The sequence below is a fragment of the Calonectris borealis genome, chromosome 4 (genome assembly GCF_964195595.1).
Source record: "Calonectris borealis chromosome 4, bCalBor7.hap1.2, whole genome shotgun sequence".
Taxonomy (NCBI): Eukaryota; Metazoa; Chordata; class Aves; order Procellariiformes; family Procellariidae; genus Calonectris; species Calonectris borealis.
This window is the reverse complement of record NC_134315.1, coordinates 77,936,121-78,501,261: the sequence shown is the minus strand read 5'-3', so window position 1 is coordinate 78,501,261 and position 565,141 is coordinate 77,936,121. Positions and strand designations below refer to the sequence as shown.

Here is a 565,141-nt window from a genome sequence, read left to right as displayed (position 1 = left end):
GAGCTAGCATATGTAAGCATGTAGGTGTTCTATCCAGGTTTTTCCTCAGCTACTTCAATAATTCCAAAAGGTATGGTTCTGCAAGCTTGAGAGAGGCAAGAGTGCTGTGGTTCCAGTAATGAGGAGAGATACATGCACACAGAGCACATGTACATCATACATACATACATATATATGGCCGCACAGACCAGAGACAGGCATGTCAACACGAACAGCACCAGCAGCCTGCGGTTGAGAGCTCAGCCTCCTCCCTCCCTGCTTGAGAAGAATTGAGGTCCACTGGTGAGAATATATATACACATGCGTATATGGGGTGTGTGTGCGCATGTATTCTCTCTGTATACATAAACACACGTGCAGACACTCTGCTATACTGATACACATGTACATGTCATGAGTGATGTACATGTCAAATCTAACATGCATGTAACAGTTGTAACATGCCACACTTGAATCTCACATACATGTAATGTGTCATATGTCACGGTCACACACACGTCATGTCACCCATGTCTCGTGCGTGTCATGTCTCACATGTCTCATGTCACGTATGTAGTGTATTGCATGTGTGCCCCATGTGTGTCACACACGTGTCCCCTGCGTGTGTCGCATTACATACATCTTGCATACATACCACATGCATGTTACGTGACTTGTCATATGTCATGTACATGACACATACATATGTCATGGCATGTGTCACATACATACCATATGTCATATACATTTTAATTTGATATTAAAGCTGTGGGATCAAGGAGAAGAGCTCAGAAAATCTATTTTCCTAAGTATTGTAGGGGGTTTTGCTGAGGTTTTTTACAACTTACAGGAAAAGGTGTGTACAGTAAAGTTCAGTTTGCTGTGCATTTTCAGATGCTTTCAATAGAATATCCTTTTTCTCTAAAGATTTCTTTTAAAGCTTGGGCAAATACAGGTTCTGATCCTGCAGCTACTATTTAAGTATATGAATCTACTTATAATTAGTTGCAAATTTGACAGACAAAAACATAAGAAGAGTTTATTTGCTGTATGTAGAATTGTTATCAATATTTTAAAAATTGTAGATGTTTTCTCTTGTTTCTTAAAAAAGGGTTAAAGGGCTACTAGATGGACTACAGCGATAGTATCGCAAAACAGGCAGGAAAGTACGCTTCTAGTTCCGTCAAATGAAACTAGATTATTCATTGACTAGAACTTTGTAAACGTTGCATTCCATATTGATACTGATCCAATCTGTGTGTTCTAAATGTACGAGTTTTAGTGAGAAATCCATCGTGTGTTTTTTCCATAGACTTTTTGAGTGAATATAAACTGATTTTTGTCACTGTCTTCGGAGCTGTGCTAGTTACTCCGTTTTGCTGACAGTATATTTTTATTTAGCCTAAGCTTTTATCTTGTATGTTACACTCAACATTACCTACTCTTATCATGTGCTATGTCATGGCACTCAGCACCTCTGCGCACGCAAGTGTAGTGACCAGTATTGTGTATCTTGGATCCACAGTAACTGTTTTTTGCAAGATTTCGCTGCAGTATTGTTTGTCATGCTCACTTTCTGTTGCTGCTTTTTGTCCTTCAGTGGCCTTTACAGAATGCAAAATTACAGTGGCTTGAGCATAAATCTTCATCTTTGTGTTGTTTTGATCAGAACTTCTCTGAAACCTACTTTAGTCAAGAAACTTGTCGTTTAAAAGAGTACCTATTTGCAGGCATTTTTAACTTCAGTGAAATGAATGCTTCATCATTAACCACTCAGTAATTTAAACTAGATCTTTCAAATATATATAGTGATAGTCTAACAGTATTACTTAGATCTGTTGATCCTTACATAAAAGAAAGCGTGCATCTATGCTTTCAAAATAACACTATGTCAAAAGAGCAATACTTAATTCTAAGGTTTTTTTACAATAGATTTTCTACAGAATGGCATGAGTGTGTTTACATGCTTTTCCAGTGTGTATTTTGTTAATATGACATAAATAACTTCTGTCAACTGCTACATGCAAAATGCTTTGCAAACATCTTCCATGCTTTTTAGGAAACGTACAGTTACATATGGCTGAAACTGAAATACCAACTTAAAATGTTAATCAGAATCTAAAAGGCCTCATGACTACAAGCATGTGCAACACAAGCAACTTCCTCCTACTGCTACCTCAACTAGCTATAGGTATCAGCAGTCTTTATAGTCAAACAGGTACTTCTCTGAAAAGGTGTCTTGAAGTGCTTGTGCTACATGGGGAGCAAGAAAATGTTTTGAAAATCCACAGAAGAGCATGGCTACTATACAAAAGTCACATGGCAGTCCCCAGAACTAGTGCCAGAATAGCCAAAGCCTCTCCCTTCCGTGACTGTAAACCTGCAGCTCTCTCAGAATATTGCAGCCCAACTCCAAAGCAGTTTGTGCAGACAAAAAAAACCCCAAAAAATCACGTGTAGATATTTTCACACTGCACGTATTTCGTTTATGAAATTGTTAGTGAGCTATGGCTTCTATCTTTCCTTATGAATGCATGGGTACGTATCTACTGTCATTTCTTGGTTTCTGAAGTACTTGACTGCTCCTACCGTGTCTATAGCTTACTGTTAGGGACAGTAGAAAAGGTCTTGGTTGTTCCACGTGGGATGTCCAACTGCATGGATTGACCCCAAGGTAGGTTTTACCAAATCTTCGGAGTTGAGTTTACTCATGCTTAAGCAAACAATAAAGGAAGCCTCATTTATTACCAGAACTGTGTTCAATGAAGACTGCTCCTGTACCCTTTTTCTGATTGCAGAGAGCTGGGGCAGCGATGCAGATAAGCATGCGTGGCCTGGTGCTGGAACACGTTTGTCTGCAAAGCCAGATGTTACGTGTGATGCTCTTACTTCAGGGTGCAGCTTTCTGCTGTAGATGAGAGGCTTTAGATGCAACTGATTCAAAAGGTTATAATGTTTGTTAAATCACTAGTGAAAAAACTCAATGAAATAATGGATAATCTAAACCCACACCACTATTACTGAGTTACGATTACATTATTTACTGTGTTTTTCCAGCTGTAAATCTATTAATTACTTAAATCATATAAACTGTGTATCTTTACTGTTGAACTATAATTCTATTTCCATTCCCTCCCTAATACTCGGCATTAGAGTGCAAGTCAGCGCCCCTTACACAGCTTCCCACGCTGAGTCAGACACAGACCTGATGGGGAGTCCAGCAGGTGTTCAAGGGGGTCTCTGGATCTGACTCGGCAGGGTAGTGTCACTGCTAGGCGATCTCAGCCGTACGTGGTTTTATTGTTGTGGTCACTTAGGTATGGGCAGTCTTGCAAGATTCTGCACGCTAAAATTCCTCTACAGTTGGCAGTACTAGTCAGGAGTTAGTAGTATTCATATAATTCTTACATTCTTATGGGTGTTTTTAAGACTTTATCTCATAGGCTCAGTGCTTACTATGTCTTTAAATATTGTCTCACTTTGTTTAAAGGAGATCTTTTTTCATTATTTTTGCATGCTGCTCTTAAGCATTTGTAAAGTAAGAAGGAATCTAGGTAAAGAAAAGCATTATTCTACAAAGATTGACAAGGTAGAAAGAATTTTTACGAATAGATTTCTTGCCTCTTTTCTCATCTTCTATGTCATACTGTATCTAGGTATTACTGTTATTACAGGCTGTCATTTGGAAGGCATCTGATTTGAGAAGAGGGTGGAGCTGATGTGTTTGTGGCTGGGATGACTGACAGTATTTTGCTTTTCTGACTCCTTGTGGGTGGGGACAGAGCACTCTCTCACTGTGGGAAGAGAAGATAAGTAGAGCAACAGATACCAGCGCTGTAAGTATTTTCCCAGTTTTGGCAGAAAGCTGTCATTAACGCTTATTTTCTCTTTGCAGCATTCAAGACAACTGCTGTTTTTTCTATTGTTAGTCTTTATAACTTGAAATATTCCATACCACACCCACCAGCAAAACACATCAAAGACTAAACGATAGGCTGGTAACTGTTGTAGTAGGCTTATTTTCATCAATTACAGCTTGCGTTGTTAGCGTTGAGTGGTGGGTTTGGGATTGTAAAAGATGCTTTTCTTAGTTGTTTCTTTCTGCATAAAACTTACAATGTCACATGACTGACTCCATCTTCATTTGAAGTAAGCACATTTCTGAGGTTCCTCAAAAAGGTTTTTGTGAATACTTAAGGCAGTATATGTTAATCATCAACTTTATGTCAGTTGTTGCTTGAAAGAATTGGCCATGTAAGTGTTCTGGGACATTGGTACCTCAGTTACCTGCATAGTTATTATTTCAGGTGTGTTACTTTTTAATAATATGTCCCAGTCTCTGAAGATTTTTGAGAACTCCATGTTTTGCTTACACCAACGAGAAAAATGTGTCCTGCAAAAATATAGCAGAAAGCCTGTGTAGCTAAGTAGGACAGCTCACAAAAAAGATTTGGGGTTTTGGGTTTCTTTTTTGGGGGAAGCAACTTGGTACTATTACTTCCATACCTTGTGCTGTATGCCGGCATAAATTGGTATTTTGTATTGCTTTAAAAAGGTTATCTGCAGGTATCTTGTTTTGAGTCTGGTACCTGTACGCTTGTATACCGGTAAAAGTTTTTTGGGTTTTTTAATTGTGTTTTTAAAAAAAAAGCGGAGTAGTAAGTCGCCAGTGAAAGAGACAGTATCATTTAACAAAGAAGACTCTAGACATGATTTTTATGTTACTGAAATTTATTAAATATCATCTACAAGTAACTTCTAACAGTTTTTTCAATAAATAGTTGTCTCTCTAAGTTTATTGACAAACTGAGAACCAATTAATTTTCCAAAGTACATTTTGAGCCCGTGGGGCTTACAGAAAGGATCAAATGTGATCTTAGAACAGACTGTCTTATCACGCAGACTAAGAACGTACAGTGGTCCCAAAATGGACAGCAAGCTAGTAAGCCACAGGGCAAAATACATAAATTAGTCATAATTAAATATTTAAATAAATAATGTAGCAGTAAAAATAAAAATGGTTATCTGATTATTTTAGCATAGATATCAGAAAGTTGCTCAGTTCTTGGTGAAATGCAGGAAACTTTTTCTTGTCATTGGCTTCACAGATCTTGCATCCGGTTCCTGGGGGAATGAGGTCCTGCAATACAGATATTTTTGTTGATTGGTGATAGTTCCCTTGCCAGATAGTTTTAGCAATAATACATCAACTTCTGTATGTTAAGTTTTTCTTTTAAGAAAAAAGAACCCTTAATGTTTCAGGGGATTGGCTTTTTTCAGTTGGTAAGTGTTGAGGGATGATACGATGAAGAGGCTGCTTATAAAGGAGATTTTTGTAAATGTAAAAATACTGCAAGCTAAACACGTTCACTCTCTATGATAAGTACTGCAGCAGAGGCAAATCTTAATTTCTAGCCTGAAGAGATTTCTAAAATGAAACAAGGATCTCTTAGCCATGGAATTTGTTTATGTAGTGTATCAAGGTGTACTACATTCATTGTTGGGTCCTTTACAGCCATAAATTTATGGCACAGTTTTTGAAGCCATTTCTTGTGTAAATAATTGCTATGCTCCCAAAAGCAAGTTTTTGTCAGCATAAAATGCCTTGCATGATTCAGTAAAGAAAATAAATGTCCTATTTTTTTAAGTGTTGACTTGTATAACTAGTAGGGCTCAAATCTGTTTTACTGTATTGGATTATCATGCAAATAGATGTTGTCATATAGTTTAGTGTTATGATATTTTTATATAAAGTCCTATATTCTCAAGAGATAACACATAGTCCTTGAGGTGTAAAAACACACTGACTCTAGCATTGTTTTTCACTAACACTGAAACACTTCTTTTTTTTCTTTTTCTTTTTAAACTGGGTAAAAATATTGCTTACCATCTGGAGATTCTGGAGACTCTGGAGATTCTTTTTGATATTTCGAAGATTATCAACATCCTCCTCTTCAATTTCATTCTCCAAGGTGCTCATTTCTGTCAGGTAACATTGTAGAGTTCGCCAGCTACATTCCTAAAACAGTCAGCAAAATCATTATATATAACTTGTTTCCTGAGGGCAATTGATTCAGTTTTAAAAAAATCTCAATTGCCCATTGTTTTTATCCTCATATCAGGAATTCAGCTGTTGTTTTCTACAACATATATTTCATTTGTTCCCCTTAAAAGTCTTATTGTAAAATGTTACACGTGGCCTTAGTTCTGTGGTACATTATTACAGCTTTTGAAACATGAGTAATCTTTACAGGACACTTGAAGTGTTGGAATATCTCTTGGGAACACAAAGCTGCAGTATTTGCCACTAAACCGAGCCTTACTCCTGGTTGTCATGTGGCAATCACACCTTAGCAAAAGGGTTAACAGTCAAAGCCTCTGTCAGTTTTGCAGTGGCCTTTTTAGAGCCATCTTCAGTTAATGCATGTTGGTTGCTCTGTCTAATGTCTGCATCTGATCTGGCTTTTGAATACGATAAATAACTTTACATATCACTCTTAAAAGCTGTTTCAGGCACTCAGTGATAATATGCTATTAATCAGCCTCACACATTTGCATTTAAGCACTGGAGTTCTGAGATAGTTATGTCTTGATGTTGCCAGTGTATGAGAAAAATGACTCAGATAAGGAAGTGGTTGCAGAATCTGTCTTTAAATCTTTACTGAAACAAAATTAAGTGAGAATTCTTCTGGATTAAAAACTTAATTGGAGGTTCAAAGTAGTTAACAGATAACTCGCGTAAAGATTTTAGCTACTTCTCAATACTAAATAACTTGATGCTCTTGTTCATTGGTATACTTGCACACTAAATTAAAAAGAGAAGTAGTACAGATCAGCAGCCTGTCAATGATGAATAGTCTGTGGTAAAGCTGTACTTAGAACATTATCTGCACTCTGATGTGCAATTTTTTTAGAAAGAAGCGACCATGATGATAGTATTCTTGTGGAACTAAGTCTTAAGTATTAACTAAATACCATAAAATGTGGATATATAGCTAATATATGCAGAATGGCTTGGTAAAGTTTTGTTCCTGAAAAGAACTAGGTAGAGCATAACTGAGTTTCATCATTGGTGGGGTATAGAAGGCTTATAACTTCTTAAACAGAACCTACTAGAGGCTCTACATCTAGTTTAGATAAAATATGGGCAATTTCATATAGTAAGTCTAGTTTCATTCTCAAAATTGTTCTTGTGTTAGTGTTAATAGAACAGTATTGCCTCCTGCAAATCTTATGCAATGTTTAAATGATTCATAAAACATTTTTGCCTGTGAATTCAACCATATATTAAGCAGGATGAATAGGGAGAATTCATTTTGTGTTATGTATTGCACAGAACAATGAGGTAATATTGTACATCAGCCTGTTAATGTTTGAGAATACAAATCAAAACCAGAAGTGTCTTTAAGAAACTGCACTCCCTGCACTGACTTCAAACTGTTCAGATTTGTCTTTTGTATCTGCGTTTCTGATAAGCGAATTGTTTTGATGTAACTCAATAATATAGCATTTTAAAGTAGCTGTATCTTAGAAATTCTTCTGAAAACAGAAAATTTAAACTCACCTGTTTCTCATTTGGTGTGTAAAGGTCAAGATGAATCTTCTGTAGAGAAGGAGGAGAAAAAGTTAATTTTTCTGAAAAAATACATAGAAAAAATAAATAGAAAAGATAAATAGAAAAGGATCTTATAATAAAAGAAAATCAACCACTTACGTCCTTGCTTTTTTCCAGGAATTTTAAATCTCTTATTAAAGCTCTAAGAAGGTGCACTTTTTCTGTTGATAGAGTTGCTCCATAAGCTGCAGTCATAAGCATTACTGCTGAAATACAGCTGAAGATCAGTACTTTGCACATGATGTCAGTGTTCTGAGTATCTGTATGCTAGTATTGGAGTTGTGATATATGATGAGAGCTGATAAGTTGTCATTAAGCTGTTTAGTGTATTTATACTCTTCTTTCTGGGGGGGAAAAAGATGGGGGCGTCATGTAAAAGAGGTTTTATTACACATTTTTTCATATGTTGTACCTGTATGGCAAGAATCATTACTTTTGTTTTTCCTCCCCTGATGACACTTTGGAATTTTTATAAAGCAAGAGGGATTTTACCTACATTCACTGGTGTAAGAGATGCCCACACTCACTTTTGGCAGTCTCTCTTTGTGTTTTCTGCATGAAACACTTTTTCCCTCATGCACTGTCCCACTCCCCCATAGAATATGCCATAGAATATACTACTGCCACACAAAATATTGTCCTGAAGAGGTATAATTTAACCATTTTGTTTGTTTCTCTCTATATATTTATCCTTCCACAAATCCTGTGGCATTATTTAAGTGAAGAAGAAAGAAGCATTCTCATTTTAGTAATTGTTGATTAAACAACAGGAAGAAAGTTGGCTTCCTGTCTGAAGGTGGTTTTACCTGTCATCTTTTGCAAAGACTATACTAACGCAAAGTTAGTATAAGCTGAGGTGCGTCTTTATACCATCAAATTTAGGATCTTTATGAAAAAAACTCCAGCTGGATTCTTTGTTTTGGGATGTTAAACCATTTTTCCTGTTACTGTATATCTTAATGCTGTTCTTTTTCCCTTGTGTGCACCTTTCACTTTTCTCCAGCTTATAATGAAAATGCACTGCTTTTTAAAATTTTACAGATTTTCTTACTGATACCTAACCCACTGCATTTTGTGATATGTATCACAGTACTGCAGTTGAGAGTAAGCAGTCATTTGACACTGGACTGTTGCATAATACTGCTGAATTGTTTTTCTTTTCTGGTTCAGGGGTCTGTTGGCTGATACCTTTGGAATGTGATGTGCAGTGTTTAAAATTCATAGTTTTCTTCATTTTGAGTGTAGTTCTGAGCCAAATACTCCCCCTGCTGCCCAAAAGTCTCTAACGTTATGTGAAACGTTCTTTTGCTCAGTGAATTTAGCTGCTGCAGCTGGGTGGAGTAAATCCTGGTTTTGCACACTACTGTGGTTTGAAGTTTTGTAGCGTTCAGGATGAGCAAGACTGGGCTTGGATTAAATACAGTCCATTACTATAATTCTTTTTATTAGTGTCTGTTTGTCCACTAACCATTAAACTGGTGTTAATTAGCAGTGCGATCCCAGCTCCTGGAGATCTCGGTCTTCATTTCCTGGTTTTGAAATAAGTACAAACATTTAATACGTATGGTCATACAGAAGTCCTAGTAGCTACTGTAGCTTGCAATATGTAGTATTTGTGCAGTTTGAAACCTTTTCTGGCACTATATCTTTTGTCTACTTATTCTTGATAGTAACCAATTTCAAACAGGAGTTATGACTGCAGAGGTGAGCTGCTGAGCACTGGGTTGTCAGCTTTTCTCCAGGGTGCTTATAAAGTTAGGTCGTTTTATTCAAGATTTTTAGTTGTTTGGTTTAAGTTAATGTGTTTTGACTGTGTAAACTATTAAGAAATACCTCAATAGTGAGCACAAGACATGTTTTTGTTTGTAATTATTGCTTACTGTTTTCAACACTATTCAGTCTTTCCTATGTCAGCTCTATAAAATTACAGAGTTTTCTCTCTTCTTCATAAAATATTCCATGGAAATACATTTGGAAGCACTGAATTTGAGATTCTGAATCTGACGCTTTTCTGGAGTAGTTTTTAGCAGTTTAGGTTAGAGGTTGCTCCAAGCACTTCCTTTGTGCTGGAGTGTTGGGGTTTTTTTTTGCATCAGTGCTTAAAATACAACACAGCCAGCGCTAGATTATTACTTTATTTTCCCAGCGTTCTACTGTTTTCTTTTGCAAGCCTTGGAGAACTTAAAAAAAAAAAAAAAAAAAAAAAAAAAAGCCTGAGCATTCTGTCAAATTTTTCAGCAAGTTTGCAGATAGGTCTGCTAAAGAACTAACACTGTTTAGGTAACTAGCGCCCATAGGGCTTTTAAGAACATTTTCCTCCTAAGTCCTTTATAGGCCATAGTGTACAAAACTACGATTTTAGTTGTAGTCTAGGTGTAATTGGAATCAGATCTTTATCTGTTAATTGTTTTCAAAGACTAAAAGAGGCTTGTATTTCAAGAGCGGGGGAGGAATCTGAATATGCAGTACTGAATAAATTATGCACAGGAGTTTCAGTGATTAATTTTCCCGTAATGTTTTGCTTGCAGGCTTTGTGGTCCAATGGGAGAAAGCAACAGATCTTGTTTTGACCATTTTTATCGGATGTGCCAGGTGAGGGGGAGATGGCTTGGAGTGTATCGATAAACCCAGAAATGGCACAAACTCGGTTAATGTCAACACACAACCTAATGTTTGCATTATACCTTAAGTTTTGGGAGTCTGTCCTGCTTAAAAGTTTTAATCTTCACTGTGCTAGGTAAGCAGTTTCCGAAGTAGGTAAATTGCTCTTATAGGCTATTCTGTCTTCACTGTGTACATGCAAGACAAACCAAATCTGACCACAAGTAGTAGAGAGAAGTTGAATCTACAGGGACAAAGGCAGAATGTTCATGGTCATGGTACTAGGAAGACTGTAGGTCGGCTGTACAGCGGCCTTTGTGTTATTGGTATGCTGACCTGATGGTATAAGCCCCCCAACAATTCCCAGAGGTACTATTGTGTTTGAATAGATTTGTGTCCAAAAGGTCTTCATCTTTTTTTTAAATTAGGTTTTCCTTACTTGCATATTTTTCACTTAAGTGCTGTCTGTCAGATTATAACAAACCAGTAGTTCAGTGTACGCTCAGGGGCTCATACACTGTCAGAGATGGATACCTTTTTCAGATGAGAATATGCTGATGTGCTGTAACTTTTAAATACAGTAATATTTCTCTCTGTATGGTGTTGGACTTCTGCGCTGGTCAGATTTCAGTAATTATGCTCAATCTGAGCTCATATTTTTTACTGGGCAAGGAATTACTTAGGGTTTTATTCAGAGGTAGTGTGATTTAGATAGCCGTCCCAGCTTCACCACAGAGTTGATTGCATTTTGACAGGAAATGAAATTGCTCCTTTAAATTGCCTTGGAATCATACAGGATAAAGTAGTGCTGTCAGTGCTCAACCCCCAAAATCCTGCCTTTAAAAAGTATCGGGGCACATACTGGTGACCATGTCATACTGTGGGTTTTTTGTTTTGGTTTGGTGTTGATTTTAATGCACAATTATGAAAGGTTAGTTGATTTACATCTCATTTTCTTTCTAAATAAAATAGCATTACACTAAAACAAAATTATAAGAAAAACACTGTAAAATGCACCATACCTGAAAAGCTTTAAGGAACACTTTAAAAGTCTGACCTAAATTTTCGGGGAAGATTAATTAGCAGTAAAGCAAATACGTTAAAGGGGAACAATATTTGTGGATCAGGGAGCTGGGAAGGGAGAAGAATGTTTGTGTCTTGTGGTTATTTTAGTGGATTGTTTATACTTTTTGTAGTACTTGTGCCTAATATAAAGAATAAGGAGTCATTTTCTCTTTTAGAAAATGAGTAAAAGTAAATGACACACACTGACTAAACCCCTGATCTGTACAACTTCAAAGTCTGGAAAAGTTTTTACATAGGATCTGACTCCTCTCAGTTTAGGCTCTTTTTTTTTTTGTGTGTGTCTTTCTGAACTGAAAGCTTGCATCTCTTCCCCCCCCCCCCTTGCAAACCTGATGACTGGTGAATTTTGGAGAGAAGTTTTGGTTTCACTGAGGTATTAGGCATCTTGTTGATCAAGATGCTTGCCTCCTTTCTCCATCACCAGAACAAAGTCTTATTCAGCTAGAGTCACTGTGAATATCTTGTTTGGTATACTTTAGTTCATGTGCAGGTGTTTTTCAGACTCCTACTATAGTAGCATGCTTTTACAAGATTACTGTCAGTAGAATCATAGGAACCGCAGCAGAGTTCGTATGTCTGATGAAGGTGATAACCATCAATTTGTGATCACGGTGTGTTGATTTAACTCTTTCTAGCTGTGTTCTAGGCCCGTTTTAAAGAATTTTGAATAGTAGAAGTTGTCTTCTGTTTGCAGATCTCCTAGTTCTAAGCAATAACCTGTAGAAAGTAAGCCTTTAGTATTCTTATTCCGCTCAGTAGGGATACTCACGTAAACATGTTGAAGTGAAGATTTGAGTAAAGGGTTGAATGGCAGTTGTTTTTCATCTGATTTTAAGCCATCAAAAGGAGATAGCCACTTCTTTCCTCCTTCAGCCTTTTCTCAGTCTTTCTCTTCAGTCAAGCAGTAGCAGAGGTTTGTGATCCTGCCTGCATTTAAGAAATGGAAAATTAATTTTATTGAAGGTATTAGGTTAATAACAAAAGAATAAAAGTTTAAAAAAAATTAGCACTAAACTGTGTGAGTTTAATAATGTAAATCCTGTAAAATGGAGCACTTACTTCCCACGTCCCTGTGCTGCTAAAACTCAAAACTTCTAGCCTATTGAATAGGTAAGAGTTGTATTGTCTGTTGGGCAAGAGCAACTATGGCAGTATCTGAGTTACAGCCAGTAATCTGTGTCTCCATGCTGCAGTACTTTTTTAATAGATACTACAAGTAGAACAGTTTTCAAATAAATGCAGTGGATTCCATAACGTATTAGTATTTAAATATAGGAGTGAACTGATGGCTGTGTTTATAAGAAAACATAAGAAGAAGCAGGAGAGAGCATTAAATATTTTTTCTTTATTGCTTGCTTCTGATGGGATTATAGCATGAACTTTGCGTATTCACCCTGATTAGGGCAAGTACCCACTGTTTCAGGAGAAAGTGCCAAAAAAAACCCCCAAAGTGAGTAATTCTTAGAGTGAGTTTTTCCTGCAAGAATTTCAGTGGGGTTGTTTTTTTAAAGAAAGGCTTTTGGTTTTAGAGGGTTAACTAAAATGATCTGAAAATAGTTGACAATTGGGAATCTCTTCACAAAACCTGTGTTTGAAGTAATTTTTCATTGGAAGGACCAACATTAAGAGGGAACACTTTCTAAAAAAAAAAAAATTTCTTATAAACTAGCCTGTCCTTGGGGAAAGTAATTTTAGTCTTTCCTTAGGAACTGTCTAACATACGAGTTTTTATCCTCCGAAAAGTCTTGTTTGTAATTGTTCAATAGGTGTGGATTTAGTTAAGGTATGGGGTGATGGACTTATAGGAGCCTTGGTGTTTCCCTTCACCATAGTTAGCATCGGCTAAGTGTATTTTTCCTAACAGTGTAGTGAGATCTCATAGTATAGGTCTCTCCCCTCTGCATATTTAGACAGTCATGAATCTGCCTTGCGCCCAACTGTGTGGCCTGATTTTCATTTTAGAGAAGTGGTGTCTTAACCACACATGTCTGCTTAGTCCATTTTTTTCAATGCAAATCATTATTGCACCAAATGGCTCATAAATGCTGATGATGCCCGTTCTTCCTTGAGAAATTAAGAACCATCTCTAACTGAACTTTTCAAAGCAAGCTTCACTGAATGTAGAGCATTTGATGTTCTCGCCATTATTGTTGACAGCAGTGTGTTTTGATTGTTCATTTCTGTTGGTATATGAAATACATGCAACCAAATACCATAGTGAATGTTTATCTCCATTGACTTGTAACAAGCAAGAGCAACAACAAAAACAAAGGATGAGGGGAAGGATCTGAAGAACTAGAGGCTGGTCAGTGTCACCACAGTCCCTGGGGAAGTTACAAAGCAAGTCTTTGGGGACTTGAAGGACAAGGAGGTGACTGGCTGTGGACCAGTACAGATTTACCAAAGGGCACCTGCTGCTTTACCAGCCTGATTGCCTTCTGTAATGAAATATTTGGTTCTGTGGGTGAAGGGAGAGCAGTGGATGTTGCTTGTCAGCTTTAGCAAGAACAGTTGCTGATGATATCCTTTCAAGATTGTGGAGATAGGGGCTGGATAGGAGGACTGCAGAGTGGTGGAAAAACCAACGGGACCATCAGGTTCAAAGGATAGCGATTAATCATTTGCAGCCTGTAGAAGTCTTGGGGTATTTCTAATAGGCAGGTATTGAGGAGATAGATAGGCTCTTCTCCTGGCCTTTTTATATTAACAGTTGATGGTAGCTGCTAATGATCCCACTAATTGGTTTTACATGTGTGTAGAATGGCAACAGATTTTATGGACTTATTATAAATCAGGGTTTTTTTTAGTCACACAAGTGTGGTGACCAAACACGCAAAACATGCAAAAATATGTATGTGGCAGAGATGGATCATTTGATATCTGTCTGAATTATATTTGAGCACGAGTAGTAGTCTTCAAGAAGTTAGTTTTTAAACAGTCATAATTATTGGTGTAGGGGTTGCTACAGAATTATTAGAACAAGAATCTGAAATTACTAAAAAGTCGGGTAACACTATGTGATAAATGTTGACTATCCCTGACTTTTTTCCTTTAATTGTTGGCCATTGTAAATATAATGCAGTTAGGGCATTACAATAAGAAGAGCTTCTTCATTACATATGAAGAAGAGCAACAGAAATTTAAAAAAAAAGTTCTCCTTTTCAGAAAGTAAACTTACTGAGATTATGAACTTCAGAGTCAGTGTTTTCGTTTTATGGTAAAATTTGGGGTGATTGCAAGTCTGAATGAGAAAATGAATTACTGTAAGAGTTACAGCTTAATGTAAAGTAATTAGGGTTGATTAATAAAGGGTAAGGATTAGGACTTCATGTAATACAGGTTAAGATCGTGTGCTGTATTTACAGAGGAAATAGTTGAATTTTTGCAAGATTTCTGGGTGAACTTTTATGGCTTCTTTTTTGTGTAGGTATAATCTGTCTTCAGTAGTTCCAGCATACATTTACAAGCATGATTAGTCCCGTTTGTTTGGATTTTCCCTTTTGTATACAACGGATTTTGTAAGAGCTGTCTCCACAGTAAGTGTTGCCAGTATCAAAATTTCAGTTACCAATTTCCTCTTAGTTGAATGTACACCAAACTTCCTAAAAGTGTTCCTGATCTACCCACAAAATAATACAAGTGTTAACCTCTAATAGTTTTGTTTCACATTTCTTTTTAGGTGAGGAACTGTAGAGACCAATAAAAATGCACTGCTGATGAGACACAGTTCTGTGAGTTTGGCCCACTGATTTTGTTGGCATATGGGTGGAAAACTGAATAGGTCCTTCTTGTTCCTTATGATTTCCAGGAAGAAATACGTGTTCTGGACCTAGGTGTTGGGTATTTCTCTGTCTGCTTAAGAAAAGGGAAAGCAAAATGGAGGTATTCTGAAGAGAGGAAATCAAATCAGAGCGTTGTTCTTGAATGGTGTCACCATAGGTTAACTATTACTGATGCAGTGTGATAGGGAGGACCTACAGAGTGAAAGTGTCATGAACCCTCTGGGTTTTTTTGCAGAGATTCTTTCTAAAGTTGTTGAATAATTACTTGTTGTTGTAATATATACCGAAACTCTTAAATACTTAGGTGGTGTTCTAAGTATGTTACCTTTAGGAGTAACCATTGGTGAGGCGTAAGCTGCTTGGCCACCAATATAATCATCCTGGTGGGCCTAAGATGAAGAGGTGCTTTGTTGTGGCTGGAAAGAAACTGAGATCTGGCAAACACTCTAGGTAGCTCAAATTGGAACAATACTTGTTTTCATTTTGGAATGGAGGAGGTCACTTAAGGGGTAGGGACACTCTGGAGTGAGAGATAAGGGTGCTTTCTTCCGTACTTTTCCTTTCAAAAGCCGGTAAATACTTTCATGTTTTCAGAATCAGTCTGTGGTGTCTCACTGGAGCCTCACTGTACTGGGTGGTGAGTGGTGTCAAAAGTTTAAGAAATTCTCATGTAATAGCCAGAAAGCAACCCCACATGAAAACCTGTTGAGCCATTTGCTGCCACCATGCAAACTCTGACCTTGATTTCTCCTTCAAATACTTCAGGAACATATCACAGACTACTTTTGAGTTGCTCTAGAGAAATTTTAAGTTACTGTGCTGAAATACACAGTTACTGCATTTTATCACAAATGAGACACTGAGTGATACAGAGGTCACAGCTCTGTTCTTAAATGCTGCTTGTAGTTGTGTAACAAAAAATGAACAACTAGGAAAGGCTGTAATAGTAATTCTTGAAGTGGAACTTCATGTGCCTTTATCCAGTGCCAATGACTGCTGTCATCATGCGTGTGCAAAACCAGACAGGTTGGGACAGAGGAGCTTAGCAAAATACTTTATGATCTATAAATCAGAGATGTGTTGTCATTCTCCCACCACCACCAGGTGTCCTGGAAATATGATTAAATGGCAGATGATGTCATGTCTTACCCAAATAAGGCCAGTCTTTGACACATTACTTTGTGAGAAATAAGTCATGCATTCCTTTAAAAAACTTGTTAGCAGTTTAAGGTTCTAGAACTGCAGTAGATAGATTTAGGTCCCAAGTGCTTTTTCAGAGGAATTTAGCTGAGCTGCAGATTGAGTGTCTTTGCCCAGATTGCTTCTTTGTATGGTTGGTGGTGAGCTTGGAGTATGGTAGAGGGATGGACTTGAGCCTGGTTTTGTAGCGATCGGGAAAGGCAGATCACATATTGGCAAGATGGACAAGGATCAGAATGGGAAGCTTCCTGTTTCAGACTCCTAAAGTGCAAACACCAACTGGCTTTTACGGATGGATTCACAACCATAATAGCTTTTCAGCCATGCAAGCAGAGTTCTAAATGCAGGAAATACAATTGCCTGATACTACGGCTTTGGCTAGTGCTGCTTTCTCTGGCTTCTCAGCCTTTCTGTTTGCATAGGTTAAGACCTGGGAAATTCTCAGAAGATCATCTTTTTCATTTTAAAGCTTGTGTTTTTTCACTGTATCTTTTAAGTGCTGTTATGGTCCCTCTAGGATGTCTAGATGGTCTGTGTAGGCCCTCGTGTACCTATGTCTCTTGACAGACTGGGTGCCTGCCATGTTGTTATGCAGCGTCATTTGATGAGAGTAGCACTATGTTGTGGTTTAACCCCAGCCAGCAACTCAGCCCCACACAGCCGCTCGCTCACTTCCCCCCGGTGTGTTGGGGGAGAAGATTGGAAGGGTAGAAGTGAGAAAACTCGTGGGTTGAGATAAAGATAGTTTAATAGGTAAAGCAAAAACCTCGCGCGCAAGCAAAGCAGAACAAGGAATTTATTCCCTGCTTCCCATCGGCAGGCGGGTGTTCAGCCATCTCCAGGAAAGCAGGGCTCCATCACGCATAACGGGTACTTGGGAAGACAAACGCCATCACTCCGAACGTCCCCCCCTTCCTTCTTCTTCCCCCAGCTTTATATACTGAGCATGATGTCATATGGTATGGAGTACCCTGTTGGCCAGTTGGGTCAGCTGTCCCGGCTATGCTCCCTCCCAGCTTCTTGTGCACCTGGCAGAGCATGGGAAGCTGAAAAGTCCTTGACCAGTGTAAATGCTACTTAGCAACAACTAAAACATCAGTGTGTTATCAACATTCATATCGCAAACTAAATCCAAAACACAGCACTAGGAAGAAATTTAACTCTATCCTAGCTGAAATCAGGACACGCTAGGATGGGGATTCAGTTCTTGTGCTCTGTTCTTTGTCTTGAGGTGCAGTTACTTGAGTGTATTTATTAATGGTATAAATTGTAATGAAAAAAAGCCATCTTTATTCAGCATACAGCGTGTTGAATAAATGTTGGCTTTTAAGGCAGTGCTATCTTGTGTCAGGATGATAACCACAATGCTGTTAACTTCAGAGTGCGCATGCACGCACCAAAAAACTCAAAAATCCTCCCTGTTTTTTTTTTTTCCCATCATACACTGTGTTATAGGGGACTGAATATGAAGTTTTCTACATCAAGTCTTCTGTTGCTCAAGTTTTACAAACAGGCTTTAACAGAGGCAGGCTACGTGTTTCAGCTCTGCAGTTATCTATTCAGGAAGACTAGTGCAATCAGGTATTCTTTTTTTATTTGTTTGGTTTTTCTTCCTTATTTTAGCTGTCGGAGAAAAAGCCTGGAGGCAAAAGATTTCTGGTTTTCAGTATTATTGTTTTGCAATGGGAAAGAGGCTGTTACATACACTGGCAAACTAAGTCGTTGCCAAACTATTCTCAGTCTCTGGATTTAAGAAATGTATGGTAAAATGAAAGTTGAAATTCCCCTACTAGGTCAAAAGGCCAGTGCCAGATTATAACAATACAGGATGTTAACAAACCACAAACAAAGAATATTGTTTTACCTTACTGAAAGCTATGATAATGCACATGCTAAGCCGATGGCCTAGATTCATCACTAGATAGGGACAAAAGCTATTGAGGTACAGCGTCAGTGCTGGATGGCAGTAATGAAGGCTCGAAATTGTATATAGGCATTTTTATGACAATGTACCTGTTCTCTTAAAGTTCAGTTTCTTGATTCCGTTTTCTTCTTGCTCATTTTTCCCATTTGCTTCAGATTGATTGTGTGGGATTTACTGGGGAGGGGCAGGGGCTTCCCCACACGTACTTATTTTGCCTACTGTCGTACCCACAGCCAGTATTCTATTCCTGTACTTCCTGTAGATCCTGCATTCCCGGTCCAGTGTTACAAGCATTAGCGCAGTAGAAGTGTTTGAAAGAGACTGTGTCCTCTTATTCTGCCCATGTTAGCCAACCCTTCTGTCTAGAGAGACCCTGTGGAACTTCGTGGAGTTCTGTTGAAGATACAAAGGGTTTGTTTTGAAATAGTCTAAACAACAACATTGAGAGGAGAATAACAGTTTATTTTCTTTAAATTCTGGAGCTATGCTTCATCAGCTGAAGAGTGCATTTAATTCAGTTCTTTCTCCAAAGGTGGCCACAACCAGAATCTTAGGGCATATGATATTTCTGAGCACTTTCCCAAATGCCAGCTGTTCTCAGCTTAGAGGAATTACGCAGTCAGAAGTGGTTCCTTTGTATTGACTAACCCACAATGTGTGTCCAGGCCCTGCTTTGAACCATGCAAACTCTTAGCATCCACAGCATAAATGATTAGCAAGTTCCACAAATCTACCTACTGTGGCTTTGCTTGTTTTGATCCTGGTTCCTGCTAGGTTTATTTGATGGTATTATCTTTCAGTCCTTGTACTGGAAGAGGCAGTGAGACTTCCTGTCTGCCTGCGCTGTGACACTCAATATTATGTGGAACTTTGTCCACAAGAATTGGCTCTTTTCTATGCTGTCTCTCCTGTCCTACTTGTTTGTTGTACAGAACAACAGAAATTTGATTGTTCTTGTTGCCCTTTCTTAAGCCCTTTGAAGTTCTGCTGTTCTCCTTTGGAAATGAGGGGACTGCAACTGATATTTTTCTTTTCTTTTTTTTTCAGACAGTTGCATGGTACTATTTTCTGGTTTGTTCTGTGTTACTTTGTTTATAGTTCCTGACATCAGATTTGCTTTTCTAACATAGGCTGCACACTGAACTGACATTGACATGGCACTGTAACTCCAAGATCTTGGTTTTAATTGCTAATTGTCAGATTAGAGGCCATCTCTTGTTTTTTTTTCTTTCACATCTTGCTATCTTGCTTTCTTTGGTGAAGCTTCTCCAACTCTCAGCAACACACCGGTATTTTAAAGCAAGTAGGTTTTAACAATTGAAAATGACCTGTATCATATCATTCAAAATCTGGCTATAATCTGTCATTGTCAAATAGGTGACTTATACCAAATGTTTATTTCTCATACCCTTGATTTCTTAAGAAATCACACAAACACGTTTTATCTCTGTAGTGTTAGGGTTTGGTTTCATTGTAGTGCTAGCATAAACTTGGGTGTTGCTCTTGCTTTAGTTCTAATCCATATACTCCTGAAAGAATTGTATGGGGTGGTGTGCTTTCTTCTTTCAGTCATCTTTGAGTACAAGTCAAAACCTTTAGAACGAAGACTTTATCTAGATGCACGTAGAAAAATAAGTGATTCTCTTTACTTGCCAGTAGTATTTCATAAATCTCTTCTTTCTTTTATTTGGTGCTGCAAGACTTCCTTCTATTCAGTATTAAGTGATGCTTATTATAGCCACTATGCAAGCGATTATGATGTAAGTTGAGGCAAATAGCATTTCTTAACTTTTATGCTGTATTTGTCACAGTTATTGAAAGATTTTGCTTGGAGGTATCCTAACTCCAGAAGAGTTAGGTGGACTCTTTAGAATTAGTTGGGTATTTCCTTCAGCAAAAAATGTGACAACTGCTATTTAGAGAGAATAGTGTAGCTTTCATTTATCATCTAAGTAATCTGTCATTCTGTGTAAGGAAGTGTGACAGTGAATCTAGTTTCTTAATATCTAATTTTAGGAATTTTTGTAATGAAATAACAACTGAAAAAGTGATGTCATCTCAACTTTTTTCCAGGTTCAGAGGTAAAAGGAATTCCATTTTTACATGTGAACCTGTTGTTTGTGGTCTCCAAGGACTTAGTATTTTCTTGAAAGGTGTGTTCTTGCTCATTTTTCTGGTCTGTTCAAGACAACTAAGTCGTGTTTGTGATGCTGTAAATGCTATTAGCTACAGCTTGAACTGTGGACAAATGAGCTGCCAAGACAGCTGATTTGTCATTAAGATGGTTTTCCATTGTGGCTTCTGATAACTATGACATAACTAACAATGGTAAGTTATCTGTCTGAATGTGAAGGTGCAATATTGCCTTTGCCTGTGGTGATGAATAGGTTGGTCTTGCTCCCTGCTTAGTTTCAAAGAAAAGAAGCACACCCTTATTAAATTTACTTTCAGTGGATGGATGATGGCAGGAAAGAGATCTTCATCCTTAAAATGAAGATGTTTATCTAGTGAGAGGCAAGTGGTGTATGAGCCCCTTCTTTTGAATTCTAAGAATTGGGTATGTGCATCTGCATGCAGGGAGGTATTCAGAAACTCAAAGACAGGCAGTTACTTGTTCCTGCTGTGCATTCAGAGTCTAAAATGTGGAAGCCTATACAAGCGTAGAGTGTTCTACGCATGCCATGTTTCTTTTTGGGGGTTTTTTGAATATAACGCAGTAGTGACTAAATATGGTATTTACTGGGGAAGAAATTGATCCCTAAGTCTTTGTCATCCAGTGTCTCAAAATGCTGGACAGTATTGTTTTTTTCTCTCTGTGCATTTGAAATTAATTCTTAAAGGAACAAAGTGATGAAATAGTAATAAATATCAAATGCATCTTGAGCTCCTAACAGAGTTTAAGGCAAGTGACTAAATATAGGAGCTAGCTATTAGAGTAGGGTTTATTTTCACATAATGGTTGAGGTTGGAAGGCACCTCTGGAGATTGTCTAATCCAACCCCCTGCTCACGGTAGCATCAACTAGAGCAGGTTGCTCAGGGTCATGCCTAATCAGGTTTTGAGCATCTGCAGGGATAGAGACTCCACAACCCTTCTGGTCAGCCTGTTCCAGTGTTTGACCACTGTTGACATTTTGAATAAAACACAAAATGAGTAAAATTTTTTTAAATCTTATGTTTAAATGGAATTTCCTGTATTTCAGTTTGTGCCCATTGCCTCTTGGCCTGTCACTGGGCACCACCGTGAAGAGTCTGGGTCCATCTTCTTTACTGCTCCCCCTTCCCTGAATCAGATACTCATACACCTTTATAAGACCCATGAGCCTTCTCTTCTGTGGGGAGGATTATTCCTCCCCATGTGCAGGACTTCGCATTTGCCTTTGTTGAACTTCGTACGGTTCTTGTTGGCAGATTTCCCCAGCCTATCAAGGTCCCTCTGAATAGCAGCACAACCATCTTGCCTGTCAGCCGCCTCTCCCAGTTTTGTATTCTCTGCAAACATGCTGAGGGACCACTCTGCCCCATCGTCCGGGTCATTAGTGAAGATGTTAAATAGTATTGGCCCCGTATTGACCCCTTTGCGGATTAATGGGGCCATCACTGATGAAGGTACTTTGTTGAGCCTTCCACCTTCCCTCTGTAGATAGAAGCAAGCTATCATTTGCCCGGTGCATCGTAGCTAAGCTGATTATGTGAATATAGAGGGTAGTTTAGATGCCAGTTGGGGATGTCAAGTAAGACTTCAGCTCATACTCAACAGAAAGTCCCCTGTTAAAATAACTTCGTTTGAATTAGGTCTTAGTGGCCTAAAACTAAGGAAGTTTTGAAAAATTGTCCTGATCTTACATGGGTAAAATGTAGCTGGTTCCACTCGGGAAGGCTATCTTGGCATTAGAATAGTTCAGTTCGAATTTCACCTCAATTTCACCGGTATTAATTAAAAAGTGGAATGCTAGGTACTACTTGGAAAGGAGAACAAAACTCTGCTATGTAAATCTGAGGTGCACCCACATCTTCAATAGCGTGTGTGGTTCTGGCCCCCCCGTCTGGACACAGATAATGGCAAAGCAGATGACCAATGGAATGAAAATGCAAGAGTCAGCTAAGTAGACTCAAACTCTTCAAGCTGGAAGAGGTGTGAATGAGGAAAGATATTAGAGGCCTATAAACTCAGCGAGCTGACAGAGGGTAAAGAGGGAATATTTCTTTAGTTGAAGAATAAACAGTGAAACAAGCCGAGGTGTTGGGTTCCAAATGAAACGAAGGTTTCCTTCTTCCATCTCAGTGTAGTTAAGCAGAGGAACTCCTTGCTACAGGATATTTTGGGTGTCAAAAGCTTACAGAGTTTCATAAAGCCATTAGAAAATTTTATAGCTCCAGTAGTATTTTTTTTTTCCTTTAAAAACAAAGATGCTGCCTTTTATTCAAGAAGCTCTTAAGCCACAAATCATAAGCGACTCAGAGACTATACTGGAGTAGTATCTTCCATAGGCATCCTCTGTTGGTCCTGTCAAACAAAACGTTAGACTCGGGAGACCTTTTTGAAAGAAGGTTGGAATGGATTATTTTCAGCTGTTTGTAGCAGGACCCTTTCTTAAGATGATTGTATCTTCACTACCCTTAATGATGCAGATCAGGGAAACAAGGATGCTGGATCAAATGAGGCGGCTGTGGTTCCTTTTTCACTTAGCATAGATGGTACGTAAAATTCTGCCTTGCAACTATATCCATTTTGTTCCAAAGACAACATGTGAGATTTGTGGTAGTGCCTTAGACTTCTTGTTGTAGAGTCATTAATTTATCAACTTCAAAAAAACCCAAAACCAACTAAAAGTTGCAGTTTGCTTCAGTCTTAAGAGTGGGAGTTTTAAGGAATACACTACAGAAATAATGAATACAAATGCAAATTCAATAGTGATTACAAGGGCAAATTTCCGTACTAGTGACCTGGCACGACATGAATTTGAACATAAAACCAAGCAAAAATATCTTTTGCTAGGAAAATCCTCTGTGGGTGTCAGTGGCTGATTCAGAGCTAAGGAGTGTTCCTGGTTCTTTCCCTTTCACTCATGTTGAAAATTATTTCATTACTAACATAGATGGAGCAAAGCCATCTTTGGTCCTAACACAAACGCTGTAATAGACAAGCTGAATTTCATATGTGTCTGCAATGCTTTGTTACTATTAAAAGTATTTTTCCCTATCTAGATCACAGTTTTTATGAGTTTGCTCTACTTCTGTTCCTATTAGGCACAACAGTTCAGTATCTAGTTCGTTTAAAAACTGTAAGCTCAACACAAGTTTTGTGTTGCTTTACATATAGAAAAATCACAAAACCAGTTGATTTGGTATAAGGTCATCAGTACAGTGATCAGAGCTAAATTTTTATACCGCTTAAAGTCTCAATAGTATAAGTGTTAGCACTGTGCCTTTTTTGCATAATACTAAACACTTGCGATACGAAGTCATACATATAGTAGGTCAGAGGGTTATTTCTGAGACATTCTACTTTTGCCATAATAGTTAATTTTTTTTCTAAACGGAGCGATAAGCTTTTCAAGATAAGCATCTCTTTACAGTGTGATGATACGGAAGCTGAAATTTCACCCAACTGTTTCTGAAGTGCTGGCAGAAGCTTTTCTGCTGTTTGTCTGACGTATATTCTGGAGTACTACTTATATGTAGGCAGACTGGTTGGGACCACTGCACTGTGCATTTCTGATAAGGATACAAGTTATATCTTCCCCATTCAGATTCCAGTGAAACTTGAATCAACTTTGTTCAGTTGTTCCCAATGACATGGCGCTGTTTGACTCATATTAGTGCTGGGAGTTGAAGAAGGCAAATCTTTCTAAATCAAATGCCAGATAAAATGTCGTAGTTTTTTTCTAGCTGTGATAATCTTGGGATGGACGGAGTGGTGAGTGCTGTGTTCTGTTAGACAAACTGATAGAAGGGGATAAACTGTTCAGCAGAGTCCTCTCATGAGATTTTTGTTGACCTGTACCTGCCTGTGCAAAGTTCTGGGCAGATATGAAGGTGTATTGGATTTAATGTGGCATAAATTTTGCATATCCTTACTTACAGAACAGTTGATGCGAATCAGATAATGTGCCTATTATCCCACAATCAAAGCTTCTTTGTATGTTTGCAATGACACGGAAATGTTTTTCTTTCCAGATATGTGTTCTGTGATCCCATACTTTTGGATAGTCATGGATTTCTAGAGTCTGAGTCCAAAGCAAATAATGTCTGTAGTTCCCTTTTTCACTTCTTCTATCTTGCTTTTGTCTGTTAGTGTAATTTTCACAGTAAATATTGCTAGACAGCACAGCCTTAAAAAGAAAAAAAATGGTTTATGATTCTCAGGATGAAGAATAAATACAGCAGCTTCTGTACAGATCTCTCCATTTGTGTAAAGAGTTGACAGTCAAGACAATATAGGCAAGAGAAAGAGAAGGCTGAAACTGAGGAGAGATTTCCTTCAGGTCCTGCTGTGCAGCCCCACTTTGTAGCGTATTACTTGAGACTTAGCAATCCAGTCAAGGACAAGATGATGATGTGCCAGTTCTCCTTAGCGTGGACAGGCACTTGGTTGCTGCTACCCAGGTATGACTGTTGATTGTTGACCTCTAGACAGGAGGTAGGAACCAAGAGAACTCAAGGAACCAGTTTCAGGAAAAACAAAGTGCTCCAATGAATGGGTATTTTCAGTAAAATAAATTTAAAATCAGTCATGGAATACAGTAAATGAAATAGTGATGCAGTTTTTATGAATTTAGTAGGGATAATAGAGTCTTAATAGGGAAATCTTTATGGTTTTTGGGGATGCTAAAAACATTATCAGATGGGTAGCTTATCAGGAATAAAGTTTCAGATGATGTTGTGAGGAAGCAAAGGTATTTTACCTGCAGAGGGAAATTGCCATACCCATCACAAAGTTAAGACCGCATGAACCCCCCTTCAGTGAAGAACCCTCTCTAATTCTATACATATAGCTGTATTTTTTGTAAATGGGGCAAGAGGATAAGCTTAACCCGTTCCATTCTTTCTGGGCAGATAGACCTCAGTTTTATAATCTTACTTAAGCAGTCTGATCTCGCTTTGTGGTCTAGCTGTAGATGTGGTTCTACACTTAGGACCATTTTTCTTCATGTCTTTTTGACTTAACTTAAGGTAAAAGCCTTTATCTTAAGACTATCGAAAGGTCCGCAAAAGTCCGTTGCCATTACTACTTCTCTAGTTTTCTTAATATAATTTCTGACTTGCTCTTTAGGTTAGGAGTACTCATTTTTTCGTTTGTAAAGCCCTTGTAGAGGAACTTGGGCTCACATGTACGGCTTGACACAGCCTAAATGATGGGTTTGATTTGTTACATACTCGAACAGCTGTTACTGTGCAGTTGTTGGGAGGTAAGGCATTTGCTACTGGGTCGTTAGAGAAGTTGGTTGATTCACACAGGTGATTTCCACAGTTGAGGTCATTCTGTATTCCTTTTTGCAATGAAACAATGAGCGTGTTTTCCTTTGATTCTTGTGTGCGTTGCCAGTTTTGCTCTTTTGCAACTACTCTGTCACCCAGCTTATCTTGTTTCCTTGGTTGAGGAAGACTTCTTTTACTATCCCCATGGCTAAGAGAAGTCTGTCGCTGTTATCTGAGTGCTAATAGAGTACAGAAGAGCAATGGAACATGCATTTGTGAGATTGAAAATAAACTTGTCATGTCTAATGTTTACAGGAGAGACCGATGAGAAATAGCTAGGTTAGCTGTTAGCTGTGCATAGCATTTTTTACAAGCTTTGTGCAAACAAAGGGGAGAGCTTTGGGGCTGAGCTGGAGGAGAAGGTTGGGAGGTGTCCTCATAGATATGAGTGCCTAAAAGAAGGCTTCTACCAAATGATTCATCTACTCAGGATAGCAGTATCTAGGTTATGCTGTGCACCTAATTCTGGGGAAACTAGGAAGTATGTGAAAAAAATTACAATGAAATAGTTACCTCAACAGAAAATAAAACTTATACATCATACTATGGTAACAGCATATTTCATAATTTAAGTCCTGTGGTAATTTTAAAAGAGCGCATGCCCCTAGATCTGCATGTCTGTCCCAGCCACGTCATGACCCCGTACCCGTGCAAGACCCATATGTGCGTCACCTTCCCTTCTGTACTTTGGTTTTCTCAGAAAGGAAATGCAGTTGCGTGGGCTGGAAAGGAGATGCTATGCATTCTAGCTAGGTTGTGATCTGGACGATTAGTATAGCACCCGTATCAGCTCATACCTATCTCTCAGTCTAAATGGAGAAATCAGAAACTATAGTGTAATTCTTCCCTTTAGTGCTTAAAAAGCATCATAAAATACCCCGAAAAAATTGGTGGATCTTGGTAGAAGCAAGTTTTTCCAAGATTTGTGTCAGAATGGGGGGAGTAAGTTTCTATGGTACTAGGCCAGTTAGGAGACTGGGAGTATTAAATTCCAAACCAGTGGAGACTACTTATCTGGCAAAATTGCAAGAGATATGTGAAGCACTTCAGACCTAGAACATGTTTTCTGTTTAAATGCATGCACTGTTATTTTGTTATTTGTGTTATAATAATGCCCAGGCATGACAAGTGAAATCCAAACCCATTATATATAGAAGAAGAGAAGCTACTGTTGTATTACATTGAACATGCTCCTAAATAATGATGAGTAATAATAATTCCTAGAAAACTTGTGTTGAGTAGGGTTCAGGTGTTAAGTCTTGCACATATAAGTTTTCTGGAGTTTGGGAAAGATGTTTTTACATTTCTGCAGCTCTGGAAGCGGTTTTCAGAGAGGTAAGACTGAACAGCATAGTAGCAGAAAGAATATGACTGATTTTCACAAGAGAAACTGCACTCTTCTGAAGCGATGGATTATAATCTGAGGAAAGTGGGTTACAATATCCAAATACCATAAAAGCATTTGGTCTGTAACCTCATTATATCTGTATATTACCATTTACTTTTGCTCATCAGTAATAAAAAGTGCAGGAAATTGAAACTTTGATTATGTAGTTAGAGGTTTCTGAAAGGACCACAGTGATCTGATTAGAGTTTATTCTCTTCTCGCTCTATTTTTGCAATCTTGATAAAATATGAGAAGTCTATTAAACCACAAAGTACAAGTTTAAATTGCATACAAGCTCTGCACAAGGCGTAGACTTATTTTGGGTGATTCCCCACTTCAATAGCTAGATATGAAGGTCAGTAGACTATATTGTGGAAAGGTTGAAATTTTAGTGCTGAGTTCTCACTTGGTCTCTGGACTTTCTTATTGACAAATTTGGCAGTGGAAGCAAAAGTGATGGAGAAATTTGCTTGGGTATTGGTCTTCCTACCGTTATTCAAATTACTGTACTTTTTACTTTCCATATCTTGCCGAAGGAAAGATTGACAGTGATTTATTAGTGGCAAATGCATCATAGCAACTTCAGTCATATATTCCATAACCAAATGCGTGAGACGGTAAGCGTTTTGTCCCTCTGCCCTGTTCAGATCCAAGTTTAAAAGTTTTAGTAATATAAAGATTTTGATATAAATGAATAGGAGCAGAGAGGCACTTGAATGTGTCATTTTGTGCCTATTCAATTTTAAAACTTTTAAGAAAAACATCTTTTGGATTTGCTCTTTAGTGTTAGCATATCAGTAGTACAGCACGTGTGAAAGGCTGGCTTCCATGAGATAAAGTGGGGAACAGAGAATGTGTGATCAGTGAAAAGTTCCCTTTTTAACCACAGAGAATACCAGTCACTGAAACAAGTATAAAAATGACTATGGCTTACTAGACTGTAATCACCTAATCATGCCTTTGTCTATGGGACGAGCTGTCAATGGAATGGCCATTGGCATTTACGTCCAAATGTTAAGGTGTTGCTTTCTGAAAGGCAGCACTGCATAGAAGAGAAACCAGGGTGGGAGAGGAGAACAGGATGGACAAAAAAAAAAATACCATGAAAACAGATAACATAAATGCACCTTCCATCTATGGAAAATGGAAGGACTTCAATCTGATGCAGCATATAGCCCATTAATACTGCAAATACAAATAGGATGTAAATGTTTTGGACACTTCAGGATTTTCAGTATGGGGATAGTTACACCTTAGATGCTCAATGCATGAAACTGCTACCATGCGTTATCACAGTAATGATAAAAGGACTTTTCAGTGCGTTTGTTTCAGACTGAGGCTAGAGGAAGAGAAGTGAACGTGCAATATTGTCATTATTTTGATTCTAGGAAACTGTTTGCTCTTATTTTTGTGCTGGATTTATATAATATAATCTTTTTATTGTAAATCATTCTTCTTTTTTCAGCCTTTAATGAAGAGAGTATTCTAACGCAAGCCATTTATTCCAAAATTGAGGTGTAAAGATTTGAGCCAGATAACCAAAATAAAGTAGCAGACTTTTGCTACTGGCTCGTAATCTCTGCTTTACAGAAGCCTTTTCTGGTAATAAGCTTTCTGTGCAAAATAGGAGGCTTTGGTCAGCTTTTGAGTGCCCCACGGAAAGCTCTTGACATTTCCAGAAGGAAATGAAACATTACCTCTGTGAAACATCTCCTATTCAAAAGATTTTGTCATTGTGTTTTGGTGTAGTGTGATAATTTTTTTTTTTCATATTTTGACATGAAATTACCATCAGATTTTGATTCCTGCTGTTTTAAAAAGAGATTTAATGCTGACGGTTCTTCCTGATCCTGTCAGGATACTGTAATTGGTTATGGACTGTAAGACTTGCCCATTGTTAGCAGAAGCATCTGAAAATTGAAGCTGATAGAATTATATGTATTTGTGGGTGATTTTCTTCCCTTTCTGGTGAGATGTTCTTAGTTTCAGAGTTCTGAGTCAGTAAAACACTTCATGGCTGAAAGTTACTTCCCCTGATGGCAGCGGCGTCAAAGAGGTATCATCTGATAATATTAGACATTAAAATCTCTTAAAAATACTAACTGATGAATCAAACTGACCAACTGTTTCCTAAAACAAAGAAGTAGAGGCAAGAAGCGTATGTAGTGGAAGGAAGAAGGGCGTTCTTGGGAAGGTGCCACTTGTTAGGATGCCGACATCTAGAGGACGGCAAGAGGATCCTCTGACTTTTTTAATCCAAGAATCCATTGCCTGGTTTTATAGGAGGTGTGAATATGAGCCATTGAGTTTTTTGATTTGTCCTAATACTGCACCTCTTTTCTTCCATTTTTGTAGGTGTAATGGCATTCTTACTGCAATTGCTGCCAAAAACATCAAAAGTGACTGTCATGTTGGAAGAACTGTGATTCTGCTTCATGTGAAATGGGACTCAACTGCTATAGAAAATAGAGTACTAAGAGAGATGTATAGTCTTCAGTGTGCTTTTCTGAAGCGCTATGTGATTATCTATACAAAAGTTACAAAAGGTCATGGTAGTTTTTTTTTGTTTTTTGTTTTTTTTTTTTTTTCATCTATCCCCAAATGAAAAATGTCACTCCTTTGAAAATACGGGTTGAGGCTTCAAAATTTAAGAAGCGTTCGCTGCCTTTCCGCTTTTTAAACCTAGACTTCGACTATGTTGCCGGAATCATGGAGGAACCCTGTTACGTTGAGAAGTTCTAGTTGATAATGCACAGGGCAGTGGTAATGCAGAAATGGTACGTAGTAGAAATTTGGATCGAATTTCAGGTGGAGATTCTCAGCTTGAATCTTTCAGCACTTAAAATTTAGTGCATTTGTCTGTGAAATAAAACATTGTAGCATATCTCACGCTATTTAATGACCGTAATTTCAGGAGGCTCATTTAGAAAGTGGATATGCATATGGGTAGTGTGAGTATGGAGTGCAACATGCAGGTGAGATGTTTTAACAAGAGGATAGAGACAGGTTCTTTCATCTCACAGGCTACATTTTCCGAAGATAAAATCACCATTTTGAATCCTAGCCAGTACCATGACAGGTGGAGGCTAGCCTGACTGTTCATGGTGTACTGGATTGCAAGTTTTCTCTGTAGCTGTGTTCATGAGCATTATTAAATAAAAACATTTCAGAGTCTTGCGATACTCTCCATGTTGCAAATACACCACAACTGAAATTATGTTGGTATGCAGGGACCACAGGGAGTGGCTGTTCCCGTGGCTTCACAACCAAATGTGAGACAAGAAACAAGAGAACGACCAAAGGCTTCTGATTCAGGTAATGTAGGTAGCTCTAGTACAATGAAAGTTTTTTGTGTTGGGGTTTTTCTTTCCTCATTTCTTTTACGCCAAATGGCTATCTTTGACCTAAGCACCAAGAAAACCATGTCTAGAATTTTGTTTCATTTCAAATACTTCTTATTCCAAATGCGAGGTTGTCTTCCCATGCTAAAACTGATCTCCCAGGATCTCACAAACTTAATGGACAAAGTCTGTGTGATTGAGACAGATTTCTCTTACAGTGCGAGAAGCAATAGCAATTTTGACCCCATTTCCTATCTTTTTAATAAAAAAAGTTAGTCAGGATGAATACAGAATACCTTTTGTGGTTTGGGTTATAATTTCATTATTAACAAATGTGATTCATATGTAGAACGTAGGGGTTTCCCCCTATGGTATATGGTATATCCTTGCTTGTGGTAATTCAGGGTTTTTCCTCTCCTGCCTGTCTAGTTGGGTATATAGTCTAATTCTTCCTGTTCTCCTAGATGACTGTATATTTCTTTCTTCCTTTCTGTCCAATCCTGATGGGTTTTTGTAGGATTACCTTGTGTGGTGAAGTATGACCTGAAGCAGGGATGTGGTTTAGAGACTCCCATGTTGTCATTCTAGCTATGACACTGCCTCCCCCGTTACCTGGGGAAGTTGCTGACTCCTGCTTTAATCTTCCTCATGAGTAAATGAGAGTGAAATTTCACCACTACATTTTGCAGGAACTTTGTGCCTGCTTCTGAATAATCCAGTCCTAATCCTGATCTCACAGAAACCAAAAGTGCTTTGCGTTGATGATTTACTTCATTTTGATGTACAGTTTTGGAGCACTTATCTTATAAATATCTCCTGATTTTGCCCCTAGGTTTTTTCCCAATGGAATTGGTGATGAAATAATGCACTTTGGCTTAATGATAGTAGTAAGGGTGACACATAGTTCTGAAAAAATACACTCCTTATCTCTGCAGGATATGTCCCTTCATTCCCAAAGTAATTTTACTACTTTATTACATTTAACTCCTGGATTGCCATAGTAAAAATGGATTTTAGACACCAGCATCTAAGATGTGGTTGATTATCCTGGTTGCACTACCTTACTGCTTTAGCAACTAGGCAGTGATCTTCCAGGGTAATGTGCAGAAGTTTGCATAATCCTATAAATGATTTTTTAAAGTAGGAATCAGGGATGTATCAAGGTCCAAGGTCAAATTCTAGTTCATAGCCCAAAAGGAAGGGAGGGTATGTAATATTTTAATAAAGACTGTTGTAATGTATAAGGCGTGAAAAAAAAGAGCATTGTATCTCAGAACAGTTTTTACAGTGACATCTCATATTTGAAATTACTTTACTGCTTTTACCATAAGGGTTGGAGATTTGAAGGTCTGTTGTTGATCTCTGCCTCTCTCCCCATGGCTTTCTCTTGCAGTCGTTACGTTTCTGCTTGAAAGCTAGTAGCATCAAGTCTGCACTATCTTTTTCAAGGAAATGCCCTGAGCCTTGCAGGGAAGGTGGAGAGAAAAAGGTGGGCTTTTTAACTTGGCTATGAAACCTCTTTCTGAGCAGCATTATCTTGAGAGTGAGGCAGTTTTTGACTACCAGGAGTACTTGCATAATTTTACATATATGCAGAATAACTCTGTGCTGAGCGTGCTGCAAGTTTCTTGTGTGTGCTGAAGCCACTCATACTGTACCTGTCAGCTAATTGTATATATCCATCTTCAGACCATCAGAAGGCTTTTTCAAACTGAGAACTTAGTACCTCATCCAGGGACTGTTGGCTAGAGATGCACTGCTGCTGCCTTCCCAACCTGGGTCTTGCGTTAATGACATTGCTTTCAGAGCATTTTCTATTATATAGCTAAATGATTTTTCCCTAGCACTGGTTTCTTTATCCATGTGAAATTTTACAAGTGGTTATTGCTTTTGTGGCAATGAGTAGTTCACTCATGGCTATTAAACGGTTTTTCATGAACTGTTACATGGGAGAGTCCATTTAGTCATAGCTTAAAAACCAAAAAAACCTACAAGAGTCCAAAGGTCAGATCATAGTCCTAGCAAGCAAAATTATGCGCTTTTCTTGCAAGGTGCTGTTTGTCAAGTCCTGTTGATTCAATGAGAGCTGACATTATACACAGGGATTGTGTAATTGATTGCTTCTATCTGTTGTACGTATGGTTAGTGCGTAGGGAAGGAAAGGGGAAATCCCTTCGTTAAATGTCTCTGCAGGACTTAATTCTCCAGTTACTGCCTGAAGTATAATGCAGGCTGGTATCTATGAAAATCTATACATTTAGATTCTACATTCAGAGAAACTGGAGGAATATTTTATGAGACATTGTATATTTTATGTTGTATCTCATAGAGCAGTATTACTACTGTGCCTCCAAAAATCTTAGCTATACATGTCTAAACAAAAATGTCAAAAGGTTCCATTTAAATGCCTAAGAAAAAGACAAGAGTGAAACCAAGATCTGGGGGAGACAAATTTCCGATGTTAAACAGGAAGCATAAATATGCAACAGAAATGTTAGCAAAAGCATCATTAATAGATGCTATAGATGTACACATGTTAATTTTCCTACTCATTTTTCCCCAAGAATTATTATTTTATTTATGGAGAACTTAAAATAACCTAAGCCATCTACTTTAATATTAAAACTGGAAATTACAGAAGTGAAAAGAATTAATCTTTTTGCGTGTTTACCAAACACATAATGGTGGAAGGAAGATCAACCAGTGCTGTAGCCATGTAGTTTAGCCGCTGCTAAAAAAGGAGTTGTGTTTACTCTTTGCCAAGTTCAACACTAATATTATCTGATGTTCGTGTTGTACAGGTAGCTTCTTGCAGCTTCTTATTCTTGATGTTCTGTAATAATACCCAACTCTTGAATAGCAGTGTTAATTGGTACATCTTAACACATTTTACAAAGAAAATTAGTGGTGGTTTACCTGTTTTCCATGTGTAGCATTTGAGAGACAGAAGTGAAATGAGTTTCTGAAATGCCAGCAGCAAAATCAGTAAGATGGCAGCAGTCTCTGAGGTTGACTATGTTGCTATATCTGTGAAGTGCTATTTTGTCATTTATATGGAAGCAAATGAGTTTTTACAAATAGCAAGCTGTTGGGAAATATATTTAAGAGAATTCACTTTTCAACTGGCGACTTTTATGGAGAGGAATGTCAGTTAGTTTTAATATTGAGTGAATGAAATTGGAACAACATGGCCATAGGCACATGGGAATTTGGAATGGGGAGATTTGGTACTATAGTTAAAACAGAAAGGTCAGGACATCTGGATTTTTTTGCCAGTTTTGCCATTTGAGTTGCTGTGTAACCTAATACAGCTAATGTGAACTGTGTGAGTTGTACGTGGAATGGGGATGATAATTCTTTTCAACAGGTAGGTTCTGGGAGGAAAATTTAAAGTTATTCAAGTGAACAAGGCTTCTACTCACTATAGCTGAATTTACCTCATATTTCTATTATATGACCCTGGTCTTGATAGTTCAGCTATTTATAGGTAGTTATAGCTACCTATAAGTTGTTTGGCTTGAAAAGCTGAATAGAGTTCATCTGTTATAAAAACATAGTTGCTGCATGAAGTGTATATGCAATTTCTTGGTCCTGATGGATGACTAATACCTTTGGGATGTCCGTGCTGATCTGCATTTGAAAGGGCAAGCAAGAATGGGTTTGCTACTTTCAAAAATAAGGCCAGTACGAAGTGTTGTATTATTTCATGATTATATTATATTAATGGATTCATTTTACCTTATCTGGGTGACGACTTTTGGAAAAAGAAAGGAGACACACATGGTTGTGAGATTTTTAACAGTGTTTTTTTTAAAAAAAAATATTCTTCATGTTTAAATTTGCATTATTTTTAAGTAGTATTTTTAAGTAGCCTATAATATAAAACTAAACCTTTTCAGCTCCTAAAGATTTTTACTTTTTTTTTTTTTTTTAAAGATTTCTTTCCAGTTCCCCTCTCCCAGAAATGGTTTAGCACCAGTAAAAAGTTGTATTCAACTTTTTTGGAGGCCGTGGGTTTAAAAATAATCTATTCATATGCTACTTGTGCTATTCCTTGAGCTTGACTGAGATGCAGATGAGAACATGAGCCAGCCCTGGCTGCAGAGGAGAGCAGACTCAGGCAGGTCATGGGGTGTAGTACTGAAGGGTTGAGAGGGAACAACTGAGACTGGCGCAAGAGCAGCGGGGAAAAAAGACTTGGAGGGGTGGCTGTAGGGTGCTGGGGGACAGAATGAGGCAGGAGGCGACTGGCTCCAAGAAAGGTGAGAGGTTGTGGCTGAGGCCGCCTGAGGGTGTGGGGAGGGTGGTGGATGTAGCTGGGCAGAAGGGCTCGGGCTCTGGCATGAGGGGTCTGGGTGTGAAGACTGAAATACTGATTGGCTGTGGCAACTCCTAGGAGATGATGGGGAGATGAAGTGGATTGTCATTATTCAATGAATGTGGCCATTCTCAGAAAATAACAGAATTAAAGCCCTTGTAGCATGTCTGCACAAGAAAGAAGTTGGCAATTAGTAATGTTTGATTTCTTTTCTTTTTCATGTTAATAATCTTTTAATATTCCTATGCAATTCATTGTTTGCACAATAACATGGAATGCCTAAAATGTTGAGGAAGTAGAGAGTACTAATATTAAGCATTTTAAAACATACTAAAATATACTTTGGGTAACTGTCATTGTACCTGTGCTTAGGAGCTCACAGACCAATTCCTTTGCATACACACAAGCAGTGACTGACAATAAAAATAGGTTGCCCCTTTCTTGTCATTATATACACACAAAGGTCCAAATATTCATTTTAAATCTATGTTTGTCTGGACATTCTCTGCAAATCAATAGAAGCAGAGAGGAAAAAAAAAACACAGCAAGATCAAGCTCATTGGATTTGGGAGAACTCCAGATACACCATGCAGTGCAGTGAAAATGAAAAGCATTTCTCTTGCTGCTATAGACAAAGGGGTGCGTGGGGCCTCTTGCGCTGCAGTGTTTGTGAGAATCCTGAATTCTAAGTAGAAGTGAAAGGACTTTTACTTGTGTTCAGAAACTAAGCTGATGTTTTTTTCCATCCAGAAAATGATTGAAAGATTGTAAAGAGAAAACAACAAAAGAAAAAATCAGAGTAAGAAAATGAGTAGGCCTTGACTCAATGTTTTATTATATTTAAAAAGTACAGGTACATTAGTCATATTCTCTGAAGGATTTCTTGTAAAGGAGCTTTGCTTTTTGTAAGCTTTTCCTGTGATTATTTTTTTTAATAAAAGTATTTTTTAAATTAAGTGAATTGGTACTTTGGAAATTGATAATTATGGAAATTGAAATTATCTGCTCCTGACTTTCAGGGACACTAAACGGTAAGAGCACCGTGCAGAGAGCTGTGCAGAGGAAGCCATTTCTGCTAAGGCTGAGCCGGTGTGTGGTTCTCAGCAAACCCCAGGAGATGATACAGTACCTATTGTGGGGCACCATCTGCTGGTGCCTCCTCATTTGGCTGCTGCATATGGGTATATGTCATACACAAGGTGTAGTCTGTATGTTCTCTTATGGCATTTAGCACCTGCAGTTCTCATTGGGGTCAGATCCATCTGCTTTCAGTGAAGGTGATTGACATTGCCTCTGGTCTTGTATAATCATGTCCCATGACTGCTCCACAGCAAAGAAGTAATGGCCTCTGCGTTCATTTCAGTCTACTAATACATTGTGCCAATAATGTTTTAATATTTTTTAAGTGAATTTACAGGAGAGAGGAACAGAAGAATTGACTCCAGTGCTCCCAGATGAGGAAAAACGTGGTGGTATCAGAGCCAGTAGACTTCTCCATGCGATGTGTAACAGGTTTTGACATACTGGCATCTCCAAAAGGCAAGAGGAGGTATGCGTAAGACTATAGGCTGCTACGAGACAGTTACAGTACTTACGCTGTGATGCACCTGCCAACTCATGAATCTGCTGCTCTTTCCTCTCTTGTGCTAAAGGGCCGGATATTGTAGGAGGTTGGAAGACTGGAGACAGTAGTCTGGAAATCCATTTGAGAGAGCTAGACAGTCAGACAGTTACATGAAGAAATTGCCTGCAGCTGAGAGTGGAAGAAGTAAATGGAAACAGAAGAACCACCATGAGGCAGATGTGAGGAGGGCAGTTTAAAGGAACAGTGTAAAGGTGACTGCCATTGAGACTTCACGGGGCTGCTTTAGCTGAATTGGAAAGTCAGCAAAGGGTCCCTGCGAAGCCAAGGGTGCAGCGCACTTGTAGCACTTCAGCCTGAGACTGTACGATACAGCATGTTTCATTAACCATTGGACACTTCCCAAATACCTGTGTCCTTGCTGTGATCCCCTGCTGAGGGGTTACTTGCTAAGCTTTGTCCTGCAAAGTGTCACTTTATCTTAGCAGTTTATTGCCTGGTTAGACTTTTAACCATAGTGATACAGATACAGGCAGAATAAAAAATCATTGCTGCCTGAGGCCGGAATTATAATGAGATTGTAGTACCAGGCAGGGAAGTTTGAAATTGTGAACTTGAAATCCCAAGTCATAAAACTTTTGCTTTCTTGCTTCATATCAGCATACAGGAGTCAAGAAACATACACTGCATTTATACCAGGATACCAGTCTGTCGAGCCTGTCTGTATTTACTAAAATCTAAGAAACGCCTGAACCTAAGAACTTTTATGTTCTGAACGCTGCAGTCATGGCTGTTGACAGAAACAAGCTACCCTCTGGCAGTGAGACGTTTTACCTTTTTTTCATTGGGAGGTAAACTGCTGCAGTCTTCAGGCTAGAGACATGGACGGGAGCAGTTGCCATCAGGTAAGCCTCCCTTTACTGAACTGTACGTTACAAAGAAGCAGTTGATGTAGCATAGTTTGTTCTGATGCCTCTACTGAATGCAGGGTCTTTGGATATGACCTTTTCCTGGTAGAAGCATCCAAGACCCATGTCTTGGTTACTCCCAGAGATAATGACGTTGATCATTTTGGAATAGTCTTTCCAGAGGCTTTAGCTATCAGTATTAAAGTGGCCTTACCAGCAGAGAACTAGCTGTTTATAGAAATGACTACATATTGCTAATTTTTGAGACTCCGTGATTTGAGCTCACTGTGACAATGGCAAATAACTTATGTGAAAGGTGAAGATTTATGGCAAGACAACAGTCCTTCTCCCCTTGCTACCTCCAAAGGAACACATCACATCATGCTGGTGAGGTGCTGTTCCTTTAACTGCCAAGGCAGGAGATATGCCACCAGCACAGCTCCCTCAGGCTACTCAGCCTCCTCTCTTAGTCTGCCGAGACCAAAAGTGGTGTCTGATTGCATGTGTTTATTGATGCTGCCTCTGTGGAGAATGCAATTAATGGAAGCAGCAGCAGCAATCCCACCGGATTATTTTCTGAGCCTGCCTCACTGAGTGCTTGACACACTGGTAATGAGGAGGTGATAAGAGCATCATCTCCATCCGGAGTCTCCTTTGGCTTGCTCGGGGCCACCTCCTCTGTTAATTTCTAGGGCAGAAACGAGTGTTGCTGCAAGAGGTAAGCCTAAGCAGCATTCTCTTGCCAGGTGAAATTAGCCAGTTTATTGTACTTCTAACACCAGTGACTAAGACTTGCTTTTTTGAGAGACGTTGACAGTGGTGCTTCTGTTTTGCCAGTGAGGACCTCTTCTCTCCATTTAAATCTTGCACGACAAGGTAGGAATTAAAAGCCGTACAGTGCAAAATAAGGGATACGTATAGAGTAACAGAGAAGCTGGTTCCATGTTCGTTATGTTGCAAAGCAGCTACAATTTATTAAGTCTGTGTAAATAATAATAAAAAAGTGGGCCACATCTGGTATGATTTTGGATATCAAAAGTCTGAGATCTAATCACTGTCTGACTCCTTTTAAGGTCATGTGCTAGAACCCATCAACGTGACCAATTTTTAGCTGTTTATTTGTATCCATTAACTTGGGTGTGGTGAAAAGGGGAATTTGGACTGCAAAAACTCAATAATGTCAAAAGGATGCAAAAAATAAAGTTGGTAATCAGCACCGAATTGCTGTTTCTGCAACCGTTGTTGCAATAGGATTCAGAGTGTAGAATTGAAGCTGTTCTAAAAATTCCCCTGTAAAAATACTTCAGTTTATCCCTATAAAATCTCACATCCCCAGACAGCGAGCTCAGAGAGAGAGAGCTCAAAAACATCTATTAGAAATAATTGTAAAAATATGAATGTAACCTTTTTGCACTAAGTATTAAACTAAAAAAGCAGGTTACTGTATAATACTATTTGTAGAATGTGTGGTCCTGGTGACAGTGCTTAAAGGAGAAATGCTGGTTTTGAAATGACATTGGCTACACAATGAGTAAAACTCTGCCAACTTCAGCAATCTAATGTTAAACATCAAGTTTATTTTTCACTGTATAGTGTGGACTGTTTTTTTTCTGTTTATTTAGCAGTGTAGTTCTATCACTTTGGGATGCTCTGACTAGTCCAGTACTACCTGTTGGACAGGCAGTAAAAGAGTATGCCTATGACAAGTGAAATATGGCACATTCACATTAATTTTTTAATTGTCCATCTCTAGGGTTAATAGGATCGGGGCATGTGTATGCTGCATGTATGTGAACTGTGCGATGGTAGCTGGTCACATATGTCTGGATAATTTTTTATATATAAGCAACGTTCAAATAGAGCAACAGAAAGAACCACAATTTTAATCTTCGTTTATGATGACAATTATAAAATATTATGTTACAAATATATGGAGCTAACGATTTGTCTTAAACTTACGGAGTTTAAAATATGTTTATCGTATATTTTAAAGCATAAATCATCATTCCTTTAACTTAAAAACTGAGCATGAATTATCCAAAGTCATGTGACCGCTGATATCTGACTGTTGATGCAGAGCAATTTCACTGAAGTGAATTAGTTGTGTTGGTGCTTTGTCTTGGTGGAAAATAAGGAGATCTGTGGGGGCTGGGAAAACACCTTGGGTGCTTTTGATTGTAAAATGGGTTATTGATGGATCAGTACTCATACAGAAACTTTCATAGAGGGAGAAGTTTTAAATGAGATTATTATCCATTTTTGTTCTTCCATTGACTTTTCAGCCTGCGGTTTCTTTTATTCCATAAAGGGATTTACTGTTTGCTGTATACCTCTGCTGCTCTTCATCTGACCTTCATCACTGTGCTGCCCACTGAATTTTACGTAAAGGCTAAATCAGACATATGCGTCAGACTGGGAAATTTGCCAGAGAATTGTCTCAAACACTGAGATAAATCTTATGAGAACCAGATAGAACTAGCTAGAAAATATTTCCTCATCTCACAGAAGTGTCATTTTTTCAATTTTGACTTTTTTCCCCTGTGTCACACTGAAATGATGTTGAAAACTTTCAAGTATGTTAATAAAAAACACTTGAGAGAGACTGATCGATAGCAGTCAGTGGCCTGTTGAGTAGGCACCTCCTCTGGTAGCTTGGTGGAGCACGTCCAAATGGAGAATCCAAATCCAGCAGAGCACGGGTTGGACCCCAACTCCAGCAGTCGCTTTCCTGGCGAATGCCCGTCCCACAAACCTGCTGTCTGCTCTGCTCTTGTGCACATGCTCTTGTTTTTAATAGAAATTCCATCCTGGACCTGAGAAATGGTTTTTGTTTAAAGTTTTGTCATACTGTTTCAGTGAAAGTTGCAAAGAAAAGTTTCAGTTTCAACAAACTGTTACTCTCCAGTGGAAAAACATTTCACTGAAAAATTCCCAGCCCAGTCTACTTCTGAGTTTGCCTTGTACAACATCTTTTTAAGGAAAGTCTTATGATGCAGAACATTCATGCTTAAGGAGGACATGTTTTAAAGGCAGTTATTGGTGAGATTCTTGTCTGTGTTTGTGCTGAGTGCTGCAGCGAGCAGCCCAACCTGGTGTAGGTGCCATGGGTGTCGGAGCGGGTCAGTGATCTCACCACAATGTAGCTCCTTGAGCTGACCGGGCTCATCTTTCTCCTGATGCTTGATTCTTGTTCCATCCTCTGGCTGCTTCTGCTGTTGTGCTAGTTCATGTTGTTGTGCAAGTTCATGTGGTGGTGCAGTGCATGGGTCTAGGTCAAAGAACTGACCCAGATCAAATAGAACTTGCCTCCTTGCCCTCCCCCAAACAACACCCTACGCAAAAAAATGCAGGAGTTAGGGGCTTGTCGGGGGCAGAAGTGGGAATGGTTTAAGCCAGCCCTGCCCCAGTGAAACACAGGTGGAAAAGGAGCTTGAGGCAATAGGTACCCAGTACTTTGTTCTTCAGTGCCATAAAAAATTCTTACTGCCAAGTCAGGTTGTTACCTGGTGTTTGTTCAGCTCTTTGTAGGGCCATGGTGTAAACCAGAATATGGAAAGAATTGGGGGAAAAAAAAAAAAGAAAGAACACACCACCACCACCCCCCCAGTATTTTTTGCCAGAGGGGTCCAAGGCTGTTTTTAACCTGAATCATTTCAGGTTTGAAAAGCAGTTGCAGTTACACTTGCCCAGCTAAGACAACAGTGAAGGGTTAGGATTGAGTGAGTCGAAAGAGTGGATGAGGATGGGGAAAGGAGCAAGAATTTCTGAAGCTAATCTCACAAAACTTCATCATGTACCTTTGTCGAAAAATATTAGGGGGGGAGCAGAGTGTAGCAGCTGTCTAACAGAACAGGGGACACCTGAAGAGACTGAGAGTTCAAGCAAAAATGATGTGCCCACCAAGAAGGGAGGCAGTAAGCCGATAAGGAATGCTCGGAAGTATCGTTCAGCTGCAGATTAGGTTAGCATTTCAGAAATGGGCCGGGTGCTCCACGGCCAGGAGAGCAGCAGCACTCCGTGCCATGGGAAGGGTGGCCACTGCAGCACCGAGCCCCTGTTTAGAAGGCAGGTTTAGTGACGACTCCGAGGGAGCCTTGCTAACCACTGAGCCCTCCCACGTCTTCCTGCCCCATCGGCTCCCTGCTCTGGGCTGACTCTGGGCCAGCTGTTTCCTTGCAAAAATTAGCCCTTTCTTTGTGCTGGCACTCATAATTGCTATCAGAGAGAAATTGTGTTAGAAACTGTTAGAAAGGAAGTGTAAATTCTTCCAGGGATAGCAAAAAGCCTGTAAATTTTTCTGCTTGTTATTTGTGATTAATATGTATATTTGTTTTCAAGTGATACTTTTAATGATACAGCGTGACATTGATGTTTCTGAGCTTTCACCAGTAGATTCCAAAATATGAATGGCTTTTGCCATTTTGTGATTAACAGGCTGTATTTAGCTGAGAAGCTAGCAATGATGTGGATTCTTCCTTGCTGTTAGTATCCCAACAGCAAAGGTTTTATGTACTGGCAACGCGCTGTTTTCAACCTTTTATAAAAGCAGAGTGCAGTGGCAACTGGGAATAATTCTAGTGTTTTGCTGAGTATTAAAGGACCTGTGACATAAGGTGGCACAGGATTTGCCAATGCTTTGTCCTGTATGGTGTTAAAAGCTGGGGCGGGGCCGGGAGGAGGAGAGGGAGAAGATCTGTTTTCTTTTCTCAGTTGCCTGCTGCCCTCTTGTGCTATGATCTGGTCTTTACATCGGTGTGTTTACTTGCCATCCATAAAAGCAGTCAATAGGCTTGGAGTTGCTTCTCGATTTGATGAAATGCTGGATTTCGTGTGCCAACCTCACACGTTTTTCTGTATTTCACTCCCTGCAGATACTGCCTTCTGTTCAGCCCCTGTCTTAATACAGACTGTCTCTGGCCCCTTTTTCATTCATTGTCTCTACATTTGTTTTAAGGTTTTAACAAAGGATGGAGAGAGCTGCTCTGTCACAGCATTAAAGCATTTGTTTGATCTGTTGTGATAAGCTTGATATGAAACGTATGGTAACTTCCGTTATGTCTGGTTTGTGAGGGGTCCCCTCACTTCTGTGGCTTAAGAATGAAAATCTTTGATTTCCTTGTTGTAAGGATGTTCTGCCGTGCATGATCCTTTGATATTCGGCCTAGAGAGGCTGCCATGAATTCATGAGCCGTATTTTTTCTTGTGTGAATTTACACCGGTTGATAAACAGTAGTTGTGATGAATAAGCAGTTTGATGCTAATGTCTAGTGGCCCTTATAAAGTTATGTTCAACTGTTTTTCCATTTTAATGGAATTGTACAGCTGATGTTTATGCACCATGTAAATGTCTGAAAATCCTTGAAAACAGAAAGGAAATTGGAGGAAGCGTTACAGAAGGAGGAAAGTGAATTGGAGTTGGAGAACAAATGCGGGAAATTAGGAGAATGGGAAAAAGAAAGATGGAGAATCAAGGATGGGCCTGGAGAGGGGACAGGAAACAGTAGAGAGAGAGGTTTAAGAATAAGGTCATCTTCAAAAGGTGAAAAGAGATAAAAATGAGAAAGCTCTTTACAAAGAAACTAAAAGGGGCAGGAGAAATCTTGATAAGTTTTTGGACAGTTAATGAAGGGGAACACGAACACAGCATCTGTTTGTACAGCCTCTTCCAAAGGGAAAGGAGAAGCTAAAGAGGCTAACTGGCGTGGTAAGGGAGGCTATTGACATCCTTCAGTAAACTGGTGATGTATTCAAATGAAGAAAATAGGATGATAAACTGGCAGATACAGTGTAAAAAAAAATGAATAAATGAAAGATGGGCTAAAAAAGAGTTTGAGGTAACATCTAGCAAAAAATAATACTAAATCTTCTTTTAAACGTAGGAGCAAGAAATGCTCCAAGAGTGTTTGTAAGATGATGATCAACTATGAAAGGACTGATGAAAGAGGATAAGACTATAAAAAGGCAAGCTAATTAATTATTTGTGAAAAAGAAACTAAAAAGTTCAGTTTGGAATAAAGTGAGAATGTTGGCAACTTTCTTCATGAGGAAAAGGTCAAAAGATCTCTCAGGAACTTAAGTGGCTAAAAAAACGGTCTGTGGAAAAAGTTTTAAAACAAACAGTAGCAGGCCACTGACAGTATTTGTCCAGGAGTTCTGAAATAGCTGAATTGCTAAGTGGGGTATGTAACCTTTCACTCTAAACTTCCACAATAACTGAGAACTGGGCGGCAATGAATGGGAAGCTGACGTTTTAAAGAGATTCCACAGGGAGTCTAGGAAACTGTGAGAGCCAGTAGACATTACGAGGAAAAAAAAATGAATTAGTGGGTACCTGAGTAAATGTAATCTGCTCAAGAAGAGTCACTGTGGCTTTTGGAAAGAAAAATCCTGCCTTACAAAGTATATTGGAAATCTTTGAAAGGATTAACAGTCATATGGATAAAGGTGATTTGGCTTCCATAGTCATGTGGATTTCCAAAACTGACAAAGTCCCTCCCTGAAGGATAATAACTAGGCATCAGTAGACTTAAAAGGAGGGTCATTGCGTGGGAAACTAATTGGTTGAAAGATAACAAAAAGAAGACGGAACTGATTGTAATGCAGTTCTTTTAATAGAGATTACCTTGGGAAAGCTTGCTGATGGTAGGGCAGTGAGGACAAGGGCAGAGCATAGGAAGTTCTGGAAAAACCTTGCAAGACTGACTGGGCAAAAGAATAGTGAAATTCAGTTTTGATAGAGGTGAAGTCACATCTATGTGTCTGTGCAGCGGAAATCCTAACTTTACATGTAAAACAGCGGGCTGCAAGCTGGACAGAACCACACATGAATGACACTTTCAGGTAACCTGATACTTGCACAAAATTATCAACTCGTGGCTCAAAAGGAGCAGTCAGAAAGCAAGTTAACTGTTAGGAATTAAGAACAGAGAACAGAAAACATCACTATGCTACTGTATTTGAGCAAGCAATCACAGAGAAGGTTGCTGGACATAAAGACGGCAAGATGCCTAACGGCAGGGTATGGTGAATGTTTGGTGGTTATGTACGTTCAGAAGTAGGAATCTTACTCCCTTCTAATGACAGCGATAAGAACAGGAATTGTATTCACTGCATACCTTATCAAGTCCCTAGAGGATTGTCTTAAGTTCAATAGACAGATGATACAGAGAGATATTCTGGATGATCTCAGTAGGCTATGTACAGATAAGTTGTTATCTGTTGGCAAGTTGGTACCAGCAGCGAGTTTTGGGGACTCCCATCTGTATTCTCCTGCTACAGGATATAAATCTTTATCATACTCAGTGTTGCTTCAGAAGAAGTTTTGGAGGTATTCGTTAAAGATTATTGGTTCAGGTATTTCGTTATACCTGCGAGTGTTACTGCCCAAGGACGATGCTGCAAGTAGCTGCTATCCTTGTCAGCTCCAGTGTGAACTTCTTTACTTCTTGGGGCTACAAGCCAATGTCAGGATAAACACCAAGTGGCATGACTTGTGAGCCAGGTTTGATCCACTTCTATTCTGAAGGTGATTCTTTGGAAAAATAAGCCAGCTAATGATGTGAAATCAACATACACAAGCTAAACTGTATTAAACCCAGTGAAGATGTATCCAAAAGAGAGACCTTAACTTAGCCTCAGAACATCTGTGTATAGGTAGTATGCTTTGACCTGTGGGTATTATTCATGATTTGAGATGATTTGTCTTATCTTAATTTTAAACTAACTTTCAATTTTCTGAGTGGCTCCGTATTGCCATACTTTCAATCTTCATCCTCTCTAATTCCTTCAGAATTTTTAGCTACCATGCAAACCCTTCATCCTCTAAGTTGTTGTTGATACTTCAGTCTGTTCAAGAGTGGTGGAAAAGGTATGCAAGGAAGATGGTGAAATGATGGAGTCCTGTAATACATAAATAGGTAGAAAAGTGAGATAGAGAACAGAGAAACAAAGCTTCCATCAGAAATAAACAAATTATTTTGTATGAGTAATGTCCTGTCTTTTGGGTTCTTAACATCTCTGAAGCCTAGAAAAATAAAAGCTTCTTTGAGTAGTTTTTCAGGTGCTTTCATTCTGGGCTTTTTAAACAAACACTTCATGATGTTACAGCAGTAACACAATTGGATAAGAAAAGAATATTGGGAAGTCTTCAGCTGTGTAAGCAGAAAGGGAAAACTAAAATGGGAAGTAAAGAACTTAGTTGTTATCTCTGTAGTGTATCTCAAAGCATACTGTCATGAGAATGATTCTTTCAGCTTACCTATTTTTTATCTGGAACTGTTTTGAATTTCCATACAATTATCAACAGGTGGCAGTACAGCAATTCAGATCATTAGCTTGGACAAAGAAGATGTTTGAATAGGAAATGTTCTTTTTCACCTTTGCTACTTTTACAACGTGGATCATCAGCACAAGTGCAAAGCAAGAACACTGCAGGACAGTTTTGTTTTGTTCCCCGCCCCCACAGCTGTTGGGACAATATGCAGGGGGTGTAAAAAACCCTTTCTCTTATTGAGAGAAAGAGCATGGTATTTCTATGTAGTACAAACCAACATATTTGAGATGTTCCAGCTCTGAAAGGGAGTTCTTTTACATCTACACAGCAGTGTTAGTGCACAGATATCTAGGTCAACTTGGGCAAAATTGTGCCTAGACTTCTCAGCAGAGTTAAAACAGTTGAGTTATTCTAGCGTTAACACAATTGCCTTTGGTTTGGGAGGCTCTGTTTTCTGTGTTGCACCAGCACATATCCGAACAATGTACGACGTATCCTCTGTGCTCCAGCAAATACTTCTGAATGTACCAGAAGCCTAAAGCCTTCTGTTAAAGCTTCTGTGCAATCTCTTTCACGTTCTGTGAGGTCTGTAACATTGTAATTGGAGTTACGAGAACATGTCTAGGCAATGAACCATGTACTCAGGAAGACAAAGTAGCCTGGCCACAGGGCTTCAGGGTCTATTTTCTTCCCACACTGCAGTGTCAAGATACTTACACACTACCAGTTGCCCACAGCAGAGACATTGTTAGATCAGCCTCTAACAATATTTCTGAAATCATACTGACATATTTAACCTGTATTTATTTTTCAGTTTCCTTAGACTTTAAAAGCAAAGAAATGTCTATTCCAAATATTTTTTTTCCTGTATTTTCTAATGTGATTGTAGCTGTAGGTGGAAATACTGAGAGATGCAAGTAAATAATAAAAGCAGTGTATATGTGCAAAATTAAATACGTTATACCAGGAAGGAGAGGCTATGGTGTATTTTAGCAAATATGCACCTAGAAACACTGCATGAGCCACAGAAAGTATTCTGAACATTTTGTCTTGCATCTAAATCCTAGGTAGTTTGAACGAGTTTCATCATATTTAATAATAGGCATCAAATGTGTAGTTACCTGAGTGAGAGCTATTCCCTATGGTTTTTTCCAGTCACCTTTATTACATACCTAGTTTGGAGTGGGATGACTTGTGCCTGAGTATGTCTGCTTCTCTCCGTTGAGCGGACAGGTGGCTCAGATTTGCCTAATAGTTAACTCCGGGTGAATCCCAGCATACCTGTCTCCACTGGTTTCTTGCGTGCAAAGATAGGAGGGATTGCTTCGATTAGACCCTATCCTTTTGCTCTTCTCTCCAAACACTTTCACAGGATGATCCAGGCTCCAAATTCAGGTGTCTGCCACCACTGAATCTATTTGGGAGCCAACAGGAGGCAACTGGCCCATCCAGCTCATTGGGAGTCAGTCTGCTGGCTCTTTGTTTGAGAGGGGAGTACCTACTGGGCAGAGCAGGACTGCTTGTCTTCTAGGAGAGACATTATAGCGGCATTGTCCTGGACGTAGGAGCAGTTTATGCCTGAAGTCTCCAATGTTTTATGACACTTTCTATTTGTTTTTATTTATTTATGAAGGATTTATTTTTCTTTTTTTTTTTTTTTAAAGAAAATCAGGCCCAACAAATGCAGATGTGTGATGACAGGAAATATAATGGAAGGAGATGATATTTGAGTCAGTGTTTTCTGAACAGGTGAAAAGAGAAGGAATAGCTGTTCAACTGTTTAGTCTTTGGTTTTGTTAGAGCTTTGTGTTCGTTTGTTGGAACGAAGTCCATTTTTGTTACATTTTGGGGAAAAGGCATTTTTATAAAAGATAAACATAGCTACCCCTATAAAGTATAATAGCTAAAAATACTCATTTTTTGAGAACTTCAACGCATCCTATCAAATTGGGATGGGAAAAAGGATTGACATTTCAAAGCAAGAGAAAAGTAAAATGAGGAGAGAATAGTGAGAAACAGACTGGATAATTGTTACTTCTAGAGTTAACGTTTTCACATGTTTGACTTTATTCTGTGTAGACTCAAAACATGAAGTTAGGTAGCTGATATTTCTTCATGTCAGCCTAAAGAAATCTAGGTGATGTGATTGAACCTGCTGTGAGTTTGCCAAAAGGAATTTATTAAGCCTGAAAAGCCAATTTTTAAAAAAGATTTTCAAATGAGATGGGAACAATAAAAATTAACGACCCCTTCTTAATGGTTATATAAGAACAGGGGGGAGATAAACTTTGTATACCGTGTCCCTGATCTGATCTGGCAAAATCTGTGACAGTGTAGGCTAATAAAGAATAAAGTTCACTGAGGGGTCTTATGGGCCACTGTCAGGGTAGGAATGGTCAGAAGTTTTTAAAGAAAAGAACAAGAGAAAATCATGTTAGCTAAAATTATTTAATATCACAGGCGTATAAATAAATCAGACCACATAGTCTTTGGTATGAACATACCATTCACAGAAATGCAATAAATAATTAAATTAGATGAGTCAATTGGTATAAAAATAAAGAATCTTCTCAGGAAAAGTAAATATTATACAGAATTGTATATACCATGCTAAAACACATCTTGAAGTGCCTGCAAAGGGCACTTATGACTAAAATCATAAATATATTGTAAAACCTCCCTGGGAGGTAATGAGCTTTTGTGGCTCAGTTAACAAAACATACATTGTTTCTGCAGAGAGTGCAGTTAGTACGAAGAGAGTTCATCTTGCAAGTAGAAATAAGTCAAGATTGTACACATCTGGAATTGTAATAACTAGTCCTTCCTAGGGTCACAAGTTCCTTCTGGGGCATCTTCATTTTTTCTCCTGAGAACAGTGTCGAAGAGCAAGATGATGTCGTCTTGAAGACTGATTTCCTGTTCTTCATTTGAGATTCAAATAACACACCTTGAATAATACACTCTGACAAATAATACACCCTGAATTTCGTAACTCTGACAAATCAAAGAGTTAGCTCAAGGCCTCAGCGTCGTGTAAGTTGAAGTGTATTTGAAGTGTGCAAAGTTGCCCGCAGTGATTGCGCTGACACTGCCCTGAAGTGTGGTGTTAACTAAAATCAGCTGTGGTAATTTCATGATTAATATTCCCCATACATATCTGGACTACATTGTCCAATAAATACAGTTTTCTGCAAGATCTCAGAACAATTAACCCTCTAAGTTACATTTGTTACAGTTTCTCACTGGGTTTTTGAATCCTATGAAGGAACGTTTTGAATTAAGTTGTTCTGCAGGTACAAGAAATAGCCTCAATTTACAAATGAGTATATTATGTGTTTAAAACAACAAAAAAAACCCTTTAGCACTATGCTTGGTGTGATAAGATCCATAGTTTAAAAACAGTGGAGAAAGTCACTAAACAGAAATAGCTACATTACTTACTGTATTACATGCTGCCTCATGTACAAAACCCAGAAATTGTTCCAGAGCAGGCAGGAGTAACTGGTTAGCTTATGACAATCTGATAGGAAATTGCTTTTCTGTCATAAAATATCCATCCCAGGTACAAAAGTTACTTCTCAATGCTTTATAAGGATTACTAATAAATATGTAATGTACAATGTTTCTTTGTTAGGGCATGCTAATCACATTTCATCTGCACAACAAGAATTTTAACAGGCTCTTTTAGAATATTGATTTGAATGCACTTAGCAAATTACTGGAAAAGACATTTACAAATCAAAAAATACATACTATATTCTTTGTACAAAAATAAAGCTCTTTCCTCAAAGCTCCACACATGCAAATATTCCATGGAAGTGGATGAAAAGTGCTGTTTTATTGGTTGGCCTTCTAGGACTCACCAAAAAAAGCACTTAGTTCATGATAAAGGCATTCAATTAAATTCCTCTGTAAAAATTTAACTGTAACGTTGTGGAAACATCAGCAGGTACTCTGTGATTGCAGGACTTGCTTTAATATTTTCCCAGTTGATTTTATCCAAATCTGAAATTAAGTTTTACCCTGACTTTCTCTACTTCTGTAACTTTAAAATCCATTGCAGTCGCAGCACCAGCTTTGCATATTGCTTACCAATTGGTGATTAAGGGACTTTATGGGTAGCAAAGTCAGAGAAATGGGGATAAAAGCTGAAGAACACCATTTTAAACTTACTAGCTACATTACTTACATATAAGTGGTAGTTCATGTTTGGAATGTTAATTCTCATGCAGTAATGTGGAAGCATTGAGGTATGAGATAGAACATTACTCAGAGAAAAAGCGGTTTTTGAAACAAAAAAAAAAGATGATCTAAATCAAAATGGTCATCACCAGAAACAGGGAGAGTTCACTGTGGAAACTTGGTTCATTGTTTCCCTGAGGATCTTCCTTCCTCCTCTGACAGGTTTTTGAGGAGGTTCGTATTTCAGGACAGTGAAAATGTGGAGGCAAAAAAGCTTTTTGTATTAGTTTTCCTTTAGGCTGACATTGGTAGGAATGGAAATATTTTTAATACTACCTCATTATTTTTGGAGGTAACTAAGCTTGTCATTTTCCATCATAACACTAGATGTAGTTTTCCAGTTTCCTCTCTATGCCACATTTCTACTAAGTAGAGAGAAAATTAGATGAAAGGTTAATTTTTACTGGAAGGCTTTACACTCTCTTCCAAGATCAGTTTCCTCATGCGGGGCTAATATCTGTTTGGGGGTAAATTAACAGTTACTTCTCAGATGGAAAAGTCTAGAGGTACAGATTCATTGCAAGCAGAATATGGCGGTATATAATTAAGCTGCTAAAAACTAGTTTTAAGTGCTATGATACTTATATTTTTAAACGTTTCAATGGTTTCAATCGCCATAGTTCCACAGAAATGTTCAGGATTCAGAAGCTGTACAGGCAGGTTTCCACATAACAAGAAACTTGACAGCTTTTAAAGAAAAAATTGCAATTCAACTTAAACCGTTAAAATGAATCAAGAGTAGAGAGAAGGAATAGTGTTAGTGGTACATGAATATGGGTGTAAAATATTGTGTTCTGAGAACGAGCAATATGCATTTGAGCTGCTTCACTCTGAATAATCATCAATTACTGTTGTTGGACCTTTTGCAGTGGCTGGTCATACCAGCCAGTCTTGCCTCTGCTGATTTACCACGTTAAGTTGAGGGAGTCTAGGTGGAATTCCATCTTCTGATGTGTTTTTCCCCACAGAATCCCGTATCTCCACTTAAAACATGTGGGTTTCTCCTCTCCCTATTGAAGCCCATGGCAAATGTGCCATGGACATAGGTCAGACCCATGCCATACGTATGATTTGTAAATGTTTTTCCAGTATTTATAAGACAGTTAAATGCAGGGTAGTTTTCCATAGTTAGCTAAGATACAGTCTAAGAAATTATAAATAAAATTGTGTGTATGGTATTATAGATAAGGAAATTGGTCCAAGTAGATACCTTTTGAGGCTTCAAAGCCTGTGATAATTTTTTGTTTGTTTTCTTTAAAAAGTTTCAGACATCTCTGTATGAGATTCATTTAAGATCAAAGCAAAAATACAGGAGTAGCCATCTCATGTATTTCTAGTTTAGCAGAAGGTGATAGTTAAGTCCCTTAAGAGAACCTATTTTTGTGAAATTACAATTTAATTTTCACTGTAAGGTGAGGCTAGGATCACTTTCAAAACAGCATCCATCTTATGAATAGCCATCCAAAAAAGACTCCTTAAGAAGCTTTCACTTACCACACACACAGAGCACAGCATAGTAGCAGTGGAAGATATTTACATTTTTCATGTTGTCTTAAATAACATAGTGTCTGCTTTAAATAGTAGATTTTCAGTAGCCTTCAGCTCTGGTGTGTCCTATATTAGTCCTTGAATAACTGTAAAAACAATGCATTGTTAGAAATAGTGTAAAATAAGGATATCTGTAATTGTTTGCAAAATGTCAAAAAGCACCCAGGAGGAATCAACTCTGATTACCTGTTTGATTAGTTTTGCAAAGCTCTTCAAAAACTCTTTGGGGGTTTTTTTCTCGTAAGATTCACATGAAGACTCACACTGCTGGAAGATAAAGAAAATCATGCCACTTCTAAACAGTGCATCAGAATCATAAATAATACTTCAAGCTTTCTTACTGAAAAATCGAGAGGGTTGTAATCAAAGACTTCTACAAATGGAAAACCTGAGACACAGGCTATTTCAGAAAGGGAAAGAATATAGTAACGACACCTTTCGTTCACATGTTTTGCAATAATCCCTGTCCTTTTGTCCGGCACATCGCATGGTTGCCAAGTACATACATGCAGTTGATTGATAGGATCAGAGTTAACGCCTCTCCCAGAAGTGCAGAAAATTGGACATTTTTAATTTCCAAAGTAACGAAAGGTAGATTGGTTTTTCTAACAAGTTTGCTTTCTACAATTCCACCATTGCAGGTGGTGTCTGCTATAGAAAATAAGGAGCAGTGATCACAATTATGAGCATTGTGAGGAAATCCTACCTTTCCAGAGTTGCTGAAGGTGAATCTTTTCAAGACTTTAATGGTTTGGGTGAATGTGGAATTTACTTGGCTGTTTTCTGGTTGTAATTTCAGTGTGCCCTTCTGGAAGCAGGTCACAGCTGTGAAGAGGCATCCGTCCTAGGGCAGGAAAAGAAGGAACAGTTTTAAAACGAATGTTGCAGCATTTTTTCCTGCATGTGTTAAGTTGTGGTCCTTGTGCAAAAGTATCCAGGATATTAATTGAGAAGATTCAACTGTACTCTTTTTTTTTTTTTTTTAAAGTTAGTTTTAGATACGCAAGAGAGAGATACCTTTACTCTGCCTGTTCTTTGATAATTATTTAAGTATTTCCTCATAAAATAAATGCCTAAAATGTCCACTTGGATATTAAACATGACAGCAATTGAAAGAAAATGCTACTGAAGAGTAGATCGTGTTACATATAGTAAGTTTTCACAAGCACAGGCATGAGTATTTTTAAAAAATTACGAGTATCACTCTGGACTGTTCCTCAGTGCTACATGTGGGAATATACTTTTTTATTCCTAATTTTTGTGCCGTTTCTAATATTACCTAGTAATAATTATACTTAGAATTTATGTAGAACTGTGTATTTTCAAATACTATTGAAATGTTCTCACTTGATAGCATGGGAAATGAAGGTGATTAAGGTAGTTAGTTACCTTACTAAAGGGAAAAGAGGGACTGAGGAGGCAGGATAAGGAGCCAGGCTCCTGGCTTGAATTGTCTTACTCTGTTGCTTTAAATTCAGGTCGAGGAAAGTAAGCACCATCTGTATCTAACTTGAAAAAGAAGCCGTCTATTCTGATGATATAAATTTTCTGTTGGTGCTGCTTATCTGGAATTAAAGCAACCTGCCGTTTTCCTTTCGTGGTGCAGCTGCATATTAATTTTACTGATGCTAACAGAAAGACTACAAGCTCTCCAGAATCTCCTTTCCTGCGCAGTGGCTGTTTTTCTTCGCTGGGCGCACAACTATGGAAAATATCACCAAAACTAACCTATAGTCAACAAAGAAAGAAAAGCAGTGTTTACTGAAGCCAATTTCTAACTTGCTTTCTGTTTTCCAAAGAAGGAAACATTTAGAACTGCTGATTACGCATATTAGAAAGGCTCCAAAGCCATCATCCCTGGTTTGCATACCAACTGCTACCAAAGCTGAATCTCATCTGGTTTATTAGATGCTGCTGCAGTTTGCTGCTTTGGCAAGGACAATGCAACCTTCGTGTATGTTGCTCATAGCAAATTTTAATAGCAACATTTTATATTGGTTAGATATAACATTTTATTTGCCTTAAAAACCACACATTTATGTTTGTTTCAAGCTTCTTACCGTAACCAGTCTTGCTTACTGGAAAAAAACCACTAGTTTTTAAAGAGATCAATTTTCCAGCTGAAACTGAAAACATTTTCTGCCTCATCCGTGATGAGCTGAGAAACCAGCATTTCTCATATATGCTTTTTTTTTTTTTTTTTTTGCTGAGTTAACAGTTAGCTGTAGGCAGGCCAGCAGTCAGAGAGCCACAAGGATTGTGGGTTTTACTATGTTGTGATGGGTTAAGCACTTTGATGAAGAGGCATTAAAAAGCATAGACCACTGGTAATGTCTGAGGGGGGCTAGGCAAACGTAAAATATTCGTATCGGAGGCAATTTGCAGCCGTACTCTGCATCTGACTCAAACTGACTTTACAGATTAGCCTGAAAAGCCTTCACTTCCTGAATTAGCGATCAGCGGGGTGAGATGCTGATCCGATGTAAATCAGCATTGTGTCACTGGCTTCAGCTGCAATGTCAATCACCACCAATAGATCTTATTTCCCCTCCAGTCTTGAATCACTTCAGCCCTAAGACTACTTTTTCAGCCTCAGTATGTTTTCCCTTGATTTGATGTCCTCTGAACTTCTAAACTTCTCACCTCCTTTTTTTAAAAAAAAAAGATATTTCACTGTTGAGTGTACAAGGAAATTGTGTGGGATTGAATTGGGGCTAACACTCAGTCCACTCACAGGAACCTCAAGGAAGTCAAAACAAATAGTGATAAACCGCCAAATTCTGAATGTTATAAAAGGTAGTCTTCTTCCTGAATATTCAAGGCCAAATGTAAATCTGGCATAAGCAGGTTATCATAGATGCAATATTTTGATATTTGAAATACAGTTATATGAAAGACTTTTTATTAAATCCAGTTTCATTAGGGTGTGATTGCACCTAATCACCCCGAGTGCAGCTTTGGCACGCTGTAATTCATATCTTAGTATTTGAGCAATTCAGTAAACGTAAATTTCACCCTGCAGGATGAAAAGTTTGTTAATGTGGTTGCTGGTGATAATTACTATTAGCACACTAATATTTTTTTTAAAGTTTTTCATCAGAGGTTGAGTATGTGAATTCTCTGTCTCCTCTAGTTCTCAACAGAGGTACTTGGGACCTCCCAGAATCAGACTGTAAAGCCCTAAGCTGCAAATGAACTGTTGTCTTCCTTCCTGAGGTGACCATGGTTTTTTTGAGAAAAAAAAAAAAACTAAACTGATTAAGCGATTAGTCACTAGTTGTATTTGCTTTGTTTCGGAGGTAGTGGCAAACACTGCAGTAAAATGACAGCTAATCATCTCCTTCTTTTCACTTTGACACCACAAGTTAGAAAGAGTGTTAATGAAAAAACCCCAGCAATTAGTTAGGGTGCATTAGGTTTTCGCACTGCAGTTGTTTCTAGCAATGAGAAGGAATGTTTCTGTTTTGGTCATGCTTCTATATGTTTTTGGCAAGTAAAAAATGCACCCAACTGTAAGCCTAGGAGGAGGCTAACAAAACCTGTGTGAAACGAGGTGAGTTTTTTTCCTTTCTTCTTGTCGTTTTGCAGGAGAGTTTATAGTCCTGAGTAAATAGCTTTACACTCTGGGCGTTTTTCAAATAACTATGCGTAATGATCGTTTTTATACGTCGATCAAAATTGTTTGTTTTCTGAAATAGTTGTCAGGGCTCAAAAATCAAAATTACAGGTAAATTTAAGACAGATGATAACAGGAGAAGTATAACTTCTAATCTAATATAATATTAGATTAGCCACGGCTAGCTCTAGATCTTTGTTGCATGTTGGGGATTATCAAAAGAAAGCAGGACACATTTACCTTCTAAGCTTTTAAGACATGTTGTTACTATTATTAGCATTTAATTTCACGGTAAATCCTGCATCCTGCCACTTTCGAGTATGCACACACTTTCTGTCACTATGGTGTAATTTACTACATATACGAAGTTCCTGACCTTGGAACATGCAAAATATCAGCATTAAATAATGTATAAATAAATATCTGTATTAAAAAGGGATTCACAGGGGCCTGTACTTGTAGTTTTAACGAGATATAATCCGAAGAGAATACTTGCAGCATGCAGTTTTATCTTCCCATTGATAGCACATCCCTTGCACACAAATAGTCTCAGAGAAACCAGTGTGACTACATATGAGAGGAAGCTCTATGTAATACGGCCTTACAGTGCCACTCTTGGCATTTAGCTTCAGGGGGAGGGAAAAGGGGGTCCCTTTGGGTTCAGCTCAGCAATGCTCCCAGTGCAGCTGGAGCTCAGGGCAGCTGGAGGCACTTCTGCTCCCAAAACCTGCCTCCTCAAGAGCACTGCTGCTCGTCTGGATCTTGTATGAATCCTCACTCCTAGCACCATTTCTTGAGTAAATGGAATACATACAAATTTGAATCTGTGGGTGTGTTAGAATACACACATGAGAGCAAAATAGTGATTATGTAATTAAGATTACATAATATAAACATTTCTGCCATTTAAAAATCCAGAAATAAGGAACTTTTTTCAAAGTATTTTCTTACTCAGTCTAGCTTGCATTAAGAGTACTAGCTCAGACATGTGCAGAAGGCGGCATCTGCCATTTGTCAATGCAATAAACCCATACAAAATCAAATTGTTATAATTAGAAAGAAATATTAAAGTAGTTCTCACCACAGGGTTTTCTGGTGTATGCAGCAATTCAACATCCTACAATAAAACAAATCTAAGTTAGAAAAGTTTAACATTTGAAAGTGATGTCCCTCACAAGATCTATTCTAAGCAATACATAATGCTTGAAAACAGTTTCAATATTATGACAAATACTTTGCTTACCTTATCTTTCACTGTGGTTTCTAACAGTTTAATTGTCTTGAAAAGCTGTTTGTATTTTGCTATTTTGTGTGGAGCTGCAGTCAACGCTGTACTGGAACAGAAGAAAAGCATACAGAAAATAATCATCCTCTCCATACTGATGAGTTTTTTTTTAAAATGTGCCAGGAGCAAAGTTGTGCTATTCAAGACGAACACTTCAGTTTGAGCTGTGCTCAGGTATGCTACGTACCTACCTATATATTGCTCCTTGCTGGAGATGTAAAACCCACCCATTTCAATTTGGAAAGCTTTGTAGAATGGATTAATGAGTAACCCTTTTTTCTTTTCCACTGGCTAGGTGCATGTATGCGAGTTTGTGCGTAGGGGGCAGGGATTGATGGAGTGAACGAAAATATGCCCCATCTGCACATTGGACAGGAAAAAAAGAGAAAAGGGTGAATTCCCATTTTCACTTTGAGTCAAGAAATGAACGTAGTAAAAAGTAGGTACTTGGAAACCACAGACCTAGGTAAACAAAGATTCTGCATTTTTTTCCTGTTTCTTACAGCAACGAATCTCTCCAATCCATCTGAAGCTCTTCTATACCATGCTGGAGAAATATGACAGAACTTCTTTTCAGAACTTAAATGTATTTATCCTACTTTATGGCTCCAAGGGATGGGAGCATCCAAAGGATGTTCCCCCCGATGTCTGTGAACGGCCACTTTTACATTCTTAGCTTGGTTTCTGCGACAGCTGTGAGTAAAAGCTCATCTTAGCATTTAAGCCAGGTGAAGTTTGCTTTATATTTACTTGGAACCAGTACCAGATATTTTAACAGCATCGGAGAGACTATGTCCGCTGGGGGTGAAAGTTGCAGGGAGATGCATTGCCCTGGGAGAGGTGGATCCCCGTACCATGCCCATTCTCCACATGGGAGCGATACTGGAAGATCAGGGACTAAGTCCCGGTGAGTCCCAAGGGACGCTACCCCTTTGTGGCGGTGGTCCAATGCTTATGGCAGCTAGAAACATTCAATTACATTCTGTAGCAGCTAGGCTCGAGGTTAGTTTTGCAATTTAATGCAACCCCTTCAAAGGAGATGTGATACTGAGACCTGAGAATTCTCTTGAGAATGTAGAAGTGCATTTGTTTCGTGTGAAATCCAAACAAAAGTGCATACTTTAAAAAATGTAAAGCCAGAATAAAACCAGCAGAATGATCTGAATTAAGAAATAAGGCATTTCCTTCAAAATTGGTGCCTGTTTTAATTAAGTATATATGCTGCTTTTGAGGAAATTTATTTAATATTTAAAGGATATGCATTAACAAACGGATTTTTTTCCAGCAAATGCTGGTAAGGAATGTTCTCTTACAGGGACTTCCACAATTGCGTTCTTTCTAAACGGCTGCCACTGAAGTTAAAGGTATTTAAAGGTATTCTTCTTGAGTATACTCCATTTTTATATTAGTTGCCTTCAGCCCAAGCCCAGTTTCTGTCACTCTCACTGAGCTGCACTGTTCTCAGTAAGGCTCTCTGCAGGCACTAGGGACTTATTGGACTGCCAGCTCCAGGACCAGTTGATTTTGAAATCACTGTTCCTAATATTTCATCACAAGGAGGTAAAAAAGGACTTTAAATGGCTCTTATGTATTATCCTTAATAAATGGTTATCAACACTATCAATGATTATTACCATTAAAAGGTTCCTGTGGAATTAGTGGAGGGCAGTTAAAGTCACTTGGATACCTTCACTGTGGTGAATAAAAAGATGCTCAAGTGTCTTTCAAATTAAATCTTTGCCTCTGGAAGTCTGAAGATTTCAGATGGCTTTGGAGATGCTTTACAAAATCTACATAGTGTTTGGACTTGAGTTTGATGTCTAGAATGCTAGTCTGTGTAATATGCTGACATCTTGTAAAACGCACCTGTATGTTCCTGTCTGCTGGGTGAATCTGGGCAGTCAAGTTGGATCACTTGTTTCTTGTTGTTCATTTCAAAATGAGCATTTAAGCTGATGAGAGCTCTATCTGGCATCCTCAAGTGCGTTTGCTTTCTGTATACAAATGATTATTTACTGTACACTATTTATGTGCTTAAACTATTTTTAATCTTTCAGAAAATGGATAGCATAAAGGAATAGATTTTACAGGTGTATGTGTAGATACACATAATGCACTCAGGCTGTCATGTATGCACACACAAAATCTCACCTGGTGAAATGGATAGCTAAACACACCTGATAGAACAGAAATCCTGAAAAATGAGAACTGAAATAAGTAAGAGAAGGAATACTTTCTTCTACCACATAGTCTAGAATCTAATCTTTTGAAGAAAAAGTAGTGTGATCTTTTTTTTTTTTTTAATTTCTTTTGATGGACATGTCTTGAAATAATTTTAGATAAGCAGCACAGCTGAACTGTGAAGTAGGGGGTATCTCAGTAGGTTTTACTCAGAAGTTGTGTTAATTTATAGCTAAGGTTCATTAATGGAAATCAGCAGCATCTTTTGATTGAGAAACTGTGTGGTGACCAATACTTATTTTCATCCGCCGCTCCCTCCATCCCATTCATGTGAAGCTTTGCAAATTTTTTTTTTATCTGTTGTTCAATACCTCTGTGAGGCTGCTGAGAAGATGGAGAGATTATTTCTGATAGTGGTATTCTTTACGTGAAGAGGGTACTTAGCTCTGCTCCTCTTTACCATAACTGAACCTTCATCTTCTCTGTAGGTTATTGACAAGTAACTTGGATGCATTGTATTCTCAATCCAGTTTTTGATTACGCTGTTGGAAGTGTTGATAGTCAAGAAGTAGGCTGGTGATAATGTCTGTTTCTGCTTTTTATTGTCAGTATTTCAACTGTGAATTCTTTTGAGAAGCTCCTTTGAGCCCAGCTACTGTAGTTGATCATGCTAGCCTTGTCAACTTTTATTTTATGCATCTTTATTTGGTTGATAGGTTGGAAGCTTTCCACTTGGATGTGGAGTACGACTCTATTAGCTCTGTCCTCATTAGGTGGTTGGCAAAGATATCACTGCAGGTTGTTTGCATTGACCAGACAACTTCAGGACCACTCAAGAACTTCAGTTAATGCACAATATGACTGTCCATGTATTTTCAGAAACGCAGGGCTTGAAGGGACAACATAGAGGGCATTGGTTCCTGTCATTGTACAGCCACATTGTACAGCGGCTTTAATATTTTATCACATCAACTAGAAATGCTTCACCTATTATAGACTAACACTGCATTTTTCTTTGTCCTTGGTGATTTGCTAGACAAGAGTATGCATAACAGCATTCTGGATATAGGTATGTCTCTGGGAGACATTTCCAGATACTAGTTCTGGTCTATACGGCCACATATAACGAGACCCTACAACTCCATAGTAGAATCATACCTGTGTAGCTAACAACCATTTTAATTTTCCTCTTTTGTTTTTTTTTATAAACTTGTAATAATTATGGATCTCATGCAGCGACCAGGTCTTAAAACAGCACTGCTTTTGGAGATAAAATCTGAATAACAAAAGAGTTAGATATCGTAAGGCTCTGCGTGTTACTAGCCTGGACAGTCCTGATAGCCTGTTGCTTTAGGAAAGAAAGAAATACAATGGCAGACAAAGGCAGCTTTAAATCCACGGAACCAAATTCAAGCCTGATGAGCACTGTTGTGAGGAGTTTTGAGTCATCACAAGCTTCATATTTAAGCAAAGCTGTTATGTTAGGCTGTGGTTATCCCTTCACATTTAGGTTTACTTAACGATCTTGCAAACTGAGTCCAGGTGGGAGAGCCCTGCTGATGGCTGGCAGGTTGTGTGTGCTGTTTGTGGTCCTAACAAAACAAACCTTCTTGCACAGCACTCCACTGCAGTTTATGATATTTGAGGAGATAAAAAGGTTGATTGCGGTGAAGACCACTGCATATTTTACAGTAAAACCTACTGTGTGAAAGAATGGCTGTATAATAATACCAGAGACCATTTGGGTGGTAAGTAGTAAGTGAAGCATTGTGATTTTCTACCAGAAGCATCACAGAAATATGGCAGACTTTATTTGTTTGCTGGTCTAGCAGGGTAATTCATGGATTTGGTGGAGGCAAACCTCCACCAAATTCATGGGAGGCGAGGTGGCTCTGTCTGAGATACTCGTAAAACTGTTGGAAATCAGTTTTAAAGTTGGTGGAGTAATTAGAATGGGAAGTTAAACAATAGGTATTTGGCAATGTGGTCGCAGGTGATTGCATATCATGTCTCTCAAACTGTGTAGTCTTCTGTTTTGTGTTAGAGGCTATAAGATTACAATAATTGCTTGAAGAAAGGCATGCTGACAGAGAAAGTGAAATACAAGGACAAAGAACTTCCTTTATGCCGAGGCAGTGGAGAAAACTCCTTGATATCCCTCTTATCAGATAAGAGCGAGCAACACGCTTTTTATATACGTCACTTCTCTTTTGTGGCTTAGGAACATGCTGAGTCAAATAATGACACTCTCTCTCACACCTGGCCCCAGAGGGATGGCTGCAGAGTGGAAATCTGAAAAACCTCCCATCCCAGGCCCGCGAGGGTGAGTCCTCCTCTTTCCTCTTTGCGACAGTGCCACCCAAGTGCTGAATGACTTCAACCCCGAAAGCCCAGTTCCCCCACCCACATTTTCCTTTACAGTATAGCTGAATGGAGGCTTTTCCCATAGCTTAGTCATTGCTATGGCTCAGCCAAAAAAGCCTGTAATGTACAGGGCTGCTTTCAAAGAATTTTTATAACTTACATATGTGAAATTTTGTGTATATGCTATCTCCGACGGGGAGGGGGGGAATTGTAGGAAAGCAAGGGGAGAGACTGATGCTGGAAAATGGGAGACTAGGAAAAGACTCCTGTATAATAGATTTAGGAAAACTAGTCTTTAAAATATTTCTGACAACTTTGCAAGTTAGTTCCACCCTCTTTCAATCTTATTTTCTTATTATAAGCTTTGGTATAATTCTTCTGTCTTTAAACCTTGCTTTGAAAAGAGAAAATCAAACCTGGGAAAAAAATCTAGTCCTAACTTTTAATTGTATTTGCTATAAAAATCAGAGTAAATACAACTCTGAATGTGGTGACATAGATGCTAAAAAATTAATAGACTGCATATGACAATATAAAACCATTGACATTCTCCATAATGTTCCTCCAGAGTTAACTTACAGCCCGTTTCTAATCCATACTGAAATGGGTGTAACATTGGCTAATAAAAAGATCCTATGCAGTAAATGAAGGAATTGGAGGAATAAATGGAGCAGCTCTTATAGGAGGTTGTGCATTTCTGTCCTGCAGAATGTACTGAAGATCAAAGGGATGCCAAGCAAAAGCTTTTATTACAGAGGATTCTTCTCATATCGTGTAAGGGTAATTACCTTGAGCAAAATGTTTAAGATAATTCCCAGTCACTGGAAAACAAGGAGAAGACTATGACGAGTGCTCAACTGGCTGGGTTGTAAAGTGAAGTGAACTGTTCTGTCTTCAAAGAACTTGTTTACGAGTGCCAAAGAAAGCCCCTGTCTTCAGTTCGTAATAGGAGCTGGAGTGGTACCTGGCTACTGTGGGCTTGCCAATGTTCGGCCTCTAGCTGTTACCAGATTTAAAAGTCATTATCTTACACTTCTAGCTGTGAACATCACTGACATAAGCATTATAATCTGTGGTTCTTAATTGGAATTAAGGCTGAGATGCAATGCCGCGTAACAGAAAAAGAGGCAATGTAAGAATGAAAGAGATTTGGTGGATGGAAAGTAGAACTTACTTTCAAGAACAGATGAAATTTTTCTGAATCTAGTACAGCCCTGCTCATGGTTTTACCTAAGCTTTAGAAACAGCTTCAGCTAGTGAAGATGGGTGAGAAATGCAAAGCCATCTGCAAATACTCTGGTATGTACCAGCCATTATTGTCTTCATTCTCCCTTTGTTCTCTCTCCTTCATTCAGCAGAAGTGAGTGACTGTGACTGTGAAGCAGAACAATTTATCATTCACAACAATTGTATATACGTTAAATACCAGGTGCATCCTGCTCCTAGGTCAACCCAGTGATGCTTGTTATGCATGTAGTTTGATTGATGTATTTCTAGCCTTATCAACTACTAATAACAAACTGTATTGAGAAAATGTCTTGTCAACATCCAGAGCCTGAGACAAGCCTAGACCCCACTGTGCACAGAACCAGATATTCAGAAGAACTGTCCTCTTGTGATCACGTCCTTTCAAGTCTTTCCTTTAATGTTGGAGCAGCCTCCCACCTCCTGGGTCACACCTTTCTCTGCATGCAGGATGGAAGAAGCCTCGCTGGGTCACCAAGTCTGGTCTTCTGCCATTGCAGGCATCCACGTCATATAGTTCCTTTCACATCTCCGCTAAAAACTCCTGCATAAGGCCTTATCAGTTCGATCTCTGTAACGATAAGAGCTTAGAGCTTTTTTTGTGCCTGAGCTGCGTTCCAGCTTTTATAGGGCAGCTTCATTCTTGTTTACAGTACTACTAATAATCTTTCCCCACTACCAGAGGACGGCCACGTTCAGAAGACAAGGCAGCAGTTGACAGGAAGTCAAGCTACCACAGTTCTCTTAACAATTTGAGGGCAGAAAGTAGTTGTTCAGCTGAGAGCCACAGGCGGGGAGAGATGGGGGCAATAAGCAAGAAAAGTCAGTGTTCCTCTTCTGTGTTGCAACAATGACTTCTCCTGCAGCTCTAGTGCTTGATGGCATTGGGCTGCAGATCTTCAGGTCTCCTCATGAAACATGGCCCAGCAGCGTGCAATCTTTCTACCACAGGAGTGTTCTTTATATGTAATACACGTTTTCTGACTCCACTGAGAGACAGTATGGCCTATGGTGTGAAAAGCAGTGTTGTGTGGCAGTACTGAAACCCAACAGTATATGTCATGTTCATTCAAAATATTCAGAAAGAAAAATCAAAAGAGATACATGCAGATGTTGGACAGTGAATGGAGGAAGCAGAATGGCACAATACAGAATGCTGCCTTTGTTCATTTACTGACGTTAATGAACAGAAGGAACAGAAGTCAGAAGAGAGTTACTTCTATGTTACAATATCAATAGCATAAAACAAATAACCCCCGAACCATTATAGGCTCAAGATGGACAAGTCTGGTGCGGAGTCTAGTGCAGCCTGTGGGAATGTACTACATACATAACTATTCCACTGGCAGTTGGGCCTTCCTATATCCTGACATGCCTTGCATGGGTGATAGGCGTGACACTACAGCTCCTGTTTCAATATCAAAATTAAAGGTTTGATGTTACAGATTCTTTTGGAAGTCACTCTCAGGGTTTGGTGGGGCTGCTGTGCTGGTGTGGGATCTCCGCAGCAATACAATGGTTCCCCTCTTACATAGTCTAGAGCAAAATACGGGGCGCAGCCAGTGAAGGGCTATGGCCCCTTTTCCCTCCTCTCCAGCAAGTCTGCCCTGATTTTACCTTCCTTACAAATACATTCTACATGAAGTTATTTTTAAAATAAAATGCAGTTTTTCACTTTTTATTATGCTTCACCTTTTGGAATGTATTGGTAGAAGCAGATGATTGAATACCACTTTTATTTTTAACTAGTTTCACTTTCTGGTTCTCAGATACTACCAAAATATTACAGATTGTACCCTCCTTTGTATATGTATATATGTTTACTGTGTATACACAGTTTCTGTTAGAGTTATTTTTTTAATGACAGTGTTGATTTCAAATTCAATTAACTCATTCACATTGTTCTCCTTTTTTTTGTCTTCCCAGACCCAGGACAGCATCATGTCATACCATGCTGGGGCACCAGCATGAAATAGTGAGGACAGAGGAGGATGTGGTCTGCCTCCCCTTGGAGTGACTCCAACTACCTGCTTGCAGACCAACTCCTCAACTTCTCCTGTGCACCACCACTGTGTGCTGCAAACCACTAGATCAGCCATCAGATGCTGCTTGTACTTCAGCTCCCGCAGCAGAGAAGAGGCTCTGGTGTCATGCTGCGTAACCAAAGGGAAGGCTGAGGCAGAAGCCACCTCTGCAGATCTCAGGATGTAGTAATGCAAGCGCTTTCTTCAGCAGCAAAGCCATTTAAAGAACTTTTACTTCAGGTCACTGCCACTCTGCTGTATCTCTGCGTGACAGTTTATTGCAGTCCGAGGAGCCTCTGTTAGAGTAGCTCGGGTCATTAAAATGATCCAGGTTAAAAATTCCTCTTGCAAAGGCCTTGAGAGTTTGTTTGTTTTGCTTTGTTTTGTTTGGAATCATTTCACTATCAACTCTACTTTCTCCTTAGCACAACTGACAGATTTGCAAATAGCAATGAATTGCTAGAAGTCAGAAACTCCTCTTCTACTGGCTTTACTACTGATCAAAACTATGGATCGCCTACGCAACAAGTACCTCCTTAGCACACAAGGCTGAGGGGGCCAGTGGGTATCGCTCAGCAACATCATTCCAGGAACAGCAATTTGGTGCCAGTGCAAACAGCATTCAGCCCTTTATCTGTGGCTGAAATGCAGTTTCTGGCAGAATCATTTTAAGGAAGAGGATTTAGGGAAGTCTTGACTCTGCAGCCTGGTCTACATTTAAGACTCCTGCAGGTGTAATAGTATCACTCAGGCAGGATTTGTTGTTATTTTTCAGGCAGTTACATCAATAAAATCTCTGATGTGGATTTAACTATATCAGTATGGAATTATCTTAAATCGGAATACTAACTATTCTGTTTGTCATATATGAATTACTCTGTGAATATAATGCACTTTATTATGACTTTACACTTAAATAAATCTGCTATTTAATTGTTTACAGCAGGATAGGGAATGCTCTGAGGTGACTAGCTCATACTATCCTTAACAGATAAAACTTTAATGTAGTATCTTTGAAAAAACATCTTTTCTCAGTAAGTTTTTTTTTCAGATGTCTCTGTTTCTGTCTTCATCTGTAACTAGACGTATATAACAGATACGAAGATGTGTGCCTGTGCCTACAGATATATCTTTTATATGTGCACACATACAGATTTGAAAAGCTATATAGCACAGTTGCTTTGCATAATGAGTTTCATTTTTTTTCACAGGTCAGCACCTTAAGCGAACCTTGGAAAAACTATTGTGTGATCAGTCATCGCACTGAAGCAGCAGCACCCATTTGGTAAAGGTAGTCTTGGATAAAAAGCTGAATGCTGTGGTTTCAGTGACTTATCGTTGAAACCTTGTGGTTTCTGTGTAGGAGGCTGTATAAGCTGGACACGTTTGACATCCTTGTTTCTGAGCTGTGAAATCTGTACATCTAATTTATGAAAATTATCTCTGGTTTAATTTTATTCTTTTTTTTAATGAAGTCAACGTATTTTCCTTGCATTCAGTGGAAACAATAATGGAAATGTTTTAAGATGTACTGTGAGCCTGTTTTGACCTCAAAAAGGGAGAATAATGAAGACATTCTTGATTATGATTAAAGTCTAAGAAGGAAATTAAAATTAAATATAAGGAGTTAGAAGTGAGAAGAAAACATTTCTCAAGTGTGGAGACAAATAGAGAAATTAACCGTGGGAAATGACATAGACATTATAAAATAAAAATCTTCCAACCCAAACAACTAAGTAAGGTAATTTAGAATAAACCATGGTACTGGTACCATTTAGGGTAACCAGCAGTATCTGTTGTCTTTCAGGTGTCTAAATAAACAATTTTACATCTAAGGTAAATCCAAGACTAATGAATCTAAAGATAGGACAAAGAGGGAGCTGCAGCAGAAGCACTTGCAATCACAGAAAAAAGTAATTGAACATTAGATCAGTTATGTGCTTTTTTCTTTCATAGTTGAGTTTTATGCTACGTTCAGTGAATTGATTCAGTTCATTTAAGGGTGAAATGTGCTAATGTTGGTGCAACGGATGTGGCAGGTATGCACAGCTGGAATTGGAAGGAGGGGAGAGTAAGTTTCTCGGCTTCGCTATGCTGTGTAGGTGTAACGGAAACACATCCATGTCTGCATTGCCGAACTGGAACCAGGAGAGTCATGGACCCACCTGCATTAGCCTTCATTCCTTCTCTTGCTCTTCTCCCTTCTGCTCTGGTGAGTGCCTTTTTTTGCCAGAAAGCTGAGCTGTGGCAATACAGGATACCTGAGCCTCTAATATTGGCAAATCCTGTTCTTTTTGCTGTCGTGAGCAATGATTGCCCACACCTTGAGTTTTCACCAACAACATTTTTGCCTCTGGCAGGCAAGTTCCCAGAAGCATGTACACCATTCCCTGTAAGTGAACCTATGGAAACGTATTAAAAACAAGCAAAGACCTCTGAATAGAAAACAAAGGAGAAGAAAAAGAGCATTCAAGGTACAAAACAAAGTTTCTTGCCGAAATAAAAATGAAACGACTACTTGTGTGAAAATAACTACTCACTGCAGTTGTGGGAGTACAAAAATCTGTCTGAAAACATTAGTCAAAGACTTCTGTGTGAGCAAAGATTGAAAGTGTGATCACCCACTGTCAGTTAATTTCAGAGGGATGACTGCAAGATTCATCTTAATAATTTTCAGTAATTTCTATACCAAAACATCAATAGAAGATCATAGATTTTAATTCCTTGCTACTGTCTCATTGGTCCTGATAGGAGAGTTGTTCCTTTTCAAGGAAGGAAAAAAAAGTGTTACTCTAACATTGTACCTTTGACTGGAAAATTAAGGTGTCTTGTCCTGCTTGTGTTTTCTTTCCAGAAACCTGAGCCAGTAAACATGATGACTGCATCTGTAGGAAAATACACAAGAAAATAGTAAAATTGCTGTCTTAAGGTTCTCCTGTGGACAATGACATATTTCTTGCCTGTTATTTATATGCTTCTTGCAGACTTAACACTTGATACCCTGTTCCTTGAGCAGACAGTGCTGTTTCTCTGAACTAACTTGTGGGAAACCAAGAGAAAAACAAGGAGGCACTGAAGATGCTAGTCCAGATCAATGGAGGCATTTGGAAATCACGTTTTTCCCGTAATCACTGCAAATGTGGGATATACAGATAACCAAGGAAGAACTCTCTTTTTGGGCATCCGGAATTTACCAGAAGCAGTATCATAAGATTCAGCATTCCTCTCCATATAGCTGAATTTCCACTCCTGATCCTTTTCCTCTGATTATCAGAAGGATTACACAACTACTTTTTTATTGAACCCAAGGAAAAACTCTATGTTTTCTCCTTTTCTCTGTAACTAAGCCTACAGTTCTTCAGATCCCTGGTTGGCAGGTGGTTTCTTAGCCACTACATTTTCACTTGTATCTCCGAGCCTGTCTTCCTCCTAACCTACCTGCCTGTTGCTGGCCGGGGATAGGCAGTGAAGCACCAGTGCTGCACCTCTGCCCCAGGCACCCCCTCTCCCTCCCGGGATGGTCGCATCCCGGGTGCTGAGGAGCAAAAGCAGCTGCTTAAATCTCCCCTTCTGCAGGCTTGACCCCCGGGTGTTGAGGGCCCAGCTGAAAAGTCCCAGGAGGTCCTTTTTCCCCTCCTTCTGGCACCAGCCATTCATTAGCATTGGTGTTTGACAAGTTAGGTCACTGACCCAGCCGAAAATACACCTCGCTGTGGCAGGGAGCTGTTAGGCTGGACCGGCTGTCACGGCAGTGTGTATCCTGGAGGTGCTTGGCCGTCTGGTCAGAGACGCTGCAGATACTTTGCCATGCCTTCCCAGGAAGATATGCTCCTACCAGCTGAGAAATGCTGCTCTGCACCATGGGCAAATGACTAAGATAACGGTGGAAGCTTGCCTTAGTGGTGTTTTCTTATTTTTAGTTTTTTAAGGGCATCTTTCATTATGGTACAGCCTAGAAGGTTACACCTCTTCTGTCATTCTCCTCCCCTTTTATGGAGCACTTATTTTAACCCTGATCGTTTCAGGCATCTGGTTTACGAGTGGACCATAGGCAATTGTTGCTGCACCACTGAGGGTGGAGGGCTATGACACCCAGCAAGCCTGAGAAGGAGAGGGTGGATGTGACCGTGTCCTACCCAACCTTCACCTTCAAACCAGACCTTCACCTGCTACTGCCATCAGCTGAGCCACTGCTGGCAACTGTGTATGTGCTTGTAGGCCAACCACAGGCGAAATAAAATGTGAAGAGCTTAAATCACTGGGAAGATTGCATTTTACTTGCCCTTTGGACTAGTCAAGGACTGTACAGATACCAGTGCTTTTAGCCTCGATCTCCTGGAGTTGTGTGTCCATATCATACACCACACGTAAGGAGATGCTGATTGGACTCCAGAGGCTGCAAAATAATAATACCTGACATTGCTGCACAAAGGGTGACAACGTGAAGGGAAATGGAAACACTAAAGCTGAGAACAGGAAAATTCTTTGCTTATGTTAGAATGAGAATGTCAGAAACAGCCTGAAGAAAAAAGGAGACAAAGTTGTAATTTCCAAAACAATAACCGGAGATCAAACGAGTCTGATGTTCTTGCAAATCACTGTTTGTGGCAGATCTGCAGGAGAAGGTTAAAGAATATTATTTTGAAAGGTGCTGTGAAAAATACAGGGTATTGCAGAGAAGCAATAGACCCTGTAGCTTTTTTCTTGGCTCTTTTCTTGCCATTGCCCTCTGCATTTCTGTGTTGGCCATGGTGAGTATTTCTGAGAGAAATGCCACCATTCACTTCCCTTTAAATTATCTTTAAATTGAGCAGAGATTGAACAGTTTTACCCTCTGATACAATCATGTGCCATGGAAACTCTCCTTACTCATCCTCTGAGCTGCCTTGTTTTCTCTCTGTTTTAAGGATCGAACTGCACAGATTTTCCCTTTTAGCTCTATTCTTCATCATATCCTGATTGATTTTATTGATTTTGTCCAATTTCTGTCAAAACTAATAAATAATTAGAAATACCAAAATGTTTTATGCTGACACTTTCATATGAGCATTTTAGTTTTCCATTTATGATATTTCATTATGAAGTTTTGTCTTACTTGAAATACTTTTAAAAGCTGGGAAAGAAACGTTTCTTCATAGTTTGATGCAGAATGTCCAACCTGAAGTGAGCTTTTTTTTTTGCTTGACCATCTCAATAATTGCAGTGTGTTTTGTGCCACTTCATACGTCTTCTGGCAACTGAAAAAATCAGATGCTGCCCCTGTTTCAGGCGATCAGTCTAACATGTAGTAGTCATCCTCTGTGCTTTCTTAGATCTTTATGATTCAGTGTACATGCCTGATGGCTCTGAAACATTTCTATGCTCACTCTTTATTTTTTCACAGGTGGGAAACAATGCCAGGGTTATATACAGTGGGTAATCAGTATTCCAGAAGATGAAAGACAAAGAAGTAGCTGTTAAAGTACACAAGAAAAACAATCGCTTCCCTGGCACTGTACTTACGTGCCCGTGCCCCTGCCGTTAGTCCTCCCTCTAATGCACTGGGTGATGTGCTTGGGTGACCAAGTATGAGTGACCATGAGGAGCTGTGGACAATCTGTGCAAGGTTTGTGCAGCTCAGGGAATAGCTAGCCGATGTGTATCTGCTTAGGTCTGGTGATGTCCTTCAGCCTTATTAATGTTTGTCTGCTTCTAACAGGGCCAGAGCAATTTTTTTTGACTTACCAGACCAGGCTAGGGAATCTGGATTTACCAGCTGCTATGACAGGTAATAGTTTCCTTTATCTTTTTCTCTCACAGAAAGATAAATAGTGAGACTTTCAGAATTTAAACAGTGTCTTTATATTTAACCTGTTTCTTGATGTTTAAAGAAAGGCAAGTTTAACCTTTTTATAAGGTTAAGAGAATGGTCAGGATAAGCCAGTATTTTATACAATAAATTTTCTTCTCTCTATAAAATTGTATTTTACACAATACATTTTCTTTTCTTTAGTGTAAATTATTCTTCAGTGTTATTTAACATCTTCCGTAAGTTAGATGGAAGATGGCGTAATATGGGTTGATGTGGACTGCTATGCCTTACTAGTTCTTTAGACCTACACAGCACTTCTTTGCACCTAGTGGAAATGGGGTAAAAGAGCCTTATTTAGCTATTTTTCAGTTCCCATTTTATCCACTGACTGGAAAGAACAGGCCCTTTGGCTGTCTGTCTCTTTTCTTCCAAAAAATCTGTACGCCTTCCCTTCCTGAAGGAATTCAAGGGAGCTCACAACATGGGGCACTCAAAACTTGCTTAAGGAAAAGCCTGTAACTCAGCCCTGCATTTCTTCAGTTTAAATTAAAAATCCCAAACTAGAATATGAGCCAAGATTTCTGTAAGAATGATGCTGTGCATGAACAAGACCATATCAGTGCTAAGAGTGAGCTATTGCACTGGTATGAATCAGAGCAGCCTCAATCCACACCTCCATCGCTTCTCGGTCTAGTACTGAGAAAGCTTTTCAGGTCTGATTAGTCATTTGAGTTAAGTGTAATAAATGTCAAAGAAACTAATTTAAAAAAACTCTGAGTAAATGTGAGGCATAGCTGCTCTCTAGTGGACTTGTGAACAGTGTCAGCAGTGTAAGTACACTTAACATCCCCAGAAAATAATCATGTAGATACTCTGCTGAGACAGAAGATGAAAACTTCCTACACATGTGAGTTCAGCTGCTTCTTTGTTTTCTTGCTGTCTCTCCCCTCCTTATGTAGCTGATTTACGCCTGGGTTACAGTGAAATGGCAGAATGCAATAGCAACTTTAAAAAAGATCTCCTGTCCAATGCTGTGGCGAGCAGTATTTCATTATCTATATGTTGTAGTTTTGTTTGCAGATGACAGTGTTTCCCTTTAGCATCATGTGAGAGTGGCAAGTATCTTAGAGCTAAGGAAAACCGTTTTATCAGAAAAGGGTATACAAAGTACAAGTACTTATTTCCTTACGATGTACAGAAAGATAGCAGAGAAAAAAATACCTACTGCACGTAGGACCTTTGCATTTGGGAAGGTGAGATCCTCTCAGGCTTTCTCAGGAGAAAAGTTATGATTTCAGTGGAATCAACGTCAAATCAAGGCAGCATGCCCAGGCATGCACACAGAGGACCTTGGGCAACCTGGCTGCCCCGCAGGGTCTGGGGCTGGCTGTGGTACAAGCAGTGCTCAGCCTACAGACACCCCCAGGGACTGCACGGGGCTGAAACGTGGCACTTCTATTCCTGACCTCCCCAGCAGCTTCACCGGCTCAGTGTTTGGCTACCTGTCCACTATATGTCAAGAAATTCTCCTACATCCACCAAAATGCCCCCAGAAATAATCTTCTGCCTGTATTGATTTCTTGATGGGTAATCTTTAAAAGAATTTCAGAACAAATCTATCGGTTACATTCTTTTATTGCAGTGACTTCAGTAAAATTCAGTCAGATTTCATAAGCAGCCATGAAATAACTTAGGGACCAAATAATGTATTCAAAGCCACTAAACATTTATGGGATTGACTGAAAAAGTTAGTCTTTAATACTATGAACAAAATTATCTGTGCAACAAAATAGCCTGTACTTAACCCAACGTTGTTTTTATATATATGCAAGAAGGTTTCTGCAGATGTAGTATGTATTTCAAAAGCAGCTTTAGAAATAACCTGGACATCCCATTTCTTAGATTTTTAGTTAAATTACTGAGAAAAGTGTTCCCACTATAAAGTCTGGCAAAATACTGAAGAAGTGAAAAGAGTATCCTATATTATGAAGGCTTACACAACCATAATATCTGTGTGTGTGCCAACTTTAATAACAAGTTACTGTGGTGCAATGATAAAGACAATGTATTTAGAGTTGTACTACCTAATTAAATTTTAAATTAACAATACCTACCTTAGCCCACAGAAAGTTATGAAAAAAAGAAGAAAAAAGAAAAAAAAAAAAGCCCAATTAGCTGGGGAAAAAAGAATGATAAAGAATAGAGTTGGTAAATGGCTTCTTTTGGTGGTCCTCTGGTTCCGTCCAAGGAAGAGTACTGTATGCTGCCTGGATCAAGTCCCTCAGCAAGACACTACTTGCTTTGTGCTGTTGTGTAATATGAATATATTACAGTAGTAGTAGTGGTACGTACCTGCTATAATGGAAAACAGACGTTACAGTAAATGTTGTATTGCAATCATTTGCAAAACTACCGGAACACAAGTATGGAAGATGGAAGGGTTGAGGTCACTTTTAGTAGACACAGCACCCCACATTGATGCAATTACATAAACAAAAACTGTCCTTCATCAGTATAGCTGATTCTACCTAGAAAAGGGGCTTAATATGTGCCGGTGGAAGAATTCAGCTATAGGTCATCTGTAGTTATACCAGCAAGTCTTCTGAAGTATAAAAGTGTACCACATCCTTCTCCCCAGTGGTCTATTGCCCAAGAACAAGCTGCCTGAATGATGACTGGGGTGTTTGGGTGGAATTTCACCTGGGTTGGTGCTGTTAAAATCTCCATCTAGTATCTAGGTGGTTTTTTATTGGCCTTAAAAGGAAACACAGGGGAAAAATGCCACTACATTCCGTTCTCGCACCAGCACTGCAGAAGTACATGAGGCATGGTTACGTGGGGTCCACGAACACCCAGAACATACACGACTACCTCAGCTTTTTCAAAGCACCAAGCTCTTTCCCACTGTGGTGGGTTGAGCCAGCAGCTAAGCACCCCCACAGCTACTCTCTCACTCCTCCCCCTACGGAATAGGGGAGAGAATAGGAAGAGCAAAAGCAAAAAGACTCACGGGTCAAGACAATGTTTAATATTAAAGTGAAGTAAAGGGCACGGGGAAAAGTGATGCAAAGGCACTCACTCACCCCTTCCCACAAGGAGACTGATGTCCAGCCAGCCTCTGAGCAATGGCTACCTTGGAAGAGACAGCCTCCACCCCCAGTTTTTATTGCTGAGCATAACTTTATTAGGTACAGAGTGTCTCTCTGGCCAATTCATGTCAGCTGTCCTGGCTGTGTCCCCTCCCAGCTTCTTGCCCACACTCAGCTAGTTGCTACAGTCGGGGCTGAGTGAGACGACGAGAAAGCCTTGATGCTGTGCAAGCACTGTTCAGCCACTGACAAGGCACTGGTGTGTTATCTGCACCTTTTAGTCACAAATCCAAACTACAGCACCTTATGCACTGCTGTGGAGAAAGTTAACTCCATCCCAGCTGGAGCCAGTACACCCACAATGATTAAACTGGTTTGATTATGGATTCTCTGATTATACTAAACCACATTCATTCTTTTCTGGCAGGGACAAAGTCTAGGATTTCTGATGCTAATCTGTTGCTCATTAGTAATTATTTGCATCTCCCATTGGGAAAGAATTCCTGAGTCCTTGTCCCATCATGGACCCAGAAAGAGGGTGGTATTTGGTTCTGTACCTGAACTGAGGATCTAAGCTAAGAATCTGGAAGGATTTCCACCTCTGCATCTGAGCAGAGAATTAAACACCTTTCTTTTATTCAGACTGAGGAAAGATTTCCTTACCTTATTAGAAGTAAAAAATCTGGATTTTGTAATCTGTATCCCCAAGTTAATGTTGCTTATTTTACTTAATTGCAGCACTCCTCTCTTTTGTGCCTGGTTGCCAGAATTTGTATTGCATCCCTTCTCTGCCAGATTACAAGTCTATCACAACTATCCTTCGAGATTATGGATTTGGAATTTGTTTTTAAACTCATCTATTGACCCTTGCCCCTTCCATTATGTGCGCGTTTGAAGATGTGCGTCTGAGGTGCAGATCTTTGGCATTACACAAACAGCTAATCCTTAATATTGCAGTATATATGCCATTTTCAGCAGATGCGTGGTCTCCCCTCTCCAGCGGACAGGTTGTCCTATCTTCAACACGGGCAGCATTGCAGCTCCCTGAACTGGCATGGCAATGGACACAATTGTTTGCGATGCCTGAGCCTCTAGCCCTCCATGAGCGCTGATGCTCGGGGGGCACCAAGGATTTTCCTGCTGTGGCTGTCTGTATTGTCCAGGCCCAGAAACCATGCCAGCTGTGGCACGCCGGTAGGCTGCTAATTAGGAAATGCCAAGCAAAATCTTAGAGATACGAGGTGACAACATCCCACATCTTAAAGGCACAAAAGAAAGAAGTTATGGGTGAAGACATCTGCCTTCCTATTCATCTCCTTGCCGTCAGAAGCATTTTGAGCACCTTATGATGACACCACGCTTTCCCAATTAATACAAAGACAATTCATATTGCATTGATTTCAGCCTTGTAAGCTGATTGTGTTCACAATCGTCTCAGCAATATTAAAGCAAACATCTTCCCAACTCCATGCAGCCTGTGAAAAGAGGGTATGCCAAATAGGGAAGCATATGAGTCTTGCTAAAGCAAAAGAAGAATGCTCAGAAAAAATGTATGCTCATGTTGGTTATAGACTGGATGATTCTGGATGGCTTGTTACAAGAGAATGGGAAGTAAGTCTGACTTTTGCTACCCTTATTAACCACCAGATCCATCCTTCAGTGGGATTGAGGTGACGGTGGTTTAAATGAAGAAGGCTTAAACTTGAAAAATAAAAATAGGAAATGCTTTTTGTCTCTGTAGTGAACTTAACAGGCTCTTCTGAAGGATAACCTTGATCTGTGAAAATATGTCAGTAGGAACCGTGCAGAGGTCAAAATATATATATGAAAACTAATATTTTCTATTTCCTTTTTGTTCAGCTTCCTGTATGCTGAGCCCAAGTTGTTTATTCTTCAGAATGATGCAATGGGTTAACGGATAGTATGTGGGTTATCAGTAAAGAAATCTGAAGGTATAAGGACCATAACAGTACCTTATGTTTCACTTTGATTAAACTGGTGGAATTCCGTGTAAATGGAAAATTGTGAAGGCGTGTAGCCTTCATTTTATCAAGAGGATACAGTAGGAAATAACTTAAAACACAAACTATCGTATTATTTCTTATTTCTAAATAATGAAGTGCCTTGAAGTCTTTCAATTCAAAATCCATGCAGTCTTCTTACAAAAAATAAGTAAGTATGTGTAGTCCTTCCTGCAAAGGCTGAGATTTAGGAAGATGTGAGGCTCAGGGGAAGGGTTTGATGGATTTACTTAGGAACCAGGATAAGTCACCAGGAGGTTACTATTCTCTAACTTAGCTTGCACAAGCTAATGAATGAGTTTCCTTCTGGAGAATGCTTTCTGTGACAAGCAGCCTTTTGCATGAAAAAACACTTTATTTGCTTTAGAAATCTAAGTAAATTGAGGATATTTTAAATCAAACTTTTTTTAAAAAATATCTCTCCTTTTTGTTTCTTTGCTTCTTTAGAGTGCGTACAGCAATGCAGGGTAAGCTCGGTTGCCTTTTAGAAATAAAAAGAGTTGGTGCACAGGGAAGCTGCCCTCAACCCCCCACCTCTGCGAGCTTCAACATGCATGCTGGGAACACAAGAGCGTGGCAGAGCTTCCCTCACGGGGACCCGCACCGGGCCAGGCATCGTCCAAACCCTCGCGCAATCCAATCTGCTCCTCTCCGGGTAAGCCACGAGAGACGCTTGAGTATCTGTCCACAGGAAAGGCAGACAGGTGTACCAGCAGTAGGACCATTTCAGTAGTTACGTTCACCATCGTGCAACTTGATGGTTCTGAAAGATGTACGGATAGCGGGAACATGCCCTTTGTGTCTTATGCAAAAATAGTTCATACTGTAAGTGAACAGCAACAAAGATTTTCTTCGAGGTGGGTCTGATATACATTGTTTCTTTGCTTAACTCCTGTTGCCTGAATAAAGATCAATAATAACGTCTCTTAAAAAACAGCAGGGAGGGAAGGCCCTTGGTTTACCCCACCTTAGCGCTGCATGTTGGTGTTTTGAAACTAGGGTGGGGTGGTTTATATTTTGATAGACCATTATCTAGGAGGGAAGCAAATAACCTGAAACCTCGACCTTTCAAGTGCCTGTGATCTGAATAGTGTTTTGTTCCTCGCTGATGATGTTGTTGCTTATATGCTGCACAACTGCCTGTGAGGGCAGCTGGGAGCTAAGGAGGGTCCTTTAAATGACCCTCATAGAAAGGGTCTAATTCTAAAACAACTAAATGTTCTTTTATGTGATGTGACTCAGTATGGAGGACAGCAGCATCAAATATCATCCTTCCCCTGAGTTGTTTTCTCTATATACTCCATATACAGCACAATGCTGAGCAGGTCAATAAGTAATCCTAGTAGGTCACACACAGGGGAATAAATGAGTAGCAAGAGGTTTAAAAATAATGGAGAAACGGCAGCAGGTAAATCTTGTGCAGGCCGCTTACAGCCATTGGTGGTTTATGCCTGAGCACCGCACAGGGCCACTCAGTCCCGTAGGGCAAGCCTTTTGTGCCACTTCTCTCTTCCCTGAGCTGTCGGAGGGGACGTGACTTCTTTTCGTCTGTGAGGAGCTTTGAGTGAAAAATGTTACAGAAGAGCCCCGGTGTTACTGTTAATACAGGCAGTGTTTTACATGACTGTGCACCAGACCTAAATGAAGTGCACTTAGTTTAGGACATAGAAAAGGAGCTTCCTTTCCAGAAGTCCTTGACTCTGGTATTGATGAAGTGGTTACTCTAACTTTCGATGTGCTGTACAGTAGAATAAGCAGGGCTCAAAGTATATGAGCTACAGCAATCCCCTGGGCAGTACTGTACTGCAAAGGATGAGCGGAACTGAGCCTGCTCTGACTTCCCTTCTCAAGTAGCCCGTACACCTTGCTGTGCTGATTTTATGTAGTCTAGAAATTTGTCTTCAAGCTCTTTGCATGGCCAAAATGATATCAGTCCTGGACCAGGTTCCCAACAGCTGGCTTGCAGTAGTGTAGGCATCACATCAGTGCAAGAGAAGCAGCTCAGACCCACCCCTGGTTAAATAATCCTCTAATACCTGGTTGGAAAGCTGAACAACCACTGTACAAATTTTGTCTGAATGCAGTACACATTAATGGTTTGCTGGACAATCTTGGCAGGAGTTTGTAAATTGAGAGCTTTGATGAGGAGCACAAATAGCTCTGAGTGACATCAAAGCCACTCTCCAGACTCCTCCTATTGTTGAGTTTGTTGCTCACATGTGGGGTAAAAAAGAAAGTACTAAGTCCCACGCAAGTACTTTTGATGCTGCCATGCCTGTTTAGAAAAAGGATACGTTATTGGAAATATTTGGGACATGACTTAGGACAGGACTGGAAGGAACCCTGAGAGGTCACTTTCTGTTCCCCACATCCATACTTGGTATATTTTTCTTGTGTTTATTTGTAATAAATGGCAAGAGCAGACAATCTAAAGTGAGAAGCAGGGCTCTCGGCCATCCAGGAGATGCAGGAACATACTACAGTGTGCTAATGCTAACAGAGTAAATGAAGGCTGCCATACACCTCTCCCCTGCCCCTGCTCCCCAAGGCCTGCAAGGTACACAGGTACGAAGGTGATCACCTTATAAAAGGCTAGAGGGAAAGAAAGGAGCTATAGGTTAGATTTAAAGGGGCTTTTTTGATCGGAGGAAGAGATGTCTTGATCTCTTTTTGGAATGTGTCTCTGCTCATCTCTTCCCATAATCTTCTTCTTGCCCCCATCCCGCTGAATTTCCTCCATCTCTTTCTGGTCTCGCTTTTGTAAGGAGAACTTTTTTCCTTCTTGCTTTTTGCTCTCTTACTGTTACGCTGGTAGCACTGGGGCACTCTGGCATCTTTCATCCTTGCACCAAGCAGTAAATGTCCTTCTCTGAGTTATGGGAGGTGGCAATTGTTTGCTGGGGAGCTGTGTAGCTGAGATCATGTCTCTCATGGTCACAAACATGGATCTCACCGGTTGAGAGAACACCACCACCCAATGGTCTGAGATTGATAAAGGACCTCTAACGTTCAGGTCACCTCAAACCACAGTTCAAAGGGCTGAAGATGTGGTCACAGTGGGTGTCTTGGAGAAGAGAGAGTGACACTAAAGAGGTGAAGCGGAGTCCAACATTTTTTATGCCTGGAGGAACACCATCATGACTTAGGAGCGCACCTGTAGGAGATGGCTGCCCATAGGAGCTGAGCCGTGCGTTAGATGACCAAAGAGGTTCTTCAGAATTTGGGCTCCGTGGTAAGATTTGCAGGCCAGCAGGCGAAGGCAGGCCCAAGTCCCGGGCAGTTGCAGAGTACAGGATGTCACCTGCTTGCTCCTGGCTGGGCACGCTGGGCATCCGCACCTACCAAAATCCCTGTCTGCCTGTCTTGCCTTCTCCAGGAGGCAGTATCTCCAGCACCTTTGAGAACAGCTGCTGCAATGGAAGCGCCAAGCCATCCTCTTCTCCTTCAAATCCTTCCTGGCAAACAGTTTTCCCCGGATGACTTCACCCAGTAAATTAATTTACCCAAGGCTCTGAGAATTAAATGTAGAGGCAATATTTTTCTCCTAAATGTATAGGCAAGAGGTACATGAGTAAATGACTTCAGTGCCTAGCACGTACCTCCTGCTGCAAGACGCAGGACCTGCATGTTCTCAGCGCCGGTAAGAATCTCTATGGCATTAGTCACAGTTAGCGGCTACCCGCAGTCACTCTGGCTGTCTGAGCAAGAAAACTTGTGGTTTTATTTCAGCTTCCTTGCTAGGAGTCTCAAAGCCAGGCATCCCCATTTTGGGCAAGAGATACACTCCCAAACCTGACTTATCCCTCTTATTACTTGTTATTTTAGCATCTGTTTCCTCCCTGGCTTTGACTTTACGTTCCCCTTCACTTTGGCCCTGTGAGCATGTCAGCGCTTGGTGCTCCCACAGCGTTACATGCTGCCTTGATGGTATCGCTCCATCCTCATCCACCGCTTCCTTCCCCCTCGCCCCAGCTCCCACCGCCGCGATGCATCTGCGACGTCACCAGCCAGTGACTGCGACAGAAACGGCGTGTCCACGTCACAAGCCCTGCACTTTCCCCTGATGGCTAAGAAACGGCTCCCAAATGCCTCACTGTTTTTAAAGCCCCTGTCTCCCAGTTTCTTCTTTTCACCTAACACTGACCGTTTCTCTCTGCCTTCAAAATCTTTGTTTCGGTTTTAAACAGATGAATTTTCTTTGTCTTTTTCGTACAACTCTGCCTCACTGATTCTCCACTCCTTCCTAAATCTCAGGCAGAAAATGCCTCTTCCTGTCCCCAGACTTGTTTTTCTCTTCTGCTGGGACTGATTTAACTGGTTATTAGTCTATGCTTCCAACTTTGCTCAAAAGATGTTGCAGAAAACAAAGTTGTATTGTATTGAAAGAGAAAACAATTTCAGAATGGGATGAATCACCCTTTCTTCAACAGCCAGCTAAAAGTAAAAAAAAGATGATTCACTGTAGAAAGTCTCTATGGAGTTTCTCAAATTCAATTCTGGTTTATTATCTGTGAGGCAATTCTGTGCTTGTCATTCTGGCAACGTGGTATCATTTTACTTGAAAATGGCCTGGCGGTTTTATTGATTCATTCTGGGAGATGACTTTATTTTGTTGGTAAATTTGAAGGCTATTTTTGCTTATTTCATGAAGCATTTGAAGCATATCTTGTATTTCACACTGTAGAGTATTTTGGAAAATTTAAGTAGATATATAATAAAACATAACAAGAAGTATAATAAAAATACAGCACACTTGAAGCCAATGAAAGGTAGTTCTTTTTTACACAAATCAAGTTGTGGAAGTTTTTGCCTCAATATCATCGAGGGCAAGACCAAGGGCAAGATTCAGAACAATTACTCACACTGATAACATCATCTATAGTTAAATTACAGAAAACAGATAAAAAGAAAACATCCAAACTGGGGGACAGTGATGCCTGTGGTGCGTTCCTTAGAATGCAGAAGTACTGCCCGGTGCCGCAGGCTGCCAGTGCTCCCTCGGCTGGGTGCTGGGGCTGGTTTTCAGTCCCCTCAGGCTGGATCCAGCCTTGCAGTTCCCTTGGCCTGGGTAAAGGCTACGACTGCCTCTGCAGCCTCTGTAACGCAGTTCCTCGGCAAGCAGGATTGATGCCTGGATGTGGTGGGCCATTGGCTGACTTGCAGTGCGTTGGGGCTTTGAGGGACAGCAATTCCCCCTACCTCCACCAAAATTCCTGGCCCTCTTGGTCAAATCAGGTCGAAAGTCTGGCCCAGTGTGAAGTTTGCGTTTCCATCTCTGTATGGTGAGTGTGGTGAGTATTTTGTAATCGATATGAAAATGTATGTTGTTCACATGAGATTTCTTTCTACTTTTATGTTATCACACCATCCCCAAAGAGGAAGACCACAAAACAGCTTTGATGGAGGTCAAGCTGTGTGCATTAGTGCGGGAGCACTTCGGAGACCCAGCAGCTGTTTTGGGGACTGGGGGGATTGGGTTGGGAGGGTAAGGGAAGTTCCTCAAGCTCACAACAAATAGCACTGGATTTAAATAAAAACTTTAGGTGCGGTATTGAAATACTCTTTATTTTGCATTTCCCTAACAGGCTTTTTTCAAAACTGTTCCAAAAAAGATTGTGAAGTAACCAAGCGTCGCTACACAGGCGAGAGCAAAGGAGCTGAGAAGTGGCACGTGCCTCCTCCCGAGCCCCCCCGCGGCATGGTTCCTGCAGGCTCGGCCCCGAGTGCGGCAGGCAGCTCCTCTGCCAGCCCGCGGCTCCTGCAGGTCAGTGCGGCACCGGGTGACTTCAGGAGGAAGTGTGGTTAAGAGGGTGACAAAAGTTAGTGAAATGAAGCCTGCCATGAAGCCCTATCACATACGAGGTATGATATTTATGGCAGTGCTGACATGCATGCTGTGAATTGAAGAAAAAAGGACACGAGGTCAAATGGCTGAGCTCTTTGAGTCTTTCTTGCTGAGGGCTGCCTGGAGAAATCAAACTGCTGCATGGTGAAAGCTTTTTATGAATGATTTTTGATTAATACTTGTGAAGCTGGTGGGAGGGGGAAATATGAAGAGGAGCACAGAGTGTGGCCAGAAACGCTGCTGCTGACAGGGCAAACTTTCCCTGTTGGCAGAGGCACAATGGCAGCAACGCTGTGCAAAGATCTGCATGTGCACATAAACCGTGCGCATTGGCAGTTTCCCCAGATAGACTTTGTTAGGACTGCCAACAAATCAAACTGCCTCTTAACCTAATTTTCACAATCTCCACACTTTATTAGAGCTACTTTCGATGTACCTATCAACCAAATTTACTGTAAGGCAACAAAAGCGGTAGATATTATTTGTTTACGATTTATTTAGAAATTATTTCATATGAATTAACTAGTCTGCTTTGTTCTGGGGAATTTGCTTTTCAAAGGCATTCTTCCTAGTATACTAAGAGTAGTCATATTTATGTGGGGAAAAATGAAAATCCCTCATCCATAACTGAATTTCAAGCTGAATATATCACAGCGAGAAAATAAGATACATATTTTTCATGCCTTTGGTGTGTTCTAAGTCTGTGAGATGTCACACCAGAAAACAAGCATCTCTTATGGGCAGAAATGGGAGTCTCGATCCCATTACATCTTGAGAATGTAATGCTCGGCCAAATGCTTTTGCCAGGCTTATGCATAAGACAGTGAATTTTAATTGTGAGCATTGCTTAGAGCATGGTCAGCTTGCAAAGGACATAAGTTACTTCCAGAGAAAGTCGGGACTGTTGGGAAAGCAAAATACTGGATATTGTTTGGTGCTTCACGGATATCCTAGTTTTGCCATGAAGAGGTACAGCACAGTCAGGTGAGTGTTTGCAGTTACAGCGCTTGGCTGAGCTGTGATAGCCGGGCGTGTGAACACTCCTGGTTCAATTCAGCGCTGAATGAGTTGGGTCGCTTCAGCAGCGCACCAAGGTACTGTTTCTCAGCTGGTGAGTGCCTGCTACTATCGTCGTCTTCCTCTCTGCTCTTTGCCTGCTGTTAAAGGATTGGATCTTTGGTTAGGTCTGCTGTGAGCATTTTCATACTTAGATTATGCTGAATTGGTAAAGCCTAGTGAGGCATAATAATGTGTTAAACATCTTGAATTATACTGCATGTGCTTCTTTGGTGCCACCTCAGTCTGTTCTCTTGCGGTGATGGCTGAGGTTGGTGTATCAGATGGGAAATCTGGCTTGCTGAGAAAGGTTGTGTCAAAGCCGAGATTTCTGTCCTGGAACCGACAGCTCTGGCTTCCCAGGAAAGGCACTGCTTCTGTTTGGGTAGTTGCTGATAGTGAATCTTAGCATCAGCTACGACCATTCTCCAAATACTGCAGCCACATTTTCAAACTTCAGTTTCCCAAGCAATTTTGTATGTCCGTCTGCTGTGCCAGTACTTGGTGGTGGTCTAAGCCAAATGTGTTTGTGCTACCGATGGAGTGGTTTTTTCAAAGCACTGTTAGATGATGGCATGCCTACTCGGCGGAGGGCAACAGAGCCCAGACAAAAGATGCTAAGATGAGCTTAGACAGCAAACTTCAGATGTATTTACTACACTGCAGGGCAGCAAAAGTGATGTATAAGATTTGTCACACACAAGAGAGAACTAGTGTGCTTTGTTCCGGGGAATTTGCTGTCAGATTGGAGAGGCAGGGAGTTCAAAACCAGCAAGAGCAGCAATAATTATTCAGCTTGAAAAGAACTAGGGAAAGATCCAATAGAGGCTCCCTCCCAGCTTCAGTCAGGCTGACAAGATACAGCTTCCCTTTACAAACCTGGATTCACTTATACCTGTAGGTCATCAGAGCTACAGCAACATGAGTACTGCAGCTTCTACCAGGGCGCTAGCAGTTCCTTTCATGTGCACGTCGGTGCCCCTTTTCTCAGTGACAGGGAACCTGGGAACATCCAAAAACTGTTAGTAAACAAGTCTTTCTGTCTACAAGTGTCAAAACCTGCACCTTCAGAAACCCCGCTGGGGTTTGTGGTCACAGATGCTCGCACCTGGGCACATGCTGGTGGCAATTTGTTCACTGTCAGTGTTTTCAAAACGCAAACGTCAGTGTGCAAACTTGTGCTGCTATGTGGCGAAAGGGAACGTGGGGACATTCACACATCCTTTTTATGGGTGCCCAGGTGGTGTCTTTTGCTTAGAAATGTACCCCTTTAACATCAAATGTACCCCTTTAACATTCTGAATATGATATGACCAAATCTGAATGCTGTAGCTACCATCAAGAATATTAAGCACCCGAATGGCAATAAGGCAGTGTTTTAAAAAGAACTGTTCTGAACAAGGCAGCATAGTAAGGGATTTAAAGATACCTTGTTTTAATGAAGTGAAATATAAAAATGTAGGTTGATCTTCTGTCACTTCTGCTGTTTTGCCTTACGTTTTGGAATCCCATACATGAATAGCAGTGTATTTTTATTCTAACACCAATTTGCTCACAGATTTGAACTTATGAGAATAAAATTTGCTCCTCAATATATAGACGGGTGTTTTGTAGATTTGGCCTTAATTATGTGCAAAGACAATCTTGTCTACCAAAGCAGTGTTCAGCCACCTGAGAGTTTTCCAGCGGCAGGTAATTCTCAGACACTGAAAAAGTTGTCAGACGTTAAAGGTTCTCATTCAAGATTGCTTTTAAAATGATATTGTCTACCTACTGCAAATGTTTTCTCCCTGAAGACTTTGTCAGTAGTGTTTGCTTAGGTATTATTTCTGCAACTAGAAATGGCATAAGAGGGGTTTTTACTTAGTTGCCATTGTAGTTTCACTAAGCAGACTAGGACTCAGATATTCCATGCAGTTCACAATTGAATTAAATAAAGCTACTTAACATCAATGAATGTGAAGTTAATTTAAATTTACACTTCTGTGAATTTAAGGCCTAGATAACCTAAAATAAAGAATTTTACACTTACCAAGTAAAAGGAATAGCAGCACTCACCGTACAGTCTGGAAAGGTTCCTTGTTCTGTAGCATAACAAAATGAATCCCTTTCCTTTGCACACGTAATCAGGCCTAGGGTAGAAACTTTGATTTCAGACTAATTACTTCCACTAAAAGCTTTGGAATACTTAAATTTGTAACTTGATCTTTGTAGTTTGCCATGATGCTGCTGTTCCTATTATGTGGAGTTTTACTTCAGTATTTGTTCTTATAGATCTGCCCATTGCTCCAAATCATGCCTAAGTCACTTGCTGTAGCAATGACAAAAACTTCTGCAATTAGTTTTGGTACTCAGTGTTTAAGCAGTTGGACAAAGTATCAGAAAACATTTGTGTATGTTTTATATACACAGTTATAAAAATGAGAGAGGTAGTAGAAGGTTTATGCCAGACCAATGCCAGCCGTGCTATATGCACTAAGGAATGACCCAAACAATGGGACAGATTCATAAATACAGCAAAAAACTGTTGAAGAAAAATGTCTTTATCCACATACTCATGGAGTAACATTATAACATGGCCAATCTTACCAAGTTTCACAATGAATAGTAAGTGGGAACTGAAAAAACCAAACTGTTGCCCAAACATTGTTACCGTAAATGTAAAGGAAAAGAAACACTGTAGGTGGGGATAGTAGTTCTGAGCCATTCCTTTGGTGTCTTATATGTAACTGTCCCAAAAAACCCCAATAGGACTTCACCGTCAGAAATCTCCTGTTCTGCAGACTGCCTGTCTGTTCTTGCCTCGTTGGCCACAACCCCTGAGCGCCTCTGACGACAAAAAAAAAAAGAATATCATTTGACGTATTTCACATTTCCACTTCTGTTCAGTGATCTTTTTTCCTTCTGTCTGCGGTTGTTTAACCTTGATCCGGTCATTCAGGTGAGAACAGAGAAAAGCGGCAACAAGTCTATGTTTTTTCCCCCCTGTGTGTCGAGACGCAGCACGGCTGCCATCTCAGCATGGTCACAGATGGACTCAAAGGCCTTGAAGCTTAAGTGTTCTTTAAAAACAAAACAGTATTTTTATTATGGGTCAGTGATATTTAATTTTTTCAGCCAACAGCAATTATTTTACCGACTGGCTGCTGAAAATAGTGACTGTTGAATTTTCCCCCGGGTATGGCTTTTGAACCACGGAGGAGATTGTGGGAAAGCACCATTGAGGTGCCAAGCTCCAGAAGCTACGGTGCAGCCAACGATCAGCCCTACATTTTGCAAAATCTTCCTTTGCATGTGGTAAATTGTACATGTTTAGGCCTTCTTATTTGCAAGCTGTTCAGCTGCAACAAAAATTTCAGTGGAGCAGGGAGCAGAGAAGCATTCTTTGGGGTAAAAGCCAAGCTGATGTTTCCAGCTTGCAAGCTGGCTACATTGTACTGGCAGCTACAAATTAGGTGACTCAGTCCTATGCGGTCACAGTCAGTCAGAAAATAGCAATGTTTGTGGCACACAGGGTGGTGTGGCTGGTCCCATCCTATTCAGCAAATCAGTGTTTCAACTGACCGCTGCGCTTTTCCTTTCCCTGGTGCAACACCCAGACCAGCCTGCTTAACTTTTGAATGTCCAAGTATAATGGTGATACCGGGGCCAGTGCTTTCAAAAGTAAGTCTTGGAAATTGCGCGTGAAAATTGTCTCCTCCATTTAGACACATAAATAAAGTGCCTACCTTCAGCAACACAGTTCTGAAAACCCCGGACTTTATCATTAGTGACATTTTGTTGAGATCTGTTATCTGTGTGGTTCCACAAGTGACCTAGAATAAGAAGAGCAGAATTCTTGTTCTTAGAAATGGAAAAATTTGCCCTTTAGGGAGTATTCCACCACGCAGAAATATTCAGGCACGAACAGGGTGGCTGTTTGCCTTTGCTTCGACTATCATTTCATAGGATGCTCTTTCTAAGCAGTGATGGAATTGCCCAGTGGCAATCAATGAGCTGCAAAAGCAGCTGGAAATTATTTTGTTCGCAGTGTTACTTGTTGCGGGGCGAGCAGGGTTGGGGAGGATAAATGCACTGCAGCGCAAGTCTGCAGCAGGGCAGCAGAGCCAGGGGAATTCGTGGCACACCACAGCATTTGTAGTGACTGCTGCAGGCCACAGCCACAGTGTGGATTGAGGTTGCCCTCGGATTTTTCAGTGATTTCTTTTAGCGTATCTGCAGCCAAAGAATCATCTGTCTGGCTTTATTTAGCTTTACTTCAAAAGAGCCAAAGCAGATTTCCTCGTGTTAGCTGCAGGAGGGTGCAAAGGCTTGGGACAGGGTTCAGGCTTAGTGTCTGGGAGTGGCATACAGGTCCCGGGTGCTTAGCACAGTCAGGGAACTTGTGTGGGCAACTAAGGACGTCAGGCGGGTTTTGGCTGCGTACTTCTACTGTTTCATGTTGCACACAGTCTGGCTGTGTATTTGTATCAATCGGGAGTCGTGAAGCATGAAAATACCATACAACCATTTGCTTTTATCATTGTTATTATAAATACGCCACCCCTAATTCTGAGTGCTAGCTTACAGGAAAACTAGACCCTGCCTAATCTCCACTAGGATTTCACTTTGAGTTAGTCAGCTCCAATTAAGAATATTATTTTTTCAGAGGTAAGCCAAGGCAAGCCAAGAGCAGAAGGTATAGCTCTTACCAGAAGGAGTAGTATCTTTCAAATTACTGGTTGTGGAGGGGTGTTGTAGGACTCGGTCCATACGTTGAAGGGTTGGTCAAAGTTGACTAAGGAAGGGGTCCTTAATTTGGATTTGTATCTTTAGGTACAACCTTGCAGTTTCCCAAACATAATCCTTTTCTGATTGAATAATGAAGGGGAAAATGCTTTGTTGAAAGGGCACGTGAGAGGCAGAGCACTGTCTAATATTTAATCTGGACGAAGTTACATTAGGAAAAGAAAAGGCTTACAGGAGACTATGAACTATTTTTCCTATCAGAAATATGCAGAAAGAAGTGCCATGCTAGGCAAAGTCTGCCTGGACAACCTAGAAGTTCAATATTTAGAAAAACTTCTTCAAGATCTTTTTCTCTTTTGGCAACAAGAAAGAATAAAAATGGATAAGCTCTATGGGGACCCATCACTCTTAATCCAGAATATACCTGCCCGCACATGGAGTTATTCAGAAAGATGTGCTCTTCAGCAGATCCAGATTCTACCCTTAGAAATGCATAGCAGGAACATCAGCTAGACAAGAGCTAGAGTCTTCCCAAAACTAAACAGGCACCATTCTGTAGTCTTACCTTATTAGTGTGCATTCTCCCTCCAAGTTACTCATCCATAAAAATGCAAATGTCAGTACTGAAATGAAAGCTGTGCAAGGGAAAAAAATAATGATTAAACCATTTGCCTCTGTCAGTGGCTTGAAGGCAAAAGCCCGTATCTGCAGTTCTGCATTTCTTTGGTGTAGGAAGCAAACAGGTCTGCGAAGAGGCTTTTTAAAATAAAAAAATTTCAGCCTAACCGCTGGTTCCGCCTTTGTATTAGTACATCTCTTGGCTTGTGGGGGCTTCTCTTACTCAGAATTGAACTGAGACTGACAGTAACATTTGTTTACTACATATCTGATCAACCATATATAACCTTTGCCAGAGCAACTAAAATTAGAAAGAAAAGAGCAATGCATTCATTAGGATAGGAACATACGTTTTAAAGATTATTTAAGATTAAAAACATACACAGGTCATAAGCACTTATGTGTTACTGGAATGAAGTTTTGCAGAAACCAGAAGACACTTGCTTTTTCAAGGCAAAGATTGCTAAAAGGAATGCATGATATGACCCTGAAAAAGATGATATAAAAAGAAAATAGAGTATCGGTACAACACGATATAAACTCAGAAGTCTCCAGTTATAGATCAGATACTTTACTGCTTAAACAGACTGTACATGATTCCTCTAAATTCAAATTTGCAAAGTTGGGCTTCAAGATTCCTGAAATTTGCATGAAATGGAAGATGTGCAGCCAAGGTCTCATATTGTATCAAATGAAAAGGAGTTAATAGTCAAAGACCTGCTGAGAAAACCCGGCATCATCCTCAGGGAATATTTTTCCTAAAAGCCTTACGCCTGCTTTGGAGTGAATTATTCTGAACAAAAAAGTAAGGGGTTTGCTTTTGGGGGGAAGAAAAGGGGTGGGGGTTTTTGGGTGTGTTGCTCTTGGAGTGTGGATTGCAGCCAGCGCAGGTTGAAATGCCCACTGTTACTTCTGCCCAGCATTTTGTTTGCAGCTCACACTGGCGGAAGTTTTTAAGTCAGGCAGCAGAGTGATTATCACTATTATTAAACTTCACTTCCACTAATTGATCCATTTCTGAGAATAAGAATATATATATATGTATATATTTTAATCGTTACAGCTCTCTCACTGAGAGCCTCTAACAGTTCCAACCGCTGGAACAAGGTTGTCATGTTTATCTGCAGGAGAGGGAAGGTGTCACCCGTACTAGTGTCACAAAACCCACCTTCCTCAAATGCAGCCAGGTAACAAACCCTGAGCATCTTGCTGGTGGGGTCTTTCTAGAGGTTGACAGCGAAATTGCCCGAAGCACCTTCCCCTGAGGATGCTGTGGCTGAAGGTAGCATGTCCAACAAGTGCTTCTTGATCAGGGGGAGCCAGCTGTGGCTTCAGAATTGAAATTAAGACTTTCTCCTAATAGCCCCGCAATAACCTTTTCCTTAATTTCCCTAACAGAGAAAGCAGTGGTTTTAGAGGAATACAGATCCTGAGAAGGAGAAGGTTGGAGGCCAGACATGTCGGCTTAGGCAAGGGGGAGCTGGACAGGCAAGGGAGCTGGAAGGGCTCTGGTGTGGTGGGACCAGAAGAGGACAGGAGGCATCTGTGCTGCAGGGCAGGGGTGGAACAGGAGGCAGGTCCACACAGAGGGTGAAACCCTTTGTGCTTTCAAGTCAGCCCCTAGCTCAAGGGACAGAGGCCAGTGCTGGGGCTGTCCATATCCCAGCTACCCTGCTCATGGAAAGCAGGCATCTGCCTGATTTCTCAGCAGGGGGTGCAGGCTTCCCTTTTGTTTTAAACGTTAGAAATAAAATAAACAAATCAACTTTTACCTTGCCCCAAAAGAAAAGCTGGTAAAGGCTTGTTCAGAGTTCAAAATTCTGTGTTCAAAGTTAAGAAATTCCCTGACATCTTTACAACTCCTTTGTGCATGATGCTCTTGTGTTTATGTCCTTTCCATCCACCTTTGCTTTTTAAGGCTGTGGCTATGGCTTGCACTGTGAAGAAAAGCATTTACAAGTCCCCAAAAGTTTGAAAATCATGAGTCAGACTCCCTCAAAAGAGTGGGGCGGGGTTTTTTTTTTTTTTTTAATCTATGTAACACTTGCTTGATACCTTTTATCTGTGTGTGTGTGCATAAGACAGTACAGTGTTAATTTTTTGGCCTCTGGGTAGGGGATAAATGTTGGTTTGATGGTGTGGGGCTTTCAGCTGCTCCCTACATTACCAAACCTGAGGTCAGGCTGTGTCCTCTCACTCTGCTCCCACCTGTCCCTCATCCCAGCAATTAATCCTGCCCCTGATTTGATTATCCTCCACTGACCTCCTCTAACAAGGCATTTATAGAAGCCATTTTGCCTACCCAGGCTCCTAGCCTTCACCTCACAGGCTGCATGTAATGCCTAGCAAGCTGAAAAGACTGAGACTTTTGCAATGCAGAGCCAGAATTTGTGCATTTTCTGGATGCCCGACTCAGAATGCCCGGGGCCTTGATGAGAAGGTGAGCACTAGCAGCTGTCAGAAAGCTGCGCCTCATGCTAGGTATTGGCACTGAATACTCAGTAAGATCAGGCTGTCAGCATGCAAAACTCACTGATTTTCTTGATTATATTGCCTGTACTTTCTCTCTGGGGTTCTTGTTATAAGTAAAATAGGGGAATAGTGCAATGTTGCTTTTCAGCTGTTTGAAAGTAAACATGTTCGTGTTTGTTAAGGAATGAGGAGATTTGGATGAGTACAGCACGTAAAAGAATGTGGATTTTTTTACAAGAACTTATGCTGGATTTACACGGTGTACAAAACAATACAAAGAAGGAGAAAGATCAATTAGTTGAGTAATTTTTCTGTCAGTAGCAAGAATACTATGGAAAAATCTTCAAGGTCATGAATTAGAAACTAATAATGGAATTCAGCAACAGGCTGAATTAAGGTTGAGCAAACAAATCTAGCTATTGCTCTTCTTAACTATGAAAGTTTGGCTTTGCAAGTGTACTGCCCTGTCCTAGCAACTTGCTGTGCCTCCAGAGAGCTGTTAACTCTGTTGCAGACAGGAGATTAATTTAATTAGTCATGCCACTCTTGGATTTAGAGATTTGCCTGAGATTCCAATTTTATTCCAAAAGTGAAATGGTATTCTCTTACAGAAAACATATAATACTAAATCATCGCGTAATGAGATCTGTCAAAGTGGGAAGTATATTATTGAAATCCTATGCTTTGTCACCCCTGCTTTTCACAAGGCCAGCTCCAAAATCTCAAAAACTTCTCCCAGCTCTCCCCCATTTTTAATTATATTGTTCAATTTCTGCCATTCCTGTCACAGAGTTAGAGATTTCATTTTTGGGTTCTTTGAACTGACTAAAGTAAAACTTGAGACATTGTGCTGACCTCAGAGTCCTCCTAGGTCTGGGAGCTCTGAAACAAAGAGTTGTCCTCTTTGAAGGTAGGAAAAAATTGTGTGTTCACGGCTTTCGTCCATTGCAAAAACAAAACCTCCAGATAGATCATCCAGTGTTGCTATAGAAATGCCTTGGTAATGAACCAGACAGATTCTGCCTACGTTGAAGCTGTTCTGCTCTGTATCTGAAATTTTCTTTACAAGCTGTCTGATGTGGAAGGACTAACCTCATTCACAGCAGAGCCACAGGCAGAGCTGTGGTGTACGCCTGCACGGCCTTCTCTTAAAAAATTTTTTCTGCATTAGTCTCTCACTACTAACCTCTGTTTTCCTCCATCTTCCCATGTTTTTGTACCAGAGCAAATCTTGGTTTTTAGAGGTGGGGGTGAAGAGGAGGTGCTTGGAACAATTTCACATGGTTTCTATGTACAAAAGCATTTCTGAACCGCTTACGATCCTTTGGTTAAGGTAGATCAGTATCTGCCAAAAATAATCCCTCAGATGCATTTCCACAGCCACATAAAACAAGCAGCCACCTGTGACCAAATTGTGCAAGTGGTGCAAGCTGCATAGAACCAACAGGATCCTGGTTTTCCTCAGCTATTCTCAGTTATATCATGGAAGTTGTATTTGACAGCAAGTGCTATGATGTGATATAAATAAATTGGCCATTCATAAACAGTTCTATAAATCATTGTTTTATCAGCCATTAAATATCAGCAAATGTTCATTAAAAATGCATTGAGAACAATTAAAAAAAACTAACAGAGGAAGGGCATACAGTCATAAGATGGTGTGATATGCCTCGTTTTAGCACCATGTTTTTCATGTTGTAATTAACATAACTTCTTCAGCAGACCAGACAAGGTATCAAGGGCTTCCACCTTTTGATCATTAATAGTAAGAGACTGACTTAAATTAGGAAGGAAGTAAAAAGCATTGATGGAAAATTATCACTGAAAACCACATTGTCCTGTATGCCTGCAGACTTTACTGGGTATCTGATGAGCTGCTGAGTCACTAACGTCAGACCTCGGGCTGCAAAAGGACCGAGACTGCGTGCCGGTGTTTAAAAGGTCAAATGGAAAGCTTGACAACTGATATAAAGTTAACATGCAAGTGTCCATTGCTGGTCTGAGCCACAGATCAGAGGATTGTGTATAGTTTTGTGCTCAGTCTTTAACAATACTCCAACCAAACCGCTCCCTGTCCCTTTCCTTTAATATGTGAATATAAACCTTTTATTGCACATGAGTGAAGCTGTCAGCTTGTTATAAATGAATGAAGAAGAAAGTGTGCGTGTCACTGGAGATGCTCAAGAAACTAGTTGAGTAGTACCGAACCTCTGCCTGCTGTCAGATCAAAAGCCAATCCCTGAAGTTGTATGGCTGCTGTTAGTTTCAGAAAAACATTATTTCCCTGTGCTTTGGCTTGTGCATATCTGAATTTTAACATAAATTATCATATCTCTGAAGCCATGGAGGATATATTCATTAGCTCCTATTTGGTGTTTTGGTCTTCTGACCAGAAAGCTTGTCACTCCGCTGAAGAGTAAGAAATGATAGCGTGTGGCACAGCCAACCAACACTAGTCATGGTAAACACAAGGGCTGAGTGACTGAAGGGAACTGCGTGTAATCCATTCCCAGGAAAATGGCCTCTGGAGGGGAAAAAAAAGGGTGATGAAGTTGTTTGCAGAAACCAGTATTGGTTTGTGAATGATTTGCAGACCTCTGGGCTGAGGTGGGCAGATAATGTATTGGCAATTAGTAATTTTGCAGTTCAGAGAGATCAACCCTCTGCTGTTACCCTGAAGACATCCTAAACAAGTTACACCCAACTGAACTCCGCTGAGCCCTGTTTTCACCTGGATCATAGAATAGGAGAGGGCAATGTCTTGCCTTGCTAGCAGGCAAGTGGTTTTCCTCCTTCAGGCTGGCAAGAGGGAGGTCTCTGTTGGGGATCCCTTGGCTTCCAGACAGGGGGTGAGCCCTTTTCAGGTTTATAAGTTGTCCAAGAGAAGCAGAGCGGAGCTAGGGCCAGCTGGAGAAACAGGGAAATGATGTAAAATTATCTTAGGAGGAGCTACAAAAGGATTTCAGTCCTGGTCCTTGCCCTGAGAGAGGGCTGGGAGCTTCCCCTGGGACTGGCTGGGGAGGCCTTGCTGGAGAAGATTGTCTTAACACAAAGCGGGGAGGAAGGGGTAAGATGCCAGTCATCTGGTTAAAGTAGATTAGTATCTGCCAAAAATAATCCCTCAGAGGTGTTTCCATAGCCACATAAAAGAAGCAGCCACCTGTGACCAAACTGTGCAACACACCATGTGTTTAAAGATGATTTATACCTTTGTGCCAATCAGCGTCAGGTGTTGGAAGGGATTTGGATTCAGAATTTGCTCAAGTGACCATGGCAGTTTCCCTCCAAGCCTTGGAGGAACTTCCTCCATCGCTTTCTGGTGTATGCCTCTCGTTTGTGACTTGAAATGATCCTCTGTTGTGTTATTCTTCGGCTAATGGTAAAAATTCATCCGAATCTCCTTTGGAATTCAGTTTTTAACCTTTGAAAAGGAAATTTGCAAAAATGTCAGAGATATTTACCTTTTGGAGTCAGACTGAGGGTAAGCGGAACTTGTGCTTCTAAATCCTGTAGATGTTTTGTAACTACTCCTCCCCAGTGGCCATGACTGTGACTTTGCCTCTTTGGGCAGTTTTGAATGAGGAGAATATGTGGAAGTTCCTCTTGACGTAAATATTGATTTGTAAGAGTGTGGACTCTTGTAAGAACAAGCATATCCACTCTTATTAAAAACAACTGGTGGAGAAGGGAAGGGACAGATAGGAAGGGTAAGCAGGAGCCCAGTGTGCTTGTAGTGGTAAAAGGGATGTCCCACTGGCACACAGGATTACAGAGGACCTGGTACTTTGAAAGTCCTGCTTCTGGTAACTGATGCCTGTTTTTTGTCATAGTTCAAGCAAACATAAAGATGAAGGTTACACATATATATATATATATATATATATACTTCCCCTCTTCCTACAGAGTAAGTAGGAAGGAAGTATAAGGAAGAGGGAAACTGAAAAACACAGATGATTTTGGCATCAATTCAGATGAACTCCATTACCTGCCTTAGATCATAGTCCCCCAGGGTCATGCAGACATCCTTGTATTGCATGAAACTGCTGCCCTGCTATGGATCCTGCCTTGCTGGGACCAGGACTGCCCCAGGTGGCCTGTCTTTGCTTGGCTGCCCATCTGGCCATGGGCAGGTGCTTCAGTTCACCCATCTCATCTTCTAAAGCTGGGTATTAAGTGAGATTGCTTTGCACTTTTCTATGCAGAGTTTCTTATTGAGTGCTTATTGAGTTACTCGTTGCACGCATGACTGCCAAATCCTTTTCTTTAGCGATCGAGGGGGGACACGCTCAGAATCAGCTGCAGCTCTTCCTTCTATTCAGCTCGTCCTGCAGGCAGCTGCAGACAGTGGGTTTTGCCCAGGCGCGCATGGGTTGCACTGATCAAACTGAAACCAAGTTAAATCAAGTAGTTGGTTGAAGTACTGCAACACCCTCAGGGGTCTCTGTAACATCAGTTCAGTAGTAGTTATATCTGGTCATCTCGCATCGTAAAGGACACACGTGAAAAAGCCCCCTCTGCTATTCCGAGAGTTTGTATTACTTTACAAGCATCATATGATTCTTGAAATTGGTGCAAATCCGTGTGTAGCAGAGGTGATGTGAAGCAGCTGACAGTGTAGGAGGAGGTGCAGAATGAGGTGGAAAAAGAGCCAGGCTCATTGAGGGTGAGCTGAGCGCAGCAGTGTGAACAGGCAGGGGATCTGCTGCCTTCAGGGATGGGCTTTGGCCAGAACAGCAAGCACTGAGTGAGGAATGAGCAGCACCCCCAGCGAGGCCTATGAATTGCATGGCTTTGGGGAGCAGGAATGATTATTGAACAGCATTATGCCAAAGGCAATGAGGAAAGTTTTAGGTCTGTATATGGTAGCAGGCTAGCAGAGAGACAGGAAGAGTAATCTGGTGCTGGGGAAGAGCTTTGCAGAAGCAACAGCTAAGCTGGCTGTATGTTGGTGTGGATCTGTTCAGGGATATATGTGCACAGTCACAATTTAACAATCGGCTGAGCAAAGTGACCATGACTGAGGAAACAGGAGGAATCGGCAACCCCATTTCATGTCCCCCCCTTTCTGCCTTGCAAAGGGCACGAGAACTCCCTGATGTGATACTTCTCTGGAGTTTGCTGTAAGTTTTTTCCCAGGGCGCTCTAGTATATTACATATGAATTGCTATTGCTGCTGTCTGCACCTCTTTCCAGCTCCCTGCTGGAGGCTGCGTGGGCTTCCCAAGGCAGAGAAGGAGATTTGTGCCTTTCCTGTCCCACCTGCTAGGCTGTCATGCTTAGAAAAGGATCTTACAGTTCTCATAAGCGTGGCGTGTCGCGTCGCGTTAGTCATAGCGCTGTGGTTACCGACAGCTCCCCACTGCTAAACCCAGGAAGGTACAGGAAGCACGGCAGAGTACGTGACCCAGCACAAGGCAATAAGAGGCCACCTTCAGTCCCTGACATTGTAGCCACCCCAAATTCTTGCTAGGTCAGTGTCATGCTGGGTGCTTCTAGTCCAAGGATGATTAAGGCAGTATCTCGTAAACTCAAGCTCGGCACAGCTAACACGTCTTAGCATTTACCGCTAGTCTGATGTTTGCATGGCAGTCTACAGGTAAAGAAGGGACTGGGAGGTCTGTGTTGTGACAAAACTAAATAGCGGAGGGTATAGCGGAGAGTGCAGCGTACGGCCACCTCGGCCAGTCTGCAGAGAAGTGGAACAAGATGGATCACGCCTGGCTCAGCTTCCCCCTGCCTGGTGTGTTGGCTCCATGGCAGCCACTTGGGTGTCTTCATACAGATCACTCCAGTGTCCATCAAGGCTTGTCGTACCAGACGTGCTGCCAGACCCACACTGGTTCCATGTGGTTGCAAAGTCTTTGCTCGCTTTCCCAAGTGCTCCAAAAACCCAAAATTCTGAGCAGCCCCAGGCAAAAGCACCCAAATGGTTCTTTTACATCACAGCAACTAATCTGCAAGTCAGTAATTTAGGAGCAACCCTGCCCAAAAGCACAGAAGCTGAGTTTGGACCTCTGCAGACCTAGAAAGCTGTACGGCTTCATTTGCTTGGCCTGGGCCCGAATCTGCTGGCTCTGCTCTTGGACTCCTCCAGTGTCTCCGCACTTGGAGCATGGCTAATCTGCAACATGGATTAGGCACCCACGGACAACTGAGAGCTGGCTGTACGTGCTGTTTGATTATTAAAGCCCTGGCATCTTGCTTCTTGCTCAGACTTGCAACTTGGGCATCATCTTTGACTGGGACTGCTCTGTATCCAGATAATGCTTAAATCTGGATTTGTGTATTCAGTAATGTAAAGGTTTTATTCAGAGCTAAACTTTCTTCTTGTATCTCTGTTATTGCAGGATTCTTCTTGGCTTTCAATAATCCTTGCCTGCTATTGCAAACTAATTTTCCAAGCCTACCTTTCTGCTTAAATAATTTCTGTGATATCTCTCTGCTCTACTGTATTAGATGCAAGTAAAATGCCTGTTCATCCAAGGCCAGCTGTGATGTACTCTCAGCCTCGCGATCATCTCCCACTCGCTGTCGGTATGTTCCCCTCTGCCTCGTACTGACCTGTGCTCCAAGGCTTTACCACCCTCCTGTTACGTATTTAAGAGTGCACGTTTTTTGGTATTTCCAAAGCATCCCAATTTCAATCTTCTTCAGATGGCTTTGGGAAATGACCCTTTTCTAAGAAACGACTATCGGAAGGATGTTAACGTTCCTTGGATTTCTGGCCAATACTGCCTTATGTATTATCTGTTACCAGCTGTATTCCACTGAGGTTGAAAGCTTTCTAGGGCATGGGGCTATTACTGTTCTGCTTGGATAGTCCCTAAAAATCTCATATGCAAATAATAAACAGTGGTAATTGCTAGGAACTCAGTGAGCGTTATCAAGTAAAATCTACTGAAGTTGATGTAATGTTTTTAATGAGGCAGCCTTGAGCAAGCCAATTTCTCAATGGAAACTGCTGAAATAACTGTCAATTTCATTTTTGTTAAAGACTTATGCCACCTTTTGAACTATGAAAGTTTCAGGATGGCAACAATGCCACAAAAGTTACTGTCCTAGACTCCATTTTCCATTAAATACCTAGATTCAGTTTGAATCAGTGCTTCACTCTTAAAAACAAATTATTTTGTAGGTTAAAAGGAACTCGTCTGCCACCTTTACATTTTCAGGTGGTATTCAAAAACCACCTTAAACTTTTGAACTCCAGGACAATGAGCCAGCGGCTCACATGCTATTCATTGATATAAATTCATTCTAACTCCAACCCGTAAAAGGAAATTCACCCCAAGAATTCAGCTGTAGATATTTAGAAACATCCCGGATGGTGGCCATGAAGTACCTGTAAACAACTACTTGCCCATCACTATAAAATAGTTTGCCTGATAGGGGATATGAGGAACCCAATGAAGGGGGAACCTGTGGTGTAACCAGCTCCTCCCTGAGCCAGGCCGATGGCGGAGCCAACCCCTGTGACACCTCCTCAGAAGAAAATGTTGGTGTTGAAGCACCAGTGTTAAAACATCCAAGTGGTGACCCAGTCATGGTAAAGTATGCGCCGGGCCTTGTTTCTCCCTTGTTGGCATAGATTACAAAGGCAGGCTCTCTTCTCTGCCCGTCAGGCTGGATCAAAGGCACTTGGTCTAGTAAATGAATACATGCCGAGGCAGAGTTAGGAAAGGCTGGTTTGTTTTTCCCTTGACATGTAGCTATTTTCCCCTCTCTGTGCTTCCCTGTTTTGGTCAATGTGAGCATGGAACAAATGTGAGAGGGAATGGATGCCAGGAGAATTTTTCTCTCCTTTATTTCCTGCACCGTCTCACTTAACCTTCCTAGGAGAAGTTCAGGTGGCTAAACAGAACGGGAGGACAGTGCTGGAGGCACAAGGGCAGCAGCTTTGCTAAGGAGGCATGAGCAGGAGGAGGAGAAGCCTCCGAGGAAGCATGGTGCTAGCGAAGAAGGATTGCGTTAGGATTGTGGGGTTGGCTGGGGAGCTGATGCCAGTTCTGAGCTAAGTGGCTTATAAGCCGTTGGAGACTTCGGGTGGGAAGGCTTGTACTGCATAGGACTGACAGAGGCTGTTTGATCGGTTTCTTAAGGCAATCTCTCCCAGTGCCAGCTCTGCTGCCACCTGTGTGTGTGAGCACAGGGTGATGACAGGACTCTTCTTGTCAACTTTACAGGAGCGGCTTGTCAAAAGAGTTTTTGTCTGGAGCAATGGCCCAGACAGCTGGGCAAACCCATGTCAGTCTGCCCCTGTGTTTTCTTTCCCAAGAGCAATACTCAAGCTTAGACTGGAGAGCCAGGCTCTGGCTGCCTGACCCAGCATGCTTGTGGTCTTCTCAGAATAACACCACCCGCAGCATAAGCTTGGCAAGTGCCAGAGGGAACTCGTAGAAGGCAACAATATGGATCTGTGAGCAATGTCTTCAGTTCCTTTCCCAGCAGTACGCTTGCAGAGCCATCATCTGAAGCAGTGTTGGCAGTATTTAACCAGTATTGACAAATTCAGAGATTGAAGCCACCCTGGCTGATTGCAGCCACCTCTGCAATTGTCTGCTCACGGAGAATGGCTGAGAGTGAGCCAAGATGGGTGGGAGGTGAGAGGAGCATCTCTGGCGACCTTCACTGAAGCCCACCAGCGCTATGCTGGCCACAACAGCATGGCAAGACTAGTGACCTCAGTAAGCCCCTGAACTTGAGGGCAAACAGCCTGGGCTGGATGGCCCACAGGGAAGACCAGTAAGGGCTAGGTGCGACCTCCCCCTCGCCGAAGAGCAGAGAGACAGGATGAGGTGGGACAGGAGAGGTGGTTTCCTGGTGGCCCTGGCAGATGCCCATGCGGGGAGGTAGCGCTGGTCACACACCTTACAGCACTGGGGTTGGCAAACCAGCGGGGCTGTGGGCAGGCATGCAGGCAACGCTGGCCGCGGGCTCCGCTCGTGGCTCCTTGTGCCCCGGGAGCTGGGATGCTGTCGGCAAGGTCCCAGGACACTGGCCCTGAGCCCGCGGACACCGCCCGCACCACAATTTCCCCTTTGTTTTTGGTGGCGACGCATCCAGAGGCTGGAGTTGCATTTCCTACACCCACTGGGAGGATGTGGGATTTTCCTGGCTGCGAGGCAGAGGACGGCTGCGAAACGCAGCAGAGAAGCTCTGCAGGCTGGGCCAGTGACTCAGCCGCTGGCGATGGGCAGGGGACAGTACAGACGGGCTCTCCCCTCTCGGTGTGCGCAGCAGCCCAAGCCACGGTGCCTTTGCAAACCTTAATCCTTTCGTTTTCCACCCTGCTCTTAATTTTGCCACACAAAAGGTGAAGAAATTAATCTCGCCAGCAGGAGATACCCTAACTGGTTTGGAGAAACAAACACATGATTTCTATTTAAAAAACACTTCATTCCTTTCATCATAGTCATTTCTGCAGAAACACAGTCAGAAGTTGCTGTGTAGGAGTATGGATTTCTGGTAACAAGGCCACCTACACAAATCCACCGCAGGAAATAGGAAGCTCATACCTAAAGCCTTCATTGTCTAGGGCCCAATTGTGCAAAAGTGCTAAGCACCGCTTAGTCCCGCTGAAGGCAATGGGAATAGATGATGCTGAGCCCTTAGCAGGAGGTGGTCAGGATTGAACCATCCTAGATCTTGACTCGGTGAGTCATAGTATTGCATGGCATTTGATAGTCAGGAGAATTCAGAATCTTTGCGCAAAAATCCCCACGTAATAAATAATACCCTGTTTAATACATCTATTGCATCTTGTTTTGGTACTAGGAAGAATAAGAATACTTGTTTCTTCCCACCCCCCTTCTAAAAGCCGTTTCGTTTCTGGGAAAAGCTCCTTTAATTTTGATACATAAGCATTTTCAACTCATATTTTCTCTTGGATTTGTAATAGTAATATTTTTAATACTGTAAGCAACAATAAAATTGTTTTCTGCAGAAGGATCCTAAGCGTTTACTTCACCCAGGTAGTGACCTAGTTTATCAGGATTTGACAAAGAATATTTATTTATTTCGCAGCACAAACAGAAATAATATTCAAACCTTTCGGCCATTTTGTTGAATACTGTATTGGTTCCTAATATGAAGGAGGAAGCTGAAAAATGGCCGCGTAAGGGATATGTTTACCAAACACTAGCCTCAACTATGGTAATTTTCTGCTTAGAGAAAATAATTGTAGTTTTTACACCTGTTTGACCTGTTATTTACAAAAGCATAGGTCTGCTCTAGGTGGACTGTACCTCCACTGACATGGATTTTTTCCATTGAGGAAAAAAAAATCTCATTCTGTTTCTGCAAAATCTACCTTTTGTTCCACAAGTGGCAGATGACACTACTATAACTGGAAAAGTAATTGAAGAAAAAAAATCTTTGTTTGCTTACTGTGCTCATTTGGTGGAGTTTTAAGCAAAGCTGGTTTCTGTTTCCTCGTGTAACTGAATAGCCATCAAAAACTGACTAACTGAAAAAGAGCTTTGGCAATGGTGAGTGACAGGGAGAAATGCTTCAAAAATTACGGGCTTTAACATTTGATTTAAACAGGACCACCAGTCCTGCCTACTCGAAGTTGCAGAGAGGCCTCATTCAAAATCTGAAATGGAATGAATAAAAGAAACCCAGATGTTGAGTTTGGTGGATACCTTTTTAAGGTGAAAATGATAGTTCTGTGTGACCCATTTTTTGGACCTCATCAATACATGGGTCCCGTACTAATTTAGTTAACTTGATATGGGGGGGGGTGGGGGGGGAGACTTTGTTAAATGTATGTACTTTGCTTTCTAAAAAGAGCTATTCTGCAGCAGTCATCTTTGACCTCACATAATTGACTACATTGTATAGATTGATTTAAACAAAACATTCAAAAGATCTGTGGAAGGTGTGCTTCTGTGGATTTTTGCTTTGGCTGATCATGGCATAAGCTATTTAAAGAGGAAACATCTGGACCTGCCACCTTAGCTTTTGTTTTAACATGGGGAACACAGCCTTTTAAAAACTGAAATTGAGATGATCTGATACCACGTTTTTAAAGTCGGTATAAACGTCGCTTTTTTGTACTGAAATACCTTCTAGTGTTTATAAATCAGATCTGCGATATTTGCAGTCACTTTTTCCTTGATGTTTAGATCTTTCATGGTACTTCTCATTTGGAGGTCTGAAATAATTTATAGGAAAGCATGTATCTGTTTTCTCTGTGTTTAAGGTATTGAGCAGAGGCAGGTGAAGAAGGAACCATAGTGGGAAGGAACCTCGTACAATAGCATGGATGTGTAAATTTTGTTGGTGTTGTGTGTTTGCGCTAACCTACATTTTTGGGCAGAGTGTGCTTTAAAATAATGTTGGAAATGGGCTAGGTTAGCTGTGGCATTTGTTTCCTATGGAAACCTATTTTTTTGCTTTATTTAATGTTGGGGGGATGCTTTTTATAGTGAAACTTACGTCGCTACTAGAACCAGTCAAAAGCTTTCAAAGAAAATAAAGTGGCCTTGAGAACAAGGGCCAGCTCACTGAGACTGCACCAGTTTGTTGCAGAACCCGAACCTGGTACAGGGAGTTCCCATGCCAGTTCCCACAGCTCTTGCTGGCCCAGTGGGATTTTCACTTCAGGGAAATGAGACTTCTGCTCCATGGTAATTCTACAGTACACAGATCTTATCCTATTTGGGACTACAATGTTACAACGAATCCACCCTCTTTCCAAGTGAAGCTTCTAAACGTATGCTCGCATTTGTACTTTTTGCATGTCAAAAGTATGTGAAACTAATAACAATAAGACTGCAAGATTTGCATGTGTGTATACAGTATGCGCGTGTGTGCACATGCATCCGACATGCAGGGAATAATAAATGCATGTGAAACTGTTATGGCAGTGCCCAGAATTTTGCACGTTTGCAGCTTGCGTTTGACAACTTTGCTTTGTTTTTATTCACTGTGTCAAATCTAATTCAGACAAGCAAAAACAATTACTTGAGCAATTTCAAGTTTAGTAATTAGTGGCAGTCAGAACTCCAAAGAGGTCAAGAGCTATAGTTTTAGGTCCTCAGCTCCACTCCAGTGGACCCCTGGAATCATCAAGGGCTGAGGCTCTTAAAGGTAGGTACCACGTTGGTACCGTTTGGGATGAAGTCTGAACTGCTCGTGCATGTTCTGCTGCACTGCAGGGGAGCAGGTTTGCTATGAGCCAGCTCTGCTGGTCTCCTGACTCAACAGAGATTTGGATCATCGCTTTAAGACCCTCTTTCCCTCTGTACTGCTTAAGGAATTGGGCACACATAAATCACGTTTTGAAGCATCAAACTCTGCAGGTCCTCTGTCTTGCTCCACCCTAACCCCACATCCCTTCCTCACAGGCTCCCTGTATTTTTCCAGTAGTAGATATGAGCTGTCAAGCTCTTAATATTCTGAGCTGCCTTTAAGTGAAGGCAGGTGTCCATCTAGCATGCTTTTGACGTCTGGCCAGGCAGTTGCCTGAAAACTTTTTTCTTGGTCATGCTGTATCCCACAAGGCCACTGGAATAAGACACATCCCGGTGCAGACAGTCTCCTAAAGGTCAACACACTCACCTTGGGGACAAGAGTCTAATTCTTAAGTCCTTGTTCCTCTTGACTCGAAGCAAGGCCACGGTTCCAGCTTTCCCACATCCCATCGGAGGGCCACAAGCATCCTGCAGCGGGTCTGGCTCTGTCTTTCTGCTTGAAGTGGTTCCATTTGATAGCAATATTCCCAAAGAGAGAAAGTAACTCTATAGAGTGGTGGTCAGAGCGCTCAGGGGGACTGTGTGAAAGGCAAGTTCAGATCTCTGCTCCCCTGAGCGCATGTCTGTAATTATTGATACAGAGTGGGAGTTTCAGAAAGTGTGGTTTGGGGGTTTAGATTTGAACAACCAACTAATAATTACAGCATTTTGCACTTGAGTTGTGTGAGAAGCCTTGTGTTCTTTTTTTCAGAAAAAAATAATTCTGTATCCAACCACATATTTCAAGCCCCAGCTGGATGGTGTTTGTTAGCCTACTTTCGATCGTCATTAAAAGCCACAGAGGAGGGAAATAAGTATCGCTCATCTTACACATTAGTAACTGGATGCCCTCTAGCGAGACTGTCACATTCTCAGATCTATCGGTTCTTTACTCCCTTAGAGAGAGAAAAGACTTTTACACTTTTCCTTAATGTAAAAATTTAGGAGTGCATCCTGTAGTTAAGCAGAGTGTGCAATGCCCACTGAAAGCAGAATTTTATGCCTGCTCCGCAGAGACTTTCACAGAAACTTTGGGCTGTAGCGAAGGGGCAGTCTTGGCCTTCTGTTCACTGGAGCCATTCAGAGAGGCGTGTGCCTACTGGCCCTGGGCATTGGCGTACAGTATTGTTGTTTGGTGCGAATGTCTGCTCACAGCTACGCTATCTATATCGATGTATATGACAAAAAGGAAGCTATCTTTGCAGAATTATCCTCATAGGGTTTCTTTTCTCAAGTGTCAAGGATCATCCCAGCCTGTAGACCGAGCAGCTTGTTTGCTCCCCTGCACCAGGAGGCACACGGGTTGTGCCTGCCCGGTCACTCGTGTTGAAGGATGTCTGAAGAACATCCCTAACTATCTGTCTGTTTGCTCTCCCTGTCTGATTTTTGTAAAACATGTCAGAGAGCTATGGTAGTTTCTGTTAGCATATGTAACTGGGTTTTGAAACAAAGCTTGTGTTTTGAAGCATCTCAGGAGCAGTATTTTTCTCATCTTCATTTGTTTTTATCTGTGTAAGAAACAAAAATAATTTTCAAACAAATTGTAGCGGGGAGAGTAAATTCTGAGTGAGCGGAGGGGCACTGGCAACAGCACCTGGATGCCATCTCAATGGTCCTGATTTGGCTTTAACACTGATATTTTGGGAGAATGGATGATGTCTGCAAAAAATGCACTACCTAAAGGCAATACATGTGCCGATACGCTTGCAAAGTTTGCCAAACGTACCAGCCAGCGCATGGAATAGATTTAAGCAGTATGGTACTGTAGAATTTTTGTTGGGGTAGCAGAAAGACTTAACCCATGTCGGAAAAATGTGTTCTGCCAGCGTTTCCATGTGTCAAATGTGGCAATGGTGAATTTGGGCCCAGAGCACTTTCTGCTGCCTGAGTCTTTCTCAAAATCCACTTATGCTATCCAGGGGTGTTTAAAAGCAGATGTAGTGTGGCAATATTTGATTTATATGAACTCAGTGAGGAGGTTTCAAGGAAATTAATACTTAACATTTCAAATATGTGGTGTGACTTCACCAGGCAGTTTGCAGGACGTGGGAGATATTCTTCAAAACTGTGAATGACCAATTTAAATATTTTAATATTAAATGCCACATCAGTTTATGGAAATATTTGTGGTCTGTTAGTAGGACTCTTGGCATGTGAAAGTACACAAAGGGTTTCTTCTGTTGCTTTCCCCCCATCCTCTTTTAAATACCAAGACTAGGCTTACCTGAAAAGAAGCCATTATTTTTCTGCAACGTTAGAAGTTGACCCTGTGCTTATTGCTCTGAAAACAAACTCGCACCTAGGGAAGTGAGAGCGTAGCCCTTGTTACCAGTTAACTGCATGAGCACCTCAAGCAATGCAAGATGACTCAGATCTTTGGCAATCACCTGTGCCCGGCCAGCCTGCTGTTTTACACACACGTGGCACAGGTATGACTGCAAAGAAGTGAATGGCCTTTGAGATTGCTGCCTTCATCCGCTTCTCACTGTGATGTGGTGAGAAAGCGCAACAGTCCAGTGTCTCAAGTTGCCAGCTCAGATTACTTAAAACATCTTTGCACACTGGATAGTTGCATTTTGTTTTGGTTTTTTTTCTAAAGCCAACTGAAGATTTGCTTTACTGTGGGACTGGCAGGATTGTGGGAGTGTACTGTGGGGCTGAGAGATGATAAAGAACTTAAAGTTGCACAGGGGAGATAACAGCAAAGGTTAGTTTAAAATTGCCATGCAATTTTCATATTTTGGAATATAACTTGTAAGTAATTTTTTTCTCTTGAACTATTTTGTATTTTATTAAAAGCCCAGTACATTTTCATTTTAAAACATTTTTCATAGGAAGTAATTTGCAATATTATCTCCCAAGCAGCTATCGCCCTTATCAATGCTTTGATATTTAGGTGCTTGCCAAATACAAATTGCAGTTCCACTTTCCTTTTTGTACAGTGTCTGCCTAGCATGAACACTCAAACTGAAAACCAGGCTTCACTGATGTCACAGAAGGAAGGATCTCAGCTGGATTCATGTACTGCAGCATCTGAATTGCAGCTATCCGAGGGGAATTTGCAAATGCCAGGTAAGAACCCAGCCTCCCTGTAGGCCTGAAGGGGAAAAGGGATGCGAAGGATGAGGTTCACTGCCACCCCTGGAGCTGCCCAGGTCAGCCTGTAGGGAACATTAAGCAGGGTTGGGACTGAAGCCTTCCCCTTTGCACCAGGTGCCGGTCGGTACGCACTCACACTGATGACCACTTGGATTCAGGTGCCTTGAGGCATGGGTCCTTTCATGCAAGGCAACCCAAACACTGCTTTCCCTCCTTTTTGGTGCTTTAGTGCAAAAGAGTTGAATACCAAGTCTCCTGGAAGTGCCCCAGCTCTTATTTTTGAGAATAGAGTGAATGGGAGGAGGAGGAGAGGGTGCAAGTGATCTGTCTCCTCTAGTGAAACCCCTCCATTTAGGGTAAGCTACTCGAGTAGGCACTAGAACAGAGCCCAGGAAAAATGTCTGAACCTTCCCAGTTCATTGATCTGAGTCACTTTGTTCAGCACAGTAAAAGGATGAAATTCCTGAACAGGCAGTTCAGCACCTGTTCCTCACACAAACCTAACTCTGAGTTCTGCCATTGGCTTCAGTCAGGCTCCTTTTCATCTACCACGTATAGAAATGTAAAAGATAAAATTCTAGAAGGGACAGGAAGGATTCAGAAGGGCACCAAAAATAATTCATGCAGAACCACAGCACTGCTGTGGGCTGCTGTCGATATTGCTGTTAGTCGTCATACTTCGTGCATGTGGCTGAAGAGGGGACAAGATGTCCCTATCATGCGAACTAAAGCAGCATGAGACACTTGTTCTATTATGTTAACACTTGCAAGTTTTCTGCTAATTCAGCCACTGCTCGACATTCCAGAAATTAATGAGCAAGCCCAAAATAACATTTCATCATTGTAGTGTATATGGTAGGTATGATTGTGTGTCTTTTTCCTACCTTCAGAAGTCAGGTAATGGGATTAGAACAGGAAGAGAGAAGTGACATGCATCATAGGTAAACAACAGTCATCAATCTCTTCCTGTGGCGGCATTAAAAAAAGTCACTCTAATAGGCTCTGGGATTCCCCATAATCAACTAGAACTTCAAATTTCCCTTTCTGAATAGAAGTGGTTAGTACGAGAAACTTTTAATCAGCATAGTGGAATAGGGAGAGGAATTATGTGATAGACTACTGCACCCAAGATTTTCTCTCTTAGAAAGAAAAGATAAAGGAAAGCGACAATGTGCTTTGTGAACCATTTAACACTTCAAAATTATTTTTGAAAATTTAGTTTTCATAGTAAGCACACCAAGTTATAAAGCACACAACGTCCTTAACTTGCAAAACAGTTTTATTTCACACTTATACAAAGTTAATAGACATTTTAAAACGCTTACAGTACTATAGGTTACATCTACTGCCACTGAATATGTTAATAGGGGACTTGACAGGTCTCTTGAGTTTTCCAGGGTCCAACACAACTGCTGTTCTCCCACAGGTTTAAGCCTACTTCTGTACAGGTTAGAGAGGGTCTATTTAGAGTGGTTCAGAATACAAAACTCAGAGGACTGGGGCAGAATGTGCCAGTTCCACATCTGCACGCTGAGAAGAAGATACGTAAATGAACACTTCTCCTTTCTGCTCCTGAAACTAATTCTCCCCCTGCTGGGCCCTCACAGCTCATGAGAGCTGAAGCAGCTGTCGCGAGGAGCTAATCCAGGAGCTGGTTCTTCCTTTCCTCTACAAACTTCCTTAGTGCTGTCAAGCAGCAGAAGCTGTCTGAAGAAAGAGGGATCTAACAGATGCTGGTGAAATACTGTTCTTTCTCTCCTCTTCCCATTGAACCCTTCTGACATTTTGCTATCTACTTGCCACTTCACTGTGAGCACTAACAAACCCTCCTTCAGGTGCCTTATTAGAGAGAGATGTGATTTAGGATTATACCATTTCCCTGCAGTTTTGAAGCTGATTATCTAATCAGGACCCAAGGATAAACCCTCCTGCAGAACCACATATTGGATGTCATGTTGTGTGTCACTGCTCTGTTGCCGTAATTCAGAAGGAAATGTGGCTCTCCAGTAAGTCCTACATTGACAGTATATGCAAGAAATATTCAAGAAAATGAGGGTATTCCTAAAAAAAAAAAAACCCCAAACCTGGGATGTCTGAAATGTATTTGGATTGCATGGATCTAAATATATTCAGTGTTCCACAGGTGTCCAAGGTGAGCTACTTTTTCACTTCAGATGTGAGTCCTCCCTGCAACTTGACTGTAAACAGCCACAGACAAAATTTACACTAGTGCACCATAGAACTGAACTTTTTAGGTATCTAAAATCCCGGCATAACAGCAGCTCTGTAATGTCTTGGGAGTAAGAACAATGGCACAAGATGTTGGCTGGTTATACAATAAACTTCAATAATCCAAGCAGGTTACATTCAAGTAAACTAGGTTTCAGATAAACAGAAGAACATCTACTGATGGCACACAGCTCCAAATGAAGAACCAAACCTGGTTATCTACACTTGCTTTCCATTAGGTCCAAAAACAACTTGCCAGGGGAAAACAGTGTTTCATACAGAAATAAAGACAGATATGCAATTGGTTTTAGAGTCTTTCATGGAAATAAACAAAAGGAAACAAATATCAAAAGATAACCTAAAAGCCTTAAAAGGAATAAAAATACTGTGCTTGTACCTTCATTCTGTAGCCTTAGGAAAGTCAGAAGTGGCCTCTCCCAGCAGCAGTGGGAATCTTCACATCTCAAGCGAAATGTCTTTTAGTTAAGTAGTTGAAACACAGCATTCTTTATCCAAAATGGCAATCAATAAATTGTCGAGGGGGAGGGGAAGCGACCCTGCCTTGCAGGTTCAGTTCATCCTTCCTTTTCACTTCTGCACTATCTCATTTCAACAGTTCTGGGTACTGAAGCCCCCATTCCCCAATTAACTTTGCTGAAAAAGAATGAACCAAAACCCTGTCCTTTCAGACTTTCTTTATATGGCAGAAAATACGCAGGAGACACAAGCCCAGTTTTTAAGTCTTTTCCAGGTTATCTTTTGGAGCAGCTGTATAGCAAGGCAACAAATATTAATACAAGCTAGTTTTCTTCATGATTCTCAGAAATTCTTGCTCACTTACTTCTCCATCTCCATCTCGATCAGCTTCATCAATCATTTCCTACAAAACACATTGTACATTTGATCAGGCACTGGACTCTAAGTACAAGATCTTCCATTCATTAAAACAACAACAACAAATCAGAAGCACTTCATGTGAAAATGTAAATATGTATTTGATTGCTCTTGGTATTTCTGACCTCTCAGCCCTTTTTGTATAGGCATAAATTTCCACCCAATCCTTAGGAGCTACGGGATTGGTCTGTGCCTGTCAGGAAAGCTCTGGCAAATCAGAATTTACCTGAAGTTCTTCATCTGTTAAATTTTCTCCCAGCTCCTTGGCAACCCTTTTCAAGTTTTTGAATGAAATTTTTCCTGTCCCATCATCATCAAATAATCTGAAAGCTTTCAAGATCTCTTCTTTTGAATCCTTTTCACTCTTAAAACAAGAGTAAAACATACATTAATTAGAAAACACCTGCCACCGAGATATTCCTTTTCAGTATTTTTTTTACGCTATCACAAGAATTTCTGTTAAGAATTCCTACCATTTTTTGCGTCATCATAGCCAAAAAGTCTTCAAAGTCAATGGTGCCGCTTCCTTCTTTGTCAATATCTGCTATCATTTTCTTAATTTCTTCCTTCTTTGGCTCAAAGCCTAAAGCACGCATCGCAACCTGCACCAAAAAGCAATTCTGTTAGGAGGCCACCAGAATTACAGTGTCAGCAGCTGCACTAAAGCTTGTTTGATTTCCTTGTCCAAAACTAGTAATAACTCACTGCGGTGAAAACATCCTGATATCTCTTACCAGCTTGTTTCATCTTTAGATCCATGTGGAACATGGATATATTTCTGAAACTAAGAGAAACTTTTTGTGTCTCAATTAAGTAAAGGTTCCAAACTTCATAGTTCCTAAAGTGACTAGATTATCAAAATGGGACTTCAAGGGAGATTGGAGACCAGGGATGTGATCTTGCTCCATTTGAAATTAAGGGCAGAATGCCCATTAATTTTGATGGGTGCAGAATTATATGCAGTTAACTTACACAGTCCAGTACACAGAGATAGAAGAAATCCATACGCGTAGCTCTTGGTGCTTCTGGCTAGGTGGTGAGGAGGGGGGAGCGGGAGGGGTGGGAACTGACAATATTCTCTAAGTGTCTCAGCCTCAGCAAAGCAAAGACTGACTGCTGTGCTAGTTGAGGCAAAGAAAAGCAAACCTTCTGAGCCTTACAGAGCACAAGCAAAGTATTACTGTAAAAACAGTTGTGTAAATTGTTGTACAAATGCTTAATATTAACATTGTTTAAAACCAAGCTCTGGCATTTCATCAGCCTAAAACGATTTTCCTACTTGGGTGTTTAATAGTAATTTCACAATCCTGGTGTGCCAGATGATTACAGCATATTTAATTCAGAGACTGAAGTTTCAAGAACACATAACTAGAGGAAGATTCGAACTGTGAACATTCGTTCTTCATATATGCTCTAGTGGAAATCAATAGTTAATATTAGGCAGAAATTTTCTCGCTAAACACTCTTCTACTGCAAAGTGCCAACTTGCCAGAAACTTAACTGAAGTGTGTTTTCTGACCAGTTTCTTGCGATGGGACAACTGAAAATGTTCCGGTTTGCCTTTCAGAGAGGAACACCTTCTATGATAAATATCCATTATTTTGAATTAATTTTGAAAAAGAAAAACATAGCATTAGATGGTTGATGCTAAAATGTTTCAGACCATTTTAAGAACTGTATTTTAACATGTATAATCTGCATTCATGCTCTCCTTACCAAGCATAAGTACTTCCAAATAAATCCTGAGATAAGTCACAGGCTTAGGCAACTCATGCTTCTAGGTTACATACGCAGAAATTGAGGCAGAGTGTGTGTATGTGAGAAATCAAGGTCAAGGAGATAAAAGGTTCATGCTTAAAAAAAGATCAGACACATAAAAACATAGGGAGAGAACTGAGAATAATCTTCCCCTTTGTAGCACTGTGTGTATGCACGTGTACGCACACACGCACACCACTACCTGAATTGCTACTGAAATGCAACTCGGATCTCTGTTTTCTTCTTTTTTAAATTAAAAAACAGGTAATTTTTGGATTATGTATATGAAAATATGGGTGTTTCTTTCTGAATGTGTGCAAAATCTATGTTTAGTTCTGAGATGAAGAAAAAATTTAATATTCTGATATTCATCCCAAAACAACAACAAAGTCCACTTCCCAGAAACAATGACCTTAGCCAGTCATGAAAACTGAAATGTGTTCTGTGTGTACGTAAACAGAGGAACTGTTTAGTTCCTCTAATGCTCAGATATTCAAAGCTATCTGACCTACTATCCATGTATTAAGAGAAGCCTGTCTGCTCTGAAGTATTACATACAGAGCTTTCTCAAGTTAACCATGTAGTACACCCCAAATTCAGTCATGACAGCAAGCCGTTATTCTTATTTGTACTCCAAAACTATTTTAAAATCGTTAGGGCTGGACAAACAGAAAAAGCAGCTACAATTTTGAGATCAAAGCTATTTACATCGAAGAAAAAGAAGTTTGAAAACCTTCAGTTCTTTTATGTCGATGCTTCCAGATCCGTCAGTATCAAACAAATCAAAAGCTTCTCTGATTTCCTGCTTTTGCTCTTCTGTAAGTTCAGGTTTCAAGCCACTTTTCTTCCGCTGGGCTGTACTTAAGCCAGGTTTTCTATAGTTGGATGCCTTCAGAAAGTGAAGGAGAGAAAAGATAAGAAATAGCCCACTCCAGGGAAAATTCAAAACACAACTAAATTATAAATAACAACAGTAAAGCTGTAGCAGAAGCGAGACACATTCTTTGCTGCAAGTGGTAGACACTAGGTCTCTGTACTCATTTTCTTAGGTTATTCTAGAAGGAAAACAAGCTGAAGATTAAACAGAAGGATCATCAATTAATGGAGTAATGCCAGAAAAACAGGCAGGCAGTCTGAAAATGAACACTCCACTGAGGTGACTAAGACCCTCTGCACCTCCTGCTGGTTGCTCCCATGTGTTAGGAGTGGTTTCACCTGGAAAACATGAGTAAATCCATCCTCACAGCTAAAAAGGCTGGTTGTACAGGGTCTTGACTGTAAGAGGGACTCCAATTCAGCCACTCCTCAAAGTCAGTACTGACATGGGGTGTCTGAGAGCATCTGCTCTGTTGGAGCAAAGTTTAAAGGGAGCTGTGTAGCTCTAGCCTGCTGTCCACCAACTAGCTGTGGTGCTAGGTAACAACATGCCGTGCTAGCAGTGAGATCAACACAAAATCTGTCCCATAAGGAGAACTAATCTGCTTGTGCTGAGCTGGTGCATTATTATCCAGGACATTTCTGAGACCTTTCCTGCTTCTGGTGTAAGCTAGTGCAGTACAGAGTGTTTCCCCACCACCACCCGCCTATTGAACAGGAAAGATGTTTTCCTCAAGTATAGGTTTTCTTCTAAACCAGCAGCAGACAGATTTTAGTCCTTTAGTCTTGAATCTGCACAAATTCATGGAAGGAAGGGCAGTCCCTCCCACCTCCAACTTTTAACTGGTTGGGCTTTATAAAAGTAAATAAATACCAAGAAAGGAATTTGTTTTCTAGCTACTCCTGAGCAATCTCTTACCTCTGCTGAATTTGTTACCATGGGATCTCTTTTAAATACCCAATGTGTAACACAGAAGATGCCATTTTGTTGTATTTGGAAATGAAATTCACTTTTTAACATGATTTGTCCCTCCCAGATTGGATTGCAGACCAATTTGTTTGGCACACCTCTGACTTTTCCCTGTTATAACACAGGCATCTTTATATTCCGCTTCGGGAGAAACCAACGTGAGACCTTTTCCTGACTATGAAGAAAAAAATGCTAACACACTGACCTGAACCTTTTTTCTTGCATCCTGTGTATACACCTACAAATCTAGTGAAAACGTTGAAGATCCTGAGGAGTAGTGTGTGCATGCCTCCTCTTCCATTTATTTCAAAACCGAATTGTGCAAATCCATTTTATATTTCACCTTCTGGCCTGGCCAATGCCATTTAAATGTGCCACACGCTACAGGGGACCGAATGAAGTGGAGGAGGTCAGCAAGCTGTGCTGAGATTAACCGGGCATGTTTCCTCCACCTTAACCCCACACCCTGAAAGCAGGTGACATGTTTTGCGATTCTTGGTGTTTTACCGGGGGTGTTTTTCGTAGTGCCAGGGGTTTTTTGGGGGAGGGGGGGCTCTCATTTCCCTTTTTGGCCGGGATGTTGACTTCCGCCTTGTGTGAGAAAACCAAGCAGCAGAGGCGGCCTCAGCAGCCCGCGCTGCTCCCCACGGCCCTTCGAGCCCAACGTCTGCCGGCCCGCCCGAGGCCAGGAAACGGCAGAGTGCTCCGGGGCCCTGGGAAAGCCGGGCCCTGGCCGGCGCCGCGGGCACAGGCGGGAGCTTGCACCAGCCGTTCCGCGAGAGGCGGCGAGGGGAAGGGGAGTCCGCGGCGGGGGGAAGGACGCTCACCATCTGGCCGCGGCCGCAGGGACGCCGCTCCGGGTTGGGACGGGACGGCCCTCTCGGACCCGCCGCTCCTAACGGCCCGGCCCGCCTCGCGGAGGCGAGTGCACCCACCGCCGCACGCAACGAACACGGCCCGTCCAATGAGCGAGCCGGGCGTGCGGGGGAACCCGCCCCCCTCCCTCAGCCTGGGCCAATGGCACCCGGCGGGTTCGTGATGTCAGCGAGAGCGCGGGGGCCGCTCCGCCCGCTGGGTGTACAAACAAGCGGCGGCGGCGGTGTCCTGGCAACGGGGTTCGGCGCGTGCGGCGGCGGTTGGTGGCGCGCGGCGGGGCCGCTCGTTGCCGGCCTACCTCAGCTCGCCTCAGCCCAGCCCGGCCGCGGGGAGCGGAGGAAAATACAGCCGAATCGGTGAGAAACCAGCACCTACCTGCTGCGGGGCCGGCGAGGGGCCTGAGCTGGTCCTCCAGCCGGGAGGAAGCGGCCGGGCCGCCACCAGGCCTGAGCAGAGCAGCTCCGGGGCGCCTGCTGAGCGGCCTCGGCTCCTGGCGGGGTGCCCTCCGCCTCCCCCATGCTGCTTTCCACTTCCAGACTGCGAGTGACGTGGGGCTGGTTCACCATGGGCGTTTGGGTTCGGCCACGCTGACCTAGGAAGCTCTTTCTCTTCCTACATCAGTAGTTGTTAGTGCTGGCTCTTAGGTAGACCAGGTAAGTCGTGACAGTTACCTGAACACTTGGTGGTTTGGTTGCGAGCAGAGCATTTTCCACCTGTTTTCTCATTTATCGTGCACCAGTGCTGGCACAAGAGAACGTATGTGCGTGCATGCATGCAAGACTTTTTTTGCCAACATTTCACAGAAATACATTAATTTGGAAAACTGATCTAAAGTTTTGTTGTATTAGCTTTCATGGTTGAGGTTCTGTAAGACAGAGTAATAAGTGTTCAGCATACCTCTTGTATCCCAGAGTTCTTCACTTGAGACCCCTAAAACCCGTGTGTGTAAACATAAACTGAACGTAAGGTTGAGTTTTATTTTGTTTGCAGAGACAGGTGATGAGGCAGGCAGCAGTAGGTCAGCATGCAAGTTACCTCAGCAGAAGCCTTCTGTAGTTGGTGTCTCACGCATGGCTGTCCTTCACTACCAGTTTGTTCATTCATTGTCCAGGATGCTTCCTCCTCTTTGCTGACCTCACTTGTGTTTGACTCTGAAATGAAATTCCACTCGACCCTTTATCTTTTCCACCTCAGACTGGATGGAGAAAGAGGTAAAAGGTTAGGGCATGGGGCGGATGAAAAGTTGAATTTTGGGTCTGCTGTATATTGGTTCCTACAGCATAGGATAGTGTGATGTTCTTGCCAAAATAACATGCATAAAACAAAGGGGGGCGGGGAGGAAGTATCACAGAATCATAAACCACACATGCCAGAGGTTGTGCAAGCAATGAAATAAAAACATTCTTTCCTGTAAGTGCATGCCCTGCCTTCATCTGGTTTTGCAGCCAAGCCCTGGGTCCATTTGGTTCAGGTTTATGGATCTGCAGGAGTACAGACTGGTGTTCAAAATGAAGGTACAGTTTTAAAATACGAGTTTATGCTGAAAGTAAGGGGCACACTTTTCAACTTAAATTTCAGAGAAGATTTTAGCTAAGCAACTTGTAGTTGGCTGCATTGAGGTCTGGTGGAAGCGCGTTGACTTGATAGAAGGTGCTGCACTAACTCTAATTAATCTGTCTCGTAACCAGTCTTCGTTTCACATTTGTTGAAATAAAAAGGCCATTCTAATAAGACAGTGGCTCATTGCTGAGCTGAACCCTCGTTTGGGAGTGACTGGGGAGTAAGAAGTTCACTGTACTGGAACATGGAAACCCCTTTCCCACCAGTCCTTCCATAGTTGTCTCCCATCCAAACAGCAGCGTGGCCTTCTGCCCAGAACTACCTGCCAAGGAGTGAGAGCGCATTACTTGGCCTTTCAGCATAGCTAATTTAGCTCTTTCCTAAATTTTATGAAGAGAACCACAAATTGGTTATTTGTTCTATCAAAACAAGAGCAGGTTGAGAAGTGACCATTACTAGTTGAGAACTGCTTGAATTTGGAAACAGTGATCTCAAAAACAACAAAAAAACCACCAACAACAAAACCCACCCCCACCTCTCCAAAAAAACCCACCAAAATTACTGTCATAGTAAATCCTTAGGGGAAATCAGATGGAATGAGTTTTGGGGGGAGTGGGAAAAACGTTTCATATTGGATTCCATGATCCAATGATTATTACTTAATTGCTTCTATTTTTTTTGTTTGTTTGTTTCAAAACAAGCTACTTGTGATATTAAGCTAAGGATTCTAGTTAAGAAAAAAGAGGCTTTTTTATTATTGCTACTGGAAGTACTGATATGGATACATAGCATGGCTAGACCATTATCACAAGAGATTGCCAAGAAAAATTTCGAGAAAAACCCTCAAGCAGGTTGGATGGAGGTTTTCGGATGCACACTCCCAGTGCAGTTTTAAAGCCAAAAGTACTTGCGTATCTAAAAGTCCTTTTCTTAAGTTGTTGATTACGGATAACTATAGACTAAAGTAATTTCTTGGTTAATGATTCTTTTGGTACTTCAGCATGTATCTAGTAATTGAAGGGAAATTCTTTGTCAGTTTGGGCTAGACTATAACTTTAGGTCTGTCAGCATATAAAGATTATTTCTGATTGCCTACTCTGCTTTTTAAATTCACACTTTGTCTTCATTTGAATTAATATTCAGATGGACTTTCATTGAGTGGGGCAGAAAAAGAGTTTTTTTGATTTGGAAAAGCTATGCAAAGGGACCTTTAGGGAGATGAAATAAATTATTTGAATCTGAGCATAAAAGGTATATGGTTAAGCCTTCTTAATTCTTGGTGTGTATGCTTTTTCATGTAAAAAAGAAAAAAAAGAGGAAGCTTTAGTTTAATCCATGTGGTCTGCCACAGGAGTGTGGTGTGGAAGGGATTTCAAGGGAAAGAAGACTTATTTTTGGCATATTAAAACTGAGTAGTAGATCAAAACTTTAAAATCTTGGCAGTTTGCTTTGTAAGGTATAAAGAAGTGGCATTCCTTTTCATGCACGTTTAATGAAGTATTGATGTGTACTAAATGGAATAAATAGAATTGGAATAAAATAAGTTTGATTATGTTTTTCCAGATTTGAAGGTTAAAGTCAGTGGCATAAGTATTGGTACCAAGATGGATCTGTGCAGAGCACTTTGATTTTGCACATAATTGTCCATTCTGCTTTAAGGAACTTTTGCTCTAAGTAAGGCGAATAACTGAAACTCTAGATAGCTGGTCAGGAGAGAAATGGTAGTTCTATAGAATCTGTACTGCTTCACATTTAAGAAACCACTGGAATTAACTGGATAGCACTGTACTATCTTCCAACAAGAAAAAATTCTTTAGCAATGCAACATTTCAGCAACTATGTGCATGGATATCTCATAATAAGTGCACAGGATGAAGAACTGTTTTATACAGACAGCGGTCACAGGAGAGCTGTGTTCAATGTTAGACTGTTAAATTAAGTTTTTGGTGATATATTCTCTGGAGTGCTGTGAGGATGGGGTAGTAAGTTTGTGTTCTGTTCACAGATGCTGCCTGCTGCCCATGGCTTTCAGGGATGTGAATGCAAGAAGACATATTGGACTTCAGCAGCTCTCGTCCTTAGCATTAGCTGGAAGAACATTATTGGGGCCAATGAAATCATGTAAATTCATTGTGGATGAAAGCACCAACCAAAGCACATTGATTTGTTCTGCTGTTAGACTGATTGAAAGTTTGGATTTAACTAGTGCTGCTGGACAGCTTCTTAATGAAACCATTCAGGCACAAAACAAGGAGTTTAAGACTGGAATGAGTACCCTGTTGTTTCTCATTGGTGCATGGAGCAATGCTGTACTGGAGTGCCTCCAGCAGAATGTTCCTGTTTCAGCAATAGTATCTGTGATGTCTGAGGGGTTGAACTCTTGCTGTGAGAGAGTCCAGTGTCTTCAAATATCAACACATGATGTAAATAAAGAGCTCTGTTCTAGCAGTGTTAGGCCAAACGCTTTTAAAAGCAAAACTTGCCAAATTGGACATGACGATCTTCTAAATCCTCAGATTTTCCTGCATTTTCAGAAAGATATTTCTGCACCAGAAGAAGTAATTCCAATAAATTCTTGTCCCCAACAAGAAGATGATTGTAATTTTAACAAGTGTCTGGTTTCACCTTTGACCGGCTTTGGTTCAATAGCTTCTCTTGTCAAACCAGCGGGTGACAAAAGTACATCCGTGATTTCTGGAAGTGGTGTTACTGCATCCAGCTGTAACAGACAAAAGTTAACCCACAGCAGATACTTCAGCACTCTAGGAAAAAGCCATTTTTCAAGTCAGCAAGGTAATTTTCAGGGATACCTTTCAGGACAATGTGAATGTTATGGTTTAGGACACCTGGCAATGACACTGAGCCATGGAAATCAGACTAGCATGAAACTGCTACAAAGCATTGTTGCGTATCAACAAGAGAGAGCAGAATGCAGTGGCTCCTCCCGGTTTAATATTGCAGAAATTGTGACGTGCTGTTTACTGGGCCTGCCTGAAAGCTATTCTTGTGTCTCCCCAGGCTTTGTCACATTAGTATCACCAGAACAAGCCACGGTTATCAAATACTTTGAAGACAAACCTCTTCGGATTCTGCTAATGGATGGTGACCTAACTGAACAATATCGTCACTTAGGTTTTAATAGACCATGTAATGTGAGGACCGTATTGGAGCATCCGAGCCTACAGGAAGTCAGAGCAGGAGACTTGTGGCTAAGCAGTATGTTAGATATTCTGATAAGCTTTAAAGTAAACTTGGTTTTGGTCAAAGGAAACGTGTGCGAAAACTTAATGGAAAGATGCATAGCAAACAGTATATTGGTAATTGGTTCTGTGACTCGGGATGTGTTGTGTGCCTTTGGGGAGGTCACCAGCGCCCAGCCAGTGACATACCTCACCCAGCTGAATGCTTCTTGTGTGGGGAGCGGGGCCCAAGTGGAGCTGTGGGAGGCCTGCGATGGGCGTGCAATGGATCTGGGTGAGCTTGTGCCAGTCGGGATAAAAGTGCGAGGAGTTCCCCTGCTGACGGCTGTGCTTACCACTACTGTAGCTTCAAAGATGCAGCTCATCGAAGACCAGTTCTGGACTCTAGTATATCGACTCCATCATGCTTTAAATGATGAGAAGGTTTTTCTTGGTGGTGGTGCAGTGGAGCTCTTGTGCCTTAGTCACATTCAGATGCTTGCAGAACAGCCTTTACAGCCAGCAAATAAAAACACCGTGAAAGAGTTTCACAATCCTTGGCTGGCAGCATCTGCGACAGAGTATAAATCAGTTGTGCTCCAAGCATTAGCAAGCGGCTGGAAGCAGTATCTTTCAGTGGTTATGTGTAACACTGCAAAAGCTGCATCGGAGTTAGAAGCATGTACCTTAGTTGATCATCACCTCAAAAAAGCAGCTGAGTCTGGCTCTCCCTCAGCATATATATTGAAAGGGTTTAGAAGAGGTGATCTGCTCAGGGGTGGTTCTGGTCCCTTCGCTGACCACGGAGAGGGTTTAAAGGTTTATGATAATGTTACAGCCAAGACAGAGGCATGGCGGAGAGCTCTAGACTCGGTGCTACTAGTGCTTCAAACAGATGCCGAAATTATCACAGGTCCCAAAAGGAATCAGCTACTGAACTCACATGTGTCAAGTGAATTTATGTTTTTATAGGACTTGCACGCTTTATTTGTAAGTCCATGAGTCAGTGGAAGAAATCCAGGTGCAACCTACATTTCTTCATCGTTTATAAAGCAAACATTTAGATGTGATTATGACTTTAGAGTGTAACAGTGGAAATCGGAATGTGAGACAGTCACAAGGTAGATATAATTTCCCATTTCTAAAAACGGGAGTTAAATAACAAACAAAAGTCACTTGTGGGCTGACCTCTAACCCCAGCTGTGCATTTCTAACTAATGATATTGTCTGTATGGATAGATTAATCCAGCCAAACTGACTTCTCTAATCTTATTTAGCAGAGCAGATGTGCAGTTTTTTCATTATAATGAGGAGCACTGGGCAGTGGGTAAATGTCCAGTCTAGTTGGAGAAAAGTTTGATACCTTGGATACGCTTACGTTTTGAACATGCGCTGTCTGTATAAGGTATTTGGACTTGTGTTCTGTAAATTATTCTTGTTTAATGTCTTCTAAAGAAGGGTAGGGATTTCTTACATAACATTGGCATACTTGTGTTAAATGAAAGAATATATATAACGTAATTAATTTTTAATTAATATCTTGCTCTTAATTTCTGTGCATTGCAAATGTAAGAGTTAAACTTGCAGTAATTTGAGTGTTACATTTAATGCTAAGAGATTGTGTTAGTATATTCTACCTTTGCATATTTATATGGGCCATATATGTCTTATTTTCAAATACATACCCTTTGGAATGTCTTTCGTTTTGACATAAATTCAGGCTGAATCCTCCCTTTTGGTATTATAGAATGGATGTATCTCTACACAAAGTTTTCTTTTACATCGCAAGTTGGATTTTTAGATTATTTCCTTTGGGCTCTTTCAGTTATCCTTGCAGAGAGGAAAATGTTGTTGTATGTTTTAGCTGTTGGCTGAAAACCGAAAACGAATCTATCATGATGATTGAGGCAAGGCATTTTTACTGTGTTTCAGCACTTAAAATTTGAAAGCAGAGCCATGGAGAACTGGCACTTTGTTGCAAGAAAGAGGTGTGTAACTATGGAGACATTTTTTCTGAAATTGGAATTCTGAATCACACTTCAAGTGAAACGTCTCACCATTCCGGTGAAAACAGAATGGAAAAAGAATGGAAATGGTGATACTAAAGCAGATGCTTGCTTTTAGGAACTTTCTAATTAAAATGCTAATGGCTGGCAGTACTTGATTAAGCACTTACTCGTGATTGCTGGTGCTGGTGGCAGACAGTCCTTCTGTGGTGAAAGCTAAGAACTGGGGTGGGCTAAAGAGTGTTTTCTGAGTTGTGATTCAGTAGAAAGGCAGACAAAACCCGAGTGGTTATTTTATTGTTAGAGCCTTCACTACTAATTTACTATTTCAAGTGAATGTTTTTTCTTCTGGACTTACTTTCTGCAGTATTTCCCCACTGCAGAAGACATCTCAGAGAAGAGCCATCAGCTGCCTCATCCCCCGTGACCAGGGGCAGTCCCCCAGTTGACTTGTACTGAGCCTTAACACAGTTCTCTGCCTCTGTTCCCTGTTGGAGTTGCTCCTTCCTCCTGGGAAGGCCCTTCCCCTCTACCTGTGCATTTCAGGATGCCTAATTCCAGAGGGCTTGAGTTAGTGAAAAGGAAAGACGGTTCCTTAAGTGTCTCCCCCGTGGTGCCAACACTTTGGCATTATACCCCATTATAATTGTCAGTAGATATTTGACAGTATCTGATATTTTCTACCTCCCTCATGTTCTCCAAATTTTTTTGCTTCCTTTCATGTCTTTGTCCCCATAGCACATAACTCCATAACCTACACTGCATTCTGCTAAAAATAGCACTTTTTGAGACTTGCTCCCAGCTTATGCGTCTCTATAGCTGGGAGTTCCCCAGAGAGGTGGGGTAGGCTACTGAGGTTCTAAATGAACCTTAAGCATGAGATGAAATTGGGATCCTTAGAAACAGCTTTTGAGTGTTGAATTGACCAGAAGCCCTAACTTCATTTTTATGAAGAAAAGAATCCATCTTAATGCATTTTATCCTGGAGCTTTCTTCTATGCTAATATATAGTGTATCAAATGATATACTCAGATCTTTCATAGAGCTGTTTACCGAAGTGGTTCACACTAGGTGAATAATTGAAAGAAAGACACAGATAATGAAATTCATCCTTAAATATGGTTTAGGTAGATATAGGTGTATACATGTGTCTGTGTATTAAAGTAGTGTTATACAGTTTGTTTTCAAAGGTTTTGTTCAGAGTTCCCATTGCTGAATTGCATATTTTTATATTTGTATTCTACTTGCATGTAACTGGAAGGCTTTTAAGGAGTTTAAGGGAGCATATTAATAGCAGTTGCCTTTTAGAAATATGAGAGAAAAACTTTTCTGTGTGTAGAAAGCTATGCTCATAGTATTTGGCCATCTCTGACCTGAAACTGTAAATATTTTGGTTTTCTAACAAACTCCAGAATTCAGTGGATTTTGACGAAATCTCATCAGTACTATAGGGATTTATAATTTTAATTTAAAACAGTAGTTCCTAGCAGCATAGGGATCTAGTTATATTAAAGTTTTCATCATCCTGCAATTACATTTTCATGATTAATCAGTTGGCAATTGATGTTTAACTGCTTGGCCACACTCTTGGTATACTAAGACATGAGAAAGAGTTTGGTAGATCAAAAGAGGCAAAAGGAGCTAGTGGCTGTTAGGTGAGACAGAAATGGAAATACGGCATAAATAAATATAAACAAACTCTGCTTCTCTGCAAGTGTTTGCAGCTCATGTTTGGCTTTATACTGTTTTTCTTGTATCTCCTGTACTGAGCATTGCATAATCCCTGTTCCCAAGAAATGATCCAGTTGCACTTTATTTGAATAATAGAGTTAAGTGGATTATGGAAAAACTGCATACATGAATTGTATTGAGGTGGTCCAAACATCTATTTATAGGGCTCTTAGACACTGGGAGCTGACGCACCAGATGTTGAGAAAATCCAAAATGATGTAATTTTTCCAATCAGGCTTTTAAAAAGCACATAATGATATATTTAAATACTGTGATGCAGAGGTTTTCTAAAAAGCTGTCAGACATTATATTTTGATTATTTAACACTTGCTTTTCTACAGGCCATTGAAATGGAAAATTTTATAAACTAGCTAGATATTGTATCCTGGATTACTTAAAATTATTTCTTTGATATGCATAGAAGACTAACATGCAAGCTGTCCTCAAGGCATCCTCCTTCTGCAGTGTGAAATACGATATACACGTGTGGCTTCCTCAGCTTCAAATCTCTCAAACCTCTTTGCAACATAGAATGAGGTCCTGTGCGTGTCTGCCATGGCTCTCAGCGCAGGGAATGATTTTAACAACTGCCGCGGGCGATTCCAGCTTCTCCTGGGCAGAGGCTCCTCCTAGGGTACACAAAGGCTGTTTGTGTAGAGTATGATGTGATGGAAGAGCTAAGCTTTTACATTTGACGTGCCTGGGAAATTGGGGAATGGCAGAGATTTTAAGAAAGGGATTGTCCCAAGGAGTAGGCAGCATCTCACTCCCTGCTGAAACCCTGTCCTAGTCAGGTGCCTCGTTTCTCCCTTGCGTTCCAGTATCATCATTCCCAGCACAATCCTCCTCCTATTTAGGGCTGATGCTATTTTATTTAATGTTTATCTTTATACGGCCAACTTTTTAGGCCTCTCTGCTCTTTCATGATTTCCTGAAATGTAGTAGAGGTCTTAATCATAGTAACAAGACCCTTGTCCCAAGCTGGGCTAGCCTAGAGGGCACAGCCTGCTTGCAAATTCTGGTCCCATAAGGACTGATAGCCTGATGATGAATGGTTGTCAAGAGGCATCTGATAGTTTGCCTGCTGAAAAAAATGAGCTAGGAAATGTAGGAGGCAATGGTCCCCAGGTGGGCCAAGAAATGACTGTGGGAGGGTGGAGGCTGGGGAGGTTAAGGTAGTTATGGAGCAGGAAGGGCTGAAGGAGAAAACCTGAGCTCACAAGAGAGTTGGGAGAGTCGAGACAGTTTATTTGTACTGACCTCCTTTTGATATCCCAGGCCAGGGTTGCTGAAGAGGCTGGGAGGACATTTCCTTTTCCTGGGGAGGAAGGTGGAGAGGGGGATTTGATCTAGGAGAAAAGTTAATGGAGTGACGAGAGTTTCAGCTCTGCTTAGAGGACGAAGTGACTGGTAGACAATAAAATGACACTAGCAGCTATAAATTATATCTTTTTTATATTTTCTGTACTCTCCAAGCACTCCTAGGCCTCCATAAAATGTCTCTGGGTGGAGTTAGTATTAGTAGTATCTAATTGAGTAAGAAACAAGCTTACCCTGGTGTCTGTGTATGGAAGCTGCCTAACCTCTTTATTTCCTTTTGAACTTCTTGATTTATTCCTGGCAGTGTTTGTTTTAGAACAAATGTTTTCAGCATGCGTCTTGCCCAGTGACATTAAGAAGTTTAGTTGTCTAAGGCTTTCTGCAGTGGATCAAAGTAACTGGGGGTTTTGCAGCAGGCCAGCATCAAGAACTGACCTTCTATGAAAAGCAGGTCGGCTTCGCGTAACCAACTCGGGCAGGACATCTAAAGGAGTCGTACCAACTCTACCAGGTAATGAATGAATGAAATGTCTCATTATTGAATTTTTTTCTTAAATCTTTTTTTGTGTTTAAACTCCATAACACCCTGCTATATGACAGTGCTATACTCAAATGTGACTGAGCTGCTGCTTCAAGGATGTGCTTGCTGTTATTGGAACCTGCAATGTTGACAGGAGTGCTGTGCACAACGGGCACTTTTGGGAGAACCTTTAACAACACTTATTACAAGCCTTACAATTTGTGTAAGGCAAATTGACAGGGAGGGTTAAATTGTTCATTTGTTTTTCTACAGCTAATGTAGAACACGGATCTGGTACTGACCAGCTATGAATGCTCTTTTTTGTATCAAAACCACAGGCTTCATGGGATGTTTTTTACTTTTTGCAGGGGTCAGGGTGTGACGAGGTGTTCAAAAGTGTGGCACGGTGACACATTTGCTCTGTCCCTTGCACAACCTCTTTGTATTAATTCTTTACCTTGGGAGTTAAGCTAAACTTTTTAGCTTTTGGTACCTTCCAGAATGTGACCATCCATACTGCTGTTTCTATAGCTTTTTCCTCAAAGTCACTTGTAGAAGTATAACTCGCTGATGGCACTGTGAAGCAGAGGGAGTATATTCCAGTTTTATTCCTCTCTCTCTATAGATCAGTAATCCTTTTGAGATCAATTCCACACCGATACAGTTAGAGCATAGTTTGTATGACACGAATTTGGAAAAAATGAAAAAATCACAGACTAAATTCTGCCACTTGCCAGCAGCGTTGCTGCATTAATTAACCATTTATTGCAAAGCTGCAGGACCAAGACCCTTTTCTTTCAAGACGGTGTGTTAACCAAGTATAGAATAGATCTGCAGTCTTAAAGGGCTTTTTCTTTGTAGATAACATTGCTCCAAGAACACAGGGATGATTTCAGTCCAGATGAAGGGAGAGTGAGAACAGCTCAGGTATGTGCACAAACTAGAGACTGGTTTTGTTCCTGAATGGTGGAAGGAAGAAAAGAACGCACTGCTCTATGTATTTTGGCTTTCTATCTGTTTATTCCATTAGTAATATCCATTTCTTTAGGCTTTTGAAAAACACCTGCAGTGGTGTCTTTAGCTGCATTTCAGTGATGGTTTGCTGTAAGTAGTGGGATTCAGTTTGTTGCATTATGTTCGTGAAAACTTATTTTTGCTGTTGTTTCCCTTTGGAAAGCTGCAGTTAACATTTGTGGCTGTCCACGTGCGCACGTTTTGCAAATTCAGAACTGTGTGTTCCACAGGGCCTAGCAGAGCTGGAACTGTGTTATGTGCATTACAGTAAGCCTTGAGAACATAACCTGAGCTGGAACCTTCTGCAAGTACTTCTGCAAGTCCTTGCAAATGCTTGCAATACTTGCCGATACAGCAGGGACTAGACAGGAGCATGTAATCAGAGGAAACAATGTTTGAGGTGCAACTGCACTTCTGTTCCCCTGCATGCACTCCCTTTTCCAGGCATGTAGCGTGCACTTCAAGATTTAGCAGAGGAACAAAAATGAAATTAATAATCACGTGTCTGTGGTGTTGAGTACTTTGGTGGCTTCTGAAAAGCCAGTTTTTCTTAGAAGGGAGTTTCAAGCTTTTGCTATTCAAAGACATTGTTAGTGTAAACTAGTCACAGCAAAGCTTCCTGCAGACTGACTAACACGTGATCTCTGTGGGCCAAGTGTTGACCATAGCATTCACCGTCTCCCTTGCATTAATGCCTTTGAGCTCAAAGCACTGAATCCCCACAGAGGACACGACGGGGAGCATCCTGAGCAGCCGTGGAGAGGGATGGTACATAACAGCTCGATGGTTTAGCAGGGCCATGCAGAAGAGTGATCAGTGAATTTGTTAGTGCATGGATTTACAGACAGAAACCCCGCAGAGCGGCTCTAGTAGTCTTCAGAGCAGTTGCTGAAATGGGGAATGCACAGAAAACTTGTACAGGCTTCAGTGCCAGCTGTGGTGGTTGGGAGCGGGAAGAGAGGGAGTGACGGTGCCTTCCCTGTCACACGCAGTTCAGGGAGGGACAAGGGCAGTTCAGGGAAGAGGTGCTTCCCTGAGTGGAGGGAAAAAATAGTTCCCCAACTTCTCCCTCCACGTCAGGCCCCCTGATGGCCCCGGCGGAGTGACTTCATGTTACATTTAATCCAACTCTGAGTTCACCAGCGCCATCCCCAGCAGCCACGTGTTCCCATGATGAGACATGTTTGGGGAGGAATCCTTGTGTGCTTTTCAGAGGGGTGGAAGGAAGGCTGGGCCATGATCATGCACAGATGGTGAAAGAGCTCATGGGAAGGGGGGGAAACCAAGTGGGGAAGGCCTGTATTTGGTTTCCCTGCCTGGCAGAGATTCAAAACAAAAGTAAAAATCTGTTTGGATGGAAAGGAATTCTTTCTTTGGGGACCAAGTGCTACTCCAAGCAATAGGATTATTTTTTAATTATTGCAAGCGTACAAAAGACAGCATGCAGTTTTTATTTAGAAGTAATGGGAAGATTGGTCCCTGACTGTCTTTTTATTTCAGCTCAAATCAGTAGGTTGGGGTTTAGTGCTATTTGCAACTTTTGTCTGCTGTGTTGTGAGACCAAATATTTAACCAGTGTTGCAGATTTGGAGAGATGACTAAAAATAACACAGTTGGTGAACTGATTTATTTCCAAGGTGTAATCTGAGTCACTGCTTTCACTGACTAAACTTCAAAACAAAACAAAACCAAACAACAGAAAACCCCTATTTGTTAGTACTGGAGAGCCAAAATAACTCCAGGGGAGTGGTATAAAATAGATTTTATTTAAATATCGTCATATATATACACACATTCTAGAGCAGAACAGACACAGTTTCTCCGTTAGCAACACTAACCTGTAGTCTAGTCATACAATCCTGAACTAGGGCAGTTAATCTATTCACCTCCTGTTTACATCAAAGAAAACCATCAAAATACCTCCTTTTTCAGAACATCTATTATCAGTAAGTCCTAATTTTGTCCAAGAACAGCCTTGTACAAAAAGAATCCCTCCAGTAAATTGAAAGGAATTATGTCTTGTTTTGGGTATTAATTCCTGTATTTCATTTGCTGCTCCCTGCGTTTGCAGTTCTGTCCGTGGGTTGCAGCTCAAAGGTACACATATACCATGCAAATACTATTTTAAGGGAAGCGGTCGTGAACGCAATTACATGTGTGTAATTCCATATCAGTATAATGTCTTTGATTCCCCACAGTGATGAAAATTAGACTAGTACACCTGCAGCAATACAGATTGTTGATTAGATCAGTTTAATTAAATGGCAGAGTCCTCCTAATATAACATTATTCCAGTTCCGTGAGTATGCCTTGCTCAAGGTAAGGGGCAGTCAGCGTTCAGTACCTCGCTTCTTACTGCCCTTCATCTCTTAGTTTATGTAAGGACTGTTTAAATAACCATCCCAAGCATATCATTCAAGTTCTTGTTCAAGGATACTTGTTTTCTGGAGCCATTTAGCTGTGACAGTACGCTGATGACTGCCAGTAGCCAGGAAACTCAGATGTAATTGGCAGTAAGAGAGCTTTACTGGAAAAGAAGCCCAAATCTGTCTTTGTTTATCTGAAGTACCAGGCAATTAACTTAAAAAATGATTTTATGTGTGACCCTGGCTATGCAATTATTCTAGCTTGTATTTTTGAAGTATTTGGCATCTCAGAGCCGTGCTGTAAATAAGCTCAACAGAATTGCCAAATGTCAGATCAGTAATTACTATACATGGAGTTGCTGTGGCTAATACGGGAACGGCTCTCAAATCTCAGCTCCAGTGATGGATACTCAGGACTGTTTCCCAACAGAGCTTGAGGAGGACCTCCAGCCTTCCAGATTCCTCTCAAAACCATTCATAAGGCCAGTGAAACTGTGGAAGAAGAGAGGATTTTCAAGGCCAGGAGAAGCTGGAGGAAATGACTTAAAATTGGTTATTCCAGTGTCTCTTATTTGTTCAAGTCTGATCATTAAACAGGCTTATTATTAAACTGCTGAAGAAAGGTCTTCCAAAATACAGGGGCTAATTTAAATGTACGTGACTTCTGTCTGTGCCAAGAGGTGCTGCTTTAATTAACTGTGTTCGCTTACCTGTAAAATAGAACTTTAGACTGCCCTAGAACATGGTACTTGGAATTTAACACGTGGCCATGACGTGAAGAGGCATTATACAAATAAGATGTTCCATTCCTTGCCTTCCCTCAGATTCTCACGTCCATCTTCCTCAGCTAACAAGTTAAAATAGGATTTGTTATGAGTTGGATTTTCTTTTAAAAGGCCAATCAAGCTGTTTTCTTTCTGTTTTATGTGTTGCTATGAGCCACTACCACAAATTCAGTTCTTGAATGAGAATTTACAGATGCTTTTGCTGATGTGCATGTGTGACAAGATGTTATTTCACTGATATGTTATTCTCAGGAGACTGGAGGGGAAGGGGAAATCATGCTTTGGTTGTGAATTAATAGAGGAACCAATCCCTTTTTCATTAAAAACGTCAGTGAAGTTTCCATTGCTTTGGGGAGTTAAAAGGCTTGGTCCCTAAGAAACAGATTATTGCAAAAACATGATCGTCCTTCCTCAGTCTTCTGAATACTGGAAAAGGGTGTCTTTCTGGTCATTTCTTAGTGGAAAGAAATATAAAATTGAGGACTGCTAATGCTTATGAGGAGTGCAGCCTTCATTAAAAGCCGCACTTTCTCAGATGAACCTCTAATAAGCTCTAATAGCAATAGCAATTGAGTACTTAATAATGACATGGAAAAAATTTGCTTCAGTGATGAAGAGCTCAGCATCCCTAGTAGTTAAAGGATGTCTCCTGCAGGGAATGTCACTTAGGGAGAATGGTCAGCTTCGGAGACGGTCATATCCAGCTCTATCAATGTGTTTCTTATCTCTCAAACTGCAAACTCTGTAGAGAAGAAACTCTTTATTCTGTTCATATAGTGTGTAACAAAATGAGACGTTGGATAACGAACAGGAGTCAGAATTATTGTAGTAATGAATGAATGTTTGATGTAATTTAAGATTTGGCTTGTTCACCTTGAAAGACATTTCCTTGATTTGCAAACCTGATGAAGCTGATGGAATTTGTCTAAAAGCCTCTGGCATTGCTTGGCCATACAGAATTCCCACAAGTCTGGACTCTGTAAGGATAATATCTAGGACAGGGTAGTTCTTGGAGGGTAGTAGTAAACCTTAATAATGAACATAGTAGCTCTTTTTTGGAATATAGGGAGAAGATTAAACCACAGCAGTTATAGTGTGCCAAGTAGAGCTACGAGTAGTCATACAATGTAACAGTGCAAACTCAGTAGAGCAGAATGGTTCCTCTACATACAAACTGGCATATTGGCAGGATGCAATGAATGTCTTCTTTTTAAATACTCTGGAAATGAAATGAGACTGCAGTGTACGTGTGGGGGTTTGTGTTTTGAGTTGCGCTAATTCTTCTTAATATATCTTTTAAAGAATTCCTTATTATCTGCAATCACTTACTTTACATGCAATCTCTTTATTTACGGCTTTAATATTAATCTCCAGTGTCGGATCTCTGTCTGTTTATTTGTTTTGGTCTGACAAAAGCGTAAGAAGTTGTCCTTTGTCATGTTTCCTGAATTGCTGATGTGATGCAGTGCTGGGTCAGGCATTTTTGACATCAATGGTTTTAATATTGCAAGGAGAAAATTAACAGACTTCATTGCTGCAGGTTTGAGGAAAATCCTTACTTCTTCTGTTGGGTTTTGTTGAGATTTTTTTTTTTCCCCCTCTATGTGGAAACTTAAATTGCTTTTTTAGAATTATGCTTTCATCTGTGTCTGACTTGCCGTGCTCTGTTTGCTCTTGAGTCCCCAAAATTAGCAAGAGTAATGTTCTAGTTTGCAGTGCAGTAGGAAAGAATAACTTGACTTTTTAAAATGTAATAAACAGTGCAAGACCTGGAACAAGTACAAAACCTTCAGACAAGGTGAAAGCCCCCAGAAGAATACCTCTATTCAAAATGTCTGTGGATGTCTGCAAATACTGCCAGGAGCTTAAGTCTTGTCCTCTTCCTTTCCAAACATGTGTATTAGGTTTTTCTTTAAAAATACGTACTGTATCTTTGAACTCTTCCATGCTTCTAGTGAAAGAAGGTAGTATTTCCTTTAGACGAGTTGATTCATACATGAAATAAAATCAGTGAGACATTATTTTGGTCTTGGTTATTTCCCTCTTGTGATATTGGATGGAAAACAGTCCTTTTGAAATATTCAAGCTTTGAAAAACAGCAAATGTCTCTAGCTATTGAGGTTTTTTACTGTGGGCAGTAAAAATAAAGTGCTCTTAATTATGCTTCCTTTAGAATAGATTCATACCCTATTTTGCTTCCCTTGTTTACAAATTCATTGCTTTCAGCAGGAGTCCTAAATAGATGAAAAGCTACCTGCTTTACTTTAAATACTTACCTGAAAAAAAACCCAATTTCCTGAGGAGAAAATACACAGAAGTTACCTGTCTCGACATCTCAGGAATTTCACTGGCTTTAAATCCATTTCTGACTGAAATGGTCCAGCTTTGTTTGAAATGTCACTCACCGTCTAGGACCTGTATGTGCTATACAGCAAATCTTCTCCTCATACGGTCAGCGTTGTGCTGAGTTTCTCCTGTGGGTGGGTTGTTGTTCCCAGGAGGCCGGTTGTCAGCCCGCTGGGATGGCTCGATTCCCCAGAGCAGCCTTGCAGGCCAGGATCTGGCCCAGTAAGGGACCTCATTCAGCAAAATATTCTGTACTGTGCCATTAATAATAATCAGATAAATAGTCTGATCAACTATCAGCTCTATGTCTATCTCTGAACTGTGGGATCCACAGTAACATGGGGCCACCTTCCCCCAGCCAGTTGTAGCAGTTGTAAACTCATTTTTTTAAGCCCACATGCATTGCTCTGCTGATGCCTCTTCATAAAGAGAGAGCACGGTAAATCTACTGAGGTAACTTTACCTTTAGCCTGTTTCTTTTCTTTCACTGCACTTTATTTCTCTGTTGTGTTTTGTTTTTAAATGCAACTAATTATAATCTTCCGTCCTCTTGTTGTTTGCAACAAAATACCTGCTTTACAGGCAGATCAAAATGGTTTTATTTTGTGTAGGAAGCTCAGCTGCAGACTTATCTTTCCATAATGCCTGTAGGTTAAACTAATGTAGATAAAGCCCTTATATCACACAATCTGTTCTGTACCTGTGTCTCTAAATGCACATGGGATGACTTGCATAATATGCATAGCATATCACAGTAATTTCTTCCTTAAATATGAGCTTTGTCATTTCTTTTGGGGTCAAATATGATGGAGTGACAGACTGTCTGTTGTTTGATGTGTCATCTGTTCCACCTGGGTGACACCCATCTGTTGGAACGTCACAAGCAGAGGCTAATTTTGTAGCTGTGCTGTTGCCAGCAGCCTAAGAAGGATTCTTTGTGGCACTTATTTACTCCTTTTTATTTGCCTTGAAATCACTCTTCATTACAGCCTGAGTTTCTCATTGCGGTCTGTTGAGAACAATAGCAAAAGTCCCACTGAAATTTAACTTAACTGGGAAGGAGTCATAAGTGGTCTGGGATTTATTCTTGGATTGCTTTACTGTGTCACCATCTTTTATTAGCTGATAATTTCATGTTCATTAATGACAAGACAGTCAAACAGCGTATCTTCTACAGTAGAGGTTGTCTCTACATGAGTAGGTTTTCGTATGAAAAATCTAGGCAGGAGAGAATTCTCCCTAGGCCTCCAAAATGTGCATGGAAGGAAGGGACTAATATAAATATGATGTCCTCGTCATCTGATCTAGCCTCTTAAATCCTTTTGGACATGCCAGCTCCAGAAATTCTTCCAAAATTATTTTCTTACAATCCTCTCTATATTCTGCTTCTAACAAAGTCCTGTGAGAATGACTGCAACAGATCAGAAAATGAACTCGGTTTTGAGTCACATTTGAAATTGGCAGGAGAGTGAGGGACTTAAAGCCAAACCCCACAATATCCTCAAATATGAAATATTTGGGATTAAGATCCCAATGTTTGCTTCTGAGAAAATCTAGGGCTACTTGTGATTTGCTCCAATCGGTCAGGACTTTCCAGTCCTGTAGAAGAAATGTCACTGAAAATGAAGTGAATGTAAGACTGAGTCACCGTGTAGCCGTGTCCGGAGGACAGTACCAGCAGTGGATGGGACTATCTCCCTGATGTTACCTGGAGTAATATATAAGCCAGGCTGTAGAATATCATGAGTCGATTTTTTGTTGCTGTTGGTTTGGTTTGATTTTTTTTTTTTCCCAGTAAGTTGATTACCAGAGGTTGATATTTGGGATGCCCGCGGGAACCATGTGACCTTGTCCAACTACTGCATTGTCTATGGAGACTCCACTATACCCTATAGGGAACGGCCTATAGGCTGTGCAGTCTCAGAAAGAACTGCTCAGAAAGAAGAAGGATGTATTGTCATTCTTCCCCTTCAGGGAGAAAATCCCCATTCCCGTTTTTCTAGTTTTCCAGCATTACCTATCTTTTGTTAACCAAGTAAACCCAATCCTATGCCTTGCCTCGAGGTAGGTCTTTAAAGGTTTATGACTTCATTGTAATAATTAATGTCTGCTCATTGCCTTACAGGTATGTTTAAGGCAGCAAAGATCTGCTGCACTACAGCAGACTAACAATAAATGGCAATTCCTTATGAGAGGTTTTGTAGTCGTTGCAATTCCAACAGATAATCCCTTACTGTTACATCAGGTATAATTCTGAAGGTATTACATATTGCTAATATTTCAAACTATACTTAGAGATTGATATGATATGTATGTTGCAGACTTTGCATTAATCTGAAGCAACTCAGTTCCACAAGAAATCCTGGAGACAAGTAACCGCTTGAAGCCTAAAATCTGTTGTTATTGCTTTTTCTTTTCATTTTAAAATCTTGCAATTAATATTTAAAAAAAAAAAGGCAAAAGGCAAATACAGACCATCTGTGAAGCAAAAAGAAATTGTTAAAAGCTGCATCCATGAGGATTTCTGGGCAGAGCGCCATAACACAACTCAGCATTGAGCCAGCATGATATAATTATAAATTAAACATCTCTAAATAAAACAAATTCCAAGTTGAAAATAAAATAAAAATCCATCACTTCTGCTTATTTCTTTGTGGTAGAGGATCATATTAATCTCAGTTTTAGAAATTGCCATCTATTCTCCTGCATACTGCAAGGTCTGTGGTGTCTGTATGCTCTCTACAAGTGGGGTTTCTGGAGGAGGCACCTCATCAGGCATTGCTCAAGTCCATATTTCTGTCAAAAGAGGCTGAATTCCGGAGGATTTAGAGCAAGTCTGGAGCTCACTGGTTTTTTTAGAGGTACTACATAATGGCCTGTAATGATACTCTATGTTTATGACATATATAAATGACCCTCCTGTTCTGGAAAATCATATATTCAGCTCATATCAACTGGATTCATTTAAATAAAGGGTCATTGACAATGATATTTTGAGACATAATCTTTTTACACTTAAACTAGAACACAGTTTCTAATACTTTCTCATTTCCTGTAGGTTTTTTAGTAACGTATCCTCTATTTTACTTTTATCTACAGGGACATTTTGCATTTAATGTTAGACAGAACCTTCAAGCCAAACTGGATCTGATGACTCTTGGGACATGCTTGAGGTAAATACTCTTTCAGCAAAGTCATCTAAGTATTTGTAATAACAAATTATGTTATCGTTTACCACTGTATTTCCAGGAGGAGCAAGAGTAACAAATGGAAACTTCAGTTACTGAAAAAGAAAAGCCAGAAAAAGAACTTAAATCGTGTAAATAAATGAAATGGATGCTGACACAATGTTTAAGAGTATTGCTGAACATTTTCTTTCATGTAAACCAGATTTATTTTTTAATTTTCTACACATGCCTCTATCTTTCATAGAATAATTTTACCCTCAGTTTTAGAGGTTAGATCCGTATGTTAAATAGATCTGTCTTCTCCATCAAAACCAGAAGTATTTATTAGAATTGAAGATGACTATAATAAAACAAAACTCTCCAGGATAAAACTTCTTCATGTAGATCAGATCAATCATAAGACTGAATAAACAGATTACTTTATCTTGGAGGTTCAAAATAGCTGCAAGAAAATGGTTTGACCAATCAGGTACAAAATAGTACACCAAATATTACACAACTTTTGGAACCCTCATCATTAAAAAAAAAAAATCCTCTCCCTCATATAGATAATCCTAAATGTATAATCAGTTACTAAGACATTTTGAGTAGAAAAACTGAATTTTGTACTTTGAAGAGGAGCATAAACCAATGGCTTTTAAGGGAAGGCTCGTCAGGTGAGTTTTCTATGGACATTCCAAATCAACAAAGGTGTCTCTGGTAAACCCAAGTACTATAACAAATGTAAAAGTTCAAGCTTTAGTGCTTGCTGATCAGATGTTTTGTTTTTCCCTTATGACATCGTTACAGAAATAGAGACCACGTATTTTAATGTGAATTTCTATACTTGGTTTTGGAACTTTAACCCTAAATTCTTCTTAGGTTTTTCAATACCTGTAAAGGGATATGATTTAATTTCAGAATTCTGTCTGATGTGCATTGGATCATAACAGCTTTTGTTTCTGATTGTAAGCCAATTAACTTAAATTTCTTCTGTTTTGTGATGAGTAGAAAATCTGCTTTCTTCCTCTTTCCTTCCTATTTTTTAAAAAAGCTGCAGCATTCATAACAGCTTATTACTGCTCACTCTCCTAGAAGGAACAGGGAATTAGAGCTCTGAAATGAAAGTAATTTAAAAATAATAATAGAAAAGTAATGTAGTGTAGCCACAAAGGTTGTATTTCATCATCTGCCAAATATGTAATTCTGAAGCACTGAACAGGTGAGATTCTTGGTCCTGTTTCAAGGTGGTGTAAGTATACCACCAATGTATTTCTCCTAAATTACTAGAAAGGTTGGCTGGGAAAGTCGTTGGTATTATTTATATCCAGACTGTTCATCTCCAAACTCTCCTTCCACTTCTCAGGTCTTCCTTTGTTTCCTAGGTGTGTTAAATCAGCAAGTCTTAGCACTGCTGTCATCCGGTCTGTACTTTCTGGCTCTCTACCATCTGAAAAACTATTCTCTGGACAAACTGGATTCCGGAGTAAGTCGTCTGTGCGCCTCGTGGGACAACGTGAACAGCAGCAGCCCAGAGCTGTTGTGCTTAGTCAACTTAAAATGACAGCTGCTGTTAATAACAATTAGGACTTGTTAACACCAATTGCATTGGTGATTCTTATGAAATAAATGCCTGCTTGTTCACTGGTTACTTAATTGAAGTAACGTATAGATTATCAAGCAGCCAACAACAGCAGTGACCCGAGAAAGACTATGAATCCAACTAACTTCCCCCACTTTCAAATCTTCAGAGACTGTTTATTGAGATTTTTCACTCTCCAGTGAATAAGAAATGCTGAGTAAAAGGATATTACATAAATTGGCTGACATTTGCAGTGGACTAGCTAATTCTTGTTGCCGTGTGTGTGTGGTGGCTGTGTGTGTATGCGCACATGTGCCTGGTATTGTCAATGAGCTCCCGACCCACTCCCCTCTGCTCCCAGCAGGCTGTTGCAAGACTGAATTTTGGGGGTTACGTAAGAGACAATCCAGGAAAACATGCCGAGCTATTTGGAATTTACCCTCAGCGCTAACCTCTTTCCTCCATTGTGTCATGCACTTTAAAAAAAACTTTTGTTTTTGTTTTTGTTTTGTGGAGTGCCGGGTTGTGTCTCATCTGAAAAAATGATGTCTGTCTGTCTTGAGGAGGGAATTGGGTGTACCAAAAGACTTCTGCTTTCCATGGGCTGTGGCTGGAGTCCCTGGAGTCAAAAATCTCTTCTTTCCCTAACACTTGGGAATTGAAGATTAACAAGGACAATAGTGCACCAAATAGGAGATTAAAAAAAAAAAAAAGAGTTGTTGGGGCTGTATCTTTACCCTAACCTATAGAGTGGTACAATTGCCGTGCAAAGGGCAGCTGCACCCTGACAAAGGTTTAGCAACAGGTACTATGTCTAAGAACAGTTATTCTTTTCTGATTTCTAACAAATTATTTGCCTTTAAAAGTAATGTCGTGAGATTATACTTTATGGCCAGTGAAGATGGAGTCACTTCTAGTGAGAATAGATTGATGTGAAAATCATAAAGCATGTATTCCAATGAGAGAAAGCACGTCTCATTTCAACATGAACATCATTTGTTTGCTACGTGTAACCCTCCTCTGAATTGTGCTCATTCTGAATACTGTTTTGTATTCCTCCACATTTGTAAGAATTTTTTCTCATCAAGTTTTGGTCGGTCTGTCTTAAAAGACCAGAAGCACACTACAGTAGAATTTACTTACGCTAGTCTGGAACAGTACAGTGTTATTTTATTACACATGATTTTTCTTTTGTGGTCTAGAACCTTAATCCTGATTCCACTGAAGTTTCATAGCAAAGGTCTTACTGGTATTTGTTTTTTCTTTTAAAGGCAGTTGGAATCAGACCTCTGTGCCCTGCCTCTGCTTTGTAATGTGTTGAAGATAATACTTTTAAAAGTGGGGAAGTTCTTAACCATTCTGATCTTGATCTTCTGCAGGTTGAAGTCAATGACAGTTTAGTTAACTACAACTGAACAGGAATTACAGCTAAATTACTCCCAGTACCACTGCTTTTGATCAATAGATCAAATTCAGACATGAGGTAAGCGAATGCAACTCCTTTGTTTATACTCATTTGTACCACATCTGAATTCTGGCCAATTCCATCTAGTCTAGTAAGCGAATTGCATACAGTTTGTTCCAGTCTTTTCATCTCATTGCTTACAGCATGATTTGCCTTTCTTGCATTTAATCATCCTGGAAAAAAGCTTTGTGCCTGAGAGGTAATGTAATTGTGTTTTCAATTATCCCACATGGTAGTAAACCAAACATCATAATATATGCTATTCTTTTTTTTTAAAGACAGTACACAAAGTTGACATAAAGAGACTGAAATAAAAATAGTTATTTTTATTCAGTGCTGATCTATTTGGTATGTGAATGGAAGAACAAAGGTAGCCTGTTTTATTAATTTTAACAGCCGAAACTATTCACCTCTGTCACCTCCTAACACGTGATATAGTAACACGCATGTTAGGAATTTGGTGTTGTGTCTTGGGCATGTGGCAGCCAAAATGCGTTTGTTCACTCCTTCACAAAATTTCACGGGCCTCTTTTTCTCCTCTTTTCAGAAAGATTACTTCCATCTGCTAAGTACAATTGCTTAAAAAATAACTGGATAAAGCTACAAATTGTGCTATTTTTTTTTAACGCAAATAACTTCATCAGTATTTCTGTCACATCTTTACTCAGTTGTCCTTACTGCATGTCCTAGAACAAAGTGGTTTCACATGTGTGATGCACAGGGCCACGATGTCTAGCAAGAACTGACTGGGAACTCAAATGTCTTAAAACCAATGGCTACCACGATCAGTTGGAAGAGTCCAATAGATTTTTAACGGATTTGGATCGAGGCCTGAATTGACTCCAGTTTTAGAGTGCTGAGATGCTTTATTGGTATTAACATGGAGAGCATGAGAGATGATGTCTGGGAATCAGCTGTTTAAAAATGGTAGGCAAAATGGAGATAGCCTAAAATATTAATTTCTCTAGAAAGTTATGCTCAGGGTATTGAAGGGAAGAGTGTAAGGAAGAAAGACAGAAAAGGTTTGATTTAAAGAGGTTTGTCATCAAGCTAACAACTCCAATGAAGTGAATTTAATTGCAATCATCCCCTAAGCTTGAAAAAAGTTTTAAATAGAGCTCCCAAATAGGTCCAATTGACTCATGAAAACACTAATTGTGTGTGCCTGCCAGTCATGTGACACTGGCTGGCATTCCATTAAACATGGAATCAAGTTAGTTCAAAATAATAGTTCAACTAATTGTTTAATAAAATCTCAAATTTTGTCAGATGATTAAGTTTATGTTTGTTATAGGCTCTGTAGAAAAGATGCATTGGCAGTAACTCATTCTTTAGATTGCATTTTCCACTTCTTCCCATATATACTTCTTCCTGCTCTCCTACCCCTAACTCCTGAGAGTTTTGTTATGTTACTTGTAACTGTCTCATCTATTTGCACTTACGGAGCATGGAGACTTCTCCTAGAAACGAGACGACAAGAGCACACACTATTAGATGCAGCAGGACATGAAAAGGGTTGGCAGTGCTTACAGAAAAAGCATAAGGAAAGGCTCTTTTCTGGCTTTCCTAACCGAATGTCTTTGGGCTCAGCAGGTTCACCTGTTTTGCCCTCCCCCCCCCCACTGTCTAATACAGTAGAAAGCTTAGTCTTCCCCTTCTGGTGACTGTTGGGATGAGAAGACGGACTGCATTCCTCCTCCCTCAGAATTTCGGAGTCTTTTATTTTCTAAAGATCACAGTTCTCTGCTGCTCCGTTCTGTTCTCCATCTCCCAGCCACAGCTGGGAAAAGTATTTATGCTCATCAGTGTCTCTGTGGTGAAACTAGCCACTAGGAAAAAAACCCAACATGTTCCATAAAAATAACTATGGTCAATAATAAATGTGTGCATGAGATCGTATTTTTAATCTGAAACTAAGTATCAGAGTTCAGCAACTAATAATTTTAGGCTACTTGGTACCACACCGAAAAGGAGGTTGGAATAAGTAATTGTCCGTGAAAGTCATCTCCACAGATATCCTTTATAAAAATGAAGTAATTGGCATGGCATTGGTGTCATCTTACAGCATCTGTAATGGTTGGGATTGTGACAAGACACCTGTTTAGTGAAAACACGTGTTACAGGAATTCTGTTCAGCACAAGCTGAAGTAATTTGATGTAGGGCCGTAAAGGCGCTTGTATACTTTTCTTGGGAACATGCAAGTGCCGTAGGTAAAAATATTGTTGTATCTTCATGTAATTGTCATCTCTATGCACTAAAAATAAAATCTAGAAATGACTGCCAAAGAAGTCAGTGGAGAGGTGCTATTTGAAGTGCATGAATACAAAGTAACGTTATCATAAATTCCAACCAAATAGGTGAGGTAGCCTGGGGATATATCCTGCACGCGGCCTGCACGCTGCTATGCAGGGAGACTTTTGTAGACCTGCTAACTATGCATTTAGCCTTTTCCTTTGCGCGGTAGACCGCTGCCTTCCCTGCTTTGAGGAGCAACATTGTGGTAGCTTCAGAGAGGCCAGGGAAGACAGTGGGTTTACTCCTGTGGGAAGTAAAAACCGAAAAGGAATGATTTCATCACTTTCTCCTTTCTTGTATTCAAATCATCCCAGAGCAAATTTTCTTACATCACTAAAAACAAGAAAGGACATTGGCTCTGAAATTTTAAAGTGCTACTTAGTATCACCACAGTTTGGCTAGCAAACTCTAGTCTGTGGAACTGACTGCCACCACCCTCTCAATTCTTGTCTGGACAGACAGAAAGTTTTCCCTCGTTGCGTTATGAAGAGCTGACCCCCAGCAGCTGACACCCACAAGCGCGCACGCTCTGGCAGACTGAAGCTCCTCAAGGGATCCATTTCATCTGCGCAGCTGAATACGGATTGTTGCTGTTTTGTACAAAGCTCACCATATGACAGATTACATCTTGCTTTCTCCGGGCCCACACAGATGGTGCGAGTGACTAACTGATGCCTCGATTTTGCACAGCCTACACACTGATGTCATAAGAAAAAGCTAATACCTCTGAGGTGAGTGTCCTTATTTGTTTGTATTCCAACAACAACAGTGGGAAATGCAACAATGGGGAAGAAATTAATAAAAGAAAAGCTCAACTTTGTATTGGGAGCAACTGACATAAAATGTGATGTGTAACCCAGTGAAAGGAATCATCAATATTAACTTGGTCTTTTTAAAATAAATGAATCATTAGATGACAAAGCCCATAAATTGATTCATAAACAGCTGTCATTTTAATATGAAAACTCTGAGATTATACTGTCTGAAAAATTGCAATTCAATTATGAATGGAAATAACAGCTAAAATCCAGCATTCATCTTGGCCAGGATGCCCAGTGAATTTTACAAAATAGAATTCTGAGCACTCAGTTATATGCCTCCTTGCGTGTATAATATATGCACGCAAACATATGCACTAAAAATGCTAGCTGGCTACCTTGATTTCATTTAATTCATTAATATCATTAATTGCAAAGAATTTGACTTGCTGGTCTTTGAGGGAAAGGATTTTATCATTATTTGCTTACTGAGTTGTTTGTTGTTTTTACAAGTTACTTGTTGACTTCAGTGAAATGACTCAAGGTGTGCAATCAGTCAGAATGAAAGCGCTTAATATTTATGGCAATAAAGTTAGCGACATATGTTTTTGTTATTTTTCCCCGCAGTGAAGCACTCCTAGACGATGTATGAGTTTGTGATTGGTTGCAGTTTCTAAGGTCATCTATGCAATAGTATCTTCTTTAAAGAAGAATGAAGAATTTTGTATTAAGAGTTTTGTGATAAGAGTTGTACAAGTTTTAAAAATTGTTTCAGTTTTGCAGTCTTTTTGTCAGAAAGGAATTCATGCGAGCTTGAAACTGATCAGTTAAAATTTCATCTAGTTCCACAAATTTTAGAGGAAGCCTTGTGACTGATTTCGTTATAACCATTAAACACGTCCAGATGCTTCAGAATAGCCTCGATTAGAACTTCTATACCGAAGGGCTGGAGAGTAGTTGAAAGGGAGGTACCAAGCAGGGCAAAACAGCCTCCCTTTTCCTCTGCCCCCCTCTTCACATTCTGGGGACAGCTGGGTCTGAAGTGATGTGACAGCGTGGGGCGGTGTTGCATCCCCTGGGCTAGTTTGTGCCGGGAATCAAGGGCTGAGGGGTGGCCTGAGGAGCAGGGCCCCCAGCAGAGCTGGCTGGAGATTGTTACCTGTCGTACACAGGCAGGCTTGCCAGCGTGATGGTGATGGGCAATCTGATGCGACTGGAGGCTACCGTCCTGCACGGAGAGTGAAATGGGGAGCTAGGAACTACCGTGAAGAGGGAAAGTGCTAGGGGAAAGGAAAATGAAAAAGTCTATGGAAAAACTAAGCTACAGGATTACGAGGATTGGCTGGGGAATGAGAATATGTGCTTTGAACTTCAAGAAAGGAGGCAGGGATTAAGAAGAAGTGGGGAAAGGAAACCCAGCTATGGAGCACATGGCTAGAAGCCATAGTGAGATAAAAAGAAAAAGTAGTCCAGAGGACAGAGCTTGGCATGAAGAGCTGAGGAAAGATTTAGAAACAGGCTAGAAACCTGTGCCTGACAGCAGGGGAAGGGAAAGGAACAGGGTGGGGACAAAGGATGAGGAGGCGAGACAGGCTGGGGGTGGAGGGTGGGGCAGACAAGAGAAAGGAAGATGAGTCTGTGCCTATTTCAGTGTCCTCCTGGTTTTCATTCCTGGGTCTGGGCAGGATTACACAGCCTTTCCCTTGTCTGCTGTGAGAAGACTCTGAAATCCGCTGATAACGTGCATACATTGACCCCTACTACTGCTGCTCAATGTCCTGGGGGATAACCTTTTACTGTTAATGTCACAGAGTAATTGTGGCTTGTGGCAAAGCTAGTGGGTCCAGCTTTCTCTCCATTATCAGCTGATAACCCCCTTAGGGTATCAGTAGAGAATTTGTGAATTTTAAATTAGGGCAGATTAACAACATTAACAGACCACTAAGGCTTCAGAGCAAACATTCAGACTGGTAATGGCACCTGTAACTCCTGCTTTTCACCCTTACATCTCTGTTGCTTGGAGTTTACACCTTCAGCATTCTCTTTAAGGTGCAGCTAGCTTTTCTTGCATGTCGTTGTAACGTTACAGGGGTCTGTATAGAAGTTTTCCCAAACACCATCTGAAGTACAAAATGGCTGGAATTCATGGCTGGCAATTGAACAAGGCAGAGGTCAGTAGCTGGCCACATTCACGTCAGAGCAAACTTCCTCTTTCAGCATTCACTGGTGGTTCTTTGGCCAGGCAATACATCTTCCACAGGAAAAGCAACATGCAACCAGTAAAGTATGAGCAGGTCCTTCTCCTACGACTTTCCGGATTATCTGCTGTCATGTCTGTAAGCAGTGATATCTTTACGTAGATATTCGATGAGGAGCGAAAAAGCAAAATCCATTTGCACATCAATTTACTATCACTGGGATAAGGACTATACAGCAACATAGGAACCCTTTTCGCTCTTCAGGTTGCTTTCAAAGATGGGCATATTCTCACAAAATTTCCATCAAGTGCTTGGTGGAAGACTGCATTTGATAAAACTAACAAAGTGGTTTATGCAGGCATTTTCTCTAATTTTTCCTGAGGGGAAAAATGAATGTAAACAAAATAGTGATTCTCATGTAATGAGTACTGCTTTTGCATAGAAAAAGACAGATCACTTAGCAATTTAACCTCCCAGATGCTTGGAAGTTAATTATTGCAGGTCAGGTTTGAGATAATTGCCTGGACAGTGTTGGGAAAGTCATTTTTTTGGCAGATGACAAACTCTATTTTGGCATGCGGACAGCAGATTAGTTTTTTAAACTACCACAAAGAAATGCGCTAAGCATCTCTCCAAGAAACAAACAAGATTTCACAAGAGCCAGTTGGCTTAAGTTGCACTTACAGTACTTGTAACTTCAGATATTGTAGGAGGTGTAGGTTTGTGTGCAGTAATGGTAAACTTAAAGACATATAGGAATGATTTCATAGCTGAGAAAGGGGAGAATTGCAGAAAGCGTTTCACCTAAGCTAGTCGTTGCATGGATGGATGCGTTGGGGTGTGGTGGAATAATAATAACTATATCCACCCCAGCACTAAATGCTGCCTCAAACTCATTTGGGATAGTTCTCCCTCCCTAGAACGAAAAGCTAATACAGCACAAGGGACTGCATAATTTATTTGCACTTCTAATAGCGTTCCATGGCCTGTCGCTCTTTCCTCAAATACTAGTGTGCTGATATCCTAAACTGTAAACTGTATTTGCAAGATGTTTAACGTGTTGACTGTGCTACTGGAATTCTGTTTGTGTTCTGCATCTGATGCTTGGTCTGTGACCTGCCGCTACATGGCGTTATGCTCTGGGGAGCCCTTCAGTGGGGCCTAGGTTTGGGGATCCATGGAAACCGTCCTGAAACAAAGAGAAAACAAACGGGAGAGTTGTTGTGACATTTCTTCTGGAATACTATCAGTACAGATTGTTACCAAGAGAGAGGGTTTTGGTTTTGTTTTTTTGTTCTTGCTATTTTCTACCTACCAGCTAATATATTCTACACAATAACGCAGAGCAAGATTTCGGTTGAGCAACTGGTAGAAACTAAATCCATGATATAGTAAAATAACATTTTCTTTCCCTTGTAACATCTCGCTGATCTCATCTCTCCTTGCCCTTAAATGTGAAATGATGAAAGCTGCATGATGTGGTAACTCCTGTTCCTTGGGAATAGTCTGTCTTTGCTATATTCCTCCATGAAATTAGTTTGGCCTTGTACTATAACATACCAGTGAACGGAAAGAGCATTTTCCTCACCTCCAAATATATATATTTTCCTCACCAAAAAATATAGGTGTATTTTAATTTCCAACTGCAGTCCTGTGAATAATTTAGCATTCTCCAGAATTAGCCCATATGGAAGTTATGAATCTTATGACCCTTACGAGAGAAGAACCTAATTCAAAAGAGGATAAAGAAGAATCTGCAACAGATCTTCCACTATTCCTGATCACTTGCTAGGAAGCATAACACAGTGAGAGAGACAATTTTTTGACCAGAGTGGTTTGTAGTTGATGTGGAAATGTTTAGAGTGAAAATTGTTAGAATTGTTGCAAGTAGACTTGTTGCAACCAGCTCTAGGTGGCCCTGCTTGAGGGGGGAGTGGACCAGCTGATCTCCAGAGATGCCTTCCAACCTCAGCTATTCTGTGTTTATGTGAAGATCCGCTTCTTCCGTGTTTGTATGTGCTCTGTTCAATGGGTTAATGGGTTTCTTAAATGACAACAACAACAGAGACAGACATTGGCTACATTTTTGTATCTGCCTCACAAGCACTGATTTTTTTCCCCCTACTATAGGGAAAAAGATTTCCCTATAACCTCTTAATGTGTGTCCAAGCATTTCCACTGCAAGAGCAACTGCTTCACCTTGTAGTGATATAATGAAACTGAAACGTGTCTTGAGTCATAAGCAGGGGATACGTTACTTTGAGAGAACTGACAGGACTACTTTCTTAACATAAAGATCTTTAAACTGCCATGACGCAGAGCCCACGCTGGGGCAGCTCAGCCACCGCTGTCCTGGAGACAGGAAGGACAGCTGGACCTTTTCAGCCACTATCCTTCCTGTGGCGTGGGATCAGGCGATATAAATACCTAAATCATGATCTTATGGTTATAATGCAATGCTGCGAGAAAGAGATGTGGTTTTATGATTGTTCCCCCCTAAGGAATCTCTTACCTTAATAAATGTGGATTTCTTTGAAATCCAATATTAACTCAAATTCTTTGAGTTCATGATGTTTGTTTTCACAGTATTTTTTAAAATTTTCTTTTTTTTCATGAGTATTACCAATCTTTATATTGACATTGTTTATTTTCTTAGTCTGGAGTAATTTTGCTAATTTGTATGTATTACTCTATATAATGTGGATACAGAGAGAGAGGTGTATATGTGTTTGTATATACATTAGAGAGAGGGAGCATGGTGATTTTGCTAATTCTGAACTCTAACCTCCATAAATATTTGTACTTAGAACACTATTTCTTGTTTCTCATAAGTTGAGGTCACTACTGTATCTCTTGTATCTGCAACAGCTGTCACTGCTTCTAGACAGTTCAGTTCTTTTTCCAAGTGCAATAATTTTGGACCAAAACAAATTTGATTTACTTCCAATTTAAGCCTCACTGGATTGTTAGTTCTCTTATCTTCAGCCATCCTGGGCTGTTATGTTTCCAACATCAACCATTTGTAAAGACAACCCAAAACAAAGTTTTGGCCATCTGTGGTCATATTCGGATTAAGCATATATTCAGAAAATTTTACTTTAGAAAGACATAAACAAGTGTCCACTGGTGCTTTACAGGAATAAAGTACTCTTCTGAACTGGAATGGAGACTATAAGAGGTTTGCAATAGCAAAGAGATTTTTTTTCTATTGTTTGTGTGATTTCTTCCTACTATTTGTACCAGGAAAAAAAGATGAAGAGGGAAGAAAGAAGCTTTTGTTTTAAAAAAAAGAAATATTGATGAAGTGTCATAAAGTCATCAGAAAGGTAAATGAAAAGCTGAACTTCTGTTACAGATTTTTTTAAAAAGTGGCCCTGTAAGAAGACTTTCTCAGGCACTTAATAATATGCATATATACTTAAAATACAGAAACTTTTTCTCATAAACTGCACTTACAAAAGTAGGTGAGCAAAAAATGAGACTGCTTTCTATAGTAATTAATATTTAGAAGAAAAATTCAGTCTGTTATAGACAGATTTGTGGCTGTATGCTTCCATCATACAAAGCAGCTGCATTTAAGCTCCTGAGTGAGCATATGAATATTGACCCATATAAATATCAATATCAGCTGTTGATGGTGAAAGAACTAAGAATTCTGGGGCATAAATTGCTACTGAAGTCTTAAACTCATGCTCAGACTTTGAAGGAAAGAAATACATTTAAAGTTAAGCAGTAATTGTTTCCCAGAAATGTGTTATCTCAAATATAAATAATTCACTAAAACATTAAAACACTTACTATATTTCAGCTATACAGATGTCTGCCTGGACTGCCTGCACAAAAGCCGTTCTCTCACATTAAGGTTATCTTCCACTTGGAGGGAGCACTGAGGTGGATTTATTCGAGGGCAATCTACATCATGCCTATGTTGTGATTTATTTTTCTAAGCTGGGGGAGACATCTGGAGCAGAGAATTGTAACATCCAGAAAGTCAGAAGAAACAGAGAGAGAGAGAAAGAATGCTCTTTCCCCTTTCTGATCCTAGTACAACTCGGATCTACCGGAACTACAAATTGCCTTCCTCTCCCTTTGCAAGCCCCTCTTCCCACAGGGTTATCTGGAGGAAGAACAGCCTTCCTTAGTGCTAAGGATTTACCAAGTAAGACTGAATTAGAACAACTGCAACCCACTGTCAGAGAAGTCTGGCTAGATCTTGGCTGTATATAAGGTCTCTTATCACTGCATTCTTGAGATTCAGGAGAGGGTGTGCCGTATAACATTGATGTATATTGATGTTTCGGAGAGCATGAGGCTTACCCTCACTGAGGCACGGTGTGAGGCCAGATGACATGGAGGCTGTTCCATCTCCGACCGAGACCTGGCACTCCCCGGTGGGGTGTTACCGGCAGTCTGGCAGCTCCTGCGTTCCTATAAAGCAAGGCCAGACAGTGTACTAGCGTAATGCTGAAGTCAAAGGCACTTACAGAAAATTTGGCCACAAGTGTCGAACTCTGCGGAGGACGTTGCCTTTGACAAGTGAATGTCTGAGAATTTAGCGGGAGGCATTCAGCATTGATACGTGCTGGTGAAGTGAGGGATGGATTTTCCACTGCTAGCTGAGCGCTAGACAACACAGGAAAAACTTCAAAACAGACACAGCTTATCCATCTCTTTTTGGCTAATCGTTACTTGGATATGCACCAAAGAGAGGGATTGGGAAGCCAAGAAACCCAGAGAATCAAGAAGTGCTGTGATAGACTGGAGGCCTGGGGCTGATGTTAATATTTCTAATGGAAGCATTTCCCACTGCCGTGTTGATACAAACCACCTGCTGATGTGGTGGGAAGATGGATGAGCCGAGGTGTTCCTGTCTGTCTTTGCTTTCCTGTCGTTTTAACTGCTTTTCAAAAGTGAGAGCTTTTTTTGTTTTGTTTTAATTTTATAGTAAACCAGGTCTTCTGCAGATTAATTTAGCAAGCCTTTCAACACCATCTTCACCTGTGTGACCAAACACACTGTGGAGACGTAGTCCTAGCAAATTGTCAAAGACTGTGTTTCAAGGCTGAAACTCCTCTAAAAGCAGCTTCCATGAAAGGAGATTAAAATTTTCAGGGGTTGTCATATGGCAGGATTTGTAGTAGTAAGCGCTGGAAAGTCTGAGAAAATTGTAGACTGGATTCTTGCACTTTGGATTAAAAATTAAAAACTGATGGAGCTGATGGAGTTTGTTACTCCTAATTTGAAATACCTCAAAAACTACTCTTGCATTTTTCAAGGTTTTTCTGTAACCGGACTAACAATATAATTTAGGTTTGGTTGTGTTTGGTTTTTTTTTTTTCCTTAGGTGTTCCGGGGTCTCCAGAAATTTAAGTATTATATATCAAATAAAGGCAATATTTGGATATACAGATGGCCCACAGTTATCTACCGTTGTAATGGGGTGTCTGTCTTGTTTATGAAGTGCCTTGTGTTCAATGTGACCCCCAAGTATGAAAGCAGCACTGGATCAAACTGGTTTTTCTCTCTAAGAGGTAAGCTATTAAAAAATCTAGCTGATTACAATACAAGACAAACACAAAAAGGTAGCTAATTTAGATAAATGGAACAGGTTAGAGAATAGGTCTGTAAGATTTATTTTTAAAGTAGAAGGAAGGTAGGATTTAAGGCATTTTAACATGGAGTATGCTTTAAGCAGGCCAAGAGAAGGCTTATGAAGGGGGTTGGAAGCAGGGATAATTAATGATTTGGGTGGAGGAGAAGTAGCTGTATGGGTGTAATTGTGCGCAAGATCTGAGTTAAGGAAGGGTGGTGGTAGGGATAACGTGGTCGGGGCCACAAGAAAGGAAAATGCTACTGCCAAAATTGCTTTAGCCAACGTTAAGAGGAATATTAATGACCATATTAAGAGGTTGGAGTCCAGAAGAAAGTAGAATGGAGAAAATAAAAACTGGTATGTTTTCCGTTTGACGAAAGAAAGGAAAATGTCAAAAAAAAAAAAAAAAAAAAAGAAAAAAAAAAGAAAAAAAAAAAAGAAAAAAAAAAAGAAAATTGGCAGATCTTGAGGTGAGTGTAGATACGGGGAATATGACCTTTCATTTTAGCTCTGTTGTCTTTTATTTCTAGGCCCCACAGATATAAGCCCCAATGACAAGCTTCTAAAGAGCTCTCAAGCCCCATAACTTTATTGGTAGCCAATTAACAGCTGCACAAGTTTTTAAAAGGATCATTTGATAAGGAATTTGAGCCGATTACCTTACCCACCCCGCCACCACTGGGTTGGGCCCCATCATGGGGCGCCAGGGCTCAGAACACTCTCAGAAATATCAGGGCCCCATCCTGGGAAACATGGTGTTTAAGCTGCTGGCAGCTTGGTGGTAGGGCTTCCAGCCGGCCAAGGCTGCGCTCCTGCGGGGTGCTCCCGGGGTACAGGGGCTTGCTCCTGCCCTGCCGGCCGTGTCCCTCTTCCCAGAAGATGGAGCACTGACCTATGCGATGCTGAAATGTGATTTCCCAGGGCAGTGCTCAAGGTTTGATATGTGAGAGCTGTGAATGGCCTGCTGTTGTGCAAGGAAGACAGTTACAGAAATGCTTGAGTGAAACTATGGATGTTTAGTCTTTAGAAAAGTTTTTTGGTTTTTGTGGGGGTTTTTTTGGGGTTGGTTTTTTTGGTTTTTTTTTTGTTTTTTTTTTTTTTTTTTTTAAAACTTTACAAGTTTAAGAATGATGTTTTCATCCCTTCCCTTCATCTTTCTGAATCTACCTTCATCTACTTTCCAAAAAAGAGGCAAGGACTTTGGAGGACTCTGTAGTGCAAGGACACAAAACACCCTGAACGCAGCTTCTGCTGCAGAAGACGACCAAGAGGAAATGAGGAAGGTCTTCACTGTGGGCTGTGACTGTCCAAAAGTCTCAGGTACAGCGGTAACAGTGGGATTTCCAGGAGAAATAACAGAAAGTGTTGTAAGTGGGCGGGCGGCCAGAAGTGAGAGCTGGAGAACGTAAGGAGAGGGGGGGATGCTCATGAGCGACAGGGCTGAAATCCCCATGCGTGGAGAATGACGGCAAGCATGTCACGCTTGGCCATGCCCGCAGTGCTGCGAGGGGGTGGCTGGCTGACAGGGGGGTGAACCTGTGCCTGCCCTGGGCCGGGCCACGCCGTGCTCTGCCTGCTCCATTCATCATAATTAAGCCTCTGGAGTGAGGGTGTGGGAAGCAGTGTAATTGTCACGGATTCTGGTAAAGAATTACAATTTATGGCTTGCAAGGGGTCTGATTTGGGAAGAGAAGTTGACTGGCAACAAAATTCCTTTATGTACATGCTAGCAAAAAAAATATTACAAATTGCTTATGCTGGACAGTGTGTCTTGCTTTGGCGTTTACTTCTTCATACAGGTTGCTGTATGTTGGCTCTGTGAAATGAAAAGACCGATGTTAGCTCCCGGTTGAGATTGTGCGGGGCTGCTTGTGCTGCCTTTGAAGTCAGAGAGCTTCCCAAGGTATAGGCGTGAACAGCCTGCTGCTAGACAGGAGATTTGGGGCACAAAGCATGGGTTTGGAAACAAACCTCTTCATCCTGTTTTGTCTCAGCCTCAAACACAAAATGTATTTGATGGGTCTATACGCTTTATAAACTATGTATTTTAGAAATACTAGTAGTGTCGTTAGAAGGCTGGTGCCAGATTTTTCTCCTGTTGCCCTTTGTAGACGCCAGTTGATCAGTTTGCTACTGATGAATGGGAGCAGAACTAGTTTCTCTCCGGTAAATGCACAGAAGTGAAATGGTTGCCACGTGGATTTTAATAAGTCAACAGATGTTTTATTATATTGCGATTTAAACGATGTAATACGATACAGAGGCCACATAACTTCTTCTGGTTTACAGTAACTCTCCAGTTATTTTCTTTATAAAGCCAGAGGAGAAGATGTCCGACCTTGAATCTGGCCCGTTTGCTGCAGCACGTTTCCAGCGCAGCCGGAACGGCCGGCGGCGGGACCGATGCGCAGCAGTGCCGCGCTCTCGGGGAACGAAGCCCCGCCATTCAGGCTGCGGTTCCCCCGCCCCGCTCCCGGGACCTGCCGCCGCGCCGCACGGGGCTCGTCGTGCCCCCCGCCCCGGGGCCACCCGGCCCCGCTCTGCCCCTCAGGCCGCGCCGGGGAAGCAAGAGCGGCTCCGCGACCGCCTCCCCCGCCCGCTGCCCCGCCGGCCGCGGCCGCAGGGAGCGGCCCCCGGCGCGCAGCGGGGGCGGTCGGGGGCGGGGCGGCGGCGGGGGCAGCCCGGTGCCGCCGGGGAGCCCGGCCCCGGCGTGCTCGGCTCTCCCTGCCCGCCCTCCTCCCGCCGGCCGGCAGCGCCGTTGCGCAGCTCCCGCGGACGGGACGGGACAGGACGGGACGGGACCCTCGGCCGCGCCGGGCAGCGGGGTCGGCCGGGCAGGGCTTGGGGCGGGCGGCAGCGAGGCGAGGCTGGACGGCCGCGGCAGGGGGCGAGGCCGCCCGCCGCTGGCGGCGGGGGGCGGTGGGGGCCCGGGGCGGCGGGGCACCGCCGGGGCCCGGCGCATGGCGGCGGCGGCGGCGGGGAGCATCACCACGCTGCCGGCGCTGCCCGACGACGGGGGCAGCGGCGCCTTCCCCCCCGGGCACTTCAAGGACCCCAAGCGGCTCTACTGCAAGAACGGCGGCTTCTTCCTGCGCATCAACCCCGACGGCAGGGTGGACGGCGTCCGGGAGAAGAGCGACCCTCACAGTGAGTGTCCCGGCGGGCCGGGGCCGGGGGCGGGCGGCCCCTCCGCCCGGGGCAGCGGGGCTCCCGAGAGGGGCCGGCGCCTCGGCGGCCGTCCCGCCCTGCTGAAGCATCGGCAGCGAGCTTTGCTTAGAAGGCGTGTGTAAATATGCATACGGATATATAAATAAACGTGTGTATGTACGGACGTATGGTTTATTCGTATGCACATACAGGCATCTATCGCAGCTCCAGACCACACCGGGCTTCCCGCGGCCGGGTACCGCATCGGCACCGGTGGGATGTCCCGGTGCAAACTCTTGTTGGCGTCTCCTCATTCAACCTGCAGCGGCACAGAGCTTGTCAGACGCACAAAGATTTGCTTACGTGCTTGAAGGTGTCTGAATTTGTTTGCATGGCTCTTAAACGGGTGTAATGGCACTTGACTCCTTTACCACCATTGGCAGTGGTAAATACGTTAGTTGCATAAAGGTGGAAAGAAGGTTGTTTTTTTTTTCCCCAGTGGGGGTAAGTCCTCACGAATAGAAGTACTCTTAGCATACAAATACTCTTAGGAACAGAGGTGTAAATTTATTCAAGAAAGCAGAGTTTATAACAAAGTACTGTCAAAGCACGTTTTTGGCTTAAAATGTTGCATGTTGTGATTCTTTTTTTTTTAGTTAAACTTAATTAAGGATGGATAAAATACAGCTAAAACAAAACCTGTGGATTCCAGGAGAAGCAGTTTGTCCCCTGATACCTGATCTTTTCAGGGAGGAAGAGGCTCCGAGCTGGGAACACAGCCCGTGGGTTGAGTGGTTAGTGCGGTCTGAGGGTCTGTGACCTGAGCTGGCCTCTGCTGTCTGCGGTGTCAGGTGCCCGCTCTCCGACAGTCTCGCAGGGAGCGTGGGGCAGGTTGCTGTTAGAAACGCAAGCTGTTCTTTGTCCCAAGAACAAAGTGCCTTTTTGCAGACCTCAGAATATTTTGGAAGTATTCAGTATGGAGTTTTTGCAGATGTAGCGGCAAATTTTTGAAATGCCCATGAGGTATTTCCTTCAGAACAGGTACAAGGAGTTGCTGTAAGTTGTCTATCAGATAGGTAGTCTCAATGCGATTCCTGGTTTGAGAAAATTCGTTATTGCACAACGTGTGCACTTCAACCAGGCAGCGGCCTGCCTGCTGGCACTTGGCATAAAGAGCAGGTGAAATGTTTTACTGTGATTCTTCATCTGTTTTGCACCTGTGCTCTGAGTGATAGATGCACAGAGGGAACTAAAGTCAGAGGACGAAGAGGACAAGGAAGTGAGGAGACAGACCAAAGGTTCTTAATACTACTTTCCACTTTGGACATTCACCATTTGCAAAAAAGCTTTTCCAACAATTCCAAAGAAACACTGTAACAGACTGTTACCAAACAACAGTATTGCCAAGTTGGGCTTCAGTCTGAGGCTATTTTATTTTGTGACTCTTTGGTAGAAATATTTTATGTATGATGGGCTGAAGATCTATGTGGAACAGTATATTTCAGGAAAGTTAGCATCCTTTATTAGGCCAACTAGTATTCTTAGGAAAAGCTATAGGAAGCTTTCAGACTTGGTCCTACACGTTGCATTTCTCTCTTTCTCAGATACTGGTTTGAAGGGAAGCGTAGTCGACGTTATGCGAGTAGTAACAAAATATATTTATTGCCAATACAGTGCAGCAAATTATTGCATGTGGACTTTTAAAATGTTGATGCCTAAAGCAAGACGTTAATTTACCATACAGATAAGTGGTTTGGTTTTACCATATAGATAAATGGTTTGGTTTTTACGTGTACCAGTCGGTTACTGCGCATCTGTAATGCAAAGCATACAGAAATACGTTCAGCTTGCTTTAGCCTTTTGTATTTGGGAAATGTGGGAATTCTTACAGGAAGTAAGCCTCATTAGTTCATCAAACATGTCATCTTACCCCTAGAAGTAGCTATGAAAATATGCTGGAAGTTTGCTGCAAAGGGAGATGATGTTGAGTCGGGGACGTACAAGGCTGAAGCTGGGTCTCCAGACATTGCCATGGCTCTCAGGTTCTTGCCTTGTTCAGTACTCTGCTGTTTGTGGGGAGAAATGCCAGTAATGGTGCGTGGTGTTCTGTGCTCGTCTGGCTGGGCCCAGCTGCCCTGAGTGGTGGTGGTATTCATAGTTGTCATCTTTTTCATCATAGAGCTCCCCCATAATCATGTTCCCCCCCGCCGCCTTTTTTTATTATTCTGCCAGGAAAACTAGTACTAGTTTTACGTTCTTGAATCCGTCTAATGTGTGTTTTCTCTTCCTGTTAAGCCTTATCAATGCTAGAAATTTTCAAACTGATTTCTCATGCGGCTTTCCTAGTTTGAAAATCTTTCTGATGTTGGTGGTACTGCCTTACTCTTCCCCTTTCAAGTTTCTCTGTTTTGCTCTATAGCTTTATTTTTGCTATAATTTCTTTCTGGCTCTCCATTTTGTTCCTGTACTTTTTCTTCTCTGCCTCTTCAGTATTGTCTGATCACTAGTATTCTTCCCCCTTTCCTTTGGCACTTGTCTCTCCAAAGCCCCCCTCTTTTCCAACCCTTTTTCCTCTTGAGTGAATGGTGGCAACAGGTAAAGGAAAACCTGAGTTATAAATAGCTGACGTGGCCTCTGCCCTGTGCTGCAGAAGCTGCTGGGGAGCTCCTCAGGTACCCGTCAGCTTGGCACTCTCTGGCCATCTGCAGAAAATCCCTTCGTTTAAAAAGAGCGGTTTGTAAGCATGATACAGCTGGAGGGCTGGCGGGACTCACTTCCAACAAGTGCACAGGAGTACCACCGTGCCTGAGCTGCTCCCTTGTTCCCCCCTGTCACGCTCTCCTTTTCTCATTATCAGACAGCTCTTTGTTTTTTTTTCTTTTTTTTTTTTTTTTTTTTTTTTCCTGGAAGAACTCTAGTTCTGAGAAGTAGAGAAATCAGTGCTTCAAGCGTCAGCATGGCATGTTGCTACGGCATTACATGGTTCACATCCTTAGCATCTTTGTTTTAAGTACGTCATTCGATACGAATCTGCGCGATGCTGAACTCTGACCTGGTGAATGCTGCTCTGTGGAAGTCCCTGTGAAATCTTGTGGTATGCCTGGCAGGTCACGTTGGCATGACAGATGGCAATAAATCTTGGACAACGTGAGAAGACTTTAAAAAAAAAAAAATTAACAAAGAAAATACACACCTCAAATAACTCACGGTGTTTTTCTTAGTTAAGTAAAAGGTTTTGTAAGATGGCTTTGGGAAAAGAAATATAATGGCTGCAGAGAATTTGGTTTAGAAATCTAATTAAAAGACAATTAGGAGATTCTTGTGGTAGTTGCTATTTTTATGAATTAATTATACAAAATAGCATTCGATTAGCACATCGTCATTTTTACTTTTAAAGGAAGTTCTTAATTTAGAAGGCGAATGACTATCTCCTTATGTTTCAGACCAAAATCTAATACTGTAAACAAATTTCTATTATCCGTATCCTTTTTTGCTCCCCACTTCTGCCTCTAGTACTAAGGACAGCTTGTTCGAAGTGTGTGGTCTGTTTTATGCCATGGCACCGAGAGTTTTGACTGTTTTTACACTCACCCCGTTCACCTTGGTTTATTCATAATTGTGTCGTTAGTGAAATTGGGAATGGAAGTTTACGTCCTGTGTGCTGGAGGATTAGAATCATATGATTCACGCAGCTAAAAAACAGGACAATACGTCTTACGTGGTCGATATTGCCACATCTGATGTGTGTTGTACAGTGACTTCAGTGAAGTGCCCCTTTGGACACACCCTGGGGACTTCTGCTGAGTCTTTTTCCCTTGAAGAGGTACGTTTCAGACAAACAAGAAACAGAAGGCACTTTTCTTAGTTTTGTTGTTTAAAGCAAAACAAAAAACTTATCCTTTTTTTGTTGTTGTTGATCAACAACTTCTGATTTATGCCCTGGAAAACACACAAAGAACGCAGTCTTTTTGGAAAGGCTTTTAGAAACCCTCCGGAGGTGTTTGCCTCAAAGAGGCTACAGTGCCAGTGAAGGGGAAAAGCAAGGGGAATGGAAAGGGAACGCTTATCCATACACTGTAGAAAATGTCTAATAGCACAGCTGGTTCCCTTCACAGTTTCCCTCGCTGAGGAATGGTTGGCATTTATATATTTCCATAATTTCTCAAGCAGCTTTATTTCATGGTGAGCATAAACCAAGGCGTCCAAGGAATCCCGAGCCGTTCTTGTCCACTCGTTAATGAGGTGATGAGGCTCCAGCCTGTCACTTGGAAAGCATTCAGCAGTGTGAGCTTTTATCAACCCTGCAGATGTCTGAAATACCTTCTTCCTGCTCAATAGCTGGCTACTCTTCCACAAATATCTCAAGAAAATGTAAAATAGGGTAATACTGGTCCAGGAAAATTTCTTCTTAAGAAAGTTTCTTTCATAAGTAGTTGCTAATATTATGATTTTTACTTGTATCATACACAACATTTAAATGGTTATATTGTAAATGTTTTGAAAAGACTGTATTGAAGTATATGCAGACTTCTAGAGCATACCAGCTTAATCAAGAAGATAGAAATCTGATCACTGTTCGTGCCAATAGAAGAAAACTAACTGTGATCCTCGGAAAGAAAAATTTGAGCAAATGTCAAGAAGTGTTTCAGTATGAAGGTTCAGTATCTGGTGCTTAGTTTTTTATAGGTGCATAAGTTATCTGGGACTCAGAAGATCTCCTCTCCCGTTTCGGTGTCCCACAGATGTGGCCGGAGCAGGGCATCGTGTTCCAAATCTTAGCATTAGGTGAGAGTTGACTTTTTTTTTTAAAAAACCTGGCCCTAAACGTTCGAATATATTGCTTCTACCCAAGTCCTTCTGAAAACGGACTCTTTTTGCATTACTTTTGATCTATTGCACAGACCTTAACTGGTTTGCCAAATATTAGTGCTTTGCAACATCGTCAACACAGAAATTCCTCCCGGCTCTCAGCTGTAGCTGATTTTAGGGAATGACGTAGCAGAGAGCTCCCGTGCAAAGAAGTGGAGAATATGCTTCCTTTGTGTCTCGCTTATTTTATCATAGAAATACCATCATACTGTTTTCTGCATGGTCCCGCAGGGTAAATTAATGACACGAGGGACAGACCACCTGTGTTGGCTGGGCATGCTGTGGGATGGTGCTGTTCAGGGGAGGATGCTCTCTCATCTGTCATCATGTCTGCTAATCCTTTTACGCAGATTTTAGTCTTACCCACCCTGAAGGTGTGTGACCGAGTAGCGGGTACACTCTGAAAATGGAGCAAGGCAAATACAAGATGTCTTTGGGCAATGAACTGTCCCGTCTCTCCCAGCTGTTTTCCGCCCAGTTTGGAAAGGGCTGTTGGAAGAGTGTGGAAGGTTCCCAGGGCACCACCATCCACAGGTACGCTAGAGGGCAGGATTTAGCCCTTAAATCTTCTCACAGGCTTTAGAAATCAGGAACGCTTATAGGTACTTACATATTCTTGTTTGCAGAAAAAAATAGTCCAACTCCTGCTTAGCTGTTGCACAACCATAGCTGAATGAGTAAGACAGATATAGATAACATATAGTAGCTTGACAGTGTACAGTGGAATTATGGAGATAGTCACATAAATGCAGATTCTTGCAAAAGCTGTCTTTATGACCCCCTTTTGTGGGTGGATTAAAACTTTTGGTTAAAAACTGCAGTGATGCATGTATGACAGTGAAGTCAGAATGAAGAGTCCGGGACGTTTGTCATCTTGGTAAAATGGAGCTGCATATTCCTGAATTGCTCATTAAGAAAATGAGATCAGGTGGCTGCTGATGGTTTTTATTTGTCTAATAAATGCTTGAAATTTGTGCAGCTGGTTCTAAGAAAAAGTTTATCCTGTGGTGGAGATAAATTTAAAAGCATTTTACAGAAGGTGAGCTATGTTAGGAATGTTTTTTTAAGATACGATTTCTTTTGACATACTAGATGATACTAAATTGCAGTTAGTTAAAATCTGTGGGTCTGGGTTTTTCTCTCCCCTTTTTTTTTGTTTTTTAAATAGTGTGTTTCGTGTATATTACTAAAGAGTTTTAAAAGTTGTTCAGATTGATCTTCTGTAATAAAAGCAGGTTCAGGTTCTGTATTCTGTAATAAAAGCAAGAGAAGTGCCAAGTGCACAGACAGGTGAATGGGCAATAAGAGATGTAGCACTGGTTTTGGCAGGAGAATTAACAGTTACAGGGTTCAAAAGATGCTTGAAGATAAACTCCAGAAAAATGCCCTCTTCTCGTGTTCAGTTTCCACAGAATACATACACCTATCGTATTTTCTCAAAGAAAAGGGACCTGTTCCACTGCAGTTTTTCAGGCAGAATTCTGTTGAATTGCCATTTAATTAATCAATGTCTCAACCTGAATTTTAAACCATAATCTTTTCAGTGATGTTTTGTTTCTGTAAGCTTTTCCCAACTCCCTTGGATTACATATATGGCAAGCAGTTTTAAAAAATAATTATTCAGTGGTTTCTATATACTTAAAGTTGTTAACACACTGAGGTGAAACATACAACAAGAGTTTCTTTCAAAGTTCTTCTGCGAGCTTAATATTTTTTTTACCTTTTTATTTCCCAGAAAAATATTTTTCTGGTATTTCCTCATTTGTTCAAGCAGTTTGAACTAAATCCATGAATCCATCCGTAACTTCTGATGTGAACAAGAGAAGACTGAAATTTGTATTTTGATTATTATGGTTTTTAGCGCTCTTGGGAGCGTTGCCCTGGGATCACTGGCCATCTGTTTTTTCAGAGTGTTTGAGAGGTGATCGATTGTACTTAACTGGTTAATAACCCTAGAAACAATGGAGCTTTTTGAGTGTCGGTGGCAGCATGTTTAGTGCAATTATCTAGTAAAACCAAAACGGACTATATAACCTTAATGCAGTCCAGTTTTGAAATAAAGGTTATCCTGAGAATGCTCAAGTTACTGGTACTGAAAAAGGTACATATTTGCATGAAATCTGTGAATTGAATATCTATACCAGGTGGCATTTGAAATGTTTATGGTGTGACTTTTGAAGCCTAAAAGTTGGTAATGAGATTGCATTTCAATTCTGATGGAGAATTAGTAGCCTTTACTTTTATTAGGATCTGTTTAAGACCATGCATTTCAAAATAAAGCAACTCTCTCATCATTTGTCATTTTCAGCAGTGTGTTTTGTGGCAATATATGGGTAAACTTGAGTTCCCCTCTGCCTCTTCTGCTGCCTCCTGACTTCTCAATAAAAATATTTAAAGGGTGGCTCTCTGGAGTGCTGGTGGCATTTCAGGATTATTATCTTATGTAGTTTTTTGTTTGTTCAGGGTAGGGCCAGATTTTGACTGGAGCCTGATATGATCGTCCGAGAATATAAATGAGATGATGTCTACAAAGTTGGGTGGAGGTCGTCTTGCACAAACTGTCATGGTACACTTCTGGTTGAGTGATCCTGTAAGAACTTACCACTCATGTTTGACTTTTAGAGCTTGAAAACCACATTGCTCGAGTGATTCAAAGGAGAAAGATACTAAGGGTACTAGGAAAGGGTGAAGTAGGAACTAGACTCCATAGCCGTTTGCGGTGGCAATGGGTTGAAATTCTATTCTTGTATTGTGGAGCTTGTTAGCTTGCTTCTTACCTTGTGATGAGACTTGAGCAGATCTCATAAAACAGCAGTCATTAGGATTCCAGCTGGAACGTGCAAGTCACAAAGTCCTGATACGGCTATGAAATACTGCATGGTGTTGTGTTTTGTAAAAACAAGGATAGATATCAGCTGTGATACAGCTTGAAAATATTTGCAATCTGCTTCTTGGCTCTTTCCTTTCTACTCTCAGGCTGACTCAACCTGGTGCCCATGATGCCTGGTGTCCATCTGCAAACCTCCACCGTGCCAGTGTGTTTTATTAGACATTCTGTTGCCATTCTGTGGTGGCGTAGCTCTGCGGTTATTTTTGCTGATAAAGGATGTCCTTAACATACTCAATTGTATAGGCATCACAGCATCTTCATCTACGCTTGGTACATGTCTTTTGGGGAAATGTTTGTAGCACCTCTTGGTACTGGCACCATTTTTTTGGCAGACTCTATTTTTTCTTGGTGTTCTGGGTGCTGGGGAACAAATACTCAAGTGTTTCATTTCTATCTACATGTCCCCTTTTTGCCTTCCCCTCCAACTGCCCAGTGTTGTGTTTTAACATCACCTGTTATGTTGTCAGTGGTGACCGGCCAAGGGATCCTTTGGTCAGACACTTCGGCTGATCTAACAAGTCTCTGCTGCTAAAAGGGATGGTCTCTCCTCTTCCTTCCCCATTTCAGCTGTGCCGAAGTTGGCACCGCCTCTAGCACCGAGTTCAGCAAAGGGACAGATTGGTTTGGTGCATTGACAGAAAAGCATTTGCTCTCCTCCTTCAGCTGCATTAGTTTCTGATGGATTTAATGCATTGAAGCAGCTCACTGAGATGTCAAGAAAAAGCTGGTGCGAGGGAGGTGGTAGGAGTGTGCAGGTGGGAGTGTGGGATGGAGGGACAGGAGCTGCCCCTTTCCAGCAGCAGCTGGCGGTTCGGTTGTCACTGGCTGTCTTGTGGTACCATGTCCTGAACCATCTCGTCTGTTAAAATGCAGGGCAAGGTACAATGTCTTCCTTGATGGATGACTTGAAGAGGATGAACAGATAGAGTCCGTGCAGTTGTCACCTATGTTACATTTCAAGTTAGAATACTCATTTTAGGACCATATTACAATGAGTGTTAATACAGTCCCACAACTCTGGGAAGACTAATAGTGAGACTGAGATGTAGAGAACCACACCTATAGAGTAGTTTTGTGTAATACTCCACTAGGTCCTGTTGATACCTGTGGCAACAGAGATGGATACAAAAATGAGAGCATTTTTTAGCGTGGCGAAGCAGCCAGTGAGGGCCGTATAGAGGATGTATGGGGAGCGGCTGTCATCGCTGTCTGGAAGTCAGCTAGGGTATCCTGCTGCACAGACTTGTTAGGCTGAGCAGTTTCTGGGAAATAGTATAGGGATTGAGTTCATTGGGTTTCTCCAGCTGTACTGGAGCAATTGGGATGAATAGCTAAACATGCGTCTGGCCGTGCCTCTGAATATGTAAATACGAAGGATTAGTTTTGTGGTTTTACAGATGTTTACAGAATCATTATGGATGTTTTGCTGACAGTAATATAGTTAATTCAGGAAAATTGAGGAAGAAGACCTACAATGCTTGTGTCCTTAGAAATGCAGGAATTCCTAAAAGCTAAAGAGGTCTACAGAACTATCCCATGTTGCCAGTTTTAATTTATTTCAGTCTCAACCTTCTGCTTGCTTTACTGCTTCAAGAAACAATGTCTTCCAGAGAGTTTAACTGTCTGTACTTGAGCTAGTACCAGTGATTGTAAGGTATTACTATCTGCTATTGAAGAGCAGAGGAAGGTCTCAGGAGGCTGAATTTCAGTGATCAGGCTCTAGTAACGTGGATCAGTATTGTCTATGTGATATTGTATTAGAAGAAAATGCTGTTAGGAGTGAGAGATGTCTGACCTGCCAGCTGATTTGATGTGACATAAGGCGAGACAGTGCGATTGCTGGTGCTTGTAGCCGTGGCATACTGTGGGAGCATGCTCTTGCAGTGAAGGGTGGAGCAGCATGGAGATTTAAACCAGCAAATAGATTTAAACCAGCATAGTGAGTACTAGTGATGGGCTGGCTGAAGCAGGAGAGCACCAAGTAGGTTCTTCCAAGCTGCAGATTGTAAGGTCTATCTTTTGTTGTCAGGAAAGTGCACATGTCCCTTGTTAGTATGGTTTGACTATTCGGTATTCAGAATAAGCAGTGGGTTTTTATTCGGAGACCTGGAAGCTGGGGAAGTGACTACAGTCTGATCCCTCTCGCTGTGGTACTGCAGACCCAGGTTCTTGGCTCCCCAGTGCAGGCTGGGTCCCATGGTGTATTCTGTCTGCCTCCTCAGAGTGCTCAGGGGGCTGTAAAAGTGAAGAATGTTACCCAGATACTTGAAGGAAAGTCTGAAAATGCACCGTGCATTTTCTTTTTCGGTGTTAAGGAATTTGATTTCTTACAAAGAACAACTCTTTGTACTCAAGCGAGGCTGCATTCAAAAGCAAATTAGAGCCTTTTTGTGAAGACTCCGGTTCACTACTATTCTGGGTCAGCGGTGATGATGTCCTTCATTGCGGCTCATGCTGTTCCTCTGTAGATGCATTATTTAAATGTCAGCATAGGGTGGATACACAGCTTGATGGAAGGGGGTAAAATAGATGGAGGATGAAGCAAGTCTCCTGGCTTAATGTTGTCTTTGCATTGTCCTTGCAGTAAACGAGGTGGATAGGCACCAGTGAAATACTGTGTGTGCACGTGTATGGATTTTGATTGGTTTTTTTGTTGACTTTTTGCAAAAATATTTATTAAAGGCTCAGTGATTAATTCAATTTCATTGGTATTGGAGATGGGGGAAATGCAAAACCAACATAGTCGCTGTCTCTTAGCCTTTTGGCCAGATTAAGACCAATCAACTCTAAAGGGCAATTTAATTCATAGGAACTCCTCCTTATCAGCTTGTTATTTCTTCCTACTCTTATGCCATCTCCCTGGCACCCTGGGTACCTGACACAGTTTCTCTTTCACCACTGTGCTTCAGACTCTCTTGAAATCCAATTTGCTGGTTCTTCTTTGGCGTTTCTAAAATCCAGCTTTTCCTTTCCATCTGTGACACTAAGGCTTATTAAGCCTATGGGTTGGCAATTTCTCACCACTGCTCTGGCAGCCTTTTCCTTTCGTCTCATCGAATCTGTTATCCACTGCTCCGACATAAGTCACAGCCCTACAATACCATGGCCTACTGAATAGTTGTTGTGCCAGCTGTACGTAAAGAAAGAGCACTAAAAATACGTTTCAAAAATGATACATTTTACCTTCTCTGTCTTCTGAAGTGACATTCTTGGGCTTGTCTGAGGTTGTCCCTGTTTTTATGTATGTTTATTTTGCTGCAAGTGAAAAACAGGCCATAGTTACAAAGAGATTAGTGAATGCACGGTAAACATAAAGATCTGAAATTCTGTAAGTTCTGTATGCATCTTCTGATATTAGTCAGTGACATCGTTATCTTGGCTGAACACTTGCACCAGCTTTGTTTTAAAGCTGAACAACTGAAAGTGGTTATTCTTTACTTTAGTGATTTACTTTAGGGAATACTAAATGAAGTTGAAAAGCAGTTGAAAGAAACATGATTACCTTACCCTTGTTAAGAAAAGCCCTTTGGGAAAAGTCCTAAAAACCATGTGTGAACATGCAGTCACTGTTTTGATAAGGAAATCCTCAAACATTGTTCTAAATCAAGAATTTGGGGTAAAGGTATCAGTGACTTGGAGACTAGGCTTTATTACCTGTACGCAGTAATGAATGAATTTCTTCTCTGGTAAAGTTAGTAATTTTTTTCTGCTTGGTTTTGCCCTTTTGACTTTAAATGATGCAGTCAGCTCACCTGCAATGACAAGGAGACTGCAGTGTGGCAACTAGGTATTTAGAAGAATTTTATACGATGGTGTACTTGCAGTTTCTGGCATTTGAAATCCTTATGTAATGCCAAGGAATTGCTGTGTACTTTATTCGGCAGCACAAAATACCCAAGTTGTGTTTTGTAAGCAGAATGCAGAAACTCTAGTGCTTTTAACTTTTAAAGGACTTGATGAAGTTTGATCAACCAGTTCACAGATCAAGCCGTTCGAAATGGGGAAATCTAATTGTGCGTGTTTTACACCTGGGCACACAGGCAAGGAGCACTAAGCCAGGCTGTTGCTTGAAATGTTGTATGTCACATTATTCTGAAATAGTTCTTCTGCAGGATGACTTTACTGTCCTTTATATGAAATGTATAGGGAGCATTTGAGGATGCTGTGTATTTGGTAATCAGCGTTTCCTGGGGAGGATTCCCAGTGTGATAGGTATATGTTAAGTGGAGTTGGATATTTGTAAGAATTGAGGTTGTGATATAAATGAGAATAGATGGAGAACCTGAATAGGGAAATAATTTTCATTGTATTCAGTATTTGTACTACTTAAAAAGATGAAAACTCTTAAAATGTGTGAATGTCCATGTTATGTGGTAGACTAGGTTAGCGGTCAGTTACACACGTTATTATTCTGTTTAAAGCCTTGGGATTTACTCTTAAGTGTAACCGGAACTTTTTGAAGTGTTCATATTTCAGAAGTGTATATTTTTGTTATAGGTGTTTACATTTTAAAGACCTTAGGTCTGTCTGCAAGTGGTTTTATGCCTCTGGCTGGCAAAAAGGAAAAAGATACGCTTACAATGTTGTCATGCAAAAGCAAAGAAATGTGCCTTTGTACGGAGCGTGACTCACTATTTCTCAGTGCGACACTTCATTTGCTTGATTGTTTTTGTTGCTGTTCTGTGGTTTTTGTTTATTAAAAGACCACCTCTTCTGCTAAGGTTCGCTTGCTGTTTTTCATATCTGTTTCTCCTTTCTCCCCCACACATGGTTCCAGGTTTTAGGCAGCGTGTACTTCAGCAACTCTGGCAATAGGACAGTTGTTTTACGACGAGCGTATGAAAGCAAGCAAAGAGTTGTTTTCATATTTGCAGTCTCAAGACTGGGGATGCCTCGTACATCAATGCAAAGCTTATCAGTTAGCGAAAGGTGTTAATATGCTTAATACGTTTTTTAGAAAGAGACTAGATGTGGGAGAGAGAGATATGAAGATATTTTTATTTCCTAGAGATAATTTACAGTAGGCATCACCAGCTCATGGGCTGGGGTTTGGATCTGACCCAGCAGGCAGCTTTGTCTGGCTCTGGAAACGCCAAAATGGGGGTATTAATCTCTGTGTGTGTGTGTCTACATGCATGTGTATCTTTGATGAACCAGCCCTTGGGTTTGGGAGGGTTTATTATGTTAGGTGTGGAGCAAGCACGCCCAACTCCTGTGTCTTGCTTGGACAGCTGGCTGGGAATAGAAGTTGCCCCCAAGCATGAAGGAATCGGCCAACTTCAGCTGCAGAGTATGCGGGAGTGGGAATTCGGTTGTAGGGTGTTGCATTTAGCAAAGCGTTGTTGATTCTTATTTTTCCCCCCCTTTTTTGTGAACTTCCTTGCATTTCTGATACTTACTCCCTCCAGAGGTGATGCACCTCTGTAGCAGTGAGACTGCGAAATAGTTGTTGCTTTGTTCTTTTCTCTGGGCACGGAGGTGCAGGAGGACGAGCTGGTGCAATAGCTTCACCGCAGTGTCATTCAGGGGCCTCATGGAAGGATTTTCCTTCCAGGGCCTCTGCAAATATGTTGGAGATGGGCCCTGAGCCTTTGGCTTGGGTTTAGCTTTTCCACAGCAGAGATTGTAGTAACGCTAGTCATTGATCCAGAGACGTGCAGCCTGGGATTTTTCAGGGGGTACATAAACTCTCCCTTCTTGTAAACTGAGTGAGAGGTGTTTTGCTAATGACCTTTTTAGCTCAAATAAAGCGGCTGTATGTTAGTGAAAACGGGTGTTGAAATAGTATCAGATTCCTCCTCTCTTTCCATAAGCTGCTCTGTTAGTTGCAGTGTCTGGGTAAGGTATGTGTTTGCTATTGAGAAGTTCACAAACTCCAAAAAAATCTCCTGGAGCATTGGCTGATCAATGTTTTTGGGCCCAGAGTCCTCTTGGTAAAATGTTGTATTTCGCATCACATTCTTGCAGGGAGTTAATGATGTTACAGTCATGAAAAGGGCTTCTCTTTCCTACTGCCTTAAGAAGGCTATTTAAGTGAGAGAGGCAGAGCAGCGAAGAGCTGCGTGTGCGGATTGTGGGCAGTGTAATGATTTTGGTGTCTTGTCTCGAGGTATTCAGGGCAGCGTTTTGGGTCCTGAAGGGAAGGGTGGAGGTACTGAAAGCGGATATCCAGGTTGCGTAGTCCTGCCCTGGGAGCAGCATTTCAGTGTAGGTGGGAAAACTCAGCGGAGCATGAAAGCAGCCTCTGCACGGGTACGTGTGCGTGGGGCATGGTGGTTGTGCCTTACGGCAGTAAGAGGTGTGACTGCAGGAAACATCGGTGAACCCTTGTGAGCTTTGATTTAGCTTGCATGTACGTTTGACAGTGAATATGTGGCAGCAGGGTTTTCCCTGTGAAGTGATGGAGACCCTTGAGCAGGAGGCTGGACTAGATAGGGTCCTTCTGACCTGAATTTTGCGTGATTCTGAGACCATGGCTGAGTACTGGTTTTAGTCTGCACTGAAGTCTGTTTGTAGGGACCTTTACTAGGTAGATTATAGCGGAAGTACAGCTTAGGCTTTAATCATACCTGTATTTGCTGTGTAAGCATATCCAAAGCCAGGAGCTCATGGTTGGTTTTTATTTTAGGGTTTCTCTGATGTAGTGGTTAGATTTCCCATTTCCTTGTGGAAGAGTAGGAAAACGGGGATTTTATTAATCCATTTGGCTAATACATGTCAAATTCCACCTACTTGGGGTGCGGGAGTTTGCCTCATGCGCCAGTACAGCACCCTCATGTACACTGTACACTTACCCTGCCCCTTCTTCACTGCTACAGCTCTAACGTGTTTCTGTCCCTTTCTTTCCACACTATGACCTTTGCGTTCCCTCTTCCTTAGTGATACTGTGGCATACTCCTGCCCCAGAACATCTTAGCCAACGCAGCTGCTGTGAGTAAAATAACAGCACATGGCTTTGCTCACACCGATTGCCCCAGGCAAAGGGCTTGGGATGCAGGAGGCTGGCGGCACTGTTCCTCTGCGGCTGCCAACAGACGTCCGACTGGGAGTGTGTGGGAAAGGTAGTACGAGCTCAGCAGCGAGTAACTTCCAAAACGTGCAGCTCTCTTTCTCTTAAAGTATTAAGTTGCTAGATTTTGCCAAGATCTTCCAAATAAACCAATTTTGAAGGAGATTTTTGGCCAAACCCTTTATGATGCAGAGCAATGAAACCATGTGGGACCATTTAAGTTAGTGCAGTATTACTTGGTCTGGGCCATTAAAAAGCTTTGCTGGGTTGGGAGAGTTGTAAAAGGACTTTAGAGTTTTCATTGTGCATGTAATTTTTCAGTTCTAGCGCTCAAGGCAATAGAAGAACTTTTGGAAAATGCTTTTCTGTATTCTCTGCATTTGGTAGCATCTTTTCTGTCCGTGTTGTGCTACTTGTCCATAAAATTCTTTTCTCCACTGGCATGTGCAGAGCTGCATTGGAAATACTTTTTTGAGCTCTTTAAGAAAAGATCCCGTTCATAACAGAAATCTGAAACCTTGCCAACCACAATGCTATTAAATACCGCTTTACAACTTCCATATTCTTAGAAAAGTCTCCAAATTGTGAAATAAATGCCCTTTTGTAACTCTCTCAAATATGCTCGTTAGTTTAACCTGCAACTTGTAGATCTGTTCTGACATATACCTTGTGAAAGAGGGATAGTCATGTATGTGTAACTGTAATTTTACATCCACAATCCACTAACAACATGAATGCATGCAGAAATCCATGCCTGCAGAGCTCTGCTGGCTGCAGGGGAGGAACACATCAGTGCGGTCAGTGTTTTGTCTGTGTTTAACATGTCACAGGATCAGGACCTGATCTAAAAAGAAAAAACAAACAAACAAACAAAACCCAACAAAAACCCCAACACCAAAACAAAAAACCCAAACTGTTGAATCTGTTTAATGTATACATCAGGGAGCGGTCTTGAAGAGGTTTGATCTTCTGTAAATTGTCTTAGAACAAAAAGGAAAATGACTGTTTAGTCATTCTGCCTTTCAGATGCTGGTAAGAATCTCTCTGCCGGAGTGTCACTGTTGGAAAGAGTGCACCTGCAAATTTCCTGTGTTAATGGAAAGGAAGCTGGGAAAAAAACCCAGGTTCATCTTGTGTGATCATTTGTGTGTATATACGGAACAGCTGTATTTGTCCAGGAGGGGCTGTGTGTAGTGAGAGGAGAACTCTCTGCCGGGCATTTTGGTGTATGTTGCAGTGTGGTTCAACATCCTTTAATGCCACAAATTGTACTGGTTTCAGTGGAAATTCAGGTTAGGCTGTAGCTTGTATTGTTCTTCAGCCAAAACATCAGCGAATACGTATTCTTAACACAGCCTTTATGTATTGTGAAGAAAAAATATCCCCCCTCTATCCTTTTTTATACTACTGGAAGGCATAGTAGGTTCACTCAAGCTACATCCAAAGTGATGTGTTTTCCTAGTTAATGATCGTCTCCTTAGGAACATGTAGCTGTTTGGATAATCTGCCATATAGAGATGTAGATGGTATTATGAGCAAGAAGACATATGACTACAAAGTAAAATCTGGAAATTCTGAGTATTAGATTACCCTTCCAGCTTTAGAAGGCTGTATATATATGTATAAAAAAGAGTCTTCAACGATAGCTCTAACAATGTTAGACAACTGGGTGCTGAGTTAGGGTTCCTTTTGCACGTCCTGTCAAAAATGAACGTGGTCAAAATTTAGGTCAGGATTTAGTCCTCCTTTATTTTGGCTCAGCTGTGGTTCACCGACCTTGCTGTGAAAAACCATTGACAAACAGTTGATGTTCTCTGTTTCGACTGTTGCGTTGAGATGCAGAGGTTGCCACGGATCCTGGTGGAAGAGCTGGGGCTCAGTGAGCTCTCTCAGCTCGGCTGCTGTGAGATGCAGAATTCCCATGTTTGGGAATTGGTATGCACCACCCTCAGCAGCTGGAGACAGGATTTGGACACAGTCTGCCTGTGGAAAGCATTTTGCCGTTCAAGAGGATGACAAACAGCTTGTGATTTTTTTGGTACGGGAATCTTTTGCTTGAGGAAAAACTCAGCATTATAACAGAATGACTTAAAAAAAAAATCTCTGGACCCATAATTAAAATTTTCTGATTTGTACATTTGCATGTTTTTCCTGTGCTGAACACTTAAGGTTTATGATCTTACCTGGGGGCTGGTGGTGGTGCTGCTGTGTGGGTGAGTTAACTGAGGAAGAGCCATGGCACAGCCAGTGGTACGTAACTCCCGTGTTTGTTATGCCACAGAGGAATTGGAAAACGTGGTTCCAAGGAGAGGAGTGTGACGGGAACTCCTGATGTCACGGGCAGGGTGAGCAAGGAGAGATTTGCTCATCGTGTACTGTCAGATTCTGTATATCTTTTCCCTATAATTGGAACGTTTATATGCATTTCTTGCTTTTAAGCCAGGTAGCTTTTAAACAATCACCTTCTGATTAAAAATTTGTTTAATGCCTTCTGTCCTGCAGGCTATAAATACCTATTGATTAATTTTAATTTTGGTTTGAGAATTTTGTCTTTATGCGGCTTGTTCTCTTTCCATCTTACGATGCCACATCTGGTTTTGCGCTTTTAACTGTACAGCTTGTTAGAGGGCTGTACAGTGGCGTCTTCTGGGAAAATCTTCACTGTAGTATTATGGACCGTGTTGTTATATCCATAAAGTGCATTTTGTTAACGGATTCATTTATTCAGGTAACAGGTTTGTGGTTGTGTTGAATACAGGATCAAGGAAATGGAGAGTTTTATTCAGGATACTTTTATAATTCTATCTTAAGAGTTCTAAAAGTTTGTGTCAGAGGAAGGTTTTTAATCCATCTCCTGAATTATAATTCAGTGCCTTAACTTTATTCCTTTCATGTTTTCTAAGCCTTTTTATATCTTCCCAATGATACAACTTTATCCTTCTTCCTCAGAGTTTCTACCCTGCCATGAAATTAAAATTGTACGTCTTGCACTTCATTTCTTCTTACTCGGCAGAAAAAGGGAAGATGATTATACTTCGGCTTATTATGAAGAGATACAAAAGAAAGTCTTAATAGTAGTAGTAAATTTACTGAGTCCTTTTTAGTTGTCAGTGCTTAAAGGTTGCATAGGTTACAATTGGGATAGGGCTTTTTTTTATTTCGTAACTTTGTGATGACTTAGCCTCAGTTCTCAGTGTTTGCTCAGCGTGCCGAGCAAGGCATCGACCATAGCCTTGCACTTGGCGTTCATCACAAATTAAAGGGCGTGCGATGAATGCGAACAGTGAAATAATTTACTGCTGTGCTGCAGGGGGGCCCTCCCAAAGGACTGCCAGAATAACTGGGAAAATGTGCCTTTTTGGCCCTCAGTTCGTTAATTAGCTGTTTCATAATAATCTGTGCTACTTTTTTGGATTACAAACTTCTTAATTAGTTTAATTTCATGGATTTGGTTTTGAGATTCAAGTATGCTGAAAACAAATATTACGAGTAGATCTGAAATGATGGCCCCTGTCTGAACTATTGCTGTTGGTGACCTAAAGGCCGCAAAAGATACGGATCATCGGTGTCAAGTGTTACAACTGGTCGTACCAAGTTGCATTGAGCTAAACCTAAAATTGTTGCTTCTGGGGATGATTGCATGGTCCAAATGTGTTTGATTAGTAAGGCTGTATGGTATCTTGGCATCTCCACATCAACGTAACACTGTGGCAAATACTTACCTTGCATTAATAAAGCCATAAAATAATGCTGAAACCTGAAAAACTTACAGTACTATTCTGGCTCTGCTTATTTATGTGTTTTTTGAGTTGGAGAAGAAAATCCAGTGAAGCTGATTTTGCTTTTGGGGCTTTCAGTATTGCAGCACTTTTCAAACTCAGCAGGAAAATCTTTGGGGTTTTTTTTTTTCCCCTTTCCCTTTTTAAAGAGTAACACTTTTCACAAGCTTCTCCAAACTATACAAATATTTTTACAGGCCTTAAAAACCTTTACTAAAAGTTTGTTTTTACAGAATCTGAACTTCTGGCCCGGTATGGTGCTGTAGGAGTTGGTGTGCTTTTTTTTGTCAAGAGAAAGTCACGAAGCATAATAAGTCCGTACTGCAGTAATTAATATTACTTTTCAGATACTTCACACAGCTGTTTCTTGTTAAGTGTGCGGTGAAAGCTGTATGCGTGGGCACATCTCAACAGTCCATTTCCCCCAGTCCCTGCCCAGAGCACTTCTTCACATTCTTGCTTCCCCAGAGGGTAAGGCGTTGCACTGAAGGTTTCTGAAGCTGTTCACAAGTCTGATTTTGGCCTAATAACTTGGGAGGGCTGTATTTTGGGTACTTGGTTTTGAGATGAAATTAAACATTTCACCTAACCTTTTACGACGACAGAGGTTTCTGTATTCCTTGGAAGTCTGGAGTTATTAGTGAATTACGAGAGGTTGGGTTTTTTTTTTTTCCTTTTCTTTGTACAAAATGGCAACAGACACATAATTCGTAAGAAACCATTTTATCTTCTTTAGAGTGCAACATTTTTATTAATATGGCTTCAGTTGTTTATACAAATTAGTGGATTTACAAGCAACTCTTACTGATGTCTGTCTGTATCGAGGGAAAAAGCAGGTGAAATAATTTTAATGCTTAAAAGAGGGTTTGCAGAAATTATCCTGAAGATTTCATGTTCCTGGTATTCTTATTGTTGGAGTTTCTTCAGTCCTGTCTTTAGAAGCAACAGAAGTAAACCAAGAAAGTTTCTCATGAACCCTTCAAAGAAAGAAATCGGCAAACACAAACTGGTGCAAGTCCTTGGCTGAGTACTTTTGAGTGGATGGAGCACAGCTGTCGGTTCCTCTAGCTGGGCTTTTATCATGGTCAGATCTCTGTATAGTGTGTTCAAATAGAAAATATTTTTAACAAATTCCCAAAATAATTTCTGGGATGCAGAAAGGAAGAGAAGTTCCAGTCTAGTTCTTTTTTGGAAACACCGATAGTCTCGCACCAGATGAGTCACATCCTTTGTTCGAACACCTGATGGACCCATAACCAATACCAGCTTGTGACATCCTGCTTGTTCCTCCTTTAGCTACTGCAATTCTTTGGTGAAAGTCGTCTTTGTCTTTATACATCCCAAGAAGGTGAGAAGCTGTTTCTCAACTATTCCTCGTTTTTTACGCCTGTGTTGCAATGATCTTGCTTCCTGTTACGGAAGTATAGTTGCTCTTAAAAATCCCTGTTCAGTGGAACTGTGGATGAAAGCACAGTATTGCACAGAAAAATAGTACTCATCTGGGCTCGCTTTTAATTGCTCTTTTTTAAGTGAGAGGGTTTGCAGATGTGGGTTTCACTGGAAATAACAGCCATCCAGAATAGGGGAAAACCTAGGGATTTTGGGAGATCCAGTTTCTTGTGTTCAACTGTTACTGAAATGGTTGTGTGTGTTTTTAGCAGAAATCGGATTGAATCGTACTGCCTGTGCACGCTGGCTCAATGGGATGGAGCTGCAGGGAATGGGCATATATTTTCTCTGAAGGGGAGGAGGAAGGACCACATGTCAAGCTGCAAGCAGTCCAAAGAGCTCATATGAGTTGCTGTATGGGCCTTTTCCCCTTTTTCAAGTGACGTTTTAAATAATCAAAGCTAGGTTTTCAGAGGGAGATGTTCTAAAAATGGTTGGAATAGAACAGGATCTTCTCTGAGGTTTAGGACAACATGTACTTTGTTCTTTTTCCTTCTCTTCTTCTCCAGAAAAATGGCAGTTCCAGCACAGTGTTGAGATTTCTTTTGAGCCGCAAATACCTAAGTCATGTAGAAGGTATTTGGTGGACTTTTCTATGGTATTTGGTGTAGTTTCTTGTATTTTAGTATTCCCCGTCCTGTGTAGCTAACGGTTGAAAAACCTGAACTTTGAGGTATGGTGTCACAGATGCTCCTGTTAAGGTTAGGCTGAAACGCAGCAGAGATGCAACTTCCTGGCTCCGCTGTTTTAACCACTTAAAGGCTTGATTCATTTCTTGTTCTGAATGCAATGACAGGAATAATCAGGGAAGGAAAAAAGAAGAAAAATAGCAAACAGCTCTTCTGGATTCAGGCGGAGGCCACTTCTGGCTTATAGCTTGAAACAAGCTGCGGGCAAAGGGGAAAACATTTGTGTGTTAATGTAAACTACTGGATGTGACTTGTGGCTAGAAAAATCCGTTTAGACTTCGTGTTAATTCACAGGCAGTAGCTAAAAGCTATGTGATACAATCTTACAGATTTTCAAAAAACCATGACTGTTCTTTTTTTTTAAATAATTGATTCAAATAAACCCACTTCTCATGTTCCTAATTTGTATAACACCATTTCTTGTGTCTTTGCTATCCTCATCTACTTTTGCAGTTCTTTGTTTGTTTATTCTAAGCACTTGTTGGATGTATGATGTAAACTAATTGATACTTTTCTGTTGGGAACTGCTGTATCATTTAGCGGGTGATGAGGTCCTGAATGGTCTTAATCATCGTCCAATCTCATGCCTCTCTGACAATCTAGCTGTACAGAATTGCATGCATTCAATGTCTGATGCTGTTCTATAAATATTAAGAAATATCTCTGTAAGGAAATTGCCATGAAAAATTCCCATTTTCTATGAGCAGTTGACTGTGCCGTAAGTGGTCCTTCAAGGAATTTTATGGGGTTTTAAATGGCTTTTTTGTGAAATGAAGATAGAAGAATAACTCATGCTTATTGTTGCCAATTTGACAATAGCTACTTACTTTGTAATAAGCATTTTCTTTGATGAAAAATGGGATCAGAAAGCCAGAAGTTGAAAGTTTACTATCTTCGCTGCAAGATGAAGCTCAGGCTTTCTCTGGTTTTCGGTTTGAAGCAAGTCAAGTGCCGAAGTATCACAATGGCTGTGAAAATGTATTTCTGTCTTTTTTTGTTTGCAGTCAAACTGCAACTTCAAGCAGAAGAAAGAGGAGTGGTGTCAATCAAAGGTGTAAGTGCAAATCGCTTTCTGGCTATGAAGGAGGATGGCAGGTTGCTGGCCTTGGTAAGCAGTGTTTTTTAATGTTTATCTCTACATGTGTCTGTCTGCATTGGTGGGTCCTCTCCTCACTCTGTGTTGAGTAACATCTCCTCCAGCAGGACTTACTCAGCTTCTCTGTGTGTGATTTATCAGGGAGAAATTAGCTCTGCACAACTTCTGTCAATTAATTGAACTATGAACTAAGAAGAGATGGATATGTCTGCTCTCACCTAAAAGCTGCAAAATTTAACTGGAATGGCCTGTCTGAGAGAGAGAAATCATAGTCATCATGTATAGAAGGAAATTATAAGAACAACTGAAGAATAAAGTGTCTCCCTTTTTTCCCCACACAAGTATTTTCCTCTTCCACTTACTTTCACATAAAGTGATTGTAAAGACCCTTTTAAAACAGGAAGTAAAGCCAATTTTTAAAAATTTTGACTTTTATATTTTTGATAGTAATCTGTATATATTGTTTTCTTATTTTCCTTATTGTAAAGAATCAAATGTTTTTGGTCATGTATACTTCCAAACTAGAAAACTGGCAAGAAAAACATTTTTGAAAGTGTGATGATAAAATTTAAAAAAGAAAAGTTATTAAATGTAGGTAAATTAAACTAGGCCGTAATGAGACTAGTTTTAAACTCCATGCATTTGATTGGTATCAGCTTAATTTTTAACTGTGTTTCAAAGCCACTATGTGTAGCAAACTATGAAAGTTAGTAAGGTCTCCTAGAGCTAGATAATAAATTTTGCTTTAAGAGCTGCAGTTACATTCATTTTGCTTATGAGACGTAGACACTGTAAATCTCTCATCCATATTTATAACCTTCAGTGCAGACAAACTTGCACTGAAACAGCACTTGCGAAGTACCACTGTAGGGCATCCTACTAGAATTTCAGTTTGAAATAATCCCTGATGCTTTAGTATCTTGAACACAGCCCCATTCAGCTCCTGTGCAAGTCCCCACCAGTAACAGGTGTTAATAATAAAGTGAATTCCTAACCCCAGCTGAACTGCAGCTAATGAAAGACCCGGGCTTCTGATTCCCCTCAGTTCTGCCTAAGTGAAATTAGTCTGAAGGCCAGCAAAATGCTTCAGCAGTTTTACACGAGCAGGGATCCCTGGCGTGCTCCTCAGCACTGCGCGTCTCTGGCTCTAGCAAGCCCATTTTGTTTATGCCTGTGAATACAGTTAAAGAACCTGTTTCAAGTTACAGCATCATTTACTCGGATATTGTGTGACAGCTCAGTTGAAGAAAATGTGAGGAGTAGTCCACTGTGCTATTCTTGAATGAAGGATAATTGGGAATTTCCTGTGGTGCTGGTGTGGTGGCATTTGGCTTCCCGTTCAAATTGTGTTCCTTACCCTGAGCAACAGTGAATGGTCAAAAGAGGGGGTTTAGCACCATTTGTAAAAGTATAAACACCTGGGTGTGTTTGTGTTTGGGATTTCCAACCTACTGTTGCATGGTGGGTTGTGGTTGTAGAATATGCTTCCTTTGCAGCTATATGCAGCAGTTTTATCTGCTTAGTTCTTGTAAGGTGATGGGCTTGGAAAGTATCTGCCGTTCACTGGGAACTACTCTCTCAAAGTCTGGTAAAGTTGGGTCACTTTGTGCTTCTCACTTGAGCTTATGAAACATTTGTTTTGTTTTGTTTTGCTTTGTTTCTGGAAATGAGTATTACTTGAATCGTGTTTATTGCAAACACCACTTCCTACAGTTCTTGATTTTTGCTATTCATAGGTGAAAACTCTCTACTCTTAAGATTTTGTTCTTCAACCAGCCTAAGGAATACTTCTGCAATTTCATGATCCTTTTCTGCAGCACAGGCAATGTTTTTTCCATGAGGATTTCTGTACTATGACTTCCAACAGTTTGTGGCCAATTGTGCCTCTACTGTTTTCTGCCTATAAACACATTCATGAAACTGTTCCTAATTGCCAGCATTTCTTTTTCAATTTGAGCAGTGTTGTGTTTCAGTGAGAGCTTTGAAAGAGCACATGCTGGAAATCTTTGCGGTGAAGTGATCTCATCAGTGCACATGAATTCGTATCTGCTGAAACCTTTGGTTATTTCTTTTAAAACATTATGGAACTTTAATTTCTAAACACCTATTTAGTTCTCCAATCCACTCGTCGCTCAAGTACTATTCTGTCCTTTTTAACATCTGTTTTGTTTCTTCTTTTTTATTACTTTTCATTGTCAAGGATCAGTTTGCGTAGTGTCCTTGTTTTATAAATATATCAACATCTTCAAAAATACTTTTGCAAATTATTATTCAGTCTTGTTTTTCACGTAGTTGGATGTTTTTGTAATTACTTTGTTGAGACCTATCTTCATGGTTTGTTCTGAGTTGGGTTTTGCAGAATGATTTATTGCATAGCCAAGATACCACTGCTTACACCGGTGATGTGCGTGGTGGTGCAGTGGGTCACGTTCTTGTCTTGAAAGCTGGATGATACGGCTTTTAATTTAGCAGTTTCATGCTCTTTGTTTACTAACAGACTCATCTGTTGTGGGGGAGAGGTAACCTTTACCAGTTCAGTCACTGGAGGAAATGGCTGGTTATTAATGCAGCTAGTCAAAACCTCCCCTTGGAAAATGCTAAAAATATTTGTGCAGAAATGGATCTATTCCATCAGATTTTTAATGGAAAAGTTGAAACATTTCACTTCTGATGTGGCTCATTTTGACTTTCCGGTTTCATTTAGTTATAATAATGAAATATTTTCACTTTATGGAATTAAATGTGTTTGATTGTTTCATTTAATGAAGAAATTTCTCAGAATTTCCTATGAAAGAAAGAATTGCACTTTTGACTAACTTTTATATTTCACGAGAAATAATTCGTCATTTAAGGATACGACCTGTTCGTTCTGTCTGCCATGCTTATGTGATTTGATCCTGGGTCGGTCTACACACCACCAGGCCTGCTGGCGACAGACGGGGTACACCTGTCTGAAAGGGGGAAAAAGATCTTTGCACAGGAGCTAGCAGGGCTCATTGAAAGAGCTTTAAACTAGGTTTGAAGGGGGAAAGGGCTAAAACCAGGCTCACTAGAGATAAGCCTGGCGGCGGCACGCCAATGCTTGAGGGTCGGTGTGCTAGCGGGGTCCTTTGGTCTGCCGTCTCAGTGGAGGGAGGGGATGGAGATCCGTGCGGCACCAAAGACGCGAGGGTTATGGATGTATTAAAAATCATGGAAGCACCTGAGAATGGTCACATAGGAATTAGGTTTTCACCCCCCAAAAAGGTGGCGGGATCAATAGCCCAACTGAAGCGCATCTACACCAATGCACGCAGCATGGGCAACAAACAGGAGGAACTGGAAGCCATTGTGCAGCAGGAAAACGGTGATATAGTTGCCATCACAGAAACATGGTGGGATGACTTACACAACTGGAGTGCTGCGATGGATGGCAGTAAACTCTTCAGAAGGGACAGGCAAGGTAGGCAGGGCGGTGGGGTAGCCCTGTACGTTAGGGAGTGTTTTGATTGTCTAGAGCTTAATGATGGTGACAATAGGGTTGAGTGTTTGTGGGTAAGAATCAGGGGGAAGGCCAACAAGGCAGATTATCATGGTGGGAGTCTGTTATAGATCACCCAGCCAGGATGAAGAGGCAGATGAAGTAGTCTATAAGCAGCTGAGGGAAGTCTCACAATTGCTAGCCCTTGTTCTCGTGGGGGACTTCAACTTATCAGATGTCTGCTGGAAATACAGTACAGCAGAGAGGAAGCAGTCTCAGAGGTTCCTGGAGTGTGTGGAAGATAACTTCCTGATACAGCTGGTGAGGGAGCCAGCTAGGGAAGGCGCCCTGCTGGACCTGTTGTTTGTGAACAGAGAAGGACTTGTGGGTGATGTGATGGTTGGAGGCCATCTTGGGCATAGCGATCACGAAATTATAGTTTTCGATTCTTGGAGAAGTAAGGAAGGGGGGGTCAGCAGAACTGCTGCCTTGGACTTCCGGAGGGCGGACTTCGGTGGACTTTGGCCTGTTTAGAAGCCTGGTTGACTGAGTCCCTTGGGAGGCAGTCCTGAAGGGCAAAGGAGTCCAGGAAGGCTGGACATTCTTCAAGCAGGAAATCTTAAAGGTGCAGGAGGCGGCCATCCCCATGTGCCGGAAGATGAGCCAGTGGATAAGACGACCAGCCTGGCTGAACAGAGAGCTTGGGCTGGAACTCAGGAAAAAAGAGAGTCTCCATCTCTCAGACTCGCTTGGCAGCAGACAAAATACTGACTGGTGGCAGGGCAGGCACTGCCTGGCACTCGCTGCCCACCACTGCCCCAAGTGTTTTCCCTTCTTTATCCTTTCCATGAAGGGCCATAGAGTTCAGGTATTTCACGATGTGCTGTGAAAGCTTTCACTGCCAGATCACCGCTTTGAATGCAGCCTAAACTAAAGCATATTTAAAAAAAACGATTGATATTCAGGGTTTTTCCAGGGGCTGAGGTTCACAATGTGGTGGCCGGCATCCCGCTCCTGCTGGACAGCAGTCCAGCTTCCGAAATGCCGCCTTTGGCAGATGTTAAGGAATACATAGTTCGTGAAGCCTGAACTATCATTTGTCACCTGAATGTTCATTTTTATGTCAAAATATTTACATTGGCAACTTACTGTAGGAAAGCACTGGTATCACGTATGCTTTATGGAGAAATAAGGACTTGAGTTTCCAGAGCAAATCGCATGGCACCTTTCAAAAAATCTTTATGAATGTAAAAAAAAAAAAATCTTTTTTCTTTTTTCACCCTTTTTTGATTATTTTTTTATAACACCCATAAATTGCCTGAAAATCTGTTTGAGGCGTTTAATCTGTTTTACTTTTTAAACCTGAGAGATGTGAGGAAGGCTAAATAAAAATGATGCATTTCTTTGAGCTGTGATTGTGTTTACTTTGTGGGTTTAGTGCCTAGGAGAAGGGGTCGTGCCTTTCATCTGTACGTGGGGTCTTGTAGTGGCCGCTTAAATTCACCACGGGCGCACTGGAAGCCATTTCCTTCCTAGTGGAAGTTGAAGCTGGGCCAGGCGGGCTGTCTGTAAAGGCTCAGTTCCCGCTGGTGTTAGGCACCTGATCCGCCTTCCCAGCTCCACAGCTGTACCTGACACGGATTGCTCGGGAAGCATGCGTGAAGGAACCAGGTGCCCGTGGTGCCCGCTGTCTTGGCGATTCCAGAAGTGCCACCGCTTTGGGTAGGAGGCGAAGGTGAGGTGCGAGCCGGCTGTGATGGTCTCTCTGCCAGAATTTCCAGCTTGGGGAATTGTACTGAACTTGCCTAAGCTCTGCTTAAAGCTTGTTTCTGTTCTTAAATGCTTCTCTTCTTTATATGGTTTCTATGCCCTCTTAAGGCTGCTGGAATCCATTTCAGGCTTCAATCTGTGGCTTGAGATGATTAATGCATCTGTTTTCACATTGCTGGAACAAAAGGCATTAAAATACGATTTATCTTGAGAAAGATTATTTAAAATACAAATCATATGAAAATTGTTAATTTGACTTCTGCTATTTGAAATGTAAAAATATTAGTGAGTTATAGAAATGAGAAATTGCATATGGATTTTCTCTTGTAAGTTCTTTTCCTTAGAAACCAAAATTCGTATCTGAAAATGGTTGAACTGGAGGAAAAAACCTTCTATTTGAAGACATATGTTTGGAGACGGATTACTTTATTCGAGACTGCATTTGAGTGACTTAATTGCTTGTAGCTACAGAAACTTGGCATATATGAGGAGTTACTCTTCTGTGTTTTCGTGCATACTGTATGAAGTCTAGTTGTTCCAAGCTCACTTTTTAGTTCTAGTTGGATACTTTATATATTCATAAATATTAACAGAAGATTGTAACAAAGAGTAGCCTGCTCATTTAGGGAATTGCTTCACATTCCCTCTCTCCTCTCCAAGATTTTAATTGCTTTCTTTTTAATGACCAGCTTTTCTCCTCCTCTGGCATTCCCAAAAATTTTCTGGGTAAATGAGTATGACTGAATTGATGGACTGACAGATGGTGTACATGAAAGGAAAGTGCCCCCCTCCCCTCCCAGCTCCAGTAAGTTCCTGCAGTGTTGAACTTCTGCCATCTTTGTAGTTGAGAAAATAATTTCTCTTGCTTAAAGTGCCGGTTCTGCAGGCACGTTTGCCACTGTGACTGCTGTGAGAGCAGCATTACCCACTGACAGGGGTTCTGCTGCTGTGAATATGCCTTCGGATGAATGCATTTAAACACCGATGGTGATCCTCTTCCTGTAGAACGAGACCTTACTTGAAGCTGTTTGTACGTTCGCTTAAGTTTTCGATACAGAGGTTTCTTGGCGGTGGATTTCAGGAAGTGAATAAACTTCCCTGTTTTGAATTTTAAAAAATCTTGAACAGATGCAGGCTTGCTACCGTTTCAGAGCGTTATAAATACAGACTTGAATTAGCTTTAGGAAAGTTAAACCTCAGAATTACAAAAGAATAGGCAAAGGCTGAAACTATGCCATACTATTTCTCTAACTCATAAAACGTTGGTTTGAGGAAGGCAAGGGAAATACTCCCTTTTCTCTTACCTCCTGCTTTTCTTTTTGGTTAAATGATAACCTAGGATGAGATGGCAAAACTCCTGAGCTTGGAAGTCAGGATCTATCAGTAAGTGCCAAGGGACAGGGTTCTTCATTCGTTTGACTGTAGTGAAAACAAACTAGAATCTGCTTGGTCTGTGTTAAAGACAGTAAATGAATCATAGTTAAAAACTATATTTTAACAATAACTCTTTCTTTAAACATGAAACATTTAATGTGAATTTTTTAAAACCAAATGTACTGCTAACTTATATTCTTGATAAGTTAGTCCCATGAATCTGAAGAATCGATTTGCTGTGATGGAATACCAGTAATCCTTTTCTTTTTCCCTTTTAGAAATGTGCAACAGAAGAATGTTTCTTCTTTGAGCGTTTGGAATCTAATAACTATAACACTTATCGATCACGGAAATACTCTGATTGGTATGTGGCACTGAAAAGAACTGGACAGTACAAACCTGGACCAAAAACTGGACCTGGACAGAAAGCTATCCTTTTTCTTCCCATGTCTGCTAAAAGCTGATTTCCATGGCGGATTCCGAGCACATATGCCACACTACACTAAAGACGTCGAGTTTCCTTACTCCTCTCCGAAGTAGTGAAAATATAAGCAATTATTTGCTGATATTAACTACTTTTGCAGATACCAGATTAAAACATGAATGTTTCATACTGTCTTTATATTGCTCTTTAAACCTATTGTGCCAGTGTGTGTGGAGGTAAAATTACTTGGAAAATATATTTTCAGGATCAATAACACTTCTGTTTTCTGCTAGGTATCTATGTAGAGCTATTTTATTTACCTTATGTTTGCTTTACAGAGTAAAGGAAAACAAATCTGATATTTATAGCACACTTACAGCAATATTTACCTTTTAAAATAATTTATATCTATAGCTTACTAGAGAATAGAGTAAATAATTACCTAAAAAGAAGTCCATGGATAATTTTAATATGGTCTAAATAACACTACAATAATAATTCTAAATTATTAATATAATGAAATGTGAAATGTACTGCAATCATGTAATGTTTCTGTAGGACTCGGGCAGCTCCCTGTGGTATAGTTTGTAGAACAGGCCTGTGTAGACAGCTGGAAACTCTCTCATGGTTATATCAATCTTACCAAACCCTTCCCGGTATCCGTAAAGTAAGAGTTTAGCTACATTGCTGGTGATGGGAGTAGCGTCTTTCGTCCTAGCAAGCTCATCGAGATCCATCCATTCACACCTCAGGCACTCCTGCTGGCAGAAGCTGATGTTGAAGGAGGAGGGCTGCAGGCGACAGATGATGTACATATCCGACTTCCCAAAGGCTCCGGGGTGTTTGTGTTGCTGTCTTATGCTTAGGATGGACTTGAACTCTGACTTAATGCCAGTCTCTTCAAAAACCTCTCGAACTGCTGTCTCTCCTAGGTGAAAAGAGCAATCTTTTACAACACATACAAGAATAGCTTAACACTCTTTAAACCTTTTGGTCATGGAAAACTTCTAACTCCAGGCATTCTCTGTTCTGCTTCATGAGCTTTTTAGAATGTAAGCCTGTTTGTTTTGACACAAGGATAAGCTAATTTTTTGGTCCCCGAACAACAGTAATTGCTATATGCCTTTCTTGTGTATATCCTACAAAATGATGAAAGTAAGAGACTTTCGATGATGCTGTACAGGGTGGGGTTTTGAAACGACATTCTAACGGTCGCTGGCTCCACTGATCTCTTAATCTAAGACAGCATTGCACCCTTTTTTTAGTTCTTTGAATCTTAGCCCCTGTCTCCCTCCTTGCCTCTACCCAGTTTCAGGTTCAGGCCCTGTGCAGCTGAACACCTGCACGTATGTCAGGTCATTTGATGAAATCACTTGGTTTCATTGCACTTTGCCACAGGTGTAACAAAATGGGTAAAACTATTGTTTGCAGAAAGTGAAAGTTGGCACTAAGTCCTTTTCAAAATGTTATCTTGTGTGCCTCGTGACATTTGAAATATGCCATAATACCAGTATAGCACGTAGCCTCTTCTTGCAGAAAACATGATGCATCCATGCTGCACGTGTACATTTTGTGTACATCAACCAAAGTGATGTGTTAACATTCCTCCTTGCAAAAGTAGCTGTAACTTCAAGGGTGCAGAGGGTCTGTGTACTGCAGTTACAGCCAGAGAATTACCCATCTATCCAATACGCTTCAAAAGAGCAGCTTTTTCTCTTGAGTAGTAACTTAAATTGAAGAGCCCAAATGAGATTTTTGATACTCCACTTACTTCCCCAAATTCTGCAGTTTCATTGTAGTCAAGTCAAATCCTACTTGCCTGGGGTCCTATCAGTAGGTAAAATACGAGCTTTTTCCAAATCTATGTAAACTCATAGGTAAATGCATATAGCTGTTTTGTAATGTTACCTGCGTCAGTTAGTTCATTTTTAGTAAGAAATGAGTGCGCTGGCTTACTTCCAAAAGCAAAATACATTTTACAAGACCTTGTAGAGATTTGCCTTCCTATGGAAGCTTACATCGTTGACATGTCAGAGGTGAACAAAACAGACACTTTAGGGGTAGTTTCGAATATTGGAAATAATTTCAGGATGTACAGTGGCTAGCAATATATAAACAAAATGATTTATCCAGCAGAGGCCAAACAACCGTAGGTTAATGGCCCTGATTCTGCACATACTTCTGCCTCAGCTCAACTTCCATCTTGCAATGGAACGAGCTGTGTGAAGTTTACACCAAGTATATAGAGGTCTTTGTGGGACTGGAGACCCGTTAATACATGATGTCTGCAGAACATTTATGTTTGTGACGTTATTACAGTATTAATTAGTTAAAAGGCTACTGCATGTGGGGAAGAAGCACATGAGGGAAGATACTCATTTACCATTATTGACTCTTGGAAAGAGTGCATTTTATGTTGCCCAGAGAGGACTCTGCGGTCCTCTGGTTTAAAACAGAGGTTTAAAACAAAGTGGTTGTGAAGCAGACTCCCTGTGGCAAGTGTTTTTATTATTAGGCAAGGGGCTGTATTACACAAAAGTGGTCAAAGAAGGTAAACAACTGAGATCATGAGGAATGCTGAGGCAGGCTATGGTAAGAAAAATGAAATAATTAGGGATTTCATTTAACCTTTGAGCTTTGCTTTTAGATAAAGTGCCTTTTTCTGTTTCCCTTTTATTTAAATGTGTGTATATATATAAAAAAATATATAATGACAGTTAAACTACAAGGAACACTAGGGCTTGAGTTTCAGAAATAATCAAATACAAAAATGCCTGCACTTTGCTTAATCTGCATTATGAAACTATTCAAATCACTTGCGCAAGTCAGTTTGTACTCATTAAAGTAGGCAGCCGTATATTTTGTCACTTCATATAACCACAGGATCTTCAAGCATTGTAATTGCAATTTGTAATTGTAATTTGAAATTTAGTCTCTTGAATGATTGTGAGTTTATAAGGTTTGAGGTAAGGATAAAAAAAGTAAAATTAAGCTCTATTGTATTTTATGCTTCACTAATTTATATCTTCTTGTAACATTAAGATGTGATGCAAAGAACTGTAACTTTTATTATTATATAGTTCAGTAGTGGCAGGAGGGGAGCTGTAAGAGACTCATTTCCTCCTAGATGTTTCTCAATACCTACGTCCAGGCTCCGGCCATCTCACTGGTTATTTGAGGGATGGCCACTGGCTTACTCGGTATTCCTCAGGGGAAGCTGCTGCCAGTGCTGGTCATTCTTTTCCCTCAGTACAAAAATCCCTCTGGTATCTCCTAGAAGTGAAAGGGGGCCTGGCTTGACAACAAACACGGCATTTGGGATTCTTCTGAAAACATGAATCCATTTCACTATGTTACATGTAATTGCATCGTCAAGCAAATAATTTTGATTTCTATCACCGTGTTTGACGAAAAGACTTAAAATGTGACTCATGAGTTACGAACACTACGACTCGGCCATATCTTGCTAACTAGAAACTTTCTCCATGTTTTGAAATAATGAACTGGAATACAAGCCCTTCACATATTGCTGTAGGAAGGCTGCTAAAAACAGTAGATATTTCTAAGGTATGAAACAGTCAGGAAACCTGGGCTCGATACCCAGTTTGCCAGAGCTGCTGCACTGCTCTGGGCAACATTTCTGAGTTCTGCATTTTTGAGTTACTGGAAGAATATATTCATATCTGAATACTGATGTGGGGCTAAATTAATGTGAGCAAATGTAACTCTTGAAAACAAGACCTACCTAATAACTGCAGTGTAACTTAAGCATTAACCAGTCTGTGGATCATAATTTTAAGGGGTGAGATACAAGGAGAGAAAGCACATTTTTCTCTCTCTTCATAAACACCCTTGTTCATTCACCTCTGAACATAACTGCAACAGTGTTCACCATCACCTGTGTGACACTGGGTAGAAATGATAGGTTTCCTCAAATTGGCATTGTTTTTTAATACAGAAGTGCCTTATGTCTCTGGTTGAAAGTAGGTGCCCGCAAGACCCAGGCGCTGCACTTCATGCTGGTCCTGTGCCAAAGAGCTCTTAGTCTAAAGAAATCAAATGAACAAGGGTGGAAAGAAGCAAGGGTATTTATTTCTGTTTTGCACATAAAAATGGAGAGTTGGAAATTTTTGTTCAGTACGGCATTGAGCTCACTGCCCTGGATTCCAGTGTGAGCTGAGAGCTCGCTGTTGCAGTTTTATTTGGGTTATATACTGATTACCTTAATCCTCTGCACTTTTGGCTCATATTACAGCATATCCAACAAACCTACAAAAAATAAGCTGGCTTCAAGCACTCACTTAAGAGAAATTGTGGAAAAGGGTAAATGTTATCAATACAAAGCCTCTCTGCCCTGAACATAGTGTTACCCCGTTACCATTGGGATCATGTCACTTCATCTATTCACCATTAATTCAAAGAAGTGATTACTCGTAGGAGTGATGTGGGTCACGATGTATTTCAGTACAGTTAATGTCTTTATAATTCTGTTGACATCTGACCTGTTATCCTAGGACTTACCAATGTCTTCGCCTGGATTAGACAGACCTCCTGGAAATTTCCATGCATTTAGAGTCTGTATTGGAGGAAAAAAATATTAATGAAGTATGCAGCCTGTTCTGTACTCTCTAATATGAAGGAGACAATTAACGTGACTTTTTTTTGTTGACGTTGCAGTATTACAAACATCAGTAAGGCTTTAAGTAGGAACTTCTTTGTTCTTGCTAATGCGATGATCGGAGATCTCTACAGTCTGTATGAAATATTGGAACAAAACATCTACTGATTGAAAATACAAACTGTCTAACCGTCATTAGACAACATTGCTGCTAGATAACTAGATAGAGTAGTTGAATATTAAAAAAAAGCTGCTATAGACTTATAATCTTATATTTAATCACTAATGTATTCCACTTCCATGGTTTTGGCTTTTAAAAAATGTATATATATTTAATCTTACAAACAGGTATTATGATTGTAGTACTGTTCTATACTGCACTGGCTTTAAGATGACTTTGTGTGTCTGTAATAATCATTTAGTGTAACTTGTCGTTTGTTTTCATGGAATACAACAACTGAGGCCTTGTGTGTGATTTATACATAGAAGCATTTATTGAATTGCAATAAAGTTCAGTACTTAGAACGTGAAGTGCAGACTTGGTGTCGTTACTGATACTGGTAAAGGAGTCCCAGTTCTTACACCCCTTGCAAATGCATAAAGATTTGTAGGCGTTACCTTTACATCCATGTACTATTCTTTTTATTTCTTTCCTTATTAAAAATTTATGTAGGAAGAAATTAACCTTCAACCAGAAATTAACAAAGTAAAAAGGTACGCTCTGGGAAAAAAAAGAGGTAGCTTTTCTTGTACATGCAGCATAGAGAGGGAAGTTTTGTGCTTTCCAGTGATTTGAAACTCCACCGACTACATTGGAAAATGTTTTTTTTTCTGGGCACTCTTAAAGTGCTTGGATAGGAATTTAAAGTAATGGATTAAAAATAGCGCAGATGGAAAATACATATATTTGTCTGTTGGCTTTCAAATTTGCTTTCAGTTCCTGGAAATCTTTCTTTGTGTTCTGTGGAATTGTCCTTTCATGATTAAACCCTAACAGCTTTTAAAATTCCACCAGCTGTTTAAATTTTTTTTTTAAGCTTTCAGAACACCGTTTGTATTAGAAGTCACCATTTCAGGGAAATTGTCCATTTCATGGGGAAGGAGAAGGGAGAGGAGTGGTGGAACTGACAGAGGGAAACAGACGCTGTCTGAGCCAATTTCCTTGCACTGAAATATTTTACTTGTTCACCGCGTAAGAAATGTATGGGTATTCATACACTTCAGGTTTTATACTTAATTTTATCCACTCGATCAAAGAAAGCTGTGAAGAGGGGAGTCGGAAACAATCATTTTTTTCCTTTCACCTTCCTCACTCAGTGTGCGAGGTGTCAGCTTTGTTCTGGAAAGGTAAGCTGAAATAGTTGACTTGGAATATACCCGTCCTGCTTTTCAGAATGAGCTGGAGGGAAGGGTGGTGCCAGGCTGCTCCTCTTGTGTTCTGGGGCCAGAGGCTAAGAGGTGATGTCTGGCGAGTATGGAATTGGGCCTAGAACCTGCACAGAACATCTGATGTCTCACTGTAAAACTGGATAGAGATACCTGCACTTAAAATGGCGGTAGGTGAGCTTTAACAAAACCACAGCGTTAAGAAGTTAAACCTTAAGCCTCCTGGACTTAGGAAACTACTATTTCCTTCTAAATATGCGGAATGTGTGATTTCCATTTTTACTCTTTGAGACCTGTTTAAGATATTTACTAAAAGGTAAGCATGCCATTTTAGAATTTCTGTGTGCATAAAAGGAAAAATAAAGGTAGCATTTCTAAAGTTTACAATGTGCTGTTCTGATCCTGAAGACTCGCTAGAACTGGACCCACTTTTGGAGCCTATAGCTTGCATGCTGGATTTATGCTTTAGTTGGTAATCACTGCATGTAAGCCTGAGGGTCCTGCTATAGAGAAGTCCTTGAAATGCTACTTTATGGTAAGTAAAAATATAAAATTAATAGGAAACAAGAAAAGAGTGTTTCTCTTCCTCTAAACTCGTGTTACAAGTTCAACATGTTGTATGATTGAACCTGCCTATGAAAGCACTCTTTCATTGAAGTTCATTAACTGTGTTGTAGTTACCAATGAACTGAAGCGATGTTTTGGGTCCTGAGAAGAAACCTCTTAGTAGCTATTTCAGGAAAGACAGAAAAATGTAGCCAGTGAGATTCTGGCATAGTTTTAACTATATAAAATGAAAATGATGCATCCATGTCTACTTCAGTTAGTGTATGTAAGTTTTGATTGTTTCCATGTTAAAACTGCAGTTAATTTCATGTACTAGAGACACTTATTTAATTTGCAAAAGAAAGCATAATGGAAGCTAAGTATATTTTAAATGGAATAGCACAGGCAACTGCTAATGAGCTAGCGCGCTTTCTGCACTTGCTGTATTAAAACCTAGGTTAGCCTGATAGAGGCTGGAAGACATGACCAGTGACGGACGCTTGGCTACCTCAAGCCACATCACACGCCCCACCATCACCACACTAATACGCTCTGGTTTGGCATTCTCAGTAGCGAGGTCAAGCACTTCAGTTTGTGAGAAGTTAATGATCTTTACACCTGCTGTACAAAGGTGGTCTCCAGGTCGTGGTCAACCATGTTATTGCTTATTTAAAGCCACAGATACGCCTGGAATTTTTGAAACCAAACAAAATCAGAATCCTTCTCCCAAAATCTGCTTTGAGCCATGGGGGTTTTCCAGAGGTCTGCATGGATCCAAACACAAGATCAGGGATTCTTGGGTCAGTTACAGGAGAAAACAGAAAACTCCAAGCAGAAAGGCTACTTAATTCTGCTGATTCAATCACCAGTTATAATTAACAACAAAGCCGTTGATTTTCAACGTCTTTTTTTTTTTCCTTCAAATGCAATACAGCAATCTGTTGATAGATGTGTTCTAAGACACACACAAATTGACTATCACAATTTTGGACTGAAATGAAAAGAAAAAGATCTTTGTTTTATACTATAGAGTAGGCTTATCTAAAGGAACTTCTCTATTTTATAATCCTATAACAAACTCACCCTATTTCTGTCTTGTACGACCAACACCTTTCCAGTGCTTTCATCTAGAACAGCACCTAGCGGAGAGATAATATTGAAAAAGATTGTTAGACAACTACATTCAATCTTAACAACCATAATTTAACATATTTTGATAAAGCATGACAAACCCCTAATGACACTCAGCTTACAGTTAGCAAGATTTAACTGGATGAATCCCAGAAAGGTTTGTCAGTGGAAAACTGATACAGAGTAAAATATGAAAAAAGATTAAGTATCCTGTATAAAAATGCAAAGTTAGCAGTACCAAGATAAATACTTCCTACATTAATTGCAGATTAGACAAGAAATGAAAAGAATAATTTGCTTGTGTTAATATTATTAGAACTAAAGAATGCAAGATCAAGACATCTTCCAAATAATCTAGCAAAGCTGCTTGCTTCAGCAGACACATGCCTGTAATCTTGCTCAAGCAACAGAAATTTTCCCAGTGACCCTGGCCGAGTAGCCACGATGGGCAAGAACCCTTCTCCAGAGAAATTCATGACAAAACTCCTGCCCGAGTGTCTTCTGGTTAATAATACACAAGGTTTAGTACTCGATGGGGCGACTATACTGATAATGTTCAACTAGTTGACTCTAAACTCATACTGTACTACCCAGCTAACAACTCATGATAGGAACTGCACAGTAATCTGAGTCAATTTATTAATCAAAAAGCATTGCTTCCAAGTGGAAAAGTGATACTTTCACTTGATTCACACATCCTGATTTGTTTTTTTTTACTGAAAAGTGCAGCTTTTCCTTGTGTCCTCATGCTCAGCCCATGACTTTCTCCCACAGATTACAAGTTTTCCTACTTTTTAAAACCCAAGTGCTTTCATGTTTAATCATCATGTCACACTCATTGGTCATACTTTCAAAATGTCCTCCCTTTAAAACAGGTATTTTTCTCAGATTTTAAAGCGCGCTGTGGTGAGCAGAATGAGCACAGTGGTGCAACTTACCAGGCTCTTTTCCATATCAGTCATGCATGGGTTTCAAATTAGTAGGTAATGATAAAAAAATGCTTGTATCATTTTACAGCAGGAGGAGGAGTATATGGACAGATCTGTGATGATATACACATTTAAAATGCTATGGGGCAGTATTTCCACGGAAGGGAATTATTAAGGAATGAGTGTCCAGCTGAACACATTTTCTGTTTTTTTAATAATACATGGCAGACTTATGTGTAGGAGGAGTATTGAAAAGATTAAATACCAATCTTCCTTCAAGATATGTCAAAGGACGTGCTTTAAGAGGGTAGTCACACATCTGCCTCCCCATGGCTTGTGACTTTATGATTTCATTCCTCCTGTAAATATTTAGCCATGTCCAGGTTCAAGTACTGTACTGATTAAAAGAGGGAACAAAAGGAAAGCAGGAGAAACGTCGATGCATGCTGTGATTACAGGGATTATTTTCTAGAAAAGACATTCTTCAGCCAAATGGTTTGCCAAGACCAAGGAGGACTGCTGAAGACAGGAAACTGCAGCTTGAATCAAACAGAAAGAACGTTTTTCTCTCCTCTCTTCCCCAGAAATCGATGCCTGTGAATGTAATTTTTGGCAGTGAAATTCTGGATGAGATGTCCAGAATCTCTGCTAGACGATACCTAAATCCAAAGCAAGAAGAAAGAAAAAACACTATTGGGATTTGCTGTCTGGTCTCATTTTCCCAGGTGTAACTCAACAGTCCCGCTGCTGAAGCTCGCTGGGCCACACCTGGTTAGCATCGGTGAGATCAGAGCTTGGCTGCCGGCTCCGAGCTGTGGTTTTAAAAACTCTCCCTCTTGCTACAAATGTGGTACCTGGAGCTTCAAATCATCCAATGCCAAGATGACTTTCTGGAAAGGTTTACACTTAGAAGCAAACCAAGTAATTGCTATTACAACACTGCTTTGTTTTGAATGTTCTCTTTTGGGAAATAGTAAGAAAATGATTTAAAAAAAGAAAAAAAAAATCCCTTAGACAACTCCAGACAATGAGTAATGGAGGGGAAAAATATTTTCATTCTACCTGTTTTATTTATGACTGATGCAAACATGTACGAAAAGATGTTCAGAGTTGAAAAGCACTTGTCATCCATGTAATAAGCGCACGCATGACTGCTTGCATTGTAAACATCAGCAGACAGGAATAGGTATTACTTTGTAAAACAACTTGGGAACTGCTTTTAAATCACTTTTGGTTCCTTGGACCATCATAATCTATCCTGCGCAGTCGCACATTTATGAGCTGCTCGTTTTACACATTTCCTTAACAGGACTGGCCAAGGCTGATGATCATGCGCGTGTGAGAGTGTGGGGAGACCCTTCTCTCTCTTCAACTCCAATGGCTTTGTTTCAATAACTAGGTTAAGGTAGGTAGCAATGCAACTAACAGCCGTGTTGTAAGGCTTATGTGAGGGAGAAGAGAAAGACTTTTACTTTTGTTCCTCTCCTTTTACTTTCCTTCCTCAACTTGTCTTCCTGTGCCATTGTTACGTGGCATATTTACAAACACGTCACTTTCTGGATGGCAGACCACTTCCTCCTAGGAGGCGGAGAATTTTGGAAATGCTTTTCAAAAACATCTTAATCATTTCATACACCAGAAGCTTTTCTGTACCTTTACATATTTGGAAAATCCTGCCGCCTACAAACGGATGCAGTAAGTTAGTTGGAAGACGCATCACATATTCCACTATTTCTAAACAATAATGGCCAAGCCCAATGAGTAACGTTTGCTACTCTCTGCTTGGCGACTCTGATCTAGTCTGGCAAAGTATGACCTGACCTTGCTTATTCACACCTTTGTCATCACTTGGCTGGATGACGCTGAGGCACTAGCCCTGGCTGCGCAGCGTTCACTGTGTGGGAAACTCCAGACAGGACGAAAACCAGCTGCTGGTCTACTTGGCAACGCAGGCTCGCTACCTGTTGTCTGCTCCCTGTGCTGGCCTCCCGCAGGCTAGCAAACCACTCTCAACACCTCCGCTCTTTATTTTCAGGATGCTCAAGGGACTAAGTCCTGTATTTAACTGATTGGCCACAGCTTTGAGATGAAGACTCTCAGCAGATTTGCTTCTTTTTACTGCTTCTCTTACTTTTCTAAAATACAGTTTTTTGTGCAGGAAATAAAAATGTCTAGGGTTTGGCACATACACACAATATAAATGCACACATTTAAACAATTTAATATTTCAATAAAATTAATTAAATATAGAACGAAGCCCTTCCACTACTTAGGCTCTCCCCCTGAAGTAGAAAGATAATGGAATAAATATATGCCAGGTGGTATCCACACTGCTTAGTGTATTCTTGGAATGTGTTCCAGATCCACTGGGAGCGGAACAGAGGAAAAACAAAATACTGCAATCATTATTTCACACACAGAAATCTGTTTGTTTACCTGCACAAATGCCTTAAGTCTTTACGTCTTTTAAAGAAACTCCCAATAATGCATAAAAATGTACAAGTTTGAAAAGTGGTAGCGAAGAATACATACATTATATGTCGTGCAGTTTTTAAATCTGTGCAATAAATTATGAAATCCATATACCTGCGTTTATGAAACTTTTTCTTTACTCAAAGTTTTTTCCTACTTGCAGAGTGCAAAGTTTTTATCTCAAAGTACAACAGCAAATTATGCTTTGAAAGTGCGTTTGTCGCATTTTCAAATGTTTATTTGAGAGTTTTTCAAGTTATGATTTTTCTTATTATAAGTCCCTCCTGATAACATCAGGGTTACAACACATCTATTACATGATTTTCTTTTAAACAGCACTTTCAGCTATGCAAAACCTACTTCAAAAAAATCCCCTTTCAGTTAGTCATGTTTCCTTAAACATGCAAGTTATAACCGTAAGGAGGAACACGGTGCTTTTGCTAGGAGAATGCATTTTCTTTACTCGAGTTTAATGCCACATATTTTAATGGTGAGGTTTTCATACCTCAGGAAAACATGCTCTAACATGTCCATTGAAAAAATCTAAGCCTGTCTTCAGCTTCTGCGCTGCCCTCTGCTGGCTTTGTCACTGGAAACTCCCACCGCCGACAGCAATAGCACTGTGTTCTAATCGAAGGCCTTGTTTTTCCAAAACTCACTTTCACCTGACCTGCTGCTACATAGAATAATCCAGCTTTTATGAGTCCTTCCTAACTAGATTTTTCAAATTGCTATTTATGGGTCTTAACACCATTTGGTGAAGAATTAACGTCCCTGCAAGCTAAGGACAAACGAGTCAAGCTTGTAAGGGGAGAGATTTGCTGTCTCTCTGCAGTAACTGCCGAGTGTTATATAGCCTTTACCAGTACCCGAGGGGTACTGGTACTACTCCAGATTACAGGAATTACTGAGTGATGGGACAGGTAATTGCAGTCTGTGGAAGACTGCTGAGAGAGAGAGGGCAAAAACAATTCAAATTTGGTGAAGCTGAGTTCAGGTTGACTCATCATCAGTGCCTTGTACTGCGCTGTATAAAAAAAACAGGACACCATCTTATCTAGTTCCTTGGGAATTTCGACAGTTTTTAGAGCAAGTCCTTTCCAACTGTGGTTGTGGGAGATCTAGGTGGGCAGAAGTATGGTGTCCAGATGTTTGTTTGTTTGTTTGTAAAATATATTTGTTTGGGTTGTGGACTTCTAGGCACAGTTTAGAGGAGCTTTTGGACTGTTGTAGTTCAGGCTAACAGTTATGCTAGCTCCTGAACAATCCCTGTTGAGTCAAGTTTGCCCCATTTACAGACCTTAACTGGAGCATAGTTTAGGCAGATGCATATATTAAGCATCTACAGCAAAGACAGGGAGCAGAGAAATGATTTTTTTCTAGGAAGTCTGTAGTTACTTTTTTAGTTTTAAAAAACTGTTCGAACTTTGAAATCCTACCTCTCTTATCTGCAAGGTGAAAGCCAAGATATGTTTCTCAAAATGGTGTTTAAAAACAGTATTTGTGAGGTAAATTTTAAAGCTTCAGGACCACGTTTTCTTCTCCCCAAGCTGTTTACAATTTTCTCAAACTGGAATCGTTTTGAGAAACCTCCCTTTTTATTGGCCTGTTTCTACCAACATGCACAGTTGTACAGGCGCGTTCACGAATGACACGCTTCACTTTGTGAAGTTACCCAAACAGTAAATAGCTGGTTTCTATGCGTTGGTTGTGCAAAGGAACAGCCGATTTCCTACTGAACCTGGTCCTGAGGGCTCGTTCAAAAGGCTTTTCGTGGGTCCAACCACTTTTGTAACTAACCTGCAACCCCCAGCTGGTGGGTGGCGTACCCTGGTAGCCTGCTGGGCCCTTCTCCCAGCCACAGCGTCAAGGTGGATGAGCCCTGCTCGGCGTGGTGGAAAGCAAAGCCTTGCGAAGCGGCCGCCGCCGCAAACCTGCTCTGGAGGATGGGGACGCGCAGCCAGACGGCGACGCGGCCTTCCTCCCGCCACCGGGCCACCGCGTCTGCAAGAGAGCAAGGTAAGGAGGGTAAGGGCCACTGCCGCCGCTCAGAGACCCCCCCTTGCCCTTGCTCCTTCTGGTTTTAAACCTGGCTGCGCACAACAGCCGGGATTAATGCGTGAAAGTCTGTATTTTCACCTCATTTACCACAGGGCCAAGCTACCACCGGTGTGGGAAACGTGTCAGCAGCGACAGGTGGAGAGGAGGCACCGCCACCTCGGCATTTTACATGGTACCATTTGGTGTTCACACATAAAACGTTAGGATCTGCCGTAAGGCAAAGGGAAATGGATCTTTGCTCCCTTCCGCCGCCTCAGCCAACACCCTCCACCACACGGCCGCGGCTGTGCACCCGTCTGTGGAGGGCGACGACCACCGCCCGCCCAGCGCAGCGGAGGCGGCTGAGGGGAGTTCACTCACGGGCCGAGGCGCACCGGGGAGAGCCGCCGCCCCCCACCCCACCCGCCCTGCCGCCCCGGGGCCCCCCGCTCGGCACTTGCCCCGCAGCCACCGCCCGAAGGCAGCCCGCTCCAGGCGGAGGGGGCGGCGCAGCTCGGCCAGGTCCACGCTCACCCCCCCGAACTTGTCCGGCCGCGCCCGGAGCCCCGCTAGGGCCCCCCAGCCCCGCGCCCGGCGTAGCGCCCGCCACAGCCTCACCATGGCGCTGCGCAGTGTAGAGCCGGGTAGGGCGGCGGGAAGCGGCCGCCCCCGGGGCGGTGCCGGCCTCTGCTCCCGGAACCGCTCGGCGGCAGCCGGCGGGGCAGCATGTCCGCCTCCTCCAGAAGGAAGAGCAAGGGGCGGCCGGTCCCGGGCGGCGATGGTGGCGGCAGCTCCCCGCGGGCCGCCCCCCCCGGCGCTGCCGAGGGCGGGCCGCTGGCGCTGGGCGTTGCCGACCCCGTGGAGGCAGGTACGGGGGTTGGGCGGTGGGGCCAGGCTCACGCCTGTCCTGGCCCGGCGGGCTGAAGGCGGCTCGTTTAAAAATGAGTCCTTGCAAAGCCGGGTTCCCGCTCCCCGCGGCCGCCAGAGCGGGCCCGGCCCCGGCGGCGGGGACTGGCGGGCCCGAGGGGCTGCCCCGTCCCCTCACGGCCGGGGGTTGTCTCTCAGGCAAGGTCGGCTGAGCCTCCGTGAAATTTGCTTTTTATTACGGTGTCGAAGAGTAATGACTGCCGCAGAAGGGTCCCGCCGGTAGCTAAAACGGGGTGGAAAATCCAGCAAGCAGCAGCCTGTAACCATGGGTGTTTTCAGGCCTGTCAGAAACGCTGTCCCGTTATAGCGCGGTTTCCCGCCAAGAGGGTCCCTGCGCTTCCCTCACGGCTGGGCGCTGCCTCTCACGAGGGATTGGAAGGGTTTTGTTACTTGTACTGATTGGGGAGGGCGAGAAATGCTGAATTCGTCTGGTAGGTAGGAAAAATGATGTATTTTTTTCTCCTGAAAATGTTTAGGAGATGACAAAGTTCCAAAAATGTTGCAAAGAGCCCTCGCCCAGCTGTCGCTGAGCAGCATGAAGTCTGCAAACGTATGCATAGGTCGTCCGGTCTTGCTTACCTCCGCCGATGGGCGCCAGGAGGTGAGACTCCTTCTTGTTCCTACAAGTGCTTTTCTTGTGCTTTCAGTGTGTTCCTGTTGTATTCAATAGGGACCACAATGGAGCATGCATTGAGAAAGATAATGAATGCGCTTTTCCATGTTTTCTACGCTGTAGTTACGTCTCTATTTTCAGTACTGGAAAAAATCCATGCTGATGATTTTTTCAAGAAATTTATAAGTCATGTGTGTGAATATATGTATTGTATGTTATATATGCGCACAGATGTATTTTGTTTGCAAAGAAAGAATATAGCCTTTTACCCTTCTTTCTTCATCAATTTGTAGTATTTCCTAGTCAGCGTGGTGTATGCTTTTGTGTCATCTGCAGAATGTGTAAAGTCCTGGTAAAATTTTTTTAGCTCCTTTGTAGGCAAAATATAACCTCTTCCTTCTTGAAAAGTGTCTTGGATCATATGTTAAGAGCTCGGTGCTATTTGTATCTTACTCTGTGGCACCAGGTTTTAACCTAATCCTTCCTCCCCCTCAGCCCATGTTTTTCGTAACAAAACATTGCTTACTTTAACTGGAGGACTGGAAATGGGGGGGGAAAAAATCTCAACTGACAGTTGTTTGCTTTGAAACTCTTTCCTAGGTCTGTACTGCTTGGCCCATCACAGGCTTTCCAGGTGGGAAAGTTGGGCTGAGTGAAACCACACAGAAGAACCTGAAAGTAAATCCAGGTGATGCCGTCACTGTGCAGCCTGTGACTGGTGCAGTCATCCAGGCGGAGGAAATCGATGTAAAGTTGAGGTATGCAACTTGTTTTAACCTAGTGACATACCGTGAGGTGTCTGCTTCGCACTGCGGACTCTTACCTCTTAGAAGATGCTATTTTTCTCTCTTGCTTTGATGGAATTAGTATCCAGACAAAGTCAAACATGTGCAGATGTTTGTAGGATTAACACTGAAGTTTAGTATCTGGTGGCTAACTGCTGCTAACTGCTACATTCTCTGCTGGCAGTGGAGTGGCTCAGCTGTTATAGAAAATCTCAACTGAGGAGTGGTGCTTTTGTGAAGAATATAATGACGCTAATCTCATTAGTCTTAAGAGATTCTTTGTTTTACATTAAATTAATGAATAGTAACGATAGCCCAGCACCTCCTGAAGCAGAGGTCAAGCTGCCTGTGTTGCCTTTGCATTAGGCAAGGGTGTATAACTGCACGATCAAGGCAGATTCTTTAAATTTGTGAGTCACTTTTAAAGGATGAGGATGATCTCTGCGCACAGAGTTGATGTCAGATTAGAAGGAGCCCGTGTTGCTGCTGTTGTCATTAGGAAGTATACTGCAAACTCCTATCTGAGAAGCTCTTGGTCAAAAGTCCTGTTGTGGTTAAGAGAACTAATGGCTGACAGGCTGGAGAGAGTGAAGTGATTTTTTTTTTTAACCACTTCCCTTCAAAACTTCACCTTTGTATATGCGTGGTTTTGTGCTCTGCTTTTATTTACTGGAATATTTTTTAGGATTGGAAACTCTCGGAGGTATATTTTTGGTTTTTAATTGAAATTCACCCAAAAAGGTAGCAAAAGGTGCAAATCACAGTTGTCTTGAAATCATGAATGCTTTGAGAAATTAGCAGTTTACTGATCTGCTGAATGACTTCCTATATTTGTCATTCTCATAACACTCCACAGAGTCAGCATTTGGGTTGATGCAGAATCTGATTATAGTTATTTCGTAAATAAAGTTATTTTACAGTTACTTTTGAAAGTGTTCCAACGCTTTAATTTCTATAAATGAACTTCACTTCCTGTCAAATCTGTTTTCAAACATGGCGTTGTCATTGTCCATTTTAAGGGGGACGTGCTGTTTTCCAGCATACTGACTCTCAGAAATGTTGGTGAGGCAATCTTGCTTTTTGTCAGTAATATAACCAGTTTAGCTTTAATTATAGTTTTACTGGTTAACTTGGCTGTGCATTGTATGCTGACTTCCTGGCGTCAGCTTGCTTTGCCCTCCGTGCCCCTCTTCTCACCAGAAAATGAAAAAAATGATATCTTTATGGATTTTTGTTATGGCTAATTTAATCCTGTAGGAAGTTTTATTATTATTACATACTGTTTGGTTATAGAGGTGGTTGAAAACACTCATTTCATTAAAAAACCAGCCCCACATTAAATTAAATAATTAAACCTAATCCATTTATATTTCCCCATGTTAATATGCAATGCATTCTTTCTTTAAAGTTGTGACTTTTACTGAAATATAAGCTAAGGATGAAGTCAGAGGAATTCCATGTAACTTCTGAAATGTTTATGATTACTGTTATTTTTTTGGAAACTGTTCCACAGCCAGAGTCTTCTTTCTCAGCATCAGGCTCCGAGGACTGTTGCACATATGTACCACAGATTAAAAGTCATATAAATGACTGTTTTTCTAGAATTGCTCTAGGAGAGAAAACATGAAAACTGTAGTTGGTCTGTTTTAAGCCTGCTAATTTACTACAAACCATGGTGCCATCCTATCATGTAAGAATATATAAATTATTAAAAGAATAAATGGAAATCCCATTATTCGAATACTGTCTAGGTTTCTAGACGCTTTACAGGTGTAGTTCATTCTTTGCAAATTAATACCTCTGGGGAGTTGCTTGCATGCATAATTTACCTTTTTCTTCCCCTTAAAAAACCAATCCCCAACCTCAGACCCCAACAACGTAATTGAGTATGTGTTTACTTGTCAGGAATGGCTATGATATTTTGAGAGCTCTCCTCTAAATTAGCATAATACCTCTCTTTCCCTCAAGTTGCTTTCTTGATCAGTAGAATTGAGAAACAGGTTTTTATTTCTAGGTTTAGAGCTCCCCCCGTTGATCATACTTTTATTTGCAGCAGCTGTATCTGCTTTAAATGCCTTTGGTGCTGCTGCTGTTCAGCTCTTGGTGTAATGCTTTTCATTACAGGTGTAAGTGCTTACAAAGGTTGTGGACATTTGCTTGCAAAATGGATGCAGTGAAACCTTTATTTTATTGTGAAAACAGAAGGGCTAATGTTTGGAGTTCATACAGATTGGCTGAGGGGGGTAAATACTAAGGAATTAAAAAAAGTGGTTTAATGGGCTTTAATAAAAGGTAAAGCCGCAAATGAAACAGGAAAAAGATGGTATGGATAAACCGTCACTGAAAAATTATTAAATCACCTCAGCCTTATACGTTGCAGTGTATTGGAGGAACAGGGAGAGTTAATGATGTCTGTGAGTTGTAAATGGAATGTAAAATGTTTTAATATGAACACCAGAGAAAGACGTTCACATAAGACACCTCTTACCTTTCATTTGCTTTGGGCTAAGAGCACATGTGTTCAGTCGTGTGTTAAATCCCAGTTATGAGATGGTGTTTGAGAAAATGCTGTAGGCCTAGCCAGGGCTGGTGAGGGAAGTGACTTAAGGCTTATCTGTTGAGTCACTTAAACTCGATTAAATAAAAGACTAGGAAATGCATCTTGGGCAAAACTTGTACTGTTTTGATAGTGGATGTGCAGTGCTTAAGACATGCGCAGTTTTGCAAGTGCTCAAGGCGCTAATTTAATCAATAAAATATGTGTATGTGTGTTTGCAGGGCTGAAAGAGACCTACCTTATCTATAATTTTTGCAATTCAGTAAATGTAGCAATGGCCATTCTGCCTGGTGAGATGAGAAGCATGCATTCTATATTTGTAATCTTAATTGATAAATATAACTTATGGTATTGTTTATTACAGCATTTTGTATGGAAAAACTAACCCGAAATTAAATACGTACACTTCTTTTGTTACTGTGTGTCTAATATCTTCAGAGTTAAGATGATACGATATGACTGTAAACTGCTCATCCATCTTTTCTGTTTGTGGGGTTAAATCATATACTGTGAAATAGGTGGTATTCATCATCCTGGTGCCTTAGTGGTGTGGATTTTTGGTTTTGAAGTAGTTACTGCTTGGAAAAATACTTTTTTTTCTTCCTATCACAGGGACAAAGATGCCACCATTAATGCCGAGGAAATGTCTGTTTGTCTACTGAGAAACCTAGGTATAAGTTTTGCTGCTTCTCTTTTGACTGTTTAATTTTTGTAGTAGATCATCAACTTCTGGACAGAAAAGCAGTTTCCTTTTATGTTCTTAATCAAGAGCTTATGGCAAAATAGAGGACGTTATTGTGCTTACACTCCTTTTAGGAATCTGTCTTCTTTGGGCTAAGTAATTTTGCCATGCCATAAATATCTAATTTGCATTAATCTGGTTCCATTCCTTCTGTCCATTATACATATTGCTGGTTCAATTTGTGGTTATTTAGCAGTCATTGCTGGCCTTCTGGCTGATACTGTGATGCACTTCAGAATTTACTTGCACTGTGAAGAAAAGTGCAATACTACGCATGAAAAATAAGATACGGGATCTGTATTAACATGAAAGCCCATACTCTGAATTTTTTTTTTTATGTTGGTGGTAAATAAGCAAAATTGCTGTTCCTCGGGTGGTAGATATGTATAGGTAAGGCAAAAAAGCAAGGTAGGTTATTCAAGGTAGTGCTATTCGAAGCACTCACTACAAATTGTTCTACTCAAAGGGAATCTTATGGTTTAGGAATTAATAATAGTATTGCTATGCGAAGAAGCAGGAAACATGAACTGCATTCCAAATTCATGAGTTTGGCTGGAAATAATAAATCTTGTTTACATTTTTGCCTTTGTTTTTTTTGTGCCTGTAGGGTGCATTCAGATCACATTTCCTAATCTTTCTCTGTCAACGCAAAGGTTAAAACCTTACCTTTTTTAGCCCAGGACTCCTCAAAGAAGGTGGGCTAACCATGAAATATTGTGAACCTATAAGGCACACAGCAAATGCAAAATTTTTACTTCTTACAATACTGATTCCATAATCTCCCTTTGTATGCTGTATGAAATTTAAAAAGCTCAAATTAACGATGGGCTTAGTATGAGAGATTACATATGATACTGACAAATGTTTATCCAGTATGGTCTGCTTGTGTACAAAAGGATCATTTAAATTACTTGAAATTATCTTGAAATTACCTAAATACTTTTTGTTATGTTAATTTACAGCACTCCTTAGGCTTCCTGATAAAGAATCATTCTGATACAAGAATGTCTGAATGTTATTGCTGCGAAAGTAGATTGAAATTTCTTCTTCTTTGTCTTTTTTTTTTTTTCTTTTTTAATCTTCTCATAGATGGGAAAATAGTTTTACCAGGAAACCTTTTGGCTTTCACTTTCTATGGCAAACTTTGTAACATCGTGGTGATGAAAGTGAAAGGAACTGATGGCGCAGAGCTGACTGCCCAGGGCAGTGCCGTTTCCAGTGATATGCATGAGCCAGACCTTGAAAGATCTGATTTGGAGACGAGTACATTAGATTTGTCCTTACAGCTCAGCAAGATGGACATTGACGGTAGTCCAGAGGTTGCATCTATGAGCACACCAAGCAAACCGATGGATCCAGGTTCACCAGTTACACCCAGTTCTGCTGTGGCAGCCAGTGGTCAAGACTCTGGTCAGGGACATAAAACCTACAGGAAGGAAGATGGTGCAGACCTCACCGATGATTTGGAGTTGGCTGGGAAAGGAGGCAGTGAGGGACTCCCACTAACGGGCAAAACTGGAGCAATAAGCAATACAAATGCTTTTTATTTCATTTCTTCAAGAACTAGAATCAATTTTGTTGAAACGAGGACAAATGTAGCAGAAGATGGTGATTGTGAATCCCGAGTCACCTATGATATGATAGGAGGTTTAAGCAGCCAGCTCAAAACTATTAGAGAAACAGTTGAACTGCCCTTGAAGCAAGCTGAACTGTTCAAGAGTTACGGTATGATGCCTAAAAGTTAGCTTTCTTCATTTGATACTTGTTTTTTTTTCTTTAACCTGACTTCCTCCCCCGCCCCTCCCCAACCCAAGTTATTCCAGGAATATGCACTGAATTTTATGTAACACTGTTCTGGTATACTTGTGTGTCAAACAATGTCAAACTGTTTTATAATTATACTGTATGGATACTCTGAAGATGTTATGATTAGCTTGTGTGAAAAATAATTTAGTAGGAAAGAAATACGTGTCTCTAAGAAAATTCAGGTATGCATAAGCAGAATTTATAGCAAATAGGAAAGACTTCTATACTTGGGCATATGAAAGGTGCAGATGTTTGTGTCATCATAAGATTTTAATTTGTTTTGGTAGAGTCAACTAATTACATTTTTTAAGTTGAGAAAAACTCAGTTAGATTAATTCTTCTGCTGTTTTTATGCCTGTGTGTTGCAGGGTTCCTGCAAAATTTTAAGGAAGTGTTTGAGGCTGTTTACTCAAACTGCTCAGTGTGTTTAGTATGGAATTACAGGTGGAAAAACTAACATGATTACTGTTGCCATATATAAAGTGATATATAATATATCTGAATTTAGAGGATTTTTGTGACAAAGATAAAACTCTGTACTGTGTATTTATCACAAATGGATGTGTACATAAAGCAGGCACGTCTGCTCATTGTACTTGTCTAGGTGTGCATCACTGTGAGACAGGGCTCTTACTATAAATATTTCTTTAATATCATGTCTTTGAGGCTTTTTATTTCTCTGCCTTACCTCCTCTCCCACATATGCTTTAAAGAGGAGGTGATTTCAGTGATCACTGGGACAATTTCTGTAAGACACAGGTGGCTCTTTTGGTGTGCGTTGCTTCGGCGTGATCGGCAGGTGTCAGTGGGATGGTGTGAGGCACTTCCATGTGTGGTCCAGCTCAATTCGCTGACCTCCAACCTCAGCATCACCGCATGGTTTTGTGTTAGCAGAAAGTTTGCTTCCGCGTCAGCGTTCCTCATACTTAGTCCCAAAAGTGCTTGATCAGATTCTCTACTAATTACATGAAAGATGATGATGTTTCCTCACCAGTTACAAACCTTTACTAACCATCCAAACGTTGAGAGTCCTTGTCTGGTCATGGGGAGCGAGGCTGTCAGCTGAGGTGAGACCTTTGGTTCAGCAGCTCTGTTTCTTGCCAGTACCAGAAACGCCACATGAGGGAGCAGCACATGCTTTAATGCACTGTTGTGAAGTAACCTGTCTGTAAAGACACTTTATTTCTATCCTGTCAGGTAGATGATTTTTTTCTTTTTAAGTATAATAATTCCTAAGATTCAGGCTTTCTGCCCACACCAGCTGTATTATTCTCTGTCACCACTGGGATGTGACCTGCCCTTTGAGCATCGTTCCCTGTCTGGTATCGCAGTATGCAACTGATGTTTCTTCTTTGGTCGTGTTTCAGCAATGTCTTTTGTGCCAGGGTCAGTCCTTTGTCAAACATTTGTCTCTTCTTTCTGCTTTCTAATTTTTCACCTTCTGTTTTCGGCTTTGTGCCCATTTAATTTGGCTTTGCTGGTCTGAAACTCCTTTTTTTGGCTCTTTACCTGGGATCATAATATGACTTCATGCCGTTACCTGTAGTTTCTGCTCAGTTTTAACTGTACACAGTAGTACCTTGTTCTTCTAGTGTCCCTTATGTTCTGTGCCTGAACATTTCTGTCTGCTTTGGCTCTTAGCATTTGCCATTAAAGAGGCAAATTCATCTTTTTGATGTGTATTTTTAATCTTTTTATAAATATTCTTGAATCAAGCCTCACAGTATTTCTGAAATTTTTTTGAGTGTTGAAGAGAAGTGGTTTTCTGATATTGGAAGTTTGTAATAATGACACTAAGAATCATGAATAACTTAATAAAGTGCATTCATGGACGTTAGGTACTCAGTCCAATATTTTGGGAAAAAACCCCAAACAAACACTACAACGCATAGGGCGAATGATAATGTTCAACTACTGAAACAGATTTAAATAACAATTTTAATAGTTGCTTTTTAAACTGAATTTGGACTTTAAAAGTAAAAAATGTAGATATATGCCCCATATAAGAGTGCTCTTCCCACTGAAAGCCTACAATTTTATCAAAATGATATGTCTGTTAAAGAAGTTTATGCTGAGGTCAAATTATAATCGGTAATAACTGGGACAGTGAAATGTGCAAGTGCAGGTTGTTCAGTCCGGCATTTATCACAAATAACTTTCTTCTCTGTGTGCATGTGCTTGTTTAAAGGAATCCCTCCTCCTAGAGGAGTGCTATTATATGGCCCGCCAGGTACCGGGAAGACTATGATTGCCAAAGCCATTGCGAATGAGGTTGGCGCACACGTTACTGTTATTAATGGTCCTGAAATAATAAGCAAGTAAGTCCACCCAATTTATTTTCATTAATTCTATAAATATATTAGCCCAAAATCTGTCCTGGCACCTATCCATTGTGGATAGATGTAGAATTGGCTATGGGCTATCTGCCCAAGAGAGTAAAAAATGAACGGGAAAGGGTTCTCTCAAGTAGGGCTTATGTTTCTTCTTGTAATAAAAGAGGTTTATTGGATTTGGCCAAGAAATTTGTGTAAGGCATGGACTAAATTAAAGAGGGGACTAAAACTGCATCTGCAATTGTGTGTTAGTTCTGCAACAAGAAGTGTGACTTGTTAAAGCATATTTGAAATTAAGATGACACTGCACAGATTAATGTCTCCAGGGAACTAATATGGTTTTTTTTGTTCTTTAAAAAGGTATATAAAATTGTTTCTAACACAGAAGAGATAAGCTTTTCCCTTTAGTCTTTTTTCTAGTTACAAGATCTTTGCCTGTGCCGCATTTTACCTTAATTTCTTGTCCTTGTGGAAATAGAGATTATTGTAGATTTGCATATACTTCGGGACTTTGAAAGGGTGCACTATGGCTTTTTGGAACACACGAGCAGTAATTTTCCAAGTTGCCTGGAAAAGACCAAAAAATGTTTTTTATTAAAATATTTTAATTATTTTAGGTTTTATGGAGAGTCTGAATCAAGATTACGTCAGATATTTGCTGAAGCTTCTCTGCGGTATGTTCTTTTGGATAATTTTATTCGCGCCCACTTATTTGCGGTATTGGTTCCAGCGTTAATGTTCTTAAAAGAAAAACATCTGCAAGAATCTTTGAATTGTAAGTTTTTCCTGCAGTGGTTTTTAAAAAGGAAATAAATTTGTTTATATAGAGCTTAGCTAGAAGGAAAGCAGTGAAATTCTAGTATGCCTATTAAATGCTTTTGGACACTACGCTTTTCAAGGGACTGTTACAGATGGTGCCAAATCGCTCGATCTGTATCGTTAGTGTATTGTACGCTTATTTCAACAGATGGAAGCGGGAGCCAACGTTTCACCTGGATCCAAATTTTTCTGTCTAGTCTTATCTTCGGAGACCAATGTAGTACTGTGCTGAGACACGGAAGCCAGCTCTAAATGAGCTAGTGTTGGTGCTGGATATAGCATGCCTCTGGATTAGGGTGGCATTCTGCCCGAATTTATTAGACCTGGTTAAGGCAGACTTTAGACTTCCAGATGATTGGTGTTCATAATACATTAGCAAAAGACTATCGCATACTGTATTTGTAGAAGTGACAAATAAAACGCTGTCTTTTTACTCATGAAATTGGTATATTCAGTGTTAAGTCTTCGGGAGAGAGTCATAGAAAAGTGGACTGGTAGGTCATCTTAAAGGTATTAGTTGTCTAATATATTAGTCGTTTTAGTTATCTCTTTGAGTAATACCGTATTCAAGTTTGAAACTTTCAGTTGCCTAAAGGAGTGGGACGCTTGTTAATTTTTGTAGGAACTGGACGTTTTTCAAAAACAGCTGTGCACTTCCCTGCCTTGGTGTTTTAAATCTTCCTGAGCACCTTGACATTTTTTTTTCTTCTCTTTTTTTTTCCAGTCGTCCCTCCATTATATTTATAGATGAGTTGGATGCACTCTGTCCAAAGAGAGAAGGGGCTCAGAATGAAGTTGAAAGGAGAGTTGTTGCTTCATTGCTGACGTTAATGGATGGCATTGGCTCAGTAAGTAGACTGTATTGAGACAATTAATGTGTACACCGACTAGCTGAACAAAATAATTTTGCTTCTATAATGCAGTCAATTTTAGATGTGTCATTTGGGGGAAAAGAAAATAGGCTTAGGTGAAACTTTGTATAGTAATCTAATGCTTTATTGGATGTGAAGCAGAAGACATAGGAGGGGAATGTCTCCTGATAACTGTGAGATTAAAATAAAGTAAGTTTTCTTCCATTCGCTGTCTTTCCTTTGCCTTCTCCCACTCTTGTAGTTTTGGAGGTAAAACTGAAATTTTAGTGATAGCCCATCATTGAACTAAGCCAGGTATTTTTAATTGCTCAGAAATCAAAGTCATCAAAATACTTCTACTGATATGTAGGCTGCGTTATTAAAGGCAACAACAGCTATTTCAAGATTGCCATAGCAATATTTAGGACATAAAAGCCTACTGAAGAAACAGTAAATTTAATTGACTTGAGTACATTATGGATTAAACCCATAAAGTTTGCCAATCTCTCATCTATCATTTTATGATTATTAGCAGGAAAGATGAAAAATCTGTCCACAGTATGTAAATGAGTTTCTGCTGTTTATGTAATCTGGAAGTTTCTCATTATTTTCCTGCATGATAGTTTGAGTTGCCCAGTCTGGAGTTGTTCACAGGCAGAACATATTTTCTGATGGCAAAGGCTGATGGATATTCTTCCTGGAGAAAGTGCTTAGTTCACAAAAAGAGAATGGCACTGCAAGAGACCTCCTAGCTGATTTTGCCTCACTCTAAAAGTGAAAAAGCAGAGCTTGAGGAAATTGGTTAGGATTTTTGACCTTGCTTTTCCTACTGAACCTACAGGAAGCTTTATAACCTCCTGTCTCTGCTGGTTTTGATACTTTAAATGATTTGTTTCCCAATCTTGTTTATTCAAGGTCTGCTGATAACTTTTTGTTCTTGTGCCAACGCTGCCTTTTAGCTTAAACACTTCTTTTTCTTTCCTTGGTGCTTACTTTCCTGGTAGGAAAGCAGGTTCTTGGGGATTAAAGTGGGAGATGAGGGCATCTTGGAGTAAAGTTTCTCTTGTATTATCTCTATGTGCATGCAGCCTGTAGTATTGCTAAATTGCAATTAGGGATAGGTTGGATGGGATCACTTGTGGGCTATATATTCTGAAAAGTTTGCTTTGTTCCTTTAGAGCTAGCATCAGGATTTTAGTGTGCGTAATAGTTGGGAAAAGTAAGCAAGAAGTATGTTTATAAGCTGCGTGACATTTAATTGTCTTTTAAAATTAATATTTTGCATTGCTTGATGCCTTCAGGAAGGCAGTGAAGGGCAGCTCTTGGTACTTGGTGCCACTAATCGTCCTCATGCACTGGATGCAGCACTGCGCAGACCTGGGCGTTTTGATAAAGAGATAGAAATTGGAATTCCTAATGCCCAAGACCGTCTGGACATACTCCAAAAGCTTCTGAAAAAAGTTCCCCATTCGCTCACAGCAGTGGAGTTGGCACAACTGGCTGATAGTGCACATGGTTATGTGGGTGCAGACTTAGCAGCGTTGTGCAAAGAAGCAGGTAAGACTTTGTGTGTCTTATTTAGGATATTACTTTGTTGTTAGTCTCTTTATTTTGTTTAAAAAAATAAAAATCACAGTCTGTAGTAATAGCTTTTAAAACAATGAGATTTAATTAATTTTTGTGTCAAAGAAAACATAGCCAAGCATGGAATATGAGGAACACCAGTCTGCTCCTGGGCAGATCAGAAAAACTCTTTGAGTATTAATAGATTTTAAAATCGAATGTTAAGATTAATAACATTGGGGAATCCCCTGTGCCATTTCTAGCATTTTAGGTAGCTAGCTGTCTCTCAGTAAACTAATGGTTTAGTGAGTTAACTGACGTCACCATAAGAGTTTTTCTACTCTACAGCCTACCCCTTCCGTGCAAAAATCCCAAGTCGCTCAGGCTAGAAAGCTTGTCCTGCAGGTCTTTGTTCCCAGGATGTTGAGACTGTGGGCCTAAGTGGTGTTTACTGTGGCTCCCTTCTGTATCTTATGCCTCATTTCATTTGCCTGCCCATGAGGAGCTTGTGGCAAGGGCGAGGGGACTGTATGCACCTGGGTTGGGTTATGCAGTGGAGCTGGGAGAGCTGGAGAGCACGCCCTGAGCTGGGGGCTGGAAAGAGTCCCTTGGCCTCCGGTACAGGCATAGCCCTGGAGAATTACCCACGCATCATGCAGCCAGGGTTCAGTATGTTCCAGGGAATACTTAAACACGAGTTCGCTTCTGTTTTCATTGGATGAAATATTAAAAGTACGCTCTGTCAATTCTTACATTTTCCTAGAATGCGTCTACACGGTTTAAGTGTTGGACCTTAAATCTACCCATGAGCAGCCTTTTAAAATAGTCTAGTCAAAATATGACACTTCAGCTCTGCTTACGCATATTTGCTCCCTTGTAGTTCACAAATATATGTTTGCTCTATGTGCTGGTTACTTTTATTTCCTTTGGCACTAGGATAGCTTCCTCTGGCAGTGGCACAGTGCATGGTTAATTCTTGCATCAGAAGTAACTATGAAGATGACAGGAGTTTTATTTGGGGTGATAGCACCTGGAACAGCAGGGTTTTTACTTGCCAGTTTCCAGAATTTTTAAGAGATAGTTCTCAAATATGAATTTGTGGACTTTTGTATGGATCGGGAAGAAAAAAATATGTACAGACACAGACTATTCTTTTTATAGCCCTCTTCTGTTGGCTTTGGTTGTGTTTTTAAGCTCTGTTTTAAGTTAGCAAACATTCTTTTTAAAACAAATATATACAAACAACAACAAAAAAGATAAACTCCCTATTTATTTTCCTTCCTCTGTGTTTTTGGAAGCCTGCTGGTCTGCCTGTGTCACAGTCCTCACATAGTAAATACTTAACTAATGTAATCTAAAATTTTCAGTGAAAAGTGTTGTGGTTTCAATTCCAAACATGACCCAGCCTAGGCTTTACTTGTGCATGCGCACATCGATTCTGGACACTTCATAATCCAGCTGCAAAGAGGCGATATTTACCCACTTCTTGAGGGCCTTTTAGAAAACAAATTTTGAATGTTGTTCAAATTGAACATTACATGTGGTGTAGATCCAAAACTTCTGGCGTCTACCTGCGACTGATTGCAGGACACGCTGTCATCTGGGAGCTTTGCATCCAAAGTGCTGGGGATGCGGGAAGGAGGATGCGTCCTTTCCTGAAGTTTGAATCCATAGTGTTAAATTTCCTTGTCATTTTTTAACTCGGAGTGACCTCTGCTGGGGAGAATACAGTCCAGCGCCGTTAACTCTTTGCAGCCCACGTGTATTTTTCCTTTTCAGAGAGCTGCAGAAGTATGATTCGGTCGAAGCATTACATGAACTGAATTTAAATTGCTTGTGGTTAAGGAACGTTCTTAGTTTGATTCTTTCTTTCTGATTAAGCTCTTGATATCTACTTTTTTATATTAAATTTTCAAGACCTTGTAAAATATTACTGCTTTCACTGGAGTTAAACTTAGAAAAGTCTAGCCTTTATGAGGTAATATTTCTCCTCAGAAGAGCAAGGTTATTCCATGTGGCAAATTTTCCAGTGTTTTGTCTAGTCTTGTTTGTTGTTCCAAGCAATGGGCTTCTATCGCTTCACTTAAGAAACGGTGCCGTGGGCCAAGATAGCTCGCTGTCCAGGAATGCTCTCTGATATTCAGCCTAAGTTTTCCTTGTTTAGTTTTATCCCATTATTTCTATTTACATCCTTGTATAACACGTTCACTCTCCCTCCTTAGTGTTTACACCCTTCAGATATCTCTAGGCTGTTCTCATGTCCCCTACCTCCTCATTCATTACTGAGCCAAACTATAAATATTTAGCTCTTTTAATCTTTCCTTATAAATAAGTCCTTCCTGCCTTCTGAGAAATTATGTTGATTTTCTCTGAACTCCCTCCAGTTTGTCAATAACCTTTTGGTAATGTAGGGCTCAGAATCGAACATAATATTTTGTATGTATTACAACATAAAACATGATATAAACATATAGTTAAGACTGCTGGTGTGCATTCTAAATAACCAAAATGCTTAATATTCAGGCAATAACTGAGTTAAAAGTTCTTTCACAAATTGTAAGGTTACTTGTTCCACTTTTGCACATGATCTGTGTGTAAGTACAGGTGGAATATGGAAACTAATTTGGAAGCAGGAATTCTGAACTCAGAAATACACGTTCAGTTTTTGGTACAAGATTATTGTCGCTTGCTAATTGTATTGCAGTAGTGGTCTTTGGGAGACTTGAGTCCTGGTTACCCCATTTGTATCTTTAGGTACTTCATTTGTGGCTGGAGAGCCTGAAAGTTTACAAGCCAAATATGTTTATGTTCTTAATACAAAGTTTAGATCATTTCCAAAGGACTCATCCTTCCTTACCTTTATATTTCAACTCTCGTTTTTTTAACACATGTATAATATTGTGTCTATACTGCTTACATAAACCAAGGGTGTAGTAATTAATGTAACATGGTTAATGTAGTAATTGTAGGGCTATGATAGGCTAACCTTTGACTTTTGCATCTATAGTTAGGTTTCCTGAGATACTTCATTATAAAAGCTTTGATGTTTGTCTTCTATATAATTCTGAAGAACATGTGTTAATGAAAAGGAAGTAGCTATTGTAGAGTTAAACATACTCCAACTGTTTTCGTGGCCGAAGTTGGTTGTTCTCCGGTGCAAGAGCTGCTTAGTGGTACTTCTGGGGTCAGACAGGCAAGCTTTCTATTCTGTTCAGCATCTCTGTGCATTTTGATGGAAGTCCTTAAGAAGTTTTAGGAGCCTTTTATGTTCAGCTTGTGGTGAATGTTTCTAGGGCCCTGTGTGTATCATGTGTATGGAATTGGAGAGTTGTGTATGCTGGAATGGGCGAGGGGGGGAAAGGTGGACAAGAAATCTGGAGAATCTGTGCAGTGTGCTCTGGACTTTTCCAAACAGGGTATTATGACCAAACACCTGTGAAATATTTATATATAGATGGATATAATAATCACTGAAGAGTGTTTTTATTTGATCTGCTGAATTTTTAAAATATTAGTGGATTTTTCTTCCAATACCTTCTTTTCCTGTACTAAAGATACAGTTCTCGCTTCTCACAAAATGAAACCACAAAATTTTGTGACTGTAGGAAAAATGCTAGGTATTATGAAGCTTACAGTATTGTTGCAAGAGTTGACAACAGGGTGACAGGCATCAGCTCTGCATGTGTATCCATCTCAGCCTTAATTGTTGCGCACAGAACTTGTATCCCCCTTGCATGTTGAGCAAGTATTATTTGTCTGTTTTACAACTACTATGGTCATTCCAGCAAAATTAAAAGTAAAACTGGTGTTTCTAACATGGCAAGTATTACTAGCTTAGATGCAATGCTTTCAGAATTAGTATACCTCATCTCTGTTCAAGGTTACATTATCTGTAGTGACTACACTGGAGAAATTGGGATTCGCTGTGATTCTCTACTGCCTAGCAATATGCTTATGATTTCCACAATTAACTGCATGCTTTTGTATAGGTTAACAGCGTAGTGTGGAAAACGTGCAAATACCTTGATGGGTACTGGACCACATCCTGTGGACATCAGCTTGCAACGGGCCCCTCACGGTAGACTCTTGAGGATTTGAGTACTCTCTGAGGGATTCACGTGCACAGAATTCTTGACAAGAAAAGAGCTTAGCAATATGTGCAGCTGAGAGAGTCATATTCTTAAGACTGGGAGAGGTCTACTGTGTCCTAAATTATTTAGTAGAGTACCTTTTAGTGTGAACAGCTGCCTTCTGAATTGTTTTATCTCAAGCAGAGGCAGTGTCTAGAAGATAGACTCTGCCATATCCTTGCATATAAGGTCAGTGTTTGTATGCCCAGAGATCTTGTTGATTCTGCTTTAATTAATTGGCCACACAGTCTTTTATTAATTCCCTAAAAAATTATAATGGTTTTAATTTAACAACAAAGATAAGCACTGCACTTTTTTTTGGAAAAACATATGAAATGTTAATTATGTAGCAGGGACATGAATGGTATAAACTGTACTGAATGTTAGAAGATGCTTAGCAACAAAGGTTTCCAAATATAGCAATTTATTATAAACTTATCCTTCTATGGCTGCCTGTAGCATTTCAAGAGAGTGAATATAAATATAGCTTGATTTCTTCAACAAGTGGGTTTAGTCATATTGTTTACAGAGGAAGGAAGTATTTGCTTTGTAAGTCTTAGAATTTATCTTGAACATCCTTGTTCATTACACATAATTTCAGTGTGCTGATACGAAACACTTGGACTGTGATAAGATAGCATCATGAGGAGAGGAAGAACAAATGTCTTTGTTTAAATAGTGGTCTCTCTTGCAATAACATCTATTTGGTTCCAATGAGGATGCTGCATTGCAACCACTGAAACTTTCAGACTTCTGTGAAAGAAGCACTAATCACTTTGTTTTGCATCAAAGTTTTCTTAAATTGCCTGATTGTAATGCAGTTAAAGGTACCCCCTTGCTTAGCCTTTAGGATTGTAACGGTTCACTGGCTTGAGCTGGCTGTTACAAAAAATCTTACGGAAGTAAGAAATTGAGGTACATCTTTGACCAGTAGGAATCAGCATTACTCTGCTGAATCTGTGAAGCTACTTGCATAGACATATGATATGGTCTGTTGTCTTATGTTCATACTTTTAAGTGTCCTGTTGTTTGGAGATCTTATTGTCTATGGTATTCATTTGGCCCTTTTATTATCCCTGCGTTCTGATGAATAATACAGCTAGGATGGAGTGTCTTTATGCTGTTTAATCGATAGCTCTGTATATTGATTATATGTAGATATTAGATCTGTAGAAGTATAAGTTATTGAGGGGGATACTGTACTTGGCTTTTGCTGGAGCTGAGAAACTTTCTGCTATATCTTTTATGACCCAAAGAAGAGTTTCTGCAATCAACTTGCATTAAAAAGAAAAATTAAAAAAATTAGGTAATTGAAGGGCTGGCTCCTAGGTTTTTAGTTTTTCCCTGTAATTGATGGGGGAGTAAATTCCCTTGCAACCCAGGAATGTCTCTTTGTTAGATCTATGTGGTTTTTTTTTCCCCCCAGCTTCTGCAGTTTTGGTAGCCTGGCCACCTGCAGGAAATGTGAGCCGTTTGGGCTAATGTGATTAACAGTGAGTCTCTGTGCACCCTGAGGACCAGCCTCTGACTGGTCTTTCAATTAGACAAACGCTGCGTTCAATATGTGGCTTGTATCTCGAATCCGAGCTCTTCGTTTCAGCTCAGTCACAGTCTTGATGAAACAGCCCTAGTGTTAGGGCATCAAGAATCTCTCTCCCTTCTTTAAGCCATAAAGGTTCAGTCTGAACCTTTCCCAATACAATTTGGACCTGAGTTCTCCGGGGGGTGTACAACAAGTGTAAATATTTTTCTTGGATTATAGTCCTGAATGTGGGCTGAGACACTGTTGAAAGTGTAGATTTTGACAAAGGCAGTTGATGACCAAGGCAATGGGATTGTTTTGTTGCAGGGTGTCTTTTGGTTTGTTTTCAAGTGAACTGATTGCAGTTAGAGATTTTAAAGGGAAAGCACTGCTTGACATGCTATAGTTATTTTATTCCCTTATGGAAAGTGACTGAAAATACCTTGTCTATGTTGTTTGGTTTTTTTTTTTTTTTGTAGTGTGGAAATAGATTGAAATTATGCTGTTGCAAATGATCTGCTATTGAATTCTTTAACTGAATACTGGTTCCCATGGGACATTTAAAATGAGGTGGGAAAGGCCGCTTGCCTTTTTATAAAAAGGTCATGTAGAAAATGTGGGGTTTTTTGGGAAGATTAATAACATCTATAGTCAGATGGTCAATACCAAAAAATGTATTCTTATGAAATTGAGAGATTTTTGCAGAAATGGCAGAACACTGGATTTTGAAATGCACTGAAAAGTCCAGACATGATACATAAGTAAAGCTACAAATTAATTTTTGGACTGGAACAATTGAGTTTTCTGACACTCTGTTCCATCATGCTAATTTATGGTTTAAGACGACCAAGAAAATCCAATCCCCATCTTCAGTGTTCATGAGTTTTAAGTTAGTGCTGTGTTCTGTAATTTTAAAGTTGGTTCCTTAATGCAGAAGCTGTTTTAAACCAAAGCAATTGACCTAGTTTGCCGTCTTAACAGGTTATGAACAAATGCGTCCTTGCTTGCACGCACACATTACAAAGCAATGTGGCTTTTTTGGACTCAGACTGTAACATATGTTTTTTTATTGTTTCTTAGAATGTTGGCTTTTGTGCAGAAGTGGCTACATCTGGATGCTGCTGAGTGGCTTGAAGGAACATGCCTGAGACAGGGTGGAGTGTGTTGACCTTATTCTTGTCTGTGGGATCCCTTGCCCTCTTAGGATTTCCTCCCCCTGACATCTTGTGGGGCAAAGACAAAGTCGGAATTGATTTTAGAATTGCTGTCTTAGACATTTAAAATAGTTCACCTACTTTCCTAAGATTCCACAAAAATTGGGTTATTTTAGCTGCATAGGGTTAGATTCTCACCCTTTTACTTTGGTTCGGTGTCATTCTGACGTGATTGCAAAAGTTCTGAATCTCTTTTTTCCCTTGTGTCTTTGCATATGCCGAGTGCATGGATGTTTCCGTAGTGTGCCTGTCTTTGTATCCAGAGAGAAAAAGTCTTCCTCTGTCTGCCTCTCTGAAGAGACGCTGATGCACATTATGTTGCTTTTTGTAGTTATTTTTTCTTATGTAAAATATTTGGCCTTTTTTGTTTTGTTTTGTAACGGTACTTGATTTTTGTTTTTGTATGGAGAATGTTGCACTTACTGCAGTCAGGGCATGTGAACTTTTGGTTTTCATCATAACTAATTTTAAGTGTGTTTTTATCTGAAACTGGCTTGCAGTTAATTGGATGATGGGATTGCTGACTTCATATACAGAGTTGTGGGTTGAGTACTTAATAATCTCTTTAAAGCACATCCCATTCTGTCTGCTGATATTTATATAAGCAGGAAATAAAGAATATTTTCAGAAGAGTTGATCAATAACTGTCACTAATATTTTAAATTAACCTTCATGGCAGGTAGACACTGTGTTCTTGCTTCCGCAGCTTGAGCGGTACAGAAGGAACAATATTATTAATGTGTGGCAATGCATATAGAAACTTTGGCATTTGAATGGGTTGGAGGGTCAGCCCCAAGACAAGTTGGTTTGAAGGGTGAGGGGGTGCAGATGCCAGAGTAGCCTGTGTTGGTGCAGCCCTGCCTGTGCAAACCGGTGGGCTGTGAAATGGCAGTCAGAACGTCATTCCTCAGCTTGCAGATCCTGAAAATTTAGCATTATGTCATTTTGCTTAAGAACAGACTAAATTTAGGGCAGATACTGTCTTAGGCTAGGTCATTGGCCACGCTGTAGTGGGAACAGACAGTTCTGTGTGGTCCCTGTTTATTTTCTAGACCTGGGAATCAATGTCGGTAACCCAGCTCTAAGTCACAGGAGTGGTGTGCGAGTCACCATTCTGCTTATTGGGTTTTGCGTCCCTGAGGGGCTTCAGCTCCCTGGATGCGAAGCTGGAGGAGAGCTGTGTGCCTGGCAGTGATATTCCTGTAGCAGCAGCAGAAATCCTCAGCTGTCTGTAGAGCACCTTTGAATGAATGAAAATGATTTAACCAACACTGAACTGATTTTTGAAGGCACTCTGCAGTCCACTATCTTTTAAATTATCCTATAGGTTTGATTTCTTTCCTACAATGATCCAAGCTGCTTGCTCCCTTGTGTTAACTTTAAAGGTTTTGCACATCTAAGAACTGAAGACAACTTCCTGAGCTTTAATCTCTGAGAGGGGTTTGGCAAATCTGTGGACTTTCTTCTTGGCAATACAGCATTCTGTACACAGTGTCATTCATTTTAACTGCCATTTTGCTAACTGAAAGGTATTCTGCACACTTACACAATTCCTTCTTCCTCTCCCATGTCTTTTCTAATTTTCCACCTCCTGCCAGCTGAAGTAGGATAACCATGCTCACTGTTACTGCTGACCAGCACACAAGCACTACAGTGTTTTTCTCCTACTAACAGAGTTCATGTTCGCTGCAGCCCTCCAGTAACCTGGCATTAAATTATCGCAGGTGATTCAGACTTGGTTCCTTGTGATGCCGAAAGTTATTCTATTTCCTGGTTCTGGAGCAGGCTGCAGTTATGTATTGGAATTATGTATTTGGACTAAAACTATTTTTTCTCCAAGATGCTTCTTGGGAAGTTATGAAAGGCGTATTACATTTTAAGAAGCTTTTAGTAACTTTTTTTAATTTTGGAAAGGCAATCGTTTTTCATTTTGTTCTCTGTTCTGTTTTTTCATGATGTCTCTGATACTCATTTATGCTACTTTGTCTTGTTTTAGGCAGAACTTCATTTGACACAGTTGTGTTTCTAGATTCAGATATCTTTTGAATTTTGGCTAATGCTTCTCTCCTTAGTTCTCATCAAATTTTGTTTAATCCGTTGGCTTGCTCTTACATTCTTTGAGTGACCTTAATATGGGAACATCTAGAGCTCAAGTACAGTGTCGTCTCTGTGAAGCAATTGTCATGCATTTTTTCCTTTCAGCTTTTGTGCTGTGTGTACCTTGAACAGCAATGGTAATAGACTCTGTTTCAAATACATTTGAGGTGCAATTTTTCCCGTAGTAAAAATCTGTAGGAGTTTTGTTCCCCTCATAATACATAGGGAGGGACTGACCACGTTATGATTCCTCTCACTCCATCTTGCTCTGCTGGCTTTAGAAAGATCCAAACTAACCCATTTAGAGTAGATGTTCATTTTCAGGTTGCAAAGTTGCAAGCTTTCTCAGTATCTGCGTAAAAAATGATGTTTTCCATAGCTGTGCTTTTGTTCTGAATAAGCTAGTATCAGCTATACTTCAGACAAGCTATTTGTGTAGAAATGGTACTATAGGAGAAAAGTTCAATGTTTTCTGACTCCTTCTCAGGCTCCAGGTAAAATGTTTTCCTGGAATATATAATGGCAAACTTAGGATCTGAAAGGAGTCTTAGTTCTTTCGTTTAATTGATAAAAGATCACAAAAGATCCTCTGGTGAAATGTAGCTTAATTTGTATGTCTATGTGAGTTCTGCAGGACTAAAATCAGTTAGCAGTAGGCATTTGTATGTAGAATGAATAGCTACTATTGGGGAACAGAGCTTAAATATTTTTCAGGCAAAGTTTTTATAGGTCTCCTGACTTTAACTAAATTCTGACTTGACAACGTTCCTGATTACAATTAGACCGGCATTTAGCCACTACTAACTGTTGCTGCTTGTCCTTCTGCCCTTGCTATTCTGGTAGCCTGGCAGTCCTTATTTTTCTTCTCACACACGTACGACTAACCTTAGCTTAGATACATTTATGTATGAGAGCAGGCTAGAAACATGCAGTCTGGTATTCCTTATTTCCCTCTGTTGTCATTGTCTTAGGATAAATGATGTGTGTGTACCTGATCTGTGAATAAACTGTTTCCTGTATGAAAGAAGTTTTGAAAATACAGTTCCTCCTTCCTTCCTTTCCCTCCCCTGTTGTACCTCTCAGCAACTTTTAGTCAGCTCCATAAACGTGTTCCCGCAAATGCCGGAGCTCTTCACGAAGGACTATAAATCGCGTACATAATCCCTACAGTAGATTAGTGCTCAGGTTAGCCGAGTGAATTTGCAATGTTATGGTTACAAGGGATTTAAGGGCATTATCCTTCCTGTGCAAACAGTATATGAAAGTTCTTCAGGGATTTTCCCATACAGCGCTGGCCGCTAAAGACAGATTGCAGAATATGGTTTCAAGAGCAAAAGTAAGGGTTTCTGCTTCCTGAAAATTTTTCTAAATAGGCATGCATTTTATGTACAGATTAAATAAAAAAGAAATAAGTTAAAAAATGTATTTAGAGGAGTCTGGTCCATGGATTTTTTTTTTTTTTATTCCTTGGTAAATTTGTTGATATGTTTGATTCCATACTTAAGTACATTGGGGAAAAAAAAAGGTGAAACAAAATCAACCAAACAAAACAAAAAATCCAAAACAAACCACACCAAAACCCTCTCCAAACTGTAGAAGTTTCTTAGGATGCAAATGCAAGAACACATGTAAATTTTTCCGCTATTGTGAACGGTGGTTCTTGCCCCCAGGTCAGAGGAAAGCTTGCTAGTGGTCCACGGGCACCAGGTGCTTGCCTGGTGCTGCTGTTCCATTATTTTATCTGGGGAGTAAACGGAAAAAGAGCCTTTGCCCAGACACATCCCTGCTGTCCCTCAGTGGTCATGGCAGCTGCTCTTGTTACTACCTAGTGCTGTGTCACCGTGATGGGTAGGAGAACTGGTTTGCTGGGTCTGCACAGGGCGAGAGATTGACTGAGGAAGTGAGGATGTGTCCGTGGGACATTCTCTATGGGGCAGTGGTCCTTACCAGGTGATGGCGAGGCTTCTGTCTGCTAGGCAAACAGGCTTTGTCTGTGTTATTGTATATTTATGCATAACTGCAAACAACATACATATACATGTTCTCTATTTTTTTCTTGGATTTGACCATCCAATATCCTGATATAATGAAGTGCTTATAAACTCCCTCTGTTTATGAGGCTATGATATGTTCAAGCATACATGTGATTTGTTGTATATGATACTTGAAGTTCTATAAAAGATTTCCTAGTATAATTTTGGGATTGTTATCATGAAGGAGAAAGCCATGCTGATTAAAAATTGTCAAATATAAAGCAGAAGAGCTCCTTAATTAAACACCAGGGTAACTTTTGTATCCATTCCCTGTGAAGTCAGGTATGCTCCTGTTACGGTTTCTAAAGTTCAAAATTGATTTTAAGTTATATGAAATGCTTTTCCTATGCATAAAACTGTTACATTTTGAAGTATAATATGTAAAGATCTAGAAGTAAAGGAAGATGCCCCATTCAGTGCTGTTAGGAAGCTGAGATCTTTCCATATGGTGTTGAGCATTCCACTTCTAGCAGGAGAGTATCATGTTGGATCTGACAGCTGTCACAGGGAGAAATGGTATTTGTCTTCTGGGTTTGGCGATAATAATTTGGGAGGGAAATGCCAGATTAGCAGGGAAAGAAGAAACATTTCCTTTTGTAAACAATCTTACAAGAAGATTACAATTTCTTTGAAGCTACTTACAAATTCTGGTATTAGGATTCTGGAGGAGTAAGTCCAGAAAGACTTGTGGAAGAAATAGCTGATGGGCAGTGGAAGATGCATGATTAACAATTTTGTTTTGTTCAGTTCATTTCTTCAAGTGTTGTGTATATTCTGTTTTTGAAACCTAAAGTATATATGTTTGTCATTTTGAGTGGATGCTTTCTATTATTTACAGTAGTGTATAATTATGCACAGACTGACAAATATAGCAGTGTCATAGAATCATAGAATTGTTTAGGTTGGAAAAGACCTTTAAGATCATCGAGTCCAACCGTTAACCTAACACTGCCACGTCCACCACTAAACCATGTCCCTAAGCACCACATCCACGTGTCTTTTAAATACCTCCAGGGCTGGTGACTCAACCACTTCCCTGGGCAGCCTGTTCCAAAGCTTGACAACCCTTTTGGTAAAGAAATTTTTCGTAATATCCAATCTAAACCTCCCCTGGCACAACTTGAGGCCATTTCCTCGTCCTATCGCTTGTTACTTGTCGTGGAGTCTATTTTTAGGCTCAGACATTTATGATTATGATCTAATGTACCAACACTTAGCCAAGCTATGAGCAAGAAAATCTTACAGGGAAACAATGCTGTCGACCTCATGCATAGCCTGGTACCAAAGAAGGATCATCTGTACCAGGATAGGGCGTTCTGCTGGTTTTTTTCCCCTCTGTCCACTTAGTTTCCTCTGTTCTAGACAGACAGGATGAGTTGGTGAGGTAGAGCACACAGTTGCTGGACTGGAACAAATTGTTTGTTTTCCATTGTTTGTAATCATGCATGACTTATTATGCTTGTTTCTTTTCTTTTCTTCTTTTTTTTTTTTTTTTTAACTGGGATTTTCCATTTATACTCCACTGAGAATCAGTGTTGTTCACTATTGCAAAGGCAAATTTCCGAGTTAAGTTTCTGCTCTGCATAGGGTAGTCCTAGGGGACCAGTCATGTATCCCTTTACTAGAAATAGGTAGCCCATGCATGTGCAAACAGTCCCAGCGACCATACGGCAGGCTAACTACGTCTGTGTCCTTCCTCCCCTCACGCAGGACTCCTGCTGGAATAAAACAGTGAAAACCTACTTGCCCACATCTGAGCCTCGTCAGTCACTGCTGAAAGGCTATTAATATTCAATAATCCTTAAGAATGAGGTAGCATCTGAAAAGGAGCAAGCAAAGCTGAAACAAATGCTGTGCTCAGAGTCAGTTTACAGCAATGACACATACTCAACCCAAAACATTCCCATGCAAAAGATACCAAACAGCTAAGCGGAGATGCTCTATGTTTTCTGAGGTACTATGGCTGAATCTTCAGTTTATCTGCGTTATAACTTCTGTAGTGATAAACTTTGGGTTTGCTGTAGTGTTTCACCTCCTTTGCCTCTGCGTTGCTTCTAGCAGCATGTTTTGCACCCTGCCCTGCATTTCCTTACATTAAATACATCTTTCAGTGTCTTGAGACAAGGATGTGTTTTTCTGCCTCCGGCAAGCCACTGCCTGTATCCTTCTGTTAATAAGACTTTTCCCCCTGCCCCCCCCGGTTAGAGGTCAATCTGAAGTGCAGGAAAGAATGATTATGATAACAGGAGGAAACAGGAAGAATCATGCTTTCTTTTTCAATCTGTTTTTTATTATTGTTTTAATGTAAAACATTGTTTCAATTAAATGCTGACCTGTGCAGTGGTGTGTGCGTGCACATGCTGAAATGAATTCAGGCTTTGTTTGGAAAGCTGTGACCTCTTTATTCCTGTTCTGGATCAGGGCTGTTGCATTTCAAACCCGCTGCTGAGGACTGACATTTCACTTGTACTCCTCGTAGCCCTGGCAGGAATGATCCTTAAGAGCGGTATTCTCCTTGAGCATTTTTATGTGCCGTTCTCTCTCAATTTTTAAAATAAACTTGTTTGTTTTTAAGAATTCCTTATGTCATGAAAAAAAGATAACCATGATAAGATTAAAACGCATCAAATGGGCACTGGGCTAAACTGGTACCTGATGGAGCAGATATGTATAGAAATGAGGAGCAGAGATCTTTATCAGTTACTTGCTTTCTCTATGACTTAATTTCATGCTATGTTATTTATTCTTTCATTTTTTTAAAGTGAGAGTGCCATGTGAATTGACTTCACCAAAAAGAAAATGTAGGACTCAACCCCAATACCTGCTCCCATCCCCCAAAGCGTTAGCTGCAATGACACTAGAATAAGACGTCTCGTTTGTTATTTGCTTGGATGTAAATTTTAAATCTGGGGGAGTGAATCTATGTTGTCTTCCTTAAGTTTTTTGTTTGCTTAAAATGAACTGTTTCAGAGGAAGGAAGAAGGCGGGGAGGAATAACGTGAAAATTGTCTGGGTTGTTAAAATGAGTCAGTTATATTTTATACTTGTCCTCTGGTGACCAGATTTTCATTTTTCTCCTTGGCCTCATGGAATGTTTTTATTTATGTATCTTATTAGTTCTGGATGTTCTGTGCAAGGGGAAACCTGAATTACAAACTTTTTTTTTTTTTCATTATTGTATTAAGAGCCTGGGTATTGAATGCAGGTGCTCAGAGTCTGCCATAATTGGCAGTTTATGGAGAGACACCAGCTGTACTGCTTCACAGGGGAGATATTATATCTCTCCACACATTGTATATATTGTAGGAAATGCAGAATTCCTGTCATTGTCAGAAACTTTGCATGTCCGCATCTACCAGTGCCTCTGTAGAAAAAAGACAACAATCCGCTGAAAGTTAAAACCATGTCTATTTTCAGAAATGGCTTATCCCTTTTATTGTCCTTTCATGTAGCACTAATTGATGTTTTGTTTGGTTAAATATAGAAAAGATTTAACAAATGTTTGTCTTTCTGTGGTCTTGCAAGGCGAACTGTTGTACTAACTGCCTCATTTTTTTTTTGTAATGCATGACAGGTTACATTACATATCTGCACGTGTGTGGATGTGTGTATACGAGATTATACTCATCATGTAATAATATACTAAATCACGTATTTAACAGTTTCAGTTCACAGAACAGGGTTGGAAGGAGAAGCAATAGAACTCCAAATTATATTAGACCTTAAAAGGCATAATTATACAGTGGGAAAACCATGATGCTTCTGGGCATTTTACACAACGGGGGCCATCGTTGCTCCTTCTGGGGAATGCCTGGGAGCTGCAGACAGTACCGCTTGGTCCTGCCCGAGGAATATTGATATATTGATGTGCGAGTGGGTGGGACTTGTGCGACTTTTGAAGGCTTGAATTTATAGGGGGAAGCTAGGAATTAGAATCGAGATTTATAGGTATTGTATGTGAGTGATTTGGCCAAACAAAGGAGAAAGTAAAAGCTATGCCTGCGTTTGAGAAGTGTGATCGCTGAAGGGAATGAAGAGCTATTGAGTGTTGCAAGGAACGTTTGTTGCATATCAAGAAATGTATAGGTATCTGGCATCTTACTAGATACCAAAATAGGGTTCCAATGAAAGTAAAAGAAATCTCATCAGTTTGTTTTTAAGAGCAGCTTGGAAAACATAGTCCTAATAACAGAGAAATGGTCAAGGTTACAGATGTCTTATGTGAGCTGATTTAATGTTTGCCTGGAATATTAGTTATCCCTCTTCCTCTGTGGTTTAGAAATGTGTTCGGATCGATGTAGGGACATTAGGAGGTTTTGCCCTGTTAGCTTCATCTCCGGGAACACAGGGACAAGGCTGTTTCTGTCTTTTGGAACAGATTTAATTTATATTCTGTCTGTGGTCATTAAATCCCCTTTTTCTTGCTGTCTCATCAGAAATGTCTTGCATGTTCTTTGACCTAGTTAAGGCCTGGTATTGAGACATTCTTTTGAACATCACTTCCTTTCCAGTGCTGCTGCGTGTTTGTGTGTTGTACACTTTGTTTGTGAGAACCAGGAGGAAGTCTACATATCTCCCATGTTTTCTTGTTTCTAATAGGTTTGTACGCATTGCGGAGAGCACTGGGGAAAAGACCTAACCTATTAGACAACGAAGTGGCTGGGTCAGTGATGATTGCTTTCAATGACTTCCTGCAGGGGATGAATGATGTCAGGCCCAGCGCCATGAGGGAGGTGGCAGTTGATGTGCCAAAAGTAAGTTATTTTTTGCAATATGCTAGCAACATTATTAGAGCCATGTTAAGAGTTGCAGTTAGGCGTTGAAATGCTCTACCAACAGAGAGGAATTTTGTGAAGCGGAAGCCTCAAGTGACCAATAAATGTTGTGCATCATCTTTTTGTTTGCATATTTGTTTATTTAATTATGATTTTGAAGACCCATTTACACAAGCTTAGGTTCCTAATGCTTTAGAAAGAGTTGGTAGTGCAGGAGCATATCTGCTGATCTGTAGTTTTATACGCTGAGTGTGTTAATGGAGTAAAAATTTTAAGATGTCTGCTCAAAGCAGATCCTGAAGAGCCGTGAAAGCTGGAGCCTTTTGTAAAGCAGACACAAACTTAAGTAGAAACCAAGCATTTGTTAGTATTTGTAACCAAAGTGTATTGAAACGAAGCTGTGAAGAGATTGATTGCTGTGATTTTATGTAAAGCAGTTGACTAATTCTTACATGCAGTTCATACTGCTGTGACCTGAATGTCTTCAGTGACACTACATGGTTTTACCTGAGGGCAGAATTAGATACTGTTATCACTGCCAAGCAGTTACCCATCAGGGACTGTCATTACATGAACAGTTCTTTTGGCAGTGCCAGGTTTGTGTTTAACCTGCTCACTGCCCTCTCAGTTATGTATTATAGTAGTTCAGTAGCAGACACAACATAAATCGGGCTGAGGAACTGATCTGGTTTAAGAAAACTCTGATCTGGCTTAAGAAGCTTCAGCAAAAGAAAACGTTGTATTTAATCTTGCTGAATCTTAACTCTGCGAGCTGTTGTGCTGGTGTTTCTTAGCAGCTCCCCGAGCCCTAAAAGAAAACTTTTGTGTCTCATTGCATGAAGATGAGTCATCTGGGAATTAAATTGCATGACTGTAGACCCTTATTCCCAAACTATAGGAATGGGAAATAAAATCTGTGAACAGGATGCTGCACACAGCCAGTTCGGATATCACACTTGGCTTGTTAAAGAGTCCACGCTGTGCAGTGAAGTGCTGGGTGGAAATGCCCGGGCTGGCCTCAGCAGCTTTTCCTGGAAATGGTGTAGTGGCATCTATATCCACAAGGGCTAATTAGTTCTGCTGAGAACCAGAGTTACTAATTCTCTCATTGCTTATTGAGCTACTGGCTCTTGGGCTCATGTCATTATCACTGTGCTGTGCCTTTTAGAAGTACCAGCCCATTTGGAGCTAGACGGAGTGCTGCTAAACAGCACAATAAAGACAGATAGAAGCAAGGTGTCGAGGTACTGCAGGAAATCTGTTCTGAATCCAGGTCAACCTACTACTCGGGCTCCTGTTGTCCACTAAACCATCCTGCCAGTGGCTTCCTTGATTGTCACTTGTTTTTATAAACGCCAGCTGAGTCACTGGAATACTACTGAAATTCATTCTTTTATTAAAGGGAAGGTAACAACATAGTGTAGGTTCCTGTTGTGCTGACAGGACCTGCATTTTTACAAAATAATGGATATTCTGTGAGCATGTAGAGTAAATTTCAGGCTATCTGCTTGGTGCCTGGGGTGAATTTAGAGTGGCATCTAAAGTACCGGCTGCAACAGATTTTGTGTCCTCCCACATCACCTACCAAAGGAGGTGATAGAATTCAGTTTAACCATTATTTTGGGCTGCAGAACTACCTGCCTACCAAAGCGAAGGTACCTGTGCATGCTCAGAAGCAGCCTGAATATCTGGAAACAGCGACACAGCTGTCCATGAAAGTCACAGTAGTGTAAATCCAACATTGTAACACCATCACCATCCTCAAGGCTAATTACTTCATTACCATTTGTATTTGAGGTGGGGAAGTGCCCTAAGTCAGCTCAAGTCCATGGGTTAGTTGAAGGAACTGGGTTATGCTGCAGCTGGGTGGCCGGGATGGCAGTGCAGGGGAGGCAAGCAACAGGAATCCAGACTGCAGGCCCCTGGTTAGGGCTGCTTGCTGGGGGCTTGGGACGTGATGCAGGAACACTTGCAAATATCTGACACTCATTCGTGTATTTTAGCACAGTGTAGCTATTTAAAAAAAAAAAAGTGACCACTGTGTGGTTTATAGACATGCACAAGCAAAAAGAAATAATAATAAAAAAAATCTATTTATCATTGTTATTAAACTTAGGTTAGTGTAATTTGCTCTTTATTAGCAAATAAGTATATCTTATTCTCACCTGATTGTTAGTGTCTGAGTGCCAGTCACTTAGCATTTAATGTACTATTATCCAGAGAATTTACATGATTGATCTGTTGTTTGGAACACAGATTGTAGCAGAAAACGTAATGCAGCTTCTAATTCCTTGGATACCTTTTTTTAAGAAGAGTATGCATTTTATGTTGCATGCTTATAGTAATGATTTTTAGGTATGTCTTAATCAATTTTACAGACTCATTTTTGCTTCTCTGATTAAAGATGTGTATTTAACTGTGCTGGTTGAAGGTGTGTGTTTGATTGCACTAACATTGGCAATTAATTGGATGCTGAAGTACTTGGTTTCAGTAGAAGCCAGGTATCTAAGAAGCCAAATGAATGCAACTGCAGGGCCTCTAATTAGTTTCATCATCTTGTGTTGATGATGCTGTGTCCTAGAATGTTTGCTTTTTAATATTCTTATGCTTGAATGTCTACTCTTCCAACACTTGTGGGGAAACCTTAAAATTACTTGCTTGCCACAGAACTGATGCTAATAGACCTAATTTCTATAATAAGTTCTTCCTCTTTATTATAAAATTTACCTCTCTTTTCAATACAGTGCTTTCAGTGCATGGACCCATTCAATGCTTTACTTAGCTGTTGGCCATGGTGTACTGTGATATGTTACTTAGGTGCTCTGCAGTAATTTATACCAACAGAAACTGCCTTACTTACATCTTTTGTTGCGTTTTTATCAAAATGTAAAATTTATAGCTGTGTGTGCAGGAAATGAAAAAGAAAGAAAGAACCAGATAGGAGTTTCTTCAAGAAACCTAAAAATGTTGTGTTTTGGTTTTGTTTTTCCTGGCTAATGTATCTTTGTGCATAGTATTTTGTGAAATGATCCTATATTGGTTAATCTGCAGATACTTTCTGTCTGCAAGGATAGGCTTTTCTTCCCCTGCTCTCCTTGCCCCAGAAGCTCTCCAGCTAGACAGTTAATTGTGTGGCTAAATTTTTTAGAAAATCAGGGGTTACATTCCTTCATGTTTTGAAGTCTGACCTCAACACTGTCATCTAAAAAAATCCTTGCTAAAAATAACTTCAAACACTAAATAAATGATCAGCTATGAGATTTTTTTCCAAAGAGAAGACAGAAGTCTGAGCTGCATTAATAATATCCGCTTTTTTGCTGTTTATTGCAGATATATTATTCACTTGGCAGCCCCCTTGGTGTGGATGGAACTTTTGGGCTATGCAGTTAGTTACGAGTAAAAACCATTGATGTACATGCTGAATTAAACTGAGACTTCTGTGATTTTTAACTTTCTGTTTTTCACATGGTGGGGTTTTTTCTTCATATTTCACTGCTTTGCAGTAGCCATGTGTCAATTGAATGAGAAGAGTTCAAAGTAACTTCTAAATAAAGCCACAAGTAAATGAATTTTGTTGAAGTGCTCCTTCCCTTATAGTCGTGACACCTTTGCCATTTATGGGCGGTTGGTTTGTTTGAAGCTGGTATCACTTCTGATACTGAATGAAAATAATTACTTATTTTATCATGAACTCCAAATTGTTTCATCAACACAGAGCTTGTTCTCTGAAATCTGTGGAACTTTGAGTAGGCTGTAAAGAAAATTTAGTTTTCGAATCAGTCTTTGCTTTTTAGGTCCTAGAATTGAGTACTAGCTGCTCGGCTGTTTAGAAGGCTACTAGGCTAAATTGCTCTGTTGCAGTCTTTTGTCTTATTTAAAACCTGGAAAACCCCCTTGTTGTATGTATACCTGGGGTAATCGCTAAAGAACAAGGAGATATATTAGAAGTGACTTGTTTAGGTGGCCTCGAGCAAGTCACTTTACTTCTTGGTGTCTGAAGATATTCGATAACCTTTACAGAATGCTTAGCAGTCTGCTTCTGAAAAGTGCTTTATGATAAGCTAGTTATTAGGGGTTTTGTCATTAAGCTCTTGAGCTCTTTTCTTATCCCAAGCATATTCAAAATTACTGGTGGGGAAAACAGCCAAAATGAAGTGAGTTGGGGCGGCAGACAGACAGTGAGGTTGTGTGCAGGTGGAGCTGTTGGAGGTGGAGGTGCCACCACGTGGTTTTTTTTTGTGTTCCTCCTTTCTGCATTCCTTTGTCCTTCCACTTGTGTCCGGATTGCCATGAGTGTTGGCTGTGACCAAGGCAAAAGCAAAATACTTGCCTGTCCGGTTCCATGTAGCATCTTGTTTTCTGTTTTTACAGAACCTTTCTTGAACTTTGCTATGTGTTACAACCTTTTTAGAAGGCTGCTTTTTCTGCAGCAGGGATTTAGGAGGGAGGGGATGCACGTTATAAATCAGGAAGTTAATACTTCAGTTCTTTGGAGAGTTGCACTGTAGTTGCCATTCCTCCCTCTCCTATGGGTCTTTCTGAAATTTTTGTAGAGTGCTATGGGTTTTGCTTGCCTGTTTCACTCCCTTTACTGTAATTCAGCACTCAGATTTGTGTCTTTGCAGCCAAAAGGTTCTGGATGAGACATCCTTTGCATGTCTGCTTTATTTCTTTATTGCTGCTGCTTAACAGCCTCTGGGGGGTTGCTGCTCTGCATCGTTTTCTGCGCTCTGTTGACCTGGGGAGAGCTAAAGATTACGGCAGTAATGAAATCTCAGTGTCTTACACACTGTAGCAGAGCACTGTCTTTGTATGTGTAAGCTCAGCCCCAAGGCTAGTCTTTAAAATCATTTCCACAGTGACAGAATATTGCTTCATTGCTTATGTTGCAAGACCTTTCCTTTGAGTTCGTGTGCATGTAAAAGAAACGTAGCTAGCTGTCCGGATGTGCGCGCTAGAATTTGTGTTAATTGCAGTCGGGAAGTTACTGAGGATTTGTGTGCAAAAACAATCCACCTCGTTCTTCCAAGATTATATGAATCTAAAAGAATTCTTACTTTTGAGTGTTTTATTGTTGGTGGACTGTTTTTTTTTTTTCCCCTCCCCACTTATCTCTATCCTTTTGAAATGAAGAAAAAAAAAATGTTTTGTTTAGGACTTGACCAGAATGTGAAGGTAGTGTTTTATTAGCTATTTTTGCTTTTAATACCATTGCTGCTTGAATTCCGCACTTTCTATTATATAAATTCTAAATAAGTTAACTGAATTTTTGACTGGTTAATTATTGTTTAAGTCATAATGGACAAGCTCACATTTAGTGGCCCTGTTTGTATATCCTGACCCAGTTGTCTCCCTTTCTTCCCCTTCCCCATTTTAAATGTAAGCGAAATCAGAGTAAGTCTCTAGATTACTGAAAACAACCTTTATGTAAGGTAGCCCTACTTCACCTTTTCTGTACAATTCTATTGCTTGTGTTGATGTTAAATGACATGTAGTAGGTCTGAAAAATCATTTGAATAATGCCTCAGAAGACTTGTGCAATAGTCTGAATATTTGCAAGAGGGTAAAAACGTTTAGGTGTTTTCTCCCTGGCTTTTTGTATGTGTGCAAAGTACCGCTACTGGATTTTGCCTTCTGTTGCTGATAGTTATAGGGAATTCCTGATGGCTTGCTTAATTTTAAGAAGTTCTTGTTCATGTTTGTCAAAATCCTCGTCTAGCTAGAAAGACATGATGATACGAATGACTAGTCCATGCTTTACCAGATATGAGTAAGGATTGGTACTGAAAAATGAGAACAAGCTTATGTTAGATGTCTTCTTCCCTGAGAAAAACTTGTTTAAAAGTGCCAAGATTTAGTTCCTGTGCCGTTTACAGAACTGCTAGGTAGAATTAAGGGTTGTAGGGATAGGTAATACTTATTTTTTTTAAATGAAATTTAAAACACTGACACTGTTTCAGATCTGACTCAGCAACACCAGCTTTTAGAATACGGAAAGATTGGGATTAACTGTCCTGAGTTTAATTATGTTACTCAACCATGAAATTTGAGTGAAAAGGGGTGGTTTGCATGGGTGGAACAGTGGCAAGATGTCCGTGAGGTATCTGACACACGTCTTCACTTTTTATAAACTTGTATGTTTGCTTCATTGTAATTAAAAATCTGCAGGTGGATTTCTGTCTCTCACTGTGAAAACTTGGGCAGGAAGGGAGGATTCTTCTTACCTTTAAGCACTTAACTGAGGTGCCTAAATTGGACATCTCCTCACCATATGTTCCCTCTAAAGGAAAGAAGGAGAAACTGGGTGTGAGACCACCTGCCTGACTTCTGAAAGAGAGTTTGTACTATAGCTGAATTGCTCTGTGAAGCCTCTCTCTCTCTTTTGACTGTGTGGGTAGCCTGAGATACCCGGCTCAGAGTCGGGTGGTAGGAATTCATGCTCTTGTTTCCCTTTTCCTTTCCACAGTGTTGTGGAGTTTCTCCCTTTACTGTTTTTGTTGAATTCATACAAACGTTTTCATTTCAAGACTAGAGACTTGTGCACAGCCCATTTTCATCTCTTTGCTACCATTCCTTTAATCTGATTTGTGCAGTTAGTCCTGTTTGTAGCATGAAGCAGCACTTCAGAAGGGAATATTGGCAGGTTGCAAAAGTTGGCTTACAAGTTACCAGAAGTGGCATGCTGCTTTGGTAATACCCCTGCTAAAATTCTTTCCTCCCCCTGCTACTGAGATACTCTGCTGTGTCTGATTCAGTCTTCACTTTGCTCTGACCTTTACTGAATTTGCGTTTCTCTTCTGTTTTTCTTTTTTTCCGTAATGGAATCCTGCCTTTGGCAGATCCCTCTGCCCTCAGATCCTTCTTAGTAGGCAGTGGTGATCAGCTCTACATATTTCATACTTCCCCAGGCGGATAAAGTAATTATTTAAGAACAGAAGCTGCTGGTCACTAAGAAAAAGAAAGAGGTTTGGTTTTTTTCTAGAGTTCCTGTAACATATTCCTGGTGTGAGAGAGACGATGTTCTGCAGGCAGCAGATCGGCAGTTCCTCACCCTCCAGTTAGCCTTTAAACTCAGAATATTTCTGACGGGTTGACCCATGCGTATCGGTCTTTGGTGTTTGCTCTTTGCCGTCTTTGTAATTTTCTTCTATGTCGAAGACTGACAATCAAGGAGAAGTTTTATTTGGTTTGCAGTTTGCTTGGACTTAAACAAAAGTGCTTGCACCACATCCAAATGCTCTTTTCCTTCCACTTTAGTAGCAGACTGAATTGCCTCTTTCAGGGACTTTCTACTTTTAGTTTCCACTTTGTGTACTGCTATCAGGAAAATAGCAATTTCCTGGGACAAACCAGCAGTGACGCCAGTTTTCAAGTCAGGAGAAAGGCGATACATTGCCTCTTAGTAATACTCTGCTTGCCTTTCAAGTGTAGCTGAGTTTCCAGAGCTGAAGGGTGATTTATGTCTCGTAAATTTTTGGAAGAGTGTTTTAAGGCAGAAGATCATTTGATATAGGTGTGTCTTGACATGTTTAATATTTGAAGTGGACAGGAATGGATGGTGACAGGACGAAGAACAGGCCGTGGGATGTGGTGAAAAGTCTCAGGCTTGTTGACGGTGATTAGGGGAGAGGTGTAGCAGGTTTTAGATCTGTCTGCTGTTTTGGGTAGGACATATTAGTTCTGTCCCGATGTATGGCTGACAAGCTTGTCTTGTGTCTTCAGCAGAGCAAATTTAACTGTGATTTGGTTTGAGTGTTGCTTTTCTGTGTGTGGTTTTTCTTTTCTGTAGATACCTGTCTCTTTGGAGGATTGTTTGTTTTTAAGCTTCTAGTCAAATCTCCAGTGCCCAAGTCCTGTATGGGAGCGATAGTGTTGGCAAGTGGAGGAATCCTCAAAACTTCTAACACTCAGTCCTGTTCAGCTTAGTGGGATTATACAGCTGGGACCAGGGCCTTACTCTGCAGCTATAAATAAAACCACCTTGAGCTCATACAGTCCTTTCCTTCAGAGAAGACATCGAAGTAATTTACAAATTCCGCATCAGCATCACATAAAAAAACCAAGAGAACTGAATTGTGACTTTGCTAGTGATCACGCAAAGTGTTGCTGCCTGTATGATCATGCTGTCATTTTATTGTTATTTTTCTATGTTTTGTTATTGAACTTTGAAGCAGATACAAAATATTTTACCGACATCCATCAGCATAAAATGAGTCTAATCCCATTTACTTTTGTGTGAATTTATTAATAATTGCTTCTTGTTTAAAAAAGGCTTTTTGAAGAAATGACTCGTTAAAAACAACTTCATGAAATAACCAGTACGCATTCTACAGAGCATTTTTGGTTTGTTTTTTTTTTTAATAGTTTTGCTCCATTGTCTGAATTCAGCAAAATGGTCTGCTTTGCAGGTATCTTGGTCAGACATAGGAGGACTAGAAGACGTCAAGCTGAAATTGAAGCAGGCAGTTGAATGGCCTCTCAAACATCCCGAGTCTTTCATCCGAATGGGGATTCAGCCTCCAAAAGGTGTGCTGCTCTACGGACCTCCTGGGTGCTCAAAAACAATGATAGCAAAAGCTTTGGCTCATGAAAGTGGTCTCAACTTCTTGGCAGTGAAGGTAGGCCATTTAGTCTTACATTTTCTTAACTCCTGCATAAGAATTGATAGTTTACCAATTTCCAGTGCTAGAATCCAGTGGCTCTTAGTGTTTCTGATTGTTATATATGCTACAGCAAACACCATGTAAATATCAAGTAAGGTTTGTGTTTTCTTATGAAAAGGACTGGTGTTTTCAAGTGTGCTTTTTGAAAATTTGTTATTTATTTTATCACGGCACAGAAATTATATGTTGGTAAGCTGAGTAGTGACATCTTAATTATTGGCATTATTTAAAATCTTTTAAAAACGGAAACAATGAAATTCTTAAAGCAGTATAAATGAAATACAACTCTGGATAGTGGGTAGCTCTTACTGTAATAATTACTTGCTTGCATGAAAATACTATCATCTCCTCTCTTACATTCCTTTCCATTTCTCAGGAAAATCACTTTCTTTATCTTACTGTTCATGTTTCATTACAGATTTTTCTTGCCCTATTTGCCTTTTTTAAGGGGAAATAGTTATACTTCATCGGTTTTTAGAAAGTTTTAAAAATCAGTTAGATCTGGAGTACTCTTGGATAAGTGGGATATTCTCTCAGCATTAAGAAACACTTTAAGTATAGAAAAATTTTGGATTTCATTGCCTATGAATCAGTGTAATTGATTACTGTGGGTTCTATGGAAAACGCATGAATGGAAGTTATTTAATAATCATACTGAGTTTCAACGCACAGGAAGAAAAAAAAAAAAAGCAGAGTGATTCCACGTGGGGTAGTCTTGCAGCTGTGTCAGAATGTTAATGAAGTGCAAGAAAAAACATTTGTTTAAGTATTTTAAAAGTATCTCCTTCTCAGCAGTAAGATCACGTACTCTTGTCTGTTGACCATCTCTTTACTCACAAAGCCTTCTGTGTTAGTTTCTACACAGCTTCCTCCTCTGCCTATTCTTTCAGACACACTGTAGCTGCAGCTCTGGATCCTGTCCTCTCTGGGAGCAGAGGCAGTCACACTGACCCTGAAGCCAGCAGCCCTTCATTGCCTGTGCTTCCCGGTATTGCAGACAGGCCTCTGGGTCACGGTCACATCAACAAGTGCAGCCTTGGAAACCTCAGCCCTTAAGAAACACTACCTTTACTGCCTCTTCCAGAAAGACAAAGTAGTTCTTTGTACTCCAGATTTACTGGTAAACAGGGTAACCTTTTCCTCCTGCACTGCTTCAAAGAAAACATTCCTCTTTGTCTCGCCCAAAGCACTGATGCCTGAGAGGGTGGGGAAAAAAGGTAGTGGGGAAAAAAAAGTCTGAAAAAACCCTGTTAAAAATGAACGTTGTCGCTGTCCTGTATTCATCAGTCATAGCTACATCAGACACTTTTACTGATGCAGTTAATTGTCCAAGAGTAAAAGGTGGCTTATGCTGAATAGGAGGTATCCGAAGGTGCTTTTGTACAGTAATGCAGTGTTTCTTCATGGTGGAATTCTGATGGTGCAAACCCCACTGTCATTGACAAGCTGCAGCAGATGTGGCTGGCTTGGGGAAACTGCCTTTTATTCCCTGTCGGTTTAAATCCCTTGGCCTGGAACTGGTCGAATATTCAATGTACAGATGTTTGAAGAAGCACATCTCTGGAGCATGTCCAGCCTTGGATATGTTGACTCCAGGAAGGGAACATAGCCCACTTTTTCTAACTTCACATTTGCTTCCTGGACAGAAAAGGCCACATCCATCATGTAGTAAATGTGTTAAACATCATTGTCTGTAGCACTTCTTAAAGCGCAACAGGCATGAATTAATTTCCACTGCATGTGTTCCTGCAATAAATCCAAAGTAGAAGAATATGTGGGGTTTTGTTTTTTGGGGTTGGTTTTTTTTTTTTTGAGAGAGGATTTTTCTTTTCTTGCTTATAGTGCTATTAATTTTCCCATTCTCTACGTTATGTCTCAAATATCTGTCCCTGGAACTGATATCAGGCTTTTTGAAATGGAAGTAAGTTTTGTCATAATTTACTTTTCAGACTTGCGTTTTCCTTCCAGTCTCTCCTGCGCCAAATAAGTAATTTTGATGAAAAGTGTGTGCTGTACAGCCTGTAGAATACATGTACTCTTTCAGGATAGTTCAGGTGGCTCAGGTTCTTTGGTCCTTCTCAAGAATGGACTGCAGACAGGAGGCATAGCTCTAGCTGTGGGAGCCTGCTACTGGATGCGGTCTCTCCCTGTGTTGAAACCTGAGAGGAAATAGAGTACGTTACATGCAGTGCTTACTTGGTCCAGTGATTTTTGGAAGATGGACCTATTATGTCTGCACACTACATTTAAGATACATGGGCACAGTAAATCCAACTCTCAAGAAGTGCTGAATGTACAGTACTTGTCTAAGTTGGCTGTCCTGCTTGGGTGCAACAGGTATCACTCCTGTCCCAGCCTGGCTCCAGGAAGGCTTTGCACTGTTTTCCAGATGTGTCTATGCAATGTCTGTGCAGTTTGGACAGCTGACTCTGTTAAATGAGGTACTTCAGCTGGGTTATATGTAATCTGTTAAAATGTGACATTTCCATGTGTCTTGGGCATGGCTGGTTGTCATAACGCTGTATGAGGCATGGTCAAAACGGCGCAGCCTCCAGCCCATGTTTGACTTGCCTCTAATAAGGCTTGGAAGATGGGCAAAGTCTAGATGTAATTTCTGGGCAGAGGAGCTGAAGAAAATAATGTGATAACAGATGTTTGACGTTGCATCCTGTTCTCTCCTGAAATCTATTGTGAAGTTTGAATGGTTAGTGTTACAATGAATGTGGCCCTTTTGTAAACATGCTCTTTGATATTTGGCCAAAACTTTTCATAGCTATATTTTCACCAAGATTGGTGACCTTTTGCTTTTCCAGAGAAAAGCAGTTGGTTAATTGGTTTGTTTAACAAAGCAATCTTGCATATAATTCCTAAGGGGAATTGTTTATTTTTATTCCTTCACTTGACTTTCTTTGTCTCTAATACAATATATCTGCCAAATATATTGGGGAGGAGGTTGTCAACTACTTTCCAGGGGATGGCTCTTCCTGCTCCCACCCACCACCCCTTTTTCTAAATCTCTTGCAGTATCGAGGCTTTTCAGGGTTTTAGTGGTCATCTTGATTATTCCCCCTTCCCAAACCTCTGTTACAAAAAGACAACTGAATTGTTCTCAACTTCTCGGAAAGTTTGTTTTGTGGTCATGGATACAAGCGAGTGTAAGATGGTGTGAAGGAATGAATTAGGATAATTTTTTCATTCTTCAGGATTGAACATCAGTGTTGACTTATCAATAGTTTTTGATCTGGTTGAATTCTTATTTCAGTCAGCCTTCTATGCACTTTCGTACTTCTTCACACTCCTTTTGTGCTCCCCCCAAAGTTTGTAATTTTCTTCTGAAATGTATCTTACGCATTTCTGTTACTAATAGGAAAAGAAAATTGTATACAGATATTGGACCTATAAATATTAATAGAGGGGGGATGTAATTTTCAGCTTCTGCCGGGTTGATGACACCTCTCTGTTATATACAACTGTCTCTGTGACATTTTTGTTTAGCTTTCTGTCATCTAGCTTTCTGAAATTGAACATGAAGAAAATGAAACCCTTTGTCACTGTGTTATTTCTGTGGGCTTTTTTCCCCTCTTCTGGCTGTTTATGTGGTGGATATCTCTCTGTACTGTTTTGACAGTTCCTGCACTTAGGATCAGCTTTGACTGGCTGCTTTTTTGAAATACGTGTTGATTAGACCACTAAGATTTTATGGTGATATTATATGAATATTTTTGGAGGAAACTTCCATATCTTGCTGTATGGCATAGATAATTATATCTGCATTTGTCTTGCATCTTAGCTTGTTTAGATTTGTTATTACTGCCCTCTTGGAATTTTTTTTTTATTTAATTTTATTTTTAGGAAATCCTGTATCACTGTGTTGTGCTAAGAATCAAATGAATATTACTTTTCTTCATGTATTTTCTGTTGCTTTTCTGGGAAGCAACCTGCAAAGAATCTCTGTGGATTTTTTTTTTTCTCTCTTATTATTGTGGTATGTAGGTAATTAACTTTGCTACCAAATAAGAAAACCATTGTGCTTTTTGTTTTTAACCTATTTGAAAATGAACACTGAAGTTCGCTCTTATGTTGTCAGGCTGGGAGGCACCGTCACGGTACCTACCTGGATAAACACCATCATCCAGTTACAATGCGATCCTTAGCTGACCATCCCATAAGGGCCACAGAGACTGGAAAATCCTTTTGCCCCTTGAGTTGCCCATAAGCCCAGGATGCTGCATACTAGAGGGGATGTATGTTGTTGATGGCATCCTGCATTGCATTAATTTCTACTTACTCAGCCTGCTAAAACCAGAGAAAGACTTTCTGCTGACTTCAGGAGGCTTTTGCTCAGGATTATATCAACAGGGGACTTTGAGTTCTGTTTTCTGTCCAACAAGCAGATTACCTGAGTTTACAAAATAAATAACAAGAAAAATTTTGTAACTTCTATATGCTTGTAATGGTTTTGGAAGCATCGTTTTTCCTCTTGCTGCTTAGTGCTTTTTAATATTTGTCTGTTTAAAATCAAAACTAAGGCAAAAACTCACTTAGTGATAGTGACAAAAACCAGCTTAAATTTTCAGAAAATTTAGATTTCCAAAAGTAAAACTCCTTGGAATTCAGCTAAGTGAAACACACAAATTGTTGTAAACATGATGAAGCAATATTTAAAAAAAAAAAAAACCCAAACCCACCCATGATGTTAAGTAGTGTTTAAGGATGTTAACACCGAGCAAACCAATGGTACAGATGATGTGTACTATACTGCTCTAAAATATTATTTGCATTGGTTAGGAGCTCCAACTATGGTGGGGGAAAAAAAAAGGTTAGAAAATATTCCTGACATTTTATTTGCTGTTACTTAAGAGCTTGGGCTGAAGGAATCTTTTCTTTTTTCAATTAGCAGTAATTACAAAAATATACACTGTTCTCAGAGCTCTGACTTCACCTTGGCTTGATTTAACTTCCTGTATCGCCCTGCTGATGCTTTTGTACCACTGCCGGTGCTTGACATGTGCACAAGCTTAGTTTGTCGTCTGGGTCAATTTACGTCAAAATATTTTCCAATTGAAGTTTCCTCTGCTTTTCCCTTCAGCTCTTGGCTGTGGCAGCTCAAACAGATTAATGAGGCTTGGAAAGGCCGACTGCTTTGCTTTGTGAAGAACTGTCATTGAATTTTGGGGAGATAGTTTAGCCTTTTGACGGGGATTTCAGTGAGCAGAAGCATTAAATAAGAAAGGTTGGTGCCTGTAACTAGCTAAGCAAAACATTTAAGATGCAAAATGAATAAGCATTGTGGTTTTCTGAGAAACTCTGGCAAACATTTGATAAAATTTCCAAAAAGATCCATTGTAACACATTTACAGTAACTTGTTAGTTAATAAGCAGATGGTGAAACTAACTATATTTGAAAAATTTGTTTAACATTTTTTACAAGGGATAACAATTTGAGATACTTTAGTGAACTCTTTTAATCCTGAAGCTATCTGCATGTTTTTACTCAACTAAAAATAAAATAAGGCATTCATCCATTCTTATTATAAGCTTCCCAAAAGTGAATGTGCAGGCAGAAAATGATTCAAAGATAATCCTCTGTCTCTGTTTCCTTGTTCCTTCTCAATTACTTTGCAAGATTAATTTTTATTAGCACTTAATTTCTTTCCCTCCCTTCAAGTTACCAAGGGTTTGTCAGCCATCAGTTAAAAGTAGCAATCGCGGAATGGAGTGTTGCTGGAGGGGTGAAGCGTCAGCAACCGAATACGTTTTGCAGCACGGATGGCTAATTTTGTGTTGTCTTGCTGTATGATTTTTGAACCCACGTGGATACTGTCCTGATGGTGCCAAGCCTAGTCCAAGACAGAGTAGTGGATGGCAGCTGTTTAGCCTGTAGCTAGAAGTGGTAGTGAATAGGAATGGGTGCTGAAAATCCGTGATGAACAGGAATGACTTGCAAAGGGATTTCTCTATGGACAGGGCAGGTGAGTGGGATGGGTTACTTCTAGATCTGCTTCAACTCTGTCACGATAGAATTTCACCTCTGGCTTGATACTGCTGTGCCTCTGCTGGTGCAGCACTTCGTAAGCATGCAAAATCCTGGTGAATTTGAGTGCTGCTATGCCCAAGTGCTGAAGAGGGCCCTCTCTGAAGGCACTGGTGCATGCAGTGAATTTAATTCAATGTTTCCAGTCAGTTCACTCCACACTACAAATACTGGCTTCTGTACTGTGTAAAGAAGCCTCAAAAGGTTGTCATTAAAGTTTGCTAGTCAAGGCAAATGGCAAACAAGTGAATTCTGAGGCATGCCAATAAAGAAAAATGGATATTATGTTTGCTTTTGCAGTTTGATTATGCTGCTTTTAGCAACTTCACTGCAAGGGTTGAGGATGACAATTTTTTGCCAGTCTACTCCCTTAGATACTTTGGAGCCCACAAGCACCTGTTGAAATTGAAGTTTTTAAAACACCAGACGGGTGTCAACAAGTTTTTAAGGTCTTCTGGAATGCACGGCAGAGGGAGAGGAGGTGATTAAAATGGTGCACGGCGCTCAGCCTGGAGTTTACATCTGCTGAGAAGCTGGGAGTAATGCAGATTAAATCATTAAACAGCATTGAAAGAGAAGTCGTCGGCTTTATTCTTAACAAGCAAATATAATGCGTTTTCTGAGCAAATGTTTTTCTATGTAGCGTAACCATTTACCAAATCACACATGCACAACCTTTGCATTAGAAATAGCCTTACTGTTAAAATCAAGGAAGTCTCACTTCTTTGAGTGAGTTTATCTTGTTAACTCTCTTTCCTGCAGCCGGCCTGAGTTGTGTGTTGCTTTGGTTTGACTGTGGTAGGGATAGGATAGCATTTTGCCGTTGAGATTACAGTGTCAAAAAAATAACTAATTTCTGAATCTTTTCCAAATCAGTTGATGTTGTTATAGTAGATCATCTCACCTGCATTGTCATGGAACTGGAAAGAATAAAAAAAAAAGAAAGAAAAATTAAACCAAAATGCTGGTTTTAGGTCCATGAAAGATGTACTGGTAGGGGTGGGATCAAGCTTTGCTCCTCTGAGCTGGCTGTCTACGCTCTTCCTGCAGTCTGATGAGAAATTAGCACATCAGAATGAGGTGCATTGCATCTGCGAGGTAGACGTAGGTCTGTCGAAATCAGTTAGTGTGAATGTCTAACTCAGATGCAGATGTCTGAGTGTGGGCAATGAACGTTGCCCTAGGTACACATTGTGAACAGTTGAAAACTAATTTTGGCACCCCCGTCTTTTTTTTTTTTTTTCTTTTTGAGATTCACAGTGCAGAGCTCAGTTTCTAGATACGTCATTTGAAATTGAATATTAATTATGACTGATATTTTAATGTCTGTTTGATCATTTCTACTTTGAACATGGCAAAGAAGGAGTTGTGCATTATGTCCTGTAGAGTAATAATCTGTAGGATGTGATATAAATTCTCTAATTCATTGGATTTTTAAAAAAATATGAACTGTACTCTATGGCTAACATAGTTTAGTGTGTCTGTGTTAGAGGCCAGAACCTGCATGTGAGGTTATGGCAGTGTTTTTGAAGAGAGTAGACAGAGCTGTATGTTAGAGAAATCAGGAGTTGTGTCCATCTGGCTCAACAAGCATAAGTGCATAACTTAACTGATTGTCACAACAGTAAAAAATTATTTATAGAGGGAAGTCACCGACTAAATTTCCTATCAGTTGAAAGTCACCACCCATTTTTTCAGGTGGAAAAAATCCGCAAGTGGTTTTAAGCACTGCTTAGAAAAAATTACTGATACTCTTTAACTTCAGGGATACCAGATGTTCCTCTTGCAGTTTAAAAACACTTTGAGAACTTCTGTCATAACCATGTGCACATAAGCTTATCTCATGTTGCAGCTTGTATACAGGGGTTTTATCTTTTGTGCAGTTAATCTTTCAAGAGCTTATTCTGATAATATTTTAAATGTAAGGAATTTTCTTTTTTTTCCTTGCTTTTTTATTTAAAAAAAAAAAAAAGATCAACAGAGGAGAAAAATCCACGCCCAATCCAGACCATAAACAAGTGGAAGGTTTCATGATACAAGGGGAAAGTATCGTGTAAATGAGGATGGGATAGTCTTTAAACAGAGCATACTTGGAAACTATCTCTACTTTGAGGCTGAATAAACAAAACTCAGCAGTATACAGTGGGCCTGAATTGGCAGATTTTTATACTATTACATACTATAGAGTCTGGATTGTAGCTCACAAATGGTATGCTTATATACATGGCTAAGCTATAACTACTTCTGCCCATTTCCTGCTCCAAATCTTTTGCTGGTTTTGGAGTGACTGTGCAAATGACCAGAAGGAACAGGTTTTATTTCTTCACATCCCCTCATATGGAAGATGGCTTGTTGCAGAAGAGAACAGAGCTATGCATCATTAAACTGGACCATTTGTTACTAGCACCTCTTGGTCAGTATATCAACAGCTGTAAACAGCTTTTAAAGGAATCCTTATGGTCACCTCTGGGCCAAAAATGATGTTCCAGCAAATGCCAACTTGCTGACTAAGTCAGGCTCATGTAATTTGATTTTGAAGCATTAGAAAAGTATTGAAAAATTAAAAGAAAACCCTCCTGGTATTTCTTGAGTGGCCTCCAACTTCAAAGCAAACTTCCTAAAAAGAGAAGGTGAGCTTTGTGAAAATTGGAAACTGTGTCAGCTGTCAGCAGGTGACTTTGTGGTGGCCTGTAAACTTGTCATGCAGATCTGTCTTTTGAAAGAACTCCCATCAATCTCAGCTAAAGGACAGCCCATTTGCAAACAGGGTAAGGCAGAGGTTCAGCTCAGGTGGGACCGGAGCTAACCCAATTTAGTTTCTACATCCAGCTTCTTTGAACATTTCTAGTTTTTGTGTTGTGGTTTTAAGTGTTTGCATGAAATGAAATGTATACCAATTTCTCCTCTTCTGTGTGTGCTTTCTCTTACTTTGGAGTCTTTTCCTTTATTGCCATGTATAATAAGAGTTCCAAGCTGCTTGCAATAAAAACCATGGTTCTGAACAGCAGTTTTGGTATCGCTCATGAGTGGTGAACTAGGAGACCTTCAAATCCATTTTCATGAAAATTCTTCATGAAGAAGCTTAATGAAGAGAAAAATGGAGAAAAACTTAATGTCAAAGCTTACAGCAAAACCATGCATTCAAAATAATTCTCTTTGGAAACATTTTAAACAGTATTTATTGCTTTGATGTTGCCTTGATCATATTTTAATGCTTAATTAAAAATAAAACTCCAAGCATCTGAAATTATATTGTACCTTAAAGCTCAAAGAGAGTAGTTTTGGTTTTAAGTATTTTTTTTGCTCAGACAAAAGAACATGTCAGGCTATTTGATGTTGTGTCATATTAGGGGCGTACACTATTGGCACTGATGTATACGATGTTGGTTTCCATGAGAATACTGATGTGAATGAAGATTTTGAGAATAAGGGCATGAAAAAGGAGGTCCAGAGGATCCAAGAAAAAGTTAGTAAAAGAAATTTATAATTATCGGTAGAATCTGCAGAGGTTTTTCAGTGTATCAGCTCGGTTTAACAGAGAGCTAGACAGAAGGAGAAGACTCTGCTCTCATTCCTTAAGGATTTGTTAGGCCCACGCTATCGGCTTCCTCATCTGCACTGAATGTGATGAATGGCAAGGGCCCGGAGCAGCTGGATGCTGTCTCTTTGAGCTGCCAGCCTGTTCTGCACAAACTGCTGCATGCTCCTCATGTTCGGTGTCCACAGTGAATAGTAGGAAAAGGCTTTGTGTTTCTCTCTCTTGCCTTGTTTTTTCTTTCTCTCTTTCTTTCCTGCGTTCTTCATCAATTATGTTGATGAATAATTCTGTTTCCACGCAAGTATCCAACAGACTCAAATTTTGAAGTTGTTGAAAGCCTGCAGGTGACACTTTAACTTTAGCTACTGCAGCAGTTGCTTTAAGGGTAGATGTTGATGAAAGGAAGCAATGCCAATTGTACCATTTACATTTCCTATGGGCAAGGCATGCAGTGCTCTTCTTCCAGTCCTTATACAATTGCTTTTACCTGTGTGGTACACCAGTTCTGGCTACTGCTGTATCTCACCTGGTCCTTGGGTAATGGACAACTCTTAGAAAATAAATTAATAAAAATAGTGGCATAGCCTGGATGCTTTGCTGATATCAGATAACTTGTGCTTTTCTTTTTGGATTATACATTCTTCCCCATACATGTGTCCAGATACTTTCCAGTGGTGCTAGTTCAAGGTAAAGTCAGTGCATTAACTGTTATTGCAAGAGTGAAAATGAGTGTGGAGAGGGGAGACTGCAAAAAACAGCGTGCTGCATTTTTAGACTGATGAATCTGTATTCTACAGGTCTGGGTACAAAGACCAGGCAGTCCCGTTGAAAGAGGGGTTGTAACAGAAGCTCTGTCACTGCCAATGTATAAATGTGCATCTGCCATACATTCTTAATTCTAGCATACCTGCTGTTTGAAGCTGCCCTACTGCTCTGAGCCGAGAGTTACCTGAAGGTACTTGCGGCTGTGAAACATAGAAAGGTGGTTCAGTTTTCTGACTGTGAAGGAGGATGTCATTTCTGCTAGTGAAATTACAAGGACACCTGTTCCTTGGAAAATAGATCGAACCCGCTGGCTCTTTTTGTTCAGGGCAGTGGATAATCATCATTGGTTGTGCCTGCAGGTCAATGTTAATGCAAGCCAGGCTGAAGTCAATGAGTCATTACCAATCCCACGAGAATCTTAGTCCCATTAGGAAGCATTATTTAAGCAGCCTATGCTACAGGATATAGCAGAACAGAAAATGCTCTGAGAATTCTCCATTGTTTTACTTTTTATAATTGTAAGTACTTGTTCAAGACTTGAATGTTGACCCTGTGGTCTCTGGTCTGTTCCTAGTGGACAGGGCTGTGAGTATAAACAGGCACTGCAGCAGCTGGCACTAATAATCGTGCTTGGCAGTCTCGGCAGAGAGGAGAAGGAATGCGAATGAGCTAAGACACTGAACAGCTTTCTTGCTGGGGATGGAGCGCCTTGTGGATGGGTTTCAGGTGTGCTGCTATGGCAGCTTCTTCGTTCTGGACCCGCGAACTATCAAGTTCAAAGAAGTGCCGTTAAACATAGGTTTAAGTCACTGTTTTGGTGCTTGGCTGGACAGCAACTAAATGCTCTTCTGTAATTCATCTTTTTGGCTGATTTGCAGTCCCCTTGTTGCTGTTGTTGAGCCAACAAATTTTAAGAACCCCAAAGTGTTTTTTTTTTGGTTAATTCCATTTCTCATGAAAGCACTAGGAACGTATTATGATGAGAGGACTAACCTATATGCATAGTTACATGCATGCACAGTGCTATAACAAATGGAGGAAAACTTAGTAGAGGTAGAAGGTAAGTCTAAAAATGGAAAAAGAGGAGTTGCAAGTGACAAATTATCAAAATTGCTTGTAACAGAGCATCAGTAATGCAGCACTGGCAGATTGTCTCAGTCACTTTGTATGTAAATGTAATGTGCTCTTTTAAACTATTTTTTTTTTTTAATTTTGCAGGGACCGGAGCTGATGAATAAATACGTTGGTGAGTCTGAACGAGCAGTGAGAGAGGTGAGAAAGGGCAAGCTATACATAACGTTATATATTAAGCTTTCTTGGCATTCAGATTCTTCTCTGCTTATAAGGTTACCTTTAAACTTTCCAAAAAAACTCTGTCTGGTTTAAGTTTAAAATATAAAATTAAAAAAAGAAAGGCAGAAGGGATATTTTGTGTTGTTTAACTTCCTTCTGCAATGGCCTAATGATGCATGTCAAATTTGGGATCCAGTAGCAGCTTTTACTATAAGCCTGCATCGTGCGGTATCATGAATAACTTCTAAAAGGTCTGGGTTTTTTTTTTGTTAAAAGAAAAAAGAAGATGACAAGGCTTATGTCTGTTCTATGATGCTCTTCAGCTTTTGAGGTGTGCAGGGGGTGATAGCATTCCATAATATTTTCCATCACTTAAAACTGAGTGTTTCATTTTAATTTTTCTAGATCTTTAGGAAAGCCAGAGCAGTGTCTCCTTCAATTATTTTCTTTGATGAAATAGATGCCTTGGCAGTTGAAAGGGGAAAGTAAGTAATACTGTTACAAAAATCACAGATGTTATTTTCTGATAAATTACTCTTACATTGTGCAATCACAAGTGTATTAACTTTCTAGAATCATTTTATTAAATATATTCATTCCACATGCAGAAGGATAGCATTTGTGACTTCTACTCAAGCATATTTAACTTGGCATAAACAGGTAAGCTGGTGGAGTTCCTCCTTTCTCATCTCATTAGTAGGAATGATTCTACTGGTTCTCATGCCCTTTGGCTCTTTTCTGTGGTTTTAGCTTGCATTTATTTCCAGTAACTAACTCCTTTCTTTTCCCAGGGTTGTTGCGCTGGCCTAATATAGTGTCTCCATCAAGCAAACAATATGATCATATGCTATATAACGCGGGAATTTCCAAGGAGACTACTCATATGCCTAAATTTATACTTATATTTAAACAGTTCGCCAGACTGGGAAACACTTCATTAAAAGATTTGGGAACATTTATGTCCTTTCATGTGTGACACTAAAAAGGGATTATTGTGCAAGCACCTAACAATTTTATTTTTTTTTAATATCCTGCTTTGTGATGATTCCGAGAGATGTTTAGCTCTTGTCTGAAGGAGGAGTATAGCAGGTTTTAGTTGCTACTATAGCATTTAAGATTTGACAGGCTCTGTAAGTGGTCTGTCTTGGGGGATACCTTCTTATAAAATACTATCACTTGTTGAGAGCAAGTACTTTTTTTCTGTTTTGTTTTGCATGAAAAACTATCAAATATGTGCATGTAGAAAGTATTGTCCCGTTTAAAGGCACATCACAGCTTCATAATTTTTCTGGAAAAGAAGCTACCTTGGCATCCATACAGATTCCTTTGTATTGCAAAAGGGCAATTTGTATCTGCAGGAAAGGATAAAAGGTATCATTCTGACATGTCAGCGACACAAATAAATTATTTATGTTATAGGAGGTGGCATCACATGCAGCATAGAGCTGCCCTGTGAAACTGCTAAGAAATGAACACATTTGCCATTGAAAATGCAAAATCTAATAAAAGACATCTTCATCAGCATCCTTCTCATATGCAATGTATGCAACTGTGAAATTTGTAAACTTCCTGGAAATGCTAGCCACCCTGTGAACACCTGCCTGCTTATCACAGTAGAGAAGTTGCAAAAATGTGTGCTGGAATCAAGCCAATAGAAGGGAAAAAAATACCTCCCCCTGCTGCAATTCTTAATGTGTTTAGCTTTCAGAAACACCACTTCATCAAGACAAAACCTTTTGGAAGAATAAGCCATAGTACATTTTAATCGGCCTTTTCACAGAGTGCCCTAGAGGTGTTGAGTTTGTTTGTTTGTTTGCTTTATTCTTTTAGGGAGTAAACAACCCAATTTTTCCTTACCTGGAACTGTCTGTGGGGGGTAGTAGGCCTGGCACAGCTTGCTGAAGAATGTGGTATGACCTGCTGCAGTCGTGTTGTGCTGGAGACATCTGGTTTTGGAGCTTTAAAAAGAACAGGGTGGGACACACAAATATTTCATTGTCAAATCTGAACCAGATGGGAGGTAAAATATGTAGCAGAGTTCTCATAAAATTCATCTGAAATTAAATGGTGTAGGAAACCAGACAAGGCACTTACTAGAAATGGCCTTTTTTTACAGGCTGACTTTGCACAGTAGGAATTTGCAAATGCATTAGAGATGCTAACGATTTGTGGCCTCTGGAGATCCATTTCCTGTACTATTACTAACCATACTGAAGTAAGTTTTCAAGGAAACACCTGTTTATATTGTCTCCCTATTCCCTCTGTAGGTTGGATTAGTTTTCTCTGCCTTGGCAGTGAAAAACACTCTGTGATACAGCTTTGTAAAAGTTTTTCCTCTCAGTTTAAATCCTTGTTAGGCTTTGTGCAGAACGTGCTGCATCCCAAATCTCCTGGGTAGGTAACCTCTCCTCATCCTAACAGGACATGTCCAGAGATACAGAGAAGCCTAAACTGTTAAGTTGTGAGTAGTTTTATGCATAGTTCAGACCTGAAATACAGATGTGAAATAACACTGAGTAATTGGTTAATGCTTTTGCTCTTCAAAGCACTTTGCCAAGTATTCATTAACCCATTATTACTTGTTTAGATTTGAGCTTGTGGGTTTAAAACACCAACGTTTTGCTCCCAACCTTCTGTAGAGATCACTAAACAATCCCTTTTCATCAACAGGCACATACAAACTAACAGACTTTGTAATTAATTGTAATACAGGTCAATAAAGAAAGCTAAGGAATTTTCTTGTTTGCACCGTTCAATATAATGTCTCTTTTCCATCATGTGCAGTGGAGCCTCTGCACAAGCCGTTACTCCATGGCGAACACTGTAGCTGTGTTCAGATACGCCACAGTGTTTTATTTATTATACATTCCCAAGCCATAACTCCATAATTGTAATACGTCTAACACTCTACCTAACGTAACTGTCTCATGTAGCAGTTCTGTTTTACAAAATGTATTTGTGCGCGTTTATTAGTTACAAGAAATAATACTTTTAAGTCAGCAAAAATTATATTAATTGATATTGTTCAGTGTCAATATGTATTATTTCTGATAAGATTATTTATTATCCAGCCTGCTTAGAACTTCCATATCCATAAGTTTTATCTATATGAAATAAGCTCCTGGGTTTTTCTTCTTGTCTGTCCACACCCCCCTCCCAATTTTGCATGTAGGCAGCAAACTAATACATATTAATCAAAGAATTAAAAATGTGGGCATTTTTAGATACATACCAACCTCGAAGAGGATTTACAAAAATATAATCCTGCACCTCTGAAGAAAAATAGTTCAGTGTAAGGACCAGTTGCTTGATGGAGAAGTCCGGAGATCCTTGATGCAAGAAGATGAGAGGGTGATTCTGAATGGACTTGCGTTTCCAATGTAGTAGTGAAGACAGATAAAGATAAATTGAGCTGCATTCATTTCTGCATTTTGTTCTGTTACGCTGCGCTCCTGGAAGATTTTTCCCTCTCTGTCTGTTTATGTTGAGATGTTAGAGGAAGTTTAGAGAGAATTGAAAATAAAAAATTAGGGGCTGAATGGACTGACTATAAAGAAAAAGGGAGGCATTCACTATAACTGATTCTAAAGAATAGATGATAAACCTGCCAAAGAAAACATTGTAGAAGGTTAGAGGTGTCACGATGAGTTTTGAGTAGGAAAAATGATTAAGATAGGAAAAACTTCTGCAAATCAGAAAGGCTTTTGGTAGATAATTCTCCTTCCCTGTGAGTTAGTCATATGGGAGAAGCTCCAGCAACCTACCGCTTGACATCTTTAAAACAAAACTGATGTTTCACGGATCAACGTGCAGCGAGGAGCAGTCGTGCACCGGGAGAGGTGAACTACGTGATGCATGGAGCGTTTTCCACTACTCTGTGGTTCTAGTTAGCGTTTGCTTCCACGAGTGGGTTAAAACTTTTTTTTTTCCTTTCTCCTTAGTTTTGAAAGATATTGTTATGACTTTTTACAGGCGAGACTGCGCTGAAGCGAGATCCGCAGGACTGGTCCAGATACAGCAGCACGTTAGGAGGAAAGTTTGCCTCGCAGTAATCCCTTGCCCGGACAAAGCTTGAGAGGCTTTACAAATTGCACAGCTGCAAAGAGTTATGGGTATTTGTTATCCCTTGGTATCCTGACCATGTAAAACCTAATTCTTCTGGCCATTATAGGTTGCCAAGAGGGAAATGGCTTGGTAATTAGACTTGAAAGTGATGAATGAACGTGGCTCTGTGTAAATGCAGCGCAGACAGTCTGTTTGCTGAACTTAAGAAATCTCTGTGCTTTGGAAATGGGACATTGTTTATATAAGTAGGATTTTTAGGATTTTTGGGCAAGAGACATATTTGTTCCTTTTCTTGTTTTTCAGAAGCAAAGCATTTTCCCCTTTAACTGCAAATCTTTGTAAAGTAAGATGGGAAATGTTGTAGACTGATGTGAAAGACACTGATAAATTCCATTTTCAAAGGGAAAAAAAAAGACAAGGTACCTTGAATTTGACTTGTGGAGGCCAAAACAAGTTGGTAGATGAATAACGCTAACCTTTTCAGAGTGAGGGTAGAAGTGACAAAGGGAAGGGACTTTGGTACATCCCCTGAAACTACAATATGGTGATGCTTTTCTGGGGAGGTATGTTATCCTGTATACTGCGGGGGAGGACAGATACATTTTTAAGCCACAATTTAAAATGCTCAGAACATCTGAAAGATGTACTGTTTTCACTTTAGGTACTAAAATATTTGCAGTCTTAACTTTTGAGGCCCTCAGGCTTCTTCTGTGAAGAACAGCAGCTTCTCTTCTATACTGTGCCACCTCTGCTTTTAATAGGGACTGTGATAAATCTTCTGTTTTTAAACCAAGCCATCTGTCTTTCTGGAATATTTTAGCACACTGTACACTTTAGGACATACTACACTGTACACTTGAACATACCATCACATTTTTGTATCTATGCAAACTCCCTGGTGTAATTGGCAGCCTCTGTCAGGAAGTCAGTCAGTGTATTGCATCCTAGCAATGAAACCTACGGGCTGGACCCTGCAGGGACAGAGCAAAGTGACATTAGGTAGGATAGAGGTTCTCAGCAGAAAACCACCTTGCACAGGGTAAATTACCAGTAGTAGAGCTGGAGGAGGTATTGTCACCCTAATATTACTCATGCAAAGGCAAAAGAAAGTGAACAAAGAATACACGGAAGAAGTGGAGTTTCCCTGTGCCGTACTTGTGTTGTGAGGGACCCGATTCTAGCAGCTGGCTCAGTTAGGCAAGGAGCTTTGCATTTCTGGCTTATGTTGGCACTGGTTGTCTGTGAATTGGGGAGCATCGGCTGATTCCCTGCAATATCTGAGCTGTGTTTGGATGTGATAGAGAGTTGAGGCATTCAAGGCTTTTGTGACTGCTGTCTGAATTCTTTAAAGTTTTGGAATTTGGTATCCAAATAGAAATATTGTCTGGGAAAAAAGCTGCATGTCCAGTGCCAGCTTACTATTTTAGGCCTAGCAAGGAGTGGTGGCAAAGTAAAGTTTTGAAACAATTTAATCATATGTTAAAGCTTGTAATTTGCTTTGAATAGCAATTTTAACAAATAGCATTACCCACAGGTTGTGCGTATACATGATAAATGTCTGCAACCCCTTTAATTTTAAAACAAACTCATTAATGATTCTTGTCTATCAAGCATCCTTTATCACAATGTGTTTTAAATCTGTGTTTCTTCCTTTTTGTTTAAAAAAACCCAATAATTTGTAACTTTGCCAGCCTGTATTATATTTCGGACATTTGAAGTCAGTAGAGACTTTCATTAGCATCAGTGGAAGCAGGACTGGATCTGTAAAGCCTTTTCTTGAAGACATTCAAGTGCATGGATAAATGTACAGGGTTTAGAGGGATTAATCAAGTCTGTTAATGTAAGGTAAGCCTGTTCTGCAGTGCTTGGGAGTGCTGTGGCAAAGTTGACCTGCAGCAAGATGCTTCAGCCAAAGACATGAATTTGAGCCTCTGCCAGAGGCCCAGTTGAAACAGGTACCATGATTAGAGGGACCAGAAGTGGGCATATGTGGTGACCACTTCAATTCCTGGTACAGCGTTGGCTGTGGAAAACGGTCAGCTTACCCACACTAAATGGGTCCAAACAGGCTACAACTGCCTGCGGGGTTAGGACTGTAACAATTGAAGGTCTTTGTAAATTTATTTATTTATTTATTTTAAATTAAATACAAGGGGCACATAATTGTAATTAAAACTTATAAATGAAACTTATTGCAGATGAAAGTGAACCTCTTATACTTAAATATTGTTATAACGAAATGAAATCTAGTCTAGTGAGTTACTTCTAGGTCTGTAATACTTCCAACTTAAACTGTACTTGCTTCCCTGGTAGACATGATTGATTACAGTTTTCAACTTGATTAACTTCTAGGAATGTGCAGAGGTGAAATGCTGAGGAAAACAGAAAGAAAGGAAATGGGAAATTTACTGTGCATCAGGTGTGTGTTTTTAGTGTTTTTTGGGGTTTTTTGGTTTTTTTAAGGCAATGTCAGTGTTAACAGAATAGGAGAACTCTTGACGTTAGCATCCTTCCTGTTTCAGCTAGATGGTGCAAGGCCTAACGTCCATCTTTCATGGATGTGTATCTGGAACTAGTTGCAGGCAGATGGAAATGGATAATGGATCACCACCTAGGTACTTAAGGATTTGGACATGTGCTTGGGGAAAGCCCTCTGGAAGAAAGCCTGTTGATTCCAAACCCGTCTCAGACTGGCGCCTTTCCTCCTTTTCTCTCCTTTCATTGCATTTCTTTTTTCTGGACCTACTTCACTAACTTCGGGAAACTGCAATAATAAGAAATTTGGGCAAATGGAAGAGGCTGGTTGCGTGACCGTGGAGGATAATTAGGATGTTTCTGCAGCAATCTGTAGGCCATGTGTTTCAAAGTCACCTGCTGCCAGCTGAGTGCTGTTTCCTGTTTTCACAAAGCTCATCTTCTCTTATTAGGAAGCTTGCTTAGAAGTTGGAGGCCGCTCAAGGAGTGCTAGGAGTTTGTTTATTTTTCTATGCTTTTCTAATGTCTTAAAAACCAAACGACATGAACTGCACTGAATTGGCGAATCGACAGTTGGCAAAACACCATTTTGGCCTGGAGGTGACCATAAAGCTAAATGTTCTACCTAGTCCCTGAATTTCCTAGACTTCCCCAGGTTTCCTCTGGAGATTTCCCTTCTGTAGTACTTGAATTTTGCTCTTGAGTAAACAGGGAAGATGTGAAACAATATAGTGGGTAATAGCTGATACAGGTGCATACAGAATACGACAGCATCTAATTGTAGGGTGCTGATGGAGGGAAGGGTTTAGCGTTATCGTCTTTCAGAGTTTTTCTGATGACACAGGCAGGAAAATTCCCTGCTATGGGGAATGTTTCTTATCTTAGTGCTGAAGAGGGTTTGTTGGGTTTTTTTTTTTTTAATGAATAGCCAAAATATTTAACTGATAACATACAAGATTTGCATGCTGTGTATCTCTCCCAGACTTTTTAATAACATCCAAGCCTGTAGTATCTGTAGTGGTCTGAATTCATAATATGCATTGAAGTTGTACCGTACATGTGCCAGAAGTGAATTTGGCCCAGAGTTTTAATAATGATTGCTTAGGCCTATGTATGCTTGCTATGCCTTTTTGTTTTATGAAATACCTCATTTGTTGTGAGTGCCTGTACGTAGAGGAATCAATTAGTAATTGTGAATGACAGTTTTGCAGCTCAAACCAGGAATCGTGCTTGTAAGCAGAAATAAGTGATGCAAAAGGTGTTGTGATTTTGAGGGGGAGAGGGAAAATGCTATAGGGAAAAAATAGTGATGTTGTGCTACTTATGTAAACACGCATGTCTCTGTAAACCTAGTATATTTAGTAAAGTTTGTTTTGAAGCCCCAGTAGGAAACAAAAGGGAACAAAAGGGAACAAGGGAAACAAAAGTTCGAAGCTAACATAAGGGCTTGCTCTGCTATCTTTAGATATAAGAATATTCTGACTGAATTAATATTTCACGGGGTGTATCTGGGTGGAAGAGCCTGCTTTTTCTGGCATGGCAGTGTCCATTCTGCTGGACAAAATGCCGCACTGATAGAATTTTTGAATGAAATTCGATATCTGGGAAGATGCTGCAATTATTATTTTTCTGGTAATCCTATTGGAGTAGATTATTATTTTTATTCTATTTTTTCTAATGCTGTGGAAAACCTTAAACTGCCAAAGTTATATTTCACCAGAGTTTGTGAGGGAAGGAAATAAAACAGTGTGACAGTTAGTTACGATCACGGCAGTTGGACTGAAAAGACGGACTTGGCAGGTGCTCCTTGCTGACAGGTTACCCCTGCAAAGCCCTGACAGAAATGTCAGACTCAATAAAAATCCTTCAGACTGTGCGAGCGAGGCGACTCTCGCGTGGGAGTGTGCTGGCAGGGGGCTTTGGTATTTCAAGAACCTTTTACCTCGGTAGTTTATGGAGAAGTGGAGAGTCCTGCCAGAAAGGTCTATTTCAACCTGTATTAATTTTTTGATACCAACCATTTTGTCATGTCAATGAGTTTTACATTTGTTTTGATAGGAAATTATTTCCAGAGATTTCAGTGAAAGAATTATTTGAGATGATATCACGTCCACAAGTATTTTTAAAACACGTAAATTTTGATTATGATTGCAATTCTTTTGTTGGTGGGGAGAAATAGTAAAGGAAGCTTTTATCTGTATGTAAATCTTGCCTGATACGACATTTTGGAAAAGAAGGTGGGCTGTACTCCCTTGTCACAAAACCTGCGTTATAGACTTCAGCTGCGTGGAGATTAATCCCTCTGCTTACCCTTGATACTTCTCCTGAGGTCTGCCTCTTCGACCTCGCGGATCTGCCGGAGGTAGGGTCATCTGTGCAGAAATGGGGCTTTTCAGGAGAGAGGCCCTCCCATACTTCCTTCTGGTTTTGTAGCTTCACAGTTGCTGTGAATTTAAGAGTGCTCAGAATGTTATTGTGTGAGTATTTCCTGCATTTCCACGACTACAGTTTAGCAGCATAACTAAATTAAGGTCCTGATTCTGAAGCGAAGGTGTTCAGACAGGCTTCAGTGCCATTGAAGTCAGTGGTGGGATGGAGAGTCACTGGTCCTCCTTTACAGGATTTAAATGGTGATTGAGACTTAAATACATTTTCCAATGAAAATGACATCTGGTGTTCTGAAAAAACATTCATTCCATTGGCTTTGGAAGTGTTCTAGGTTGTCAGATGATGCAAGTGTACGTTTGCATTAGCTCACAGCGGTGATGCTTACCAAATTTCATCATGAGGTGAAACTGTAATGACTGCATTCTCGGACTGCTTTTAGTTTTCAAATATTAAAAAATCTGTTAGATAAAGGCGGGGGGAGAGAAGAAAAGGAAATGAAATAAGTAAAAATGTACAAAACAAGAAGTGAGTTGCTGTCAAAAAAATGCCTATAGCAAGAAGGGTAACAGATTTAAATCTGGTGATTTCATACATCTGGTTACGTCCGGAAACAAAATCTCCTTAGCTTGAAGAACTATATAAGCTGTGAACTGTACGTACTCCTTGATGCAGTGATAAAATCAGGCTACAGTTGCTTTTATATCCCCAGGAAGTACGAGAGTGGCTTAAAGGGAAATGTCAGTGCCCACTGAGATCGGAATCCAACTTGTTGGAACGGTCATTGGATAAAGCCAAAGGAGATAAGAAAAAGAAAAGGTGCTATGGAGAGCCCTCACCTGCTATATTGAATTTGGAGCTGGGGCTCACAGTCTCTCAGTTCCATCAGACAAGGCTAGAATTAATTCAGATTAATTGTGAGGCTTTGGTACACTGTAGAATGCATGTTTTATTCTGTCAAAATATGTATTGGAAGTGCCTGTAGCTAAAATAAAATACCAAGAACAGGTTTTGTTTTCCATATTCACCTTCAATAGTCTGCTTTAATCCACGGATTGTCTTACCTGACAGGCTTTTGCCATTCAGGAAGCTTCTCTGATGATCAAGAGAAGTGCCTGTGCAGGAGTGCATGTGTGCTTGGTCTGAGGCTGGTGGAACACTTGCAGGATTAGCTGAACTATCACACAGTGGAGGATATCTGTCTCTAACTGATGTAATAAACTAGTAAGCAAAGACATTTTTTGTCTTTAAAACTCCTTCACTGAGGGTTTTAAAGAAAGAGGGGTTGGCAAAAAGATTAAAATAACACATAGTCTACAGACTGATGTATTTCATTAGGGCAACACAAGAGATCACTTGACATTCTCAGGCCCTTACGGAGCAGCCAGACTCCTCTTTGCTCACACGTTTTTTATTTTGAAGTTCAAGGTATTTCTGGTTAGGGCACGGCTCTTGCATACGCGCACCCGTGCACACATGGCCCTGGGTGGATTACGTGAGGGGCTTAATTCTGACTGCCTGGATTTGCAGGCGACGTGTTGACAGGAAATTAGTTTGTACCAGGACGTGCCTTTTGAGGGCTATTTCCATGCAGTTGTGATGATGACATCAACGTGCGGAGGTCAGGTGGGGGGGGGGGGCAAAGACAGCCCCTTGGCTGGAAGTTGGTTTTGGCTGTGCCTCCGTGGGACTGGAGGGTTAATCATAATTTGTTTCTCTGGCTGCCGTTTGCGTCAAAAAGTCCGGGTAGCCTTAATGAACGTTGCCTGTGTTAATTTGAAACCCTTGCTGGGAAATCATGGGAAAATGGAAAAACGCATACTGGCGTGTCACCCTTCAGATTAACAGCTTCGCCAGCACTAGAGCTCTCGGAGCGCATCGTGCGGCTCCGATGCAGCTCCGAGCAGCTGGTAAAGAGATCTCTCGCTGTAAACCTGTGCCTGCCTGTGATTTTTTTATGGGGTACCCAGTCAAGCCAAAAGCTAATTTGCTGTAGACTCTGTGCTAAAAATGGTGCATCATATGACAGCTTAGTGAACTGTGTAAATAAAAGCCCTGAAATTGGAAATTCCTGGTGTCATAGGTCCCAGGCATCTCTTCATTTGATATGTTTTTACTATTGATAGTTTTTGTGTGCGTGGTTTTAAAATTTTTTTACTCTACTTTTAACAGATAACAATAAAGCCCCTAATAATGCACTGGTATCCCCCTTGATTGTTTGAGCAGTATTATGCCATCAGTGATTGCTTAGCTGCCATTTTCTGATTATGGCCTAATTGCATGAAAGTCTCTGCAATGTACATTTCCCCTGTAACAGCGGGGGTTTTCTTTAGAATAAACACTTCTTTAATTTTTTTTTTTTTTTCAGTCTGAAGCTTGTAAGAGAAATGTTTATATTGAGGAAAGATGTAATATCCGTTCTAGCCACCTCTCTTTAAAAACAAATTTCTTCTTTGTTTCTTTTTTTTTTTTTTAAAAAAAAAAAAGGTAGTTTAGCATGTCCCCCGAAGTCTTCTAGCTTCAGGTGATCTCACGTGATGTTAACATTTTGGTCCCAGTCTTACAATTATTTTTTTCCTTTGCTTAGCTTTTTCTTGTGTGCAGTCTGTTGGGTATAAAGTTGAGTAAATGTGAAACTTATGCAAGATGGGAGGCCTGAATCCCTACTGAGACAAGCTTATGTTACAAAGTTGATTTTAATTTCCTTTAAGCTGTGTCCTTCGAAAAGCATTTACTATCCTTGTCCAACACCTCAAGTGTTTTATCATGTTCAGCCCTCTACAAGTCAATGGGACTGTGACCCATGGGTATGTTAGAAATGCTCTAATATCACTTGGGAATTTCTAACGCGGCTGCAGCAAACCGAAAAGCTGACGACTAGCTAACCCAAGTCCCTTCTCTAATATTTCTTAGCAACCTAAATAGTCTGTTAGCCAACATTTATTATAGCTCTTTAAAGATGTTTTCCAGACTAGGTCTGATAAGTTAACTGTTTTGCACTGGAAGATTACAGAACCAGTTGTAGAATAGGAAAGTTAGAGAATTTATTTGGAGGAGATCTGTACAGCAGCCATGGAGTCATTACTGTTGCTTTGGCTCGGGGACATTTAGGAAGCATTATGGTTGCAGGCATGCTGGTGGTGGATGGCAGTGCTGCAGCAATATACGTGCGTAATAACTATGCAACTATATGTGTGTATTCGCTATCTGTTGGAAATAATTGGAGCGCTTATATTTTAAAATTTAGTATTTCTCTTTGGAAACTAGTGTTTGGCAGGATAATTGTACTGCGTTTGTGTGTGTAGGTGCCTGTATATCTGTATAAACATTTAAGAGTGCTTTTGGAAAAGGACTTCCAAAAAATTTCAGATTAAAAAATTACCTTAATCCTATTTGTGGTGACAGTAGAAAAATGTACGTTGCAGGAAGAAACCCGGTGTCATTTTAAGTATCGGGTTTCTTTTCTCTTCTTAGTATGAAGTTAGAGGGATCCAGAAGAATTGGAGAGATTGATTTTTTAAAATTGCATTGAAAAGGGCCTGTTTAAGGGTAGAGAAATGAAGCCCTCCCGTGTGCAGCAGAGGGGGGAATAGCCCTGGAAGAGCAGTCCCGTTGGTGAAGGAAGATGTAGGTGTGTGCGTGCCGTCCGCAAGGGAAGGTTGTGTCGAAAACAGCGAGGCTTTTGGCATGTGCCAAGAGCAGGGCTCCTGGTTTCTGCCCAAGAAGGATAAAACCCACGTTTTTGGTGCTATCTAGCAGTCCTCAGCCGCTTTCCCCAGCCTGCTTCAGTTTCCCTGCCCCTGCTCAGCAGAGGGAACTTTTGGGACGAGCCGCTGCCTGTGCTTGCCCTGGCTCCTCCTGTATTTATGTAGAGCTGGGTGCTACAAGGAACACACATATACATTGTTTGTGTAGTGTGTCTGCCACCATATGAGTGTATACAGTTATCTGTGTATGGTCCTAGTATCTCCTAGGTCTAGTATCCTTTCAAAAACAAAAAACTATATGGTGTGTGGTCACCTATTTTTTTTATAATGTTTCAGAAATAAAGCCTTTTTATGCAGAATTAGAAGGATTTTATAAAGAACACAACCGTTCATGAGATGTATTATTTATCACAACATATGCTTGGTCTCTTGATTTGGTTTATGCATGTCTTCCTTTTCTGCATTCTTTCTTATACGTGTGAATATATGCATACAGACATATATATGTATGTGCACACATATTTATGTGTCAAAGAATGGTCTAGGAAGAAGGTGGTACATCATTTGGTTATTCTTTTTAAAATATTAGAAGCTTTAATGAAAATAATGGAGTTCATTTCTATAATGCTTTTTGTTACATATAGTTAAGCAATTTGAGCAAACTTTCCATTTGCTTGGTTCAAGGTTACCAGAGTTAATTCCAAACTAAAAAAAAAAAGCCTAGAATAGTTTATGCCTTGTCTGTTTAGGTTTTTCACATATTGGTGATCTCAAAACTGGAGTTTTCCGTTTCTCAGTCTTGGGGTTTTTTTCCTGGTATCTGGAAAATCAGCTGAGTAAAGGACTGAAAATGCTATTATGAGGGAATTGGTCAACACTAGATTTATTCTCATTTGATGGGGAGAACATAAAAATGTAGAGCAAAATACATAACTAGCTAATTTTTTATACTGCATAGGGTGGTGTAAGCACTCACTTGGATGGTGCTAAAAATGAAAGTTTGTCTGACTAGTAAAGAAGCTGCATGAATTCAGTTATCTTAAAAATGTTTATTCCAGACATCCACATTGTGTTAAATTCTTTACAACCTACACAGCAGGGTAGTAAGTAAAAAAAACCTCAGTTCCTTTACTGAATACCAAGAAATCTTTTGAGGGACTAATTCTCCGATTTACTTATACTCACTTCATATGACTGATACTGTTTCAGGGATTGAAGGTGAAAATAAAAATCAGAAAGAATTAAGATAAAAAGATGGATCTCTGTAAATTGAAAAGAACACTATATCCTTTCTCCAATTTTCTGGGAAGGGAAAGCTAATGCTGTGACTTTTTTTTTTTTTTTTTAAAATCAGCTCTTCAGGTGCTGGAAATGTGGCAGACCGTGTCTTGGCTCAGTTGTTAACGGAAATGGATGGGATAGAACAGCTGAAGGACGTGACAATTTTGGCAGCTACAAACAGACCGGACATGATAGACAAGGTACGAATAGATGCACTGTTGTATATCCTGTTCTCTTAAGAAGACCAGATTTTGGTATAACTTCATTCTTTTACTCTCCAAACTGTTGTCTAATCAATTTAATGATTAAGAATAGAAGCTTGAAAATGAAGACAAGGCAAAGGAAAGGATTATGTCCCTCGCCCCTCCCCCCCCCCCCCCCCGAATTTTTAACAGAAACAAAATGTTTTGTGATAGCCTTAAGTATCTGTTTCCTAGAAGAAATTTTCCTTAAATCAAGCTCATTAAACTTGTGCAGCAACATTTCTGTCAAACTGCTTCTGTGGTTTTTGCTTCTGTTGTGTTTGTTTATGCAGGAGTTTGTTGGTTTCATTAGTTACTTCCTTTCAAAAGATTAAATATCTCCTCGGTGCCATTAGCCTGCTGCCAGCAATACAGTTTCCAACTGTAAACAGTGCAGTTTCTCCTTAGATCCTGCGGCAGCTCTGCTGGAGCGACAAGAACATTTCACGTTTGTAAAAATGGGAGGGTTGTAACATTTATTGCAGAAAACCTCCAAACACAAAACCAACCCAGCAGCCCTCTAGAAAATCCAATTTAAAACCGCCTACCACTGCTGTGTCTTCTCACAGCTAAGTGCAGTAGACGGACCAGTCTGAAGTGATTTCCTTTAAGATACGTTTTGTAGTGTTGGTAAGGTTCTTTATTCCACAACTTTTCACCTTCACAACATTCCTGAATTTGATGACAAGTTAGTGAAATTTATTTTTCCTGATCTTTTCTAGGGTTTCTTACAAGTTTCTTAAATCTTTTTAATGTTAACAAATTATCCTATTTTAAGCTGTTTCTGGAATAGCCTTTTGGTTTGTCTTGGAGCATTCAGGCATAAAATACATATGAAGCGCACACTTTTAAAGTAAGGTTCATAGACACATGAAGTCTTGAGAAAAAAAACCTTCTATTTTGGCTCCAGAACACAGCCTTTTCCCTTTTGAACTAAAGGAAGACACACAGCTGATGGTTTCCTGACAAAGGTTTACTTAGAGCTTGCTTACACACTATCTGTGTGCCTGCCATGGCAAAGTAGAGCTAGCAAAGAGTTTTCAGTAAAAGACGATAAAACTCATCAATGAAAAATATGCTTGTGCAAAATTGAAATTTTCAAGATTCCACTTTCGTCAAAATGATTTCAGTTTTCTTTGTGACTATTCTTTGGGGTCAGACCATGCTGAATTTGAAAAAATTCTGTTTGTTGATCAGAAGGGAAATTCCCTTCTGAGTCAGTTCAACATTGTACTGTGTTATCTTCATCACCACCTGGGAATTCAGTTCTCTGTCATTCTCCCTTTTGCTGGATTTCTCTTGGGCCCACAATGAATGCCGTTTTCTTATATTTCAGTTTTTATTTGAAATATTGGCATACTGGGACAGTATTTATTTGAAATACTGGCAATATTGGGACAGTACTACCATGTGTTAAGGGTGCCACCCTGCAATACCGAGAACTTCTAGATGGAACCTAATTTACTAGATGTATGCCAACTGCACCTATATCGCTGATGCAAATCCAGACCTCTTAGCCTGGGACTGAAAGTTTTCATTTTAATATGGTGGTTAAAAATTTGACATCGTTTGTGCATCTGAACTTTAGAGGGGGTGTGAACTTTTAAGAACTAACTGCACAGTTGTGTTTAGATGACAACGTATCTTATGTATTCTTTCCCCATGTAAAGCTGATAGTCTTGACTTTAAATGTAAAGACAAGGAAGAAGTTGCATGAGACAGTGCCCCCCACAGTAGCAAGCTGTGTGATTATAGGAATTTTATTAGCAAGAAACCATGAATGGATATTTTAGATTTTTATTTAAAACTCTTTTTACCAAGATATAATGGGGAAAAAAGAAATTCTGGAAACTTTGTAGAAAGCATTCACTTACAGAATAGCAGAGCAAAATTTCACCAATCTGGAGGAAGGGGAATTTTAAACTGTGATTTAAAGGGACTGGAGAATCACACTTGAGTTGGTATTTCTCACATCATGCTTCATCCAGACCAGACAGGCTATACCAAGCCACCATCTTCTCCTGGGTCTATGCAATATTTGCAGTGCACGAGTTGCGCTTTTTTTTTCCCCCCTGGAAGAAAGAAGACTGACACCAGAAAGCATTTGTATTGTGAACTTCACTTAATGGGAAATCTTTCAGTATGGGCTTTTAATTTACTTTGTCATAGGTGATCTCTTTGAAAAGGTAACATTTTGTTAATTTAATATTTTATATGGAAATATCAGTTCAGTTATGTGTTACAACAAATGTCTTGTTTTCATAGGTGTGTGATGACTATACAGTAATTTTTAATGCATGAACTTTACCCATGGTATAAAGGCACAAGGCAGTCTCTGTTCTCTACTTCCAGGGACTGGGAAGGTGTCTAGTCTACTTTTTGTGGCTATCTTTTAGCTTTTCAAACTAAGAAATGCTTGAGGAATGCACGCTTATAAGTTATATGCTTACAAAATTGGTAATAATCCATTCAGAATCTTCATTTATGTGGCTGCTTCTTAACTGACAAATATGTGATGATTAATCTTTTGTAATTTGAAAACAACACGTGGGAATATCAAATGCAAGGGTATTCCCCTGAGCCTAGTACAAACTTCATCATCCCTGCAAACACTACAGTATGTTGCTTTCGGGTGGTGAATAGATTTTGAGTCAGACTTTATAAAGTTGTGTTTAATGGTAAGCTTGTTTTGACTTGTTACAAATGTCTATTAATAAGGTAGTTTCTCTAAGGTGTCATGATTATATTGAAATATTATTCCAACCTTAAGTTGTGTCCCATGTTTGTAGCACTTAGCTATTTTGCATCCCATTCATGTGATGCTGGAAATACTTTGGGATAGTTTCTGTTTTTCATAAGAAAACAAAAACGGCATGTACTGTTTTCAGCCATGTAAGATACAGAAAGTGATTTCTCTTGGAAGGGAAATATTCTGGAACAAGATGTTCTGAACATTCTTTGAAAGCGATACAAAACCAAAACACACTGAGTCAGTAATAATAGTAAAATCTTCCCTTTTATTGTTCATTCTGTAAGTAGAATTGATGAACAATAATTGGAAAATTGCTTTTCGTTTTTGGTGATTTACCACTCAGGACTGATTTTTCATACCTAAAATATTTTGTAGTAACTTCACGGAGCCACTTACAATTCAAAGTTTGTCTGTATTTTCCCATGTATCAGTTGGCCTAACAAGAGAGATCACTCATCCCCACAAACCTCACATAAAATATTTTGAACACTGTGTATAATTTGCTTAGCTTGAAATTAAATGTTCTATTCAGACATATATGTGGACAAGTTTTCAGGTGTAGTCTGACAGATTTCCATGGAAGAAAACCTGGACCAACTCATCAGGATTTGTCCTTTTTTTTCTTTTTCAGTGCAACCTGTTTTCCTAGCCTTTTAGTACGGGGCTTATTTCTTGGGTGAGAAGGGTGAATTGCTATCGTTACCTGCCCATGCAGATATCTTTTCTTCCTCTTAAGCAGTGTTTCAATCTCCATTAGCAAGGGTACAGCAAAGGATGAGAGACTGTCAGATCTCCAGGGACCTTGATGAATGTTTTAGCACAGGAAGCAAGATGCATGTTGCTGCGGCATCAGATAGTTTTACCTCCTGCTGGGTCAAATTTGAATGTCAAACACATTAGCTGTGATGTAAAACACGAGGCTCGCTGAGTGAAGTGATGGCCTGTGGTATAGGATGACATCCTGGTGCTCCTGACAGCTTCACTTCTCCTTATCATGGAGTGCAGAAAAGATGTATCCTCAAATATGCTATTTGCATAAGAATGACAGGATGTGATAGGACAAATGAAGATTAATGAGATGCTGTGCTGTCAACGTTGCCCATTGTCTCTAGATTGATGATGGTCTGGATTTTGTCCGTGTTCATGGGCTTCAGTGTACTTTAAACCAGAAACTATCCTGGTACGTTGAATACTGAAGAGCTGAATCTTTATGAATGCTTTGTTAGTGCAGGAGGGCTTGGCTCCCCATTTTGAAGCATCTTGCATGTTGGTGTAAGAACATGTGTTCTGCGTATTGTGCCAGAGTGCAAAGGATTTTTGCTGCCTCCTTTTGCGTATTTATTTTGCTTTTTAAAAACTTCCTGTTCCCTAGCCTTCCTCCTCACTTTTTTACTCTTCCACCTTCTCTTCCTTCACCTGCAAGTTTTGCTGTTCCTTATCTAAGCTCTGTTAGCTTTAGTGTATTAATCACTGGGTTTGAATTCAGCTTATTTAGTTTAAGAACCACATGGATACTACTGAGTTGTCTGTTCTGCTTACGTGAACAAAATACAACGAAACTGCAGCCTATATTCTTCCTAGCAACTGCCAAGCATGAGGAAAGGGAATAAAACTCCCTTCCCCATGGTTCATTTGGATTTGGAGGAGTCTTTTGGGTAGAGAAGTCAAACAGAGGTTCATAAAGTTGATCTGACCCTTAAAATGTTGATTACTGTGTAGTTATGGGACAACCTTAATTTAAAGTGGCTTGTTTTGATGGAAACAAAAAATGCATGATAAAGCCATTTGGCAGAATAAGTAAAGAAATTATAATTTCTTGCCTGCAGCAAAAGTAAATAATCTTTCCTCTTTAAAAACATCAAAGTTCTGTCTTTCTGAAGGCTTATGGAAGAAATTCAAATATTTAAGTTTGCAGTTGTACAAGTTAAAAGGAATAGGAAAGAATCTTGCATATTTATTCATTATTGTCTGGAAATGTATATGTGCTGTTATAAAGCAGGTGATGCTACAAGCATATTTAGCAGTCAGATACAGTGGCATAAACTTAACTCACTACTACGTAATATATTTTACTATTTACATATTTGCCTATTTGTGATTTCCATTTTGGTCAGATATATCTTACTAAAGGTTCTTCCTATGTTACAGCTTTGACTTGGTAGGATTTCAGTTTCCCCAAATACAGTGTAGGACTGTAGAGTTACAAGCCACATAATCCATCAGGCATGTGCTATGTTTCCCTCTGTGACACCCCTCCAACCCCCCCGTTTGAACAAAGATCATAAAATACTCTAGGTTGGAAGGGTCCCCTGGGGGTCTTCTGGTCCAGCCTCCTGCTTGAGCAGGGCCAACTTCAGGGTAGGTGAGGTTGCTCAAGGCTGGTCCAGGAGAGTTTTGAGTTTCTCCAGGGATGGAGATTTCACAGCCTCTGGGCACCTGCTGTGCTGTTTGACCACCTTCACCGGGAAGATTTTTTTCCTTGTATCTAACAGTCTAGCTTGCTGTAACTTGCACCTGCTATGTAGTTCTGAGAAGTGCCTGGCTCTGTCTTCTCAACAAACCATCCCACCACTCCCTGCCGCTTTAGGTATGCGAACACAGAGTTGTGAAGGAGAACTTTGATTTTTTTTTTTTTTCCTTCCCCCCTCCCCTTTTTCCTGTCCCTCATACTCAGGTGGGAAATCCCCTAATCAAGCTGTGACTGAAAGAAGGCCCTACCTATGCTAAACTGCTTTAGGACTCTGGAGGAGGAAATGTAAATATCTCGCTTTTCATTCTGCTCTGCGTTGGATTTGGCTCAAGGATGAGCAGTCAAGTGTCCCTTAGCCTTGCAGTGATATAATATGAGCAGAATCCCAGCCAGGGAAGGGGGGGTATGTCTCCGGCTGTCATTTCTTAGCATTGCTTCTGTGTAGATTTCATGCAGATTTGGAAGACAGGGGGCACAAGACTGGTTGCTTTTTAGAAGGAGATGGTACTGGTACACTTGGCAAAGTATTTTATGACAGTTGAATAAATTAGTACTAAGTAAACACTACTTAGAGTGAAATCTTTTTACATACTTAATTTGGCACTGCTAGGTTACTGGAGATGAAGTCCAGCCTCGCGACTGGTAGAGATAACTAACAAGTAAGCTGCTAAACTGCTTTCCATGCCTGATATCATATTAGTGAAATGGGTCTTCATTTGTAGATGGGCTTTGTAGGCATCACGAGAATAGAACAGGTGGGAAAGTATTTCAGAGTAGGAATCAAAGTACGTAAATGCAATCACCATGTCTCTCCACACTGCTGAACCATTAATTATGATTTTTTTTTTTTTTTTTTTACTTTTAATGCTGAAATGCCTCTCTGCTTGTCAAAGGGCACTCCTCATATTCTTGTAAAGCCCTAGGATTAAAAATAGAGAGCGAGATTTTGTGGGTCTCCTTTTCAGTCAGCCAGCACCTAGAGTACTTACATCATTTTGCCCAGGTGCAAGTATGGTTCTTTGAAATAACAGAAGATGTGGGATTTCTTTTGAAGACAAGATTGTTCTGGAGCATATAATAAATTTTCAGAAAATGCAGCTTTAGGGAAAAATGATATCAAACTACATGCCATTGAAAAGAGGATCTGATATTCTGAAATAGTTTCACAATCTTGGCACTGTCACATTTTCCATCAATTGGTTTTCTCTGGTATGTGTTTGGGTTTTTACCCTTAATCTTGTTAAACTTGCAAGTCCGACTAGGGTGAAGAGGTGCTCTGGAAAGTAGCTGTTTCTCAAAGGTCTAATTTCACCTTTATTAATATCAGATGCTTACACTTTAGGGTGATTAAGAGCTTACTAAGTTTATTTTAAAAAAGAAGAGTGAAAGAGTGAATGAAGTGATTTAAAAGTTGTCACACATTCTTTTCACCTGCCAAACTGAAATGACTAAATAGACACAGTTGATGAGCACTGCTGTTTATGAGCCAGGACTTCCAAGTTGATGATTTGAGGCCGGATTGCATAGGGGACCCATAGTCCCTAAAGAGCCTGACCACTCTGTATAAATGCAGAGGTAGTTTCTGTGTTCACGTACATATGTATGAAGTTTCTCTTTAAGTCAAGAACTAGGTTTTAAGATTCACCTGAATCTCTCTCCCTTCCCCCGCCTCCTTCCTCACTGATGAAAACTTTGTTTTCTCATGAGTAGAGCAAATAAAATATTTCCAGGTGTGCAAAAGTGATTTTTGTTTCCAACTATTCGATTGTCAGAGTGTGGAGGGCTGAGTAGTAAATCAGCCTTAAGGCTGCTACGGTTTTAAAAAACAAAATCTTAGTGGTGACAGCTGAAGAGCACAGTGACTTTTTCACTCAAGATTTATTACTTGCCTGAAAAGAAGGGTTGGAGGGAAAACTTGCTGGGCTGCATATTTTCTCCTTTAACAGATATACTATAGGGCCAGGATAAGTTGGCTGTATTTTGTCTGTGAAAACATACATCCAAACAATGTATGTAAAAATACAATAGTTTTACTTGAACTAGAACAGAAAAATAAATATGCCTGCTCTTATTCTTTATAACGGAAAGCATTCCTGACATCGACTCAGTCATGTATTTTAGCATCACTAATACTTTCATAAACTTCTCTGCAACACATGCCAGAAAACTTACTTGAAGGTATCAAAGCGTATTTGTTTCATTTGGAAAAGTACAAAGATGGGAAAGTAAAGGCCAAGGGCCAAAGTTTGTTGTTATTCATACCTCCTAGACTCACGAAGTCCAGATGAGGAACGTGGCGTGTTAGAAAGCCTCCAGGTTATCAACGAAGTGGGAAGTTCGAAAGGCTGTCAGATTCATGTTTGTTGTGGAAATACCATCCCTCAGTTCAATGAGTCTGTAACTGTGATACCAGGTGGGGTTTTTTGTTTTGTTTTGTTTTTAACATTAACATGGAAATGACACTGTATTTGTAAGATAACATGGGAACATATGGGGTTAAAATGAATCATGCCTCTAAAAATGAGGTGCATTTGAGCAGTACCTGTAGACTGGGTATGCATTCCTAAGTGTTGGGTTAGGTCAATTCTATTCTTCATGCGGGTTTAGTGACAAAGCAAGAAACTTTATCTAGAGAAGTAACACTAATTTTATGACTAAGTTTCATGTACCTGTACAGCAAGCTTCAACTGCTAAAACTTGTGTGTGTGCGCTTATAAAGGTGCGGGTTTTCACTTCCTGCTTGAATTACTTGAGAACAGTCTACGTGATGATAACCTCCTCCTTCTAAGTCCTTTCAATTCACTCTTCCCACTTTGTGTCAGTGTTTGGGTCGTGCACGGGAGGGGTAGAGCTGAGTAGCTCTCCAGAGACGTGTGGCTTGGCTTGGTTCCCGTGGGAGCATCCTCAGGAGCTGTCAGGGCCTTGGTAGCTTGTAATTAGGGATACTGGGCTTTACGGCAGATAAGCAAAGTGCAGCGAGGCATATTTCACAGTCAGTGTGTGTTGGATGGTATGAGTCTTACTATATTTAATAAGCTTCATTAGGGTAGTGATAACAGTTAAGGAAGAGACATTCCAAAAAGTCTTGGTTTTAAATATTTATGGGAGTGACGCTGAAAAGGATGTTCATGTAGTACTGTGAGCTACAGAAGCTAGAGGAACAGCCGCGATTATGGTACTTGGGCTGTAGCCACGGACACTTTTAGGGCTTGCTTTGTAGTTGGTCTTCTGCCCAGCTTTCCTCTTTGTGGATGCAAAATGCACAGTATGTATGTAGTTTTTGTGTATACTACATTAAAATAGCATGCTAGAGAATGTTGTGTTTGTCAAGCACCCATGAGTTAAGAACTGCCACAGGTAAGATTGTGTGTACAATTTTAATTCATTCTTCTTTGTGCATGTGCATCATAACGCAATCTTTATTTACATTAATTAAAGTGGTATTCATTGTGCATGATTAATTAAATTGCATTAATTTAGAAAATTATTTTTACAAGTCATTATGATCGCCTCTACTTTAATTACCTTAATACTCGCATTTCCTTACTTTTGAGGTCTTGGATTTACACTGTTTAAAATCAGATGAACAAGTACTAGTTTCTGGGGGGAGTATTCAGATTCCTTCATGTGGCGTCATGTTGAGATCTTTGTGGTTATCAGCAGTACAGGACCCTCTAGATCTGCCGTAGAAAACTTGTTTGCTTGAAATAGGTGGTAAATCGACAACAACATTCAACTCCTTTGCTGTTCTTTGTGGGGTCTACTATGCAAGAATGGGACTTTTACCTGTTATCCAGGATATTTTCTGACAACATAAGAATGGGTAGATAAATTACTTTTTCAGTGGTAACGTTTCTTCCAACTTTCCATAAACATAACTCCTTCTTTCCTTGGTGTTTCTCCCTATTCAATTTGCCTGCTCTCCATGCAGTATCCTCTTGGTCTGTACTTCCTATGTTTACTGATATCATGATCTTCAGCAAACTATTCATCTAATCTCAGTATGATTCTTGCTTCTAGTCTTTTTGCTTAATTGATGTCAATTTTTTTCCCCTGTGCTTGCGCTTCTCATCGGATGCATTTCTGCCCAGGATTCCCCAATCCTCTTTTTCCTCCCAAGCTTCCACATCTAGAGTCCTTTCTTAATGAGTATCAGTTTCGCCCCACTGTCCAGACTCCTGGTTTTCAATGTGTTCACTCCTCATATCAGGCTTTTCTTTCTTGTGGAGTCAGTTCTGGTGTCCTCTTTCTCCTCCTCCTGCTTGACTAGATTCAAGTGATTCCAATAGGAGGAGAGGTCATTTTCCTGCTGTCTTTTTGGGAGCCTGGATCCAGCATGGCCTGCAGACTCCTTGAGCCTTGGTAGGATCAGTCTTTGAGTGGTCAAAACTTGGAAAATGTATCTGCAAAATGTCAAGAAACCTCACAAAGCTTTTTCAAATTGAGATGTTTCAAGTCCTTCTAATGTGGTCAGGTCTCAAGACCTCCCTCCACAGGTTAGGATGAAATAATTTTATTTTTATTAATTTTAAAAAATTGTAAATAAAGTGACATTTTTTGCTGGTCTCCTTCTCATGCAACAGCTGAAATGTTTTGACTGGAACGTTACAAAACAAATCAGTTGAAGGCAGCCAGCCAGCTCAGAAAGGACAAGAAGGACAAAGCTCAGAATAGCATAAGCTACCAAATGCATGATCTTATAATGTAAAATGTTGAGTGACTTCTATGTTAAGTGTTGATACTTATCTCTCCCTTAATAGGGTGGAAGCTGTTTCAGTAAAAATGGAAGTCATGATGAAATAGAAAGCCCAGCATTGTACATGTCACTGGTTTAGTATCAATCATAACGGAGTGCAGGGTGGGAGGATGAGGTGGCCGGTGTACAGTTTCATTGTTCAATTGTACACTTTAAGGTGGTGACCTTTTCAGTTTTAGTTTTATATTTAGAAAACCTCTGAACTGCAGGGCTTTATAGTGAGCAAGTTGGAATGTGATCAAGCTCTCTACATTAATAAAGGACTCTAAAGTGTTGTTGAATTTAGGGATTAACTGATATGCACTTGTTTCTCAGTAAGGATATTAGTAATCTTTTGCTTAAGGTTCTTTATGGATATTAGATGCTATCATTAGTCTATTCAGTTGATTAGGACCATTTTTTGTTTGTGAAATCTCTGTGGGGAGAAGGAAAAATAGGACATCATAGGCAGAATTTCCACTAGTTGGTGTTCGGTTGGGGTTTTTTTTGTGTTGAAGGGGAGCCAGCTTTGCATTTTATTTGCTCCATCGGTGATGAAAGCTGGATGTCTCGCCCATGTGACGTATGTACTGCTTAGGGATAAGTAGAAATACCATTCATGTGCAGTACATACAACAATGAAAGATAATAGGTTTGTTCAGGAAAAACAGGTTCTCTCTATAAGATCTTAGTTACTAAAAAAAATAATTCTTAACATCAAGCTAAATGAAGGCAGTACTATAATAAAGTAGCATAAGAGAAAAGGGAACAGTCTGGGGTCATTGATTCATAATATATCATTTTCATAAGGTATGTGGAAGGATTGTTATGCATACGTGCAGGCGTGCAAAATTAGGGCTCTATTCATGTCCAAATGAGATATTAACATCTCTTATGAACAGTGGAAACTTGGTAGATGACTATTTAGGTCACTGGAGTTCCTCAGGGTTGCATATGCCAATGTAATTTAATAACAAAAGCTTGTTTGAAGCTCTGTATGATTTGATGTATATACAACTGTAAGAGTTGGCTCAGAATCACGACAGTTTGCTAGATTTTTGGGATAACCTAGAAAAACGTGTAGGCTACAAGGTATTTGAAGCTGATTGAGAGAGAAGGGTCTGAAAGTCAAATGAGTATTTTGACTGAGTGGTGCCAGGCAATGGCTGGTAGGACTCAGCAGTTCTTCTGGAAATCTGAAGTTACTGCTCCGTTTGGGGGTTATGTTCTTACTTAGTTGAGGAATTTAATTAAACAGGGTGTAGTTACTTCTTCCTTTGTTTTAAATGTAAGTGTATTCCCTCCATGGCAAATTAAGCTTTGTGCTACAGAGAAGCATATACTAGATGTACAGAAAAGATTTTGAAAAAGCCCTCTCTTAATTGTGTTTTGTACACACTTTATAATAATATTCTGATTGCTGCCTACATCATCTTCTTGAGTTACTGTTCCCTGTCAGGTGCTGAAAAAGGTGATTTTGGGAACTGTCCTTTTGTTTTGGTGACCGCATGATACCGACAATTCTTGCTTTGTCTTACTCTTCTCTTTTAAACCTAAAAATGAGCTTCTTCAGTTTTACTAGCCACTACTTCAGATAGGATGTGTGTTCCATTTTCCCATTAATAGCCTCACTTAAAGTTATAATTCCAACAAAAAAACCTGTTATGAAAATAGATTTTAAAAAATAGAAAAATCTGTTACGAAATTAATTATATACATTCAAGTTATGCTGCTACTGCTGTTACCTTTTCCCTGTAACCTCACATCAATAGCTGTAACTCTCTATAACAAATTGTTTTCATCCCTATCCCCCTATGTTTCTTTTTTCCCCCCACATCCGCTTTGTTATTTCCTGTACAGGGAGTTTTGCTTTGGAAACTGTGTTTGGGAACCGGGTTGGCAGGATGATAGAAAAGGATGTCAGAACTTGTATTAATGCCACTAGACTTTTTCTCAGGTGAAGACACAGAGACAGAGAACTAACGGAGTATGAAGGTAAATAAACAGAGGTAAATAAACCTGTTGAAACACTGGACTATTTACTCAGAGGGCTGCAGCCATTACTGGCTTATGCATTATGGCCTGTGTATGAATACACTTCTGTGTCACCTGCAGTAGTATCTTCTAAAACACTGCTAAGAGAAAGGAAGGCAGATTAAGTATCCATCACTTCACAGATGGAAGAGGATGAAGTGAAACGTCACGGTGGCTTTCTCATTTGTATTTCATGGACAAGTCAAAAAACAAAACAACTTTGTGGGCATTTTAGAACCTGTTTCTGAACAGAGCCGATGGTTGTTTTTCACATTCTTTCAGGAAATAAACAAGAATAATGCTTTTCATGCCAAATCACACCTTTATGCCCCCATTCCATATGTCTCTGTGCTCTGTTTCTGACAAAAGCAGCTGGCTCTCAAAACAACTGATGTGCAAACCTGAAACTCTACCTTTCCCTGGTGTACACCCTTCTACCTTGCTATGAAGATATGTAATCTTTTCTTTAAAAAAAAAATCAACTTCTGAATAACTGGAGTAGGTGAACAAGGTGGTCCTATGCAGAATGAAAGGAGAGCCAGCTGTTGCTTAAACAGAAACTGGTTTATGCCTTTGATCATCCTTGCTGCCCTTCTCTGAACCTTTTCCAGATCTATTATATCCTTTCTGAGAGAAAGGGGCCAGGACTGCATACAGTATTCAAGGTGCGGATGCAACGTGGATTTGCGTAGGTGCCACATGGATTTGTGTGGGTGTGTAATGATGCTTTCTGTTTTGGTCTTTACTCTTTTATTAGCAGTTCTGAATTTTTAGCACTTGATTTGCTTTTTTGACTGCTGCCAAGAACTGAGCTGAAGTTTTCATCACTGTCTATTAAAACTAGAAGTGGTAATGATTCATCTCAGAGCCCATCCGTTTATATATGAAGGAAAGATTGAATTTCCCATGTTCATTGCTTTGCATTTACTTACATTGAATATTATCCAGTTGCTAAGTCTCCTGAGAGTCTTGGACAGTTCTTTACCCTCAGTCTTCATCCTTGTTGCTTTGAATAACTATATCATCAGAAATTATGGCTCCTGTATTACATCATTTCCTTGGTATTAGACCTCATAAAGGAGATGCAAATTTTATACAGGAAAAATAGATGAGATTAAGGGGTCTGTATTGTGTCGCAATAGAGAGGTAACACAGGAAAGGCCTATACCCTGCCAGTACATGCTGTTATCTATAGACAGATCCTGACAAGCACAGTTGGACTCTTATTGAAAACGGAGGAATGAGAGATAAAGCATCATACAATATAATGAGCTTAAGAGAATTTGAATTCTTTTGCACTGTTGTACATTGGTTCTGAAAAGGAAAGGGAGAAGAACAATAAGCATGGCACTGTTTTTGCTATGTCTTGTCAGAAATGACCATGATAGGTGAGCTGCAGACCCTGGTGTTGATATCTCTGTGGAATTAAATCCTGTGACTGAAAAAAAAAAAAATAATCACAGGTTGGCTTCCAGCAGGCTGAGAAATGTATTGCTTTGTACAAAGCATGCCTTTCTGCTAGAGCTATTATACACTAGTCAGCATTTATTCAAAATAAACAAGTAGAAACAAAACAAAATTAAAAAAAAAATTTTTTTAAGGAGAAAAATCATTCTAAAATCATGTACCTTGTCATTGTGTGGAGAGCATGAGCGTGCCCATCTTTATATAAAGAGGAAGACAGCGAAAAAGGCAATCATGGAGAGTTACTAGCTGGTATGGAAAAAGCAATCTGTAAGGAGGACCGTGTCTTTGCAGTAGGCAGCAATGCACGCAGAAAAATGCTGAATGCCAATCCAGTCTGGGAGAAAACATATGCCTGACAGTGATACAGAAAATGGAGGTTATCACAGAGTTGGGTCTTGCAGACACAGAGTGTACTTAAGATTGCAAATAGCTTAACTCTGTTTCAGAAGTTGTTTTTCTTAGCAGTGAATATTTTCTGCAGAAGTCACCGAGCGAGAAGAGGCAGCATTAGCCAGTTTGCAAGGCAAGTCTTATTCCATTACTTAACAGGGAGGCACGTGAGATATGTAAGCAAGAACACACGCCAGGGTGTGTGTGTTCATCAGTCAACGTATGAGGTGTGTGTAATTGGCAAACACACACCTTGGAACATGTTACTGCACTTATAAAATGGCCATTTATTTTAGTTTTATTAAGTAATGTAAGTACTCTGTGCTAGCTTACGAAATTATGTTGTTTTTTTTTTAAATAAAATTGGAACACCAGTCTTTCATGCATTTAATACTGAAGTGTGTTAAAGTCTTTAAATACCTGTTTTAGTGCTTAAGTACCATTTTGATCTGATATCTGAGCTTCTCTGTTGTCTTAATGCACTAATGATGCCATCTGAGTGGGTGTGAGGAAATGTAACTCGCTTCATCCTAGATTTCCCCATTAATTCCTATTCCTTGTGCTGCTCTGAGCTTCCCTGCCTGTACGTAGAAACAATGCAATTTCCAGGGGAGCTAGAGTGCAAACATTATTCTTCACCCAGAAACATTGGCTACAGAGGATATCACTCTTAAATAATGGTTTGGTTCTGTGCAACAGAAATCGAGATAAACCGTTCATTTCTTAAATGAAAGGTATGTCTTAGCTAGATTCAGCAGTACTGGCGTGTGCTAAATAATGCACTTTTGTTGTTTGGAAAATAACTAGTGGCTTTTTTTGTCTTGCTCATGTGTGCATTTTGCTATCAGAATGTAGACTTGCCACACCAATAGGGAGGTATTTTATGATACTGCTTTAACTGTCTGCCTGCTCTCTAGAAAAAGTGTTGTCAAGGGATGGAAGAGTGCAAAGAATCAGTGTGAAGTGGATATAGGTTATGCTCCTCACTGCAGTTATGGCTAGTGTAGTGCCTATAGAAGAATGACACTTTCTTATTGAAGACCTGTATATCCTTGTGCATCCTGAACAAGAGTGCTTGTAACAGTGATGGAAACAAAGTAAAATAGCTGTAACTGCTGTAGGCACTGTAATTGAGGCATTAGGTGCTGTTCCGTCACTGCTTCTCGAGAAAATTGCTGATAACATTCACAGAGGACAAAATTCTTCCCTCTTCTATGTCTGTGCAACCCCACTGCATCTGAAGAGGTTTCAGAATTATGACTGAAGGGGAAGTCTTGTGTTTTACTTTTATTTTTGGGTTACTTTTATTTCTAGCGGACAGAGCAGGAAAAGGAAAGAAGCCACCACTGAAGGTCCTAGGCCATTTGTAGGATTTGTACAAGATCATTTACAGGTTTTGTAGGGAATAGGAATCTGTTCTGTCTTTGTTTTGCATGTGAAAATAGAGTATGTTTCACAGAAAATGCCACATCACAAATAAAGAAGCTGTTTAAGCAGACACATTTCCACAACAAAGGCATATTTTGACGTGATTTGCCAGCAATGCTGCGACAGAACACAAATAATGTAAGTTCTTGGAAAAGGGAGAATATGAATTGGAACCATTAACCTTCTGAGACATTGAATATATTTTAAAATAAATGATTTTAATTAGTACTGTTCTAAGAGAATAAAAGTTGTGGTTTGATTCAGAATCGCCAGAATTTGTGTACCTGGCGTGCCACCTGAAGTTCTGGGCTCGCAGAAGAATCCAAACTCATTATTCAAATGGCAGCCTGTTTGGGTTTTTTTGTGGTGAGATTTTCATGGGTTTACTTTTTATTCATGTGGATCTTATTCTCATAAAAATACTGATAAAAAAGATCCTAACCTGGAACTTGAGTAGGTTTGCTGGAACTCCTTCAGTCCACACTCAAGCCTTTATAACTGTTTTCTTTTCCCATAAACCAAAGATTGCATTTGTTTCCAACACTGGAATCATTTATGCATAAGCTTTACTTTAAAGCTAAGCATGTACTTGAATGTTTGCAGAATTGGTATTTTAGGAACTAAAAAAAGGTAGCTAAAGTTAGTATCTGATTAGGCAGAAATACACCGTGGATACAAACTGGGCTGAAAGAGTCATTGCTTTGGCAATGGGGTTAAACCCTTTGGGTTTTAACATTGTCTGTTTGGATAAATATAATCAGTTGAATTTGCTACTTTTCTCATATAATAAAGGAATGGAAGAACTATAGCTTTGCTGAAGGAAGAATTTGAGAAGAAGGAAAGTGGGATATAAGAGCTCTCCCGCCTCATCAAAGATGAGGGAGAGAGTGAAAAATAAACCGGGTATTTTCTCAGCAAGAAGGTCCTGGTGCCCTGAGATGGTAACTTTCTGCACGCGCACAGGCTACTCAGTCACCTATTGTAGACACTTATACAAGCTAAAGCTGGTTTTACCAGCACAGCTATTCCGATATGGAACAGGAGAATAAATCACTTAAAGTCCTGTCTTCATCCACCGTATGGTCACTTCCAAAGAGGCTGGTAGGTTTGATTGTATTCACGTCTTGATTCCATCATTTCAGCACCAGCAACCCATTCAGCCCTTCACAAAGTATATGTTATCTTGAAGGAAAGAAAACAGCAAAATGTGAGGGTTCTGAAAGTGAATTTGGTTTCTTTTGTGTGTGTGTGGGGGGGGGTGTGTGGAGTGTTCATTGGGATACAATGAAACAAAGAGTTTACATAATATCAAATATTTTTGTGGTAAAATGGATTGTTGTGATGTTCTCCCTTGCAGAGGAGTATAAAGGTAGTCTATTTCATATTTTCCTTGGTTTTTTCATAGTTGCTTCAGCTATGTTTCCCTTTTATTTAAGGAGTAGCTGTTGTACCTGGTTCTCTGTTTCTTACTATCACAATGGCCCTGTGTGTTACATGCTTTTGTATCAAACGTCATCTTGTTCATGCACACAGAATTACTACATTTGCTGTGTTTGATTATCTGAAAATTAGCTAAAGGATGCTAAATACCAAGACATTTGGTCTAATTTGATTTCTTTAAACATAAATACCTGTTATCCCTAATTCTCTAATTTGTTTGTTACCAAGAACTGGAAGAAAAAACACTGAACATTTTGAAAGCCTTGTGCACATGTTTTTAAATGAGTCTTCAGGTTCTCGGAACATGGGATCAGCAGATGGCAGTCAAACCAAAGTTCAATCTGTTAGCTTGCATGAAGATTTCAAAATACAGTGCCTGTAGGAGAAAGTGGAGAGAGGGACTGTGTGAGTGAGTTGTGTCAGGAGAGATGTTCTTACACATTTGAAATAGATACAGGTTTGTCAGACCTTAGAAAAGAGAAGCTTTGATTTCTGCCCATCTGGGATTTGCATGTGTTTTTTGTTTCAGGTCTTTGTACTTGAATTTTTTTGACTGCAGCTGTGGATGTTTTGAAAAGAGCAAACTGGTGATTGGGTTGTCTCACTTGTATTCTAGAAATCTGTCTATTTAAAAATATTTCCTTGTTCAACATGCGTGAGGAAAGAGCTTTGCTTTTATGCCTGGAGTGTCTGTCTCACTATGGGGTACTGTGTTTTTTATTAATCAGTTTATTTTTTTTATAAAAAACCCATATGTTTCTCTAATTTCACGGTGGTTAATGCTTATAAAAAAGATTTTTTTGTTAATTTTTAACTTTAATCATGCTGTTTTGTAGAATACCAGCTAAGTGGCTGAAAAATATTCAGTATTATATGGTATTTTTATTTACATTCTGTTCTGACACTTGTACACCAATACAGATGTATTTGAATAGTTGATGGAGTAGTTTCCTTCTGTATGGCATAGTTGTTACAAGGCTTAGTTAGTGAAACCATGAGAATGGAAAGGAGTGGCAGAGTGCAAAGTATCATTAAGCGTTTATTGTACTGTTTTTTTATTCTATTTTCATGTTTTTCTTTTTTTCACTTTACAACACGTCATCAACTTGACCTCTTGCTTTTTCTCTTTTTTTTTTTTCCTTATTTTCTCATTTGTATTGCAAATTCTGTCCTCTGTTGTGTTCTGCCTGCTATTAGGAGGGGAGGGGAAAAAAAAACAAAACCAAAACAAGCCAACGAAACAAAAAACCTTGTGGGAAAAATACTCAAAGGTTTTATCATGAGTCAGTATTTTCAGTTCACACTTCACATCTCCCTTTCCCCTAAAGGGGTTAACACTGCTTATTAATTGAAGAGCACAGTTTATACTAAGCATTATTTAACATATACTGGTGGTATTACTGTACTTCCTGTTTTGTATTCACAATAATAGGTTTCTGAAGAGTTGCCTTTGTATAAATACCTCACTGACATTTTAGGCAAGTATATTCATGTCTTGGAGTAAGCACGAAAGAGTAATGTGTTGGAACACTGCTAAAGAAGGAAATCTCTTTGTGTTTCATAAATGATACCCCTAAAGCCTTTTAAGAATATATGTTTTTAAATGACAGCTGCGCATTTGTTTTGTTTCTTTACTTTTTGTTATTCTGGCTTGAATTGGCTCTAATAAGCCATAAAGGGAAAATTGTAGTTTCAGCAAGGAATCTTGTCTGCGACTGTAGTGCTTTGCTGGTAAGCCTGAAATACTGTCATACGGAAAAGCAAATCTGCAGAATGTATTTGTGTTAAAAGGAAGTGAAAGCTTCAGAATAAACTTGAGCTATTAATGCAAGTGATAATTTCCTTGTATATCTATTAGTTCAATTTAAAGTCACTTGCAAAAAATAAGGGGGCTGGGGGGAACCCAGGGAGTAAGGGTTTTCACCAGACTTTATGTCCCATTTTGTCTGTAGTGGTTGAGGAACTGCAAAGTTCTTATGATGGCCAAAGCTGATAATACACAATGGAGATCAGGTCAGAATTAATTAGGTTTTATTATCAAAAGCTATTTTCTAATGCTTACTGACCATCTGGTTATTTCTGAAATTTATTTTGAGTCTCTAGAGAAGGAGAAAAAGATTAGAGATAACGGTAATAAGAACTTTTTTTACATTAACATTGAAATGAATAGAAAATATTTAGCCTCTGTTAAGGGGTTGAAAGTCCTCTGATAATGTTTACATTTATTATTTATTGGTTTAGAATGCACAAATTTACATCTTTGCTGAAGTCTCTAAAACGATGATTTTGCAAATGACCCTTTCCAAGTCTTATCTGCCCCCTAGGTATTATTTACACGTACCGTTTGCACCATCTGAACTTATATGGGCATTAGTGGTGTACAGCTGCTGTATGGAGGAAAATGCAGTGAGGGAGCCTCCTCTCCTTCAGAACAGCTCAGGGGATCAAAGCCAGACTACACGCCTGCTGGTGAATTTGGGCCATGCTTGCAATCTGCTTTGCACCTTGCCCAAACTGAAGGCGCAGGGGTGTAAACTATGTCCGACGTAACATGGTGGCATTTAACGTTTCCTGTGCAAGGGGACTCTTGGTCTGGGACTGCGACGTGCCTGGCAATAGCAAACTGGGTCTCTGGAGCAGAGATAAGGCTCTAGTGCTGTCAGCTGCTGTGGTCCCTCCAGCCCCTCCTGTTTTGTGCCATGCTCTCTCCTTCTCCAACCCTTTGAGCTGTAACAGTGTGCTGGGAACAGGTGAAAAATACCCACTTCTTCGACTTGAAAGAGCCTGCTAAAGGGCCTCATTTTCTCTGATCCTCTGAATGTTCTAAATCTCTTCAGCAAAAATATATGATGATCTGGTAAGTCTGTCTTCTGCAATGGTAGATAAAGGATGTTTTGCCTCTTCCAGGATGGCCCATTCTATGTAAATGGTAAAGACTGAAAGATATTTTTTGCTCAGGAAAACGTGTTTTGGTTGAATTCTGCCACCCTGGATTGCCAGAGGAATGCAGCGCAACTTTTGTGTCATGAATGACGAGGAAGATAAAGTTCTTACGGATCTTTATGGGCCTGTTCTGGTTTTTGAAAGTAAGACTCAAGAGTGTGGGTGCTCTGGGCGTGATCTCTGCAATCTTTCATCCTTGAAGAAAAGCAAAATACATGCTGGAAAACCATGCTCATAATGGCCACTTGCACTAGGCTTGGAAAGGACTTGTGTCCGTCTCTTTCTAGCACTAACTTCTGACCAATACTTGTGTAACATGGAAAGGTTACACCCTATCTCCTTTTAAATTGCCCGCAGTTATTGCAAATGCTGCTTGCCCTGATAGCAAGTGATACCTCCATACCCTTCCCTTCCTACTCTCCTTCAGCTTCTTGCTGAGGCAGCATGGGTAGGGTTTTTGCCAGCATGCAGTGGCTGCCTGGTATTCTCCATGCAATCATGCAGCAGCAGTGAGAATCCTATCTAAACAGATATCCCATCTAAACAGATGCTCTAAAAGTAAGTCCCTGTCATGTGGCAATGGGAAAAGATACAAGGAACTGAGAAGGCAAGTCAAGGGGAAAGAGCAATTGGAAGAAAATAGAAACTGTTTTCTTTTCTTTCAGTGGGAAGGTGGTGTTGCCTTTATGGCTGTGTTTTGAAGGACTGCACTTACATCTATGGAAACGTTGCATTATGCAGAAGAGGCAGTTAGACAGCAGGGTGTATCCAAATGTGGGGCAGGAGAAAGCAAAGAAAGAGAAATATGGGATATAAAAGACAGAAAATAAGTTGTGTAAGGGTTACTAGAAGAATATTGCTGTCATCTGACATGACACTGTTTAGACGGGGCTGCATCACTGGTTCTGTTTTCTTTACCTTTTAGTTAGTTTTTACCATGTGATGTAGGCACACAGCTGCTCTTCAGGACATGTGAAGTGGTTTCTTGTGTTCCAAAATGCATAGAAAAAGTAAACGAATAGCCAGGAAGATAGTTTTTTCTCCTTCAAATTTAAGCTGCTAGCTGTAGCTTTACACATTTGCCAGTTAAAACCTCTAACGAAAATACTGTGAAAAACAGTCTCCTGTCTTTGTGCTCTCAGTTTCACTTCAGTTTTCATCTGGTCTGTAAATGACACCCCAAAGATATGGTGTGTTTAATCCTGAAATCATCTTCGTCCTGTTTTATGGTCTGAGAGGAAAAAAAATGTGGGGAATTTCCTCTTAAGATACCCTTGTTTCCTGCTTTCTCTTTAATCTCCATACACGATATGCTTCCTAGAGAAATGTCAGCTGGCAAAAGACTAGCAGTAGCAATGTTGTATGTGCAGGCCCTGAACTGAAAAGAAATTCAATCATTGCACTTTTGTGCAAGGTAACGCAAATTACACACAAACTTGAATTAACAAAAATTTAAGTAACTTGTCACTAAATCTCCCCTGTGCACTAATTTTGCTTTGCCTGTCTGAAATCCTGCTCGTGTCAGGTCTGCTCACAAGGTTTGTACAATTGTGACTGTGCTGGTATAGCTGAATGTCCCCAAGAGCTGTGTTTCTCTAGCTAAGCTGGCAGAAGGCTCTGGTGTAGCGGCAACATACTCTGAAGGAGGAGATTTTCTGCTGATGTAGGCTGTACCTTTTCCCTGAATGACATGAGCCAAGCAAAAAAAAGAAAAAAAAAAAGCACTTACGTTTAAGTAAAACAGGTAAAAAACCCCAAAGCCTCAATTCTTTCTCATTTCTTTGACTACTGTGGTATCAAAACCTATAGGTACGACTAAGGAAATAATGTCTGACATTAACCACTCTCACTAAAATATTCTGGGCTTGCTCTTTGTTTTGGACTGACCTGTTTCTTTAAGTTTTCATGACAATGTTGTAGCTGATTCTGAGAATTTAAAAAAAAAAACAACCTAAAGGGAATAATTCGTCAAGATTAAATCAGGTCTCTGAAAAACTCCAGGCTCTTCATCTTTGGAGCGTTGGTGATGATCCAAACAGGAGAATTGCTTTCCCTGGGAGGATTCACCTAGATTTGGCCATGGAAAATATATTTGCTCAGCAAATTTAATCAGCTTATCGCAAAATTCTGCAAACATCTTCTCTGTGTTTTGGGTAGTCTGGACAACATACTGCTTTCTGTGTGTTAACTGCAGTCTCATCTTCCATGATGTCTTTTGTTTGCGAGGCACAAAGCTAGACTTTGGGTTTGGGGAGAGGGAAGAGGTGACAATTCAGAAGCTCCCCCACTGTCCTTTGTGGCAAAGAAAAGGGCAAAAGTATCCAAAAAAAGCACATGTATTAGTCTCTTGAGTGAATGTTAATTCTCTGCATTTTATGGTCATTGTGGCACGGTATTGCAGACAGAAGGCAAACAAGGAGCGCTCACCCTGTTTGCAAATGACACGATTGAGATGTTGCTTGTGGTCATATTAGATACTTGTGGAGAAGCAGAGGTCTAATTGTAACTGTACCAGAGCTCTTAAATAGCATCCATTTAGTCACCCAGACTTTCAGAGAAGTCTGTATTTGGTTGTGATGCTGGTAACCACTGGACCACATTCTTCCTTAGGGGCCAGAAAAAGAAGCCAAGTCTTAAAAGAAATAATTTCTCTGCTGCCTTGCAAATAGTAGTATAATCCACAGGCTACGTATCTGTGGTAGGGCTTTCGAGTGGCTGGTCCACGTACAGAATAACATCCTCCTGCTACCACAAATTGTTCTCTTCATCCAGATGGAAAGTGTCTGGTCTGTGGATTGGCTATTCATGTTAGTATATGCAGGAAGGCTGCTGGGAGCCCTGGTGATAGACCGGGACCGTATTGTGTCGGGTACTGTTCAGGAAAAAACCTGTCCCTGCCCACCATAAAGGTGAGGACCCCGAGTTGCCTTTTTGTCAGCAGCGTGCCATTTGATAGACTCTCTGGTTTTCCTTGCACATAACTCTTCTTTTAAGCTTCAAAAAAATACATAGAGAGAATCTGATAAAAGACACTTTAAGGTTGTAAAGCCAGATGCTGGGAGTTTACCAGACCTGCATGGGCAGCTGCAACCTTATTTTGTTCTCCTTGGTGTGTATGTTATAGGGTCCTGCCGGAGCTTTCACGAGTGCAAAGTATTTGTTTGAGGGATTACTTATGGATGGCTCAATGCCAGTGAAAATATCTGCTCTGAGTGCAGCAACAATCAAAAAACAAACAAAGCGTATATGCTGAGCAGTATAGGGATGATATAAAAATAGTTTGGTGTTATGCTCTCAAATGGAACAATGTGGCCAGTGCCGATACGGTGCTGTGGAGGAGGTTCAGAGATCAGCAATCTCAGTCGTTCGGGGAGTACGACAACTTTCAGATAAGGGAACGAGTCTTTTATTTTTACAATTTTAATCTTGGCTGAATGTGAGTAAAAGAAGGCAAAAGCGAATGCAACGGTGAATGAGAAAGAAGATGGAATGAAAATATCTGTTTGTATTCCTTATAACTTGAAGGAGATATTTATGTTGAGTAGATACATGGCTAACTGGTGGCTAACAGTGCTAAGTAAGTGGCTAATGAAAGAACTGAATTTTAAAAAGAATCAGAGAAAAGAGAAATAGCTTATAGCGATTACTGCCATACAGTGTCACTGAGATGAGCATCTTAGCCAGATTACACTATTTATTCAGGTAATAAAACTCTGCAGATTTTAAGAATAAATATTATATAAATGTGTTTTGTCATGTCTATGTTTTAAAATGAATGTAGGTCCTTATAATTGACTATATTAGTCACCCTCTGCTTCCTGGAGCTTGGAGGATCCTCACCAAGTGGAGACTGAAGGTTTTGATACACAAAGAGCAGCAAAGGTGGTCGTCTGCGTCGTGGTAACTCTTCCTTTGCATGGCACATCCTTCTTTATTTGCTGTGGTAAACGTGTGGTAACTTACCCATCTTGATTTGAGTTATAAGCTGCCTTGCAGGGAAAATGTGCATTCCAGCCTCCATTGCAGGGAAGCTGAAAGGTAAAACGTGGTTGCCACATATAAAGTGTAAAGGTAATGCAACTTCTTGTCATCAAATGAGTCATGGCGGGTCCAAGTCTGTAAGTACATGCTCAGCTTGAAGGATGGAAAGTACGCAGGTAATGTTTCTTAGCTGATAAGAACCTCTCTGTCAAAAATATGTGTGAAATGAGATGTTAAAATGGAGAGGTACTGTTTTGTATAATATGGCTGCTCATTTTTTTTTGTTTAGAGCAGTTTCTTGGTTTATACAATACCTTATGAGAGAATATGTTGTTGCAAGCTTTTTTATTATTATTTTATTTTTATTATTGCTTTTATCACGTTGGCTGCGGTAGTATTGCCAAATCCTTCACGGTGAGCTGTAGCAAAAACACATGGGATTAATCAATATGCTAAATAATACATATAATTTCACTTTTATAGGGTAGGAATCCCATGTGTGCATGCCAATTAATTGTGTTCAAGGAGAGTTTTCTTTTGCACTGCTACTTCTCACAGAAGTAGAAATAATACTATAATTGCATTTTTTTTTAATCTTTTCCTTGATTTTTTTTTTGCTGTGTTGAACGCTTACTGTGAAGGTAAACAGAAACAATTTTTTTTGTTGATTTGTTGCTTCTCTAAATGTCAGAAAAGCCAAAAAATAAACTACTTGCTCCTGTTTTGTTTCCTTCTCCTCCCTCTTTTCTTTTTCCCTGTGCTTTGAAATGTTGTGGATTTATTGGATGATGTTCTCTCCTTTCCTGCTTTTCCTGCTTTGGAGCTGCCTCTTCTGCAATACCATGCTGGCAATTAACAGGGGCAAAAGTAAAAACGACTTCTATACAGTATGAATAGGCAAGCAGAAAAGCAGTGCAAAGCTATTGCCCTCTTTGCCCTGTGTGCAGCAGGTGAATGTTAACATGTTTGTTTTAGATGCAAATACCTCTATACAGTATAGGCATGTACAACTTACGTTTATATAAGCCCAGATGTATTTGACGGCTTTTAAAGATACTGGAAATAATGCAATAAGGAACAGTACTACAGACATGTGAGATCACAGCCATGATGTTTTAACATCCCTGTGCAACTTTGATAGTTTCGTACACAGTAGAGGAACAGTATCTTTTGTAAATAAACAAATGTCATAAATGATGAACAGTTAACTAATTGAAACTGTCCACCCCCAGTCAGCTTTATAAATGGACTGCCATATAGCAAGTCATACAGCATTGCACATTTTTTCTGAGAATTAGAGGCAAACTATTTTCTTCTAAGCAACATTTTCAATAAAGTGGATTGATGACATGTTCAGTTATGCATATAGAAAAACTTGGTAATTTGCTGAAGTACATAATGGTTTTGCTGGCATAAATTTGACATGGCTACATTACTCAAACTCTGTGGCTGTAAGGAGGTTTCTCTAAATGTGTGTCAATAGAGTATTTAAACCATAGCACACAAAACAAACCATGTAGTGCCATTTTTGTATGTCTGTACCATATAATTTTTTGAAACAACTTTGTTGAAAGAAAACGTATTAGTTGTCTTTACGATACTTTTTGGTTAATCATGAAATATAATCCTCCCTGTGCTTGTAAGAAAGGACAATATTTAACTGAGATAGGGTAAGAACTAAATCTAAAATACTTTCTGCTTATCAGGTTACTGGACTAAGAAGGTCTGATGCTTTGCAACCTTACCAGCCTAGGAAAATACTCAGAAAGCCAAGTTCCTCAGTGAAATACTCAGGATCCTCAGTGAAGGCTCTCAAGGTTGCCTGCGTTGTTTGTGTCTCAAGGTTTGCAAGTTGTTGGTCCTTCAGTTTAAATTCCCGGCCCAGTATTTAACAGTACAATTTCTGAAGTTCTGGCCTCTGCAAAGAGGAGGGGAAGTGTGTATGTGCAGCAGGGAGGCAGAAAGGGAGTTTTGCTCTTTTTTGTGTCTTAGTGGTAGCTATCTGGAATGGCAGATGAGATTCTTGAGGAGGGTGACTATCAGATGGTGTGCAAGGAAGGCAGACGATGGTGCAAGACAAACGTGACCCTTCCTCTTGAAGTTGGCTGCTTATGTGGTTCTGGAAGGTTTGCTTGCAAGTGGCAGTAGTAGCCAAATGTAGATAGTGATTAAGTTCTAGTTACCCACATTTGAATAATGTAATTCTTCATATTTTAGTAGGTATCTGTGAATTTTTGCTTTAGTTCTGACGTTCTCTTGTTCCCCCTTATCTCAGCTGTTTCGTTTTAGCATGTCAAGGAAGAGGAAGAAAAGAGACTGCAAATGTGTAGGGACAGTCTTGTGCCTGTGGAGCAGATTACCTCCGGGACATACAGCTGAAATGTTTGAAACGCCTTTGAGTTTGGCAGCTTTCTGTTTGCTTTCCCTTTTCCTTCCTTTTTTAGTCCTCCAGTAATAGCTCCCTTGTTCCAAAGAACAAAACCAGCACTTAGTGGTCATTCAGAAAGATTCATTAAAAACAGGAATGGAGTAATTGTAAACAGGCACCCCCCTCCTATCATCCCCCCCTTCCATTCTAGCCCAGGGCACAGCAGCCGTGTGTTGTCTGGCTCCAGACAATTTTTGGGAGAAAATAGCCTTTGGAGGTTAAAATAACCTTTTCTTATTCAGCTGTTACAGTACTTTCTTAGAAAACTGAGAAAATAACCCCAATTCTAATTTTTTAAAACACACACTTTGATAAATGTTCTCTTGTAGTAAAATCATAGCATGACTCTTTTATAGTAAAACAGAAGTAGTAACCGTGCTAAGATTTTATTACAAAAGGTAAGAAAGGTGGGAAACAGCAATGGGAAGGTTAATTATGGCAGTTTTCTTATAGACTGGGGTAATCGGTGGCTAATAAAGCTATGATTCACTCATGGTTTGTCAGTTTTACAAGAGCTATCCAATAAGTATTGCAGGTTTGTTAACCTCTGTGCTTACCAAGAATTATTGGCAGTGGTATAGGTTGCGAGGAGTACTGGTAATTTGCTGGATAGGTGACATTAATGGAAATTGTTTCATTACTAAGAGATTTTTTTTAATTACAGAATTATGGAAGGGAGCTGAAGACGTGCTCCAGGTTCCTCTCCTCCTTCCCCTTTGACTCTGCTGCTGCAGAGCCCTTGCAGAGTGCATACCGCCTTCCCCACCTTCATCAGCTCTGCCCAGGACTGAACTAAAGCTGGGGCTGCTAAAATGCCAGGGTTTTAGATGCAAAAACAAGTGCAAAAAAAAACGCTCCAAAATTTAGCTTTTTATTGGTAGCAACTAGCGTGCACTGAACAACAGGTGGATACTTATTAAATAATTGCAGCATTTTTTGAGAGACGTGGGTTGACAGTGCTTCTTGTATAAACTATTTTGTTATCTGCACTAGTGGGAGAAGCACTTTTCAATTAGAGAACCAGATGACTTAAAAGCAGGACAATCAATGTGTTTGTCTGACCTGACATTGGGCTGCACAGAGATAAACTAGATCTGAATGAGCCAGACCAGGTATCAGGGAACAGGACGGTGGCAACAACCGTAGTGTTGCTCTTCACATGGTGTGGAGAAATGAGTCTGTATTTAGTCTGAGGGTTGCATTAATCAAAGTGTATGACTGGTACCTGAATTAACTTGTTTTGAATTATTCTGGGTATCTTCTCATGACCCAGTATTTTGCCGGGGGGATGTAAGTGGGATTGCTGTGAGAGGATTTTACTGAAAGTTTCAGGTGCAAAAGATGTTAAGGCCCAATTACAGCATTGTTGTTGCCATCGTGATTGGGTAGTGTAACTGCTTAAAAATAAATACCATTAGAAACAACCTAAATCCATCTAATTATTCACTGCTGTTAGGCAAGTGATTGGGAGGAAATTAAATGGTTAGCATGCTGATGAAACTTTTCCTTTGGTTAGGATCTATTGTGTTTATTTAGAAGCTTCTTAGAGTGCCCTTTTTTCTTTTTTTCCTTTTTTTTCTTTTTCTTTTTTTCCCCCTCCCTCCCTAAAGCAGAAGAGGCCAGAGCAGGAACACATGGGGAGGGACAGTACGTATAGGATCTCTTCACGTTACAAATGCAAAGAGACAGGTTTTGTGTGCACGCTGCCGGATTGATAGGATGTGGCACGGCTTCTTTCACCTCCAGCCTAACCTCGTGGCAGAAGACAGTATAAGCGGTCCCATAAGTGATAGGTATATAATGGGAAGTCGTGCGTGGCTGTTGAGTCAAAGCTCCACACCTGCTCTGTGTCATAACAACTTCCTTTGCGCATGGGGGGAGCAGTGGAGGGGAAGCAAAGCGCCCTACTTTCTCGCAAGATCGCCAGAGGCGTCATGTCTTTGAGTCAGTAAAAGCTCTCGGGTTAAGCACTGGCATTAAAGAAATCGGCTCGTAGTTTTATAGCTCGCTCTTTATGTGCTCGAGAAATGGCTTCATAACTGCTATTTTATCACAGAAGTGGCTTTTATTCCAATTTTTTATTATGCATTCCTGTCTGAAGTGCTTTGGGTTTTTGCAAAAATTACTGTCAATGAAAAATATGGTCTGTGAGTTATTTATTTATTTTAAGTATTAGTTTAGTTGGATAACGAGGTCCTGAGGCCCTTCCTCTTTCTGGAAAATCTTTTTGGCTTGTCCGCATGAGCTTCCTTATAACTATGTGAATGTCTGCAAAGACCATTATTATAAAGGCCTCTGAAATCATGTTGTGATGAAGGATAATAATTACTTTTTACACTTTTAGAATTTGTTTTCTTTTGACTTCACTAAGTAAGCAAAGAGTTCTCAGGAAAAAAAATTGTGAGCCTTTCTCTCTCTCTCTCTGTCTCTGTCTCTCTCTCTCAATAATGTAGGTTAACTTAGTGTCGTTAGGTAACTTGGCGCTTCAGGGAATGGATGTCTTAACTGATGAATTATGGAATAATATACCAATCCCACATTTGACTTGCAGTGCTGTTACCCCTTTTTCCCCTACCTTTAGCTCTGGAGTTGACCTGATTTGCCTGTCCCAGGACAGTGTTTTCAATCAGAGACTGAAACAGCATCACAACTTGGCAGCATCCTCACACCCACACAACCACATTTTTCTGTGGTTTTTGACTTATTAATCTCAGTCCTTCATTGGTTCATTCCTATTTAAGTAGGTGGTTATGTTGTATCTTTGGAGAGCATCGTCAGAACTGTGTACTTCAATTTATGGTTAGGGAAGATGGAATTTCTCCCCGAACCTGTTCAAATCACATGAAAAGTGACAGGAGAAGTGTATTATCATCATCTTAATAACAATGTTAGTTTGGGTCAGTGTCATGCACCATAAAGCTATTATGCTTTGGTAATCAGTCATAAATACAAGCACAGCCAGGCTGTATTACACTTCACCTTTGTGAACGGCTTATGCTGATGTGACTCTAAGAGTGGTACTTGAGAGCTTTCTTTTGTAATAATGCATGTATTCAGTTTCTTTTGGTACAAAGATCTTAAAGCTCAGATTAACATGGTACTATATATCTGTATACCTCATACTCATCTATCTCTTGCTTCACCCAGCTCTATTTTTTAATTGTTTTACATTTTTTGTGGTGAAAGACACCTGCTAAGAGTCACCAAGCTTGGGATTCAGTGATTAGTACAATCTTGGATCTGCGGATACCATTTATATAGTTTTATATCCAGCTGTTTCTGTCTGATTTGATACTAAGCTACTAATCGCTGACGGCAGGTTTATTTTTACTACTGCGCTACCATTTATAGTCCTTGTAGTTGTAAACTATCAGAATGTTAGGGGTTTGGGGCCCTGGTTCTTCGTTACGTCAGAATTGTGTCTTGAACATAGAACAAGTAGGATGTTGCAGAGATCATCCTGTTCTGATTTGTGAATGTGAGGAACTACTGAAAGTTAAGGCACATAGGGAATATGGAGTACAAACATCTTTAGGAATTAGGATCATTGGCCGAGAAAATCCAAAGCAGAAACTTAGGCAACCTGACCTCTCTTCCATTTTGAGGTATAAGAAGTTTGAGAAATTTAACTTGTGTTTAGAGTTTTATCAGAATTTCTAAATGTGCTATTGAGAGAGTAAAACATGTTTTAAAAAAAAAATAGTCATTACACATTATTGCTAGGGCTTTGTGATAGTCCAGTAACATAAAGCACATGATTTTGTTGTCACAGAAAATGCCTGTGCTTTCAAATAGGAAAACATATATGGAATATCTCAGCTTTCTGTATTTGGGATCCATGGTTTTAGTTTTGACTTCCACTGTTGACATTTTGCACAATAGCTCCTGTAATGTGTAAATATATAGAGTCCAGTAAAAGGGTGATTTAAAAGAAGAAAAAAAGCACACAGGCGATGTAAATTATACTGATGCAGTTACTTTTGAAGTGGTAAGTGCTGTAGTATTACCATAGTTGCTCTTCCTAGCCTTTGTTCTGTCATTACCTAAGAAAAGATTGTTGTTTGATAAACAACGTGCAGCATTGGATGCCAGATGAAAGCATAGCCAAGAGATTAGATTACATTATCAAGGGAGAGAGGAAGGAAGATGCATTGAGAACGGGTCTGTTACAAGTCACCAGGTAATTATCAAGCTCCGTAATTATAAAGGGGTAGCCTCTCCTTTCTAATGTCTGTTTTAAATGTTAGTTGTGATTAAAAGCAGATCATTTGGGGGGGAGCAGTGGGGAAGGAGGAGAGGGCTTTGTTTTTTCTCCATCCAGATTGTTGTTGAAACAAAGAAAAGCTGCAAAAGTGCAAAAAGTCTTCTCATGGTGTGTATATACGTGCATGTTTGGAGAGCAAAGACAAAGGGGATTGTGAGAGCTCTGAACTTTTGATTTCTTGGCAAAGTGGGTGTAAAAATCAATCTGAAAATAGAGCGTGGCGTGAAGAAAATTACTTTTTCTTCTGATAATGAAGTCACAGGTCTGGTTTAGCTAATGTGAACAGAGAGACCAATATCAAGTGAAACCTTTTTTCAGAAGATGATGCGTGACTTTCTTTAAGATCAAAGAAGCAACAATCCTGAGGTCCCGCTAGTCTTATGTTCCCATAAATCCAATGATCGATAGCGGTGCGATACGTTGGAGTATCTCCACCTCTGCTGTCAACATAGGTTTCAAAACTGAGGGAAAGATAAAGTTTAAAATGGCAGATAGCTTATTCCATATTACCCCTAATGCTGATATCTCCACTATAATATAATATAATTTTGCCATGTGACATGTTTTTTCCTTTGTGTCACAGTTCATTATAAACATAAATTGATTTTTTGCTAGCTGCAATTACTATAATCTTAAAAAAATATATATATAATTTAGAGCACAAAGATAATCTCAGAATGTAATCCAAGGGGTGCCTAGCATTGTGCCTAGTACTGTTTCAACCATTATGTCTTCTACATTTTTAATGCAGTATTACTGATATCCTCTTTTAATTTCAGAAAGGCATCATTTATTCCAGTGGCAGTACTCATAATAGCAGGCCACCTCCTATTGATCAGAGCATAAAATGATGGGACTAATTTCAGCATTCTTTCTGGTCCTACATTATACTTCCAGTCTTCCCACTTGTGGCAGTCCTAGATGTTAAGAAAAATATTAACCGCTGGGTTCTCAGACCTAGGCTTCTGAAGCTCCACCTAACCAGTATGTATCTTTTACATTGTGAAGGGCTGAGCTCTACTTCTTGGTTTTTCGGGCAGTGTCTGGAGATAATGGAAGGAAAACTCTTCATTCTGGTCATTTTTGGATTGGTACTGTAACACTGATTTGTGCCGTTCTGTAGAAGAATAATTCTGGATTGATTCCCTGGATTTGCGGTGCAGGGGGATTTGGAGGAGAGAAATCTAAGTGAGCTCTGTGCTGAACTGAAAAGCTATCTGATTGATGCAATTGCAAATTAAAGCTCCCGTGGCATAAGAGGTGATAAGCCCCAAGTTGTTGTCAGCTTCCCCTCTCGTGCAGAATTGGCCTAAAACTTAGTGTTATGGCTGAATTATGAGTTAATAGCTGTAGTCTTTGCTTACTGGTCACAGGGGCAGCACATGCTGACAGTACGGTGAAATGTCTTTACAGGTCTTCAACTTAAAAAGTACTGGATAAAATAAAAAGTAGCCAGTATTTTATGAGAGAGGTTTCAAGAGAAATCTGCAAAATATTCGCTTATGGGGATGTGTATCTTTATTTTATATGTAGGATGTTCAGAATTCAGTTTTTTTGAGAGTTAGTTGTTTTCTAGACATTCCAAGTTGATTATCATATGTTGTTTATTTAAAAAAAAAAAAAAAAAAAAAAGGAAAAGAAATCAAGACAACAGTGATTTCCTTGTCAATGGTAATTCTTTCCAGTCGTATCTCTTTCCAATGGAGTGGCTCACATTTGCTGTTGTGGTTACTGAGTTCTAATCATCCATACCCTTCCAGTATACACCTGATTTCTCACACAATGTTACCCGCGGAAAGGAAATGATTGCTGAGATTGTGCAGATTGTTCTATACTTTGAAATGTGAGATTATAGTATTGCAATTCTACCATGCATATAAAACTGTTGATATTAAAAGAAAAGGGAGGTTCTTCCCTCTTTAGAATCTCTACATATTAGTTGAACAAAGGTTATTTTTCAGGCCCATAGGCTGGTGTGTTCCCATGTTGCTCTGATGAATACTGTACAGCCAAAACAGGTTTCCATCCACATAAAATTGTCTAAAATCCCACAAGTAATGCTGTGGAAATGCCTGCATAACCACCACTCCTCTGAATGTGCCATATCGTCTTAGATTTGGGAGCATGATCTAAATTTTAGAGTACTAAGTTTTTAGTCTTTATGCTTAGAATATGAAGGTTTTTGACTGCTTAGTTTTGGTAAATTGTAAACATGAAGTATAAAGCCTAATGGTCGATACTCAGATGTTGACATTAGTTGCTCGCTCGTGTCAATTTAGTAAGAAGCGTTAAGCTAATGTGCTTTGGGTAGACAATTTGCAGGCAATAATTTCTTTTTTTAAAGGAGCACTTCTGTTGTAAGAGTTAGTAGATTAACGTGAACCCCCAAATTCAAATCAGTTTTCATTACTGGTCAAAAAGGAAGAAAGAAAGAATACATCCACTCCTTTCCAAGTCTTAGGCTCTCACTGGTGATCTGTGATGATTATGGGAAGGAAGACAACTTCAAAATTATGCCCAATTCACCTCCAAAAATTCTGCCCTTTAGTATGACAGTTTAGAAAATTCTTTCAGTGTTTATAACTCTGACATGGTAGGAAGATTGCCAGGTTGGTGGGAATGCAATGGCCTTTGTACGGCTAGAATTCTTTCTTTTCAATTGTATTCACTCACCTTTTCACCCTTTTCTGCCTGCCCATCGCCATCGCTGAACCTGTAGTCTCTGTGGTAGCAATCTCTCTGGAGAGGTGACGCTCTCTTGGTGTAGAACGCTTGTCACTCTGAAAGGGCTCAGGAATACCTTTCAGAGAATGTGTCCTGGAGAGTCAAGAAAAGGACGGGCTATGGCTAGGAACATACTTTAATTGGAAGAACATGAAGGTGACATAAAAGGGGGAGGAGGGAAGGGTAAAAAAAAAAAAAAAAAAACCCAAACAAAACCAAATGAACTAAGTAGCTTTCAGAAACATGAGAGAGGACTTCTGTTTGGGCTCAGACCTGTAATATGTCTTACTGCCTCAATTAAGTTCAGTTGCAAAAGAAAGCAGGCACATGCCTTTGGAAGCCAAAGGGAAATATTGATAAATAAGCTGCATTTCATAGTTCTTCCATTCCTAACAAACAATATTGTTAAAGAGGACAACGAGAGTGCTATTTTGATGAGATTCTAATCCGTGACTGGAACAGCTTTGTGTAAAACATGAAATTTTGCTTTGTCGAAGGTCTGTGAATGGTACTGAAACTGTAATTGTGGTCAGTGCTATTGTGAGATGAAAACACTGGAAGATGTGGTCTTTGCTATGAGTTTTCACATCCACTATGTGCCTGGTGGCTCATGTATGAAAAGCCTTGTCATAGTTTGAAGAGCAGGGAGCAAATTAACTTGCTAGTGCCAGGGACTCAGTCTTCAGGTAGCGTATGGATCGCTGTAGCTCAGCAGCATTTATTGCATGGTCTGCTGTATTTAGCCTGTTGCTCTAGAAAGAGTTTTGAAATACTTCAATTTAGAGTCCTGCCTTAGACCTGATTCTCTTTGAATTGATTAACAAATTACAATACAGGATATTTTTTGACATTCATTACCATGTGTAGTCCACGTAATGTGGACTTGTCTGTGGGAAGCAGCCTGCCCCAATTAAGTAACACTTAGTAAGGTCCCAGCCTTACTGAAAAGCTTCTCCCCCTCCCCCAACTTTTTTCCTTTCTCTTATCTTTTTTTTTTTTTGAAGTAGGTTTTGTGGAAGTGAAGTATTACTACGTTATTTCAGAGCAAATTGTTCAGATCGCAAAAAAAAAAAAAAGAAAAGGAAAAAAGGGAGGGTGGAATAGAGGGATGGAGGTAAAGAAAAGCTCCACATAGCAAACCATTGTCTCCGGAAATCAAACACACCCACTAGGTATTTTTCCATCGGGAACTATTGAATTAGTCCTCTGCATCCTGATCAGAGAGAGAGATTGTAAAAGTAGGACGCTTGCAGTGAATAGACTGTTTTTTGTCAATAGTTTTGAAACTGCCTGCCAGAGCTCACATGCTTTTGTGCAGTAATTTGTTTATCATTACTTCCTTCCTATGAAAACAGAATAAAAGGAGTGACAAGCAAAATACACATTTGGATGAGATTTAACAGTTTGAAGACTGAATTGTTTCGTAAGAATAATTTGATGGTGTGTGTTTGTTGCCTCTTGCAGTGGGGACCTGGAGAGGAATAGTTGCTGGGTGTGCTCTTCAGGAGGTGGAAAAGCAGCAGTCCTACTAAAACATGAGAGAGAAGTAGACTGCATTGAACTTGGTTCCTGAAATACTTCCACGATACAGAAAAAAGGTGCTTGGCAGCACAAATTAGCTGCGTGACTACAGCGATACGATAGCGTACGCAATAAAAGTATGGATTGGCAGTCACAAGTTATGGAGTTATCAGGTCACATGACTTTCCTACCCCTGAGCTAGGAGTTGCTGCTGAGATGAAGTAACCGAATTATGTGTGCATTCTTCTCCTGTGCCAAAGCAAGCATCATAACTTGAGCCATGGAGGTGGTTTAACTGAACTCATTTTGCTTGGGATTAATTGCAGTAGGTTAGGATTGACAAGGTCAATCACCGTGCTTCAGAGGAAGGGGGGAAACTTTGCTGAGTCTCAGTAACTCCGATAGCTTTTCATTGTTTGTCTGTACTTTTATCAGGTAATTAAGACCTGGACCGGCTGCTAGCACCTGAGGTTTGAGTCTTGCAGCCTGTGAGAAGTGTTTCTGGGGTCTGCACAGGAATGTACCGTTGTTCTCATTGTCCCTTTTGGGGGGAAACATTCTTTAGACAAATTTAATTTAAATTCTGAAAAATGTAAAATAGCAACGCTGAGAAATTAGGCCTTAACCCTGAGAAATTAGGCCTTTTCTTCAGGTCTCTGCCTTCCTCACTCAACTCTGCTAATGAGTCTTCAAATTAATTTGAAGAGAGTGCTTCCTACATTGTACAGGATACATTTTAGGTTTCAAATATATGGGAAGGTTTGTCTTTATATTTACCTGTATTTAGGCTGTCATTCTGGCGTAGAGCTACTGGTTTACTTTTATCTATGCTTTTGGCCTACCTCAATTGCCTTCACCAGTAATGAAAGTTAAACTGAAAAATACTCATCTTTAACTGGAATATGTCTGTGTGCACAGTGTTAAATTTAGGATTCAGGTCTAGGACCTGAGTGATTGTTTATCAGTGGAAATGCAGATTTTAACTGGGATCAGGATTAGGCCTTCCAATGTGAATTTAGGTGGAGGATGACATCTTCAGGCAGACAACACTTTTGTTGATCCCTCTTCTCTGATCATTGTGTCTAAGTGAGGAATCTCACAGCTGGTTGATGGTAGAGGCGGTATGAATGAACAACCATTCATACTAGCTAGTGAGCTGAGCACCAGCACGTTTAACCAAACAGCTATGAGGTGGCGGTTACAGCTTTAGATTTCTCTTGACCATACGCAAGAATAAGCTGGTGACCCTCAACATTAAGCACTCCCTATCCCATCTCTTGAGTTGCCTTGTCCCTGGAAGGGTACGTGTGTTCAGGTATTTATTTTTAATGTTCAAAAGAGAAGACATAATTTCAGTCAGCTCTTCTTTAACAAAATAACTTATTTTACAAGCAAGTGCAGCACAGACTTGGTTAAAAAAGTTGAAAGTCCCTATTGTTATTTTATAAGTATTTGTTAGCTATTCATTTCTATTCGGATAGCATGTAATGCCTGTTTTTTTTTCATGTGGGTTTGGCATAGTCAATAAAAAGACTATACATGAATATAAAGTCATAATAAAAGAAAAAAATCTCTTGGAATATGGTTTGTTTATCATTGTATATTACTGGAAGGAGAGAGAGGAAGTGGCATGGTTGCCACATGAATGTGTTCAGTGGGTGGCATCAGAGCGAGTGGTACACTTGGTGGTGATGAGACCATCGTAGCCTTACAGCTCTCAGTGCCAGTGATGTAAAGAGAGCCTGGAAAATGCAACGTGTTTCCCATAGCGAGTCGTGGGTGATTAGCAGTTGGCAATGAGCTGATATGAAATGATAATGCAAGAGTGGCTGTGGTAATTGTTGTGTTGTCTGTGTCTCAGGAAGAGGTGTGTCTGCCTCTTGCCTGCAGTAAAATTGATGACATGGTCTGATAGACAAGTGCTACATAAAGACTGAGAGGAATTTATAGGCACCTGAAGGCAATACAAGCCGATGATGAAAGGCGTTCTCAATGTTAGACACTAATTCATAGTGAAGTGAAATCCTCACAAGGGCTTTGTGTCTGCCGTACGGCTTACCAGGATGAAAGCCCACCTAAATGGCAGCAGGTTGTAATTCAAACGTGGTTTGGTGCCATGTTGAAGTTCACAAGAAAAAAAAGTAGAGGTATGAATTAGACCTTAGCTGCAAACTTCTTATTGCAGCACTTTCATAAGAATCTCCTCAACTACTGCACCTTCTACTCTTATTTAGTTAGTTAGTTAGTTCTTTTGGTTTTCTTAAAAATACGTATTCCATACACTAATATCAGGAAATAGTTCTGAAGTAGCTTAAAAGATATATCTGAACTAATTGGGTTAGAATTTTACAATTACCTCTTTTGCAGCTAACTAAACATTTTTTTCTGGGGAATAACTCAGTCTTGTCCCCTGCTTCCAAAGCCTGTTTCTTTATGTAGTTCATCAGGTTTCTGTGAAATGGGAGTAAGGTGACACACTCAAAAGATTCAGTAGTGTTAAGAGCAATTTCACTTCTTAAAATGTTGCTCATGATATAAGGACTGCTATGAACTAGTACTTGCTACTTTATTTTTTTTTTCCAGAAAATACTAGTTTCCAGTGATAAGCCAAAGAACTGTTATAATCCCAAATGCAGAATAGAAGACTGGGGCAATTTATGGGAGCAGATAAATTACTGTTATGGCCTATGTTGTACTCATATTGTTATGGTCATCGTGGTCTGGGTCTGTAAGAAAGGCGAGGCTTGTAGAGAAATACATTAAAGAAATGGAATAACTTTCAGGCACATGTTCCCTTGATCTAGAGAGCGGTATGTTTGCCAGGAACCTTCTTTTTTTCCTTTGTCAGCCGATTCATAAAAGATAGTGCTTTTCCTGTATCCTGTTGAAGAGAGAGTTACAAACTGCATTTTGGATGGCTGTAGCAATCCTCGCGCTAGGTAGTGAAGACTGATGTTTGTATTGCATTGTCCTTTCAGAACCATCATATCAGATGTTCAGTTTACTGGTGAAAGGACATACTTTCATTTCTCAGACAGTAGCTGCTGAATTTCAGTGTGTGGTGTAATTCTGAGACTGCATTTTTATGTATAAATGTAATTACATTGTATAATTGTCATTGTGCTCACTTTTTCCCCACATTCTCAAAATCTATTTGTTTTCCTGCTTATGGTCCGTATCAGTAGGTTTGCTTGCAAAGCAAAAAGCAGTGGAGTGGCAGAATTCTTTCAGAAACGTTAGAGGTGCCAACAATTATGGTGATGATACAAAGTTCATAAGTATTTTTTTTTAATTTCAAAACTCATTTCACAGTCTGTCTTTACACTTTGTCTTCTTGTAAGTTCGAAAAAACTTGGACAAAGTCATTATGTCCTGTAAAAGGAGGCCAAGTTGTACTTTAATGCCTAAAGTTATCTGAGACTCTTCTCAAATATGCCAAACAAGTTCTCCATTTCCAAGGTCAGAATCAACTAGATCCCAGTGTCTCTGGAATCCTTTTTTTCTTTTCGAGCCATCTTGCTGTTCTCTGGATGTCATCTCCTGTTCGCTCTTTCAGTTCATTCACTTGAGTTAGTCTTTACCAAACTCTATGTGGGTGTCCCCCCCCCCGCCTCTGAATTGTTTTTCTCTGAACCACAACTTGCCCTTTTCCACCACTAATGATGCTTTTCCTTCTGACTTGCTCCTTTTGTGAACACTGGCCTATTCAACGGCTGAATTTCTCGTTGCTCCCAGCTTGACCTTTCTTCATTCTGTTGACTTCATGCTTTTAAATTTTCGCCTGCTTTTCCTCCCTCTCTTTTTGTACTTCTTCTCTTGTCGTTTCCCTGGCACTGTATTTCTCCATCTCAGTGTGTCCCACCCTTCCTGTTCATGTTAGCTAGCTCTCATTTTGGCACTTCTGGCAAAATCAAACACCTCTGTAAGGAAATTTCCAATTGTATTGTATTTTCCTTTCCTTTTCAATTTTTTACTTTGTATATGGTTTCTCTGATTCTGCCCCTTTTCCAGTAATCATTTACTATCTGAGGTTTTACAAATTGATTAGTGACAAGAGAGGTACTGAGTTAAAACAGTTATTCTCAAAAAGTGAAAATAAATGATAAATTGAAAAAAATTTATCTTGAAAATAATTCATGGCAAAAGAATCAGCTTTTTCACATCAACATCCTTTCCTCCCAGAGCTAAAACAAGCTGTTCCACAAAGCTGCAAAAACTAATGAAACTTCTGATGGATTTGTTTGTCTCCTGGTTGACTGACTTCTTCCGCTGAATTTTAGAAAGGCTGTAGCTGAACTTATGGTGTATTAAACACCACAGAACCCACTGCATGAAAGAAACCTTATGCCCCATCAGCAGGAAAAAAACCTTAACTGGAGTTAGTGCCAGTCTAGGCACTAGGTAATTAACATGGTAGAGAAACGGTGGCTTTGGAGCAGATTCAGGGGTATCTAGTTAGAAGGAGACCTCTGATCACCTTCTTGCTCTTAGTATTGGAAAAGCCTTTGCCACAGGAGGTCTCAGACACCTGGTGAAAGGTGGGAAGGGGCTCCACACTTTCCCTTGCGGTGATGCTGATGGAGTCGCTATCTTCTCTCCGCTCTCCTCAGGTCATGGCCCATGCAGAAGCATCGTAGCTCTGCCCTTCTGATGCATATGGATAAATGTGAGCCAGCAATAGGGATGATATTGGCTCAGTTATCCTTGGACGTGGTGTGATGACGTAGACCTAATTTCCTGGTGAAACCGGACCAAAATATGTCAGTGGTCTCATGACTTTGCAAAATACAATTCAGGAAGCTGAAGACTGATGTGTGTTGGGGTTTTTTTTTGTTTGTTTGGGGTTTTTTTTTGAAGTATCTTGTTCCAAATTTCAAGGCTTTGAGTATTTTTCAAAGTTCTGTTTTCCTCTGATTCCTTCTACCCACTCCCAAAATTTTGTTCACTTGCATTTCTTTCTTTACTGACTGTTGTCCCTTCCCCACCTCTGCACTTCCTTCCCAGATTTCCCTTTCCTGGTATTTCTTGTTTTGAACTGACAGTTGCTGTGTTATGTATCAAATCTTTCTGTTTCCTTCTGAAACTCTTTCAGTGAGTTTTGTTTCTTATCCTCTAATTTCTACTCTTTGTGACTTCTTCCTTGCTTCTCCCTACTGCCTATTAAAGCGAAGTCATTGTGTTTTAAATTCACGTTATCACTGTCTTTTGACTGTTCAGATCCTTTTCTGAAATGGATAAGTGGTTTCTTCGGTAACAAAAGCGGTGATGCCACCCTGCTTCTCCTTCCCCCAACAAAGGGAGAAACGAAAAGAACTTATGATGGCAGAAGCGAGTAGCAGCATTGCTTTGGTTGCCATAGAAATGAAGTTGCCCATTTTGGCACGAAGCATGCGAGTATCAAGAGATTTAAGTAATGATATCTATTAAAATATATTGTGGGTTTCCTGCAAGTTGGCAACAGCGTTGCAGGGTTATTCTCAGCTATCTGGTTTTTTGTCTGTTCTCTTAACCTTCCTGATTGACCTGTTTGCAAAAACATTCTGTATCCAGTCGCTGCCTTCCAATCGGCCACAGCCCCGAGGGTAAAGTTCACTGTTTAATTCCAGAAGTGCTTATGGACAATGTGTATTATAAAGGTACACAGAAGACTGTTGTACTTCCTCTGCAAGTGCTAATGAAACTAGTGTATTTGTCAAGAGGGGAAAATACAGCTACCCGTGTGTAGAAAGCAAGCACACTGACTTGGACTGAATGGAGAAAAAGGCAATAAGAAGAAGTATGTATTAGGAAAAGAACATTATTAGTTACATTGATTCCCTTCTGGTCTATAGGATATATACTTGGTGAAGAATAAAATGACAATTTTAATTTTACATTATCACTTTTAAATGACAGCTAAAGCCTTGCATCAAAAATAAATCACAGAATGGACATCACTTTGTATGATACCTTGTAAAGCATCCCATTTCTTATTTACTGCATTACTTCTTATTTACTACTACTGTAGCTTTTGCAGAATTTCTCATACTTGAGATATTCAGCTATTTAAGAACCTGGCAGGAATAAATTAGAAATGTGTTTCATGGTAGAGATGATGGCTACTAATTTGTTAGGCTAACTTCTGAAATACGTTTTTCTGTTGATTTGGACATTTGGGCCTGTTTGTAGATGTACCTGAGGGTACCTTTTCAGAATGTGATTTTTCTTTTCTTCATGGCAATATTACTTTATACAGCTATTTAACTGTATTTCATTTATTTGTACTTTTTAATCTCATTATTTTTGCCAACAGAGGGAACCTTAGGAAACAATTCTGGACAAGATCATAACATAATAATATTAAAGTAATCATTGGTTTTTCTAATGTAGTCTACTCAGTAGACTACATGTGAATGGAAGGACCATTTTCACTTTGTGAATACTTTTATTTTTTTACTTCTGTGTTTACAAGTTAGAGTGTTAAATATAACAATATTTTTTATTTAAAGTCCTGTTATTTTTCTGCTTGAATGTACAGCATTTGCTGTACTTAATTAAAAAAAGAAAATTGGATCCCAGCTGCCCGCTACAGTTGCTTGCAGCTAGCAGAAATAAAAAAGTTAAAACTCAGGCTGAATGGTTGAAGAAAATACGAGCCGGAGCACATTACTTGTTCTTTAGCATCAGCCTGCAGCAGTGAATGTCAGGGAGCACCAACACAGAGTTTTCATGTAAACCTACTACCAGAGCTACATAAATAAGGCTCTCAGCTGCTTTGAAATTACAGGCAGCTTGAAACCATGAGAATACTTCCTATGGAAATAACTAATGTTTAGGCAATTTTAAATTCCATTGGCAGTTAAGGAAATAACCTGTTATTTAGGTCATGGAACATTTTTCTCCTTTTGTTTGTACCCATTGCACCAAATAAGGCTTCCCCTCTGTTAAATGTTACTTTTTACAGTTGCTAAAGAGACACTTTTATGCCTTGCATTTGTTGTAGCTATTGGCGGGGGGCAACGGGGACTAAACATGTTTTGAGTCTAATTGTGGGTGACTGGTTTTTCATTTTTCCTTACGTGTCATTGTTTAAATACTGCTATTTTGACGTGTTTTGTCCTAAAGCACTGCCTGTTTACAATTCAGTACTTCTATTAGCTTAAGACCCAGCTAAGCAAATCCTGTTCTGTGTTAGTAAATGTCTTAGTTCTTGACAGATGTTGCAGGAGGAATCTGATGGATATGACATCTACAGCATTAGAGCTGCAATGATGAGAAATAATCTATATCTTGTCAGCTTGTGGTAGAATCAGACCTCTCTTTTAGTGGAACAAAACAGTAGCTGTTTCCCACTACAAGTAACAGATACATTTTTGGTCAGTTTGTTTGGGGGTTTTGGGGGGGGGTTTTTTGTTTGTTTTGTTTTTTAGTTTTTTTTTTTTTTAATTTAGTGAAAAAAAAAAAGGCAAATTTCTCCCACAATCTGGATTTGTAAAATAAGCTGGTTTTTTAGTTGTTAAAAAATTTATCTTAAGTTTTTGGATCCATAAGCATGAGGAGATAAATATCAGTGTTTCTCAGACTCAGAAGGCTAATTTGTAGTCTTTTTTTTAATGCACCCAGATGTTTTGGATTTACTGGGTCTACACTGAAAACCGTGGGTGAATTTGGCCCAGAAACTACATGACTTAATCATAGAAAGTTGTGTTATCTTATGAGAAAGAAAATTTTCATGATAGATGTAATAGTCCCTGAGCTGTCCAGCGGTTCCCAAACTAGCAGTCAGGAGAACTGCTGGTGTTAGCTTTCCTTTTCATTTCAAGTTAACAGGAAAGGAACAAATGAGCAGTGGAGATAAAGGCTTTATCCTCCAGGGAAGTTCTTTGATCCCGTGGTGGCTATCGCAGTGTAACTCCCCATGAGGACACTTGTATGCCAAGATGAAGATTCCCTTTTTTCTGTTTTTGCTGTGTACAAAATACAAGCGGAAAAGGGTAAGAAGCATTAATCCTGGAATATAAGTGTCCCAATAGGATTAGCATAGCCATTAATGCCTTTGTAGACCAGCCTGAAAGGAGAGAGTGAAAGCAGTCTGTATTCTCTTAATTTTCTTTCAAAAGTTCAAAACACTCATTACCATGCCCGAGGCAAAGTTCAGAGTTGAGGGATGCTTCACTGTGATCGTTTTTCCATACCTGCCATCGTCCCTGCGGGTATCACAAAGAAGTTCACGCGTATCAGGAGAGGTGAGGTGCTGTCTACTGAAACGCGACCGTTGCTACAATGTGGTGTGAGAAGCTGCTTGGAGCTCCAAAAGCACAGGTATGGGAAAGGGGCAGGACCTACCGAGCTTGGTGGAAAGGCTCTCAGGGCCTTCCTCTGATGCGTATCACACCCCAAATTTGCAGCAGGCTGCTCACCTGTAACGATCACAGACTTTGGTGGTAGGGAGTGTTTGCTGTGAGGTGAAGTAAGACAAGATATGTGCTGCCTCACTTCCAGAGCTTGGGGTTATTTAGCATGTACAGTCATTCTCGACTTTCTTTTTTTGTTTCTTTCATCACTGAAGACATGTTCTTAAGGATAGAAATCACAGTGGCCTGAATACGAAGGAAGCTGCTGACAGCTTTACTATTCTTTTTAATTGCTGTTATTCTCTGCTAGCAATGTTGCTTTTCCAAAAGTATTTCTGTGGGCAATGAGATTCTGAAAATCACACCCTGAGTGTTTAAAAGGTGCTGTATTTTGTTGGTAAATCTTTCTTACTACATTTTTTTTTCCCAAAATTATGCTAATGTAGAACTTACTGTTCACTTTTTTGAGCGTATACTGCCCTGAAATAATCCCCATCCTGCTTTATAGTTGACATTATAGTTGACATTCTGATTTGTGCACAACTACTAGATTCTCTAGGATCCTCAACAGTAACAGCTCGAATTTGAAAGCATTTTTCCAAACTCACGTACAGGCAAAACAATATTCTGTCTTTATAAAGACATGGCAGAATAAATCACAATTGTCATTGTGCATTCTTAAAACTTGCGTGACAAATTCAGTTATACTGAGGGCATGAATTTTTTCAAGGTTTTAATGTTTTAAGAAAGAAATCTTCTGGAGTCAATTACATTTGTAATATATACCGTATGGAGCATTGTCCTTTATTCTTAATTATACTCTGCAGGTTGCTGAGTACACGTACCTTTTGAGTGTATCCTTTGGCATCCACAAGCATAAACAAAGCTGCAGACACTGTGTTTTCCTCTACCAGCAACATGATGTGTTTGTGAATTAACTAAGTAGCCTTGGGTTCTACATGGGTTTCCCCATCGTTGGAAAGGCAATTTATTCCTTTAATGAGACTGGAGATTAAGAATTGAATTAAAGAGAAAATGTGGGTTGATATAAGAACTTGTTAATAAATAAGTGAAATTACTGGTCTTTTTAGTTGAAGCTTTTGAAGGAACAGTTTTAATAGCTTACGAGCTCTCTGCTTTCTTTTGACAGTGCTGAACTGTTGGGAGTGATTGTTTTCTTATGATTATAACCTCTAAGGAATACTGTGCCCTTGGGTTTTTGGTAACTGAGAAACCAATGAACTAAAAAAGAAGGCAGCTCCAGAAGTGGGAATGTGTGATTCAGGAAAGATCATATGAAGATCCTGTGGTTTAGAAAAGATCCAGCTGTGGGGAAGAGAAACCACCAATTTTTCTAGAGTGCCGTAAAAAGATTCAGAGCAGGAGGGATATTTTGCAGCCATATTCTACTGCTGAGTGTACCTCTTTAGCCAAGTTAGGCGTATAGCCACATGAAAGTTTAAATAGGGAAACCAAGCACAGCTCCCAGATGCATCCTAGAAATGATGAAGTGTTGGTTTATGTACCTTATTTCTATTTCACTCCTGTCTACTGTGCTTATCCTTTGCCACCTTCACTTTTTCGTATCCTGAAGGGAATTTTATCTCGCTGCAGGGTGCTTTATCTCCTGTTGCCTGGGCGCTTACCCCTCCCGGCTCCTCGGGGGACATGCACCTTTTCTTGTTCCTCTTCCCTGCATCTCCCTCCTTAAGAGAGGGACAGTTCAGAGCCAGCTGCTCTTGTCAGAAGTTCACACGGTACCTGGCAATAGAGGGGGAAAGCATTTGAGGTTGTGTGTAGGAAGGAGAAAGGACCCTCTTGAGACTTTGGTATGTGTTTCATAGGCGTGGTCACAGGCTCTGAAGGCACGGATGGTGGGAGGGAGGGCCTTTCAGCCCCAGATGTGTGAGCAAGAGTCCACCCTGTGGGGCGGGGGGGGAAGCCATGGGACTCCTGAGGCATCTCGGACCAGTTAGGCATGCTCATGGATTTTGCTCCTTTTGGTCCAGTTTGGAGGTACAGCAGGGAGTCAGCCATGGGACTCCTGAGGCATCTCGGACCAGTTAGGCATGCTCGTGGATTTTGCTCCTTTTGGTCCCGTTTGGAGGTACAGCAGGGAGTCAGCCATGGTCCAGGTCTCCTTTGTAGTTGCAGAGGAAGTTGCTGGCTGGAGATAAGGTTTCTGAAGATCCGGACCAGATCAGACTGCATGTCTGGCACTCGGCTGTAACCGCACGAGGAAGTCTTTCAGCATCAGAGTGAAATGAAACGCAGGTCAGAGACTATGGGGTCAGAAGACAAAAATTGCAAAGTTAGCTTGAAATTCCAGGTCAAGAGTTTTTCCTCTTTTCATTAAACAGAGCAAAAGGCATCAGTGATACTGATAACGCAGTAGTGTCTAGAGATCCTGATCCTTTTGGACTCAGCCTTGCGCTGGCTGCCCGTGCTCTGAAGAACTTTCTTGGAATTGAGACTCATGCATGAAAACATATTACCATGTTTTTTGTGCAAGTAACTTGTGACTTATCTTAAAAGGAAAAAAGCACTGAAAACCTTCATATCTGAATGCTTTGACTCTCTTTTTAAATTATTATATTTTACATAATAAAAAATACTTGATCATATGCAGGGTGAACAAAAACAGGTATGTTCCTGAGCCCGCTGTCTCATAATTGAAGCCATCCTGTAAAGGAGAGGGGCATGTTCCCCTTGAGACCATTCTCCCCCTCCTTCCTCACTGTGATCTTGTAGCCTTGTCTACCTGTCAGTGGCTTCTCTTCTTCTTCATCTCATGCTCCTGTCCTCTCCTTGCTCAGAAGCTCCTGTGTGCAGGGACATCAGCATTTGCCCTTATTGGAGTTTCAGTCCTTTTTTTAGCTTCTTTTCCCCACCCCCTGCAAAATGGACTTGCTGTTGGTCTGTAAAACACAACCAGATTTTGTTTGTCTCCCGAATGGTTCAATTTGCTGCCTTCAAAGATCTGAATGATTTAGCTTTCTAAATCATTTGGCCGACATATCCTCCAGGTTTTTTGTTAGTAGTCCAAACTATAAATAATAGTAGTATAATGCATTTCAATCAAAATACAGCATATTATTTTCTTGGAGACACTCTCACCCTTGCTGTTCTGTCTCGTTGCATACACAATGTGTTTTTCTCCACCGTTAGGAGTTAAATGTTTTGGTTCCATCTGAATTAAAACCGTAGAACTGTTTTTCTTTCTCAGATACGGGAGGCTTTCTTTACGTTGTTTGGCCACATAGGTTGGTTCATCCTTTTGAATTTACCATTTGTTACCTGTCCGTGTTTGTCTGCGAAGTAACGTACTTGATGAGACTGCAACTTAGTGGCAGTTTGCCATATATTCTTAGTTTTTCTTGGAACATTTAGTTTAGGAAGTGGACTAATTAGCGCGTAAACATTGTTTAGCAGAAGAACTCCAATTAGCACTGTTTGGCCTGGCTTCAGCGATAAACAAAGTTAGATCCACGTCAGTGTTTGTCCTAACAGTTTATAAAGTCTATTTTGTGGTCCTAGGGGACAGCACACACCAGATACATTAAATAGTCATTGCAGTCAAGGCCATGAGAAAAAGCTTACTGTGTCAAGCTTAATAGGCTGTGCATGATACATTGGCGAGCTAGTTTGGAAGCCTTCCATTAATCTTAATTATTCTGAAATACTAACTAAGTCTTTCCAAAGTATGTCTTTTTCTTACTATTGTCTATCTGCTACCATATTAAAAAAAAAAAAAAAGAGATGATAAACACACTCTTCAATTATTATAAAATAATGGAATTTAGGTTTTCAATGTGTATTTTAGAGTCATCTTTGTATTTTCCTCATTTTGTTAAAGCCTAAAACTAAGCTAGATTCTTATCAGTACAAGTATAGGCAAGCTTCTTGCCCCAAGAAAATCTCTATCCTCATTTTGGCGTGAAAAAATTAATACTGATAAACAGGTGGGTTAAGGTTGGACTACCCTTATGGTAATATTGCAAGTAGCCAAGTGTAGTAACATATGCATGCTTTGGTGGTTCTTAAGGGAGGGGTGCTTGTTCAGCTAGGGCAGGCTTATCTGTAAGAAACTGAAGACTGGAAGGTTGTTGAAGTATTAAAATTCCTCCTTTCCTGCTCCAAATGCTTTAGTTGCAATTTTTTTTTTCTGGTTGTCCTATAAATTCCTTGAGCCTGTAAAGTAGCAGGGGAGTTGGGGAGGGTGGGTAACTTCATGCGCCAGTCCTTTGTGTTGTTACTTTTAATTTATGAGACACGCAAACTGGAGCTGTGGTTGAATCTCTAGTGGTATCTTTAAATTATATTCAGTATTAGATGACTAAATCAAATCTAAAATATTCTGTGTGTACTAAAAATACTTAAACTAATTGAATTAATCCTAACTCTGCGTGAGAGAAGGAAGCAGGGAAGCAGCTCTTAACGTTTTGCTGGATCAGCTGTATTAATATTTCAGAAGTTGCTATAACTAGGGGAACCAAGCAGGACAGGTCTATTCTTAGCTCTATAGCTGTTTAAAAAGCTCCTTTATTCCTGACAGCCGTACACAGACCACAGAAGCAGCCCAGATGAACAGAGCTCTGTTCGATCTTAAAAATCAGAATTTTCTACTGGAAATCTTTCAACTAATTGAAAGGCATTTGTAAAAAATCTAATTCTGATTTTATCAATTAGTCAATTGAAAAATAACAGATGCAAATAAAGTAAAACTGTTTCCATCACCTTCCTCCTTTAGACAATGAGACAATGAGATCCAAAACTTATAGGCACCCATGCAAGGGTGTCTATTCTTCATGTTGGGACTCTAGATTGCATGTATATTACTTGTCATTAAACGATGCAGGATGTAGATCTGCCCATTTACTCAGCCCTGTGTGGTTAACTAAGAGAGTGAAGTTGTCCACTCACCAGGAGAGAAAGGAAGCTAACCTAATATATAACTATTTATTGCACTTTCCTGTCACCCATCCTTCACTGTGCCAGTTTCCTTGTGTATGAAATCAGTTCTTCGTGGCTGACATTCTTGATACTCCAGCTGCAGAAGGATCATGTGTTCCTCAAATTAAATTTGTTGCAAGTTGGAGAAAATCCTTCCTCCAAAAATAAACACCAGAATCTACCACTGAAACCAGGTTGTTGCTGAAGAGGATGGGATGTGATTGGTGCCTCCTAGGACATGGTTTAAGTTACTTGTTAGATTTAACTAAACACATTCACATTTTCTAACATTTGTTTTCCCTTTTGTGAACATTTTACTGTAATTTTAATATTTTCTGAGTTACCGCTATATCTTCTCATTCCGCAGTGTTCTTTCATTGTCTCCCTCTTTCCCTTTCTCCTCCTGTCATTACTCCCTCACAAGCTACTAATAATTAATGTGTGACAACAGGCCAGATTTCAGTTTAACAGAGTCTTGTGTCTGATACTTTACTCAAACACTTGAAGAATTATCAAGTGAATGGTGCCCAGGTCCTATGGAAAGTATTGCTTCTCAGAAGTTTTTTGTCTTCTAAAAAAGATGCAATAAATTAGATTATAATTACATTAATTAGAAAATAGTAGTCTCTTCCTACCTGCCATCATGTGAAGATGCTTCAGAGGAGTAGCCATTACCATTTAAAATTTTTTATTTGGGTTATAGTAGTGAAGGAGACTTCCATGAGTTTAGCAACAGCACATATAAAAAGAAGTCTTTCAATATATTCCATGTTAAAAGATGCACAGAAATTAATTCCATTTTAGATGTCCAAATTTCCTAAGTATTCACACTTGAAAATTTAGTTCTCACTTGCAGAGAGTCAAAGTTTTTGTTTGTTTGTTTTTTAAGTGACAAGGACCACTCTTAGGAAATATTGCAAAGACCAGGTTAAAAATGAGCTGTGATAATAAAGTTCCCATAAAAGATGGGAACTGATTGATGGCAAGGTAAGTTGATAAAAATTGGTCCCACGGTAGAAAGTAAATTACTAACTGCTTGACTTTTCTAAAGGACTACTTGCTTTCTGTTGTGCCTTGGAAACTTTGTTGGTGTTCTAAAACCAAATACACCCCTGATTTAATTCCAGCACATGCCAACTTAATGTTGTGTACTTCTCCTGCAAGTTTTAAAGAGATTGCAGGTGTTCTTTGTTATGGAAAAGCACTTGCAGTCTTAACTGTTAGGAAGCTGCTGTGTGACTGTGTTCTGGAAAACACAGAAAAAAATAAATCCGAGTAGCACAAAAGATACAAACCACTAGTGGAAGGCATGTGAGTGGATGTAGGGTGGTACCTGAAGATATAGATGGTACTCTCCACCAAAATATCTGAGGAGGTCACAGTCATTAGTGGTGTTTATACATCTAAGAAACAGGTGAAACAGTGAGCAGCTGTAGTAGCACAGGTTAAATGCATATGCTCAAAACTGTAAGGGAAACTAAAAGTGAGCTAGGAATTAGATCCAAGTTTCTTTAAGTCCAGTAACCCATTTTGCTTAACTACTCTTTTTTTTTCCCCTCCCCATTGATTTTTTTTTTTTTTTTAAAGTCAGCTATAGAACAGGGCTCTAGTGAATTGAGCAGCAACTCATTTCCTTTGCGATCGCCAGGAAATACACGGAGCAATTAAGGGTGGCTGGATGGGAAAAGGTCTTTCATTTCACTGAGATACAAAGGTTCCCAGGCCTTCCCGGCTTTTCAGCAGCCTACCAGGTGGTCTGACTTGGAGCTAAGTCCCCCATGTTCTGATGTTCATGGTAGCAGCAAATTTGAGGAAAAAAGACTGAAGGCCTGAAGGATTTAATTTTTTTTTAAATGTGTTTCATCGCTTAACAGTTCTTTTGCAAATCTCAGTTTCTGTTTCCTATCTGTTTCTCTATTACCTAGATCAAGAGCAGAGTCAAAGAACTTCCACCAACAGCATATAGATTCATGCAGAGTAGTTCCTTATTAAGAAGGAATATCTCCTTGTAATTCTTGAATTCTCAATGTGTGTAAGGATTAATAAATATGCTGTATGTTTTAAGGAAAGCAAAGGGAAGGTGGCCATCCACTGATCCTGTATTGCACAGAGATGCTTAATGGCTGTTTTTCTTTCAAATGTTGACCTAAAAATGTAACATTTCCCCAGCAATGCAAGCTACGTTTGACAGCAAGTTGCAGCTTGCTGAAATGCAGTATGCCCACTAATGTAAAATGAGAATATTAGTGTTTCATGTGGAAACATGACTTTGGCTTGAAACCGATACAAGAGATTTACAAGATAAAACAACTGAAAACTGCAGCAAGTCCTAACAAAATACTCTCTTTAAATAATGCACTCTAAGTAAATATTATTGTTTATTGAAAACCCTTTCACTATTAGAGTCTATTTTTGCCATTTACTTCTATAAGATCTGAATAACAGTGTTATTCAACAAATGAATAACTATTTGCTAGGAGAAAAAAAAAAATCTCAGTTTTATATTCCTGAAAAGATTAGGATTTCTTTTTTCATTGCTGATTTATCCAAACTGAAAGAAACAGAACTACACACATATTCATAACTAATAAATAATTTGGCCTGAACTTCTGGTTCCTTACCTCCATTGTTGAGAACTCACTATCTTCTTTTGCACGAGATCTCACTGTCATAACAGATGCTAAATTTATTGAGCTTTTTTGCTCATGTGTTGATAGTGCTATGGATTTATTTATCGTGGAGGGTTTTTTTTTGTGTTTGTGTGCATGTGTGGATTATCTCGATTTTGTCTCTCCTTTCCTTCTTGTTTCCCGCCCTTATTTTAATGTTCATGCCATGCAGTGTTTTCACCACAGTTTTGAACTCTGTTTGAAGTTCATGGCCAAATAATACTATTCTAAATGTTAATTCTTTTCTGAACAGTAGTATAGTTTCTATGTCCTTCAACTCCATGGCTCTTAAGTGCACTGTGATCTGTAAGACTCATCACAGGATTAAGGAACAAGAAGTGCTAATCTGGGTTTTGCCCCTTCCTGGCTCTGTAGTTCAGACTAGTCGATACATCTGTAAAAGGAGAAAGCTGACTTAAGTGTCTCAACAAACTGCGGTGGGGATTAATTAACTACATACACAAATTATATGGGTGCTAGGAATGTTTTGGCAAGATTTTCAGATGGTGTATATTGGTACAGTTCAGCTGAATGAAACAGAAGCTCAAACATAAGTGGAAGATAATTTGATATATTTTACTGTTCTTCACTATTTGTTTTGAATTGTTCAGTACATCATCATAAAAATTTGTGTTTTGTTACAAAAAAAAAATGTAATTGTTTGAGGGAAATATATCTGAAAAATTTTTAGCTCTGTAAAATGCACAGGAACAATTTCACTAGTATTTCACTGTCAAAATACATACCAGGTTTCAAAGTTTGCCTGCACCTGCTTTGGCATCCAACTAGGATTTTCTTTCTAAAAGGGAGGAGTACAGTCTGTTATCTGAAATTGTAAAAATCTTATATTCATTTGAAAAGATCCAACTTGTCATAGAGATTGGTGTCTTACTACGTGTCAGGAAAATGTTTCATCAGCCTTCATAAATGACAGCGGGGAATTTCAAATGCCATTCCCAAGAGGCCTCCACTGCCTGGGACATCAAAATGCTCTGCTACAAAAGCTCTGATGCAGTCTGCTAGAAGTCCTGGCCTAGAAAAATGTTGTTATATTTTAATTTGCCACATCAATTTTCAGCACATACTCTAGTTTACAATAATATTATTTGTTAGTTGGAGCCAAGAACAAGAAAATAGGAACGCTATGGAATCCTCTGTAGCTATTGTGGAGGTTTGATAGCATTAGACACAGAGAAAACTATTCTCCCAAAGTAGTGTTAATGTCATTGAAACACCTGATTTTTTTATAATCTCGTATTTTAGAGAGCAAAAGAGAGAGAGGGTTCTATATACATGTGCACATAATAAATGTCAGTCTGGTTTATTCTTTCAGAATTAATGTATATGGAGCTGGAACTTCTGTAAAAAGCATTAGCCTGGGTGAATATTATTGCCAATGCAACGTTTGCATGATTGATGAATGATGTCTTGGTCATGCAAGCCCTTGAGGAACAGAGTACAAATAGCAGAATCATTTTTTAAAATACTTACTCTTTCAGAGATTTTACAGGTAAATCGTTGAATAGAGTGGAATTTAAAAAATGTTGTCTTTTGACCACAGTGGTAAAGGGTGCTACATTTCCTTCTCACGGGTTCCTGTTTGGGACAGACAAAGCAGATGTTTGGCTTGGAAGCAGGCTTTATTTGGCGTGGTGGCAGGAAGTACTGAGAGATTTGCTATTGACATTTAATCCCTGATGTTTCTGTAGACTGTAAGACCAATTTTTTTTTCTTTATTTCTCTCCTTTTCTCTTTCTTTTTTTTTTTTTTGGTTGCTTGCTTGAATCTATGTAAAATGAACTGAAGTCATAATACGTATTTGGCAAGGGAACTGGAAATACTGTATTCTGTTTCTTATACTCTTGACAGTCTCACTCATAAATCCCAGTCCCCTGATTCCTCTGATCAGAGTGAAATTTTTTTATGCAGGTGTTTAAAACTTGAAATTAGATGTTTCCCCCAAAGCTGTACGTCTGATCTCCATCACTGCAGCAATCCAGCTAAGGGGCCTGTCCTCCAAATCGTTCTGGCTCAGGGAAGTTTCTTCCTGCATCTGGTCCATGCTTTGTAATATTAATCTGTTTTAAAAAAAAAAAAAAAAAAAGAAGAGGGGGGAGCAGCTGAGAAGATAACTGAGCTGCGAAAGCAACCAAGCTGATTTGCACAAAAATACTGAAATGGATTACTGTTTTAATGAACTTTGACGATTTTTCTGTAAAACCTCCAGGATGGAAGTTTTCATGCACAAAGTTATTTTGCAGAGATTTTTGCTGTAAAAATCTTAAGTGTTAGAAAAAGAATTTGACCTGTTTTTCTGTACTTGCATGTTGCTATAATAGACTGTCAAAGTACTATGGGTCTTGGTAAGTTATATATGAAAAAGAAATCATGGTTTTTAAAACAATGTGGTTTGGCAGAATACTTGGGTAACTTGCTGCTTTTCTGTGTAAGCTTTACTTTCCCTTCTGGGTGATAATCCTGATCCAGGGGAGGCCCTGAAATTGCCCCTCTGGTTTCCCTCACCTGGAGTCTGACACCCCGGGCCATGCTGAAACGAGCACTTCTGTGCTCCACTGGCAGCAATGAAGTGATGCTCTGAACATTTTATATGCAGCAGATTTGAATCCTGCAAAAGTAAAGTTATTGGGGGGGGAAAGCAAACCCATGGAATAATTCAGCTAATGAAATTCGTTTTGCATTGACACCTGAAATATTTTGTTTTCAGTGGACTGGATTGAGATGGGTTGAATGCTATATTGAACTTCGTTTAAAAAATGTGATGCTCTGCAGGAGTGGGGTTGGGGGCAAACTTACTTTTTGCTTCATTCCTTTTGTTGACTGTGTTGGGAGGAGATGCAAAAGGGAATATGGGAAAGGAAGAGAGAATGACAGAGCTGTACCCCACCTGCATGATAAATGCAAATGCTTCTTGGACCTAGAGCTGAATACCCAAAGGGTGATATGCACAGAGTGCTACTGCGTCAAGTGCAAGACTTCCATTTCTAAGGACACTGCTTACTGAGAGAGAACCCAGCTGCTTCTGGGGCAGAATAGGGCCTTAGAGCTGCTACAGCTTGAACTGTATCTCATATGGGACTATGTGAGGGCTGCTTATATTGTAATATGAATGCTTTGGAACCAGAATATAGCTCCTGCCATTAGGCAGTCAACAAAAATTTTAAATACCTTTTTGTTCTTAGGGGTAGTTTTATAAAATCTTAACAACCAGTGGTTTCCCGTTTAATTTGAATATAGCTTAATTTACCAGCTTGCCTTTTAAGATGGTCCTGGATTTACCACCTGAGCCACAACTTCCTTAATATCATGCCAGAATAGTTTTAAGGGTAGGATATATTCAAATAATGTGGAAAATGTGTCCAAGAGAATGAGTGTGTGATAGCTCTCAGGTTACAGTGTGCAGCAGAGTCTGTAGGAGAGTGACATATATTAGCCATTAACACTTTGCAGAATTTAGTCCTGCAAAAATAGTTATCGACTAGAAAGAAGAGTAAAAAAAAAGAAGGCTAATTACTTTTTTTTCTCCTCACTAGTTCTATTTTTCACCCCTTCCTGCTGATTCTTAGAATGTGGGTACGCTATTTTAAGGAGGAGCTTATCTATATAATTATGCAATTCTATTATTATATAGCGAGTGTATGGTTACCACCAGTCAGTAGAAGTAGTTCTTCCACACCAATTGTAGCTGTTCTTGGGTGGCACTGAGAGAGTGGTTTTCAAAAGCCGTTTGAAGAAATAGAAGAAATAGTGAACCACTGAGCATACAGGGGAGGAGTACTGGGAGTGTGAAAAGCTGCTCTTCTTTAGAGGAGAAGACTTCAAGTGGTACACCATGAAATGTAAATAATTAAAACATTATAAGGGCCTGAAACACAATGCTCCTCCTGCCCTCCCACAACTGGAATATGTTTCAATCTGTGTTTTAGTCCCAGGTCTTGTTTTTGTTTAGGTAATCTTTATATCAGGTTTCAGGGTACGTTCCTGTGCATGGTTTTTTCCTAGTACTGACAGCCAGAAATGGTTTCCAATCCATTGTTTTTAAAACTTTTCTAGGGTATCTATGAATTAAGTGAAACTGCCTCAGGTCCAATAAATTTATTCATTAATGGTGTCAGAATTAGTTTTTGGAGCATTCTGAATTTCCGTTATTCTCACTGTAGTCTCTAGACGATAGTCTATCACCAGGCCTTTCTGTGCAGAAAGAGCTGCCAAAAAATCAGAATAGGAAAGAATTATATGACTCAAGTTGTAGTCACATTGTTCACAGGCACATTGCCGAAGCCAGCCTGCTAATGGCATGCCAGTCCTCAGGAATGGTCCTCCAGTTCAGAGCAAGGGTTGGCAAGGGAGGGGCTGCAGCTCACCTTTTGCATAAGACTTTGCATTTTCCTTTTTCAAAGCTGCATTTGAGGTTGACTTTTTTCACAAAGTTAAAGAAAAACAAACAAAAATCCCGAACAAAAAAACCAAAACCAACCACAAGGCATGTGTCTTCTGTCTGTGTGAGGAGCTGGAGGGCATTAAGAGCTTGCTGACCACCCATGGTGTTTGACTGGTGTCCCCTGGACTTTTTGCTCCCTTGTCCACTAACCTCGCCGTAGCTGGAAAACTGCAGGATTGCTGCTTCCCTAGGAGTTCCGTTTTTTCTCCCTGCTTCTGAAACATCTCTGTTCCCTATGGAGAAAAAAATATTTAAGACAGAAAACTCTCCTCCTCCATTGTTCAACCAAAACATGGCTGTGCCAGCAAGGAGAACTTCCCTGGTCGTAAGAAACTAGGTTATCCATCTTTTCTTCCACTGTTGATCAGCTGTGCCAGGCCTGCCCACAGGTCCTGGTTGTTTGCACACAGCTAGTTTGATGGGAGGAGATCTCAGCGGCTATAGCAACTCTGTTCTCTCAGCAAAGAGTACATATCTCTTGGCACAGACATATGGCTGTTGATCCCCAAAGCAACTGGGATCAGCCTGGGAGTCTCTGGGAGTGGGTAGCATATGCGGGAGGTGGTGATGTCTAATGGGCAAGGCATAGGTCTGTGGAATAGAAGTATAAAATGAAAAACTAAACTTGTCATAAAAACTGTTGAGATCTACAGATGAAAAACATCACATAAGCTAAGTTTAAATAATCGTTAAGCTCAGCGGTGGGTCTGGAGGCCACTCATAGGCTGCTCATACTGGTTTGTGTTAGCTTCAGACCGTGGAAGTGATGCTCTGCTCCAGTGGCAGGGGAGTTTAATTTTGGCAAGTGGGTTTGAAGTGCTGGATGCGGGCGTGCTCCAGCAGCACGTGCAAAAAGGCACCTCTCCCGCTTCAACTATGTCCTCAGCTGTGTCAGCAGAGGTTGGAGGCCGTGCAGGGGGGCGTGCGTACTCGTATTAAATCAACGCTGGCCAATTCGGTGGCTTAACTAGCAAAGGATAAGTGAACTTAAGTGAGGAAAGGGCTTACCATCCGTTGAGAGAGGAAAAGCGCAGCCTGCCGTAGTGTCCCACGGCATGCTGTCTGTGGTCCTAAACGTGCTGGTAGCTAAAGCAGGGTACGTCATACATGGCAGAAACGCTGGCCACACTGCTAGCATCTACTTTACTCTGGGAGACTTAGTCGTGGGAAGACTCTGGTGAGAAGGGGTAGAAATTCATGGTTTTTTTCCTGCTCCAGTTACTTTTGGTAGGAAGGTTTTGCTACAGAGTGACTCCAGGACTTGCGTCTAGGAGCTAAAGGATGGCAAGGATAAATTTAAAGTAAATTTAAATTCTTTTAATCTGATTTTTATTTTATTTTCCTTTTTTTTTTCCTGGTAAAACAAGTTAGCGCGCTCGGATATTTTTATCTACAGCGCTAACACAAACTGTGATCATTGCCAATCCCTGTAATTATTATTTTGTGATCCTTCGGGAGCCTGCTGTACCGAGACATTCTCTTCCCGTTGCTTCGGCACCTGGGAATTCAGGCTCCAATGATATTTTCCAGCAGATGTGACTATCAGGGTTTGTTTATTTTTAGCTGGGGATTGTGCACCTTGATCTCGGTGGGAAGCTTCCTGTCCTCATTGTCTTTTACAGCCGGTTGTAAAGGCAAGTGGCTTATAATGACCTACCCTTACTTCCCCTCGCTGGTTCCAAAAGGCACAGGAATGTCATCATCACATGTTATAATTTACTCAGGGACTTTCCGATGAGGACCTCACAGGTTTAACCTTTCCAAAAGCTGTGTTTATTCAAGAGGGTAATAGTGTTGGTAGCTTGAATGTTGAGGCTAGGAAGCTACCAGATTGTACCTGGTAAGTTCATTGATTTTTGTCCACTGAACAGTTTTTATTTTGAGGCAAGTGAATCTCTGCTTTTCAGTGAGATGCATATTTTGATCCCCTAATTCCATTATAACAAAATTTCAGAGGAAAACCATTTTTATTTTTAATGTTACATGTTAAAGTATGTGAAGTTCTAATTTTTCTTAAATTAATTTTAAATAATGGAGAAGGGGGGAAACATTCAGAAATGGTTTATATTTCTCCATTATAAATGGCAGAAGCTACTGTTTCTAAAAACGTATTTTAAAACATTCTAAAACTTTAAGCCTTGTTTGTGTGTATGCTCCTGCACATAGGTGCCTGTGTACATTGTGTGTGTTTGTTTAGACTGGTGTGACATGACTGTATAAAAGCCTTGTGTATCAGGTTGTAATGGAACATTTTTCTCTTTAATTTATAGATGCCTTAAAAAATATATAATGCATAATATAGATGCAAACTGAGCTCTGCATTGTTGCTGAAAGTGATAAACTTTCAATTTTTGTTAAAGAAAAAAGCATTCAGCAAGAAAGAGCTCTGATTTCAAGATCAGTACTTTCTTTTGCCTTTGTGAATGTTACTGTTGCGATGCTATTTTGTCTGTTTCCTGTTATATGAAAAACAGTTTAAGAAGCAGATTTCCATCTATTATATTCTTTAGAAAACAGACATGATGATCCAACTGATGGTTGGATTTAATATATAGGGGTTTTGGAATAAAGCCCAAATTTGCAAATCATTTCATCTTCCTCACATAACTTGTTTTGCCATTATAGGGAAAAGAATGTTTGTTTCCTAAATACTCCATGTGGTAGATAGCGGAAACTACATGCACACTACCTTTCCCCCAGGAGATTTTTTTCCACTAATGATATACAGATTATATTTTTGGCAACTATTTTGAATTTTGGAAGAGGGACATGATACAAGGATCCCCTTTTAGTATTCTTTTGTTAATATGAAAAAAGAAAACAGACGTCTTTTTCTTTGCAAGGTAAGAATTAACATGGGAGTGACACTGCTGTTGATGCTTGCCATGTGATATTTATTATTGGGTAACGTTGTGGAAAGAAATCTCCCAACTAATTCTTCAGGATTGTTGTGGAATGCTTTTTGAGGAACACTTGAGACCAAGGCTATACCATGAAGCACTACTCCAGATTATTCCAGAAGAGGCTTAAAGCTTGCTTAGCAGGCAACAGATATGATGGGAAGAGTGCTTTTTCCCATTGTTTTGGTGCTTGTTTTGCCATTGCATTGCATTGTGGGCTGATAATCTTGTTAGTTGATTTTTTGGGAGAAGGCTCAGAGACCTTCAATTCTCCTCGGTGTTCTTAAAAGAAAACAAAATGTATTGTTTCAAACACCTCTCTCAGGAGTACCTTCAGTGAGTTGTTATGATTCCCGGTGTACAGTTGATCTCTCAGAATATCCTGCAAAGTTTTGATGCTTTCCTAATTGCTATTTCACAATAAACATCATCAAATCAGACCTCCCCAAAACATCTGCAATGTTTTTTGTTAGAGCAGAGGATTGTACAGAAGCTTCTCTTGTCCCAGAATAATTCTCAGTTAGGCCATCCTTTCCATGCCTGACTAGGAGACGTCATACCTAAACTGCATTCAATGTGGATGTTGAAGAATTTTTGGTTATGTAAAAAGAGTAAATCTTTTATATCATGGAAAAATTTGATCAATATTTCCAGTACTGTAAACTCTGAGAGAGATTTTTTTATTTTGCATTTGTTCCAAGAGTCACCTTTTTAATGGTTTAGTCAATTTTGAGGATATAAATAATGATTTCAATTATGTATCCTACTTCTTGAATGCAATTTGGCTTAGCCACACATCAAGGATAGAATTTTTTATAACCAAGGGGTGATGTATCAATCCTGCTATTTTGCTGAATATTTACTTCCAACTGTGAGAAACTACATGAAATACATCCTTGGGAACAAACTTCTTAAACTACAATTTTCACAGTAGCATCCTAAGCGCGTAGTAGCACTGCCTTATTTATCCTCAGCTACTACTCCTCTCACTGAACTCTGTACGTGCTTGCTTCTTTAGCTGTAGAATGCAAGCCACGTTACCAAACAGAATAAGCCCTCTTACTCCCTTTTAGGTATAGGGAAGCTGATGGGAGACTTGCCCACGGCCTCACTATAGGATATTAGAAGAAGGTGGCATTTTTCATGAACGCTGTTGATGGCTCAGAGTCCAGAAAGCTCCATGTGGGCTGTCGAATTTCTCTTCTCATCAGCACAGGGACTGGTGGAAGGGACATATTGGATGTGCTGTATATTTTTTCCAGCTACCTTTTGCAGTGTTAAAATTGGTCGGCTCAAAACTCAACTAGCCTGTATAAGAAAGATTCCTCTGAGGTTGTTGTTCTTCTGTTTAAAGTAGTATTGCTGGTGAATGAATATATGGAACTTTTTCCTCCCCAGGATCTCTTGTAGTTAACATTTGTCAAAACATGATAAAAAGTGAGCATAAGAGAAAAATATTTGTGTAATTGTGATAAAATGGTCTGTGGGGACCTTGTAGGCTGGTACAGAGAACTCCCTGTTTTGTTCTTAAGCCATTTGTGTGCACTCCTGGTACCGATACTGAAAAAAACCCTCCCAACATGTATCTGCAGAGCTCTGTTGAATGGCACATCCTGACATGTGAAAGGAGAAATGGTGAGGCTGAGCTACCTGAAAGAATGGCTTGGCATTCCTGTGGCTGAGAGGAACTGCTTTTGAGGAAAGAAAGAAGATGGGGAGGAGCCTGGGCAGTGATGGGGGGGGGGGGGGGGGGCAGGGAGGTAGGCTGGAGCTAAAAAGACCACATCCGTGTTTTTCCAGGTGTCCCTTTTGTAATCTTTCATTATTTTTTTAGAAGAAAAAAGGCAGCAAATCCAGTCATTCAGAAAAATAAGTGACAATGAGAGAGAAACCAGGCTTGTGCTGTGCTTTCATTAACTGTTTTACTGCAGTTACTGCAAATGGTACCTCATTTTATAATGCTTTCTCAATTACAGTGTCTCCCACATGCTCATTGCCCCTCATTTTATTCCCCATTATTTTATTGCTTTGTTTAATCCTTTATAATGTGTCTAACCCACTGTTAGGGTTGCTTGCAAAGGTCAGGCTGCTGTTGAGAGATTTTTGCTTGAAATAAATTAAATGGTTCCAAATTGTGTGTGTTTAGTGTGACAAAAAAAAAAAATCTTTTAAAGCTTCAGGTAGTGCCAGAAATGAGTGACTTCTTCACTGATCGAACAGGACTTCCAGAATCGGCGCTTGCCTTCTACCTAAATGATTCAGGAGGCCCCCTCCATGCTTGAAACATATATAAATGATGAAAACAATTAAATGTGTACATATTTTACAAGATTTAACTTGACAAGCCTGAATAAACTAGCTTCTGCCCTGCACCTTTGTTCTTGCCCTAGGTCTTTCTGTGTACTTGCGATAGACTTTCAACTCAGTCAAAAAAATTCTTCATAACCAAAAGACTTGGCATCAGAATTAAAACACAACTGTTTAAAGAATTGCTCATACCTTTCCCATTACTTTGGCAATATGACTATTAGAGATAGAAAAATTAAGCCACAAAATTCTTCAGAGCCTTTTTGTTGCAATTGTTTGGTGTACATATTTTCACAAAAGGATGTCCTGCAAAACAGCTTGCTGAAGAGAAGAAAGCTGAGTATGTGGTTCATTAAAAATCTGTGTGTTTTTCAGGTTAAGTTTGCATCTTTACCTTGCATTGTTTCAAGGTGAGTTTCAGTTATAAATAGTAAATCTGTCTGGAAGTCTGCACTGGTATATCTTGCGGGCTAGGTGTAGCTGTTGGCAAGAACTCCCATTTTGTTATCTCGCCAAACTTATTTTCATTTTGATTTTATATGATTCGTGATTAACCCAAATATATTTATATATGGATGTTTAAGTTCAAAATATTACAGTCAGTGATTTCAGAAAGGCAAATACTATGCTGAGAATATTTATTCAAACTTTCTCAATGAAAGCAAATGAGAATATTTTTACAGTGCCTGGCCTTGTAAGAGTGTCTTTTTTTCTGTTTTTCTTGAGAGGTGAAATTTAGTTCCATGTTGCTGGCCTTTTGACTTTGGGTTTTTCAGCATGTAGTTCCTATAGCTTTTTTTATTGTATTGCATGTGAACCTGTTCAAGATGCTCTGATCATCAATGCAAGTTAATATGTTGATGCAACTTCCTGAACTGGTGAAAAAGAAAAGCCTAATGACCCTCAGTGATATGTAAGTTGTTTACATTTGAGTTTACAGGTATTTCAGCTTTCTGATAAGAGCTTACTGGTAGACCATCAAGATGACAATCACCTCCAAAATGTCTTACATTGAATTTATTACCAACTTTAGCTCCCACAGTAGTAATGATGAAAACTCCTTTCTGATTGCAAGGTGGTGGCTAGATTACACTACAATAAATTAAGGACTTGGAAGCATCATGTTTCTATCCTGATTTGCATCTTCCCTGTGTATGTTAAATAGTCAGCATAAAAGAAGAGATTTTGAACGATACCTTTACCATCTAACCTTTCTTTGCCAATTGAAAGAATGTACGTTATTAGGTTAGTGAGGTGGGTTAACGATACCCTCATTCACTTATGTAAAAGTTGGTGTGTGCTTGGTGTGAAGCTCAGAGGAACGGTTCCACTGCAGCTGAACTGATTCATGTTCTTGGATGGGCATGTAATGTATCAGTCCAGCAAAAACACAGGTTCATACCAGGTTTTCTTCCTTTCCCTCCCTGCCAACTTTTCTTGTTAAATAGAGTGATCTTGGTGGCCATAAAGCATAGTTTCCATGTATATACAACTTTCTAAGTATCAGAACATACACACACGTAAAAATCAAATAATATAAAGGTGTAAGGAAGAAGCCTGATGGTGTTTGGTTTTATTTGTAAGTAATGCTGTAAGCTTCCCCAGAAGTTATGGTTACCTTTCTGGTTGTAAAGGTTTAATAGCTTATTGAAAGATAAGGGGACTCCACTCCTTCATACCTCCATCTGGTATGAAGGACATTATTATTTAGTATAAAATGATAAATAGCAATACCTTCTTTGTAATGCGGTAGTGCATACTGAGATTTAGAAATGGTATTTGTGGGTATGCAATACAGCCAAGAAATACTTCATGTGCAAATATACTTATTCAGAATTTAAAAACACCTAATGCATTATTTTGTTTGTTTTCATGGAATATTGAATGGTGCAGAAATTAACATACTTGGGGGTGTGTTGAAGGAAAAACCTTCACTGGAATTGCTGGTAGGGCAAGAATTGTTCCCTGTCCCCCAACTGCCCTCCATGTTCCCTTTTTTTAATTCAGGTGTTTTTGTAGCAAGAAGGTTTTTAAAACGATATTTTTTTAAAAGATCATAATTCAAAAATTGTCATGTGCCTCTTTGTCTCATTAACCTGCAGTGCATGATCTGAGCTGCAAAACTGACAGAACCATCTTGGTAAAAGTGCATTAAAGGATTCCTTTCTGACTTTTTATACATGTACTGTGTTCTTTATTATTTGATGACAGACTAGGAGATACCCAATGATTTAAAAGACATAATAATTTGGAGGAAAACTTGTCTTTAAAAAAAAAAGTTGTTGTTATGATTGTAAAGAAACCTGAGACATGAAGTTATGTAAGTTGCAAATAGTGTTGAGCTCAGTTTACAGCATATCTGTGTATGATGCTTCTACCTCTCATATGACTGTAAATTAGTATTACCTGTCAACAGATTGTTATTCTGTCTATTTTGCCTATAACTATTATGGAGGGAGCCAGGGGGGGAAAGCCAGCTTTGGTCATGACCCAAAATTTGATGAAGATAGTGGAAAGATTTTCATTGACTTTATTGTGCTTGACGTCAGATCCTTGGCGTTTGAAAAAATCCAGGAAAGGAAAACAAAACCAGAAGTTTGAAAAAGAAGAATTTTCTGCTACTTATTTGATTACTGTGTGAAATTATAGCTTAATTCAGAGCAAGCATTTTAACCCTAAGTAAAGAGAACTAATTCTGACATTTTTTCATGAAGGAAAGCTTTACTAAATGATCATAATATGAAAAATTTTGTATTTTGAAGACTTAAAACGCAATCTTATGCTGATGGCAATTGTGTATTTTAAAATAAGTATTTAAAAGAAACTGAGCATGCATTAATACTTGAGGTTGTGATTGCACGCTTGCTAGTGGTTTGTTGCTGCCCCCTGCTCTGTATGTGCATGTGCATTTGTATGCCTTCATGGTAATATGTAGTGATGAATTCAGATTAAAAAAGAGCCTAGCAAAAATAAACTTAATTTCCATTTCCCCGGTTGTGGTGCACACAAGTGCTCGTGACAGCAGAGGGCTGGGGGGGATGTGGTGGTGGGAATGTCTGCTCGGGAGAAGAGCAGCAGCAGCAGTTTCCTGAGCTGGCACTGCAGCTGGTGTTGTGCACAACTGCTCTACCAGTTTATCAGATTATTTTAAAATCTCGGGAGCATAAGAGTAGCCAGACTGAGGATTCATCTAGTCCAATTTGCAGTCTCTAGCAGCTGCCAAAAAGTAGATGCCTAAGAAAGAATACAAGAATTACTTAAATTCCCAATTTGCTCCTCCTTGCAGTTACAGAGAGAGCACTAGCATGTTTATCAGGAATATCACCTACACTGTTTTTTCTCTCTTGTGTATTAGACTAATTGCCACAATACACACAACCAAATGGCATATTTACCAAGAGAACTGCAAAACAAAAAAAACAATGGTAGTGCAGCTTTTCACTAAGACTGTTAAAAATGTCATTGGACAGCACTGATGCAGTTTTAGCGTTTGCCCATAAAAATGCGAAGTCACAACTGCTAGTTACCGCTTTACAACTATGCCTGTTTTTTCATTATAAGCATTGTCTTTCGCAATTTTGTTTTCAAATATTGTTGGATCAGCTCTATTAATAAAGGTGCCTTCAGGATATTTGCAGCTAGTTAGGTGGTGTTCTGGGTACCAATCCAGCACTAAATAAGAAACTATTTGTTACTTTTTTGTATGCAGCAGTAACAAGTTTTAACATTAAAGCATTACGGTATCTGATTGCCTACAGGAAAGGGATATAATATTCACTTAGCAGCCAATGAATGAATGATTAAAATCTTAAAAGCATTTAATAAGATTGAAACACAGAGCAGGGCTGTTCTCTGGTGTAAAGTTACAGAAGAGGTTCACTGGGTCAGAGAAAGAGTACGGGAGATTGAAATTTTTTTTTTTTTTCTTTTTTATTGGTTGAAAAAATAGTAGTGTTACTTTTGCTGTCAAGTCAAGACAGCTCTGAGGGGAAAACCATAGAAGAGTGGTGGTATCTTAAAAACAGCACAAAACAAAAGAATTGGTTCCACACCTGTAAGATGGGGGGGGGGGGGGGGAAGTCATTATTATACAAAGACGTGCATACACTTTCTATCCTGACCATTAGTTAAAAACTCTCCTAGCAGCCTCGCACACACGCTCATACCCTTGTTACCCAGACACTCAGAAGACTTTGTAATGAAAAAGAAAGCCGAGTGGTCTGGAAGCTGATGTCCCAAGTGCTTTGACAGGAAGGGTGCGTGGCAGCAGGGCAAGACTGTTCCCATCCATCTTTTACTCCTTATGTCCTGAGTGTGAGACTGTAGATATTTCTTCCTCGTTAACGAAACCGTACCTGTGTAGTCCCAGGAAGATCATATTCTGGCCGTGACAACTAGGGTAATGTAAACAGAATCTGAATTTAAGGTAAGTACTCCGTCGAAACTGCAATTCAAGGAGTTAGTTAAGCACATGGACAGACTTGTTGCCTGTGACAAGCCCTGTAGAGTGTGACAGCTGCGTCGTGCTTGCTTGCTTGTTCTCCGTTCGATACAATGCATTTCCTAAGCGCTGCTGCACGTAGTGGAAAAAACTCTTGAAAGGATGAAGTAACTTGCATTTTCACACTTCTTCCTTCTAGACTGTAATAGTTGAATTTTGTAAACAACTGTTGAAGCATAGATGCTCCCGAATAGCTGATGAAAGAACACAGGCTTCGTAACAATAATAGTAAAGGATACAGCTAAGGTACACTGTTCTGCATTACATGGAAAAAAATATAAAGTAGTACATGTTCAGCACTTTTACAGAGCTCCTTCCCCCCCACACCTTAAAATGAATTTGAAAATGACAGGCTGTTTATTAATGACATCTGAGGACTTCAGTAGATCAATATATTGAAAGTGTTTTGTGATATTTTGTGCATTTGAGTTTGGCGACACTGAGTTACGTCTCTCGTGAAGGTGAGAGGTTATAATTGGTTCTGTAAGGACCTTCAGCTTGCCAAAGATTCCTGCTAAACAATTTCTTGTGAGCAAGGAGAGAGCCCCAGTGAGCTGATGTGCCCGGCCTGCCTAGCCACAGTCTGTGCCAGCTGCTTTCTCGAGTCCCCGGGGTAAGGAGCAGACTGAGACACACTACAAATGAAATAGGGAGAAGAGGGGACTTTGAAAAGATTAAATTATCTCCATTTAATCCTCCGAAGCTTGAAGAAACTTTGTCTCTGCTGAGTAAGTTATATTTCAAGTCCAGCTCCAGGACTAGGGAGACATATCTCCGCATCTGAGAACTGCAATTATTTTCCTGGGATTATTCCTCTCCACCTTCATGCTAATGCTTAGAGGTAGAGAAATCAGAGCTGTGCAGTTTGAAGTCAAAAGGTTCCCAGGAACACTGAAAAGCCTTTGAATACCATGGTCTTCATCTGAAAGTGCTATTAAAATAAATTACATGGTAGGTTGTGTTTTTTCCTGAGGACCCTAAACTGTTTCGTTTTTCCTCCATTTCAGTCTTTCTGCCCTATAAAATCTGCATTTTGAGTAGAGAAATTGGATTTGGGTGGAATAGAATCTTCTGTTCATTCATTAGTTTTTCTAAATGACTTGATCAGAATTGCGGAGATCGCCCGCCTCACCAGCCAGAGGAGAGCATGTGTGAGCTGTAGTCCTGGTGGGTACGTTAGCCAGGGCATGCGAATAACAACAAGCTTTGCAGTCCATTTCTCCTTCCCAGGTTCCATAACTAACGTTGATTTTCAACTTTACGAAAATAGCTTACTCAGATAAGAATCTTAATCCCGTTGATAAAATAACAACAAAAAAAAAAGGAGGGGAAAAAAAAAAAGGAAAGGCTGGGCTAACAGGTTTCTCTAACCCAGAAGTCTGTGAGGTATTAGAAATATGCTTTTCCTTCCCTCTGTCTGCCTCCCTGGCCCTCACTCACCGTAAGGAGAGCATCATCGCTCTCCCTTTCCCCGTCAGCGTTCGTGGCGGCAGCCAGTCTGACCTGGAAAGGAGCTGAGGCTCCGGAGGTCTCTCTTCAGACCCGGAAATGTCAGTAATTCACTCCCTCATCCCGCTCTGTTTATTCAGGGTGCTGAGTGCCTGCTTCACCTGATGACATTGTCAGGAGGTTTTTGCCAGAGGCTTTTGCACAGCGGTGCCTGTGGCTGGGTGTGGTTCGGTTTCGGTACGCGCTCGATGCTGTATGTGCATCTGTCAGGAAGGGAAAAACTTCAAGACTTTTCTTTAAAGCAGAGCACAGCGCAAATCGGAGGGATGGCCGTGGAAGGTGCCCAGCGGGTCCCCGGCAGAAGCTGAGGTCCTTGCCTGGACTGCGGCTGCAGCCTGGTGCTGGAGGAGCCGTTGTCCCCGGGGCAGGGATGGCACCTCTCCGGCTCCCCTCGGGAGATGCGCTGCTGGTATTAGCACTGCATGAACCACGCTGAGAGGGGGGTTGCGCGTCTCCCGTGAAATGAACTGGCTGGCCGTTACCCAGGCGGTGCCAGCTCGTGTGAAGGCCTGAGCTCTTTTTGTCCCGCCATCCCTTTTTCATGAGTTGTGGGCTGATTTTTTGGTCGCTTTGAGAGACAGCTCTGTGACGAAAGGTGACTATGTGAAGTTCAGTGATGTGGGCCCCAGAGGGGTTCACCTGGAGTGATGTTTTGGAAGGTGACTTGTTTCACTGCAAAGTGTTAATTTATATACAAAATAAATTGTGCAAAATAATTGTATCGTGGGTTCCACCCTAGAGATGACTGTGATTTAGTACTGGATGCAGTGATGTAGTACCTCATACTTTGGGAGTCCTTGACATGAAATGAGGCATCATTATGTTTTTGTTAGGTCCTACTGCAAGTGTATTTGACTGTGCAGTTATTCCTCCCAAGGTCCTGTTGCTTCTTGGTAGATGGAAAAGCACAAGCATGACCTGTAATGTTATACTCTCAATTATAAACTAGCACTTATAAACAAAAGTTTTACGTTTTACTCTCACTAACTTAATCAAGAATATTCTCAGTAATGTGGACTTCATTCTCAATAACTCTGTTTTAGAATAAAATAGTTTGTTTTACCAATATTAATTGGCAAAGAATCTGATCAGAATCAGCAGATCAAGAAGATATTTCTTCTTCATCTGATTGCTCAGTCTAAGTGAAGAGAAGAGGCTTTGTTGCTTTTTAAATGCCATGCTTACAAAACATTCTGCATCTTTGCTCATCATGGAAGTGGTTATTTTTCTATTGCTCTTTTAGTATTTCTTGCTTAATTTGTTGGGTAATGCCTATCTGCATAGATCACCAAATGAAAGGACATCAGATGGGGTTATATTTCAAAGTCTGTTTCTCAGCTAGTATGATTTTGCTGGTAGAAATTAATTGATTTTTCTACCTTCCATTACTCCATCTATAAAATGAAAGTTCTGATATTTTTAGAAATACTTTTGCTTCTTGAAAATGTTGATACTTATGCTTAGAGAACTGAAGTTGCTTGGTTTTAATTAGTGTGGAACACCAAGTGGCATATTCACTTTGTTTTTATATTTTTGCCGTAGGAAAAAGAGGCATAACACAAATATTAAAGGGCTGCAAAAATCTCAGAAATGCAGATTCTGGTTAGGCTTTTAATAGCTAGCATACAGGAGAGAACTACACATTAATTCATTTTGAAATATTATAGTTGGGCGAAAACTTTAATTTTTCATAATTTACCAAGTGGTAATGCCTTTGGACTTTATTTGAGGACTCCAGCCCATTTCTCAGAGGCAGAGCGCCAATAAGGTTTCTGACCGAAAGAACTGATAATCTCAGTACAAGACTTGAGGCAACAAATGACTACAGGCAGAAAGGTGAAAACAGCAGAGCAACAAAGACATCATGCACTGGCCTCAGCATGTTAATGGACCAAATTCTGCAAGGACTGTGGGGTTTAATGTGGGTGTGTGTTTTTCATAGCTATGAAGAGTCTGAAGAAGTACAGATAAGACATGCAGGATAAAGATTATTGGCAAAAAAACCCTCCGAAGTCCAAGCGTTGGAGGCCATGTAACATGTTTTAGATTTTGCTCTGTGTGTGCGTGTTTGTTTTTAAGTTCACCAAGCATCTAATGTGTTAGTGATGGAGGACATCAATATGGGCTGAGGTGAGGCAGGAGTTGGTATTTTGATAGTGAGTGAATCTATTTTAGAAATGTTTTGCAGAAAGAACCTGTGAAGTTTAGATCTCACGTAAGTGTGAAGAACTCAGTAAATAGCCTGAGTCAGAGGTGACCGGGTTATAATCTTGATCGACATGGTAATTTTCTGGTTCACAATGAGTGGAAAAAGTGATGGAGGTAAGTCAGCTGCTGTATCCATGTCATTCCTGAGCTGATGGTGACTCTCTGCAAGGATTTTTTGAGATGTTGCTCAAGAAGTTTGAAGAGAGGGGAAAAAACTGCAATAGAGAAAATTTGAGTATTCAGTATGAAAATGGTAGTTCTATTTATGTTTATGGCTAAGCATGCTGAAAGACAGCTTGCGAGGGGAGAAGAGAAAAGAAACAAAGGCAGTGAGCAGCAAGATCAAAATACAGGAAACTGGTGGAAGGGATGCCTGCAGCCAAGTTTTGGGAAGACAAACACGCATCACTGGAAGATGGGGGAAAAATAGTTTGAATATTGGTGAGGAACATGATATCAGACGATGTGTGTGAAAGAGACTGTGGGGGGAAATGTCAATTAGAGACAGTCTGGGATGAGAACTGGAAGAATGGGATGCCACACAGGGATGGGAAGGGGCTTGGAATTGGGGCAGAGGGGGTGAAGAGTGTGATTTTTAGGGTGGTAGAAACTTAAGTGTTTGTTTTATGGAATGAGAGAGTCAGAGAACCCAAAAGGCTGAGGACAGGACAGATGTGGATTTGAAGGACTAAAGCAGATGAGTTGGGTGAGTCCAGAGGGGCAAGTAGAGGAGTGAAAGGAGAAGGAAGAGACTGGATGAGAAGAGGAAAACTGCAGCAGGGACAGAAATGCAAGAGGAAAGAGTTGTAGATACGAATGATGGTGGAAAATGAAAAGATGAAGGTATTAAGTTTTGATATTTTCTATGGGAAGAAGTGTTCTAGATTATATGTGGGAAGGAAGTGGAGGCAAGGAGGAGCACTGCATGAAAAGTTAGTAAAAGGGACTTAGAATTTTGGAAATTGTTTTTACTGAAGTTGGAGAAACAGAGCTGACTTAGCTAGGAATGTGGAAAAATTAAAAGGGAGAATGAACTTGCAGTGGAGGACATCAGCCAGATCTTGAGATTTCCAGCAAAGATGATCCATAGCAGAAGAACAAGAGCAGAGGAAATGGGTGTTGGTCTGGCTGGGAACATGCAGGTTGCATGCCAGATGTTTGGTTACCAGTTTGTCAGTGAATATAGATAGTGTTTCTTAATTCACTGCTTAAAAAATTGTTGCTCTGAAAAAGCCTCAACCATGTTGTCCTCTTACAAAAAGTTATTCCTGTCCTAACATGCTGTAAGTTGGCGGGAGAAAGTGTGACTGTTCCTGCACTGTCTGGAATTTGGACAGTTTTTGGCTGTAACCTCTCAAATAAAGGTAACAATAACAAGAAGTCATTGCTTTACTGTTTTTTAAACTATAAATTACAGACTTTGGTTTGTACTGTCAGGAATTTAGAGCTGGAAGCTAGTTTCTGCCACCTTGTTCCATTTATGCTTTGAATCTTATTTGATGAGTAATAGAAAGAACAGGCATTTGAAGTGAAGCAGAATCGAGTATCAGGAGAGAGCTTTTTAGAATTCACAGCAAGACTGTACTGAGGCGAGAAGAAATGCAGATGAATATACTTCGAGGAGTTGTGCTCAGAACCTTGCCATTACATAAACCAACAAAATCAGGAAATTTATCTCTGGGGATGATATATTGTCTTAGCTTGCTGATTACTGGTTGTTGGGAACAATAATAGTTTATACTCCCTCTCACACTTATAGTCTACTAGAGTTTTAGAAGTCCGTCTTACCCATAGGCAATGAAAGAAAGAAAATGGTACAGGGTAGTATATATATATCCATGAAAAACCTTTGTGTGGGTATGCAGATATATTATTTATTGCCTCTCAGTAACTATTTTGGATCTACTGGGACCATCAGATACTTGGACATTGGTTTAAATGAGAGAAAAACGAGGCTTATCAGGGGACAATGTAAAAATCTCTTAAATTTATTAAAATCTTTTGGATCATAATCAAACCTAGACTTCCCGCACAATTTGCTTCTGTTTCATGGAGACCTTGCTTTTCTAATGGAAACGGGATTTTTGAGAACCATGCTTGGGCATACTGGGTGACATATTCCACTGCTTTTTGAGTTTCAAAGAGGTGTGCTTGAGTTTTCAGGTATTTTTGTTGTGCTTTTTCTCTGCCCGGTTTATCCTTGCAGAAATCCCAGAGCGTGTAAAAAGCCTTTTCATCCTACTTCTCTTCAGCTAGTATCTTGGCAAAAAAAAAAATTATTCATAGCTAGACCAGCGTTCACTTTTAACATAGGATCTGCAGCCATGAGCAGCAGCATGACCTGCACTCGAGCTGAAGCTCAAGTTTGCAGAGACTTGTTGCTCGAGCTGCGTGGGCTTGCAGTGGAGCTTGCGTCCCATCTCTGCCGGGATTTCTTTGGTCCAGTCTAGTGCCGAAGAGCAAATCACCTGTCTGAATCGGGTGGGAGCTGGAGCTGGGGTGCATAGAGCTAGCCTGAGATATGTTTCAGGGAAAGATGTGTTTTCTGCAATAAAGGTACGTCTTTTTCCTGCGATACCGGTCAAAGCTGGCCTGCAGTGTTGTGCTATTACCCAAGCTGCTCACCAACAGCTTGTTACTAAGCCAGCCACTGCAGCTTGCTTTTCCATTTTGGTGCTTTATCATAGAGCTAGGGTTGCTTCTGATTGCTCTGTGGCAGTGATATAGAAGTTTATAAGATCTTAGGAATTGCTTGACGCCTAGGAGAATTAAAAAGCTGCACACATACAAGACTAGAAGCAAAAAAATGGATGCTAATTTTAATTTGAACACCGACTTCCTAGGTGTTCTGGCTTCTGACAAACCACTAAAAGTCTGTGCTCCCCAATTTCCACACTTGTAAAACTGTGATGTGCCTTGTTTCGTGGAGATGTTACGAACATAAACTGTTGCTGTTAATATTACGGTATTTTGAAGATGTAGAGTTATAAATTATTAGTCTTATTGTCTGATACTGTTTTGCACCATCCCTCTACCAGCATTTTTATGCATAATGTCAGTGACTGTAGCTAAGTGCAATAGGGTTAACAGAAATACCACAGAAAACGAAAGGATTTGTTTGATCCTTTCATAGTCCTGACTGCAACTTTTACATCTTCTAGTTTTGTTTAACTTGTGGAGTAGTTTGCCTGACAGAAAATCAACTGCAAAATGGCAGTTTGAGACTAGGCTCCGACCTCAAGTCCTTGTCAGTGCTCGGACTTTAAGGCAGTGGTCTGTGTAGGTGCTGGGTTTGGGGGGTAGCATGAGAAAACAGGGTACCGAGAGCTCCTCAGGTACTTTCTACAGGCGCAAATATTGGGGGGTTTGCCTTTTTGCCTCCCTGCTCCTCCCCCAAAGAAAACATTCTGCTGATTTTCTTTCCAGTAATACTACATTTCTTTGTGTTTTGCATGAAGTTACAAATGAAAGTGAAATTTATTTTTTTTTAAATGTCAGGGGTCTGGCTTTCACACTCCCTCCCTTTCCAAGTTCAGGCCTGCACTCTGTCCTCTGCGTATCCGATTCATTTTAGTTACTCCAGGGATGTGTTTATATAACCTTTTAATACCAAGGACCTGGTGACCTTGGCATAACACCATGAATCATATATGGGAAATGTAAAGTTAGCAAGAAGAAATGAAGTAAGCGTATTTATGGTCAGAAAAGTAATTGTACAAATCTCATCTGAGGCAGCAGATACACTTCCTGTGTATGTTTTGAGTTGTCTCCACTGACTTTCCTGACAAAAATGAACCCACAGGGAACTTAATTGGCTCTCAAAACATAAGCTGATTTTCCAGGCTGATAATTAGTGTGTTTCTGTGAGCATATTTATATACATGTTGAAAATAGACTGTATCTAATTTAGATACTATTGAGAGACACAAGACAGGGACATCCCACAGTGTGATTTCATTTATATTTATTTATACAGATTTATAAAACTCATTAAGCATGCGTTCTTGCTCTGGACTCCTGACACATAAATCTACATGTGCATCACTAATTTATTATTATTTTATATAAGGGCCTGCTCAGCACATCTTAAATCAGAGCTGTGCACCAGCGCACCTAACAGTAAAACCAACAAGTCTATAGCCACATAAATCTCTCCAGCCTCCGTCCATCTCCTCTTTGGAGTTCAACTGCACTTAAAACACAAGATCATGTGTGGCACATACCTGGATTGCAAGCACTCAAGAATGAGTTATTCCTAAAACAATTTTTGAAAATTGCTTTTCCCAAAAGGACTTTTCTTTTTTGTCTCTCCCCCCTTGCCCTCCAGCTGATGAAACCTTATTAGCAACTTGTACTGTGCTGAAGGTGTCTCAGAAAATTACCTGAGCTGTAGTCTTTTCTCTGGATAATAAATATATTTTATATTATATTATTAATTCAGTATGATATGACCTCACTGAACGTGAAACTTTCAAAAGTACTTTGCTCAAACTTTTTCAGAGTGGAGGGCCTGTCTTGTCACTAGAAGTAAGAAAGAATCTGGTATTTGGGATTTACACTCCTAAAGCGCCTTGAAAAATTTTGGAATGTGATATGAAATTTAGCTGTACCTTCCCTAGCTGACTTATCTACTCATGTTTTGTGATTTATTCTAGTCAAGCAAACTATGGTCATGATTCAAAAGATCCCTGCTGGCTTTTTGGTGGAATGCTTTGGAGAAAACAGTATTTTCTCCTATTTTATATCCATTGGTTGTCATATTTTTCCCCTCTTTTCCCTCCCTCCGGGTGAGAAGCTAATTTTCTTTGACAATGTTAGAACATTTCCTGCATGTGACATCCAATAGTCAGTTGAATTTAAATGACTAACCAGTCGTTATTTTAATATGTAAACAGAATTTTTAAAACGTAGAAAACAAGTAGAGGCACTAACACCTATGGGGTCCTAAAAAGATATTGGAAGGCTAGTTGATTTAGTAAACAAAGGGTCACAAAGCCAAATTCATGCATTCGTGGAAAAAGCGCATGCAACGCCTGTTACTGATAACATAGTTACTGATGGACATCTCTAAATTTCACCATTGGAATGCGGAGACAAAAACAACCTCTTAGGTCATGCAAGCCACCTCCTTGCTAATGCATGACTGTTGTCTGTGGTTGAAGCAAATTGGAGGATGGTGCTATCCGTGCTTAATGCAGAAACTTCCCAAGCATCCAACAGTGTGTTAGGGATTTAGTCTGGCTGGGGTTGGCACCTCTTCAGAGAGATGACATGCAACAGGTACACATAATTGTTCAAAGTCACACCTTGCTTGAAGCAAATTTCAGTTACCATGTACACTGCAGCTTCGTGCTAGTGTCCTTTTATTTTGGAATGAAAAACCTTTCAGACTTGGCCTTTCTAGAGAAATACACACTCTTGTATAAAACCTGTGAATTGTGAATCCAGGCAAACACTGCATTAGCGGGCTATGAATAACTCACCCTGTATACAAGAACAAAGTTATCATTATCATGTGCCCAGCTTTCTCTTTTCCAGACTTTCCCTATACTTTTTAGCTTTGCCAAAACTCAACCAATTATTTTTGAATTTTTCATATGTTTTGCCAAAGTATCATTTTAAAAATGGGGAGGGTGTGTACAAAAATAGAAGGTGCTTATGGAAGGAAGGCTTTCTTGTAAGATTTTTGTTTTGGGAAAAGAGGTTATATCATGTCGAAGAAATATTTGGAGTCTCCAAATATATTTTTTTCCTCATGACTTCTTTCTTCCAATTAGACAGCTTGGAATGAAAAACCTACTTAAATCTCTTGCCTGTCCTCACATAATGTGGATTAATTTTACCTGTGCCTGATACAATGCACATAGGCAAGATTACCAGTGTTCTGTACAAACATCAATTAGGACTATCTTGTCAGAGATAGCTGCAGAGAAAGCAGCACAGCAAAGCAAAATGAGAGTGCTAGTGTATTGCAGAATATTCTTTCTTCTCCCATGCTTTTAACTCTCAGGACTGTAGAGTTTCCCTGAGCAAACTGCTTTTACTTTTACTTCTTTTTCCAAGATGATATGCAAGCGCATAGAGGGATTTAGAAGCAATTGCACTTGATTTTGCTTGTAGAACATTTTTTTCAAGCAGCTGATTAATGCGCTGAAGTTATCAATAATTAACTGTTATTTTGATTAGGAGGGAAACAGACCCACTACTTAATTTGAAACAGGTGTTTCCATCTCTGGTTCAGATGTGTTTGAAAGCCTTTTGCTTTTTGCATAGCCTGTTGCAGTCTCACCTTCTCTGAATTTTTTTTCATTTGTTTTGTTTTGTGAGACAGAGATTTAAACCAGGCAGGTGGAGAGAAAGGGTTTACAACTACCAAAACCTGCATGTTGAATTGCACACCCAGATCTTTAATTTCTATTACCCAACATAAAGCTAGACAACAGTATTTTAGGCACTGAGACATCAATCTAAAACATTTTAACAGGCTTAATAAATGGCTTGATTAGTGTTCTAGACTTCTAGGTACACCAAAAGCCATTAGGTTCCTTGGAAGACCACATTATAACCGCAGAGGTAAAGGCTGTGCAAGAGCATACTGTGCTTACTACATCTGCTAATCATTTATCACTCAAGAGGGTTCCTGTTTATTCACACAGCTACTAGCAGCTCTACATTGAGAAGGTAGTTGGTAGATTTTACTATTTGTCCAGCTCAGCTATTTTGCTATTGCATCTACTCCTTTCAGACAGCTTAAGTTATCTTTCCTGTATGGCAGCCTCCTGTGTTCATATGTAGTACCTTCTACACTTGACCAAGGTTTGAGTTTTTTAGTTAGAACTCCCCCACGTCTTCCTGAGTCCTTTATTCTCAAATACATGCTCTGGTGAGATCTTAGAGCACTATTAGATTTGCTGTTGCAGCTTGAAAAAGAGAGGAAAAGATTCTCAAAATGGCAATCTTAAGTCTTTCCTTAGGCCTTGCTTGACCAAAGTGCTTAAGCAAAGTGTTCAAGTCAGTCCTTTATTTTAAAGACAGTTATTCATTGGCTTTTAAACATGGAAAGACTTTACTGGATGACAGTGCAATCTCCTTAGTTAGGAGCAGGCAGTAGCTTCCCTGAACTCCGCCTGGTCTTCCAGGCTGCTGATTTATTCTGGAAACCAGAATGGCAAGCGTGCGTTGTGCCCACTGCTGGGAATCCAAACATTTTGGGGAAAAGAGTATGGATTTCTGTGTCTGACAAATAAAATGAGGACACACTTGTATGACTCAGAGATTAAACTATTAAAATGAAAAACCTGAGTGCAAAGGTAAAGATGTAACAGTTGTTAATTGTATTTACAAAGTAGAACTTGTTCTCTGTCCTCTATAATCTACATAATATTTAAAACAGAGCCAAATGGTTTGCCAAACTTTTGTGGCTTCCAGGCGCCTTAAGATGTTCCCTCGTACACAGAGAGAGGTGATTACTGAAGTTCATCATAGGTACAAAACCAGGAGAAGCAACTGCTGTGTTTTGTCGGGTGACGTGAGGGGGACATCATTGGTAATTGGCCAAAAGTACTTTATCTCGCTCATTCCTTATGCTGCCTCTACTGCTTCCGAAGGGGCTAAAAGCATCCAAATGGGGTTGCAGGTCAGGGAGTGAATACATTTACTTGGCCGTACACCATTTTGTTAAAGGCTGCCTGTCATTGTGTTATGGTAAAGACTAGGGGCACCCATAGACAAACAAATGATGGAAACCTTCTTTGAAAATCTGGCAGTTTCGGTAACTATTTCAGGAAATACCAAGCAATAGTATAAACGCTGTTGTCATTTATTCTGTAGAAAATATTTTTTAATTCTTTTTTTTATTTGATATGTTCTTGATAATTCTGGATACCTGAGGATATTCAGAAAATAGCTATATCTCATTAGATTTCCCCATTTGTTTTCCTGATTGTTTCCCTTTGATGTCCTCTTTTTTTTTTTTTGTTTCAGAGGAGGAGAAAATCTTGCAGAAATTTTTCTGCATGCATTTCTTCTGCCATGGAGATGTATTTACATCTGTTTCTTTGTAAATATCTGTACTGTCTTAATTGTTTATTTTTCCACTTCATTTATGCACAATTTTATAGCCAGAAACCATTTTAAAAGATGGTTCTTTAAGAAATAGTTTCAAAATGTTTGATGTGTGTGAGACTTCGACTTTATGCTACGAAACGTAAAACGTTTTGTTGCGATTTCTACCTGTTTGTTGGAACAATTTTGACAACACAGCTATGCTGCTTCTCCTTCATGCGATATACAGTCGTCTTCATTATCTCAGAGGCAACAGCACAGAAAGGGCCCTGCTCCTGCATTCCTACAGAGCTTTGCCTGCCTTCTGGAGGTGACCAGGAGTGGGCGGTAAGAGAGGATGGGATGCGCTGAGGAGCTGGCCCTCATTTCATTGATAGCATTTGCTTATATGAATGATGGGGGTAATTTTCATTTTACTTTCTTCTGAACAAAGCAGAGACTTTCAACTACCCCTAGGAGTCCATGGGTTTTGTGTGATTACCTTAATTCCTTGAGGAGAATTTTATATTCTGTGATCGCCTATATGGGAATAAAATTCATCATACTGTATTGCACTGTGTTGATATCCATTTATTCTCCTTTGGAAGTCAGTATGTTTTCATCTCATAATCGTCCCTCATTATCTAGGCATTGCTGCAGGAGGAACCTCGTATTTCTGAGAAAAATTCGAAGCCAATTGGCAACTAAGGCATACCAATGTAGTTAACAGAGAAAGGTCTGGCCTCACTTAACCAAGAGTGTGTGAGCATACGTGTAACTGGAAACATTTGTTTTCCCTCTGTTTGTGAAATTGGGGAAGGCTTATTGCCAAGAGAGGAGCATCAAACAATGTTGTAATGTCTTTTGATGTTTCTTTCTTGGTCTTAAATCATGCTCTGATGTTAATTAGTTTGGTGGGGTGGTTTTTTTTTTAATCATTTAATGATTCAAGTATATAAAATAATTTTCTTTGCCTACACCAAAATATTGCAGACTGGTGAGATGCTACTTGAGGTTAGAAAGGCTATGTGAAAGCCAGGGCCTTACACAAAAAGTCAGTCGGTAACAAACAGAACAAGTGTTGCTACAAATCCTTTAGCAGCCTTAGGGTCCATAGTACCAAATGTTGATAGGAGCTGAAAAGTGTTTTCAGTAGCTCCTAAAGAACCAGAAACCACCAAGGCAAAAGGTTAAGAGGTGGCACAGGGTTTGTAAAGCCCTAACAGCTAATATCTGTGCTTGATAACTTGTTTTTATTCTGAACCTTTCCAGTATTTCTTTCTTGACTCAAATTTTCTTCCATCCTCAGAGCACCCTTTGTTTTCACAGAGTTTCAGACTTTCTGTAAGCTGTTACGGAGTATTTGTGTTCGGTAAAATTTCCTTAAATAAGCCACTATAGAGAATGGCCTTTGAACGAAGAAGAATGGTCATTCCAGAGAATTGGCTGGTAAAAACTAAAATAAAGCAAGAAAAAACACCTATGAGAGCTGAATTGTATAAATTTATCTTGTGACTACACAGACCAAAATTATATTCATTGCACTTCTGGACTTTCATCATCTATATTTTAATATGAAAAAATACCAAATAATTTGAAATATTACATGTATTTAATATCTGTTGTTACATTAACATCTTGCTACTAGTCAGATCTTTTAAATAGGGTTTGTTCTTAGTTATGCTGTTTGTTATATATTACAATTCATTATCCAGAGGCTAAAATTATTTTGTAGGATAAGTGTTAAGGGGTACACAAATAAGATGATAATTTTATTAGTGCAAAAACATGTAATGCTAAATGGTTCTGGTTTTACTTAAATATTTACCTTGGGTTTGTAATGATGATGATGAGGGTAAAAATAAATGTTCCAACAGTGAAGAGCAGAAAAGGATTAATCTAAGCTAATCAAACTGATTCCCTTTATAGTCTATTGCACTTTTCTAGTCAGTTAGAGATTTAAGGGCATAAATAACTTTATCGAGGTATCTTTTTTAATGAAAAAATTAATTATGCCTCAAACTTCCCTGACCATCAGTGGTGAGCAGGGTGATTAGCTTGAAGACGGGTATCTGTATTTAGCCAGTGAACCCCATTTCACTGTGGTTCATTATCTGACACTTAAGATATTTATGGTCATGATACAACAGTCTGACTTATCCTTTCCTTTAAATAAGAAAAAAAAAATCATTGGATTATTCTAAAGAGAAGGTTTCTTTAGGCCCTGGTCTCACATGCTCATGCCGTTGCTTCTCGCTCAATAGAGAGACAAAGCTCCTAGACATTTTGTAGAAAACTTTCATCGAAGTGAGCACGTTCCTAAGAAATACTTTGGGGTTAGCAAAATTATCGATTTTATTTATGAGGCAGTCTATCAAGGAAAACCATTACCATCATTAATCAGTTTAATATTTCAAGATCTTGTGTATAGGTGCTCAGTTTGGCAGGCATGATATTTTGCCTGCACAGGGAGATTATGAATTTTGAGTGTTTCCCTTCCTAAAGTCTTCAAAAGCTTTTGCTCATGTAACACTGTTCTGAGAGACTGGAATAGAAGTGTCTTAAGTATAGCTAATTATTTACTTACCTCATCAAAGGTAAGCAATACTTTTCCTGGGGGTGAGTATGTGACTCACTATACTTATCTGTATCTGCTACCTTTTCCTCCGCTTACTATAACCTTTTAAATATTTTAAGTAGAGATAGTGAAATGTGAATATGCTTCCAGAGCTATCAGCTGGAATGTCAGTGTGCTGGAAAAATAAATAAAATAAGCCTTAAAATAAGCCCAACACCCCCAAAACACTTTGGATATAAACTGTCAATGGACTTAGATGTAGTTTGTAGCAGTGCGCAGAAGCAGGTATCTACCAATGATACTGTTAACATGTAAAAACTATAAACTATATAAACTATGGCATCTTAAGACCCAATGGCATCTCTGGAGGCTGCGTTTTTTATGAATGGCTGGTAATAAAGAAGGTACATATTGGGGAATGATGTGTTCCTCTTTGCACTCTCTAGGCTTTTGACTACTGTTGAGGCAGCAAGTGTTTGCCTGGCAGCGGGGCTGAAAAGAAGTGGGGCAAGACTCTTGGGAATGACCTACACCAGGTGCTTTCCTTTTTTTTTTTTTTTTTTTAATTTGAAAGATCTCATTTATATTAATTTCAAACAGATTAAAGACAGAATTGGATGTATTTAAAGATATTAATGTAAACGTGGGATCAGCAGTGGGGTTCATACAGACATTGCCCATTCTTTTAACACCGTGTGTTAACTCATGCGAAGGTAACACCTGTTAACCATCCCATGTGACAGTTTAATGAAGTCTACGGAGTCTCTTTCAATCAGCTAATTCTGAAAATATCTTCACTGACAAGGTAGGATGACACAAGCATGCCTGCTGCCTTAGTGAAGCTGAAGTCCTAGGTGCTTTTTAGAATTATTATAGGCGATCTAGATAGTGCTGCCTATATTTAAAGTTGTCCAACTCTTTGTCAAATGGTTCAGTTGTAGGAATCTTTATACATTATTATTCTTTGACCATTGGGACTGTTGCCTGCTTCAAGCTTTCTTCATGTCAGCAAAAACACCACTTCTGTGTTTCTCAGGACAAAACTAACAGGGGAATGATCTCTTCCCCCAGATGCTGGTTTTGCCCATACTGATATTGTTGGGGTTTTTTTTACTGTGGTTTAGTTGAGGAGCGCTGTTACCCCTTGTACACTAGAGGAGAGACTTCAAACTTTTGTTAACGTCTGTACCTTTTGTTATCTTTGTGAAAGATCTGTCCAGAGTTGGGCAGATTTTACTTCTAGTAAACCTTGATTTCTGCATGGCCGCCAGAAGCTGGAGTTTGGCAGCTAAATTAAACAGTTGTCATCGGGTGTGATCTATTCTGGCATTGCTGACATTTGGGTTTTCTCATCCATATCCCTCAGAAGACTGAAAGTTGAGAGTGGGCCACCCAGAAGTGTGGAAGAAGAGTGGAGAGCAACGGCATCCGTGTAGCTGGGTATCAAGTGGCTAAACAAATTGGAGAGAACTGATGTAGAGGTTGATACCAGTAAAATCAAGCACATGGATTTTGTAACTGGTACATTAAATGTCACATAGAATCTAGATTTCTCTGCATGCTTATGAAATCAAAACAGAGCTGTGAAACGCAAAGGCACAATATATTCTTCATTTTCCCTGGTAAGTGGCCCACCTAATAGACTGCTACTGCTTTATTAGCTCCAGTGGTAGATGTCTGTACTGATATTTCACATAAAAATCTGTATTATTCCACACGTTGGAGGGTTTTTCTACTATGTTTCCTTTTCTAAAAACTTAAATGAGAAAAATTCCCGTAAATGTTGTACTGTTTTCCTCCAAACAACGTTTGTAATAGGAACATTTTTCCTTTCTTATAAGTATAAAGCACGTTGGGTAATTCTGGAAAATGTTGACCTAGTTCTTTCATGTATCAAAAAAAAAAAAAAAAAAAAGAAAAGAAAAAAGCACAGAAAGGAACAAGACAGTTAATTCCATATGGATCTCCTTTTGCATTTTTATATATAAAATAGCATTATGGGCAATAGTAAATAGACTTTTAATGTGCTAGGATTTAGCCTCAGGTATTTGGCTAGCTTCCCAAGTCCTGCTTCTAATGCTGTGTCAAACTATACAAGGATAACCCGTCATTGTATGTTATGTGTGGATGATAGTAGAGACTTCAGGGTAACATGTTTAGACAGTAGGGAAGGTTGGGCATATTCCCTGAAGGAGTTCTAGTATGTGCTTATCAGAGGAATTTAAAGAATAGGCATTGTTACACTGTTCATCTTTCAGATTAATTTTCATTTATGGTTAAATAGATCAGGTCTTATGTACCAAACTGCTGTGCTTTCTTTTATGAACTTCTGTGCTAAGAGGTAAACCGTGTTAATGTGGAACAACTTGAAACAATTTTTTCTTTCAGTAAAATATTAGCAAATATTTTCCATGCCCAAAAAATTATCAAGAATAATTTCTAAAATTGTCTGACCTTGGCTAGCCTGGATAGAAAAAGCTAGAATTTTTAACCATTCCTATTTCTAGAAAACTGGCAGCTTAACTTTGGGTTAATAGTTCCCTTGAACATGGAAAGGACCTGATGCAGTTTCTTTCTCTCACCTAAAGTTGTTGAAGCATAGTCGAGATATCCAGAGCTATCTGACTGAAGAAAAACAGGTTTCATCTTCCTCTTATGTCAGATAACTTTTTGAAGATGCTCCTGTGGTAAAAAAGGAAGATCAGTTTTTGATATGAATAATCAACATTTGGTTTTCTTTTTGGTTTCTTTTCATTGGTTTCTTTTAACAGAAATGAGTTGGGTTTTTTCCAGTTTGGTTTTTTTACATGAGATACCTAGTTCACTGGAAGAATTACTTTGGTTTGAAAATGCTGTTACCGTGCTTGCTAGGTCCTGTAGCTCAGGTGCTTCACCCCTCTGCTCTGGGTCAGTGCTGGGTGTCCTCAGAGCCTACACTGAGGGGCCGCGCAGCCGGCAGCTGCCCCTACGGTGCTGTGCGGTGGCACGGCAGCAGGGACTGCCAAGGGACATAGCTCGGCCAGGACGCTTGCAGAACATGTTTCCACCAAAGGTTATGGTATCCAAGCAGAAATTCCAGGGAGGCACCGTATAACCATTTCTGAGTCTTTTAGTTGCTTTTCTGACCCAGAAGTTCTTAGCCTAAAGTCTTCCCCCGAAAATGAAGGGACGCAAAAGTCTGGGCAGCTCTAGCTGCTGGTGTTCGTTTCCATTCACTGTCAGACTGCAGTGCTAATTATGGCAGATCCTTTCAAGAACCGCTCATGTGCATGAATCCTGTTGGCATCTTTGGCTTTTTTGACATATCATAATGGAAAATATTCTCTCTTTACTTTCTTCATTTTGGCTTTTTCTGTTCTCTTCTTACTCTTCTGTTTTTCCCACTTTTCTCTTGTTCCCTCCTCCACGGTCTGGCTCCAACTCCAGGTGCTTTTCTGCTGTGGTGGAAACAGTTAGTGCTGGTTTACGTTTTAGCAGTTCCTCAGTAAGGAAGCTCGTTAACCTGGGCTTTAATTCCCCGGGGCAGAACAGAGTCGTCTGTAATCCTTGTGTGTTGATCACAGTGAGTTAAAGATAATTTCCGAGTTCTGGAATTCCCTGCTGGCCAAAAGGACTCAATGATGGGATAATGAGTAAGATTCCACCACCCAAGTTTTAGGATTTTGAGGTTATATAAAATTGCTGATTCATATCATGGAAAAGCCACTGGCCACTGTTTAATTTCTGGGACTAGCACTGCTGCTGTAAATATTAGCAAAGTGCCAGAAGACGACAGTGGAGCTACACTGGTTTACAACAGCGGGCTGAGGCTCTTATGTCTTAATAAGTTACAGTGATTCTCCCTTTGGTAGACTCATCAGTGAAGAATTTGGGAAGGTAATGGAAGGGTACTATGAAGAATAATCCGAAGCAAGCCCTGAAAAAAAAAAAAAATCTCTGTAGTCTAATTCATAGAACTGAGCAATCAGCAATCCAGTTGAGATTGATGCATACAAACATGGTATTGCACATGTGAGTAATATATAAGCTATGTGTATTATTAAATCTCTTATTAAAATGATAGCTGCTGTAGAAGAGGTTTTTGTCTTCAAAAAACATGTGCATGGTCCAGTTTCCTACTGGAAGAGCGAAAAATCATGCAGATTAACAACTACTTTTCTACTTTATACATTTATAAATGTTGCCTAAGTGATATTCTCCCATCAGTTATAAATGGTATTTGAATAGCTTTTTTCTGAATTAATTCTTAGATTTTTAGAGCGTACTGTTAAATCAAACCATCGTTTGGAAAGATTTTTAAAAAGTGGAGTGGGTATTTTAAGAGTGTTAGAAAAAGGGATTTGGAAATCTGGTCAGGTCTTCAATTCCATGGTTTTCTCTAAATATTTTACAGCTGTTTGTAGCCTCTTGTAACTGATTTTCATTAGTTTTATTGCTTCAGTCCATTCCTGCCAAGTTCAATGTAGACTCCGGCGTACGCGGGGTGGATTTGGTGCAGGCAGCGAGTCTGTGCGAGAGCCATGTCAGTCCAGTTCCTGCCTATGGTTCCTAATGGGACTGCTCATTAAACTCTCCTAGGAACACTGTGGAATAAACTGCATCTACGTTACCTTTCAAATAATATATTGTAATTAATGTAAAATGACTCACAGAGAATAATTTTCTTTGATAATCGTACCATTATTTAACAATAATTCCTGTGGGTTTACTTTTAAGTAACTTCATGTGAGGACTGTATGTGCCCACAGGTACTGTTTAAAAGCTAGTTGGGTAATTAAACATTTTTGCTGTAATTGTTACCTCTTACAGCTGCTTCGCTGAAATTCACAAGAATGAAAACCTGAAGAAAAAACAGCAGGAAATACGTAATTGGGGGGAAAAAAAAAATCTTTTGGGACATTCCAATAGTCTATCTTAATTTAAAAGAAAATAAAAATAGGAAGTTAAAGGAATTGTTTCTGATATAACTTGCAATGTGTCGAGTTTCATTTCAGCAATATGAATAGTAACATCAGGTGTATTATGATAATTTAACATCCATTTGGTATATAGTAGTTAATAGAAATTTAAGAGACTTGATTTTATTCCAGGTTTATCAAGTCATAATTCAAAAACAAGTGAGAGAGAGTCTTTCATTTTGATAAATTCAGTATAGTTTTGTGGTGATTATTGTAAAGATGGTGGGAAAATTGTTTCTTACTGTTTTACTTTGAGTAAGGTAGATTTTGCTAATGGATCAGAACCGTTTCTGTTTACTTTGCGTATATTACTGTCTGCATGGTTCTCTAAGCAGTAGTGTTTATATTACATTATAACAATAATTACAACAGTCTCAAATCCAGTTCTTGGAAAATGGGTTATTTAGGGCATCTATAGTCTGAGTTCAAGAAAGAAAGGTGAATAGTTGAGGCAAGGACCAGTCTCTTCATAGATCTCCATAGACAGAGATGGGTCAACATGGTCTTTTGTCAAATTAAAGTATTTTCATTTTGAATTCACTGGCAAAATCTGTTTTTATGGGTATATGTTACCTACTTCCAATATTTTACCTGAAACTGTCCCTTTCTTTGTGAAGGAAATATTAGATGTGATACTAAAATCTCAACTAAACAAATAATTGGAAAAACTTTTGGGACTCGGCCATTAGCCATTCTATTCCTGCGCTCAGCAAATGCTTTTAAGTCCCACTTCCATACTTGATTTAAAAGGACACACGAGGGCATAGCTGCAATTAAGAGTACCCCTCCGGTCCCTGTGCCTAGCCCCCTTCCATCTCCTTTGTTAAAAATATCTCCAAGCTAATGTAGATCTGCACAGACGACATGCGGTGGGTTAAATGTCCCGCTCCACAGGTGGGCTCTGACTGGGCTGTGCATCGTGCGAAGGCGGCGTGTGCCCGGGCACAGCCACGAAAGCCTGCTTGAGTGCAGGGCAGGGTCAGAGCCCTACATCATCTAATGATTGAACTGGCCACTGAAGAAAGAGGCCGTCTTGTTAATATTACCTACCCCAAAGGAGCAAAATCGCTTTTGGGGGAGTTCTGTGATACCCTCCTGTGGTGCAGGGTATCATAGTTATTTTACTACCCTTCCCATTGCTTCGAATTTATTGTTAGGAAATAAAATTAAAAGGCCCAAGCGGCTGCATTGCATTTGGAGCACAGTACCTCTTACTGCTTTCCCAGGTGCAGGCTTTTGTATTAGGTCACCTTTGTCCCATCCCTGCCAGAGGCTTGGGAGGGGGATGTATGTACCCTTTATCTTTTCTCTCCCACAGTCACTTTTCTGTTGGGTTGGCACAGGCAGGGACGCAGCTTGCTTCTGTTCAGCCTGGCTGAGCAGGTTTATGGATATGGAACTGAGAGGAGCTTCTCTTGGGCGGGAGGAGGGAAATGGATGCTTCATGATGAAATCTGAGCAATTTATAAACAGGTAAAGCCTCGTGTTCGAGAGGACACTTCAGAGCTCCCTGAACTTCTGCAGAAAAATGTTTTCTTCTCTTTGATTAACATGATTTGCAGGTGGAGAGGGCCAGGACCAGCATTGCTCACCCAGCGAAGCCCTGCAATTATGCACAGCTGTAGGCGAGCAGGCTTTTGTCCGTCTTAGGACTGCATTGATGTAAGGATATAAAATATGAAGTACTGTGCCACAGGAGCAGGCTCTGCATTGTGTGCAAGGACTTTGAGGATTTTTCTGGAAGCATTTCCTATGTGCAGAGTGGGATAAAAAAGCAGTGGTAACTGAGATTCATTTCCACTTCCCCCCCCCCCCCCCGCCCCCCGAAGTTTTTGTCTGTGAATGTTTGTGCTCTCAGAGGGGCCGAAGGCTGTCACGTTGGCTAATAAATCTTGCAGGAATTCTGAAACCCTGTGAGTTATGAAACACTCATGTTGGTCTATACGCAGGTGTACCAGAAATGAAGTATAAAGTCTGCAGAGATTTTGAATACTGCCGTTGCTGGAGACTGTTCATGCTGCTGAGGGAGTTCTGCAGTGCAGACCCCAACACCCATCTGCGTAGATTATTGTGGTGTGGCATTTTTTTGATTCGCTGGTGGTTTTGTAGTTACGGTTTAAGAACGGAAGGTTTCTGAGTTTTGAAACTGTGTTCTCTGTTATACAAGTATTGTTTTTAAAACATCAGCCTTCAAAAAAGAGATGCTAAGCCAAGCGTGTTTGCAAAGGGAGATTTGAATCATGCATCAACAACTGAATTTTAACTTACCTTGAGCAGATGAGAAGTCATAGTTGCATCAAAATCTGACAGTCGTAATCCCCAACTCTGTCTGGGGAACAATTTATTTCAGCTTACATTTTAATTATCTTCATTTTTGTGTTTAAAAAATGGGGTTTGATTCATTGTCAGCACCCTTTGTGATAGAAATTACAGCACCAAGAAATCTCTTTAGTAATTCCTGTTGAAAAGCAAAGTGTTTCCTGTTTTCTGCATTGAAAAAATGGTAGAAGTGCAGGTAACAATTAAATGAGTAACTGCTGGGAAATGTCATCATGTGCTGTGCATATATATATAAGAACCTTCTCTCCAGAAACCGTCTCAGTATGTTCTTGAGTTGTAAAGTTTCAAGCAGCGGAGCTTCTGCCATTCAGTGTAGAAAGGTGCTCCATAGCCAAGTACATTTTTGCTGCCTGGAAGTCTACAGAATAAATGGTGTCATAACTAGCCCAAGTTCCAGCAGCGCCAGGCTTTTCAAAATTTGGTAGGAAGGTCTAGCCCTTTGAAAAAGAAGACAAAGGAAAGAAACCCTTTCCTTCATTTGAGTCAAATATCTTATGAATAGATTTCAGCAGTTTCATGTTAGCCCGATCCATCTTCACATAGCAAGTCTATTTCAAGAGGAGGGAGGCCTCCCAGAACGGTATTTCACTATTTTTCAGTTGTGACCCTGTTTTTCTCTGGGAATCCCACTTCTGTCAGGCTCACAATTTCAGGTATCATTACTTCGGCCTTAGTTTTTGGAAACACTGATAAAGTTTCTTTTTCTCCTAACTTACTTCTTTCTTTCTTTGGGTCCCCATCCCCACATGCCCTCAGGATTTTACATGTTTTGTGCGTGCCCTGACTACTGTACACGAGGGCCCCATCCCCATGGAGTTCCTCGTGGATGAGTGGCATCTTGTGAGTACACTGAGGTCTTTGTCAGAAACTATATTTAGACCAACATGCTTCACTCCTGATGGTATCTGGTGTGTGAGAAATTAAAAATGGTGTCACTTAGGTAAGTGATAGCGGCCAAGAAAGGACTTTCATCTTCTGTTTAGTTCCATTGTTTTCACTTTAAGTCCATGGAGGGAACTTGTTTTGAGGGTGAATTCACTTTAGTGTAGTGTTTACCCAGAGTACCTTTGCACAGGCTGAGCTGGTGACAGTGACAGTTCTTCACTGGGGTTTGGTATGTGCCAGATCTGGGTTTTGGGGATATGTGCAAGCCTTCAGGGAACACCTAGGCAATTCTCCCAGCTTCTGTGATTGTTTTAATTCTGGTGCTCGTCATGAGAGGAGCTGAATTTCCTGGCATAAACTTTCCATAGACTAATTTCTGTATGCATATGCTATTGGCACCAAAAGGTTATATCTTTGCATCCCCAGAAAGAATCTGAAACTCTGATTTTTTTCATCAGAGCAGCCTGACTAAAATGAAGTTCTCTGTTTGATCCTGCGTATTCTGGCCTTCAGCCACAGCATGGCTTTATGGATTCAGAAACTTGAAGAATGGATATTAATATAATTTTGAAAGTTAAAGAACATATGAGAGGAAATTTCAGTAGTTCTGAAGCTCTTAGTGTTAGAAATGTAGCTACTAATGTGAAGGAGGATTTTTTTTTTTTCTTAGGTTCCTTTGATAAATCCTAATCCTAGAGCTCAAAAGTTGTCCGTATTCAAAGGGCAACCATTCGTATTTTCTCTTCGTTAGAGGGCAGCTTTGAGTACTGATGTCCCTGGGAAGTAAGTTAGAGTAATCCAAATTTAAAATGTCTTGATACAGTTCCTGCAATTTGCAAATGCTTCAGGAAATCCAGATCAAGAGAAAATAGAGATAAGTGTCTCCTTACAAGCCACGTTGCCCTTGGGCAACATCAAGCTCTGGGCACATTATTCCTAAATTGTATCCTGAACTGTGCTATTGTCTGTCTTAAATGATATGTTGCATGCCTACATGACACCTTGAGAGTATTACTACAGAAAGACAGATGGAGTAATCAAATGGTTATGTTAAATTCACTACAGTTCAAATCTATTTCTAAACAGTGATTAGAGCCCAAGATAAATCTAGTAGTTCAAAGTGACTCCCAAGCAAGTCACTTAATAAGCTTTCAGGATCGAACACCGCTAAATTCTGGGAAGACTTGAGCTATCAACACTGAAGATATTTCCTGTTTCCACTTTGTAAATGAGCAATAACTCACCAGTGAAGTTTGGTAGGAAAAACACAATGCTTCTTTTAAATGATGGTGCAATCAAGTATTTTTTCTGCTTGGCTAATACGTTACAGTTCCCCAGTGCTGAAGAGTAGGATTCTGTGACACTTGCAACAGGATGGGACTGAAATGGCTTCTTACTATATTAGCTGAGAAAAGGTATAGCTCGAGTATGGCAATAACTTAAGTGTTTATGTTTTGAAATTACTGAAGGTTTCCAAAATTTGCATTCCATAAGGAGAGTAGGCTTGTTCAGGTAGAAGGCTCACACCTATTTGGACACCTGTAAACTGAAGAAGAGGAAAACTCCCACAACACTTAACAAGAAAGCTGATCTGAAGAACAAATTTACCTCAGGAGCTCAATGTGGCTTGTTTTGGTCCTTTCTGCCTGACAGCTTCATAGCTGGCACGATAAATGCAGCTTTCCAGACATTCAAATATTAATAAATCATAGTCTGTTTATATATGTAAAAGTTGTGTAAAACTGAAAAGTTGTGAAAAAGTTATGAAAATTAACTGTTCAAACATACCCTTTCAGGGGGAAAAAAAACAATTTCTATAAATTATACTGCAAGTAAATGCAGTGTAAAAAGAGAAAAGAGATACATTGATGACCTTATCAAAGAAGCATAAACAAGTGTTAAAAAGGTGATAGGAAAACACTTTACAAGCATACGTTTACACACTTCAGGAAGCCTACTAAGGAAAAAAACCAGATCTTTATAACAAAAAGGGAAGAAAATAAGCAATGGTAATACTAAGCAGTGGAATAATCTATCAATCTTAGCAAATAAATGATCTATAAGTAGATATCATCATAAAGCTCACAGCATAAAGGGAAGGACTTGATACAAAAGCAAAAAACAGGGAAAGCTAAAACAGCCCCAGAAAATGAAAGAAGCCATTGGTAAAAGTAACTGAATTTTTAAAGTATGGAGTCAGTAGAAAAAGTGTAATTGAGGAGAAAAAAAAAAGGCCAAAAAAAAAAAAAGGAAGAGAAGTTAAAGATGGCCTGAACTACTGTAGTTAGTGTGAAGCTGTGCTTTTTTTGTTGGTAGAAAAGTCTCCTGTGCTGTTTCAGGCAGAATAAAGGGATCAGTTGAAGTTCAGTAGAACAGAAGATCACATGCTGATCAAATTTAATCCCCACCATAACTCAGCAAAACACTCATTTGAAACACCTCCCCAGTGTGTTATAACCTAAATTATACTCATAGATTTAAAGATAATATTTGACTGTGTCCATCAGGATTGAGTCTGTAACTTCTTGAAATGACAGGGTACGTTAAGAGAAGTAATTGCCTCATCAGGGCTTTACATCAAGGTGCAGCTTACTTGATTGAAGTACACATTGACAGGATGAATACTCCTTTATGCAGAAAATGGTATCAAGTAGAGGTGCAATCTTTCACGACTGCTATTTGGAGCCACTGTTCGTCTAAGTGGGAAAGAGAGGGAGAGAAAAAGTTGACTCAGGTAGAACATGCATTATGTTACTTAAGAGAAACCACAGCTAGGTTGTTTTCCAGGTAACCTAGATCCAACAGACACTCGTGCACAAAGGAAAGAAAAGAAAAAAAGAAAAAAAAAAAGGTAAATTAAAAAACAAATAGACATAATGAGAACCACAGTAATTTTCGACTCCAATAATGTGATACAAAAACAAGCTATATGCAAAACAGATGTCTTCCCATTGCATGGCAGTAAGAAGTGAACTACCAGGATGTCCAGAAAGAAATAGTGTAATACTTCAGCGAGGCAGCAGCTGCATTTACGAGCATAAAGAAGATTTAGGTGTTGATAATCCACAATTTAAAACCGATCTATGAGTCTTCCACTGAAATTTTGTTTCCACCTTAACAGTTGGATGTGAAAGCTGGAAATCCACCAAAGGTACAGACAGACGTCTAAAAGCTTTTGAAAGTAAATGCCTCAGGGAAATAGTAGGTATTAAATGGAATGAATTTATAACAAATACTGAGATTCGTCAGGGAGTTGAACAAGACTTAATCTCCTAAATTATCCAGAAATGAAGATGGAAATATCTAAGATATGTGGTAAGAATGAAGCCAGATCTGATGCCAGACTGTCTGCCATGGCAGGAATGCCTTCAGGCTGACTGTAGATCATGTAAAAGGGGCTGACCAAAATAATTCCTCCATTGAAAAGTGCTTAGAGATGGAATCATTACAGGTGACTTCTCAAGGTTGGGGACAGTCAAGGAGAAAGCCAGATGGACAACCATCAGGAGAGTCTCGCATATGTTTGAAGGAACTCTTGGCAGCGTAGGGAAAAAAATGTGAGTTGGGTGGCACCAAAGGTTTTCATCTAATATTTCGTGTCTATTAGGGGCTATAAACACTTGGCAGACCTGTAAAATGATTTCAGGACTTTTATCAGCACCGCTCCAGGCCTAATGACTAGAAAGTACATATTTTAATCCCAGAGTCCAAGCTCTATCTGTCACTTGCAACTGGCAGCTGCAGTAAGCACTGTAATTTATGTAAACTCAGCACCACCCACAAGTTTCTAAGATCAACACACAAAGTGGTTTCTGCCGGTATGAGGGAGAAAACCACCAGGTTGTCTTCCTGCATCCGGGTGGAGGAAGTCAGTGATTGTCTGCTTGCAATAATAAGAGAAGGCATGTCTGCCGGGGCCTTTTCTTCACGCAGAGTATCTTGGCTTCTGACCCAGCCAGTGCACCGCTGTTCTTAATTAGGCTGTGTCTTGACTATATTAATATCCTGGCATGTAGCTATCCGGGATTTTATAGTCAAGCATGCAGTTCTTCGGTATTACCCGCACTTTCTCAATCTCTGGAACCGTGTCACCTGTGCTGTTAAGCCAGTGGCATCCTCGGTGACCACATCTGGCTGTTCCCAAAAAGTCGTCTTCCCTGATGTGCTCGTCTGGCCCCAGAAAGGCTCCTTAGCTGCGTGGCCATGTTTAGAGACTCACGTTGCGTGTCTGCTGCAGGATGACCTGCATCAAGCAGTGCTTCGCTGCGTGCGCACTGCTTTGCAGATGCTGTTTAGAGGCTTCTTTCCTACTCTATATACTTATCTGTTTCTTTTTTTCTCCTCAATTTGTAACTAAAAAATTGATTTAAGAGTGCATTTTTTGAAAGGGGGAGAGGGCTTCATTGGTGTTCAGACATCTGGACTGCCGGGTAGTGAGTTAAAAACCTATAGGGTGTCTTCTGGTTGTTCCTGTATCAAAAGCATGGTTGGGATTCGGTGGCCTGAACAGAGGCATCCTATTTGTTTGCTCAGCAGGCTCCTGCCTGGCCACCAGCTATCCCCTTGGCAGGGAGAAAGCCTCATTGGAAATACCTGCCAGCCTCAGGGAGATATCTAAAATACCTTAGCCAGTCTCAAATGGTATTGGCAACGGGACTGTACCCAGTATGTGTTAGTTACGAAGAGGCAGGAGGGCTGTATCTCCCAAAGAGAGGGGTTTAAACCAGGATTTGTTTGTTTCACTCCCTGTCTTTTTGAATATAAGCCTCAAGACAGATTTTAAAAAGATCACCTTGGTTTCCAATTTCAAGTACAAATGAGCGATATTTCTTATATCGTGACTTTATTCTCTCTATGCGTTGAATTACTTTTCCTTTAGCTTACAGTTATTGTGACCAGTATCTATTTCATTGCTTCAAATGGTCTTCCAGAGCCATGGTAGTAAAATAAGATCTTTCAAATAATGAAAACCAGAAACTATTTTTTTTCTGCCACAGTGTCGGCTGTAATGACGGAAAGTTATTGATTTCCTTTCGAAACTGTTTCTGAGTTGTTTCATTGATGTTGCCTACCTCTCTGCCGATCTCTTCTTTCTTTAGAAGCAGCTTGTTTCACATACCTGTTTTGTTCCATGAACATTTCTTCTACACTTTGTTTATCTGTCGTTTGTTAGACAGGTCTGTAAAGTTTGGTCACAAGCCAGGTAAAGTCATCAAGATTTTTGTGGTCGGGGTAGTCACTGAAGTAACCAGGTGTAAGTAAACTAGAAACTGATATGACAAAAGGTTATATAAAATGGATCATGCAGCTTTACAAATACATCTTCTTGTGTGCAGCACATTTTTACTGCTGTTTGTTACACGCTGAAGTATTCAGTCTCGAGAAGTGTTTAGAGCATGTCCTGTTAATGAATGCTATGAAAACAGAACGTAGGAGATGAAAAGCTGTTACAAGGCAGGTCCTGATGGAGCTGACCTGCTGTGGATTTTTGTCATTTGAGGCTCAGTTGTGTCTCTGAAAAGAATCTCATCCCGTGCTGGTAATTTAATCAGTCAGAGCAATGGTAATATAAAATCATAGCTTATGTATGGAAAATATTGTATTATGTGGTAGATCATTGTTACAGCGTTCGAAAACTTCTGAGGAGAATTGTAATATTTTGGCAGGAGTTCAAATTCTTTTTCCTACAAGGAACAGGTTTGGTGGTTTTTTTTTTTCCTCTAACATGTCATTTTGAGGTTACATGGTAACATCTGTCAGAGCTATGCTAACCTCTGTCATCCAGCTGTTATAATTGTGGTATTTTCCTTCCTTTTCCTTCTCTTTCCTCTCCTTTCTGCTTTCCCTTTCTCCTCCCTCAGAAAAAAAAAAAAAAAACCAAAAAAACCCAACAAAACCCACCTCCTTTTATACTGAAACTTCAGGTGGAATGAAGTGGTTATAAAAGCATCTGTCAACACAGGAATAGTTTGCCAAGCCAAGTATTTGGGTTGGAAGTCATGCCTTCCCAACTGCTTGAAAACAGGAAGTATCTCTGTTAAGTGATGGATAGCTCTACTTTGCTGAGAGGAAGAAAAGGCTTTTTTTTTCTTTTCTTTTTTTTTTTCTTTCTTTCTTTTTCTTTTTTGCCTCTGGGCTAATAAATGAGTTCTGCAGTTGTTCCATGTATGTAAAGAAAGACTCCTATAGAAATGTGTATATGGGTGCACACGTCTGTGTGTGTGTATATATGTGTGTGTATGAATATACAAACTAAAAAAAAAAAACCAAAACCAACAATCCACTTTGTACATGATCGGTCCCTGTCAGAAGCCAGCCCAGGCACATCTTATCCCAGTGATTCCTGTAAAGCTCTCAAAATCTGTCAGAAACAGCCTGCAGGATTGCAACGGCTCCTGGGTGATTAATTGCCAAAAGAGTCTGGTTCCAGGTTCCATTACATGTAATTGTTATCTTTTCTAAAGGGGTTCTTTTATTAAACCCCCACCCCAAAAAAAGGAGGGAAAAGAGAAAAAGAACTGACATTCCTGAGGTTTTGCACCTCTTAGACAGGAGCATGGAGGACTCTCTTATGTAAACATACACTGAAGAGGGTGTGTTACATTGTTTATTAGCTGATGATAGATTTTTTTTTTTTCCTTCAGTTAATTTTAACTTTACTAAAAATCATTTTATTAGAAATGGGGGAAGAAGAGCTGCATAGCATTTAGAGGAGAAGAGGGGGAGTTCCAGCGCCTTCTCCACATCAAAACCTCTCTGTGAGTCCCAGCCAGTGGCAAAGCACTAGATCGCTCCTGCTCTTTACTAAAATTGCAGGAAAACAGCCAAAAATTGGGACATCCTCTGTCCACACGCCACTGCGGTAAGACTGCTCACATTGGACACGGGGAGAGAAAAAAATCTTGTGTCTGAAATCCCCCTTGCAAAGGAAGCCAGCGCCGCAGCCGTGAGCCAAGACTCTGCCGCTCAGCACGGGTACGAGGAGAGAACGGCACAGCTGCAACCTGAACGAGCAGAGGAGGAAAGGTCGGGCGCTGTTTCTTACAGAGTTTGTGGCTTGAAAACGTGTGTTTGAGTGTCCTGAAAGTATGGGCAGATTGTGGAGAATCTGCTAAATTGCTTCATTTTTTTTCTGAGACCACATTCACAAAGTAGAGGGGAGGAGAATCTGATTCCCTGTCGGTGCCTCCATGTCTTTGAATACATGTAAGAGGCTTGATTTGGAGCTGAATTTCTGTGGTGCCAAACTGGAGTATCTGGAATCATATCAGTAGGGTTGCTTGGATTTGCACTGCTTTTACTGCATTGAAAATGTGCTGTGTTACTGACAGGTTTAGACTTTTATAGATGGAGGCCTGGGCAAAGCTTGGCTCCCAATGAACACTGTAGTAATTTGTGCCAACTGACCAATTTAACTGTTTGAAATATCAGGAAAAAAAATCATGGGAGATACTGGTTCTGCAGCTGCAGAGTATCTGCCTGCAGATGTTTCTGCCAAGAGAAGTGATTGAAACTCGGTTTCTTGAGATATTTTAATCCTATCTGAACAAAACCACATAAAAACGTGCTCTGGTATTGTCTGCATGGGCCAAGGAGCACATTGTTCCTCACAGTTGTGTTTACACGGTCTCATTGCTGCAACGAAACAAGTCTCCTCAAGTCTTCTTTCTCTACGATTCCCCTTGAATTAGCTATATTAATCAAACTCTGTCAGTGGCAGGACTGTGATGTACAGCGGTTGGGACACTGATTGTTGCTCTGATTAAAAAGATGAGAATATTTTGGTGCGTCCAGCTTTGTGCAGGTTTGCAAATACAAGCCTGGCTTTTTGCAGAGTTTTTCTCCTTTGCATCCACAAGCAGTTTCTTTAGATGGTGGAGAGGCGGTAACCCCACCACCCATCCCTCTTCGCTGCTGCTCCTTCTCCACGCGTGACCACAGCTTCTGTCTGGCACAGGAGTGCAGCCCGTGGTGCAGGAGGGACCGTGGGAGGTGAGCTTCAGAGGAGGCAGGAGGGCACAGCAGCCTCTTCCCTGAGCTGTATAGGCAAGATAAGGGAGCTGAATAATCGCTGGTGTGACACGCTTAGTGCCATATCCCCAAAGGCAGGGGCACAGCTATCTCCAGCCCGGAGCAGCCCGAAACCCCATGGTTTGGCAGCGAGGCGAGGGCTGCGGTGCAGATGCCAGACTGCAGGCAGCGCTGCTGGGCGCTGGGGCATACGAGCCGGCCGTGTGGCGGGCGCTGCGTGGTGGTAGCGCGGTGGTGGTGGCCGTTAGGGACTCAGCCCACAGTGGGACCTCATCCATGCCTGACAGCAGACGTCAGGGAAAGAAAATAAAATCAAAAGCAGCTCTGAATGCTTTGGCTGTGTGAAGGCTCGATATGCTTTCACATCTGGAAATTTTTGCTTTCTTGAAGCACTTTTAGCGCTGCCTATTTATAACTTAGTTATTTAAATAACGCTCATATCTGTTTAAAATCACCACCATTAGTGGAAATGACTGATTTGCTGTGAAGCAGGCTATGTCGTTCAAGCAGGTGACGCCAACAGTTTCTATTGATTCAAGGCAGTTCTTTCCCCAGGTTTCATTTTATACGGAAAGATTAACTTGTTATTTTTCTGCATACTGGAACTGTAGTGTAAACTGTGTTTTGCTGTAATAACTAAGAGACTGATCTGTAGTGATAGCTGAAGGTGTTAGTTCCTGTTGGTAACCAGCAAAGAGAGCAATTCCAGAAGATACAGTGAATTACATGGAGAAGTTTCCCTCTGTTGATGAGACAAACTGGAAATGGGTAAAAATCAGTGATGAAAGGAAAAGGATTAAATGATGGTAGTAGACCTGGAGGATAAGCAAAGCGAGTAGATGAATCCTACGCAAGCAGGGGCATTTGACTGCTTAGCAGTGAAGGACAGATTGCATTCTTATTTTTCAGATGGTTAACTCTACATATTGCTTCATCTTGATTTGGACTCGGATGATATAAACTGTTTCCCTGTTCAAGTTGGTTTACTGTTTCGTATCAAACCACGTGCTTGTTCTCTGCCTTTAATTAGTACTTCTGGTTAATGCCTGAGTAAAATGCTCCCGCTGTGCTCACTGCCACTTGATAGTGCGCATTCTTCCTGAACACCTGCTGTCAAACCTATCATGTCTTTTCTTGTCAACTTGCACAATGCTCCAGGTCTTAAGCAAGACTGACATGACGGAAGGGTTGTACAGCCTGATTTTTAAAAATCTATGTGGAAGGTGAAGTCTTTGCGTAGAGATTGATAATGGGAGACTGCAACATTTTTTAGGAGCTAGTTTCCAATAATATCTAATAAAATTTTGTTTGCAAATGCAGTTTTTGAAGCAGTGGATATACTGTAGGTTAAAGAAGCAAACTGCTCCACCCTGAGAGGAATTGTAGCTGTTGTGTAACGACAAGAGAGAGTAATCTGCACAAATCTTGGGAGAAGTACAAGGGTGGTGACCAGCAAACAAGTCATCAAAGAGGGGAACTGGTTAGAGGTGTTGGCATGTGCTGACAGTGGTGACAGACGTTGGCACAGAAGGAAGAAGGTGGGGAGGAGGAAGAGTGTGGGGAAAGGGGCTCTTGGCAAGCAAAAAGCAGTATCGCTTGGCTCAGGAGCCTGTAATTACAAGACTCCAGCCTTGTGACACAGCAAATAAGCGTGTCACCTGAAACAGAGGAATTCGGGGTTGCCTCCTGAAGCAGCTCATGCCAAATGGAGGGGGAATAAAAACCTTGTGGAACAATAAAATTTAGCTGTCCACTGGACTGTGGTTTTTAAGTCCTTAATAGTGATACTCTAACGTGTCTTTTCCCCTCAGCACCTTCTAATTTTGGTAATTAATCCATGGTTGCAAAAAGCCTCCAGTAGCCTGTCTAGCAAACAGGACGGATGAGCTTCCCGTACTTGAAACTTTCAAAGACCCTAAAATGCCGAGCGCTTCCTGGTCTGTTGCGTTGGGAGCATGACCTGCTCTGGCACAGAGTGAGAACGAAAATATCAGGCACTGAGGTGAGCCTCGAAAGCGTAGGAGAAGCGCCTTTATGGGAGCTGACTTCACTCCTGCAAGAGATAAATGTGATGGCACAAGAAGGCCCTTTCATCGTTGTTAACAAATTCACTTCCTCGGCCTATCTTTTAGCTTAATACTTTCCACACTTGCAACACATCTGTCCTGACATGTGGGCAAAAACACTGAAAGGATCTCACAAACAGTTATTGCTTGCACACACTACAGGAAGAATATGACTGACTTTAAAATGCTTTACATATGTTCAAATACTGTAATGATGAAAGTAAAAAAATTTGCATTACTGAATTAGTTTGCAAGATATAGAGTACCTCTCATATTTGGGAGTCCATGTAAGTAGGGACCACAACCAGGGTTCATAAATAGCAATTGTTAATTTAAGTTGGAAGGATTTAGTTACAAAGGAAACGGATTGTTCTGTTATTTCCAGTCCTCTTTTTCATCTGTGGTCTAATCCCAATGGACTCCAAAGGCAGGATTAAGCTTTTAGTTGCATTTTTTAGGTTCTGCATTAAAATAAATGTATGTACTTGAAAAGAAATGTCTTAAATTTAGTATAAAAATCTGTTCCTACTTGTGGAGATTGATTACAGCAGAGAACATGCAGTAACATTGATTCTCTAGATGAACTTTGTTACCTGCTGAACCTACTTGCTCTCTCTTACACACCTCAATATGCCGTTTACTGTGCAGCTTATGTTTTGCTATGCAGGTTACGTTTTGCTAATGGAAATTTAGTCCAAGTTTGCCACATTTCTGGAATTATTTTTTTTTTTATGTCAGATTACCCTTTTGCACTGTTTATGTATGACATTTTGTTATAAGATCTGATTAAGAACGATTTTGATGAGTTAGGCATGGCTGCAGAACTATATCAGTAGGAAAGCTGTTTTTTCTGTCCCACTCATCAGGTGGATATGCTTTTGTCAGTGTTCTCGTTCTGCATTGTTTGACAATAATTCTTGAAATGGCCAAGTATCCTTTGAAAAAGCTAACTAAAGATGGATGCTTTAAAAAAAAAAAAAAAAAAAAAGGAAGGGAGGAGGAGGAAAATTAGCAAAGCCCTAAGGTTAATTCTAGTCTATTCTTAACAGGAACCACAAATATTTTCCTGGCTTTACCAATTTAGGTTCTCTTTCCTGAAATAATTATCTTCATAATTGCACACAAAATACACATTTTTGCACCAGCTATCTTTTCCAATGATATATTTTGAAGTAATACTGTCTTTTAGTTACCAAAGAATTTAAGCATTTCTTTTTGAAACAGGAGCAATTTGTTCTTAATTAAAATTTTTGCTATTGATGATACTATGTATCACATGGCGGTTATCCCACTTTCCTAGTGCTTCCCTGAAGAATATTGTATCTGTGTACCACTAGTAACCTTTCAGCGCATGTGCACTTAGACCCCTTTTGTAACTGTTGTGGTAACAACAAAAAAACTACATAAACTTGCAAAGGAATTGCTTAATGGTATGAAGTATTCTGGTTTCTACCAAAACCCCAATTACTTAATTTTGTGCCCTTCCTGGCCTACATAAATTATGCAACCCTCACATCTCAACATCAGTGAATTATGTAGCTCTGCGCACACATCAATTAATTTTGGCCCCATCAACTTCCCACCTTCTGTGTGCTCCTAGCCTCAAATCAGTTTTGCATCTCCCAGCCGCGAGCGGTTAATTTTGTACTCCCGGCAGCTCATATCTGCCTGAACCTGCAGCCCCGCTTCAACTCTTCACCCTCCCCCACCTGCCTCTCCTCCTGCACAGCCAAGCCACCGCCTTCTCCTGCCGAATTCCTCCTCCTCTTCCAGCTCGGCAGCGAGGATCAATCCCGGGCGGCTTCACCTCCCGCCTCGCCAATGGGTCAGCGCTGGATCCCAGTGCACCCGCGGGCAGCGGGGCTGCTCTGGAGGTGACCTGGGTGTCCTTATCACTCTCCTCGTGATTTTCAAAGTGCAAATTGCAAGACTGAAGCTCCATCTTCTGGAACGGCCTGTGAAAGTCATGGCGCGCTTGGAGCAACCACCTCCAAAACTCTTCCCGTGGGGAAGCCTGCATCACGCAACACCCCATTGAGAAGAGAAATGGCTTCTAGGTCTGCAAGAAAAGCGGCATTGAGGAAAAAGGTGGTGCCAGCACCCCTCAAACTCAGCACTGCTGCCAGCAGCAGGAGTAGGCGTGACCTGGGCCTTGGTGTTAAAACTGGCACTGCTGCTACAGGTGTCCACATCAAATGCCACAGTAGGCTTCTCTAAGCGACCCAGAAGGAGCTCATTTTCCTCTAGAGGAAACGTCGGTGTGCAAAAACATCAAGAGGGATATCTTGTTCCCTTATTGCCAACCTCTGCGTGCAGCTTGGTCCTGAGTCCTGAATTATTTTGGCCAAAAAGGAAAAGTATCTCCATGAGAAGTATGCAAAGAACGAAAGCCTGAGAGGGCAACATGATGTCCCGCAAACGAGAACGGCCTCGACTTGCCATTGCTCTCCGATTGCTTGTAGACCAGCGAGCAGCGGAGCAGCTCTGCAGCCCACCTACGGCCTCTCACCGGGGATTTGCCCTCCAGTAACGCAGGACGGGTCAAGGCAGGCCCCTTCCTCACCCTCTCCCTCCGCTTTTAGTTCCTCAGGAGCGTAGAGGGGAGGGGGCCGGCGGCTTGCCAAAGGGACAAGGGTGGTGACAGCAGAGCGAGGAGCAGTCGGGCTGTGCCCAGGGTCACCACATTTCCCATCTGTCTGGACTGTCGGGAGGGCTGGTGGAGACCAGCTCTCAGTTCAATCTGCTTTCCTCTCCAGGGGCTTGGAGGGAATTTGACTCTTCTCTCAAGTGAGGTTACAGAATATTTTCTCTCCTCTCCTTTTTGTCTATGTCTATTTAAGCAGCAAGTGCTGCAGAGACTGACTTGTGCTTTTTTTGTACAGTTCCCAGCACATCTGGCCGTCTTGGATAAGGTCCCTAGGCCTGATTGTAACAAAAAGTAATGATAGCGTGTTTAAAACTTGGGCCTCCAACTATTACTATTTATAAAACACAAAGCATTTGGGACAAACTGGAGGAAATACAGTTTTTAGAACTGAGCAAAAAAACCGTATTCACTCTTTTACGTCTGCAGTTGTGCTTTGCAGCGTGGGTGCTCCGTCCTGTTAGAAGACTGTATCTCAGAACTGAAAGCCGATGCAACGCAGGGGAGTGCTTGCTCCCAGCTGATTGGCATCAAGCATTTTTCCTCTCCCATTTGCACAACAGCCATGGTCATTCATCAGTGTGATGCTAAGCTGGCTCTAGAAAACGTTCTAATTATCTAGGCGTCCTGATTAAACCTGCCTTGGTTTAAAAGAGACACATCACCGTACTCATGTGAACATTTCTTGTTTCTTCTAAATAATAGAATTAGCTATGGGCATTTCCTTAAGAGCATGCAGAACGCAATTGCAGTATAATTCCTCTCCCTCCAAGCCTGGTCTTGAAACATGCAAATTTCTCTTTCAAGTGTGTTGGCAAAAAATGGCAATATCCTGATACACACATGATTTAGACACTGAATTACACACCGGTTGAGTTATCATTAGTGGGTTGAGTAAATATATCAAGAGCGCTGTGGAAAGTAGCACACTCTGCTGAGGAAATATCAGTGGACGGCTTGCTTCTCGCTCTCTTTCGTAGGGATCCAGTGTTGGCCGCTGCCAGGGAGCGGGTACCGGGCTGGATACGGACCTTTAGTCTTCTCAGTACATCCTTCCTTACGTAGCTCGATGCAACACACTGCAGTGCCGTGCACTTTCTGCTGAGCGTTTTCATGTTCTGTTTTAAAAATAACAAGACATCTCTTAACATGCAGGATACATTTTTCCACTCTGAAGCACCACAGCAGTCTTTTTAAAGAAACTCTAGGAAGGGTGTTAACTTGATCAATGCTGTGCAGGAAGGAAAGCTCTTTCCTACTATTTTTTCAGCGTGACTTTCACTGACATGATCAGGCTGGGAAAAGACTTATTGGCTGACAGCCCAGGACAGCCATGCAATATCTCTAGTCATCTGGAACTCAAACTACTCTGCCCAAGGGAGAACCATAACATAAAAACAATTTAGGTTACATGCTGAATCTTATAAACATTGTTCAATTTTTAAAAAATAGTTTAAATACTATTTATGTGCATTTGCTATGCACAGGGTTTTTTTTTCCAAACGTCAAGTAGGAAAGACTGGGAGGGTTTTTATTTTTTTACTGCAGATGGTTTTCAAAAACCTTGGAGATTTTTAGAAATATAGGGAAATGAGCTGCTTCTCTTCTCATAAATTTAAGAGCTTGGCTTCTCCTATGTATCGGATATAACTGTTTTATATATAGATAATGTTTACTTTTTGACCCCGACCAGAAAGCATAGAGTCACAGAAACGCTGGTTGGAGGGGACTTCCAGAGGCCCTGTGGTCCCCCTCCTGCACAACCCGGGGCTGTCGCGAGCACCAGGTCGGGGAGGGCTTGGCTTCGTCTGGCTGAGCCACAAAACCGAGTTTTGTGGACAGAGTTTCCGCAGCCTCCCTGATGACCTACCCCGAGGCTGCGCTTCTCTTCTAGACATTTTTTTCCTCCTGTCCAGTCTGAACACTCCACGCTGTCCTTTGTGGCCGTTGTCCCCTTTTACGTTGTCTGTCGCTGCTGCTCTGTCACCCTCCCGCCTCCCCAGTGTATATATAATCTGAGTAGCCCTGGGAAACCAAAGTGCAAGGGCCAATATACATGTTTGAAACTGCAAAGTTGGGGCCTTAGCTTGTAACTGGATTCATCTGTTGAATTTTCAATTGTCTTGTGGCACAAGAGAATGAAAAACCAGGATTTTTCCAACAATTCAAAGCTGATGCTAAAATACGTTAACTATAGTGCTTTTGCAAGTCTATGGTTTTTTCTCTCCCTTTTTGAAGCTGAGCATCTGTCTATTGTTACCTTATTTTGCATAAAAAACTGTCAGAGTAGTCTGCTCTTCTGTAAGCATGTGCAGCTGTAATAATTTCGGATAAAGCAACATGAATCCGGAATGTAACCTTCATTTCAAAAATTTTTTTTTCTCCACTTGTTGTTTTGATTGAAGATCTGAACTTGGGATGTGTCTATTGCCACCTGTCCTTCTGCCAAGTCTTAACATTCCAGCACACCTTGCAACAAGCCTAAAATTATTATTTTAGGAAAATGACTATGGTTCCTTTATGATCCCTTTTTTCCATAAACTGGTATTTCTCAAGCTGAGTAGCCTTACTGTCTTTCCAGCAACTGATCCATTCTAACATATAGAAGAATAACCCCTCTTGCGCATAGCTTGATCGTTCTTGGGCAGCTTCTTGCTTTTGCTGAAATTGTTGGTTATTTGGCGGTGTTGTTTTTAATTGAGTTGTGGTTTTTACTTTCTTGATGTGATGTGCCATGTGCTATAACTTTTCCTGCGATGCTTTCATTGCAGGCCTTGCTGAGACCAGGACGAATAGATAGAATTATCTACGTGCCATTGCCAGATGCAGCCACTCGCGGGGAGATCTTCAAACTTCATTTTCAGTCCATGCCAGTGAGTGATGAAGTCTGCTTAGCGGAGCTCATTCAGCACACACAGAAGTACTCAGGAGCAGAGGTAAAACTTTCTGAATGGTAACGGCCACAGAGTTGGTGCACGAAATAGTGGTTTTAAAATTGAAATCAAGTATCATCCAGATACCATCCCTTGGGTCTTCTCAAAGTGGTGGGGGGAATTATGAAAGGGAACGTTTGAGAGATTTCTGTGTTTTCTGCTCAGAAAACAGAATACAATGTGGGGCTTTTTTCCTTCAAGATCTCCATCAGAGGATTGTTGCCAGGGAAAAGGCCTCTTCCAGGGTGAGCTTCAGTACGATCACGGGTGGCCTCATTAAGGATGTGCTGCCAGGACAAGTGCCCCCAGACTGCCCAGACGGTTCGCCTGGGTCTCCCCACATCCCCGGGGATCTTTTGTGTTTAGGATTGTGACTGAGACCCTCGGAGGGAGGAGAGACAGTTATGAGACAGTGCAGGGGAATTGCAAGGGAGTCACTGGTCACTTGGAAGCTCGTATTTTCCTATTCCGTATAATCAAGACCTCACAGCAGCACTTATTATTATAGTTTGTTGCTATTAGTTAGTCAGCTTCTGACAATGGATGGCAGACAATTATTTCCTGTCCTGGGTAGAAGGAGAAACTTTCTCAGATGCTGCTGGCTGGCAGTTATAATAAGCATTGGTACGTTAGTGGTCACCACTCTGCTCCCTGAATATTATTCATGTCAGTGTCTCGTGAAAGGATATTTCATTCTTTCCTCATTTTGATTAATTGAAAGTAATTATATTACTTCAAAAATTCAAAGAATGTTATTAAGGTTGCCAATTCGAGCTCTTAAAAGGTATGAAATACCAGAATTAAAATTTCCACCTTACTGTAGCCAGTCCTAATGTATGCATTATCGCACCATCTTTAATTACATAGTCACCTTCTACTTTTTCCATAGCGGAGTGGAAAATGTGATGTGCTTGCCTCAGCTCCCCCATCTTTCTGTGTGCTGTTTACAAGGGCAGGGAAATAAGCTAAACTTTTGTCTCGGTCCAGAAGACAGGGTGACTGTGGAGTATTTGTGTGATTCCTATAATGCTGAAGGCCCTTCTCAACTGACTGGTCACTGGATATGCTCCCAGGCAAGACTTTTGCTCATTTAGCTACCACTTAAATGCTGGTATGTTGTAAAATGCTGCATTACCTACTAGTAACCTCTGGCTGGTGAGGGCACTGCTGTGAGTCCAAGGGATGGGGTCAAACCTTGCCATACACAGCAGCAGCGTCTGGGCTAGCCTCCAGGCTCGTTCCGGGAAGCTGTGTCACGGTGGACACCAAAGTCAAACCCGCAAGAGCTTTCCTCCTCCACAGCACAGGACGAACTGTGCTCTGGGAACGAATGAATGAAAGCTGCGTAGTGAGCAAAGCTGTTTAGTGTAGCACATCTTTTTGCCGCAGAATGTGGGATCTCATAATGAAAAAAAGGCAATAATAAAAAGGATTGCAGGCTTAAATGTTGGTCTGGAAAACTGTTGCGGCTCTACTGCCTCCACGCTTTGAAGTAGTGACTTGAAACAGTACTGCGTTTTTACCCGGATGTCAGTGATACGACTTTTGCTGCCCTGAGAAATTTTATCTGGCTCTGGCTGAGTTCCAAGCCTCCAAAAACATAAATATAAACATATCCTCTGTTGTGTATGGAAACTGTCTTCCTACCAGGCAACAACTGTAATGCTTGTATTTTCAGAAATTCCGAGCATATGGGGATTTCCTTTGGATCTGGATCAGCTGAGGCGCTAGTGGTGAATTCCTGTGCCTAACTGATAATGAGTCACAAATGTCTTGGTGCTGGCTTTGTACAGAACCAAAAATAAGTTAATGGGTCATTGAGTACAGCTACAGACTAGTTGCAGGGGAAGAAAAGCCTGCCTGTTTCTAATATCACATTTCTCATGAATTTTGTTCTTTTGCATCATTCAAAGAATTATAATAGCTGGGATGTAAAGAGTAAATACAGAAAAAGCCTCAGTCAGTGTTCCTTGGAAGAATATATAAAAAGTCTTGACAGTTGGCACACACAGTGGCCAGTTTCATTAAAGCCTTTTCTTCCTAGTGTCTCCAGCTTCCCAGCTTTACAAATAGTTTCCGCTGTTGAATGGCAAGTTCCCATTCCACTGTTCTACCCTTTGTTTAGAAAAAGAAATGGAAAATGCTTGGTTTTGTGACTGGAAGATGCTGTATGAATAGGGAGTTGCGTGTAAAGATGCGTTGAATCATCCTGACATGAGCTGAATAAACAGCAAGTAAAGTGGATAGTTCAGTATGCATCTGGCTTCCAACTTGGCCTTTTTTCAGATCAGATATTTGTATATTTTTGCCTGTCATCACTTATGACCAGTTATCTCTATTCACCTGCTGGATGTACATTTCTCTTAATGAGTACGTTTAAAGATATATCAAGATAGCAAAATAGGGTGATTACTTCCCACTGTTTCATGTGAGAGAAGATGGAAGATAATTTATGAGGGTGAATTACAATTTCTTTCTCTCACGTGTAAGTGAAGTTTAATGTAAAAAAAAAAAGTGCATTAGAGGAGCCATGTCTGTACAGTTAGCTTTTATTACGCTAATAGTATAGGTCAAACAAAGCCTCAGCTTTCTAGAAAGATTTGGGTTTGAGTTCGATCTTCATTTCCAGGCCCTTCTGAAGTAGTGCTCTGCAGCAGTGCTTGAGGCTCTTCTTCAGGGATACTTCAGTATCTGTAAATCAGGAAAGTAAGAAATTGTTTTTAGAAATTTATGAATAGCAAGGTTTGGCCTCGGAGCTGATGTTGACACCAAGGATCATTCCCTCCTCCCTCTAAGGCAACTTCTTTGCTGCATCTCTGCCCTGAAGGCATCTGCCTTTTCCCAGGACCACCTCAACCTCTTTTTAGCTGAGCTGGTGTGTCCGAGCCGTGCGCAGGGTAGGTCTGGTCGCTGCAAGGACAGCTCTGCAGTAACCATATGTCTCGTTTGCAGGCCAGCAGGTTTCACCGGTGTGGCGGAGGAGCAGTCAGAACTGCTCTTGTCTTTGCCCCCAGCTTTTTTTTTTCTAGGAATTTTCTATCGAAGGCCATGTCCGGGCAGCTGACGCCTGGCATGGTTCAGCAGGAGCCTGTGCTGTGCTGCACTGCTGGCCTCGCCGGCACCTCCAGATGCTGTAGCAGTATCAAGGAGCACTGGTAGGCACGGGGAGAAGTCTCTAGTCCTTGAAAGTAATAAAAACGGTTAAAACAACAAGCGCTGTGCTGCACTGAAACTTTTATAAGGTTTATTCTACTGTTCCTGCATTTTATTTTGGGCAAAATTGCAGGAGATCCAGCTTTTATAAAACTGATGATTTTTTAAAATGGTTTTATATAATTGGGATGTCTTCACTCGAAGATTGTTCAGTTTGATCATAGCTTTCTCCTAGAGGATTTTCACTGTTATGCTTCATGCTGAGAACTTTTATCTGCTTGATTTCTCACTGTGCTTTCTGTAAAGTACGATTAATTAAAGATCCAACCACAGAAATATTTAAAAGCAATGTTTTAAAGTGCAAGCAGTGTGAGTTCTTTGGATCTCGCTTGCTTTCATGATGCTGCTACAGCCAGCTTGCTTTAGGAAAGATGGGCCTTTCACAAACTCAAGTGCTCTACTTTTCTAATTCGGGGTTCAGATTAGAACCCCATAGTTTTTCGTAATTATTGGCTGCTCTCTGTTGTAATAGAAAACCCCAATAGTCTCAATGCACTTTCTACCTGAAAGGAGGTTGTAGTGAGGGTGGAGGTTGGTCTCTTCTCCCAACTAACAAGCGATAGGATGAGAGGAAATGGCCTCAAGTTGCGCCAAGGGAGGTTTAGATTGGACATTAGAAAAAATGTTTTTACTGAAAGGGATATCAAGCATTGGAACAGGCTGCCCAGGGAAGCGGTTGAGTCACCATCCCTGGAGGTATTTAAAAGACGTGTAGATGAGGCGCTTAGGGACATGGTTTAGTGGGCGTGGTGGTGTTGGGTTGATGGTTGGACTCGATCTTAGAGGTCTTTTCCAACCTTAATGATTCTATGATTCTAGTGCAAGTAAGAACAAAATCAGGTGGACAGTATCTGATAGGAAATTGCTTGTCCTGTAATTTTTAAATTATCCATTGTCTCAAACAGAAAAGAAGAAAGGTTGTAGATGGAACGTGTCTTGGCCTAGAGGAAAGACACCTACCTTTATAAATGCAAAGACTGATGTCTTTATTAGACTTGTGTGGGGAAAGAAAACGATTGTATCATTTGCCTTTACAAATTAGGTGGAAGGGGTGTGTCTGTCTTCAAATCCTTGGAGTTTGCTCTGCGAAAAGGGACGAGCAAGGGATGAAGACAGTGTTTCCCCATTGTAGAAATATTTTGTTCCAGAAAGTAGGTGGTAAAAAGGCAAATAAACCCAGCAGAGTGAGGGACCTTCTTTTATTGTCTGAGCCCCAGTCAGATTACGTTTTTGTTACAGTTTAGAAGGCAGTAGCAGAGAGGGAGATTTTAGGCAGAAACTGAAATCGAGTGTTGAGTTGGTTTGAGTTTAAAGTTGGTTAGAAGTAATAAAAAATTACATATTCTGGATATGATGACAATGTTCTTAAGGCAAGCGTGCTTATAAAAGTAAGCTAATGGGACTGACTGCTTTTATATTGGTGGAAAGCAGGTCATGGTGAAAGCGAAGGCTGGCATTGTTTCTATAGTATTATCAGTTTCCATGCTTACAGGACACAATAGTAAAGCGGGAATCTGGGAACCTGTAAATCTTTCACTGGTTCTTAGTCGAAGTAGAATAGTTAATGTAAAAAATATCTTTCTCACTTTGCAATAACTCTCAATGGGAACACAGAGAATGAAGAGGAAAGAAAGCAAGCCAATGAAGGTTTGCTCTGGCTCAAATGAGAACATATTTGATGCCAAAAAATATCTCTGCAGCAGTACACTAGCTCGACTCAAGTAAAGCCTTTGACTTAAAATATGTACTCCAAAACATGCATGTTCTTGTTTACCAGATATCGACATATTTAAACTATAAACTTTAATAAAAAAACACACCAAACAACCAAAGCCTCTCCAGACTCCTCTCTTTCTTATAGAGGAAGGTACCAACTACAAAAGAAGTGAGGATGTGTTCCATCATAAACGTACAGGAGGGTAAACAGTCTTTTAAGAGATTGGGGAAAATTTGTCTCTTTAGTAAGGAGCATCTATAGTAAAGGTGAGAGAGGATTTAGGTATAGGGGGAAAAAAAGGACATCCGACAAATTAGGATGTGTTATCTTCTTTACATCTAGTTTTCCATGAAGGAAAAGATCTTCCAAACTTAAGGGAAAGGCTTTTTGCTTAACATTTTTAAAGGGCAATGGATCCAATCCTGTATAATAGCCTAAAAAGAGACACAGGCTTTTGGGAGTGAAGGCATCAAAAAAAAAAAAAGAAGAGAAGAGTGAAGTTTTTGTATGGGGAAAAAAAACAGTAGACTCTTTAAATCATGTCCTGGCTAAAGCTCATGGTTTTAATTTTTAAATACAAACATGTTTGTTCCTTTTATGCTTACTTATACTAGATGCAGAGCGTGTTCAATTCCCATTGAATTCAACAGGTGTTGAAGGTGCTCAACACAACATGCCTTGGGACTGGGCCCTCAGATTTTGAGCTTCTAAGATATCACATAAAAATGCATATGTCTCATCAGAAACGTGTGATTTGAAAATACACTTTGGTAGTTAAAGCATCTGTGGCTGAAATGTCTCTGACCTGACTCTGGTGGACAGCCTTTCCTTCTGAAGCAGTTCTGCTTAGCCCCACACCAGGATACGGTATTACAGTGAAATGCAATTTTCAAAGTGAGGAACGCCGTCAAATTGAAACGCAGCAAGATTAAGGCCTGAGATGAACCTCTGAAGTTTCTCTTGGAATGATGCATAGGATCTGATAATTTATATCACTCATTGAAAAGTGAACATTTTTGTGTGGGTGGGTGAGGAAAAGAGACTCAGCCTTCATCCAATATGGGTAATATGGGATCACCACCTTCCTACATACATTTATCGGTGCTGAAGATGTGTTTGGCACAGGTGGCTGGAAGGTGAGGAAATACCTGGCATTCGGAATGTTTTCCGAATGTCAATGTTTGGGATAAACGAGATGAATCACCGGAAAGGAAATAACTAACTACACAGGACTTCCCATGGGATTTTGCTTACTGCTGGTCTCGCAAGAACCTCGTACGTGCAGAATGTGCTCGGGCAGATTGGGAATGAGGGCAGCGCGAGCATCTGGGTAATCACTCATTGGCATGGCGGTGCCGAACCGCAAGAGTTTGTAGCGTTACACCACCTCTCCCCGCTCTCCTTTTTAGTCATTTTAGAAAGATCTGGTTCCCCTCGCGCATTTTTCAGAGATGGGGTGGGGGGTTTGTTGCTCTAAGTGGGCTGATTTTCATCAGGTCTTATCTCAGCTGGGACCTGATAAAGTACTGTATGTATTCACCCTATGAGTAGATAAAGCATGGTTAGCAATTAGCATGTTTATGCAAAACATAATGTTTGGTATACAGGAGAGTATTTGCACTGAAATTTATGCATGGCTAGCTCATCTGGGAAAGAACATTTTATCCTTCAGTGAGATAATGATTTGCTAATAGCTTAATCAAGCAGAGGAGATTTAATGCATCTGGCTGAAGGGACATTAGTGTTTCCAAAAAGGTCAGACCCATTAACAGCTCAGGAGGATACAGTCGAAACTGCTTCCTAAGTAACTCAAAGAACAGTGATCCTCAGAGGAACTTGGGGAAAATGCCAGAGGGAATTTGAATGAGCCCCCAAGCGAGCACCAAACAGTGTTGAGGTATGAAATTTAGCCTGCTTCTCAAACCTGAGATTTTCTTCCTCCATACAGCCCAAAGAGCTGAACATTTTGATTCCTTAAATGCTGAAACAATTAGGGTGCAGGAACCTTACAGCTAATTTCAGTATGTTCTTTTCTTCCTTTCTGTGTCTTCATTAACTATTTTAATGGCATCGTCCACCCAGGTTCTGTAAATGAGCACTTGTGTTTGCTTTTGTCCTCCCTGTGGCTTTGAAGGGTTGTGTCTTGTTGCGTGCCTGTTGGGATAAAGAACCTGCAATAAGAGCATCACTTGTGTCAGGGGTAAGCAATCCTCTGCCGACGGGGCTGCTCGCTTCCGATGAGCTTTTATAAAACGGCTGTAGTTTCACCAAACCAGCCGAGGCCACGGGAGACGCCTGCGTTTACCGGCAGCGCTGACTATGCTGTTTGCCTCCCTCCCCTGCCCTCGCCTTCCCTTTTCCACGCTACCTTGCATGCGGCGGAGTTACCAGGAGCTCCCCTTTGTCGAGGGCGGCAGAGGGGAGTGTGTTGCCAGCACAGCGGGGGACTGTTGAGCTGTCACCGAAACACAGGCTTGTAAAAGAGGGACCTAGACTGATACTCTGTCAGCCAGCTTCACTTGCCCTCTGCTCTTGCCTGTGGCTATGCTGCTTTATTGTCCTGGTTTTGGCTGTAATTCCCAGCAATGGAAAAACATGTTGCTCTTTAAAAGCAGATGGAAATTCATTCCTGAAGGAAAAAATATGTCTCTTTAGGCTACTGCTATTGTTTTCTTTTAGTTTTATTTTTTGCCTGTGAGTTATTTCTAGCAACTTTTAATTTAATTCATTCTTCTTTTTTTTTTTTTAATCAGACAGTAGGGATTATTGTTCAATGTCTTAAAGCACACGCTTTCAGTATACTAATGATCACAAATGGGGGTATATAGCGTTCAGAGTGAAAATCGGATTTGCAACGATCAGGAAGGAATTGGAAAAGTTGGTTTATTTCTGCCTTTCGAAGTATTTTCATTTATGTAATACAAATGCTCGTATCAGTTCAGAGTAGTAGAATTTGCTTTTATGTTAATAAAAGGAAAAGAAGAAAAAATTTAAGCACTTTTTCCTCACACTGACCTGTTTTTCTGATTTAAACCTGTAGTGCTGGCATTTGGTCTTATAAGTTATGATGTGTCACAGGATATGCGGTTAGAAGTGAGCTTGCTGCTTTGAGTTTGACTCAACTCTAGTCCTAAAGTATAAGACAAGGCATACAAATTAGGAAAAGTCACCAAAAAGTCATTGCATTTCATAGAGAATTAATTCCTGATCCTTGACTGTTATACACCAACTTCAGGGGCCAGATCCTCAATGTATACAAGTTGCTGCAAATACTCTATATGTCTTAGTACATTAGCAAAAGATATGTCTGAAGTTTTTTGTTTCATTTTCCGTGAGACCACTGACTTGTATCTGCTTTTTTCATAAACGGGGAAAAAAGTAAATATTCTTACATATCCATTGCTATTTCTCATGCCCTTAAGATTAGCATGTGTCTGACTGGCTTAAGTGCCTGTTATGATTATTTTTAATAGTATACAATGTCTGACTATCAAACCTCAGTGTTCAATTTACCTTTCTCTATGTGTATATACATTTTCCTCTTGGATACGCTGAGGATTTCAAGGAGGTTTCCCACGGCGGTAGCACTGAGGCATAATCTCAGGCATCAGGTTGGCCAGGAGAGCTGCAGAGGGCTCCCCGCTTCTGCAGTAAAATTTCCTTTCCATCCGTAACAGAATCAATCCTCCAAAAATAAGGGTAGTACTTGGACAATGATATCCAGAATAGTTCTGATTATTATCTTAATTGGCCCTAGGAATATTTAAATGTAGTACCTGAAGGCTAACTCAGATAGGATGTTTATACCAGACGAAACCGTACAGTGGAACACCTTGTACTGACCTACTTGTATTTCTGGTACTGTGCCAGTTAAATTGCTGTCAAGGTGGAAGAAATGTTAATGAATGGCAGAGGAATAATAGAGCCCAGGTATAAAAGCTTATTAATCTACCTGAGTGTTGTTGCTGTGAATGAAGAACATGTATTTTAATGACAATGCTAACTGTTCACACGTCACTGAACTGCAAAGATTGGAGAGGTGTGTGTGTATGAATTTAAATATTTGAACGTATATTGGTATCTTTTTGTACGTATAAAATAGGGTGTTTGCCTTTGGCAGTCATCAGCGAAGTAATAGTTTCTGTTGCGAAAATTTGGAACGTAATAATGAATGATAAAATAATATCTAATAAAATCAGTAAGTGTGCTATTAGACTGTGAATGTATGGAACAACAAATGTACTGAATTTCAAACTTAAAAGCTGTCACTACTAAAGCTACATTTGTATAGAATGTGCACTAACTATTCTGCTTCCATTGCTTTCTCCTATAATAGAAATAATATTTCGTTTGTGTAAAGTAAATGTTGAGTTTATTTTGGGAGGGATGACCATTACTGATAAAGTATTTGGAGAGGGTTTTTTGGGGTTTTTTTCTTAACATTTTAATTGTGATATGCTTTAATACTTCCCATCCCTAAGAATGTGTATGAGCCGCAAGCTTACACACTCGTTGTCATCCCATTAAGTTATTTGAGTTTGAAGATGCACTCTGGTGTTTTCCTTTCAAAGAGGTTTTGATTATGTATAATTTTATTTTTCTAAATGAGATTTTTTGGGAAAGAACAGTTGAAATATCTGCTTTTGTTCTGCTTTCTTTTTTTACCCACAAGCTTTAGCAATAACATTGTTGGAGTTGGAGGCTTTTTGGTGAGATTAGGCTGCTCAGCAGTAATTCTGAAACAGTTTGAGAAGTTGTTAGTAATTTAGATAGTCACTGATGCTGAATGTGGGAACAGGGAAGCTTTCAAGTATTTGCAGCCAAACCTACATTGTCATACAGAGAAATTTTCATTCTTGCCATGTAACTTCTGTTTTCACAGCGTGCCTGACACTGGCTGTTCATGAGAAGGAGAGCTGCAATCCCATTGAAAAGGCACTTAAAGGGGAGCTATCTGTAGCTGGCTTTCTGTTTTGTATTTGAATCCTAACTAAGATTTTGTATTGACACAAAACTTTGGTCTTAGTATTCAAACCATTGCCTGGAGTAGAAGGTGTCAAGTAACATTTCTTAGCACTACTGGAAAGCTGATGGGTGCCTGTACTACTGTAGCTCAGATTTTTGTATATCAAAAATTGGAAGTTGTTATTTCCAAGTTATCTTTTATGGTTTCCCTTAGATACATATGGAAATACATAAAGCTTTAGATTGCCTTTGGCAAAAGGATTAAATGGTTATTGGCAGATGGAAACAGCACAATAATAACTCTGCAGCAAATTATTAGCTATGTTAGAAGCAATTCTGTGGACCGTTTTGCTTTTTAATTAAACTTTTTCAAACTATCACCTAGTTCTCAGCTTAAGCTTTTTGTTTCCTGTCTTTGAGTAATGAAAACGTCAAAGATAGTTGGGTAGAAAAAAAACCTTTCAGGTCTTAGTCTTCTGTAATTTGTCCATGGCATTGTGTCTATACAAGTGAGCCATCGGATCTGGGTTGACCACTTGCAGTGGAAGAAAACAGAGCAAAACCCAAGATGACTGCAATTGCTAATTGGGCTTGACATCCCCATTGTCGGGGGAGGAGAAGCAAGAGCATTTTGCCCAGTTTAAAAGAGCTGCTTTGGATTTTGTTTGTTTGATGGTTTATTTTCTCATTTAGGGAGGCGGGGGGGGTTAGTTATGATTTCAGAGTAATTGACATCTTAGAGAGATTGGCTTTGTGGTGTTTGATACTTCATTTCCTAGCAAACAAAGTAAATTTGTGATAAAACTAGACTATTACTGTTATACTTAACATTGCACGGTGAAACACACCATTGGAGGGAAGGGAGGGGGAGAGCAGCAATCTGTCTTCTGTTTTGTCTTGTGTATTTTGGTCTTATTGTGCTTTTTACTGGGATAAACCAACTTTGTCTTTTTCCGGAACTGCTCCCACTGAGCTCCCATTTGATGAGAAACTGATGGGGGGGGGTGGAAATGTACCCGGCTTATAGGTTAGACTCTGTGGGTATCTGCAGCGGGATATTTGTGAGTCCGTGTCAGGACAACTCTTTCCCCTCAATCTCTCTTTGGCAGCCACTTTCCCTTGCAAGGCATGGTTTTCCTCATTCAGCCAAGAGTTGAAGGACCGAAAAGAAGAAGCCAGGAGGACAGGTTACTGGGGATTTTTCTCATGACAGGCAATGATAGGGGCTTGGGTGTTCAGCACTGCCACACCGCCACAAGCGAAGCAAAAAAAAAAAACAACCAACCCCAAACCCAAACGCCATGTGCCGCTTGCATTTTTGGTTAGCTCTGCAAGTCGCAGTTGTGGCTGTGTACCTGGAGAGGTGTTTTGGGGAGTTCCCTTGCCAGGGCGGGCGTACAGGGTGGCTGTAGGGACGCGGGCTCATTGCAGACTCTTGTAATCAGACGTGTTACCGCTTTATGGGATCTTGCCATTTCTGTGGTCATTTTTGTGTATTTACATGTTATATAAACCAGGGGGAGAAACAAACCACCCTCCTTTGTTAGCGAAACAAAATTTGCAGGCAAGAAAATGTGTTCGGTAATTTAGTATAAACAAGAGAGAACAAAACTTCTCTTGATTTTGACTTTTCTAGTTCAAGGCCTGAGGACTTCCAAAGAAGAGTTGGCAGTCTTGTTTTAATATTCAAACAGTAAGCACTCATCATAATAAGATGTCAGTTCTCTTCAGAAATGGAATACAGTCAAAATGTTAAAAGCTGAAAACTTACTCTTCTTTTCTAACATTCGTTGTTACTAAATTTGCAAAAGTATTTGTGAATTCAGTGAAGTAAACTCAAGGAAGAAAAATCTGGGATTTTTTTTTTATTTTAGGAGAGGTTTTTGCATGTGTTTATATATATTTTTAATAAGTATATATCTCTCTCTCTCTGAAGACCTTCCTTTTCTTATTTATGATTTGCTTCAAGCATATGCAGAAAATAAGTTCTATAAACTTACCCATCCAGAAAGTATTCTGTTCTTTCCTTTCCTCTTCTTTTTTTGTATACTGTTTTTGCACTTGTAAGCTAAAAAAAAATCTTTTGAAACTCATGGATTTATTTAAAAAAAAAATCTATATTTTGTCTTCATTAACCCTTGTTTATTAATAACAATATTTATGGAAGAGCAGGAAAAAAGAAAAAAAGGCATGAAATTCATTTGTCTTCTATCAATGCTTGGAAGCTGGAGGAATAAAATGAACTTTAGAGAATTTAGGCAGTATCTTACCGTAGGCTAATTGTTTACCATTAAAAAGAGAACTTGCATGCAGGAGGGAGTGTTATGTTTTGGACTTACTTCCTTGTAACTCATAAATCTTGGCTGTATAAATGTTCAGTCATTAATTAAGGCTTTCAAATTAATCTGTTTCCTGACTGGACTTGGCTGTTTTTGCATAAAGCAATGCTGTTGCCCAACTTCCCAGTTTAGGAGTGCTCTCAAATGTGTGATATGGAAGTATGATGTTTATTGTGGAGAGTCAATGAACAGCACGTATGGGGAGGGGAGGCGTTCTGTTACTAACGTGCAGGAAATAGGGCGGTGGTATCAACATGGTTTTGCGTACTTTAATTACTTCCCTTACTTCAAACAATGGCAAAAAATAGCTATTTTATATTGATAAACGTCCGTCCTGAGCAGAAGTATTTTTCTTTCCTTTCATTATTTTTCATTATTCTATGATACTGTTCTGTCTTTGCAATTCAGTCCATTTACTCAGGATGATACATAAATAGAGCCAAAAAGTCTCTCTCATGTGATGGAAAAAGATTTCAACTTTTGTTAGAGACTTTTTAAAAATTAATTGGTAGTATTAACACTCAGGTAGTATTATCATTGCATTCATTTGACCTACTCATATAGTAACACTGTATTCATTTGGGTTTTGTTTCCTACTTGTGTTACTCTTTACAAATGTGTGTGTGTGTATGTATATATCTATATATACATTTCTCCTTTCTTACTTATGAAGGCATATTAGGGGCTTTTACCATATATTTAATTATTTCTCTAAGAGATTTAGGATTTTCAGAAATTCATATTTGGGTGACGATATGTATACCATATACATTGCACTATAAATGTTCATGTTATTTTTAGCATTTAATTATACACAGGTCTGTCTTTGCAGTGTTGAAGGTGAGTCTACCAGCTCATTATCTGGGTTCCAGTTGACTGGATGTGTATTGCAGCAGTCAACTTCCTTCAATTCTGCATGTGCAACGGATTTCATAAATAACTTGTAAGATTTCAGTTCCGAGCTGTCTAATTTGTACATGAAACCTAGAGAAGTAGGAATTAATCATGAACATGAACAAAAAAGATCTCTCATTAGATCTTTAAAGAGTTAGTGTTCAATCTATGAAAGTGTGTTACTGCTCATGTTTTCTTTGTCGTGAAAGTGCAGAGATACCACAGTGCTAATTGATGTACCCTTTACCAAGGAACTAAAAAATAGTCTGCAATGTGTACTTACAAATCTGAACCAACTGTTATCTACCATGAACATATTTTTCATTACTTTCATCTATGTGTCGCATCAAGGAAGATATTTGTTTCTTAATGGCTAATTAGAAATTCGTCTGACCAAGTTTCAAAGTCTGAGAGAGTTTGAAATCTGAATTTAACTCTTCAGCTGAATTTCATCATCTTTGTCACTTCAACCAAAGCCAGACTATTAATACCTTCTCATTTCTAGCCTAGTCAAAGTTTAGATTGTTACCCTACAGCATTTCAAAGATTTTCATGTGCATAAAAAATTCCCTGTAACCAATGGAATTATTTAAAGCACTTAAAATCAAATACATGTTTGAGCTTGCTAAATCCAAGGATTATTTCTTTAATTCCTAAAGATTAAAATGTCTTCTAATTTAATGTATATTATTAATTAGATAGCAGAAATAACAGAAGATGTATTAGGCTTTTTTTTTTTTAAATTTTCAAGGTAAAATGTATTTTTTCAGCCATATTCTATTGCTGTCATTTACGTGCCTGTCATTTCCTAACAGTTCTTTTCTGTGAAACCAACTGATGCATGAACTACCCAATGCTATTTTGTGCTATTAGATTTTGATATAGCAAAACGATTTTTCCATGACCAAGAAAACCCCTTGCATTTTAATGGGATCAAAGAGCAGGCGTGTTCTGTTTCATTTAGTCCCAGGCTAAGTTACTGTAAACGTTTCCAGATCTTTCAGTATTGCTTTTTACAGATTTCTAATACGAGACATGGCTATATGTGTTTGTGAGGAGCAGTGGCCAGATGAATCCCTCTTCTTTTAATTGGCGTTTTGAAATTGAGTGTGGCCTCAATGCTACTATAGGCACGTTAAAGAACAGCCTGACTTTTAAAAAAAAATCTGCCACTCTTACCACATCTTTTTGAGGCAGTAAACTCTTCCCCTCCCCCCCCCCGCCCTTGCCTCCATGAGGTTATTGCTGTCTCATAAGTTCTTTCAAAAATAGCTCCATCTGTAGAAATGGGCTATGGAGATGCAGCATTAAAGGCGTGCAGGCAGCGAGTGACCCACCGAGTCGGGCAGGCGGTGGAAATCCAGGTGAGCCTATTGTGCTTGGTAAAAGTACCGTGTGGCACACGATAGGAAGGCTTGCTAAATTATAAAACATAGCATTAAGAAACTGTGGTAATAAATCTGTCTTCTGCCAGTCTGCATTTCATTGGAAACAGTCCTGGACTTGCTGGGAGATAGTTTCTTCTTTCTTGTGAATTTGATAAATGATTTGATGCATCATATTTGGTAACAAGTAAACCATATTTCAAAGCCTGAAGTGATGCCTGTGTGACATTTATAATTTGAAATCTGTTGTTACCTAAAACTCAGAAGGCATTCGGTGTTGTATTTGGTAGTATCTATGTGCCACCTAAGTAACAGAACAAATTATAATTTGCCTCATTTCTTGCCATATACAAAGTTTTTGCAGTATGCAGATTCAAAATCAGGAACTACATTCAAAATACCTCTGGGGCATTATTACAAATTGTGTCTTTCGCAGGCCACACATTTGTTTCAGTACCTGGCTTCTGTGGGATGTTACCAGTAGGTTGCATCAAGCCACTACAGAATGGCTGGTGCTGGTTTCACTGCCGTTCTGATACTGTACCATTGAAAGAGGGACTTGGAAAACACAGCAAGGAAGCTTAGAAAGTTGTTACATTAAAACAAACAAACAAACAAACAAACAAACAAAACCCAAACAACAACAAAAAAAAGAGTACGGCAGTAGTAGTTCAACCTATTAAAAGAAAGTGCTTAAAACTGCTGGCATGACAAGAGTAAATAAAGAGGGTAAGTTAATGTAGGTGGTGAGAGCCCTGGCCAGTGACAGCTCCCTGGACCACAGGAGCTGCTCCACTGATCTCGCAGTCCCGGGCCACTAAGGCTTTTCCTAAAGAGACCCGTGCAGTATCGTCTTGCGATCATTGCTCATGCTGTGGTTTCTCAAGGTGAACAAAACAACGTTACTGGTGTTAAAATGATAAACCTGGTCTAGTCCTAGCCCAGTCAGGATCCGCACAGAACAGGTTGTTCCCTGCGAGTTGGAACAACACTGATAACATTTGGCAGGAATAGCAGATACACATTAATATGTGCATTATGATAACAGAGACAGCCTATTTTTTGAGGTTTATTTTTGATACTAATAAGTCATCCTTGGTTTTGAGATGATTCGTGAAAGAAAGTATCTCTTTCCTACAGTGAATGGTCTTTCTTGAAAGTCTCTAATTTTTAAAACAGAGAGCTTTTAGTCACTTTATTTTTACCGTTTAAAATCCAGCAGTTTTATTGTACTAATGTTTAGCCTACCAGGACTTTTTAGCACCAGATTTTTTTCATTTGAAAATAGTGAGGGTTTTTTGTTGTTTGTTTCTTCTTAATTCATATGCAACATTTAAGGAAAGCTTAATTAACCCCAGCATGCAGGGAGAGGGAGAGGAAACAGTGCTCAGCAATTGAGAATATAATTAGCTACATTTATACAGAAGTGATTGTATTACCTAAATCCCTTTTTTTTTTTTTAATTTATTTTTGGATGAGTTTGGGGGCTAGGAAGGGAGGGCAGGCACAGGCTCTGTAAAAAAAGTGGAGGGAGTAAAAATGCTTCCATGGATCTGGAAAACAGAAACATAATGAGCTATATCTGTTTCTTTGTAGAGCTGAAGTACTGGTCTTACTCTTAAAACTCCTTGACAGAGTCAGAGTTTAAATTTCAGCTTAGGAGGTTCGTAAAGCTTGGAAAAGCCATGCAAGTCGAATCCTATTCTCAAGGTGTAAACATAGGACCGGGCTGATACTGGATATGAAGGCCAGTCTTTTTACTGTTTTTTATTAAAATATTTTGTTACTTCTGCTGCAAATTAACATTGGTTTGAACATTTTCTCTCTTAAGTATTGTTCAGTCTTCCTCATTAAAAAAACATTTCCTCAATAATAATAGGTTCCATATGTAGATGTACTATGTATGTAAAATGATACATCTTAATATAAGTAATCACACATGAAAATGTGTTTTTTTGCTTTTCACAATATAATGACTCTTCCCGCTCCAGCCTTCTGCCCCCAAAACAACAAGCACAACAACAAGAAAACCCGTTGAAAGGAAATTTGCAGTTTTGAACAATTTTCCAGATACCACGTTTTCCAAGTTCAAATGGAGCTGGCAAAGGAGGCGGCCGGCCAGGAGAGATTGATCACTGACTATTCCAGGAACAGCTCGACTTTCTGTGCAGCGTGGTCGATACCACGGGCTTGCGTGCGCCTGACAGCGAGCGTACTGAAAGGCCTCGGTTCAGGACAGCTGTTCACCATGTGCTTCGCTTCAAAAATGAGGGCAAGTCCCTCCTCCATCAGGATACTTTATGCTGACGAGGAGGAGACTTACTCAGGTGCTTACAGCCCAGCGTTTGCTTGAGTGTTTTGCTGAACTGCAACGTTGCAGTGAGATGGAAAGACTTTACAGTACTTCACACACCATCTCAGAAACATATGGGGAAAGCATTTCTTAAAAAGAAGAAAAACAAAACCCCTTTCCTTTTTAGAGGGTTACAACAGTATTCCAACATTTGCCTGTAGAAATAACGCCCGACCTCCATTTCATAAAAAAAAAAGCAGAGCTATAAAAAGCCAAGTTACCTTGTGAAATCTCTCTATTTTTTCATCTTTTGTGTATGGTTTTAACAAAAGGAAGATTTCCATTTGTTCTGGTTAAGTCTTGTAACATGATGCAATCAGTCAGTTTGGGCTATGAGATGTTCTGCAAATACCCTGCAGCAGATGAGCTTGCTGGCTTCTGCGGGGTGGACAGTGTAGGGAGGGGAGATGGGGGAGAGCTACAAGCATTCTTCACTCCTGGCAGTTGCATGTGCAACAACGCTTAAAAAGATTATCAGAACAATTTCCCAAAGCAAAAGGACACATCAGATTCTTCTTCAACCCAGATGTTGATGACAAATTACAAAAAAAAAAAAAATTCTGAATAGGATGAAGTAGTACAGGGCATAGCTGTCTCATTACTTACATAGGAGAAAATACAGTTATTAATTTTACTTTTATAAATTCTGCTTTAGACTTCGTTCTGGTAAAAAATGATTTAGAAAGACTAAATTGAATAATTTATCTAGTTTTGTGTCATTGACTTAATTTTTTACATTTGAAATAGAATTCAGAATGTTTCAGCTTGAAAAGATTTTAAGTATTTCAATTCAAAATTACTTTTTCAAGATTTCCTTCCAATTTTGTTGCTAAGTGTAATGGGTGAGGTTGAATTTGACCCTTTGTTTATTTGGGTTTGGATTAAATGATTTCTGCTTGGGAAATATTCTAGTCTCTGTTCAGCAGAAAACTTTTACAATTCTGCTTTTGGATTAACCTAAAATTAGAGTTTGGTTTTCTGGAACAGGCAGAGAATAAAAAAGTTTTGGTTTTTTCTTTTTGCACATGTTGAGAGATGGCACTTTTACTTCAGCATCGGCATCCATTTTCAGCTCTTTTCCTGCTGCACTTCATCGTTCTTTTGTTAAGAAAACTGAGCAAACCAGGTAGCGCTAATAGTCTGCAGGCTGCGCTTTCACATGGTCCCATGTGTTTATGTTCTTATATTTATATTGACTCCACACTTGAAAGATAAGGCTTTTTATCTCAGGTGGAAATGGTGAAGTTGTAGGAAATAGGTGTTAGAAAGCTTATAGAGGAATATTTAGTTGATCTGTATCTTAAAATGTATTCTGTTTTGAAAACGTATTTAAATGACTGTATGATTATACATAGTTGTGGGTGACTAATCTAGTCTATTGCTGCAGGTCATGGGAATAGTCATAAAAAGTATTTATTCTGAACGTGAACCCGGATGCATGTTTTCCCGACATGTTTCCCATATGGTCTGTAAGTAAACAGTAAATCAGATAGAGAAGAATTGAGGAAAGAGAAGAATTGAGGAAAGAGAAGCAGCGGTTAAGTGGGGATTCTGCAGCACTAAAGCTGCAGCCTACATGGTTTGAAGCTGTAACTTGTTTTCTCTCAGAAGCAAAGAAAAGAAAGAATTAGTCTAAGTAGACCTGGGAGCCCACAGAGGTAAAGGCACCAACAAAAACCATAACTGAAATCTTTATCAGAAAAGCTTTGACGGAAGTGCAGAGAAAACTGGTCACCTCCAGAAATGGCGTGCCGTTTGCTCGCTTATGCTTAATGCTGCAACAGAGGCTGGCGATTCTCCGCAGACTTCAGCCTGCACACTCTTTTCCTGAAACCAAAGTGGTTTTAGGGAATTGCCGGTTCCATTTCAACAACTCGCCATTCCTGTCATTATTGACCTTACCTGGTTGTACCTCACGGGGTATATCTGCCAGAATATCCCCGTCAGACATGTGGTTCTCCACTTGGTCCTCGCTGCTCGCGTCGGGAGATCTGAACTAGGGAGACAGGGACATTGCAGATGGTCCCTGTGGGGTATGGTTAGGGGTCTGTGAGGACTGCAAAAATGCATTTTCTATTGCAGCTAAAGAGCGCACAAGAACTCCTGAGTTACAAACTTTGTACGCTGGCTGTATGAGTGAGAGGGTAGGAGTTGTGCTTGGCAGGAGAAACCATATTTTGACATTGTCATTTCAATATGCATGAAAAGCTTCAATCTCTACTCATTTGTTTGCTTCGTGTTTATCTGTTTTACCTGACTTACCTTTAATTCCAGCTGGGGAATCAGTCCCAAGGCTCTGCAGAGTTGTTCCTCAGTACTTGTAGCCTAAGCAGTTTTTCTTTTAGCCACCATGGCAATTTGTCAGTCACTGAAAGGGGTCATTTCGTAGCTCTGGTATCTTGGGCTGGGAAATTTGCTCTTGGATGCAGCTCGCACAGGCTTTCCGTGCCCTGCAATCCCTCTGATTTTCCTAACATCCTTGCCTTCTTCTGGCCTAGAGAAAGTACGCGCTTTCTGTGGGAAATGATTGGGAGATTAGAGAGAAGTAGTTGATTTCAGTCCAAAGGGTGGTGATATATATTAGCACAGTTTATAAGATAAAGCCAAATCGCTATTCTCTGTTACCTCGTGAGACTTCAGCCTAGGGCTAAATGCAGCCACAGACGAATGCTCTTTCTTGTACTTCTAAGGGCACGTCAATGTGAGGAAGTTATCCTGGAATGAGATAGGGTGTGAATGTAAATGCAGTAGCTGTTCCAGCATAACATCCTGTGGAGACAAGGTCTTGGTGAAGTGACTAAAAGCAATGGAATGACTTCAGTGGGAGCTGAGGACACTGAGCCCCCCCTGCGCTCCCCCCCAGCAGCCAGCCCTGCAGGCAGAGGACCGGCTGAACACCGCATCTCCACAGACTTTTTCTTTTGGTGGGGATTCAGTGTCTGACCATCATTGCGCTGACTGCTTTTCCTGTCAATGTCATTTGTGGAAATTGTGATTTACTGCTTATTTTATCAATTGTCAGAATGAGGCCAAGAGTGATGGCCAACAGTGTTACTGTAGGTAACTTGTGAACTCAAACCATAGTTTAACACCCACTATGTGAATGATGGGGAATATTTTAGCTCTGCCATCTCTTACTGGTTTTTGTCATTCCTACAGATTATAACTCAGGCTCTGATCATCTCTGTAAGTATTTAAGGTCTGTTCTCTTGAAGTGGTGCAAAAGGAAAACTGCTGCAAGGAGGAAGTGTATACTTGCACTTCTCTTTCAGAAAAAAATTGAAACGTTAATGTAGTGTTTGCAGTGTCAGAGAGGTATATGTGTGCACATGCTCTTCTCATGGTACTCTGGGAGTTAAAAATCACCTTTTTTAATGCTTGTGAGGTTGCTACACCAGTTTTTAGGCCTATGCTATGTGATTCAGTTGTTACCTATTCTTTATGGTCTGCTGAAAATTAATGTTTATTTTTAAAGTGCCTTTTTCCAGATTAAGTAGAGCGTTAATTAGTCAGTGTGAGGAACAGAGTGCATTTTTCTACCGCAGCTTTCCATCATGTCAAAAACTCATTACCAGATGTAGAGATCATAAACAAACACACATGGCTGCTGCATGTAAATCTTCTGTCGGATAAATTACTGCTGATCTCTTCTGATTAGATCGCTTTGTCTTCCAGCTCATTAATACACTTTAAAGCATGGAGAATATTTAGGTGCTAATAACTCACAAAGAAAAATACAGGAGAGCATTAACTTTCCATATTTGTTAAACATTTCCAGTCTGGATGTTTTTTGCCTGTGGTCTAGGCTACTCTTTTTTTTATCTTGAAAGAGCAGTTGCGTAGTCAAAATGTTCCTTCAGAATTGGTATTTGCTTCTGCAAGGTCTATAGCGGGATATACAAGTAGTCTTCCCAAAGCCACGCAAAGATGATGCTACAGAAATGAACCTGGAATTATTAGGCCAAAGTCTTTGCTGGCACAATCCCCAGGGGAGTTACGCCAGCAGATAAATTGGCCCGAAGACGAATAAACCTAATGAAAGCCGGGAGTTGCTAATTTAGGAATTGTTAATTTAGGACCCGATCCTGCCCATTACCAAGGGGTTAGATCCCACTACAGTAATTCCCATAGCAGTCCCTGGGACCAGTCCCTGCTGTGCCAGGTACCCCAGCGGCTGCTGTCACCCTCCGCTACCCGTGGGCAGAACAGGGGCGGTGGGAACCCACGCGCAGGGACCAGCTCTGGGCAAGGGGGTGTCCTGGAGCTGCTGGAGACGGGCACGTCCGCTTGCGCACACCAGCCCTGCATCCCCGACGCATTCCTTTGTGCCCGTTTCAAGTATGTATTAACACTGGGTCAGCTTTGGGTCAGGCTTCTTCTGCTCCTCAGCACGCACCTCGTTATGAGGAGAAGAGACATTAGAGGCAGTATCCTGTGCTTAAGTAACAAACGGTTGTGGCAGACGGTAACAACCTCAAAGTCACTGTAGATTATTGCAGGTCTTGTTATTTCCAGTAGGCAGATGATAAATTTTTAAATAAGATTGCATACCTGTATAAAGACAACACACATGCACGGACATCGCTATACAGGATCTAACGAACTGGAGTTTGTCCCAGGGAGCTAATAATGGTCCATGAGGTTTAGGATGTGAATGAGCACTGATCCTAGGAAGGCAAGGTGTCCGCAGAGCTTGCTAGGTGGTGAAAAATGACAACTATGGCAGAGCCAAGACCTGTAATCCTATGTTCAGTCCCTTAGAAAAGGGATAGTCAAATGACTGACTTCTGTTTGGAGCGACTTTTGCCTAACCCCGCCAAGGTCCCCGGTGTGTAATGTCTCCCATACTCCAGTGGGAGAGCCCATATTTCTTACCCCGCTCCCAACCTCTCCGAGAGCACCAGCCGCACACTGCTTGAGCTGCCGACCACAGCTTCCTGCCCAGCAGCGTTAGCACAATTATCCAGCAGGGATGAGTAGCCTTGTACCAGACCTTCACATTTCTTCCTATTTTCCTTCTACTGGAGACATCAATATTTAAAAAATAGGTAGAAATACTTAGTGACTAACTGTTTTATTGCCTGCTCTCTGCTTGTATTGTGGCTCTCAGTGGAAGACCCTGGCTCTCTGCGTCGGGTATTTAACAAGCTTAGATGTGAAATGCAGACGGTTTACACCTTGGGAACAGAAGATTTGGGTGACTGAAAATGAAGGATGGTAGTTTGTAGAAGATCTTTATGTTAAATACATACCACATGGGAGTTTGGGAACCCAGGATACCACTAGTTCTAATAGGTGCTTTGCACATAATAATCTAGCTGTAACTAGTTTAAGTATTTAATGTTAATGCCATGTTTAAGATACAAAGCACCAAAGAAATGTGACACACTGGTATTAATCACAACTCCTTTCAGTTACCAGTGCACGTATTTTAGCATTCATAAATTAATTGATTGAATCCTGCATTAGAAACTGTCTCTAGTTCTAATAACGGGTATTACTGAGTCCAAAATTTTGCAGAACCAGTAAGTACCATCACTTTAAAGTCGAAAGAGGTCCTGTTCGCTGATTGAACATGTTCTGCTCATTGATTTATAGCTTCCATTTAGCTTCAAATTATTAAAAGCAGATAAGTGTTTTGGAACGTATTTAAGCATGTGCTTTACTTCAGTCGTGTTTACTGACGTCAGGGGAACCCGAAGCAGATGCCTGTGTGCTTTCAGGGATGCTTTCTTGAAACAAGGAGAGAGGAAAAGAGAGCAGTCTCTCCTTCCCTTTTCAGCTCTCTTCTTTTCATGTGTGAGTAACATATTGTGTGTCTGGTTTTGTTTAAATTCAAGGATGGCAAACAACCACATTCTGTGAAAACTTCCTACTTCTTCCCATCCTTCCTTATGGTTTGTTTTTTTCTTCTTGTTATTGATATTTGGTAACCTGCAGAGACAAAGTGATGTGAAACTCGGAGGTCTTTACAGAGGAGTTTATTCTAGTCGTGTTTGTATAAAGCCCTGTGGTCCCACTACAGCCCCCTAGTTCCTTTGCTTGGTTTGCATTTTTAAACACAGCCTTAGCATGGGCTAATGCTTCATTTGCAGGAGGTCTGTCGGGAGAGAGGTAGCAGGGGCATGGATAGGAGAATCTCCCAGCTCACGACAGTTGATTGAATTGCCTTTTTATACTAAAATAGCATTCCTGAAGCCTGTTCTAATCTTTTATAGCTCTCATGAAATATATGGATACTTGTTGGTAAATTACAAGTCTGTGAACCCAGTAAACCCATTGATTCTCCTGAATCAAGTGTGCTTAATGTTCAGATGAATTTGTATCCTGAGATTTAAGTAGCAGTAGCACTCATTACCTACTTTAAATGTAAAATAACTCTACAAAATAAGAGTGTATACCAAATAAGAGTATATACACAGACTGTACTTTTTAAAAGGGAAAGAAATTGACAGTATTTTTGTTTGGGGATTTACTTTTTTTTTTTTTTTAACAGTGAAGCATTTCCTGACATGTTTGCAACAGCTAGGCAGGATGTTTGTTGAATTCGCATGTATATGTAACTGTTACATGGCTATCCCTGCTTTGCCAGCTACTCAATTAGTGTTGTGACAGACCAAACAACTGCTAAATGACAGCGCTGAAAATAATTTTGCTGGTTTCTTGTGAAAGTGTAAAGACTAGACTCTTCCGCCATATTAAGTTTAAGGGCCATTTGCATTGCATCTAAAATATTCTGTACCTTTTAAAGGTGAGGAGGAGAAGATTTTGTAAATAGCCAAGAGTGTACATAGTTGTAGCATTAACAGCTGAATGTCACATTTTTTTCTCTCCATCAAAGTTTGGGTTATGCAAATAGGGTTATGTTGACCCTAATTATGAAGTCCAGTGCTGATCTCAGATTTCAAACCTGCTCTCCTGTGTGCAAAAATGTCAGCGTAAACTCTTGTTGAAGCCATGTAAACTTGATCAGGATCTTCTTTTAATAGAGAAATCATATTATGAAATACATCTGTTCTCAATAGCTTTAAGAAATGCCTTGTGGCAATTAAAGCAATTGCTTGCTTAGAAAATAATTTCAGGTATATATCTAGCACATCTTTACTGTTTTTTCCCCTTCTAGATATATACCGTGTTAAAGAGGAGGATCAGCAGTCCATCAATAGTACATAAATTAAGAAGTCCCTCAGTGGCTGACTTAATAATCTAAGTAGTATGTATTAGCTAAAGGAGAACTGGAAAATAGCATGTACATTTACTACATAGCTGACTGGCTGTAAGGTTGTCAGGCAGTACTTATTTATAAATCTTGAAAAAAAAAACCCGGTAAGATTGCCATGACATGACAAATGCCAGCTATAAATAGATTTTTGACTTCCTGCTCATCTCTTCTTTCTCCTGCCCTTCGTACTCCGCTCCGGTGTAACAGACTGCTAGGGCTGTGCAGCTCCCCAGGTGAAGGTCAGCTCTTGATATATTTTTGATCATCATGTAAAGTTCTCCTGTTAGTATGTGGTCCCTGTTTTAACCTCTTTGCAGATTCCCCCGATTATCCCAAATCACTTTCATATGGAGCTGAGGTTAAGCTTTATTTCTCTTGGCTTGTCCCTTCTGTAGCAGACACTTCCTCTTCACTTTGAAAGGACAAAGCGATGTTCAGCTGCCTGGGCCTGCGCCCAGCATTTGATTTATACATTATTTAATTTCCTTTAGAAAATTGGAAGCAGAACTTTAGGAGTGGAAGTCAGTCCTTTTCATTTGTTTAAGGATCTTTTAGGACTAATATAATCATCGATAGTAGATGTCAGCATGATTAGGGTGACTTAAGGTAAAGCAAAGAAAATTGAATACCAGGGGAAATTCTTTCATAACGGAGAGGGTGCCAAGATTTATAGCCGTGCGCAACATCTGTGGGTTATGAATTGTGGCATTAAAAAATGAAAGTGGAAAATCATTGGGTTTTTGAGTGACATGTTGAAGACACCTGCCTCCCCTTACTGCACAGCAGGCTGGGGCAAGAAAGGTTTGCACCCTTTGCGTTACATTGCAATCGTTTCTTGGACTGCAGTGCTCTCTGGAACTTAACTCAACCAACTAACTAATTCTGCAGAAATTCTTCAGTTAGTCCGGAGGTTTTCATTTGGGCTGACTCTGCATTCACTTCTGCAATTAGGTCTGCACATGCCGTGAAGTGACTGCCAAGACAATTTGAAAATTTCTCATGCAGCAGAGTCAGGAAATTAAAAATTAACTCTGGAAAGGACATCATATAATATTTGGCAATGTGGTTTGAATACTGTGTCCACTGAGGGGTGGAAGGTCCTCCTCTTACCAAAAAAAAAAAAAAGTATGAATGTTGAAATATTTCTTCCGTGGGATTTTGAATGATGCACAGCTGAGGGAAATATCGAAAGAGAAGAGGTCTGTGGCATACATCTGCTTATTGATACAATATGACTTACTTGTGGCCTTTAATTTAGCGAAATAGCATTTAATGACGTAGAGTGAGAGTTCCACGTTGTTTCAGGGCTTTGTGGTGCCACGGCTGCTGTTCCCAACCTGGTTATATGGGGGGAAAAAAGACTTCAGTGCTGGAGTGTCACTGTGAGGCTGCGCCCATTACCAAGTCTCTCAGAGTTACGGTATTTGATTTGTAAGTCATTACTGCACTTGATAAGTAGGAGATGCGCATTACAGCAGGAGCGAGGCTTTCTGAATTACAGCTGTGCTGTACAACCTGCACTTTCTGATGCAGCCTGTGAACACACAGATGAGGCACTTCATATGTACCCTTTTGGCTAAAACAAGCGCCTTCACAAATTCGGGCTCCTGAGGTAAGTAACAGTTGTGTGGTGTTGCACAAATGAAAGGAAGCAATGAAATACAGCTTCCCCATGACATTTCATGCATTTAAAACTGCTCATACCATACAAAGCAAACGATTGATATCACAAAGTCTTCTAGATACCATGAAAAGTATTAAATTTGATATCAAGTAGGAAATGTTAAGAACGTCTCCTGATCTTTACAGTACCAAATAATTACAAAGCAGAGAGAAAATAGCATTTGTTTTTTTGTTCAGTATGGAAACCATTGCTTCTGTGGTAGCATCCTGTATGTGCTGTCTTCATTCTTTTGATCATCTTTTACTTGGAGAGGGGCTAAAACACTTGCTGTTCCAGTCCTTGTGTCTGTGCATCTAACATAAAATGAGTAAATATAATACACTGGAAAGTGGAAAACTCACGCTTTCTCATGCATATAGGTAATTCCTGAGCAAATCTTATGAACTCATAGGTTGACAAGGGGCTGGGGACAATACCAGTTGTAGAAATCTATGCTAGGAAGACAGAGCAGCATGAGCTAAAGACAGTGTCAGCGTTGCCCACTAATTAAGGTGTCCTTTATTTTCTGCCTCTTCCACTCACGGCCACCTGGCACGTGCTGTTGGATGCTGTCATCCTTAGCATCCTCCTCTACACTTCTGTGCCAGGCAAAGTGGACTGCTAGGTGATTTCTGAGCCTGCTAGATAGGCTAGAATGGCACCGAGGAGAGCAGTTGTGCTTTATTGTGTAATTATATAACTTGGCTGCACAATCCAGCGTAGTAAAATATTTATGGAAATTCATGAGAAGGCATACGTGTGCTGCAGGCTCTGTCAAGAGGAGCGCATCCACAGCACTGCAGGTAAGAAAAGCAGATGATCTTTTCCTGTGTATTCACCCAGCTTCCCCCAAAAAAGACTGCTAGATATTTTGAAGATCCAGGCTTGCATATTTCTTGTACAGAGGCTTGCAGTACGGGCTAAGACGGCTTTTTGTTCTTACTCTTCAGGCTGTAGATTTGAGGGCTGGCTAGGATCTGTACAACCCACAGTACTGTTTTATTTTTTCTCATTTTCTCCTTCTTCCCTTCTGCCAAAAGCCCTCCCAGCCCAAGGGTCCTGTCTGTCTTTCCTATCGCTCTTCATAATAGTTGTTCCCTTCATCTTTCTTTCCTCCTTTCTCTTTGTAGCTGTTTGGACAAAGAGAGCTGATACAATTCCTTTCTCTAGTGGTGGAAACCGGGGGGAGCAGAATCTTTTCTCTGGCAGAGTTTACGCTCTGGTAGGTAAAACAGCCACATTGCAAGAGACATGCTCCTACAGGAAACCTTATGGTAACTTAAATTTGTAACTGTCCCTCGAACGTGGCACCTCGGAGCACTTCAGTTGCACAGGCCAGTCCTGTTGCTGGTTGCACTAACATTTCTTAATGGCTTTTGAGTTTTTTAGCTGTGGTCCTTAGTTGTTATAGTCGACCTTTCTCAGCTCGCTCTTGCAGCATCTTCTGCTGCACTACAGCTATAGCAGCTCCTTCGGGCGTCGTTCCCTCCTCCCTTGATCTCAGCCTCTGCCGTGGTGTTAGATGCTATCCTGGCAAATCTTCCTGGTGCCAGGAAGGGTGGGAGACACCTGGCATTATCTCAGTTACTGTGAAAACAGTAATACCATATGAGACAGTGTCCACAGACAGCCTTCCTCAAATGTGAAGCACCTACCTAATGGGTGCGATCGCTCTCACCTCCCTCTGTCACTGCTGGGAAAAGCCTCTCTGCAGGGCTGGGGTGGCCTGAGGGACCTTCCGGGGGCTTGCAGATTTGTGCCTCCTGTGCAGGGGGCCTAGAGCTACTCTGCTTTGATGCAAGCACCAAAGGCAAGGGCTTGAAGTGGGGAACGTTGAATCTAGAGCACTGTAGCCAAGGACAGCAAATGTCCCAGATCTGTAGGGGAATCCTCATGGCTGAACCCACTTAAGCATAAATTTCATAAATTTCTGGCCTTAATTTGTTTGTGTATCATGCTGGTCTGCCACTTCTTAGAAGTTCAAATGCTGTTAACATTAAAAAGCAAGCTGCACACAACCTGAAGGAAAGGGAAGGGAGACTTCTCTGCTTCCTTCTGTGCATATTTGCAAAAATGTTGAGGATAAATTTTGAACATAAAACATCTTTGTTAAGTGAAAAGAAATGCAAATGACCCATTTTCTAAGTCTTCATAGCGCTGGAAATTTGCATTACATTGTCTTGCCTAGACAAGGAAGGAGGGGGAGAAAACCCAAGAGACCAAGGAGGTTTTCACAATAACATGGCACAAACTGAGAAGGAGTTTGCAAGTATGAAAGAGAAGAAATGGAGGAATTTGCTAAGTTAGGTCTGTTATCCACGGAGTTACGGATCTGGTTATCCAGAATACTGAAGTGACTTTCAGACATGACATGGATTTGGTTTTCTCAGCTGCAGGAGGGCACTCAAATGAGAAGTTTTCATGTTAATGCAAAAGCAGATGCCTTGTTAATCTGGTCACTCATAACTTTTCACCGAAGGTAAGTCACAGCTCTGACTACAGGTTCTTACATTTCAGCATTTTACCTTATGCTGCCTCATTCTGTTCTTTGGCTCGCTCCCACAGTGATGGGGGCCAACTCTACTGGTGACAAGCTGCTCCGCTTGTGAGGGTACTGGTACTTTGGGATAGTGCTGTGAATCCCTCATGGTACGCACTCAGTGATTCACTGGACTGGGTAATTTTAGACCAGAAGCAGTGGGTCACATTTACTTGTGGGCTATATTCAGTAGACACAGGGATATTCAGGGATATACGTATTGTTCGAAGGTTTTATTAAAACTAAAAGTTGTTAGCAGATATGCTGTTATTGACAGTAGAATTGTATTAATTGTTTTATGACTGAATAACTCAAAATACCGTGAGGTTTTTTTAAGCACACAAATCTTAAAACCAGTAGATCAAGGGGTGTCAAGTCAGAACACAGAGATCTTTATGGGAAACGTGGGGGCTGCCCACCTGAAAGGGCCACTTGCAAGGCTGCCTGCACCAGTGAGGGTCTCTCTATATATGCCAGGCATATACTTTTCTTAATTAGATGCATCTTGCATTGGCTTTTGAATTGGCAGATGAGTGAAAGAAGTTGCACAAGTGAAAGCATTTGTATGTCGGTTCAGTATGTCTCTAAGCTTCAGTGTGCTTTAAACCCACTTTCTGCTGCAGTCTCATCCTCTCCTTGCCTTCAGAGCCTTCCTCCCTTGCCTGCCTTCCTGCCTGCATCCTGGGTGAGCCACTTCACGGTGCAAAACCACCAAAAACTGCTCTCTTCTGTGTTGCTGGATTAGATTTCTGCTGGTTAGCACTTGAACAGGCTCATCAAGGGGCCAGATCAAAAAGAGGTGGTGACCAGTGCATCACTGGTTTAGACTGACTGTTGGGAAGCACAGGTCATGCTGTCATGTCTGTCTTACTGTTATTTTATTGACTTTCTATTCACTTAAAATATACCCCTTACATAAATCCTTAACTCAATTACTCAAGTTGGTACACCACTTTTCTTGTTTCATATATTTATAGCATTCGTTGTTTTTTCTTGCTATAGTTACTTCTTTTCTTTTCTTGCACAAGCAAAACTTACGTTAAAACTTACTTTAAGTTTTTTACCAGCCTTTTTGCTTCCTCCTTAAGGAGTAATAACTGTACTTGGAGGCATCTAGCTGTGGCTAATAGCATTGCTTTCTAGATCTGACTGTCCTCCCAGCCGTATTCTGCCTCTCTGGAATACAGGCATGCAGTAGCCCTCCTCCCTGATTTTCTTGGAAACATGAGCAGCTGGGTACCATGGGAAGCTCCAAAAGGTAAACTTAGAAACAGTCCGAAATTCCTCTAGCATTCTGCCGAGGAAATAGATACTCCACAGGAGACATCTCGCACCTTCCAGGAACTGAGAACCCAATAAATGAAAAAGCAAGAGAGCTTCCATTAAGGACATTATTCATCTTGCAGTCTAAAGGCCCTACACAACAAATATCTTTTTTCACTCCCTGCCTCAACTCAGGATGTGTGTGCATTTGTAAATAGCCATACAGAGACCCAGAAAGTATATGTCTCTCTTATTATCATAGGATTTGTGTGCTTTCTATCCAAATTGGTAGAAACACTAAGACTCCAGATTTGCTAGACTTTCTGGCCATTGTTTTTAACTGCATTTGTTTGCTTTTACTATATTGTATTATGATATCTCATACATAGGTAACTACAAATACAGTTGCTATTAACCTGCTATGCAAGATCCAAATCAGAGACAGTATTTGCCATAGCTGCAAAGACAGGATGAAAGGGAGAGTTTAAATAAATCCATGAAAAAAGAATTTTTTGCTTTCCTTTTTGCTGGGTGGATTCAAAAGTTTAGAGCTCTAGCAATCTTTACATGGTGATATAATGTAATAGAAATGCTGCTGGAGCTGAAAGGAGTTGAAAGAGTGGCTGTCTGAAAGAGTTCTAGACTGGCTGTGCTCTATTGACGAAAAAAAAATATTTTGAGGGAAGGGAGGGCACTTCTCCCAATTCCTTTTGCAGAATTGCTTTTATTTGCTTTGTTTTGATAGGAGTCTAAGGCCTCTGCTACTCTCCCAGGTTAAAATTGAGAAAGGAATTACTGGTTTGAGAAACAAAGGCATGAATTATTTTTCAGTGCAAGAAATACGGAATATGCTGAATGTATCACCCAACCTCCTATTCTGCAACAACTACTTAACACCTACACTATGATAGGTTTCATAAGGTAGAAGCTGCCAAATCTGTTTTGTAGTTTTTTCTTTTGTTTTGCTTTTCTAGAGAGAAACTCATGACAGCTACAGCTAATGATGTCCTCCAAGTCTTCTAGTTTTAAATTTTTAGTTGCATAATTCAATCTGTCTTGCTGGCGGCATTCAGCAAAATAGCATTGGCTCTGTGTACAGGTCCTCTGTAGTAACAGCATACTGTGAGTGAGAACACAGTATTCTGTTAATTACTTTTAATTAAAATGAGTGCGTGCACACACACACACACACACACACACACACACACACACACACGTACATATAGAAAGACTCTGTTTTTCTAGTGGCTTGGCTTCCTTTTCCTCATTGAAGGGAAGAAGTTAAACTTTCTCATTAAATGTTTATATAAAAATGAAATAATTCTGAGGTTAACCAGAAATGCAGCTTAATCTTGTATAGAAACATGTGTGTGTTTTTTTTTTTTTTTTAGTTGCACAAATATAGCTGAAACTTGAAGTTGGCAGAGAGTGCTGTTTAAAAATATTTAGTCCCAGCATGTAAAAACTCGTTTTGTTACGGAATTCCTTTGTGAAAGGTGTAGCTATGCCATGTCTCTGCCAAAGTGATGGGAGCCATATCGACAGAGCGCGTTTTGGAAAATAGCTGCATTTTGGACTTGTAGTTACAAAAGTTAAATTGGAATTTACATGTTTTATATATTGCTTGGAAGGATACCACATCTAGTAATATTTTTTTTAAGAGAGTGGAAGGAAGAAAAAAGAAAGCTTGCAGATGGAGTTAAAGCTTCGCTCTGTTAGAACATGTTGGGATGAGCAGAGGTATGTGTGATGACACTTAGCATGTACCACTGAAGGCTCTGGTTTATTCTCTTTAGCTGTCATCATGTGCTATAGTTATGATACATATGCTTAATTTTGGCTACATACCTCATCTTTCCCTGCTCTTCTCTGGGCGTGTTTAAGCTTTATAGAATAATAAGAGCTACCAATACATGTGATACTGTCTGCTGCCCAGGCACAACCCGTGCTCAGTTTTTGGTACTGTAAGAGCAATTAAACGCAGCATTTTGTGGTCTCCGCTGTCTCGTTAATTGTTGCCATGATGCCGTTGTCCCACAAGAGCAACCGGCCAGTTGTCTGGCTCAGCCCCTGGCCGACATGCCAGGCTCTGTGGCCCCTGGTGACCGCGGCAGGTAGACGAGGTGAATCTGAAGCCTGGCCCTCCTGGCTGAGACCTGGAGGAGGGGGCAGAAGGAGGACTTGGTCTCTGCTGCGGCCCGCCAAGGCAGCTGTGGCCACCATGGAAAGAGCTGAGTGGGAACCATCGTGCTGGTCAGACCAGATGTATTCAGGTGGCACAACCACGTTATGTCCCTGTGCAGCACCCCAGGTAAGCTGCGGACACCCACACGCATGGTCACATGCATGTCAATCTGGAAAACTACACAAATAAGCAAACTGTAGATTAAATAGTGATGATTTGGGCCAGTCTGTTCTGAACTAAGGTCACTTACAGACATCATTAAAGGAGTTGGTTTTGTTCGATTACATTTCCTTAACAACTTCTCATAAAAGAAATCAGGAATAGCAGAGATTGTTTGCTCAGCCTCTTGAATCAGAGACACGAGATACACATAATACCTGTCCTTTTTATTTAAGAATTGCAAAGGTGCTGCTTCATCACTACAGACCTGTTTTAAAGTAGACTATCCAATGTCCGCCCATATTGAATGTCTCTTTAATAAAAAAGGAAGAAAGACGTCTATCTTTTTATTACAAATAATATTTAATTACAGGATATCATTGCAGAAGATGGCTGCAATACAAATAGGAACTCATCTGTCCCAAGGCAGTGTTCATGAATGCAGAACCATATAGATGTATGCACTTCAACTTGAGGAAAACTAATAACATTTTAAAACATAATTGCTTAGAGAAGCCTCTGTCTCACTGAGGCACTTGTGTGGCCTGTGAGTGCCTTGCACGCTTCAGTTAGGAAAGTTTTATAGAGTGACAATCATATATTAAGTAAATTCACTCCTAAGCTGGTAGGTACAGTACATGAATCTGAGAAATGAATGGATACTGTATGAAAAGCATTATGCTAATAGACTTTATCATTTTCTGGTTAGAATAGATTATTTTCCATTTGCAAAATGCCCAAACATATAATCCATCCTATTTAAATCTACAGGTCATAGAATTGAGCGGAATGAAGAGATACACATACACAGGGGCGATTCTTTGTCTTTCAAAGATTAGATCAAAATTTGTCACAGGGTGATCAATTATTTCATAGTATTGGAAACTTTTTCTCCTAAACAGAACAAGATTTGTAGTGGTCTGTAAGATTTTCTCTTCTCAGAGAAGAGAAAAAAGGCATGTTATCTTGTATTTTCCTGTTTTATCTGTTTTGTACATGAAACAGGAAAGTTGAAACACGAGAGAAGTACTAAATTTAAGCCTTTTTGAAATACATCAAAAACTCCACCTCTCACCAGTTAAGAGCCTCTCAGTTTAGCCCATTTTAAAGAAAAAATGGTATTTGTGACATCTTAAAATAGTATTTTTATCTTTAAAAGCAGTATGTTGTACAAAAGCGTTCTCTAGGGCACGTCTACCTATCCCACCCAGCATTGTGCTGCGGTACCTGAGCTAGTTCAGACAGACCGCCATGCGCATCAGAAGCGGTGCAGGGATGCTAAAACAGGGTAAGCGAGCACAAAATCGCACGCGGTGATCCAGCAGCTCGCTGCTACTGGAGGAAGAGGCACTTGCTGTGCTCCCCACCCCTCCCATGCCAACTGGTGCTTGTCGAATCCCCTGTGAGCCCATCTCAATACCCCAGCGGCAAGCTAATGCCTTTTTTTTTTTTTCCCTCCCTGGATTAGTTTTCTGATGGTCTGGTGCATTGAATCAGTTAATGAAAGGACCAGCTTAGCACCGGAGCCAGCACAAGAAACGGGTGGGAGCCTGCAGCCGGCAGCGGGTGGTGCCTGCACAAAGGAGAAGGGGGAAAGAGGGGCTGCGGCGTCCCACACTTTGAGCAGGAGTGACCTGCTGGGGGTGGCAAAAACTTAGAGGTATTTACCTCTCGGAGGTATTTACCATCTCTGCCCAGCACTGCACTGAGCCTTGTACAAATCCCTTGCGGAAAGTTGTGCACTGCTGGATTTGCATTGAATGGAGATGTTTATGTTGATTTTAAAATATAGTTGGCAACCTTTCCCTGCTACTCCCTTTTAGCCTCTCTGCCTACGGTGCATCTTCTCCTGATTTGTTTTCTCTTCTCGCTTGGGAAAGGCGTCCATGCCCACCTCTTTCCTCAATGAGGTGATGGCCCTGGGTGCTGAGAGCTTTTCGACATCCCCGGTTTTGTGGGGATAAGGCTGTTGCTCTCCGTAGAGCGGCTTCTGACACAGGGGTAAGAGGAGGTGTCTGACACGGGTGGGAATTTGCCTGAGTGAGAAACAGATGTCCTGACCCAGGAGTTATTCATGTCTTTTTAAAATGCCATGTATGAACCTTTTATCTCTCCTTGACAGAGCGGGAAAGCAAAGTCCCCAAACCTATACACAATCTTCCTTTGACGCTGCCTAGCAGGCGTGCACCGCACGGGCGCACAGCCTCGCAGGTAGTTTTCATCCAGGAAGCGCCACAATTTGCGCTATTCACAAACCGCAGGGTACTATTCTGTTTCCAGGCTCCTAATCCCTCTTACACACAATCCCTTACAACTTTAACTGGCGGGGTGGAGGAGCAAGTTAAAAAGGAAGGAAAAAGGAAAATGAAACACAATGTACAGCCAGCCAGTGGCTGCCAGTTACTGCGCACACAATCGACGCCAGCTGCAGCCCAATTAAACCCGACATTCACAGGTGTTCCCAACAGACTCTGCACTAACAAAACCACTTTCTTGAAAATACCTAAGGCTTTAACACAGAAGCTCATTTCTTTTTTCCTCTTTTTTTTTTTTTTTTTTTAAGATTCTTTAAAGCTATTTAGAGCACTTTAAATACAAAGAAGCTGAAAAGGACTTTCAGTCTGCTGGAAAGAGTTGGTGCTTAATGCCAAAATGGGGGAGAATCGGCCAAGCTGAATCAGCCAGTGTAACCATTGGTTTCGGGAGAAAGATGGGTTATGCTGAATACTGTTTATTCAGGGAACAGTAACTGGCACTGGGCATTTTATTGTTGCTGGGAGAGAAATGGGGAGGGAGGGAACTACTAGGTGTAAATCCATTTATTTTTGGGACTCATCATTGTTTGCACCATAGCTGTGAGCTTGTGTGTGGCTTTGCTTATTACTGATCAGCGCGTGTGTGTGTGTGTGGTTCAGATAGCAAATTTTAGTTCTCCTTTCCTCCCAGGATAACTTGATACAGTCGCCTTTTGGACTTTGAAGTAGGATTCTAAATTCGTTGTTTATTTTCTGTTCTTAAAGCACTCATTCAGATGATAAATAAGTCCTGATATCATTATCGGATAATAATCTGCTTTTAATACATGAATACAAAATTATTTCCATGCTAAGAGAGGACTGCAGACAGCAGACTAATACATAGGTCAGTAATTTGCTCTCATTCCATTGAAAATGAGAATCATGTTTGTTAAACTTTCATTTATAATGATATTAGTGATCAAACTAGGATATATTCTGGTACTTACAGATTCAATAGTATTCAACTATACCTGGCTGGCTATTCATCTCTGCAATAACACCCTGCACCTCAGCAGTTATTGCTTAATTACCTGCCGCCTGGGCTGTTGCTGTTTAATCACTGTTGTTTCTGACAATCAGTTAATGTCTTCATTACTGCTTTAACAGTCAATGCCGAAAGCCACTCTATGTTCAGATGCAGTCAAGAATATCTATTTTGTCCTTCGATACATCCGGCTGCAATTTTGCCTTTGGAACAAGATTAGGACATTATTCCTATTCCTCACAACACACAGGGATCCAAAAGACTGCACTTTTTTTTGGTTTTTTGGTTTTGATTTTTTTTTTTATACTGAAAAGGTAAAAATGGTGATCCCTTGGATTTGTATTTGAAAATAATCAATAATTGTCTTAAAACTGGCAGGTAGTTAATGTTGGTTCACAGCATTCGCTTATAGAGGCAGGCAGAGGCTATTCTTGCTGATAAATGCAACGAAGAGAAAAGAAAATCATCCAGGCTTCAAATTCACAAGTATACGACCTAAATTAGATATTGTCACTCAGGAAAAGATACTGGAGGCAGCGTGGATAATTTTCTGAAAAAAAATCATCTCAACGCTAATATGATGGCAAATACAATAGTAGGAAAGGAACTGCCTGCAACACTGCTATGCCATGGTACGGCTCAAAAGCAAGAGGATAGAGCAGAACTAGCGAAGACGACATGGCAGACGGGCTGAAGGACGGACAAGTTCTGCAGGAGCAGGGACTGAATCACTGGGGACTCTTCAGCTTGCAAAGACTTGACTGAGAGAGGATGAGATAAATTCTGTAAAATCATCAATGATATGGGGAAGGTGAACGGGGAACAACAGATGAATCACCATTCTCATGACACAGGAACTAGGCGGCACTTGTTGAAATTACCAGGTTTAAGACAAACAAAAGTGTTTTTTTTATACAATGCGTTAGACCGTGGCACTCGTTACAGGATGATGCTGTGGGGGCCAAAAGGAGAAGTGATTTAAGAAAGTAATTGGACAAATTCATTGAGGATAGGTGTGTTGCAAGGTTTTAAAACTGATGATCTAGATGCAGCCTCTGGTTTTGGAGTGCCGCTAAGCCTGGGAAGGGTCCGCACCTTGCTGCAAACCTGCTGGTTTTCTTCCTTTGTTGTCAATTAGCCCCTTCTGCTACCTTCCCTCTTTGCCTCACTTGACCCAATCTATGTTGGTTTTTAATCTAGGCAGAAATGACATTTAAAAACCCTTCAGTTGCTTGGTCTAGTAAGAAATGTCCTAACGTGACTGTGACAAGAAATGTCTATGAAAACCCACTAGACCTTAGGCCAATAACGCAGCAGATTTCACGAGATGAATTCACTCTCACTTCACTGTGGCTATATTACTACTTGTGTTTGCTTTTCACGAGTGATTTAGCTTTACTAGCTAGTGAGAATGCTTGTGAGGATTTTTTTTTTAAGTTTGCATACTTGAATGAAGAAAAATAATCAAACTTGCCTTGTCGAATCTCCTAGCTCAGAAACCTGATACTCTGGGTTAGCCAAGAAATGGAAACAACGCCATGTGACTTCTGCGACCAGATGCGAGGGCCCAAATTTTAAATGCTGTGCCATAATGCCTGCTGTTTATTACTCAATAATATATAAAAGATTTAGTCCACAAAAATTGCGAGTGCAGCTAGGAAAAGAGAGAATGATAATTCATGCCTTCAAATTCTTTCCTCTTCCCTTAAAAGCAGCTCAAATGCTTCTGGGAAACCAACAAAAAATATCAGTGTTCTGGTGCTTCCTCATGTCTATTAATTTTTGGTTATCACAGAACTTATGGTTCAGTCTTTAAGAATAAAATTAAAACAAAAAAATGCTTTGGAGGTTAATTATTGTCACTGTTACTGATACTCTTGACAGAGCATAGAGAAAACATAAAAGCATCATCAGAAGTATCAGCTTATGGGCAAATTCCTCCTAAGTGTATCAGTGTACAAATGAAACAGGAAGAAATAAGACTGGCAGTGGAGTTCCTTCTTTTTTGGATCTGCCAACTGGACAGTCTTTCCTTCAGTAAAACATGTCAGCTCCTAACAAGTGAACGTCTTATGCTGTAGTGATACCCTGCTTCATAATTTTGATGCTGTAGATCGGCGGTGGTCTCTGTGAGCAGAACAGGACGGTCAAAACCTGCTGTACTGTGTTTTGGTTTTTTTTAATAATGCCTGTGAAAACCCCCAGAAGGTCTCTTCCTCTTCATTTTGTGGAAAACGTGCCCTTAGTGCAGTATTTATCAAAGGGAAATGGACCCCTCCTTCAAAGACCAACAGAGGTTTAGAGTCCAGGATGGTTGGGATCTGTTTTTCCATCAACAGCCTTCTCCCTTTTGAAAGATTTCTGGGTTTGGTGTTAGGCAGGGATGGGGGGGGAGTTTGATCTGGTTTGGGCTTTTTTCTTTTTCTTTAAGTAGCTTTATATTTGTGCTAGAGATAGGGAAATAGTCACACTGTCTACTTAGAGAAAAACCTGAACGGAAGGACCACGATCCCTGCGTTACTTTCTAGATGATGTATTACTTATCTCCACAAGAATATGCACTAAATCTCAGCTACACTTCCACGTTTAGCTGTCTCTGAAGTCCTGAAAAGCATTAAAATGCATAACAGCAGTGTTTAGCTTCACTGCTCATTAGAGCAGCACAGAACTAATAGTAATATTGTTGTAACTTGACAAAGCCATCTAAATCCATGCATGTTTTCTTGTGAAAGCTTCCTAAACATGCTGCTAAATCCTCTAAAAAGCTACTAAATGGCTTTGGCAACCATTAGCACAGCATAAGCGGGGGAACTCTTTTCAGTAAGTGAACAAACAGAGAAAATATGCTGAATAGCTGGACAAATGTGTTTCAGCTGGCTCTTTCATTTACAGATATAAGGGAGCAGTCAATATCAATCACTGTTTTCCCTGTTGCACTGGAAATCACAATATCTCTTTTCATTCCACAAGCTCTTTTCACCACAGTAATGTGTCTTTAGAGTGACACTGGCATCAGTCTGTTTCCGCTGTCTGAAGTCCAGAGAGCTTAAAAACACATTGCAGGGTATGAGACCTTAACCCTCCTCCCCTTCCACACACCCCTCTCCTTCTAGCCTTCCTTTCTGGATTAATTGTTTTTACTTCTTTCCCAGCGTAAAGCTGAGAAAGAAAAGTGCCCGCAGAGCCTGGGAATATCTGCTCTTGCGCTTTGGGAACAGAAAAATGTATCGCTGGTTGTTGGGGTTTTAATTTATCAGGTGTTGCGGGGAGTTTAAAACAAGGTAATATGATTATCAAATTAATTTGCAACATACTGTAATATGAAATGTAATGTTACTGAGGTTTGAATTTCGAGCTATGTCCTGTTTCTTGGATGTCCTCATCACCCACAACCTCATTTATTAAAAAAAAAAAAAGTTGGAGAAACTCTGTCCTTGTGAGTATCTGGCATTTGGAGTATGTTGATATTCTTGTGATTGCTTTCTTCCTTTAAAGTAATTTATTTTATTATAATAATGCTCTGTGAATTTTTTTTATTGTTTCTTTGCAGATAACAGCAATCTGTAGAGAAGCAGCCCTTCTAGCTCTTCAGGAAGACATACATGCCAAGTCTATCATGGGACGACACTTTCGGTACGCACTGACTGTCGTGACCCCAAGGATTCCTGATTCGTTAATCCAGTTTTATGCAGATTATCAGCAGCAAAGTGGACTGCACGCACTTTGAAAGGCAAATTAACACATACCCCCATTCATGGTGTGAATAGCAAATTTCCTTTATAAAGCTGTCAAAAGCTAAAGAATTTTGTATTGTGAGTGGAGTGTCTGAAGTTAACTGAAGTGCAGAATCGTCGTAATAAATGCCTGTGTGGAAGTTTTGAGTGTAGCAGATATCATCCAAAACTTCATATTTTACAATTAAAGTGGTATAATCTGCATTTTAGAGGTAGTAAGATTGCTGGTTTAAGCCAGTTTATCTGAGTGTATGTCCATGTATCAAAAAATAATTATCAAATTCTGAATTTTTGGTGGATTCTTGGCCCTAAAGACAGTAGCAACAAGTGTCATTACTGTCTTCATTTGTTCCTCCCTCAACCACAGGTTAATCCCAGGGACCATCCCAGTGAAACGCAGACCTTGGGGAGTGGCCTCATTACAAAAATGCTGAAAATTATTCTGAATCTTTTGATTTATGATCTCCAGAAAAGCTGCCAAACAGGCTTGCCGAACGTAGAGCTTTCCGAGATAAAGCCAAGGTATCCTGACTGATTACATCGAAACATTTATCTTTGGTCTTAAATAACTCCTTTTTACACATACTGGGACGCAGGCACCTTAAAAACTGTACATCCCTTAGCTGCCTGTGCATTTCAGAAGAGTGAACTGCATCTAATTCTTGGCTAACCTGAAACCACTGCCAGGTGTCAGTGTCTTGTTGTTTGTTTGTTTCCATCAAAATAAATAGGAATGTTGATTGGTAATTTAAAGCTGGCCACTTAAAATCCTAATGAATCCTAATTAATGAATAAGAAAACCTCCTTGCAAATACTGTTATAAATGACCACAAAATAGTTCAAGGACAGATAAAACCTTTTCAACTTATTTCTTTGTTATATCGTCTGTTGAAAGGACGACAGGTCCTTATGGGCTCTCTGCTTTTGCACTCGGTATGAAATGGAGTTAAGCAAACTCATTTTCAGCATTTTTCCCCACAATAGAAAGACTGAGCTTTTCTACTCCAGTCATGAAAAATAGAGAGAAAGGTAAAGCTAAACCAATACAAACTTTAACAAAAATTTTTAAAAAAAGATGACAAAACCCTGGATTTCAATAGGCAATTCTGTGTTTTCCTGGTGTTTTAGAGGTAAGTAGAAGAATTTACAGATTAAAATTTTAGCCAAATCCTGCTTTTACTTGTTGGAGTAAACAAGAAATATCATTTCAGACTTTATCACATGTAAGGTTATTTTTGGGGTTGGTTTATTGGTGGTTCTGAAGACTTTTCTTTCTTGCAGTTATTATATATGTATTCATGGGAGAGTTATAATTATTTAGAAATTTATAACTTTTTATGAGAAACTTGTATATATCTGTCTAAGAGGTATTGCTACCAATTTGCTTATATTATCAATATGAAATTTAAAAAGTAATCTCTTGGCCTTGATTATGTTTTTTCTCTTTTTACCTAGTTTCACTCTGTACACAATTGGTAGCTTTTAAACAGAAATCTACTATTTTTCAATTACAACTTTTCTATTACTTTTATTCTAACCTCTTGTTGCTATAACTAGCATTTAATTTTACTATCACTGAAAAGGATTAGAGTATGAGGTTGCTATAACTAGCATTTAATTTTACTATCACTGAAAAGGATTAGAGGATGAGGAAAAGCAGGTTGTCTACTTCCTTCATCTGACATATGTGCAGGTTTTTTCTTTTTTTCATTGTTTGACTCCTTAATAGTAGAACACTATTAAGAAGGAAATTAAGAAAATTATAAACTGGAAAAGTTGCCTTGGGGATCAAGACTGCATTTGAAACTATTTAATCCTTCTTTTCTAAACTCTATATACTCCAACTTGAAGTTCAGGATGTGAACTATTTATCATAACCACTACATTTTTAATGTTTCCAAAAATTAAATGCCATACCATTATCCCCTGGTACTTTCCTTCAGCCTGTGCTCCTGAAGAGAGGAGAGAGAGACTGTCGTTTTTACTGCCCATAACAAATTCTGGTTGTAATTTTGTATCCTAAAACTAACACTATGTGGTGCTCCAGATGAGTAGCAAAACTAGATCGCCATTCCTTGGGAAGTGCTCAGATCCCTTGGGAATGTGCACCAAGGTGTGAATCTGAACTGAGAAACTGAAAGAGAGAGGCAGGTAAGATCTGGCTGCCCTTTCCGTACGTGGACTCCTGTTGCCATCAGAGGGAATTTTGCACGTTGAATTTGAGGACACTAGGAGAGAATGCTGGCCCATGACTGCGGTGGGAAAAAAAAACCTGGGGGAAGAAACATCCCTGCAAACATTTATCCCTTCATCCCCAAGGTACCAGATTTATCCACATGGTACCAAATTTCTTGATACATACCTACATACCTGAAGTGATTTTAAATGTAGGAAGCTCCCCTTTTTATCGTTGGGTTTGTGGAACTTGATTTTTTTAAAAAGTAAGATACTAAAAAAAATTAAGTTATGGCAAATTTGTGAAGTCCCTAGAAGGTTTATTTTGCTCCCAAATACTCTGGAAAACTTGGCTAGTCTGATGCCGCTCAAAATCTTACTCCATTGCAAGCCACAGATAAATTAAGATTTAAAGAAAGGTATGATGATTCCCCTTCTGGTTCCTAATGACAGATCGCTGTTATCGTGGACTAGCAACTTGAAACCTTCTTATCAGAATTCTGGAAAATAACCAAATATTCAGTTTTGGTCAAAGCACATCAGCAACATAGTCCTTTCATAATCCAGTCTGGTGAGTGCTTTTGCACCCTCAGCCTCTCATTGGAACTTACTGATGAGGGCACTGTAGGACAGAGCACTTCAAAAGTATCTTCTGTTAGCCTGTCATTTAAATGAGTGGTTTTTAATTCAGAGCTGAACTTTTCACAGCGTGTTTTACTGAACGCATTGTGCCTTGGCACGGAATCAAATTGCTTGCAGTGTGAGGCCATATAAGCCTGAACACCTCTACGCTTCAGAGTAAATCAAAGATAGAGGCGTTCTTTCTTCTGCTGGGTTAATCACATTTATTGTTGTTTGGATGTTTCCGTGAGATTTAATTTTAATAAAACGATAGAGGCTCAGTGAACAGAAAAGAACACATCTGAGGAGAACATATCTCTCTCATCCTCTCTTTAAATGCTGAAGTGGTTCCTAGTCTTATTTTTTCACGTTCTTTAGAAATACAGTCTTTTTCCTGCCTGCCATTATCTTTTGGAGCCAGTTTTTGGCCCAAATACTGCTTGAGTTGCAGAATTGTTAACATTAAATCAGCTTTTCAATGTTGCAGGCACATTTTGTTTAAATACAAAGTCTAACTTTTTCCTCCAATAACAACATCTTGCAAAATGGCATAAAATGTCTTTCGACAGGTTTGCCAAAAATGACCAGGAGAATATTTATGATCAAAATGCAAAAATTTCTTCACTTAACTTGAAAAAAAGTTCAGTCCTGTGTTCTCCCTAATGCATAAAACAGATTTTCACTACAAGTACGATATACAATTCTTAATCCTGGAAAAAGAATGAAGTTTATTGTGGATAATTTGCCTACAGTCTCTAAATGAGAACAGAACATAAGGTTTACTGAGTTCAGGTGCGAGGGCAAACATCGGGGACAGAATAAAGATAATTTTCAAAGATGGTTATTCAAAATCATCAAACTTAGACTTGTCAGCCCTTTCAAGTATTGTGTCCTTAAAGTTGATTTTTCTGGTTTGTGTATTCTGGCTCTTTCCTTTTAGTTCCTTTACTCATTTTAAATGTCAAAGTGTGGTTCTTCTCCTTCAGAAACTGGGCACGTGCCAAACAGAATGCTCCTATAACTGAGCATCAGTCGGTTCGTGCTGTGGGAAGGCTGTCTGTGGATGATGTTTCCCTGTGAAGCAGGCGTCAAGCCCTGTGCTGATGGGGTATGGAGAGGGGTAAAGAGAAAGCCGAACTGTAAAGCCTGGCGTTTTGCCATGTGCTGCCCAGTAAGCTGAAGTTAACTGATGGACACAAGTTCATGGGCAGGAAAACTATCCCTCCTTATTGCAAGGCTGTGGAGGAGGCTGACCCTTAAGGCTTTTGGTGGTTTCTGGATCTCCCAGAGAAAGCAATTGATTGGGTGAAACAGTATTACCAGTACTAGAAAAGCAAATGTCCAGTAGTTGTGGTAGCTCAATATCTAGTGCTAGCTAGGAGAGAACTTAGAAGGAATTGCACTTGGAAGATGAAGAGTCACGCATGTGCCTGGAAGGCAGGCACCCACTGTCAAAATCTTGGCAAAAGCCCCTGAAAGAATTACTAAAAAGCAGGCATTTGCCTTGCTTCCTGTGATCACAAAGTTGGAACAAAGCTGAACGTGCTTCCTTCACACTTCTGTGCTTGGTATTAGCCCCGTGCTAATGCAGTCAGGGGCATGGGAAGTGGCTTGCAGTGGGAGCTGGGTACAAACTGACCTGCGCCTTGACCTGCTTGTGACGTATGTGATGGGGAGGTCCACTGCTTGACCACCACTGACAAAGCCAGCATGTAAGGAGAGACAGGTGAAGGAGGGTGGATAATCGGTGCATTTCGGCTACTCCAAAGTGACATATTGGCCACTGGATGCAGGAGCCAGATGGCCTATGTAAAGATTTTTGTGGCTGCTCCAAACTCTATCTTGAGGTCCTGATCAACGTGGAGCTAACCGGTAACAGAGTTGCATTTGGAAAACTGGCTTTGCGTTGTGACCCTCTGTATTTGTATTTAATGTCCTTGTTACGGTTGTAGTGAATTGCAATAATTTTTACCATCTACTGCAAATCTCAAAATTTTTTGCTTTTGCTGCTGCCTTTTTTTTTTCCTTTGACATGACAGAAAATACCGTAGGTGATCTAATGTGTGCAATTTAATAAAAAGCTTTTCCTAGGGAGTAGGTGCAAGAGACATGCAGAATCACAATTGTATTTGGGCGTGTTTTGAATGGCAGGTTAACATCTGGAAGACACATATTTCAGCTGAAACCTACTCCTAATCTTGGGGTTTGTGTCTGCTCTTTCTGCAACTACTACTTGTTCATTTACTAATCTTTTCTATAGGAAACTCAGCCATGCGTTTTCTCCAGGGCTTTGTATGTTCTGTGTTAAATCTTTTAAATGGTGTCATTCTTCCCTGCAGACTTAAATCCAACAACTCCAGAGTCCTGATAGGCGAAGGAGATGTGTGTTTTCTCTGTTAACTAGTCCGCCAAGGACTGGACCGGTGAGGGGGAAAGAGCCCCGCTCTTGTGTTTGCGTGGCAGGCCTCCAGCAAGAGCGCAGGTGTTGCAAGAGAAGGCAATGGCAACCAGATGACATTCTTTCCCCTTGAACTAGCGTGGAGCCATTGCTCAGACAGATTACGGGTCCTTCCAACAAAATTTGAGGCTAGTGTGTTGACTGCATGTGCCTGTGTAAAACCCATGGCAATAAAGTTTGGATTCATCTAAAAGATTAGGGAAGTGGAATCGCTCTCGGTTCCCTCAGCCGTCGTTGGAGAGACACTAGAAGATGGCCCAGGTAGTGACTTATCCCAGCTAAGAGCTGAACTAGCTTTCTGGAGGTGCTAAAGAGGGTAGCTGATGTCAAGAGAGGCCCCTAGGCACTTATCTAGAGAAAGTACCTAGAGGTCGATGGAAGGAATTGAGAGCAGTAACTCTCAAAATACTGAGAAAAAAAAAAAAATTTTATCAACTTGTACAAATGTATCCTGTTCGCATAAATGGTTCTAGAAATGCCGTTGGTCTCTTCCTCTCAATCCCTGTGTCTGTGTGGCATGGCAGTGTGCTCTTAACCACACACGCCCCCACACATTTTTTTATCTCCTTTACTAACACAGAGGAGTTTTCACATCCCTGTTTGGTAAAGTAAATGTCTCCGCATCAGCAGAGTGTGGAAAGGGCTTTGATAACCTTCAAGGTGAAACACTTGTCAGCTCTCACTTTATCCAGGAACGGATTATCTGGGCTGTGGAATAATGAGGTCATGTCTTTCCTCCACACCGCTGGCAAGAGCTTCAAATTTCACACAGGGGTAGCTGCTTGCATCAAGCCTGCTCTGCTTAATGCCGTTTAAACCTACCCCCTTCTCTGTCAGCGAGTCTGCCCAAAACTGAGGATGTGAAATGTGTTCATACAGCCTCATTTGCATTACATGTGAGGTGTTTTCGTGGTGCTTGGATTACTGTCTTAACTGAGAGTCGGCTGGGTTTGATGCAGAAGTGCAAGATGCAAGTAGCAGAGTGACTTGCATGTGCTACCGCAGCTACGTGCAGGCTGGCACTGCTTATGAGGTCTGTAGAGCGGGATTTGGCGGGTGAGTGGACGAAAGCCATATAGCGCTTTTCGGGCGAGTGTCTCGCTAGTCAGGTTACTGCGCTGCCGCAAGTCTAAATCTGCAGCTTTCACGCAGAGCTACTGCATTGAGAGTGGCCATGGACGTGAAAGATCCCTAAAGCACACAAGCTGTGGGCGTTAAGGCCTATGGGTGCTTAAGTAGATTAGCAAACAAACAAATCCTGTAACATTCTGGAATGCTTCCTCACCACCTAAGTAGGGATTATTCTACCAAACTGGCAAATTCTACCCTTCTACTTAGTAGGCTGCCTTTCGGATAACTATGCTCTTTAATAAGCAGTACTCTTAGGGGGAAAAAAAAGGAAAATATGAAAGCATATTTAAAACTTCTGCGTGGATTTCAAGAAAAGCACAAAAATGTTAAAGACACCCTGTGAAAACTGAGGTTACTACAGTGCTGGCAGTTGCATCTGTCAGATGCTACACCAGAAAGGTCATTACAACAGAAAATGTTATCCCTAACATTTGTTTTACAGAACTGATTACCATTTTATGTACAAACATGTGACATAACTCACCCACCACTTTCTTCTTAGCAGTGTGAAAATCTTGGTTAAACTGTCTGCTTTTTATCTGAAACATGTAGAAACAACTGGTTACCTTGGTCTGATTCCACTTCCAGGCTTTCATCATCTGTAATTTTGGTAAAAAGCTGCTTTTGTTAATATGTAATGCATCATAGCAACCGGTTACACTTTTACTACAAAAGGGTGTTTTATTTTCCTGAGGGATGAATAGTAATCAAGGATCAGCTGGTAGTGCCAAGTGCCTTGATAACACAATTGGCTGCATACAGCTTTGTTAGGCCCCTTCCTGCACTTGCCGGAGCGACTTAAAAGAAGATGGTAGGGGAGCTGTTCTTTACCTACTTGACTGTTGGGGATCTGAATTTTGGGATCACTGTCTGCTGAGCGAGAAGGTAAGTCCCTGCATCAGAGCCCTTACTGATTCATGATGGGGGGAGGGAGAGGTGGGAGAAGAGATAGAGAAAATGAGTGAAAATAAACATGTGAATTAGGAAGATTACCCTGAAATTAAACACTGACTGATTTTAATGTGGAAAGGCGGTGGGGCTAATGGACTTGGAAGGAGATAGAAAGTAGGAATACTGATTGTAATCAGAGTAGGGGCAGGTTTGTGTTATTTTGATGCTGATTTTGGTGTGATGGTGAGCTGAAGGAGGGCTCCAGTCACCCTAGCCCTACGGTAGGACGTGTCTCACTGCTAAGCACCAAGTGGAATCTGGCTTTAACCCCATCATTAAGTGGAATCATTAACCCCATCAGCACTGGATTAGCAGATTTGTTTCTGGAGCTTGACTCTTTCAGACACTTAGGGTGCATATAAAGTGGCAGACATTACGATTCATACTTTCTTTGGGTTTTTGTTGTTTTTTTGTTTTTTGTTTTTTTTAAATCAAAGACTAAGTTCTTCTAGGTCAGCCCTGGTTTCTGCATTGGTCTCGCTAAATGTTTCCTGTGCAGCAGGAAGAACACCCTTGCAGTTGCTTTCTTCCAGGAAAAAGAAATTCTCATGTCTTCCCCCTCTCCTTCAAAATGGACTTTGTTGACTGGAAAAGATAACGATTGCACCGGGGTGGCACTAAAGGCAGAACGCGGTGTTTGCTGCATATGGAAGTGGGACCTCTCTGAGGTCTTTGGAGCAACCCCTCTTGAAGTGCGGCAAGCCCCATGGGTGCAGAGAGTTTTTACAGATTTTTTTTCCTCCTGGAAATATTTCGTTATCATATCATTGGTAGGGTTTAGCACAGTTGCAAAAACTTTAAAAGAAAACTTAAGACATATATTCTCTTCTGAATTTTTCAGAAAATTAGTATCAGGTAGTGATATCAAGAGGGAGGAGGGGAATTTTACCCTTTTCCTCAATTACAAGAAGAGGAAAAGGGGGGGGAATGAAAATCTAAGAAAAAGCGGGGAGGAAGAGAAATGAGTAGAAAGCGTGTGTGGAAAGTTTCCTCCTTTCTTCTAAGTCTGCTCATTGTTTATTTCTAAACTCTACAAGAAAAACAATGAGATGGAGAAGAAGGAAAATCCACAGCAACAATAACAAACTCAGAGAGGCTTTATTTTTCTGGAAGTATTTGTAGCCATTAAAAGGATCTTGTACCTTCAACAGACCATTTTGTTCCTCGCTACTGGTTTTCATGAAAGTCTGCTTGGCCATCTCCTGAGAGGACCTGATAGAAGATGTGTAGCTTGTGAAAAAGGTCATGCTTAGAAGCTGATGTGAGGTATGTGGAGGAAGCTGCACAAGACAGAAGGAGCAGTGGGAGAGAGGTGATGCAAGGCAGAAAGGTTGGCATGACATGAAGAGTAGGGTCCCAGAACAGCGCTTTTAAAAAAAAATTGAGTGCTGCCCTACCCTAGCCTGGGTGAGAGCAGCTGTGTTCCACTGTGCTGTCTCCAGAAGCAGAGCTGAAGCAGAGCTCTGAGAACAGCATCCTTGGGCTGGTGTTCCCTGTGCTGCGCAAAGCCCAAGTGACCTCAAGAAAAACCGAGGCAGCGCCCTGAGCTATTTCTGTGGCCATCACTGTTGGTAAGCTCTGCTACACTGCCCAAATAGGCTTTAGACCATTTGCTATTATAATCCCCCCTTTTTTTTCCCCTGCCAGCAATGTAGCATCTACCCTGGTATGGACATAGTGACTATTTAAAATTAATCTGAGATTATGTTGTCCGAGTTCACCCAGGAAGAAGCTTGCACAGTGTGATGACAAAATCAGCCTCATACTGAGCATCAGCTAGAGGAGAGGATTGTTAGTAACCCTTAGGCTTTTTTTTTTTTTAAAGTCCTCAAGCTTTACACTAAATACAAAATAAAAAAGCCCTAACCTTGTAAAAGAAATGGCTGTAGATTAAATTAAAAAAGAAAATTCTGTGTTACTGCAGGTGCCTGTTATCATGGTATCTAAAATGAAAGTGTATGAATGTCAAGAACATTCACAAAAACCATTGGGTTTGTCTGTTGGTTCCTTCAGAATAAAGCGTGGTTGACTGTTTGCTTGGGTGTGTTTTCAAAAGTGCTTATTTGGAAGAGCATCTTGGAGATGGCTTTGCGCAAAGATGTGTTTTATATCTTGAAGTCAGTTCTGTCAGGATTGGACTTAGCCTGATTTTTTGGGACTAATCAATATCTTCATTATTATGAGTGCCCTATAATGTTAAGCTGGATTTATCCTATTGCATTGTCTTGGGGGGGGGACCACAGAAGAAGTTGAAGAGGTTGAGACAAAGCTGTGTAGACCAGGACTATCAAGGTTTTGAACTTTGCTCCGAAGTGAATAAGGAACCTGTAGAGCTTGGAAGTGTAAGCAAAATGTGTTCAAGCTGACTTCTCTTTTGAGGCACCTTGCCATGTGCTGGAGCAACTCCAGTTATTTTTGTAGTAGTTTCATTCAGTGGTCTCTGGACGGATAGGTAGATCACCAATTGGTCCACACGGGACAGGAGGAAAGCCTTCTAGGCCAAAAAAAAAAAGAAAAAAAAACTGTTTTCTGAACACTGAGCGCGCTGCAGTTATCCAAGAGCAACAGGGACTCTACTGCAGTGAAGAGCAGTCACAGCAGTAGAACAACGTGAGGTCCGAGGCTTTGATCATTGCTCCCTCACAAACACCTCCAAGCCTCATGTTTGTCCTCCCCCCTGCTCCCGTTGGTCTTGAGCTGTCTGTTTTTCAGCTTTCTGGTTATTTCCTTCCTTGGGTCTTGGGGCTGGCATGAGTTAAAATACATCTATATGCATGAAATGTATCTAAAATTATATTCCCGCTGATATCTTAAGCTCCTGAAAATTGTACTATACTTCCCAATCACACATGATGTTAAAATTATTCTTTACTGGATAAAATAAAATAGCCATGTAGGACATGTTTTCCTTCTCTGAAACGGAGGCTGTTTCTAAATGAATGTTGTGGGTTTTTTTTTACCCGGGCTACTTTCCCCACATCTAGAAACAGCTGTTCTGTAGGAAGGTTTTCAGGCTAGGAGTCAAGAAAGTTGAACTACTATCCTAGTCGGCTCTTCTCGTGACACCTTTGGAAGTCATTTCTCTCCCATGAGACTTTCTTTCTCCCTCTTTTGTAAAGTACTTTGAGATCTCTGATTAAAGAATAGAGCATAGAAGTAAAGTTTTGTGCTAGCTCTGAAGTTCTGCTGTTACATCAATTAAAGGAAAGATCGCCCCCCCCGACTTTGGTACTAGCCTATGTGGAAGGAAAACAATGGTTGTTATGACTTGCTAAGACCCTCCAGTTGTAACACATTTGTCCTGTCTTATGTAAGGGTTGGAAACAAAATGCGTGTAATAACCTCGGGTTTTTAATCTCTGCAAAACATAATTAACTATTTGAAAGGGTGGTTGGAGGATTAAGCTAGGAAGAATAAACTAGTAGTATAATAACATCTATATTAAAATTAAAAAAAAAAACACAACACACAGATTTAACATGTTATATAATCTCTGTTAGACTTGCTCTGGGAAATCCTCCAAGAGCTGGTGTCAGTCTCCATTTTGTACAAGTCTGTACACAACCTTTATAAGAATTTGTATGAAGTTGGGTGGGGAAACAGTGAAAGAAAAAGTTAGAACAGAATGTAGCCTGACCAAAGTCTTTCTGCAATGGGACATTCAAAGCAGGAATGGAGGGAGGTTTACTCCTTCGCAGGTCTTTCCACAAAACCACCCCCTCTGCGCAGGTGACTTCCAGTGCCTCATCCCAGGCAGTGGGCTTCCCAGTGCAATCGCATTTCACTTTTGACATCAAGCGGCACTCTGAAAGGCTTCTAGGTGTATTAATCTCATAACTAATCACCGCTTTGAGGTGTTATGTTAAAAAACAGTCACAATTCTCTCAGCTGGATGCTGCCAGGCCGTGGGAACAGTCTAGCGTGTTTATGGCCCCGTCAGCCACGTGGACGGTACCTATCAGTTTGTGTTTGCTCTGTTGCTTACAGATACAGCAATTAATTTAATGACTGCTAATAACACAGAACATGGACCGTACCACAGAGCTGTTTCTTTTCCAGGAGCTCAGTCACTGCCTGTCTTGTACGTAGATGGTATTCACTTATCTCTCCTCTGAGAATAACTTGGAGCAAAGTGGTTTGCAGCATGGTGTTTAGATCCATGGGGAAAAGGTGCTGAAAATAGAGGAATTATTCACGCTCCTTTTGTGAAATGTGGAAGAAGCTCTTAGCACTTCTGCCAAAAGACAAGTCCTATTGTATAGATCTCCTCCTCCTGCTGAGCTTTCATCATCTTTTTTCTGTCCTTTCCACCTTTCTCTTTCTCTTCTGGCGCTGTTACCCTGCTTCTTTCCCGTTCCCTGCCAGAAAGGATTGTTTTCCTCTACACAGCTCAGCAGAGCAGCAAGTAGTGCTGAAAGTATTGATGATGTGGAAGTGATTTGGAACATGGCATGTTTCATCAAACAAATATATAATACAGTAACATTCGTAAGCTTTTACTGAGGCATCCTTTCTGGTGAAGTCAGTGGGATATCTGTGCGGTAGAGAACTGGATGAGGAGATCGGGATTTGACTTTTCTGCTGTTTGCTTATGACCAGACCATTCTTCTGATAAAGACATGAAGTTCTCCTCAGGGAAAGTAAATTGTGAAAAAGCGTAATGCAAAATGTTAGATTGCATTTGGTTTTGCAAAATAGGGCACGATCCAACTTCCATTGAAAACAATGAGTGTGTATTAAATGTTGTAAGAATTGGCTCCTGCTTACAACTGCAAAATACTTCATGAAGGCCTCGCTTTTGTTTTCCTCAGGAGTTCATTTTTTGGTAATGATCTTCATCAGGAAAGCAATTGGGAGCTAGATAAAACAACGCACCGGTGAGGTTAGCACCGAATGTTAATACAGTTTCCTAAACCGGGGGTCTTGCCTTGTATTACGGCCTCCTTCAAGGCCCAATAGAGCGGCTTTGAGTTTAGAGCAGGGTCAGCAGGCTTTAAACAGCTACGTTGGTGTCCATGAATTTTACTTTTCAGTGAGGCTATGCGACTTATTTTTTATTACCAAGATTAAAAATGCATTTAACGTTAGTGAAGTCCACAGCACTGGGAACTCCAGCATCTTTTTTCCCCAGAGCTTGAAAGAGCAGTAGGAAATGTGGGGTCTCTTTCTGGAGCACTGTGTATGCAACCTTGGCAAGGATGAGGATGAAAACCTGCAGTGCTGACTGGATTCTGCTGTTTGAAGGCTTTGCTCTGGAACCTATTCCTCAACCTGCCTTTAGAATACAATTTGCTTGATGTTTTTAAATCAAATGATCTTTCATGACATGCATTGACAAAATATTTTTCAGGGTTTTTTTTCTTTTCATTCAAAGGCTAAGTTTATAATAGAGCCAACAGACCAACCGTCTTCTGTCTACACTACCTCTAATATCAACAGTTTAGCTAGTTTAGCTGTTCTGCATGGAGCAAAGTTGAAATAAACAGTGTTTCACATTTACTACCTCTCTCACATTTACTTTGCATCTTTATAGGTACAAATTAGTATACATTTTGGTATCCAAGTACCCAACGGTACGTGGAAAGATGCATGATATTTAGCAAATGCTTACCTTCGGAAGTTCTCAGCATCAGTTGACGGGGAACCTACAAATGCACTTGAGACTAAATATGCTTTTATTGATATGTCTCTGTTCCCATGTCTGACTTCTCAGTCCTACTCCAAAGTGAAGGAATGGCTTCCAGGTGTTCTTTTTTGGGTTTCCATACTCTGTTTTGAGTGTTGCACCTTTGATAAGATAGGAGTATCATATTCAGTGGTCAGTATAACAAGTTGTTGTTTTTTCCCCATAAGCGAACTAATTTTTTGCATACTTTTTTGTATACTTGAAAATTTCTCCAACATAAGCAAGTACAATTTTTTAACCTGACTGGTACCGAAGATTATTGCCAATGTAGTAGGAGCTGGTAGGACATCCTAGTCAGATATTGTTATCAGTTCTTCGGAACTAGGTAGTAAGTTGTTCTTAACAAATAAACTCACGGTCATTTAACAGCCACCTTCAAACCTTTCTGTGGTTCACAGCTGGCTGTGGCCTTCTCAGTGTCTCCTCAGTGACATGTCTACCTCATCTTTCTCTTTTAGTTATTGCTCACAGATGCTCATGCAGTCTTCTGCATGCCTTCTGGGTTTGCTCTCCACATAACAACTAACCTGTTTGGTTTTCCCAAGATGGTTCTTCCTTTCTGTCTCTCTTTTCTTGGGGGCGGGGGGGGAGGATATCTGCTGGTATGATGGAAAACATTCATGATGAAAACTAATTTGTTCCTTTCAGTCAGAAAATCTGCACTTTCTACTAGTTTGCAATTAATGTGGGTATGAGATAGCTGAAAATTCAGCTCTCTTAGATGTTTCAGTGGCAGATTCAATTTTTAATATTATTTTAAATATCAAATATTTCCTATGTTTCAGTAAGAAACTCTTTCATAAGAGTTCTATTTTGGAGTTAGTTTGGGTTGTTTTTTTTTTTTTAAAGCTTCAACTTTTTCCATCTACCTTTCAGTAGAGTTACCTTTTATGTTCAATACTGCCATGATCTGTATATATAAGGTGTTATCAGTAACTTATTCTGATTTAAGTTTATAATTGCCATAGAATTGACTTGACATCTAGGTAGCATTTAGTGCTCAAGTGCTATGTTTCAGTAACGCTGCTAAGAATAAAAGACAATGATGTTTTCAAGATCTGCCCAGGGAGGTTAGACGATAGGAATTCTCCCTTCCTGCCTCAGAAAGAACTCTCTGAGCCACTGATTCTTTCTGTGTCTTCCTAAGAAGTGCCGAGTGCTTTTACTTTAAAGCAATTGGCACCCTGGAAAATTAGGTCTACAGGAGCTAATGAGTCTACAGGAGTGTTTGTAATTGACTCAAAGTTTTTTTTCATGTGGCAAGTTTAAAAAAGAACAGCAAATGGTTTTGAAAAGTAATTCTTGACACCAATCCAGCTCCAAGAATGTTATTTTCCATTTACTTCCCATGTTTCACGCTGTTTGTGTGATGAAATATGAGCAGCACTACTTCTGAGAATCCTGATGTGCAACCTGCACAATACCTTCAACAAAAATTCAGAATATGGTAGCAATATACTGAAAGCTGTATCTTACCTGCGTAAGAATATCATAGGCTTCTGTTTAAACTTTCTGGAGAATGGAGCATTTGGAGAAGAATTAGAAAAGTAGTGTTAGTTTCCTATAAGAAGAGCGTGATGTTTAAGTTCTAACAGATCAATGTTTAAGTTTTGATAATTACCCTCTACAGAGCTGAAATGCAGTCTGGTGATGACAGCTATTTCACTTACTTTAAGAGGTATGGACATAAATAACAGCTGAGCAGTTGACCTCAATATCTGCTGAAGCTGAAGACGACCGTTTTGAATACTCTGAGGTCTCTGTCTAGCCTTCCATGCACAAAAGACTAGAACCCACTAGGGAACTGTTGTTGGTTTTTTTTTTTTCTTTATTTAGTAAACAGGATGGGAAATTACTACAAACACTGAATTCAGTCAGGCAATGATGTCCACACTTCTAAGCTAACATAAAAAGTAGTGGAATGCCGGAAAAGGCACTGTATGTTATCTTTTTCAACTGGGCACACTTCGCATCTTTATCTTTATTCAGATGATTCTTTTAGGCCAGATTATACCACCGTAAATCTACGCAAACAGCTGTAAGCAACAGTACAGTACCTCCCTTGTGAATAATTCAGTATTATAGCAATGGTCCAAGAAATGTCATCTTGCAGTAGCATTACTGCAGTGTTTTGGAAGGTTAGTGTGCTACTTAAGTGGAAAAATCCATTTTCTGCATAATTTTCAAAACTACTGAATTTCAGTTTCCTTAACTTCGGAAGCAATAGATACGAGATCCTAATTAGGCTTTGAGATACCTTACACAGAGTATGTTTCAGTAGTAGATGTGGCCTTTATACATTGAAATTCTTTGGCTTCTCTAGAATAGCGTGTTTAATGAATCGCAGAAGGAAACAAGAATCACGGTAGCAGTTTCAAAATAGAGTGTTACTGAGGGAATCTAAAAGAAGGACCACCCCCCAACACACACACACACAAACACACAATTGTTGGTGTCATAACGTACACGTGTTAAGTGTGTGTCTGTACACGTTCTTCTGGGTGAGAGCCAGCAGAAGAGGCAGTGCAAGCTTTCCTATCGGCTTGTGTTGAATTAGAGCAGTTCCTGCCTCGCCTACGGCCTGTCTCCCACCCTGATGGAAAGGAGAGGTTTTTTCATCAATAACATGACATTGTACATTGTCATGTGTGGTTTATGTTTTTTACTGTCAAGGGTTTTCCCAATCGTTTTTGGTGAGAAAAATCTGACCTTTTCAACCCAAAAGTCTTCAGGGATAGTAGTTTTTATTTTTATGTATCTATAAAATATATGGGTATATTAGATATATAATTAGAACAAAGAGCAAACACACAAACTATCTCCAAAATACAGAAGTCTCCTGACTTCATCAATCCCAAAGGAAACCAAGATTAACTTTGATTTCCCTAGGAACAAAATCCTGCCCTTGACACTGAATATTCCTTGACAGATAGTTGTTGTTATAGAGCAAATTTTCAAGATGTGACTAGCAAGGTCTTCTAGAGTACAACAAACCACATCAAACACGCAAGGGATATCTTGGCACTTAATACTTGAATTGCCAAATGCAAAACAGAATCTTTCAGAGAAGTAAGACCCAGAAAATAATGGGAAAAGAAAAAAAAAAAACATATTAATAGCAAAATTATATTTTATCATTGTCTTATTGGGATGCAGCAAACTACCAGAGACATTGCTGTACTCTTGTAGAGTTGCGGCAAGGGATCTTTTCCATGTCTTTTCAACCATAAGAGAGTGAAAGAAAGGTGTGGTGTTGGTTTGTTTGTTTTTTCCATGAGAAGTCAAAATCCGTAAATACTTACGTATTGAAGTGGATGATGCTGCAGCCAGAAATACATTCTGTGGCATGTTCATTTTCCTGTAGCCAATTTCTGGTCTGAAAGCAATGACAATGCCCTAGTTATTTGAGAACGGGTCTCTAGATACGTGCTTTCATAAGCATCATTTGGTGTCGTACACCTGTATTAGCGTTCAGGGGAAGAAGTTTTTGTGAACAAAATTATCGCTTGATGCAAACTTCTTTTCCAGGGATCCATGGAAAAACTTTCTCCCTGCTTGCATTCCAGGGAATTGAAGGCTGGCTGTTAAAATCTCGTGGAAATGCCTTTCGATTGGTAAAGCAGAACCAAGAACGTGACATAGACGTTAAGTTACTGCTTCTCTACAGAAGCTGTTACAGCTGTGGAGGGAACCTAAACTTAGTTGTTGACACACTGTTCTTGAGAACGACAAAAGAGATTGTGTTCATTAGGCCAAGCCCATCATTCTTGCTAAAAGCAGTCTCAGGTTTCCATGTATATTTTCAAATCAAATTAGAAACGCTGCTCCTGAGACCTCCTTCAGCTGACAGTGATGGATTGCACAACCTGATAAATAGTAGGCATTCCTAGAGATGTACTAATACCAGAGTCGCCACAAGTGGTTAGATAATAAAAACATACCCAGAGCCATGTATGTAAATTAGCAGAGAGCTTTACCTCTTCCTCTGATAATGTCCACAACTGGGGAGTGGCCACTTCCCGAACAGAAAAGGGGAAGGTTTGTTCCTCAATTGTTTTTTGAAGCTAAATGCTATTATTCAGTCATGGTGGATTTCCTCTGGCTAGTTTTTTATCAGCTATAATTAAAACAGCCAGCTCCTTTCACTCAGCTCTCAGCACATACTTACACAGCTAGATCTACAGTACTTAATCCCACCAGGAGAATCTTTGTAGCTCTATCTGTTTGTTACCTAACTCAGCTGTAGAAGAAAGCAAGAGAAATGGAAAAACAAGCTTACTGGCCTTAAAAAGAAAGAGAATCCACTTAAACTCATATGGTTGCGGAAATTAAATTACCCGCGTTTCCTCCACCCACTGAATCAGTATAGCCTTCACATTAATGTTGCAGTTTTCTTACTTCAGTTGCATACTAAAAATGCAACAGAATACAACTGGGGAGACTGGGATTTGATGCCATAATCCAGGAATCCGGCACCTTTCAAAAATATAATTCATGTTGGAATGAGCTGTCTTGGAAGGAGGGAAGTGAGAACTGCTCCGCTGAGCGTGTTCTTGTTTCGTGCCCTCTGCCCAGTAACGGGCTTTCTTGTTCAAGGGCTCAAACATGCCGTTTCCTTCGGGAGAGCTGGGGTTTGCTCAGCCATTTGATCTCATGTGCGGACGAAATTTTCACCCGGTAAAATCTTAATAGAAAAAGCTGAGCGTTCAGTCAGATACCAGGCCTTCAAATCAGAGGTAGGTCGAAGGAGACACCCAAACAATTACTCTCTTAATTGACTAATACTTTTATAATGTGGCTTTGCGGTGATGAGTCTTTTTGCAGTCTCTGACAGCAAACGAACGTAGCAGAGTCAGGAGTGAGACATTCTGAAATCTGCACAATCCAGAACTACAAGAAAGAAAGAAGAGCTTTTAACACTTAGCCCTCTTCTTAGATTGTTTCCTTCTCCTCAGTGATGTTAAAACTATGATATATATAGATTTGTGATAATGTAGCTTAACACAGGAATACTCTTCTATTGGTGAAAACTGAAAAGGAACAGCGCTTATTCTAATTTCTGTGCAAGGAATCATCATTTTACTATCAATGGATAGTAAAAGGCAGTTTGCTTAGTGCTAAGACAGGAAACAATGAGTTGCAGATAACGTAATTTACTATAGATGTGAATAAATTATTATCTGTATTAAGCAATAATGACAATTTTCCTTTTTCACAAAGTTTTTTATACAGGCAGATGAAGCAGTATTATCTAATTTGCTAGAAGAGTTACAAATGAATGCAAAGTAATGAAGACATCATCAGGACCTTAGGAGAGCATCTTGTATAAGCGCAGACAATTAGTAGAGCAGCTAAACATGAAGTCTACAGAGACAGTTCTCGGAGGAGAAATAAACTTGATCAGAAAACAAGTAACTGTGGATATCTGAAGGGGAAATGTGAATGTACCAGTTGCCTATATGGCAAGTGAGTAGTGAAAAATGAAGAGACACGCTTAGGCCTGCCCTTAGGAGAGTGAAGTTTTGCCTCTTGTTAGGTGCCTTTACTGATGTGTTGTCTTTCCTACAGCTTTTCTTCAATGCTGGTTGTCTACAATTACGTTTTTGACAGCAAAAGTTCCTTTGGTATTCTTCACAGCAAAAGCAAGATAGCATTAAAAGCTACCGTTTGGGAAGGCCAAAAAATCATATGGATTCTACCAAAGTTGCAGCCTTCCCAGTGTTTCTGGCTGATCCCCGTTTACCAAATTGACCTTTCAGTGATTCAGAAATAGCTAGCCTGTATCACTGACCTGACCACCGAACCCTGTATCTCCAGCTGCTCACCGTGCTTGGCAGGAATACCCAAGGAAAACACTGATTTCTCTGAGGTGAAGCAAGAGATGGGGAAGGGGGGAAGCATGCTCTCAAACTCTCAACTTATTGTACAAACCTTTGAATTTTCTTTCTTGTTAATTTGTGCTAAATTTGGGCATGGACCAAAACCCTCGCTCTGCAGCGTTTTCCCTGTACTTTGATTCAACGTTCAAATGTTCATGAAGTAGGTTCACGTCGAGGTTCGTCCCTTTGTTCTCAGAGGTTTGCCTGGCTGCTGCCTTTTGCTATCTCTTCTGCCTCTAAGAAAAACTGATGTTATCTTCTAAAGAGAAAACTCAAGATTGTATTTGCAACTGAGGATTTCCTGTGTGCCTATCCCCAGCCCGTGCAGTGACGGCAAGGAGTAGCTTTACATGGCTGCACTTTTTCAGAGAGCTTTCAGAATAGTCCTTGCACAGAAGCTGAAGAAATCCCCAGCTACCGGTGACTTTGATCTCAGATAAAGGTCAACCTGTCTAGCAGAAAGCGTGATCGGAAATGCTACCTTACGTCGTCCTTCACTTTCTCTTCCTTACCCTGAAATGATTCACTGCACCTTTCAGGGTATGCCTTCACCACAGCACCTATGGTTTTCACTTCAGCTCTTCAGAATAGCTTTATTTTATCTCATGCACCAACCAGCTTAAGCCAAGGGCCACCAAGATTTTCAACGAGCTGATAAGAAACTGTCCACAATGCTTATTATTACAGCAATGTTTAATAGCTACTGTAGGATTTTTTTGGTTTGTTTAGGTTTTTTTAAAATATATATAGGCCTACTAGTGTAAATGTTAATAATTCACAGTTATACCGGTCTTATCCCGACAAGCTCATGTTACTTCCTTGCACTGAGGGTTTCCAAGGCTCTCCAAGCACGCTGTGGGTCTTGAGCCTCCAAAGGCTAACACCTGCAAAGTTCCGCCTAGCGCAACGTCCAAGTTGCTGACACACAAAGCTTTTGGGAGCTGCAGATCCCGGTTGTTTCTCACAACACCCACCTCTGCAAGATTACCACTGCATGGCTGGTGGGGGAAATGACTTACACATTCTACAGGTAAGACTTGGCGCAACAATTTTGTTTATAATTTCGTTATACATGCTAATGTGTAGGGTTTTTTTAAAATTGCTTTTGAATTCCTGTGTAACTTCAGAAATGTTGTTACAGCTGTGAAGATTGGTTATTAACTGACAAATAACTTGCGTAAAGGTAAACACTTTCTCTGCTGAGTTTCCTCAAAGCCGTATTGGCTCAAGATAGTTATCACCACAGAAGATGAGTGACAGGAACAGTAAATATCGAATGCTTCAAGTACAGGCTGTTTGTCACCTCTTCCGTCTGAAACGATACTGTGCTGATAGATAGGATGGTTTTTGCTTTTCACAGACTAAGCCACCTCGCACTGCTTAGAGGGAGGAATGAAGCGCCAGCGTCTGGGACTGAGTATGGGTCCTCCTCCTCGGCCGGGATTTGTGCCTTAGCAGGGGCTAGGAGATGCCGCTTAGGGGGAAATACAATGGTATTCCCAGGTGGGATGCAACACAGAAGCAGTGTTACTCGTTACTGAGAGTGGGAGGATCACAGTTTATCCAATTCATCTTTACAAAGGTGCAGTTCACTACCTATAAAGGTAAATCAAGTGACCTAGAGATGAAAGTTGCTTTTGGGTGTGGATTTGGAAGAAAAACAATCAAAAAACAACGATGGACTCTGCTTTTATTCTGTACAACACGTCTTTTGGCACGCCGAAGCCTGCACAAGGGAGAAGTAGCATGTGACTGCAGAAGGTGGAGGTTGTCTCCGGTACATGATCCTCAAAGTGAAAGCGGAAACAGGGATTGAATCACGACTATCAGCCATCATTCAGTCTCTTGAACTAATTCTGGGAGGTTTTTCAGAAAGATTAACTTTGGGCATAGAGCGCCGGTCTCTCTTGACTTCTTTTGTTGTCAGTGGGAGAGACAGGCTCCTTCAGAGGACAGTTTGGAGATGGAAAATAACACAGTTGCATTGGATTCCTGTCTGTGTGTCAATCCTCAAACTAAGGTTGTGCCAGGATGTAGTCATAAGGTGTGTCAATCCTCTTCCAAGTTGCCAATTTATTCTCCAGAATTTTAGCTCCCCATTTTCTAACAAAAGCTTCTGGCTGCTATCATTTCCAAGAAAAATCTAACGAGATGACTTGCGTGACATGCAGGCATGTTTGCTTGAGTCTGTGGAGAGCCTTCTGAGATAGCTGTAGGGTTTTCCCTTGTTCCAGTGAAGTGTTAATTTGAGTGCCAAGTGATAGTAAATTGCTGCCAGTGCTCTTGGTTATTTTACTGACCCCTTTAAGCCCAGTATTGTATTTCTAAAATCAAGCTCTTAACGCTTGGCGTAGTTGTTTAAGGTAGTACCTGCTTTAGAGATGTGAAAAGAAAGATGTTAAGCAATGTTTTTACAGCACTATCCTAGGAAAAATACATATGGACTTCTATAAGAAGACAGTCAGTGGCTAAATCCGAGTATTCTCAGCCGTAGAACAGAGCCCTGCTGGCCCAACAGACTGATTGCTCACCTGCTGCTGCCTCCATGCTCCCGCTGTCGATGTCACTGCAAGAATTGCTGTACGTAGCACACCTACACACACGCTGTCTCTTTTGGTTTGTCTTTATTATTTTGGTTGTTTTGTGAAAGAAATCTAAAATAGAGCAGGAGAAGATAGATTTGCACCACTAAGCGCTACTCTGCACGAGTAATTTTTGTTAGTTTTCGTAGTCATTTTTGTTCTTCGGTAGGAATTTTTGTTAATTTGAACTCTGATAGGTTCCGAAGTTTTCAGACGGATTTCACTGAAAATGGTAGTGTGTCTGAGAATGCTTTTGGTGAGCAATCACATTTTCTAATTCCCCTAGCAATATTAATGATGATTTGGGATATTTTTATGACTATGCCTAAGATTTTTATGTTGTTTTTTGTCGCTTGAGCCTCTATAATTGGAAGACGGTATTCATAGTTTGTCTATATCAGCAGTCTGTTAATTACAAACTTAGAAGTATTAGTGATATTCCATAACCTTTAATGCATAAAGATTTTATTTCATAGAGAAATACGTGATTGAAGTAAAGTTTTTGTACAGTGGTGGAAATAAAAAAAAAGGTAGTTTGGGTATTTTCTTTCCAAGCCTAGTGAAGTTTAATGAAAAATAATTGCGCTACATCCATGAGTGTGATCTGGGCGGACAGATTATGTCACAGAAGAATACCTTTGTACTGGTATCTTCTTGTTTGTGGGGATTATTTGCTTTTGGTTAAATGGTCCTGCTAAGCAGCTCCACGTATTCTTAATACACATTTTTTTTCTTTGGGGCAAAAGGTGGGAGAATATGATTTTTGTGAAAGAGATTGTAAAACGCCAGTTAGAATGTTTCAGATAAACTTGGGGCTACAGCGATATTTAGCCAAGCACTAGAAGTCTCAACTGTTCCAATACATTGGATGTTATGAAATAATTCTCAGAATTTTGATTTCTTTTTACATCATTTTTCCATGTTCTTTTAGTCAACTTTTAAAACACTTTAGTCACTCAAAAAAAAAAAAAATCCAAGATAGTATTTGGCCACAAAAATAATGACATTGAAGGCATCACTGTGATCTTTTCAGCACCATGGCAGAAATGCAGTGATGAACTTCGGATGGGACCTTGCAGAGTCCGGGCTGCAAAGGCAGTGGAGAAGGACAACCGGGTCAACTGTATCATCTCTCGGTGCTTCAGTACCATCTGTAAAACGGTAGGAAGAGCCGTTTCCTATGTAATGGAAGGATGACAAGGGTAAATGCTTTCTGAGGTCCTCAGCTACCTCTTTTATAGGCTGAAAGAAGCAGAAACATTTTATGAATATAAATGAATAGCTGTTCCGCCTGCCTAGACCCTGCTTGAAAGACGCTGATGCTAAAACCCCCACAGAAATCTCTCTAACGTTATCGGAGGAGCCCTGCGGAACCTAAGCCCGACGACGGTCTTCTGTCAACCGGTACCTAGAAATAAGCGCGTTCTTTCTCCCCGTGCCTTCACCTGCCGCTCGGGTTCGGCCGCTCTCAGCGGGGCGGTGCGGGCGGCTGCGGGGACCCCTCTGAGCTCGGCAAGCCGCCGGAGCCCGGGGCCAGTCCCCCGGCGCTGCCCCCCGGGCCGGGCTGCGGGGCCCCGCGGCGGCCCGCTCCTCCGCGCTCCCCCTGCCGGCCGGGAGCGGCGGGGCGGGGGCGGCCCGGGGCCGGGGGCGAGCCGCGGCTGCCGGGACAAATCACCGCGAGCGGGGGGAGCCGCCACCTGGGCCACGGCAGCGGCGGCGAGGGACGGGTTGGCCTGCGGCCCCGCACCGGCGCCCCATCGCCGGCTCGCCTGGGGAGGGGCCGCGGCGGAGCTCGTCCGGCGGAGCCGCCCCGGCGGCCGTGACCCGTGCGGGAGCGGCTCCCGGGAGGGCGGGGAAGTCCACTCCGGGATTTCGGGGGCGCCGCGGAGTGACACATTGACATCACGGGGGCGCGGCCGGGCGGCGGGCGGGGGCTGCGCGCTGAAAGGCGGCGGTGCGCGGCCGGAGTCACTCCGGAACGGCGGCGGGGCAGCGCGGAGCGGGCGGCGGGACGGCGCGGCTGCCTACACTGCCCGGGCTGGACTCCGCGCCGGGGCCGCCAATGTGCCTCGGGAAGCAGGCGTTCACCTTGGCCTTAGGTAAGCCCGGGCGGTGCTCGCCGCTCCCCCGCCCCACGCCGGATCAGGTGCCGGGGGTGCGGGCGGGCAGCGAGGGGCTCCCCGCAGCCGGCGGGGAGGGCGAAGGGCTCAGGGGCGGCTGGGGCAGCCGCGGTGCGACCCGGAGCGCTGCTTCGCCGCTGCGGCGTGGGAGGTGCGGGCGAAGGGCGAGCTGCCCCGGCTGCTCTTGCCCGCTCCCCTCCGCCGCACGCCGGGCGTTCGGTGCGGGCTGCGGGAGCGACTGCCTGACGGGGGTGCGGGCGGGAGAGCCGCTCGGCTTCCCGAGTGAACGGCGTTAACCGGTCACAATTTGCTGGTAATTATAAAACTTCCAGTCGGGTAATTGTCCGTCTTGCCTAACGCGGGGATCTCGCTTGGTTGCCGGAGCCGTGTTTGATCCTCTCGAAATACCGAGGAGGCTCCAGAGATTTTCGTGCAAGACTTTTGTGTCCAGGGCTGCCTTATGTTGCCGTTTTCTCCCTGACGTGCTGACCGTGCTCCAAGCCTGTCAATCGGCCTCCAACAGCAACAGCAAGCACATGGCAATGTGCAGAGAGCTCGCAGAGCCATTACGCTCTGCCCCTAGCTTCGGTTGCAACTTGCTGAGGTGTGCCTTGAAAGCAAGTGCCTCTTCGTGATTTCTTTCAAAAAAGACAAAACAAAGCAAAACAAAAAATCTCTTGCACTAGGGGTTGTGGTTGCACGTTGCCAGAAGGGACTTGCGGCAAGGACCATGCGGTGAAGCCGAGCGCCGGACCCGGCACCGCTGCCGTGCACTCACCCCCCACCCCCAGCGTGGAGGGATCGCCCGGGACTGCTGCGGTCAGAAAAGGGAAATAACCACCCGAGCAGGAGCCTCGCATTCCCCGCGTCTTCTTGGAGACCTGCACAAGTGCCCCGCACTGCCTGACCCTGCTGCCCGGTGTCTGCGGCAGCCTGCAGCTGGCTTACGCTAGATCGAGAGAAGGGAGTTTGCAGAAAGGGCTTGATTTCTTTCCCGTCACCGCCAGACGGAGGGACTCGCGGCCGAAGGAGAGCGCATCTTCCCCCGGCGTCCCGCGGGCACGGAGGGGTCTGGCTCCGCGGAGGAGCGGGTTAGGGGAAGGCGGCCCGCTGAATGCTGGCCCCCGAGACAGGAGGGCCGCGGCGGGCAGCGGAGCTGGATTTTCCTCCGCTGACCGAGTAGGACGTGGAGATCCGTCAGGGCTTTGCGGAGACGAGGAGCGCAGCCCGCCGGCCTGCCCCCACCCCGCGGGGCTGGGAGGGCGAGGAGCCGGGGCTGCAGCCCCGCCGTCACCCTGCGCGGCGCGGCCGCCGCCGCCCGCCCTCCGCCGAGCGGATTCGCCGTCGCTAGCGGCTCCTCGGAAATAAGTAAGTGGGGGACTCGCCGTGCTCTTACACCGGAGCCGAGCGCAGCCCGCTGCCTTGCGCGCCGGGAGCGGCGAGCAGGTGCCGCGGGGTACAGCCGGCCCGGACCCCTCCTCCCAAAAACCAAAGCCCCGCTGCGATGGGGCATCCGCGGGCGGGGAGCGGGGGTCGGGCGGGAGCGGCGCGGTCTGACAGAGCCCGCGGCGGCCGCTGCCCGCCCTGCCCCCGGGGGCGCGGCGGGCTGTGCGGTGCGCCCGGGGCCGGCTGTTAGGCGCTGGGGACCGCGGGCGGCTGAAAACAAGCATAACGTTAAAAAAACAACTCCGACACCTCTTCGCTGGCGGCCCGGGGGGCGTGGGGGAGTGAGGCGGGGCAGGGGGAGAGCCGGCGGGCCCCGAGCCGCGGCGGCGGGGAATCCCCGGCGCTTTAGTGGCCGGTCGGCCGGGCGCTGCCGCTTTAAATGCCGGGAAGTCCGCCCTCCTGAGGCAGCGCCGACCTCGGTCTCTGCCCTCCCCCTGCAAAAGGGGGAGGAAAGAAAAAAAAAAAAAAAAAGCCCTTGTTTTCATTCATAACTTTTTTTTTTTTTTTTCCTTCCCCTCCTCTTCCTTCCTCTCCGTCAGCGGCGTGCTCCGCGCCTCGCCCCGCTCGGGGCGCAGAGGGCGCCGCGCCGCCGCCCGCCCGGGGCTGCCCGGGGCGGGGAGGGGAGCGGGAGCGAAGCGGGGCCGGGGGGGCGGGCGGGCTTTGCCAGCGGCTGTGGGGACAGCGGGGCGATCGCCGAGGGGCGGGGAGGGAGCGCCGAGACGCGGTGGAGGCACTGAAGGCTCTGCCTGCCCTGGCTGCAGAAGCATGAGGTCTCTCGCCGTCTTTGCTGTATGTTATGTTACGTTATTTTTTATTTTATTGGCCGGGGGGGAACCAGTTTAAAATTTATTTGCACGGGGGTGGAGGTGGTTTGTTCATCTGTGCCGCTTTCTCCCCGGGCTGCAGCTGGTCTTGTCAGTCTGCCTGCCGTGTTGATGTTGCGCTTTCCCCCCAAAGATGGCACTGGATGTCTTTCGCATTTTTCTTGGGATATTATTTTTCATTCCCTGGGGAGCCCAGCTCCCGGTTGGTACAGCTGTAAATCTTTCCCTTTTCACATTCATTCACCCTTGGTCTGTTGTGGATTTGTAGTCAGTGCTTGTGAAGGAGGCAGCTTGTTATGTGGGGTGGATTAGAAGTGAACGTATTTAGTTTTTTGTTTTCCTTTTTTTCCCCTCTTAATCTGGCGACCCTAAAGCCCGCACAGGTGACATTAAACGTAAAACGAAATCTTTGACTGCTGGATCAGCGCAAAGTCTTTGTGTCGTGGCAGAAGCTGTCGCTTACCATTTATTAGCGGTCAGAATGATAAAGATGCTAACTACCTGTTAGAAGAAAAACCTTTCCCGCTCTTGTCCCTCCCGGTGCTTCCACGCCGCTGTGCCTTTTTCTCTCTGGAGTGGAGAACAGCTCCGTGCCAGCTGTGGTCTGGGTAGGCAGGACGGACTCTTTCTCCTGATTATTGGATGAGCTTTGGAAATGCTTGATAGCACTTACCTTTCTCCTCTTTCAGGTAAACGTGTATGACATCTCTGGGGGAGTGAAAAGGGACTTTTCCCCCCGCTGTCAGTAAAGGAAAGCAGTTTATTTTCTTGTTTTTCTGTTATAAATGTGGCATTTAGATACTCGTCTAAATTGTTACATAGATACAGAACTGTCACTGCAGTTTTCTCAATCAGCATTGCAATCTTTGTGTCAATAGCTAGGCAGAATGAAAAGGAATGAAAATGTGTAACGTTTATTTAAAAGATAGACTAGAAGATGTTGTATTTATTTGAGAAGCTTTTAATCTGTTTGTCTTGTGAAAATGGATTTGTTCTTTGTGTTTTGAGGTTGGATTTTTTTTTTTTTTTGTCATCTGCTCTTAACGTTCTTATGAATCCTTAGGTACTTTTTATCTGACACCTAGTTCATCTTAGCCTTCTCTATCCCTTTTTCTTTCACACCCTGGCCTGTGGTGAGAAAATACTTGAACACGGGCTGTTTGCACCCTTGCTTTAATTTTATAAGGAGCCTATTAGATTTGTATGCTGAGTTACTTTCTTATAGAAAATGTCTTGGCCACTTGACAGTACTTAGTTTGAGACTCTGTAATGCACATACGTCACTTTAAAAAGGAGACTTTCCAAAAGTACTAGGAAGCAAATCTGTTGAGCTTTCTGATGCTGCACATTCAGACAGAAGAGTGAGAATTGTGCGTCTTCTTTATTCTGCCATACAGAACGTGAACCTGGTCGTGTTCTTGCCTGATTCCAACTTAGTTTTGGGGGCATTTGGAATTGCTATTGCTAGTTAGACAGCCGCTGAGTTCGGTAGCAGGTGAGGAGCACTTCCATGGCTTGCCAAGTAAGCACACAGGTTAATACGGGAATCTTTAATTTTTTTTATTGTTTTTGAATGGCACGGGGTCTCCTTTGCATTCCTCATCTATGACGCCATACCCAGACTCTCCCCATGACTGGACTTTGGCCAGATCCTCAGCGTTGTCGTAATCCCCTGCTGAAAGGGATCAGTACCAGGTGGCTAGGGCAATTTGTGGTTTGCCTTATCATTCCTGCTTTCAAAAAGTATCCCATTCTTTATTTCTCTTTTGCCCTTGATCTTGTGTATGTGTGTATATATGTACACATGCAATGTTTATTTATACCTTCTGTCTTATTATTTCAGGATTTCAGATGCATGCCAGGTTCCCACTGAATGCCAGAAGTAGAGATCACTACAGATGGAGCCCCAAGGTCAACATGGCAGTGGTGGTTCACTAGTGGTGATTCAGCAGCCCTCCTTGGACAGCCGGCAACGGCTGGACTATGACAGAGAGAGCCAGCCAACAACTATCTTGTCACTGGACCAGATCAAGGCAATCAGGGGCAGCAACGAATACACCGAAGGTCCATCTGTGGTGAAAAAATCCGGGCCGCGGACAGCACCGAGGCAAGAGAAGCATGAAAGGACTCACGAAATCATACCAATTAATGTGAATAATAATTACGAACACAGACCCAGTCACGTGGGGCACGTGGCACATCAGCAGCATCATGCCAGGGCTCCCGTCCTGAGCAGATCAACCAGCACGGGGAGCGCGGCCAGCTCTGGGAGCAACAGCAGCGCCTCCTCAGAGCAGGGGCTGCTGGGCCGGTCGCCTCCATCCAGGCCGGGCTCAGGCCACCGATGCGATCGGACAATCCGGACGCAGCCCAAGCAGTCGTCTCTGATTGTAGACGATCTGAAGGGTCCTTTGAAAGAGGACTTGACGCAGCACAAGTTTATCTGCGAGCAGTGTGGGAAGTGCAAGTGCGGCGAGTGCACGGCGCCCAGGGCCCTCCCGTCCTGCCTGGCCTGCAACCGGCAGTGCTTGTGTTCCGCGGAGAGCATGGTGGAGTACGGCACCTGCATGTGTTTGGTCAAAGGGATCTTCTACCACTGTTCTAACGATGATGAAGGGGACTCTTACGCGGATAATCCCTGCTCTTGTTCCCAGTCACACTGCTGTTCTAGGTACCTGTGCATGGGAGCCATGTCCTTGTTCCTGCCTTGCTTGCTCTGCTACCCTCCTGCGAAAGGATGCCTAAAACTCTGCCGAGGGTGTTACGACCGCATCAATCGTCCGGGTTGCCGATGCAAGAACTCCAACACGGTCTATTGTAAACTGGAGAGCTGCCCCTCCCGGGGTCAGGGCAAGCCCTCATGATTTCTGGAGGGAGGTTTACTTCCTCCAACTTCAGTTTTTCAGGTTGTAGCTGATTATTTTTTTTCTTCCTTTCTCCCTCCCCACCCCCACCCCCCCCACCACCCTTTGGGGGGGGGCTGTTCTTTGACTTTCCTTTCTGTCTCCCCAACTTCATACGCAAGTTCTTCCCCTTGCATCTTTGCTCTCCTCTTCCTATTGACTTGGCTGAGTGTGGAGCGTTTTACGTAGTCGTTGCTGCTCTTTGGTAAGTGTGGACCTGGTATCTGCATCTGCCGCTCACTTTGGCGCAGGGTCTTTTGAGTTTGTAACTGAACCACTCCTGAAAGAGACAGTGAGGGCTCACTGGGCTCTTCAACCTTCTTGCTCTATATCTTCCCAAAGATGTTTTTCGTTCTCAGCATTTTTTTTTTTTTTCCTTAACCCACTGGGTTTCAAGGAAGAATGACTTTCATGAGTGAGCTGGATTGTGAAATGTGTGTGTTCTTTCTGGAGAGGGATGTAAAATAAAGGCTTTGCCAAATGAAAGGCCTGACTCTTCTATAAGCAGCCTGCTTTTTTTTTGCCTTTCCCCCCCTTTTTCCCCCCCTTTTTGTCTTAACTTTTGGAACATTCTCAGTCCTGAGAATTACCCTGCTTCCTTTTTTTTACATTTTCAATGTAACTTCAGTTTTTGCTACACTATGTAGATCTTCACATTGGAGACATTATGGCTGCAACATACTCATTTGTTTCTTTTGCTGTCAAATCTTTGAAGGATATTGCTCACTCCACCCTCCTACTCCTGTTTTTATAGTCTATCAGTATCAGTTGATATTAAAGTTGGTGGTGTTCATATGTCCAAACAGCCTTCAGGTGCCATTGAGTCACCTAAACGTTCTTGAATCCTTAAAGTTTCTTGTTTAGTGAATTTAGCTCTGCTCTGTACTTTATAATTTTATTCTGTCCCTCTTTTATTGCCTTAGCCACAAATTGTGGTCCTTTTTTGTATATTTTATGTATAAAACACAAAGTTGAATCCCAACTATTTTTAAGACAAAAGTCTGTTTTTTTATTGTAAAGAATATTTATTATGTGAATCTCTATTATTTTATGATATTTATTGCAAAAGACTTTGAAAATGTACTCATGTCTGAATATAACAAAATATCAATACTTAACGAAATAAGGATGACACGAAGAAAGTACATATGTTAACTATAATGCAGAAAATATATTAATTAATGAAAATGGCTCTTGAGTTCTTTTGTTATAATGACAGGTTGTGAGCTACATACGCATATTGCTGGGTTGTTGGGGTTTCTCCTCCTTGCAGTCTATCAGGTAGCAAATAACTTCCTATTGATACTTCAGAACCACTAGTCTGTGCTCTAGTTTAGTTTACCTAATTTTAAGTTTGCTAACTATATATCAAGTAATTTTTTGCTATGGGATCTTTAATACAATTGAATGTATACGTTGTGCTTAACGGTGCCAAGAAGCATAGGCCCTATTTATTTACCAAAGCATTTGGAAATACAGTTGTGGAGAAGGAAACCATAACTTCAAGGTTTTTGTTTCCTAAAGAATACCAAATTAATATGTAAACCTATTTTAAATTTTCCTATATAGAACTTCTTGGCTGGTTAAATTGTACGTCAACTGAAATAATGAACCTACCAAGCTCAAATCTAAATAAAAAGCAAGAGGCGGGATAAAAAATAACGGTTGTGTTGCTGTAGTTTGCTAGCTTTGAAATTTGGGGGGGTGGGGTGTTTGTGCCGATGTCTATGGCTTGTTTGGTTCTTTTCCCATTCGTTATCCCAATGTCAACTGAATCTATCTTCTGTCTTTAAATTAAAAGCTCTTAAGGGTGACCTAAGTGTCACAGCTACTTGTGGCCATTTAACATGTATTCAACAAAAAAGCTTTTCATTAAGAGTGAATGGGGGAACCTCATTCTTCCTGTGGGTCAAGGCTAACATCACAATTCTTCTAAAGTAAAAGTTTATTAAATTGATGTAATTTCAGATGGTATCCAGAGTAAGTGGTTCTAGAGAAACTCCACTTTAAGAACACAGTAATAACTTGACAAATGTGTCATATCTTGCGTTTTGAAATCCTGCTGCTTTGAATTGCCATATTCAAGCTGTTCTGTCTCCTAGCATATTGATGATTTGAATAAGCTCGGCTTTTGTAGTTAACTCCCTCAAAGCTGATCCAGTGTCGTATAACGAGCTGACTGAAAAGTTGCATTCTTTGTTAAATGGCACAGATGACGTCTGCGAGGTGTAAAGTGAAATCATCATTTGGCTACATCTAGGAAACCACTTGCTTTGCAATATACAGTTGGTAATAAAGCTCTCCCAGCCTCAGCCTGACAAAATTGACAGGCTGGGAGGCTTGGGGGGCGGCAGTGGATGTATATGAAGTCTGCTTTCCAAGGTACATTCTTCATGAGATGAAGCAAAGCCAAGAGAAGAATGTTTCTGAGGAGTAGGCGACTTGCTTTGCACTTTCCTATCACTGATACTTCTCTAACAGTGACAGCTGCAAACAGCCCTTGGGAGACAACGAAATCCTTGTCAAACAGTCACCGCTGGTCAGATACGACCATTTTTAAGACTGGCTTCTGACACTCAAAAATACTGAGCCAACTGCCTTTTCATAACTGGATATGATCCAGCCCTGTGTGGAGTATGTTTGCTCGAAGGGTGTTAGTTATTCCTCTTCAAAAAAAATGTTATACTGCTTACCGCTGTCTCTCTCTTTTTTTCAGCCGGGTGACTTATGTGGGGGCTTGGTTTGGTTCCTAGCAGAAGAGAAGAAAGCCCAAAGGACCCACATGTACTCTGTCTTTTAATGATTATCTTCCATCACGAGCCATGTCACAGCACTGTTTCAGTTTTCTTTAAAAAAAAAATCAACAAAACCTACACTCTCACTCTAAGTAAGCATTACTTACTTACTTTACTAACTAAACTTTGGGAAAAATGTCAGGTTGCAGTTCCCTAGGAGGAAAGTTTTACTTTGACCTACACGGCTATGAGAAGATAACAGTTCCTTGTATGTCTTAAATAGTATTCTAATTGCCAGGTGTTACCTAGAGAAGGCAGTGTTAAAGCAATGAGAATAATAGTTTTTTTCTTGGGTTAGATGCTGTATCATTTGTGCTTAATATATGTCTATATATTTCAGTTCACTTTCAGGTCCTCTGGAATGTAGGGTCGTTGCCTTATATTATGGAAATGACTGACTTCTCTCGGGCAGGAAGTGTAGAACCACGCAGGACTGCATGAGAGCAAATGAATGTCTTTCTAGCGGAAAAAAATTGAGCAAGCTGACAGATGGATGAAGTAAGCCTCCACAGCTTGAAGAGACAAAAGTTATTTTAAATATGCCTTAAGTGGTCAGTCATTATAATCTGTTCTACTTTCTACAATATAGCAACCGGAATGATCATCTAGAGATACTGTACTTTGTTGTAAGGGGGTTTGCTGAAGGCTAACGAGATTTCTGGCTATTAGGAGACTGAAGTGCAGATTTCAGTTCTTCAACCCAAAATTTCCCAGTGGGCTGTTCAGGTTACTTTCTACACGTCTGTAGAGCAGAGGTCCATTACAATGTAGATCATAAAAATTATTTCTTAACCATTTTTAGATAGCTTTGAGATCTTACTTTGAAAAATAAAGAGAACCCTGTATAAAACGATGGTGTAATGAGGCGGTAAGTTCAACTGACCTACTAACCTAATTATATAGGTTGGTGATGGATTTGAACAAGCCTGCCATCTGGTTAGACACAGCAGAGTCCTGAGATGTGTCGCCTGAGGTCTGGGATGAAGGAAAAAGGGAGGTCCCTCCAGCAAGCCGGAATTCAGGTCTTGGTTTGCTTCGTGTCTTGAAAATTGTGGTAAGAGATGAGTTTTGGAAACAGATGGTAAATAAGTTTGCACGTTCCCTGCTGGAGGAATACATTGCTAGGGTGAGAATTTGAGAGAGTTGGGGTGTTTCTCTAAAGACGGCTTCATTACACTAATGCTAGTGTGGATGATAGCGTTATCTGAGGGGGGGATAATGCTTAACAAATGAAAAGTACTTGCTCTTGTTTATGGTTCCATATCATAAAGACAGGTGGGAGAGGATTAGCTCCTCTGTCTGTGATAAAGCAAATCTGTTAAGAGGGATTAAAAGGGCTAGATGAAGTGTTTTAATGGACTTATATGAAGTAATAGATTTTTGTCCTGGAGGAATGTTCAGGACTCACTGATACTTCTCTATTTCTCGTTCTGCTAAAATTACCTCCAAATTCTAAGGAATCCTGATTAATTGTTGGCTTTCTTCCAGCTGGAGCATTTATGTCAGTCATGGTGGTGCTTCAAAAAACCTGGAATAAAACTGCGTTCTGCTATCACCCCTCTGGATTTACCAGCCTTGGACAGTGCATGGGTTGCACGGGTCTTGTTCTACTTAGCCTTCATCAGCGGGCAAGTTGGTTTTAGGGCAGCTCTTAATCATTTGTACTTCCTCGCTGGGGTTGGTTTTCACCTTTCTTTCACTGATGGGAGTAGCCAAGGCACGGCCTCTACCCTTGGCATTAGTTACCCAGCCATATGGGCCTGTGTCATCAAGCTTTATACTTAATGGAAGGATCTATTCAAAAAACGTCTAAGCTACCCAGAAAGTTTCCTTCAGCATGTTCTGCTTCCATGTTAGAGCATGGCCACGGGACTGATGCCCCACTGTCCTGGGCGGGGGGGATAAGGATGGTCTGAAGTTGGGCAGCAAGCACAGCCCATGGATCACCTTTCTGGTGCCGTCTCTGCATTTAAAAATCCCAGCACAGAGTTATTTAGGCTCTTTGTGTACCCTTGCGCTGTGAATACTCACTTGCTGCAAGTTGAAAGCTCTTGCAGCGCGTGTCCCCACCACCAACCACAGTGCAAAAGCCCAGGCCCTCGCCAAGCATTTGCAGGAGGCATCGATCCCTGCAGGCATTGCGATGGCCATTGAACTTTTCAGTTGCATTTTCCATGCCTGCGTGTGTGTGGGTGTGTGTGTGCTTTGAAACGAGCTTTGTTTTTTGCGTACCCAGGTAGCAGTGTATAGGTACTGATTTGCTCTCACTTCAACTTGATTGGGAATACCTTGCTCTGTCTATATTTGTGTATTCTGTTAGATACTGGGTTTCTTGGCTGGAGTGTTAAATCCAAACTTAGTGTTAAAGGTGGCCACCATATCAGAAGCCAACACAGTTGGAACAAAGCATTATTCCCGGAGAGATCTTTACTGCTCAGTTTATATTTGTGATAAAGAAAGAGATGCAGCGCTGTTGATTTTCCCAGTATAATGCTTGCAGCTGCCACTCCCACTTCTCCTGCTGAAGGCGTCTTGAGATGAGATAATTCCTCACTTATTAAAAAATACAAATACAGGACAGAGCTCCTGCAGACCACACATGGTCTTATTTCTTAGGTTTAAGTATACAGGGGTTAAACAGTAGTCTTACTGAGTAACTTTTGATTTTAGCTTCAGAAAAGGACCAGAAATTCACCTGGATTTTTCAATATTCCTGACATACGCACGTGACAATATTGTAAAAGGAAGAGGAACGGTGTACTTCCAGGGGAATGGCATTGTTGGGCGTATTACAAAATTAGCTATCTTCAGCTTGAAAATGTAATTGTTGTGAACTGCTCTTTTTTGAAGAAAAGAAACATACATTTGTTTTAGTCCTTGGAGAAAGGTGTGCCCGATAGCCGTGCCTCTCTTGCATTGTAAGCACGCCCCATTTTGTAAACCTTTGTATACATGTACAGTGCTACGAATCTGAAAACAAATATCCTACAGAACACGTTGTCAAAAGGCACAAATGTTTGACAGAGGCTCTACCCCAAAGGGCTGAACCTCATTGTGTTTGTGCAATAAGGAGCACAATGGGACTCGCATCCTGCCTGACCCTTCAGGGTCGCTACCGTACTGTGACTGGGTTTATACCACAGAATATTTCTTCTGAATGAAGTTGATGGATTTACACCGGTGATTAAGTTGGTCGGGCGACAGCGTACTTACACTGGGGCCTAATGCCGCTGCAAGCTGTTCTGAATGGACTTGATACCGGTGGTAGGGTTTTCCCCGTTTTCTTTTTTGTTTTTATTAATTGGGTTGGTAAACACAGCACGCTGTCTTATGAATGTCTAGCATTCATAAGTGTTAGGATGTTCTTAGTTTATATGATAAAGTAACTGTGAGAAGCAGCTGGAATACCCTAAACATGCTGAAATTATATAACTGATTAACTACTTAATGGTTATTTTAAATGAAATTGCCTGTCTTCTGGTGCATGCTTCAATTTCCAAACCATCTGACAATTCTTCCAGTGCTGTGAGGATTCCTCTTCCACACTTTAAGCAGGAGCAAAAGCTGAAGTTACCTGGCCTGGTAATGGTCCTCTCCAAAGCATCACTTCTTGTGTGGTGTTTGATTTGATGCTTTTGGGTCTGTGCACTTTATGAGTAGGACACTTCAAAATGAAAATGAATAAACTAGTTGCCTGGAAGAATGGGGGAAGTGCTGGGGCTTTTCTCTAACCTGGATATTGGAAGATTGCACAGTACCTTCATTTTAATATCAAGGTTCCTAGCTGCCCTTGCTCAAAATGCATTTTCAGCCACGTTTATTTCTTATCAAAATCAAGTCTCATTTATCCAACCCCTTCTTTTTAGAGAATAATTGTACACTTGTTCATTTTTCTACATAGCACGCAAAGTTCTTCTGGATGAAACATGCTGCGACTGTGTAAGCCATCTGTGCTACTACTGAGGCACTTGCTGATTTAATACATTTCTACGTGTTCTGTATCTCTTCTGAATCACGATGAGGATGAGCTTGGTTAGTCAGGGTGGGAAATACAGTATAGTTGGATCTCACGATTTTGTTTTGGTCCGAAGTTCAGATCTAGGTATGAATTTTGCCAAAGTTTGGCAGTAGCTGATGTCTGGTCCTGAGAGTATGTGAGGAACTACTTATAGTTGTTATACTTGCAAATGCATCAATTCTGCTGCATTAAATAGTCACAGGGTCTCTCTGGGAGCAAGTGGTAGACATACAAGAAGCCCTTCTGGAGTCTCCATAGAGATTTTTGTATGGGCTTTCAGATCTTGGGCTTTAGAGCCTGTGTGCTTGTTCCTCCCCTTTCCATCTCTTGCCCTGTACTGGAGCAGAAGCACTTGCCATGGTAGTTCCAGAGTCATCCATCACTGCTGCCAGGTGCAGATAACATCCCCTGAAAATGTTAATTTGATTTGCTGTTCCTGCTGACAACTCCAACACACTGCGTTTGGGATAACTTCACCTGTTCAGGTGGCAAAAATTGCAATACCTCCTTAACAAGTAGCTCAAAGCATGTTGCACTTGGACTTAAATGCTTGTAAAGCAACTGTTACGCCTGATAAAACACCTCTGAGGAAAATATTTCCCTTTTGGTGCTGGGAAAACGGAGGCCGTGAGGCTGTGAGGCACTAGCACAACCAGAAGTCTTTCACCAGCAGCGTGGTGTTTTACTTACTAGGTCATCCTTCTGTATGGAGAGATGAACGGATGGGAAAACCTCTTCGTGCCTGAAACTGTAGCGCTTTCTGGAGAATATTTATAAGTTGTATGTTGTAACATGCCATAGATTGTGTGTGCATGCAGGCGTTTGACTGTGATGGTTTAGAAGCAATGTTAATACTCTTACAGGGAAAATACATAATTCTAACACAGGGACCAATTTACAATGTTCTTGATACAGCACGCTGTACAGTATGATCCATCTGTAATGAACAGCTCCACATTTATTAGTTTTTTGGGTTTGGTTTTTTTTTTTTTTAATACTATTTAAAATGGCAGTGATCCTGATCTCCGGGTGTCAGCATTTGGATATGTGGGAAACTAGGTAGGAGCCTAAATAATACATGTTACTTGCGGGGCTAGAAACTAGAGCCATATCCTATGGCCTTCTAATTAAAACTCTTTATTTCCACAGATTTATTCCGTGGGCCTTCCTAAATAGATCAGCCTTGGGTTTCTAATGGTGACTACTTGAGGAGGAATGTAGCCTTTGTTACCCTGAATAGTCGGGAGCAGATTACCGGGCTGCCAATTTCCTGTTGCCTTTCAGAGCTGCAATTTGAGCCCTATTTGCTCCTGGCTCTTGCACAATTGAAAACAATGGGTGGCTTCTTTCAGGTTTCACTTCAGAGCTCTTAGAAACTGGGGAAGTGGCAAAAGCCCTACTTTACAGGTAATTAACAATAGATAATGTTTGCTCTGCGTTTTTGTTTTTTTTTTTTTTTTCCCTTTTTTTTAAAAGAGCTGATAAAGGTAGAAGTACACACCGAGCTCCCAATATAGATACTGCACAAGTTAGTCTTGTGGATGCTGTCCCAGACATAACCCTAGCAAGGTGATGATACTGGGTCAAACCTCCAGGGGAATAAACGAAAAAGCCGAGCAGAAGAGCTGTCGGGTTGCTAGCAATGCTGAAGGCTGAGCAGCAAAGTCTGGACAAGCTCCCCGTTTCAATCAGCCCAGTATGTGAGTGGTTACTGTTGTGAACCTGCTCTTTGATTTAGGGCCCCTTTTTATTGTATCCTCTATCTCCTTTATTAGGTGCATGTTTCCCGTACCTTGTTGACGTTTATGTAGGATAGTTAAATGTTTTCTTGTGTATATTCAGTTCTAGGAAACCACCTGTCCTGTAAAGTTTATCTTAAATACAGAAGCTTGTTTTACCCCATAAAGATGTAAGTGTCTGTTGTTTAACCTTATCTTGTTAATGGAGAGCTGTGGACACCTAGGAAGGAGATGCAAAAAAGATGCTCTTGCATCGTTATTAGTATTTATCTAAAAATGGTTTGGGGCAGACAGAAAATGTCTAAATTGGGATGTTCAGGCACCTTACAGGTAGCAGGGAAGAGATTAACATCAGAATAAGAGTCACCTGCCCTCAGAAGCGAATTTTGTGTCTGCACATTGTAGGCTGTGAGGTAGTATGCTGGCAAGTTTTGCAAAAAGAAGTGGGAAAAATAAAAATGGACCTTTGCCCATGCTGATTGCGGAAATTTCTCTTTGGGCACGTAGAGCTAGCTATTTAGTCGGCCTTCCTGTATATGTGGAAACTTCCCGAGGACGCAGGAGATTCGTGCACACACATAATGTAGTCGCTCAGTATGTAACTGCCCGCTCGCATTCTGCGTCTGCCAACGGTATGCGTGCAAAAACTGGAGGAGGGATGGAAAAGCTCGCTCTGGTAAAATCTGCTGCAGTAAATCCTGGCTAATACAGGTTGCACTACTCAAATTTTTGCTCTGGGTGAAACTGTTAGCAAACCACACTTGCGCTCGGCATCTCTCCTACACTTGCCCTCCTGAGTTTTGTTCATGTCTTTTTTAACAAGGGCCCAGTTTGGTGGTGGGACTGCTGGCCTGAGAAGTTGCTGCCTCCCTTGGTAATGCCGATGCAACTGTTTATAAAACACAGGTGAAAGGAGGGGAAGGGACTTCTTGTGCTTGACTCTGGTGGCAGGGGAATGTGGGACAGTGCCAATACCTGGAGGCAGCAGGAGCGTTTTAGGGCTGCCTCTCTGTGTTAAATGTGCTCTCAGGCTCGGGGGCAGTCATCTACTCTCCCTCCTTACTTCCCTGCCTGAAGACACAGCCTTGTAGGTGGTTACTGAGACTGCAGGGCTACACGCCAAAACAGGGACGTATCTAGCAGCACTTGAGGAAATTCTGTCCGTGTGCTCCATCCACATGCATTTGAACAAGTAAGCAAAGTATTAAAAAAGAAATGAAAACAAGAAGCAATTCTGCACTTTATGCCCGTGTTTCTGAGTTTCCCACGAGGCTTGTAGAATTTCATTAGCTTTAACTGTGAACATGACTTCTGCTTCTTGTTCTCACCATCTGCGAGACTTGGAAAAACTGTCTGACTCAATAACCTACTTCTGTTTCTCCTCCTTCCTCTCATAGCTGCCCCTCTTACGTCTACGACCTAAGTGATACCTTTTAGACTGTAAATCTTGCAATAGAAACTATCCCAGAAGGAGAAAAGGATGGCAGAGTTGCAACACTTTGGATGTACGTCTTCTCCAGAGCAGGAGCAGATGAATGGATGGCCATGCCCTCTGTTGCTGATCTTCATCGGGAGCTCTGGAAAAGAGGAGGGAGAGATTCTGAGCAGAGGCTTAGAGCCAAGCTGTAAAATTGCCTCACTGGTAGCTTTGTTATGAGATTGTGATTATTTCCTCCTTTCTCCAGTTCCTTGCAGATAATTTACAGAACATATACATGAAAAAATTTTCCTTTCTTTGGATAACCACAATGATTGCAGGGGTGTGAATGAAGAGGAGCACTTAGATGCATTTTTTTTTCGGTCTATCTACATGCTTTGCACTTGAGGTTTTGTAAAACTTAATACTCTTAAAATTAGCTTTTGAAGTTTCATTGAAGCTAGTTACACCAATGGGAAGAAAAGTGATTTTATGTTTTCTGTGTGTTCAAGAAAGACCATTTCTTTGCATCAAAAGAACATAATTATAACCCTTTTTTTTTTCAATTCTTGTCCACCTGGAACTCGACACCATAGGCATTCACTGCGTTTTTACTTCTGTTACAGGAGTAAGGAGCATTTTTTTTCCTTCACAAATACACTCATTTTCTTTCAAACAACTGTCCTACCTTTTCCTGGCAGGGGACGATACTGCTGATCAGTACTTCTCAGCGCAGAGGTTGACTTAGAATTGTTGAGATAAAATATATGTTTTCCCCTTATTCAATAATTGTTTGCCATTTCACTGCAACCATCACTTCTTGCTTAGCACACACAGGTAAAAGTAGAAGAGCCAGGCTGGTGCCTCTCAACTGGACTAGCTCTTATGTTCTTGCCGCCCAGCTTAATAAGGGTATCATAGAGCAAGAGGAAAGCCTAAGCTTATGTTTTAATAAAAAGAAAAGTCAAACCAATGCAACTGAGCCAGGCTTGAGTGTCCTCTCTACACAGCACCTCCTGCCACAAGCATTGCCACTGCCAGGGACTCTCTCTGCTGAATGAACCTCTGCTCTGACCTGGAGGGTGCTCTGGCCAGATAGTCTGTTTCGGTAATTGGGTTGATGTTGTTAGGCTGCATCCATGACTCTTTCAGCATTGAATTTATCTATAAATAAATCACTGCTATAAACTGCATGGCAGACTTGCAAAGATGGCCAAAATAAAAACCTTGATGGGAGGGAGTTACTTTCTGTTAGCTGGATTCCCCACCGAGCTATGGCCATCTGAAAGCCTTGCTGTGTAGGCTGGGATTCAGCTCTGCTACTCAATGCTCAGCTTTCCGACAGCTGACGGCCGGGCTGGTTGCCTGGGCTTCCTCTGCAATCAGAAGGATGAGAAAGGTAGGACTGGAGGGTGATTCAGCCCAGCCCAAGGTCGGTGGGGTGAAGCTCTCAGAGGAGGTACCTTGCCCTGACGGCTGTTGAGGAAGCACAGCTGAACAGGTAAAACTAGATGCCTAACATTTAGGTGGCTGAATTTAAGTGAGGTGAATCCCACCTGCAGTCACTTAAACTCAGTGAAGTCCTTTTTTTGTGCATTTTTTTTTTTCCATCTCTTCCTCTGGCTTGCTTTCTGACTTTCACTGAGATGTGTTGGCAAAGGGTCTTTCTGTCTCTTCTGGAGTGTTTATGTAAAATACAATTAATAATAAAAATATCTCCCGTGACACGAGCTGTATGATAGGTAACCCTTTCCTCCTCCTGCTTTTGCATTCTGTGGGCACAGAGGTGATGTGTGGGGATATTTGCATATGTGCTCAGCATAAACCAAAGTTTTTCCTCTCTTCGTACGTGATGCTCTGCTGCAGAAAATGATGCCTCCATCGTGTTTTTCAGAGGATGTAAATTTGCCAAAACAAATGACGGGCAGAGGAATGCCTGACAACTTTATTTTGATTTTACGTAACCTTTACAATATCCTCTCGCAATGCCTCCCAGATAAGTAGGTGGTATGCCAAAAAAAGAGAATAGGTGAAACTTCTAATGATCTCATCTGATCTTTGTGTTTTAAACAAGGCGCTTTTTGATGGGTTACGAGACATGACATCAGAGTTTTCGGTTTCATGCCTGCAGCCTGCCGGAGGGAGCCCGCAGCTACGGTGGTAAGCATCCCACAGAGGCGAACCCAGTCACTGCGTAGTAAGGGCTAAAGACAGAAGAAGTGCGAGCGACAACAGCAACAAAACAATGGATGAGCTGGACAAGGTTGTGCGATGATACACCAGAGTCAGAAGGGCAAATGTTTTTTAAAATTCCCCAAGCCGGCTTGAGCCTTGGCTGACATGCAAGTGTGAGGGGAGGTCAGCAGACCCTCAGACCCCAGGTCTTCCTTCTGTAGAGGCAACTCTCACTCCTCGGTCTGAGAATAAGCAGTGGTGGAGCCTGTTTCATAGTACTCTTTTCTTGGAAAAAAAAACTGCTGTCCTGATAAACTGTGATCTTATGCTTTATGTACGTAGGAAGCAGCGTGAACGAAAAGACTAAGCCAGGAAGATCTGCCTTCAAATCTCAACCTTGTTCAGGGACAACAAGCAAAACATTCCATCTTCCTGCCTCTGTTTCCACACAGTACAGGTAATTCTGACCATAATGGGTATTTTACGAGATGTTACTGCTCTGTGTTGGTACTGTACTTTAACAACACACTGCAAAACTATTACATGTGTCTGAGTTGTACAAAAAATAAATATTTTTTATTCTGCTTTCTGGAGGCACTAGTAAAAAGGGAGCATGCAAAGGAAACCATTAGGCGCAAAAATTATGGTCTTATAAGTGAATGTTTTAAAGGCTTACATATCCTTATTTAAGTTTTCGGAACACACTTGAGATTTTATCTCCTATTAGTTAGAGATATCACTCTTCCTGGCATTTTTTGATAAGTGGTAACATTTGGTTGTACTTCCCCATCTTTCCCTGCTTTTGCACACCATCTCACCATACTGTACTCCACAGAGCAAGGCTGAAGATTTTGTACAACATAGTCTATACGTCCTTCTTTGGCAATTGGCTTACTTTTAAAGCAGTCTCTCCCCAACAGGAGTGCCACAGGGCATGAAAAGGGCTGGAGGCTGTAAGGCTCAAACATAACTGGAGTTAAGCACTTCCCCAAGTGAAGGCCACAGGAGCCAGATCTCGCCAGGATGTGGTTATAAAGGCAGCGTTTTGGGTGGAGATGGCTCGGTCTCTTGCCCTCCTGCGCTGGAAACGCAGAGGATGGTCTGTAAGGCCAGGTCAGAGGTAGGGGAGCCCCTAACACAGCTTTTGAGCCTTGGCTTCAACAGCTGGAGAGGAGGTATGAGGCAAAGCCCCCTTTTTGCAGCTGACTGCTATGGGACAGGTTAAGACCACGAGGACTTCCTGGCAATTAAAATTAAGCCAGGGTGGCACTGCTGGAGCAATTCTCCCATGCCAGTGGAGTGATCTCTGATTGCTCTCTTTGTCCTGTCCTTCAGTATGATGACAGCAGCTCTTCCTCAAGGATAAATAGCCTTAGGATTTGTTTGCTCTCAGAGTCCAGATCCCCACGTCTGTGATCTTCTTGGAAGGACCAGCAGGCAGGACTGGTTCCAGTATTGGCAGCACCTTCTTGACCAGCTGGCTTGGCAGTGTTTGCTCTCTTTGGGACAGCCACATGGTTTCCCTGCTCAGGCCGGTGGTCCCACCGCTGCCTCACAGGACTGCTCTGCAAGCCCCACTAATACTGCTCAAGTACGTGGCGTGATGCCCCAACTGCTCACCTGGCTTGCTGGTTGTAGTCACCAACCTGAATCTTTCTTTTTCTTGCCTGCCTTGGTCTTTCCTTGATGCCCCTGTGGCATTATCCTTGCCCCTGGTTCCCGCTCCTTCCCGGGTGGACGGATGTGCTTCCATCCTGCCTCCTCCTCATCCCACCCCTTGTGGTAGAGGTATTTGGGCTCCCTGGCCCTGCCTGTGCATGCCTGCTCTGGTACCCCTGGGTAACGGAGAGCTGCGACCCTTAGCCAGACTCCCGATGGCATTTCATGTCTAAAGAGTCTCAGCTTCAAGTTTCTAGGGGAGAAATGGTTTCTGCTGCTTGTGTCTAGTAGCTTCAGCTCAGTCCAGGCGTATAGAGGAGATGCTACCTGGCAAAGGGAAACAGGTGAAAGCACTTAGTCATCTGCAATCATTTCTTTAACAAAAAGACTTGCTATTGTCAGCTGGTGCATAGCCTAGGGGTTATATTCTTATCTAGACCTAGTCAGGAAACCGTATGATTTACAGCTGGATGTAAGAAATAGTGATTGCATGCCTAATCTGCAGAGTAGATTGCTGGAATATATTTCCCTCAGGGTACAAACCTAAAGGATCCCAAATCAGCAAGACAGAGCAGTGCATGCGTGGGTTGTTGGCTAAGCAAGTTAGGATACCGAGAACATGGTAGACTAATGCTCCAGAATCTGTAAATTCAGGGTAAAATGAAACAATTCTGCCCTGAAAGCTCTGAGCAGCCAGAGGCCCTTGTGGCAGAATCTGCCCCTCGAGAGCAGCTGTGCTACCCCACGGAATTAACAGGTGCAAATTTACCTCAGCTGCGGGGGCTCCCGGGACAAGAGCCTTTGCTTATAAAGAGGGGCATTAAGCAGCCCTCCTTCTTCCTGGGTGCAGCTCATAGTTTGTCTGGAGCTTCTTCAGGCTTGCCGGAGGACCTGCAACCTTAAACCCCGGGGGGTTGTTAGGGGAGAGGCGTGCTGTGCTACTGTGCCTTCTGGGGTCCCGAGGCCTTCTCCTCTTCTGCTGGAGCGACGCGGGAGCACGTGGCCTGTGTTTGGTGAGTCTCTGCTAGGGTATTGGAGCTGCAGTGGGCACTTTGGTAAAGCGTGTTGGAAATAAAACTGGCCTGCGACCTGTGATTAAGCTATGGGTTTTTGGTATGTGAATTACAGTATCTGCTCTCTGCAAAATGCTTGTTTTGAGTCTGCCAGAGAGACCAAACCGAGGTACTTAGCAAATGAAGGTATGCTTTTTCTTTGTTGGGTGCCTAGCTAGAGATGAGTCTTGCTCAGGAAAGGGGCTTTGAGTGGCTTTTGTGATACAAATGGTGCATGTTTAAAACCTTGCAAGCCCTGTATGTGGCTGGGAATGGGAAGCTGTTTGTTTGAGGGTATTAACTGTCTGATAGCATGCCTTGCCCGCATCAAGGTGGCCCCAGGAGCAGGGTAGTTTGGAAATGCCACTTGCAATTAAAACCTGTATTTTCAAGTGCAACTCTGCTGTTTGTTCATGCTGAGAAGGGTTTCCTATCTTTCAGAGTCTTTCGGTCACTGGGCTACACTTAATAGGATGAGATTTTTTTTTTTTTTTTTCTTTTTTTCCCCCTTGAACCACAAAGCTGCCAAGCTATCCAAGAAAAAGGCTTGTAATTAATGCTAAGTGAAGTGGAAACCGGGGTGGCTGCTTAGCGTAGGGCTCGTGGGGCACGCTCTGGTCTCCAAGAATGCCGGTGTAGCTCGGAAATAACTGTGGGTCTCTCGGTTTCTAGTCGTGATACGTGGGAGTAGAAACTGTGCCCGCTGCAGTGAAAATGTTTGTCTTCGTTGTGACTGGAATACGAATATTGTACCGCTGGGCTGTGGAAGCATCTCTTTGGGTGGATTTTTCTTTTTGGGCACTCTAGGAAAGGCTAGATTTGCTTCTCTTTAAAAGCTCTGTGTAAGTGCCTGTTGTAGGTTGCGACCTAAGTGTTTGGGGCTGTGATTTTCCTGAAGATAACCTCATCATCTAGCCTTGACTTGTCTGTAAACGGGCTGCTCTGGGGACACATCTTCTTGGACATGTCCTTTTCTTTGCACAGAACTTTGTTGTTCCGATAAGTGGTTTCACTTTCTTAAGTGCTGAAAGTGGCTGTTAAAGCAGCAGCTGTCTTAACCTGAGGCTCACCTGCTTTAAATTTGGGTGGGGTTTTTTTCCACCTTCAGGTTGTTTTCCTGCTGGGTTTGAAGAGTGAGTGGAATGCAGTTTCCATGTATACTATATGGGTTATATACCTCCCTCTGAGCAACAGGACAGGGCTTTTTGCTCAGCTCTTGAGGGAATAGGGAACGTGGTGGGAAAGTCCTTTGCCTGTGCTTTTCCAACACCTTCTGGGTGTCTAAAAATCCTTAGAGAAAAATGTCTGTGACTGATTAGAAACCCTTAGTTGGGTAAAAACTGAGAATGGATCAGTACTGAGTGACCAAAAAAATGTGAGGGGTGGAGGGAGTGACATTGTTGTGTTGGTTTTTTTTTTAACTGTTTTTTTTATAGTGGTCCCTTTCAACTGCATGGTTTTCCTGTGTCGGCTTTGTGTCTCTAAATTATATTCCACATTCCCATAACTGTTTGATTTACAGTCTTTTGTTGAGACTATAGCAGAAACACTGGTATCTTTGCATGGTGCCTTAGCTTTGCAGAGCTGCAGAGAATAAATACTGCAGCTGTTGCAGTCCTTGGTTTGACCATTTGGTCAAACTGCTGTTGGTAGTGGGTTTTTTTCTGTCCTGTAGCAAGTAGGCTATGGCAGAGGACCTGCTGTGTCGTGTTTCTCAGTTTTAACTCTTGCTTTGTGAGCTTTTTGGTGGTCGTGTTTGTTTGTGTGTTTTTTTTTTAAAAAAAAAAACAAAGCCCCTCAAGTGTCAAGCTGGGTCAGACTTATTCAGAATTTTTCTTCCTTTTTGAAGGTGATCTTACAGAAAATCAGCATAAGGAATATTTTTCTCATCCAATGTCTTCACGGATCTCTCTACAACGTATGTCGGTGTTTCCTAGCTGCCTCGGTTTCTCATGCAGATGAGCCCTGCCAAACGGTTTCCTAATGCACCCTGTTAGGACAAAGGCTCAGTTGTTGTTTTCTGTTGATAAACTGGACATTTAACTGCTTCGTTTCCCCCCTACTACAGCAGGATTAGTCGGTGGCTATTTGCTCAGGCCCCAATCCTTGGGCTTGCTGGGACAATTGCTCAAGAGGTTCAGATTTAGAAACCAATGAATGTCAAGCTGAGCCTCTGAACTAAACTTTCTTTGAGATGAGCCAGAGTGACCTGCAGCGAGCTGTAAAGGAGAGTGCAATGACCCCCCCCTCCCCTTCCCTTCCCGAAAGGAAAAATATTTCCCAGAGCACTGGGAACCCTCCCGACTTCCTCTCCTGTGAATTCTGGATTAGTGTGATTTGCATGCTTAAAGTTAATTCACTAGTGAACGGAGGAGGTGTCTGGGAGCTTGAATAGATTCAGCTCCTCGCCGCCGAGTGCCAAGGGCCTCCGGTGCGAACCACGGAGCGAGGGAAAGTGAGGACATGTAGGACAACTGCAGGGGTGAAGGGAGGGAGGAGGGACTGTACCATTTGTACTGAAGTGTGTGCAATTCTGCCCTCCCACAGGGCATGGCAACTGGACTGAATGTAATCTGGCCCTTTTATTTTCTTGCTTTCATTCAAATGAGGCCATATAACAAGTGGAGAGCGAGAGGAAGGGGGGAAATGCATGAAGTATACATAATAAAGGTGATACCGCTGAAAATGCTGTTTGCCGTTTAAAAACGTGACCAAACTCAGTGTATTGGGTGGGTTGGGAATTTGAGTGTGCTCGGTCCCTGGGAGGTTTCTTCTGAAGCCATCTTTAAAACCAAAACAAACAAAAAAGCCCCGTCTGGTTATCCACAGGCCTTGCTCCCTGATAAGAGCCGTCTATCATGGCCAAATTAAAATGCGGGCTCCGTCTTGCAGCTAGCGCTCGATAAGACACGTCCGCCCGTTGGGAAAGTTCCCTTTTCCAATTTCTTGGTGCCTGGGAAAGCCACTTTTAAATTGGGAAAAAAAAAAAAAAAAGAGAGAAAAAAGAAAAGTTTGAATCATTGCACGGAGTCACTGGCCCCGCTGAGGGGCTTTCTCTCTCTTCTGAAGAACAGACCACGCACAAAGCCAGATGGTTCCCGTCTGCTGGCTTTATTCAATGCACTTCCTCCCACAGACGGGAGCCCTTTTGCCCTCCTTTCACCCCCCTCTTTCAAGCATCCACCACTGGGCCTTTCTGTTCTGCGGCTGGAAATAATCTTTTATTGCCCAGTTGTTCGGAAGTGACCTTTTGCCCTTGATTAGATAGCACCAGGCTCTATCACCGGATTGCTTTTGAGCTGGCAGTTGCTTTTTTGTGTTCGCTGATCCGGTGTCAGGGAGAACAATGCAAGGCTTTGCAAAATTTTAGTCCCGCTAAGGCCTCATGTGGGATGGCTGGGGGTAGGGAGGAACGGCGTGGTATAAAGCAGCCTCGCGGACCATGATTAATTATATGAAAACATTTCCTTTAATAAACTGCAAAACCAATTGTGTTTTGGTTTGGTTTTTATATTCATCTTGTGCACTGATGCAAACGGCTGCGTGCTCCTTTCCAAGCCGTTGGCTGCTCGTCGATGGTTAAGAGCAAAACTACTCCTGGTTTCTCTTCTCCAGGGTTTTCATGCCTGGTTGCGCCGGCAGGTGAGCTAAAACCTGCCCCAAAACCAGGAGGCCCAAACCCTCCAGCTGGTGTTGAGCTTTGAATCGCTGTGTTTCACTGACAGGGTGGCCAGAAGGGTTATTTCTGGGGAGATGCTCTCGGGCCCTGGAGGAAATGGCTGATGCCTCTCTTTTCCAAAAAAGCAGCTTTGATAGCTTTAGAAAGAGGAGGCTTCCCAGTTACCGGCAGACAGAAAAGAGGTGGTGTTTAAGGAAGGTTAAAGAAATTCTGTAAAATGCAGTAAGGAGAAAAATAGGGGTTTGTAGAGAAATTTTAAACCCCTAGAAACCTAGAACTGATTGTGCATTATACCTCACTTGGCATGTCGATTATATACTCTTATTTTCTATTAAACATAAAATGTACTGCATCTGTTTGAGGGAGTGGGAATCTCCTTCCTAAGTAAATGGATAAACTACACCTGAGCTTTAGCCTAAAACCAAACTAAATAAACCTGAAACCCACCTTTCCCCTCCTGCTTGATCAGGACTGACTTAGAAACAGCAGGAGAGAAGCTGTTATCCTGTAGGTTATTCAGTGATCCAAAAGCTATAATCAAGAAAGTTGGGCTAGTTTTTTTTTTTTAAATTAGGTTTTCAGTATGTATTCAAGACAGCTTAGTCTTCAGCAGTCGGGGGGGGGGGGGGGAAAAAACAAAAAAAAAACCAAAACATCTGGTTTCCAGTGCTGTAGAAGTTAAAGGAGAAAGATCACTGTTCTGCAAGGTTTCTATTGTTTGTTTTTGTGTTTGGTGTTTTTTGGTTTTTTTTTTTTTAATTTTATTTTTACTTTTTTACCCTGATGGAGCTTTTCTTTTGGGTTCTGTCACTACCCAGTTTTGTGGGAATTTTCTACGGGGAATAGTTCGTTGGTTACCACAATCCCTTTGTTACTGATGTGCACTACACTGCTCCCTTAAATAGTAACCTTTAAAAAAAAATATTAGCTCTCTTGGACTCACTGATTCAGCAGCAGCTTTTTAATTCCGTCAAGGCTGCTCCTTCATCTGGGAAACAACACGAATGTCTGCGGTGTGAACTGGACGCTTTTTGCGTCGTGACAGCAGTTTGCGAGCTCTGTTCCCTGGCTGTCTGGGCTGCGGCTGCCGGAAACCCGGACCCGGTGCAGAATGGTGCCCAGCCATGGTGCCACCATCGCGGGGAGCTGGGGCAGGTACCTCCAGCTGCGGGCCGGGGCCTCCTCCTGGCTCCCGCGACCTGAACGCAGCCCAGCTCCTGTACAGGGAATGAAAAGCATTTAATGGCATTGGTTATTTTGTTAGATCAAGCATTTGAGATAAAGTTTCTAATCTAATGCACCGTACCGCATACGTTCTCTCCCTGCCCTCTTCCCCCACCTTTTAATTTTTTTATAAAAGACAATTGCATGCAGAAGTCTGCAGTAAAATAACATTATTAAGGCTTTTTCGTTCGGCCCGTGCAAGCCAGGAATGATCAGAGTTAGGGTTTCCTGTGCACAGTTTGTGGGTAGGCGTACGTGGTCATCAGTTACGTCGCACGCAGTTTTATTTTTGTTGAGAGACTCCAGCCCCAGCTGGCGCACAGAGCGGGTCTGCCCCGCGGCTCTCCCGGGCTGGGTGCTTGGGAGGGCTGAGCCCAGCAGGTGGGTGCAGGAAAAGACGGGATGAAGTCTGTTTAAAGTAAATGGTTGTTGCCCTGGACAGTTGTATGTGTTTTTTAACCCCAGTCACTTAAATCTCGTTTTTTGCAGGCTGTAAATAATTGTGTGTTCTTTATTTCTTTTGGATGCCTGCCCTGGCGCCTCGGGGAGCTGCCTTGCAGGGCTCCTAAGCCCGTAGAGGTAGGAGAGCCTTTCCATCACGTGCCGTTTGCCGCTTCCCAGGCATCTCAAACTGAGCCCCAGATCTGATGGATGTGTTTGACATCGCTGCCTCCCTTCCCCACCCCGGTGTCCTGCAGGGTAATAAAGACCCCCTCGGAGCTGGGACTTAGAGCAGTGAAGATCAGCAGTTACGTTAAAAGTAATATGCATGTGATGAAGGAACATGGGGAGGAAGTCGAGGGATCCGTGTCAGGCTGCCTACTGGTAGTCACAGTGGCAACCAATTTCTACCAGAATTTTGCTACTCAAAAGCCAATTAGCTTCATGCTCCAGCTTTTAAAACAAGCAGGATAGTGATATCTGTCTCATAGGGGTTGGTAAGACAAATTAATGCATGTCAAGCAAGTGCTACAGGGGTGAAGAGCATTGCAGGAAAACTGCTGAAGTAAATAACCATTCTGGCTGCGGAGCGGGGTTTGAGTGTTGTGTAGTAAGGCTTCAACACAGGGCAACGTGTGTGCGTGGGGAAAAATTAACACCTTCCCACTAAAGGTACATAAAATAGCAGGGATGCTATAGGGAAAAAAGATACCCCTACTTGCGCGATCCAGGACTTGCAGAGAGTGCGTGTGCGCGATGCTTGTGTTGTGTTACGCAGTCGGGTAGGTTAAATGCAGTTTGTGCAAACAATGATAGTGTTGCCGTTCCCGAACTTAGAGGCATTTCTCTCTATGTGCGTGTTTGCTTACGTTTCATAGTACTTTCCCCTTTAAAGTCTGTTAAAGAATTACTTGCTAAGTAATATCAGTTAGACTAGATATGAAGGTTTTCAGTCCTACGTACCTTTCTGTAGAAGAACCATCCGTGTGTTTTCATAGTCTTTCAAAAGGACCCATGAAAAAGGGTTATCTCGCTTTTTTTGTGCATTTAATTGCACTCTTAGTGTGTAAAATGTTCAACTTGAGAATAAAACACTTAAGAACAGTGTATTTATTAAGTTCTAAAATAAACTCTGAAGTGCTGTCTGTCAAGGCACCTGCATGACCAGGTATATTTGGAGATTTGTGGGTCGTGCCTAACACTGTCTTCCTGTTACTCAGCAGGGACAAACGTAGCCTTGGGCCCTCAACATGAAAACAGGAGGCAGCTCATGCTGATTTAGCAGGGAAGAGTGGCTTCATGAAGCTGTTTAGCTGATGGTCGGAATAGTTTTTGTTTGGTAATTTTTTTTTCATTTTTTTTTCTCCTCTCTTTTCTCGCTGTTCCCCAAGTGCAGCAGGGAATTATTTGTGTATTACTGGAGTTCCCTTTCCATTCGTCTCTTATCTGATATTGTTGTACATGATAACTTATTAGTGAGCCTAAGTTTGACTGGTTATGTTGGCAATAGCTGATCTTGCACGTGTCGGGTAAAAATATATGTACAATGTGTATACAGTGAATATGGGGTGTGGTTCCTGATTTCTATCTATGTTGGTGTTTAAAGGCCTGAACTTGTTTTTATTGCCTATATGAGATCTGAGCTGGAGGGTTTTTTGGTTGGGTTTTGGTTTTTTGTTTTGTTTTGTGGTTTTTTTGCTAGCTTTGTACCTGGTAGAACCACATATTGTCTTATGGAGGTTCCTCTTCAGAAGCAGTGTTAAAGCCATTCAAGTCACTGGCTGATTTAGTTGGGTTTTTTGTGTGCATGTGTGTATACGTACACACACATATATGTATATGCACACACACACAAAAAATACAAATAAATCTGCCAGTGACTTGAATATATATATTCATATATAAATATCAGGACGCTTTTAGATTGACTGAGATGCTACAGGCCAATGGTATGACCAGGTTAGTTGTTGATTGTGTATGCCCAGCATACGTGACTAGAAGTTGCTAGGCATATATGTGAAAGCTGGTAGGTGATGGAGGATTTCAGTGTATACCTAGGAGCATCAAGTGTATATTTGCAGGCGTCGTCCTGGTGTCACGCAGTGACACAGGGTGAGCCGTGCTCAGCAGCAAAAGGGAAGGGCTGTGTGCCTCTCCTACAACAAGCTGGCAGCTCAAAGAGCAAAGGTGTTTAGGCTCTGGGTTCTGAAGAAAGTCTGGCCAGGCTTGGCTTTAATTGCTTAGGAGAAGCAACAAAAGACTTTCAAGCAGATGTTTCATCTTTTCCAGGATGAGTTAATGTCTGAGAGGGGAGTTCTGTCCTCTCTGTGTCAATCCAAGGGCGGAAGAAGAAAATGTTGGCAGGGAGCTGTTTGAAAGAGGTCTATTAGGAGCAAGATAATAGGGGTTGGAAGTGACTTAGTAGTGTGCTTGCTTGCTGTCGGTAGCAATGTTTAGATCTTCACACAAAAGAAAGGCTTGAAAGTGGGAAGAAAAATGTGTTAGCAAGTAATGGAGGTGACACTGAATCAGGCATGTCACTAGCAAGCCAAGTGGGGACACTTGGGAAATGAGGGAAAAGCCATAACTACGAGCCTGTGAGTGGCAGAGACCCTCTGAAGTGTAGTCTTTCGGACAGCATGGTCTGCTCATACGTTTACAAGTGCAAGCAGACCACAGATGAGCAGTTCCTGCCCTCTTTCCCCCAACCGCTTCAGTTTTTCCAGGAGGATGTGTGAAAATGAGGATGTAACACTTGGTGTATGCATGTATGGATTTTATCCCAATCCTGTTGAAATAATCAGAAATATCTGGAATTAAGTTAGATCCTAAAGAAGGACTACATCGTGATTTAAGTTTCTGGTGTGATTCTTTTTAACTCTAAGATGTCTAGATGGCGGGGAAGCTGGTGTTTGGCATGTGACACTGGGATAAAAATTCTGTAGTATTTCACTTAAATTTCTTGAAGCAAGCCCTAAAACACCAGGCTTAGAAAATTTTGGAGTGCTCTCAGGGCAATCTGCTATACAAACCTATTGGTTTCACCACTGTTAGATGTCATAGGACTTCTCTGTGAGGAGGAGCTTGCTTACGATTCTTAATGAATTCCATGCATTTTCCCTCGCACACCCATTTTATCCATTAAAATGTTATCTTTGGACAGTGAGAAACATTGAAATATTTATATAGATTTAGTTGCACTGCTTGGAAGATTTGTCAGGTGGTAACTTGAGTGCAGCTGAGAAGCAGAGGTTGTATCAGCTGTAGCTCTCAAGGCTACAAGAAACCCTTCAATTAACACAGGCTGTAGAGCTTCCTTCATTCTGCATGTGCTGTACCCATATCTTTTGGTTGTAATCAGAGTAATGACTGCTGCTCTATTGTCTTCTCCCCTATGCCTGAATTATTGCTATTATAAGGAATTTAAATCTTAAAATATTTTAGGTTGGAAGGAACCTCAAAGCAGTAGTTCCAGTCTAAATTGCTTTTATATAATTTCTAATTTGTGTAAATTCAGGATTTTTTTTTTTTTAAATGAGAATTGATGAAGAACAGCTATAGGAAAATTTGTGCTAGCAAATTTATTTTAATTCTTTCCACTTGTCAAATCTCTCATGTGGGTTCAGCGATGGCAGTATGATAGTTACTCAGTCAGGTTTGAAAGAAGTTGATAATAGCAGAAGAAACTTCAGAGTAACTCATGACTTTTATCAAGTGGAAAAAACATAACCCAGTATGAGACAAAGTAGTATATCTAGTTCTCATCGTCCTGTATAGGAACCCACGTATGGGTAATATAAGGCTATTTCCACTTACTAATGTCTTTGCTGCTGTTAGCCAATAAGATGCCCATGACTGTTAGTAATGTTGTTTTCAGCTGCCTGTACATGTTTTCAGATTTTTTTCCACAGATAGTGACAACTCTTTACCCACTGACTACATCTTGCGGGCCATTAGGCTGGGCTGCAGCCCACGGCTCCCACGGTATGCCCACACGTGAAGGGTCTTAAATGTATGTCAACAATTCTGGCTGCGGTGTTGTAGTGCAGAGATAGGCAAGCCAGCTGAAACTTCAGCAAGCTAACCACAGCGGTGTGGGCTTTAATGTGGGCTATCTTACCTAGCCTCTCCCTGTAGCGTCTGTGATAACAGGCTCACAGAGGAAGTCATGCTCTAACACACATCAGCAAGTGGTCATTTCATGCCCTAAATCAAGGGTTATAGCCTTCTTAAAGTAATTTCTATCTTGCCAGAAGCTGGTGCTTGCTTGCACAGTCATAGTTTGTGCCTTGTAACTCACTGATGGTGCACAGGGACCACCTGCGTTTCGGTTGGTGTCATACTTAGCACACGCTTCCTTGCCTGCCTCCAGCGCTGCAGCTTTGCTGCGGGTTTTACCATGCCGAGCTGGCTGTTGTATTGCTGTTACTGTATGGTACCTGGCTCTGGAAAGCCTCAAGCCGCAGGTTTCTCTTGGACTGAGGCTTGATCTTTCCCATCCTCTGTTGGGCGGTGGGCTTCTGGTCAAGATTGTGAGCTGCTCCTCCTTGGCTAGAGAGGGCACCTAGGACATTTCTTGTGCTTAGGTGGAAATTGCTCTGGCTGGGCTGCTAATCCTCGGCTTGTCCCTACTAGGTCCAAGCCCACCTTCCGCTCATGACATGTTATAATTTGGGTGCAGCCCTGATGCCACTGGGGTGTCACCAGTTATGGCAGCTCTATGGTTTTGATCAATCCTGCCAGCTCTAGCCTAGGGTGACTTTAACCTGTGGTTATCCAGCATGGAGGAAGTGGGGATGGAGCTAACTGGGAAGCTTCAGGGAAGCGTGGGATGAGTTATTTCATTTCTACAGTGTTCAAATAGAGTTTTCCTTGATGGTTTGTTTGATTTATTCCCCAAAATACTTCAAGGAAGCTGAACATCAGAGCTGGTCAGAGCTTGCTCAAGATGTTTTGTCTTGAATAATCTTTTAAAGTTTTTTTGCCATGTTAGATCTGCATAAATAAATTGCCTTGGAAAACTAGTAAAGCATTAAGATGCTGAAAAACTGGGTTGCATACAGAAGAAACTTTATAGATACCTGAAGTCATTTCACGAGTTTCAGGATATGCGTGTATGTGGTGGGAGACGGGAAATGAGTTAATTTTCTATATTCCTAACTTGTTCCTTTCTTCTCCAGCACTGTTTGCCTGGGAAAACAATGATTCCCTTTCAGCCTTTTCTTCCCTTTCAAAGAACTGGGATTTAGTCAATGGGACTATTTACATGCAAAACGTGAAGCATATGCATAAGTGCTTGCAGGATTGTGGCCTTTTATTGTTGCTAAAGTATCACTGTTTTCCGGTTTCAGATGAACTTGTCATTTTAAAACTTGTAATAAACAAAATTAAGTCATTGTGGGCAGGTAATTAGCCTTAAGAAAAATAAACAAGCTTTAAGGAGTTTAATAAATGTTTTCCCCACCCCCAGCTGGGGAAAATGAGGCACTGCCTTTTGAAATGATATTAAAGTGCAGGAATAAATGTATTGAAATACAACAGGTGATGACAGTAAGTGGGGTAAAATCAGCTCGTAGTTGCATTGAAAGTAAAATTTTGAATAGGACTTCTGACAGTGTTGGGTTTTCTCTATTTAGTTTATATTTAGCTTTGACTTATTTTTCTGCCCGTATTGGGAGACTCTTGCAGATACTGCAGTGCACTTCTAGCGGTTTGCTGTGCAGTTCAGTCTGTTTTGTAAAATAACAACAAAAGCACGACAACCAAAATACCTGTCCCCTCTGCTGTTGTTCAGCCTAATACCTTTCTTTGATTTTCTTCTTTAGGTAGATTAAGCACGGCACTTATGTTCTGTCTAATTTGGTGACTACAGAAGACAACTGTGACAGGCAACTTGCTTATCAAGATATATTGTAGAAATAGCGGTAACTGCGAGCCGATGTTGCAATGTCTGGAAGCAGCTAGGCATCGCTTAGTGCTCTTGTTATGGCTCCTTGAGGTGAGAAAAGCTTTGTTGTAGCAGAACTATTTTCCATGTAATCTTCACGTTGTAAGTATCCTACTTGAATTGCACTGGGGTCTAATTCCAAAAAGTCACGCTTTCCTTGGGTGTTCAGCCAGGATTTTACAGTGTGTAAAAATTCAAGCCTGAGGTAGGCTATAAAAATTACTGGCTTCCTAGATGGCAAAATAAGGCTCCTCTCTTAGGTTCTGCCTCTATCACCTCTTACCCCCACTGCAATAACCAAAAACATTCAAAATAAAGCCAAGAAATGACTGCTTCTTACCACGACCAAGGGCTCTGTGGCCTACTCCTTGTACAGCACTGAGCACTTTTTGAAAGCTATAACAACCCTATCAAAATAAACCAATTTAAAATGGTAGCAAATACAAGAAGAATACAATATTGTGCTCCTTTGCCTGACTAATGTTTCTATGTAGTCAGCCCTTGGTGTTATTGCCTTTATGAGATCTACATAAATTAGTCATCACATTTTATCATTTTCCTTTTACATATGTATGGCTGTTAGATGTGTGTGAAAAAATGTCATGAGTATCAGAGGTCTATTTGCATTAGAATTTCCAGTGGAAATGTCAAGTATGACCTTTCCCTTGTCCGGGTGGCTAATCCCATTTGAAATTCCTGCCATGCTCCGACGGAGGGTCACTGCGCTTGTGAATTGAAGCACCGCACCTGCTGCAGCCTCCGCTCCTCCTCTTCCTCCCCGAGCTCAGAGGACGGAGCTGGCAGCCTGCAGACCCTGCTCTGCCTCGCCGCCCTGCCTGGCTGTGGTTCACTGCAATCTCTACTCCCGAGTTATGGGACTAAAATGCTTTGTTATGGATATTTTTTTTTTTTCTTGGCATGTTGTTTTTGGAGGGTTTAAAGAACATAAAGCAAAGATACAACAGACAGATTAATGGTGACTGCTTGCTTTTGAAATAGAGGAATAGTGATTAGAAAATTTTAAGGCAGAAAAATAGACTTTTTCTCATCTTGAAAGAAAAAAGCAAGAAAAAAGACTTGTGTGGGTTCATAATGCCTCCTGGATTATTGGATAAGAGATGCACCTTTTATGATGAGTGACTTGGAGTCTTCCATTGTGGCAAATCAATCTGGATGCTGTAAGCAGGTGCAAATATATTGGCAGGATATCCAAATGTTCCTTAAAGACAATGCTAAAATAAGCCAACCCTGTTTTGCCACTACGTGGGTCTGTTGTCAGTTTCCCATTACAGGAGATGCTTTTTGGTGTTAAGAGGAAACCTGCTCTTAGATTATAACGTCTATTTCTATCATAGTGACTTTTTAATCCCATCGTATGTTAAGGGGATTTGGAAATAAAATTTTCTGTAACCTAGGAGAGAACAACTTTTATAATGCTGCTTATCTCTAATTACATTTTATTATTTTTTAGATGTTAGTTTATTTAAATATTTACTTTGGGAAATAACCATCAGAGATTAAGTTCTTGGTTCCTGTAGTAATGTGGGTATTATCAATTTATGGCTCCGTTCTGAACCAGCCCTCAGCCAAATAATTTTCTATCAGACTGGAGCTGTATTGGCAAGAACAAGAACCACTGGTGCCTTTGTAATCAGTTCCTGACATTAGAGATAGTACGGCCAGTTCCTGGGCCTCCTTGGTCTTATATAAAGTTTGATTAAAGCACAAAGTCAAGATAGTGGGAATGCCAAACTTGCTCCTAATTCTGCTGCCAGACTGCTCCATGAGCTCTGGCAAAGAACCCATTTATAATCCTTAAACTTTGCGCCCACCTATGAATTGAAAATAATACCCCATAATGTGTGGAGGAGGCTTGGTGTATGAAGATTCTTGGGGAAAAAAAATAACTTCAGTAAATAAAATTCAGTAGTAGCTTGTGTAACACTTGGGAATTTACCACTCCTGGTGTGTCCCATGGTCGTTATGAATATGCACTGTAGGAACTCCTATCACGAGAGCATGAGCTGTTAGCCTCCGTGGTCCTCTGAGCAGGTTGCCAAAATCTTTGCATGTCACTCGTGCTTTGCAGTGACAGGAGGTGCTTGAACGATTTGGGGAGGGGAACGGCATTACCTTACTGGGGTGAGCATGGGCAGCGTGGTGCAACTGGCCTTGCACACAGATGAGGCTTGGACTCTGCAGCAACCCACTCCTGCTCCTGGTTTAGATCTCCTGGCCAGGGTGAGGACCTAGTACCTGTGGGATGCTACGAACGGTTTGCGTCCACAGGGAGCTTACCTGTGGCACGCAGCAGCCTGGTGCAGTGACTCGTTAACAGCTTTCTGACCATGGTTTAAATTGTATTGTGGTGTGTAAAACCAGCACGCTTAAATTACTGCACGACAGCAGGATGTTAACTCTGTATGACAAAACCGGTCACCACGCCAGCTGAATTATTCCCTTTCCTTTTCAGTCTAAGAGGACCCCCTCCCACAGCATCCAATTAAATCGGTCCCAATGCCTTTTATTGTTCCTAGGGATACAGTATAAGCATATGTCTTGCAGCAAGCATTTTGGTGGGTGATTAGCATTCTGTTAGACCATAACGTTCAGCTCTTTTCCTGAGGAAGTGAGCTGTACTGACAAATGAAACATGTTTATCTGTTGAATAGAAAAAATACAAATAAGAAATGTATTTAACTGGGAGGTGACTCAGTATGTGACAGGTGGGATGCTGGTTACATATTTTCCTTAAGGAGTGGTAAAAGATGATGGGAACAAATCTGTCATGTCCTCCCAGGGTGTGTATGTGGGCAATGTGAATCAATATATTACAAACACAGAGATTATGGGGGGTGGGTTTTAATTCAGTGCTGCTAAATCACTGGGGGCTAAAGCTGAGGTCTTTAGGCAACCACCTGCCCTAATGCACTTTGCGAAAATACTCCCCTTGGGTTTCAGTGAAGTTACTTTGGCTGATGTCAACACAAGCACAATCAAGACTAAGTCCAGTGAGAACAGTGCAGAGTTTCCTTTGTGAAAAAAGTCTTGTTTCATCAAGCAGCCTGTTCCATGTGTTTATCTGAAAACAGAACATATTCTTGAAACGACTAGTTATTGTCTGCTAACGTTTTTACGGTAAAGAGCATTGCTTGCCTCCCTGGGGAGCAGTAGAGCCTGCTGCCAGCAGAGCACCTGGAGGAAAGTCTGAGAAGACTGTGGACACAGCAGTTCCCCCTTGTCTCTCTGAAAGTCTAGATGTGATACAATCTGCAATCCGTTCTGTCAACTAGACAGGCCGTAGGGAGAGAACAGACACCTTAGCCGTGTGTACTAGACAGCCACAAGCTCATTAAAACTTTAGGAAATATATTTTTTTTTTTAATAGGAATCTTTGTATGTCACTTTGTTAGTTTGTCAGGCCTTCCTATGGCTTTTTGTGTCTAAGACAGAAACAGAAGAGGAAGCAATTCTCAAAGGCATGTGAGCACGGCTTACCCTACATAGCCAGTAGTGGCAGTGGCTGCTGTCCCATTTTCTTCCCCTTAGACTCCCTAATAACCACCGCTGGGCTATTCTGTACCCCAAGTTGCTCTTACAGGAGGAATTTCACACTGACAAAAGGACAGAGATGATTGCCGTACTGTCTTGAGCCCCTTGGTGAGCTTGTCTTTTTGCTGTCTGGTCATTCCTATGAGCTCTTATGAGAATTCCCCACGTTGGACAGGTGGCTCCAGCCAACTGGTCTGATGGGAAGTGTTCTAATGTCCTCAAATCTTCCCGTAAGTCTAACTTTTCCTTTAACACAGAGCCTGCTTCCTTATATAGGAAGTGCAACGTCTCCTGTGAAGATTTAGGAGCCTCTCCAGGCTGCACGCTGTATCTTTTCCAGGCACTGTGCTGATACAGACAGGCTGGATTTCTGATCCTGTTGAAACCTTACAAGGTAGCAGCCAGAGCCTCTGTAATAAAACCTTTCTGTTTATTAATGGCTTCCTGTAGCTTTCACAAGCTATGAGGCAAGCTGAAAACAGTCTTTCTCCAAGAACACCATCTCCAAGGTACTCAGGTTAAAAATTCACGTCGGATCAGAAATATTCTTTAACACTGCATTACAAATAAAAGCTTAACAATGTATCAGTTAAATGGCATGGGTGTGACACAAAGTGATTATATTTAAGGAAAATAGAGGACAAACTAGGATCATAAACAATCTTTATAGTACTAGGACTGGGAAGAGAGAACTTAATATTCTAAGGCATACCATTTGAGCTACACATCTGTCCCCCTCTCCCTTTTGTGCCAGTCTCCTTAGATTGCTCTACATAGATCAGCACTGTAGATCAGAAATCCTCCTAAGTGCTCAGGTAAAATGCTCCAGGTTGGGACGTTTTTTCTTCGTACAGTAGTGGCATAAATCCCCTCCTCATGTGTGTTTTTTTTTTTTTTGATACAGTCTTTCTGAGGAAATAAGGGGACCAGCTAGGGGACTGTTGTGCTCTGTCAACAGGGCTTGTTTAGGCTTCCTCATGCACCTGAGAATAGATTTACCTCTGCGCTAGCTGCGGGGCTGAGGAACAGATGTCATTGATGGCGTTGGTAATCTGCTACGTCTGATCTCTACCAAAGCAGTTTGAATAGAATTGAGGTGTAGACCATTGCCTTCACAACCCATTTTGATAAACATGAGCTAATTAATTCTCATGCTGGCTTGTAAGATCACTCTCAATCTAGGGGAAAACCCAACAGTTTTGACCTCATAAAGGTTAAGTCCTAATTCCATTTTCCAGACTGAGAAACCGAAACAGTCCTTGAAGTCGCAGCAGACGATTGGTGGCAGATATCTGATTAGCAGTGTAGATTCTGTCTCCATTTGTTTCTCAAGCTAGCAGGCAATAGCTGTCTATCCTGGCATATCATCGTGCCTGAACTCTGTCCAGCCAAGCAAGCCTTTTGACTTTACAGGGACTACTAATGTCTTAAGTGTCTTCTGGGTCGGAGTGTCTTCCGGGGCAGTATCTTGTGGAAGATCTGCAAGATATTTCTTCACGCGTTCAGAATCTAGGTCCTAAGTTGCCCCCAATGCACAGTATTTGACAAATGCTGCTAAGTGCTAGATAAAATAAATATTAGATTGCTTGACAAGTAGAGTTTTTTTAAGATTCTGTATTTTATATTACTGTGATTTCAAACATGTGTTTATAAGCTTATCAGATTTCTAAAAATGAACTTTCTATAAAAATCACACTGGGCCCCTCAGCTGTGTTTTCCTCTATTATTTATAGACAAATTGAAAACAAATGGTCTTCTCTTTTTCAAAAACAAAAAAGCACAATGAAATGGAAACAGCTGTCAGAATGTGCTTTTCCTCCCAAAGTCATCCGCAATACAAAGTAAATCGGAGATTATGTCCTTTAATCTGAAGTACATTGCCATTTAATGGTGGTTTCAGTGGCAATTTGAGTGGAAGCTGAAGGGAAAAGTGTCAAGACTGTTGCAATAGGATGTAAAGGGTGGCCTGTTTAAAAATAAGTCCCAATTAAATGCCTTCTACAAAATGAAGAGGGAATTCTTTTTTTTCTTTTTTTTTTTTTTTCTTCTTCTTTTTTCTGCAGCTGAGGTTTGTTTCTGGGTAGCTAGAACTGTTGCTTTGGATTTTGGGCCAGAACATGCAGCCCAAAAAAGTATGAGGCAAAAATTTTGTTGCCCAAACCCTGTTCAAGGCGACTTACTCCTTCCCTCCTCCCCTTTGTCTACACCCCTCCTCGGCACAAAAGGATACCAACACTTACTGACAGTGCCCTGGCTTCTTTCACTTCTGCTTCCTCCCGCGACACACCCTGACTAAGCTAATGAGCCTGCTCTCATGAGTAAGGCCTGCTGCAAGATCAGGCATACTGTTGGCACTCTCGCATGTCGCCTCGCAGAAGCAGAACACCACTCTGCCTATTTTCAGGTATTTTTCTCTGTCTATGGCAAAACTCATTGGAAGAGAGCTCAAAGCCCCTTTCTTGGCAATGCCACGTCTGTACAGTATTGTACTGTTACAGGGGGCGTGAAGAAGATTCCTTGGTCATTAGAACACTAGATATGCAAACTGAAGGGATTGATACATCTGGGGCCAGATTCATGCCTGCACATGTTAGATGGAGTGAGGTGGCATTTTTCTTTTCCTTCACATCACGCTTTTAATGGGGACCGTGACTAATAAGTAGGGACTAATGATTGTGGAGAAATGCTAAGCCTGCTCTCTACCTCTTTTTATATAAAGAGGTCTTCCTGGTGAGCATAACTATGGTGAGTCAGTCTCATCTCTCTCATGCATGAACAGAGATATTTTATATTAATTTTTTCATTGCTACTCATGCTGGAGTCCTTCAGCTGAGAGAAGGCAGAGGGCTGGCAGGAGTGACGCAGGTTTCCCAAGGCATGGTAAGAGCTCCTGCCACAGCAGGGAAGAGGTGATCAACTGGTATCTGCACGTGCTCCTGTTCGAGGGCTGCGATTAAAGCAGGAGCCCGGCAGTGCTGCCAAGGTGCGTTTCAGCCGTGCCCTCAGCTTGTTGTCCGAAAAGCGGATTCGTGCCCGGCGTGCAAGTAACCAATTTCACACGCTCAGGAGAGGTATTGTTTTATTCAGGCCTGGGTGCTTGATTTGTGGCAAGTCCACCGAGCACCCAGGCCTGAATAAAACAATATCTCTGCTGAGCGTGTGAAATTGGTTACTTGCACGCCGGGCACGAATCCGCTTTTTGGACAACAAGCTCATGCTGAAGTGGTGGCTTGGCATCTACTTTCTTTTCCCATGTCCTCCTGCATTCCTTCACCAGTCCTTTGGGTTGTGCAGGTGAGAAACTGGGTTGTGCTGGCCGGAAGGCAGCCATAGCATGGACAACGTAGGACGGGGTGTGGAGATCTTGATCCCCGGGCACGCTGCAGCACATGCTTTCTCCCCTGGTTAGACGTAACCTGTGTGGTGTAAGCCTTGGCCTCCCTTAGTGCCTGCGAGAAGGGTGTACAAGTGAAAGGAAAGCAACAGCAAAGGCAGTGCTGTCCTGCAGAGTGACGTGGAGTTGGTCCCATTCAAACAAAATGCGCCCTGCTGTACTCAAACGAGAAATTATTCACCTAGGAGCAAAAAGTTGAGGTTTTGACTCCTGAATGGGACCTGTATCCCATAAAACATACCTGGGAAAGAATCTGGAGCTCAGAGGGGACAAAAGTGTTAATATAATCCTTGATGCGTGAACAACGCAGCAGTGAGACCAGCACTGGAGTACAGCACACCCTCTGTCTGCCTGTGCTTTTAAGAGGATGTTGAAAGACTGAAGAGTGCAGAAAGCTTGAGAGCTAGCTTAAAGGCTTGAGTTTTGCACGGAGAGAAAGAGATCAAGAATTCAATCTATTTAGCTTATCACAAAAAAAGGTTGAGGAGCAACTTGATTACAGTGCTTAAGCACCTTTGTGGAGAGGAAATACGTACTAAAGGGCTCTGTAATTTAGCAGGATAAGTCACAAGACTGAACTTGAAACCAGAAAACTCAAAGAGTATCTTCAGCAGTGAGGTTTAATAACCACTATAATAAACTACCAAGCAAAGTGATAAATTCCTCAGCTCTTGATTTATTCCGGTCAGGACTGCAGGCCTACTTGAAAGAGATGCTTAAACCAAACACAAGCGGAGATGTAACTGCGATTAAATGGCCTCTTGTATAGACTATAGGATCTTAGGTGATGCAATAGTTCCATTTAGCTTTAAACTTCATGAATTTATGAAATAAAGTGATTCTCTTGCTGGGGTCATCTGTTCCAGTAATATATAGCAGCTTGAACCTGCTGAGTAGATCACCTCGCACACAGAACAGGTCCATAGAGCAAACTGTGACGTCATCCTTGGAAATAACTATACGGCAATGGCAAGCGTAGTATAACTTCTTGCTGTATCACAAGACTGCTGTAATTCTTCCGGGTTTAGGTCCTGTTGGAAAAGATCCAGTCTGAGCTTTTATTTCTATCCTGACTCCAAACTCAGATATTCAAACTTCTGTTAGCAAACAAAGCCATCTTTCGTTTGTATACATCTATAGAAAAGGAAACTGCTAGTTTTTATTATGGTAATCTTTTATGAAATAAGCGTACAGGCTTTTATAAAATAAGCATACATATAAAATCTCTGGTATCAGATGAAATAATTTGCTTGAGTTACTAGAGTGTCTGTTTGCCTCCAGACAACCTTCCGTGAGCCTGCTAAGAACAGCAACTGTATGTAAGTTAGTAAAAGGTAGTGGAATAGCATTTACAATGGGAGGGGCAGGGAAACGAGATGATGAATGAATGCTTTGATAGTGGAGAATGTCGTTAAATTTCTGAAAGGTGAAATAAGGGCAACAGGGAAAAAAAAAAATCCACCCTATAACCTTTGATTTTAAACTAAAGGGTGTGTTGCTTGCAAGATGTCTCTCTTTCTGAGTTACAGAGGCTTTCACTCAGAGCTGGTTTGATTGCATTTTGTGTGCTTCATGGTCTCCCCCAGTTACTATGCTTCTGCTTCTCTGGTGTCCAGCTTTTCATCCCATGTCCCAAGTGGCACTGTACACCCACCATACTTAATCAATAGAAGTCCAGTAGCTATATGCAGGCCGGGTGACTGTAGGAAGAACTCTGACATCCTCTTACATTGTTGTTAATTTTTAAAATATTTACTTATTTTAGGCAGCCATTGACTTTTTGACTGCTTCACTTCTGAGACATTCTGGTATAGTTTTTCAGCAGCAGAGAATCTGCAGCTCTCAATCGACCGAATATCCAAGCTGTCTCAGAGTGGGGCATCCCTCAGTGGAATTGGTTCAGCTGCATTTTCACAGTGCCTTAGTGAAGTAAGGTGGTGTGGTCTCCCGGTTCTTCCTCCTTTTCATACAGTGCTGAACAGAATAGGATTGTGGCCTAAAAGCACAATCCCCAGCTACTAAATAATATGCAATAGTTAGTCATATGATAATATATGACTTGATATTTTTGAGACAGAGGAATTTGAGTAAGGGTGATGAAAGATCTTCAAGCTAATTAATGCTTTGGAATTAGTATATGTAATCATAGGTCACTTGAAGAGTGACCCACTCACTGTCACTTGAAGAACACTGTCACTTGAAGAACATTCGCCATACTCTAAAACGCTGTCCTGGGTTACTGTTAGAGACAAGCTTATGGACAAAAGGAACTATTGTTCTGACAATGTATGGCAAACCCTATTTTCCTTACAAGAAAAAGGAATCAAAATTAGAATTCAAGTCTTTCAAATCCTCGAGCATGCCCGGGCCCGGATATGTTTTTATGAGGTTTTTACTTACTTGGTGTATGCGTGTATGCATCTATGTTCTTTTAGTTACATAAATACTTATTTTACTTTTTATTACCTGCTAAAATGATAGAGTGAAAAAGAGGTTTGAAATCTTTGTGTGGGGCCAAAATCTCTGTACTTCTCTAGAAGAAAGATTGCATCTTTAATTGAATTAGGTAAATCCTCTTCATCCTTTTTGTGCTTTCTCTATTCTTAAGTATCAGTATTATTGTGCAGCCATCTTTGTGCATCATGTTTTACAAACCTTAAAATATTGTGTTAGGAAGTAGTATCTCTCAACTAGAGAAGGGGCTTTGCCACCCCTTCTGTTTTGTTTTTGAATCTTGCCAGCAAAAACACACAGTTAATGGCGATGACTGAAGAAAAATACCCATTAGAGCTGCGCTACTGTGTGGTATACGCTCTGTAGCCATTACTTTCAGAAATCACTTAGTTTAGGGCACTTCCCTGTGACTTTTCTCTCAAACACACCCTATTAACAATGCACTTTGTCTCAGACTGTATTGCAGCTGATGATAAACAGATGGATCTTGGTCCCTGAATGAATATGAGAAAGCTGTTTGAGCATGGAATGGTTCGTGTTCCCATCCAGCTGCCTCGGGCTTCTGTCCTCCTGAAACCCTGCTGAACAGTGAAGGCTTCTAATTAGGTTTGAGGGTGAGGGTCTCCTTCTGGCCATATATCACTTTCTTAGGCAGGGCTTCCACAGAATTTGCAAGAAGGAAAATGCACGACGCTGTCAAAACAGCAGCATCTTCAGAATGACCTGAAAAAATGGGTTTTGTGTGAAAGTTGGCTCTTTGGGGGAGGGGAGAGAGGAGAAAAGAGGGAAGAAAGATGGTGAAAATCGCCGTCATCTTCCACAAAACAGCTCCTGGCATGCTGATCGGATTGAAATGATGTTGTGAGTCACTGGGGACATAACAGACTGCAGCGCAGTGTGGACATGTGCGACATTGGTTGTGCACCATTAAGCGATGATCTCCGGATGTTTGAATTACATCTTGGTTTTTTAAGGGTCGTTTGCTTTTGTGTTAAAACTTCCTTTCATGGCAAAGAGGTCTAATGCTATAGGTAGTGCCACTGTGGGCCCAAGAATTTATCTGTGTGAAATTAAGTGGTCTGATGTGATTGTAAGTCCACTGAAATTGGTGGAAAAACACTTCCATGTGGCTGATGCCTTGTGTGGCTGGAATGGTGCCCTGTCGAGGTGTGCCACAGTACCTGTCAGCCTCTTGGAGAGATGTTTTTGTTCCCAGTTCCTAGAAAATGATGACGATCGTAAAGATACTGGATATTGAGATGATGGAAAATGGGAGTCAGCTGGCTGCATTTTGGTGACCCTTTGCCCACTTCATGTATGAAGGACATACCACCACCTCACCTGGCGAGGGCTTCTCACAGCGAGAGGGAAGGCAAGGCCAGAGGAAGATATGCAACAGGTTTCCCTTTAATTTTTTTTCTTTTTTCCCTCCAGCTGGACCTAGTGGATGCGTAGTTCAACTGGCACTCAGGAGCCAGCCTGTAGACTTTGAGTTTTTAAATTTACTCGTCATCCAAGGCTTGAGACACGCTGTAAAATTGGATCTTACTATGGCGCGGGTGCCCCTGTGTGCCACGTGCCACAGAGCCAGCTAGTTGCGGTGATGTGCACAGTGGCACTGAGTAGTGAATAAGCCGAAGAGAGGAAGAAATTACAGCAGAAACCCCTCTCCCTCTCGGCCCCTCTGGCGCTGCGGTGCGCCGGGCCGTGCCGAGCCGAGGCGGCGGGTAGCCGCGGCTGCTGTGGGGGAGGACGGTGGTTACGGGCACTGGCGGCCGCGGCGCCATTTGCATCTCAATGGGAGCTGCCTGTTGACTCGGTGTGTGTCCCCTCTCCAGCCCGCTCTGTCGGCGCCCGCCCGGGTCAAGGCTGCAGGCGGCGGGGAGGCGAGGCGGGGGACGGAAAATGGCGGGAAGCGCTCGCGGCGGCGCCCCCTTCCCGCCGGTGAGGTGCCTCACAAGCCCGCTCGGTACCCCAGACAGGGCCAGATGGTGCTGAACCCCTCTTTGTTTAAAACGTATGGAAATAGGCTTTTCTCACCAGCCTGCTCCCCTGGGACCGGACGGGGAGGCAATTTAATGCTGCTATGAGCCATGAAAATCCCTGTGTGCTTGGTTGCAGCTTTATCTCTCCTGCACGGAGGCGCAGGTGTCGGTAGTGTCCTGTGGATGTGGCTGAAGGCCATGGTGATGTGAGGAGGAGGGTGCCCTGGCCTTGCCTATGTGTTTCCAGCTGGGTGATGTGACTGGGGGTTTGGTCACCGTTGCTTTGTGGTAAGTTGAGAAGGTTTTATACCTGCCTTGCGATAGCCTCGTAAGAAGGAGTGGGGAGAGACTGGCCGGGGCGGCCGGAGCGTTTCCTATGCTCATAAAATTGCCCCGCTGCAGGTTCGGGTCGTTTCCGCTCCCAGCCGTGTTGATAACCCTCACCTCCCCGACAGCAAATAAACCCTGCGATTCCCCAAGTGTTGGGACATATCCTGCAATTCCGCCCGAAACGGGGTCAGTCAACTGTCAGTAAGTGACCCATTTTCCCAGCTGCTGCCACTGAGTGCGCTTAGCTGTGAGGCAGCCTGGGTTTGAGCCGCGTCCCTCCCCCAAAAAGCGTTGATGTGTGAAAGGAAAATAGAAGTTTTAGTGAAGCTGCGTTTAGCAGGGGAATCTTGTATCTTGGTCAATGATATTTGAACACCAAAAGGAGGCTGAGGTGGATACTAAAAAGTCACCGTAAAATCACAAAAACCAGTTCTGGAATAAACCTGTGCTTTTCCAGCATTTTTGCTCACTGCAGGGACCATCACAGTTCAGATAAATCTAGGTTTAGAGGCCATTTTTAAAATATCCAAGACTGCTTCTAGGGGAGGGAGGGGGTGAGCAGTTATTTAAAATGAGGATCTTGCAATGTCCGTGAAAATCGGAGGTTTGGTCTGTTTTAGCTTTACCTTACCTGGATTGTAGATTTGCTAGAGAGTTGGATGTATTTGCGCATTAAAGACTTCCATCTCAACAAAACGTCTTGATGCTGCATAACAGGAAGGAGGTTTCCATGTAGCTTTTTTCCCTTTCTCTTCTATATCCTATTGCGCTCTTAAATGAACCCCAGTCAGTCATTTTTGTGCTGCTTTCACCAATGTCTTCTGAGCTGTTTTTGGAAAGCGACAGGAAAACCTCAAAATATTTTTCTCACCTTGAGGGTGGTATGCTTCTAATATATGGGTTGGACTGAACATTTTCAAACACAGGCTAAACAGATATAAATAATACAATATATTTCTGCTGAACCATTAGAGGTAACTGTAAAGGCCTTCTTGGAGTATGTACATGAGTTCAAATAATTTGCACTACGTTAGCATTTTAAAGGTGCGCTACTGAAATAAAAAAATGATGCTCATAATTTTTTTTAAAGGTGTGAGTAATGTCTGTTGTTATTTAATCTTTCCCCTTACTAATGGAAAGTATTAATATCTATATATAAAGTATAAAAATTTGTTCGCTTTCTTACATAACAGTATTTTTACAGTATGCTCTTGTGCGTTACAGTAATCTCGGTAGCTCCCTTTTACCTTGGGAGTAAAAAAAAAATCACCTGTACATCTGTCCCCACTCTCAGAATAATAAAACCTTTACGCTCCAGTGAATATTTATCTACAAGCATTGACACCAAACTCCTCAGATGGGGCTGCACGGAGAATTTAAAAGCGGGATGCCCTGTGGCAGTTAATCATAGCTAATGTGGAGCTCAGGAGAAGGAGGAAATGATTTTATGACTGTAAGTGGGAAAAGGACAAATAAACAGGACTAGGAAGAGGAGCTGTCGTGTGCAGGGGAGCCTAAGGCTCTTGGTGTGGTTGCAGGCGATGGGCTGTATGCCTCATGAGGGGCGCCCGCAAACGTACTCGGGGCTTTCAGAAATGTATTTAGGTCACTGACACTTTCAAAGCTTTATACATTTTGAGCCTAGGGACTGTAACAAAGGCATGTAAACTCAGAGTGAAGGCTAGCATCCATCCGTGGCTGGTCTTATTGTATCCACAGGAATTTCAGATCAATGAAGGATGTTAGCAATTATGTGCTGAAATAACTAAGTACAATGGGATGAGGTAAGGAAAGCGCTTCAGCCTTGAATTTGAATTTCTTTTGGTTTCTGTCAGTTTGTGCCAACATCCCTTGCAATGCTTAGTGTGTCTCTGGGGCTGTCCTATATTGTTCAGTACAGGAAATTTGAGAGACACAATTTCAGCAGCAAGCGTCTAAGTTGCATGTGTGGATGTGATCTTTTTCCTGGTGCAAGCCACTCACCGCATGGGGCGGTTTCACTGCTGGACTTGTGAAGGTATTTTATGGACGTGATGCTGGTTTCTCTCTTTTGGCACAAAATCCTTTATAGCAGGTATTGTCCTGGATTTTAAGGCTGAGAAGAAGTAACCATCATGTTGCTTGACTTCCTGCAAAACTCCAACCCCCAGCGTGCTGTGAAGAAGGTCTCTGCTTGTTCCCCCTGGTTCTTTCTGCTTGTAATTCCGAAAGGGCCAAACCCAGGGCTGTATGCCTGACCCCTGTATCCAGGCCACTGGGCAGACTGAAACAAGGAGAAGGAATTCCTTTGAAGTTGTGGAGCTGCTCCCCAGAACCTGACTTGAGTCCGGTAGTGGATGCAGCGGCCTGGGGTCCTCACAGTGCCCTCCTGAAAGGGATCTGATTCCCGCTTCTCCCTGCAGCAGAACCACATCAGTTCCACTACAGTGCAGCCTTCTCTTGTTGCAGAGCAATGGGGTGAGCCTGGCTCTAAACTATCTCAGAATGACAGACGCTTGCAGAAAAAAACTCATTACAAACTTCCTTTCTCAAAAGCCAAAACACAAGCTAGGAGAGCCTTGAGTCTATGACTTCCAGTTAGGACAGTTAATCAAAATGTTTGCCATGTATTGTATGAGCTCCTTCACAGTTTGTGCATTTATCTTTTAAACATCTGCAGAACAGCATGGCTTGGATAGGTTTCTGTTACTACTCTGAGCCTTCATTGGCTCTTGAGAATGAGTGAAGAGGAGCCAGACAACATAAAGGGCAGACAATCAAAGCTTTTGACTCTTAGATCCTTGCAGATGGGCCTTCTGATGAAATGACTAACAACTGTTGCCAGATCAGCAAGTAGCAACCACAAGGCACCTGTATTTATTTAACTTTCATTTTGTCAACTTGTCTTTATGCTCTTGCAGTTTTAACTATGGATTATAAGTCACAAGGCTTCCTTCTGATCTCCCTAGCACAAGTGTAAAATGAGTCACTTGAGATTGGTTGTTGATAAGAGTTCGTCTACTGTAAAAGCAGTATACGCAAAGACAGGATCAGGCTGAGGTGCAGATGATGAGTCCAGTGTCTAGTTTGTTTGAAACATCTTTATTGTCAGCCTCCAGGGTGAAGTCTTCTAAGGGCACATACTAGAGGAAGGAAAGGTTTTTAGCAGCAGCCTTTGGTTATTGTTAAAAAAATAAATAAAAATCAACGACCTCATTTTCCTTTTCTGAATGGCTATGTGTCTTGTGAATTCGACTGTGAAAAAAGAAAGTGAGAATATTTGCAGCCAGGGCCCCCCAGCTACTTCAGTCTGGCCTGGGTGAGACTCTAGGTGAGGGGCAGCCAGCTTTCCTGACCTTGCAAGCTGCCAGCCAAAGCCGAGATGTTGCCAGATGCCTCAGGCTACAAACTGCGCACCTCGGAGCCTGTGTTCCAGGAATGGGCTCACAGGTGGTGGTGCCAGCAGCTCTGCAGGAGCTTCGTTGCTCCGTCCATTATGGAAAGGAACGAAGCTGCGTGTCCCAGGATGACCTAGTGGTGTTGGCTTAAGTAGCTCCTGCTGTCTTGCCGCCTTTCACGGTTGTAGACTCTGATTGCCCAGTCGCCCCGTGCCAATCTAGCCCTGCTGCCAGATGCCTCAGTAGCCCTGGCACATGAAGTACACTGCTTGCTCGTGGGCCATAGGAGGCTCACCTTATTCTTGCCCATTCCCTTGCCTTCCTTGAAGGCAAATATCCAAAATGTGCAATGCTGAATATTGGCTTCTATGAGAACAAGTTAGAACACGCTTTGTGGCTGATTGCCGCTGGTTTTGGGTGCTGTAAAGGGGCCGAAGGTGGGTACTTGACTGTTCCTGGAAAGCAGTTAGCTTCTCTGTTCCTGGAGTCAGATATCTGAACAATGGCAAATGCCAAACCTGTAATTATTTCTGTATGTATCATTCTCTGGTTTTATAGCTGATGCTTTACCTGTGTACTTTCGGTCACTAGTGGCTTTTCTTCACCAAATAACATCCTGCTCATATAGGTGATATGGCTTGTTGACATAGGATAAAATAACAAAGTGAACCTGCTCAAGTGTTAGAAGCAACGTTGCTGTGCTACTATGAGACTTGGCCCATGTTTTTTAGCAATCTGTGTAGCTGTGCTTATAGCTTCATGATTTAGGGATATGCTTTTGTGTCTAAATGAGCAAATGTATTCTGTTTCTGATAGTGGAAACTAGTTAGAACATAGACTTCTGCTAAATTTGGTCTTCCTTCTTTTCTTTGTATGTCTACCACAAGATCTGATGATTTAAAAAGGCTTTTATGTGACTTTTGCCTAAATGTTTTTCTTTGGTCACTTCTATCTAGCTCTCTTCTGATTCCAAATATGATGAAGAGGAGACATAGCTGATTTAAGCATTTCAATCTAATGAAATTAGACCAGATTGATTAAGGGCATGTTTGGTAAGCATGGCACTCAAAAGCTAACCAGCTATTTTCTCCTGAGAAATGTTCTTGCAGAGGGACTTGAAATTCAGATTGATCCCAAGTTTTCAGTATCAGAACTATTTAAATATTTAGCTCTGTCTTATTGCTAACTGTAGGCTATAGGGTATGATCTATCTTCAAGTTAAGTAAAACTTTCTTTTGCAAGGAATTCTGCTGAAAGAAGTGAAATCGAGGGGAGCCAGGGGTTGCTGTGGCCTGTGGTGTATCATCCAAGCAAGAATGGTCCTGTCTTTCCCCAGTTGATTTGTTGGCTTCACTGTGGCTTCTTTTTCTGGAGTCATCTCCTGCAGGGATTATCTTGGATCTGAATTTATGCGAATATAAGAGCACTGAACAGTGTCTTACATTGTCCAGAATTGTGATCATGAAATGAAAATGCTGGTTTTGCTCACAGGTTAGAACTAAGGTTAACTGCGAATTTCCTGGCCTTTGTGAATTTTTAAAAATCAAATTTACTTTTGCATTAACATCACATCTTAAAATCAAATTTCCTTGTTTGTTTTTAAGATAAGGAGAAAATCAGTAACAGGATTTCCTTTCACCAAGAAAATGTGGTGAGGCCAATTTTGATTAGATTTTACTAAAACAAGCAAACAAACAAACTGGCCCCACACTCATTAGTTGTAAATCAATGAATAATTTCAGTCAGGAATACATATATATTTTTTGTCCTCTTACAAAACAAAACGTCTAATGTTTGCTTCTGTGCAGAGACTTTGGCAATATTAATATTATCACACACCTTTTTCTAGAAATTATCACTGGCAGCAAGAGTTACGTAAAGGTGTATCAACCTGGTCAGTAACTCCGGACAGACTTTCATTCCCAGGAAATGTTAGGATAAAAATCAGCATAGGACCTAGGGGCTGAAAATGGGACTATTACGTAGATACATGGTTTCTTTTTAATAAGTACAGTTAAAATTTGCCTCTTCTGGAAGTAAATCTTCTGCATGTTACGAGGTAGGATTGAATGAGGCATCTTTCACTATTTTATTGTTTGTTCATGATGCTTGAATCGATGATATTGATCAAGAGTCATAAGCAAATACACAAATCCAAGCCTTTGCATGGTTCTGGACATGCTTTTGAGCATATCAACAAAGAATAGAGGAAGGGCTGGGTTTGGGAGGGTAAGGCTGCTGTAGTAAACGTTTTTCAGTTGTGGCTTACATGGGATTTGCTAATGTTCTGCGAAGAGCTGGTTTGTCCAGCTTTACAGATAAAACCTGTGATTTGCTTATCACAAAAAAATGCATGAAGGAGGTTGACAAAGTTATTATTTTTTCCTGTGCAGTTCCTGTACCTGTCAAAAGGATTTTATGAGATGGAGAATGATGAGGATACGTGGTTTCCTTAGCTGTGACTGAAAGGAGATGGATTTGTCAGACAACTTTGACAGTATGTTTGTTGCTATGAAGGAACATTTGGGAAATCCTGTTTTGTGTGTTTGAGTGTGGCAATCATCCTGATGCCCTTCCTCATCGCAAACTACAATAACCCCGACTAGGATCAGAGCACAGATTACCCCATTTATAATAAAGGTGTTGAAACCCTTTCTGCAACAGTTTCTCTAACCTGGTAGCTAGGGGTGTTTTCGCTGACTCAGCAGCATTACTGGTTCACTGGCAGCACTGCACACAGCTTGCACATACTGTGCCTAAAGTTACGGCAGGGCTCTCTGCTTATCGCTTGGTGGGCAGGAAAAGGGCACAAGAGCAGGAGAGCTAAGTAGAACAATTAAGTGTAAGGAACAGGATTCCCATTTATCTTCAGTGCTGCTGAAATGCTGTGCTGCCGCTCAATGGCTCGCGCAGAGTAACGTGAACTTTGTTGCCCTGCTCTTGCTGCTGATTACATGACAGTGTTTCCTTTACTTTGCCATTAGCTAATTCTACCTCAGACTGCCTGTTAACGAAATAATTTGCCGCACCTGCTTCCACTTTCCATGTCACGGACAGTTGCTGGTTTTACAAAATGTTTTCTGTTTGTCAAGCTGCTCTGCCTGCCTGGAAATGTTTTGCCTGCTCAAATTTTTTAGGTTCATACCTCAAGGACTTGTTACTAGGTAACAGAGTTCCATTTGCCAATTGCCCACTATTTCCTTCTCACCGTATTACAGGCCTGATTATTAACATTTAGTTCAGAGAAATTGCTGTCATTATGTGAAGTAACTTCCTTTAGAGGTTACTCATTAACCTTAGGTATTTTACTGTGCGATTATAATTGCCAAATGCCATAGGCATGGAAAACCTTTGAACTCTTCAAGGTATTAGTGTATGGGAGAAATGGTATCAGCTGTGATTTTTATATGTTCTCCACATTCCCCACTCACCCCCCAGTTATTTTTCCTTTTGACTGTATTCTCGTTCCATTCCTCTTGGCGTGGTTCATAGCATACAGGGCCTGCTCAGCTGCTGGAGAAGAGAATGTTTCCTTCTTGAAAGGCAATCAGTCTCTCCTGTTCCCCTTTATAGATCTGAGATTAGCCCTAGCAAGCTCAGTAGTGTTACAGTACTCATTATCTGCTTACCAGTGCAACTAAGAACAGAATTTGATCTCTTGACCTTGCATAAAAAGTGAAATAATTGGGAAGCCAACAGTCTTGTGTGGCATGGTCCATGGTGTTACCAGTACAGTTTTCCAGCATTTAGGATGGCTCTTCCATATTTGCTTTGGGGGAGATTCTCAATCAACCGATCAACTCTACTACCATATATTGTGTTCAAGGAATGGAAATTTTTGGACAAAAACACTATTTCCCCCTCCCTTTTTTTTTTTCTTTCATTGTCTATACAAACAGAATCAGCTGTGTACTAAAGTGTTTGTCTCAGGGCAACATGTGTTCTCTGCAAAAATCTTACTAAACATATTTGTCTTTCTCCCCTAACCCACTCCTCCTTAGAAGTCCATCGACATTCCTGGTAGCTTGATTCCTCTGACAGGATAGAGCAAAGCTGCTGTAGCTGTAGTGTAGGCCTGTGTTGCCATGTGACTTCAATGAGGACATATGTATCATATTCAGGAAATTAGGGGACAAGTGATATATATATACACGCAGTGTTTAAACAGAATTTAAAAAAAAAAAAAAAAAAATAGAAAAAGTACCCAGGCACATATTTACATGGAGTCAGACCTAGTTTTGATGGTAGGAAACAAAATGTTGTGGTGGGCAAGGAAACCTTAGTTTGGTAAATCTTCTAAAATTAGAATAACCAGTGCTATAAATAAAAAGGGGAGAAAGCTAAGGTGGTATTAACAAATGACTCCTCCCAAATCTGAGCTGGGCAGGGGGGAGAATATACAAGATGATCATGACAGAGCAACTTCTATCAAGCCCTTGATTTAATATTGCTTACCCACTCTGCTCTGTCCTTTTAATCTCAGCATGAGGTGTTTTTTTTTAAAGGGGGAAAAAGTGAGGAAAAAACCCGTCAAAACCAGTTATGCGCTTGCATGCTGCATATAGTGCAAGCTCCATGATGAAAGTGCCAAGTCAGTACCCTGATATTATTAATAATGAAAAACATTTAATAACACAGTCTTTGATAGTGGCCTAACTCTCCTTTTTTCTTTCTTTCATAGTAATTTTTTTGTTTCTTTCATCCTCTAGAACAAATCTTGCTCCTGATTTCAGTGGATTTTCTCATTTGATGATATGTCAGCTGTAACTTCTCAACTACTGTGTGTTGCAATGAGCTAACCAGTGGAATTTGTGTTGACATCTAATGTTACTCCGTGGGATAAATTCAGTGATCCATGAAGTCCAAGCAGTGCAGAAGTGGGGTAACACTTTAAAACTTTTTTAGTAAAACTGTACTTCACTGAATTCCTGAATTCACTACTTCTACCTAACCTGCTCACCTGGAGCTCCAGGTCCAATTCATGAGATACATAATTCAGCACTGTAGAAATAGCTTAGTTTTCAGTTTTTGCTGTATAGATTTATTGTCAATAAATCCATGTCACATAATGCAAATTAGTAGTATAGTTTAAAAACAAGCAAACCCCAAGCTAGTGTTGACTACTTAGTGCCCTTCTCAAGAATACAGCACGAAATACAATTTACTGGCATGTCATGTGAAAATTACTAGCAAAACTTAACGCATGAGACAGCACTCAGTGAAATTAAAAGCCTAGTAGATGCCAGAATCGCATACCGTATCAAAGATTTTGGATTGCACACAGGTACAAAAGCGTGCTCCAAATTGTAGTTCTTCGTTGTACTTGAAGCAAATGTATGCAGAAGAATCGGGGAAACAGGGCACTAGCATGGCTAACACCTGAGACAAGGCAAGTTACTGCCAGCTGTGGCATGTTTCTTGCATTCAAGATGACCAGTAAATGCCTCAAACCATTTATTTATTTATTTATGAAATGTCTAAACTTTTCTGTCCTCTACTGTACAGGCATTACAAAATATTTAGCCTTATTTTGATATATGACATTGTTTTGTTTGAGCTGGTGTCATGGAATAACATTTAGTGTCATAGACTAGGGATCTAATGTTTTTTCTACAAAAACATCTGTTGTAGTTCAAATGTTACATTTTTTTCCATGTGTTGAGTTTGCAAATGCAGAAGAAACAGATTTATTTTTAGACCAAAATTAGACTACATGTTAATACACAGTAAAGTACTTTCTCCCACTGAAGTTGTGGCAAATTCTATGTTAAACAATGATTATTAGGTTTCCATAGAAGACAGTGAAATGGGATAAATCTTTCTTGTAGCAACCTGCACTGTAACTCCACTTATGGGGGGGGGGGGGAAGAGAGGCTTAGAGTACAGCATAAACAGTGCTGTCCTTATGACATACAGTAACAGGCTGAAGTTGTAATAAACATTTTATTTTCATAAGGTCTGGATATGTGCCTTTGCAAGTCTCATTGGAAGCAGGATTTATTGACCTGAAACTTCTATAGAAACATGTGTGAGGTTCAGTGTATTATTTTCTTAAACAAGTTTCTTTCTTTTTGAAAATGAAATGCATACCAATCTTATAAAAGGGACAAAACATTATTGATTGGCCACCAGGAAGGTTATGTTTAAACTTACTGGAAAAAAAATTATTTTCAAGATGCTTGGTAAGATATTTAGGCTTTTTTTTTTTTTTAATCATTCCTCTTCACTAGTCCTGATGTGGTCAGGTTTTTTTCCTTTCATCAGTAAGGGAAAAATGGAACCTGTGCTCAGCAGCTATAGACCTGATGGTGTATTGCTTACTAGGCTGGTATATGTAGGAGGAGTGATTAGATGTAAGTTAAGGATGATCATGGGGAGGAGTATGGTAGATATCCTTAGGGCAGAAGTTGCTGTCAGTTATGGGGGGGGGGGGGGGCAAAAAGATCAAGGTAGACATGTAAATGGAGAAACTGAGTACCTGGCAAATGCTGTGATCCTTCCTATGGTCCTTTCCTTGCCTTTTTTTTTTTTCCTTCCCTCTTTCCCTTTTGAATCTCCAAAAGCAGAGCAGGGGTGGTTGGTTGATTTGGTTTGTGGTGGGGTTTTTTTTTTTTTTTCCTGGAGGGGAGGGAATAAGAGGAAATCTGGGTCTCTTTAAAAAAAAAAAAAAAAAAGGCAAGAAACTGATTACACATTATGATTTTCGGGCCAAGTAACATGGTGAGGTATGAGCAATAACATCTGACTTGCTGCATTGTGACTACAATGTTTGATTTTTCTCCTTTCTTTCCCCCCCCCCCCCCTTCAAATGCAAAGCTGGGATCTGTTGTTTCTGATTAAATGTATGGTGAGCTGTGTGCCTTTTGAAAATTACAAAATACTCTCTCCCCACACCTCCATTCCTTGTGCCCTCTATTGCCCAATGTGGAAGCTGTAGCTCTATGGGGATTTACCATTTCCTCCTAGGATCACCTGTGCTGTGGCTTAAATAGAAATTTGTTTCTTCAGCTGTCTGACTTTTGAGTTTATCTGACTCAGGTTGACCCCTTAGTTTTATAATGAGCCAGTTTATTTGCTTGTGCAAATTGGGTTTTCTTAGACAGAAATATAACAGACTGTAAAGAGGCCAATCTTTTGATCATTTCACCTCCGGAAGGGGGAAATCTGCAATGCCTTTCTGCACTCGCTGGGCACTCTCTGGCTTGTTAATAACATTAAGTTACTGTTCCTGAATACTTTGTTGTAGGATTTTTTTTTTAATACCATGTTGTAAAAGTCTGGTGTGTAGAAAAATCTTGTTTCTTCTGTTTATGCTAGGAATATTGATAGGGTTTAGAGGCTATTTACTTTTCTATTTGCAGGAAATACAGAGCCTTTGCTTAGCAACCAGTCTGACTGTTTCTGATCCTTCTTTAAATGTATCTTTATGTTACACCTATAGTCATGCATCCAGGGAAGCATGAGGCAGAATGCTGGAAGAAAAGGAGGGGTAAACAGTTTGTGAAAATGGTGCCAGTTTTTCCTCGATGGGCCTCGATCCTCTAATATAGCCCAACAAAGCTGGGAGTGATGTGCCAAAATATCTTTTTAATAAACAACGTAGGCAGTAGGAAATAATACTGGTCAGGGCTTGTTTTTCTGGCTCAGGGCCTCATTCCAACCTGTTGCAACCAGCTATTGAACGTCTATGGGGACACCCCCATACAAGAGGCCCCATGGAGGAAAGGAACTTTTACATTTCTGTTTGACTGGGATCCTTGCCAGTGGCTAAGTTCAAAGTGCAGTTTCCAGTAATTTGCTGTTACTATGCTGCATGTTTGATAGGCCAGGACAGAAGCATGCAACCCGAAGTAATATTTCCTGATTTCTGACATTTCTCAAGATATGAATGGAGGTTGCTGAGGCACTGAAACTTGGAAGGGTTTTCCTGACTCCAACACCTTCGATGCTTTCCTTTTTTCCTCTTGTGTAGCCCCCTTCCCTCCTCCCTTCCCCTCCCTTAGATCACATTCCCTGCTGTTGTCAGTTCCGTTATTTGGATGACATTCATATTGATTGTTTCCCTATGCAAACACTGTGCGGCTGTTCTTATGCAACCAGAAAAATCCTATTGATTTACTGAGTTGTGAGGGTTATTTAGATTGGTATCCTTCTGTAGTGGTGATAACACTTTCATCTCCCCTTAGAATTATAGTTTTTGGGGGAGGGGATGCAGATGAATTTCTTTTGCCCTGCTAACTGTGGTGAGAGGGAGGTAAGCACAGGGAGAAGCCAGTAGAATAGCTACTGTTCTCTCTAACATATGCAGTTGTAGGCCATGTGTATGCCATTGTGGTTATGGAAGAAGCATCCTCTATAATTAAGATTATATAAGCATTCCTATTGTAATCCTTTGTTTTCAGCTTTCCAAAACTTGCCTCTTTTGGGCTGGTATTTTCCTGGCTTGTTCTCTGCCATGTCACAATTTATTTATTTATTTTCCAATCAGGGATACAAATGTTGGAGAGAGTTGAGGAAATGGACCTCTCTTGCCTGTTTGAAAAAAAAGTTCTTGATGTTTTTGAAAAATAGATCCAGAGCCAAAATGAGCTTTAGGTAGAAAGTTGCCTGGATGTGACTGTCAAAGAGCGGAAAAGGCTTTTGATGAGCATTATTTTTATTGCTGAATAATCTACGTTTGTGCAAAAAGTAATGCAATGTTCTATGTAAGGGCAGAGCTGAGGTGATGAGGGCAGCCTTAAATGCTTAAAATCCTAATTCTCTTTTTTCACAGCTTAAGTATGCAGACTTCCTAGATATGCAGGAGCATGGGGGGGTATTAGTACAGCTACCTACAAAAGCAGAGCAGTAGGAAATTTAAAGGTGCAATATTCAGTTCTAACTGCACTCCTACAGGAAAGTGAATACTTGCATGAACAAAAGCTAAGTACTGAAACTGTGTGTGCTGATTTTGCACTGAAGCTTCACTTTTCGGCTGACACTGTCATCTCGCCTCTGTTTTGAAAACCAAATAAAATCCTTTGTCTAGTATGTAGTTAGAGTTTTCAAATAAATAAGCAAGCAAATACCTTTTCTTCCAGAGTGCACTGACAGGTGTTCACACAATCCAAGCACTCATGAGGTTTTAATCATTAAACCAAACAGTTCCTTGAAAGCAGAGGAATTTGGAGTTAATTCTGATCTTCATGCTTGCGCTGATCACTTCATATCCACTACAGTGTGTCCACTGTGGTGACATACATGGGACTGCCTAAACAGCAAGCTGAAGGAAACAGTGGGAACATATTTTTGAGCTGAATGTTTCAAATACTGTAATTGGAATTGCATTATTCATGGTTAGTGCCTTTTTTCCGATGTTCAGTCAAAAATTCTCTAGGGGGACAATGGGAGAAAGCATTGAGTAGCAAATAATCACAAGATGATCTACAGTGGCAATTAATTTGCTCATGAGTGTAGTGCATCACTGGTACCAGGGTGTTTGTCATGTGGCAGGCAGCTGCGTTTCATTGCTGGATGCTCAGCCCTTCTCTTTAACCAGCTGCAGTGCGTTGGCCTCCCTCTGTTTTGATTTTTGGCCAGAAGGATATGAGTGGAGTGGAAGGGAGAAACCTGCAACCTGATCTGTGATTTTTTTTTAAAAAAGTTTTATTTTATTAATTGTGTGTGAGAATAATTCACTAAAGGCTGGCTGCACAAATTTGTTAAAACCACAATCTCCTGTGGGTAACAAAGCCTCCGGCTATGTTACAAGCATTGTGAAGTGATTGAAGAATGTGGGGTTGCATCATGAGACCAAACAGCAAGGTAAACAAAAGGAGCATGCCATGTTCAAATGAAATAACTCCTCATAAACCTGGAGGATTGCAGCGAACTTTGTGCAGCTGTGTTGCTAAGTAGCTTCCTGGCCAAGAGAAGCACCAAAGATGTTAAACTGAGTATCTGTAACAGGTTACTACACTGAAACTGCAAGCTAACTCTGAGGGCAATGTAGGGCTCACTAGATCACATGGAAAGTTTTCAATATAGTCCTTTGTGCCTTCATTGTTGATATGTGGAACCAGAATAATATTCAAGAGGCTTTCTTTGGTCTCTATAATATTTGCTGGGATGTGAATTGTACAGAGGGAGTTGGTTTTGTACTTTGAGATCACCTGTACAAAACAAGAAATTGTGAAAGAAGGAACGTGTCCTGTTGCTCACTGTAACAATAAACGTTGAAAATGAGTCAATGATCTGTAAAGTTCAGCATGAGTCTTACTCAAATAGTGAAATTTATAAGAACAGAGCAACTGTCACCCTAGATTAGATCAAAGGTTATTGTGACCAAGTATCCTGTCTCCAGTAGAGGCGGGTGAGAGAGGGATTGGGAAAGGGCCTGAGGAAAGGGGTATATATTTGAAATTATCTTTCCTGTGCTGTATCTTTTCAGCTTCTGACAGAGAGTTGTATAGCAGCTTCCTAGTCTGACGTTTGCATTCAGACCATTGTGCTTGATAGCTGCTGCTGGATGTATTCGTCATTTGTTTCTCTGATCTCCATTTGAACCTATGTGCTTCTTTGCCTCGACCAGCTCCTGTGGGCACTGAGTTCCATACTGTAATTGTTATATGAAAAAGCACTTTCCTTTTTTTCTAAATTGCTGCCAGTTTAAAAACAGGCTTCCCGGCTTCCTTTATTATATACAGTAAATAATTCTTTTTTACCACATAATTCCATTCATTATTTTCTAAACGTCAATTCTGTCCTCTCTTAGCCGGCTGGTGTGTCCTAATTTATTTAGTTTCTTCTTGTCCAGAAGTTGTCCTCCACCTGTTACTTTCCACGTTGTCTTTTTCTCTAATCTTTTCTAGTTCTACTGTTGTAGAGATGCACGGTGCGGAGTGAATGCAGCACTGTAATCAAAGGACCCTAATGTATAGCCCATGGTGTGTAACCCCGTAAGGTTGCTTGTACGAGCAAATGCCTGTGGACTTGAGCCAAGGGTTGTACTGATTAGCCTGAGAAGACCAGTACTGTCAGGCTTTGTCTGTGTGTTGTTAGAACAAGATAAAGCTGTACAAGTGCTCCTTGTTATGTGCTTTAAGTTCATCATCTCTGTTCTGAGGTTACGGTTGTGATGCCAAAGCTTTGGGTAAACCATACTTCAAGTTCCAGTACCTAAAGCAGTGGGTGCCAAAAGAAAGAGATGACACTAGCCATCACGGGATGATGAAAGTCTCTGACATGCTGGGGGAGGAAGAGGGGGAGAAGTTCCTAACTTGTTCAACGAAGAGCTATTACACCTCCCCAAACCCTGCAATCTACAAGTCAGGTAGTTTTTCAGTGTGTTTTATGATCCTTTTTGGTTATTTGCATACACGGATTTCTGCCTGTGAGTGCTGATATGCTTTGCCCTTTAAAAGCGATTTTGTAGTGGAAGGTGGGGATGTCTGTCTGAGACTCCTCTCAAATCTTTGGCTTCACAGAGCACTGAAGGCCCCATGCACTTCAATAACAGCCATTTGCACAAGCCTTATAACAGAGCAAAAATTGAAGTGGTTCCTTTTGCGGCAGTGTTATAAGTCAATAATTTGAGCTCAGATTGTGTCCATGTCCAGTGAAGATTACATCCCCCCTTCCCCTTGCTGTCCTGCATAGCGAATCCAGACCCATTCCCCGCAGGGAGCCCAGCAGGCGAAAGGAAGGAAGTGTCATCCTTTTGGGAGCTGTTATGGCATCCACTCCCCCCAGGAAAGAGGAGGGAGGAATTCCAACAATTCCTTGCCAAGCTATTCCAAGGACAGAGCACTTACACCCCACCAGCTAATCAGGGCTGTTCCTGAAGGCTTTATTTTAGCATCTGGACTTCAGTAACTTTTTTAAGCCTAGTTTTGTACTGAGGATTACTGTGAATTTAGATCCAAACCATTGCTTGAGTTGCATATCCAAAATAAGCATTGTTAACAAAAGCCAAGTGCCTTATGCATTTTATTCAGTGCTAAGAGCAGCTTGACTGCTAATATTTCATGTACTGAAAGAAATGGAGCTGTAGTGTTTCAAGCTAATTCTGGAATTTTGAAGCATATCCTGCATGGCAAACTGTAATGCCCATGATTATGCTAGTGGCGATCCGTTTGAGGCCAGTGAGACATGGGTGCGGAAAGATACAGGACTGAGTCCTTATAAGAAGCCAAATGTGCACTTTGCCATGTTTGTTTAATATTGTACTATTAGTTTTTTGAAGTGCCTTTGTGTATAATGTCTGCCCATGTTACCTCTTAAAATTTTTTCCAGGTCTGCTACCGTTCAAATAAATCATACAGCAAAGCAAGAATTTATCCTGTCTCCTCCTAAAGCATGTAGGCTTAATACTTTTGCTGCTTAAGTCATTCTAACAGTCATGGTGTTACAAAGGTTTAAACAAAATTCTGCTATAAATCCCAGCAGTTACTTTGGAGAAATATGTGGGGAAGGGAGGAGCAAGGTAAGAAAGGAGAGAGTGGCTGGCTGAATCGAGGGAAAGAGGAGAGCACTTACCTCTCTTCTCTCCCTCTATCAGTCCAGCCTGAGTATCTGCACGAAGGAGTTTCGAGTCTTTCACTTTGTAGGAATCCATGAACACAACAGGGTAGAACCAAGCAGGACTGAACTAGTCTGGAAGCTGAATTGCTTTGTGTGCCACAACAGTGTTTCTCTCCAGCTCCGGTCAAGCGTTCTGGCTTTATGCAGCAGATAGCTACACAAACAGAAGAAAAGCTTATTTTTCCTTGCATTACTTTTGCCATTTATGCTCTAGATTTTACAAGGAATGTAATTTTTTTCTGTATTGAACCAAAGGATTCCTAAGTGAAGGAGCAGATTATTTGTTCTGCAATGTGCATGTTAATGAAAAGTGCCAAGCAATGGGTGTAGCCCATTTAGTACATGGGTGTAGCGAAAGCTTCAACTTGCATGGGTGGCTTTTTGGCAAATACAAGGATACAAAAAGAAATGGAACAATTCTACTGGTGTGTTGGAAGACAAGGCCCAGATAAATAGTGTTATTAACCAGTAGGGAGAGCAATTAATGACCAGGTGGAGAGCATCTGTTCCAGGTGCAGAATCTGACTATTGAAACAGCACTGACCTCAGACACTCTGAGGTGACTTTTACAGTAGAGTAATTAATAAGGATGGAATATGCAGATAAATGAAAGCTAACCTAGTGATGTCTGGCTATAATCCCTTTGTCACAACTCCCTTTATTATCTAACACTCGAAGTGTGTGGACATAAAACTGCAAGTGTGAAAGGATTCTGAATTGTCTCTCATTCGTCACCCCTTCTAGGGAGAAAATAGTGTTGATGAATGTGTAAATCTGTAGAGGAGTGAGACAATAATTTGAGTATGTGTATAATGTGATACATTGTTATTGCTTGAAAGGTAGAAAAATGGCTGTCAGGAGATGATTCTCAAAGCTTTTAATTGTAAATTGGGATTCCAGGTGATTAAGTTCTGTGGAGACTTGATTAGATTTGCTGTCTCCCCCCTCAACATCCTGGGATAATGATTAGTTCACGATCTGAAGCTCTCTCTAACAATGGGATGAATTTATGAGTTGGATGTTTCTGCTAAAATTATTTGCAATAAAATAATTGTTTAGAGTTATATTTGCATGGTAATGGACAGGCTTTGGCTGTTAAGGTAGGATGAACAGATCAGGCTGCAGGGTTGCCTACAGACTCAGGGATGTGGGTTGTGTTGGCGTGTAGTATCTTCACCTACAGACTGTTGGGGAGTGAGTTGTCCTTGGCTTGTTCTTTTGGAGTCGTTCTACTGTGCTTAAGTAATCAAGCTAAAGAGAGAGAGTGGTTTCTAGTCTGGTGTCTAGAACACTTGGCTGTCTGGAGGGGGACTCCAGGTCCTTGCTCCAATGAACGTTTGGAATACAAATATTTCACTTCATCTTTCTTCTCTTGTCCTGCTGTTTATACTTCCCCTATCATTAGCCTTTTGAGATAGGGAAACTGTATGAATACAGCTGTTGTCTATGCTGGGGATGCCTGCTCTACCTACCTGCTGCCAAGAAGTCTTTCTAAAAGTTTTCTGGGGCTAGATCTTGTCTTGTGATCGCAGCCAGTGTGTTTTCTGGAGCAAGGCTTACAAGTGCAGTAGGCAGAAGAAAAGTTAGCCTGAAAATCCCATCAGAAGAAAAAAGGAGCTGAGAAAATTGGTGCCTTGGGACTTAAATCCTGAATTTATCTGCTGATGAAAATCTAGAGACGTGCAGGATTAGGATTAGCTGGGTCGGGGCTTGAAGACAGTTGGTGTTATCAAACACAGAGAGAGAGATGCCCAAATCCATCTTTTGGATTTAGCTTTGAATATTAACTCCTAGAAAGATGTAATGTGCTAGCCACAGTTAAGCTCAGAGCATCCCTTTCCTATTTCCGTTGGCAGCCAGTTTGTTTAACTGTAGGTCATGCCAGAAAGGAAAAAACTGAAACAAATCGAAGCTCCTCTTCATTTTCTGGTCTGACTTTCTCACCTGATACATTGTGGTGCATCGCTGCGGGAAGCTCTAATTCTGCCACATGCAGTGGGCTGTGATACAACACAACCTGACTTACCCAGGCTGTGTCAGCTACAGGAAGTCTGAAAATGTGGTTTCCTGAAAAACAAGTGAAAGGAGGGGAAGTACGTAGTTTTTGTTTTGAAGATGGCATTATTGGAAACTCCATGAGCACTTATGTCAAAATACCTATGTAGTAGCTATTTAGTCATAGGAATAGTTGCCATTTATTTACAAGGCATCTGTGCGTGAATTAGGAAAAATCCTTTAATGCGTGTCAGACTTCAGAGATGAGTAATTCTGTGGAAATAGTGTGCGTGTCAGACGTGACTGATCGCTTGTTACCCCGTACTCTGTCCTTTGTTTTTAAGTAAGAATCAAATATATGTGCTAGCAACAATTCAGTATAAACCAGGCAGTGGCTGGTATAATCCACTTGTCTCTTGCATTTCAGTAGAAGATGCAAGATTTTCTTACTGAGAAAGCATTTCCTTGACAAAATCCAATTGTGAGGCAGTTTGCCAGTTGGTGTTAGCTAGTAAGCATTAGTTTGGATCAGGTTAGGACCTGATCTCTTTACTTTTAGGTTAATAACAGCTACCTTAAAAATGCATTTTCCAAAATGCATAAGTATTTGTAAGTGAAACCACCCTGTGCTGTGCAGAAGTACTTGTTAGTGAAACCACCCTGTAGGAAATTCCCCGATTTCTTAATTCTGTGTGTAGAACATAATGCGCTCAGTTTCAGCACCTGTGGTCTAAAGTAGGAGTGGGATCTGTAGTACACGGCTGATGTGTGAGGCTAGGAACTGGAATCAAACTCGGTGCCTCTCTGCAGGCTCCATGTGTTAACTTTAATTACTCTTCGACGTGATTCCCTTGAAATGTTTCATGGTTTTCCCAGTGCTTTAATACTGAATCTCTTATTTCCTGGACAAGTCTCTGAGCAACCTGATCTAACTGGACCTGCTTGGAATTGGGACTTGGACTAGATGACCTCCAGGGTCCTTTCCAATGTATACTATTCTATGAAAAGTAAAAGATGCTTTTGGGGCTGATAGATGAGGCATAACAGGGCAAGCTGTGGAGCTGGAGAAGCCACAAGCACTCCATTTTACCCAAAGATATGAACCACTGTTATTTTCCTGTATTTGTTGTTTCTATCTTTTTGCAGTAAATTTAATTACTATTGTGCAGGACTTTTTCATAAGGGCTCCACTAGGAAATTATCTACAGAGGGCTGAAGATAGAATTTCTGGTTGGCAATTTGTGTTAAGTCAACTTTTCTTAATATCATTTCTAATTAAATTGATGTAACTTCTATATCTGAGCACATATAGTTTATATACAGGCGGAAAGTAAATGTATGGCTTTAATGAGACATGATGCAACTTCTGTGAGCAAAGAAACATCTGGAGATGCCAGCAAGTAGAAATCGGAGTATAGTTATTTTTGTAAGCAGACAGAAGGGCCAGGGAAGATAAAATACCTAAGATACCTTGTCCCCACTGAAGATGCTGACAGACTGAGGGACCACAGCAGACCTTGCTACCCCATGTGTTTCCACAGGGATTTCAATCCAGCCAGGGCAGCAGTAACCCTGCATGATTTGAGAGAAAGAAGGCAGAGAGTGCAGTTCTGTTTGCAGTTAGTTAATTTGATTTGTTCCATATTTGTCAGAGTAGTTGCAGCCTACAGAGCAGTTATGGGGCAGCTTTGTACCCACTTCTTCCCTGGACTTGCACTGTTGGGAATTGGTCAGCCAATTGTAGAGAGAAAGTGTTTCTCCTGGGCCTCTATTAAATCTCTTTGCTTTGGGCTCCCTACTAACACAGGTGGCTTATGTTGGGTGTGTCATTTTGACAGGCATAAAGGGCTGCACTGTGCACCTTGAACATGTACAGCTATGCATTAAATGCAGACCAGAATAGTACCAGTGCTGTAAAAGCTCAGCTGGGAGTTTTGCATCATAAGCCAAAATTTTGTGGTCCTTCAGTGTTATGCTTATGCACGGATTATGCACAGGGATGATTTCAGTGCTTTGTGAAATCAGAGTTGGAGACACCCGAAATAGTGGATTTTTACAAAAATGTGTGCATGGTAAGTTTATTAATTCATCAGTCAAGGATTGTTGACATAATATAAGCACTCTCTTGTATGCTCATGAGTTGTTCTGCATACTTGTGGTTACAAGTGTGTCTGTGCCTAAAGAATATATACACTTACAGAAGATAGACATGCAAGGATAGCTGTTCAGTTCCTGAAGCTAGTGTGTATACTATCAATGTTCTGAAGGAAATGTGTAGCGTCTGTTTGTTTCATAGTTCACTTGTAGCATAAATATGAAGATCAGTGCTTTGCTGTTCACCAAAATGTCCAAATCCCACATCATGCTTTGTACAAAGCCCCTCTACAAGCACAGCACTTGAAAGTTTTACCTGCAGAAAAGCTTCCTGTTCAGACTTTGTCAACAGATGCCCAAAGCACAAGAATTACTGTTGACAGTGAACACTTTATTATGGGGCAAAAGATCCTCTTAAGAATGTAAGGTCAGCAGTCTGTGAGTGAAGAATTTTTTATGCACATCAACACACAAATGTTTGATGCCTAATCCTTTAATATGATTTTTATGGATTGATTTCAACAGGAATTCAAGGACAAATCTTCAGTAGCTGAACAGCCTTCTAGCAACAAGCTGGCTTTGTTGGAATTCATGCTCAAAAATTATCTCACTTGAGTTATTTTTTAATTTTGTGATTGCTATATGCCAGTGGCCCAATCCTGTAGCTCATCTTCTAGTTTTTACTACTCCTTACTGAAGCAAACTCCTATTGACCTTTTTGAGTATTTTCCTAAACTAAGTATTTCTGTTTATAGAGGGGCTATATAGAATGGTGTTCAACGTTCTAATGGAGATGTCTTTAAAGCTTCTTTTATGGCATTGTACTTCGATATTGGCAAATTATTGGAAAGTTACAAAAAGCTTTGCGATGAAAGATAGTTCTGCCTCTCCAGATGCTTCCTTGCTGTTGAATTTGCATCTCTTTCAGGTAGTTATTGAATATCCCAGAGCATTTCTTCTAAGAGCAGTGGCTGTAAAGTTTTACTCTTTAGCCCAATGAAGACAGCAAAGCTGTGCATCTAATTTAAGCTTGTGTGTTTATGGGGTCATGAGTGTGTGAATGCTTACATATCTGTAAACAGCAGTGACTTAGAATGGTTTAGGATCAGAAGCACAATTTGCTGTTATTTTGTGTTAATTTTATTGGTAAGTTCATGGATAATTTCCAGCAGACATTTCCTAATATAAACATATTTTCTTATTCATGTGTTTTTAGTGGTAGAAACTAAGCTAAGTTTTCAAAGTAAAGCATGATAGTTTATGAGGATGATCTTTCCTCAGATGTTAAATGAATTCACTGATGTCTGGGAAGGCATAAAAATAAATAGTATCTATTTAATGGAATAGAATCAAAGACATTACAGTTTTGTAAACTTTGGAAAAACTGCCTAGATACAACCTTTCACTGTAACTTAGTTTGATACGTGCTTTCAGTAAGATGCGGCTGTAAATCTCCTTCAGGAACTACTCCGTGGAATCTACTTCATCCAGTATTGGTAGCTGAGACTTCAGTATCACTTAACGTGAGATCCCTATAACATGATTAAGAGTTTCGCATTAGTTGTTCATTTCACCAAAAGGCACCTCTAAAATTGCAATTATTAATTGAAAATAGAAAAATTATTGCAAACATTTGTGATCAAGCTACTAAGCCAAGCTAGCTTAGCAGTACCTGAGTAACATCTTGAGGTATTTTGTGCCGTGTATGCAGTTGTTTGTGGGTTTGTTTTTTTTTTTCCCCCCTGTGACATGAACTACACCGATGAAAGATTGCAGTTAACCCCAAAGATTTTGGTTGTGTGATATCCTGGGATCCTGGTGTCTTACGGCAGGCAGTAACAACATGTGGATGACTCTATCATACGTGTTAGTCTGAGCTGACAACGTTTCATTGCCGTAGGGTTTGTCAGTCTTGTAAAGCTACTACTGATTCAGAACGTAACTTCCATTGTATATGTGCTCAACAGCCTTTTCACTTTCAGCGGGACTAGGTGAGTTCTGGACTTGCATGGAAAACTGTAATTGGTTTGAGAGTAAACTCATAGTCCTTCAGTAATTTCTCTGTGAGAGTCTGCCCTGAATGTCTGTAGAGCTCTGGCTTCTTATCCCGAGACTTGCTTAGTCCTCCTTTCCTTCCAAAAATAACCTTTTAGCTATAAGTCTGTCCAAAGTTTTCTAAGCTGTCACTACTTTTCTGGTCTGTGTTAGAATATCTTTCTCCTGTATCTCATTTTTATGTGGAACGTAGCCCTTCTCTAAACTGTCACGTAGTTTGTAGCGAGCTCAGGAAGAAGAGGCATCTGACAGCTACTAAAAACATCAAGTGCTTCAAAACCAGCTGTTGTCAGAAATAAAGATACCTTTTGGTTTAAGCCATGGCTAAACTTTTTGCATCTGTTGCTCTTGTCAAAGAATTTTAATTTGGAAGGAAGTGAAGGCTTTTCACTGTACCGTTCCTCCACCTGAGGCACTGCTTTAGTTCATTGCACTCCAGATATTCACTAATCTCTCTGAGCAGAGGAGCTGGACACAGGTTTATTTTGTTTGGTGTGCGAGTTCTGCCTGATCCACCCTGTTTAGTGTGATCTGCCTGTTCAAGGACGGTGAACCTCTTAGACCACGCCTGTGTTACTTGACCCAGGAGGTCTTCCCGGTTCCTGGGACTAGGTGCGTGTGCCAGACGTACCCTGAATCTATATTAGGGTGAGACTCTGGGCTCAAACTGAGTTCCACTTTCCCCTTGTTTCTCCTTAGAGGCAATCCAGGTGAATAGACTGGATATGAGCCTTAACACACTCCAACAGGTCCCAGATCTGGATGGTTTGAGGGCAAAGAGGGAATGTCAAGACTGAAAACCATGCCAGGCTATCACCAGCAGGGATCTGGGCAAGACCTTAGAAGACCTGTTACCTACAAAGTATCTGAAAAGATTTCATCTGTTTAATTTCTTAAGTTTCTTGACTTTGTTTTATTGCAAACCTTCTGGTCATTTTACATAATGTTGCAAAGATTATGCCAACGGATTCTCCATGTTAACCCTGGAAGATGTGGGCAATTCCCAGGAGAGGAGAGATTTTTAAAGATATTTTCAGTAGCTCAAAAAGAATTGGGCTTTCTTTATTGGGGCATATTCACCACTGTAAATTCTGAACATTACCTACCCCAGTAATGCCTGGGGCTTTACTATCATTGCTGATACTGCATTTCTGGCACTGTATTGGCTTGAATACCTGTGCCCAAAATAAAATAAAAGTGTTCAGTTTGTTGATTGTTTTTTCCAGAAAATGTTTCTTATGCTGAATTACTACATTGCTGTCTGTTTGAAAATCTGAGCTTTATACAAGAATTACTCCAGTTTTTTCTTTCCTTCTGTAGGTAAGAATATTTAACAATATGGGAAAAACGTAGAAAATGAGCTTGTGGTTGTTTGGGGTGTGTTTTTGTGTGGGTTTTTTTTTTGTTTTTGTTTTTAAACTTGGATTTTTTTTAATGTGTGTACAATCAGGCAGACTAGAGAACTAAGAAGCACAAATAGGTATATGCAGTGGCTATGAAGTAGATGGCCTGAAAGGTCCATTTTATTCTCAGATTCCCTTAGATCTATTTGTGAACTAGTAGGCCTGTGCTAAAACTGTTTTTTTTCTATAATCTAGGGGCAGAAAATGACACTGGCAAAACTTTCAGGAACTCTGCTTTAGTAGCAGCTGCAGCAATCAAAGGCATTCAGTGCCTTTCCTGCAAGGAAAGGGTTATCTATCCTCTCAAATGTGAGAGCACACCCTGCTCTAGCCTGCAGGCACACAGATAATAATAGCATGGAAGGATGGCAGCCTGCGCTCTGGAACGGTTTATGAGGAGGAAGTCCGCAATTACATATTTCTGGGCAAACATTAACCAAGACTGAAGCCTAGCTTCGAAGAAAAACAACAGACTGGAACCTCCAGTAATATAGCTGTTATGTGGACTGGAAACAGCAGTCAAACATTCATGTAGCATTACAAGCAAAGTAAGAATAGCCCGAGAACAAAGCAAAAGGCTTGATAATATTAGCATATCCTGGTGTGCGCTTGCAGAAAGTATCTCTTTCCTGACCCAGCCCTCCAGTAATATTGGAAAGAGCAAGGAGATTTTTTTTTAAGTACTCTCTAGCTTTGTGAAAACAGACCTAAGCCAAAGTAATGGAACTATTGTTTGCTGTGCTCATGGCCTAATCCGTTTATATCGGTGGTTTCAGAGCTTACCACCACACAGTGAAGTTTCTCCTTTAAGAAACAAGTTACTTTGGGCATCTCTCAATCGCTGCGGTTACCATGCTAGAAACAATTGCTATTCTGTGCTGTGGTTTTGTAAAGTAGCAGTCTTAGCGCTTTGTGTGCTAAACTTGGATATGCCCATTCTATTATAGACTCTGTGTACCTAAAAATGGAATTGTTACACTAAAATTAAGTAGACAGCCAAATGATACACACTTCCTCTCCTTTGTTTTTTTCTGACAGACCACAATTACTGCAAAGAAGCTGTCCACTTATTATTGCAAGCTCTGGGGAAAAGGAGGAGTGACAGAATCTAGGCCAATATAGGAGAGGAGCATTAGTCTAAAGAGACACTTGCTGTGGCAAGCATAATATGTAAATTCCAAAGTTAAGCACTTTGGAAAAAGTTCAAAAGATGAAGATACATACATTACTGCTGCTAGGGGGAAGGAACAGAATCTTAAATGTCTCCATAGAGAATATTTACTTGGCTTTCTTTTCCTTTTCTTTTTTTTTTATTTTAAAGGCAAGACAGCTGTGACTGAGAAACCTTAGACTTGGATTAGGCTATTAGAATCAGGTTTAATGGTAAAAGTTAGTTTATTCTGGTTTTAGCTGGGCTAAAATAGACTAAGTATTTCAGGAGACAAGTTTGGTGTCTTAACATCATTCACTGCTAGGGCAGACGCATACCTACCCACTCCTGCTAGTGACCTGGAATCACTAACATCCGATAACCCTTAGGAAAGCTAAAATGAAGTGAAGTCACTGGCTCAGCTGACTTCATGGTGGGCAGTTGTTCCTGCCCCAGTGCCTGTCTTCACAATTAGTAGTGATTAACAGTCATGCTGCAACCAATACTCCAGTAAGACAGGAATGGAAAATGCAGTCTTGCGGACTCTGTGAGGTCTCTCACAACAACAGAGTGTCTTCAAAAAGCAGCTGATACTGCTTTGCCTACTCTGATGACGGACAACTGCGTTCTTTGTTTTTGTCTTTTCCCTTCTCTCCTGTACCTGATATGGCACATTTTGTAATGCCAAAAGAGCTTTTAAAAGCCGCTCCCCCGCCCCAAGTATTTTAGCAGGTTAATCTCCTAGAAGTATTCTAACAAAACACAAAGTAAACAGTGATTTCTGTCATAGAATCATCTCTGCTGTGTTTATGCATGCATTTTGAAAACCCAGAATATTACTAGATAAGTACCAGTAGATTATTTTAGGTACACCTGAAAAGATCTGTTCCTGGCGTTTTGGAAAGGGCCAGGTTCAGACGGATAGAAAAAACTGGCCTGTTGTGATGAGTATAGGTGGATTTTTTTGTAATAAAGGAATAAAGAATACTGACTCCTAGATAGGTGTCCCTCTAAATATTTTAATCTAACTAAAATAAAACCATGTTTGTGTTAAAATAGGGAAGATGATTAATGGGAGAATGGGAGGGGACATAGTTTCACCTCTTGTTGTAAAAGGAGTGCAAGTCTAAGCTTGACAAAAAGCTGCTTTTTTTGGTTTGTTTTGAGGATGGACAAATCATGGATAGCACACAGATAAGAGCTGCATAGGTATTTTGGATTTTCCTTTTGTAGCTTATTGCATCTTTCAAATTATGTTCTTGGAGGCTGAACCTGGACATAAGTTAATCTTTTAATGATGCGTCTATGTAAACTTTTGTAAGTTGGTACTGTTACCTCCTGAATGGCAACAAATTTGGTCCCTGCTGAAGTAGACTGTCTTCTACTAGTATGTCCTTCTCCTTTCAGAAACCTTAGCACCATGTCAGTAAACCTGCAAAAGATGAAAATCTACGTAGAACATTCAAGTCAGATTTTTTTTTTTGCCTGTTTAGAAAGTTACCCATTGCATTATCATTCATAATCATCTTCCCGGGTGACAGGATGGGCTTGTCAGATCCCAGAGAGATAAAGCTGAATTTGTCAGCTCCTAGAGGGCCAAAGTAAGCATCCTTCTGACTAACAGTCTTTGAGCACTGTGTCAGGAGCGGTGTGAATTTGGAGTTACGTGCTGTTGAGTGGCACAGAAAATATGGTTGTGTAAGTGTGGTTAGTGGTTAATGATTTCTCTTTTTCTCATTTTCTCTCTGTCTTCTATGCTCCTTGCTCTGTACGTGACAGCAGGAAGGAGGATTTGGATGGAGCAATGCAACCTCTTCATCTTTTCCTAACCGAATCAACATTGTTGTCAATTCTAGAAGTTGTCTTTGGTCTTCTCTAATGGACCATCAAGACACGAGAGATGTCTTCTGACATTGCAATGTGGAAGGTGGAACTATAATATTCTCCTGCCCACTGGGAGGTCTCCGTGATGGCTCTTCTTCCATCTTTGCTTACATCAAAACATGAGATTGCTCAGGTGTTTTCCTGTACAAGCTGCCCCTTTAAAAGGGGAACTTCCCATGAAGAATCTCTACAATCTTATGGTCCCTATACTCAGCTGACTCCACCAGCCAAAATGAAATGCAAAGATTTGATGAGAGCTTCCAAAGGGAGAGTGAGCCCTGAACTTAGGATCTGATTTGGAAGAGGGTTTTTGTCATCTTTATGCTAGTGGTCAGGGTTGATAATAAAGGTGAATTAAGCAGATCTTCAACAGGTGCAGTGGTTACCTTGCAAATGAAACAAACCACTAAGAATCGCATGAAATCTTAGCAGTAGTAGTGAACATACGGTATGATACATTACACTGTCTCATTTTGACTCCCTAATGCATCGCTTCAGAGCGCAAGCAACATTGGATGTGAGAGAGAGCCTTCTGTAGGCAGCGCAGTGTTGACAAGTGCCTTGTACCATCTGCCTCCTTCCTCCACAAATCCATCAGCATCCATGCAGCAGCTTGTACTTGGTAAGAACGCTGAAAGGAGATGTGATTTGGATTTAATCATCAGCAAATGTCCCTTGACTGTTTCTCAGTTGCCCATCTGAGTTTAATTCCAAGAGAAGGAAACTCTGATGTATTCCTGCCTTCAGGTATAATTACTTCAAGACAGATTGACCGTTCAAGCACACACGACACTGCTTAGCTTTAATTAGAGTAAATTGGCAGAATTTATATGGCCGGTAGTTTTGGGGACTGTCAGATGCATGAAAGTATATTTTGCATATCATTTCCTGCTGAGGCTAAGACCAAGGTACTAGCTGAAAGGCTTGTAATTAGGATAAAAACACTTTGTAAATTTAACCCTATCTCCATTAGGAGCGGAATGAAACTGGCTGGGGAAAAGGGTGGTGCTCTGGGAAGAGAAAAACACTTGAAACAGAACGTGAAGCAAGAGGTTGCTGGAGACTGTGCTATAACACAGAAAAGTGTTATTGCCAAATTGAAATCTTTGTAGTCACAGGCGCAGGTGATTTGTAAGTGCGTAGGTAAGATTTATAAACCTAAAGTTAATTTTTTTTGGCAGGTTGTTCTGGTATATCATATAACCCCAGTGTTCATGATAATTGAGATTAAAAAGAAAAAGAGGTTTGGCTGGATGTCCTGTCACAACAGGTCCTAATGCACTGATTCAGAGTGCCCTGTAGTAACATTAGCCTGCTCCTGACCTGACCCTCAGCTGTAACTTGCCTGTCTGCCAACAGCGGTGCAAGCAATGAGTGCTTAGTACACAAAAAGATCCCAAATCACTGACTGAACAGTAAGTGAAGATCAGGAGTGCTGCTGAGCGCCTTCTGTACTGCGCACTGAGAGACAATGCTCAGAGAAACCTGAAGGGAAGAGTCTCCCTGTTCCTGTGCCTTAGACCTCTTGGTTAGAGAAGCACTTTCCTAAACCAGGGGCAGGGAGCTGCATGGTGCTGAGCACCTGCTGATGCTGGTGGATGTTGTCCTAGTTGTTTGGATGCAGTTTACAGTCTATCTTTGCCTGGTAGCCAGCGAATCTCCATTTAAAAAGTTGTGGAAGATGAATGGTCCTCGGTTTTCCCAAAGAAAGGGAATAGCTGACCAGAGGTTCAAATCCAATTAGCTCATTGGTTTGCTAACTGATCTCTGATGTTGGGAGCTTTTACTGATGGTATTCTCTGAGAAGCCTGCGGATTAACAAGAGTTGCAGGCAGCGGAATTTTTTTCTGGAATGGCCCAAAATTTATTCGTTTCTGTTTTATTGTTTGGCGGTGGCAATATCACCCTGCTGATTTAAAGTTTGGTGTAAAAGCCTAGTGAAAGTGGCCTTTGAACATCTTCTATGATGGGGTTAGGATAGTATGTGAGTCTGTTTAACTGTAGATGCTGCAAATATGGTGGGCTCAGCATACTTAACTGTTCTACTTTCCGTTTTCTTTATAATTTGTCCTGGGCCTGAGATCTGCGAAGAAAGTGGAGGGGCTGTGGTCTTTTAACACTCGGGTCCCAATGCGTAAGTTGCTGAACAGCTCAGTTTTTTTCTGAGAGGAGTGTTATTTCTATGTCAGCTGTACAGACTTGGGCACAACTTTCCTTTAATTTGTTCCAAGTGTGCCACTATCCAAACATGATCTATCCAGATCTAATAGTTCCTTGAAACTGTTTTCTGTAGTCAAGGTGATGGAGTCCGTATGTGGATAGAGGTGGGTATCTTGTGTTAATCATGAGAGAGGCTAGTCTGGCTGCTCCTTGTTTCTTACTGCTTTCATGGGATTTTTGACTCTGTGACCTAGTTTGAATACAGTCGACAAGATCTACATCTGCTGATGAGTTAAGAGCTTGCTGTCAGCACTCATTCTTCCTGTGCAGTACCAGTACTTCAGGTTTCACTCACCCTAATCTCTCTGCTTTCAGAAATGGAGTCCTGCATCCCTGAAAACTAGTCACAGTAGAAATTATTTTGTTCTTTTTTTCCCAAGATCATGTATTAGCAACATGTGGCAGGACTAAGGTAAGAAAGTTTGAGGAAAAACTCTAGGAATTCCTTGCTATTCATTGTTCTCCTGTCTTTTAATACAAATGTTGCAATAGCAATTTGTGATAAGAAACAGTTTTTCTGAAGTCATGTGTTCCAGGCTTAAATGAAGTGGCAGAAATAAGGGCTCAAGATGAGTAAAGAGTATTTAGTGTAGTAGAGGAATGGTGGCCTTCTTGGCGGTTCAGCTGTGCATTTGTTTCTAAGCCCAGCACAGATTTTTTTTTCCTGTTGCTTTTATTTTTAGCGGGATGCTGGGGGTGCAAAACAAATATGAAATGTTTAGGACGGCAGTTTGCACTGTGACTAATCTGTCTTCTGCGAAGCTAACAATCCTCCCAAATACTTCTACAAGGGAAGTCATAGACTTGCATTTTTCACTGCATGGCACATCACAAACTAGAAACTTGGTTAATGGCTGCTAACAACTCCCTGAATTCTCCTCTACAGGGAGTCTTTCCTCAGGAGAGCCGTTATTGTTAATCTGGTTAAATCTGGATGTTTTCCCTTCTTTTCTTATATTGTTTGTTCTGCTTTGAGGTAGTTACAGTTCATTTATGTCTAGTGAAGGAACAAGTGGTATTTGCCACAGTCGGCTGCAAGGGCTCATGGTCGCCCATTTGCATAGGCCTTGTTACAAAGGCAGACCACATCCTGGCGGGGACAAAGTGCTGTCTGATACACAGCCTGCATACACCAGTGCCTCCCTGGAGGGGAGCCAGGATGTGGGCAGGCTTTGTAAGAAGGCACTGTTTTAGTCTGTGTGGAAGTTGAAGGAAGGGATAAACCAACTAAATTAATCTTTCTTTCCATTCTTTGGCAGAACTTCCACCAGTCAAAATATGCATATGATTCACTACAGTACAAATTTTTCCTGTGCTTTTTGTTTGCTGTCATCTAGGAGAAAAGCAGTGTGTCAGTCACTCGGCTGCATTTTGCTTGGAGCAGTAAGTATTTAGAGAAGACTGAAGACCCCAGCTTAGGTAACTTCTTGCAAAGCTATTCTTGCTCTGTGTCTAAGAGGTATCTTTGCAACCAAGATAAATACAAGATGTTAATCATCTTCCATCTAACAAGTTAAAAAAACCCCACACAGCATAAGTACTGGGTTTTAAACTTCAAGCTCTTACTGAAATGGGTAGGTAAGCATCTATCTGCTTCTCAGCTGTATCTAACTCTTATATAAATAGAAAACCTGAGCTTGTGGGGAAGAGGGCGATGATGCTGTTGTAGTACAAATACAAATCTTTATTATCTGCCAGTTGAGGACAGCAAGATGAATCCACAAAGTCTTCAGTAATTTGGCTGAAGTTATATTTGGTGACAGAGTTGAAGATACTACCCCATATTTCCTGATTGGGGGGGGGGGACGGAGATAGGAACTCAGTGGAATGCTGAATAGAGCTTAGCGTGATTTTGAAAAGGAGTGGGACTGCATAGGTTTTGGGTTTTTTTAAGCCTCGCATTGCATTTCTTAGTTGAGAGAAACCTGCAGCATGTGGCTGCAGGGTTTTAATAAACCTTTTTGCAGCTAAAATAAAATGTTGAGGTTTGATGGGGAAGCAGATTGAAGTGGAACATTGGTTACATCAGTAAATGTGCCTTATTCTCTATTGGCAGTGGTGAGTGTGAGTCAGTATGTTTGTTTCAGCCTCTAAAAATACCATATGTCTTTATAATTCCAAACAAGTCCTTACGATGGACAGAAGCAGTGCTCTTTATTGCTTAAATATGGCACAGTGTCTGCTGCGTATTGAATATCTCTGAAAACAAACTAGCCCACATCCTGATTGACCACTGTTTTGCTGCTGTGTACCTCATTAAAAAGAGTGAATTTACAAAGGTGCAAAACTTCAATTAGCTGTGGGGAAGCAGGTCCTCTGCCTTATGTTTGCAGATGCTGGAGACCAAAGTTAGTCCTGGCATAAACAGGTGAGTTTTCCATTCAAGATGATGGGAGTTGTCCCCATCTGTGCCAAGAATGAACTCTTTTAAAATGCAGTTGTGGGTGAACTCCTCACAGATTTTGTTTATCCAGTTTTGGGTAAACACATTTTCCTTAAAACTACTGCGTGAGCCTAGCTTTACCATTGTCTTGGTTTAACCCCAGCGGGCAACTAAGCACCACACAGCTGCTCGCTTACTCCCCCCACCCCTGGTGGGGTGGGGGAGAGAATCAGAAGAGTAAAAGTGAGGAGACTCGTGGGTTGAGATAAAGACAGCTTAATAGGTAAAGCAAAAGCTGTACACACAAGCAAAGCAAAACAAGGAATTCATTCCTTACTTCCTATCGGCAGGCAGGTGTTCAGCCATCTCCAGGAAAGCAGGGCTCCATTATGCGTAATGGTTACTTGGGACAAATGCCATCACTCCAAACGTCCCACCCTTCCTTCTTCTTCCCCCAGCCTTGTATGCTGAGCATGACGTCACATGGTATGGAATGTCCCTTTGGTCAGTTGGGGTCAGCTGGCCCAGCTGTGTCCCCTCCCAACTTCTTGTGCACCCCCAGCCTCCTCGCTGGTGGGGTGGGGTGAGAAGCAGAAAAGGCCTTGACTGTGTGCAAGCACTGCTTCAGCAGTAACGAAAACATCCCTGTGTTATCAACACTGTTTCCAGCACAAATCCAAAACATAGCCCCATACTAGCTACTATGAAGAAAATTAACTCTACCCCAGCCAAACCCAGCACAACCATATGATTCAGTATCAAAACTATGTGAAATTAGCCATTTTCCTTTGCATCTCATGGGTTTGACCTGAAAGTAATTCTGAGGTTTTTAGTTTACTTGAACCTCAAAAATGGAGTGCACAACTATTTTGTTTAAACCAACAAAAGTGCTTATCTATCTCCTAGAATAATTGCTGGGATCCCCATTGGTTTAAGACATTTAAAAGTAGACAAATACGCTGTATGGGCCTTTCTTTTTCTTCACTGACTTCATTCAAACCTGTTCCTGGACAAACTCTGAAAGGAGAGGTAGATTTTGTATTTTATTGGGAACAGACCAGCCATTCACTGATGGGGTTCAAATCCAGTCGCCTTGAAATCTTGGAGACCATTTGCTAGTATATATTCTGGTAGAAACTACCATAAATCATGGTGGACATCATGTATGTATTTGCTGGACTGATCTGTAGGTGCCCTGAAGTTGTGAAACATCCTTTACAGTGAGGAGAATTCTTTTTTGAGTCTTAGAAGGAAAAAAACCACAAAGTCCGAAAACGCACGCATGTTTTGGTCTAGAGCTGAATTATTTTCTTCCTCATTCTAAAGCTGTTAGGGTGGAACACTACAAACTAGCAAGGCATTTTTACAGTCTCTCTTATGTGTTTTGTCCAAAGTCTATGAATAACTTCAGGTTTCTGTATTCTAGCTGTAGTTTTTAAATTGTTTGCTCTTTACTTTCTTTTTTTGCTCTTATGACTATGAAAGGATAACAAGAAATATTTGATGAACCTGTTTAATTGCACAGAGGAACTGTCAGAAGCATCATAGAGAGGATTCCTTATCCAACTGTAGCGTGTCATGGAATATTGCACTGATTTTTGTCAGTATTGCTGTATTTGAACATACAACACTTATTCAGACAACTGCTGAACTTAAAGGAACCAAACTAAAGATGAGGGCTGTTTCCGTGAGTAAGAATTGTGCGAATAAGCTGATAGAATTTAGAGTTCATTTACAATACTTACCATGTCAAATAAATTTCTTCCTACAGTTGTTGAATGTTTTTTCTCCCAGATAGTCCCAAATCAGGCTAACCACATTTGCTTTCAGAGCTGTGTGATGAGCATAATCAGGTGCATAAAATTTGACTTTACTCTTACAATGTAAACTTCCAGCACAGTCTCAGAGAAATCTGATAATGGGTTTACTTTTGCCCTAACCACAAACTTTACTGTGGGTGTTCTGCTCATCTTAGATGGTGAGTGTGGGAACATCTGGAAGAAAAAGTGCAAATAATTTTTCTCTTAGCATAATCAAGCTGTAACTCCTTCAGAATGCTCGTGTGGCACCACTTTTTTCTGATGGTGTAACACTGGTAAGAACAGATGCCATGGAGAGAATTGTTGTGCTCTGTGCCAGCTCTTTGCTATTCTCTAATTGCACAGTGTATTTGTCCTATGCAACATGCAACATTATTATTGCTTTTTTTGGTGTTGCATTTGAAAATGGTCATGTGGTAGCAGATACTTATCAGACACTTGAGATTAGAGAAGACTCATGAGAGGGTTAGAGCTGAAAAACTAGCTTGTTTCCCCTGTCCTGACTTGTAGCTTGGCCTTTTCAGGATGGTATTGGCTTTTTTTTTGGTTGTTTTTGTTGTTGTTTTTTTTGTTTGTTTTGTTTTGTTGTTTTTTTTTTTCTTTTTTTTTTATTAGGGGCATGGATATAGGAAGTACTAAAGCCTTACTAGAATTGCATGTGAAGGAGCAAACTATTGTTACTTTGTGTGGGAGGAATCTGCTCAATAAGCCAATATATGGGTTCTTATGTCAGCTGATACTACACTTGTTAAAGCCTATTACTGTAGGCCTGCCTTTCCTCCTGCTCTTGTCACTTGAAAAGCTCTAAAGCCATCACTCTCTATTTATCTGGTTTTAGAGAGAATGGGAAGAGCTGTTTCAAATCCCCAGGAAACACGATGAACAAAGGATATGATTTGCTAGGTCAGACCAGTGGCTTATCTCGTCTCCTAGCCACTCTCAGCCTTTGGCCTTTATCAGTGCTTCAGACAACAGTGGTATTTCTTGCCAGGTATCTATCCACGTGAGAGGCTACAATGATGGGCTGGCTGTTTCTTTCCTCTGGCCAAAAAGGACAGTTGTTTTATACCTTGAAGCACGATTAATTGTTTTTGTAGCATTGACTTTGTTCAGTCAACAACACATGTGGCTTGAATCCAAATATTTGCCTTGATGTGCTCACTGCGTAACAGCATACATGCAAAAAGAGGCCTGAAGATGTAAGTCAGAAACAGAATTAACTTCCCTGCAGAAGTTGCCTGAAGGAAGTAACAGCTAACAGCACAGGATCCACAGAGCTTGAAGCTGCAGCTTATACTCAGGAGCAGCAGGGAACATGGAGCTTTTTTGTATTTTAGGTAGACTCAATTCTGGACATGTAGGATTTCATTTTGCATTTTTTTTTCTAGTGAAATTTCTTTTCTGTTTTGTTTGATTTAGAGAGAGGGAGAAGGTGACACTAGGAATTTTTTTCTTCTGTTCTTCCTTCTCTGGAGAAGAGAGGATCACAGAGTGGAAAATGGAGGACAGAATATTTGAAAATCAAACTCAGAAAATCTTCATTATCTGAAAACTGAAGTGAAAAGCTTAGTTTAAAAAAACCATGATTTTTGGTTAATGTTCTTATTACAACGACCTTGTTTCAAATGCAACCATTTTTTCTTATTTTTTGCTACACTAAAGAATATGATGATGTGCTCAATCCATAAATCCTTGTTGTCACAAACTGCCCTAGAATACCGCTATAGGTTTGGCTGTGTAACTGTTTAAGACCTCAGCGTGTGTAAAGCTAGTCTTCCCTTGCGGGAGAGTGGCACAATGTGTTGTGTGTAGTGCTTAGCGCAATGGTCTCCACTCTTGAATATCAGTTTTGAGCAAAGCTATATTCACAAGAGTGACGGATCATATGCAAAACACAGCGATTATCTGAGAGAATGTGACCTGTGTTAGCAGCAGTATGGGCTCTTGGAGAGAAAGGAACTGTTTCTCTGCATAGGAAATGTTACTGGAACACTTCTGAAAAACAAAATATTTGCTACAAACTGAATACTTACTGAGAAAAAAGAAAAAAAATCAAAAACAAAACAAGATGAGAAATTTTATTCTTTCTTTGGATTTTTCTGTTATCTTCTCTGCCTATTTTAGGGGAGATTTGTAGTGGTGTGCCTTATAAGTGGCAGGCTCCTCAGCACTTTCAGTGACAGAAACTAATGTGTGTTGGTGAGATATACTTGCAAGCATAAGGTTTTCTATTTTTAGAGAGCATGAATTCCTAAGCAGTGGGTCTGCATGTAGAAGGCTTTTCTCTGGCATGGTAGGGGATGGTATTCCTGGGTTACATGCTGTAGGAATCCTTACAGTGCTCGGGCTGGCTCAGGCAGCATTCGTTCCAGGGGTCTCTGGAGAGTGTAAATCAGAGAGACAGCACTAACGTCCCTACCAAGAATGAAGTCTGTGCACTGGTGCAGCACAAGGGTGAGATCATGACCTTTTCCTCTCTATCCTTTTGCAGGCAGCAAACGTGTTCTCTGCCTGTTTTCAGGGCAAGAGACTGAAGATGCTAGGTGATTTGCCAGGGTTTTATTCTCTGGGTGTGCATGTGTGTATTAGGAAGGTCTCATTAAGTGTCTATGACTTGGTTTTCCACTAATAATCTAGTTGTTCTGGGACCTGGATTATCCATTTCTGGTTTACAGTCAAAGTTGCCTAATGCAGAGTGAATAAAATAGAGGTCTTCAGGAACCTTTCTGTGTCCTTCTGTGGTCAAAAGACATTCAGACATCTTTCGAGCTTTTTTTTTTTTTAAAAGGGGCTTTCTATGTCTTCAAGTTCTACCTTCTTCTCTGCTTCAGTTTGAATCTGTAAAACGGGGATAGTGATTCTTTGTGATAGGAGGACTAGATTAGGTGATACATATACTTCAGTTTCGCTACAGAAGAGCCTCCAGAGGGAAAGGTACCTTGTTCAGCTACTGCGCACAGTAACAGAAGATGATCCATTGAACAGATGCAGTGCTGACTGGTTTCTGTGCTGAGCACAGGTGGCAGAATTCCCTCCCGTGCAAGGGGCCTGCACGGTTGCTTTGCTTCACTTCAATCCCACTGAAAGGCTATTTTCAATGCTTAAGTAGGACTTAAGTACTGCCATTCTTGCTGGCACAACATTAAAGAGGATTATGGGTAAATCTTTCAGAAGTGCCAGGAGACAGTAATTTTTGCTTTGATGCTTCTGGTGGATTTATTTTCAGTCTTACGAGAACTTTTTTGCTGTGATGAAAATTGGTGGAATTTTGGCTTCAAAATCATGGTAGTGTGTCTGAAGTGTTTCTACGCTGTTTCATTTCTTTCTCTGTCTTCATTTAATGTGTCACCACAACCAAGTTTCTAATAGAGGGACTAATTAAAGATTGTTATTTGATGGTTTCAGTTATTGGTTTTTCTGTCATGGATTTGGAGCTAAGAAAACAATTTTTCTGTGTTATCCTCCGATGCATCTTGCAGAGTCACCTTTATAGCACTTTAAATAGGGATGCACTGCAAACTTCTGCTTGCTTTAAGATACTTCAGAGGCTGAGTTTAGGTGTCTGGTTAAAACAAAACGTGAATCCTTAGTTGTTTTCAGGCTCCCAATTGCCATGTCCCCATGAACTTGGTAGCATCTAGATGTACAGCTTTAGCCTGCCTCATTGAACTCTTCTGTTACTTGTTGATTCCATCACGTAGCCTGCATGGCGGGGGGTGGTAGTGGTGAAATTGTGAGCTGTTAAGCATGCAGTCTTGCAAAAGCTCTTGGTTTGTAGTTTCTTCCCTTCAGTAGCAGTAAAATGCTGCTGACTCGCATACCATGGATACCTGTCTATCCACTTAAAGCAACCAGATAGTGTGCTTTATGGGTACAAGGGTCAACTGGACAGGTTCATGAAAGAGAAATTAATTGAGGGTGACTAAATAGATAAAAAGAAGTCTGGCACAGGAAGTCTCTAATCCTCAAATGGTTGGCTGCTGGGAGACTGCCAGGGAGGGATCATATGTGCTCACCCAGTTCTTCTGCTCTTTCATAGATATCTGCTCTCTGCTACTGTTGGGGACAGGCTGTTGGGACAGATGGTTTGTTCTGAGACAGCACGGTAGCTCATATTTTCATACAGAACCTCCTTCACCAAAATAGAAAATATTCTTATATGGGCACCTGCTTTAAACAGCTGAGACCTTATTACTGTAGAAGGATCAAGATGCAAATTTGGAGGACCTGATCCTGACATGTGCTTTATTTTCAAAGTTTGCTCTCTCTCAAACTTGAAAATATCAAAGGCTTCAGCTGCCTGTGGGGCTCCTATTCTCTCTGATGTGGTCAGAAAGACGAAATGATAAAATTTACATAGTCATGTAATTGGGAAAATGACTAATTTGAGAATACAAAAGATTTGTCCTTAATTCCTATTCCTGTTGCCAGGATTGGTACTAACCTAGTTGTTGCAATCCAGACCTAACTCCTAGCTGGACAGATCCTGTAGGAAGTTGCTTGTGTCGTTTTCCAAGAGTGCCATGTTTGTATATGTTGAACCCATTCTTCCCGTTCACTGAGTAGGTGCAACCTAAAGCCAAGGAACTTGTATAGGTTTCCATGGCTGTCAATAATATAACACTGCAGCCGCAGCATCCTAGTTAAATGTTAACAGTCTGCTTCTAGCAATGTATATCCAAGTTAGTATGCAGTTACTAGTGACTGCAAGTTCAGCATACTCTAATTGGCCATATTAACATGCCTTGGCATGCCTTCAGATGTCTGTTTCGCCCCCTTACAGTTTGCTTCTGTACCGTTGCATGTTCCCTCTATTTGTATAGTCTGATATAGATCGGAGGTAATTTTGTAGGGTTAAATCTTTCACTGTGAATTTGCCTTTATTGTGTTAAAAATTTTTGAAGCAGATATATTGTTTGTTTCTGCTCTTAAAATTCAAACAACATTGGACTCTGATCTTATACAAAATGAACAGTCTGTCTTACGTGAGGCTTACATTTTTGAGGCATTTATAGCTGGTTTAATTATTCTTGTGCTGTTTGCTGTGACTCGGAAGTGGAAATGCCCAGAGATCTCATACTGCCTTTTGAAATCCTTACATGTTAACACGCTACCTACTTAGGTGCTTAATTAACATAGTAACTAAGTAACTGGGCTGCAAGTAAGTTGTGTCTGAATTGGCACCCTATCAGAAATATGAGCGGGCACTGTTGGTAGCCGCTCGATTAGCAGCGAGTGAAGCATTTCTGATAGATAGAGGGTTTTCTGTCCGAGTTAATGAAGCCTGCAACAAAGTCAGCAAATTTGACTGCTTGGCTGGCAGCTCCCAGATAGTGAGTGCAGGTAGGAGCAGGAGCTGTTAAACACATAAGTGATTATCTCGTCTGCCTCCGTACCTGCCAACTGCGCAGCTGAACGAGCATGGGGCTTGCACCGTGCTGCTGTGGCACCGCGCTAGCGCTGGGCTCTTCAGTTCTCTGGGCCAGGTTGCCTCTCTGCTGCTGCGCAGTTCAGAGGCTCCGTCCCATGTTAGGTTAGGGAATGTCCTGTTGGCTTGGGCAGTTGGATTTAATGGAGTCGAACTTTTCTGTGACAGTTATCCTTATGGTCTGTTGCTACCCTACTGTGGAGACTTGTGTCGGAGCTAACCTTAGGACTGGGAGCCACAGAGCATTGCACCAGTGCCCTGGTGACCTGTTCCCAGTACCACATTGGGCAGAATTTGTGTGCAAGAGAGTGTGTGTGTGGAACTTCCTTGAAGGTGGTGGAAGCATTTGTTTCTTGCCAGTTTCCAACTAAACTGGACACTACATAAAGGCCTCATGTATGTATTTGAAAGGGTCAGTGTGTCAGAGTTAAATCATCTTGAAGGAAATTCATCCAGCTGCAGTGCCTACACACCCCTCAAATCCTGCTTAATCCCTTAAATACTTATGCAATGCCTTGGCCTTGTGCTGGCCTTCAGCATAGGGGAGAATTTCACCCAGTGTGAACAGGTCTAGAGGAATGTGCGTGATCCTGTGAAGTAGGTAACACATCGGGGTGACTTAATCCCCTGCTGAAATACAGCCACAGCAAACACCTTTTCACTGCCAAAAGGAAATGAAGAGGAATATCCAAATATCCACTTGAAGACTGAAGACATACTTAAAACAAGTGAACTATAATGACCAGAAATGGTATTTCAGCCAGGATACCTGGGTTTAACAACCTAATGCTTCTTTCAAAACTGCCCTAGGATTTTTGCAATCACAAGCGGCCAGGAACTTGTTTTAAAAGGTTGTCTGAAAGTCTGTGCCCCAGATTTTGCTGTTAACCTGATATTAAGCCACATAATTACAGGGAAGTTATTCTGTCTTTATACTGATGTAGTGAAAAAGTACTTTGGCCTGATGTCAGCGTATGTTAAAAGCAGACTGGTAGAATCTATGACACCATAAAGAAAAATCATTTACTGTGTTTGTTTCTGTAACAGGGATGGCTCCTGGCTGAAACATCACCTCTCTCTGTAGCCTTGTGAAACCACTGGAAAAAAACAGAGTCATGTTATTTTGCAGGAGGAGTGTGTATATACTGTGTTTAAAATATAGCCTGCTGCAAATATATCAGAAAAGATATATTTGGATATAAAGATTGAGGTTGCCAGAGAGGATTTCATTGTTTAAAAAAAAAAAAAAGCTAAAAATGAGTTAATTTTTGTTGATTTAGCTATGGAGGGGTTTTTTAATTCACCCTTTGCACTGCTTAGTAAACATTGTAACCTTATAGGGTTAACTGTAGGTTAGAGACTGACTATCTGTATGGGACTTGGGTTTGCTTTTACTTTGGATTCATTAGTAATATGTTTTTTAGCAATGTGTTACATATTAAAGTGTGAGTGTCTGAGTGATGTGGGATGGTGATAGAAATCTGAGTCCCTTTAAAAACAAAACAAAACACCCCCCTACCCCCAGCAAACCAACCACCATCCCTCCCCCACCCAACCAGAAACAACAAAAAATTCCCCAACCAAATCTAGAATAAAACCAAACTGTGCTGTTACACGTTCTTTAATATTGCTTGTCTTGAGTAAATGCCTTCTTGAGCAGACTACTGATTTGAAAATTTCTTGAAGTAAACACTGTCAGGAAGGTGAAATTCTTGTTACCTGTAACATGTTGTTACCCTGTCTTTGAGGTGTTATGTCAATTCTTTCATAAAATAGTTACTTGGTGTGAGGGGTGATGCCAAATGAAACGGTGGTTTGCACATGCAAACTCTTGTACAAAGAAGAGTTGCAATGTTTATCATGTTAGGATGCAAAGCTTTTCTTTGAAAACACAAGAGAGACTTGGTTACAGCTGAGGGGAAAGCGATGGACAGTTTGACAGGCACCTTCATGGCCCTAGCCTATGCTTTTATTTCTTGCCTGTGAGATATGTCCGATACTGCTGAGGGGTAGAAATTAATCGGATTGCATTCCTTTTTCTGCTGCTATGGAGTAATGAGGTATTGTGGATGTATCACCTAGTCTCTCTGTTCCTTGGTTTCCTCTTCCGCAGTACGTGTGATATTTCTCTCACTTGCGTGAGGAGCTCAGGATCACTTCAAGATGGTCGAGTTGCTCAGCGGGACAGTTATGTACCACCACATTTCCTGTTCAAATGCGTTTCCTCCCCTGTTGCTGACTGAGAAGAAGAAGGAAGGGAGTTTTTAACAAAGGGTGAAAATGAGCCTTAGACAGCTGCTTTCCAGATTTTGGAGAAAACAACTGATTTTTTTCTTTTTTTTTCTTCTCAGAAACATGTATGTTTGCTCACTGCTGTTTTGCACTATATAATACCCAAATGTGCCAGAGGTTTCTGAGAGGCAAGTGAGGAAACCAACTTGTTGGTGTGGGAACTGCCTCAGGAGGAGCTGATGCACAAGCAAGGGTTAAAAATTGGCTGGGGAAAGTTGAAGGTGACAAGAATAAGCTCGTGTGGTTATGCCACAAGGAACCTACCAGCCCTGATGGTTGGACTGAAACAAAAAACATTTTTGTCGCTTTTCTCTCTGGCTGCCTGTGGGAGCATGGGGGCTGTGGAAAGGGCTGAATAAGGCAAGAGAGATGGCCTTGTTATTAAGTATTCTGGCCCACTGGGTTGTGCCTTTAGCATAGTGTTGTATCATCATGAGTTTTTTGGGGAGGGAGTTTGTTTTTTGGTTACTCGCAAAGGCCATGTCTTGAAAACAGCTGTCTGCTGGACAATGGAGTGCTAAGCATGGCAAGCTTGGAAACAGAAAGGAGTCTTTTGAAACGAAATGTGAAAATCCTGTGATCTATGCAAGTGGAGGGAAGAAAGAGAATGTCTTGTGGAAATGCTAGCAGCGTAGATGAATCTCTTAACACGGTCCTGCCTCAACTTTTTTTTTTCCTTTCTTTTTTTTAATGTAAAAAAAGTTTAAAACTGTAATACTTGCTGAGGTGAGTTTTCTGTTGTGGTTCTTGTATATTTTTTTTTTTAATAGGCAGAACAAAAAGAAATGAAAAGCATTAACAGCCTTGCAAGGTTACTGGGACCTGAGCAGAATTATTAACCGGTTCTCTCTCTGTCAGGAACTCTGTATTCACTGTATCACAAGCTTGAAGCCAGACCTTATTTTACTAAGCAAAAAATGGTCCTTTTGTTGCTGTTTTTCCCCTAGTGTCATCTCTCATGGTTGCCAGGGAAACCAGTGTGTATCCTTTCAGCATAGGTTATTAGGCCTCAGGAAGGAAGTGCTCCAGTGCTGGCCTGCTATTTTTATAGAACCGTTACATAATACAATCTATTAAAGCTTCCTCTTGGTGTTTTATGGCACAAAGGGGAAATTAAGTTTGATGACTCCTAAATGTTTGATGGAGGATGTCAGGTGACTTCTGGATTGTTTTGTGCTCGCCGCATAGCAACAATATTTCTGTATGCAATTCAAGAAGAACAAATATACATTAGTGCCATTGGCAATATTTGCCTGCACGCAAGATCACCAGAGGAAATTGAATTCTAAGCAGAGCAAGTATAAACACTGTAAAAGTGCAGAGCCCTGTCAACTAGGGAGGATAAGATGGCAGAGTAGTTGATGTTTTGACACTATAGGGAAAAGAGGTTTAAAGGAAAATATTATTTTTTTTCTTTGCCTTATTCTATTCTACTGCACAGAAACTGGGAGGCACCATAATGCACTTGCAATCACCATATACATCTGTATTGTAGTATATTGTAGTAGCTCTTTCTTTACTGACACTGATTTCTCAGGATTTAGTAGCATGAGAGAATTTGTATTGCAGCTTTGGCGTCACAAGCCTTGAATATTTAAAGTAAGAGAAAACTATTTAGAGTTAGTTGTGTTGGCTATATGGCATACTCAAATGGCTGCCATATATATTCCCATCCTAGGTAGGCTATTGTTTCACATGTATGCTGATTGTTCGGAGATATATTTCAAAATGAATAATTCTGTTTTTAATACCTGGACAGGAAGAAATCTCTGCTCAGAGACTGAGGGTTCACAATTCCTTTGGCTACTTCTTGTCAAAGTCAGATCAGTCAACACTGTGTCTTGACTGATCAATAGCTACAAGTGTAAGGGCTTAGCCTGCAAATGAGTTGCTGTGGAATAACAACATTACTGCACACTACTTGCTCCAGGGGAACTGTCCATGTACTTGCACTTGGCCTACATCAAATATGAGATAATTCAAGCCTGCTTAGCCCTCAGTGTCTGTTCCTTGTCTATTGCCATGTAGAAATCAATGATCTTCATAACTTCCTAGTTGCCAGTATGACAACTGTGTTGTACTTCAGTCCAAATTTAACATGGATCTAGAGTTTGTAATAAGGATGACATGTAGGCAGAGAGCGCTTTGTGCTGAGTCCTTGGTGCAGTCCTTTGAAAGAAGGCAGTAATGGGACTGCGAATGGCAAGGTTGCAAGCTTTGGAAAGAGCAGGAAAAATCCTCCTAAAAAACTAAAGTGGGGGGGGCTAGACTGCCTTCTGATCTTTACTGCTCATGAAAGAAAAGTGTCATTTCCACTTGATATTGAAAGCTGCCAAGAGAAAATATCTTAATTTCTATGCAGGCAGAAATTCTATTAAAGCTGAGAATTGTAATTCAAATATTTGAATTCACAGAAGTAGTTTCAATGGTGATGTGCACTGCATTGGAGGGGAGATTCATCGCTGTTTTCAGTTGTCTCTGCTTATTTAGAAGATGGCACTGCTCTTCTGAAACAGCAGGGAGCAAGTGAAGAATTTTCAGTTGCTTGTAACTCTTTCCAAGTAACAGAAAACCTTCCATGCTCGTAAAGTCTTTGCCACACCATTCAGGGAGGACGTCTGAGATGAACCTGCAGGGAGAATAGCTTGGTATGACTAGGTGAATACAAAAGGGAAAGTTACGAAGACTCGGGCCTGGATGCTTTGCTCCTGAAAAATAACAGGAGTTTGATTCACAAAAAAAAGTACTGCATTTTTGACCAGGAGGTTATATAGGACCCAGAGGATGCAAGACTTTACATGTCCCAGAGGAGGGGTGGAGGAGCAACCAGAGCTCAGTACAGTTTTACTAGGCTCCAGTCAGCATGTGTGGAGCGAAGTGCTGTAAATTTGTGGCCATGATTTAACGTGAAGATTAGAGCTTGCTAGGAATTTTCCAAGAGAACATTTTTTCATCAGAACTTTTCATGGAAACTTGTCACTTTGGATGAAACTTTTGCGAGGAAAAATTTCTGTGATCTGGCACTGAGTTCCTGTACAAAGCCAGAGCAGAGAGCTCAGAATAGCCAATACCCCGGAGGGTAAAGCTTTTCCTGGGAATGCAGGAGATGTCTCTGCCAAACATGAGGTCTTGATTCTCAGGTTCCTGTTCCTTCACTGTTATGAGCTATGACTACTGGGCTTTTGGCTGTCCTGTGTGGATGCCTCTTTTCCTAAGGGGCGGGGGGGGAGACGAGACGTCTCTCGCTCTGTCTCCTCTTTTGTGTCCTGGTGCAGAAGAATTTGTTGTTGTAATCCTAAAAATGTTAGCAGGACAGGAAACAAATTTCCCACCCTGTCCTAATGATGTATTTCCACATGTTCCCACCGTATGCAGTCTGTGTTGTACTGTAGCATGTTTATAGGCTGTGGGTCAGGCGGGGATCTGGTCTGCCCAGTCCTGCTCACTCAGACTGATGACCTGGCTGGAGAAATTGGGTGGTTACCCTTCTACGTGGCTGCTTGGGTTTCCTCTGCATTGGAGCCAGGCTGTGTCAGGAGGCCGGGGCAGAGAGCGTGGAGCTTGCCTAGGTCTCTGACATGGGGCTGGGGTGTCCACTGCCGCTCAGCCACAGCAGTTCAGAAAGGATTAACGCTGACCTGAAAGAGCTAGCTACTGTGTTCCTGAGGTAAATACTTGTCAGAGTGTGCATCTTGCTGTAGAAATGAAAACTTTTTACAACTTGGGTTATTTGGTAATTAAGAATGAAAGAGGATATAGCAGCCACATGACTATTCCAGATTCTGCATTAGGACTGTCCCAGGATTGCAAGGGATGTTGAAAAGCTGGTCGTCTTCCTCCCTTCTTGGCTGGGGAAATATATATTTTTTTTTTTTTTTAATTGGCAGGTGGTTTATTTATTCATCAAAAATTTAAATGAGTGTAGTTTTGATTGACCTGGAAATATCTGGGTACTAGGATTAAGTTTTTAAGATAAGTGTACTTGGATGAATTAAGGAAAAAAGATCTGGTAACTTCAAAACTACACATTTTGACATTCCCCTCACCCACATACTAGGCTTCTCTGCATCTTGTTAATGAAGTTGGAAGTGAGTTAAGTGCCTTTCACATGAGGAAGGAAATGCTGGACTGTTTCTTAGCCAGCTTCAATTTGGAGCAGACACTTTAAAAATAGGTCTTCAGACATTCACCTGATCTCAGCTTCAAATTTTTCTATTTTATTGTAATTTCTGATGTAGTTTGTAAGTCATAACTCCCCAATGGAGCAGGCTTTGGAGACCCTGAGCTAGATGACTAGCTTAGCTCCACCAGGTGATTGTCTTGGTCCTCGATAACATCTAATTTAAAGAAAGTGGAACAACTTTCGAGGACATGCCGAGGCACCTTTCTAGCCTAGCAGGTATGACCTTCTTTGGGCAGGTAGGAGACTTGTTTGAATTGTCTCTAAATTGGACAGAGAGGAGACAATTTGTTAAAACCACGACTGACTTGCAAAACTTTTGGTATTGATGGAAGAGTAATTTCTGAAGGAAACTGAATTAATGAGTATCTATATTTAACGCTCCTGGTTTTGTGCTGTCCAGAATGAAAGTGCCCAGTGAAGAGAGTGTGAAGCAGAGTAGAGGACGGTATGTGTAGGAGACTGGAGAAGATACTTCCTGTGTTTGCTTTGAAAGCATTGATGTATAAAAATCCTTGTTTGTTTTTAGAAGGAGCCTCTGGAGGAAAACAACTGTGGGCAAGAACGTGCAAAATGTAGAGCTAGAATTATCTGGCTTTGTCCTGTCAAATGTTAAGCTAAACAGGAAAGCTTATTTTCTCCCTTCTTTTTTCTTTTGGCAACTACTTCCCCAAGCTTCCTATGGGGTGGAAATGGGCAATAAATAGCAGGGTATCTAATGGCATCATTCCAGGCCTCCCAGCTACTGGTGTTGGCAAGGAAATGGCTCTCCTTCTGCTTCCTTCTTATTTTTAGAGTGCTGAGTTTTCAGGGGGTGGAGGGAGGGTCGGCTATTATCAGTGAGAGTCAAACCACAGTGGCTGCCTTCCGCAGAGCTCTTACCACCCTGCCAAACTGGAGGAAGCTGGAGTCGTATAATTCACACCACTAGCGGTTTTGCCTTGTAAGCGAGACTTCCTTTAAATTTAAAATACATGCATGCAAAACTGAACTGTGTTATTCCTATAGAATCCCTGTTTTAAATATGTTCACATTTTTGTCTTCTGGCCTTTCCTTTTTTCCCCACTGCCACTTCTTCAAGTTTAAAAATGCTTACTGGAGAGATGAATTGCAAACAGAACCAATGTTGCTCTTGGAAAAGTTGCTCAAAGTACAAGCCCTGGAGGACAACAGGATGAAAAAAATCTTCTCTATGATTTGATGACTTCCATATAAAAATGATCTTCTCCAAAATTCTATTTTGAGCCTGGTGTATTTGAAGATTTCTTTTAGACTTGTCAGTCATGCAAAGTGTAGAAAATACAACTGGGTTTGTGCAAAATCAAGGGTTGTTTGTTTGCCATGAGGTGGTAAAAAGAACCAAAAAAACCAAAGACTGTTTTCAAGTTTCAGAAGTAAAGTTTTTTTCTGTGAAACTTTAAAAACTGTTCTGAGTTTTTGCACAGGGGTGCTTGATTTTCATTGTAAATTTGTAAGCCAGCTCAAATAATTCAGAATTAATTCACACACGATAGGCTTATATTTCTATTTGGCTGTGGAGCAGAGCTTTAAACTAGAGAAGTTTAGCTTGGTTTTGATTTTGGCATGAACATTTCAAGCAACCCTATTTCAACAAACTTAATGCAAGAACACTTTTTTCTGCTCTTTGTTGCATATCCTGGACCTAGAGCAATTATGGCTGGAAGCTTTGATCTCCAGCAAGTACCCTGGGTTGCTCCTTCCCCCAAAGCAGACTCAGCTATACCAAATTTTTTCTGACTAACGTTTGACCTGTTCTGAAGAGACTCCACTGATGGAGATTACACATCCTCCTTGGTCAGTATCTTCCAGTTGTTAACCAGCATTCACATTCCTCTGACAAATAAATTCAAGCCAAGTGGTTTGAAAAGGAGCCGGGGGAAAAGAAAGCTTTTCCAAAGCTGTTTCCTGGCTGTAGGTCTCAGCTATGGCTTAGCATACATCTTGTAGTAGGGGATGCTGTGGAGATACAGCATGCTAGCAGCCTACAAATATTGGATACAGTCACAGTACGTCCCCAAGAGAACGTGGGGAACTTCCCAACTACTGGCATGTAAAGATTAAGTTCAGTCAAAGGCACTATCTATTGTAGTTGTTACAGGTGAGGTTGGTAACCCCAACCCCAATTCTATTGGAATATCGTGCACAGCTTTTTATAATTTCACCAGACCTTTCACACTTTGGGATGAAGTGTTCAATTGTTGGATGCCTATCTTAGCCATGACGTATTTTTGGGAAGACTTGAGCCAAAATGCTTTGGCCTGCTCCCTCAAAAAGGCAAAGGGAGTGGGATTTATTTTGAAAGAAGCCTGGTGGTGATACGCAGATGCCAGAAACTTTGTGCTTTGGAGCAGAACTTCTGTAACTTCAGTGCAGAAGGTGACCTCAGTGTCAGAGGTTTAGAAATCTCTCTGGTCTGGAATGTATTCTGCCAGGTTGTATGCAAATATATGTTCTGAAATTTCTCCTAGCGAAGGAAAAATTGATTCCTAGGCTAGATTTGCAACTTTATTTGGAGTCTTGAGGCACAGGGCAAGGTATGACACTTGATATCAGAGGAACAGGTAAGGAAGGAACCAGAGCAGAAATATCTGCTTATACAAGCTCAAATTCTGTTCGTCCAGATCGCACCATGGAATTTGATCACGGTAGAGATCTTTCACAGATCATTTAAATGTGGCCTTGGTGGTTTCTGAAGAATAATTTCATAGTCATGAAGATGTCTCCAGATGATTTACTAACTCTGTGCTAGTTGATCTAGCCCCTTGGGTACGTGTCAGTCTGGGATTTCGCAAGATCTTAGCTCAAGCCAGTATTTTCCAGTCACATAGTTGTAGCAGAATGGTTCCATAATCCACAGTGGCTCGTTGTTTCATAGAGTTTCTGATGCAAAGGCTGAGGAGGACCCTGGGATTGATCCAGCCTTGGAAAGTTACGATGCTGAATTGATAGTGCAAGTTTGTTTTCACTTGTGCTTTGTATAGTAACATGGGAATGTAGACTCTAGGCAATGAGGTTTACATCATCTGCACTTGGTCTCCCACAGAGGTTCATTTTGAACCTGAGCACCGAGACGTTTCTGCTTTCGTGTGATGATACTTTTGTACAAGCCTGTGCATTCTACTCAATGTGAGATTTTTTTTTTTTTTTACCAGAAAAAAACACCCTCAGCTATGAATAAGTAGGAATATTGCTATAAGATGATTATTATTTTTATCTTGATGACAAAACTGAAAGACTCTTCAAACAGATTAAAAAAACTTGGTTAGCATGTTTATCCTGAGACCACTGAATATATGCCCAGAAAAATCTCCATTGTCTAAGTACCAACTTGATTTCTGGAAGAATACAATCTAATTACCCTGTTATTACACTAAAATACTCCTGTTGTTCTTGTTTTCTTGGCTCATTTGAGTTCCAAATGCACCTTTTCCCCAAGCAGAGTTTGATGCTGTGAGCAGGTAATCACAGTAAATCCATTATAAACTTTCTTTACACTTAACTTAAAATGTTCTGCTCTTTAAACTATATTAAAGACAGGATTTAATAGTCTTCTGTACTTTGTTATCATTCTTATCTAGTGTATAATAGTCTTTTGGAAAGTGTAAATTGCTTTTCATTACAGAGTTTATAGAATCCATAGTGAAATATTGCTTCTATCAAAGGCTTATTTATGACTGCAAGTTTTTTATTATAACAAGATTTGTCTAACATATCCTTAAAGGTTTAAGGGCTCTTCCCCTGCTTCCTTTTGTCCCTGAGAGTCCTGGTTTACTGGGATAAGGCTGTTTCCTGAGTGGTAACATTAAATGTATTATCCACTTGGTGTGCTTGAACAGGAATTATGATAGAGCAACCCTTTTGGAAGTAGCTAATAAATCTCTTATCATTCGAAGCATGGGTGCTGAGACAAGGAGACTTGGGCTAAACCATGTTTAGGGATAATGTATATCTTTGATATCCATGGATACTACGATACAGGAACATTCTGAAATTCGGTGCAATCTGTTAAGTGATTACCTGGCTAATTTTATGCCAAACACACGGCGTATATTTTTCAACATAGATTAGTAAGATGTGATCCCATATAGGAACATGCTGCTTTCTGTTCAATACCATAAATACAAGGATAAAGTACAGCACATATGGCTTTTGAAATAAGCAATCTATATATAATGAGCAGTTTAATGACCTTCAGGGTAAAAATATTTGCTGTTTAGAAAAAACAAGGAAAAATAGTTATGATTTTTTCCCCTACTGGGATGATCTGAGCTTATTTAATAAAACAATGTTTTATAAAACATATAACTTGGCATGCAAGAGTTAAATCTCTTTCAAATATATCTTTGCCCTCTATAAAAACTGAATAAACTGTCTTACGTGTATCTATCACAGCCAGTAGTTAAGTTCAGTTATTTTCCACGGGTATCATTTGGTCTTCTAACAGGCACGGAGAGACTTTATGAGAAGCACTATGGAAGATGATTTATTTTCACACCATTTAATATCACAGTCCTTATCTTTCCGTAGAAACAGGGTCTGGATTTTCCCCAAGTGGAAATTTTCTACTGAAAGGTGAGTCTTAAAAGTATGGTTAAGGAAGCAGCAGAGGAAAGAACATAAAAATATTCCCTCCTTTGTTTTTGTTGGATTCAGGAAGAAAACTAATTCTGCAGGGACAAACACAGTACTACAAGGCAAGGTATTATGTTTCATGCTGGAGTCTCCAAGGTGGAGACTTTTACTCTGTAAAAAGTAGACAGAGAAAACCTCTGGGAGAAGCCATTGGGTGTGCTGGCTAGGAGATGGCTGCTGTTTACATGGCTTGCCGGGGTGTGGCGTGTGGGTTATAAAGCGGGGGAAACGCGTGCTCTTGCCGTATGACATCTCTGACGAAGTGGCTGAGAGCTGGTTAGACTGTGGCCCCTCGAGCTGCTGACTTGGTCTTCCTGCAGTTGGACTCGTGTAGAATGCCTGTGGCTCCAGCGTTGCAGTTCTCACCATTCCTAGGCAGGTTACTTTTTAGCATGTAGATTGGAGCTGTTGTTGCCACTGCAGTCATTTTTTGGTCTTATTTGTTTTAAGATGACCTGTCCAAAAGAGGCACAGATAAGTCAGAAAGCAACCTTGGGGAGAGAGAGGTGGAAACCTGTTTTGCTAGGCCAGATAATCAACAGTGTAGCTCCATTAGAGTTGGTAGAATTTGACCACTGAGAATTTGGCCCGCTAACAGTAAGTCCCTGCCCAACACGTGTATGGTCTAAAGATCCCATCCTGTTACAAAGTTGCTGGGACAACACCTTTGGCTACCTCTAACACTCCTGACTGCAGCTTGGGGTGGCTTAGACATTAATGAATGAAAAGAGAATGGGGATCCATGAAAGTGAGCGGCAGTGTTAGGGAATAGAGACAGCATCTATCTGCACAGTTTCTTGCTCTGATTTTTATTATCTTCTCTTAATCCCTCTTTCAGTTTGGTAATTTTGATGGAGGTTTGTAGGCTAGGGGTTGCTAGCAAAATGAAGATCAAAGTTAAACTGAGGAGATCAGATGGCATACATTTTAAAGTATAAAAACTTGTAGATTCCAATTTAGCACAGTCTTTGACAGTTATGTTTGAAAACTAGGGGATGCTAAAGGACACTTCTGTCCCCTGAAGGAACACAAATATTATTATATTTTCTGGTAGACAGAAAGTCTGACTGGCAATTACTATGTTTGCATGCTATATCTATATTCACCTTCTGTAAAAGTGGAACTATTCAAAGGTTTGGAAGCTCCTGTATGCAGCACCTTTGTGCGCATTCTTTTTTCTTTCCCTATAATAAAAACCAAAAAAGACAGCCCTCAGGTGTGTCCAGAGATCTCAGTGACCTGAAAACAGTACAGATTTATGCTGCTGTAATTTATTTGAAGCCTTGTCATCTGCCTTCAGTTTTGCAGTGAGATGCTAATCTTCTCAGATTTTGTGCACTGTTAGTACATGTAAAAAGCTGTCCAAAATGTTGATATCAGCATTGTTTGATGACATTTGCAATGAATGTTTCAAAACATATTTGCACTAGTTTAGAGTAAGTTTTACAAATTGATTTCAACCTTTGCAAATAATACTAGGAAAAAAGTCCAGGATAAACATTCAAGGTTTTGATTTTTGGATGTGGGCAGTACAGTGTGAATTGAGTGTGTAATAATTAGGTAAGAAGGTAGAAGTCCTGTGTGTTGAAAAGGACTTTTCCTGTGAGGCTGGTTGGTTAATTTGGTCAAAAGTCTGTGGGATGAGAGAGAAATAAACTTTCTGATGAAATGAAAAACTTAAGTGAAAACTTTCCACTTGGATTGAATTTCTAGGCTGTCTTCAAAAACACTAAAACTTACTGAACTGAGAAAAGGTTTTAGTTGCCAAAAACAAACAAAATTTAACTCTGTATGTAAACTGGAAACTCCAATTAAATTGGAAATTGTTCATTTTCCTAAAATGCTTTTGTGTGGGTTGGGAAGTGGGGGATATAATTTCCTGACCAGCACTAACACAGGCTTGCAGCGCTACTTCTTTTTATACTTGTAGGCAGCCGGAACTGGTGACTAAGGTTTCGCTAATATTGCAAATTCTATGAGCTGGTTGTTTGTGAGCATGTAATTGACCTTTGCTGGCAAAGTGATCTGAAGATAAGGAAAGGGAAAGGATAGATTTCAATTCACTTATTTTCTCCAGCTTGGAGGAATACACACCAATGCTGCCTCTTGTTTTAGAAATCCTTTAAGTGCGGTCTGTAGTAATTGTTTCAGTAGCACATAAGGCAATTGCGTGTCTAACAGTGCCTGCTTAATTGCACAGGTAGGTACCTGAAGTTATTCGGCAAACATTTTCAGTACTGGGAAGGCTCCCTATCCACAGTGATCTGATAGTAAACAATACAGTCCTCTATAGACAAGCAGTGTCCCTAATCCCTTACCATCCATGGATTCAAAGGATGCTCTTCCTGAGCGGTCTCTGGGAGGTGAAACAAAGAAAGATATGAGGCAAAACCAGGTTTTCACTCCTTGCCATATTATTTTTGTTTTCTCAGGAAATGGGTTTTCTTCACAAGTAGAAAGTATCAATTTATTGATGACAAATGGGGGGGGGGAGACAATTTTTTTCAATCAAATTAAGGATATGGATGCATGCAGCTTAGGTTCTGAGCCTAAATTTTCACCTAGATTTAGACCACCCTAAATTTGGTAATATGAAATGAAAATTCTATTTTGAGGGAAAAGAGAGCCTACTTGAATGCTGGCCCTCACTGGCAATTTCCACATAATTCCTGACTTTGTCCAGTGATTTGATGTAGCTGAATGACACCAGACTTAAGTGTAAAGCTGCCAAGCACAGCAGTTGCAACTGTGCTTTGAACGGTACTGATTTCCAGCCAGGTAGATGTCACTGGGATGGAAAGAAATGCTGATGTTTATGAAGGGGAGGGGAAACGAAGTTTAGCCAGGGGAGGGGGAGTAAAGCTTCTGCTGTAGCCATTTGTCATCTTAAATGCTCCAAATCCTTCTCAGTTTTGGAGTAGCAAAAGACCCAATCCTGCCTTCCTGTAGACTTCTTCCTAAATGCTGCATCCGTAGCAGCATCCACAGTGGCTCTGGTGACTGAAGAAAGTGTGTGTGCACGCATGTGTGCGTTATTGCCACGTGGCAGAGTTTGTGTTTGTTTTATATCCCTCACTGATATGGCTATTTTATGCTCAGTTTTGCAGGTCTGGATTTTTTTGGCAATAGGTTCTGAAGGCAGTGTGTGTTGTACAAAAGGAGGGTTATTTTTCCTTCTGTAGCAGGAAAGATCAAAGCATCTCTCTGTCTGTCTCTCTCCTTTGGGGTGAGAAGAAAGAATGACAATTCTGAGGTGCTGAATGTCCTTCGCCTATGTTGAAGTAAGCAGTGGCTATGTCTTCCTCGTGCTTGTAGGACTGTGCCCAAAAAGCATTTTCATTTCAACATCACAAAGGTAGGAGCTGAGAACAGGCTGGTTTTCTCATTGTGTTTATTCAGCCGTCTCTCGTTTCTGAAGACCGGGTTCAGGAGCAAGGTACCGCGCAGTCAGCTTCTCGACTTGCTGATGTTTGCACTCGCCTTCCCCTGTGACTCATTCCAAACACATCTCATTCAGTCAGGAGGGTAATTTTCTATTTCCACTTTGGTGCACTTCTCCTCCTCCTCCTCCTCTGCCCCCTCCTTCCAGATCTAAAATGTCCTGTCAGCTGCTGTTTATCTGATGGTTCAAATGTCCATGCTTGGTTTCTTTTTCCCCGTCGCTACGGTTTCTCCTTCCGTTCCAAAGGCTGTTTTAGTTGTCATTTCTATTCCCCTGTCGGCAGCATTCTTCACCGTCTCTGGCTCGGGCAGTCTGTCTACATAGTATTCTTTAGAGGTGTTTTTGTGCTAAATGAGTGCCTCCTAGGAAGCCCAATGTAGCATAACATAATTAAGTGACAATATATGAGGTGCCAGTCCTTTACCAGGCACTTAATGACTGGCTGGAAGATTTACAGGCATGAGGTAGACTCAGAGGAAATTCAGCACTCCAGCTTGCAGTTAAATGATAGGTAGAGGACATTTGAACAGTCCTGTATACCAAATAGATACTAGTTTAAACTTAGCCAGCGGTCAACCTGCTTATTTCTACATTAAATTGAATGAATGTTAAACTTGGCAAGACTGGAAGATGTTACACGATACCGTTCCCCTTGGTGAATGGTATCCCTGGGATGTCTTGGGGAGGTGGAGGGTGGCAGCAGGCTTCCTTTTCATTCCATATCTTCCAGTATTTGCGTGGCTACATCTGGGAAGATTTTACTTAGGGTTCGCGCTGTTTCCCCTCTTCATTACTTTAATTGTAATGTAGTGTACATGCATGATCTCCCCAAAATAGCCTGTGTATTCTTTATCCCTTATGCTTACAAGCTTTGCCCTAGCAGTGTGCTGTGGAGGTCATGCCTTGTGCTTCATGATCCACGTACCGATGCCCCAGGCAGGGCAAAGAAAAGTGTTTCCTGGCCCTGCAGACAGTTTGCACGTGTCTGTTATCTTCAGATTCCACCTTTTTCTAGACACAAATCGATCATCAGGCTCTCTGGCAATCCTTCACAGCTTGCAGAAGTGAAGTACAGGGATGTAAAAAATAACTTCATGCTTTGTTATTTTTAGGTATCTAGATACACTGTAAATGGATATATGTACCCCATTCCCCATTTGCCCCTTCCGCAGCCCACATGGAAAGAAATATGAAGATTGTTTACCTTGGTTTGGAACTTGCTTTACATATTTGAAATGTTTCCAATGGGTTCTATACTTTTAAACATATTAAATACGAGTTTTCAAGGCCGGGGGGAATTATGCTAGCAAGACTTGTGGAAAGTGTGTGCATGTGGCACATAGAACATACGTTAAACGATATCCGTTTGCATTCATCTTTTTAAAAGATGAGGGGAAAAAACAATCTCTTTGAAACAATGTCTCCAAGATTATTCCAGTAGGGTATCAGATCCTTCTACTTTTGCCTTTTTTCTTTTTTTTTTTCTTTTTTTCTGTTTTCTTTTTTCCCCTAACTCACTAATGTTTCCACTCATGACTTTTTTTCTTTTTTTTCTTTTTTTTTTCTCCTCTTCCCTCTTTTTGGTAGCAGATTACTGTGGCCACTAAGAGGTACTGTTGATACAGCTCTAGTTACCGCAGTTTAGTTACTGAAATAGATATCTTTTTGTGTACTCTTTGCATATTTGAGCTGCTCTTTCATTGTATCCTTTTATTTGTTGTTGTTGGGTCTTTGTTTTAAACGAGTAGGCTGTTTACATTAGCTTAAATATTCACTTAGTTTTATGCCATTCAGCTTCATGCACATGTACAAGCCATGTGAATATAATGCACAGCCATATAAGCCAGCAGTAGCAATACAGAGTGAGTACCTGGCGCTCAGCCCCCCGCTTACTTCTCCCAGATGCTGCTGCTGGAGGTGCCAGATGCTTTGCCTGTTTGTCAGACCGTGCTGATAACATGTTGTGGTGGTTTTTATTATGCCTGAGGGTGATGTGCAGGCACTCTGCACCTGTTTGCTAACATATGCTCCATCCACAGATCACCCTCTGCTCCAAAAAACTGCTTGAGCAGCAGTTCCTTCCCCCAGGTCTTTAGCAAAGGGACATTTTCCTTAGAAATTGCAATGGCATCTTTTTTGGTGTGTGGTGTTTCCATGGGGTGGGTGGTTTGTTGAGCTAAGTGAGATTGAGCTGCGCCAAAGAAGGGAATACAGAGCATCCCCGAAGGAAGGGTGCAGGCTCCTCCAGGGCTGCTCCTTTCAGGGCTTTTGATGGTGGGGGCTGGTATATCCAGATGATACCCAATCTTCAACTACTTCTTTTGGCTGGCTACAACCTGCCCTGTAGTTACGGGACTGGGGGCTTGTTGATGTGATAAGCAAGCTGGTGGCTTCTTGTTTCTGGAGAGACATGTATTAGGCATTCACTCAAAGGAAGTGCGTCCAAATGCATGTCAATTTAATTGCTGAGTGTGTGCATATGTATATCACTGCCCTCTCCTGCATAAAATAGGTACTGCTCCAAGATGTGCCTCAGGCCATTTTATTGAGAAACTAACAGCTGTGTCGTCCTCTTGCTGGAGGAAAAGGCTCTTGTGGCTTTGGCCTGGGAAATGTTCTGTCTGCTGTTTCTGTGAAGTTTACAGTGGTGAGCTGCAATAGGATAATCCTCTGCACCTTCAAAAAAACAAAGGGAGAAAAGGAGGGAAGGACTTACCTGGTTTTGTCTCAAAGCAGGTTAGAGTGTAGCTATTGAGTTGATATGGCTTTACTATTAAAAGTACTAGGAATTAAATGATGTTTCTTTATTGCTTTTCTTAATGAGCATTGAGACAGCATCCTTCTCTTAGGAAACACTATTGGGCATTTGTATCATATTTTCATAACATGGAAAGGACTGTTTGGCTGTTTGATGCATATGGGCCCAACTGGCCCAAATCAAGTAATTTAAGTTACAGAGCTGGGGTCTGAATCTGAAATGGTGCACAATTGCAACTACCTGGCTCTAGGATTTTGGAGTGGAACTTTAGAGATAGCATGGCCAGATCTAAAATCCAGAGAAGTTCAATGTGTGTTTCCACAAAATTAAGAGTCTTCTGAACTGAGCTCCTTCCTAATTGCAGCTGAAAAGGGCGCTCATAAATCTGAGTGCTCTTTGTTGCTTTCTGGAAGATTTGGTATCTGTTACCATATGTCTATAGGACATTGTTGAATCCAACTGAATCACGGTGTCTGTAAATGTTAGGAGGCATATTGACTAGCAACAGAAAGTTAGGAGTAATCACAGACGAAGTAGAAATTCTGTTTAGTTCCAAGACTATGAATACAACAGCTGTGTGAGAGCCACAGGGCAGGGAGCTCCAATGAGAGAGTGCCAAGTGGGGGACCAGGTGGTTTGGGGGATTGGTAAAGTGTATGAAGTCATTTGCCTGTAGGTTATGAATTTGAGTGCAGCTCAGGCTTTTATACTGGCTAAAAGTTATGGTTATCTGCAGTGGTTTTGGACTGGACTTTGAGGTGCTAGCATATAAAATTGAGCAAAAAAATTGAGCAAAGGCTAGTGTTAAAACTGATGCGAAGGGCTAGATTTCCAAAGAGTGCTTAACCCATTTGGTATAGAGTGTTTTGTAAATTGATTTGCTTGTTTAGGGAGTGCAGCTAGACTCCTTTTCAAAAAAACAAAACCAAACCAACACAAAAAAACCCCCAAATCCCGCCCCCCCCCCAAAAAAAAAAAAAAAACACAAAACAAAACAACCCCCTCCTCCCCCCAAAAAAAAGGGGGACGGGGGGTATCCTGATTTACTAGCACTGACTAATATCTAGCATCCTTTGATTCCTTTGTCAAAAGCTTAAATCCAGACTGAAATGTATGAGATGAGACAATCTTAGAGTGGCATGTACTTTTTTCCCCTTCTTTCAGGTTGGAGTTGGATGTGGGAAATGGGTATAATCAGGCTCCTAAAATTCAGACAAGCGCTTGGTCTGCTTATTCTGTGCAGAATTAAACTTTTCCTTGCCTGAAGTCAAGAGAGTGGTAGATGTGATATCTCTTTCATTTAGAACAGGTAGATATTCATAAATGAAAGGAGGCTTGAGCCTGGAAGAAAGTTATATTGTTAGCAAGTGAATTTTGATTGTAGGGGCTGTTTCTCCAAAGGCAGTATTCACAGAAGAAGGAGGGAGGTAATACTAACAGAGTGTGAGGTGGAAAATGTAATTTTGAATGGTTTATATGCTGGGTATGGATTCACTGGGGATGGGGATAGAGAAGGGGTTGTTGACACCATTCTCCTGCTTCTCAACGGGGCTTTAGCAGCTTCCCATTTCGTGGGTGCTGGGTCGTGCTAAGGTGTGTTGGAGGTGCGTGACCCTCTCGGGGCTAGAGGGGCAACCACTAGGGCAAAATGGAAGGGCAAAATGCCACATAGCCAGTGTGAACAAGCTTCATGTTAACATCTGGGCTGTGCCTGCATGTGCAAAATATGCGAGGCGGCCTTGGCTATCACCTGTGATCTTTGGATTGAAAGTGGAGAAGGTATGGAAAGATTAGGAACTTGGGACGATGAGGGCATGTTTGGAGAAGGTTTAATTCAGTAAGCCATTGCCAAATGGCTTGTCCTGTCCAAGACTGACAGACAAGAGGGAGAAGGGTGATGGTTTAAAATAGAAGGAGGACAAAAACGTGGCAAAATGAACAACTTGCCCCTATGCACTTTTAACTACAAAAACAGTCTCTCCCCTCTGATTCTTGCAAACATCTGCCACCAAATTTGCATCTACTCTGACAGCCAGATGTTGAGGTTTGTAATGACAAACAGTGAGATAAAGCTGCACATCCTGTATCCTAAGTACTCTGCTAACCAAGCATGACTTCTATGTTCATCGATTGCTCTCTATTCCAACCCCCTTTTTTTTTTTTTTTAATTTTTATTCTTTATTTTGTGCTTTGGGCTTGTTTTCCACGTTCCTGAGCTTAGTATGTCTAAAAGCAATAATTTATCCACCTGCTGGAGCTATGCAGCTAGAGTTTGGGGCAGTGATGGAGTACAAATTCAAGAAAAAAAAATTGGTGATTCTTTTGACACATAGTAAGCTCCAAGCATATTTTTTTTTTTCAGCTCAGACTTTTCAGTTTATGTAGGAAGATAAACTTGAAATGTTCTTAGCTTTGCCCCACAGATTAATCCAGGCATTTCAATGGTGCTTTTGTACATACTGTCAGCTAATGAAAGTGAAGCAACTTAGATGTAAGTTATGATCTCCAGAAAGGTAGGTTATGGTGATTAAGCATGGCCAACTTGTAACTGAATAAGATGACATCAAATCTGATAACCACTGTGTTTGATGTCATAATATTTTGTGAAATTTTACTATGGAGATAATATAAAGACACAGTAATTCCTAGTTATATCTGTCTACTATCTGATTTTAGTTCTTTGGCTTGCTTACTTTACAACTGGTATAGAAAAATAACCCGTTTGATTGTTTTCCACTTCATCTTGCTGTTTTCATGGCTACCGTGCAGAAAACGCTTTTGGAAGGTGGACGATTTTGTGTGAGGGATGGATTTGGAGAATCTAGGTATGAAGAGCAAATTATCAAGAGTTGCTTGATGCGGTGTGAGGGAGGAGGAGGGAAGTGTTGAGTAAGAGATGAACAGAAATTAACAGCTTTTCATGGCAGTTGACACAAGTCTTTGAGCTGATCAGAAACCATAGAGCAGCAAACCACGCTTAGTTATTTGGGAGTAAAAGCTAGATTTCTACTTGTCATGTTGCTGCCCATTTCATGCTGCTTACACATGTGTCTGTATATTGCATTGGTGAGTATTTCCATGTATTCTGTGTTGTGGTGTTTTGTTGGTTGGTTGGTTTTTTTAAGAGGTAGTTTTCTCAGTATTTGGAGTCTTCAGGTTTGGTTCTATAGAATTTAAAGCGTGTATTCAAGAAGGCTTGTATGACCAAGTGTAATTGCATTTCTTTTTGTCTGGGAGGATAATAATAATTTCCTTTCAATGATGAGGTTTCATTTCTGACACATCAGTGAGCCACATCAAAAATGTCTGACTACAAATGAAGTTTAAGAGAACTGAACGCAGCGTCTCAGGTTCTGGATGTAGAAATAGCAAACAGAGGTGTAATCTCTCTTATTGTGCCTGGGCCTTTGGAAAAAGAACATGCCAGAAATATTGCCTGCCTTTGTTTTTGGCATGGCTAATAAATTGCTCTAGTCAACTGGATGTTCCTTTAGAAGGTTACAGTAAATCATGGGCCTGGACATAAGCCAACATTTCTTTCCATGATGCAAATCTTAAAAGGTACAAAAAGACTGTGTTGGGCTATTCTCAGATACGGCTTCCTTGTGGACAAAGTCTGCTCACAAGTAATAGAGCCACAAGAGGGCAACGGGTCTTTTATACAAGCTGGATGTAGCAAAAAAAAAAAAAAAAAAAAAAAAAAGAAAGAAAGAAAGAAAAAAGATAATTCAAACAGTTAAGTCCTTCAGACAATGGTAGAAGGTAATTTACAGGAAAACAGTTGGGTGAAAGCAGAGCAGTGTAATCCTAAAGAGCTCTGTTCAGGTCTGCAGACTTGCTCACAAATAGAGCTGTGTGTTTATGATTTGCGTAGTGGTTTTAGAAAAGTTGTATGTGTATGTGCTTACAGTCCACTTCTTAAGGGAAGAAGTCTTAGTTCTTGTATGTAGTTCTTACGCTCTTGTGCTAGATTTATTGTCAAGCTTACTGCGCAATTGGCATTTGGAGTGTATCTGGATGTACTCAGATCCAGATGAGAGCTACTTATCCAGTCCCTCAATTCCATTGGTATATCCTTCTTCTCCTCCTTCTCCATGCCGTCTGTCCATCCCCCCCTCTTTTCTTTTTCTTTGCTTTAAGGTATGAGCAAAGTGTTTTGAAAAGGTTTGAAAAATAAATTCTGAAGTTTGGCTTACGATTATCCAGGAAAAATTCTTAAGGTACTGAAAAAGTGCACAGGCATTTCGTATTTCAAGGCTCCCTACTAAAGAAATATCTTACCATTCTATAGATATTCACTGTATTAGATAACATTTTTCAAATGGGGGCTCATCCAGGTCTTTTGAGGTCAGTGGTCCCTTTTGAAGAAGGAATAGTGCATAAGCCTTGTTGCACTGGAATTAAGATTGACCCACTAGGGTGTCTCACGTTCGTTCTCGCTTCTTTTGCCCACCCGCTGGTTTCTCTCTTTAGAGCAGGTAGCTGAAGGGAAACAAGTGTCTGAAAACAGTCACTGGAGGGGAACAGTTTAGTTCTCCCCATTTCATCCGAGTGATTTATGTCGCCAGCGAAGAAGCGGTACTAGGCTGTCCTTTCCCATGAGTGCTGCGGCAGAGGTGCGAAGCGCAGAGCCCCTGGGGCAGGTTTCCTTGACCGAGGAGAAAAGGGGTGGGCACCAGAGCCTGGTGTTCAAGAGGGAACAGTCTGGCTACAAATGTGCTGTGTAAAAACCATGAAGTATCCATGCTCCACAGACTGCTGATGGAGGCACGAACAGAACAGGGTTTTTTATTATGAAGTTGTTTTGCCTAAGTGTATATACTTCTCTATATTTTCAGAGTACACAATATGTGTAAAATAGCTAGCTGGTTTCTCAAGTTTAATTTTTTAGTGTTTTTTAAGAATAGACAACTGAAAGGAAGGTGTTGTGTGAAGGAAAAAGTGGCTTCAAAGGGTTACTATTTGGGGGGGGGAGAGGGAATTTTGCACCTTTGTGGTTCACGTCCCATGATTTGTCAAATAAATAATTATACTTTTTAATAACAAAAAATGTAGTTATCATAAAACGATATCAAGGAGTGAGATGTATTACATTTATATTTTTTAATAAGAATCATTGTTTTAATATTTTTCTAAATTATGAAAATGAATAGCAGCTTACAGAATAGTTTTGCAGTTTGGAGTTCAGAAGCAAATAAAATGAGATATATTACTAGGCAACAGTAGAAGTTTGGACTCCGACTAAATTACATGAATTTCCTTTGCCTACAAAGGTTGAACAGCTTATTTTTGCCGGAGATGGAAGCAGTGTGAACATTTAAAAGTGGGGTGGGATGTGAGCAGGGGATAGTCCCGATGATCCTGCTTGGTTCTGTACCTCCTCTATAGTAAGTGCTGGTACGGCACACTGACTTATTTTGACATCTGCACATATGTGCAACATACAAAAAGAAGATAACTTTCTCCCTTACCCACTTTTAGTAGGTTTTAGAAATGGCAGTGTGGCAGTTGTGGTATTCTGACATGGCTGTAACTGAGCAGCACTGTTGTGGAAGCCCAATCTTCAGAGAATCTTTATCAAGTTTCAAGACTCATGACAGTTGCTGATTTTGGAAAACTTTCAGTGAAGCACTTACCAGCTCAGCTGAACTTGGGTTTCATCTATTAGTAATTACTTCCAGAAGTTAGCCTAAGTGAGAGAATTAAAATCTCATCGTCTCCTGATCAAGACAATGGCTGTGTGAAAAAGGACTCTGCTCTGTTTTGGAGCTCCAGGCTGGGGATATGGTCTGTTCTGCAAGACAAGCTGGGTAACCAGGCAGTCTCACTTCATCCCCTGCGCTTGTCTGGATGACCCAGTCTCCTGCTTCACTTCTAGTTTTATCTGCTGATTATTTTCTGCTTGCCTAACTGCTCAGAGCAGAGTTTTTTCAACTTAATTCTAAAGCCTTCTCTCCACTGATAAGCCCGGAAGGTCCCTGGCAGCATGACAGTGCTTTCTGTTCTTTTTTTTTTCCTGTTATGTAAACTTACTGTGAACTAACTGCTCGAAGTGGCTAGGAGGTTGAGGAGGTAAAACCCAAACAAACTCCCGGGGCAGTTCCCCCTGCTTTGGCTTCTTGGTGGCAGCAATATTGATTGGTTAGGCTTCATACTGAGTTGTGTGGGTTGATCTCTTGACACTAGCTCATTAGCACGGTGAAGTCACTTGACATGTGGGTGAATGCAGATCTTGACCTGCTGGCTGGTGCAAAGTGAGTGTGCTAGAAAACTGAAGTCGGTGCAAGAGCTGAATATCTGTTCAGATAAAAACATGTTTGACAGTGACATGCAACCTGGTTGGGTGGGTCTTAAGCTTGCTGTGTTCATTGATGTGTAGAAAAATCATTAAAAGATGTGGAAACATGCATAGGAGTCTCTCAGTTATTGAGGTAGAAATAAATATTTCTGTAGCTTTCAATGACCTTGTGAGTCTAGCCTCACTCTATAATTAAAAAAAAAAAAAGAGGAGGAAGGAAGTGAGCTTTCTTGAATTTCAGGTTCTTTTTTAAATGAGTCAGCACAGTCTAATCTATACTATGCTTAAGTGCCTCTAGCCAGGAGATTTAAAGAAGAAACAAATACAGTTTTGTGAGTCCCCTTCCTCCATCCTCCTGTTGTGCCATTTCTGTGCCTGTTATTTTTGCAGACTTGATAGACGTGCATCTGTATGCAGAGAGGCACACGCGTGTGTGCACATTCTCACACGCACGCCCGTCCTGCTCCGTTTTAATATGATGGGGTGATGCAGAATCTGCTGCCTGGCCTTGTCAGAACTTGATAGCTCTCTAAATATTGTATTCCTTGTTGCCATAACACCAGGAAAATAGTATGGGATACTGCATTATAAATATAGCTGAAGCCTTGGGGAATAGGAGCATTTCTAAACGACTTGAACCTATGTCAGAGCATAATTCTTATAAATAAATGGGAACATAATTACTGAACGCTAACTGGATTTTTGCCTGCTGTGGCGCTCAACCTTGCTAGACAATTATTATACTAAGGGATTATCTTTTAACAGAGCACAGTTATCTTTTCTGATTGTTTTTCTTATTTTACTATTTACATAAGCCAAGGCAAATGAAAAGTGTTCTAATCAGTCATGGATCTTTTTACTGAATTAGCTCCAGGTTTATTTAGAAGGTTTTTATGCAGTACATTCAGTTTACAACTGGAGGAAGGTTAAGGGTGAGGAGAGAATTTGACAGCTCTGCTTTACAAAGCCACCTCAGTGAGGACATAAAATGGGGAAACAAATAGATAAACATCATGTTAAACTAAGTTATAATGAAATATCAACTTGATTATGGGAACAAAACCACATTCTTCATCTATGGAACTATGACACATGAATTGAAATATATTACCCTGAAGCAATCTTTTTATTTCAGACTTCAAATGTAGTTCTAAAGAAAATAAGTTATATGAAAGATATCATGACAAAAATTGTACATCTTGCTTGCTAAAGCCAGAAGTCTAAACTGGCTGACATTCTGCATTTGACAAAAAACATCTTGCTTTGGTGTCTGTCCATCTACACCATTGTTTAAATTCACTTGCCTGCTGTTGTCTCTTCATATTGAAGAACCTCAGCAACCTAGTACAGTTTTTCACAGATGGCAAGCACACTGCAGTCTTCTAAAGCTTTCTTGAGATTGGACAGTGCTATGCATTACTGGAAACTATATGTCTAGCTTTAGGGTGGACAGCTGAGCTCTAAATACACTCAACTGTGAAAATGTCAACCCCAATTATGTCTCTTGTACTGTAATTGTCTTTTGATGGTTGTGTTTTAATAGTTTAAATTTGTCAGGTATTTGGAAGGAGATTTAATAAAAGAAACAAACGAAAAGCAACCTGAAGCTTTGTGATTTCTAGCTTCAGTACATGCTTAGAGAGGAACTCAAGTAGTAAGGGTCACACTGCAGTCTCGATTCTTTACAGAATTTTTATTATCATCCTAATAATCGCAATACAGAATTAAATAAAAATGCATGGTGGGTTTTAGTTTTGTGTTTTGTTTTATTCACGAGAGCACCAAACCTTGATTACAAAATGCAATAAACCAGAAGTGATTTCTCGTCCAAGTTAATGGTCTGCATCAAGGTGTCTGACTGCCAATGTATGGAAGACTTAGCTGGTAGAGGCCTGAAAGCATGCAGTTGCACTGAAGGAAACTGATATTTATGAAAATTATTGGGAAATAATTCAGCTTAAACTGAAATAATTTGATAGGTAGTTTTAAAATTTCTTTTCATTTTGGATTTTATTGAAGAAATCTGTGTGAAAGTACAGTCTTTAGTTCCTCATCTGGTTCTACTGAAACTTCTTCACCTGAAGTCCTAGCCTACTGTTAGTCATTTCCTAAAGGATTGTTAGCGATGTTATAAACAGACTAGTAAGACCTTGGATAAAAAATTAGAAAAGATCTCTTGGAAAGGGTGCTGATCGCACACTTTGAATGGGCTTAGTTGAAGATGTGTGGAGCGTTAGGAACCAAGCTCTGCACCAGAATGGCTAGCTGGGGATGGACGGACGAGGCTTAGTGTTTAAGATTGTAATAATTGACCAGATGGACCAGGCTTTTTCTAAAATCCTGAAAAACTCCATCTCTGTCTCAAAAAGTAAGCAGAGAGATTAGGCTTGGAAGGGTGTATGTGCACTGAAAAGAATGCACTTCCAAATCTTCACGTGTTGAAAAAATGGACTTAAGAATGAAAAGCATCATGTGGGTTTACAAACTTTTTCCCCTTTTCTGTTAGTTTTGCAAACCAAACTGAGAAAATATTCCATATATTCTTGATGGACTTTTAAAAGTCATTTCAGGAGAACTTCATTGGGATAGGGAGGTGCAATACTGGTACTCAGAAAACATGAACTCTTAAGTAAGTGCAACCCACTACTCTGCCAGACTTTGTCTATATTCCAAGCCAATGACCTTTGGTGACATAAAGGCGGCCCTTTCTGGTCTACTTTTTCAGTGAGAAGACTGTCCAGAGCAGTTGCATGCATAACATATTGACGACTCTTAAACAGCTCCAGCCTTGCAGATTTACTGTGGTCTATACACAGCAAGAAATATGCCACTTAATAAAAATATTTGACAATGAATAGCATCAAAAGGTGGCATATAACTAGCATTATTGGTTTTGCATCCAAATGCAATTTATCTTCAGCTTTAAATCTGTACCTGAACTTCTCAGCTGAACCCAATCGACCTAAGCTATTCTTGTTTTCATTTTTTCCCATCATCTCAATTTTACTTTTATTTAGTCCTTTGAAAAATTAAAATGCTTGAACCACATATAATGATGCCTGTTTGCAGACTAAAAATTTAAGTTAGTTCCAAACTATATAGCTTAAAACCCAAGATAATAGAAAACTCTAAGCTAAACAAAAGACCTTTTTTTTTCTTTTTTTTTTTTTTAAAAAAAAAAAAAGCCTGTAGAGTGAGATCCAGGAGCCCTGTTTTGCACCTCTGGACTCTATATACGCTTTGAAAACATACAGATGGAGGCAGCATCTCTGTGGCAGTTGGCTTGCGGCATGCATGAGCGCGTGTGGCTAACAGCAGCAGCGAAGATGCAGTGGCATTGCCTTTTTCTCCAGGCTTCCTGCCTAAGCAAACAGCACAGCTTTTACACTCTGCACCAAATCTTGTATTACCGAGTCTCTGCTGCTATAAATCTAGCATGGCTATACATGTGGCGTAGTAAGGAGTCGGACTTGGGCAAATAAATGAAAGATAACAGATTTTGTCCTCCCTTTACCTCATGTTTTATGGCAGTCCCACAAAATATGTAAAAGAAATCAGGCTCCCCCTTTTTCTATTGAAGGAAGGAGCATTAACCTTTTACCTCTGCCTCAACTTGCAAATATAACAGCTGCAAATAATATTAAATGTACCCACTGAGCAGCGATGTAGTGACTCAAAATAGAATACTACTTTGGCATGTTTACTGTCTTTTACAAGACGTATCTTTCTAAATGCTTTGCAAGAGTTAAATAACTGCTAATGCTACATGGTCTAAATTCCAAAACAGTGGAAAAAAGGAGATTGCATATACTGAAAAAAAAAATTGAAGACATCCAAGACCAATAACAGATAGCAAGAGAACTTGAGAGGGGCAGGCAAGGGAAGAAATGATATAGCTGAAAAATCAGTGGAGAATGGTTAAGGCAGAGGGAATTAAGAGAAGGTAATTTTGTCTCTGTCAGTTGGGCAGAAAATAGACCGCTACCAAAAGAAATGAGAAAAGGCGCATAGTCCATGGTGAGGGGAGGGGGTGGTGGAAGATGCACGTGCATGAATGCTTTCAATCAATGAGGAAAAAGAACTGGTAAAGAATGATGCGAGCTGAATGGGGAATAATTTTTGTGTGCCTTGGAGTTTGCATGTGTATAGAAATTTGTTTTTCAGCCCATTTTGTGAGAGATGGAAGTGGCACACGCAGACAGTGGCAGAAAGGTAGTGACAGAGATGATCTGTACAACTATCTTGTCATGTAACCTGGCTAAATCCAATTTTGATGACTTCCTAAGCTTCTATCGGAAATTTCAATTGGAAAGTAATACTCTTCACTTATTTTTCAAAACCCCGGAGATGGTAATATTCAATGCAGGTGGAATGATCCCTGCTTAAGCTTTTACTATTTCTAGGTCTTGTCTCAATTCTATTGGCTCAGTATGAGTAATCACCAGCCAGGAACCACGTTGACTTTGATGCAATCCGCTGGGGACACTTGTAAGATCAGGACTATTGCTTGTGAAGCACTTTAGGATCAGGACACTGCTGAAAGGTGAAAAGTAGCAGGTAGTGTAGATTCATAATCTGGCATTTTAGGAGGATGTCTAGCCCCGCCTCTTGCTAGTCAGATCTTGAAATCCTTCAAGGACAGAGTTTCCACAGCCTCCCTGGGCAGATGGTTCTAGTGTTTGATTAGTTTTATAGTGATTTTTTTTTTTTTCTTCTGATAATCTAGTTGGAACCTCTCCAGGTTGAGTTTATGAGCGTGGTCTCTTGTTCTCCTGCCTTGCACTGCTGTAAAGAGCCTATCTCTGTCTTCTCTATAATCTTCTCTTACATATTGGCAAGCTGCTGGTAGGTTCCCTCAAAACCTTCTCTTTTCCAGGCTAAACAAGCCCATTTCCCTCAGACTCTCTATATCTGTCATGCTCTCCATGCTCACCTCACCGTCTTGGTGGCCCTCTGCTGAATTTGGTCAAGTTTATCAACATCCTTTTAGGACTGGATTACCAAAACTGGATGCAATATTCCAGGTACAGTCTAATGAGTGTCAAGCAAAGGGGAATAATAAAAATCCCGAAACCTTTGGAGAGTGATGTTTTGTTGAGGATAATGGATTATACCTTTTACAATACTGATGTGATGGACCAGGAGTTTTTATTGGGGCTGTACCTGGCTACCATGCTAGAAACAATTCTTCAGACAGCACTGCTTCCCTGGAAGTAGGTTAGCTAGAAATTTGGAGCCTGTGGAACCACTAGGTTGTATGTCCCCTGTCTTGTAAAAATGAAGAAGGATCACAGACTTGGTCTCTAGGTTTTTTTTTCCTCTTCTTCATATGTGCGAAATGATAGCAGAAGCTGTGAAGAAGCACAGTAGAAAGTCAGTAAGGACTGGTAATCTTATTTCCCCTATAAATGCCGTAAGAGCAGTTCTGGAGCAGGAGGAATGGAGTGATATTTTGGCACCAAATTTTGGCAGGAAGAAATCTTTCTCCATACTGACTTGCTTTCTGGAAATGCTAAGAGTCTTTCCTCATAGTAGCCTTTGCAGCTGCCTGTGAAAACCTGATGAATGAACAAAAAGAAATTGGGTCCAAAGTGTATGCTGGTCTAAACTCTGTTAAGTCTAGTGAGGCAGCCTTACTTGACACCCTTGGAGGTCTAGCTTTAATGCTATTTGATTGTTGAGGAATTACAGAACAGAATATCAAAGTATTTTAATTTCAAGTCTTAAGTGTATCATGGAAAACACTAAGAAATGGTACAAAACTTTACCGTTGTCTGTGAATCGTAGAATTTCTGTGGTGGTTCCAGCAAGAGACTGGGATGTGGCCAACTGTAGCTGGATTATTGTTGTTGATATGAGCATCTTACCTCATGCCTTAATTAGGCAAAGCCCTCCCACCTTATCAGCTATCATCAATCTCATCTGTAAACGACATCTTTCTCTTGTTAAGGGAGGGGGCTGAAGGAGTTAAGAAGGATTTTTTTTGAGTCAACATGCAGCTTTCCCTGAAAGGGAAGGATTTTTTGGTAGGCTGACCCCAGTATTGTGTAGTGAGGAGGCTTTTTTGCCTTGATCAGAAGTGCAATTGGGAAAATAAGGCTGTTTTGTTAATCAGCAATTCTTACTGAAAGTGGTGGTACTCCTTCACCCCTCACATTTTTAAATGGAGAAGAATCTTGTGCTTTAAAACCAGGAAGTTTGTAAAGTCTGGAAAGTTAGCACCATTAGTAGGTTTAGTCCTGACCATGAAATGTCTTGGTAGAGGTTTGTAGAAAAAATAAAAGAATTGAATTTTTGCATTTCTGCCACAAGACCTCATGGGACTTCATGATCTTAAGTCTGTCTAGGAAAGAGGTTATATTGGTGTCACTTCCTACTTGGAGAGCTTCAATAGGAGAAACTAGGCTGAGATTTTTAGCAGGGTAGCATAAATGCCTACTCCAGGGCCACCTGGCTCTGTTGAGCATGGTCTGTACTAGCAGGTGTGAGGAGATATTCCTGCCTGCAAAACGAAGGGAGAGCAGGGAACCATATCGGTCTGCGATGGAGATGTCAAGAAGCTACTGGCTTGCAAAGCGCAGCAGTCAGCGGTGAGTGTTGGAAGCTCCAGAAGCCACATTTGAAAGAATTTGATGATTTTTCCTATCTCATGATTTATGAAGGAAATCAAAGCCTGCTAGTTCTTGAAAGCATGTGATTATGGTAGTTTGTTTCCTGTTGTGCTCTGTGGCTTTTGTCATCAGAAAGAAGGAATGGCATTTCAGTAGTTGGTGTGCCCCATGAATGGCTGCATTGTGCTGTACAGCCCTGACCTTTTCAATATTCTGTCATCTAAATGCCAGTCGCCTCTTCAGAGCTTCAATAGCTCCTGGAAAGTGTGAGGCTATGAGTAAATGTAGACTGCTGAAGAGACAGAGTAGTGTGATTCATTGTCCTACACCACAAACTATGAAGGGTATCGGTCTGATGCAGTGCTCTGAGTGATTGCAAGGATGGGCTGAGGGAAGCTTGAGGGTGAGCAGCTCTGCGCTCGTGGGCTTTCAGAGGCCTTCTGTGCAGAACAGTGTGGTTAGATAAAACAAGTAGGAAAATGGCATTTCTGTGTGTGGGTGAGGCATTGCTCACCTTCGGCAGAAAAGGTAAGACTGATCCTCAGGTGCTGTGAGCTGCTGGCAGGATGAATGATGTTCTGTACCTCCCCTCCCCTGTCTCTCTGGTTTATTTGGGTTGTAAGCTCTTCAGGGGAAAAGACTCTCTTGCTTGGTGGGTGCTCAGTACAACAGGCCCTCCCTGGTCTTTGGCTGTTACTGTAATAAAGATGATAATATTTGCACATGGAAAGCAGGTTGGTGTTTTGTTTTGTGGTTTTTTTTTTTTTTTTTTTTTTTTTTTTTTTTTTTTTAAAGTCACCTTATGATTTTGCCTCTAAGTCTCTGTCAGTGATCTCTGAAGAAAGCTTGAAAGTTACACAGGAGAGAGAGCTCACCTGAGTGCTGAGGCCTCATGCCCATCCAACCCTTTGTCTTGTTCTGTCTCCTCATCTAATGCCGTCTGATTATTACTAAAGTTGTTAGCATTCCCTTTGGCAATCCTTGAGATTCTCCTGACCTGTAAAGCCTATTTATTAGTACAGTGTATAAGTAAGTGAATAAGTAACTGTGGGGGGAAAAATGGAATTTTAACATTTGTGTGACAAATAAGTGGCAAAGCAATATAATCCCATTTAGGATCCCCCCATGTCAGGAGAACTGGATGTTTTTTCTCGTGCTTGCTCAGTTTCTCTGACCTTAGGCAACTCGCTTCACCTCTGTATATCCATTTTCCAAACTGTAAAGTGGGGTTAATAATCTATATCAAATTGCACTTTGTTGTCTTGATATACGTACAGAGGAAGTCGTGTTATAGTTGCATAGTTTTGAATTATGTTGGAAAGTGCTAGAAGCCAGGGAATAAAGTGTCAGTATAGCATCGGTCTGTTTTCTCCTTCTGAGTCTGTTCTTGCTCACAAACAGCATTTAAAGAACATTTGAGCGCTTTACTTTGCAACAAGTTACAAAATGCCAAAATTGTTAGCCCAGACTCTTTGCGTACAAAATCCTTAATTCCTACATCATCGAGAACATCAGTGCTTACTGAATTCTATATTTTGTTTTCTATTTTTTTTGTTCAAAACGTGGCCTGTGACTCATTTGCTGTGTGTTTTTCAAACCCTGCTTTGAATACTAACTTGTTAATTTTCTTCTTGCTTTTTTCCATTACACTTATTACTGCAGAAACCATGCTGGGAACCAGTGTTTGAGTTTGGAAACTTGAAAAATGTTTCTGTTCCAAGTCAGTGTTTTCTATAGAACAAAATTCTGAAATTATAGTTCAGAAGAACTAGTGGAGATGCGTGCCTATGTACGTATATGCACACATCTGTGCATGTAAATATAAAATGCTTCATTAAAAATGTTTACCTTTGATGCTTTTGATTTCAATTTACATTATAAAGTTAAAATATTTTTACTTTTCAAAGATCAAGCTACTGTAATAGTCTAAGTGTTTAGACTCATTGCATTAAATATTGGTATAAATATTTACTTGATAATTAACATGTATGTATTTGGTATTTAAAAAAAGAAGAGCAGAAAGATTTACATATATTTTGCTGTAATATTAAGACCCCACCTCACCCAGTGAATTTGGGAACCTATCATGCATGTAGCCAGAGGACTTGAGGAATTTAGCAGCTAATAGGGGAAGTAACTCAGTTTATTTGGTTTCTGTTGAAAGGCTCAGAGGAGTTAATGGTACTACAGTATGCGTGCATTCCACTGAAGCACAGTTTTCTGATGTAAACTTTCTGAACAGCTTGACTAATTATATGCATAGTCCATTCCCCTGCCAATGATTCCTTCTGCTGAAGTCAAACGTATTGGCAGTTCAGCCTAAGATGTTGAAGATAACTGTTTCGGAATAGTTTTGCAGGTTGGTGTGCAGTGGCTTCTGTACATGCCATCTCTGGATTACGACCACATACATGCTTGACGCACGCCTGTTCTGCGTTACTGAATAATGTATGAACGAGGGATTGCATTAACAGTGAAAGTCAGTGAGGTGCTTGGTCTTTGCTCCAGTGGCTTTGCTCTGTGTAGTGCAAAGCAGCTGGGAAGCTGTCTTAATGAGAGAAGGGAAGACTTATATTGGCTTAAAGGGAGCTTGGGATGTCTGTCCTTGCATGACTGGAAGGAAGGAGGGTGGGAGCGGGAGGAGCGCTCTGTGGCTATGTGTTCTCCAGGGGCTGTGTTTACCTCTCACTTGGCCCAGGCTTAGGTGGCAGTAGGGAAAAGAAGATAATGCAGAATGGCTTAGAAATCCTATTTCTCTCTCTCCAGTTTCTGGAGCAGGGAATTCAGTCCTTTGGGAATACTTGTATTAATCTTACTGTTTCATCTTGAAGCTTGCATTCATGTCTTTTACATGTAAACATGTCGGTAAGAAGGACTCTAGGGACATGAATGGCTTCAATTGCTGGAAACCCCTATATACTTCATTTTTTCTTCAATCTTCATCTTTTCTTTTTGCTTAATATTAAGGCTTCTAACTACCTTTCACCCTTAAACTTATTCCTGTCCAGTTTTTACTGAGAAAACAAGGAGAGGGAACAGTTGTACTTGAAGGTATATGGGCTTTTCTCATTTCTGATTTTTCTTGTACTGGTATAATTTCTGTCCCCTTGCCCCATACCACAAATCAGCAAATGATCTTCTTTCCCAAATCTAAAAGACTTTTCAAAATAAAAGTCCTTCTTTTAAAAACTACAGCATTTTGGAACATAATCCTTAGCAGACAGTCTCTGCCCATGAGAGTGGAACTTGTATTAAAAGCAATGTTTACAATATTAAAAAGGAGCAATTGTGGACTTTCAGAAGTACAAAAGGTTCTTACGGATCCTGTGACATGTTTGATTCATTTTGGAAAAGCACATTCAAATAGATACTAGCTCTAGTTATAGGGAAGGACAAGCAATCTTTTTGAAAGGCAAGCATAATGTAAGACCTGCATATTTCATGATATATCATGTGCTGCTCAGGTGCAGAGGCAAAAATTCAATACTTCACAAGCGCGTCTGCCCAAACTGGAGCAGAGGTAGCTATTTTGCATCCCGCCAAAGTGTGTTTGATCTTGGAAGTTATAGAATATTTGTTTTATGACTATGAGAGTGCCAAGAAATTCTTTAAAGCAAAGTCTGTAACCTCCGAGGCTGAGATGGAATAGGATGAAACAGGAAAGTTACTGGAAGATGACATTGTTTAAAAAAAAAATACAAAAAACCCCAAACCCAAACACAACAACCTTCCCCTCCAACTCTTTTTAAGCCTGCCTCTCTTAATTATATTGCCTGTCATGACTCTAATTCTTTAAATTAATTATGGTGACTGATACGGAATCTGAAATACCTTTTCCAATGTGATATGATGGATTGTGATTAATTGAAATATAGAGGTCTGAAGTTCGATCACTTGTGGGGTACAGTTTGTGATACAGCCTCAGCTTCCATTTTTTTTTTTATTGAACTGTGTCTTTCTGAACGTCATTAGTCAGAGTATCAGACCCAGAGGGAGACCATATAAATTACAGATCACTACTGAACGAAATTCCAAGTTTTCCTTTTTTCCTTCCAGACTGAGGTAGCATATTGCACTACTACCCTACTTTTTACAGGCAGAAAAAAGCAATGACAAAAACTTTCATTTTAAAATTAAATCTGTACTTGCATAGCAAAGCGTTTGTTGTATTGGTCCTTTGTGGACTTGCTGGGGTAGCACAGTATGTAAGTGTGGCTGGAATTGTTAAATATGAATACATATGTCAGTCCCAGTGAGGGGCTTGTTTTGTCCCTTGCTTTTGGTTATTGAGTTCATCCCCCTGCAGTCAGTTGTGTGACACCATGCTGGAAATGTTCAGTAGAGGGAGTTGGTTGGTGAACGGAAACAACTTCAAATGTCAGACTTGCCTAAATGACTCCCCTTCTTCTAGTGTTTAGATCTGAACCAAAGTCTTTCTTTCACCCCTTCCCTCCCAATAAAGTAAGTTCTGGACAGCTCTGTGAGAGACCTTGGTAACTTGAACAACTTGATTAACTCTTCCTCCAAATAATCCTACAGTGAGGGTGTAGGGTTTTGGGGATTGATTTTTTTTTTTTTTTTTTTTTTAAATGGCCTTAAAATAATCTACAGTGGGAGGAGTATCTCTATTTGTGTTCTGTACAGAACCTGGAACAGTCATTCCCAAATCCTGAAACTAACTTTAATAGGTAGAGGAATAAGATATTTAGGACTTGCAACTAGAGCCTTGAAGCTGTCAGATTTTGCTGCTGCTTTTAAGCCATTCTGAGGCTCCTTTTGTGCCATTGCAATTAGGTGTTGTAGAGGTTATAGATCTCTACTATGTATGAAAATCTAATGGTAGGAAATGATGATGTTTTCTTGAAGAGATCAGTAGAGGCAGTACACATACTACGGAAGCAGATTTAATAAAGCGTCTTTACTACCTTTTATTCCTTTTCTGTACCACTACAGGTAGCTAGCCAGGTTTAATTTGAATACTGGATATGACAGTGGTTCTTTTTAAAGATCAGAGGTGGTGAAAGGGGTTATCTGAAAGAAGCTCGATGGGCAGAGCTATTAAGAGCCTCTAGTAGAAGGCAGCTGCTGTGTTGTGCAAGTAACCATACTAAATAGCAGCAATAGCTATAGAGCACAGGTGGTGGAAAGGCTTCTGTCAAAAGCTTTGAGTGATTACTGAACAAATACACAGTGGTGAAAATGCAATGGCCAAAGATAATATTCTGGGAAGAACTGAACAGTTAGCTCATCTAACACTCTTGAAACTCTGGTTATATAGGTGGCAAATGAACAGTACATAATGCTTCAGTCTGTATCTCAAATAATGGTCACTGACATTCGGCAGTTCTGCTGCAATACCTGAACAGTTTTCAGTTAACTTTAGGCAAAGGAGGCCAACCCAAACACTGTCGTAGCATTCTGAAGAGTAATGACAGCACAAAAACAAAGTAAGGCTCTCCCAAGTGGTTAAATGCGTTCAAGCTGAAAAGTCAATATTTCGAGTTTGGGAGGTTAACGGAATGTCTGATAAAAGGCAAGACTGTATTCTGGAACATAACTTTCCTGAAGTTGCTAATGAACACTCAAAGTTTTATACCTAGAGAAAGCAATAGAAATGTGCCAGGACTTGACAGAAAATCCGTGATACTAAAAGTAGTGATACAAAAGTACTGATACCTGAGAAAGGCATGTAAAATTCAGTTACAGTGTGCAGAACAGCCCATGGAACTGTGCCAGCTCTGATAACCTATGCAAGACGATGCCTGATATTTGGAGAAAAAGATAAGTGAACAGCAATGGATCATATTATGTTGCAAGAATTTGTAGAGCGTGCGCGACCTGGAGGAGAGGGTTGACAACTAAGCTATTAGCCCTGAGGAATTCCTCATGGGAACAACACCATGGGAGAATATGAGCAGAGCATTGCACAGATAGTAAAAGGGCCATTTATTAATTTTAAGGTGAGGATGCTGACACTTAAGAGTATGAAATGAGATTAGCACTGAAAAAAAAAAAGCAGCGGTCAGCTGGAACACAATGAGGTAAAAATTTGTTCTCAGGCTGAGAGTTTGTGAAGTAATAGGGAATAGCAGTCTACCTTTAAACATACAAAAAGTATTCAGTGATCTTTTTTAGGAATTTTTTGTCCACTGACTGTACAAGAAATGTAGACTCCTAAGTTAAGGTATAAACTAAGTTGTTGTACAATTACCCTGTAAATGTATGATTGGACATCATTGCCTGTTTAATCACATTTTCAGGGGAAAAGTAACCATGATAGGTTTTAAACCTACCAGATCTTCAAATTATTTGGATAGGTGTACACCAAGACAGATTTGGGAAGATGACCTTCAAATCCTCTTTTGCACAAGGAAGTCCCAAATAAAATGGACTTGACATAATTCAGCTGTGCCCCAGTTCATGATTCTGGGAAAGATTTTTAAAGGTAGAAATTATAAATAGTGCTATCTTGTTGATCTGAAAGCAAGTAGAAAAAACTGTGTGTTAGTCAATTTTAGAACTGATTTCTACAAAATGCTTGTTGGTCTCAGTAAACAAAGAAAAACTGGGATCGTTTTGTGAACAGACCCCCAAATAACTAAATTAAGTGAATTACTTCTCGCCAGTTACCATGAGAAAACTGAATGACGTAAATACCTTTTCTATAACTACAAGATTCTGTCAGGTGGTTTAGAAACACATGACTGTATGGGACATGTTGGAGGCTTATTGAACATTTGCTGTTTTTAGTAAATGGAGGAATAAAAGAATTTCAAGTTGTAGGTATTGATATATTAGTCTGATAAAGGAGCACATGCGGAAGTAGAACCTTAGGAGACGTATAAGTGTGAACCAAGTGGCATATGAAATGTCCCTGGATGCATTTATATCCCAGGCATTGAATGAAGCACCAGCAGCCATCTTAGTGGCATAATGAGCTCAGTATTTCTTATATCTGGGCTGTAGTTTCAATGCCTCTGCAGGCATGGCAGATCTTTTTAGATCTTCCTAATTCACCATGCAAAAGACGAATTTCCTGTCTAATCCTATCCCTATTTAAATTTTTACATAGGATCATTAGTAGGGTTAGCTGAAAGGTGTTTGTCTCATTAGTGTGTTGCTGAAAGAACTTAACCTCAAGAGTTGCAGTTTTACTCTACATTAAAATGTTATGCAAATTCGCCATCTCACTCAGGGAATCAGAGTGAAACACAGATGCTGTTTTATTATTCTCAACTCACTTTTGACTTGTTTTACTAGGCTTTGGGCTCAACAGGCCCAAATGTAATTAAATGCTTCCTTTGTGCTATTTCGAAAATCCTTCATTAGCAGTGTTAGCCTCCTTCAAAATTAATGCTGTGCGTGCCAAATTGACCTGCACAGGAGAAAAATATAAAAATTGCTCTTTAAAGCCATAAGGGAGTGAGAATTCTTCTGTTTTGTAGCACTGTCTTAAGCATAACAGAGATTATGCTTATATGTATCTCATCTATTAGAGAGGGGGGCTACTAGAAACCTGTTGTTCAAGGCTAGTCTGGGGTCTTCACTGATTTTGTTAGGAGGAAAGTTAAAGCAATGCTCTAAGTAGTCAGTGGGCTAGGTGAGGATTTAGTAAAGGGGAGGAAAATGTATGCGTGAATATTTTCATAATGCTAGCCCAAAACGAGACAATAATGGTGGCTTTAGCTGGCTTGCTTTTAGGTTTGAGGCTGTCTTGACCCCTAGACTGGAAGTATGGCTCAGGAACCTTAACTTCTACAAATTAAAATGAGGTGTACCTGAGTCTTCTCTGACAGAAACACATTTAAAAAAAATAATCTGTTGGCTTAGTGGTAGTAGGGTACCATTGATTAGGGGTATTTATTTTCCACCTTGTGTTATTTTTAGGCTAGCATAACTAATACGGTACCCATGATAACATTCAACCAAACTGCTGTTATAATCAAGACAGTTGGGCTTCTTGAGCAGTCAAAATCCTTCATCTGTAACCTGACCCCACTCCCCACCACCACGTGATAAATTTGCAACTTTTTGTAAGTATTTTGTCATAATTAATAACACAGTATTCACATGCTGACTTGGTTATTGATCCTCCTTCCTTCTGTGTGACTGTATTGGCTTTAGCCAAGAGGTGGCTGTATGTTTACATGGAGTAGCTGGGAAAGGAAGACTAGTTCAAGACAAGATACCTGATTTTGGAAATTCCTTGAAAAACCTGCTGAGATGCTTGGCTTTTAATGTATTGCTTCCTCTTGACCTTGTAACAGATCCAGAAACAGAGCTGAACAAAAGAACTTTAGCAGATGTATTTTTAAAGACTTTGTCCTTCAAGTCAGTGGGACTGTTTTTTAAGGGATGCTAGTGTGTTGAAACGTGTTGTGCATTGTCTGAAGAAGCTATGTCTGCTTTGCCTAACATTTAGAGATGGTAAAATTTTTGGTCAACTAAATGTATACAGACTGTCAAGGACCAAATATCTAGCGTTAAAGAATGCATTGGTTTTGGAAATGCTTCCTGTTTACTGCATGGCATTGGTCAGAAGGTCTTTTAGAGACTGGTAGTTAGCCAACCTGCTCGATGTGTTTGGTAACACACCTTAATAGACCTAGGCTATTCTGTATGAGGCTGGGAGAAATGCGCAGTTCTATTTGAACAATCATGTTGATAAACCCAAAGGAGGATGGGGGCAACCAGCGATGCAAGTGTGATGTCATATTGCTGAAAGCTATGAATGTCTTCAAGATTCTTTGTAACAGTCACTTTTGGTATTGAGAGTTTTGCAAAGTTTTAAAGCACCAAGATGACTTCTCCTTTTGTTTCCAGGCAAGTAATTTCCAAATCCAATGCAGTGACTTGGTATTATTTTCTTGCATTTTTCTCATATGTAAACGTGAAAAACTGATTGTGTGAGTACAGAAGGTGCATTACCACTGCCTGATGTAGTGTGCAGGATTTCTGAAATCTTTCTTGGACTTTTGCTGTGGGCTTGAGTTCTACCGACTCCTGGAGAAATTAAGACATTGACCAATGATTCTGTTGAGTGGCTTGGCTTAATAGGACATAAATATGTTGAAATTACACAGGAAAAAGTAGCCAGAATATTTCAGTTGAGATCAGTGAGAGTTACAAACTTTAAAAATAGATTTACAATTATTTGGATACATTTAACTGAAGTATGGTGAACTTTACTTGGTAGGTTGTCTTTCATGTACCAGTGAAAATGTGAAAAGATTATTTTCCGGTGCAGTTCAACCTGCTTTATGGCAATTATAGGCTCTGGTAGCAGAACGTAGTATGAGAACTTCAGAAAAATTGGATGAGTGGTTGTGTTCAACCTTCTTAAATAGGAACACATGAAATGATTTGTACGTCGCATCTGCTTGTGAAGATAGGTTCTTCAAAACAATAGGAAGATATTCTGCCAAAAGATTTCAAAATATTTTGGAAACTGTAAAATAAAACAACCCCTCAAAACCCATAAACTTTCTATTAGGTACCCTTCATCTTTAGATTAATAAATTATGAGATCTGAATCTACAATGAAAACTAATAAGCCTTGGTGACTTCTCCTCTTGAATGACTTTATGGTCAAATAACAGGCATTGTAATATTGTTATGACAATATAGCACATTGAAATAATGCTTGAAAGAGTCCATTAAATGAAAAGCTATTTGGGTACTTGACTATTTGATCTGTGGAACAAACATTTCATCACTGTTTATTGAGGATTATTTATTAGGGTGTTCAGAAATTTCTAATAAAACTAGTGACAGAACAACACTATGAGAAATTAAATTTTCTGTTAGAAGCATAAGATTGCTGTTATTGGAAAACTGATTTTTTTTTTTTTTTTTAAATTACTTATTATTGAGTTTTAAATTAGCTAAAGTAACCTAAGACTTAGGTATTAGAGCCTGCTCAGTGCAAACATCTGTTTGATGTACATTGGCCTGGGTAAAAGAAAAGGATAAAGGATATATTATTATGCTGTTGAAAACATGGGTGAGATTCTCACCATTTAAATACTAATCTCTCCTCAAATATGGAGAGTGTTGATTAGAATTCTAATTCTGGAGTCTAACTCAGGGCTGAGTCTGAACCCTTGGCTCCTGCAGTTGCCCCAGCACCTCAGGTAAGACTGCCATGGAGATATCTTCAGCAAATGCAATTGCATCTTTGGAGTCCAGTCTGTCGGGGTGCATAGATATTAGTAGACTGGAATTTTGCTGGTTCTGGAAACTTTAAGATGCAAACTCTAATAGTATGTGTTCTTAAAATATTGCCGGCTAATGGTTATGAATCATACTTCCCTTGAGGCAGAAATCATTATTTGAATTCAGTGCATCAAACAAAGAAGGCTGTGTTTTAATCCTTTTGAACTGTCCTTGGTTTGATCCTTGATTGGGTTAAAATGCCATATGAGAAAACAGGGAGGATAATTTAGTGTTGTCATCCATCTAAGTAATAATGATGCACTTTAATTTATTGGCATCTAAACTCAAAGGCTTGTGAATGTCTGAAGAGAAATAAATAACTAAAATCAAACTTACGACAGAAAAAAAAAGCATATTGATATATCCTATCTATGAATTAGAATATATCGGTTTAAGGGAAATGACCTCATTACTGTTTAGAGTCTTGAACAAATAGTGTAAGTAGAAAATTGATGAATATTTACCTGTTTTGCTTCTGCAGTGACTACTTGCATCCTAGTCAAAGCTTTTGTCTCTGACTTTAACAGAGAGGTTCTTCAGTTTGTCCTGTTTTGTTTTGAGACTGCATGTGGATAATCCTAGAAATGTGGTACCACCACCAGAGGCTGTGCAACCTGCCGCTATTTTGCCAAACCTAGCTAGGTAGCTTGCCTTTCTTGGCTTTGTAGCTTGGAAGGAGAGGAATGTGGTATTTCAAGAGTTCATAAAGCTGTACGAAGCTCCAGGCTTGGAAAAGCAATCATTTTCTCAGTGCAGTGGAAGGTTGTTAACCTTTCTAAGCCTGCAAGCTGGGTGCCAGGATTGTGCTTCCTCCATATTATATTCAGAGAGCTCAAGGAGTGTGTCATAGGCAGGGGAAGACGCTGTTTTTCTGGGCTCACTCAGTTCCATTTCAAGCCAGGGTGAGCTTGAGCATGTAGTTAGGAACTTGACAATATTTGTGGCAGCATCCCTACTGTCTCGTTTCCTGGGGAAGTCGGTGCTCCGAGTTATCCAGCAGGCCCCACTGAAGCCCAGCTCCCAAACAGCTCAAGAGATGTTGGCCAGTCACTCCTAGTGCAAGAACAGCTGCCAGTCTCATTATGAAATAGCATCTTTCTTGGCTTCTGTTGCAGTTTGGGTTCTGCAAATGAAGCGTAGAGAAGAGAGCTGCGGAGAGAAAACACTGTGGAGACCAAAGGAAACTGACTGTCAGAGAGCAGGCTGGTACCAAAGAGTTTATAAGGTTTAACTATCTAATAAATGTTTTGCTAACAGTTTGGTTGCTACCGGATGCTTCAGCCCAGTAAACACCTGTTTGCAAGATATAAAATCTTTGGGGGAAAAATTGCAAAGTTTAATAGTGAGATTTGATGGTTTTGCTGAGCTCTGCTGGAATACTTCTGCGTTGATTTGGCAAATAAAATCTCCTGCAACTTAATGCAGGGTTTAAAGGATTTTCTTTAGCTGCAAAATACGGTACAAAAGTACCAAACCCCTCCTATTTTACTATGAACCCTCTACGAACTAATGCAATTTCTATGGTTCCTCCCCAGTTGTGTGGGTTTTTTTTAAAATTTATTTTTAGTCTTTGTGCTACTCCAGAGGTGTCATTCTGCACCTTCTCGGCTGAAACTTCTGAAAATGTGAAGGGCTAGCACTGTGCTGCTCTTCAACATTAACTAGGGTTTTTTTTTTTCACCCCAAGTACAATTTGATATGGGATTTTTGTTTTGATTTATTGTCAAATCCTAAAAATGTTAGTGTATGGTGCCCACACCTTTAAATAATAAAACTCCTATATTTGTTTGCAGATACTCTAATCTGTTGTTAATAAACTTGAAAGAATACAGTCTTGTCTAATAAACACATCAAACTAATGGGTACCACAGCAGTTCAGAAGACTGTTTGTTGTTTGGTGTTTAGATTTCAGTCAAAATTAATCAACAATGGATGGGGCCTGCTGTATTTATTAGCAACACAAATCCCTGTGATTCAGTGCCAGGTCCCTTTGACTCGTTCCAGTGTATGCTGGCAGGGGTACAGGACTGATAAATACTTACATCCTTGTGACTGTGAAAGAAAGAGGGGGGGAGAAAATACAGCCGAGAAAACAGACCTCACGGTTGGCATGAATTCCTTGAGAGCCATTTTGAATCTCTTTCTATACAGCTAGCTAGTAAATGGGGAGTCATTGATTCAGGAACAGTAGAGGCTTTTTTTTCTTTGTGAAACCTTCAGCTTTGCAGATGGCTGGCTGCATAAGCCTGCATGTTTTTGTTCTCGCTTCCCCTCCAGGATACTCTCTCTCCCCAACTTTAATTTTCATTCTCCTTTGCTTTTTATTGACTTTCTTAAGGAGCTTCAGTTATTGAGAGGAGAAATGCTGTTGCAGACATGCTCCTTCTTGGGAGCATCTGTAATGGTGTAAAACATACCTTGTTGGAGAAATTAAACTGAAGGTGTTCGAATTCTCGATTCTTTAATTTTTAAATTCCAGTTGTGAATTAAAGGCAAATTATGGCTTATTTTGAGGAGAGTAGAAATGAATTATTGGTATCAGAAATGTTTCTGTCAAATTAAATGATGATCTTTACTGATTCTCTTTGCGCCAGCCACTTGTGAAACTGGAGATACGGAGATTCCACTGATTTTGTGTCTTGAAAAATGGGTTAGGCTTTTTTCCCTGCAGATACCCAAAGGCTCTTGCTTTGCTTCTGGAACCCTAAATTCTGCGTATAGGAAGTAAAAATGGTCCAATTCTGGACAGAAGTATGCTGAATTTCTTGCAAGAATTACTTAGTGATAAACTGTGCTAGGAAACAAGTTGCAGCATGTTGTTCATGCAGTGCTGGAATTTCAATAATGTTATCTCTAACTAGCAGTTGCACTTGATACTGATAAATAAACCAGTCAGGTCACAGTATCTGCTACAAATTCTTGCTCTTGACATGACACTTGCTGTTTTACAGCTTTGAACCCAGTTTTCTTTTTCTAATGGGTAAATGACTCATGAAAGTTCAGGACACTTTCTGAGGAAGAGGGGCTTGCACCAGAAGGGACTTCTGAAAAAACTATTTGAACACAGAGAATTCAGTTATTAACTATGGGAGAAACGATGATGTGGGAAAAAAATAATTGTGGCGGTATTGCTATATGTCAGCCTAATCACACAGACTTTGCTGCTCTCTACTGTCCCCAACTTCAGAGACTTCAGAGTTTGCAGCCATTTTAGGATGTGGCCAAACTGCAATTAAAATTAAACAAAATGCCCCTTTGAAAGTAACTTGTATGAAGAATCATGGGAAATGCACTTAGAGAGGAAAACAAGTACTTTTATTTAGGGAAGAACAAAACTCGCCTGTGGAGGTAAAAAGTCCCCTTTTTCCAAAAAGGTATTCTTGGAGAGAAGGAAGAACCAGTTTCTATTTCACAAGTTATCCTGACACTTGTCACTCTTAGATTGGGTGTGGGAAAAAAAAAAACACAAATTGTGTTTTCACAGGAAAGACAGTGCTAACTCCTTTTGGGTCTAGTTCCTAATGTCATCGTTATCATTTGTCATATGAAAGGCAGGCAGGGGTGGTTCTCACTTGTAGATGGAAACGGTCTGTGGACAGTGTTTGCGGAACTATCAACCAGCTTCTTCATGGGACTGTGTGACTTTCTCTCAGGCTAGCTCTCTGCCAATAACTGCTCTACATCAGAGGCTGCCCTTTGGTTGTGGGTTTTCTTTCCTGAGAGAAAGCCTATACAGATAAGGGGAGAAATGAGTTCTTGTCACTTGAGAGCTTCATCTAACAATGGTAGTGCTTATATTTTCTGTCTTACTGAGTATGATACGGAACACGTGCAGTTTCTGTGTACTTCACTGAGATTAACACAAGTCTTAGGATTAGCCATTTAATGTCAGCTGATAATAATAGTCTGTATCCCTTAGGGCTACTGGGGGGGGAGTAGCAAAAATAGGGAAGTATAGGGAAAGTGAGTTAGCATCTCCTCATGGAAATCATCAAGGAAAGAGAACAATAGGCCTCACAGAGTGTGGGTCTCCAGTAGGAGGTAGCAACATGGCTCACGCTGACACCTCAGCAAGGGTGACTCTATGGCCACTGAGGCAGATGCAGGCAGACTTTCCTAATGAGTCACAAAAACTGCAGCAACAGGCCCCTTGCTGGATTAACTGCTTGACTTTTTGCAAGTTTTGTGAATAACATTAAACACAGGACTGCCCTCTTCTCTCTGGTCAAATAGCAGTTGTCAGTGTATAGGAATTGAGCCCTGATGTATGGAAGTATGCTGTGCAAAACAAGAGCTGGTGGGATGGGCATGAAACAGTTACACAGATGTGAATGTGAGTGAGTTTCCTGGAAAAAAATAGTTTTCAATTTTAGTATGAGCATAAACAGTTTAGAGACAAGCTCTATAATGTAGTGATGAATGCCCTAGCTGAAACACCATGCTAACTTGAGTTTATGACGAACGGAGCAGTGTAAAATTTGAAATTTCTATATAGTATCATCTTTTCTTGGGCTTCAGGAAATCCATTCTGCCTGGCTGAGCCCCATAAGAGCTGCATCTTCAGTGTAAGAGGCTTTGTAGAAAGTATGATCTACAGAGCCTCTCTTCCTGGAGGGATTTCAGTCAGTGACTCCAGGACTAGATTGCAAAGGGTGCTAAGGATTATCTAAACAATTGACCTGTTACATACATGAGCAGAGATGAGATGCTTGGGTCGAACACAAACCTGGTATAAACAGTACAAGTCTTACCACAGTAGCACATTCTTGCAGATATCTTGCTTTGGTACTCCTATGTCCCTTACTCATAAAGTGGCTAATCTCAAATCTTACCCAATACCCCTGTGATTAAAACAAATCCTGCTTTTTTCTTATTATTTTTAGGAAAATACAGACTTCCTTCAGAAATAGTGAGGCTGCCTGTGAAGGAGTTCAGTGGGTGGAATTACTCACAAAGATAGTTCAGTACCTTGCATGGTGGCCTTGGATATAATTTGGCATTTTCTAGTTTGAGAATATTTGTTTTTACTGTTCCTCTCCTTTTATTGTCGTTTTAATTGGTGTTCTTTTAGGTATATGGAGTTAAAGTAATGTTTGGTGAACAAATCGTTCAGGAGAGGAAGATTATGATTCAGAATATGAGTTATACGTATGAGTTACAGTTCTCACGCAACTATTTTTCAGATCTATTTAGCAAGTGATTTAGGAGAATCATCTTTATGATGTATGTTGTTCAAGAAATCTTCAGTATCTTCTCAGGCTGAAATATCTGTGAGTTCCAAGCCTTTGAGGCAACGAAATTTATGGCTCTGCATCCTATGGTATCATATCCATGTTTTGATTATCTGAGTGTAACTCAATGATCAAAGTCTTGATTTTGAGATGAACATTTTAATTCAATTTGGCTGATATATAAGAATATTTGCATAAAAGGTTCCTTTCCTACCACCATGCCTTTGAGTAAACTCATTTGCAAAAACAATTGTGGAAAGTGATTGTGTAGAGATCATTTTGTCTTTGCCCCAAGCATTCCCTGTCTTTTTCCTTCCCCACTGGTACTTCTGTTTAGCTAAGGTCTTCGGAATAACTGCATAGTTTCATTACGTACATAGCAACTATAAAGGACTATGTTCCCAGACTGTGCAGAAGCAAGGTTGCCAGAATATTCAGCAAACAGCTTTCCTCAGTAGATCCTACTGTTACTGACAGATGGCTTTGCAACTTAGAAATACAGCTTACATGCTCTTTTTCACTTGTTTTCCCTTTTAGGATCATTTGGGTTCTCACAGAAAATTCAGTTGCAGTGAAATGGAGGCAAGTTGTGAAGCTGTTTCCATTGAAGTGTTCTGAAGAAAAAGAGGAAGGCTGAAGTGCCTTTTTATCATTAGGAGGCAAAATTTTGATATAGTCTTTTCAGAATACTTTTGAAATGTGGGAAGGGGAAAAAAAGCCATAATGTGTTTTGAGTTAAACTTTTTTGTCCCTAGAATTTCTTTTTATGGATATTTTTTTTTTTTTGTTCCTAATCAGAATGAAACTAAACTTCAAGATCTTCAACAAAATAGAAATTTTTTACCTGGCAACTGTTGTTCTGAGCACTTACTGTACTTTTCTGATGAGTAGATGTAGTTTAAAATTTGGCAGATATTTTGAGGAGATGCAGTTGATCTCTGTGCAAGGATTCAGAATGTGGGAACTTAATATTTTTGGCTGTCACATTGATGAAGTTCTGCATGGAGCAAGCAGCTGGATACTCTTCTCTCCCTCTTTTATCTGAAATGTGTTCGCATGCCAGTCTTCCCCTTCTCCTTCACCCCCCCCACAAGTGCTTTGGGCACTTAAAAGTGAAATGAAGGACTGGATTCATAAGAGTTGTGTTGTGATTGTGGAGGGATTTGGATCATTCGCCTGAACTCTGGGAGGTCCACGTGTGACGACTCCTCTGCCAGAGCGGTGCAGGTTGTTACCCCTGTTTCTCCAAGAGTGACTGTGCTCACTAGCAGGCTGCTCTTAAGCTCTGCTGTTCTTTGATGTTACTTCAGTGGGAGACCATCTGCTGAAACAAGGCCTGTGACAGTGATACGTCATCCCCGGATGATTACCCAAAGCGAGAGCTAGAAAGCCTTTTGACTCGTTTTGCTGTGTCTCGGCTTTAGAAAGTGTATCAGCTTCATCCAGATGGACTGATAATATTCATAGCCAGAAATTTATTCACCACAAGGTGAGTGTCCTAATTTGGGTTCCCTTGGGCAGAGGAAGGACAGTAAAGTTTGAGAAATCCAAGTTTAAGTGAACAAAAGGAAAGGAGGGAGCAACAACTGTTGTGTTAATCTAGCCTTTCGTTCCCCCAAGCAGCTGAAAATATTTGATGAGTTCAGAAATAAGTTGGTCACATGGTTTTTGGATAGCCTGAGTTACTTTTGCCATTCTGGGGAAAATGAATACTCTCTGGAAAAATAACTGAAAATTGCCCAACTCTATTATTACCAAGTGTGTTGGCTGCCTTCCCTGTTGCTCTGACCCTTTTTCATTATTCTTTTTCTCTTCTGACTTCCTTACCTAATTCCAAGGAAGAACTTATCTTTCCTGGAGGGAACCCTAGGAACCATAGAAAGGGAGGAAGAATCCTTATTTGAGCCAGAACCCCCAAGGACTTTGCATCAGTAGAACCATACTTACTCTTGTCAGTAGCAAGCTTCACCTACTCCTCCTACCTTTAGAAACGACAGTCAACCTTAGATGTATCACTGCCCTAATTCCGTATACCATGTACTAAAGAAGAAGCTTGCCAAGGTGAGCCAACATTAGCTGTATCTGCACAGGCCTTTCACAGTGGAGAACTTGATGTGTTGCTAAGACAAGATGTTGAATTGTCTTTTCTAAATGTTTTTTTGAGCTGAACTATTTGTAGGGTATATATTAGCTGCAGCCTTAGGAGCACATGATTGAAGAAGCAGGATAAATTCCTAAAATAGGCTTTTGGGCTTTCATTGGTATGGTGACTTAGTGTAGTTGAGTGAACTGGAAGCATTTTAATTCTATTCCTTGCAGATGCCACTGTAAACTGTAGGAAGATTTCAGAACCACGTAGTCTGGTCACCTGCAAGACAGGGATAAGATTTCGAACACTTACTTTTTGATAGCATCTCTGCAAGATGCTGGGAAGCCTCTTCTCTGAATAAAAATTAAGACAATACAATGCTTTTAAGGACTACGTTTTATGCAAGTGTTACGTCTGCACATTAATAAAAAGCGGACACAGAGCAAAATAACATCACGGTTATGAGTGGCAGAGTTCACTTTAATAGCATTGATCTATAAAATATTTAAGACAATTAAAAAAAACCCCAAAACTACACAGCACAGAGCTCTATTTCTTCTATATTTGGTCACAAACATCTAACAGAAGGTCAAAGAGCAATGTTCTCTACATTCCTGATGCTCTTCGGGCATTGCAGTGGCAGGAAGGCAGAAAATAGGGTCCAGAATATTGGCTTGGACAGGCAGATCACACAGAGTGATTTAAAATCCATGTTGGAAATCTATTTGCTTAAATATACAAACATTAATGCTGTTTTATAGGATCTGGGCACCCATGACTTGCTTATGGATGTCAAAGTTAAAATCCCAAAGTCGTTGAGCTAGTGAAACACAATGTACTTAGCCAACCACTAGAAAATATCAGGCAATTTATAGTCTCAATAACTATCTTATGTTAATAATATGAGGCCTAAGGTGTGGAAATGTTATTTGGTGGTTAGATGGACAGAGAAGAAATATATCACCCTGAACACAAAACGCCTTTTTACATGCTTCCCTTTATTGGTTACTAACCACAAATGAACTAACAATATCTAATTTGACTGTCTAATTATTTCTTTTGGGGGGCATAGTAAAATATTCCAAGATAAGGAAAGACAGTGTGACTGCAAGTCAGGACTTAAGGGATTATTTCTAATTTTTGCCAATGGCAATGTATGGCCTTTTGCAATATCACTTCAAAAAAACCCACCAACTGAACAAAAATTAATGGGAGGAAAAAAAACATTTAATATTTTGTTTCTGGCTTGAAGACCCTGACCTGTAGCTCATTTAGGGCTGGGAGAAGACACCAGGAAAGTACCGTTACTTTTCCAGTTCTTATATTTTGCTATTAATATATATTACTGATTACTGTCATAGATGTGACATTACACATGATGGACCTTTGATCAGAGCTTTTACAGCAGTCTTCAATTTTTATTCTCTTTGTTCCATATTTGCGTACTTAAGGAGTTACCCTTTAGGTCTGCAAAATCCCCGTTCATTTGCCACCTGATAGCATAACTGCTTGAGAACTTCTGGTAAGTTTGTTTTTGCCAGTTTGTACTTGCCCAGCCACCCAAATCTTGAGAGCACTGGGCTATTAGGCCTCAACTGGTATGATTCTCAAAGTAGGTATTTTCCCTTCCCACTCATCTCACCTGACCTGAAGTGTGTGCCAACTGAATCTAGCCAAAAAGTGCTCCCCATAGCTTAAAGGGAAAGTAGACTCAAGTATAATGACACAGGGAAAAACAGGGACTCGAAGAGGTTGTCGGAGCCTGCATCAACATATGTTGAGATGGTGAGGTAATGTTCTGGCTCTTACTTATGATATATGGCTCTTCAGTGTTGCCAAGGGGAGCTAAGCACATTCTCAGCTTTACCCCTGCTCGTTTCTTTGGCCTAGTAATTGAGTGTTGTAAAATGACAATTGTAAAATCAGGTCAGAATGCCTAGCTGGTTAGAGACAGAAGCACAGAGGAGTCACTTTCAAGTAAACTGTTACAGTGTCCCACTTCATGGATCTTCTAAAGCGCGGCTAGAGAGACTGGATACCAAGCAGTGCCCTGTGCCACAGATCCTGACTGTCTTACGTGTCCTGGTAGGAACATGTCTAAACTGAAATGGTGCTTGGGATGCGGACATCTGCATAATCTATGCATTGTAGGGGGATTCGTCTTGTACTAGCTCTAGTCTGGAGTGAGTGCCCATTATCTGTGGATTGTGTTAGGTGCATTCCTGGAGTGCATGTCCCAGTTTGGTTTCATCTTCCTTGAATCAATTTCATGCACTGTAGACTAGTTCTAGTCAGGTCTTATGAAATGAATGTTTGTTAGTAACTGAAGCACATTAGGTGTATACTTGGAGCATATCCCTTTACTTTCCACCAAAAGGAGCCAGGTTGCGTGCCTTGAGACAGCCTTGCAATATAAACCAAGGTGCAGTTAAGTAGGGAAGATGGAGAGATTCACCTCAAAAGCCCACTCCTGTTCCCGAAACACTTTAAAATGCGCTCTCTCTTGGGTTAGCTGAAAAGGACTGAATATGTTCAAATTCTCTTTCCAGTAGTAGGGAAGTAGTAGCTTGTGGACTCCTTCCTTGCAAAGGGAAAAGCTTGTAGCAGCTGTGGCACTAGTGCCACTCCGGAAATGTGGATAGTAATAAGAATGTAAAAGAGACAGAACAATGAGTACGTGAAAGCAAGAGAGAAATTATATCAGAATGTAGCTGGAGGCATGATGTCTATGCTTCTGTCTGGCGTCTGAAACTTAGCCATGGGACTGGCACAGCATGAGCACTAGGAAAGCAAATGCTTCATGCTGCCCCATCAGTGTTGTGAGAAGGACTGCAGCTAACAGGAGTCCAGTGTTGAAGGCTGGTCAGTCCTTAATCTTTCTAGTAAAACTGCTGATGAGATTGCTATTTGTGCCAATTAAAGTGGTGATTTTTAGTTACTTAGCTAAGTGTCCAAAGGCAACTATAGTCGATCACTTAGCTTAATTTTGTACCAGTTACCAAAGAGCCAACAGATAACCATAACTTTTGATGTCCATTAAATTAGCTTTTGTCACACGCAAGAAAAAGGTGTGAAAAAAGTAGAAGTGTCATATCCTCAAATCACTTCCCTTTTTCTATCCCTCAGGCTCTGTCATTTTCCTTCAGCGTTTATTTGGTTAACTGAATGCAACTCTTCCTTACTTACCTTCTCTCAAGTACTTCCTTTGGAAAAAAAAGAAACAAAGAAGCCCCCGCATGGAAGTTCCCAATGGCACCTATTTGCAAACATGTCTTGGCCAAAAGCCCGACTTCACCAGTTTGTTTTAAGTGCAGGTCTCCCCACCCCCTTGATTGTACTGGAAATGAACATGAAGAGGAAAAAATGTAATTTGGCTGGTAACGTCTTCTGGAAGGGTCAACCCTGTGATGCATTGGGGTAGAGTGGGAGGGGTCTCTGATGTTAGTTTAGTGATTAAGTTACAGGAAGGAAGATCACAGAGTAGCTACGTGAATAGAGAAGGAAAATATCTTCGAGGAGGCCACCCACACCCCACCCAGGTCTTAGCTACATTTTTTCCAAATGCCGTTCAGAGAAGCCCCCTTCACTAAACATAGGCAGTACAAACCCCCTCATTAAACAATGTCAGAAGACGTGGTAAGGTGTTTTTTTTTTAAATTTTATTTTTATAATATTGTTTTGATTTTCTTTTCAGCAAGCATAAAAGCTTCTTTTATTTTTTGTTTGGTATTTGTGAAAGGAAGTCTTGGGTTCCAACTATATACCAGTTGCTGAAATAGCCCTTTTGCATTTTTGGGACTGTAGTTAACAAAAATGCCAGTTGCAACCATTAATTTCACTTATTTTCTTCCTTGAGGTGTATTACAGGTCATTCCTTCTCTGCTAGAAAGGGTGGGGGGAGCAGGCGGGAAGGAAATTAAGCTACAGCACAGGCAGACAGACAGAGGCAGTTGAGCAGCCCAGGTTTTGGGTGTCCTGTACCCCATGGAATCTGCAGCTCTAAGTCAGGTATCCAGGCTTCTTATCAGCTCGAGGCTGGGACCTGGGTGCATCCAGCCGCAAGTAGAAGAACTTGCTGACAAAAAAGGTAGTAAGAGATGCCCAGGAAAAAGCTATGGGATTAGGCCAAAGCAAGAGAGTAAGGGAGACTAGTATCACCATTAAGGTATTCATGCGGTATATGGGTATCCATTGAACACTGGCATATTTGTACAAAGCAGAATGATAATAGGAGAAAAAACAGATTTTAGAATCTGGTACCTTCTGGAAATGTAGGTTCAAGTCCTGGCTCAGAACTGGGCAGAAGATGTAGAATCAAGCTTTTCTCACTCTCATGGGTAGCCAGACCACTTGCTTGTATTTAACTAACAACTTGGGGAATGCAGTTTTTCTAGACTATATGACGTGTTAGCTGAGAGGAAGCATATATGCAGTTAGCCCTGCAAATGCTAGAGTTTGCCTGAGAACCAGATTGACTGGGAAAGAGAAGGGTTCAAAAGCTTCTTGGTGAAAGAAAAAAGCCTCTGATTGTGCCAGGACCATCTAGTAGTATGTGAAACAAGAGAGTTCTTCGTGCTATATCAGATCTTCCAGTGAAGAAGATAACACAGCTACAAAAACAAAGCTTGATGGGAGATCATTATTGTGTAGGAGGAAGAGCAGTATCTATAGCAAGGGAATGATGCAAACTATATATTGGGTAAGTGTTGGACTGAGCTCCTCTGGCGAAGTGAATCTTTGCAATTAGTTAGGCTTTGTTGTGTGCACCTTCAGCCTGTTCAGCTGGAAGGAGTCATGAAAGCAAGGTATGAGTCAAGGGTGGAACTAATGCCTATTTCCATGCACAAATGGAGAAGATTTTTTTTCTTACCAGTGGGAGGAATGGAATACAAGCATGGAGGTAAAAATGTATCTGACTCATGGCAAAGAAGTCATACATCAGTTTGATAGATTCTGTCACGTTTCCTTTGTGAGTATTCAGTACAAATAATGCATGACCTGCCCACAGTCTTTTCCATGTCCAAAAATGCTCCTGCATGACACATACTGGAACAGTACAAGAACTTTAAAATTAAAGTAAGGCTGTTATCATACCTTTTGGTCATAAAGGTGTAACTGTTTCCAGAATAATTGTCTTGCAAAATGAAAGTCAAGGTTTTGCTATTGCTGTAAAGGCTCTAATACTTAAGTATGTATTTTTCTGTCTTTTAAACCATCCAAGTTCCTAAACATGCATGCATCTAAACTACTTTAGTGAGGTTACATAAATAATGTCAGTGACGGTAATTATTAGTTTCTTAGGGCAATGACTCCAAAATAAACCTTATTTTTCCAAACATCGGAACTTTGACATATGTGCATCTTTCTGTGCCAATAGCAAGTATGTTAGCACCCTGATTCATTTTCTCCCATACCGTCTTTGCCTTTTTGTTTCACATGTTAGAGTCAGTGGAAATAGATAAGTCAGATTTAATTTTCCACTCACCATGTGTTACTAGAATTTGTGTCTGAATTTCTAGTAGTGCAGAAATATGTATCTATATAATAACAGATCCTAGCTGCATTTCTTAATCCAAGTACAAGTCTTGCTATTGGTGTTCTTCTGGGTCATCCCTTTCTATAAGTTCCTACCTGTGCTCCAGACAAAAGAAAATGAATGCCCCCCCCCCCCCCCCCCGATAATTAAAATGATAAAAGATATGGAGTTCTAGAATATCATTAGGTTTTACTGGTCTTGTAATTTGAATTCAGAGATGTATTCCAACTCAGAGGCTATAATAGCACCTGTATGCACTACTGATAGGTTATCATTGGCTACTTCTGCAGCAAATGTGTTGTTCCTTGTTACTTTCGTGTAGGTCCATTTACCAGCTGAGACCTGCTGGCTTCAGCTGAATGTGTCGTCTCCCATTTAAGTTATTTGTGTCAGGGTTGCAGTACCAGGAGGTTATAGTGTCTTTTGGGAGGTGGGCTGGTTTTTTTCATGTGGGTGACAAGCGGCACAGGAATCGTGGGCTCAGGCAACAGCTGTTACATGTGATGTGGCAGTCAACTGGATGAGGCTGCTGAGGAGGGAATGTAACTAAACAAAACTGATAGATTTAACTGAGTAAGGAAATATTTAACTTCCAGATGTTTAAACTCTAATCCCTTTGACGAAAAGTCTTATCCTTCCATGTTTGGAACGGATGGGTAAGCAACATGCTGCGTCTGCCTGGCTGCTCGTGTGCCATTGCTACGTGCCCAAGGTGCAGCCCTCTGCTACCATCCACGGTGCGGGAGGAGCAGTGGTTATGCTGTTGTTTCTTTCTGAAGGGGTATTAACCGTTTCTTCTTTTGAATGAGCGGGTGCCTAGTGGATGCCAGAGCTATGTCTTTTGTGTTTTAAATTAAAAAGTGTCAATGCTAGGTATCACTGAGGTAAAACTGAAAATATCTGTTCTGAATCCACAAATCCTTGGGCCCGGTTCATCATAAAAATGTGTCTCTGCAAGCTAGATAGCAGCAAACAGCCAGGCAGAAATCTCTTCTCTGTCCAGGGAGGAATTCCCCCAGCATGGAAAATCCCTATGCGTGGTAAAGGGCTGCTTCTGCCAAATTTAAGACATCTGTGGAAAAACCGTTGGCATGGGAAACATCCTAGGGGTGGTTAGGGTAGGCGATGTTCTCTCAATTAGCATGAGCTGGGTAGTGGCATAACAGGACTTTGTTCCTGTAACGGTACTAAACCAGAACTGGAGGCAGACCTGGTTATAGGTGCTTCTGCCACACCTGGCGTTCTTGCTGTAGGCATGGGCTTCCTTCTTGATGCCTCCCGTGAGGACCTCTCCTTCTCCCACCAGACTCTGCCTCCCCATGGTCCTGGCCATGGTCTCCTATCTCATAGAAGGAAGGGTGACCAGGCCACCTGTTGGTCTGGTGCTACATGGTAGTTCTTTTTACTGTTTTCTTGGGTCTCCAGCTAACTCCCCTAACCTTTCCAACTGCAGCTTGTCTTTTGCTTATCTGGTGACAGGCAAGTGTTGTCATTGCTGCTTTGTGCGATTGTCCAAGGATCTCGCCCACGCCTATTCTTGAAAATGGCCTGAGGTGCTTTGCTCCTTTGTAGCAGAGCCATTCCCTTTACTGCTTGTGCAGCTGTTGTTCCTTTGCCAAGTAGAGCATGTTATCCCGTGGGGGAACGGTTGTGGTTTCCAACCTGCCATTCTTCTGGATTTTGTCTGGCTTTTCAGAGGGCATAATGGGATGGCCCAAAAAATCCACTTGGGGATTTCCTCCTGTTCCCTCTTCAGTGGCCCCACCAGCAGCAAGATCACTGGGACTTTAGGTAAGCTCAGTGGCTACATAGGGTTTAGCTCTAATTTCAGCGTAGTTCTTCTGTTCTGCATAAGGCTGAAACAGTGGAGACTGACTGTTTTCTTTCTTATTTTGAAGGAATTCTGGCAATATATTGCTGTACTCGCAATATACACATGCAATATCTGTATTTGATTTGCGCTATTTCTTTGCCAATAATGGGCAGTACTGCCACGTATAATTTTTCTGCTTTTTGGGATTTTGAAAGATCTGAATACAAAATGCATCGTACACGTCAGCAAATATAGTGCAGTGACTTTCCATGGGACTTCAGTTCATGTTAGCAGTGACGAAAAAGTGAAAGTCTTCTAGGCTCTGTACTTTTACTTCCACAATATTTAAAGGCTCACACTGCATCACGCCTCAGAACTCTTTCTTTCCTTTCTCCAAGAAAACCAAGTACCAAAGGAAGATGACATACGGACTGTTATGTTAGCAGGTAAATTTACCTACCCCCAACCTAAGTGAATGTATCGTTTGCATCATTTCTTATTAAAATAACACTAATTGATAGGGAAATTACTGAAAAGGACCAAGGTTCTACTTGTTTCTTGACTGCATGCGTAGAAAACTATGTATTAAAACCAAAAGATTGAAAAGATCCCAATAAGATAGAAATCATCATCTTTCATAATAACATTAGCAGCAGTAAATGATGAGATTCAACAGACCCAAGATTTTTTGGACCCCAGACAAAACCCCAAAGCCACCTGTGCTCCAAAACATGTTTTCTTGCTACAGAACCTGTGGTTCAGATAATTTTGGAAATTTCCTCCACATTATCATTATAATTTTATAAATTATGTCGAATTTCCTTACAGTAAAAGCATACCAGATCTTGGGAGAATAACTGGTTAGTGTGTACACACAGTTATTTCCTGCTACTACGGTTTCACGTTTTATTTTGGTATGAATGCAGTAGGGCAGAAAGGCACAAAGCTGACAGTATTAGCTACTCTAATTCTACGACAATAAAAGGTTTTATACTTGAGAATGTGGTTTGAAGGCTCAAGGACTCGCTCTTCAACAGAAAGAGTCAGTCCCTAGAGACAGACAGCTTGATTTGAGGAAAAGGTTGACTATGCGACGTTGTCTTGAGTGATGTTATAATGCACCTTTGTGAACAAAGCACATTGCACATGTCGAATTAGCAGGACATTGTCCCCAAAACTGTGTGGCCATCCACAAGATAGGTACCACATTAAGTCATTTCTTCATCTTACTTAACAAATAGAAAGCTGCAGCAATCCTCACCTGTCATGAATTAACTTTCTTGATTAGCATGTAAGAGAGGCATGTGAACTGGAGCCCGGCTTTATGTCAGGTTGAGGAATTCAGTGCGCCATAAACCCCCAGAATTGTGATCCTTGTGGGATTGGGCTCCAACCAGTCAAACATCCTATCAATCAGGAGGACCCCTGTGCAGTATGGCATTAACCTTTACAATTCAGACTAGTGTGGGACTCTGCTATACTCAATCCATCAGTCAAGTCTGTCTGCGCAGTTCCTCCACAGGGGATACATCAACCTTTATAATGCTGGTCATTGACAAGCTGAGTTGTGATCAATCAATCGGTCTCCTATCATGCTGCACAATGGCTGCAGGATAACACAAGCTAGACTGCCCCATTAAAAAAAAAGTTAAGTAAAATAACCTTAAAAAAAAAACCCCACCTATTCTTTACATATCACCCCAATGACATCCTCCCCCGCTTTTCTGTCAATTATTTCGCTCTCCTTTTTTTTTCCTTTCCCAAACTCGATTCTGATGAATGTTTTTAATTATGTTTTTTTTATTAAGTTTTGTGTGTGTGTGTGTGTGATTACCTAATTGTTTGGCACAAAAAACTGTCTCTGATCAGGCCCAGGCCTAGAATAACAGAAGTATGGCAGGTCAGGATGGAAGAAGGTGGATTGGCAGAGCAAGTGTTTACATCATCCCTGGCTCTAGCTCATTTTATCAGTAGATTTGGCCCTGTTTACTGTTTCTTTATAGCTAATGGTGAAGTAGATCATATAAAACAAGAATGATTTACAGGATAATAATTGTTTGGAAAAGCTAGTAGTGAATGAAACTAAATTAAAGAGAGAGGGCGTGCGATAATACGCATGGTGTGCCCCGTGTCTGGGCAGAGAATGTGGTAGTACTTGGGCATTCATATAGCTACTAATTTCTGCACACCCCTGCCCCCCAGTTTTGGTAGAATTGAGATTTTGGTTTTTTATATATATAAATATTGGGTGTGTATATATATAATATAAAAATACATTTTTTGCTGTGATGTCTTGCTTCTCTGTCATTTGTATCAATAACTTTCAGAGGGCTTTTTTGGCAACCCTTTTGTATCTGGGAAAATACTGTAATTATACTGCGAAGCAATCTCAGTTTTTAACAATTCTTAAGTATTTTGTAAAATTCTAGGGGAAAAAATGTCTCCTGACTCCCCTGGGCCTTGGTAACAATGCAATAGTCTGATAGTATACGCAGTTATAACTTCTTTTTTCTGTTGATGGGGCCACCAGTTTACCAGTTTTCTGGGCAGGTATACATTTTGAATTAGCTTTAGAAAAATTAATAACACAAAAATCAATGTAATTGAACCTGTTCCTCTGCAGTTCAACAAGTGTTGGGAATGGGGGGTGGCATGAGGGTTGAGCTCAGTTGTGCAATGGTAAAGCTACGGGATTTGCGCTGAGGAGAGCAGTTGGACTAGCACAGCTTCTTGGTTCAAATGTGCTACTTTCTAGGGCATGGCCCAAAGTACCGTTAGTACTAGTTTTTATAACTTTTAGGAGCAATGCTTCTTTAGCAGTACGCAGTGGAGCCAATACGCTGTTAGCTGACTGCAGCTAGGAAAATGAAGTGCCTGCAGATTCAGTGAAACACTGAAAGGGTTTCAGAAAGACCAAACCTTGCTGCTTACCCCTCGTCCCATAGTAATGCGAGTTAGGCAGCTATTTGGAAGAGGAGATGCTCTGGGGCACTGGTCCCTTATTGTCCAGATCAGGACCAGAGCAAGCTGGGACACATTCCTGGCCTGGATTGAAAGTTTTCCTTTCTGTTGCTGTCTCAGTTGTTGCATGCCCGGCGACCTTGGCCAAACAGCTGCCTTTCTCCTGCTACCATTTCTCCTTGGAGATAGCAATACTCCTCTCTGCTATGCCTGACTCTGAGATTTGTTGGTGAAAGGTAGTAGACAAGAACTGCGTGGATTTCGTTGCAAATCTGAGAGGGGCATTTTTTGTAGTAAGTTGCAGCCTTTGGGCAAGACTATGATTGCTTCATTGTTTCTATAGGAGGAAATTCCCTGTCCTACTTCCTTGTAGGAAACACTGGAAATTTTCATGTTTTGGGAAGAGATGAGAGAGTAGGAAATAGCTTGGGAGCCCAACCCTACAAATACTTAAATACCGGTGAGGAGATTTGCTAATTTATAAGTCTGCATCTTACTTGGCAGGGGTGGAAAGCTCTGAAATCTCTGTGCCAGGGAAGCAAGTAGCGCTAATGAGAAAAGGCAGGCAGATTGGTGTGGGGCCTGGGGCATCCTAAGGCAGTGGATTTCCAGATCTCAGCGTGATAGGGAAGGGAATCACTGCTCAGATAGGCCATGGGGAGACAACTAAACTAGAGGAGAGGAATTAAACCTTACTTTATCCACCAAAAGCTTTCTATATAAAACACAGGCCCCTGTGTCAGCGTGGGAAGAAGTCCAGAAACAAAAAAGATGTTGTACTGGATTCACTAGCTCTTTTTCCCTCCTCTGTATCCTGCCAAAAGTGCTATTTTGCTTTAATTTTGGTTTTGTGTTGTTTTTCATGATGCTAAAGCATTGCTTGAACACAGATGTAAAACATCAGTACAGTACTGTAAGGCGTGGACCACACAGACATGCAGTTCCTTTCAAAATGCAAACCAGAGGAAACAATCTGCCTTTAAAATTAAACTTCCTCATTAATTTCATTAAAAACGTGTGCAGCTTCTAGGGAATGGCAGAGGGTGACTTAAAACATGGCATTATCCCTCGAAAACTGGCAGGCAGTGAATGTGCTCTGGAGGGGAAAAAAAAAAAGGCGATCTGAAAGAAAGGTTGGGAAAGCGAAGCGGATCTCCTGCAGTGGTTGCCATTTTTCTACTCCTGTCTGCTTTGCTGTGCTCTGCAGACACACAATAATAACCCCAGTGGGCCCGGGGATCAAATGACGTGTTGCTGAAGGATTAGGAGCAATTCTATCCCCCTGGCATGGGCTTAGGAATTTTCATTAAAATGACCTTGGGTGTGGTGAGAAAGGAATTCGGGCTGCATGGATGGAGAGCTAAACATCCTACCTGGGGAACAACAAAAGAGCCTCTGCAAGACTCGCCTTCCTGGGCCCCAAGCGGAGCTGTCATGCTTTTTCGCCCTCAGTGCAGTCGTTCATGGATTAGCTTTGGAGATACGTGGAGGGTCAGAATTAAAAGGCATCTTTCCAGGGGATGGAGGGGGGAGGTGGGAGGATGGAGGGGGATGAACAGGCAAGAGGGCTTGTTTCCTGGAATTGCTTAAAAACAAATACTTAGAAACAAATATGTGTTTGGTAGAGAGCGGAATTGCGTTTAATTAACAAGGGAGCATTGTGCCTAAGTGCTGCAGCAGTAGAAAATGGAAAATTATTGCTAGATTGCGCAACCCCATCTTGTTCATCTACACAAGCAGCCCTTATACTGTTTGATGAGTTTCTTGTGTATACGCTTGCTCGAGCAAAAGTTTTTAGTCCTGGTCTAGGAGACCTGGTGAATGTCTTCTCACAGTTTGTATGTATTCAGGCAGGCAGCGTCTTGTACCTTACAGTACCGCTTTTAAATTCATGTTGGCTAAAACCCATCGTTTTTGAGGAAGCAATTAACTCATAACTGTAGTGTAGCTAGCTATGAAGTATGCTATAACATCTTCAATTGGTAGCAACGTTGCAGAAGAAATGGGTTTATCAGAATAAAAAGAAAGCGTGATGTTGTTAGCAACAGAGCAAAAGCATTAAAGCAAGCAGAATGTAAATACCTATGCTTAAGTTTATAGGGTGTGTGGCTGAATGGTTGAAATGTCCCTCCTTACCTTGCATTCAAGGTAAATTAAAAGAAATGGTGGGAGCAGGTGTCATTCTTTTAGGGCCAATCTGTTGCCTTTGTCCTCAAATTCCATTTCTGTGTCACTGTCTCATTTAAGTATCTTGCAGGCTTTGCATCTCAAGCTGTTAAACCCTCTAGGCAGGCTCTTTAATGCACAAAATGGTAACCAAGAGGCTTTTCTCAAAATACTGGTGGAATTGATGAAAGAAGGAAAGTGGTGAAACTCGGTGACCGAGCAATGGGCTGTTGAGTTAGTCTGCTCCTGATCAGAGTAGCCATGTAGTGAGCACGTAACACTATAGCAGATATTCTTGGTGACAACTGTCGTTCTGGAGCACTTGGATGTAACAAAAGGTGTTGAGGCACTGAAAAAGGTCTATTATCTGTAGTTCACTTTTATTGTCTGGTTTGAGAGGTTTGTTTTGAGCTGGAACTGGAAGTGATTTTGGAGATTCAAACTCATTCTGGAAGACATCAAGGAACTCTTGATGTCCAAAGATATGATGATCAAACACCCGACAATTAGGTGAACCTGAGCTACGTCATAGGTGTACCTGTGCCCAACTGTGTCCCCTACTGATCGTCATTGGACTTCCCAGCCTGACCCTAGACTTGACCTGTAACCTCACCTTTTTGCATGGTCACTGGGCTGTAGGTGGATCTTGTCACTGTCACCACCCTGGCCCTGCTCACCTCCTAGCTTGTCTAGCCCTGCTCCTGCTGCTCCTAGAGAGTTAGTGCAGGGAAGGAGCAGGATCCTGGGCCCCTACACAGTGCCCTGAGGCTGATCAGGGCAATTAAGGCTTGTTGGAGCCCTTAGGATAGGGGACCTAAAGATCTCTGACTTCATCAGGAGAGTGGGGCAGGGTGTGTGTCAATTAGGTCAGCACTAGGTTTTTGTGAGATATTTCACAGCTTCTCTGTTGGGGGAACAGATGTCTCCTCTTTGCTAATGTCTTAAGAGAGAAAAGTCGTTAAGTTGGCTTGTGCTGTCCTGTTGTTGGACTTGAGAAAACTTAGGGGGAAGCCGTGGGCCATGGTTACTTGCAGTTTGCTGAGACAGGAGGAGACTCCATTATTTTGGGCCGTGAGTGCAACCTTGTCGAACCTAATGGACAGTCAAAAGCCCGTTAGTTCTCCTTCCTTTGATGGTCTCCCTCTAGAGGAGATCAGTTTGGGCTTGGCCTGGCCAAGTGCTGTCTTCTGGGAGAAGATACAGCCCAGGGATGGACTTCCCTGGACCAGAGGAAAGGCTGAGCATTTTGCAGCAGGTGCTGTGTGGCCGACCACCCAGAGTTTGTAAACCAGAAGCTGATTGAGTGTGAAGCCCTGTCATGTCCCCAGAGGGTGCCCTGGGTGGGATTGCCATGATAGCAACAAAAGATTATCTGTTCCAGGCCTCTCCTTCCTGAGCCTGCAGAAACACAATCCATTACTTCAGACTGAAAGAGTTTATTTCAGCCTGATTACATTACAAGAAGATCCTGGAGTGAGTTCATGCACGAGCAGCAGAAACCTGTCACGTTTGAGAAACTGTTTGTCAGTATGACTGGCCTGTTCCCCTCAGCTCAGTACCTGGAGGCAGAAGGTACCGTGGTTAATGGGGGCAGGCCTGGAAATATTAATCAAACCTGTAATCTCCTACAAAGACATGTGTAGGCACTGCTGCTGAAGATTGTTATTCTAGATACCTTATTCTGACCTGTTGACTCTGTCTTATGTGGCTCTGGAAGGAAGAGAGGAATGTAAATATGACCAAGCTCAGTAAGTGGCTTTCACGAAAATAGGCTAAGAGTGACTTTCCTCTTGCAGAAGACCTATGTAAACTGCATGGCTTTTCCCCCCTAACCTTATGGAGGTTGCTCTTCAAGAGATGGTTGGGGCCCAGATTTGTAGAGCTGAGGATGGTAGGACCTGTTTTGCATTTTCTTCATCCTGTAGCCACAGACGATTTGGTACAAGTTAAGGAGGGAAGTTTTCTTGTTGTTCTGCATGGCAGAACTCTGCCTCCCTCCCCTTCCATTGTAGGGAGACTTCTCAGTATCCTGGGAAAGATTTTTAGTAAATTTTTTTGAGAGAACCTTCAGCCCACCTGTCATGGGAATCAATGGAGCTGGAAACCTGAATCTTTCCTTCCAGAAACAGATCTAAGGTGTCTGAAAGAAAAGGGAGCAAGTTTGTTTGTGCTGGGGCTGCCTGCCCTCTCTGCTCCATGAGGGTGAAAGACAATCAGAAACTCTGACATACCTGTCATTCCCATTGAGTGAGGAAAAGCAGTGTGTGATACTTTATAGTGCCAATCTGTCAACAATCATTATTGCTTAAAGTTTTTGCTTGAGGTATGCAAGTTGGTATACTTAATTTCATTTGCAGGAAGGGTGATTTGAAGCAGAGAGAAGTTAATCTCTTATATTAGCCAAGTCATATTAGCACTGGCCAAAATGTTCAATAGAGTTTGTTTGCTCACTGTCACTATGCATAGCTAAAAGCATTGGTATGCACTGCTTCTGCCTGCCTATTATGGGTTATCTTGGGTGGCCTGTCCAACCCATTGATAAGGCCCAGTAGTGACGCTGCTGTGACAATGGAATTGCCAGGAAAGGGGTCTCTAGCTGAGCTGTGAATCTTAAGCTTCTAGTAATGTGCCCAGCCTAGGTTTTCCTAAGCTGACAAATGTGTTCGCCATGGGAGTACAGCAAGGGTGGCTAACTAAGCAGTTTGGCAACCCGTAATTTTTTAGTGACGGGGAGACCCAGTTCCTCTAGTACCATTTCACTGGCCCCAGAGAGACTGGTTTCCCTTGCCTCTAGTCCAAACCAGGTGACAGTTTTGGTGGCTATTAAGTTTTGTTTGTTTTCTCAGATCCCTGTATTTAGATGCATTAGTCTCATATCAAACACAACTGTGTTGTGTTCTTGCAGATTTCTCTCAGGAGGAATGGAAGAGGATGTCCAGTAAATATTTACTGCATGGGATATGTATGAATGCCAGTGAGGGGGACTATTTAGTGCTATTGGAAGGGTGTTTGCAAAAGGTACAGCACTATTTGACAGGATTTTAGTAGTTTTGTCAGTATGAGAATGTTCTGAATCTGAAAAAGTTGTCTGCTAAACATGAAGGGGACGTTCTGACTATTGAGACCTTTGCATCATTCTTCCCCTCTGGTCCAGCCTGTGTGAAGACAACACTAGAAATCTTCTCATTCAGGATTTAGAAACTGAACTGGACAGCGCACTGAAAGGGTCTTAAACAGAACAGCCAAGATCTTGCAAGAGGATATGGGAGAGGTTACACAGATCTGGGCATCTTTTCCATCTTTAATGCTGAGGTTTGGACATATGAAGACTTTCATGTTGTACTAATGCATGGAAACGAGGGCT

General features: G+C 40.7%; 7 protein-coding genes and 4 long non-coding RNA genes across 22 annotated transcripts; 8 read left to right on the top strand and 3 right to left on the bottom strand.

Moving 5' to 3' along the window:
• Positions 1-5,862: 5,862 nt before the first annotated feature.
• Positions 5,863-37,195, top strand: LOC142082238 (uncharacterized). 3 transcript variants are annotated; one of them, XR_012673626.1, is made up of 6 exons: positions 5,863-5,951; positions 10,123-10,186; positions 29,411-29,832; positions 30,286-30,370; positions 36,121-36,263; positions 36,957-37,195. It is a non-coding gene; the product is annotated as an uncharacterized LOC142082238 (long non-coding RNA). The 3 variants fall into 3 exon arrangements; XR_012673624.1 differs by having other exon boundaries at positions 5,863-5,968; XR_012673625.1 differs by lacking the exon at positions 10,123-10,186 and having other exon boundaries at positions 5,863-5,968.
• Positions 37,196-51,306: 14,111 nt separating this feature from the next.
• Positions 51,307-56,260, bottom strand: IL21 (interleukin 21). Its single transcript, XM_075150223.1, has 5 exons — positions 56,126-56,260; positions 55,964-55,999; positions 51,973-52,110; positions 51,446-51,533; positions 51,307-51,332 (listed from the first exon to the last, which is right to left on the bottom strand). The coding sequence occupies exons 1-5, from the start codon at positions 56,258-56,260 to the stop codon at positions 51,307-51,309; spliced, it is 423 nt and encodes a 140-aa protein (XP_075006324.1).
• On the top strand, positions 52,106-56,698 carry LOC142082239 (uncharacterized). The gene is made up of 3 exons (XR_012673627.1): positions 52,106-54,819; positions 56,153-56,341; positions 56,463-56,698. It is a non-coding gene; the product is annotated as an uncharacterized LOC142082239 (long non-coding RNA).
• Positions 56,699-63,949: 7,251 nt separating this feature from the next.
• Positions 63,950-70,802, top strand: LOC142082237 (uncharacterized). 2 transcript variants are annotated; one of them, XR_012673622.1, is made up of 6 exons: positions 63,950-64,713; positions 65,193-65,272; positions 66,021-66,193; positions 66,342-66,455; positions 69,680-69,748; positions 70,732-70,802. It is a non-coding gene; the product is annotated as an uncharacterized LOC142082237 (long non-coding RNA). The 2 variants fall into 2 exon arrangements; XR_012673623.1 differs by lacking the exons at positions 69,680-69,748; positions 70,732-70,802 and adding an exon at positions 66,966-68,868 and having other exon boundaries at positions 63,950-65,272.
• Positions 70,803-73,603: 2,801 nt separating this feature from the next.
• On the top strand, positions 73,604-111,896 carry LOC142082235 (uncharacterized). Its single transcript, XR_012673621.1, has 5 exons — positions 73,604-74,472; positions 75,330-75,537; positions 80,468-80,646; positions 104,780-104,909; positions 111,731-111,896. It is a non-coding gene; the product is annotated as an uncharacterized LOC142082235 (long non-coding RNA).
• LOC142082234 (uncharacterized) lies at positions 106,198-112,632 on the bottom strand. Of its 2 annotated transcripts, none has more exons than XM_075150220.1 (5): positions 112,491-112,632; positions 110,551-110,706; positions 108,533-108,661; positions 108,286-108,423; positions 106,198-108,045 (listed from the first exon to the last, which is right to left on the bottom strand). In XM_075150220.1, exons 1-5 carry the CDS (start codon positions 112,491-112,493, stop codon positions 107,956-107,958), a joined length of 516 nt encoding a protein of 171 aa, XP_075006321.1. In that variant the 5' UTR covers positions 112,494-112,632; the 3' UTR covers positions 106,198-107,955. The 2 variants fall into 2 exon arrangements, with proteins under 2 accessions (XP_075006321.1, XP_075006323.1); XM_075150222.1 differs by having other exon boundaries at positions 110,526-110,706; positions 112,491-112,613.
• A 105-nt stretch (positions 112,633-112,737) lies between these two features.
• BBS12 (Bardet-Biedl syndrome 12) lies at positions 112,738-118,545 on the top strand. 5 transcript variants are annotated; one of them, XM_075150216.1, is made up of 4 exons: positions 112,906-113,192; positions 113,651-113,750; positions 116,105-116,892; positions 117,118-118,545. In XM_075150216.1, the coding sequence occupies exons 3-4, from the start codon at positions 116,121-116,123 to the stop codon at positions 118,248-118,250; spliced, it is 1,905 nt and encodes a 634-aa protein (XP_075006317.1). In that variant the 5' UTR covers positions 112,906-113,192; positions 113,651-113,750; positions 116,105-116,120; the 3' UTR covers positions 118,251-118,545. The 5 variants fall into 5 exon arrangements, with proteins under 5 accessions (XP_075006315.1, XP_075006314.1, XP_075006317.1 ...); XM_075150213.1 differs by lacking the exon at positions 112,906-113,192 and adding an exon at positions 112,817-112,895 and having other exon boundaries at positions 116,105-118,545; XM_075150211.1 differs by having other exon boundaries at positions 116,105-118,545.
• A 30,209-nt stretch (positions 118,546-148,754) lies between these two features.
• On the top strand, positions 148,755-178,421 carry FGF2 (fibroblast growth factor 2). The gene is given in 5 exon segments (XM_075150485.1): positions 148,755-148,938; positions 148,941-149,236; positions 149,239-149,572; positions 171,262-171,365; positions 178,236-178,421. Coding segments are annotated over 5 exon segments (1,104 nt in total).
• On the bottom strand, positions 178,020-192,129 carry NUDT6 (nudix hydrolase 6). The gene is made up of 5 exons (XM_075150218.1): positions 191,965-192,129; positions 191,264-191,467; positions 186,015-186,070; positions 182,903-182,957; positions 178,020-179,309 (listed from the first exon to the last, which is right to left on the bottom strand). The coding sequence occupies exons 1-5, from the start codon at positions 192,122-192,124 to the stop codon at positions 178,921-178,923; spliced, it is 864 nt and encodes a 287-aa protein (XP_075006319.1). The 5' UTR covers positions 192,125-192,129; the 3' UTR covers positions 178,020-178,920.
• An 82-nt stretch (positions 192,130-192,211) lies between these two features.
• On the top strand, positions 192,212-418,524 carry AFG2A (AAA ATPase AFG2A). 4 transcript variants are annotated; one of them, XM_075150207.1, is made up of 17 exons: positions 192,212-192,371; positions 192,907-193,031; positions 193,644-193,801; positions 196,998-197,056; positions 198,217-198,852; positions 201,122-201,251; positions 201,884-201,940; positions 202,810-202,933; positions 204,238-204,493; positions 220,095-220,249; positions 228,679-228,888; positions 240,489-240,542; positions 240,969-241,048; positions 254,550-254,676; positions 357,451-357,615; positions 396,342-396,424; positions 415,116-418,524. In XM_075150207.1, exons 1-17 carry the CDS (start codon positions 192,230-192,232, stop codon positions 415,318-415,320), a joined length of 2,766 nt encoding a protein of 921 aa, XP_075006308.1. In that variant the 5' UTR covers positions 192,212-192,229; the 3' UTR covers positions 415,321-418,524. The 4 variants fall into 4 exon arrangements, with proteins under 4 accessions (XP_075006308.1, XP_075006309.1, XP_075006310.1 ...); XM_075150208.1 differs by lacking the exon at positions 415,116-418,524 and adding an exon at positions 396,893-397,926; XM_075150209.1 differs by lacking the exons at positions 254,550-254,676; positions 357,451-357,615; positions 396,342-396,424; positions 415,116-418,524 and adding an exon at positions 244,536-244,908.
• Positions 418,525-424,282: 5,758 nt separating this feature from the next.
• On the top strand, positions 424,283-427,249 carry SPRY1 (sprouty RTK signaling antagonist 1). The gene has a single exon (XM_075150217.1). The coding sequence runs from the start codon at positions 424,297-424,299 to the stop codon at positions 425,260-425,262; it is 966 nt and encodes a 321-aa protein (XP_075006318.1). The 5' UTR covers positions 424,283-424,296; the 3' UTR covers positions 425,263-427,249.
• The last annotated feature ends 137,892 nt before the right edge of the window (positions 427,250-565,141 follow it).

What these genes read in the sequence shown, in the direction of transcription:
- NUDT6 (XM_075150218.1), bottom strand. Translation starts at nt 192,124, where the DNA reads ATGGTGAGGCTGTGGCGGGCGCTACGCCGGGCGCGGGGCTGGGGGGCC. An exon ending in CCACCAGCTGGGGGTTGCAG is followed by an intron (nt 186,071 to 191,263) that starts GTTAGTTACAAA and finishes TCTCTCCGCTAG; the next exon opens with GTGCTGTTCTAGATGAAAGC. An exon ending in TCGTACAAGACAGAAATAGG is followed by an intron (nt 182,958 to 186,014) that starts GTGAGTTTGTTA and finishes CCTCCAATACAG; the next exon opens with ACTCTAAATGCATGGAAATT.
- SPRY1 (XM_075150217.1), top strand. Translation starts at nt 424,297, where the DNA reads ATGGAGCCCCAAGGTCAACATGGCAGTGGTGGTTCACTAGTGGTGATT.
- AFG2A (XM_075150207.1), top strand. Translation starts at nt 192,230, where the DNA reads ATGTCCGCCTCCTCCAGAAGGAAGAGCAAGGGGCGGCCGGTCCCGGGC. An exon ending in TCAACTTCTTGGCAGTGAAG is followed by an intron (nt 228,889 to 240,488) that starts GTAGGCCATTTA and finishes TTAATTTTGCAG; the next exon opens with GGACCGGAGCTGATGAATAA. An exon ending in ATCATGGGACGACACTTTCG is followed by an intron (nt 396,425 to 415,115) that starts GTACGCACTGAC and finishes TCTTTCCTACAG; the next exon opens with CTTTTCTTCAATGCTGGTTG.
- LOC142082234 (XM_075150220.1), bottom strand. An exon ending in TCGACATAAAAGAACTGAAG is followed by an intron (nt 108,662 to 110,550) that starts GTTTTCAAACTT and finishes TTTTTGGTGCAG; the next exon opens with GTTGCGATGCGTGCTTTAGG. An exon ending in TAACAGATGAAGAACTTCAG is followed by an intron (nt 108,046 to 108,285) that starts GTAAATTCTGAT and finishes TGTGTTTTGTAG; the next exon opens with GAAATGATTGATGAAGCTGA.
- IL21 (XM_075150223.1), bottom strand. Translation starts at nt 56,260, where the DNA reads ATGGAGAGGATGATTATTTTCTGTATGCTTTTCTTCTGTTCCAGTACA. An exon ending in ATACACCAGAAAACCCTGTG is followed by an intron (nt 52,111 to 55,963) that starts GTGAGAACTACT and finishes TTCCTGCCCTAG; the next exon opens with GACGGATGCCTCTTCACAGC. An exon ending in CCTTCAGCAACTCTGGAAAG is followed by an intron (nt 51,534 to 51,972) that starts GTAGGATTTCCT and finishes TTTATCTTCCAG; the next exon opens with CAGTGTGAGTCTTCATGTGA.
- BBS12 (XM_075150214.1), top strand. Translation starts at nt 116,121, where the DNA reads ATGGCTTTCAGGGATGTGAATGCAAGAAGACATATTGGACTTCAGCAG.